We start from the raw sequence: 487,587 nt of genomic DNA on the forward strand, positions 1-487,587 counted from the left end.
AAATAGCCATCATCACTATCAACAACTAACCTCACGTGATACATCGCCATTTTATTTTCTGTTGCTTAGCCTTCGGTTAAGCAGCTAGCGGCCGGTTCATCCACCCGCTATGTTAGCCGGAACTTTAACTGGAAGGTAGACGTTAACAGAGAGTCATAAAACCGAAATAAGAGCTAGCCTGCGGTTAAATTTTAGCCGGAACTTTAGCGGGGGGTCATAAAACCGGCCCTTAGGGTTAGCGCGCACGAGTGACTTTTGTCACAGTTACTGTTTCGTCACTCTTGTCCGGTCTGTGGATAAGCATGAAGATGCGCGCAAGTTACGACGTGACAACCGGGGGACATTTTCGTCCGCCGACCCACGAACAAGCCCGTGACAAAACTGTCAGCGCGCCACTAGGTTGCCATAGACGCGCGCGCACCGGTGACAAAATTGTCACTCTCCGCGCATCCCCTGCGTTCCCGCTCTTTCATTTGCTTTCAAACTGTCGACAAGCCAACAAGTAAACATGACGTCAGCGTCATCGCAAAGCGTGACTGCACGACGATGATATAGATAATGATGTGCTTATAGACGAGGTTGAAAAAAGACGCGCCCTGTTTGACAAACAATTGAAAGTATATTCGAACATTAATGTGAAAATTAAAGGATGGGAATAATTCAGTCGAATAATATTTTTAAGTGCTTGGGATGAATTGTCGGCACAGCAAAAAACAGAAGTTGATAAGTTTTACCCTTTTATTGTAAAATTACAATTTGACATTTGGAGGATAGGTACATAATTATGTATATAAATATCCTATGGACCCAAAAAAAAAATGAAGTTACTTAATATGTTTGATTTGAAATAAGGTAAAAGTAAAGGTAGGATATTTACATTCAATACAATAATTATACACCTACATGTAGGTAGCACAATCAAGTGAACATCTTTCGATGATATACGAACGCGTGCAAACGCGAAGGCTATATTAGTAATCCCGCATCTGTCTGTGTCTTTAGCACCGTAATTAAATGAGCGAACTAGGTTTACATTTGCCAAACGATTTTGACGTCTACATTGTTTTGTATTAAAACGGCACATAGTTCAAAGTGTACAGCTTGACGTGTACTCTGAGGTTACTACATATTGTTATACTTTAAATGTTATTATATTGCCACGGTACAGCCCCTTGCGGCGAAGTAAAGTAAGACGCAAAATAGTTGCGTATGTTTGCTGCTGATATAGTTCTCTCGGTGGGATTTTTTGAAATGCTCTGTAATAGACATTCGTAAGCAGTATCAAAAAGTCGAATGCCATCTTTGCAACGTACAAAGTTGTGTAAAATGCAAGACGATTTTACTATAATATCAGCAAAATCGAGACTGACGTCAAGAGGCCTGTGTAAAATTTGCCATTTATTGCTAAGTATACCAAAAGTACACTCAACCATTCGGCGTGCCCTCGTGTGCCGATAGTTGTACACCTTCTTCATGGTACTCAATGATTTTCTTGCATACGGTCGTAAAACGTGTCTCGACAAGCCAAACGCCTCATCTGCTACCAAACAGTGTGGCATCGTTTTTCCATTTTCATCATTCGGCAAAGTACAGTCGGGTGGTACATTTAATTGATTGTGCTGCAACCTTTTACCCATGTTTGAATTCTGAAATATACTGGAGTCACTTGCTGCTCCATTCGCACCGACGTCTACAAATACGAATTTATAATCTGCATCTACCCAAGCCATTAGAACTATGGAAAAATACTTTTTGTAATTAAAACAGTGTGAACCTGTATTTGCCGGCTGAATCATTCTGATATGTTTGCCGTCTATCGCGCCCAATATGTTAGGAAAATGTGTCCGTTGGTAAAACTGGTTAGAGATAATCAGCCAATCTTCTTCATTCTTCTCTGGCATGTATAGGTAGTTGGTGCAAATTCCAAATTGCGCTACAAGTAGACTTTACGATTTATCGTACTGCTGTGGCACCCAACAAATATTCAAATGACATGCTGTAGAAGCTGGCACTGGTCGCGAGATATCTGAAACAAAAAACCCTTTTATAAGATCAAATGAGGCACAATAATAATTTAACACCCACACATCCTCACAAACACACACATAAATGAATAACGTAGTATACGTAAATACCTATTTATTATTAAGTTATATTTACGATCAAGTATTATTTATATTATATTTTTGTTTCAGGTAAACTTGTACAAAGAAGGTGGAAAAATATAAGAGCTTGTTTCTCACGAGAGCTACGAGAGCAAAAATCCACGAAGTCGGGTCAAGCCAATAAGAAGAGAAGAAAGTACAAACATTTTGATCAACTATTATTTCTTCTCCCAAGCATGGAGACACGCGAGTCCTCAGGAAACGCAGGTTCTGTACAGGAAGGTGATTGCGAAGAAGACAGTGCAGAAGATACCGATGAAGGTGTAGTACAACGAACCGAATATACCCGAAAGAAAAATACAAATAAAACCACTTACGAAGAACGTCTTCTGGACATTTTAAATAAAAAAACGAGTTGATGACAACAAATTGATCGAAATATTGGGCAAATCTAAAAATCAATGTAGCGATGACGAGAAGGAAAAACATTTTGCGCTGTCTTTGGTTCCTTTGTTAAAAGCAGTTCCGGAGGAGAATAACTAGAGGTGAAAATTAAGATTTTACAAATATTTCAGGACGTTCATAAACAAAACTCTCACAGAATGATACAACCCTCATACTTCTCTCAACAACCGGGTACATTTGGGCTACGTGAGTTTGGTCGAAGGTCAATACCACAGCGAAATTATTCTCAAGTGCATATACCATCTACAAGTCCTCAATATTCCCATTTAACACTCACATATTCTGCTTCCCTACCACCGCCGAATCCCCAAAACCCGGTGTAATTATGCACATGTACCATCTCCCGACGACTGTTCAGCCGCCTCAGCTACGTCGAATAGTAGGTATTCAATCCTATGTTTCACAATTTACTCCTAATGAAGATTCTGAAGTATACGACATTTGCCAGGATTGCAACATCACTACGGGCAATCCTTAGAAGTATGTTTCATTGTTTCTGTTTAATTACAAGTGCTTTTATTATTGTTGTATAATTGAAAATATTTGTGATGCGTTTCATTTTCCGTACATTCCTTTAAGAGAGGCGTCAATGAACATGCTTTATCTAACTCTTAAATTTCTCAACAATAACTACAATAGATATATTATATGTAAGTATTGTATAAATTGTATGTGTGTCCTATCATCTACTTGTGATTGTAATAATACGTTTAAATAAACAAATACCTTATAAAACATTAAATATTATAAATTAAATTTATTTATTTGTGTATACTTACCTTAAAGTTATAGCAAATCTTTCTTCAGCTGGGACAGACAATCTCATGTTTGTATTGTTGTATGTTAATGCAGGTGTAATAAGGCGCAGTAATTCATCAAAACTTCCAACACTCATTCGAAAATACCAAAAAAATCTCTTTGGATGATACTGAAGTTTATGAAACATAGTGTAAAACTTTCCATTTATTAGCCTGTCACACCAGTATACTTTTTTACGGTATTTTCGTTTCCGTCTTACTATTTCGCAAATTATTACTGTCTCTTCCAAATCCATGTCGACAAATGACGCTTGGATTTCCAAAAGGTTTGGTGAATGTCATCCTTCGTGAGCGCACTCCGCTTTGATGAAGTGACGTGACAGTGACAGAAATATTTTTGTCACGGTGACAAAAGTCACTCGTGCGCGCTAGGCCTTTCTCTGTGACTATATTCGTGTATCTCTAAAACATTGCTTTTGTTTAAACTACAAATATCCTAAAGCTTACAATACTAGATCATGTATTACGAAATAAAGTATTGAAACTGATCAAACAACACATTGAAAGTTGTCGTACAAACTATTTATTGGTGGCTTTACAGTCTCGCTAGCTAATTTGACAAAATTTATATTTAACTTTTAACATGACTATACAATTCATTGTTTTGCCTTTTATTTTTAATAAAAATTTAAAAAAAAAACATTTATTATACTACCCAATATTTTTTAAAATTATTTTAGTTTTCCAAAATGATTTTACACATCTTACAGCGCCGGGGAAAAATTTTATACTGGTATTAACCAAACGGTTAACTATTTACAAAAGTTTGGGTACTTAAAAATGTAGGTTTATATAAAATGTATCTTAAATTAAAAGAAAAATCGTATTTTGAAAACTAAATGTCATTTTGCTATGCTTTTTGGTAAGATAGATATCTGATGGTCTGTACTGTTTTAAAAATGTTCATGGAATGATAAATAAAAACTAGGGAAGTTCTATATAAAATAAGCTAGTCAGAAATATCTAAATGTTCCTCCTGGCGCAGGAGTCACGAGGAGGATTGAAGATGGGGTCAGTGACCGATCGCTCACATATGTAGTTATGGATGGTACGTTATTAATTACAAAATTCAAAAACCATTTTGAAGTTAAAAGTATAAATAGTGGCAATGTTTAATAATGATGACGTAAATTTTCAGATAAACTTATTATATAGCTCGATTAATTAATAAGAGCAGGAAATACATTTTTTACAGCAATTAAATAAAATAATTAAAATTTTACTTATCACAATTAATTTATCCAAAAACCAAAATTCAGTAAATATTGCCCATACATTACAACATCCACGAAAGAACCTTGCGAATTATTTTTGTTAGATGCATTATTTCGCATTCAAGTTCTTTATTTTTTAATACTTCACCTACTTATAATTGTTACATATTTGGCACATGGTCCGTCACGCCCAATTAAAAGGCCTGAATAAGTAGAACGCGTTTCTGATCAAATTTCACGCCTGTTACTTTACCTGCAATCCGGAGCGGTGTGAAATAATTTATTGTATACTCGTGACGTTGGCAATCAACTTAAACATTTATGAGTTAAAACAAAACATAACTATAACGGATAATCAAAAAAATTGTAAAATTTTGAGAGCTTGTTCTGTTTTTAAACCATAAATTATATGTTGACAAAAAATTATCCTTAATCTTTCATGCTTTTTTCCTTAATTTTTATTTCCAGATATTTCCGTTGTAGTAATATATATATATAGCAATCTAGAAAATAAAATTAAGGTAGCCTTATTCCAAATATGTTATGATAGACGTTAGTTACGAAGAATATAAATTCGCTTTACAACCACAGCTTGTACACAAGTCGTAAATAAAAACATGGGTTCTACTAAAAGGCCGTATTGATCGTAGCAGGTTTATGACAAATACAACAGCAATAAACATATGGCTGAGTCTGCTTCCATGTACACTTTTTTTTAAGTTATTACTTTTAAAGCGGGTAAAGTGTACCTATCAAGTAGCTTAGCATTACCCAAAGTAAATGTCATGTTCCAGAAAATGATCGAACTTTGTAATATTTGTATCACTGTTGCGTTACAGACCTGCAACTTTTTTCAGTGAGCGATGTCACTCTTATATATGTCGTGTTTAGCATAAGCGTGTTCAAATGAATCCACATCGAGCTGCCAAAGAATACCTATCGATGTCGGCAACATACATAAGTATACAAACCATCGTTTACAAGTGTATTAATACGTAAGTATAAAACTGGCGTCGGGCCATGATGCAGTTGGTTTTTCGCGTACAGTCCACAGACGGGATAAGAAGTGTCAAAGATCTTATATGGCTATTCTGTAAACTTGTATGTAATTTCACTGCCTGCTTTAGAAAAACAACATCCATTACTTTTAGCTTTAGCTTGAAAAGAATTACTCCGGCCGGCTTTCTTATAAGCCTTATTTCAGCTCCTCGTGAGACCAGTGTGTATACTTTGTCCGTGGCCTTATCTTTGGGTGAAAGTTATTTGGAAGGGAAGTTGTATCGGTAATGTTCATAATGTATTACATAACAATTCGACTTAGATACGCACATGTGTTTTTAAAATATATGTTTAATAATATGCAATACAAAGTATGTGTTTAATTTCATGTATTGAATTTTTTTTTTTACATTATGTACAAACATAATAATCACAGTATTTCATGAGAAATTTTTAACACTTTTAACAAAGCAATCTCTAATTTCTTCCACACCTCATGGTTAACCTTACTATTTTATTTCATGTTTCAGTTGATTTAAACTGTTTGGAATCATAATATGACGGACAATGAAGAATATTAGTTTCAGTAAATTTTATGACAGGATTTACATATTACATTAAATATACCTCAATTTTTACCTCAAAGGAAAAAGTTTGCATATCATTAAATGATAAATATTTCTTTCCCATTAATATAGTTTATGAACATAACTTATTGTGATAATACCTACATTAGTTAAATTGTGTTTTTGTAATTCTCTCCTATTGCAGTAAAATTCTTGGGCAAATTGAATAGCATAAAGTCGAGCTTTAACATAAGCTTTGGAATACATAAATGTAATAAATTATGTTCTCGTGATTTTAACAATTAAATATTTCTTCGCATGAAAAAATTAATTAACTAAAAATATATTTCAGTAAATTTATACTCAAAGACTAAAAAATTTTATTTTTATTTTAAATAATATTGTATGTATGTATACTTTTCTGAAAAAAGTAGATTCAAGAAAATAAATTTTCTTCTTTTTTATTTTGTTATTGAACTTACTTGTACTTACATTGTATTCTACCTTGCTTACACTCTATTATCGAAAAATATTTTTTTTTACAGAGATGAATACCGTAAACTAATACACAAAACATAGATATTTTCGTATGATACAATAACAGCTAGTGACAGTGATGAAACCAAAATTATTTTAATTGTTTGTATAGAAAATCCCCAACAGTAGTGGTGGTATATTTAGGGACTTATTTGTAGATGGGTACTATTTCACAATAAAAAGGAGTAATCGTCAATTATCAAAGCAGCCATATTTCGTATCTTCTTTGACAGCCTAAATACAGCACCAAATGACGTACTTGGCTAAAAATTAATTCCAGCTGCATGCGTAGATTCCGGGAGGAGGGGAGAATCTCAGGGGGCCCGAACCTCTCTGATATAAAAAAAGCCCGTCTGAGGGGGCCCGCTTGCATTTGCAAAATCTTCACGTTATCCCGCGGGCCTCATGGGAATCCTACAGATTTTCGCCCGTGATTCTAGCTATACACTTCACTGACACCTTGAACACAACAGTCAGTGCACACTGAGTTATTCCGTACCACCCGAACTTGTCTTCGATAAAATCAGAACTCAGGTGGAATCAGCGTGACTGACTAAGCCTGCAGTCTGAATCCACCTGTAGGCCGCTGTTGCAACAGCTAAGAAATTTACACTGCTCGTAAACAGTCTGTATGTAACTCGGAACGGGATTCCAGTTCATTCGTGTATATTTATTCATCATATCGTTCAACGTTTAAGTCATTAAAAAATTATGCAAAAAAATAAAATGCTAAACATGTAATAAGTGCCAGAAAATAATAATATGCAGTAATATTTACTGTAATTAAATACGTCGTGAACCTTAGAATACAAAGTTTGACGATGTGTCGTTGGTGGGAACACTTGTTTGTTCCTGACATTTTTTTTCTCTAGAGAATTTTGAAATGAGTTTGACATGCATTTTTTCTTCAGGAAGTAAGTTAAAAATTTGTTTGTTGTTATTGCGATTTCAAAAGTTGATTTGTGTCTAATAGTAAAAATATTTAATATTATTTTCATCATTTTATTCCCAGTTTTATTACTCAATCTATTAGTAGGACGTGATTTCTCGTCGCGGTGCGGAAGACTTTTATAAATGAAAGCGTAACTGTTCGTGCAAAACCATTCATCACACAAATGTCAGTTCGAAAGTATAAAGTTGGAAATTTTTTTAATTATATAATTTTTACAAATTTTTTCTGAAAACACAAGCTAACGCATCGATTTTTGGTGACAGCATTTTTTGTAATGTATGTAAATCTCTCAATTGTGTAGAACGTTAATTAAAAAATAAAAATATATGTTTTAAATAGAATTGACGATTGTTTTCATTTCATGGATATGGACTGGATCGCAACACTAATTTAATGTTTCAAGTTAATAAACACTGTCAGGAAGCAAGCAAGGCAATGCAAGACATTATCCTTTTAGTTGAATGTAGCGAAAGGGAAAAACAGTCACCTTTCTTGCCACGATCTTGTTCGCAGATAACGCAGGTATGAGCAGCAAATGGACTCCACACAATGGCAAAAGAGCCTGCCCCTCCAACCCTTCCATTATTCCGCCCCCCTCGCTGAAACGCCCTCTCCCCCTCCTCCTTCTGCGCAAGTGACAGGCTTAGGTATATCGCCCCGCCCAACCACTGGCTGTAGCACGTGGCCAGTGGCCCAACGCGCTGAAAATTTTTACTAGGGAGGCCCGTGAAAATAACCAGTTTGATTTACATTTGGTTGTAGAATTATTGCTAAAAAAAATGTTAAGTCGTCAGTGTCGTATTATCTGAATACTTCTCCTAAAAAATGACGTGTCTTGCCGTCTCGGGCTCCAGCGCTGGAACACTGCTGAGTGACAGAGAGTTTGCCTGACGTGTCGACAGTTGAAACCCCGAGCTATGCACGCGTCTGCTCTTCTCAGTAGAACAGAGCTGGCAACACCGGATGACCACGTGCTACGCCGGGGCCCCCTTTCCACGCGAACAATACCTTTGACTCATCCACTGTCTCGGTCATATCGCTGTCCGCGATCTCTCGCTCTCTGGTCCACCCTGGCGCTTAGCTGGCGATCATGAATCACAACCGTGACCATTTAAACACCAATGGAAGTGCCTCAAAGTTGAGCATAGTTTACTAATGGCCTCATCCATTTGTTACACTGGCGTACACTGGTCCAGTGTATCGTATTATAACTACCGGAACTCTCTCCCAGGCAGTTTTCATGTTCCAAGTACAATTTCGCACTGTAACTGTTTCTGCGCAATATGGTGACTTACTGTGTTGATGTAAAGAAATGAAATAATGTGATTGCTGGAATTATTTTATAAGGTGGACAATAAAAATCTGTCAAATATTACAAAATGTATGAAAATACTTTTATGTAATAAAATTTATTTAAATATGTAACCAGTTTTGCTTGACATAGTAGCATGAGTTGAGCTAGCCCTACACCTTACAAAGAAAATAGAATACCTATGGAAAAAACAATTTTTCAAAGCAGCAAAAATGGCCAGTAACATTTTTAGTTTTGCATTATCTACTGACACTTAAAACCAAAATGTATTCATTCATCTTGAAAAAATAATCTACCGCGAAATGATCGTCATTTTGCAAGTGAAGAAGGCAAATAAACAATCCAAAAACACCGAGCCCATGAGTGTAGGAAGTGCACCCGACGGGCGCCGGACGGCCCGCGCGCGGGACGAGGGTAATGCCAGCCTAGCGGGACAGATATTCAGGGCGATCCGCAACGTCAGTCCAGACAGCCCAGCAGCCAGAGTCAGCTTTACACGAATAAACACTCTCGGTAGAGGCAATCCAGGCAGCTTTCCAGTTACAGACACGCCTCGCTCATCACCCACATCTCAGTGACTTGAACACTGTTCGCTATATAGACATCGCACAGCATTGACCGGGCTTCACCGAAATTCAGTCCAGCAGCGGGATAGGCTTTTCAATGTAAAACTATACTTAGTGTAACTTACACAATTTTTGTGATAATAATGTCAAACAAAAACCATATTAAATATTTTGAAGACCGTTAGAGCTATGGTTTTAAAACTTTTTTTTTTTAAAGATGGTTATATCGGATGGCGTTATGCATCAACCAGCTAAGCGACAATTGACAGTTTTGAGTAAAATTGGTTCAAAGGTTTTTAGCTTCGAAACAGGCCAACATGATATATTTTTACCCCTATCAAGTCGATACTTGGTACAATACTGTATATCTGCACCCATGTTTAAATTATTCATAGTAAAATCTATCAATGACAATAGTTTCGTTGATTTTCTTTAATGTCACTTAACCAATTCCTTATTATGGTAACCAAAGATATGCATCAAACAGCTAAGCACCAACGCGTGGTTGTTAACTTGTTGATGCAAAATATTAGAGATTATTGTGTTATGGAACAACAAGTTATGTACGTTTACCACTGAATGAATACGTAACATTGTTTTAGTTTGCGAAGAACAATATAAGATAAATAATTATTAATATATAATGGAGGCTATTAAAAGTGTTCAAAAATAGTTTATTTACAGGTTCTCCAATTTTTATCTCATAACATATACACAATTACATAAAAATAAATAGATATAATAAATGAACTCCAATGAGTAAATAAAAGGAATATTCTTCTGTGTTGTTTATACGCTCTCATTTTGTAATGTGAAATCCAGGCTTTCACCAAAACCAACAATAACCATCATATGTGTCACCACTAGTGTAAAGTTTATCATAGAAATCTCTGCAGTCACTTGGGATGAGATGCATAATACTTTTGAGATCACTCAATTTTGGTGCAGATATTGCCTTGCCATTAGGCCACAATGGTACTAGATGATCACCACTCACAACATCTCGAGCACCAAGGCGTGACGAATTTCTTTTTTTCAAGCAAATTTCTTAACCTACGCTGTTGAAGGACGTTCTCAAAACAAGAGCAAATGGTTTACTCTTCTCAATTTCAATATTTTTTGTTTTCAGCCAACTTACTCCTTTACTTTCAATGTCCTTCCTGTTCGTGATTTTATTTTCCAAGCAAGCAGATCCCACAAAATCCTCATTCCTCATCTCTATTATGGTCAGTTTGTTTTTGGTACGACAGTTTCTCATTACTTGTATGTAATCACCAGGGGTGTACAATCGTTGCTGCAGCTTCAAAGCACACTCAATGTCTCCAAATTCGTCATCATTGGGCAAAAAAACTGTGCCCAGGTATTAGAAATTTCATTGTCACGGTTTCTAATGTTGGGTGTGATGCTAAGACTGCTTTCATTATGAGAACTAGCTTTACGTTCCTATTCTGCCCTCTGCAAGAATCTGACCAAAGTATTAAATGTTTCTTTCCTTCGGGCAAATGTTCCATCAGATGTTTTCGGAGACACGAGCCTTCTTCGTCTGCTCCTCGACCAGCTTGCCCTTCCACCCAGACATAGTAGTAGCCTTTCTTTGAATTCCCATCATGAATACCACAGTTATATAGCCACAATTGCCGTTTGTAAAAAACAATGTTGGTGTTCGCTGAAGGTCGAAAGTCAGAACCGCCAAATCTGTGGACTCTGTAGCACGCTTTATGTCATTTTTCATCTCAGAACGTGCCATTTCTGCTGTCTCCTGATGGACCTCCAGCTTTTGCCTTAGGTAAGGTACATAATGTTCTTTCAGCTGTGTATTCAGGGTGTCACAAACATTAAATTTGTCCTTTTTCAGTGCTTTACACCGTAAGTTTAATTTTGAGTAGAATATCTTCTTGTAACAAGAAAGCGACACAGGTTCAGCATATGCATCTTTGTAGAGGTCATACATGACCTGACTGGTGACATGCTGTGGGAGAAAGTCACTACTGGTCTGTGCCCTGCAATAATGTGACTTACCTGGGAAATCTGTTTATGTGGCTGACCACTTCATTCACTTTGCCTTCACTCAGTTTATTAACTCCACCAGATTTCCCCCTGTTGTCCTTGATAATTTGCCTGCTTTGTGTTTTCTTTAGACAGCCATCGATTCTATCCCCAGATATTCTAAGAGTCTGGGTAAAAAACTGTTTAAAGACTCGGATACCTGCCAAGGTGTAACTTCTGGCGCGTGTTCTTCAGCTTGGTCCTTTGACCCTTTTCCGCTTCACTTCGGCAATTGACACTTTGCTAGACAAGTACAGTGCTTTAGCTTGATAAGATTCGAGATTCCAAAATGTTTCGAATTCCCTTCTTCTTTCTGTTATACTTATTTTTTCATTGCATTTGTCCTTGCAATGGAAGTCACGAAATTCTTTTGGGTAAACAACACTACCATGCTGACTAACATATTGTTAGTTTAGCTGGCATCGTTTAAGTCTGGTATATCTTCTTTGGTCAGGTATTTTCCATTTCCTTCCTTTTTTCGGTCTTCCTAATTGCACACCTTCTCTTTGTAAAGTACTTTGTTGTTCTTCAGTGTCCTGTGACACATTATCATTTGAGGAATTATTTGTTGATACAAAAGCAATTGTTGGCATTTCACTGGCACTTACACTTGCATCTACTAGTGAATTAATAGAGGTGACTGCATTCATGACAGGGGCACTGTCGAATATTGTTTCGGATGTGGCTGGACGACTCTCTACAAAACGATGGTCTACATCATTGAAAGTTCGTGCCGAAACTACTGTAGTTGCTGATACATTAATATGAACAGAATGGTTTGAAGACGGATGAGGAATCGTAGATATGTCAGTGGCACTTATTGCAATGTCTTCTAGATTGTTGAGACAGCTGGCAGTTTTCATGGGAGGAACGCTATCGGATATCGTTTCAGAAGTGACTGAACTGATCTCAACAACATGATTGTCTTTAGCATTTAATGTTTGTACTGTACCAAGCTCTATACCACTGTATGGGCATGAAGTAATATCTTCAATATGATTTTGGTGGAGTATGTTAGAATACTCAATATATTGGGCATCAATCGTTGTATTTGTTGATGTACTAGGGGGCAGATACCCTCTTCTGTTAAATAAAACTTCATAACAGGACTCACCAGTAGCAGTCTTCAGAGGAGTAAGTTCTACAGGATCACCTGCCAATGTTGCCGCCTGATTGCATGTGGTACTGTAATGTGCTACCTGCAACAAAGTATCCTAATTTTTTCCACCCATAGGACATTCTGCTACCTGTAACACAAAAATGGATTAGATATGAAACACATATGTAAAGGTTAACAACATAAATACAGTATACTGCAATAAATTATGCAACAATGCACTCTATAGCTTGGTTCACACTAATTATTAATGATGTAGCCTATGATATGCAAATAGTGCATATGAAAATGGAAGTATGTATTATTATGACTAGGTTGGTTATAATAGGTGTTTATGTGCATAATAGGTTATAATAATAAATTAATACTGTTAATTTTTTTCTTTATGATTAGTTAAAATCAAAACAAGTACATTCACAATGAAGCATCATTGTGCCATTGTTGTACAGAATTGGTGAACTGAGCTTGTTCTGATCACAAAATGTAACATAACTCTGTATGGGAATAATTTGATACAAGACCAAAGCATTGTTTAATTGAATATTTAATTTTGTGAACAATATTTTACTCTATCCATGTAATGTGTGAATTTAATAATGGAACTGGAACTTACCTTTGATATACAAGCCATTTCATTTTCTGTCTTTTTTTCAATCTCAGCTAGATATTGTTTCTCTCTTGATAACGCAAGTATTCGTTGAATTATTGTTGCCATTTTTAGGAATAAACCTCATAACATCACCGTACAGTATCAACACCTAATCACGACTAACGCAGCCGAAAACTTCCTTCCTTTAATAAAAAACAATGCATCCAACATAGCAGACACACTGCCAACGTAATACTAACTGTCGCTTAGCTGGATGATGCGAAACTCGATACACCACTTGTCGAGAAACCGAAACAGACGAGGCGGATAACTGAGTTATGCAAATCATCGTAACCCACATGTGAGGAATGGCGCTTAACTTTTTTCCCGTTGTTTTTTTTTATATTGCGAACAAAAGTTTGATAACTCTTGTACATGTAGATTGACCACTTGGCCAACATATGGTGTGCTCAGCTGAATTTTTGAAAAATGTCGCTTAGCTGGTTGATGCATAACGCCGTCCTCATGTAATATGATTTTCATCGTATCATATATTTCAGGCTACTCTTGACAGAGTTGATTTATTTAAAACAGTTACTCTACGAACCCCCGTTTTCAACTTCGGCAATGGAATACGGTCGTCGCAATTAGCACATTGTCTTCCAAAGGTTTCAATAACAAACCGTATTAGTTGTGCAAAAGTATGGTTTATTTTTGGATCTAAAATATTGATATTTGGGTGCTAGCCCTAATGGAATTGTGGTCGAAGAAAATGCAATTATTGAAGTCAAGTGCGGTAAAAAAGGCATTCAAGAAACTGCAATGAGAAATTTTTTTCTGCATATGAATGACACCATTATTTTTGTCAGCTGCAAGGAACTCAGAACATTACAGAGAGCGATTACTGCTACTTGATAGTTATGTCTGATGTCCGTCAAAATGTATACACATAGAAAGAGTATAAAGAAATGCGAACATGAGGGGAATAGAAATGTTGCTCAAGCTTACTAGATTTTATCGCATATGTTTGTTGCCTGAGAAAGTGGTGCCAAATCAAACCATGGGCAGAGCTAGTAGAAAATCCGAATACATTTTGCAAGCTCAAAAAAGCTTATTAGAGGAACAACAGTTAAAATGTAAAATAAGCTGAGCCAGAAAAAAACAAGGTATAAATTAATGTAAATATAATTATAGACAGTTTTTCCTGTTAAATCTCTGAACTAATTCTCATAAAATAGTTTGTTCTGTTATATTTGTTCTTACATGGAAAAGGGAAATTTTTTTGTTTGAACTACCTGTTCTTGTGTTTCATGTACCTAAGTTAGTTCTAATTTTATCTGAATTCATGTTTCATGCTTTGTGCAGACACACCTTTCAACATATGGTTTACATTAAATAACAAAGAACAAATCATGGATTTTTATTATATGTATACTTAGACGTAAATAAGTATATGGTATTAATTATTGAAATTGATATTTTATGTTCACTTAAATTGTGTTTCTACATTATTAAAACTGAACTGATTTCTCTTGTTATTATATTTCGTCATATTATGAATAATATTATTTCAATAATATCACTTCTATTGATTTTTTAATGTCCAATACAAAAATTACATTTTTAAACCCAATGTGTTTTCTTTGAGTGTAATTAACATCTTGCAACTTAAAAAATTATATTTCGAAGTAAAAATTGTTTGTAGTAATGGGAATTATTTTAGGCTATATAATGGTAGACTGTTACTTACTTCTAACAACTATTTACGTTAAATCTTTTAGCAGAAGTTATATCATTTTTTTTAGAAATAGTTTATTTAACAATAAAATCATTTAAATTTATTTAAGTTTTTCACAATACCAATGTTATGTGCATTGTAAGAGCCACATACTCTGACAAGTTCCTTCATAAATATAAATTCATATCGCTGCATCATATAACAGACACATTATAAACATGTGGCAGTATTTTATTACTAGGAAATGATAATCCGACCGAATCATTTCCTTTACGATATTAAAAAAATGTAATAAGTAAATTTATTTGCAGAATGTGCAATAGAGATTTTAAAATTAGGGAAATATATTTGACTTCGCAGATACATAACAATAGTCACGTAAATATTTTTACGAACGTTAGCAAGGCCGCGTCACGCGCAGGTGCACGCCGTAACATGAGATGTGCCGTGCGCACCTGGGTCGTCGCTTAATCTCCCTCCAGCCCTCCGCTCCCCCCCCCCCCCCCCCAACGCGCGGACTCTTAAGTATGACATCCGAAACCTGCCAGCTGCGGAGTTACGCGAGACGCCGACACGTGTTTTCGAGAGATTTCTGTCGTCGAGAAGACTCGGAATGACGCGACTGGCCCTGGCCACTCTGGTGAGTTCTGGAATTGCGCCGGGGCCTATATATATATGCCCGAGGACGCCAGGGCAGGGAGTCAGTGGAGTTCAGAGTGAAGTCGGGAGTTTTCCCGCGGCGGAGTTTCCGGGCGATAGAGTGGCGAAGTCCCTAGACGAAGGTTCCAGGGCGAAGAGTTCAGTTCCGGGCGATAGCGTCGCGGGTGCGGTGGAGTTCCGAGCGAAGATCCGAGAGAGGCGTCGAGTGGGATCTCGGCGAAGGGGAAGTGTGACGGCTGCGGCGGAGTCCTGCGACGGAGGTGCGGCCCAGCGAGGCGTGTGGATTGTGAGAAACGAGTGACTGGAGGACGCAACATTTTTTTTTTAAGTACAATTGATTAGTTGGCATTTTTAGATTATTAGCTAGTAATGTAAATAGTGGCAATAAATAAAACGGTGTGTGATAAAAATCTTTAATTGGGCTATCCTTTACGAACCCGCAGTAAATCGTAAATATATGTTGACAAACTCTCAGCTAACACAGGACTAAAACTAATAAAAGTTTTCTTTATGATGTGAGTTTTTCAACATGGAGTAATATTTATTTTGGAGTGAGAAATATTTCTTTGGAATTAATGTTTATTAATTTATTTATATTGTAATGAAATTATAATTAATGTCAAAAAGGTAAGGATACTTAAATATTTGAAAAATAAATTAAATAAAAAATCGCTCTGTAATTAAATTGTATAAATGATTTCGCTGAGCAGGGCGGACCCAGGGCCGGGTGACCTGGGCAATGAAATGCCCAGAGCCCCGGTCCCGCCCTCTCCCTAACACCTGTCATGTAAGGTGTTCGGCACCCCTATTCTTTATTAGAGCCTCTTTCATGTTAGCCGCAACATGCAGGGGACGAGTGTCAGATAATCGGGTTGGCGAGTTGCTAACAGCCGGTGATGCTGACAAGTGACTGCTAGCAAAACCATGGTCGAAATTTAATTTCCAGGTAGACTCAAAAGTGTTTGTCACGAAAAGTTTATTTTTAACTATTTTCCGGGAGAGTGTCCAAAAACCCCTTTTTCCCCAGTGGTATTCCATACTCCAGCCCGATAAGACCCTCCTCTGAACTTTAGGGCCCCGCCGAAATTAATTGCCCCGGGCCTCGTAAAGTCTAAGGCCGCCACTTTTTGCAGAGTATTACAAAGTAATATTATTATTGTTGTTGAGGATAAAATTAATCGAAGTTGATGTGTTTATTATAACGTGTATATTAATTAAGGTACAGTTATTTTAATGCTACAATAGGAGTCCTGAAATTCTTAATATAACATTTTATGGTGTTATTATTTTAGAAAATGTTCTTTCTTTTTTCTTTCTATCTTTTCTGTTTTACCTTTCACGATATACTTATTAGTCTAGGTTTTATAGACAAAGAAGTTTCGCTTTTATCACATGTAGGTCTTCTACTGAGTTACACGGTTTTTTTTGCAAATGGAACTGAAATATTCATGTAAAATTACAGTTTTTTTTGTAAATTTGTAAGTTTTCGTGAAAACAAGTGCATCTCTTTAAATATTTTTGCGCAGTAATACTGGGATCTGATACTTGCCTGGGTATATAATATTTGTGTCATCCCAATACATATATTAGTTCAAGTTGTTTATACACAATTTATTTGTATTGACTGTGCATATAAATAAGCATAATGAAAAAAAAAATATCGTTTTGAAATTACTGTGTTATCGTTTCCATGGTTTAAAAAAATTATGCTTGAACAAAAGTCAACCTAAGTTCGTTAGCGCGAGAATAAATATTCAATATTGTTTCCATAAAACATATTTCGTAATTGCTAAAATAATTACAATAATGCGTTGTAAATATTCACAATATCCTTCTTAAACTATTACATTCTTGGATAATGGTTTCAAAGGAATCTTTTGTAAACGTACATAACAAGAACAAACACTGATGAACGATACGTAACTCTTGAAGTGCCAAATATACTTGATCTTGGAAAATTATTTTTATAAACGTAAGTAATAATTGGTACGTTTATATGAGCATTCTTTGATAATTTGTCTTTACATTCCAGTTCATAGTCAATGTTTTGCAATTATATAAATGTATATTGTGATTGATTTTTTTCGATATATTTGTCTTGAAATATATATCATTAATATGGCTACTGTTACATTTCTCGAAATCAGTTTAATATTACCATTATAGTTAGGCCCTATAACTTGAATCAGTTAAAAATAATTATTGTTATAACGTAATTCGTGTTTCTAGTTACTTCAGTGTGTTATGTGCATACATGTCGTGAACAAATAGTATGTTCTATATTTTATAATTTAAAAATACGCTCTTGCATAAAATAAACATTTTCTCCTCACGATCGGAAAGAACCTATCAAAGATAAGGGACTTATGTAGGTGCACGACATCCTTGCAAGTGCCAGAATATTGATTGACAGAACGCACATGAATACGTATTCAAGAGGAACCCACTTACCAATCGAAACACGTAAGGAAGAGAACCAGTTTAATTCATCATTGATTGTAGAATTATTACTAAAAAAATGATAGGTCGTCAGTGCCATATTGTATGAATTGAACCTCTTGTGTTATTTTACACTACAAATCTACTAATTTTTTAAGTGAAACAGAATAAAGGGTAATTTTACACTGATGTACGTGTTTTAATACAAAAAAATTTGTGGTTGTACAATTACATAAATTCGTGTAATAATACTTATTGTTAGGGAATTTTTACCCATACTTTAGATTTTGTATTTTTACACCCATTTTGTGGTTAAATACCAGTAGGTACCTCTTGGGTTATTTTACACTACGAATGTAGGTACTAATTATTAAGTAAAACAGAATAATGGATAGTTTTACACTTATGTACGTGTTTTAATACAATGAATGTTGTGGTTGTAAAATAACATAAATTCGTGTAATTATACTAATTATTAGGAAATTTTTACCCATACTTTCGATTTTGTATTTTTACGCCCATTTTATGATTAAATACCAGTACCTCTTGTGTTATTTTACACCACGAATGTACTACATTTATGTGAAACAGAATAATGTTTAGTTTTACGCTGATGTACGTGTTTGAATACAATGAATTTTGTGGCAAAATTACATAAATTCGTGTAATAATACTTAGTGGTGGTGCATTTTACATGTACATGTAAATGTGTATTTCTACACTTTTTTCAAGCAAATTTCCCAAAACATTTGTGTTTTTTTAATGTGTTTATATACTTCAATGTTTATAAATTGGCACATTTCTGTAAAATTACACGCACAATGTACATGTATTTACTAATTACTCACAGGAAATGTAGAATTACCAATACTTCGTACATGTATTTTTACTAATTTTTTGAACAGTGTGTGTACCTGCGGCATAGCTTAGAGGCTGGAGGGCACAGCATGTGTTCCTACGGCACAGCTTGGAGGCTGGGAGCCGCAGAATGTGTACATACATCACAGCTTGGAGGCTGGAGGGCGCAGCATGTGTACCTACGGCACAGCTTGGAGGCTGGGAGCCGCAGAATGTGTACCTACGGCACAGCTTGGAGGCTGGGAGCCGCAGAATGTGTACATACATCACAGCTTGGAGGCTGAAGGGCGCAGCATGTGTATCTACGGCACAGCTTGGAGGCTGGGAGCCGCAGAATGTGTACATACATCACAGCTTGGAGGCTGGAGGGCGCTGCATGTGTACCTACGGCACAGCTTGGAGGCTGGGAGCCGCAGAATGTGTACATACATCACAGCTTGGAGGCTGGAGGGCGCTGAATGTGTACCTACGGCACAGCTTGGAGACAGGGAGCCGCAGAATGTGTACATACATCACAGCTTGGAGGCTTGAGAGCGCAGCATGTGTACCTACGGCACAGCTTGGAGGCTGGGAGCCGCAGAATGTGTACATACATCACAGCTTGGAGGCTGGAGGACGCTGCATGTGTACCTACGGCACAGCTTGGAGGCTGGGAGCCGCATAATGTGTACATACATCACAGCTTGGAGGCTGGAGGGCACTGCATGTGTACCTACGGCACAGCTTGGAGGCTGGGAGCCGCAGAATGTGTACATACATCACAGCTTGGAGGCTGGAGGGCGCTGCATGTGTACCTACGGCACAGCTTGGAGGCTGGGAGCCGCAGAATGTGTACATACATCACAGCTTGGAGGCTGGAGGGCGCTGCATGTGTACCTACGGCACAGCTTGGAGGCTGGGAGCCGCAGAATGTGTACATACATCACAGCTTGGAGGCTGGAGAGCGCAGCATGTGTACCTACGGCACAGCTTGGAGGCTGGGAGCCGCAGAATGTGTACATACATCACAGCTTGGAGGCTGGAGAGCGCAGCATGTGTACCTACGGCACAGCTTGGAGGCTGGGAGCCGCAGAATGTGTACATACATCACAGCTTAGAGGCTGGAGGGCACTGCATGTGTACCTACGGCACAGCTTGGAGGCTGGGAGCCGCAGAATGTGTACATACATCACAGCTTGGAGGCTGGAGGGCGCTGCATGTGTACCTACGGCACAGCTTGGAGGCTGGGAGCCGCATAATGTGTACATACATCACAGCTTGGAGGCTGGAGGGCGCTGCATGTGTACCTACGGCACAGCTTGGAGGCTGGGAGCCGCAGAATGTGTACATACATCACAGCTTGGAGGCTGGAGAGCGCAGCATGTGTACCTACGGCACAGCTTGGAGGCTGGGAGCCGCAGAATGTGTACATACATCACAGCTTGGAGGCTGGAGAGCGCAGCATGTGTACCTACGGCACAGCTTGGAGGCTGGGAGCCGCAGAATGTGTACATACATCACAGCTTGGAGGCTGGAGGGCGCTGCATGTGTACCTACGGCACAGCTTGGAGACAGGGAGCCGGGCGCGCGGCCTTGAGGACTGCCGGCGGGAAGCCTGGCCTTGGGCGAGGGCCGCCGACCCAGCGACCAGGAACCAGTTTGCCGGCGCTCGGCTGCAGGAGGGCGAGGGACCACGTGACCCTCAGTCTGCTCGGGTCCAGGACAGTCGCCGGAGTGCAGGTGAGTCTCTTGCGGCAAGCGCCGCGCTGTACTCATAGCGCGCTATTCATACGTGCAGCTGCATTACTGTATTCTTGTGAAATGCGATGTTTGGTCAATTTTTTAATAAATTTTTAAGTGTTACGTGCGCTTAGAGTAACACTTCGCTTCGAGCAACCAGGAATTATAGTCGTGTGAATACGAGTCGCGACGTATCATTGTAGTATAATTAATAAGATTCCTTATGATAGATTACTGTTATTATAACTTGCGAAGAGGGCCTATAATTTTTTTCCCATCTCTATTTAGTAGTACAGAAGGTGGGGCATGTTAAGGCATTACGCCTTGCACTTTCTGTACATACGCTCTTCTGAACTTAAACTTAAGCTTTACTGCACATCCCAGTGTACTATTAGTAAGCACACGCAACATAGAAAGACGGGCATCATGTCTAGGCTAGATTCTGGATCACGTGCTAGGTGCTAGGATCTAGTGCTTGGTGCTGGGTGCTAGGTGCTAGGTGCTAGTGCTAGATGCTAATGCTACCTGTTAGTGCTAGCTGCTAGGTGATAGTGCTAGTTCTAGGTGTTGGCAGATTTTTAACATCAAGTGGCTCACTGTTCACCTAATCTACATTTTTTTTCCGTCTTCTCTCTGTTCTTGTAGTATTGTTCAGCATTGTTTCTGTGTTTCAGCAGAATTTTTGAAGTTATACTTCTAATGCGACTTCCAACAAGGTTGCGTTAAACGTTTAACGCTCCTGGGGAGGGGGGATAGAAAGAGAGAGAGAGCGAGAGTGAATACTATTGTAAGTAACTAAGTAGAGAGTAAGAAAAAATAAAGATCCTGACAGTTTGTAGTGTCACCATATTTGTTTCAATTTTCAATACCCTTTTTGTATATTACAATTTCAATTGCAGAAAAAAATCATGTTTCATAGGCACATAAATGGTGAGTGTGTGTCATTTCTCTATGTCCACGAGGTCTCGCCACGTCAATTTTCTCCTTGGGGCGAACCCGTCCGCTTGATTAAATAAACAGCTTTTATCGTTGAATGATTTAATGTTTTATTTCTTGAAAATCTGATCTCATAAAAAAGTTGGTTTTATAGACATTCAATAGGTCTCTCTCTCTCTCTCTCTCTTCTCTCTCTCTCTCTCTCTTTCTCTCTCTCTCTCTCCCTCTCTCTGAAAATCAATCTATGAATCGTTAAAAATTTATTTCCTTTATTTTTTTAGTTTGAATTGATACAATATAATTTCACTAAAAATCAATTTCTACCCCTTCCTATTTTCATTTCCACATTACGAAGTTTCACTTCTTCCGCACGGAGGGACTCCACGCAATATTTTTGCATGCAATTTAAAACTATTTTTTAATGATGCCAATGAAGTATTACTTCTCACGCGCGTACCTAAGTACACGCACCCATTTTGTTTTTTGAGATATTACCGGGTTTATACTAGTTTGGTGCTTTTATTTTTCTTTCGTTTACAATTGCAGAAATTCTTACTCTTTCGAATTTTTTTAAAGTATATATCAATATTAAAGTTAGTTTTGAAAACGTCTAAATATATTCTCTATTACTGTACTTGTGTATACATGTGTAGAAACGTGGTTTTCTTTGAAATTTGCAAAGCTCATAAACCGGATTCAGTAATAGCTTACAAAGCTTGATCGTGTTTTTTGCAGCCGCCAAACAGTGCGTACATTCCCTAGTGGCTAGTCTGTACTGCGTTTCAGTACGGATATTGACACCAGGCCTAAAGCAGTCGAAAGTTTAGAGTAAATAAACTTTAACAAACACATAGCCTATGTGTTACCATCAAAAATTAATTGAATTGTTTTATTTATTTGTACACATGATCTACAAAATAAAAGTAGTTTGACTCACTGTCGCTTTAGCTTTCTTGAACAGTTTCCATAAAAACGCATTAATTAACAATCGCCGAACCTTTCTGAAATCTCTATCTTAACATTCAGGAAACTTCTGACGATTCAACATTTTTTTTTTTAAGTTTTAAAATACTTTTTTTACAAAAAAAATAATATAAAAACGAACCTGCTTAAGATCATTTGCAACAAGCCTAGCGATATCACAAAATATGGAAACCAATTTATTTATAGTGATAAATTTTATGTGGTGAGTTATTATCAAATAGTAGCCTAATTGAGAGTAGGTATTAGGTTGAAAATCGTTATTTATATAAAATTTAAGGTGTTAAAGAAATGTAATCAAATCAAATAATAAATGAGTATGAAAATAAAAATATATATTTTTAAGAATATTTCTTACTATTTATTTCATTAATTAAGTACGAAAAGATTCGGTAAAAAATGAAAAACTTCAAGCGCTGCCGAAACCAAATGACTTGACCGATGTTACCGTCCAAGCTTTAAACATTTACCGTCCTCACTCTCCCTATCAATCTATCCCCCCTCCCCATAAGGAGATTTAACGAATGTCATAAAAAGAGGACTTAGAATATTTTTTCGACTGTTGGGGACATAAAGCGGCCTAAGTGCCTTATGTACATGGTTTATACTATAATACAAAGACTTATAGCCCAGGAAACAAAGGTTTCAACCTGTGAAAAATTTGTCCAAAGCTGAATTTTTGCACAGTGGTAGAGTCGACTATGCTTAATAACATACCGAAAGTTTACCGCTGTAGACCTTGTGCGTATAACTAAAAATTTGCAGTTAAGTCCTAGATGACAGCGACTTGCAGCAGTTCATTAAAATGCTTCCCATTTTCGCACTTTTTACCGTAGACTCTCGATAGCTATATTAAAATAATCTTAAAGCACTACTACTCACATTTATAATGAATAAAGTTCTAAAAGTTAATATTAAAGGTAGGAAAAAAAATGTTAAATTAATGAAATAAGTTTTTTTACATCAGTCAAGGCAATAAAAAGACAATTCACTTAAAAATAAAGGGTCTTACGCAAATATTTCTTTAACAAGAGTTGTTGTATAGTTCTTAAGCTTTACAGGGACATATCTCTCAAAAGTCTAGCTTAATTTATATGATCACTAGAGACTCCCGAGCTTATCAATGTCGTCTACGCACTGCGACAGAGCCACAGCCGCAAGCGCTGTGGCCACTCTCACTCCCACGAAATCGAAGATTTTTAATCTTTGTAAAATTTGCTCCTAACTGAAATTTAAAACAGTGGTAACATTCAAGTTTTCTAGCAACATTTGAAATGTTTACCTCCGCAAACCTTGCGCGGCACACCGAAAACGAGAAGTTAAGTCCTAAATAATAATTTATTGACCACTCAACAATATGGCACTATAACGTAATTACTATAGTATACTTTCAGAATAGCAAACCAAAACTTACTCAAAACATTATTCTCAATGATTAAATTTAAAAATCTTTCACTACGGTTTACTAAATATGATATTTATTCAAAAATATTAGAAGAGTGGTGTTCTGAAAAAAAGGGCACAAATGAAAATACGCATTACAAAAACACGTAGAGCCCGATGTGAAAACATTAAATAAAAGTAGTTGCAAAGTTCTTAAACTTTAAATTAGTTTATTTGTTGAGAGCTTGGTACAATGTGTCTGACCGCTAAAGCGATCCGAGCCGCGTAGTGTATACTACTGCGAGGTTGTCGAAGTAGGCTCGGGTCGGGACGAATTTCGCTGTAAAGAAACAAAGGTTTTTATTACATGGAAAATTATCCCAAAGAAGAAACTTTGTACAGTTGTAGAATGAACGTTTCTTAGTAACATATCAAAAGTTTACCGATGCAAACCTTGTGCGTCACACCAAAAACGAGCAGTTAAGCCCAAAATGTCAATTTTTTGCAACGATCCACAATAATGGATATTGCAAATGCAGTTTATGGACAAGACTAACAATATGGAACCCAAAATAATCTAGAAACATTTCCCTATCTGAGGATAGTGATAACAAGTACAAAGTTTAAACATCTTTCTATAAAATAGACAATTTAAATCATTAAAGTCAATGAATTCACTTTCATTCAATTTTTAGGAAATATAAATACATTTTACATAAACTTAAAGAGCCCAAAATGGAAATCGCTTTCAATGAACGTTGTTGAATATTTATTCTTATTTAAATTGGTATATTTTTTAAGTGTCTCATACAATTAGTCTGACGGCTGAAGCGATCCGAGCCGCGTAGTGTATACTACTGCGATGTTGTCGAAGTAGGCTAGGGTCGGGACGAATTTCGCTGTAAAGAAACAAAGGTTTTTATTACATGGAAAATTATCCCAAAGAAGAAACTTTGTACAGTTGTAGAATGAACGTTTCTTAGTAACATATCAAAAGTTTACCGATGCAAACCTTGTGCGTCACACCAAAAACGAGCAGTTAAGCCCAAAATGTCAATTTTTTGCAACGATCCACAATAATGGATATTGCAAATTCAGTTTATGAAGTAGACTAACAGTATGGAACCCAAAATAATCTAGAAACATTGCCCTATCTGATGATAGTGATAAAAAGTACAAAGTTTAAACATATTTCTATAAAATAGACAATTTAAATCATTAAAGTCAATGAATTCACTTTCATTCAATTTTTAGGAAATATAAATACATTTTACATAATCTTAAAGAGCCCAAAATGGAAATCGCTTAGAGTAAACGTTGTTGCATATTTATTCATCTTTAAATTGGTATATTTTTTAAGTGTCTCATACAATTAGTCTGACCACTGAAGCGATCCGAGCCGCGTAGTGTATACTACTGCGATGTTGTCGAAGTAGGCTCGGGTCGGGACGAATTTCGCTGTAAAGAAACAAAGGTTTTTATTACATGGAAAATTATCCCAAAGAAGAAACTTTGTACAGTTGTAGAATGAACGTTTCTTTGTAACATATCAAAAGTTTACCGATGCAAACCTTGTGCGTCACACCAAAAACGAGCAGTTAAGCCCAAAATGTCAATTTTTTGCAACGATCCACAATAATGGATATTGCAAATGCAGTTTATGGAGTAGACTAACAGTATGGAACCCAAAATAATCTAGAAACATTGCCTTATCTGAGGATAGTGATAAAAAGTACAAAGTTTAAACATCATTCTATAAAATAGACAATTTAAATCATTAAAGTCAATGAATTCACTTTCATTCAATTTTTAGGAAATATAAATACATTTTACATAATCTTAAAGAGCCCAAAATGGAAATCGCTTAGAGTAAACGTTGTTGCATATTTATTCATCTTTAAATTGGTATATTTTTTAAGTGTCTCATACAATTAGTCTGACCGCTGAAGCAATCCGAGCCGCGTAGTGTATACTACTGCGATGTTGTCGAAGTAGGCTCGGGTCGGGACGAATTTCGCTGTAAAGAAACAAAGGTTTTTAATACATGGAAAATTATCCCAAAGAAGAAACTTTGTACAGTTGTAGAATGAACGTTTCTTAGTAACATATCAAAAGTTTACCGATGCAAACCTTGTGCGTCACACCAAAAACGAGCAGTTAAGCCCAAAATGTCAATTTTTTGCATCGATCCACAATAATGGATATTGCAAATGCAGTTTATGGACTAGACTGACAGTATGGAACCCAAAATAATCTAGAAACATTGCCCTATCTGAGGATAGTAATAAAAAGTACACAGTTTTAACATCTTTATATAAAATAGACAATTTAAATCATTAAAGTTGAGAAATTCATTTTCATTCAATTTTACGGAAAAGTTAATACATCTTACAAAAATATAAAGAGCCCAAAATGGAAATCGCTTAGAGTGAACGTTGTTGCAAATTTATTCTTCTTTAAATCGGTATATTTGTTAAGGGTCTCATACAATTTGTTTGACCCCTGAAGCTATCCGAGCCGTGTAGTGTGTACTACTGTGAGGTTGCCGAAGTCGGCTTGGGGTCGGGACGAATTTCGCTGTTAAGAAACATGGAAAATTATCCCAAAGCAGAAACTTTGTACAGTGTAGAATAAAAGTTTCTTAGTAACATGTCAAAAGTTTACCGATGATCATTTGTGATCACACCAATAACGAGCAGTTAAGTCCTAAATGATAATTTCCCAAACGATCCACAAAATTGTGTTTCGTAAATAATTTAATAACTCTATAAATACTTTTTTTTTAAGTAGGCTCCCAGTATACAACAAACTTGGTTTGTCCTCAAACGCCATATTACTACGGTAATAGGAATATGAAATAACTACAGGCAAGATTTTGTTCCGTTTACTATGGTGAAGCCAGAGCTAACCGAGAAATGACCGAACGTCCCGGAAAGTTGTGATATTTGACGATATTGCGCGAGTAGCACACCCGTACGTGACTACAGAGAATGGATAGTTTCCTTAACCGTTAGGATTTCTGGTACGAACACCCTCTCACAGGTAGGGTCATAAAATAGGTCAAACTCTTGCAAAAACATCCACCACCGCTCTTTGCCACTAGCAATCCAACGACGTCAGCTAGGCGCAGTAGGCCTACTCAAATACATTAACTTATTAAAAAAAAGCTGAATATGTAATGCTACCTATACGTTTTACAACACAACTCGTGTTTTATTTATTTTCTGAAAAAAAAAAACCTATTATTATAGGAATTATGTTGTAAAAGTGAAAAAAAACTCAGAGTACATTTACGATGTATCGTTTTATTCAATTTTTATGTAGTAAACTGATTTTAAAGAAGTAAATATATAATTTTTCATTTTGTCGAATACAGGCTACATTAAAATTTTGCATTGTTGTGAACTAAAATAAAACGATGTATCAGAAATAAAAAAAAATTTGTTGCTAAAAAAATAATTTTTAATAATAACATTTTTGAAACATAATAAATCCATGCAGATATAAAACCAGAGGTCCTCTAGAGTTTTTCATTTACAAGTTCCAAGCAGAAATCGTTTATTGTTAATTTTATTGTATCAAAAAACATTCATATAAGAAAAAAATGCATATCTCATTACATGTAACATACACCCTCTCATATGAATTAGCTATGTTTTAAGTAATCCCTAAATAAGACCCAGTTGAATGAGTGTCGCAGTACGCAGTGTGTCGCAATGCCGCGCTGGAACGGCGCGGCGGTGGCCGTGAGAGATCAGTACGGCCGCAGTACACTGCAACGCTCGGGCCGCTTTAATGAGCCAACTAATTACGTTAGACTCTTTAAAAATATACTGTCTTAAAGCTAAAGGTATAACCAAAAACATTTATTTGGACATTTTTCGCAATGGATTCTTCAAATTGGTGTAAATAGTATTTTTATCTGAGTGGCAAAGATAAAAAATAATATGCCATGAATTAATCGCTTAATATCACATCTTTAATATTAACAATTTATGCTTTTTACAACATTAATGGCTGTATTAGAGTCTCAAGATTATTTTGGTAGTTTTATGGACAGTCTAAATTAAAAACTGTACAAATGGGTAGCATTTTAATGGACTGATGTAAGTCGCTGTCATCTAGGACTTAAATGCAAATTTTCGGTGATACGCACAAGGTCTACAGCGGTAAACTTTCGGTATGTTATTAAGCATAGTCAAATCTACAACTGTGCAAAAATTCAGCTTTGGACAAATTTTTCACAGGTTTGTGCCTTTTTAAGTCTTGGTTTCCTGGACTATTAGGAGAAATGTTTGATGCCCCTCCCTCCCCCCTGGTTAATGGGATGGTCAAAAACCCCAATTTTTTGTGACCACGAAACAATCTAAAAACATTCTCTTTGACGTACTCCAGAGGCATTCGGGTAACACCCGAACCTTTTTGGTGTGTGTGGTGGGGTTGGGGGGGGGTGGGGGGAGGGTAAGTCATAAAAAGCTTTATTTTTTGAAACACTGAAAATTTTAATGTACTCCCGTGGGATTTAATTCTCCCAATACTCTTCCCAAATATTGCCACTCTTTATTCTTCCCCATATCTCAAGTTCACGGTTGTTTTTGTTGGTGTGAAATTTGTTTTGCACGAGCAGTGATAAAGTTACCACCCCTCCCCCCTCCCAATTCACAAGTGGTATACCGTGGGCTTGGCCTGCAGTGTAAATTGAACAAAGGACCATTGTTAAATTTTCTTGTCAACATATCAGTTTTAATTGTTTTTACGAGCCGTGCTGCTATTAATGCAAAGGTATTTCTCATGTTCACATAAGCCTGGTCCTAAAAATTTCAAAATATACATTTCTCTGCTTTTAAAAAAATGCAAATTTGATATAGTTCCAGGGCACACATTTTTCTACAATTTATACAAATATTATGCTTAACTCTTAAATTTTAATTGCCCAGTAGCACTACTTGCGGATACGCGCTGGGGACGAAGCGGCAAATTTGTATTGCGATTAAATGCGAAAGTTTCTGCTGTATGCCAGGCTGACCGGCTGACAACAAAGCCTTTAGTTATGGAGACATTCAACAAACATTACTTGTGGAAACTGAGGCAGGAATGTTTGAGCCGTGGTTCTCACACGAGGCAGGCATGTTCAGCATGTACCACTTGCGCCTTATTGGATACATGCATGCGTGTTTGTTTAGATAAAATGCTACTATTGATAAATGGCCTCTTTAATTTTTGCAATGTTAAGTCTATAGTAAGTGTTGTATTTATGATCAATATAGGTATGTTAGAGAGTCTTTGGGTGATTCGGCTGCATTTTGTGCTTGAGATTTATACCAACATTAAATTCGTAAAATGTTTTTATCCTGCATAATTGTGGACATTAATTTATGAATATCACATATTTTTGTTAACTTTGGTTTGAAAAACATGCATAAGGAATTTAAAATATGTCTAACAACGATATGAAAAATAAGCAAATTTTTGACTTAAATTGGAATTTACAGAGAAACGCACCAAAAATTTGGTTTTCTGCCGCTACCTAGATGGCCTTCTGAAGCACTTTCCCTCATGACTTGAGTATGATATTTTCGGCTAGCAAATTATTTTATAATTTGTGCTGATTTCACGGTTAAATTTCGGGCTCACGATATTTTTATATTTTGTCTTCCAATGTAGAGTTAAAACTGAAATTTTTTTAACTTAATGTATTTAATAATTTTTAACGTTTTGTCAGCAATGATGGCCAGTTACTATTATAGTTCAAATGTTCATATGTACTACAAAATTGCCTAGATCATGTTCAACTTCCGTAGCATTTAACTAAATGAATTTTTTTTTTTTTTAACAATTGTCATAAAACTAAGAATCAATAGCAGACATACGGCTACTACTTACACTTTTCAAGATATTTTTTCAGTACGTGTATTATAAATGTATCTTAGTAGAAATACGTCATTTTTAACAACAAATTGCATCTTGTTATACATAACTGTCCAGTCACGTACTTATTTATAACACAAGCACATATTATATAATATATACAGGAACTAAAAAAAAAAAAAATTATTTTCAGACTCTAATTGTATTATAAACGAAGTTAATAAATATACACTTTTAGCGTATTTAAACGTTAATAAAGTTTTTAATTTAATTTTCAGCTCGAACGCTTTAATAGGGGCGCCGTTTGTAACTCTGATTAAGCATAAACGGTGTTCAGACTCCTGCCACGTGTTCCTACCCGTGTGCTTAGGTAAAGTTCCAATTGCTGCAGCGACACTGTCTCTTCAAAGGGGTAGTTTCCTTAATTACTCAGTTTTTCGCTATTATTTGAAAGAAATTCAAACAAAAGAAGTGCTTTATGGTTTTCACGCGTGAGTTATTTATAATTAAAAAAAATTTCAATTTATTGCTTTATAAACTATAGAGATCAATATCATGTAAATCGTAGTACAAACGGAGCGCATAAAAAGTTGTGACATTTTTTTTTAAATCCACCTTTTGAATGTTCTAATTGTGTTATTTTTAAATTTTTTGTTATCTAATTAAAACATATCTACAAGTAAGTTTTTTTAAACTATAAAAAATTTATGGATGTAGCCATTGTATTGCTAACCACTGGAACGGACGATTGGGAAAATTTAACTTCATTAAAGCGGAACATGTTATTTTTTTATTTAAATAATTGAAGAACAAAATATATGTTTAGTGATCATCACCGACGCAAGCTATATGGACACAGGCCGTGCGAGTATCCAGGTATAAACTTATCGTAGTAGCCACAAATTCCTAGAGATCCACGTACAGCCTTCAAATTTTTCGGCCGAGGAAAATGTATCACTGCCACTACATTTTCAGGATCTAACATTAACTGACATTCCGCAATAATAAAGCCAAGATATTTCGTTCGCTCCTGTACCCAGGTCACCTTCCTCGGATTTAGCGTCAATCCTACGTCACTTAAGGCTCTCAGTACTGTTTATATGTCGATTTTATGTTCGTCCCACGTGTAACTATAAATGCAAACATCATCAATATAGTTAATCACCAATTCGTACTGATATTTTCTTAATACATTCTCTAGTTCTCTTGACAATCCCTGTACACCATTATTACAACCAAAGGGCACGCGACACCAACTACAGAGCCCCCACGACGTCATGGACAACGGTTCTCTAGAATCCGGGTGTAACTCGATTTGCAAAAATGCCTGGTTTAAGTCCAGTATGGTGAAGTATTTCGCTTTCCCTAGCTGATGTAAAGCCAGGTCCACACTCGGTGCCAGAAATGGGTCCGGGAATAACTTAAGGTTAAACTGTCTCTGGTCTGTTACTAAGCAACACCCAGATGATATACCTTTGCCCTTTGGTACCAAAAATGCAGGACTTGCGTATTTACTGGTTAACTTAACAATTACTACTCCTTCATCGAGCATTTTTGCGATCGTTTCTCGGAACTTAACTGCCACGACCTTATACGGAGTGCAAAAAACCATTTCCCCATCCTTTCGTGAAAACGGCACGGCATAACCGTACAATGATCCAACTTATCTGTCAGAAAATTTTAATATTTTTCCTGAAAATATTCTGTCATCTTATCACGTTCCTCGTTTATCGCTACTCGGTGTATCCGTTTTTTCTGTTTTTCCCCTTTACCTATTACCAAATCTACTTCCTGTTCTGGCTTTTTACTAAATTCAAAACGAAGTTTACTTTTGCGAAAATCAATTATCGCCTGCGTATGAGTAAAGAAATTACTTCCTATGATTACCGTATAATATATGCCTTCTAGCACGTACAATCATATTTCCAAGTGAATTCGCCGATCTTAATTGGTACACGTCTGATGCACCCCGATGGCAACAAACCTCTGTCAGATGTAGTAAATTTTACCAGTGGAATTTTCTTTACCCTTATGGACCCTATATCATTCTCCCTAAGAATATGGTTACACCAATTCTTACTTATTAGCGTACCCGACGATCCGGCATCAACAAGACCATTCACGCAAATTTCGCCAATTATAATTGGAACCTTCAGCGAATCTACCGATTTTATTTTTTTATTTTTAATAATTCAGGGCCCTTTTTTACGACTCACGTTTTCCAAAAAAACAAATATCTTGTCTATGGTCTGTGTTACTGCACTACCAACATTCGCGTGCACGGTCCGTGTTCGTTCTTGACGTCATTACACAGTCCAGACTTGAGTGTTCGACTGACCCACAATTCCAAAACTCTTTGTTCTACTATTTCGTCGTTACTTTCATTGCAGTTTACACTATTTTCCACCGCCTGTAATGCATTATCCCTCTAGGTCTTAAATTTTCTTTTGATTTACAATCACCTTTACTGTGACCTAACTTTCTGCAATTCCAACACTCAAACCTTTTACCTTCGCGACATTTGAAAAATCTACGTCCCGTTTTCGTTCCCTTTCCTCCTTACAACGATCATAACACTCACCGGTTTGTACGATTACAAACGCTACAAGGGGCTCTTATTTTACCTGGAACCGACTGCACCTTGTCACTGTCCAATTTTTTTTTATTTCTTTAAACACCGCGAGCTGCTGCAAAGCTACTAACGTTACAGGCTGTGATACTCCTATAAGATACCGCACGTATTCTTCACGAAAATTGTTCATTACAATCGCTGTGTATTTTCCTCCTCATCGGGCATGCCTAATATCTCAACAAGACGAATAATGTCGGCCACATAATCCAACAAACTTTCTCCTGCCTTTTGCGCCCGCTCTAAGTATAATAGACGCAACTTCGTCAACGTCCAATTTGAGCACACCTTACTAAGGCACACCTTAAAAAACTTATCGAAATTTCCAACCTTCTAGTGTAACTTCGGCCAATTTTTCCCGCAATTTTTACGGGACTTTAGCGATCATTCCGCCGAACCACATTTCACGTGCCCCTATGCCAAACTTTAACATTTTACTCAACTCTATAGAAAAATAATGACATAGTCTACGTCTATACTACGCAAATCAGGTATTTTATCAATGAAAGACGTGACTCTCCTTTATACGTTTGCACTCGTTGGCACGAACTCACCTCCACTGCCTGCCGTCATCGGAGCCTTATCGCCTTCCTTGCTGATGAGCTCCCAAACCTTGGCCTGTAACGTCTCGATGCCTTCCTTCAGGTTAAACTCGACTCCGGCCTCACTCAACATCGTGCCCAAGTCGCCTTACTTAGCTTCTATGTCCAAGAAGTGGCTGCAAACATGTTGGTAATTATGACTAGTGCACAAGCTAGTGACACACCTTTACACATAAACCTTATACGGTATGAATATGATCTGAATTTTGAAAAGTTACTTTCAATTGGCCCATTCTCCTACTCCATTTGCCACCGACGATGCTTAAGGGAGCGAGTGGTGCACCTACTCTAGCCCGCTTTAAGGGGTGTACTAAAGGAAACCTCAGAATGAAACATACGTTCATAGCCAAAATGATAAATACTGGTATCTTTATTTATTATTTATAAATTACAATGGGGGTCTTTTTAATTTGAATTTTTGTATCACAATAGTTCCTATCCTCCTAAGTGTCCACCTTGGGACTAGACTATCACCCGTCCAACCTCAGTATGAGCAGTATCCCGGGCTCCCGCGACGATGGTTCCGTTGCGGCCGGTTGTCAACGTCACTCTTCTTCGGCGCGATGGTGGGGGCGTCCAGTCCTGGGCTCAGCTCGCACCTCGGCGCCGCCCTGGACGTAGCTCCACGCTGATTCGTAACCAGAGACGAGACATCAACGACCTGTAACACTTAAGGCCGGGCTTCAACCAAATTAACTCCGGCCGCGGGATAGGCATTTACATGCAAAACAAATTCTCACGCGATTTCCACCATTTTTGTGATAATAGCGTCAAACAAAAACTATGTTGTAGATTTTGAAGACCTCAACAACGCTATAGCTTCAAAATTTTAATTTTTTATTTCAAGATGGTGATATCATGTGATATAATATTTAAAGTATCATAGTTTTCAGGCTATTATTTTAATCGCTTAAACAGCTGTACCTTGACTGAGTTGAATTCTTTAAAAAAGTCAGCGGGGCTGATACTCTATCTATAAAAACAAATACACAGCATGGTTATTTGTAATGAAAATATGGAGGCCGCGAGGGGTATCAGGGGGGAGAGGATGACGCGCGGGGTGGCGGAGACAGGCTGCCGTGTTGCCAGCTCCTTCCTGGAAGGTCACCCACCCCTCGCGACTGTGAGCCAGGGAGACAGACACGGGCTAATCATCTGTCACGCCTTGCGCGCGAGATACTGACAGTTCTGCATTTACAACTTAACTGGTTAGTGTTTAACTCTTTACAGGACAGAAAATAAAACAAAAACTGAAGCATGATGGTCATGTATTAAAAATAGTATAAATTCTACTCGCGCAGTTCGTCTTCACAAATTAAATTTCCAAATTACTTTAAATAGCTTTTTCTGTGGTCGTTTTTTCGTACATAATTTAGGAAGATTTTATGTCACCCTGTTATGCACACCGACGCTTCATCGAAACAATCCTGTCCAAACCATATGTTTATTAAATTTTTTAACTTCACATTTATTGTGACAGAGATCTCAAAGTACTATCTGAATGTCTACACATACTTGATAAAATTTTATTTTAATAGCGAGTTTTAAAAATAACAAATAACAGCTTTTGATATCTTTAGGTTTAGGTTTCTCCCGAAAATGCAAATGTTTCTGAAGACACACAAACGATCACATTATGATTGTTTGCTTCAAACTTTGTGATATTTTTTGTAGAGCTGAGTAGATAAAAAAATCAAGCGACACTCTCATTCTGGCCATTAGATATTATTTTTAATAAAAAAATATTGTTTGCATGATATACTGAGTTACAATATAAATAAAATGTAATCGCTAAGGAATGCATGCGACTCCACCTGTGTTTCCGTACCATGTGCGTTTCTGCCTGAGGACGGGAGCCGATAGCAGTTCCCGAAACGTCGCTTGTTTCTGTTTTGGTAAAACTATTGTGTTCATTTGTATTTACGTTTTGTCGTGTTTTTGTCTCGTTTCAACTGTTGTGCTGAATTATTTTGGGTTCAATAATTTTGTGTTATCATTTGTGTTTTTTTTTTTTTTCGTTCTCTTAGTACATTTTTCTTTGTTTTTCTTTGTTTGTTGACCATATTCCTGTTACGGAATATTTTGTGATGTTCATATACTTGTTGACAACAGCAATCCTTTGCTTAATTTTGTGTGTTTTTTGTCTTTTTTGGGTATTTTTATTTATTTATTTATTTATTTAGTTTTTCTTCAACAGAAAAAGTTCTTAGCAATGGCGTGTGTTCAAAAACTTACATCGTCATGCACTCCCATTGCACAAATCTTTTAAAGATAACACTAGTGCTCCTGGTAGCGAGTATTGAAACAATAATAAAAAAATATTTATGTCGTATAATTCTCGAAAAGATGATGCTATTATTATTTTCAATAAAAATATTACAAGTCCGAATATGTGTGTTAATGTTTTATATATATACCTTATTAAATTCTTAGATCGGTAATTGTCTTGATGGCCGAGCGGTTAAAGAGTATGTTTTCCAACCTAAAGGTCAGAGCTGTGTTGGTTCGAATCTCAGTAGTTCCAAACGTATTTTGTATAAAAACAATATTTTAATATATTGATAAGGACCATAATAACATTGGTATATAATGAAATATCGACCTTATGTGTATGAATAGAGCGATGGTGATGCTCTCTAGGAAGAAACATCAGAAACAAAGATGGGGAAATCCAAGATGGCGGAACATAATGTAAATTCAAGATGGCGGTCCCCAGCACAAGAAAAAATCAAGATGGTGATAGTAACAACATCCAAGATGGCGGCCTCCAGCAGACGAAAACAAATGACTGTTGTGATGTCATAAACAAAGATGACGATCGTAACGATAATTGCAACAGGTGTGATTAAAATGGCGGCTATGACTTCATAATATTAAATACTAGAAAATAAAATGGTGTAAAGTTCTAGAATTCAAAATGGCGGCAGGAAATTATGTAATCCAAGATGGCGGCCGGAACTGACATAATCCAAGATGGCGGCTGGAAGTGACGTCAGGGGTCAAAGGTCATAACAGTGACGTCAGGGGTCAAAGGTCACTGCTCCTAGCTCCTTTGCCACCAGTCACTGTCCCCGCATCGGCATAACCTAACTACTAATGGGATGTCTTTCACATTATGATAAGGACACGGACCGCCCATAGATTAGGACTATTATAAACGGGCCTTTAAGAGGAAAAATTAACACCAAGAAATAAACCTTAGGTCCATCCGAATGCAAGTGGAGCGCTTTACCATGGCACCACGCCAGCTTTTTTCGGCAACCATGATCAAGTTGAAGAAATGTTAATAGCCTAAAATAAATTATAGCCTTACTGTATAGCCGCAAACAATGTTGTATTGTTGAAATAACATGGGGCGTAATTACGATTGAACGATGGGCTACAAGTTTATTTTATTTTTATTTTTTTTTAACTTTAAACAATGTTCTGAACTGGTCACGCATTTACAGTGAGTAGTTACATTTTGTCCTATTTTACAAATCCTTGATAACGGATAAACCAGCAACATTATCAGTTTCCGTGAATATAACTTACGTCAAATATGTTCATGTTCGATTGTGATTCAGATTAACGTCACGTCTATAACTATAAGAGAAGGAAAAGATTTATTAATGTGTTTTTTTTTGCAATTTTTCGAATCAAAAACATTTTAGTTAATTATCTGGCACTATACTAGCAGGGTTGATGATTATAATCCTGACATTTTGAGAGAGCCTCAGTGCCGTGTAGCGAGACTGTGGTCTGCGTCGTGGCAATTTCAGCTCTGTATTTCTTCATTGCTTTGGAACGTTTAATGATTTTACTTTTGAGATAACGTCTGCCGTTTCGCAATTTTTGTGACGCCATCGCAACAGCAAATATCACTACTGTATATAAGTTAAATTAATTTCACTAAGCTAATGCATTCAAAATATCAAACCGCAAGCATTAAACCACTGACCACTACTCCTGACAACTCGTTTAAACTGCGGTGGGGAAACGAAGAAGGACCGCTGGTCTAGAAGCAGGTAGAGATGATTATCACAGACGGGACAGGTACTTGGCAACGCCGGGCCAAGTCCGCCTGCTCTTTCCGGGAAGAGGGAAATACGAGCCAGACAGTGGGGCACCACTAGAGTGGCGGGTTGCATTCAATATATTTTGGAATTCCAGGGGATACATTTATCTCGTAGAGGCTCACAACTTTGATACACTGAAAGTCACATATTTTGTTATTTTAGATGAAAGTATATTCATATATGTATTTCGTAATTGTATTTTTATATGTTTTGAACAAATATTTTTGGATCTAGAAAAAAATTACACTTTCTCATCTTGTGACTCAAGCACACAAATAACTTATTATGTTTAAAAATTTTAAAATACAGCACTCAATAGTATACATTATGAACTCCTAAATTACCAAAAATTTATAAATAACTTTGATCGGCTATTGAAATAATGTCTACAAGAAATGTCATATATTTTAAATTTGATTGCCAGCTATGAGAAAACTATAAGTTATAGCGAAAATCGGTTTTGCACAGAAACATGTATGCATGAGGCCAACATAAAGACAAAATAATATGCTATAAATAATGTTAAACCTAACACACTTAGCATTGTTGCCACGCACTAGATGTCTTATCATTCTTAATTTTCCCATACAAGTAAAAAACACCCGTGTGATATTAACAACGAAGCATAAGAGTTCAATTAGTATTTAAATACTTTTTATCACTTTAAATCGCAAATCTAAACTATTGTTTTTTTTCCTCTCTCTGTGTTTAATTTGTTTGTTTTTCTTTTACTAGAATTATTTTTATTATTTTTAATTAATTTTCATTTTTCGGACAATCAATAATTTTCCTCTCCCGTTACAATACTGACAAGGACTTGCATATGTATATATATATACATATATATACACACACACACACACACATATATATATATAAGCGAAATACCATTCACTGACTCACTCATCACGAGATCTCTAAAACTATACACCCGATTGACTTGAAATTTAGCATAGTTACTCATTTCTTGATGTAGACGCTCAGTAAGAACGGATTCTGCGGAAATCCGATCCCAAGGGGAATTTCGGGGGCGTAATATATCAAAATTTCCAGTTTTTGCTAGGAAATCACCATGGCAACGGCTGTTGCTTTGTTGATGCTTCATTCGTCTCTATGGCAACTATTTCATTTTTAGTGCAGTTCTCATCACCGTTGAAATTTTGCGGGTACTTTAAATATCAAAAATTGGCCTTTGTTTCAAGTATATATATTTTACAGACTTGAAACTTCACAGTAATGTTCTTTATGTTACGCAGGATGACCATATCAGAAAATTAGATCCCATGGGTGGTTAAAACCAGGCAACAGTGGGTACTTTGTCTGCATGAGAACAGGATTTTGCATTGTTCATGCCTTCTACGTCTCCATGGCAACGGGCATCGCGCGGCAGAGGCGTACCCGGAAGCGTATCCAGGGGGGGGGGGGCACGGGGGCACGTGCCCCCCCCCCCCCTCCAGAAGGTTAAAAAATGCACTGGATAAATTAGTGCATGAAATAAATTTTTCTGTAATTTAATGAAAATACGTTCATGTAGTTTACATTTTACGGTATTTATTCATTAGAGCCGCACATCGAAGTTACTTCTAATAATCGATAATCTCGATTCAAGGTAGTACACGTAGTTCCAGCTAACGCCACCAGGGTTTACTAGGAACTGTTGGGAACGGCCAATAATGTTCCAGGATCCAGGCAGAAGGGATTGTATCTATAACCAAGGGCTTAGTGAGTTATCATCTCGCCCAACAGCATTTTAGTATTTTTATTTATGCGTTAGTTTATATTTAGTGTTTTTAATGCAGTGCTGTCAAGATGAATAGTAAGAAAAAGAAGAGACAACTGGGCTTGGATTCTTTTTTCTGCAAAAAATCGAAGGTAAGTGAATCCCAAAATTATACTTATAGGGCTGTGTATGTACTTATTTTCATTGTGAGACTTTGCAATAACAATAATTAGGTACTATCTAAGTTCATACCCGCGAAACGTAATCACTATGATGAACTGAAAATTAATTTTAAGAAAAGCCCCTCGAAGTAATGGGGTTTGATTGGCGCTGTTTTAAAGTAACGACGCCAATTAATTAGGGCATGATTTTAAGTGTAGCGCAAATATAGATTCAAAGTAGCGCTGTTTTCTTTTATGATAATGTTTGTTTCTGTGCGCACAAAATATCAAAATCATGTGTGTAGTTAATACAATGCGACAAATAAATGTGACGAATCAATTAACAATATATTTCCTTTATAGCTATTCGCTTCCTTCATTTTCATTCCGTGTTCAGCCAATATTTACAGTACGCCACTCCATCTACCACATCAGTAACAGCTCTGGTGAGAAAAACAAGAAGCTTTCAGCGCTATTTTACCTCACGCTACCAGATCGCGCTGGTGTGTCATTTTATTTCAGATACACATTTAGAAAGCAGATGCGGGAATTACATTAACAGGCGTAATAATTAATTAAAGTAAACAGAAGTAAATTAATAAAGCAATTATTTTTTTACTTTTTATTGCTTCTTTATTGAAAACTGTTATTTTGAATTCCGTTATTTTTTGTTAAAATATTTATTTTGCGCCTGCTTAGGAATGTTGGCCCAAAACCCAAGTGGCCCAAGCCGTTATTATGTGAACAATGTGGTACACGAATGTTTTTAAATTTAATTTCAGGCTATTCAAAATTTAATGTAATGTACTTAACATGTCTTTCGATATAAATTAGTTTTGTAAATTAATTGAAACGGGGGAACGGGTTTTGATTTAAATGGTAGTCAGTTATCATTTACCTAATAGAAAAACGAATTATTTTGATTAACATGCACTCTTATGGGAAAACATATTTGATTAGAGCTGTTTTAATGAGCGCTCTGTTTTCTTGAAATGGATTAGAATTAGAGCATTACTTCATGAGGCGGCTGTATACAAAAATCAAGCCATTTAATTGAAACATTTTTTAAACTGTGGTTAGCCTTAAAATGCTTTGTACCACATTTTGATTCTCGGTTCAAAACTAAACTTGAATATCATTGTTGTGTTTTATTTTTAGGGCATAGTAGAAGAATCAGAGAAGCACGAAGTACTGTCAGAACCAATTTCCTCCAAACCCTCGAATATACAGGATGAGATTAAGCCTACAACTTCCTCTTCTTTGTCTACTAGTTCTCAATCTACTTTAAGTAAAACAGACCTGATTAGTAGTAAGGTGCCGGTGCTAGCAATTTCGTGGCAAGATCGTGACTTTGGATATCTTTTGGACAGTGAAAGTGTTTCAATTTCACTATCAAAGGAAGATATATACCAATGGATGAAGAACTCGTGGGTACCTCCAACTGACTACAACTTTCCTTTGATTCTTAAGGAAAAAAAGAATAGGTCGTTTCAGTTAACTGGTTGAAACTCTATCCATGGCTCGCGTATAGCAAAAAGCTTAACGGAGGATTGTGTAAAAGTTGCGTACTATTTGGACGATCTGAGGGTGGTACGAATGATGTTCATTTAGGTAAACTTGTTGTAGAGCCTTTAAGTACTTTCAAAAAGGCAACAGAAACTTTAAAACATCATTCGAACACCAAATACCATAAAGCAAATGTAGTAGCAAGCCAAAATTTTGTAATGGTGATGGAGGGAAAATCTCATGATGTGATTTGTCAAATCAGAAGTGCAGGAAAGGCTGTTGTCGAAGAAAACAAAAAGAAATTGATACCTATAATAAAAACGGTAATTTTTTGTAGTGTCCAAAATATTCCACTTAGAGGACACAGGGATGATGGAGACTTAAAAACAGAGCAGTCATCCTATGAAGAAGGGAATTTTAGGGCTTTATTGAAGTTTCGAGTGGATGCTGGAGACAAGGACCTATTGTAACATATAGAGTCATGTAGCAAAAACAGCACGTATATAAGCAAGACCACTCAAAACGATATAATCCAGTGTTGTGGTGAGGTAATAACAGACAAAATTGCATCTAACATCAAGAATGCAGTATATTTTAGCTTGATTGTTGATGAAACAACAGATAATTCTATTAATGAACAAGTGTCTGTCTGTATTCGCTATTACGACCTTGCTACTTATTCCATTAAAGAAGACTTTATAAGGTTTGTTGACGGTGTAGACCTCACTGGAGAAAACATTTGCCGTACAGTATTAGGAGAACTTGCCAAATTGAACCTGGACATTCATAACTGTCGTGGACAAGCATTTGACGGCGGGTAAAATATGAGTGGAAAGTTTAAAGGCGTTCAGGCTAGAATAATGCAGCTAGAGCCGCTGGCCCTCTACACTCATTGTGCTAATCACAGACTTAATTAGGCTGTAAGTAAAGCTTGTACTGTGCCCAGCATAAGGAATGCTGTAGGGGTTATTTTTTCAGTAGCAAACTTTTTTCGTGAATCCGCTGGGAGAATTCATGCATTAGACCAAGAAATGGGAGACAGGCTGAAGAAAGGGAAACATACTCTCAAGGAACTGTGTGAAACAAGATGGATTGAACGGCATGATGCTGTACTTACCTTTCTAGAGGCTCTCCCTGTCTTACCATCAGTACTAAAAGAAATAGCCCAAAAATCATCTCAAGGGAGCAATGCATTTGCATTGATACATTGCATACTATCATCGGAGTTTATCATCTCTGTTGTTGTTCTAGGCGATATTTTAGGGATCACTTTACCCCTGTCTCGAAAGTTACAGGCTGAGTACATGGACGTATTCAAGCAATGCAACTAGTCAATGACACAATATCAAGCATCCAAGAGCATCGACATCACAGCAACAAAAAGTTTAAAACTATCTTCGAAAAATGTGAAGAGCTAGCTCATGATCTAGGGACTAGGATTAAAAAGCCAAGGGTAGTACAATTGCAAAGAAACCGATCAAATGTCGAGGCAGAGTCTGATGAAGAGTATTTTCGAATCAGTATTAACATACCATTCTTAGATTATCTAATCTGCGAACTCTCTTCCAGATTTCCAAAATCACAAATGACGCGAATTTCCGAACTAAACAAACTTATGTCACCAGACTTTGGAGAGGACTTCGAAGATTCTGTTCTGCGTGGAGTTCAGCTTTACCGGGATGATTTACCTTGTTTTTCTGCTGTGAAGGGAGAGCTGAATATTTGGAAACAAATGTGGTTATCTAAGCCCGATGATATGCCTAAACATCCTGCTCAAGCATACAAACTGGCAACAGATTTGCCAAATCTAAGAATACTTTTTCAGATCATCTGCACTCTCCCAGTCACATCCAGTGCAGCAGAACGTTCATTTTCAACACTAAGACGACTTAAAACTTACCTAAGAGCCACAATGACTGAAGAGAGGTTAAACGGACTAGCACTACTACACATACACCAAGATCTTGTATCTTTGAAGACAGCTGAGGAAGTTCTTGAGGTGTTTGCCAGAAAACATAAAAGAAAAATATCCCTAAGACTAGATTAAATTACTATGTTTATGTAAGAATTAAACTACTCTTGTATAATTTATTGATGTCCTTATCATTTTATTAAACATATAAGTTTTATAAAACTGTAAATGGTATTTATATGGCTACCCGTTAACATTAAAAGAAAATTCTCTTGGAGCTTCACCCATCGCCGGTTTTTTTTTGGGGGGGGGGATTACAGACTCCCAGTGCCCCCCCCCCCCCCAGAAGTCAATCCTGTATCCGCCCCTGGGCGTACCCACAAGGAGGGGCATGTATAATGAGCGGCGCAAGAGTGATCTGCCTGTAGACTGCCGTAGCGAAGTACGGGTACATCAGTTGTACGTTGCGTGCACGAGTTGGGAAACCATCGGTGCTATTCATTTTCTTTCCGGTACATTATACAGCATTGTATTACATTTTCACTGATTTTTTTTATTTACCATTACAGTAAATGGGAGATGTGGCTTAATTTTTTTCCATTAGTATAGCCGTGCGAAGCCGGGTCGGGCAGCTAGTAAAGTATATAATGTGCTGTGTACCTATTATTTAGAGTTTGTTTGCTCTCGCAAATTGAAAATCTTGCGCTTCCTGAAATATTTAAAAACCTAAGAATATTATATGTACTAAAACGTGTAATTTACACTGTTTGCCATACAATATTTATTCGTATGAAATCAATTTAATAATTGGCTTTTATGTTATTTTTGGCTCGCAGTAACATCAAGATATGTTTAACAATCTAAAAAAATCAAGAGAGCCTTTTTTGTTTTAAATATATGTATCTGCAAATTTTCATGATTAAATGCTTAAATAGCCCTATACACTTTTACAAGCAAGCTTATGGTTATATATATATTTTTTTTTTATCACCGTCGCATTTAATAAGTTTTCTGGGCTGGCAATAAAAATGTGGTATGTTAAAGTTATACGTGGACTTCGTTAAAAATTACACCTCTTTCCTTTTGCATCTCTTTTTCTCGCGGTCAAGCTTTTGTTACAGAGGGGGTTTTACCCATAATGCTTCTTCAAAAACAGCTTTTACATACATTTTCAGAAAAAAAATATTTTTTGAAAAGTAGGGCATCTAAGGCAGAGTACCGCAAGCAAAAATTCTTAGTATATTTTAAAATGTAAATTTATTTATGCTTTTTCATCTTTGCTGCAACACGGTATCCAGGGTGACATTTGATTCTGTTAATTGTTTTGCCTTTTTTTTCTTTAGAGTCCATGATTGAGATACCCTGCACAATATTTATTTCATATCCAAACAAGTTTTCGTGAAAATTTGCCGCGATTTCGTGAGTGAACAATAATAAAGTATTCTTGCTGGACTGGAGAACTCTAAGTACATCTTATTTTTACTGTATTTCTCTTTCTTGTGACCACGATTCGCTTCGGCATAAATAAGTGTTATTTTACATTTTAAAAAAAAATTCATTCAGAATTAGGAAATAACCCACATTTTTAATGTTGATCATTTTAATTTCGTACAGAGGTAATTTGATGGACGATATATATATAAGGTGGCTGCCCTGCGCGATGTCGTCATTCAGTTGAAATTTTCAGTGGAACCGTCAATGCTAGGCTAACGACTCACTATCAAATATATGATAACGGTCCTATTTTCTCTGTCTTCGCTTTGCATCTTTCAGTTCAGTTTCGGGAATCACTTCAGGTAGGCTCAGGCATGGTGTAAAGAAAGGGAGGTAAAACCGTTCGGCCGCCCAAACTCGTCCTCCACTGCGCACTACGTCACCTTGGTCGCACCACCCGGTCTACACGCAGCGCGCTTACGGGAATACGACGCAGAGACAGTTCATTTACAATCGTTTGAATAGTGAGAGTTACCACTAAGCGTAAAAATACTTTCCTATGTACATATTATAGCATGCATTTAGAACATATAGTTTGAATAAATATAATAGTATCAAAACACGGGGTTTATATTAGTAATGAAATTAATGAAGCAATATTTTTACCGCTTTTCATCACTTCAAAATGTTGACTGGGTCTTGCATTTATCTAGATACCGCAATGGCCATAAATGTTAGCACTGTCGAAAAAAAAAATGATTTTACATAAAACGTCACAGAATTGTAATGGGAATTCGAATGATACACTTCGAAAACATTTATTATGAATATTAATAAAACAGAGATAATAAACATTCAGGATGCAGGCAACAATGATTAATACATAAAATTCAATAAAAAATCAGACAAAAAATATATTTTTTTAAATACTTATTTGTAATTTACAAAACCATAAGAACTTTTGATTTATTTACTCATTTTAATTTTTTTTAGTAACAAACAATACACCAAAGGAATAAATAATGACCAAAAATATATTTAAAAATATATATTTAAAACATATTATTAACCCAAATAGCTCTACAATTATCAGCAAAAAACAGCTTGCAGGCATTACGCTGAGAATGTACAGAGCGATGGTCCCTGCAAACTTTATTTTTCAGTATTTAAAACGGCAGATTTTCAACGTATTAAATGCTATTTAAGGCATAAAACACAAATTCTTAAACAAAATTGTACCATTATCTAAACGCTTGAATGGAAAAAATTGGCAAAATTAAAAGTTGATAACAATGAATTCATTTACGTTAATTTCCATTATTGTGTGTAAACTAACAAAATAACACAACACAAGCAGATTGTAATGCAGAAAGCTTAAAATACCTTTAAGTTAATAACATATTATTAAAATCAGTATGATCACATGTAACTAGAGAAGTAGGCTAATCCACTTTCACGCACCGCATTTTAAGCGGTATTGTGCATTTATATTTTATGTTAAATACATATAAATAGTAATAAAATAGTAATGAATTAAAAATTAACTTCTTCCAAAGCCTATACGAATTCATTTAAAACAAACATATTTTACCTCGAATTTTAAAAGTGGTTGTATGTAAGCCTGTTTCGTTTCTGTATATTTTATAATTAATATCTAACAGTTTTGCGTGTATATTTAACAAGCTGCCCGACCCGGCTTCGCACGGCTATACTAATGGAAAAAAATTAAGCCACTTCTCGTATTTACAGTAATGGTAAATAAAAAAAATCTGTGAAAATTTATTACAATGCTGTATAATGTACCTGAGAGAAAATGAATAGAACCGATGGTTTCCCGACTCGTGCACGCAACGTACAACTGATGTACCCTTACTTCGCTACGGCAGTCTACAGGCAGATCGCTCTTGTGCCGCTCATTATACATGCCCCTCCTTGTGGTTACGCCACTGCCGCGCGATGCCCGTTGCCATGGAGACGTAGAAGGCATGAACAATGCAAAATCCTGTTCTCATGCAGACAAAGTACCCACTGTTGCCTGGTTTTAACCACCCATGGGATCTAATTTTCGGAACATGTTATCCTGCGTAACATAAGGAACATTACTGTAAAGTTTCAAGTCTGTAAGATATATATATAATTGAAAAAAGGGCAATTTTTGATATTTAAAGTACCCGAAAAATTTCAACGGTGATGAGGACTGCACAAAAAATGAAATAGTCGTTGCCATAGAGACGAACGAAGCATCAACAAAGCAATAGCCGTTGCCATGGTGATTTCCTACATTTTCTTCCTCGTCCCAACCATTCACTGCAGCAGATGTCTCTAATGTCGCCTGTAGTCAGCCCACGACGATTGGCCATTAAAGGTGGGTGGCTTGAATATTGGGTGACCAGTTGCGCCTTCTACCTTCACATCTCCATAAAAACTACTCCGTTTCGTAGCAGATGTAGCTACCTTGAACATCCAAATGGCCCCCTTCAGTTACCACTGCTACTCGCTAATGGTGGCCTGCTCGAGTAGAGCTTACTGTTGTGCTACTCGCGGTTCGGTGGCCTTCTTGAGTTGAGCTAAATGTTGCGCCACTCGCTGTTCGGTGGCCTGCTCAAGTTGAGCTTGCTGTTGCACCATCAGTTCTAGGTGTTACTCCAAACAGTGCACTTATCCATCCAACTGAATACTGATTTCTTTCATCTTCATCTTTAATTCTTTTTGAGCAGCCACGAGTTCATTACGCATATCTTCCCAACACATCTTCATTTCAACTTGGTTCTTCATGTTTTCGATCTCTTTCTTCATTTCATTATTCATCTCTTCTCGGCAATTCTCCAACCCTTCTTGTCAATTCTTCAATTCACTCTTCGTCTCTCCTTGGCTACGTGATCAATTTTTTCCTTTATCTCTTCATGGTTCGACCAAGAAAGCCGTTAATTTTTAGAGTTCGTTGGCAGCCATCTTCCATGTCAACATACACTATCAATCGGTCACTATCACTAGTATCCTCTATACTAACTATAATTTCGCCTACGATCTAAATTCATGCTTAAAACTAACACAAAATTTACTACACTTAAAACTAACCAACTAACTAATTTGAAAAACAAAATTCATATTTTTAAATTTTATTAATTCGCTATTAAATATTCGTTAACTTTTCTTTAGGGCTACCCTACTTCTGACACCAAAATGTCACGAACTATGTGGGGTAGAACTGGGTTGTAAGGGACAGCCCAATTAAGCTTTATTACAGTTTTATTAATTATTAATATTTACAGTACTGATAATTAACCATTCTGAAATAACAAACGTAACTCTTACTTTTCCCTTTAACGTTCTAATTTTTTTACAGAAAACTAGACAGACAATTAAAGCAAAATAATGAAAAGGGCAGGCATGGGGCCCTGGGTGGTCAGCCGGCTTGTCTGCTTAAGGCTAGAGGAAGCTGGTCTCTCCCAAGGTGGTATAAGTCAACGGAGTGGGTATATGTACTAAAGCTGATGTCACTCTGGTCAGCAATTGCAATTGGTTAACAAAACAAATAGTATATACAGGATGTGTTCCATAAGTAATGCGACCAATTTTTTCTGACGCGACGATACACTGCAGCATGTTTTAACCTGCTGGGCTATGTGGAGGGGGGGGGGGGGAGGGGGGTGTTAGCTTCAAAATGTTTTCCCGGCCTCAGTCACCTCCAAGCTGCTGGAGAGTCAGAACGTGCATTCCCGTGAACCCCGTTTTGAGTTGTAACACAGCGTGATTGAGGGCTGAGAGGAGATCGCAGACGAAACCCGCAGTGGACGTCCATCAAGCTCCCGAATCGACGAAAATGTGACGTGTGTGCGTGCGTGTTCGTACGTGTGTGCATGCGTGTGTGTGTGTGTTGGTTTGAATTCTGACCATGGTTGAGCCATCAATTGGTAGCACAGAATCTAAACATGAAAACAACAGTTTATAGCATTGAAACCAAAAATTTGAAATTGAGTAACGAACAAAAGGACATGCGAGTGCTCCGGGGGCAAGAACTCTTTAAAAAGGTGTGAAAATCATCCTAATTTTTTAAACTCCACTATCACCGGTGATGAATCAGAGATTTTGAGTACGACCCGGAGACAAAGAGGCAGAGTTCAGAGTGGCATACCACAGTGTCGCCCACCCTATATTTTACCTCTGTGAAAACACTAGTGAAATGACATATCTTTGCATTGTGTGATAGATTCTGTCCAACCTCCCCCCCCCCCCCAAGAAAAAAACACACACACAATTCTACAAGTAGCAGCCCGTAATTACATTATGTAACTTTTCATCTTTTACTTTTGCTACATAAGAAACTAAACCCTACTCATGAAAAAAAAATGTTTTTTTTTTGTGAGAGCTATGTTGGAGTGCTAAAATGGAAGCAAGTTAATAGAAAAAGGTAATGAAAAAAAAATACTAAAATAGCAAATCCTTGATTTTAAAATACCAGATATTAAAGAGAGCAATAAAATACAAATTTAAAAAGCGTTACTTCACAAACCAATAGAATAAAAAATCAATTATTACCAAACTATTAATGAATCCTGAAATCTTGTGGCGGACATGAAAGAAATTCTGTCGAGAAAGCAAAACTTTATTCGTCTGAAATTAAGCCCACCCACATACGTATCCATTCATAATTTCAAAGTAGGCTATATATATTTCTTTACTTCTAATTATATAAGTATTATATGAATAAGTAGGTATTATTTCTTTGAAATCTCCCTAATACTTCAGATAAGAAGAATTTTTAAGTATGTTACAGTTTTTTAAGTATTTTAAATAATTTGCACTTACTAAAAATTTTTTTACCCACATTTTTGTACAATTAATATTACATAACGGCATATAGAAACAAGCATGTTAAATTCTACAATCTTTGTAGCACTGCAATGGTAATTTTATTAATGTTATTTTTTTCATTGCTTTTATTTAATAGTGTAGTTGTAAGCAGACACTTAAGTTTTGAGTATGCAAAAATTCACAAAAAGAAATTAACATAATCAAAACACTATGGTAAATAAAAAAAAATGGTTCTCTGTAAAGTCGGTTTACGGACGATAGTTTAACGTGACAACATCATAACAAAACATTGATGAGTTGATTGCATACTTTTATGAATAAAATTGAATCATTTTTATTTTAATAATAAAATAATAAATACTTTAAATTATACTAGTAATCAGATTTTTAAAATGCAAGAATAATTAACCTTTATTGCCGAAATTGTTGTTGTAATAAGCAATAAAAACCACATTACTTTACACTTCACTTTATAAACAGTCAACAGGAAGAGAGATAGATGCGGCGCAAGCGTACAATGAGCCTAACTGGACACAGCATAACGGAACAATGTGCGTAACGGGACACAGCGTAACGGAACAATGTTCGTAACGGGACACTTATTCGTGCTTGCAGCCGGCGTTTATCGATTTATTAGACGTTGTCACGTCAAAAATTTAATTTGCAAGTCTCTCCATGTCCGTCAAGTTCCACAGTTCACACTCTTGACTAGAGCTAGCTGAAAAGTGCTTTGTCCCTTACCACGCGCCTGTCCTCACACAGTCTCGCGCCACTCGGTCGCACTCCCTCGATCCCGTCGCTCTGCGTCGCGCCACTCTCGAGGGGGTCTCTCACCCTCTTCGCCGATGTCGCACTTCCCTTTACTCTCGGAACTCGCCCGTAACTTGCTCGGAACTCCTATGAAGGCCAGCATGGACCTTTTATATTTTGTGTGGCCTTCCCCGAACCGACGAGAGCGGATGTTACGAGTCGCGTCATCCCGGACCGACTAGATGCCCGAACAGTCCAGAAAGGCACCGCCATTTTCAAGCACTCCTTGCAGCGGCCCGTGTAATTCCCAAGGCCTGACAGAGATAAAAATAAACATTGCTATGGAAGGATGATACGCATGGAGCGGGGTGGAGTAGGTAGGGACCCGACCAGGTGCACGAGGTATGCCTTAAGTCAGTGGACGGCACGCGACAAGGCGCGTAATGCCAGAGGCCTTGCAGGGGTAGCAGCCAGCTACAAAACTGGCGCATGTCGCGGTCCTGTCTGCGTTCGTAACTATATTTAAAACTTAGTACCGCTTTCGTAATGCTTTTGAGAACCAAAAAATTGTTAAATATTTTTGATACAATTTTCGTTTCAATACAATTGTTATGGCTAGTTTATTAAAGGAATTTTTTAGGTTCTGTTACAACTATTCAAGTTTACAAAATTTATTACAGGATTGTTTCATTACCATTTATTTCATTTTGGCATAGCAATACGCTTAGTATAGCCCCCGGTGTTCGAAAAAGTTAATATTTACGTGTGCATGTTGTCACAAAAGGGTCAGCAATCTTGACGACTTAGGCTCGTGGCTATAATAGTTTTTGAATGCATGCACATTGGACATTAAACCCGTTAAATATCCTTTGTGTAATGTGTGGTTAATTTATTGCATTTTTGTGCATACTAATATTTCACCCTCAATGCAGCAAAGAAATATAAATTCAAAAATGCCGGCCATAATAATTCCAGTTTAGGGGGAAATGTCATAGGTTCAAAGTTGAAGCATTTACATGAACCTCATTCGGTACTAACGTTGTTCAGGTAGTGCTACGCAATCAAGAGTACCATCTTGTTAATCAGAATTATTGTTAAATTTTAAAAAGTAAAAAACTTACAGTTTTTCCTTTAAATGAATACATTTCTTATATTTATCATGTTGAGCATTAGAAAAATAATAATTTTATACTAATTTTCGTGACTAAGTTTTATGTTATTATTATTATTTTTTTGCCAAATGAGGACACATAAATTTGCTTGTTACATAGTTCAGATTTTTAAACATCACTGGCGAGTACTGAAAGACTCGGGCAAAATTTTATTTGGTAAGTCAAGATCATTTATAATTAATAATTAATCATATTTAACAATATTGTTTCTATCTCTCGAAAAAATTACAATAAGTGAATTGCAATGAAGAAACAGCATTTATCAAATGCAAATATTTCCTTAGTATTGTTTTACCACTAGATATAACCAATGGTTAAAGCATGTCATGAAAGACTAGTTTTGACAGAACCGGTGCTCGAGCACTGTGTATTTAGGTTATGAATGTGTTCATTTATATTGCAAATACACATAAACAACACACAGCTACTTAATACAATTGCATTTAATTTCCTGATATTTATTCATATAGTTTGTTGGTTACAGATGCCCAGCATGAAACCCTTACCGTTACATTTATTCTGGTAGTCTACAGAATAGTATCTTTCCCAGCTCTATGGTAAAGTTCCCTTACAGATTTTTTCTCACAAACATAAGGCAAACCAATCCTTTACAACTTGTTAAATTCACATGGTTTTGAGTTTAAAAATAATAAGGATTTTTTTAAATTTTAGCCAGTTATGGCATTATCCATGTTAATGCACAGAAGTTAAACTTAGATATGATTCTTGAAAAACACGAATTTCAAAAATTTATTCAAATTTGATGTCAGCAGAAAAACACTAGCAGATCAGACACAAAATTACTAACAATTTATGCTGCTCAAATTAAACAGATTTTTGACTTGAGAACGTCTAATAAATCGATGAACACCGGCTGCACGCACGAAAAAGTGTTCCGTTACGCACATTGTCCCGTTTCGCTGTGTCCTCTTACACTCATTTAATATTGCTCTTTGCTAACCTGAACCTCCTAGCATTGCGACCGAGTCCGTGGCGCAAATATATTATTTTTGACTGCATCTTGGTGTTGGGTAAGCCATTTTCCTTCACATCATGACTTTTATGGAAATAACATTCTTACTTTTTAAAAAAATTATTATTTATTGGAAATCTCTGTTAAAATTTAAAATGTTAAAAGAATATTTTTCGAATTCGTAGCAAAAAAATTGGTTGTCTGTAAAGTCGGTTTACGGACGATAGTTTAACGTGACGTCATAACAAAACATTGATAAAATGATTGCATACTTTTATGAATAAAATTGAGTCATTTTTATTGAATTATCGCTATTTTGTATGAATACAAAGAAGGAGTGAAATGAAATCTACAATTTAATTGATAAATTTACTTTTATTTGCATTCATTCATTCAAAAATGTTTATTATTTTAACGAAGAGATTATTTTAACTAATAATTTTTATACATGTTTGCTATTTAACATCTTCCAATCTGTGTTATTCTGTTAAGGATAGGACAATGATAGGAAAAGTAGGAAACGAATAGGAGTGTTTCAAGTTTAATGTTCCTCGAAAAAGTCAAATCGATGGTTGTTCCAATCGAGTGGAAGAGATATAGATGCGGCGCAAGCGTACAATGAGCATAACGGGACAAAACGTAACGGGACAATGTGCGTAACGGGACACTTTTACGTGCGTGCAGCCAGCGTTCATTGATTTATTAGACGTCACGTCAAAACACAAATATAACCCAGTTATTTTCAAAGAAAATAGTATATAACCAAAATATATGGATTAACCTGCCCCTCTTATTCTATTTATCTCTCTCTCTCTTTCTCTCTCTTCGCATTTGTAACAAAAGTTTTTATTGTAAATCAAACTACAAAAACTCTATGAAATTAAAAAAAAACTCATTACATTTGACTTCATACCATTAAGAGGCAGGTAATAATACTGTAAATAATATTGTTAGTCAACAGGAGTGAGTGAATGATGATAACTTTCAGGTGTGAGTGGTAGCAGAGCGTGGTCGTCATGGTAACACGAGTAGCTACAGCACACTTCCCAGACAAGACTCTGGTGGGAGTGCCACAGTTGCTGGAGGACCTTCAAAGGCTGTCAGAGGACCACGAGTCTGCTGACATCGTATTCCTGGTGGGGCGAGAGGAGGTGCCCGTCTACGCCCACAGGATCATTCTCATGGCCAGGTGAGGGTGCCCTCCCTACACAGCGCATATAGTGCATGTGGGAAAACTCTAGTTCAGCTTGAGATATGATCTTGTTGTGAATGTTAAAACCCTCGATAACTCACACTTTTTAATTATGAGAATGTTATGTATCATGTATTGCCAACTCATATTGTTAAAACACCTTAAAATACCAATTTTACTCTCTCTTTCTTACGGGAGAAAAGTGGTAGTATATAAAGATATCAGAATCTTGAATAAAAAAAAAGCTTTAGTGAGATTCAATTATAAACTATAAAATCATATATTTTAAAAAGTTATTAAGCCCGTGAGAGAACAGAAGTGAATCCGCAATGTTGATCTCAATATAAATAATTAAATTAAAAACTGTTTTGGGAATTTAAAGTATATTTTATTGACAGATTGTTATTGGTGTTTCCTGAAGCATGTGTAATGTAGCATTGATTTTAGTAATGTGATTTAGCTAAATGATTATAATTATAATTAATATCATTAGGATAATGATTTTTACAAATATTAAACATGTGTTCGTAGTGTAAAATGGGATAATATGGCCCCATGTATTTCTTGTAGGCTATGGTTTTGTGGTAGCTTCTGGTAGCGGAATGCCAATCGTGAGGAATCGGATATGTTTGGGGGTTTCCACCGCACAGTTCATATGATCATGGGGTTGGATGCCATTTTAGACGACTCTACTTCAACCATCTTGGAATCCACTATTTGAAAATCAATAATTGTGAAGCTATAAATTAGGGGAAAAACCTGAATTCATAAAAAATTATCTTTATGAAATAATTGTTAATTCGGTTGATATCCAACCATGGTTCGATCCTTGCCCAATGCAAAAATTGTAATTTCAGACTGAAATTTTTATTTTAAAAATATATGGTGAAAAATCCTCAAATATGTGTAAATTACTCATCTACCTGCCTACAATTGATTGGATTGATTCCTGTCCGTGTTTCGATCCTTGCTCAATGAAAAAAAACTTTATTTTAGGCCAAAAAAATACTTATTTAATAAAATATGGTAAAAAATCCTAAAAGAGGCATAAATTTCTCAACCAACAGACACTAAAAAAAATATTCTATCGATTCATATCCTTAGTTAGATTTTTGTTAAATGCAAATGATTATTTTAGGGGGAAAAAAAGAATTTAATTAAAAATATAAAAAAATCCTAAAACTGCTTATATTGCTCATCCAATAGTCACCAGTAAGTTACCAATGCCCTCTTCGCCGGCATCTTGTAAATTAGTAAATTTAACCTAGATATTAAGGAAAAATTCAAATAATCATCAAATAATTACGTTTAAAAAAATAATGTATTCGATCCTTGTTCAATACAAAATATAATTTCAGTTAGAATATTTTTAGTTTAATTTAACTTTGAAGTCACAGAATTACAAAATTACAAATAAAAATAAACCACATAAATTCTTAAGTACCAAAAAGGAAATTACTAGCGTTTTTCGATTTCTACAGTTTTCTTAGAAGGCGAAGCGAGTCCCTTGTATGTCTTGACATGTGTTTTCAGGGCAGTGTTAAATGACAATCGATTAACAAGCAACGTACAATCAGAGGCCAGGTACAAGCAGTCAGTGGCCAGTCACACCCAGTTTGTTGTCTGGGAACGTCAGATGGGTTGACCAAACAAGCGCGTCTAGTCGGTTGGTCAGGCTAACATGTCACATTGGTGGCATAATTCGCCACGTCGCGTCACGTCGGTGACCAGGCACATCTACTCAGTGGCCAGGAACGCACTACCAGCAGGTGGCAAGACGCATCCAGGTGGTATGTAATGCATGTCTAGTCAGTAGCCAGATTCATAATCTGCGGCCAGCTACATTCAGTTTGTGGCCGACATGTTCAGTTGTCAGCTAGGCATGTCCAGTCAGCGAATAGGCACGCCCAGTTGTTGGCTAGACATATCATGTTGGTAGCAAGGTTCATCCAGTCTGTGGCCAGCCATGTCTCTTCAGGGGCCAGGAACGCATGTCCAATAGGTGTCAAAACGCCTTTGGATGGGAGCTAGGCATGTCTGTTTAGTAGCCAGGCACCTAATTGACGGCCAGAAAAATTCAGTTTGTGACTGACATGTCCTGATTTCAGCGAGGTATGTCTTATCAGCGACCAGGCACGACCAGTTGTTGGCTAATGTGGCCAGCGTCGCCATGGCCTAAAGTCTTCAGAAACATTAATGGCTGCTCCTTTGGGAAATGTGTTTTAATTGGTTAATTTTGTTAATTATATTTCTTACTTGGTTTTTGAAGTTAAAGTAAATTTATTTATTGTAAGTAAATTAATTTTTAGTTAATTTGTTTTGCAATTAAAATCCTATAAAAAATAACCACTTAGTTATTTGTTGGTTAAGTTTGCAGAATCGATTTTAACACGTTAGGTTTTTAATGTATATTTTAATTGTTTTAAATTATTTTGTTTGATTTTAGTTTTAGCATACATTTTACGTGAGGATGAAAAGTGGTCGACTTTTAAGAACAGCAATAGTACGTTAACGAACTTGCGCGCCAATGAATTAAAACCGCTTGCCGTCTCCGCCGCCTGCGCGGGAGGAGAGAGTGCTGAAGTGTACCACGACCTGTGAATCGTGGAGAACGAGCTGATGCGCGCGCGTGTTCCCGCGGGCCGCGGAAGTCGGTGGAAAACGATCGAGGCGGTCAGTTCGGGAGTGATGACGAGACGTAATATATTTTACGCAAAAGCTGCAAATTTGAAATGCACGGGTCGAGAGTGCAGGGTGGTGAGCCGTTAAGAAGAACTCGATGCGAAGGAGTGTGCGGGCGCCGTACTAGTATGTCTACGAGCCTGGCGAGCCTTCAGCTGACTCCTGGGTGGAATGCTAAAAATTCAGTTTTGTCACTGGGTCAGGAGACCTGTTGTTTGCAGCTACGTCTTCGATACGTAAATAAGTCATCTGCTCCATTCCCAAAGCCCCAGCAATCCAGTGTGCGCGATAAGCTGTTATTTTTCATGTCCCAGTTATGTGACATTCTAATCGGCAGCTAAAAAACAAAATTTAAGGATATCGAACATGGTGAGCAAGGCCAGTTGAACAGTTTTAAGTAAAATAATAAAGTCAGTCCCGTGCGGTACAGCGGCGCGCAGATTTTACCACGACCCGGGTCGAGAAAACCGAAAATGTTTTATAGATTAATTTAATAAGTAAGATTGTAATAGTTTTTCTAAAAGTTTTCCATGTGTATTATTTTTTTTATTTTTTTAAGGATGTTAACCAAACTGAATAGAATAACGAATTTTGCTATAATTGTAAGTGCAATACATATATAAAACATGTAAAAATTAAGTAATATTATAGTAGTAGCCTTTTTTTGAATGCGAGCTGATCCAGTGTGTGATAAACCAGCCTTGTTCGAACTCAAATTCAGTGTTGAAAAAAAGGTCGAAACGTATTTTCTAGGTGCGTAATTTCTTTTAATTAAGACATTGCATTTTGTTCTTACCTTAAAATTTTGGTTTATCAATGTTTTTCTCTGCTTTTCAGGCTACCTGCTTCATAAAACAGAGGTAATAAACATACGTTAAAATTACGTGAAATTTAAAAAAAACAATTGTAATTTTTTAACTAATTTGAGAGCCATTCCCAGGCGGGTGTCTCACTCGTGGTGTTTAGCCTTTAGCGGGTAACCCATGACACATCACGTTTATGTCAAGGTTCATCCCGTCGGTGGCTAGGCACGTCTATTCAGCGGCAAGGAATGCACGTCCAGTAGATGACAAGGCACATACATTTGGTGGACAGGCACCGATTCGGCAGTCAGGCACGTTCAGTAGGTTGCAAATTGTGCCCAGTCGGTGGCCACGTATGTGTATTCAGTGGTCATGTACGTATTTAGTGGTCAAGCATGTCCAGTAGGTGGAAAGGCATGTCCAGTTGGTGGTTAAGCACTTCCAGTCAGCGTTCAGGCTAACACGATCTGTTGGTGGCCTTACACGTCTATGCAGTGGCCAAGAACGCACGTTCAGTAGGTTTCAAGGCGCATCCAGTTGGTGGCCAGGCATGTGTTTGACGGCCAGGCACATCCAGTAGATGAGAAGACGTGTCCAGTCGGTGGCCAGGAAATGTCTGTTCAGTGGTCACGCACGTATTTAGTGCTAAGAAACATTCAGTTTGTTGGTTAGGCACGTACATTTGGTGATTAGGTACTCTCAGTATATGGTTAGGCTAACACGATCTGTTGGTGGCCAGACACATCAATTCAGTGGCCAGGCACAACGAGTAGTTGTTGGCTATAAATCTCCAGTCTGTGGTCAGGTACGTCAGATAAAATGGACAGGCGTGTCCATTTGGTGGTAAGGCACATACAGTCAGTAGCCAAAAAGTGTAATATTTCAATTCTTGATACACCTTTCAAACAACTCATGTGGAATGTTGTGTAGGCCAAGCGTCTCCGAACCAAGAGGTATTTTTTCGTGGATAGTCGACGAACATTTTAAACAGATCATGTACAATGTCAGATGAGTAAGCCAAGCATCTCCCAACCTAAAAATATTTTTAATCGATACACGACAATTTTTTTAATAGTCATGTTCAATATCATGCTTATAGATCAGGCGTCTCTGAACTACGAGGCCAATCATGTCCTGAAAATCAGAATTGTCGATGCACATTCGTTAAATAAGAATCACATTTAACGAAAATCACGGATATTTGGATGAAATTTCATCTTGGTGAAATATGATCTCATCACAGTGATTTCATCAGATGGATGCATATTTATTGGAGAGATATGATCTTAACATTATATTAAAATACTGCGGACCTGACTGTGTGCATGTAACGAAAATAGTCTATATTTACACAAACAATTAACTGAGTAGTATATGATCTTATCAGTAGGATACGATCACCAAAATACAATAGGCTCCATCTGCTCCACTTGTTTTTGCATTCAACTGTCTTTGGCACAAAGTGCTTTAACGACATTTTGTTAGAACACAACAAGGTTACTTGTTTACCAGGCTACGAGGCTTCGCAGCTAAAGTTCTACGAGGCTACAAGACTACAAGGGTTAATAACTACAAGACAACAAGGCTACGAGGTAAAATACTACAAGAATACAATGCTAAGAGACTGTGAGGCTACAGGACTACAAGGCTACAGGACTACAGGACTACGAGGCTACACGGCTACAAGAATAAGAGGCTACGAGACTACAAGTCTACGAGACTATGAGTCTACATATCTACGAACCTACAAGTCTGCAAAACTACTAGAATACGAGGCTCCAACAGCGCCAACAACATTTAGCTACAAGATTTCGAGTTACATGTCTATGAGGCTACGAAGCTACGAGTCTAAAAGAGTCCAACTGGAAACAATAGCTCCATTCTGCACCAAGAGTTATATTATCTCATGCAAAAAAACTTTTGCAACTAAACCCGAATCTTCACCAACAGATGTCGTCACATATTCTGTTGAGGTAAATATTATTTATTTTTTATGTGAGTTTTGGGATGCTCACTCACGATCGAAAGTGAAAGGAGGATTTGCTAGACATCAAGGAGAAATAAATTGTTATTGTATGATAACGTTTTTCATCGGTCTCGAGGCATGGTAGTCATCTAAGAAATGAATTATTTTTTGTAAGAAGTTCACTTGATAAAAATAAATATTTAATAAGAGATAATTTGTTCACAGGAATGAATTAAGGAAGTTAAACTCTGAATAAAATTGTTTGTCTCATAACGAAATAAAATTACATACAGGGATTGTATTTCAGGAATAATCAAAAACACTCGGAGAATATCAGTAGAAGTCTCGCCAAGAATAACCAAGCATGCATGGAAAAAAACAGTATACTCACTAGGAATGACCAGTAGCACTTGGAGAAAACAACAAAATATTAGCAGGAATAATTAGGACCACACGGAGAAGACAGACAAAATATTGGCAAGTATAATCACGTGCACACGAACAAAACTAACGCACATTTACCTAAATCAAGACCAGTGAAGCACACCAAAAAAAACAGAAAAAATACAGTCTTGTGATAGTATTCTGTCCGTGCTGTACAAAAGAGAAATTCACAAGCTGACGGAATTCGTTTTGTATTTTTTTCTCCAATTGAATTACTGAAATATATTCCATGCATGTAGTTTTTTTTTGTCGCAATGAGATAAGCAATTTTATTCAGAGTTTCGTTTACTTAGTGAATTCCTGTTAACAAAATAGCTCTCACAATATTTTTTTATCAGTTGGATTTCAGACAAAAAAATATTCATCACACAAACGATAACTGTGCCTTGAGACAGCTGTAAAGCGCTATCATGCAATAAGAACTTTCTCCTTATTGATATCGGAGTATCGTAAGTTACTGTTGATATCATATCCCTCTAATGAGTTCATATACCTTTGGTAAAATCTTATCCCTGTGATGAGAATTTTTTACCAAGAAGAATTTTTGTCTAAATGTCAGTAATTTTCGTTAAATTTGCTTCTTTTTAACGAATGTGCATCGACGAGTCGTTAGTCAAGATATAATTGGCCTTGTGTTTCACAAATGCTTAGTCTATAAACCTGACATTGAACATGATATATTTAAAATTTTCGCTGAGTATCGACGAAAAATATCTCTTGGTACGGAGGAGCTTCGCTTACACATCTGTTTAAATGTTCGCCAGATATAGACAAAATAATACCTCTTGGTCCGTAGATGCTTGGCCTACACTTCTGACATTGTACATGACATGTTTGAAAGGTATATTAAGTGTAGAAATATTACACCTTTTGGCTACTTACTGTAACTCCTGGACCACCTAATGGACATGTCTGTCCAACCTATATGATGTGCTTGGCCACAAATTCTAGGTGTCTAGCCAACAACTGAATGTGCTTGGCCACTGACTGTATGTGCCTAGCCAACAACTACTGTATGTGCCTGGCCACAGAAAATAAATGCCTAGCCACCAACAGATCGTGTTAGTCCGACCACAGAATGGAAGAACCTAACCACTAACTGGATGTATCTAACCTTCAAACTGAATGTGCCTGACCACTAACTACATGCCGGACGACTGAATATACATTCCTGGCCACCAATTGGACACACCTTGCCACCTACTGCATGTGACCGTTAATATGGGCCAGGTCAACAAATGGAAACGCCTTGCCACGTACTGAACGTGCCTGGTCACTAAATCTATGCATCTTGCCACCTAGTTAACGTGCGTTCCTGGCCACTGAATTTACATGCTGCCACCAACAAATCGTGTAAGCCTGATAATAGAATGGACGTACCCAACCACCAATTGGATGCACCTTGCCACCTAATGGACGTGCCTTGCAACTAAATACGTGCTTGATCACTAAATAAACATGTCTGGCCACCAACTGGGAGCGCCTTTCCACCTACTGGATGTGCCTGACAGCTGAATATGTGCCAGTCCATCAACTGGATGAACCTTGCCATCTACTGGACATGTATTCCTGGCCACTGAACAGACATGCCTGACCACCGACTGAATGTACATTGCCAACGAACTTGATGTGTCTAGCTAAAGACTGGTTATGCCTGGTCGCTGAATGAAGTTTCCTAGCTGTGTGCCACTGTACTGTTGCTCAACTATATTTACCTTATATTTTTTTTTGTTTTAATGGCGCACTGGTTTCCACACATTTATTTTATTCAATTTGGAAATTATTAATTTAATATGTCATATTTAAATATTTAAAGATTACTACTGGACAACGTTGGAATTGTTCATAATAATAATTGTAATTGGGTGTAACTAAAAAAATTTTTTGTAACACAGCAATTTTGTTATTGTGCCAATGTAACTTCAAAATTATTATTTACCATGATTTATTCTAATTTAATTATTTTAGTAAATATGTAAAATAATAATTTCATAATCTATAAGTTAATTCATTGTTTCGTGGTAAAAATATTGTCAAGTAATAATCGATATATATTATATTTCCAAAAGGTATTCTCTACTAGTACTATTATCTATGTTCTTCTTTGTCTTGCCGTGAGCGAGAAAGGACTTTCTTTTTCAACACCTTGACGCAATGATTAAGTTGTGAGAATTCGTGTCTGTAGAAGTTTGGGAATTTAAACATGCTTTGAGCATTATTTTACCGCACCAAGTGGTGAGTTTTTCTGATCTGTTAATGAAGAACGTCTGGTAATGTTTGTTTTACCGGACATGGTCAAATACCTTTGTTATTTTGTCAATAGTGGTCGACGAGTACCGGCCATGCGATTTACTTGAGACAACCCAGTGCTGTGTAGTATGAGGCCTGTCCTCAGTGGCCCTGAAGCCATGCAGTGACGGCATCTGCCAGGAAAGCCGTCATATAATATTTTGACGTGACAACGTCTAATAAATCGATGAACGCCAGCTGCACGCACGAAAAAGTGTTCCACTACAGATGTTCCTGTTTGCTCATTGTACGCATGCGTGGCATCTCTCTTCATGCCCATTGTACGCATGCGTGGCATCTCTCTTCCACTCAATTGGAACGACCATCGATTTGACTTTTCAATCATATTTTCGTCGTTTGAATTATTAATATTATGTAATTTAACGATCGTCCACCGATTTTCAGCACAATCGGTACGGTTATTTAAAAGTAATGTTGGATATTCAAATACGTTTTGAACCAACAATGGTGTTTTACAGTTACACATAATAATTCAAATTATAACCGGGATCTTTTGCACAATGTTTTAAAAAATATTGTAACACTCTATAAATAAGTTTGGTGTATTTGGGATGCGTATTTGTTATAAAATCAAGTTATTAAAACGAAATAATATTATTCCCCTACCGTGAACAAAATGATTAATTGTAAATTTCATTTCACTCCTTTGTATCCATACAAAATAGTGATAATTCAATAAAAATGATTCAATTTTATTCATAAAAGTATGCAGAGGTAGATTTTATCATACAAAAGATAGAAAAATTAAATAAAATTCTTCCTCAAAGAAGATAATATTTTTAATGCCTAAATGGTTTGGTTGCAAAAACCTATCACGGCTCAGTCTCAGGCCGAATATGATATTTCCTTTTCTTCTGGATCAATCTTTCATCAATGTTTTGTTATGACGTTGTCACGTTAAACTATCGTCCGTAAAACGACTTTACAGACAACCAATTTTTTTGGCATGATTTAATAACCTCAACAGCATCTGTTAATTTTTTTTTGAACTGAATCAGGTCGGACATTTTCGTCTAAATTCTGCAACGCAGCAAGCTAAATTTTTTGGAACAACATAACCACAATGTTAAAATAAAAAAAGATAATAATTAGAGAATGAGAAATCATGTAAAACTTTAATATGTATGATTTTTTTGTTATAAATGCATGTATCAAAATGTTTTTTTTTTTTTAAATACCTTGTAAGATAGCGGGGCCCTTGCTTAAGACTTAAAAATATAAATATATAAATAATAATTTAAAAGGATTATGAAAAAGACGATACTCAAGAGATATTATGTAATTGATATGGCAAAGGTGTTTAAGTAAAAATATAAAAAAACCATTAATTTATTCTTGAAATAAATTATTTACACGAAATTATATTTTATTATTTAACTACCCCAATTGTGTAAGTGTGCATGACCAGTCAGCCAATGTTCTTTTCTCAACTAACCTCACATCAAAGTACTTCATTGAGCCTTGGTTCACGGGCTTTCAGTGTTGTCGTACCTTTCTCTCCTAACCTAACTAGGTTATTGAGAGTTAGTTAATGGCGCAGTAATGGTAGCAGAGCTGGTGGTTTTGAACTCTTGTTTTGATGTATTTTATGCATGTGTAGATTTTTTTTAAATCTTGCATGTGTCCCTACCTCAACAGTTTACGTGTAGCTTGGAGGTGGCAATAGTTTTGTTTAACCTTTTTTTTATCTTCTTGTTTGTTTGTAATTTTTGTGTTGATCGTGCCTTCCACTTTAGTCCCAGAATTACTTTTAAAGGATGAGCTTACACTTGAGTGACAATTGCGTGATGTTCAGTGACAAGAAACCAATGCTGCTGTTTTGCATAAAAAAAAGCATGTGTTAATTTTTTTTTTTTAACTGAATCACGTCCGACATTTTCGTCTAAATTCTGCAATGCAGCAAGCTAAATTCTTTTGGAACAACATAACCACAACGTTAAAATAAAAAAAGATAATAATTAGAGAAAGAAATTATGTTAAATCTTTAATATATATGATTTTTTTTTGTTATAAAAGGCATGAATCAAAATGTTTCTTTAATTACCTTGTGTGATAGCGGGGCCCTTGCCAAAGACTTAAAAATATAAATATATTAATAAAAATTTAAAAGGATTATGTAAAAGACGATACTCAAGAGATATTTTGCATTTGATATGGCAAAGGTGTATAAGTGAAAATATAAAAAAAAAAACAATTAATTTATTCTTGAAATAAGATATTTACATAAAATTATATGTTATTAATTAACTACCCTAATTGTGTAAGTGTGCATGACCAGACAGCCAATGTTCTTTTCTCAACTAACCTCACATCAAAGCTCTTCATTGAGCCTTGGTTCACGGGCTTTCAGTGTTGTCCTACCTTTCACTCCTAACCTAACTAGGTTATTGAGAGAGGTAGTTGATGGTGCAGCTGATAATTGGACATGTCGGCCAGAAAATGAATGTACCTCGCCTCATATTATGTGCCGGGCTTCTGAATTGCAATTCCTAGCAATCATCTTGATGCTTTTTACCAGCTACTGGATGTGTGTTCCTGACTCTGATTAGACATGCTTGGCCACTGACTGGACGTAATTTGCCACCAACTTGATGTGTCTAGCCAACAAATGGTCTTGTCTAGTCGCTGACTAGAGATGGCTAGTTAGTTAATAACTGGAATTGTCGACCTCAAACTAATGTACCTGGTGCCGATTACATGCCCGGCTACTGAACAGAAATGCCTATCTACCACCAGGATGCGTCTTGCTTTCCTGGCCTCTTAATAGATGTGCCTGTTCACCGATGAGGCGCACCTTGGAACCAACATGACATGTTAGCCTGACCAACCAAATATATGCGTGTGGTAATCCTATCTTATGTTCCTAGATAACCAAATGGATGTGTCTGGCTACCGACTGCTTGTGCCTGCTTGTACATTGCTCGTTAATCGACTGTCATGTAAGACTGCAGTAGTATAGTTTGGGGGCGCCTGCGCCTGGGTCCTGGGTGTGGATTGAAGATTGTTTACATTGTGACATCACGGCGGCCATCTTGGATGAACGTAACGGGACACCGCGTAACGGGGCACCGCGTAACGGGACAAATAGATCACGGCAGCCATCTTGGATCCACCATTTTGGATGACGTCATTGTGTTTTCTCGAACATTCCGGCGATGTGTTTTCCGCCATATTGGATGATGACGACACCGTTACAGTTTCCGATACGGTCGCCATCTTTAAAAACTTTATTTATTATCCGATTTTAATGAAATTTTTTTTAAAATTATAAAAAATTTCACTTAATAAAATTTAGTAAAGTTTTTATAAAAAACAAACATTTACGACACGGAGCTCGGAGTCCTCGGTTCGAACCCGGTGAGGGCCAAAAAAAATTAAAAATAGCGACCGATACTTCCCCCGTGGTGGATGCTGGCAGACTGACTCCCACCACTTTTTTCAAAGCATATATAACATCATCTAGTATGACGTCATGACCGCCATTTTGTCTGCGATGCTGGAAGCCATCATCATCATTGTATCGTCGGCTAGAGTGAGTCGACGCCATGTTAGTTTAATTCTTACCCGCTAGAGTGCAGTAATCATTTATTATTGCTGTGACACCCGCCATCTTGTCATTTGGCCGCCATCTTGGAAATCCGTAATTATTTAGCTAGAAATTCGGGAAAAGTTCCAAAATTCATTAAATAAATCACTCATTTTTAACATATTGATTCGATCGATTCCCGTCCTCGGTTCGATACCCGATCGTTGTAATAATGTTTAATTTTATTTAAAAAATAATAATTTCAATAAACAATGTTCAACATTCGTAAAGAGACTTTAAATCCTCTACTACCGTCATCCTATCAGACATCAAGACCACCATCTTGGAAATGTGTAGTTTTAATGCTAGAGATTAGGAAGAAGTTCAAAATTCATTAAATAAATTTGTAATCCATATATATAATGATTTATTGGATCGACTAAGGTCCTTGGTTCGATCCCGAGCCGATACAAAAAAACTTTAATTTAAAAAAAATACTAAAAAAGTGTTAGGTTTGAGAAAATAAAAAAACACCACAAGTTCTTTAAAAAAATTTTTATTAAATAAATTCAATACACTACTACAAGTACAAAAAAAACACTGACTAATTACTAAAGCCTTTTGGATTCCTCGATTCAAACAGTCTTCTTATTGTACGGACTAAGCCTTTAACATGACTTTAAATGTCTATCCGATCCGTTCATCACCACAGCCAGAGACGGACTGAAGTTCATATCACTTATATAGTCTCATTAGCCAGTACAACACATGAGTCAAATCAATAACCATGTTCATTATACGCCTCGGAGCATTTTTTATAATCACGATGTAAGCTATCCAGACGTGAAATTAGTTTATTGCACTTATTGCACTAAAATTGTATTCTTTGAACATTATTAGAACAACCGCTTCTTTCATGTCTGCGAGCATTTAAGGTGATAGTAAATTATGCACCACATTATTTGCACTGATGCGAAGTATGCTCTTCATTAATTGAAGTATTCAATGCTGATGAAACTTCAGCTGATGGTGGAACAGCACATATCGAAGTCTCCTCCAGTGTTGTCAGAGGCGTTGCCAACGGGATCTGCTCCAACATCGTCGGCGCTGACGTCATGGTTCCCGTAGTCGATGGTACTTCCTCCATCGAGTTCGACGTTAAAGTCGGTAAAGATGCCATCAAAGTCTCAAGAACAGGCAATTACAGGACTAATGAACCAGAAGAAACAAACTAGGTGATCCGTACACCGTCGACGGCAGTAACAAACTGAGCGTCCTGCTGTCTAGGACTCGTTTATATACATGAACCGGTTGGAATAATACGCTAGTCAAATCAAGAACAATTTACTAAAATACAAGAGTCAAAACAACATTAAAAAATAGAAGCACCATCAACAAAAAAGGACGCACATTTGGAAGCACCGTCATCGAAAAGGCAGCACATTTGGAAGCACAGACAACGAAAAGGCAGCACATTTGGAAGCACCGACTACTAAAAGGCAGCACATTTGGAAGCACCGACCACGAAAAGGCAGCACATTTGGAAGCACAGACAACGAAAAGGCAGCACATTTGGAAGCACCGACAACGAAAAGGCAGCACATTTGGAAGCACCGACAACGAAAAGGCAGCACATTTGGAAGCACCGACAACGAAAAGGCAGCACATTTGGAAGCACCGACAACGAAAAGGCAGCACATTTGGAAGCACCGACAACGAAAAGGCAGCACATTTGGAAGCACCGACAACGAAAAGGCAGCACATTTAGAAGCACCGACAACGAAAAGGCAACACATTTGGAAGCACCGACAACGAAAAGGCAGCACATTTGGAAGCACCACCAACGAAAAGGCAGCACATTTGGATGCACCATCATAAAGGCAGCACATTTTGGAAGCACCATCGAATAAGGAGGCACATTTGGAAGCACCACCAATGAAAAGGCAGCATATTTTGGATGCACCATCATAAAGGCAGCACATTTTGGAAGCACCATCGAATAAGGAAGCACATTTGGAAGCTCCATCAACAACAAAAAAAGGCAAAAAGGAAGCACAAGTTACGAGATCTAAGTCTTAGTTAGAAATCAGAATACAAGAAATAAAAACATTAAATTCTAATAATTAAAATTACTTATTTTATTTCTTTACATTATACAAATGCAAGTTAAACAAACCATTATTGTATGTAGCCATCTTTCCTCAGTTCCATGAGTATAAAGGATATTTCAGTGATGCACGAATAGTTTCCTGCACAAAGCGAACCATGTAGAAGTCTTAGCCGGTCAACCAATATGTTTGGATCTTTTCATGATGTGTAATCATTCTCTTCTACCACCATCTTTCTTGCACGTTTATAATAAATATTATGATCTCTGGTGTCTTCCGTATTACCACCAACCTCAGGGTATCTTTAATTTTTGAGAAAATGATCATCACAAGCTTGATCAGATTTATTTAATATATCACGTCGTTTCCATCGTTTCGGTCTCAGGACACAGCCACATTATTCGATCTTGTCAGCTTTAGTTGCTTCATCATAGTCTATGTCTTTGTCAACAGCCTCAGAGTCACTGTAACAATCACCGTAGAAGGAATCGTCTTTACCCAATTTCCCGTAATAATTCGATGTTGATGATTTTGAAGTGTCTTCATCGTCCTCATGCTTCCTTTTTATGAGTCTATCATTTTAACAAAGTAGGAAAGATCTATTTGAATTCGGCTGGAATATATTCTCACTTTTCACGTTAAGGATTCTTTCATTGTCTTCATTCTTCCGTAAATCATCAACCTCCTTCAATTTAAGTTCTTTAACGAGATCGGAAGAGCCAATAAAATTATTGTCGTAATGCAGATCACTCTTCCTTAGTCGAGTAGATTCATCGTTGTCCTCTAGCTTGTACGCAGGCTTGGCGTTACAAGTTCTGACATGTCTTTTTAGGCTCTCTCTCCGCGTAAACGACTTGCTACATCGAACACAACTTATCATATTGCGTAGTGGATTTTTAACACAGTCATTCTTCTCGTGTTGTCTTTTATTCTTTCTCAAGATAAACTCTTTGCTGCAAAACTTACACCTATGTTCTTTCGATACAGCGTGAGATCCCAAATCGGAATTCATATTAGTTACTGAGACTAATGTCAGATACCAATTGAGTGTTTTAAATTAGATCCATTACTTAAATATAATTTTTTTCATATTTCATCAGCGAGAATTAATATATCTCATGCAAAAGTACTTTATGCATGTAGTTCTGCTTTATAACAACAGATGTCGCCACATGTTGCTTGCAGGTAAATAATATTTTGTTCTTTTATGCGGGATGCGGGGATGCTGACTAACGATCGCAAAAGAAGGATGGCGTCGCTAGACTCCAAGGAGAAGGAAGTCCGTCCTTCCTGTTCGTGCTTCTTAGATTTCTCAGAGATTATTATTATTTGACTGAGAAATGATATTTTTTTTAATTTTCACCTGATAAAAATATTACAAGTGTTGATTAAGTAGCAGAAATTCACTAATTAAATGTAACCTTAAATTAATATGACTCATTAAATAAAAAAAATCATTCATGAAGAGATCAATTGCTCATCTGTTACCAGATGCACTTGCAGAAAATCATCAAAATATTGTCCAGTATAATCAGGAGCACACGGAGAAAACCATCAAAATATTGACAAGAATATTCAGGAGCACCCGAAGAAAACCACCACAGTATTGACAAGAATAATTGGAAGCACACGGAGAAAACCGCCACAAGTTTTTTTGATATAATAAAAATACAAAAAAAAATTAAAAATAATAACGAAAAAAATACAAACATTCTGATAGCTTGTGAACTTCTCTTTGATGTGCAAAGTTAGAGTTCTAGTACAAGCCAGAAAGTTTGTATTTTTTTTGTTATTATTTTTAATTTTTTATTAATTTTTTTTTTGTATTTTTATGATATCAAAGATTACTTGTGGCGGTTTTCTCCGTGTGCTTCCGATTATTCTTGTCAATACTGTGGTGGTTTTCTCTGGGTGCTCCTGAATATTCTTGTCAATATTTTGATGGTTTTCTCCGTGTGCTCCTGATTATACTTGACAATATTTTGATGATTTTCTGCAAGTGCTTCTGGTTACAGATGAGCAATTGATCTCTTCATGAAGGATTTTTTTTATTTAATGAGTCATGTTAATTTAAGGTTACATTTAATTAGTGAATTTCTGCTACTTAATCAACACTTGTAATATTTTTATCAAGTGGAAATTTAAAAAAAATATCATTTCTCAGTCAAATAATAATAATCTCTGAGAAATCTAAGAAGCACTAACAGGAAGGACGGACTTCCTTCTCCTTGGAGTCTAGCGACGCCATCCTTCTTTTGCGATCGTTAGTCAGCATCCCCGCATCCCGCATAAAAGAACTAAATATTATTTACCTGCAAGCAACATGTGGCGACATCTGTTGTTAAAAAGCAGAACTACATGCATAAAGTACTTTTGCATGAGATATATTAATTCTCGCTGATGAAATATGAAAAAAATTATATTTAAGTAATGGATCTAATTTAAAACATTCAATTGGTATCTGGCATTAGTCTCAGTAACTAATATGAATTCCGATTTGGAATCTGACACTGTATCGTAAGAACGTAGGTGTAAGTTTTGCAGCAAAGAGTTTATCTTGAGAAAGAATAAAAGACAACACGAGAAGAATGACTGTGTTAAAAATCCACTGCGCAGTATGTTAAGTTGTGTTCGATGTAGCAAGTCGTTTACGTGGAGAGAGAGCCTAAAAAGACATGGCAGAACTTGTAGCGCCAAGCCTGCGTACAAGCTAGAGGACAACGATGAATCTACTAGACTATGAAAGAGTGATCTGCATTACGACAATAATTTTCTTGGCTCTTCCGATCTCGACAAAGGACTTAAATTGAAGGAGGTTGATGATGTACGGAAGAATGAAGACAATGGAAGAATCCTTAACGTGAAAAGTGAGAATATATTCCAGCCGAATCAAGTAGATCTTTCCTACTTTGTAAAAATGATGGACTCCTAAAAAGGAAGCATGAGGACGATGAATACACTTCAACATCATCAACATCGAATTATTACGGTAAATTGGGTGAAGACGATTCCTTCTATGGTGATTGTTACAGTGACTCTGAGGCTGTTGACAAAGACATAGACTATGATGAAGCACCTAAAGCTTACAAGATAGAAGAATGTGGCTGTGTCCTGAGACCGAAACGATGGAAACGACGTGATATATTAAATAAATCTGATCAAGCTTGTGATGATCACCGTCTCAAAAATTAAAGTTACCCTGAGGTTGGTGGTAAAACGGAAGACACCAGAGATCATAATATTTATTATAACCGTGCAAGGAAGATGGTGGTAGAAGAGAATGATTACACATCATGAAAAGATCCAAACATATTGGTTGACCGGCTAAGACTTCTACATGGTTCGCTTTGTGCAGGAAACTATTCGTGCATCACTGAAATATCCTTCATACTCATGGAACTGAGGAAAGATGGCTACATACAATAATGGTTTGTTTTACTTGCATTTGTATAATGTAAAGAAATAAAATAAGTAATTTAAATTATAAGAATTTAATGATTTTATTTCTTGTATTCTGATTTCTAACTAAGACTTAGATCTCGTAACTTGTGCTTCCTTTTTGCCTTTTTTTGTTGTTGATGGAGCTTCCAAATGTGCTTTCTTATTCGATGGTGCTTCCAAAATGTGCTGCCTTTAAGATGGTGCATCCAAATGTGCTGCCTTTTCGTTGGTGGTGCTTCCAAATGTGCTGCCTTATCGTTGTCGGTGCTTCCAAATGTGCTGCCTTTTCGTTGTCGGTGCTTCCAAATGTGCTGCCTTTTCGTTGGTGGTGCTTCCAAATGTGCTGCCTTTTCGTTGTCGGTGCTTCCAAATGTGCTGCCTTTTCGTTGTCGGTGCTTCCAAATGTGCTGCCTTTTCGTTGTCGGTGCTTCCAAATGTGCTGCCTTTTCGTTGTCGGTGCTTCCAAATGTGCTGCCTTTTCGTTGTCGGTGCTACCAAATGTGCTGCCTTTTCGTTGTCGGTGCTTCCAAATGTGCTGCCTTTTCGTTGTCGGTGCTTCCAAATGTGCTGCCTTTTCGTTGTCGGTGCTTCCAAATGTGCTGCCTTTTCGTTGTCGGTGCTTCCAAATGTTCTGCCTTTTCGTTGTCGGTGCTTCCAAATGTGCTGCCTTTTCGTTGACGGTGCTTCCAAATGTGCTGCCTTTTCGTTGACGGTGCTTCCAAATGTGCTGCCTTTTTTTTGTTGATGGTGCTTTTTTTTTTAATGTTGTTTTGACTCTTGTATTTTAGTAAACTGTATTTGATTTGACTAGTGTATTTTTCCAACCGGTTCATGTATATAAACGAGTCCTAGACAGCAAGACGCTCAGTTTGTTACTGCCGTCGACGGTATACGGATCACCTAGTTTGTTTCTTCTGGTGCATAAGTCGTGAAATTGCCTGTTCTTGAGACTTCGATGGCATCTTTACCGATTTTAACGTCGAACTCGATGGAGGATGTACCATCGACTACGGGAACCATGACGTCAGCGCCGACGATTTTGGAGCAGATCCCGTTGGCAACGCCTTTGACAACACTGGAGGAGACTTCGATATGTGCTGTTCCACCATCAGCTGAAGTTTCATCAGCATTGAATACTTCAATTAATGAAGCGCGTACTTCGCATCAGTGCAAATAATGTGGTGCATCATTTACTATCACCTCAAATGCTCGCAGACATGAAAGAAGCGGTTGTTCTAATAATGTTCAAAGAATACAATTTCAGTGCAATAAGTGCAATAAACTAATTTCACGTCTCGATAGCTTACATCGTCATTATAAAAAATGCTCCGAGACGTATAATGAACATGGTTATTGATTTGACTCATGTGTTGTACCGGCTAATGAGACTATATAAGTGATATGAACTTCAGTCCGTCTCTGGCTGTGGTGATGAACGGATCAGATAGACATTTAAAGTTATGTAAAAGGCTTAGTCCGTACAATAAGAAGACTGTTTGAATCGAGGAATCCAAAAGTCTTTAGTAATTTGTCAGTGTTTTTTTTCTACTTGTAGTTGTGTATTGAATTTATGTAATAAAATTTTTTTAAAAGAACTTGTGGTGTTTTTATTTTCTCAAACCTAACACTTTTTTAGTATTTTTTTTTTAATTAAAGTGTTTTGTTTCGGCCGGGGATCGAACCAAGGACCTTAGTCGATCGAATAAATCATTATATGAATTACAAATTTATTTAATGAATTTTGAACTTTTTCCCGAATCTCTAGCATTAAAATTACGCATTTCCAAGATGGTGGTCTTGATGTCTGATAGGATGACGGTAGTAGAGGATTTAAAGTCTCTTTACGAATGTTGAACATGGTTTATTGAAATAATAATTTTTTACATAAAATTAAACGTTATTGCAACGATCGGGTATCGAACCGAGGACGGGAATCTATCGAATCAATATGTTAAAAATGAGTGATTTATTTAATGAATTTTGGAACTTTTCCCGAATTTCTAGCTAAATATTTACGGATTTCCAAGATGGCGGCCAAATGACAAGATTGCGGGTATCACAGCAATAATAAATGATTACTGCACTCTAGCGGGTAAGAATTAAACTAACATGGCGTCGGCGCACTCTAGCCGACGATACAATGATGATGATGGCTTCCAGCATCGCAGACAAAATGGCGGTCATGACGTCATACTAGATGATGTTATATATGCTTTGAAAAAAGTGGTGGGAGTCAGTCTGCCAGCATCCACCACGGGGTAAGGATCGGTCGCTATTTTTAATTTTGTTTGGCCCTCACCGGGTTCGAACCGAGGACTCCGAGCTCCGTGTCGTAAATGTTTGTTTTTTATAAAAACTTTATTTAATTTTATTAAGTGAATTTTTTTATAATTTTTAAAAAAAAATTTTTCATAAAATCGGATAATAAATAAAGATTTTAATTATGGCGACAGTAACGGAAACTGCAACGGTGACGTCATCATCGAATATGGCGGAAAACACATCGCCGGAATTTTAGAGAAAACACAATGACGTCATCCAAAATGGCGGATTCAAGATGGCCGCCGTGATCTGTTTGTCCTGTTACGCGGTGTCCTGTTACGCGGTGTCCCGTTGCGCTCATCTAAGATGGCCGCCGTGACGTCACAATGTAAACAATCTTCAATCCACACCCAGGACCCAGGCGCAGGCGCCCCCAAACTATACTACTGACTGCCCTCGAAACTCATGACAATATGCAAAGGACTCGCTTCTCCTTCTAAGAAGTTGTAGAAATAACATACTCTAGTAATTTTCTTTTTTTTACTTGCATAACTAATATAATTAAAATTTTTATTATAATTTTGTCACTTCAATGTTAAATTGAAATAAATATTTTCTTAGTGAAATTGTAGTTTTTTATTGATCAAGGATCGAACTAAGAAGATTGAATCAATCATTATTTTAACAAGTGATTTTTTTTTAGTTTTTTTGGGGTTTTTCCGAATTTCCAGGGTAATAATTACGATTTCCAAGATGGTCACCAGGGTGGCATCGGTCGTTTATTGGTGGCTTGTGGATGAGGAAATTATGCAGTTTTGAGGACTTTTCTCCATGTTTAATTTGATAAGTTTTTTTTATAAAATAAGCATTTTGTTTATCAAGGATATAAACAAGGATAGGAATCGATTAAATCATTTAGTGTCTGGTAGATGAGGATCTTAAGTCTCTTTTAGGATTTTTCACAATTTTTTATTAAATAAGTATGATTTTGCCTAAATTATTATTTTTTCCTTAGAGCAAAGATCGAACAAAGGACAGAAATCGATCGAATTATTTGGAGGCTTGTTTAAGAGTAATTTAAACAAAGTTTAGGATTTTATGAACATATTTTATTCCATAAATATGTTTTATTTGAAGTTACAATCTCTGCATTGAGCAAGGATCGTAACAAGGACTGAAATCAATCAAATCATTGATTATTTAAATAAGTGATTTTTTTTTGTAATTAGGAATTGTTTCTGAATTTTTAGCCTAATAACTATGGATTTTCAAATACCGTATTCCAAGGTGGTGGATGTGGATTATTCTAAAATGGCCAGTGACCTCTTTCATAGGCACCGTGCGGTGGAAACGCCTGAACATAGCCGATGTCTCTCTATTAGCAAGCTGCCATCATAATCCAAAGCAAAATCTCAGTCCCATAAGAAATGCATGGTCCAGATTCTTCTATTTTACACTACTTGTGTTTATAAGAATACAATATTATTTAATTTTCTGAATTGTTGAATTTTCATTATAATAAACAATTTTTGTATAATTATGTACAAAAATTATATGTTCAGTATTATTATTAATTATTTTTAATACTTTATTCCGTTTATTGAAAGAGTGTCTGTAATCACGTCCGTATAAAGTTCAAAAATTAGACAAGAATAGTGAGAGATTGATCGTTCCGGAGCCGATAAATGTCAACTGCTCTCTAAATTCACAAACCTGACAACAGTAAACAAATGGGCATCCGGGGACAGAGTTAAGGGTGTGGTGCCTAGTGCTAGTCCACCATCTTGCATTTTGACGTCACGGTGGCCATCTTGGATGACCCTGAACTTTGAACTTGACCTTGAAATTTGACCTTGAAATTTGACCTTGAAATTTGACCTTGACCTTGAATGTTGTCCTTGATATTGAACTTTGACTTTGACCTTGAAATTTTACCTTGAACGTTGTCCTAGAACTTTAACTTTGATCTTGACTTTGAAATTTGTCCTTGACTTTGACGACCATCTTAGATCTGCCATCTTGTGTTCAGTATTTGCTACCAGGAACGATAGTTAACATATATCATCTGCTAGAGGACATTACCACCATCTTGTTTTCATCTGTTAGAGGACACCATCTTGTGTGTGTACTTGTCTAATAGAGTGCATTACCATCATATTTGTTTGATTCCCGATAGAGCGCAGTAATCATTTATTATTATTGTAACACCCACCAGCTTGACATTTGGGTGCCATCTAGGAATTGTGTAATTATTCAGCTAGAAATTCGGGAAAAATTCCAAAATTCATCAAAAAAATTTACAATCAATTTACAAATTGATTCGATCAGTTCCTGTCCTTGGTTTGATACTTGATCGATGCAAAAAAAATTAATTTTATATAAGAAATAATAATTTCAAAAACCATGTTCAAAATTCTAAAATAGGCTTAAAATCCTCTACTACCAGCCTCCAGTAAGCCATTATGACCGCCATATTGGAAATTTGTATTTATTGACCTATAAATTCGGGAAAAATTCCAAAAGCCGACGAAAAAATCACTCATTAATTTACATACTAAATCGATGGATTCCTGTCTTCAGAACGATTCTTGACAAGTGACAGGTGTAACTAAATAATAAATAAATTTAATATTCTGTTTTCCATTACCTTTCGTGGAGTTTATTAATCATTCACTCTACAAAAAACAACTTAAGACAATATACCTGTCCGATAATTAAATACGTTGTCGCATTACCTATCATGTAATTCTAGTTTATCGATACTTAGAATAACCTCTAAGCTGTTCATGTACGAAGCCATCCATACATATAGACCAAGCGTCTTCGGACCGCGATACCGAGTTATAAACAATGGCAGACATAGACCAGTCTTATTCGAACCTCATGACCTTCCTCGATGTCAGCTAATTATATTTAATTAAACCAACGTAACATGTTTAATGCTTACAAGAAGACCAAGAATCCCTGAAAAAATGTTTTATCAAGACAAAAAGGTTTTGGACTAGTAAACATTCAGAGATACTACAGATTTGAATACGTGCATTTAACGAAACGTCACACATTCAACAAAATAACACACTGAACATAGAGTACACACAGTATACAAAGGAAACGAAATGAACACAACGTACACGCAGTACACACAGGAAACGGAATGAACTCACAGTACACACAGGGAACAGAATGAACATACAGTACACGCAGTACACACAGTACACATAGGAAACGGAATGAACACAAAGTACACACAGGAAACGGAATGAACGCACAGTACACACAGAAAACGGCATGAACACACAGCACACACACTACACACAGGAAACGCAATGAACACGCAATGCTCACGCAATTGACGCGCAATACACGCAATGTACACGCAATGAGTACACATCATTCACGCAGTTCAAGAATTTAATGAAAAGGAAGCACATTTGGACGGAAATTCTAAAAAACGGAAGCGCATTTAACGAAAAGGAAGCACATTCGTAAGCTCAATCAACGAAAGGAAGCACATTTGGATGCACAATCAACGAAAGGAAGCACAATCGGAAGCACAATAATCGAAAAGGAAACACATTTGGAAGCACAATCACAAAAAGCAAGCACATTTGGAAGCACAATCAACGAAAGGAAGCACAATCGGAAGCACATTCAACAAACATGAAGCACATCTAACGAAAAGGACGCACATTTACACGAACATTCAACTCAGAAGTTTGCGTTAGTTAATTTTACGTTAGGATACAATGCCTCCATCAGTCATTGGCTACAACAGTCATCGGCTCCAACAATCAATGACGTCAAAAGTATTAGACTCCAGATAGTCTTAGGTCTAGCGCTATTTGACTACAAGACTAGGAGGATACGAAGATTCGAGACTACAGGACTACGAAGCTTCCAGAACACAAGGCTACGTGGCTACGAGGCTACAGGACTTCGAAGCTTCCAGGACACAAGGCTACGTGGCTACGAGACTACTTGGCTCTAACTGTCTTGGACTCCATTCAGTTGCGAGAGTTTATTTATCTCATGCAAAGAATCTTGTTGTAAGTAGTCCCAATTCTTGTCAACAGATGACGCCACGTGTTGCTTGCAGGTAAATATTATTTAGTTTTATTTTTATGTGGGATGCAGGATGCTCGCTAACGATATCAAAAGAAGGATGGCTTCGCTAGACACCAAGGAGACGGAAGTTCGTCATTCTTGTTAGTGTTTCTCAGATGTCTCAGTGCTTATTATTTGACTGAGTAATGATATAATTTTTTATTCCACCTGATAAAAATATTATAAGTGCTGATTTAGTAGCAGAAATGCACTAATTAAATGTGAGCTTGAATAAAATGACATGACTCATTAAGTAAACAATCTTAATATTGACAAGAATAATCGGGAGAACACGGAGAAAACCGTCACATATTTTCTTTGATATCATAATATTACAGAAAAAAAATTAAAATAATAACAAAAAATACAAAAAATTATTCTGGTTGCTTGTAAACTACTCATTGTTGAGCAAAGATAGAGTTCTAGTACAAGCCAGAATTTTATGTAGACTGTAGACATGGATCCTTAAGCATCTTTAATGAATTTGTGTTCTTTCTAAGGCCAAATGACTTTGGAGGTTATTCTAAATCCTAATTTTCGAATCATGGAATTTTTTGAGAATTTTTAGCGGGATTTGTTTCCAAAAAATTGAAATTTTGTCGATTTTTGGGAAAATTTGGGCTAATTTTGAAGGTCAAAGGTCAAGGTTATCCAAGATGGTCGCCGTGACGTTAAAATCCAAGATAGCGGACTAGCACCACGCACCGCACCCTGAACCCTGTCCCTGGATACCCATTTGTATACTACTCCGGACCTTTTCTAGTTTTAAAAAATTACCAAATTTACAATTCTCTGCTCCAGAAAACTGGTTTGTTAAACAAATTAAATAATCTGTCGATACCATAAAAAGTTTACTTAATTCAGACAAGCAAACCAGTAGGTAATTATAGTTCATATGAGGGCAGGGGTGGGGGGAGGGGGAGCCGGGGAGCCACGGCGGCCATCTCGGATTACGTCACTTCCGGCGGCCATCTCGGATTACGTCACTTCCGGCGGCCATCTTGTATTACGTCACTTCCGGCGGCCATATTGGATTACGTCACTTCCGGTGGCCATTTTGTTTTATCCGCCATTTTGTTTTCTAGAACATTCCAACATTTCGAGTTTCGTCCGCCATCTTGAAAATCTTTATTTATTAACTGATTTTAATGAAAAAAAATTTAAAATTTATAAAAAATTAAATAATCAAAATTTTAAAATAAAATTTTAAAAAATATATTATTTAATAAAATTTTAATTAAAAAACCTATGCATCGAACACCTCACTCCTCTACATTACGAATACACCATCTAGCACCCCGCTCCTCTGTTACAATGACATCATCATCGAACACCCCACTCATTCCTGTTACAATTTTTCGTTACACCACATTCTTTAAAATAAATTTATTAACAAAATAAAAAATATATACCATCGTTGTCTGCGGAGGCAGCCATCTTATTTAGTGGAGACCGCCATATTGATTTCATCTGATGGATGTCGTCATCAGGTGTAGGTTTATAAAGTACGTTAGTGTATATAAGGCCGAGTTTCAACTCTCTACCAACATTTTTATGAACCTTATAAGCCAAAATCCACAAAAATCCAGTCATTTTGTTGTAACCATCATTTGTTCATAAAGTCTTATCATTTATAGGTTTTAACTAAAATATATGTTATTAATACTATCGTTGTGGATGCGATAGTTAAAGTAATGATAATTTTAAAAACATTTATCACTCCATCTTAGCGGACCAGAAATTTTTCAGAGTCCTAACTCACAAGTAATATTCTCTTCTCATGTTTGCGTACTCGTGTTTTAAAAGCTGCATGGAAGCAGATATTTTAATGTTTGTGTATAATTACATTTCACCATTCTGTAAGACATTTATAAGTATCAGTACCTCGTGGGATATTGGTTCTATATTAAAAATAATAAACAACATGTAGGTAAAATTGTATTTACTAAATTAAGAACATATTTTACACAACCAAAATGGAGCAAAAACAGAAACTACACATCAAAAAACTGAAACTTTACAACAAAAATGGAAACTATACATCAAAAACATAAACTGTACAACAAAAATGGAAAACTGTACAACAAAAATGGAAACTGTACAGCAAAAACATAAACTGTACAACAAAATGAAAACTATAAAACACAAAACAGAAAAACTATACAACAAATGGAAACAACTACCAAACTGCCAAACTATTTAAATCAAAAACTATTTTACAAAAAAAAAATTATTCGTCGCCTCCAACATATCCGTGGGGGACTGTGTGGATACCATCTTCGCAGATCAGCCGTTTGTCGTCCTCCCACGTTATGGCCAGCTTATTACTGTACTCAGTATAGAGTATGTGCTGACGGGAGCGAATTGCTCTAACGCCTGCCCTCATTGTGCGGTGGTCTTGCAGGGCATCCAGGTAATCATCGAATGTTATGTGGTTTTTGACCACACATCGCTGGATGCCCTTGGCCTTTTTCTCGCTCTTACCACCACACCTGTAGGCGTACAGTTTGGCCCGTAGGCTTACAAACTCCTCCATCACTTCTCCCCCACATTCATCTTTGAATTTACCGACAACTTTCTCGTTGATGGGGGAGAAGCATGGGTGGTCGGAAGGGTAGCAGCTGGTGTCGAATTTAGCCATCAGTGTAGGGTCGGCTTTGAGGTCTGAGTAAAAGTCTGTTGTCTGGATCTCATACACAAAACTGTCTGTATCCATATACATCAGGTGAATATTGTCATGGTAACGGGGTTTCATGGTATTGTAGTGGAAGTCGTACATGAGAGTTTTTGAAAGATCTAGTACGGCCAGTCCGGCATAAATCGGCTTGTCGAAAATGATGGTCTCGTGATTAAGGTGGACTAGAGACAAATTCGGTTCGTACATTGTACGGTCCTTGAAGGACGGACGACACACCAACTTCTTGAACCTCTTCTCAGAGCACACCAACTCCATTTTGAGCCTCCGCCTTTTATTTTCCATCAGTTTACCAAATGTCGAGTTCACAGCGAGCTTAAAGAACTCCTTCTCGAACTCGTTGGCTGCTGCTTTCCGCTTGTTGGTATTCAGCCGAATATAGGGCTCCAACCATGCCGACTGCTCAAACTGCAGGACTCGGTGTATCTTAGTCACTCTCAGTCCATGAGATACCGCTTGCTGTAGGTTTTTGTAGTGGACAATGTAGTGCTCTTTATTTTCAAGTGTTGTCATCAGCTTTGATTGATTTGAGCCGGGCGGACACTGATTTACGGGGAGAAATGGCAGGTCTTTATGACTTTCGTGGAGCTCGGGAGGGTACTCCACATCACACTCAATAATGTAGCCTGTAGGAGAATCATCTGGGACAGACACGACATCAATTGATGTGTCTGCCCATTGGAAATGCCGAATGGGGAGCGGCAGAGACATCGCCCACCCGTACAAATTATTTGCATCAATGTACTCTAGGAATATGGATGGCTTGGATGCATCATGTGTTTCTGGTACGTAGGAGTTATTGGCTATGCAATGACGTTTAATGCTTTGCGCTACTCCCCCCCTAATACCGGCCTCCACAAACATGTACATATCATAATCGGTAAGAAGCTCTAGCTGTACACCTGTGGTTCGAAGCATCGCATCGAAAGCGAACCCTGGACAAGAAATATAGTGAGACGGATCTAGGCTGTATGTCTCCAAACATATGGAACGGAAATTCTCGAATACATCCGCCAAAATCAGAACATCCGTCTTTAGGTACAAGTCAGCGTACTCCCCCAAAGTAGCACACTGAAACTTGTCCCAGACTTTCACCGCATGTGCGTACTCCATCTCTGAAATCATGGAATCAGTCAGACTATTGTAGAAATCATCGATGGATGGAAGACTAGTATCATCTAGTCGAGCAAAAGAATCCACAAAATCATACGGGAAGACACCCTTGCGGGTAACCAACTCCAACTCATCAGGCGCGAAAAACTCAGTAGTACTGACAAACTTGTCTGCAGGCAAGAACTCAGCGAGCGAAGCAAGACCCCGACTCATAAAACGGAAGGTATCGACAAATTGAATGCTGAAATTATCATGTAACTTCTTGGAAAAAGTTATCAGCTTCTCTTCCGAATTCGGAATGATGAAGATGTCTTTACTATCATATCCCAACTTCCTTATAATGAAGTTCTGATCGTATGCCAGGTTGTGGAAGAACACAATCAACTTTTTCGGTCTGCGCCTGAGAAGGTTGCAGTCATTACATGCAGGTCCAATAAATTCGCCGGTGAAGTGATTGTGGTCACGAACTTTCTTTACAGCCCCTCCAAACTTTCCTCCACAGTAGCAACAACACCTTGCTTGCAGAAAAGCAATGTTCTGTGCATGTGTGAGCGGAGTCATAGGAACAGACGTAGAAAATATTTTCTGAACATCATGTCCAATCTCCACAATGCGGGATATGAATTTATCTTCTGCGTCACAACCGCGATACAATTCAGGCTGTGAAGGAAGTGAAGAAGTGAGGTGTGCAGGAATGATGGAGTTATCTGCTTTCACGTAAATGCAGTAGCTGTATGCCTTATGCTTTTGGTACTGCAGCGTGTATGCTTCATCAGGATTCGGGTGACACGTATGGATTTTCTCCAGAATAGCTTCAAAGTCGCAATATACCACGATGGGCATATTATCACTGTGATGGAAGTTTTTGAACTTCAGAACAGGAGGCTGGCCATTTTCATCAAGCGATGGCATTTCCATCCTAACAGCAGCATGCTGTTTGCAGAGCTCACTGTGTTTTTCCAAACACTGAAGGCCAGTGAGCCCGCTAACCCTATCCTGATCATCATAATGCTTGAAGCATCTTTTGCAAACGTGGATAGCGTCATGATGTGTTGTGATTTGGGACCGAACCAGGGCAGAAAAATTAGAGATGTAGGTGAAATGGGACGAATTGTCATTTACCAAGAGCAGCAGATCGAAATGATGATCTTTTTCTTCAGGAGCGACTCGTGCAGGAACAACATTCAGATTCTCGTCGATGCTGTAGATGTTGATGGAGACTCCGGGGTTCTGTTTTTCAAACAGTGGTATTTGCTTGATTGGAGTAGGAAACTCGATGTTCGTGAAGTTGAACTTCCCCTCCAAGTCATGGTAGCGCTGATTGACACGTTCAGGATTTCATCCTTCGACGTACTTGACCAGTATTGACCACATGAAGCACATGTGGTCTTTGAGGTTTTGCGGATTTATCACTGCATATGTGTCTTTGATGGAAGTAGGCAGTTCGATGTAGGAGCTGGCACGGAGTGGATCGAGCTGGTTTATTCGCAGTTGAAGTCGCTTAACGGCCGACAAAGTCCATCCGGACCCCTTCCCCATGTAGTCTTCCTCCTCCTTGCAGATCTTTGAGATGGACTCGGTAACTGCCTCCTCCACCTCATGAACTGCGTAGAGGGGGACATTCATGGTTTTGAAGGCCCTCTTGTCTTCACTGACATCTACTGGTTTTTCATAGTCGCACTCGAGCACGATATTAAACTTCAGTGGTCCGTTCTCTTCAATATCCTCCACAAGTTGGTTTATTATTTTGTTCTTGATGGAGTCCAGGTACGTACAGATGTCCTTGGAAGAACTTGACGTATTTACTGCGACATATGTCTTCAAGTTACCCTTGAATCCCACTTCGGCGGTGATGAAGCCGTGGGTATTGGCCAAACCCGCGCCGGTCACCACCTTTGTTCAGCTGGTCGATGGTTTAGGCAGTACTGCTGGCTTAACTGCTGACATTCTCTGCTTCTTTGTTGGAGGTGGAGCAGGCCCCTTGCATACCTTGATGTGGGCTTTCAATTTGTCAGCCCTGGCGAACTCCTTAGCACAGTTGTCGCAGGTATGTGCTATGCGGTTTGGATTGAGACCGCAAGCTGACTTCTCATGTCGTCTAGCAAAATCAGCACGGGCGAAGGCCTTATAGCAGAAGCTACACCGCATGCCTGATGTCGTAGCAACAGCTCCAGCACATGATGCAAGGTGCTGCTGCATCTTATCGCTGCGTGCAACCATCTTTCCACATAGGTAGCACTGCTGGTAGTCACGATGCTGGTTCTCGGCACACTGTCGCTCGTGCCCGTAGCAATTCTTAGATGCCGTGAAGGAGGCAGAGCAGAAACGGCATTTCTGAACAGTAGACGCCATCATCACGACAATCGGTAGACTGGTCTCAACGTACGGAACACGCAACGGTAGCTCGACGCACGGAGAACTATAAGAAAAGAATTAAGAATACAATGTAGCTAGATGTCAACACGAAAAAGTTGCAAACATAACCTCAAAACTCTAGCCCTTAAGTCTACTAACCTAAACTGATAGCAATGTAACTAAATAAAAAAGTTGCAAAACAACCTCAAACTCTAGCCCTCAAGCTTACTAACCTAAACTGTTAGCAATGTTACTAAATAAAAAAGTTGCCTACATAACCTTAAAACTCTAGCCCTCAAGCTCACTAACCTAAACTACTAGCATTGTTACTAAATAAAAAAAGTTGCAAACATAACCTCAAGGCTACTCCTTCATGTACAATCCTAAAAATGGTAGTATATTTAAAGTACTGATAAAAGTTAAAGCTGAAAAATATTCAATGCTAACTAAAAATGATTGATTACATAACCTCAAAACTACTCTAATTCACACCCCAAAAATGCTAGAATATTTAAAGTAGATACTGATAAAAGTTTAAACTGAAAAAATTTCTGGCTACCTACATATAAGTGTACAGAGAAAAAAAAAACTAGCTAGCTGATAACCTACAAAAAAGCTGAGAAACATTCAATGTTAACGAAACATGTAACATACCTCAGAAAAATATGAAGTGGAGCTGTAGAACACGAAGTAGCGTTGGCGGTAGAAATCGTGGTAGCAGCGAAACTCACACACGAACTAGCTCACTCAAACTCTAAGAACACACTGAAGCTCAGACAGCTAATCCCGGCCTTTTATAGCCTCGGACCTGCCTGTTCTTGGAAAAACCATTAGGAACAGAGTATTTTTGTTGTATCCGCCAATAGGAATGTAGTACATGGAAGTGCCATTGTCTTCGGAAAAACCCAGCATGACTCATGTGCATGTCGTAGCAGGTCTGTGAGGGGTGGGGTTAGAAATGTAACCTGACAGCAAAACATGGGAAACCACTCTCGCGTAAAACCACTAAAGACCTAGGTGATTAGAGATTAGGGCGCGAGGCACTGCCTGCATCGTGACTCATCACTCTGGAATGTCATCTCGCAGTGCTGAGGGGGCCCGAACAATATACTTGACCGTGCATGTCGTAGCAGGTACATTAGTCCGCGACTTTGTGGCGCCATGAGGTGCTCAGGAATGTCTGAGCCTGCCACAAACAGCTCGTCAAAGTGTCATCACGAAGCACTCGAGCTGCAGTCATGACGCGCATGCTACAACAGGCCCGCTAGTCACCGACTTCGTGGCGCCAAGCTGACGCTCGGGTAGACAGGTAGCTAAATGATAATACTAGTAATGCAAGGAAATAAATCATCGGGTATGTTTAATACATTTATTTAAAAGTAAGAACACATTACAAAACTAAAACATTAAAAATTTATTCTACATTTATTATGACCAACATTCGTTTAAAAAATTTTAGCATTTCATTGCGAACAATCAGTTGAACATCCACAGTATGACACAATTTGCTGATGTTCCAGGAACAACCCTTTTCACAACCATTTAAGGAGACATTCCTTAAGCTCTCTTTTCATTGGTCAAATAAAACATCTCACTCTCTTCCCCTTTTACAATGATGCTGCTTCACCATCATGCTAAAATTCTGTAAGACCAAAAAAAAATTTCTTCCCTTAAACCTTACGGTAGAAATTTCATCCTAGGTTGCTGTTACTACATCCAGTAACTAAAAATTATTTTATCTCATACAGGTTTTATTTACATGTTAGACTTAACCATCCTACCACACATACACACACACACACACATGCACACACTTACACACACATGCGTGCGCATGCGTGCACTGAGATGAAATACATACTTGCCCACATAATGTACTTTTATTTACAAAGGCAACATATTAAATCACATAATATTTAAATTTTGTGTAGATTGGATGTTACCAGACACCATACGGCAAAACGAGCGGACAACACTCGAGTCTTTACTAGGAATGGGCTGACGGATTGCCTCTGGAACGCCCCTGTTACCTTCAACGACTCAGAATTAATACTTTTATCAAGGAAGCCCAATGTATGGAGAACTATAACAGAAGTCTTAAGAAAACAATGTAGCTAGCCATTACATGAAAATGTTTGCATACATAACTTCAAACCTACAAACTACAGTTTCAACAAACCAATCCTTAAGTCAGCACTACCTTGCCCGAAAATAATCTAAAAAATCACTAAAATGTTAAAGTACTGAAACTGACAAGTTACACAGAAGTAGTCAAAAAATATTCAAAGTCCTGCTAGGTAACTGGTAACTTTTACAAAATGTTAAGTACAGAGAAGCATTTAGCTGAAAAAAATTCAAAGTCCACACAACCCCCTCTCCAAATAAATGTTTAAGTACAGAGAAGCATTAAACTGAAAAATAGTCAAAAGCCCTCACAGCTACATTTTCACACAAAAGTTTAAGTACACAGAAGAAGCTAGCAGAAAAAAAATGTTCAAAGTACTGATAGCTAAGAAAATTATTTAATAGATCATATAGATAACTATTTACAAAAGGAAAAAAAAAATGAATACACAGCCTCAAATCCACTCATTTACACGAAATCCAAAAATTTCACCCACAAACTACAACTAATCATACTACCCCTCAATATAACAAAGAAGCCACTTGCTTGAAACCAACCAAACCTAAAAATTGTTACAATTTTAGCACAATACTTAGCTCATGTGCAGGTTTTCATAACAACTCCTGAGTTTCGGTAGGTCTGTGATGTGTGAAGTGGCATGGGGTAAAAAACATGTAGCAACCATGCAACAAGTATGATTAACCTCTATAGCTTCGACCAAGTACAACCACTATTGGCTTTGACAATTAGAGATGGGGTCGCAAGGTACTTTCACAGTCATGATTCAATAATGTCTGAGAGCCTGAGCTATCCACAACAGTCTCAAGCAATTCACGACATCGTGGACCCAAGAGTCCCTCAGCACACAGACATTATCTACACACACAGTTAAACTTCTACATGACAATACTTGACATGGTAAATGTTATAGTTATGAAAGGAAATAGTTAGAAAAATTGAAATCTAATACTTTTTGGATTCAGAACATACACATACATGTGTGAAACTAAGCATGAGACTTGAGCGAAAACATTAGTTGCTCACGAGACATCTTGTGTAAATAACTTCATACCTACAAACCCACATTAAATCCATAATTCACAGTGATAAATTAACAAACCAACCCACAACACCATCAAATTAATCCGCACAATAGCATATTGCAGCTATCCCCACCACCCTTTGAATTCAATATAACATAAAAATCACTCAAATACCACCAATGTAAAAATTACAAGTCGAAAAATTATGCATGAGTTCAAGTATGGAGGTGATCTCATCCATGTCAGTATAGATAGAAATAATCTGACTATGGTGGATTATTAACCCAGAATTCACTGAAAAATGCTATGTGAGAATCAATTTTATCTAAATAAGGTCACATTCGTCAGTTCTAAGAGTGAACATTATGGAGGATGTATACTTAGTGTTCGCAAGAGAAGTAAGGATTCGATAGGTCTCAAGAGAAAAGCATCATATTATTGTCAGGTAAAAAAGCAGAATACACAAAAATAAATTCTGACACAGTAAAGTTGAAGCGAAAGTAGAAATTCTTCGAAATTTCACGTGAAAAAATAGGAGGACTCAGAGAAAACCATCAGGGAAAGATGTCGTTTATAAACATCATATATTATCAATTTTTTTTAAAAAGTTCAAATTTAATCCTGCTTAAGCAAAGAGTTCACAAGCTGACTTGTGCTAGAACTCTCATGCTGCTTAACAAAGAGTTTACAAGCTAACTTGTGCCAGAACTCTCGTGTTGCTTAAGCAAAGAGTTCACAAGCTGACTTGTGCTAGAACTTTCATGTTGCTTAAACAAAGAGTTCACAAGTCAGCTTGTGAACTCTTTGCTTAAGCAACACGAGAGTTCTGGCACAAGTGAGCTTGTGAACTCTTTGTTAAGCAGCATGAGAGTTCACAAGTCAGCTTGTGAACTCTTTGCTTAAGCAGGATTAAATTTGAACTTTTTAAAAAAAATTGATAATATATGATGTTTATAAACGACATCTTTCCCTGATGGTTTTCTCTGAGTCCTCCTATTTTTTCACGTGAAATTTCGAAGAATTTCTACTTTCGCTTCAACTTTACTGTGTCAGAATTTATTTTTGTGTATTCTGCTTTTTTACCTGACAATAATATGATGCTTTTCTCTTGAGACCTATCGAATCCTTACTTCTCTTGCGAACACTAAGTATACATCCTCCATAATGTTCACTCTTAGAACTGACGAATGTGACCTTATTTAGATAAAATTGATTCTCACATAGCATTTTTCAGTGAATTCTGGGTTAATAATCCACCATAGTCAGATTATTTCTATCTATACTGACATGGATGAGATCACCTCCATACTTGAACTCATGCATAATTTTTCGACTTGTAATTTTTACATTGGTGGTATTTGAGTGATTTTTATGTTATATTGAATTAAAAGGGTGGCGGGGATAGCTGCAATATGCTATTGTGCGGATTAATTTGATGGTGTTGTGGGTTGGTTTGTTAATTTATCACTGTGAATTATGGATTTAATGTGGGTTTGTAGGTATGAAGTTATTTACACAAGATGTCTCGTGAGCAACTAATGTTTTCGCTCAAGTCTCATGCTTAGTTTCACACATGTATGTGTATGTTCTGAATCCAAAAAGTATTAGATTTCAATTTTTCTAACTATTTCCTTTCATAACTATAACATTTACCATGTCAAGTATTGTCATGTAGAAGTTTAACTGTGTGTGTAGATAATGTCTGTGTGCTGAGGGACTCTTGGGTCCACGATGTCGTGAATTGCTTGAGACTGTTGTGGATAGCTCAGGCTCTCAGACATTATTGAATCATGATTGTGAAAGTACCTTGCGACCCCATCTCTAATTGTCAAAGCCAATAGTGGTTGTACTTGGTCCAAGCTATAGAGGTTAATCATACTTGTTGCATGGTTGCTACATGTTTTTTACCCCATGCCACTTCACACATCACAGACCTACCGAAACTCAGGAGTTGTTATGAAAACCTGCACATGAGCTAAGTATTGTGCTAAAATTGTAACAATTTTTAGGTTTGGTTGGTTTCAAGCAAGTGGCTTCTTTGTTATATTGAGGGGTAGTATGATTAGTTGTAGTTTGTGGGTGAAATTTTTGGATTTCGTGTAAATGAGTGGATTTGAGGCTGTGTATTCATTTTTTTTTTCCTTTTGTAAATAGCTATCTATATGATCTATTAAATAATTTTCTTAGCTATCAGTACTTTGAACATTTTTTTTCTGCTAGCTTCTTCTGTGTACTTAAACTTTTGTGTGAAAATGTAGCTGTGAGGGCTTTTGACTATTTTTCAGTTTAATGCTTCTCTGTACTTAAACATTTATTTGGAGAGGGGGTTGTGTGGACTTTGAATTTTTTTCAGCTAAATGCTTCTCTGTACTTAACATTTTGTAAAAGTTACCAGTTACCTAGCAGGACTTTGAATATTTTTTGACTACTTCTGTGTAACTTGTCAGTTTCAGTACTTTAACATTTTAGTGATTTTTTAGATTATTTTCGGGCAAGGTAGTGCTGACTTAAGGATTGGTTTGTTGAAACTGTAGTTTGTAGGTTTGAAGTTATGTATGCAAACATTTTCATGTAATGGCTAGCTACATTGTTTTCTTAAGACTTCTGTTATAGTTCTCCATACGTTGGGCTTCCTTGATAAAAGTATTAATTCTGAGTCGTTGAAGGTAACAGGGGCGTTCCAGAGGCAATCCGTCAGCCCATTCCTAGTAAAGACTCGAGTGTTGTCCGCTCGTTTTGCCGTATGGTGTCTGGTAACATCCAATCTACACAAAATTTAAATATTATGTGATTTAATATGTTGCCTTTGTAAATAAAAGTACATTATGTGGGCAAGTATGTATTTCATCTCAGTGCTCGCATGCGCACGCATGTGTGTGTAAGTGTGTGCATGTGTGTGTGTGTGTGTATGTGTGGTAGGATGGTTAAGTCTAACATGTAAATAAAACCTGTATGAGATAAAATAATTTTTAGTTACTGGATGTAGTAACAGCAACCTAGGATGAAATTTCTACCGTAAGGTTTAAGGGAAGAAATTTTTTTTTGGTCTTACAGAATTTTAGCATGATGGTGAAGCAGCATCATTGTAAAAGGGGAAGAGAGTGAGATGTTTTATTTGACCAATGAAAAGAGAGCTTAAGGAATGTCTCCTTAAATGGTTGTGAAAAGGGTTGTTCCTGGAACATCAGCAAATTGTGTCATACTGTGGATGTTCAACTGATTGTTCGCAATGAAATGCTAAAATTTTTTAAACGAATGTTGGTCATAATAAATGTAGAATAAATTTTTAATGTTTTAGTTTTGTAATGTGTTCTTACTTTTAAATAAATGTATTAAACATACCCGATGATTTATTTCCTTGCATTACTAGTATTATCATTTAGCTACCTGTCTACCCGAGCGTCAGCTTGGCGCCACGAAGTCGGTGACTAGCGGGCCTGTTGTAGCATGCGCGTCATGACTGCAGCTCGAGTGCTTCGTGATGACACTTTGACGAGCTGTTTGTGGCAGGCTCAGACATTCCTGAGCACCTCATGGCGCCACAAAGTCGCGGACTAATGTACCTGCTACGACATGCACGGTCAAGTATATTGTTCGGGCCCCCTCAGCACTGCGAGATGACATTCCAGAGTGATGAGTCACGATGCAGGCAGTGCCTCGCGCCCTAATCTCTAATCACCTAGGTCTTTAGTGGTTTTACGCGAGAGTGGTTTCCCATGTTTTGCTGTCAGGTTACATTTCTAACCCCACCCCTCACAGACCTGCTACGACATGCACATGAGTCATGCTGGGTTTTTCCGAAGACAATGGCACTTCCATGTACTACATTCCTATTGGCGGATACAACAAAAATACTTTGTTCCTAATGGTTTTTCCAAGAACAGGCAGGTCCGAGGCTATAAAAGGCCGGGATTAGCTGTCTGAGCTTCAGTGTGTTCTTAGAGTTTGAGTGAGCTAGTTCGTGTGTGAGTTTCGCTGCTACCACGATTTCTACCGCCAACGCTACTTCGTGTTCTACAGCTCCACTTCATATTTTTCTGAGGTATGTTACATGTTTCGTTAACATTGAATGTTTCTCAGCTTTTTTGTAGGTTATCAGCTAGCTAGTTTTTTTTTCTCTGTACACTTATATGTAGGTAGCCAGAAATTTTTTCAGTTTAAACTTTTATCAGTATCTACTTTAAATATTCTAGCATTTTTGGGGTGTGAATTAGAGTAGTTTTGAGGTTATGTAATCAATCATTTTTAGTTAGCATTGAATATTTTTCAGCTTTAACTTTTATCAGTACTTTAAATATACTACCATTTTTAGGATTGTACATGAAGGAGTAGCCTTGAGGTTATGTTTGCAACTTTTTTTATTTAGTAACAATGCTAGTAGTTTAGGTTAGTGAGCTTGAGGGCTAGAGTTTTAAGGTTATGTAGGCAACTTTTTTATTTAGTAACATTGCTAACAGTTTAGGTTAGTAAGCTTGAGGGCTAGAGTTTGAGGTTGTTTTGCAACTTTTTTATTTAGTTACATTGCTATCAGTTTAGGTTAGTAGACTTAAGGGCTAGAGTTTTGAGGTTATGTTTGCAACTTTTTCGTGTTGACATCTAGCTACATTGTATTCTTAATTCTTTTCTTATAGTTCTCCGTGCGTCGAGCTACCGTTGCGTGTTCCGTACGTTGAGACCAGTCTACCGATTGTCGTGATGATGGCGTCTACTGTTCAGAAATGCCGTTTCTGCTCTGCCTCCTTCACGGCATCTAAGAATTGCTACGGGCACGAGCGACAGTGTGCCGAGAACCAGCATCGTGACTACCAGCAGTGCTACCTATGTGGAAAGATGGTTGCACGCAGCGATAAGATGCAGCAGCACCTTGCATCATGTGCTGGAGCTGTTGCTACGACATCAGGCATGCGGTGTAGCTTCTGCTATAAGGCCTTCGCCCGTGCTGATTTTGCTAGACGACATGAGAAGTCAGCTTGCGGTCTCAATCCAAACCGCATAGCACATACCTGCGACAACTGTGCTAAGGAGTTCGCCAGGGCTGACAAATTGAAAGCCCACATCAAGGTATGCAAGGGGCCTGCTCCACCTCCAACAAAGAAGCAGAGAATGTCAGCAGTTAAGCCAGCAGTACTGCCTAAACCATCGACCAGCTGAACAAAGGTGGTGACCGGCGCGGGTTTGGCCAATACCCACGGCTTCATCACCGCCGAAGTGGGATTCAAGGGTAACTTGAAGACATATGTCGCAGTAAATACGTCAAGTTCTTCCAAGGACATCTGTACGTACCTGGACTCCATCAAGAACAAAATAATAAACCAACTTGTGGAGGATATTGAAGAGAACGGACCACTGAAGTTTAATATCGTGCTCGAGTGCGACTATGAAAAACCAGTAGATGTCAGTGAAGACAAGAGGGCCTTCAAAACCATGAATGTCCCCCTCTACGCAGTTCATGAGGTGGAGGAGGCAGTTACCGAGTCCATCTCAAAGATCTGCAAGGAGGAGGAAGACTACATGGGGAAGGGGTCCGGATGGACTTTGTCGGCCGTTAAGCGACTTCAACTGCGAATAAACCAGCTCGATCCACTCCGTGCCAGCTCCTACATCGAACTGCCTACTTCCATCAAAGACACATATGCAGTGATAAATCCGCAAAACCTCAAAGACCACATGTGCTTCATGTGGTCAATACTGGTCAAGTACGTCGAAGGATGAAATCCTGAACGTGTCAATCAGCGCTACCATGACTTGGAGGGGAAGTTCAACTTCACGAACATCGAGTTTCCTACTCCAATCAAGCAAATACCACTGTTTGAAAAACAGAACCCCGGAGTCTCCATCAACATCTACAGCATCGACGAGAATCTGAATGTTGTTCCTGCACGAGTCGCTCCTGAAGAAAAAGATCATCATTTCGATCTGCTGCTCTTGGTAAATGACAATTCGTCCCATTTCACCTACATCTCTAATTTTTCTGCCCTGGTTCGGTCCCAAATCACAACACATCATGACGCTATCCACGTTTGCAAAAGATGCTTCAAGCATTATGATGATCAGGATAGGGTTAGCGGGCTCACTGGCCTTCAGTGTTTGGAAAAACACAGTGAGCTCTGCAAACAGCATGCTGCTGTTAGGATGGAAATGCCATCGCTTGATGAAAATGGCCAGCCTCCTGTTCTGAAGTTCAAAAACTTCCATCACAGTGATAATATGCCCATCGTGGTATATTGCGACTTTGAAGCTATTCTGGAGAAAATCCATACGTGTCACCCGAATCCTGATGAAGCATACACGCTGCAGTACCAAAAGCATAAGGCATACAGCTACTGCATTTACGTGAAAGCAGATAACTCCATCATTCCTGCACACCTCACTTCTTCACTTCCTTCACAGCCTGAATTGTATCGCGGTTGTGACGCAGAAGATAAATTCATATCCCGCATTGTGGAGATTGGACATGATGTTCAGAAAATATTTTCTACGTCTGTTCCTATGACTCCGCTCACACATGCACAGAACATTGCTTTTCTGCAAGCAAGGTGTTGTTGCTACTGTGGAGGAAAGTTTGGAGGGGCTGTAAAGAAAGTTCGTGACCACAATCACTTCACCGGCGAATTTATTGGACCTGCATGTAATGACTGCAACCTTCTCAGGCGCAGACCGAAAAAGTTGATTGTGTTCTTCCACAACCTGGCATACGATCAGAACTTCATTATCAGGAAGTTGGGATATGATAGTAAAGACATCTTCATCATTCCGAATTCGGAAGAGAAGCTGATAACTTTTTCCAAGAAGTTACATGATAATTTCAGCATTCAATTTGTCGATACCTTCCGTTTTATGAGTCGGGGTCTTGCTTCGCTCGCTGAGTTCTTGCCTGCAGACAAGTTTGTCAGTACTACTGAGTTTTTCGCGCCTGATGAGTTGGAGTTGGTTACCCGCAAGGGTGTCTTCCCGTATGATTTTGTGGATTCTTTTGCTCGACTAGATGATACTAGTCTTCCATCCATCGATGATTTCTACAATAGTCTGACTGATTCCATGATTTCAGAGATGGAGTACACACATGCGGTGAAAGTCTGGGACAAGTTTCAGTGTGCTACTTTGGGGGAGTACGCTGACTTGTACCTAAAGACGGATGTTCTGATTTTGGCGGATGTATTCGAGAATTTCCGTTCCATATGTTTGGAGACATACAGCCTAGATCCGTCTCACTATATTTCTTGTCCAGGGTTCGCTTTCGATGCGATGCTTCGAACCACAGGTGTACAGCTAGAGCTTCTTACCGATTATGATATGTACATGTTTGTGGAGGCCGGTATTAGGGGGGGAGTAGCGCAAAGCATTAAACGTCATTGCATAGCCAATAACTCCTACGTACCAGAAACACATGATGCATCCAAGCCATCCATATTCCTAGAGTACATTGATGCAAATAATTTGTACGGGTGGGCGATGTCTCTGCCGCTCCCCATTCGGCATTTCCAATGGGCAGACACATCAATTGATGTCGTGTCTGTCCCAGATGATTCTCCTACAGGCTACATTATTGAGTGTGATGTGGAGTACCCTCCCGAGCTCCACGAAAGTCATAAAGACCTGCCATTTCTCCCCGTAAATCAGTGTCCGCCCGGCTCAAATCAATCAAAGCTGATGACAACACTTGAAAATAAAGAGCACTACATTGTCCACTACAAAAACCTACAGCAAGCGGTATCTCATGGACTGAGAGTGACTAAGATACACCGAGTCCTGCAGTTTGAGCAGTCGGCATGGTTGGAGCCCGATATTCGGCTGAATACCAACAAGCGGAAAGCAGCAGCCAACGAGTTCGAGAAGGAGTTCTTTAAGCTCGCTGTGAACTCGACATTTGGTAAACTGATGGAAAATAAAAGGCGGAGGCTCAAAATGGAGTTGGTGTGCTCTGAGAAGAGGTTCAAGAAGTTGGTGTGTCGTCCGTCCTTCAAGGACCGTACAATGTACGAACCGAATTTGTCTCTAGTCCACCTTAATCACGAGACCATCATTTTCGACAAGCCGATTTATGCCGGACTGGCCGTACTAGATCTTTCAAAAACTCTCATGTACGACTTCCACTACAATACCATGAAACCCCGTTACCATGACAATATTCACCTGATGTATATGGATACAGACAGTTTTGTGTATGAGATCCAGACAACAGACTTTTACTCAGACCTCAAAGCCGACCCTACACTGATGGCTAAATTCGACACCAGCTGCTACCCTTCCGACCACCCATGCTTCTCCCCCATCAACGAGAAAGTTGTCGGTAAATTCAAAGATGAATGTGGGGGAGAAGTGATGGAGGAGTTTGTAAGCCTACGGGCCAAACTGTACGCCTACAGGTGTGGTGGTAAGAGCGAGAAAAAGGCCAAGGGCATCCAGCGATGTGTGGTCAAAAACCACATAACATTCGATGATTACCTGGATGCCCTGCAAGACCACCGCACAATGAGGGCAGGCGTTAGAGCAATTCGCTCCCGTCAGCACATACTCTATACTGAGTACAGTAATAAGCTGGCCATAACGTGGGAGGACGACAAACGGCTGATCTGCGAAGATGGTATCCACACAGTCCCCCACGGATATGTTGGAGGCGACGAATAATTTTTTTTTTGTAAAATAGTTTTTGATTTAAATAGTTTGGCAGTTTGGTAGTTGTTTCCATTTGTTGTATAGTTTTTCTGTTTTGTGTTTTATAGTTTTCATTTTGTTGTACAGTTTATGTTTTTGCTGTACAGTTTCCATTTTTGTTGTACAGTTTTCCATTTTTGTTGTACAGTTTATGTTTTTGATGTATAGTTTCCATTTTTGTTGTAAAGTTTCAGTTTTTTGATGTGTAGTTTCTGTTTTTGCTCCATTTTGGTTGTGTAAAATATGTTCTTAATTTAGTAAATACAATTTTACCTACATGTTGTTTATTATTTTTAATATAGAACCAATATCCCACGAGGTACTGATACTTATAAATGTCTTACAGAATGGTGAAATGTAATTATACACAAACATTAAAATATCTGCTTCCATGCAGCTTTTAAAACACGAGTACGCAAACATGAGAAGAGAATATTACTTGTGAGTTAGGACTCTGAAAAATTTCTGGTCCGCTAAGATGGAGTGATAAATGTTTTTAAAATTATCATTACTTTAACTATCGCATCCACAACGATAGTATTAATAACATATATTTTAGTTAAAACCTATAAATGATAAGACTTTATGAACAAATGATGGTTACAACAAAATGACTGGATTTTTGTGGATTTTGGCTTATAAGGTTCATAAAAATGTTGGTAGAGAGTTGAAACTCGGCCTTATATACACTAACGTACTTTATAAACCTACACCTGATGACGACATCCATCAGATGAAATCAATATGGCGGTCTCCACTAAATAAGATGGCTGCCTCCGCAGACAACGATGGTATATATTTTTTATTTTGTTAATAAATTTATTTTAAAGAATGTGGTGTAACGAAAAATTGTAACAGGAATGAGTGGGGTGTTCGATGATGATGTCATTGTAACAGAGGAGCGGGGTGCTAGATGGTGTATTCGTAATGTAGAGGAGTGAGGTGTTCGATGCGTAGGTTTTTTAATTAAAATTTTATTAAATAATATATTTTTTAAAATTTTATTTTAAAATTTTGATTATTTAATTTTTTATAAATTTTAAATTTTTTTCATTAAAATCAGTTAATAAATAAAGATTTTCAAGATGGCGGACGAAACTCGAAATGTTGGAATGTTCTAGAAAACAAAATGGCGGATAAAACAAAATGGCCACCGGAAGTGACGTAATCCAATATGGCCGCCGGAAGTGACGTAATACAAGATAGCCGCCGGAAGTGACGTAATCCAAGATGTCCGCCGGAAGTGACGTAATCCGAGATGGCCGCCGTGGCTCCCCGGCTCCCCCTTCCCCCTCCCCTGCCCTCATATGAACTATATTTTCCTACTCAAACCTTCAAAAATTCAGTGAAAATAGTAAAATTAATTTTTCCCACAAAATTTTAATATGAAGATTTTCCATTTTCGCCAAAGACGATTGATATTCCACCTACCAACACCCCAACAAACCTCTAGGGGTATGAAATATGCTTTATGATTGGCTGGTTCATTCATGAAATATTTGTTTAAGGGTTTTCCATCATATAGTTTAATTTTTTTATAATTACTATAGCTTCGTTTGTATATCCATCTACTGTTAAACTGAACGAACATAGACCTCAATTTTTAATTACATCATTTCTGACCGCCATCTTAGATTAATTTTTCTTAAGCTGTATCATTTCATTTATATAGTCATCTTGGATCAAATCATTTAAGGTAGCCATCTTGAATTCTGTCATCTTAGACTTAATTTTCTCATTCTCACCCATTCCAATTATGTAGTTATCGTGGATTATGTAATTTCCGTCCACCATCTTGAACTATAGAATTTTCACCCACATTGAATTGTAGAACTACCCAACATCTTGGATTAAGTCATTTCTGTCCACAATTTTGAATCCAGTAATTTTACGTCATCTTGAATTATATCATTTCCGACCATCGTTTTGTATACCATTATTTTGTTTTCTGCCATCTTGGACTCTAGAAAATTCCACCATCTTGGAATAATTCACACCCACCATCCCGCAATCGAGTGCCTCATCCTATATTTAACTTTTTGTTACGATGACATCATCGAGCGCCCACACCCCTGTGCATTGCTCATATTATTTCATCTGCTGGAGGTAACCCTCCTTAAATTTTATCACCACATCTGACGTACGACATCACTGATGTCATCTTGGGCTTTGTCGTCATTACCAGCTCCATCTTAACCTTTGACATCTTGAACTATGCAATCATCACCTTTGACATATTACATATTATATCATTTCGTTTCCATCAATCATTTTGAATTCTAGAACTTCCTGCCAAATTAGTTTATGTCATCATCAACTTTTTTTTGCCATCATAACATCATATTTGACTATGCTTTATCACCAATGTTATTGTGGTATATGTCTTCACTGTAGTCACATAGATTACGTCTTTTCTTCCGCAATTTTGAATTCTAGAACCTTCCGCCATCTGGGATTATGTCTGCATCTCCTTTGAGTTATCACATCACTGACATCGTCTTGGACTAGTCGTCATCACCAGCGCCATCTTGGGTTATTTATCAACAATTTTACATATGATATCACGTCCATCACCTTGAAATTTGTCATCATCACTTTTGACTAATGAAATCACTGTCGTCATCTTGTATCATATCATCATCACCTTTGACCTTTAACATCACCGACATTATCACCTCCTCCTCTTCATAGTTATCATAGTCTTCCTCCTCCTTTAATTCTACTCATATATCCATCTTGGATATCTTTCAAATGCTCTCCCATTTCATTTATAAATCCATCATCCTGTATTTAATTTTTCTTAAGCTCTCTCATTTAACTATCTCATCTATCATCTTGTGTTTCATTTTCCCATTATCACATATATATATATACATATACATATATATATATATATATATATATATATATATACATATACATATATATATATATAACCACCATATTGCATTGTATAATAATATGCTGTGTCTAATATTTATTATTTGTTCTTTGCTAGAGCTTTCTTATGTATTATTCGTTCTTTTACTACTGTTAGTTGGATAGTCATCATTTAGTAGGTTATTTATGATAACTGACTATGCAAACCAAAGAGTGCTGTTAATTTCATCTTTGCTGAAGCAGTATATAAAATATAAGAGTACATCAAACTAATAATCCCAAATACCTACTTATTATAAATAATATATACCAAAGATAATAAGCTCTGAACACTCAACTATCATGACGAGAATAAGCACCAAGCATTAGAAATCTTAGACCAAACTCCAAAAATCATACATCAAGTAATGTAATTTTATTCTATATTCGACTTGGATTTAATTAGTTCTTCAATTGGATTAAAATATTACCAAAAGTAGTATGTATTGGTTCCTCCTGTCACAGGGTTCAGGGTGTGGTGTCGACCGCAACCTTGGATTGTGATGTCATGGCTGCCATCTTGGATGACCTTGAAATTTTCCCTTGCCCTTGACCTTTGACTTTCAAAATTTGCCTATAAATGCCCAAAATTCGCCAAATTTCGCAGTTTTTTTTAGAAAAAATTCTGCCAAAAAACCTCAAAAAAATTTAAAAATAAAAAAAAATTCTCTTTTCGAGGAAAAAATTTCCATTACGAGGGAAATTTACCGTTTTTAGTCATAAAAAATACCAGTGGCTTAAGCATACAGTTCTACAGCCCACGATAAGCCTCTGATGTCATCAAGGAATATGTCATTATGAAATATGATGTCACCATTGCAATTTCCATTACGGCTGCCATCTTGAAAATCTTTATTTATATCCGATTTTACTGAAAAAATTTAAAGTTTATAAAAAAATAATTTATAATTTGAATAAAAAAATATTTTTAAAAAGCACTTATGTCATTGAAGCTCGGAGTCATTGGTTCGAACCCGACGAGGGCAAAAAAATTAATAATGACGACTGATCCTTCATCCAAGGAAGCCACCGGCAGACTGACCTCCCACCACTTATGTCAAGGTATATATCGTCAGCTAGTATGACGTCATGTCCGCTATCTTGAAAATCCGTAATTTTAATGTTAGAAGTTCGTGAAAAATTTTAAATTTATAAAAAAATTAATTAAATAAATTTTAATAAAAAATATTAAAAGACCGTTGCACATATCGTTACGGCCGCCATCTTGGATTCAATAAATGTTGCATTTTTTCGCTATGTCTGCCATCTTAGTTAAGAATGATGTCATCGTTTAACTTTCCGTTACGACCACCATACATGATTCTAGATCGTTACACTTTTTGTTATGGCGCCATCTTAAAACACCGTAATTTTTATGCTAGAAATTTGGAAAAAAATATTATTATAAAATTAATTTTAAATGAACTAAAATAATGCTGAATGGTATGCTTAAAGAGATGTACAATTGCTGGCATTAAAATTTAAGCATATACATAATTTAAAGTAACAAAAAACTAAAATAAAAGGAAAATAATGGGTTGTTTGTAAAATTAACTTGTATACTACTTGTTTCCAAAAGCAAATGACTCCATATAATGTCATATGTTATTTAACTTTAAAGAAGCAAAAAAGAAAGGGAGAGTGGGGTAATGGTGGACACGGGGTAATCGTGAACACTCCAAAACCAGGGTATCTACAAGCTCTAAGGAAATGCGATTAGTGCTGCCACCTGTCGGTTATCTTTAGAAACATTTCCGTTGCGCCACCATTCAATGTGGAGTTGTTGTTTGGCAGTGAAGAAGACTTTTGTGTGTTTGTTGCAATGTGTTATTAGTAAAAGGCGGATTTTGAAGTAAAGTAAGTATCGACTTCTTAAATTTACAACCTTTATATGAATATTAATTACACTGAGGTATATCAGCCAGTGTTTGTGCCATGTTTCTACCCAGATAGCAAAATAAGCTTGATTCAAGCTTGAATCAAGCTTGCCATGTCAAGCCTGCAAGCTTGAATCAAGCTTGCCACGACAAGTGTGTTAGCTTGAATCAAGCTTGATTCAAGCTAAGATAGTTTACACATGACATGCTTGCAGCAAGCTTGCCATATCAAGCTTGCAACAAGCTTGCCGCGACAAGTCTACAAGCTTGCTGCAAGCTTGTCATGGCAAGCTTGATTCAAGCTTGCAGCAAGCTAGCCGCATTAAGCTTATATAATGCTTGCCGCGACAAGCTTGCAGCAGGCTTGCCGGGACAAGCTTGAGGCAGGCCTGCCGCGACAAGCTTGAGGCAGGCCTGCCATGATATTCTTAAGGCAAGAGTATGCAAAGGTAAAAGAATACAACCTAAAATCTCGCTTATATAATATTGTTCAGTCAACAATATCCAAAAGGAATATTACCCAGAGTCAGCTGCAATGAATTCAACTACAATTTGTGTGGTAATATTAGCTTAAACAATTGCTAGGTAAGTTGATGAAATAAAAAAGATTTAGGCTTGAGACCCAAAAGGTGTATGCAAAAGATTATAAATTACAAAACTTTCTGTTGTATTTTGGTGTTTCAGAAAACAACAAACACTGTATTTTTTTTTATTAAAACCATAGTAAACTATATATGGATACCAGATAATTTCACATATTAAGATTTTGAAGAAAATTTAATGAAAAAATAATAATAGAGTTTTAATGTAGCATATTAATAATGCAAACAATTCAGATTCAGTGCCATTTTAACACTTTAAAACATACTCCATATTTCCTAGTTACAAAGTTTTCTTGCATAACACTATAAAATTGCTGTCATTGGTATAATACTTAAAAAGAAAGATGACCACTCAGTTGCTGGTTCAGAATACACATTGTTAAAAGTAGTGTATGCTAGTAGTATATAATAGGGCATACTGGCACTGGCGCTGGCGCGTGGTGCCGGTGCCGGTGTCCACCATATTGGATTGTGACGTCACGGCGGCCATCTTGGATGGTTGTGACCTCGACCTTGACCCCGTCGGCCATTTTGGATCCGCCATCTTGGATCCGCCGTTTTGGATGACGTCATTGTGTTCTAGAAAATTCCGGCGATGTGTTTTCCGCCATATTGGATGATGACGTCACCGTTGCAATTTCCGTTACGGTCGCCATCTTTAACTTTTTTATTTATTATCCGATTTTAATGAAATTTTTTTAAAAATTATAAAAAAAAATTAAATAATAAAATTTTAATAAAATAATTACAAAAAACAAACATGTACGACACGGAGTTCGGAGTCCTCGGTTCGAACCCGACGAGTGCAAAAAAAATTAAAAATGGCGACAGGCTCCTTCCTTAATGGTGTCTGCAGGCAGACTGACTCCCACCACTTTTCTTAAAGCATATATATCGTCACCTAGTATGACGTCATGTCCGCCATCTTGTCTTCGTTGCTGGAGACCACCATCTTGTTTTCGGCCGCTAGAGTGCGCTGACACCATGTTAGTTTAGTTCTTATCCGCTAGAGTGCAGTAATCATTTATTACTGTGACACCCGCCATCTTGAAATTTGGATGCCATCTTGAAAATCCGTAATTATTTAGCTAGAAATTCGGGAAAAATTCTAAAATTCATTAAATAAATCACTCATTAACTTACATATTGATTCGATGGATTCCCGTCTTTGGTTCGATACCCGATCGATGCAATAATGTTTAATTTTATGTAAAAAAATAATTGCCATAAACCATGTTCAAAATTCATTAAATAAATTTGTAATCTATATACTGATTGAATAGATCGACTAAGGTCCATGGTTCGATCCCTGACCTATACCAAACAACAACTTTAATTTAAAAAAATACCACTAAAGTGTAAGGTTTGAGTAAATAAAAACACCGCAAGTTCTTTTAAAAAAACTTTTATTACATACATACTACACTACTACAAGTACAAAAAAAATACACAGACAAATTACTAAAGCCTTGTGGATTTCTCGACGTCTGCATCTGCCACCCACGAATTGAAGCGAGGTGGAAAGCCCCACCACTTGACGTAGGACAGTCCATTTCTTCGTTTTAAAATCTTCTCCACCAAGTACGTATCGGGATACAACGTAGGCTGAATCTCTTCGGCATAGAAGCCGCCATGGATAGGTTTGTCGTCCAAATCTTCGAGGTAGTAGGTCCTAGGCTCTGATTCACGAACATGTGTCACACGGAAAAGTTCGGGACTCCAGTTCGCAGTGAAACCTTTCTCGAAGATACCTTTCTGCTTGGAGATTCGCACAATGTCGCCGACGTTAGCTTTACGCTTTCGTGGATCTTTCTTCTTCGTGTTGGGAAAAACTGTTTGAAGCAGGCGATTATCCTTTACGTCCTTTGGCTTCATTTTCGTGGTAGAATGCACAGTGGAATTATACTCGCTTATTAGTTTCGGCAAGATGTCAAGCCACTTGTAATTTCCGTTAGCCGTGAACTGCCGCCACATCTTGGAACGCAAAGTTCTGTTAAACCTTTCGACAACGGAGGCTTGGACGTTACTAAATGTAGAGTAGTGTTTGATGCCATACTTCTTCATCAAAGCCTTGAAGGTCGCATTGTAGAATTCTTTCCCGAGGTCCGTTTGCAGGTGCGACGGTACACGTCCATCACGCAAAATATTGTTCATGGCCTTGGCTACGTCAGTTGCAGTCTTTGATTTGACAGGTCTAGCCCAAGCGAACTTGCTATAAACATCGATGACTGTCAACATGTACTTGAAACCTTTATTCAATCGGGAATACGGTATCATCTCAACAAGGTCCGCCTGGAATAAATCATCAATTCCACGAACTATGACTTTGCGACGAAGGTATTTCCGTCTAGCAGGAGCATGAAGTTCGCGAGCGATTCCGGTTCGACTCATTGTATGTAGCCGGCTTCCTTCAGTTCTTCAAGTATGGAGACTATTTCGTTGATGTGCGAATAGTTTCCTACACTAAGCGATGCATGTAGAATTCTAAGGTGATCAACTAATTCATTAGGGTCGTCCCAATATACATAGTCAAATATCTGACCACTTTCTAGCTTTTTTAAACCTTCGCCATGTATTGTTAGTGCACTGAAGAGATTAGCGAGAATGTCGATTTTTTCATGATCTACATCTTTATATACACCACTATCTGGATCGTTATCGCGAAAATGTGCATTGGTTAGCTCTAGCAGTTTTTTGTACTCTTGTAAGTCGTTGTGAGAATATCCTTTAGGCTCCCTGCGAAACAGCAATTCGTACAGACCCGGAGACCCGCGCGTTTTGAACTCTGCTACGCGCACGATATTTCCTGGTAGAAAGTCTATTTCTTTAGCACCGAGGAACCATTTATTATGTTTACTGTACACTCCGTAGGTCGTGTCATTATTCCGGCTCGTAAACGATATCAGGTATGGTCGGACCATTGCATTCACTTGATGTCCCTTTTTCGGTATTTTTTTCTTGTGCATGGACTCTGTACTTGTTAAGTCCTCTTCTTCTCGATCTGGTTCATACTTTCTCTTCTTTACAGTCGGCATTTCATCTTCAACTTCTGTCTTCACAATGATGACTTGTTCTTCCTTGTTTTTAAGTTCGTCGAGGCGACTAGTGATTGGTTTAAATATCTCCTCATTTTCCATCTCACGTGCAAGTCTGGTTCGTCTAGCAAGTAAATATTTTTCACGAACAGACTGTATAGCTCGATGAAGGTCACTGGCCAGGTCCGACATTGTACTGGCTGAAAACTTATTGCAAGACCTCCTTTTATACTTTTCTATTCGTTCGCAGAAACTTCTTTCTTGTGTTTGGCCAAATCTGAATTTGTTGACAAGTGAGATAGTGATGCTTTCAGACTACTTTGAAAAGTTCTCAGATCGTCACGTCTTTGTGCATTCGATACTTCGATCATGTCGCGAATGCGAGAATCCGAGGCTTCCACACGCTGGTCGATGGCAACGAGATACTCTAGTAATTCGTTTTTCACTCTTTCCACCTTTTGAGCCAGTAGCGAAATGTATTTGCGGATAACGTCGTCATGAGACTTGAGAGCAGTACGTAAGTCTCGACTGCTACGACCAAATTTCGAAATGCTATGACTCATGTTTGGCGATAAACTGATCGAAACCTCGTCTGTACCTGCCCTTATATAGAGGCCAGTCCTTTACGATGACTAGAAATCCGTGTTCTTCTTTCCAACACAAGGAGCACATGTCTTTGAATTCCTGAAACGACATGTCGGTGTTTACGTGATCGTCATAAGCGTGGCGTAAATTAAGTTCGTCCATGCGAAACAAAACTATGACGTTTGCGTTGTCTCGTAGGAGATGTTTTGGAATACGACTGTACGTCTGACACAGGTAAACGCAGTCTACCTTGGCGTGTCTGCCCATGGAAAAATACTCTTGTATTATGCCTTGTTTCTCGCACATTACATCGTCGAAAACAAACACGGAATTGGCTTTTGCTTCGCTTGGAGGTACAACAACGGTATTATCGCTAAACGGAAAATACTCCAGACCATCCACAGATCGTAGAACAGTTGCTAGGCGCTGGTACTTTGGCTGTTGCAACGACTTGGAATACAAGTAGACGTTCTCGAACCGAAGACCATTTGGCTCCTCCAGTAAACTTAGTAAAACACACGTCTTGCCACAGTTTGACGGTCCCGCTATGATGCAACGTACGGCAGAAGGAAACAGTAAGCCATGTCGTGATTCACGTGCACTAAATACATCGTCTTGCGTAATGCGCACGGGCAAACACACGTCTTGCTTGACGACCTGCATTGTACTAAAGTAATTGTATAAAAGAAGCGTATTTATACTTTCTGGTTAGTTGTGCGTAATGACTCGAAGAGGTAAGAACAAAAAATACGTCGGCGCGGGACTCGTAAACTCGCTGATAAACAATCTACCATTCGAGCTACACATTCCCGGCTACAGATTCTGCGGCCCCGGCACGAAACTAGCGAAAAGGTTAGCTCGCGGTGACGTGGGCATTAATTTACTCGACGAAAAGTGCAAGCAGCACGATATCGCATATTCATTAAGCAAGGATCTGGAATCTAGGCACAGAGCAGACCAGATATTGGCACAGGAAGCCGAAGATATAAGCAAATCGTCGAACGCGGGACTAGGAGAGAAAATCGCAGCGTGGGGCGTATCTAAAATCATGAAGGCAAAGACGAAATTAGGACTGGGTGCTCGTCGAGCCAGCTCCATCAAGTCAAAGACTAACTCACGCAAGACCAAGAAGCGCAAGACTGGTGCAGGCGTGCAAAAAGCCAAGCAAAAATTACAGACCTTCGACAAGAAGATTAAAGGAGGATTTCTTCCTTTGCTTTTGCCTGCATTGGGTGCTCTCGGCGGCCTCATCGGTGCAACGAGCGGTATAGTGCGGGCAGTCAACACTTCGAAGAATGAGCGCAAGCAGTTAAAAGAAGCACAGTGACACAATGCCAGCATGGAAGCCATTGCCATCGGTAAAAAAAAACGGTGCAGGACTCTACTTGCAACCTCACAAGACAGGACGAGGCATGAGGAAGAAACGAATGAAAAAATCCTAAGTTCATTGCCGAAACGTCCGCTCACCAACGTAGATTTAATAAAGTACGCACGCAAACTGAAAATACCAAATTTCCGCGGCGTGTTTATGCGAGACACTTTGCCCAGCAAGCCAAAGACACGTGAGTGCGCCATAATTAATTTAGATACGTCGGTGGGTCGAGGCACGCACTGGGTAGCCTATGTAAAGACTGGAAAAAAAGCTACTTACTACGACAGTTTTGGAAATTTACGGCCTCCGCCAGAACTTAGGTTGTACCTGGGCCGGACCACTACGTTGTTTTACAATTATGAAACGGAACAGAAGCCTAATCAAACAAACTGCGGACACATGTGTCTTCGCTTTTTAACAAACAAAAAATTAACTGACAAATAAAAAAAAATTGCTACTTAAAGGTTGTGCAGTGATGATAATTTATTAGTCATGTCGATAACACTTACCTTGACAGGTCACGCATCTGAGCTGCGGGCGGTTCATTTCCCGCCTCTGGATTTAGACGAAGAATGGTGTATCGGTCTCGTAGATTTTCAAACGTATAATGCCATACCTAATATCGACGAAGAAAATTGCAAGATCTGCTTCCTGAAAAGCGATGGGACCGCTCATGAAATACGGTTACCTGTTGGCTCTTACGAAATTGACGACATTGCAAATTATATCAGGGATATGTTACCACAGGATGTAGACTTTCAACTGCGTGGAAATCCAAACACTCAAAAAAGCATTCTAACATGCAGTGAAAATGTCGACTTTACGAAACCTGGCACCATAGGTACGATGCTCGGATTCGAATCAAAGGTTTATGATACGGGAAGAACGTACGAATCTACGCGCGCAGTAAACATTTTACCTGTGAATGTCATAAGAATAAACTGTAATTTGGCAAGTGGAACGTATCTCAACGGAAGACTAAGCAACATGCTGCACGAGTTTTCGCCGATGGTCCCGCCAGGATATAAACTGGTAGAAGTACCGCAAAGTATCATTTACGTTCCAGTCGTCGTGAAGTGCGCACACGAAGTCGTCGTCCGAATCGTTGACCAGCGAGGACGATTGGTGAATTTTCAAGACGAAGAAATTACATTACGTCTGCACTTGAAGCGATGGGCATAAAGTTCGTAACACCGAACAGTTATAAAAGAAATCGTATTGCCGTGAATAAGAACAGTTCTCTACCAGACATCGGTGCATTAACACCTGACAACATAAAGTATCTTCTCAGTATTGGACAAGTGCCGAATAAATATGGAAGACGAAATCCTCAACGTGGAAGATCCGGTCATTTTTGAAGACAGCATTACGAAAATGGAATTGCACGAGTACCAGCCTTTCCTGCTCGGACCGTACGCACTACCATCGGAAGTACGCATTGCAGTACAACACCAAGATATTTGTACTTTACCTTCGCAGTCATTTCTACGTATAAGAGGCACGCTTACAAAAGCGGATGGTACGCACCCGACAACGACGACAATATCCTGCAATGGTATTCTTCACCTAATCGAGCGCATTACATATGTACTCAATGGCGTCGAGGTAGACCAGACGAGAGATGTAGGCATAACATCTGCTATAAAAAATTACCTTTCGCTCACTCCAAATGAACTGTCTGCTGCAAAGATGGCCGGTTGGGCTCTCGAGGATGAATATAAGCTTCCGGTTTATGCCGAAGGGAAGTTCGAAGTTTGTGTTCCTCTGTCCATGCTTCTCGGATTCGCTGAGGACTACAAGCATATAATCATTAATTCGAAACAAGAGCTCGTACTGCTTCTAGCCAACACGCACATTAATGCAATTGTCGCCGCTGCAGAAAACCCTCAAGATGTCTCGCTAACACTACAGTCTATCGAGTGGATGCTGCCCCACATCCAAGTGAGCACCGTTGAGCGAGTCAAGATGTTGAAGAACATAGAAAATGGCAAGAACTTCGATGTGCCATTCCGATCCTGGAGCCTGGAAACTTATCCTGGCTTGCCTCATAGTCAGCGTATCAATTGGATAGTAAAGTCCAGCTTCGCTACGGAAAAACCAAGATACATCATCGTTGGGCTTCAGACCGGAAGACAGCTCAATGCAGGAGTAAGTCGCTCCGTATTCGATAACTGTCAAATACGCAATGTAAAAATATTTTTAAACAGCGAAAGTTATCCGTACGTTGACATGAACATGGATTTTGAAAGTGGAAGATTTCTTCTAGCATATCAAATGTACGCCAAGTTTCAGCAAGCTTACTATGGGCGGATACAGTCACCGATACTGAGTCCAGACAGTTTCAAGAACAAGGCTCCGTTAATGGTGTTTGACGTTTCCAAACAGGATGATGGAATAAATTCAAACATCATCGACTGTAGGATCGAGATAACGACTAGCGGAAATATTCCACCAAACACCTATGCTTTTTGTCTGATACTTCACGATCGGCTTGCTTCGTACAATTGTCGAGACAAACTTGTGAAAATTCTGACATAAATACTGTTTCGTTTCCGATAGTAATTTAGTTACGACCGAGCATTGCTAGCGACAAGATGTACTGCAACCTACAAGGTTTCCAGAGTCAAAATGGATTCGTGCTCAAGGAAATTAGCGTCACCTCCGGAGACAAGACTCGAACCCGCAGCTTCCGACCTCCGTATCCGTGGAAACTACTAGACGAAAAAAGTAAACGATCGAACGAATGGCTATGTAAATACTACCATGGCCTGGAGTGGGACGAAGGAAAAATTCCGTACCACCAAGTGAAAAACACTATTGGAGATTTACTAGTTCAAAACGAAATAATCTACGTTGCCGGACCTGAACAGAAGAAATGGCTGAGCAAGTTGTGTGACGACGGAGCAGCTGAAATCGTAGATATACAGACCGACTACGGCTGTCCTTCCCTGCGCAAGCTTAGTGCAATATACAACATGCAGCCACGTGACAAGTATGAACGTGTCTGTGCCTGTACAAACTCGCAGTTAATGCAGAAATGGCACACACAATGTTAGTAGGAGTCTGCATATATAAACGTCGTACCTATGTACGTGCCTTCAGTTGACGTTCGACCTGCAATAAGATGTTTACGTTTCATCCTGCTAACGTGTACGTGAGCGCAAGACCTAACTTCAGCAGTGTCGAGTACAGCTACTGGGATTCCGGATATCTACGTACATATACAGAAACCTGTGATGGAGGTGCTCAGCATTGGCGGTTTGCGCACTTTCCTGTGTCCTACGAACCGACTCAGCAGCTGGTAGCTTGTTGCGAACCTGGAAACTGTGCCGTCTATCACATGAGACCACACACAATCCTTCCTGCTAGCATCGCTGAGGTAGTCGCCTCGTCTGCATGTGCAACACCAAACATGAGCGTGTTGCAACCTGTTGCGACCTGTGATGCTTCTACGCAGACGCCCAAACGGTGTGTGTCTCGTCGTCGCAGTTCAGGCAGTGAATCTGTCCCAACTAGCACTGAGCCAAAGCCCAGGCGTAGACGTGGTCACAGACGTCACCGGCCATGTCTTGTCGGAGTTGTCAACGTCGCAGAAGATGACCATCTGGAAACCTGTGTTCCTGATCCTGTGGCCTGCGAACCAGTTGGAACCGGAGTCGACGAACCAGTTGGAACCGGAGTCGACGAACCAGTTGGGACCGGAGTCGACGAACCAGTTGGAACCGGAGTCGACAAACCAGTTGGAACCGGAGTCGACGAGTCAGTTCGTGCGGCATTAAAGACTTTGCTTGTGAAAATGCTTGATTCCTTAACCTAATATGTATTTGTGTAATTTTTATAAATAAATGTGTAAAACTTGAACTCGTATGCTTTTTATTTCTACAATTTTTAGATACCTAATAAAAAATTTTTAAATACAGACATTATTTTGACTCTTGAGGTATACCAGTAGACCGCGGGTATATAAGCGAGGTTCGGACGACTGGACCCGCAGTTCACCTCTGGTCGCGGTGCAGTACGGACGTGCTCTCTCCATTAAGTTTCGTGAGATTTAGTTATGTCGACGGGAATAGAATGTTTACCGACAGCAGCTGGGACCTCGATGGCAGCAACGATGATTGAGTCGGAGATCCCGATACCATTTGCAGAGGAGACCACGGCAGCGGAGAGCTCAATGGCTGAGGTGTCGACAGCTGTGGAGATCCCGATACCTGCTGCAGAGAAGACAACGATATGTGCTGTTCCACCATCAGCTGAAGTTTCATCATCAGCAATGGATTCTTCAACTAATGAAGAGCGTACATCGCATCAATGCAAATATTGTGGTGCATCAATAACCTGCAGTAGGTCTCTGACAATCTCTCGAGAGACATATAAGTGCGACAAATGCGATAAGGTTTTTTCGCATTGTAACAGTCTGGACAGGCACAAGATTATGTGCATAGGAAACGAATCAAGTGATAGTATGCTTCCATACCATCAGACATCATCATTTATTGCCTTACCTGAGGCGATAGTCAACAAAAGAGCAGTAGTCAATTGCCAAAACTTCAAGGACCAGTTTTGTTTTAAATGGAGTATTTTGGCAAGATTTGTCGAGGGAAGTCATCAAAACCGTGTTGAGAAGAGGTATTATGCTTTGGAGAATAAGTACAACTTCGATGGACTGTGCTATCCGCCACCGTTAAATCAGATAAAAGTTTTTGAGAAAAATAACCCTGAAGTCTCAGTTAATGTGTATGCGCTAAATGAGGATAATAAGGTGTGTCCGATTCGGGTAACCAAACAAGAAAGAAAAAATCATTTCGATTTGTTGCTTGTGACAAGTGAAGGCGGTTCTGCACACTACTGCTACATCAAAAACTTCTCTCGACTTGTGAGACCCCAGGTTACAAAACATCAACATAAGATTTATATGTGTAAGATGTGCTTTAAGTATTTTGCTAATCGACCTCGAAAATCAGGACTCACAGCTATACAGTGTCTTGAACAGCACAAGATTAAATGCGGAAATAAATCTTAACCAAGACTTTAGTAATTTGTCTGTGTATTTTTTTTGTACTTGTAGTAGTGTAGTATGTATGTAATAAAAGTTTTTTTAAAAGAACTTGCGGTGTTTTTATTTACTCAAACCTTACACTTTAGTGGTATTTTTTTAAATTAAAGTTGTTGTTTGGTATAGGTCAGGGATCGAACCATGGACCTTAGTCGATCTATTCAATCAGTATATAGATTACAAATTTATTTAATGAATTTTGAACATGGTTTATGGCAATTATTTTTTTACATAAAATTAAACATTATTGCATCGATCGGGTATCGAACCAAAGACGGGAATCCATCGAATCAATATGTAAGTTAATGAGTGATTTATTTAATGAATTTTAGAATTTTTCCCGAATTTCTAGCTAAATAATTACGGATTTTCAAGATGGCGTCCAAATTTCAAGATGGCGGGTGTCACAGTAATAAATGATTACTGCACTCTAGCGGATAAGAACTAAACTAACATGGTGTCAGCGCACTCTAGCGGCCGAAAACAAGATGGTGGTCTCCAGCAACGAAGACAAGATGGCGGACATGACGTCATACTAGGTGACGATATATATGCTTTAAGAAAAGTGGTGGGAGTCAGTCTGCCTGCAGACACCATTAAGGAAGGAGCCTGTCGCCATTTTTAATTTTTTTTGCACTCGTCGGGTTCGAACCGAGGACTCCGAACTCCGTGTCGTACATGTTTGTTTTTTGTAATTATTTTATTAAAATTTTATTATTTAATTTTTTTTATAATTTTTAAAAAAAAATTCATTAAAATCGGATAATAAATAAAAAAGTTAAAGATGGCGACCGTAACGGAAATTGCAACGGTGACGTCATCATCCAATATGGCGGAAAACACATCGCCGGAATTTTCTAGAACACAATGACTTCATCCAAAATGGCGGATCCAAGATGGCGGATCCAAAATGGCCGACGGGGTCAAGGTCGAGGTCAAAGGTCAAGGTCACAACCATCCAAGATGGCCGTCGTGACGTCACAATCCAATATGGCGGACACCGGCACCGGCACCACGCGCCAGCGCCAGTGCCAGTATGCCCTATTATATACTACTTATGCTGGACATACACTTGCTTCATTGTTATGATCTTTACTACTAATAATTTAATTATAGACATGTGAATATAGAAACCACATCATTCATTAACTCTCTACCTTTTAAGTTACATAAAGTTCTGGACTTTATGAGATGTATTGAAATATGTGCAACACAAATATAGCAAAACAGCTTGTAAGAATTCAATAACCTAACTTAATAGTATTATGTAATTTGGTAATGTATTGAACTTAAGCCTAAATCTTATACAACTTTTCACAAGGAATTTCTTAAAGTAGTTATAAGTATGAGTAAATGTCGGAAGTAAATGTGACAATGTCAACAAAAAGTATTCTGCTCTTTCCTTAATACCTATTCGCTTCCTTTATTGTCTATTTTAAAAAAAAAATTGAGTGTTTAGCCAACTTTTACATTCTGAGATTTTGCGTGTCAACAGCAGCTCTGCTGATAAAGCCAGACAGTTATATTTTTATTTAGAATTTAAATTGAGGTTGTTTAATCAGTTTTTTATTAGTAAACTGTTTTCCTAAAACAATTTGGGGTGTAACTATGAGGAACGGGTGTTACAGAGTTTGTCTAGAGGTCGGGATAAATTATTTCCCAAAACATCACTCTAACAGTGTTTTTCAATTATCCATTGACCCCTTGCCAGTCATTACACCGGATAACCAGGAGTCTACTGTATTACAAAATTTAAAAAACGTAAGCACAGAGATGACAAACAAAAGGAGAAAAAAGTCAAAGCATATTAAAGTTACTAAAAATTTATTAATATTATAATTTATACAATAAGCAATCTACTATAGTATCATATATAATTTTAGTGGCCTGGATCATTTTCAGCTGGTCCTTGTTGCTGGTTTCTGTTTCCTCTGAAACAAACAAATATATATATATATATATATATATATATATATAAAAAGACTGAAATTGATGCACCACATTAACCAACACATTTGCAAATACCTGTTGCAGAAAATTTTTTTTAAACAATGACACATGCTTCTACTTATTATTAGCATTTCAATAAATATCTGTTGTTTTCAGATTAAGTCATAAGGTTTTAACATTTTACTGCACAAATTACATAGGTACTAACAATCAACATCATGGCTAGCATAAAAATAGGGCAGACAATACATATGCTATTACATACTCTAAAACAAAATATGTGCGTATTGGCCCGAATGTAAGGCGACCCCCTAATATCAGGCACCTGCAGTTTCAGGAGGCCAAACAAATGTAAAAATTCATTAGTCATTACTTTTGTGTGACAAATCCTATTTGTGTTGACTGATGTATAACAATTTATTATGTCTATTCATCTCATTACTTTTTTGAAAAAAGTTTGAATGGCCTACCCAAAAAGTCAAAAGAAAACAATTACAAAATATTTATTGTGTTTTATCATATAATCGTCGCGCATGTGTAATTGTCGCACTGTTATTTTAGGGCTAGGGCGTTAAAATTTGGAAAAATTAATTTCACATAAACGTTGCATGATGTTTTTGGCCAAGTTGTTCGGTTCCCGGTGCTTTGTGTAGGTAGTAAATAGTAAACATGACAGGATAAAACAACGAGAAACAGAATCGGTTTTCAAGTTGTTGTCAGGCAGTTTAGTAGTTATAATCAGAAAGTACAGTAATTAAAATTATAGTGAATCTCATTTAAGATTTAAATTGCACAATGCCTACGATTTCCCGTTCAAAATGGTTGAATGAATTGGTCCCACCATTTTCTCAGTACGACAAACTATTTTTTTTAAAGCTGTTAACTTTAAGTTTCTGGTCCCGTAAGAAACGATGTATTTTAAACCCAAAACTTATTATTAGTTTAAATATCACTGCTTACTAATTTAATGTGTCAGTTTTTTAAAAGATGTTTTCATAAGTTATAACTTTTTACACGTCCCATCTTCGTTGCCGACCACTATCGATAGCTCGCCGATTGTTGCAGTGTGCGTGACCTCGTTCCGAGTAAACTACATTTCATAGCCCGCATTGTCACACTATTTCTTAGTGTGTACTAAGACTTACGACAATAATTATGCAGAAAATACTGCCTCTAGTTTGAAATACCTAGGTTTTTTGTTTTTCTATTTTAAGTTGATCATAATATGTTTTAGTTTCAGGACTTATTAATTTAAATGGATTTGTGTGCTTTGGTGTACTCTATTTTCAATTAAACGTACTTTCCATAATAAAGTTTTGGTCATTTTCAGAGCTACTTCCTTCCTCTGAAGTACCACTTGCCTCGTCTAGCGTGCGAAAATAAGGAGACTTCCAATTTTCACATCTCTCATTTAAGTAAAAATGGTCGCCCTATATACAGACCAATAGTCTACGGTATTTTTATGATACTGTTTTAGCCAGTTCTATATTGACATGTATATATATACTGGAACCACAAATTAGATTTGGCATATTTAGCTACCAATTATACCCCATATTCTTTCTAAGATTTCTCCAACACATATGAACTGCCAAACACAGTCTCAATGTCCACAAGAGCCAACCTAAAATAATGAGATCATGCTAAAATTCTGTGTACAATGAGATGAGTACACAATAAATGGGTGATGCAAAGACATATTTTTATTTAGTAACATAATAGCCAAAGTGATTAATACACATGTAGTTAAACCAATCTCTCACTTAGCACATCTTTAAATTGTGCACACTCATTTAGCTTGTTATGAATTTTACTACAGTGAAACCCCTTATTTACGTTACCGTTATTTACAATTCCCATTTTTTGCACAATATTCTTCAGGTCCCGTTTGGTTCCCATTTAGTCCAATACAATACTTTCACGTGAATTACATCTCAAAAATTGCATCCATCTTGCTAGTTAAATCATGTAACACGTAACACACAAGCAACTTGGTGCAATCGCCATACACGCTAGAAACTGTAAAAGAATTGTCCTAGAATAAACACGTGAAACGTGAAACTAAAAACTGCATTTACAAGTTGCCAACACTGGCCTAGTAAAGGCAGGCTTCGAGAAAACATTAGCACATGACGCTAGAGCTACAATTTATAGAATTCTTTAAGTTTGTTAGTACTTATACAAACAGAATTATGTACATTATTTATTTCTGGTGTTAATCTTAGTCAACGTCTAACTTTTTCAGCAATAAATAAATGTTGTCAATAAGGAACAAAAATTTTACTTTTATCTGTAGGTACATTTTTCACAAGATGGTAGCATGTAAAAAACAAGGATAACATTTTAGATTGATGAAAAACTCAACTAAGTGCATGAACGATGACACAGAAACTTGTGTTTCTCTCACTGAAAGGTTAGGCGTGCCGATTTCCACTCTGAACAAAATTGTAAAAAATCACGAAATGATTGAAGAAACTGCATCCCAGTTGTGGTGTTTCTAATACATATAAAATACATTCGTGAATCGAAATATAAGGAAATTAAAGTACTTTGGGTGCAAGGGCCCTGGAATGACCTATAAACAGTGTTTTGATTAGACAAAAGGCGCAATTTCAGCTACATGGCTCGGAATTGATGAGTTTCATATATTCATTGGTTGGATTGACAATTTCAAATGACTAAATGACCATTGAAATTTTTGGTAAATATGTAGTTTACGGATTAGCGTCTTTTTTTTTAAAAAAAATCTGAAATAACTTTTATTATATGTTCTTTTATGTCCTCTTTTCATTACAGCCTGCGGAGATAAGAAATTCCAAATACTTTAGGAGATATAGAATTTTTTAATTTTCATATTTGGGCAATATTTGTTTAAAAATTTTTTATATTTCCGAAAATACTTTTATTATGTGCTCTTTAACTTCCTCTTTTCATTAAACCCGGCGGAGATAAGAAATTACAAATACTTTAGGAGATATAGAATTTTTTAATTTTCATTCTATGCACTCATGCGGCGTTCAACAATGTTGCTTGTTCACAAGTATGATTTTTTTTTTCGCGACGTAGGTGAACGACTACATCATGTAAACAGAAAATTACGTGAGTTCCTACTGTTCAACCTTTGTCCCTTTTTGTTAGGACAGGTCAGTTACATTATAAATACTTAAAACTATACAACAAGTAAAATTAATTGATATTATTTTTAATTTCTGTTTATTTTGAAGTATTTATAATGTAAAAAATTTTACCTAATGGAAAATTTCTTTTATTTAGGCATTCACGCAGACACGGCAAAATATAAAATGCGACGGTCGAATGATTACATAGGTCTTGTATTGCAAAATAAGAACGGTAATATCTCTAAAAGTAGGTAATTGGAATTTCTTATCTCCACGGGCTGTAATGAAAAGAGGACCTAAAAGAGCATATAATGAAAGTTATTTCAGATTTTTAAAAAAAAAATTGACGCTAATCCGTGCACTACATATTTACCGATTTTTTTTTAAATACTGAAATAAGGTTTTTGTAAAACTTGCTGTATGTTTTTTTTAATGTAACTTTTGCTTTAGTAAACTATCCTTATATATTGACATTTTTATCAATATTCTTAATCTGCAAACATCTGATATGAATTGCCAACTACAGTATGAAAGTACGTATGTATTTTATAGATGCTCACCTACACTTTACAGAATGTAAATAAGAGATTAAAGATTAAATGTCAATTATTATTTTTAGATATGCTTCAGACACTCATAATAAGGAATAGTTATGTTTATATGATAGTGCAATATGTTTAGGTTGTATCATATGACAGTTATCTGACCAAAAAATGATTTTCCATACATTTCCCTTATTTTACACTTTTTTTACTTTGTGCCCACGAACAGTGCAAATAAGGGGTTTCATTGTATCCTAGTCTAGTATTAACATATACGTAAATTTATCATTACATTGCAGAAAAAGAAACTACATAGTTAAAGATTCCATTCAAACTGTGCTCCAAATAAAATTCAACAAGTGTTAAATTAAGCAGTACTGAATCGAAAATCAAACATATTTTATTTTGATTTTTGTTGCAGAAATACACAGATGAGAAATATCATGTAATGAAAGTCTGTAGTTCTTAAATTTTTATAAGACAAAAATCTGGAAATCCAAATTCCACTACCAGAATTGAAAATTGTAAAATAAAATTCAAAATTAATTTTTTTGTATATAAAAGGCAACTAGCCAAACATACAATCATGGACAACTTTCAATGTTACAATAAAAAAGTTGTTAAAATAAAGTTGTTAGAATAACAAAAGTTTTACCTCCTCAATACTCTTGTTTTGCTCTGTTGCAGCCACAGGCAGATTGTTTCCTTCACCTCAATATGGGTAGCTTTATGAAGTTTCAGTACATCAGCTGCAAAAACCAATAAATAAATAACATATCGGCCATATTCACAATAAAGATGAATTCAGACACTTTATCCCCAAAATTTTAAATTATATCTAGCAAGAGCAGATCCAAGTATACTGCACTTTTAATTAAGCTGTGCACAACAATTTTGGTCAATTATAAGTTGTAAAGCTAATTACTTCAATGCCTCTTTTCTAACGTCCAAAAGATGCATTAATAAATTTATTATTTAAAAAGACCAAGAAATTCTAAAGTTATGTCTCTTAGCCCTCATTCAATAATTATAATGGTATCTTTGCCTCATAAGGAAACTTAGGGAGACAGGATTGGAATTATATAGAATTTGCAAGCCATGGCCATAGACAAAATAACACGCAAATACTGGGCAAGTTTTGCTCTCTTCATTGATCAATGTATTTTTTTTTTTTGCTACCGAATCTAACATAAATGTTTCTATGATGTTTAAGTTGCTACTGAAATTGAGCATGTATTTAGCTCCCAACGAGTGATAGAGAGTTCTTTTTATAGAATTTCATATCGTAAAATTCATTGGCCTAACACCTTGGATTTTGACTATTATAAACAACTGTAATTTTGTTGCATTAAGGCTGCTGCACACGACAAAATGTTTTTTACAAGCTTGAGTATTGGATAGTTTACAATTTTCAAGTTTCCAAGCTGACGTACTTTCTATGCTACAAGTTTTCGCTGCACGATACTGGCTTCTTTGATGGTTGTGGTCTGAGCATTTTCAAAACAATAAGTTATCAAAACTATTCTTTTCAAAGCTGCAATATGAAAATTTTTATTGTGGTAATTACTACTTTTCACCACATACAAACAAAGAACTTCCATGTAAAAATTTATTATTGTTGTTAATTGGTCTTTCGTCCACTTCTTTCCTTCCATACTTATGTTTCTCAATCTTGCGCGCCAAATTCTAATGTTGTTTTGATTCATTCTGATTGGCCGCTGCTTAAATATTGTAGTGAAACTCGTATGAAAAATAGAACACTGAGATTAGGCTAAACCAGTAGCCGATCTCTCAGGGCTGCTCGTAGACAGCAAGTTTTTAAGTGACAAAACTTATAGCAAGCCAGGATAACATCTCTTGTACAATATTATAAGAAAAATTGTGTCGTGTGCAGCGGGCTTTAGTTGGAGTTGCATCAATCTCTGTGTAGTTTATAAACCTAGCCTAACTGATGTTAGGTTAGATACATTAATAGAAATACTGTTAAATTATTAGAGAACTTAAGTTACGCATTACCTATTTAAATTGAATACACCTAACATAACCTTCAACACTACCTTTTGAGAATTTTTTTCCATAGCTTTCCTAACCTCGCCAACTTTTAAACAATTTAATGCTATGAATGTAACTAACCACTATTACAAGGGTAAACAACTACGTATAAACATACCTAATATAAATGGCAATGAACTTTCACAAAATTATCATTAAACATGTAAGAAGTAAGAAAATGCAAGTAACTTTTTTTTTACATAGTATCATTTAAGTAGGCCTTCATGCTTAAATAAATTTAAAAAATCTGCAATAACCCACTCATTAACCACATACATATCTACCTATATAAAAAAATTTATTAATAAAATCACTTCATTTGATTCCCTAACAAAAAGTTTTAATGATTTCAGTATTTAATGAAGTTATCTAACCATTCTCTTAATTTAATGTTAGTACTAATGTACAAAAACTTATGTTAAAACAGTAAACTAATTGTTAACGAATTGAAGCAGGCCTATTGTAATAGGTACCCTTTGGCTAGGCCGATGTGTTAGTGCCTTGATAAGTAACGGTTTATCGGTATAACTATCATAAGGAAGGATAAATCTAAATCATATTAATTTAACTATCATGTGTCGAATTGAGATGCCCATATCCGGGCCATTCAACACAAAAAAGCCGTAACCTGCATTATTTTTAAACACAACTATCAATAATTAGTTTCATGAAATAAATTAATTCATAAAGGTTTCTAAAAGAGAAAGAAATTGAAGGCCTGAAACGTATGGTTTGCTCATTTTTAGTGTAAACGAGTTAAAAGATTATTTCATTATTAATTTTTTTTAAAAAAATAAAATGAAAGTATTTAAACAAAATGACCATCCAATCTAAAAAACAATATTTATAAAACAGACCTATTTTCGAATAAACACATGTTAAGTACAACGAGAATTGTATTCAAATATATTAACGAATGGTAGATCATAATAAGCATTAACACAACACATCTATAAAAAAATTACTTATTAAAAAATAACAATATATTTGCTTAAGAAAGTAATAAATTTACACAGTAACTTACCTTGATAGCCTTATTCAACTTCGGCAATATGGAGTATTTAAGCTCTGGCCAGAAAAAAAAAGGAACATGGAAACGGAAACAAAAATAATAAACTCCCAGGATGCAACAGGGCTGCAACACGGCAAGTCAAATTCAAGCCTTCGGCAAGCATACCGAAACAAAATTGATATAGCTCACAGATGACTTAAATCAAGCTTGAATCAACCTTGATGCGTCAAGCTTGCATGGAAAGTTTAATTCATGCCTTTGGCAAGCTTGCCGAAAACAAGTGTAGGTCGCAATGGATGACAGAACACTTGAATCAAGCTTGAATCAAGCTTGATGCTTCAAGCTTGCATAGCAAGCCAAATTCAAGCTAACTGACAGGCTTGCTACAAGCTTTCATGCTATGTGGGTATTGAAAATAAGAACTTGTAACTTTAGCAATGCTTCACAAATAAAATGGCGCCTTTTGGGGTAATGGTGAACAATAATATTTTTGTGTTCACCATTACCCCAGTGTTCGCCATTACCCAACGGTGTTGAATAAAATGCCTTCTCAATTTTTAATTTAAAAGGCCAACATAAGTATATTAGGTTAAATGCTATTATTTTGTTTATTCGAACTATTTTATGGCAAATCTAGTTAATAATGTTTTTTTTATTGCAATGAACCAATGATAGGCCTACAGTGAAAAATACACTGATAAATGTAAGTATTTCAAAATTACAAGCAGTAGGCTTATGTATTAACCTTGCTAGGAATATGTTTTAAATACGTATGAGGCATGTCAGCAAATAACTGAAGATTATTTAATTTATAATAAATAATAGTTATACCATACCGTATAATAATTATGAATATGCCTGAAATAATTTATTGTAATATTCTCGTACACCAAATTAATTAAAATACTTAAGATTTAAGTACGTTACCTACTTAAAACTTTTTAAATGTGCCTACAGGATGGTCAATATCAACACCTTACCTGGGAAAAGTACTGAACTACACGGGCAGAGCCTCTATGAATATCTCATGGATGATATCTGTGTTGAAATGTAACGTAACAAAAGAGCACAAATAAAATATTTTCAGGAATTATTCATAATACAGGCAGTACCAAGACAAAGATTTTACCAAAGTCCAGAATATTTTATAATTTTCAAACATATGAAAAGGTTCATTTGTTGAGAAACATTTTAAAACTGGCAAAAAGTATTGAAGAATATGGGTTAAATTATTTTTGGTTTTGTGTTTAAAAGGCTTGCTAATATTTTTGTTACATTTATTAATCAAATGGTGCTTCAAAATGTACACTCCTGTCCTATGGCCAAGTACGATGTTTGTCGCCCAGCCTAAAACACCTTTGTGATTTTAATAAAATTCTAACATTATTGCTAAAGTGAAAGCATGTTAAATACCTACACCCAGTAATGTTACATTTTATGTTTTATTACGAAAGGTCGATATTCTAATTATTTATGTTGATAATGATTCCAATATTTTACGTGTTTAATATGCAAGCATTACAATTTTGTAAACACAGCCATGTGTTGTCATTACTGTAATAAGTAATTTCTTTCAGATGCCAAGAAACAAGAAGAGAACAACCAATAAAGCCGAATGTAACGAAGAAACCATGTCTAGAGCTCTTGCTACCATCCAAGAGGGTAAGAAGATACGTCATGTTACCAGATACTTCCAAATTCCAATTGCAAGTCTTCACAGAAGAATAAAGTGTGGTGATTCTAAGGGTCCAAGAATGGGCAGAAAACCAGTTTTCTCCAAGGATGAAGAAAAGGAGATTGCCGGACATGCACTGAATTTGGCAAAACCTTTTTACGGCATGTCAGCTGATGAACTAAGGCGTTTGGCATTCCAATTTGCTATGATCAAGGGTATTAACTGCAAATTTAATGAAGCTAGTGGAATGGCAGGCAAGGACTGGATGTACAGTTTTTGAAGAGAAATCCACAGCTGAGTTTGAGGAAACCAGAACCCACAAGTATTAATCGAATACTTGGATTCAATAGAGTTGAAGTTGAGGGTATATTTTCGAATATGACCTTAGTCATGGATAAATTCAATTTTCCTCCACAGCATATATTCAATGTTGATGAAACAGGGATATCTACAGTTCAGAAACCCTGCAGAATAATTGGCCCAAACAAAAGGGCAAAAGCAAGTAGGCTCAGCAATTAGTTGGGAAAGGGGTAGAAACATAACGGTTTGCTGTGCTATGAATGCTGTAGGATTGTATGTTCCTCCCATGTTTATATTCCCTAGGGAAAGAATGAATCCTGCACTTAGTCGGGGTGGACCAACTGGGGCTCTGTATCAGTGTTCGAAATCAGGGTGGATGATGGAAGAGCTTTTTCGTACGTGGCTTGAACATTTTTGTAGCTTTACAAAACCATCTGCGAATGACACAGTTCTTATCATTCTAGACAACTACACCAGCCACACTTCTTTAGCAACATATGAGTACCTACTGGAAAAAGAAGGGAATCACACTACTGTCAATTCCACCACATTCCTCACACAGGCTTCAACCCTTAGATATTTCGTTCTTTGGACCCTTGAAGACTGCATTCAACAAGAAATGTGACCAGTTTCTGAAACACCATTCTGCAGAGAAGATCCTTCCTACTGATGTAGCATCAATTTTCAATGCAGCTTATGTTGCTGTTGCAAACATGGAAAAAGCAGTTTCTGGTTTCAAGAAGGCGGGAATTGTTCCCTTAAACGAAAGCGTATTTTCTGATGAAGATTTCTTCGCAGCATCATGACTGATGCCAATAGTGGAGAATGAAGATAATTCGCCGAATGACATTTCAGCACCAAGTGTTGTAGAAGAAGTGACCACCCATGTCCTGAATGATACAGCTGAACCAAGTGAAGAAGAGAGAATTCCTAACAATGAACTTTGCGGAGAAAAAAACGGAAATGTAAAGGTGGTTTGTGCCGTCACATTAGCAGACATTTCACCTTTACCAGGCCCTTCAAAAAGACCCCCAACAAAACGAAGACGGAAACAGCATTCCGAAATTATTACTTCTACCCCGATGAAAGCTGTTTATGGCGAAAAAGAAAAGAGGAAGCAAAAAGAATAAAAAAGAAGTAGTGGGAAAGAAATTAAGAAGAAGAAATCATCAGCTCCTGGGAAGAAACGGAGAAAATGGTCACATATCTCAAGTTTGAATCATCATCTGAGGAAGATGTGGATGATTCGCAGCTCTGTGATGATGGTTATTTAGATGACAATGACTTGATTGCAAATAGTACAGATATTTGCTGTATTTGTGAGGAATTTGGTCATGATGAGATTTGGTTCAAGTGTGTTTCATGTGAAAATTGGCACATAAAGATTGTGCAGTCTGTGAGAGATCAGAGGGTTTCTGCTGTGATGTTTGTTTGAAAAGATAAAATTTTACATTTAAATATTGTGCTAAAAAACTGTCAATTTAACTCCAACTTTTGAATTTCTTATGCAAATGGTTGTACTGGTTGTTTTAATTATTATTTGTTGTTAAGTTGTTTGTATGGTTCTTACATTTGCCCATATGATCTTTAACACAATATTCACCAAAACACTAGGATGTTATAAATGACGTGGGCCTATTTGTTTCATTAAATGTTTTATTAGTAAGATTATATAAAGTACCAGTTTCATAAAATGTATAATTTTTCTAAAGTAAACATGTCTCTGGCGTAACAAGTAATGAGTATCCATCATTACCTTTTGGAATGGGGTAATGGTGAACATGTGTTCACGATTACCCCACGGTGTGGGGTAATGGCGAACATTGCATAACTTTACAAAAGGTATTATACTTATGCAGAATTTCTATAAAATGTATTCTGTCGTATAAAGAAGTGTTCGGTATTAAATACTTAACAATTAGAACAAAGAAAGAAATATTATATGTAATATAAAGCAATTTAAATTAAGATTTCCCTTAAGTGTTCACCATTACCCCACTCTCCCTTATAGTATTTTTGTAACTGTGGGGTCACAACGTAAAGAATATGGAACAAGGCGGATGCTATACATATTTATTAAGCACAATTACATTCACAATTACTCATTATAATCCTACAAATATTATAAACGCGAAAGTTTGTAAGTATGGATGTTTGGTACTCTTTCACATAAAAACTACTGAATGGATTTTAATGAAACTTTACAATAATATAGCTTATACATCAGAATAACACATAGGCTACATATTAATATGAAATTCCATCGTTAAGAAGTGAAAAAGTGAAAATTTCATTTTATAACAAAAAAATCATAGGTCTTAGACGTACAAATAGTGAGTGAGTGACATTTCTCTATGTCTACCACACGATCAGTACAGTTTAAAAACTTCCAGAGCAAGTAAAATTGACACTAACTGCCATGGGATTACTCCCCCCTTTGATCGGGAATGGTTTTAGAGCCTTAGCTCTCTTCCTCACTCTGCTAATCAGACAGTTTGCTGTGTCCTTAGCCCTTAGACCTTATCAGCACTGCTGGCGCTTACCCTGATCTCCCACATCACACTGGGACCCATCAAAACACCCAGTGAACCCATGGTCCTGTGGAGGCCTATCTAACCTCTTCTAGCAGTCCAGGCTAGTACCGGAGCTGTGTCGTTGCTCACCACGTCGACTCCGCATCGGGCTAGAGAACCCTTGGAGCCTGCTCAAAGCGATCGGAGCACACCGACACAGTTACCATAAACACTTCTCTAGGAGGTTAAGTCCCAAAGTCATGCCCGGTAAATGTAAATTCCAGTCGTGTCTCCAACAGTCCCGCCAATGGCTAAGTCAAATTTGTTCTTAAAATATCTCCGCCTCTCCTCCTTCAGTGATCAGCAACTGAAAAATTTATTTCATCTGCAGTATGGATAATTTTCTATCACCAGCAGCTGGACTTAAACTATTGTTGACATATCATACTTCGACGTGTAGCTGAGGTCAGGCAATGTAACGTTGTGGTGACTATTCGGAGTTTCGAGTGGGGTAGCGATGGCATACTTCTTCAGGGCACCTAAAAGCGTGGTCACAGTACGGGGCATATCTAGGCAGCTTTGCTCGCGTGGTCTAAACAAGGTATCACAGAGACTACAATAGAGGTTTGGTAGGAGCAGGTTGCTTTGTGGTTGGCTTGATGGCCGAAGTTATGTATAAATGGCACCTAACAGCATGGTCCCAGTTTAGGAAGCATCAGGGCATCTCTGCTCATCAGGTCTAAACAAGGTATCACAGGGACTTCGCTAGAAGGATGGTAGGTACAAGTGGCTCTATGGTGGCCTGGGCTGCATTTGTTAACTAATAATGGCACCTAACAATGTGTTCATAGTATAGGAAGCCTATGGGCAGATATGCTATTGTGGTCTAAACAAGGTTTCACAAGGACTTCGTCTGATGGTTTGTAAATATAAGTGGCTTCATGTGAAATAGTGAAATATAATGGCACTCAGCAGCGTAGTCACAGAACAGAAATAATTAGGGCATATCTGCTCGTATGGTCTAAACAAGCCTTAACAGGGATTCTGTTAGGGGATTGGTAAGTGCCGGTTGCTCTGTGGTGGTTAGCATAGCCGAAGTTAAGTGTTAATGGTGTCACAAAGTCTCTGCCAGAGGGTTGGAAATCGCAGATGGCTTCATGTGAACTACAGGCCGAGAGTAAGAATAAATCACTCAATATCGGTTTCACAATATTGGAAGCTTTACAGCAGTGCTCATGTGGTCTCAACCAGGTATCACAAGAACGTCGCTTGAGGGAGTGTTAATGCAGGTGGCTTCATGTGAAATACAAGCCGAGGTTAAGTATCAATGGCAACCAACAGCATGGTCACAGTACAGGAAGCATTAGGGCACCTCAGTTCATGTTGTCTAGACAAGGTTTCATAGCGACTCCACCAAAGAGTTGGTTAATGCAGGTGTCTTCATGTGAACTATAGGCCGAGTTCCAGTATAAATTGACACCAGACAGTGTGTTCATTATACCGATTGTAATAGGGCAGCTCTGCTAATGTTGTTTAAACAAGGCATCACAGTGACTCTGCCAGAGGGTTGGTAAATGCAATTGTCTTCATGTGAACTACAATCCTAAGTTAAGTATAAATGAAACCAAACAGCATGGTTACAGTAAAGGAAGCATCAAGGCATCTCTGAACATGAGGACTAAACAAGTCGTCACAGGGATATCATGTTCAGGTGGATCTATTGTTGATAGGACGGCCGAGGTTAAGTATCAATGGCAACCAACAGCATGGTCACAGTACAGGAAGCATTAGGGCACCTCAGTTCATGTTGTCTAGACAAGGTTTCATAGCGACTCCACCAAAGAGTTGGTTAATGCAGGTGTCTTCATGTGAACTATAGGCCAAGTTCCAGTATAAATTGACACCAAACAGTGTGTTCATTATACCGATTGTAATAGGGCAGATCTGCTAATGTTGTTTAAACAAGGCATCACAGTGACTCTGCCAGAGGGTTGGTAAATGCATTTGTCTTCATGTGAACTACAATCCTAAGTTAAGTATAAATGAAACCAAACAGCATGGTCACAGTAAAGGAAGCATCAAGGCATCTCTGCCCATGAGGACTAAACAATTCGTCACAGGGATATCATGTTCAGGTGGCTCTATTGTTGGTAGGACGGCCGAGGTTAATTATAAATGGCACTCTACAGAGTGGTCACAATACATGAGGCATTAAGGCAGCTTACTCATGTGATTCAAACAAGGCATCACCGGGATCCTGCTAGAGGTTTCTTGGATGCAGGTGGCTTTATAGTGGGCTGGATGGCTGTGGTTAAGTATAAATGCCTTCTAACAGCGAGGTCACTGTTTCAGTAAACATAAGAAATCTTGCTCATGTTGACTAATAAAGGCACCAGACAGTTGGTAGGTGCAGGTGGCTTCATGTGAGCTGGACAGCATAGTTAAGTATAAATTGCACCTAACAGCATGATCAAAGTAAAGCAAGCATAAGGGAAGGTTTGCTTGTGTTGTTTAAACAAGGCATCACAGGGCCTCCATCAGATGTTCTTTAGGTGCAAGTGGCTTTACGGTAGGCTGTACGGCCGATGTTAAGTACAAATGACACCTAACAGAATAGTCACAGTATAGGAAGCATCAAGGCAGCTCTGCCCATGTTTGTCTAAATAAGGTGCCATAGGGATTAAGCTAGAGGGTTGCTAGGTGCAGGTTGCTATAAAGTGGGCTCGATGGCCGTGGTTAAGTATAAATGGCACCCAAAAGTGAGGTCACAATACAGGAAGTATCAAGGTAGCTCTGCTCATTTGGTCTAAAAATGGTATCACTTGCCCTCTGATAGAGGTTTGGTAGATGTATATGGCTCAATAGTGTGTTGGATGGCCGAGGTTAATATAAATGGTACCGAACAGCATGGTCATTGTACAGGAATCATCAGGGCATATATGCTCATGTGGATTAAATAAGGCATAACAGGGACTCTGCCAGAGTGTTGTTAGTTGTAGGTTGCTCTATATTTGGACGTGACAGTCGAGGTTAAATATTGTTACATGCATGCTAGGAGGCAAGGCTGCGATGCATGCCTGGTACCTGAGTGGGCTTTCCAGCGAGTCTGGCCAGCGGCCCCGCATGGGCGCTTATGTCACATATGCCACACATCCCCATCGGATTATAGGGGTCTCGCTACCCATTCCCTTCCACTGCCCGCTCACTGTTCTGCCTCGGACTATTGTCACTAACAGTTTTAGTGGCCTGGGAATTATGAGGGTCTATCCAGGATGCCATCGAGCTTGGAGAATGTGACTCAAAGCCATTCTCGATGTTTAGGGTGTAGGGTCATCCCAGTAAAATGCGACTTGTCGCTACCGCTCTCGTCTGATAGAGAAGGACGCCAGGGTATATAAGCAGCGATGTAGGCTTCCGTGGGAGTTTCTATAGTTCAGAGAGTTCTGCAAGTTGGGGAATTGCGATATCAGAGAAGAGGGTGTGATGAGGAGCGAGAGGACGTAGTGAGTACGACTGAGTGGCGAGAGGCTGTGTTTGTTTGGACTGTTATCGCTTTAGTGAGGAGTTACATCTGTGGAATTTGACGAACTTTGAGTGACTTGCGAATAAACATTTTAAATGTAACTGATTGGTGATCAGACATTTTTAAGTACAATTATTTATTAGGAATGTAAATATTAGTAATTTATAAAACTGTAATAAAATTTAATTGGGCTATCTCATTATGAACCCAGCTGCCACCATTAGTTCGTAACATTTTTGGTGTCAGAAGTGAGATAGCCATAATTTATAGATTTAGTGTACAGTTTCCTAACTATAATTTAAAAATAATAATTTACAAATTTAGTTATTCGAGAATCGAGTTAGTTAGCAACTGTAAGTTTTGTGTAGTGTTCGTTTTTACTATAGGTTTGGGTTAGCTCGTAGGTGAAATTAAAGTGTATTCATAAGACAGTAGTGATAGGCTGATAGTGTATGTGGACACGAAAGATGGTGGACGACGAACTTAAAAACATTTATCTTTCTTGGCTGAGATAAATAATAAAATGGAGAGAAACCAAGAAGAGATGAATCAAATTAAGAACTGCCAAGAAGAGATTAAGAATGCTATGAAGACTGAGATTGATGACATGAAGAAAAACAAAGAAGAATTGAAGAGGGGTCAAGAAGAAATATGAAACGAAATAGTTGCTGCTCAAGAATAAATGAAGAGAATCGACTGAGCCACAATTCAGTTTGAGGGTTAAATAAAGTGTTTGGAGCAGTCTGTCGCACAACAGGTACAACAGATTATTCAGCTCGAACAGAACACTGAATGGCATGTAGAAGCTGTAACCAAGGAGTGCCGACGGATGATCAAAACAGCCTCTGCTGCGACAAACTGTAAGAGTTTCTCCGAAGATGTAAAGGTGGAGGGCACTTCCAACAGCCACTAGAAATTCAATCCACCCACCTTCGATGGTCAATCTTTGTAGAAATGGTATAGAAGCAATTCGAGACAGCTACAGATGTAAATTGTTGGACCGAGGAAGAAAAGGCTACCGTACATGTCTTGGCCCTAAGAGGATCTCCACTATATCTGCTGCAGACCCTACCAGTCCCAGACCTGAAAGACTACCAATTATTAGTAGAGGTCTTTGAGCTGAGGTATGGCGACCGACAGATTGGCGAGGTGTATAGAACAGCCCTGAAGACACATCAACAGCGATTATCAAAAACACTCAAAGAATATGAAGCCGACATTTAGTGATTCGTGCACCTCGTCTAACCAGTGATGAAAGTAATCCATGATGATACATCTGGTGGTCATAGAGGTGAATAAAACTCTAGCCAATATCCATCATCGCTACAATTGGTTGAGGTGTCGATAGGATGTGGATAATTTATATAGGGAATGCGAACTATGCTCGGCTAGACAACAATACCTGAGTTGAAGGAAAATGTGGGCCTACAATGTAGGTGCCCCCTTTGAAATGATAGCTGGACCATTTCTCAGAACTAAGGATTGTAACCAGTTTATTCTGGTAGCAATGGATTACTCAGTAGGTGGCCAGAGGCTTATGCACTTCTTAGCCAAGAAGCCACTATCATTGTGGATGCAGTCAACATCTTCATTGGCAAATTTGGGGTACAAATGGAGCTCCATTCAGACTAATGCCGCAATTTCGAGTCGATAATATTTTAGGAGTTTTGTCGGTTGCTGGGACTACAGGACTACACCGTACATCCTCAGTCCATTGGCATGGTTGAGATGTGAACTCTCGAGAAACACTTGCCAATGTTGTGTCCGAGTATCAAAAGCATTCGGATGAACACATCCAGTGGTTCCTGATGGCATACAGGGCTGCTATCCATGACTCCACTGGGCAGACCCCTGCGAGTGTTGAGTTTGGACAGGAATTGAAGCTGCCCTGTTGTCCTCACTGTGAGCCGACCAACAACACTGATTATGTGAATCTTCTAGAGGAGCGAATGGCACCTATACATGAAGAAGTACGCAAAAATGTTCGAAAAGCGACGAATCGAATAAAGATGAGGTACCACTTGAAGGATAACTTACCCGGATTTCAGGAGGACGATTTGGTGTGACGGTACAACATGCAACTCAGGAAGGGCTGGTGCCCTAAGCTTAAAGTAGCATGGAAAGGCCCGTATGAAGTCTGTAACAGCTAAATATTGTGGTCTACCACATCCAGAGTGGTAAGAGGGGACGGATAAAAGTGGTATGTTTGGAACGATTGCGGGAATATTATGGAAGGGAGGCTTTACCTGTTCGGAACGAACAGGTTTAAGGAGGAGACAGTATATAACATGTGTGCTAGGAGGCAAGGCCACGATGTGTGCCAGGTATCTGAACGGGCCTTCCAGCCATTCTGGCCAGCAGCTTCGCATGGGCACTGAAGTCATGCATACCATGCATGCCCGGCGGGATTACAAGAGTCTCTTTACATATCCCCCTCCGCTTCCCACTCACTGTCCTGCCTCGGACTTTTGTCACTAACAATTTTAGCAGCCTGGGATTTTTGAAGGCTTATAGATTATGCCACCAAAATTGGAACACATAACTTGGGGCCATTCTCTATGTTTCGGGCGTCAGGTCGGCCCAGGATGACGCGACTCTTCAAGGCTGCTCTCGTCCGTTCGAAAAGGACGCCAGGTTAGATAAGCTACGACGCCGGCTTCCGCAGGAGTTCTGAGAGTTCGGAGAGTTCTACTCGTGAAAGGAAGTGCAACATCGGCGAAGAGGGTGCGAGACCTCCTCGAGAGCGTCGCAACAAGGAGCGACGGGATGGTGCGAGTGTGACTGAGACGGGTGAAGCTGTGTGTGTGAGGGAAGGCACGATATAAGGGGAGAATGACTGTTGAGCCTAGCTCCAGTGAAGAAAGCAAACGGTGGATCTTGAAAGACATTGAGTGACTTTCGATTAATCATTTTAACTGCAAGTGATTGGTGATCAGGCATTTTAAGTCAAATTATTTATTAGTAATGAAAAAATTAGTAATTCTTAAAACTATAGTAAATCTTTATTGGTTTATCCTTTACGAACGCAGTTTTACGTACATAAGTTCGTAACAATATGAATGGCACCCACCATGGTTATAGTACAGGACGAATCAGAGCAGCTCTGCTCATGTAGTTTAAACAAGGCGTCACAGAGACTCCGCCAGAGGGTTGGTAGGTGCACGTGGCTCCATGCTGGGCTGGTCGGCCGAGGATGGAGTGTTGATGTCCGTTGGTGCAGTAGCGGCAGTAAAAGGCGTGGTTGACGACTGTACTGTTATCACACACAGCATGCCTGGCTGGAGGTTAGCTGTACATTCCGGAATGGTGTTAACTGTGTTGTCGTTGAAGGTATGTTTGTTGCTGCCAGGGGCTCTGCTGAACATCTCTATTGTCCTTGCGACCAACCTGGGAATCATTCCTGGAAATTTAAAAATATACGATTTATTTTTATTGAACAATGTCATGTACTTGCTTTGCAAATAATTTTTTTTTTAACAACACTGTACTTCGTTTTGATACAGTGAAGTAATAAAAGATTTTAAAGTAGGCTTTGCTAAAATAAAAGTATGTGTAAATAAAAATATTATAAATTTATTGAAATATAAATAACAGTTTTTAAATGAACATAAAATTCATTAGTTTTTGTAGGAATAAAGTAAAGCCCTTTTAAGTGCCAGTTATATGAAAGACCATAGAATATGCTTAGCAAAGTTCTTTTGCATATTTTTAAATACAGCATATTATGAAAATTATATTTCTTAGCTTTTAAATATATTTATCTCCTTAAACACGTAATACATAAAAAATTAATCATTACTCAAACCATTTTACTAAGTTATATATGGGTCCTTATGTTAAACAGTTGCACTGAAGCATCTTCACATCCACCGCCAATCATCAGAGCAACTCTCGAGTCTTTTCACTCTACAACATGTCATGCTTCTGCTCATGCTATTTTATCAGCAGCTCATGTGAAGTTTTCACATCCACCATTAGTACTCAGAGCATATCTGTAGTCTTAACAATCTACAGTATGTCACTTTCCTACACACTCTCTCTTCTCAGTTGTCATTTGTCAATTCTTCACCTCTGTCACCAGTCCTTAAAGTAGCTCTTGTTATGATATACGCGGCTTTTTGATTTTTGTCTCTCCTTACCCTTTCGTTCCTTCTCCCCATTTTCCCTCCTAGCCAATTCCCTCAATCACAACTCTGACTTGCCTTGTTTTCCTTCTATTCCTTTTGGGAACTACCCTCCCTGAAATTCGATGTTTGCGAACGAGTATTAATTTGGGCTATATAAACCAATGTACCAAATGATTCCGCCTGCACATGGTAATCTACTAGAGAGGCTTAAACACCAGCGGGTAACACAGAATGCGTTTTCGGGGTGTGTCATGGCTAAGTATTTAATAGCAGTGCTATTCTGTTGATGTGTAGTGGCCACACTTTGATAATGTAGAGTTATATTTTATGTCTTGGCAACCATGGTCTAAACTAATGTTAGGGTAAAAGTTACGTTCAAGAATGCATGTCAGTGTTTCTAGTTGCCATGATCCTCCTAGGAGTTCCTTTGGGAGGCACCTGATAGGCAATATTTAAGAATTTTTTTTTTTTTCATTTTGAGTTAAAGAGATATTACACTAAATGAATACAGTCACTATCTAATGACCTGATTTTTAATACATTTTATTTACATTTGTTTTTAGTGTAGTTATTTTTTGCTGATAATTATAAAGTTTTAATTCTGTGCCTTAGTATATTTTGTATTAAGTAATTAAACTCGAGTTTAACTTTGTTAAATCAGTTTACTCAACTGGTCTCTTGCGACTTATCGGCTCGTTACGTAAATGTTTACGTGTTTTTTGACATAATGAAACTAACATTTAATTGTAATTTTTTTTACTAGCGAAATGTTTCATTTCTCTTGTAAAAATACGTTTTATTGCTTTATTCTTCCACAGACCAACATGACTGTTTCCCACCTTTAGCCGTGTAAAGAGCGTTTATGTATTATTAGTATAGTGCATTAATGTAACAGTAGCTTTATTGCGTAAATTTACTTTCAACAATTATTCTGTCCTTTCATCCTACTTTTCTGTTGTCTCCATGATGTCATGTATTTAATACGTGTTCTTGTGTTGGATATGTCTCTAGCTATGTTTTTCCTAACTATGGTCTATTTTTTAAAACGTTTAATGATATTTCACCTTATTACCACCTCGTACGCATGCAGTACCAGAATTAGCTCCTATTATTTTCAGATCATACACTCTAATGAGATTGAAGTTTATAGTGAGTTGGCCCCAGTACACTTCGGATTCTAACAATTCAGAGCATGCCACTATTCTCCACACTCTCTCACTCGCCGCAATCCAGTGGGCAATAGCGGTATATGCTGCCGCGAGAGCTTTGCGACAGTTTTCATGTTTTTTTTTTTTTTCATCGCTATGAGGCGAATTCACGATAGTCATAGCGGTTTTTGTTTTTTTGTTGCACGATGGCGTCTGTCTGTTGAGCATTCTACCAATCAGCGGCCATACCAAATATCAATATATATATATATATATATTACAGAACTTTTAATCTGAAAATACCTATATAGTTTTTATAGTCGTATTTCAATATGTTTTGATTTTAATCTCGCTCAAGCCCATTCTTGATAAACTAAGTATCTAGTAGATGGGCGACACGCCACAAAACTTATTAGGCGCACAATGCTTGGAGTTAAGTGCAGTAGTATGGCGAGCTCAATTTATCACGCTTAAAGTTAAATGTCAAGTTCATTAATCAGTTAGAGCTGTATACAAAATTATCTTTCATGAACATCAGTATATTAGTCTGAATGAACTTCACAAAAAGCGGTTTTTATTTTTAGACTTTCAATACACGTAAATATTAATAACTGAGCTTTTAAATATATTTTTGTCTTTTTGATGTTAATCTTATAGCATTAAAAAAGGTTTACTGTGACAATAATTATGTAACTTGTCATGAATGGTTTTCAACTTGAAATACCGTGCCAATCAAAGATACAGTACACCGCGTTGAGTACTAGTAGTATGCTGTGTATTCTAATGGATTTACAACTGTGCTCCATTAAACCGCTTCCCGCTTCAGGGCAAGGTTTGATAGAAAACTTGACAATATAAGTCGTTTGACCCATTACTGGGTGACGTGAACACAGGCAGCGCCACTGTGATGGCAGGTATGCTTGCCGGGGCTGGAAGATTCTGCGATGGTTTTACATTGCCTTCCTCGGGATGAAGATGAAAGGGACGTCACAAACACCCAGTCCTGAACCCAGGGAGAAGGTTTGTAAGATCCTCTCCCCGGTCGGGAATTGAACCCTTGGCCACCCAGCCAGTCACGCTAGCCACTAAAATAAGTGGGCGGACCTTACTTTGAATAATAATTCAAATAATTATGAAACTACCAGTATGTTATGCTTTTAGTCAAATAAAAGATTGTTTGCCAGGAAATGAAATTTCAGCTAGTTCCAAAAGAAAAGTGATATTGTTTCAGAGTCTATTCTTTCATCCTGCGATAATAATATAAACACAGTTGCCTTGCAGAGTGAAATGGCGCCTTATTGCGACACAATACTCCGGCCGGCCATCTTGACCCCGTCTTCTTGTAGTTTCCGAAACAGCTCTGAGCAACGTCTCACTAGCAGGGAGCTGGGGGGGGGGGGGAAGTTTTGCGCGTGGTTGTAACCTACATAAGTCATCTCTGGAAAGGACGCTTGTATGTTGTATACTACCCATCAAACGTGTTTCACAGTCACGCTTTGGCAACCGCAAGTGGACCCCTCTGTGAGGGGCTTCTTAGGTTCAGGGGAGCCCTGTCCCCGTGGGTGTACGTCTCACATGCACTTCATTAATTATTCTTGTGCTTGTTACTACAAAAAACTTGCTGCATTAACTTTCCATTCCCTTAAGTTCTTAAATCTTATTTCAGAATCAGTTCTACAAATTATGCGAAGTCACGTGAAATCTAGGAATACATCTCTTTTAGAAAACCACTCGAAGAGAAGGTAAATTAAATAGTTTCGTATCAGGTTCGAATATTCCATTGCACCACGGAAACCGTTGGTTCCCCTACTTTCAGAAGAGGTAAAATGCCCCTTAAATTAGATTTTGAATCTGTTATTCAAATTAATAATTCTAGAAGAATGCAAGTTTTCAAACATACACGTTTAATTTTTGAGACAGCATTCTTTCTTCACTCAGCTATTAAATGCGGTTTTCCATTGTCTGTTGTGCGCTTCTTACACGGAAACTCACAGTTCCGCTAATTTTTCGTATTCCGAATGTACCTGAAGTACGGGGCCGGACTGGGGAAGCAGACCAGCGCTCTGCTTGCCTTGGGCCCACGGGCTGTTCATTTGGGGAGAGACTCTAATTGCCGAAACTGAGACATAGTGAATTATAGTAGTTGTGGGCCCGCCCGTCAGGTAATAGCTTTAAGAATATAGTACTAGCATAGCTTTACTGATTGTGAGAAGTAATGCATACGCTATTTTTAGGCAAACAAACCCGTGAAATTTAATTCACTTCATTTTGGCAGCTAAATATTTTTGTTGTTGCATACCAGAAATTTTGCAACTTCGAATATTTTATATAGAACATGATTTTTTATTAAAAAAAATTGTATTTAGTTTTCTCGCACTGTTTAAATTTCTGTTACTGAGCATTAAGTCATTATTACATGAGTTAACATTATAAACCAAACCCCCTGTCCGAGTTAGTTTTTGCTAGTAGTTGTGGGTCCAGCCAACAAATAGCGTCACATGTCGCGCAAAGCATGGTTTCAGTTGGCACTGTAAGAGACGCCTCCGTGTTCCGTGGCTGTAGAGTGCAGGGAGTCGCGTGTGTGTCTTGGCGAGGGGGGGGGGGAGGGGGGAGGAGTCGGGGAGGGACCAGCGGTTTGAGAGAGTGGAGCGGAGCGTGTTGGCAGGAGGGAGACATTCGGCCAGTGATGCAGGGGCTGTGCTTCAAAAAAAATTTTCTCTTAATTTTATGGTAACAAGACTTTGGAAGGTAAAGTTATTTAATTTTAAATGTGAGACCGGTTCCTGACATGAAACTTATATTTACTAATTAAAAATTAAAAATCATGGATTTTAAAAGACATTTTATGTTAAGATTTTACAGCACTCATGAATGACTTGTGTTTTAGAAGAAAAAAATATTTTTGCGGGAGTATTGAGAATATAACTTAGTTATGGAATTGGTTGGTTATCAAAATTAACATATTTATTATTTTGGCATTGTCTTATACGGACATTATATCTGTGTGTATATAATTATATACGTAAGTGTTTCTATACTTATTATTAAAATTGACATACGAACAATAATAAAAATCTATAACAGATTTAATAACAATATATTATAAAAAATTTAGACCCATTTACTGGTGGGGAAAAATCCTAATACTTATAAAATATTGGTTACCGTACTTAGAAAACCACCCTTCGCCCTTTGTTTTAAAGAATGCTATTTAAATCTTTACATGTTTGAGGAAATTATTAATCTCAGATATGTAAAAATATGTTGAACAATTTTCTTTGGCCCATTATAGTTAAATGGTTATATATTTTTTATTGTGTGCTCTTATGATACAAAAATTTAAGTCTGTCATAGTAAAAAAAAGTTAACTATTGCCTTATTATCATGGCATTGTATCTCCCACTATGCCTTGTATTTTATTTGAATTTATAAATACATGCACTTAAGTTTAACTTCATGTGTAAAGATGTATTTATTTATGAGCTTTTAGACCATAATAAGTAGGTTCCATATAATGAAACTGGAAATTTTCCACCGATGTTCTAAGTAATTATCGATGTATCCTTAAAAACTTACCGGAAGTTTTGAAAATTGAACCTTTTAATGTGAAGAGTTTGTTTACAGGAAATGAAATAAGGTTTCTAACGGAATAACAAGCAAAAAAAATCATATTTAATTTATTGCATTTATAAAAAAACATGCAAAATTTAGTAAAGCGAATCGGTGACATTTTAGGATACCCATTAAACATGCCATATATGTGCACCCATTAAAAATACCATATAAAGGTCTGATTGTGTAAAAAAAAAACAGTTAAGTAAATAATTTGAAGCACTTAATAAGACAAAAATATTTTCTAAATATTTTTGAAGAAGTTAACTTTCAATGAATTTGCCAAAAAAAAATATTTTTGAGCAACTTTAATTGCAAATTTGTGTCGAGCAGTTTATGTGATTGATGAATAATTTACTTTCGAGCCTTAAGTACTGCTTAAATTTTAATAAATTTTTGTAAAAACATTTAAATTTAGGTATGTTGTTTCAAGCATAAAATATGCACAAAATACTTTATTAATTGAATATGTCTGGAAAAGAAAAAAAGTACACTTTATCATTTTTGGCGGGTAGTTGCTACATCGCCATAGACGAGTCAGAAAGGACTTCTGAAACAGAAATTATACTTATAATCAAATATAGATAACATTGCGTAATTATATTCAAAGTAAGAGGCAAGGAAATTCAAAAATGTACATCGAACATTAAACCACCAATAAAAAAAATGAAAAAATAAAAATGAAAAAACTTTTTTCAACACATAAGAGTAAATTTAATTTTTAAGGAAATTATTGTAACAAAATGATCATGTATTATTTCTTGCTGAAGAAAGTATGTATATATATATATATATATAATTATAATTTCCAGACAATTATTTTATAGCTGTGTGAATTGCGTAAAACGGAATGTGTGGCAAAAGTAAAAACTAGTAAAAGGTTTTTGTAATTTTTTAACTGCGCCTGGCATTATGTAGTAAGGAGTACACGGTGTGGCGGGGAAAGTCACTGATAGTGTCACTCCAAGAACAATACGCTGCTACTTCTGAGAGGAACTCTCTGGCGGTGATGAGGGTGTGGACTGGGCTAATGCTGCATCAGGTGGCATGGGGTATGGCGAGCTCATGGTGAAGCCACACAGCGTGTGCGGAGGAAGGTCGCACGAGCACTCTGGCAGACTCTCGATCATGTCGTCATCGAATACGTGCGTGCTGTCGTCCGGGGCTCCATTTAACTCCGCTCTTGTCAGTGCGACCCCCCTTCGCAAAGTTCCTGCACATTTCATAGCAAAAACTGTTATTTTTATGGTCTTCAAATACACTATCACCTAGCACTGGATTTATGTTATATTATTGCATCGTAATAAATGAGTCATTTGGAAGTAAAAATTACCTCGTTCGTTCAGAAAATAACATCATAAAAATCAGGTTTTTTTTTTGCCAAAAGAGTTTACAGGAGAGGTGTTGCCACTGGATACTTATTTCAATACGATGACAAGGTTTATGCTACGGTATGCTCGATATTTTTGGTACACATGGGGCAAAAATATATTATGGTGTGGATATATTATTGTACATTGACCGCTAACTAAATATGTGTATTTTTTGCTGTATGTGTGCAAGATATAAATTATGGTATGTTTTCCTGGCCACCCATACCATCCCATCCTTTTCTTACCCCACGAAGTTTTGTCTGCTTATATAATTAGCGGTTGACGACCATCCTTTAGATGCCATAACAACAAATTGAATAAAATATTCGCTGTTATGCACAACTAATATTGACTTTAGGTGTCAGCCATAATGGATAACATCATTTAAGGTTCTAGATTTGGCTACTAGGATGCACTAGTGTAAAAAGTTATAAATTTAGTTTTATTAAATCCTGAGCAAGGAAGTGGTTACTTTCGACCAATAATCACAGTTAGCTATCTCAAGGTTTGAAAACAAGAATGCAAGTCATATAATCAAATACGCAATTAAAAATTCACGTATAACATAAACTATACAAAAATGACCAATATCAGTGGTAATGTTTTCAAAGTATGTTAGATCACTACGAAGCCATATTGAATACCAAATAAAACTTTTCTTGAAAATGGGATAAATCATGTTATTCCATTCGTGTCGGAACCCCTACCCATCCTAAACATTAAACAAGGTGGTAACTATAATACCCAACAGTTCCAGTGGCAGATGTCAAGGGGGACACAGTCACAAAAAATTTATAAATGCAGATGTTAGGGGACGATAGTAGTAAGTCTAATTAGTTCCAACATGTGGTGCTATAAGACGATACTGTAGGCCAGTGAAGGCTGCCAACATGTGACACAGTAGAATTATATTTTCAAAGTACCCTGTCTGGAGGGCTATACGTATACTTTTATTTTCAAATTAGCTACTATAGCATGCAACCAACAAAGAATTCCCTTACATAGTTGAGTTGAAAGTTGAATGTAAAGTACAAAAAGTGTTTGCCAAGCATAATTAGTTTAGATAACAAATTACCACGAATATGCTTATATGGGTCATCGCACCCTTACTTTAGGGTAAGGTAAGTTATAGGAAAGAACTGTAAAGAAATGGGAGATGAACCAGTATACATAATGAGAAACATTATTGAAGAGGTGGCTGCAATGGAGTCAAGGTGGTGGTAGAAATATAACATAAAGATGATAGGTTAACTATAAAAGTAAGTAATTACAAATGGTAGGTTATGCCACTCCTGAAGGACAACAGTAAGTAGGGAAGGAGAGGTAAAGATGTATGAGCAGAACGTTAAATTGTATTACCTAACAGCGAAGAAACTCGATGAAGTTTGTGCAAAAATCCACTAGAAAAAAAAACTATTTAATAAAACTCACTTTGTGAAATTCTTGCTAGCGCCACAACAGAATCTGACGGCAGAGAAGCATCAGTAAAAATGATAAGTAAGGTGAAAACAATATAATTCACAAATGACCATGACTACTTTACCCTGTAAACCAACCTGTAAATGGTAGTCAATGAGAATCGACCCCACGGAATAACTGTGCTAAAAAACCCTTCGTCATGAGCATTATCAAACACCCATGTGATAACCAGCTCTCTTATATATTCGGTTTATGCCCGATGATGGGAACAGATATCAGTTACCGAAACATTGTAAATGTTTGTCTTAGGAAGCCTAGTGTGTTCGTCTGTGCCGTCGTCGTTTTGTATTCCTGAATATTTGTTTCGTTTCATCGCTGGGGTCTCCAGTGCGTCGCTATGTTGTGTTGTCCACATGATCTGTTTCGTATCATCATTGGGTTCGTCTGTTTATAGCTGTGTTCTCCAAGATTATTATTTCTATGTATTTCCTGTTCTTGTTACAAATGTCTCATCAGTACCCTATTTGTCTGTGCTGTGATATATTTCTATTAAACAATTGCCTCCAAAGATTTCTCTCTATGCTGTCTTTGTGTTTAACATTTCACATTGGCTGATTTCGCCTGGTTTTCTGTGTGTTTGTGTATTTATCTTTCTTGTTAATTTTTGTGGTTTCTCTAAGACATTCAGTTAAAATAAGCAATGGCGTATGTTCACGATTATTTTTTTTTAATTAACTGCGCTACTTAGCAAGCAATATAAGCAGGCAGACACTCCACTTCACTACAGCATGCACTAGCCCCACATCTGCACTTGCAATATAAGCTGGCAGACACCCCACTTCACTACAGCATGCACTAGCCCCACATCTGGCAAAACAATCAACAGCGAGCATACCCTTCAGCCGACTGCGTTCGCAGCCACCAGCTCTCCACCGGAAGATGCTTTCAGGAGCCAAACAATATAATTGATAACATAAATAAAAATCCTACTTAAAATGTAGGATCATTTAAAAATGATGAAAAGTGGCGTAAATATAAGAAACGATTTGACTATACATACCTAAACAGAGAGAGAGAGAAAAAAAAGAAAAGTTTTTTTAAGAATACATGACACTAAATTTATAGACAGGTCAGAGGAGAAGTATTTAAAAGCACTCACTCTGAAAACAATTGCCCACATATTACAAAAAATAAACATGTACGCCGATCCACAGAAATTTAAATATTGTCTAAAGCACGCTTATATTAAAACGTGTACTATCAAAATCACATATTAAAAATCCTAAAAAATATATTCGACAAATAATAATAAACATTTTAATAACATGCCATGCGACATACATGCACACATTACAAAGCCAAGGCAGAGGAATACAGCATTGCAGAACAGAAATCAATAACAATACCAAATACACGCCAAAAAGAAAAAAAAGGGCTCAGCATAAACATATCCAGAAACCTCCGATAAAATGTATTAATTTTTTAAGTAACATTCTAACATGAACCAAGAGAGGCTCTGATCCCAAAACCGATCGATCACTTTCATGCCAGTATATAAAGACAATGCAAAATCAAGACTAGTCCATGATCAAAATTACACCCTACGAGAAGTGGGAAAAACACCTTGTGATATATAATAAAAACACTATATTAAGGTAAAATACCACCAGAAAGAGTATGGAAATATCAGAAAACAAATAATAACAAAGCTATAAAGCGCTTCCTAATTATTACCGCTCACTCGAGGGGAAGTTACTACAACATTGTTTGCAAAACACTGTATTTAAACAATAATAAAATAACTTCATTACGAAAACAATTTAGGAAACAAAATAAAACCCATAAAACAAAAGTCATTGAGGGAATCTGATAAAAATGCATGCAACACAATTTATACTACAGCACCCAATCAAGGGCTAATGACCCATAAAGAACATATTGTAACAGTAGCAGTATACAAAGGAAAAAACAGAGAAAAAAACACTGCTGAAAAATGGAAAATCAAACAAAACAATGGTTTTAAAACTCAAGCACTAGATAATCTGTCAAAGATTTACATAAAAAGTTAATTTATTCTCTAATTTATGTAAGCTTATAGAAACTTATATTCAGGCATTTGTAATACACACTGTTTGCTAGGCTGTAGAGAAAAAAGATACATATTAGTTAGAATAAAATCTTAAAATACGCCAGCCTTAAATATAAGAACCACCCCACTTAGAAGTAACCATATACTATTTCAATTGATATATTTGGAAAACGACCTCCCAACTTAGCAGATGTGAAAATAAAGGTGTGGTTGGGGAGAATTCCAATAATATAAAAAGTAGGAGTACATTTAAAAGTCATACTGCGACTGCAATGTGGCTAATGGTATATGTATGTACAAAGGAGAGCACAAACATATACTTAAAAACATAACTCCAAGTGAATGTGCACCACAAAGGATTGTCCATCATACGTCTTTCCAACAGAGAGCCCACTGCTATGACACTGCGACACCACACCCAGAAGTACGCATGTACGGTTTCAAACGATGTCCCTCCAGCAATGTGTTAAAATAAGAGTGAGCTAATCTGCAACAAACAATTAACAGATATAAAACAATTCCGTTATTAGCGAGACCGAATGGAGAAATAAGTAACAGCTCTAACCTAATTAAGCTGTAATGGGACACAGGATATAATATTTTGCAATAAACCCTGATAAAAAACAAGTTCACTGAAATATTACAAAGTTACCTTTACAAGTTCCAAATTAATACCATTATGCCACCAGGTATAATATTAAAATACTACGTACACATTGCCACTAGTGGTATCGCCTAATAAGTTAAACAATATATCAATATCTTAAGACATATATAAAAAAAAGATCATTGTTTCCTCAAATAAAGATTGCTGGTTACAATGTAACATAATGATACACTAAGAGAATTCATCTCCCTACACGAGGATATTTTTCTTATTATTTTGAAAAATGACAAATCAACAAAGATTAAATTACAGATATTTAAACAAAATATTTTTAAATTTTCATGATTTTGCATATGATTACATAAATTTTATTTAAAATTTTACATTCAAATCTAAGAAGACATAGTTCAAATAGATAATTTAAAATAAATTACTCTCAATCTTTAATCTTAATGTTGACATTCCAGTTCACATTTAAAATGTTAACATAATTTTTAGTTTACATGTAAATATTATTATGTCATTTAAAGAATAAATGTCAGCATGGCAGGTGCTCAGCAAGTGACCCGAAAACACATATGTATGATCGCCGCCAGACACACAGATTTACTGTGACCTTGCGGCCGGTGATCCTCACGTTCCTCTCCCAATTTGCGCCCTTTAGGGTAGTGTGGGAGTAACTTCCAGTTCTCTTTTAAACAATCTAAAGCTTTTATTATGCATAACTGTGAGGGATCGCTCCCTGTTGTTTGATCGGGAGGGTATTAGAGCTTCGGCAACAACCAGCGGCTGGGGCCACCAACCCAGCAGTCACCGCCTAACCCCCTTTACAACACTCAGCGAAACAGACAGTTGGCTGTGTCCTGAGCCCTTTAGACTTATCAGCACTGCTGGCGCCTTCCCCGATCTCTCACATCACGCTGGTACCCCTCAAAACACCCAATGAACCCGTGGTCCGGTGGAGGCCTATCCAACCTCTGTTAGCTATCCAGGCTAGTACCGGAGCTGTGACGTCGCTCACTACGTCGACTCCGCATCGGGCTAGGGAACCCTTGGAGCCTGCTCCAAGCGATCGGAACACCACTACCAAGCACGAGGCCTACCCAACAAGAATCCAGGGCCTTAGAGGAAACCTCAGCGGGACACCATTCAAACTTAATGGATTCTTCCCGTACTACTACCAACTTGGCGTTGATTCGGCAGACTGTTCGCCAGCTGCTAACTGACTGTCACTCTTCAGAGCTACTCCACTGGATGTCCTCGTCTCCTCGGATGACCCTCTGACCTGCTATATCACGGCCCGGCAGATTTACAGCCAGACACACAGCCAGAGACCTGAAAATCGCGGATACAATATCACCAATGTAGCCTCGGTGAATGAGCGGGAGCCGCACAGCCACGAATGACAGCCGTGTCAGAAAAAAAAGAGAGAACTACGCGGAACATCACAGAACCGGGTGGCGCTGGGCCGCAGGTCGGTGGGTCCGCGGGGCGTCGGGGCGGCGGGGTGGCGGTGCCACGCGGCGCGGGGGCTGCGGGGTTACGGATGGAGGGGCGGCGGGGCAATGCGTTGGTGGGGTGGCGGGTCAATGCGGTGGTGGGGTGGCGGGGCGGTGGGGCGAGGACCACAGGGTGGCATGGCAGCGAGGCCGCGGTGTAGTAGGGTCATGGGATATCGCCACCAGGGGACGCAGGAACTCGGGGCTGTGGGACGACGGGATTGATTGAGAGGCCGCGGGGTGGTGGGGATACGTGTCGGTTGGGAGGCGGGGCCACGGGGCGATAAACAGGGGTGGCACAATGGGGTGGCAGGGTGGCGTCGTGGCGGGATTATGGGGCTGCGGGGCATTGGGGCCACGTGGCGGCAATGCCACGGTGCCATGGGGCGGCGGGGCTGCGGAGTCGTGGAGCGGCGGGGTCATGGGGCGGCGGAGACACGGGTCTGTTGGGCGGCGGGGCCAAGGAGCGGTGTGATTTTGAGGACATGTGGCGCCGGGACTTCAGGGCAGCGTGACGGCGGGGCGGTGGGGGTAAGGCCTAGGAGGGGTGGGGCGGGAGGCTGCTTGGCGGTAAGGCCAGGAGGCGGTGGGGTGGAGGGGCTTTGGGCGGCGGGTTCGGTGGGAATACGGGGCGGCGAAGCCACGGGGCAGCGGGGTGGTGGGGCCACGGGGCGATGCGGGAGGCGGCTCCATGGGGTGGTGGGGCGGTGGAGAGGCGGGATCCATGGTTGGCGGGGCGGCGGGGCCATGGGCCGGCGAGGCGTCAGGGTGGCAGGGCGGCGGAACGGCGGGACGGCTGGAGTGGCGGGGCGTTGTGCCCACATGGTGGCGGGGGGTGGTGAAACGGGGCGGCGGGGTCATGGAGTGGCAGTGCCACGCGGCTGTGGGGCCACGGGTTGGTGGGGCCATGCGGCAGTGGGGCCATGGGGCGGCGGGGACATGGGGCTGTGGGGCGGCGCGACCATGGGGCGGCGGGGTCATGGGGTGGCAGTGACGCGCGGCTTTGCGGCCGCTGGGTGGTGGAGCTATGCGGCAGCGGGGCCATGGGGCGGCGGGGTCACGGAGCGGTGGAATGTTGAGGCCATGAAGTGGCCTGGAGGTGTGGCGGCGGGGCTGCGTGGTTATGCAAACTAATTTAAATTTATGTAAAAATAGTAATTTCAATAAAGGATGTTAAAAATCCTATGAGAGGTTTTAAAATCCTATACTTTAACCTTCAGTAAGCTGTTTACGACCGCCATCTTGGAAATATGTATTTATTGACATATCAATTTGGAAAAAATTCTTAAATTTTTTAAAAAAAAATACCCATTGATTTAAATATAGAATCGATTCTTGGGCAATGCCCAATTTAAGTAATTTTATTTAAAACTCCACAAAAGTGATAAGTTCGTAGAATAAAACACTACAAGTTATTTTAACAACAAAAATTTATAGCATAATTTCTACATTAATACAAGTACAAAAAAACAAATAAATTACTAAAGTGTTGAGCATTTCTCGATTTCTACATCTGCTATCTACGACTTAAAACGAGGTGGAAAGCACCACCACTTGACGTAGGATCGTCCATTTCTTCGTTTTACATTCTTCTCCACCAAGTACATATCGGGATACAACGTAGGCTGAATCTCTTCAGCTTAGAAGCCACCACGAATAGGCTTGCGGTCCAAATCTTCGAGGTATTAGGTCCTAGGCTCTGATTCACGAACATGTGTCACACGGAAAAGTTCGGGACTTCAGTTTGCAGTGAAACCTTTCTCGAAGATGCCATTCTACTTGGAGATTCGTACAATTTCACCGACGTTAGCTTTAAGCTTTCGTGGATCTTTATTATTTGTGTTTGAAAACACAGTTCGAAGCAAGTGATCATTCTTTACGTCTTTAGGCTTCATTTTCGTGGTAGAATGTACTGTGGAATTGTAATGGCTTATTAGTTTCGGCAAGATGTCAAGCCACTTGTAATTTCCGTTAGCTGTGTACTGTCGCCACAACTTAAAACGCAAAGTTCTTTTAAACCAATGTTCCAACAGCTCTAAAGCTCCAAAGCTCAAATTTCTCCAACAGCTCCAAATGCTTCAAAGCTCAAACAGCTCCAAAGCTCTAATTTTCAAAGCCCCAACAACTTCAAAAGCTCCAAAGCTCCAACAGCTCCAAAGTTCCAATTGCTCGAAGAGCTCCAATGTTCTAATTGCTCAAAGTGCTCCAATTTTTCGAAGTGCTCCATCTTCTCCATCTACATTTGGCTCCAACTGATTTCAATTACAATTTTTTTATATCGAACTCGTCATGATTACTTGTATGACTTTATTAGTCTTTATTTTGTTTGTCAATGGTGATTACTTTTACAGCATTAAGTTATAATTTTTGTTTAGAAATCATATTAGAGAATTGATAGAATCCATTTAAAAAAATATATATTATTTTTCTTCAATTTTATACACATTAATTAACCGTAAGTCATTATTGTATGTAGCCAGCCTCCTTCAATTCTTTGAGTATGGAACATATTTCGTTGATGCTCGAATATTTTCCTGCACAAAGGGATGCATGTAGAAGTCTATGTTAGGATCTTCCTATGAGGTATATTCAATCTTATCTGCTGCATTCATCTTCATTGCATGTTTATAATAAATATTATGACTCTGTTGTCTTCCGTTTTAACACCAACCACAAGTTCACTTTCGTCATAGAGCCAGTGATAAACACAAGCTTTATCAAGATAATTTATTTTATTACGTCTTTTCCATTGGTTTGGCCCCAGGAAACCATCACAGTCTTCGATCTTGCCTACTTTAGGTGCTTCAGAGCAGTCCTCAATCATGTCAGCTTCAGATGATTCATCACAGTCTTCATATTTGTCAGCTTCAGGTGGTTCTCCATCGTTCATATTTTCATGGAGACGACTAGATATTGGTGTAAATATATGTTAATTTTCAATGAGGCTGTTACTTTCTTCGTTAGTTTTAAATTTTAAATTATTGTCATGATCTAGAGCAATATTTTTAGAATACACATTTTTACATTTTTCGTAATCATTATAGTCGTCTAATATTTCGCCTTCGTTTCTCTTCCTCGATGTTGTAGCCCAGTCTTCGTCATCTTTATTCACTTAGTTTTAAAGGTCTTAAATGTCTATTCAAGAAATATCTTCTACCAAAGGATTTCTGACAATGACTGCAACTTAATGGTTTTTGGCAAGGAACCACATTTACACTAGCTTCTCTCATGTCGTTTAGCAATTTTTCTCAAGGTAAAGATCTTGCTGCAGTATCTACAGCGATGTCGTTTCGATACAGCTATATACAACGAATCAGAATACATTTTAGCATCAGCAGCTAATGCCAGATGCAAACTGGATCCATTACTTAAATATAATATTTTTTTTATATTTCATCAGCGAGGATTAAGTTATCTCATGCAAAAGAATTTGTTGCAAGTAGTCCCGATTCCTGCCAACAGATGAGGTCACGTTTTGTGTTGAGACAAAAATTATTTATTTATTTTATGGGGGATGCAGGATGCTCACTGATGATCGCAAAAGAAGGATGGCTTCGTTACACCAAGGAGAAGGAAGTTGGTCCTTCGTGATAGTGTTTCTCAACCATCTTATCACATATTATTGGAATGAGTAATGTTATTTTTGTTTGAATTCCAACTGTTAAAATTATTGTAAGTGCTGATTTAGTAACAAAAATTCACTCAGAAAATGCAACTCTGAATATGTCATGACTCATTAAGTAAAATAATATTTCATGCAGAGATTGGTTTCTCAAAAATAATCAGGAGCACACTGAGAAAACCCACTAGATATCTGGCAGGCGCAATCAGGAGCACTCGGAGGAAACTAACACAAGTTTTCCTTAATATCAGAAAAATAACATAAAACAATAAAAAATATAAAGATAAAATAATGATGAAAAATTGATGAAAAATTACAAAAACAGCTTTTGCTAGCTTGCGAACTTCTCATTTCTTATGCAAAAATAAAATTCTATTAAAAGCCAGAATTTTTTGTTATTTTTTATCCATTTTTTTTGTTTTGTTTTTTTACAACGTTTATCAATTCCATGCAGATAATCTTGAAAACTGTATTTGTCTCTTCAGATAATTTATAATATTTTATTTAATTTTTCAGTGTTACTTCAACTAAATTGACCACAGATTTTATCTCAACACAGACATTTCTGCCAATTACTCTTTGCATTATTGCCCTTATTATGGCGAAAAGCAATTTTGGGTTATTGAACGAAAAACAGTTTTCCCACAGACTGGTAAAACCAGGAAAACCTGGTAAAGTCAGGGTTTTTTTTTTTTTTTTTGGTGAGTCAGGGAAATTTTTGAGATAAGCTTGATTCTGCGTTGTAATTATTTATTTAATTGTAATTCATTATAAAAATGTAAGTAAGCGTTAACATTTACAAAATTATATCTTCATATAAACATATTTACTCAATAACCAACGCAAAAAGTTTCTTCAAATGTGTGTTGAAAAATTACTGAGCGCGGCTTGTATAAAACTTGACAACGCTACAAGGAAACCCTGCATAGAACAAGTTTTTTCAAGCTTCAATGTTGGTGATTCTGCTGTAGCTTTATGGACAACATTCTTCTTGCATGCGGATTTAAAGTGTTTTTTTTTTTTTTTTTTTTTGTGAAAAAGACGTTGCCTTGATTACCGAAGTTTTGCGATTGTGACTATCTATGGCGGCTGAAAATTCATAAAATGATTAAAATGTATGACGAATTATAAACTGTGCTATGGGTAGAAAGTCTTATATGGGACTGGACGGAAAAAAAAAAATGATTGTGGCGCTTCACTGCAGTAAACAAAACATTTTCCATCGGTATGGTACCTACTCATTTTTCATTCCTGGGCTTTTTTTTTCCTCGCTTCAAGGTAAACATTAAATCATTCAGAGTTAATCCATTAATAAAATATTTATTTTCTAATATCATAAGAGACACGTAATTACTTTTTAAATTAAGAATTTTAATTGAATTATTGAAACTTGGTGATATTATTGTGGCAAAAATATAGTGGCGATAAAAATAACTGTCTAAAATGGTGCAAAATAGCTATATTATTTTTACAGAAAACCTTTATACCTACTATTAATTTTGAATGAGTACGTGAGTCTTAAAAAAATTATAGACCTATAAAGAAGAAATATGGTTCTAATATCTGTTTTTAAGTTTGGTGGGAGGCTAATATGATAGCACGGCTTAGGTAATCCTAAAGGATAGCCACTTTTCAAAAAAAAAATTAAAACCCCAAGTAGCATTTTTTTACTTCCTGAAATGTTTTACAATTTTTCGCTAAGAGGGTGTTGTGATATAAGTGGTAAGGTTAGATTACATATTACAAATACTGTGATATTGAGAAAATGGCCAGTTAAGTTAGGCCAGCTACATTAAAAACCCTGAATTATTGTTTGAACAGTTTATAACGAATTACCAATATAATTTATCAAACTCTGGGGTTCTCAAAATTTTTCCGTTCACGGCGTACTTACAGGTTCAGTGTTTTGTCGCGGCACCGTATCTAAATGAAATATGTGTACAATGACAAACAAATAATAAATATATTTTTATGATACTAGGCACAGAAATGAAAACAACCACAATGTGATGCTCTCATACGACAATCTGAAGCTCACTTTGGTATATATATATTATAATTGACACACAAGAATATAATATTATTTAAAGAAAAAATGCAGTGTCAAGTAAATTGATGTGACGTGTGAGCTTAGTGATCTCCACACACGGTATTAGGAAAGAGAGAAGGTAAAGGTGCGCGCATCTTTCCCCCTCCCGAAGCCAGGCTCGTGACGTCACGTGGAAACATCGTCTCCCGCCGAGCTGGGAAGGGAGCGCAGAGCGACTGAGGATACTTCCTCGCTGCTCTGTGGCTTGCTCAAGTCTTTGCGGCGGGAAAATGAATCAGTTCATGTCCGAGCATATATTAAAATAAATTATACGTAAAGTACAAGAATGTGGTATCCCGGTTGTAGCAATAGTAAGCGACATGGGTGGAGGAAACAGAGCGTTATGGAAACAGCTAGGAATTAATACTAAAAATACTAGTTTCTCGAACCCCAGTGACAGCATACAAAAATTTTCGTATTTGCAGATGTTCCGCACCTACTGAAGTTGGCAAGAAATCACATTTTAGATAAGGAATTTGTTACAAATAGTGGCGGGGAAGTAGATACAATATTTGTTGAGCAACTGCTAGAGAAATCAGTGCACAATTTGAAATTAGTGCCTAAGTTAACACATCATTTAGAGGTGAAAGGCAGTGGCCGGCAAAACGTTAAAACAGCAGTTCAGCTCTTATCGAATAGCGAACCTCAAGCTTTAGGTTACTTAAAGGAAAATAATTTAGGGACAGGAGATTCCACCGCCACAGCGAATATTTGTAAAATTTTCAATGACTGGTTCGATGTAATGAATTCATCACAGCCTGATAATGCTTATGGCTCACATAAAAACCAGCAGGACAAAGTTTTAAATGAAATGACAAAGCTCATGGAAATTATCAGGGCAAAAGGAGTTAAGAATAAATTGCCTTTACAAGAAGGCATAAAAATTTGTAATAAATCCATGCAATATTTATTTCACTATTTAAATGAATTTTACATGTTCGATATGTGACTACAGTTAAGCTGAATCAGGACATCCTAGAATGTTTTTTTTTTGCTTACATAAGAGGCATGGGACACCAGAATAATCATCTGAATCCAGTGGACTTCAAATATAGAGTGCGAAACTGTATTCTGGGTAAACACTCTGCAGCAGTATTTTCTACCAAAACAAACACGGAAGACAAAATTGGTGAGACATGCTTAATACATTCATCTGCTGGAATTACGAACTTCGACGTAGCGGAACCGACACAATTACTGTTACATAAGGAAATGAATTTAACCTGCAAGTTACAGAACACAGTCAGTCAATACTTCAACTGATTCGCTGGTTACAGACATGACTGAAGTAGAACTACCAAGCGAGGATATAACTTCAAGCTAAGGGTTAAAATACATCGCAGGTAATGTGGTATTTCGTTTCAAAACTAAGTATCCTGAGCTTGGTACACTTTCATTAGAATCAGATAGCAATAGCTGGATTAGTTACCTTTCATACGGTGGCCTTCTTATTCAGAGTTCCGAACTTATGAATGGCATCAAAATTTCGGAAGATAGATTTATTGCCATGCATGGCGAGTATGTTTGCAAGGGTATTAATGTTTTTGAAACACTCACTAATGATATCGTGAATGCAATTGATGGGAAAGTGCCACGAGAAGTGATCCACTGTTTCGTCAGAACTAGAACTTACATTAGGGTAAGACAGCTGAACGTGAAAGCAAAAAACTCAGAAGACGAAAAAAGGAAACTAAGAAACAAAATTAAGAAAACTACCACATAATCATGATGGTATACTAAGATAAGTTTTAGTGTCCATGGTGGAAATATGTTGTACAGTGCACAATACCTAGTGTTACTGTTTCATTTGTACTTTTATGACGTTCAAGCATAACATATAGTAACATAATAAGACAGATAGTTTGTTAGCTTTATCGTGTAATTGAGGTGGGTCATTAATAATTTTGTCATTTATATAAAATGATTTTACTTTATTTATATTTTAAATTTATATGTATCAATTTTGAAATGTATTGTGTAAAGTTGTATTTTGACTGTCGCCTATCTTAGTTTTTGTAGTTATTTGTATATAAAAAATTGTGCCATTATTATTTTGTCTCTGTTTAACAGTGATGAACTAGTTAACTTTTTTTTGTGAAATCTTGGTTAAAATTCGTTTAAATATATAATTTTCAATAAACAACTTTCACAAACAAGAAGAAATTTTGTACGCGACTAAATCATTTTAATTGTATTCCCTTAAGAAATCTCTTAAACAATTTAAGTATTAATGTGATAATTAGATTATTATTTGCATTATAAAACACATCACACTATTTTTTACTATTTTTTACGTTAACTAGAGTTTAAGCATGGAGGTATGAAGTAGAGGAGTAGGCATGTAGAATCATTGCCGTCTTATTAGCTGAAGCCAAAAACCGTGGCTACCAAAACAGTGGCGTTGTCATAAGAAAAGCATTGGAAATGGCATTGTTGTTATGATAGACAGAATAGCCTCGGCAGATAGGCAAAAGTGACTTCACTTTATGGACTACATGCCTCCTCCTCCTCTTCTTCTTATCACCATATGTTTAAGACTACACAAAATTATTATCTTTGAAAGATTTGTGCAATGGGAGTGCATAACATGATGTAAGCTTTTGGACATACGCCATTGCTAAGCAAATGTATGTCTGTAGAAGAAAACTACAGAAAACCAAAAGACAAAAAAACACAAAAAAAAGCAAAACATTTATGTTGTCAACAGGATATATACACCACATTATATTCCATAACAGGAATATGGTCAACAAACTAAGAAAAACAAAGAAAAATGGACAAAGAGAACGAGCACAATAATATTGAACCCTAGAAAAAATTTAGCACAACAGTGGAGACGAGACAAAAACACACCAAAACGAGAAGACGAAACAAACACAGTAGTTTTCCAAAACAGTGACAAGCGACGTTTCGGGAACTGCTATCCGCTGCCGTCCTCAGGCTGAGATGCACATGGTACGAAAACACAGGTGTGACTGAGTAGGGGCTGGAAATTTGAGGGTACATAAAGTCACAAAATTATTGTCTGTCCTGACCGGCGAAATTTACTGTGTCAAGCAGGCGGGTGAGTTATTCCGTTTTTATCTGAATCCGTTCGCCCTGCATTCCACATGACGCAGTGCGCAGTAGCGCGAGATTCCAAACCACTAATGCCTGCCCCCTGATCACCACACTGATCTCTGAGCGATATTTGCTCTTTATTACATCTACAACTGAAAATCCAGATTCGAATAAATAGGATGTTGCAAAGGGATTGAGAAATCTGATAGCTTTTGAACTGAATTGGATTTACATTTTTGACCGTTATCAAAAACTCCAATAAATCGGAACAAGCAATTTTGGTTTAAAGGCTGCAATCGCAAGAGAGTTCAATGAGACACTCTTCTTTTAAAGTAAATTCTGGTGGACCTTGAGCATGGAAAGGATCTTGGATCGACTTAAAGTTTTATAAATTATCTTCCGCAAAATATTTTTCAAATCATTCAGTTCCATGAAAAGGGACAGCATATCTTGTGAGACAACGAGCTCATCAGAGACCGCGTGTTTATGCAATTTCGAGAAACAATCTTGGCAGCCATCCTCGTTAATTTTCTTATCCAAAACTGCAGTTTTCTCCTAAATGCCACAATTATCTCCAATAGTTTCAAGATATGCATGCCATTGCCTTGCAGAGACAGATTCAAGGCATGAGGTTTATCAAATATATCGCTCAAATACGCTCGTTTCAGCAATGGAGTTCTCATAATTTTCCTCTTGCAGAAAAGTGTGAATTTCTTGATGAAACTCGCATTAACGGGATAAGACATTTCCTCGTGAAAACCATCGTGAATTACAGTAGTATAGCAGGGCCGTGTGTTCCGCTCCCATGTTCATGCATAGTTTTTTGAATAGTTTGACTTAAGCGGCCTAGTTTTTATGTAGTTTACTAAGTCTATGACACATTCCAACATCACGTTCAGAACTCGTCAAATTTGATGCAAGTGCTTCCCTATGGATGATGCAATGGGTCTACAGCACGAGTGTTTTACTGCGAATAAGCGCTTGTAAACCTACACAGCAGCCAAACATTGATCGAACACATTCATTGTACATACACCGATACACTTTTCGCAATCCAAATATTTTTCTTGTTATAACTTGTAAAGAATTTCAAACATGTATTGAGCCTTAAAGTTACTTTTGCAGAACAGAAAGTCTAAACAAAAATGTTATCATCCAGAAAGCGTACATATAAAATAAGGTGGGCATCTTTATTACTGTCAGTAGCCTCATCGAGTCGCAAACCAAATTCGTTGCTTTTTTATTATTAATTGATATTTGAGATCCTCAGCTTTATTACGGATTTTTCAACTAATAGTGTTGTTAGAAAGAGGCACCTTTGAAATTAGTTGTCCCGCCGATTTCCCCACCATTATATTAACTATATCAAGAGCAGCTGGTAGGATAAGCTCTTCTGCGATGGTGAAAGGTTTCTTGCACTTCGCCACCCTGTATGCCACCTCGAAAGATGCTAGCAGTGCGTTTCTAGGTAGTGAGGCTTATTGAGTGAAAACTTTTTTATTTGTAAATATTGCAACTTCCAATTAAAAAATTGGCGAGATTTTTCAACCATGGTAGGGTGAATGGTCTCGAGTTGTCGCTTTAGCTTAATTGGGAGCATTTTCTCGGGCGCTAGAATTTTTAAACAGAGCACACACTGTGGCCTTTCTTCATTGTATCGATTACTGACAAGATGGTGGCAGGGCCCTCTATCTCACGACGTGTTTTAACTAGCGCTCCTGGTAGCAAGTATAGAAAATAAATATGGTGACAACGCCATCTAGAAGGAGTTGCTATTATTCCTTCAAATTAACAAAAAAAATCTACAAGATGGAATATGATTTTTTATTTATTTATGTACCTTATTTAATTCTCTGTCTGGCAAATGTCTCGATGGCCGTGTGGTCAAATGTTTTCCAATCCAGAGGTGCAAGCTGTCATGAATCTAATTTAATGCTAGTATTTACTTATAAACTTTTTTTTAATTTGATCGAGCCTGTCAGTTCGCCCCGAGCTCACGAGGTGAGCTGACATGTGCTACACGACGGGTCTCGCGCTTTGTCTCTTGCACTGTGAGTGCAAGACCAGGTTAAGTGTCGTGTGGCCGGAAACTTATCGTACGCTCAGAAACGTCAGGTATTTCAACGTATCTTCATGGAAACACGCAAGTCTACGCCGCGTACTAATACTCTACGGGTGAAAAGTCACACCAAGCCACTCGCGGTGGACCTGCTACGATGGTTGGACTAGTTGCTAGGTCGTCAAGACGACGAGTTAATTGCTGTACATATTGCCGGGCGTCGAAGATGAATCTTCGTCAAAAAAGCGATAGAGCAAAGCAAAGAAAATTCTAACAGTGCCAGAGTGGGAGTGGAAGAACGTCAGATAGTGGAAAGGTAAATGAGTAAAGTTCTAACGATAGCGACGGTTAACATTTGCGCAATAGGAGCTTCATATAAATTCCAGGCTACATTTTATCGTACTTGCACAAGCTATCGAAGTGTTATTTCTACAAGAATGTACCATAGCTCAGCTTCCATATTTTAATCAATACTATAACAACCCTACATTGGCACTTATTGTAGAGGAACCATTATTGTCACGAATAAAGAGTTAGAGCTTAAAAAAATCAGGGAGCATGCATCCGAAAGAATAATCGAAGGCACGCAGGTAGCGCAGGACTCTTCAGGTGCGTCCAGACGAAGCATTATCGGACAGTGAATCGATGTTTATGCTCCACAAGGTACCCAAAACTAATCGCAGCTGCAAGAATTTTTTGGAACGGACATTCTTACATTTATCTGGAACTATGGAACGGGCATTATTTTAGGTAGGGATTTAAATTGTATAATTAAACCCTTTGACCACATTGTTGACCACTACCCAATAAACACCGCACTGCAAGGAATTGTTACAGCTAGAGAGGTAGAGGAAATGGTAGATATCATCCACATACCAACACCGAATTACACGTTCTATGCATATACCTCTATCTCACGCTTGGACGGCTTTTATGTGTCACGAACACAGTGTTACAATGCCAGAACTTATGATGTAGTACCGATGGCGGTGACTGATCATGCCATTATAGTATGCATAGTGGCAGCCCCGGAAATTTCACCAATCCCAGGATGGAATTATTGGAGAATACAGGCGTGATTACTGGGGCAAACAGAAGTGGACGATGATTTCCGATGGCGATGGCAACAAGCGGTACAAGCAACGATATGCGGACGCGATAGAGTGGTGGGAAAACTGTGTCAACCCGGGCATTACCAAACTGTTTAAATACCACAGTGCACGATTCCGACGGGAACGAGAGACTTTTCTCTACTTGTACGAAAGGGCGCTGAGTGAACTAAGTGCGCAATCAGTGTTGCATACGAACGTGAGGGAGAAATCCCGTCGACCGACTGAAGGAATAAATATTGGCCAAACACCGAATTAACATGGAAAGTCGACTCATCTTCAATAACACTCAGAGGGAGAGCGAGAGATGCGAACCAAAAGGCATAAAAACGCAATAACGAGTGGGGTCTATGCGATAATTAGGGATTCAGCCGCGATCCTAGAAGCATTTACGAGTACATACAAGGAACGTTATGCCGAACATACCATTTACTCTGATGCAGGAACACGATTTCTCGACATATACGACAGCAGCCTCGGTGACAAAGCACAGTATGGACTGTTGGCGGAACCAACAGAGGAAAAAGCACACATCGTTCGTCGAGCACCGAAAACCAAATCCCCGCATGATATCACTAAAAAAAATTGCATGGGTGTATGCTAATCAAATTAAAATACTGCTCTCGGTTGTCATTGGACCTGAACAACACTGTGCAGTGCAGGGAACGTCAATTTCACATGCCACCACCGCACTTCGGGATGTCCAAATACTGGCTCAAAAAATCTGGGTGCTGTAGCTCTACTGAACATTGATCTCAAGAAAGCCTTTGACAGGGTGAATTAGACATTCTGGGACAGGGTGCTTGAGCTTGCTTCACACCCTCGTTCCTGGCTACATTACCCTACATTATGTAAATTCCGTGGGGATCTAACTTCAAGGTTGTCTATCAATGGCATATTTCGTGAAAAATGCACGATCCTGTCATCGGTTGGACAAGGATGTCCACTCTCGATGGCGCTTTTCGTAATATACATCGTGCCTATTATAAGAATGTTCAACACCCCCATCTCAGGCCTGAGATTAATGGGAACCAATTAACATGCATTGGCTATGCAGACATCACAATTATTGTGCGCAATGAGGCAGAAATAACATATGTTCACAATATTCTATCCGGGTATCACCAAGCTACGCAGGCTAAATGCAACTTCTCAAAAATGCATGTTCTTAACTTGAAAGCAGAACCTGATGTGATCGCTTCAACATATTCCATCCAAACCCACTGATGCGATAGTAATGCTTGGAATAATCCTTAACAGCAACATAGACCAGACAATTCAAGAGAATTGGTTTAAAGTTTTTCAAAATTATGGGGCAGCCTGCTCGAATCATACCTCCGAAATCTCTACATTATTTAGAGAATATACATTATCAACACCTACTCACAATCAGTTATGGTAGATGGCGCAGATGTTCCAAAAGTCAGCATCAATAGCTCAAAATGCCAGTGATATATCTACTTTGTGACTTCATTGCCCAGTTACGACGTGGCAGGTGGTTAATGATCAAAAATTAGACAATATGGACGTTATTTTTCCTTTTTGAAAACATTAATGGAAGAACATGTTGGTTAATTGATATGAGAGAATGTAACACATTTGTACATCCTTCTTTCAATCTTAGTTCTGTTATGTGAATGAACCAGAAATAAGCTTCTCAATAAACAAAAAAAGCCACTAGCGAAGCTTTCAGTGCACTGAGTTGAAAATTTGAAGGTCGCGATTTGAGTCCGCCTACCTCTAAAATATTTTCAAGTTCTTTAAATTTTTTAAGGCGTACCATAAGCACTAACATAAAATGATTTGTATTGTATAAGTAGCCAATACCGATAAAAATATAAAAATATGACCACTTACGATGGTAGTGCGCCTGGCAGGCGACACTAGGACAACTTAGAAACACTGTGCGGATTGCGGATAAAAAAACGGAAGTGCCCAAGGATTTTCAACGAGGTCCCGATCTTATTCATCCAGCGACTGAAACGTCCGAACATAGCTGAATCCGAACAATTCACAAGAATACAACAACTAAATCGTAGACACATACGAATAACATTAGGCCCGAACTTACTTTTATTTACTCTGGCTTCCCTTATTCAACTTGTCACTGGTCCACAGAATATATGCTAAGCCTAGAGAAAAATGTTTTCTTGTACAAAACATTTGTGTTGTTATATTTGTGCTACCCTTCATACCAAGCATGGCGGTGTGATACTTATTTTGCTCTTCAAGCAAGATACCAAAAAATAAACACCAGCATTTCTTAGACCATTAAAACCTTGTATTTCTCGCAAAAATGGAAAGGTTCAGTCTAACCACCAAATTCCATAGCATTATTCTCACAGCAAACTTGATCCATGCTAGTAAGTCACAACCAACTTGTATTTTGTGTGACCGGCACTATACTTGCACTGGTACATAGGTCTGTGGGATTTCTGCAATGCAGTGCCAAACAAGCAAGCAGAGGTAGAGACCATAGAACTCGCCATTCAGTCCCACGGTGATGGGCACCATGATGACATCAACGTTGTCGGGGGCCACCCAGTCGCCGCCGGACCCCGGGTAGCCTGGGGGTACCTCGAACCCCGGGTATGGCGGAGGACCTGCCGCCTGCCTCAGCACGCGCTGCGCCCGGTCTGTGGGCGACCGGGGACCACCGTCCTTCTTGCCAGGCCCGGCGTGGCCCGCGCCGCCTGCAACCACATACTCCGCCGTGGACCGCTCCACTGGCCAGGTCACCGCCTCAACTCCCTCACTGTCTTCCTTCACAGCCATTGTATCAAATACGAGTAACTGACCTGAAGAACTTCAGAATATCACATGGCATTTCAAACCTTATCGATAATCCTGGCTGGCTTGTGTTTACCATGTTAGCATATAATTTATCAATTTAGTAATTTGTTTACTAAGGTAATATGAGAATATTTTATTGATTGTTGCTCATGTATTCAGAGCCTAAAATGGCATAAGAGATTTCCTTGCTATAATGATTGTTAAAATTATTAATAAGTTATTAAAAATTCACTAAACTTCTTTTGGTTTTTTATAATAAAATATGATTACATCTTATAAGTCACATAGACGTGAGCCATCAACTATATTCCTCAGGATCAGTATAGATATTGAAGGGTAAATGCTACAGTTGGCTACCACACCACAACACATCGGGGTCAGGTGGGTTAGTAAACAGCAGGTAACACAAGTATCAGTTACCAAGATTATTTAAGACATAAGTATTACAATCCACGACATGGTTAAAACACTTGAAAATATTTCTTTACATATTTCTAAATCATGTTCACTAGCAGCTGTGTTTATCTTCGACACATATCCTTAGAATAAATAACAAACAACGATTAATAACGAATACATGATGAATAGTTACAACTTTACCAAATTGACTTATTGACACTCAAAGATATTAGTTTACATTTCGTTACCAATTTACAAAATGGAACTAACATTCTGAAACTCACTTGGCGAGTATAACCATTATTTAATTATTATTCGCCGAGTGAGTATAGTGTCCACTACAGACTGAATCTTAAAAGTTGGCTATTTCAAAATGTTACTCGCCTGGTGATAAGGACTGTTCTTGCTAACCAAACAGTTATGACACAAAGAAACATTACTTCTGTTATCGTGTCCAAGAAAATGACTTTTAAAAAGACTTATTTTAAGGTCATATTAAAAACATACCGCAACTGCAAATTTATTTTTAACTCGACTTCTCAATGAATCTTGACGCCGAGTGACACATGACATAAATATGTTGTCATGTGCCTTAAAAGAAGACCTCGACTCCAGTCCTCGCTGGTTCCTCCAGTACCATCGACTCTGGAGCTGGAGCCTTCATTGGAATCCTCCACTGTTGACACCTCGGGGCAGCCTCTTCTCGGACTGCGGGTGTATTGAACCTCCGGAGGTGCCCTCCGATGCTGGATGGCAATCTGGTCCTTGTTGATGCCAACTCGCTGTGCTCAAGGAACTAACTCGGTAGGACTGTTTTTTTTTTTTTGGGAGAGAGGTTAAAAATCTTAAAAAGACACCAATGAAGGGGAATCTGAATAATTAGGTGGAGTTGGTAGTGTGGGATTTTTACCCACTTAAAATAATCCTCTCTCTTTTAACCCTCACCATGGGCAGAGGGCGGCCAGACTAGAAACCGCTCTCGAATTACTTCAGTCTGGCCCCTACTGCTCGCTTTTGTTCTCAGCTGTTGTTGGCTGTTGACAGCTCTTCACGTTTCTTCGTCTTAATGACTGTTTCGATTAGGTCAGATATCGCACACCATGCTGTTTCGGAGTCAAGCATAGATGCAACGATTGTCTCTGGTTCGGGTGGATAGTCGAATGCTTCCCATACTATCTGTCTCTCCTCGGCCCAATGCTTGCACCTAAAGAATGTGTGCTTGGCATCATCCCGCACACTCTCAACGTAGTCAGAAAACTGTGTTTGCTTGTGAATCATTCTGTGCAGGTACTCATTGAACTGCCCGTGCCCTGACATGAGTTCAGTCAGGAAGTATTTTAACTCACCGTGCTTACACAGAAGCCATTTGTCCAGCTTTGGAATTAGCCTTGCAGTCCATCACCCTTTAGTCGAGCACTGCCACCTACACGTCCACTCAGCTATTGTATGCGTTCGCTCGATCTTGCGTATATCTTCGCTCAGGGGGCCGGCTGCTCGTCTTCGGTGCAGCCTCTTCCTCTCGTGGGCCATTATGTCTTTGGGTGCTGCTTTTGCTAGCATGAGAATTTCGTCTTCAGACACCGTTCGGTAGGCACAGGCAATGCGGAGGGCAGCTCTTCTTTGGACGGAGGCCAGCCTGGATTTGTAGCTGCGATGTACCAGTCTATCTGCCTATACTTGGGCACCGTAAAGTAATATGGAGTGGACCATGTTTAACAGTAACTGCTGCTTGGTGTATCTCGGGCCAAATGTGTTAAGCAGGATTCTCGAAAGTCCAGCAACTGTCTTACCTGCCTTCTCCGTCGTGGTACGTATATGCATTCCAAAGTGGAGTTTTTCATTAACTTCGATCCCGAGGTACCGAATCGATTGTTTGGCTGTTATATCTACCCGATTGATGTTAACGGTGAAAGGACAGTCAAATCAGCACTGGTGGGTGAGTACTACCATCTCTGTTTTATTAGATGCAAGCTCTAGCCCATGCCTATCCAGCCAACCCTGCAGTGATTGTACTAATACCCTTATTCGCTTGCGCACTGCTTCAGAATATTCGGCCAGAACGAGACCTTCCACATCGTCGGCAAACCCCACGAGATAGGTGTTCTCAATGAAGTCCATTCATAGTAGGTCATTGTAGCAGATGTACAAGCAGGCTGGATCAAGCACAGCCCCCTGTGGAACTCTGGCGGTGACATTAATGATTATCGGGCCTTCTGTTGTGTCGTACTCTAGTGTTCTTTCCCTAAAGTAGTCGTCTACCGTGTTCCAGAGATATGCTTCTACTTGGAAGTCTTCCTAGAGAGCATCAAGTATATCCTCCCAAGAAACCAAACGTCGAATGTGATAACAACACAGACTCTTCTGTTTCGTTGGTTGCCTGTCCAGGCTTTATCCACGATTTTGAGTACGTGTTCAATTGCAGTTATCGTTGAACTGCCTTTCCTGAAGCCATGCTGGTTGTCAGCAAGCCCACCTGCTTTCTCTACTACGATCGTTATTTAGGTTTTGAGGAGCTTTTCGAGCAGTTTACCAGCTACATCCAGCATGCATAGAGGTCTGTACGATGATGACGTGATTGGTGGTCCCTTGCCCTTATCTAATAGCACAGGGCGTTGATGCTTCCATCTCTTGCTGAAACTTCCAGTGGAAAGACAGGCATTATACATCACGAGGAAGGATGTCGGGAAACTCATTCGCTACTAGCTTGATAACGTTTGTTGGTATTCCACCTGGCCCCTGCGCTTTTCCTGGTTTTAGGCTTCACTGCCTCTTGAATTTCACGGACAGTAAACGGCGGAATCTCGGACGATTGTCAGCGTTCCCTAGGATTCCTAAATGGATAACGTGGGAAGAGGTCAGACATCACCTCCTCAATGGACTCAGGGTCCATTCGTGGAGCAGGACTTTTCTTTCCTAGGCCCTTACACGCAATTTGGTTGGCGCTGCCCCAAGGATCATTGTCAAGCTCGTTACAGAGGTCCCTCCAACAATTTCTCTTACTGTCTTTGATAGCCTTCTTTATCGCTTTTCTAGCGGCTGCGTACTCCAAATTAATTGCAGCTGCGTAAGAAGTTAATGGGTTCCTGCGGTTCATCCTAACAACTTTGTGCCTGGGAGCGAGGCAGTGCTTTCTGAGCTCTGCCACCAATAGTTGGGGTCCACCAATAGTTGGGTCTGCAGTTACCCCGTGCATATAGTGTTGGCATGGAAATGTCGTAGGCGTCAGCAATGAGGATCATGGCTGCGTTCGTTAGTACCTCAGTGTCTTCCTTAGATCTCGTAGCCGGAAGGGTCCCATTGAGAGTGGGCCATTTTTCAGCAAGAAATTTGACGAGTTTGGTATCATATAGCTTCGAAACGTTCGAGTGCTTCGTCTGTGTACCCACATCTAGACTGCAGCTAGTGCTAGTGGATTTAGCAATGGCAAATTGGATATACTGGTGGTCAATTGCATTATAGTTTTCAAGGACCTCCCAGTTAAAGACAGAGGCAGCAATCCTAGGGGTGGCGAGAGTGATATCGATTATAGTTTCCTGATATCCAGGCCTTCTGAAGGTAGAAGTGTGGCCTCGATTTAGGACGATGAAGTACAATCTATAAATCATGTCAGAAACTTCATCACAGCGAGTGTCATTCCAAGACATGCCCCAGTCCACCGACTAGGAATTGAAGTCACCGGCGACGATGCATTCGCCTTCCACCTGGCGTTCAGCATCCTCGATTGCACCGCGTTTGCGACGGAATTCCCAAATGCTGTTCGGAGATAGTTAGCAGCTGAATAGCGTGAGTTGCGAAGCTTTAGCCCACACAAATCCGTCACCCTGTCCACTGTCGAGGAAACGGATGGCTGGGTTCGTAAACCAAATGGCTGCGGTGCCTGAAGCGTCGGACAGCCATCTTGTAGATGATGTGTTACAGTTATGGAATGCAATCTCGATCTTGCGAGATCCCGATCATCCGAGATCTCGCCTTATTTTTCGAGATTAATTTCGAAGCATAATATAACGAGATCTTGGCCAAGATTGACAAGATCGAGCGGCAATAGTCAGCGATGCATGACGCGTGTTCTCTGCGCGCGAGGGAGTCGCTGACTGGCGAAGGAAAGTGTCGGACTGCATATGCAAACTATCCCGACTATTACCGAGTATTCACGATGTAGGGCGAGTGGAATACAATAGATTAAGTGATATAGTTCTGACTAGAGTAAGTGAGCGGAAGATGTTCGAGTGCGTGCAGGCACTTGTTTGTTTACAATTGTTTTGGTTGCGCAATTGCTGTCATGGTGTGCTTAAATTATATGTTTTTATGGGTTAATTGAATGAAATTTTGTATTATTTTGTTACGCAAGTGCTAGACTGTTAAGTTAATACTTTTAAAATGTCGACAAACAATCAAAATTAACCTTAGATTGAGTTTAATAGTTCGTTGCCAGTATGGAGATACTTTAAGAAAGCGATGAATAATTTGACAGCCAAACGCAAAACATGTAAAGCTATTTTGAAAACTACTGCCAGTTCCGCAAAAGTATGACATGTCCATATGAAGTCAATCCACAAAATTGACACAAAAACACTGAATGTGGGAATTCGAAGGACATCAACCACTCTGCAACTTGATGCTGCGTCGTCGTCGTCTCTGCCGTCGTCGTCGTCAGCATCTACTACGATGTCGTCAGTGCCACCATCACATAGACAAAGAAGCTCAAGAAAATATCGAATGCCAAACGCCCCCTAAAAAGAAGAAAATCAGTGATTACTGTCAATCCAACTGTGACGTGACTAAAGAAAAAATTATTTCTCGAATGGTAGCGAAAGATTTACTGGCTTTTCGAGTTTTCTGCACATCCGAGGACATGAAGAATCTTTTAATTGTGATGAATTATGGTATAACACTCAAAATGAAATTGAAATAATATCTTCGAAAGCTAAAGAACGACGACTATAGATTTACACTCTCTTTTGATAAATGGACATCTGGAATGAGTAAGCACTTTCTGAATATAAATTTTCATACAACTATCAACAATCAGCCTACTTTCTGGAATCTTGGACTGGCACGCATGTTTGGAAGTATGTCCTTAGAGTCTTGTGTTAAGCTTTTAAAAGAAAAACTATCAGATCATGATTTATACCTAGACAATGACATAGTTGGTATAACCACAGACAGAGCCAGTGTCATGAAGGAAATCGGACGTCTGATTGAACCGCTTCAACAGTTTTGCTACGCGCACGGGATACAGTTAGATATAACAGACATCATTTATAAAAAAATCTAGAACCTAATCCTGAACAAAACACGAATCACAGCACAGAAGAGGAGGAAGATAGTTACGATGGTTTATGCTTTTCTTTACCTGTGAGACAAGCTGATCTGGCTTATGAATACCATTAGATTGTAGCAAAACTAAGAAAATGTGTCAAGCTTTAAAGAACTCTCCCACCAAGTATGATATCCTTCAGAATTACATTCATCAGGAGTTTGGTGGCAAGACAATACAACTGGTTCTTGATTGTAAAACTCATTGGTCTAGCCTTTGCAATATGATAAGCACATACAATAAAGAAAAGCAATGTGTGGCCAAGGCTTTAATCGATCTCTCTCTCAGTTCTAATTCCGATTACTCTTTCATGTATGAAGAACATGCAGTTCTTAGCGACTTCGAAAATACATTCCAGCCAATAACACTGGCCATCGAGTTATCGTGCCGCCGCGATACTGAAATAGTAAGTGCATAATATACGTTGCGGTTCATGCTTCGCAAGTTATAGAACCAGAAGACTCCACTGTCCGAAAAACTAGCCGAGTCGATGAAAAAGCGGATCTCCGAGCGTCGTACAAATGCAACTGCTGCATTGTTGTATTTAAAAATTCTGGCTAGTTATTAGGCTAATTTAGAACTATTGAAGGGCGACGAAACTTTTCAATTACCTAGCAGGTATATTATACGAAAGGAAATTAAGAATATAATCAGACGATTACATTGCAGCACTACACAACCAGATAATCTTTCTCAAGCCTCGACCTCAACTTCTGGTAATGAAATAGATACTGGTACTGCAGCAAACTTGGCAAACGAGGATGACTTGCTTCTTTCAATGATTGCAGAGTATACGAATTTACGTTCTGCTGTAAGATCAAATAGAAGTCTTCAAGAGGAACTAGAAGATATGTTGAAAGCCTGTTAAAGTCCTTCCTCGTGGGTTGCTACTATTACAGACAGGCTAGAGTCCGTGATTAAAAAAGAGATGGATCTCTATGAGTGTGGAGGATCGAGGGGTATGTTTATGCAATTTTCATACAACAGCTTGGTCACGCTGTTACAAACTGGCGTTGAATCTGAGAGGGCCTTTCCAGCCGCTGGCTACATAGCGACTTACATAAGATGCAGTTCATCCGACAGCACTTTAAGTACTATTTGTTTTTTAAGTAGCTATTTCCAAAATCACTTAATTTAGTTAGGAGTGATCACTCGTAATCACTCCTAGTTTAGGAGTGATTTTGGAAATAACAATTTTGGTAAATTTTTGTATTTACTATCATAATCTTTGTTAAAATAAGTACTTTCTTTATAAGAGATTTTATGGGTCCGAATTTTCGTGTTCATTAACATAACATAAGTAAAAAATTACAAAAATAAAGACTTTTTTTCAATAATTCATGTTATATCTTACTCGCATTATAATCACAAATACTAGGCAGTTCCAATCATGTTTCAGTTATCTAATTAAAACTATACTTTTCGAAATCCATTCGAGATATCATAAATGCTGAGATCTCGCCGAGATCGAATTTCTTATCCCTCGAGATCTCGACTTAGCGATATCGTCTTGACATTGCATTCCCTAGTTACAGTACTGCACCGAAATAATACAGGCATCAACTTTCTGCTTAGAGATGTGCTGGTGCAAAATATTTGGCACAGTCCATCCTCTTCTCAGGTTGCACTGCACGAAAGTTGTCATTTTGGATTATCTGAATCCCCTCCTAACGCTCTATGGAATACAGTGAAAGCTCCGGTGCCAGGTACGTGGCTAACATTTCGGCCATTCACATCTAGCGCACCACATAGCAGGCAGTGAGGGGGGCTGCTGCAGGCCACAGCTTTATGGTCGGGGACACCGCATTTAAAGCAGAGCTTACTACCTTCAGGACTAGTACATACTCTTGACACGTGTCCGTAGCCTAGGCACTTGAAGGATCGAAGAAACCGTCTTTGACAGCCTTATTCGGCAATTCATCCAGCTGATTTTGATGCGTCCAGCCTCTTGAAGCTTTGACAGCTTCGTCCCCATCCAGCTCAACGAATGCTATTCGTTGTCCCCTCTCGGTTGGTTTTGACATGCGAATTCTTTGTATAGTGGCAATGGGACTGGGAAAGTTAATCAGTGCCGCATGAACGTCCTTTACAGTCACGGATTTCGATTATGGTCTTAGGTGTGAGGTCCTTTACTGCGCCATCAGAGCCAACTGCAACCTTGACAGCTGCAGTGAAAGCAGGGCAGTGGCCTGACTTATGGTCCAGCTCGAGGAGTACCACTCCATCTTTGGTCTTACGAATATTCCTGAACGCAACGTTGTGATCTCCTGGATTTATACTGCCTTTAATGCCCTTAAGTAACTCGGCATATGTTTAGCCTTGAGCTGGCTTGACCAGTACGGCACGCTGCGGCCTCAGTTGAGGTGTGGTTGGGGTGGATCCAGTCCCTACTCGCTGGGACTTCTGCTGGTTCTTCTGTAGGGCTCTGTGAGGATATGCTTCCGCTAGAACTTCACCACTCGCCGACTCGCGCGGTATACTCGCTGGAGCGGGATTACAATCAGCAACTAAGTATGACGTCAAGCCTTGACGTCACGCCTCGTCATCTTCCTCGTAGACCCTTACCTGTGCAGGTGACTTTTATCTCCCCTCCTTCACGACTAGTTGACGACTGACGACAACATGGTGCGATTCCAAGTCTAAAGTTCAGAGTGTGTAGACAAACGGCCTCGGAGCCCGGGCGCGGGCTGTGCCATATGTAGTTTAATGGTTGAGTATGTTCGACAACCGACCGGGCACCGAAAAAATTCATAGTTCCATGGCTAGGGTTAACTGCATCACCCAGGAATTGTTTACTGAGCCAACATTCCAAGGGCGTCGGGAAAACATGAAACGGCCACGCGCCTCCTATACTTTCATTACACTGCTTTGAAGGAAAATATTTATTTAATACAAATATATAAAGGAAAAATTATAATTCAGTGATATATATAAAATATATTCGGAAAATTTAAATATAAAAATAGATGATAATTTTGACTACAATATTTTGAAATCTAAAATAGTAACTTTGTTTTAAAAAGTAATTGTAAATACCTAAAAAGTGATAATTGAATAAAAAAAATAATTTAAGTAATTTTTTAAATGGTAAAGTATTTAAAAAGTAATATGTAATTTCCAGTTTTAAAGAAAATAGGTAGTTAATTTAAAACTAAAAAATATTTAACCACAAAATAATAGTCTTTAATTAATGACTTCTTAAACCATGTTTTTGTATATTTACTTAAAAACATCTTGTTTGAACATATATGTCATTTGAAGAAAAAATACATACATATAAAAAATAAATATTATTTAAACAAGTCAATATCTCATTTCTATCATCATTTAAATCTTTTTTTTGTTTATGTTAATAATTGTTATCATCATGCAAAAATTAAATAAATTATTTTGTGTAATTTGGTCATTTATACTATAATTTATACTATACATATGTAGATAATTATTTGAAAGTAAATTTATATTGGTTAAAATATTTACTATAGTGTAACAAATGTATTGTTACCAAAGAATAGCTTAAATTAATTTAAAATTAAATATTTTAATAAGGGACTATTTTAAAAATGTAAAAATAAATTTTCATGATATTAAGGATAATTGCAATGGGCCAAAAGTTACATAATTTAAAACGAATTATTTGAATGGTTATATAAACTAAACTTTGGTAAAAAAAAAAAAAAGTAAAACAAAATTCTCAGTATAATTTGTTGTACCGAATTGAATTAGAAGATACCTAATCAAATATTTTTAATGTGTGTAAATAGGGAAATAGTTTCCACATAAATATTTATATAAATAATTGTAACATTAAGGTCAATTTTGAAGATAAAGTAGCAAATTAATACTGTTTTGGTCATTTACATCAGAATTAAATGTTGAGGAATTTGCCAAAGACTAAGATAAACCTTTATAATAAAATTTGTAAACATATGAATTATTTGCAGACAAACATGAAAATTGCTTAAATATGTTAAATATCTAACAACCTAGGCATTCTAAAGTTAAATGAAATAAAAATTACATGTAAAATTTTATTTTATTTTCATGTAAATCTTAATTTATGTGTTTTAATTATTCATACAATAGGTAATTTTGATTTTATACAATTAATTATTTATATTCCTTTGCAGTTTTGCACGCTTTGTCATGGATAAAAATCAAAAACGCAAATAAGGAAATAAACGTGAAAACCTAAACCCACAGAGAAAAAGCCTAATTCAGCTGATGTCAAACAGATATACCCAATGATGAACCTAAACAGGTATTATGGACAACACAAAGACGACCGCAGAGAAGAACACATACAAATTTAAATATCAGACGGCACAATGACAGCCCAAGAATTCCTTCCACGGGATTCCTTCCACAGAATTCTTGTTTCCTCTAAAATTTTATTGAAAGTCTGGTCGTGTATAAGATACCGAGAAAAAACTACATAGCTAAAAGTTCAAATTTTTGTAATGAAAAAATTGTGACCGTGTCTGGTCACAAGACGTTAAATTAAATTTCCACCACCAAAACATTTAAGGACATGAAGAAGCTTACCTTCTATGTTGACATGTGGGAATAAACTGACCTCTTGTGACGTCACGACTCATAGATAAGCTACGGCTGTGTGCGGCAGAAGACAGTGCACTTTCAACAAAATACCATAGACAAAGTGGAGACTTCATTCCTACACAACATCGAATTCAGTGTTACCAACTCCGAATTTAGCAAGAAGAAGAATAAATCCCGGAAATTGGTTGTTTATCGATTATGTGAACTGGTATGAAGATCTTTCTAGAACATTCGAAAATTATCTCTATTAATCCCGAGAGATAAGAGGGGCAATAGGAGGGAAGGGGGGGGGGGGGGTGAGAAATGGGTATATAAGCCCGGGATTTTGATCAGTTAGGCATGGAGCAGCAGGACCATCACCAACATCACCATGAGGCATTAGAGAGAGAGAGAGATTGACAGAAGGCAAGGTGTTTTGGAGAGCTAAGTATGGGTGTTGTAATTATTTGTTATGATATGGCCAGTAGAGTTTAAAGTTTTGATAATGATGAAAACAACTGTGAGTAGTAACCATTGGACTTGTGTTTTGTGCGAATATGATGCACCTGTTTAAGCTTAGTGTTGCTTTAGGTGTTCATAATGTGGATTGGCACTTGGTCAATTTTGCTGCACCTCCTGTGCATTTTTGTTTGTTGTTGGCGGCCATATTGCTTTCAATAATTAATTGATTTTAAGCTCTCCAAAGACCTTTTCCTTGCGAGTTGATTAATGGTTTGTTTATTTTTGGTTTAAAGTCATTAAGCATTTAAATGTACCTTGTAATAAATTTTTGGCTCTTCTAGCCTAAAGTATTGAAACCAAAGAAAAGTATCAAAGTCAGGAATATTTATTGTTTATAAATTATAAAATATTTGTTATTTATGAGATCTAACTATTTTTGTACTATTTGTGAGATATTAAGATTAACAATAAACTTTGAAAATATATTTGATGTGTTCGGTCAATGTTTTTGCCACCTTACATTTTTCAGCATAGGTTTTTTGATGTTCACGTTGGTTTTGAAATTTTAATATGCAGGTTAGGCCCCATCTGGGCAAGTATTTACCTTGTGGGAAGTAACAGGGATTTTGTGCTTGCAGTGGGAGTTGGGACTCTGATGGGGCCCGGCCTCAAAATATGTTTGAAATTTGGAGAGCTGTATCCTCGAAAATATTCAAGCAAGAAAAAACAAATTTTATCTCAATGTGTATAAAATTTAGTTCACTCTTAGAATAGAAGGTACGAAACCTTTTGCCAGATGTGTATTTTGGCAGATAATGTATTGGAAAACATGCAATTTATGAGGCTTTTTCAATATGGTGGCTCCGGTGGAATAACTGTGTAGGCAAAACGTCAGAAATCACTTACAAAGCCATTGCAGACATCACATTAAAAAATTACCAGTAAAGGGTGTTTTTCATCAATGTAGCCTTTTATGTGACAATTAATTCGACTATAAGCTACCTGCCTAAGCAAGAGGATAGTCTCGTAAAGCTAGGCTGCTATGCGGACAACAAAGTCCTGTACAGCAGGTCACACAACCTACGATTAGCCACTGAGTAACCTCGCTCACTGCGATGCAGCAGCGGTGCAGACATGGCAGTGGTGTTTACTCGCAAAAACCTACCGCCAGTTGATCGTAGGTCACTTATAGCCCTGTTTGGAGAAGACATTGACCACAAGGACGTCGCAAAATACCTTGGCGTCCTAATAATTCACAAACACTTGTGTAGGACCCACATAGAACCGAAGGGAGTACAAGTACACGGCAGAATGTGTGCACTCTGCCAAGTAATGATCAGGGGCGTTGGCAGTAGAGTACAGAACGGACTACGATTCTACAAAGCCCTCATCTGACCTGTAATTATGTACGCAGCATCAGTAAGGGCAACGGCAGCCAAAACACACCTCTTGAAACTTCAGCGAATACAAAACATATGAATTAACATTGCTACAGACGCCCCCATATACTGCCCCGTAGACACTACACTCCGAGACGAACACAGAAAACTTAGGTACATGACTTTTATGTCCGAACCACGAAAGCATTTTATGACGAATGTAAAAAACATCAAAACCCACTTGTTTCATCTCTCGGTAATTACGATCCGGACGAGACACAGAAATTTAAACGCCCTAAATGGTGCTTGCGCGACATCCACCATATTTCTCTGTGGTTGGCTGAGCTTTGAGCGCTTAGCCAATCACAGCGTAGCAGTTTCCCGATACCGACCACAGCCCTGGTTTTGCGGATGGGTGAGGGAACTTTGCCCTATTATTTAACATCAAGCCGGGCAGGACGCACACATATTTGTTCATAAAAATACCATCACACTTAATAAAAGTATGCTGGCAGTTTATAAACTTAGGTTAAGCTACTCTTCAGCCCTTAGAATACCATAAATCACAATGCGTTGTAGTTGAAGCTAAGGGATTACAATTAAGGACTGGATATTTTCTATAACTGACCTACTGCCAACTCGCGACAGGTCAAACTGCAACTTTATCCTTCCATGAGTGTTTCCCGATGCATTAACTAATGGCTAAGCATTTCAAATTAATTAATTTGCAGGTCCTAAAGCGTAGATACTTCAGTTAGGGTTTCGCTATGACAGACTGGATAATTTCACTAACAGCTGACTGCCTTTTACTGGCGACAGGCGACCTGACACTCCATTCCTTCTGGAGTGAGATACGATGTGCCAGCTCGCGATAAATTAACGAATTAACTTACAATGGTTTTATTGTAGCGTTCAACCCATGGAGCTAATATACAGTAATACATCTGGAGAGGACAAGGGAAGGCCAGCAGAGGATGCGAGGTGAAGCCGGGTATCGGCGTTTGTTCCCTGCTTCCTACGCTGGAAGAAAACTAAAACAAGCCAAACTTGCCTCGCGCGGCGGAAAAATCCTCCAAACTAAACTCGCAACAGCTCCGAAACTATCAAAACAATTAAACTGAAAATTTTACTGGATTATCTGTAAACATTCTTTCCCACACCGCTTTAATATTTTTTTCGAAACATGAATACTTTCATTTTTTAAAATTAAATACCTATTTACTGCCAAATTTTTTTGTGAATACGCAGAGTAAATTTCAACATCGAGGAAAAATTTTTGTTTGCAACTATAGGTGGGGGACACCTGCGTATGAAATAAGGAAGAAGCTTCAAATTTTATTTATATACCACTCTTGACGCATTCAACCCCATACTTTTATTTTTACAGAGAGTTGAAGTGGGAATAATGTTTCAGTGGGTAACACTACTGACATATGTCTTCGTAACGCACTTCTTTTTGTTATTATACTTCTCAAATTTTATAATTTCATACACAACGTTTATAAAAAACGAATTCTTACTTACTTCATTTAATCTATTACAAATCTCTTGTAATATACGTGTATTAGTAGAAGTTAGAAGTCTTTTCAATATCATGTTCATGTTCCAGTCTACTTACTCAACCAACGTAACATGCAAACCTTAGCTTAACACTGGTAGAGAATTGTTTGTAATAACTGTAATGCTATGCATATACTGACAATGTAAGAAACTTTCAATTTTATTAATTGTTTGCATAAGAATTAATAATTTTAAAAAATCATAGAATAGGCCTCTATAGACTGAAAACCTTTCACGTAGTTTCAAGTAGCGTACATAAAAGTTTTTAAATATATATAATTACCAAATATTGTTGAATATATTTAACATTTTTATACATGTTACAACACACATCTAATAACAAGCCTATATAGGATATAAAAAGACAGACGCCAAATTTTAGCATTTTGTATTTCTTTTCTCTGTGTGAATAAAATAACAGTTCTTAACGTAGTTGCTAATACATACTGTACTATATTTCTAAAAAAAATACGAAAACCCCTGACATCGTCACCATAACAATGATAAATTTGCAAAATAATTAAGGCGCGTCTTTTAATGCTACGAAGCACACTCTTAAGAGAAATGTTTTAAACTTATGTTGGGATTTATCTAATATCTTAAAAGCATTGTGAAACCGTTCCTTTGAGGGAAACAATATACCGAACACCATATCATCCTTTAATCGAGCTAGATTTTCGCTTCTTAAGACCCATTTGTCTTCAAAATGCACTGTACACAATGCATGGTTCGGAGACGCAGTCCAATTTTTCCGCTTTGTCGCTTTTTCCCAGATCTGTCGTTGATCGTCACGTTTTGGAAATCTATGAAAAAAGTAAAGAATTATACAACTGAAACTACTTCTCTTTGTTAAATAGTTTTCTTAGGTTTTTCGAAAAGTTCGAAGATTAGTTACTTCTGTTTAAAACATTTGCCACTTTTTTCTGATGCTTCAAAAGTTTTGGGAATTAATTTAGTTAACAAATGAAAAAAAAAAATCTTTAATACATGTGAAAAGCAACGCCATCCGGCTTGGAATTCCATCGATTTGTACAGCCATATGCGATACAGGAAATCACCATTGTAGCCGCACACCAGCGCCACTCAAACCTCAAGGACAAGTGGGCTGGGGCTGCGTTTGCAGTAGAAATACGCTCTCCTCCTCTTTCTTTTCAACCCTTCTTCGCAACCGGCTGGCTTCGCTCTCGCCCTACACATGTCCACTCCAGATCTTCTTACATGCTCCTTGGTTCAACCCCATCTTCTTTCCTAGTCTCAAGCACACGCGCTGACTGGCAGCCGCTGGTTGACTGAGTACTGTCGCCCGCCACCAGGGGCGCATGCGTCCTGGTCCCAATCCATCCGCGTACAAACACCAATGCGGGCCGCATGGCCCAAGCTACCGACCCCAGGGCCCCAGCGTGTTTAGAACTATTCTGTCCTGAACAACTCTTATTTCAGGCCACCCTTCTTGTCCTATATTGAACCTGCCTGCTTAATGCTTGTAATATCTAACCTCGCATGAATGAGCCCAGGGTTTTCCCTGTGTCTATTTAGGTTTTTACCTAGGTCCAACTTAACTAGTTATAGTCTAGATATAAGATATGTGAGTAAGCCATGGCATCAATTGCTGCCATGGCTGGCCAATCACCTATGCAAGCACACGTTGCATGCTACCATTTCTGCATGGCTGAAACCCAGCATGACTAGGCGTAAAAGCTTCGGTCTGAGACGCACGTAGAGTCTTCCCTAACCCAGACCCCTTTCCAAAAAATATGGTTGGTTCCAGCTGGATGAGAAAAACAATTACCCGATCGTTCTGGAACAAACCCTCTCTCTGGAAGTTTTCTCCTTCTCTTGGCCTAGTGCCTTCACACGGCCAGACTCAATGTCGTGTCGAATCACCGCTCAGCGCGCGCTCCCTGAGTCCATCCCAAATATGCGCCTGTAACAAGGTGTAAATAGGGAGGTGGATCCGGTTACATTACGCCTCCAGTGTCGAGATACTCGCGTTTCGTTAGCGATATGAGTATCACCTGGGCAAGCGAAATCCCAAAAATGTTATTAATTTTTATCTTTTTACTTGTATAATGTTTGTATTTTGTACAGTGGGAGCAGTGTAAGTGGGTCTTCACTTGTTCGTGGCGTAGTTGTAACCACGCGATTCTCTAAACTCGCCTACTCTTGTAGGTACCTGGGTACATTGACAGGTAAATGCCTAATGCTTTGTTTCGTTATGCCACAATACATTGGCTTTAGTTACAAATTTTTATTTGTTAATGTACTGTAAGTGTCAAGAAAGTTCATTACTTGCCTTTGTATAATGGACCAAATCGTTTCAAGAGTTTATAATTCAAATATTTTTCCCGTAGTAATGTCAGCATGACTGCTTGAATTTATATTTAAATTTATTAATCGACATGCGTCATTGCTGATATACGCCGGCTGTCATAGAAAAACCTTTAGAATGAATAACAAAGGAACAGATAACTAGCTAAAACTATCGAAAATGTCAAATGTCAAATACCTAGAGAGTACATAAACAATTGATGATTTTTACAATTTCTTTGAGTGTTTGGTTTTATCTCTGTTGTAATTTTTGAGGTATTCCTATGTCAACCATTGGAAGCACTAATAACGAATGTCCATACGATTTTTGAATCAGTACTCCACATTGGAAATATTATTTAAAGCACGTAGCCCTATTGATGTAAACTGTCTGTTATTTGTGTCACTTGTTACTCAGGCTTGCTAAGCGATAGGTTCTTCTGTGCTGAGCTTATTAAATTGTTTTTCCACGATTATATATTTATTTCTAGCGTTCCTTGTATTGATTGCGCCTGAAATTCATCTCGTACTCCTAACATAAGAATCTTCAATGTTTTGGTTACCATTTCTAATGTTCTTCAGTCCCGATGTGCAGTATTACAGCTTACATTGAACGTGATATGCATCACTGTATGCTTGAAACTAAGGGTGATATTTCTCTGATTTAAAGCCTAAAGTTCAAAATTATAATTTTTTTAAATTAGGAGAGTGCTTGCCTGCTTAATGGGTACGTGATGACATGCCTTGCGTAATGTAGAGTGCAGAATAAAAGCGTATATGAATACTTTTATGAGTTTTAGTTTCATTGTTTGTTTCAAATTCTAAAATAAAATATATAACTAAACTAAAAGTTGTATTTTCTTCTGATTACCTTGTTAACTTTAAATATGTTCGTTGTGATAATAACTGGCCCACTAAATAAGCAGTCCTCGTATAATATGTGTACTTAGCGGAAGTATGCTTAGAGATATGATTTCTTTATATTCTAGTTATAACTTAATAGATACATATGCGTTCAAATTTATTTCTTAATAATGGTTGAAAAATAATTTTGATAGTTTTTCCCTAACAAAGTCTCGGAGACGTCCAAGCACTCAAACCTGTGAAATATAAAATATAAAATAATCCACTAGTTTAGTAAGCTATAATATAATGGTTTTGTTTGTAAATGAGCGTACATTTTTAGCAAAATTAATGTTCCCCATATATATGTTGAAACATTTACACAGGATTTTACTTCATAAGCCGGAAATAAGAAAAAAAACAACTAAAATAACAATGCTTGAACTGCCATCATAACGTAACAGTTGAATCTTTGTGCTGATCGAGTAATTATTCTGGCCCGGACATAGACACGTATGTGTCACGTATATCACAGAATCTCGTATGTGGACAGGAAGTTACTGATGGCCATGGCGCGTCAAAGATAGAAGTATACTGCAGTGCATTTGTGCGAGTAATATTTCTGTGTACGAACTTTTAATTTCACTTGTAAATCAAATGTGGAATTGTTAAATTATTTATTTTTGTATTAATATCAATAACCACCATTTGTTGGAATTGAATAATAGGTAACAAAGCTTATTATTAATATTTTTATGGAAGCAACTATTATTTAAATAAGAAATAATATGCTGATTATTTCTTTAACTCTTATTGGTTTGTATTTTACTCTTGGAGAACACAGAAAATAATTCCCATGCTGTTAAGTATATCAAAGAAGAAAATTGTTTTTAAGAAATATTCAGCAATTAAATTCAGTTATTTTTATTGAACCATAAAAATCACTGTGTCTGGAAACAAATGGCTTATTAGCGTAATGTTTCCCAATTATTTTATATTGGCTTCAGCTGTGCCCTATGCACAAAAATAACTCAGGTACTCTTAAATAAAAATCGGGTGGTATAATGCATTTCACCTAACCTGAGCACTTCCGTATCCACCTCTCAAAGTGATTGCCAACGTCCCATTCGAATGGTAACCCGAAAGGACATACCACACCCCTTCTAACTGGATGAACCACTCAGAAAAAAGCACACAAAAGCAGATGTTAGCTGGCCAGCTGTACAGGTGGACACTCTAATAACGCAAGTGACTTAATGCACATAAAGATCACGTCAACTGGCCAAAGTGCAGCCTGCCACTTTAAAGACGAAAGTAGCTGAGAGCACTGGAAAGCTGAAGTCATCTGGACAGGAGTGCAGGCGGCCACTCTGAGGATGGAAGTAGCTGCATACTTACTTGTGGAGCGACGCGGGTTGTCTGCAGCTTGGCGCAGTGACCGTATGAGCGCGCGCGTGTTCCCTGGTGACCATGCCTGTCAACACAATTTTTTTATACCAGCTTGCCCTGCTCTCACAACTAATTTCCTAGTACACACTATTATGTTGTTTAAGTTGGTTATCAGACGTATTAGTTTATCAGAATCATTGCTAAGCTCAAAACGTCTTGTGCATAAAAATCTAAATACATTTTTTCAGTCATTTGCAAGAGTTGACAAATTTTTTACTAAAATTTTAGATTTTTTTAATATTGCCATATTAAAGTTAATCATTGTAAAGAAATAGATTATCCTAAAAGGTGTGGACAGTAACAGCGTGGCTATATTTATGTTAAAATACAGCGCCACTCGCGGCGCAAAGACGTGATAGAATGTATATATCCCCCTTTATAAAAAAAGATAGCGATAAAAGCAAAAAAAATAGGTGAAGGCGTTACGTTATTTTGGATGATGGATGATAAGCTGTCTCAAAACATATAGTTACACACTACAAATTAAGTGATGCCTATACAGAATGATAACGCAACAGCCCAAACCACTTTGTAATTATGTAGGTATTTTTAATATGACAAATAAATTTATACCTAACTTTCTATTTATGTAGATGCTTTGAAGGTAGAGTATAAGTATGCAAAGAAAAATGCGCTAATTATGCAATAAAAATTCAACAGGAAGGAGTTCAGAGCGCATGCGCATTTCGTTCAATTTATTAAAAGGAATGATATAGCGTTACTCCATTCCCTTTTTTAAAAAATGAAATATATTTAGTAACACATGAAAATAAATGTGGGATTAATTTTAATATTAAACTGATGGTTCAGCTAAAAGTTTATTTTTCATGCTGAAAACATTGAACACAATTTCTTAAAATGGTTGTTTTTATTTACCTACTTGTTATTTAAAGCTGAGAAAACTGTAATAGATAATTCAAGACATCGATGGTATTTATCCACCACTTTGCTGCTCTAAATATTTTTTTTTTCACTCTAACTATATTCTTTAATTAATCATATCAAAGAATTGTGATTACTTCCAACGCACTTATTGGAGTACAACCCCCCCTCCTTTTTATATTTATTTTTTAAGTTTTTCTATCTACTAGATAAATTATTTCACAGTGTGTTTTCCTATCTAAGGGATACTCAGCAAGTCACAGCCTGTACAACTCCTCCTGCCCTTCGAACATGCAACCAGGAGCTACCTCCGAGAGACAGCCCTGACAGCCAGGAGCTGCCACTGAATGACAGCCCTGTCACCCAGGAGCTGCCTCCGAGGGACAGCCCTGTCACTGCTCATGCATGTCCACCTGGCCAACATCTCGCTGTCACGGCGTCGTGTACACATTAAAAGGCCGACAAAATATGTTTCGTGAGATCGAGACTACGATGTAAGTAAAATTAAAATACAGATTTATTTTAGAACTGAAATTTTTTTTTTAAATCTTTACGCAACATGATTTTATGTAAAACGAATGAATACACGTTATAAAACACAGTAAACTGAAATAAATAAGAGTCGGTTAGTAAACAATAAGTGGCAGTCGTAGAGCTGGGTGATGGGTCACGCACGGTCAGACGAACTACGCGACACAGAAGTGCCACACAGCGACACAGAAGTGAAGCATGGAGAGGATGGGACCCACCTGCAGGTTGCTGGCCAGCACCAGCGCGGTGACACACAGCCACTCTATTGGAGCCATGTCTGCTCGGCGCAGAGCACCGCGACGCTTTATACCAGTCCGTCGTCGCGTGCGGCTGTCTTCCGGCAGGCACCTAGCGTGACGCTGCTGGCACGACCAGTCGCCTCCCGCAATGCCCAGGTTCAGCCTAACGCACTTGCAACTGCCTAGGTCAAGCCTGATGCAACATAAAGTTCCCAGCTGAGCCTGACGCTTGAGAAATTCCTTATGTCGAGCCTGACGCACGAGCAAATGCCCAGGTCGAGCCTGACGCACGAGCAACTGCCCAGGACGAGCCTGATGCATGAGCGACCTTCTAAGTCGAGCCTGATGCACGAGAAACTGCCCAGGACGAGCCTGACGCATGAACAATTGCTTATGTCGAGCCTGACGCACGAGCGACTGCCCAGGTCAAGCCAGATGAACGAATGCTCCAGCAATTGGAAGCTGGCGCAAGAAGCTGGAGTACAAAATGATAGTACAGGTGTTGGAGGCGTGGCCAGGTTCACTCTGCCCAATCCTTTGTTTAGTTCTTCGAGGGTTACATACATTTACGGACTGCAGGAGTGCCATGTGGCTAACAGGCGAGGAAGGCACTGCCCCACTCTCACTTGGCCTGGAGCTGGCGCTTGCACATAAATGTCAACATTGTTCTCGTTAAATAACTTACAGCATAATTTTTGCTTACGTACCTTCTCACACTGGTGGAGTGGTAGTTGTGCTATGCTGTGTTTTTGCTGACCCAAAGTCACAACCTACAGATGACACCATCTTATTACTATGTAGACTGTCGTTCTATTTTCTGGAAATCTCCTTCACTCGCGTATTTTCACGAACTGCTAGAGTGCAGAGTTAGATGGTCATGGCGCTGCACAGGTTTCAAATGGAACTGCATCTGGCATATTATATTTGTGTCTCATTACATAAATCTTAGACAAATTCCGCAAATTTGTGCTCAAACTTTGTCGGTCCGAGATAATTTTTTAAAACACCTGTTCGTTCAGATTGTATCGAAGTTCTCGATGACTTTGGTTTGGTGGTTAAAACTCAATGTTCAAAAAAAAAAATATTGTTAGGCTGTATTTTGGACTAAAGCATTTGTGTTCAATCTCGATGTCCACGCAAACGACCTCGCGGACGAAAGCATTTCATAAAATCACAGAGGTAATTAAAATATACATTAAATAAATAAAAAAAGATCTACAGAATTTCCAATTTAAAAAATTGTGATTCCTAACAGTTGTGTTTTGAATTAAATTATGCACCCGACAGTGTGTGTCTATTTCTTTAGTAAATATGTTAGGGATTAATCACATACGTTCCTTTCAATAGCAAGATTTCAGCAACACCCTGAGACTGCACGAACGAAGCCGCTGGTTATTGGCTAATATATCTATATACTTCCATAGCCAGAAATGTTGTAAACGTTCTTCCTACGGTAGCGCACAAGAGTTAGAAATTATTATAGCCACCTGTGAATTAAAAAAATTACTCATTTTTATTATTCCACACACTCAGTGCACATACAGGTATGTATACCTACTTACTATTTTTATGATTTAAAATTGGCGCGAGTTAACTTAGACAGCAAGAATGCTCTATTGAAATAGATTTTCACTAACTATAGGAATACGAAGAAGCTACGTCGTTAACTAATAAATTCGACGGAAATTATTTTTCACAAATTTTTTTTGTGGATTAATCTAAAGGAACAACTTCAGTTTAACTTTCGCGTTGTTTCTATGATTCTATGATTCTAAATACCTGCACCATCCTGAGTGAAGAATGACAACCACCATTATAGTTATAGCGTGATCTCGTTTCAAGAACTGCGTTTATAATGATATCAACACATTTTTGACATGAATTTCCGACAGGAATATGAATGACTATATCACGGGTTGGGTGTCACTTCGGCTGTGGAAATGACACCGCTTAAAACTCGTAAGTAATTAAAGTTACAGAGTTTAAGTAAATATATCTTAGTAGAGCAGACTTTGCTTGTGGTCGTTACGTATGCATATGTTAACATTTGCAGTGATTGCGTAATGAGCATTGGTAACGAGCATCGAATTGAGTCGGTAAGTGCTGTACCGCCGAAATAAATAGACCGTTTAGCGACAGAACGATTAAGACACAAAAAAAAAACTTAAAAACCGACTTCATATCAAAATCATAATCTTCAGAGAGCATTACAAAACAATATTCTGAATTCCCCGTCGCTTTTCGCGTGGTAGACGGCTCAGGCTCGCTCGAGCAATAGTTCCGCGGCTCGTTCGGGGCTTGTTTTACCCCACTGGCTCATATCTCTCAGCAGCTTTAAGATTCTCGTGAGTAAGTACTGAGTGGTGCTAGTTGAGTGGAATTACTGTAAAGTGACTAATTTTGGTTCTGGAACCAATCAATCGCTAAATGCCTAAGAGAAAACAGTTTGGAGAAAAGAAAGAAAAACAGCCAAATATTACGAACATAATTAATTATAAATTCAAAGTAGTGTCATAGGTACGCAATGAGGAAAAACGTAGCTGAGAGAAATGAGTCAGTGGGGCAAAATGAACCCCCGAAAGAGGAGCGAAATTTGGTTCGAGCGAGCCTGGGCCATCTACCACGCAAGGAGTGACGGGAATGCAAAAAAAATGTTTGGTGATGGACGTCTATATGGTGTCTGATGATTCTGAAGTTGATATGCAGTCAGTTTATATATTTTTTTTATTTTTGGCGTGTCAATTTTTCTGGTGTATTCGCCCGACCGTCAGTAATACGGTTGTAAAATTCCCATAAAAAGAAGCAACATCAATTATGTTAAATTATTTTATTTATTTCTTACATGACATTCCCAATCAGAGCGATGGACATTCATGAATAAAACCCCTGGCGGCTTTAGTCCAAAATACAGCCTAACAATATTTTTTTTTTTGAACATTGAGTTTTAACCACCAAACCAAAGTCATCGAGAACTTCGATACAATCTGAACGAACAGGTGTTTTAAAAAATTATCTCGGACCGACAAAGTTTGAGCACAAATTTGCGGAATTTGTCTAAGATTTATGTAATGAGACACAAATATAATATGCCAGATGCAGTTCCATTTGAAACCTGTGCAGCGCCATGACCATCTAACTCTGCACTCTAGCAGTTCGTGAAAATACGCGAGTGAAGGAGATTTCCAGAAAATAGAACGACAGTCTACATAGTAATAAGATGGTGTCATCTGTAGGTTGTGACTTTGGGTCAGCAAAAACACAGCATAGCACAACTACCACTCCACCAGTGTGAGAAGGTACGTAAGCAAAAATTATGCTGTAAGTTATTTAACGAGAACAATGTTGACATTTATGTGCAAGCGCCAGCTCCAGGCCAAGTGAGAGTGGGGCAGTGCCTTCCTCGCCTGTTAGCCACATGGCACTCCTGCAGTCCGTAAATGTATGTAACCCTCGAAGAACTAAACAAAGGATTGGGCAGAGTGAACCTGGCCACGCCTCCAACACCTGTACTATCATTTTGTACTCCAGCTTCTTGCGCCAGCTTCCAATTGCTGGAGCATTCGTTCATCTGGCTTGACCTGGGCAGTCGCTCGTGCGTCAGGCTCGACATAAGCAATTGTTCATGCGTCAGGCTCGTCCTGGGCAGTTTCTCGTGCATCAGGCTCGACTTAGAAGGTCGCTCATGCATCAGGCTCGTCCTGGGCAGTTGCTCGTGCGTCAGGCTCGACCTGGGCATTTGCTCGTGCGTCAGGCTCGACATAAGGAATTTCTCAAGCGTCAGGCTCAGCTGGGAACTTTATGTTGCATCAGGCTTGACCTAGGCAGTTGCAAGTGCGTTAGGCTGAACCTGGGCATTGCGGGAGGCGACTGGTCGTGCCAGCAGCGTCACGCTAGGTGCCTGCCGGAAGACAGCCGCACGCGACGACGGACTGGTATAAAGCGTCGCGGTGCTCTGCGCCGAGCAGACATGGCTCCAATAGAGTGGCTGTGTGTCACCGCGCTGGTGCTGGCCAGCAACCTGCAGGTGGGTCCCATCCTCTCCATGCTTCACTTCTGTGTCGCTGTGTGGCACTTCTGTGTCGCGTAGTTCGTCTGACCGTGCGTGACCCATCACCCAGCTCTACGACTGCCACTTATTGTTTACTAACCGACTCTTATTTATTTCAGTTTACTGTGTTTTATAACGTGTATTCATTCGTTTTACATAAAATCATGTTGCGTAAAGATTTAAAAAAAAAATTTCAGTTCTAAAATAAATCTGTATTTTAATTTTACTTACATCGTAGTCTCGATCTCACGAAACATATTTTGTCGGCCTTTTAATGTGTACACGACGCCGTGACAGCGAGATGTTGGCCAGGTGGACATGCATGAGCAGTGACAGGGCTGTCCCTCGGAGGCAGCTCCTGGGTGACAGGGCTGTCATTCAGTGGCAGCTCCTGGCTGTCAGGGCTGTCTCTCGGAGGTAGCTCCTGGTTGCATGTTCGAAGGGCAGGAGGAGTTGTACAGGCTGTGACTTGCTGAGTATCCCTTAGATAGGAAAACACACTGTGAAATAATTTATCTAGTAGATAGAAAAACTTAAAAAATAAATATAAAAAGGAGGGGGGGTTGTACTCCAATAAGTGCGTTGGAAGTAATCACAATTCTTTGATATGATTAATTAAAGAATATAGTTAGAGTGAAAAAAAAAATATTTAGAGCAGCAAAGTGGTGGATAAATACCATCGATGTCTTGAATTATCTATTACAGTTTTCTCAGCTTTAAATAACAAGTAGGTAAATAAAAACAACCATTTTAAGAAATTGTGTTCAATGTTTTCAGCATGAAAAATAAACTTTTAGCTGAACCATCAGTTTAATATTAAAATTAATCCCACATTTATTTTCATGTGTTACTAAATATATTTCATTTTTTAAAAAAGGGAATGGAGTAACGCTATATCATTCCTTTTAATAAATTGAACGAAATGCGCATGCGCTCTGAACTCCTTCCTGTTGAATTTTTATTGCATAATTAGCGCATTTTTCTTTGCATACTTATACTCTACCTTCAAAGCATCTACATAAATAGAAAGTTAGGTATAAATTTATTTGTCATATTAAAAATACCTACATAATTACAAAGTGGTTTGGGCTGTTGCGTTATCATTCTGTATAGGCATCACTTAATTTGTAGTGTGTAACTATATGTTTTGAGACAGCTTATCATCCATCATCCAAAATAACGTAACGCCTTCACCTATTTTTTTTGCTTTTATCGCTATCTTTTTTTATAAAGGGGGATATATACATTCTATCACGTCTTTGCGCCGCGAGTGGCGCTGTATTTTAACATAAATATAGCCACGCTGTTACTGTCCACACCTTTTAGGATAATCTATTTCTTTACAATGATTAACTTTAATATGGCAATATTAAAAAAATCTAAAATTTTAGTAAAAAATTTGTCAACTCTTGCAAATGACTGAAAAAATGTATTTAGATTTTTATGCACAAGACGTTTTGAGCTTAGCAATGATTCTGATAAACTAATACGTCTGATAACCAACTTAAACAACATAATAGTGTGTACTAGGAAATTAGTTGTGAGAGCAGGGCAAGCTGGTATAAAAAAATTGTGTTGACAGGCATGGTCACCAGGGAACACGCGCGCGCTCATACGGTCACTGCGCCAAGCTGCAGACAACCCGCGTCGCTCCACAAGTAAGTATGCAGCTACTTCCATCCTCAGAGTGGCCGCCTGCACTCCTGTCCAGATGACTTCAGCTTTCCAGTGCTCTCAGCTACTTTCGTCTTTAAAGTGGCAGGCTGCACTTTGGCCAGTTGACGTGATCTTTATGTGCATTAAGTCACTTGCGTTATTAGAGTGTCCACCTGTACAGCTGGCCAGCTAACATCTGCTTTTGTGTGCTTTTTTCTGAGTGGTTCATCCAGTTAGAAGGGGTGTGGTATGTCCTTTCGGGTTACCATTCGAATGGGACGTTGGCAATCACTTTGAGAGGTGGATACGGAAGTGCTCAGGTTAGGTGAAATGCATTATACCACCCGATTTTTATTTAAGAGTACCTGAGTTATTTTTGTGCATAGGGCACAGCTGAAGCCAATATAAAATAATTGGGAAACATTACGCTAATAAGCCATTTGTTTCCAGACACAGTGATTTTTATGGTTCAATAAAAATAACTGAATTTAATTGCTGAATATTTCTTAAAAACAATTTTCTTCTTTGATATACTTAACAGCATGGGAATTATTTTCTGTGTTCTCCAAGAGTAAAATACAAACCAATAAGAGTTAAAGAAATAATCAGCATATTATTTCTTATTTAAATAATAGTTGCTTCCATAAAAATATTAATAATAAGCTTTGTTACCTATTATTCAATTCCAACAAATGGTGGTTATTGATATTAATACAAAAATAAATAATTTAACAATTCCACATTTGATTTACAAGTGAAATTAAAAGTTCGTACACAGAAATATTACTCGCACAAATGCACTGCAGTATACTTCTATCTTTGACGCGCCATGGCCATCAGTAACTTCCTGTCCACATACGAGATTCTGTGATATACGTGACACATACGTGTCTATGTCCGGGCCAGAATAATTACTCGATCAGCACAAAGATTCAACTGTTACGTTATGATGGCAGTTCAAGCATTGTTATTTTAGTTGTTTTTTTTCTTATTTCCGGCTTATGAAGTAAAATCCTGTGTAAATGTTTCAACATATATATGGGGAACATTAATTTTGCTAAAAATGTACGCTCATTTACAAACAAAACCATTATATTATAGCTTACTAAACTAGTGGATTATTTTATATTTTATATTTCACAGGTTTGAGTGCTTGGACGTCTCCGAGACTTTGTTAGGGAAAAACTATCAAAATTATTTTTCAACCATTATTAAGAAATAAATTTGAACGCATATGTATCTATTAAGTTATAACTAGAATATAAAGAAATCATATCTCTAAGCATACTTCCGCTAAGTACACATATTATACGAGGACTGCTTATTTAGTGGGCCAGTTATTATCACAACGAACATATTTAAAGTTAACAAGGTAATCAGAAGAAAATACAACTTTTAGTTTAGTTATATATTTTATTTTAGAATTTGAAACAAACAATGAAACTAAAACTCATAAAAGTATTCATATACGCTTTTATTCTGCACTCTACATTACGCAAGGCATGTCATCACGTACCCATTAAGCAGGCAAGCACTCTCCTAATTTAAAAAAATTATAATTTTGAACTTTAGGCTTTAAATCAGAGAAATATCACCCTTAGTTTCAAGCATACAGTGATGCATATCACGTTCAATGTAAGCTGTAATACTGCACATCGGGACTGAAGAACATTAGAAATGGTAACCAAAACATTGAAGATTCTTATGTTAGGAGTACGAGATGAATTTCAGGCGCAATCAATACAAGGAACGCTAGAAATAAATATATAATCGTGGAAAAACAATTTAATAAGCTCAGCACAGAAGAACCTATCGCTTAGCAAGCCTGAGTAACAAGTGACACAAATAACAGACAGTTTACATCAATAGGGCTACGTGCTTTAAATAATATTTCCAATGTGGAGTACTGATTCAAAAATCGTATGGACATTCGTTATTAGTGCTTCCAATGGTTGACATAGGAATACCTCAAAAATTACAACAGAGATAAAACCAAACACTCAAAGAAATTGTAAAAATCATCAATTGTTTATGTACTCTCTAGGTATTTGACATTTGACATTTTCGATAGTTTTAGCTAGTTATCTGTTCCTTTGTTATTCATTCTAAAGGTTTTTCTATGACAGCCGGCGTATATCAGCAATGACGCATGTCGATTAATAAATTTAAATATAAATTCAAGCAGTCATGCTGACATTACTACGGGAAAAATATTTGAATTATAAACTCTTGAAACGATTTGGTCCATTATACAAAGGCAAGTAATGAACTTTCTTGACACTTACAGTACATTAACAAATAAAAATTTGTAACTAAAGCCAATGTATTGTGGCATAACGAAACAAAGCATTAGGCATTTACCTGTCAATGTACCCAGGTACCTACAAGAGTAGGCGAGTTTAGAGAATCGCGTGGTTACAACTACGCCACGAACAAGTGAAGACCCACTTACACTGCTCCCACTGTACAAAATACAAACATTATACAAGTAAAAAGATAAAAATTAATAACATTTTTGGGATTTCGCTTGCCCAGGTGATACTCATATCGCTAACGAAACGCGAGTATCTCGACACTGGAGGCGTAATGTAACCGGATCCACCTCCCTATTTACACCTTGTTACAGGCGCATATTTGGGATGGACTCAGGGAGCGCGCGCTGAGCGGTGATTCGACACGACATTGAGTCTGGCCGTGTGAAGGCACTAGGCCAAGAGAAGGAGAAAACTTCCAGAGAGAGGGTTTGTTCCAGAACGATCGGGTAATTGTTTTTCTCATCCAGCTGGAACCAACCATATTTTTTGGAAAGGGGTCTGGGTTAGGGAAGACTCTACGTGCGTCTCAGACCGAAGCTTTTACGCCTAGTCATGCTGGGTTTCAGCCATGCAGAAATGGTAGCATGCAACGTGTGCTTGCATAGGTGATTGGCCAGCCATGGCAGCAATTGATGCCATGGCTTACTCACATATCTTATATCTAGACTATAACTAGTTAAGTTGGACCTAGGTAAAAACCTAAATAGACACAGGGAAAACCCTGGGCTCATTCATGCGAGGTTAGATATTACAAGCATTAAGCAGGCAGGTTCAATATAGGACAAGAAGGGTGGCCTGAAATAAGAGTTGTTCAGGACAGAATAGTTCTAAACACGCTGGGGCCCTGGGGTCGGTAGCTTGGGCCATGCGGCCCGCATTGGTGTTTGTACGCGGATGGATTGGGACCAGGACGCATGCGCCCCTGGTGGCGGGCGACAGTACTCAGTCAACCAGCGGCTGCCAGTCAGCGCGTGTGCTTGAGACTAGGAAAGAAGATGGGGTTGAACCAAGGAGCATGTAAGAAGATCTGGAGTGGACATGTGTAGGGCGAGAGCGAAGCCAGCCGGTTGCGAAGAAGGGTTGAAAAGAAAGAGGAGGAGAGCGTATTTCTACTGCAAACGCAGCCCCAGCCCACTTGTCCTTGAGGTTTGAGTGGCGCTGGTGTGCGGCTACAATGGTGATTTCCTGTATCGCATATGGCTGTACAAATCGATGGAATTCCAAGCCGGATGGCGTTGCTTTTCACATGTATTAAAGATTTTTTTTTTTCATTTGTTAACTAAATTAATTCCCAAAACTTTTGAAGCATCAGAAAAAAGTGGCAAATGTTTTAAACAGAAGTAACTAATCTTCGAACTTTTCGAAAAACCTAAGAAAACTATTTAACAAAGAGAAGTAGTTTCAGTTGTATAATTCTTTACTTTTTTCATAGATTTCCAAAACGTGACGATCAACGACAGATCTGGGAAAAAGCGACAAAGCGGAAAAATTGGACTGCGTCTCCGAACCATGCATTGTGTACAGTGCATTTTGAAGACAAATGGGTCTTAAGAAGCGAAAATCTAGCTCGATTAAAGGATGATATGGTGTTCGGTATATTGTTTCCCTCAAAGGAACGGTTTCACAATGCTTTTAAGATATTAGATAAATCCCAACATAAGTTTAAAACATTTCTCTTAAGAGTGTGCTTCGTAGCATTAAAAGACGCGCCTTAATTATTTTGCAAATTTATCATTGTTATGGTGACGATGTCAGGGGTTTTCGTATTTTTTTTAGAAATATAGTACAGTATGTATTAGCAACTACGTTAAGAACTGTTATTTTATTCACACAGAGAAAAGAAATACAAAATGCTAAAATTTGGCGTCTGTCTTTTTATATCCTATATAGGCTTGTTATTAGATGTGTGTTGTAACATGTATAAAAATGTTAAATATATTCAACAATATTTGGTAATTATATATATTTAAAAACTTTTATGTACGCTACTTGAAACTACGTGAAAGGTTTTCAGTCTATAGAGGCCTATTCTATGATTTTTTAAAATTATTAATTCTTATGCAAACAATTAATAAAATTGAAAGTTTCTTACATTGTCAGTATATGCATAGCATTACAGTTATTACAAACAATTCTCTACCAGTGTTAAGCTAAGGTTTGCATGTTACGTTGGTTGAGTAAGTAGACTGGAACATGAACATGATATTGAAAAGACTTCTAACTTCTACTAATACACGTATATTACAAGAGATTTGTAATAGATTAAATGAAGTAAGTAAGAATTCGTTTTTTATAAACGTTGTGTATGAAATTATAAAATTTGAGAAGTATAATAACAAAAAGAAGTGCGTTACGAAGACATATGTCAGTAGTGTTACCCACTGAAACATTATTCCCACTTCAACTCTCTGTAAAAATAAAAGTATGGGGTTGAATGCGTCAAGAGTGGTATATAAATAAAATTTGAAGCTTCTTCCTTATTTCATACGCAGGTGTCCCCCACCTATAGTTGCAAACAAAAATTTTTCCTCGATGTTGAAATTTACTCTGCGTATTCACAAAAAAATTTGGCAGTAAATAGGTATTTAATTTTAAAAAATGAAAGTATTCATGTTTCGAAAAAAATATTAAAGCGGTGTGGGAAAGAATGTTTACAGATAATCCAGTAAAATTTTCAGTTTAATTGTTTTGATAGTTTCGGAGCTGTTGCGAGTTTAGTTTGGAGGATTTTTCCGCCGCGCGAGGCAAGTTTGGCTTGTTTTAGTTTTCTTCCAGCGTAGGAAGCAGGGAACAAACGCCGATACCCGGCTTCACCTCGCATCCTCTGCTGGCCTTCCCTTGTCCTCTCCAGATGTATTACTGTATATTAGCTCCATGGGTTGAACGCTACAATAAAACCATTGTAAGTTAATTCGTTAATTTATCGCGAGCTGGCACATCGTATCTCACTCCAGAAGGAATGGAGTGTCAGGTCGCCTGTCGCCAGTAAAAGGCAGTCAGCTGTTAGTGAAATTATCCAGTCTGTCATAGCGAAACCCTAACTGAAGTATCTACGCTTTAGGACCTGCAAATTAATTAATTTGAAATGCTTAGCCATTAGTTAATGCATCGGGAAACACTCATGGAAGGATAAAGTTGCAGTTTGACCTGTCGCGAGTTGGCAGTAGGTCAGTTATAGAAAATATCCAGTCCTTAATTGTAATCCCTTAGCTTCAACTACAACGCATTGTGATTTATGGTATTCTAAGGGCTGAAGAGTAGCTTAACCTAAGTTTATAAACTGCCAGCATACTTTTATTAAGTGTGACGGTATTTTTATGAACAAATATGTGTGCGTCCTGCCCGGCTTGATGTTAAATAATAGGGCAAAGTTCCCTCACCCATCCGCAAAACCAGGGCTGTGGTCGGTATCGGGAAACTGCTACGCTGTGATTGGCTAAGCGCTCAAAGCTCAGCCAACCACAGAGAAATATGGTGGATGTCGCGCAAGCACCATTTAGGGCGTTTAAATTTCTGTGTCTCGTCCGGATCGTAATTACCGAGAGATGAAACAAGTGGGTTTTGATGTTTTTTACATTCGTCATAAAATGCTTTCGTGGTTCGGACATAAAAGTCATGTACCTAAGTTTTCTGTGTTCGTCTCGGAGTGTAGTGTCTACGGGGCAGTATATGGGGGCGTCTGTAGCAATGTTAATTCATATGTTTTGTATTCGCTGAAGTTTCAAGAGGTGTGTTTTGGCTGCCGTTGCCCTTACTGATGCTGCGTACATAATTACAGGTCAGATGAGGGCTTTGTAGAATCGTAGTCCGTTCTGTACTCTACTGCCAACGCCCCTGATCATTACTTGGCAGAGTGCACACATTCTGCCGTGTACTTGTACTCCCTTCGGTTCTATGTGGGTCCTACACAAGTGTTTGTGAATTATTAGGACGCCAAGGTATTTTGCGACGTCCTTGTGGTCAATGTCTTCTCCAAACAGGGCTATAAGTGACCTACGATCAACTGGCGGTAGGTTTTTGCGAGTAAACACCACTGCCATGTCTGCACCGCTGCTGCATCGCAGTGAGCGAGGTTACTCAGTGGCTAATCGTAGGTTGTGTGACCTGCTGTACAGGACTTTGTTGTCCGCATAGCAGCCTAGCTTTACGAGACTATCCTCTTGCTTAGGCAGGTAGCTTATAGTCGAATTAATTGTCACATAAAAGGCTACATTGATGAAAAACACCCTTTACTGGTAATTTTTTAATGTGATGTCTGCAATGGCTTTGTAAGTGATTTCTGACGTTTTGCCTACACAGTTATTCCACCGGAGCCACCATATTGAAAAAGCCTCATAAATTGCATGTTTTCCAATACATTATCTGCCAAAATACACATCTGGCAAAAGGTTTCGTACCTTCTATTCTAAGAGTGAACTAAATTTTATACACATTGAGATAAAATTTGTTTTTTCTTGCTTGAATATTTTCGAGGATACAGCTCTCCAAATTTCAAACATATTTTGAGGCCGGGCCCCATCAGAGTCCCAACTCCCACTGCAAGCACAAAATCCCTGTTACTTCCCACAAGGTAAATACTTGCCCAGATGGGGCCTAACCTGCATATTAAAATTTCAAAACCAACGTGAACATCAAAAAACCTATGCTGAAAAATGTAAGGTGGCAAAAACATTGACCGAACACATCAAATATATTTTCAAAGTTTATTGTTAATCTTAATATCTCACAAATAGTACAAAAATAGTTAGATCTCATAAATAACAAATATTTTATAATTTATAAACAATAAATATTCCTGACTTTGATACTTTTCTTTGGTTTCAATACTTTAGGCTAGAAGAGCCAAAAATTTATTACAAGGTACATTTAAATGCTTAATGACTTTAAACCAAAAATAAACAAACCATTAATCAACTCGCAAGGAAAAGGTCTTTGGAGAGCTTAAAATCAATTAATTATTGAAAGCAATATGGCCGCCAACAACAAACAAAAATGCACAGGAGGTGCAGCAAAATTGACCAAGTGCCAATCCACATTATGAACACCTAAAGCAACACTAAGCTTAAACAGGTGCATCATATTCGCACAAAACACAAGTCCAATGGTTACTACTCACAGTTGTTTTCATCATTATCAAAACTTTAAACTCTACTGGCCATATCATAACAAATAATTACAACACCCATACTTAGCTCTCCAAAACACCTTGCCTTCTGTCAATCTCTCTCTCTCTCTAATGCCTCATGGTGATGTTGGTGATGGTCCTGCTGCTCCATGCCTAACTGATCAAAATCCCGGGCTTATATACCCATTTCTCACCCCCCCCCCCCCCCTTCCCTCCTATTGCCCCTCTTATCTCTCGGGATTAATAGAGATAATTTTCGAATGTTCTAGAAAGATCTTCATACCAGTTCACATAATCGATAAACAACCAATTTCCGGGATTTATTCTTCTTCTTGCTAAATTCGGAGTTGGTAACACTGAATTCGATGTTGTGTAGGAATGAAGTCTCCACTTTGTCTATGGTATTTTGTTGAAAGTGCACTGTCTTCTGCCGCACACAGCCGTAGCTTATCTATGAGTCGTGACGTCACAAGAGGTCAGTTTATTCCCACATGTCAACATAGAAGGTAAGCTTCTTCATGTCCTTAAATGTTTTGGTGGTGGAAATTTAATTTAACGTCTTGTGACCAGACACGGTCACAATTTTTTCATTACAAAAATTTGAACTTTTAGCTATGTAGTTTTTTCTCGGTATCTTATACACGACCAGACTTTCAATAAAATTTTAGAGGAAACAAGAATTCTGTGGAAGGAATCCCGTGGAAGGAATTCTTGGGCTGTCATTGTGCCGTCTGATATTTAAATTTGTATGTGTTCTTCTCTGCGGTCGTCTTTGTGTTGTCCATAATACCTGTTTAGGTTCATCATTGGGTATATCTGTTTGACATAAGCTGAATTAGGCTTTTTCTCTGTGGGTTTAGGTTTTCACGTTTATTTCCTTATTTGCGTTTTTGATTTTTATCCATGACAAAGCGTGCAAAACTGCAAAGGAATATAAATAATTAATTGTATAAAATCAAAATTACCTATTGTATGAATAATTAAAACACATAAATTAAGATTTACATGAAAATAAAATAAAATTTTACATGTAATTTTTATTTCATTTAACTTTAGAATGCCTAGGTTGTTAGATATTTAACATATTTAAGCAATTTTCATGTTTGTCTGCAAATAATTCATATGTTTACAAATTTTATTATAAAGGTTTATCTTAGTCTTTGGCAAATTCCTCAACATTTAATTCTGATGTAAATGACCAAAACAGTATTAATTTGCTACTTTATCTTCAAAATTGACCTTAATGTTACAATTATTTATATAAATATTTATGTGGAAACTATTTCCCTATTTACACACATTAAAAATATTTGATTAGGTATCTTCTAATTCAATTCGGTACAACAAATTATACTGAGAATTTTGTTTTACTTTTTTTTTTTTTTTACCAAAGTTTAGTTTATATAACCATTCAAATAATTCGTTTTAAATTATGTAACTTTTGGCCCATTGCAATTATCCTTAATATCATGAAAATTTATTTTTACATTTTTAAAATAGTCCCTTATTAAAATATTTAATTTTAAATTAATTTAAGCTATTCTTTGGTAACAATACATTTGTTACACTATAGTAAATATTTTAACCAATATAAATTTACTTTCAAATAATTATCTACATATGTATAGTATAAATTATAGTATAAATGACCAAATTACACAAAATAATTTATTTAATTTTTGCATGATGATAACAATTATTAACATAAACAAAAAAAAGATTTAAATGATGATAGAAATGAGATATTGACTTGTTTAAATAATATTTATTTTTTATATGTATGTATTTTTTCTTCAAATGACATATATGTTCAAACAAGATGTTTTTAAGTAAATATACAAAAACATGGTTTAAGAAGTCATTAATTAAAGACTATTATTTTGTGGTTAAATATTTTTTAGTTTTAAATTAACTACCTATTTTCTTTAAAACTGGAAATTACATATTACTTTTTAAATACTTTACCATTTAAAAAATTACTTAAATTATTTTTTTTATTCAATTATCACTTTTTAGGTATTTACAATTACTTTTTAAAACAAAGTTACTATTTTAGATTTCAAAATATTGTAGTCAAAATTATCATCTATTTTTATATTTAAATTTTCCGAATATATTTTATATATATCACTGAATTATAATTTTTCCTTTATATATTTGTATTAAATAAATATTTTCCTTCAAAGCAGTGTAATGAAAGTATAGGAGGCGCGTGGCCGTTTCATGTTTTCCCGACGCCCTTGGAATGTTGGCTCAGTAAACAATTCCTGGGTGATGCAGTTAACCCTAGCCATGGAACTATGAATTTTTTCGGTGCCCGGTCGGTTGTCGAACATACTCAACCATTAAACTACATATGGCACAGCCCGCGCCCGGGCTCCGAGGCCGTTTGTCTACACACTCTGAACTTTAGACTTGGAATCGCACCATGTTGTCGTCAGTCGTCAACTAGTCGTGAAGGAGGGGAGATAAAAGTCACCTGCACAGGTAAGGGTCTACGAGGAAGATGACGAGGCGTGACGTCAAGGCTTGACGTCATACTTAGTTGCTGATTGTAATCCCGCTCCAGCGAGTATACCGCGCGAGTCGGCGAGTGGTGAAGTTCTAGCGGAAGCATATCCTCACAGAGCCCTACAGAAGAACCAGCAGAAGTCCCAGCGAGTAGGGACTGGATCCACCCCAACCACACCTCAACTGAGGCCGCAGCGTGCCGTACTGGTCAAGCCAGCTCAAGGCTAAACATATGCCGAGTTACTTAAGGGCATTAAAGGCAGTATAAATCCAGGAGATCACAACGTTGCGTTCAGGAATATTCGTAAGACCAAAGATGGAGTGGTACTCCTCGAGCTGGACCATAAGTCAGGCCACTGCCCTGCTTTCACTGCAGCTGTCAAGGTTGCAGTTGGCTCTGATGGCGCAGTAAAGGACCTCACACCTAAGACCATAATCGAAATCCGTGACTGTAAAGGACGTTCATGCGGCACTGATTAACTTTCCCAGTCCCATTGCCACTATACAAAGAATTCGCATGTCAAAACCAACCGAGAGGGGACAACGAATAGCATTCGTTGAGCTGGATGGGGACGAAGCTGTCAAAGCTTCAAGAGGCTGGACGCATCAAAATCAGCTGGATGAATTGCCGAATAAGGCTGTCAAAGACGGTTTCTTCGATCCTTCAAGTGCCTAGGCTACGGACACGTGTCAAGAGTATGTACTAGTCCTGAAGGTAGTAAGCTCTGCTTTAAATGCGGTGTCCCCGACCATAAAGCTGTGGCCTGCAGCAGCCCCCCTCACTGCCTGCTATGTGGTGCGCTAGATGTGAATGGCCGAAATGTTAGCCACGTACCTGGCACCGGAGCTTTCACTGTATTCCATAGAGCGTTAGGAGGGGATTCAGATAATCCAAAATGACAACTTTCGTGCAGTGCAACCTGAGAAGAGGATGGACTGTGCCAAATATTTTGCACCAGCACATCTCTAAGCAGAAAGTTGATGCCTGTATTATTTCGGTGCAGTACTGTAACTAGGGAATGCAATGTCAAGACGATATCGCTAAGTCGAGATCTCGAGGGATAAGAAATTCGATCTCGGCGAGATCTCAGCATTTATGATATCTCGAATGGATTTCGAAAAGTATAGTTTTAATTAGATAACTGAAACATGATTGGAACTGCCTAGTATTTGTGATTATAATGCGAGTAAGATATAACATGAATTATTGAAAAAAAGTCTTTATTTTTGTAATTTTTTACTTATGTTATGTTAATGAACACGAAAATTCGGACCCATAAAATCTCTTATAAAGAAAGTACTTATTTTAACAAAGATTATGATAGTAAATACAAAAATTTACCAAAATTGTTATTTCCAAAATCACTCCTAAACTAGGAGTGATTACGAGTGATCACTCCTAACTAAATTAAGTGATTTTGGAAATAGCTACTTAAAAAACAAATAGTACTTAAAGTGCTGTCGGATGAACTGCATCTTATGTAAGTCGCTATGTAGCCAGCGGCTGGAAAGGCCCTCTCAGATTCAACGCCAGTTTGTAACAGCGTGACCAAGCTGTTGTATGAAAATTGCATAAACATACCCCTCGATCCTCCACACTCATAGAGATCCATCTCTTTTTTAATCACGGACTCTAGCCTGTCTGTAATAGTAGCAACCCACGAGGAAGGACTTTAACAGGCTTTCAACATATCTTCTAGTTCCTCTTGAAGACTTCTATTTGATCTTACAGCAGAACGTAAATTCGTATACTCTGCAATCATTGAAAGAAGCAAGTCATCCTCGTTTGCCAAGTTTGCTGCAGTACCAGTATCTATTTCATTACCAGAAGTTGAGGTCGAGGCTTGAGAAAGATTATCTGGTTGTGTAGTGCTGCAATGTAATCGTCTGATTATATTCTTAATTTCCTTTCGTATAATATACCTGCTAGGTAATTGAAAAGTTTCGTCGCCCTTCAATAGTTCTAAATTAGCCTAATAACTAGCCAGAATTTTTAAATACAACAATGCAGCAGTTGCATTTGTACGACGCTCGGAGATCCGCTTTTTCATCGACTCGGCTAGTTTTTCGGACAGTGGAGTCTTCTGGTTCTATAACTTGCGAAGCATGAACCGCAACGTATATTATGCACTTACTATTTCAGTATCGCGGCGGCACAATAACTCGATGGCCAGTGTTATTGGCTGGAATGTATTTTCGAAGTCGCTAAGAACTGCATGTTCTTCATACATGAAAGAGTAATCGGAATTAGAACTGAGAGAGAGATCGATTAAAGCCTTGGCCACACATTGCTTTTCTTTATTGTATGTGCTTATCATATTGCAAAGGCTAGACCAATGAGTTTTACAATCAAGAACCAGTTGTATTGTCTTGCCACCAAACTCCTGATGAATGTAATTCTGAAGGATATCATACTTGGTGGGAGAGTTCTTTAAAGCTTGACACATTTTCTTAGTTTTGCTACAATCTAATGGTATTCATAAGCCAGATCAGCTTGTCTCACAGGTAAAGAAAAGCATAAACCATCGTAACTATCTTCCTCCTCTTCTGTGCTGTGATTCGTGTTTTGTTCAGGATTAGGTTCTAGATTTTTTTATAAATGATGTCTGTTATATCTAACTGTATCCCGTGCGCGTAGCAAAACTGTTGAAGCGGTTCAATCAGACGTCCGATTTCCTTCATGACACTGGCTCTGTCTGTGGTTATACCAACTATGTCATTGTCTAGGTATAAATCATGATCTGATAGTTTTTCTTTTAAAAGCTTAACACAAGACTCTAAGGACATACTTCCAAACATGCGTGCCAGTCCAAGATTCCAGAAAGTAGGCTGATTGTTGATAGTTGTATGAAAATTTATATTCAGAAAGTGCTTACTCATTCCAGATGTCCATTTATCAAAAGAGAGTGTAAATCTATAGTCGTCGTTCTTTAGCTTTCGAAGATATTATTTCAATTTCATTTTGAGTGTTATACCATAATTCATCACAATTAAAAGATTCTTCATGTCCTCGGATGTGCAGAAAACTCGAAAAGCCAGTAAATCTTTCGCTACCATTCGAGAAATAATTTTTTCTTTAGTCACGTCACAGTTGGATTGACAGTAATCACTGATTTTCTTCTTTTTAGGGGGCGTTTGGCATTCGATATTTTCTTGAGCTTCTTTGTCTATGTGATGGTGGCACTGACGACATCGTAGTAGATGCTGACGACGACGACGGCAGAGACGACGACGACGCAGCATCAAGTTGCAGAGTGGTTGATGTCCTTCGAATTCCCACATTCAGTGTTTTTGTGTCAATTTTGTGGATTGACTTCATATGGACATGTCATACTTTTGCGGAACTGGCAGTAGTTTTCAAAATAGCTTTACATGTTTTGCGTTTGGCTGTCAAATTATTCATCGCTTTCTTAAAGTATCTCCATACTGGCAACGAACTATTAAACTCAATCTAAGGTTAATTTTGATTGTTTGTCGACATTTTAAAAGTATTAACTTAACAGTCTAGCACTTGCGTAACAAAATAATACAAAATTTCATTCAATTAACCCATAAAAACATATAATTTAAGCACACCATGACAGCAATTGCGCAACCAAAACAATTGTAAACAAACAAGTGCCTGCACGCACTCGAACATCTTCCGCTCACTTACTCTAGTCAGAACTATATCACTTAATCTATTGTATTCCACTCGCCCTACATCGTGAATACTCGGTAATAGTCGGGATAGTTTGCATATGCAGTCCGACACTTTCCTTCGCCAGTCAGCGACTCCCTCGCGCGCAGAGAACACGCGTCATGCATCGCTGACTATTGCCGCTCGATCTTGTCAATCTTGGCCAAGATCTCGTTATATTATGCTTCGAAATTAATCTCGAAAAATAAGGCGAGATCTCGGATGATCGGGATCTCGCAAGATCGAGATTGCATTCCATAACTGTAACACATCATCTACAAGATGGCTGTCCGACGCTTCAGGCACCGCAGCCATTTGGTTTACGAACCCAGCCATCCGTTTCCTCGACAGTGGACAGGGTGACGGATTTGTGTGGGCTAAAGCTTCGCAACTCACGCTATTCAGCTGCTAACTATCTCCGAACAGCATTTGGGAATTCCGTCGCAAACGCGGTGCAATCGAGGATGCTGAACGCCAGGTGGAAGGCGAATGCATCGTCGCCGGTGACTTCAATTCCTAGTCGGTGGACTGGGGCATGTCTTGGAATGACACTCGCTGTGATGAAGTTTCTGACATGATTTATAGATTGTACTTCATCGTCCTAAATCGAGGCCACACTTCTACCTTCAGAAGGCCTGGATATCAGGAAACTATAATCGATATCACTCTCGCCACCCCTAGGATTGCTGCCTCTGTCTTTAACTGGGAGGTCCTTGAAAACTATAATGCAATTGACCACCAGTATATCCAATTTGCCATTGCTAAATCCACTAGCACTAGCTGCAGTCTAGATGTGGGTACACAGACGAAGCACTCGAACGTTTCGAAGCTATATGATACCAAACTCGTCAAATTTCTTGCTGAAAAATGGCCCACTCTCAATGGGACCCTTCCGGCTACGAGATCTAAGGAAGACACTGAGGTACTAACGAACGCAGCCATGATCCTCATTGCTGACGCCTACGACATTTCCATGCCAACACTATATGCACGGGGTAACTGCAGACCCAACTATTGGTGGACCCCAACTATTGGTGGCAGAGCTCAGAAAGCACTGCCTCGCTCCCAGGCACAAAGTTGTTAGGATGAACCGCAGGAACCCATTAACTTCTTACGCAGCTGCAATTAATTTGGAGTACGCAGCCGCTAGAAAAGCGATAAAGAAGGCTATCAAAGACAGTAAGAGAAATTGTTGGAGGGACCTCTGTAACGAGCTTGACAATGATCCTTGGGGCAGCGCCAACCAAATTGCGTGTAAGGGCCTAGGAAAGAAAAGTCCTGCTCCACGAATGGACCCTGAGTCCATTGAGGAGGTGATGTCTGACCTCTTCCCACGTTATCCATTTAGGAATCCTAGGGAACGCTGACAATCGTCCGAGATTCCGCCGTTTACTGTCCGTGAAATTCAAGAGGCAGTGAAGCCTAAAACCAGGAAAAGCGCAGGGGCCAGGTGGAATACCAACAAACGTTATCAAGCTAGTAGCGAATGAGTTTCCCGACATCCTTCCTCGTGATGTATAATGCCTGTCTTTCCACTGGAAGTTTCAGCAAGAGATGGAAGCATCAACGCCCTGTGCTATTAGATAAGGGCAAGGGACCACCAATCACGTCATCATCGTACAGACCTCTATGCATGCTGGATGTAGCTGGTAAACTGCTCGAAAAGCTCCTCAAAACCTAAATAACGATCGTAGTAGAGAAAGCAGGTGGGCTTGCTGACAACCAGCATGGCTTCAGGAAAGGCAGTTCAACGATAACTGCAATTGAACACGTACTCAAAATCGTGGATAAAGCCTGGACAGGCAACCAACGAAACAGAAGAGTCTGTGTTGTTATCACATTCGACGTTTGGTTTCTTGGGAGGATATACTTGATGCTCTCTAGGAAGACTTCCAAGTAGAAGCATATCTCTGGAACACGGTAGACGACTACTTTAGGGAAAGAACACTAGAGTACGACACAACAGAAGGCCCGATAATCATTAATGTCACCGCCAGAGTTCCACAGGGGGCTGTGCTTGATCCAGCCTGCTTGTACATCTGCTACAATGACCTACTATGAATGGACTTCATTGAGAACACCTATCTCGTGGGGTTTGCCGACGATGTGGAAGGTCTCGTTCTGGCCGAATATTCTGAAGCAGTGCGCAAGCGAATAAGGGTATTAGTACAATCACTGCAGGGTTGGCTGGATAGGCATGGGCTAGAGCTTGCATCTAATAAAACAGAGATGGTAGTACTCACCCACCAGTGCTGATTTGACTGTCCTTTCACCGTTAACATCAATCGGGTAGATATAACAGCCAAACAATCGATTCGGTACCTCGGGATCGAAGTTAATGAAAAACTCCACTTTGGAATGCATATACGTACCACGACGGAGAAGGCAGGTAAGACAGTTGCTGGACTTTCGAGAATCCTGCTTAACACATTTGGCCCGAGATACACCAAGCAGCAGTTACTGTTAAACATGGTCCACTCCATATTACTTTACGGTGCCCAAGTATAGGCAGATAGACTGGTACATCGCAGCTACAAATCCAGGCTGGCCTCCGTCCAAAGAAGAGCTGCCCTCCGCATTGCCTGTGCCTACCGAACGGTGTCTGAAGACGAAATTCTCATGCTAGCAAAAGCAGCACCCAAAGACATAATGGCCCACGAGAGGAAGAGGCTGCACCGAAGACGAGCAGCCGGCCCCCTGAGCGAAGATATACGCAAGATCGAGCGAACGCATACAATAGCTGAGTGGACGTGTAGGTGGCAGTGCTCGACTAAAGGGTGATGGACTGCAAGGCTAATTCCAAAGCTGGACAAATGGCTTCTGTGTAAGCACGGTGAGTTAAAATACTTCCTGACTGAACTCATGTCAGGGCACGGGCAGTTCAATGAGTACCTGCACAGAATGATTCACAAGCAAACACAGTTTTCTGACTACGTTGAGAGTGTGCGGGATGATGCCAAGCACACATTCTTTAGGTGCAAGCATTGGGCCGAGGAGAGACAGATAGTATGGGAAGCATTCGACTATCCACCCGAACCAGAGACAATCGTTGCATCTATGCTTGACTCCGAAACAGCATGGTGTGCGATATCTGACCTAATCGAAACAGTCATTAAGACGAAGAAACGTGAAGAGCTGTCAACAGCCAACAACAGCTGAGAACAAAAGCGAGCAGTAGGGGCCAGACTGAAGTAATTCGAGAGCGGTTTCTAGTCTGGCCGCCCTCTGCCCATGGTGAGGGTTAAAAGAGAGAGGATTATTTTAAGTGGGTAAAAATCCCACACTACCAACTCCACCTAATTATTCAGATTCCCCTTCATTGGTGTCTTTTTAAGATTTTTAACCTCTCTCCCAAAAAAAAAAAAACAGTCCTACCGAGTTAGTTCCTTGAGCACAGCGAGTTGGCATCAACAAGGACCAGATTGCCATCCAGCATCGGAGGGCACCTCCGGAGGTTCAATACACCCGCAGTCCGAGAAGAGGCTGCCCCGAGGTGTCAACAGTGGAGGATTCCAATGAAGGCTCCAGCTCCAGAGTCGATGGTACTGGAGGAACCAGCGAGGACTGGAGTCGAGGTCTTCTTTTAAGGCACATGACAACATATTTATGTCATGTGTCACTCGGCGTCAAGATTCATTGAGAAGTCGAGTTAAAAATAAATTTGCAGTTGCGGTATGTTTTTAATATGACCTTAAAATAAGTCTTTTTAAAAGTCATTTTCTTGGACACGATAACAGAAGTAATGTTTCTTTGTGTCATAACTGTTTGGTTAGCAAGAACAGTCCTTATCACCAGGCGAGTAACATTTTGAAATAGCCAACTTTTAAGATTCAGTCTGTAGTGGACACTATACTCACTCGGCGAATAATAATTAAATAATGGTTATACTCGCCAAGTGAGTTTCAGAATGTTAGTTCCATTTTGTAAATTGGTAACGAAATGTAAACTAATATCTTTGAGTGTCAATAAGTCAATTTGGTAAAGTTGTAACTATTCATCATGTATTCGTTATTAATCGTTGTTTGTTATTTATTCTAAGGATATGTGTCGAAGATAAACACAGCTGCTAGTGAACATGATTTAGAAATATGTAAAGAAATATTTTCAAGTGTTTTAACCATGTCGTGGATTGTAATACTTATGTCTTAAATAATCTTGGTAACTGATACTTGTGTTACCTGCTGTTTACTAACCCACCTGACCCCGATGTGTTGTGGTGTGGTAGCCAACTGTAGCATTTACCCTTCAATATCTATACTGATCCTGAGGAATATAGTTGATGGCTCACGTCTATGTGACTTATAAGATGTAATCATATTTTATTATAAAAAACCAAAAGAAGTTTAGTGAATTTTTAATAACTTATTAATAATTTTAACAATCATTATAGCAAGGAAATCTCTTATGCCATTTTAGGCTCTGAATACATGAGCAACAATCAATAAAATATTCTCATATTACCTTAGTAAACAAATTACTAAATTGATAAATTATATGCTAACATGGTAAACACAAGCCAGCCAGGATTATCGATAAGGTTTGAAATGCCATGTGATATTCTGAAGTTCTTCAGGTCAGTTACTCGTATTTGATACAATGGCTGTGAAGGAAGACAGTGAGGGAGTTGAGGCGGTGACCTGGCCAGTGGAGCGGTCCACGGCGGAGTATGTGGTTGCAGGCGGCGCGGGCCACGCCGGGCCTGGCAAGAAGGACGGTGGTCCCCGGTCGCCCACAGACCGGGCGCAGCGCGTGCTGAGGCAGGCGGCAGGTCCTCCGCCATACCCGGGGTTCGAGGTACCCCCAGGCTACCCGGGGTCCGGCGGCGACTGGGTGGCCCCCGACAACGTTGATGTCATCATGGTGCCCATCACCGTGGGACTGAATGGCGAGTTCTATGGTCTCTACCTCTGCTTGCTTGTTTGGCACTGCATTGCAGAAATCCCACAGACCTATGTACCAGTGCAAGTATAGTGCCGGTCACACAAAATACAAGTTGGTTGTGACTTACTAGCATGGATCAAGTTTGCTGTGAGAATAATGCTATGGAATTTGGTGGTTAGACTGAACCTTTCCATTTTTGCGAGAAATACAAGGTTTTAATGGTCTAAGAAATGCTGGTGTTTATTTTTTGGTATCTTGCTTGAAGAGCACCCGTTCAGATAGTACAACAAGCTTTGAGAGACGTACGTGTACTCTTACAAGGAGGGGCCATCCATAAATTATGTCACACGAATCATGATTTTTTGCCCCCACCCCCACCCGGGACTCGTCACAGATGGTGTGACGTCACAAACTTTCCAACTTTACATATTGAACTAATTTAATTAAAACAGCAGTTTTAAAATTATTTTTAAATTCATTAAAAATGTTTTAAACAAAATATCATTAAATCAAACATTTCTTAAAATTGACAAAACAAAAAACTACTTACAGAATGAATAACTAATATTTATATCAATGAAAGATACAAAAGTCAATCATCTTGTGTCCATGGACTCTGAACCCACTCCTCTATATTGCTTATCACTGGCATAGCAGGCATTTCGTTCTCATTTTGGTTGTTAATGTCAGGAACTCAGAGGCCATTTGTCGTTCAACCCTGTTGAATGCACTTCTTCCCGGAGCGTTTGTGGCGGGAGTGCGTCGTTTGCCCTACAGGCGTTTGCCCTAAACGCATTTTCGAAGAATATTCTCGCATTCCTCATTCCAAACGGCGTTTGCCTTAAAATCGTTTGCCCTAAAGGCGTTTGTCCTAAAGTCGTTTGCCCTACAGGCGTTGGCCCTACAGGCGTTTGCCCTACAGGCGTTTGCCCTAAAGGTGTTTGCACAAAATGTTTGATAATCACATTCGGACCAAGCTCCGGCATTTGCCCTAAAGGCAATTGCCCTTAAAGAAGTTTTCGACAGTCGTTTGCCCTGCAGGCGTTTGCCCTAAAAGTTTCCGAATTTTCAATAATCCGAAAATGAATGCTTGCCAGCGTTCGCCCTACAGTCGTTTGCCCTAAAGGCATTTGCCCTAAAGTCGTTTGCCCTACAGGCGTTTACCCTACGAACCTTTTCGAAGATAGATGTCCTTACGTGTGTCGCCCCTGTTGACAAATGTTGGAACCATTCTCCAAATGAGTACAAAGTACAAAATTCACAAATTAGATGGCAGCACATACGGTTTGCTTTCCCAACGTTGAAGTCTAAGAATGCAGCTGTTAATTAAACCTTACAACAGATGGTGCGCCAATCTCAGTGACTGGATTGTATTTTTTAAATCATTTTTTTAACAGAGAGGTTGATGATGTAATATTTTCCCATGTGTGTGTGTGGGGGGGGGGGGGGGGTTGTTAACTAGCGAACGAATTAACTTAATTTAATATTGCTGCTATATATAAAAATAAGCGTTAACAAAAGGAGCTCACAAAATTGTATTACCCTTGCCTTCTGGAATTTTCACTTAAAGTCATCCTAAAAACGATGACCCTAAAATAATTTAAGGCAGAGGATTATGCATATGCATTTATAAAAACATTTTTAGTGTTTAAAAGTTACTGTTAAAATAGCCTCCGAGACCTTCATGCCTATTTTCAATTTTTATATAACATGTGCCTAACTGAATCTGTCGTTTTATTAATATGTTTGTAGAATGCGGTGAAAATACTTCCATCGAGAGAGTGCATATTTTGCTAATTCGCCCAGATCATCTATAGCTTAACCCCTAATAAGTTTTATGGGAACAAGTGAAGTAGGTATAATAAAAGACTGCTTTAATGTGTGACAGTCAATGAAATGTACAACTTTTCAAAATGCATTTAATCATATCATCCATATTGCCACAATATTTGAATGAATGTCATAGGTATGAGTGTAAACTAGGAACGATTTTGATATGTCGTGGAATGTACAATAATGAATTACGTAAAAGTATAATACACAATGAAAGATCATTAAATATAACTCTGTTTCATATGCTAATGAATCAGCATATTCGCAAAAAAAAGTGCAATTTTAGTTAACATATTTTCAAAACAATTAAACAAACAGAATTTACTGGAAAATATGTTATTCATAACTTAGTAGGAGCAAGTGACGTCTATTCACCATCACCTATGTTTAATAAATAAATACGTTATTTGTTATTTTTGTTTTGTCTCATTGCTATGTACATGCTGTGCTGAAAGACTATTACTTCTAGATTTCAATGACAGTTTTTCTTGAGCGCGCGGTGTATGCCATGTCTACGTGTCGTCTTTGAAATCGTACAAATTACTTGTAGTTTTTATTAGTTTAGTTTCATATTTTGACATGGTTAATGAATCAAAACAAAACATCAATTTGTATACAACCTCAGTACACATAACATGGTAATTGTATGGTTTCTCAGCCGTATTTATAGTTATATGCGATTACGTAATGGAAAAGGTGTTTTCGTGTATGCTGCTGAAAGAATTCACTCCTTAAAATTTTATTTATGTGCTATGTGATAAATGCCCCATTGTGATACTTATGAAGGCCCTACCCAGCAGCCTAGTATCGTGAGCTGGGGCGGTTTAGCATTGAGCTTGAAACCATTGTCAACAAATCCCACTCGCAGAAAGCAGTGCTTCACTTCTTTTTATTTCGTTCTTATTCATGGACACTATTACTAAAATTATTTATTACCGCGAATTGTAATTTTATTATAAGTATACATAAAGGTTTTTAATTTTTTAATAAGACATTTTTTTTGTGGCAGATATCTCAAAGAAAACAAAACCAGTAATTCGGTAGAATTCTATACGAGCCTCGTTGCCAAATTTAATGGACGCAAAATAATAAATTACCTACACATAGACACAGCGTAAATGTTACATGGCAGGACAAGATTCAAGAAAGGTTTAGCTTGGGAGAAGAATCCTTTAAAAAAATGTCAGGTAGGAGCCCTGGTTCAATACACAAGAAAGTCATTCGTAAAAAGATTCGACACTGCACAACTAGGCGTAAACTGGCTTACCAAGAAGATAGTCGGATGAAACTAAAACGGCGTGAACTCCAATCGACTAAACCAAATGTTAACTATGGATCTTCATCAGGGCAAGCTACGGATGTACAAGGGTGTGATCTTCCTGAAAATGAACTATTAAGTAAGTGTGAACATTACATCGCGTCACTGCAAGTCACTTTGGAAGAAGGAAGGAATATTGTGTAACAAACAAATATGCATACAATCCCGCAAGGAAAGTCGTTCTGTGTGCGGTGGACTAAAGTCACATTATTATTATTGAGAAATACCATTACATATCTTCATTATTTTATTTTGGGAATATAAGTGGAATCCACTATGGGAATATGGGAAATATTAAGGATAAATTCAGGGTTTTCTTTCGCTTAAAACAGAGCGAACAGCCAACTCTGGAAAGGCAGCCCATCAGGATATTACGAACTGTATGCGTACAAAGAAAAACCTGAAAGGCGGCCTTTCCGATGGGGCACAATTCAGGGTTTTCTTTCGCTTAAAAGAAAGCGAACAGCACACTCTGGAAAGGCAGCCCATCAAGATTTTACGAACTGTATGCGTACAAAGAAAAAACCTGAAAGGCGGCCTTTCCGATGGGGCACAATTCAGGGTTTTCTTTCGCTTAAAACAAGGCGAACAGCCAACTCTGGAAAGGCAGCCCATCAGGATTTTACGGACTGTATGCGTACAAGGAAAAAACCTGAAAGGCGGCCTTTCCGATGGGGCACAATTCAGGGTTTTCTTTCGCTTAAAACAAGGCGAACAGCCAACTCTGGAAAGGCAGCCCATCAGGATTTTACGGACTGTATGCGTAAAAGGAAAAAACCTGAAAGGCGGCCTTTCCGATGGGGCACAATTCAGGGTTTTCTTTCGCTTAAAACAAGGCGAACAGCCAACTCTGGAAAGGCAGCCTATCAGGATTTAAATAATTGTGTGTGTGCTCGAAAAAATCTGAAAGGCGCCCTTTCCAATGGGTCGCAATTCAGCGTCCCCGCTACAGACAACCCCAGGGACCCGTCCCCGAAGGTCCCGCGGTGGCTATGGATCTCCCTCAACCACCTACTCCGTGAAAAATAGTTCTGCTATCTCTGGTGGTATATGTCTCTCCAAATCCTCGAGCGTGGACATCTCCATCATGTTGGGGAGACCTGCAGAACAATACATAGTTCAAACATATGCAGTCGCTACCGCATAAAACAGATAACCTGAAATGAAATTACGTTAACGTTTTTAAAAAGAGAAAATAAAATACGTTAACTTTTTTTTTAAAGAGAAAAGAAATATATTTCAAATGCATGAAAATTAAATTATGTAAACGTGTGTAAAAGAAAATTAAATTACGTAAATGTGTGTAAAAGAGAAAATAAAATACGTTAACATTTGTAAAAAAGAAAATAAATTACGTTAACATATGTAAAAAAAGAAAAATAAATTACGTTAACGTTTGTAAAAGAAAAATAAATACGTAAACGTTGGTAAAAGAGAAATTAAACTACGTAAACGTTTGTAAAAGAGAAAATAAATATATATGTAAATTGTATGAAAATGAAATGTGTAAAAGAGAAAACAAATTATGTAAACGTGTTTAAAAGAGAAAATAAAATATGTTAACATTTTAAAAGCAATCCACCCTGAAGTGACATACCTATAGGTTATTCTCCACGTGCAATGGTGTTGGGTTGGAACTCACCGAGGGGTGGGAGGATCAGAGCACGCTAGGCCACCCCCTCGGGGATGACAGTACGCAGAAGCATAGCTGAACGTAACGTAAGGGAATGGCTAATCGTGGACCGGGGAAAGGCGTAGGTCTTTATGTCCCCAAGGTAGAGTGCTGGCACCGTCTTCAGAAAGCCAACGCTTATCATCTCCTGAAGACAATGCTACTGCGGAGGGAGAGAGGTAGTGATCAGGGCTGGTAAATAGAGCCCCCCTTAAGGAGGAGAAGGGAGGGGACAATAGGCCTATTGTTAACATGGCATGTGGGTAATCAAATAATTCGTCTGCTGGTGGCCGGAATCTTGTTGTCGTCTGCTGGTGGCCGCCATCTTGTTGACGTCCGGCATTTTTTTTCCAAAGCTTGAAGGTAGGTTGTGCAAGTGGTTTATACAAACAACCTGGCGGTAGCGGGGATTCGATCCGGGAGACACGATTATGTCGAGTTTAGAAAGCAGAGACTTTCGACACTACTCTAATAGGTCAGTTGAAGATAAAAGAAATAAATAAGGAATATAATATAACAACGTATGTCTTTAAGGCAATAGTACGATCTATGTTTAAATTTAAAAATTGAAGCCACCGTCATAAATTCTATCTCTCACTCCCAGAGGGTGCCATATTAAAAAAAAAAAAAGGGTGTCAACTGTTGTAATATGCTGGGACTCGTTCCTTTACATGCACCGTGTGCACAAGCAATGCACTATTTCCCCCGCCATCTGGGATAAGCTTATCGTCTGCTAGGACTCATTCCTCTATACGCACAAAGCGCACCAATAAAGAAGAAGGCGAATGTCAGCGCCATTATGCGCATCCAGAAGCGGATCCAGGGGGGGGGGGGGGGGCCACGGGGGCACGTGCCCCCCCAGAAGGTTAAAAAATGCACGGGATAAATTAGTGCATGAAATAAATTTTTGTGTAATTTAATGAAAATACGTTCATGTAGTTTACATTTTACGGTATTTATTCATTAGAGCCGCACATCGAAGTTACTTCTAATAATCGATAATCTGGATTCAAGGTAGTACACGTAGTTCCAGCTAACGCCGCCAGGGTTTACTAGGAACTGTTGGGAACGGCCAATAATTTTCCAGGATCCAGGCAGAAGGGATTGTATCTATAACCAAGGGCTTAGTGAGTTATCATCTCACCCAACAGCATTTTAGTATTTTTATTTATGCGTTAGTTTATATTTAGTGTTTTTAATGCAGTGCTGTCAAGATGAATAGTAAGAAAAAGAAGAGACAACTGGGCTTGGATTCTTTTTTCTGCAAAAAATCGAAGGTAAGTGAATCCCAAAATTATACTTATAGGGCTGTGTATGTACTTATTTTCATTGTGAGACTTTGCAATAACAATAATTAGGTACTATCTAAGTTCATACCCGCGAAACGTAATCACTATGATGAACTGAAAATTAATTTTAAGAAAAGCCCCTCGAAGTAATGGGGTTTGATTGGCGCTGTTTTAAAGTAACGACGCCAATTAATTAGGGCATGATTTTAAGTGTAGCGCAAATATAGATTCAAAGTAGTGCTGTTTTCTTTTATGATAATGTTTGTTTCTGTGCGCACAAAATATCAAAATCATGTGTGTAGTTAATACAATGCGACAAATAAATGTGACGAATCAATTAACAATATATTTCCTTTATAGCTATTCGCTTCCTTCATTTTCATTCCGTGTTCAGCCAATGTTTACAGTACGCCACTCCATCTACCACATCAGTAACAGCTCTGGTGAGAAAAACAAGAAGCTTTCAGCGCAATTTTACCTCACGCTACCAGATCGCGCTGGGGTGTCATTTTATTTCAGATACACATTTAGAAAGCAGATGCGGGAATTACATTAACAGGCGTATTAATTAATTAAAGTAAACAGAAGTAAATTAATAAAGCAATCATTTTTTTACTTTTTATTGCTTCTTTATTAAAAACTGTTATTTTGAATTCCGTTATTTTTTGTTAAAATATTTAATTTGCGCCTACTTAGGAATGTTGGCCCAAAACCCAAGTGGCCCAAGCCGTTATTATGTGAACAATGTGGAACGCGAATGTTTTTAAATTTAATTTCAGGCTATTCAAAATTTAATGTAATGTGCTTAACATGTCTTTCGATATAAATTAGTTTTGTAAATTAATTTAAACGGGGGAAAGGGTTTTGATTTAAATGGTAGTCAGTTATCATTTACCTAATAGAAAAACGAATTATTTTGATTAACATGCACTTTTATGGAAAAACATATTTGATTAGAGCTGTTTTAAAGAACGCTCTGTTTTCTTGAAATGGGTTAGAATTAGAGCATTACTTCAAGAGGCGGCTGTATACAAAAATCAAGCCATTTAATTGAAACATTTTTTTAAACTGTGGTTAGCCTTAAAATGCTCTGTACCACATTTTGATTCTCGGTTCAAAACTAAACTTGAATTTCATTGTTGTGTTTTATTTTTAGGGCATAGTAGAAGAATCAGAGAAGCACGAAGTACTGTCAGAACCAATTTCCTCCAAACCCTCGAATAAACAGGATGAGATTAAGCCTACAACTTCCTCTTCTTTGTCTACTAGTTCTCAATCTACTTTAAGTAAAACAGACCTGATTAGTAGTGAAGTGCCGGTGCCAGCAATTTCGTGGAAATATTATGACTTTGGATATCTTTTGGACAGTGAAAGTGTTTCAATTTCACTATCAAAGGAAGATATATACCAATGGATGAAGAACTCGTGGGTACCTCCAACTGACTACAACTTTCCTTTGATTCTTGAGGGAAAAAAGAATAGGTCGTTTCAGTATAACTGGTTGAAACTCTATCAATGGCTCGCGTATAGCAAAAAGCTTAACGGAGGATTGTGTTAAAGTTGCGTACTCTTTGGACGATCTGAGGGTGGTACGAATGATGTTCATTTAGGTAAACTGGTTGTAGAGCCTTTCAAAAAGGCAACAGAAACTTTAAAACATTATTCGAACACCAAATACCATAAAGCAAATGTAGTAGCAAGCCAAAATTTTGTAATGGTGATGGAGGGAAAATCTCATGATGTGATTTGTCAAATTAGAAGTGCAGAAAAGGCTCTTGTCGAAGTAAACAAAAAGAAATTGATACCTATAATAAAAACGGTAATTTTTTGTGGTGTCCAAAATATTCCACTTAGAGGACACAGGGATGATGGAGACTTAAAAACAGAGCAGTCATCCTATGGAGAAGGGAATTTTAGGGCTTTATTGAAGTTTCGAGTGGATGCTGGAGACAAGGACCTATTGTCACATATAGAGTCATGTAGCAAAAACAGCACTTATAAAAGCAAGACCACTCAAAACGATATAATCCAGTGTTGTGGTGAGGTAATAACAGACAAAATTGCATCTAACATCAAGAATGCAGTATATTTTAGCTTGATTGTTGATGAAACAACAGATAATTCTATTAAGGAACAAGTGTCTGTCTGTATTCGCTATTACGACCTTGTTACTTATTCCATTAAAGAAGACTTTATAAGGTTTGTTGACGGTGTAGACCTCACTGGAGAAAACTTTTGCCGTACAGTATTAGGAGAACTTGCCAAATTGAACCTGGACATTCATAACTGTCGTGGACAAACATTTGACGGCGGGTAAAATATGAGTGGAAAGTTTAAAGGCATTCAGGCTAGAATAATGCAGCTAGAGCCGCTGGCCCTCTACACTCACTGTGCTAATCACAGACTTAATTTGGCTGTAAGTAAAGCTTGTACTGTGCCCAGCATAAGGAATGCTGTAGGGGTGATTTCTTCAGTAGCAAACATTTTTCGTGAATCCGCTGGGAGAATTCATGCATTAGACTAAGAAATGGGAGACAAGCTGAAGAAAGGGAAACATACTCTCAAGGAACTGTGTGAAACAAGATGGATTGAACGGCATGATGCTGTACTTACCTTTCTAGAGGCTCTCCCTGTCTTACCATCAGTAATAAAAGAAATAGCCCAAAAATCATCTCAAGGGAGCAATGCATTTGCATTGATACATTGCATACTATCATCGGAGTTTATCATCTCTGTTGTTGTTCTAGGCGATATTTTAGGGATCACTTTACCCCTGTCTCGAAAGTTACAGGCTGAGTACATGGACGTATTCAGAGCAATGCAACTAGTCAGTGACACAATATCAAGCATCCAAGAGCATCGACATCACAGCAACTAAAAGTTTAAAACTATCTTCGGAAAATGTGAAGAGCTAGCTCATGATCTAGGGACTAGGATCAAAAAGCCAAGGGTAGTGCAATTGCAAAGAAACCGATCAAATGTTGAGGCAGAGTCTGATGAAGAGTATTTTCGAATCAGTATTTACATACCATTCTTAGATTATCTAATCTGCGAACTCTCTTCCAGATTTCCAAAATCACAAATGACGCGAATTTCCGAACCAAACAAACTTATGTCACCAGACTTTGGAGAGGACTTCAAAGATTCTGTTCTGCGTGGAGTTCAGCTTTACCGGGATGATTTACCTTGTTTTTCTGCTGTGAAGGGAGAGCTGAATATTTGGAAACAAATGTGGTTATCTAAGCCCGATGATATGCCAAAACATTCTGCTCAAGCATACAAACAGGCAACAGATTTGCCAAATCTAAGAATACTTTTTCAGATCATCTGCACTCTCCCAGTCACATCCAGTACAGCAGAACGTTCATTTTCAACACTAAGGCGACTTAAAACATACCTAAGAGCCACAATGACTGAAGAGAGGTTAAACGGACTAGCACTACTACACATACACCAAGATCTTGTATCTTTGAAGACAGCTGAGGAAGTTCTTGAGGTGTTTGCCAGAAAACATAAAAGAAAAATATCCCTAAGACTAGATTAAATTACTATGTTTATGTAAGAATTAAACTACTCTTGTATAATTTATTGATGTCCTTATTATTTTATTAAACATATAAGTTTTATAAAACTGTAAATGGTATTTATATGGCTACCCGTTAACATTAAAAGAAAATTCTCTTGGAGCTTCACCCAACGCCGGTTTTTTTTTGGGAAGGGGGGGGGGAATACAGACTCCCAGTGCCCCCCCCCCCCCCCCAGAAGTCAATCCTGTACCCGCCCCTGTGCGCATCTAAAAGAATCGAGGAATATTTCATGGGCTCTAGAAGGGAACTGGACTGCTGAATTATTTCGTGTTTATAAAATAAAGAATACGTACCCACGAACGTATTTTCTGGAAGACACGGATGGTAAACAAATTTCAGTTGCATTTTACCAAGTATAAATACAAAAAACTAGGTTCCCAGACACTTTTCTCGTCGAAAAAGTGTTCCAACGTAAAAAGGGAAAGGCCTTAGTTGTTGGCTCTTCCATGGACCTGAGTTAGATTCGTGGATTGATGACATATATATATTTTGAAACATTAACTTTTTTGTGTGAATCAATTTTTGTGTAAATACAATTTCAGTTTAATTTTTTTATTTCTGTAAACTGTGTGGTGTGCATACGTGGAGCGGAGTGCCTCCTGGATACCTGTGTGACGTCCGGCGCGCGAATGGAGGTCCCCCTTTACACGCGTCCTTCCGCCTGACACGCCAAGTTTGGGGGGGGGGGGGGGGGGGGGTTCCATGCGACCACTGGGTGCCCTTCTGGCGCATCACGCGAGCCAGGCTGGGCTTGAAGTTTTTTCCTCTCGCCCCGGCGCACAAGCCGCCTCCAGGCTCCACCTGGGCTGTGAGACTCAGGAGCCAACTGAGAGGCCTGTCTGTCTATGTCTCTCACTCGCGGGCAAACTTTTGATTTATAAAAATATAAGAATACATTTTATTCAACTTTAAAGTTATTTATATTCACCTTCAAAGTGTTTTTAAATAGAAAGATTACTCTAAGTAATTATTTCATGTTCAACTTTCAACTTTTTTTAAGAACATTTTTTAGACAATTTGGAAATTTAGCTTTCATACTTAAGAATAAATAAATCTTCGTTAGTTTCTTCAAACTTATAAAAAAAACGCACATAAAAATAGATTTTTCTTTTTCCATTTTTTTTTTAAATTTTGAAATTTATTTGTTGTACATATACATTCTACATTTGTGGGTATTAAATACACTGTTTTTTTTTCTTCTTGACAAAACTTTAACAGTTTTTTCACAAAACATTTACATCTTATTACAAAACTTTCACAATATTTTTTTTTACAAAACTTTTACCCTAAAAAACGTTACCTGCGTTTAGTACACTAAACAATTTCATCGCCTACACAGTAAAAAAATTACATTAAATTAAAAAAATCTAAATTACACATTAGAGGAGTCTATTTTTTTAATTTATTTCTAAAACCAGCTTGATTATTGAGGTGCTGTAGTGGTGTAAAGTCACACTCTTACTGTCCTATATTGCAAGACACGTCACAAAGGTCTCGGATACACATACTCGATTCTATATGAGCCCATTCCTAGTCGTTTTGCTTGATTTCATCGCGTCGAAACTTGTGCATTAATAATTTCATTTTATAAAGGCAGGGTATAACGTTTGAATTTTGTTGTTTTGGGCTGGTGTGAAGTTTTGTTTTTCATTTCATCCAACGAACACGGAAACTTCATTCCTGGTTGACACATATTGACTGAGCAGGCGCTGCTCACACAATCTTTGACTGTAACTGAAGCTTCTTCGTCAAACAGGTTATTTTTAATATGGAAATGTATGTTGTTAATACACCTCTTGACGTGATTCACGGCCTCTTCACCACCTGGTTGCTCGTAAAGGTACGTCACTTCATGTACCATGGAAAAGGTACATTGGAAAACTTGCGATAGGCTGACCGTTATGGACTGAAGTCCGTTATGCTTGTCAATTGTGGTGTACGTAATTGGTGTAGGCCTATACTCTTTGAAGATCGTACATGGGGACATCATGCACTTTGTGATTTGCACCTGACTTCCGCTTATACACGTCCGGTGACTCGAACCGTTACATCGCTCCGACCAGCGGAGTACTCTGTTCGAATCCGGGCGACGCAGTTCGTAAAAAAATGTGTCGCGCTCTCGCATTTCCACAAACGATTATTCTCGGCTTTGAGTGCACAGGTTCTATAGGGCACATGGGAGTACACTATTTAGATGGAGGTGATATACGTAGCAATCTTATGACTTACACGGTCTATCGTGCACAAAGTCACACTCATAAAATGGATCGGTGGAAATTACGGTGCGAACCTTTCCATTACAAAACTTAGTTTGTTTAACACGGTTTAACACGGTTTGAATTCAAGTACGCTACTCGTCTATGGCCGATAACTAATTCGCTGTAAATACTAATGTCCTCAGTTTGAAAGGGGTCTAGGTTTTCCTCACCTGTGATGGTGTCTTCGTCACTTGCCAAGCCACTGTCTGAACTGCTTCACCACGGAAGCGTTACATCGATGAAGGCTGTGCAAGTCGATGTCTGGTAAGAGGCCTGTTGTAACCCGACGGTTGTAGGCAAACGTTGGTTGATGCATTGAGCTGATGATGATGATGATGATGATGATGATGATGATGATGATGATGATGATGATGATGATGGAAGTGCTGCACGGGGCTCGATGCTGGTTATGCGCGCTGGACTAGACGCCTGGTCTGAGGTCGGCGTGGGTGCTGAACTAGGCCGGCCGCCGTTAAGGCCTAATATAATGTGACGTAAGAGCTGCCTCGTGGTCAAGTCTTCGTCGGTATCGTGACCGGATGATATATTGTGAGAATCAAACTGGCCCCACTGAATGCTGTGGGAATCGAACTAAGTCCGGTTTTGCGCACAGTCAAAGTCCGACTATATGCACCTACTGAGCTGATGCAGGTATAGGTAGGGATCTCGCTCGGTGTGGTAAACGCAGGTAACTGAAGGCTTCCGGGTCATCGGGTCGGTATTTATAGCCTAACTAGATGGGAGAGAGGAGGGATTACTTTTTCTTGGAGAAATAAAAAGGGTGGGGGTAGTGATGGGGATTTATTGCGAGAAAATAAAATTAATTTTAAGGGGGGGGGGGTGGTAGGAGGGGAATAAATTACAAGGAAAAAAATTAGTTGTGGTGATGGGTAAGAGGTGAAGGGGGGAAAATTTCCAAGAAAAAAAATAATTTGGGTATGGTGACGTGATGGTCAAGGTGGTTAGGGGATCAGCCTTCCAGCAGCAGCCATGGGGGAAGGATTGGTTGCCATTATTTTATTTTGTCCTCACCGGGTTTTAACCAAGGACTTCATGTCGTTGGTTCATTTTAAATAATATTTTAATAATTTGTAATTAAATATTTTTTTTATAAATTTTAAATATTTTCCAAATTTCTAGCATAAAAATTACGGATATTTAAGATGGCAGCCGTAACGAAAATTGCAACGGTGATGTCATGATTCAAAATGGCGGAAAGTTCTATAAAAAAAGTGGCAAAATTAAAATGGTGGAAAGTTCGAAAAAACTAAATGGTGGATCCAATATGGCCACCGGAATCAAGGTCAAAGGTCAAGGTTACCCGACATAGCCACCGTGACGTCATAATAAAAGATAGCGGTCGGAACCACAGCACCACAGCACCACACCCAGAACCCTGGGCTCGGATGAACATTTACCTACTACTCCGAATGGGTTTAGATTTTTATGATTTAGATAAAATTAAGTTTAAAAACTGATACACTGGCTTATTGCCAGTATTATACGACTATGGTACTTTTAATTGTGAAAGCAAACATTTTTTCTGGCGCATAGTGGGTTGTTTCGATGATTTAGGCTGTGATATTTGTTCTTTTAAAACACTACCTATAGCATATTGAAAATTGGTTTAGCACAAAATCATTTCTTTTGATTCCTTATGCTATTGCATGAAAACTCACACAAACAATTATTTTAATATAACAATTTGGAAAAATCTTTATCTAAAACATGGAAGGAGAATGCGACAATACTGTGGCTAAATTCTACACTCTAATAATCTTGCTAAAGTTATTTCAATTAATTGTATGTAACTTTAAGAAATTGTTTCTTTAAATATGGCTGAAATCATCTAATAATTTATACATCTTTCCAAGAAAAATAGTAATACAAATTTGGTACCTAAAAACTCAGAAATAGGCTGTTAAGATAAAAGAGTTTTGAAAAGTGTCCTAAAATTAATGTGAAATTTATTCAATTTCTTATGATTTGCATTCATAAAAAATCATTAAAATCTTATAAATAATTACTTTATCAAAATATTTATTCTCTTAAATGAGGCTGAAATGAACCCTAAACTATATTAAAAGTAGGTGGAGAGATGTGCTGAGAGAAAACAATAACAGTGTTACATGTGTTAAGGTCGGACAGATGGAGAAGCTGTGACACGTATAGAGGTAGATGGCGTGGCGCTCTGTGTGGCAGGTGCCGCAGCTTCCAGACTGCCAAGAGGACAGAGGTTTGCCGCATCCCCGGTTGCTCGGTGTCACCAGCCGCCCCCGGCACGCCGTCACCAGTGCGCCTGCCGCAGTTCCAGGGCGACACCTTCCGTCAGTTCATCGCCTATGTGTACACCGGCAAGGTACCAGCATGCTGCCTGTCCGCTACCTACCGCATGCACACCTATAACAGCTCTCCGTTCAGTTCTGCAGGACGTTGTTGATGTACATTATTGAAAGCCTTCACCTTAAGTCTCCTTTAACTTGCGCGTTCTTGTGTTTCCATTGGCTAGTAGATTCCCACCATGACAGATATTTAATACTAAGCTACAACCTGCAGAGTGAAATTTTTATTTTTTTGTTGCTTAATATGTTATTCAGCACAGTATCGTATAATCAGTGGGGTCAGTATTTTTGGACCTGCATAACATTTGTAGTTGTAGGTGGTCACACTCGTTAAGGGTCCCGCCTACCTGGGCACACATACGGTGTGCAGAGCTTCAGGAAAAACAACGCGATTTCAAAACTACTCAAGATATCCGAGTGGGGCCTATTTACGAATAGCGTTTAAGAGTTCGCTGAGGGCCGAAAAGTACTTTTAATTTCGGATTAAGTTTTTAAACTGTATTTTTAGAAGCGTTAAAATGCCTAAAACGCGTGTTTTCAGAGTAATTTTTAGGCATAAAACAATCAGGACAGATTCTTGAAAGCACTTAAGGGGCTTGCATAACACCTTTAACTTCATTTCTCCGCCATATAATGTTACGGTCACCGCTCAAATTTCACAGTTATCCTGTGACGACGAGACGAATGCGCGCCAGTTCAGAGACTTGCACTTGGAGGCTATACCGCGCTGGAAGCACCAGCGAGCGTCGCGCTTATCATTCCGCCTCACTAACACACATGCACCCCTGACGAGGCGGGCCCTTAATAATTCTGGAATGAACTGAGAACAAACAGTGTTCTTAACAGGTTCTAAACTACTGCTAAGTAAGGAAGGAATGGGAACACAAACACTGGTTCAGCCATTTAATTTTACGCAACAGGAATAAGTGAATGCCCAGGGCATGGAAAAAAAAGCTTAAAAATAATTAAATAGAATCAAAATTATTCAAGAATGCCCAGAAACCTGTAATTTGTAATACGAACCAAAGAAGGTGAAAATTTTGCGGTCCACAAAAAAGGTAGGGCCTAGATAATAGATCGTCAAAACACATAGTTTACACTGGGTAAGTTATCGTGGCTAATTATGGCATAGTAATATGAATGCACTTAAACAGAAAATATTCAGTTTGTCATTTGACGAAACCTCTACGATAGCAGCATACAGTCCAGTTAATGTGTTTACACTCAAATGCACCATTCAAGAACAAAAAACCGTACTAACATTCAAATGGAAATGATCTTGTTGTTTGGTCAGATGACAGTATATAAAAGAAACAGAGTATACTTTTTTATGAATTAAACTACACTGCTTTACTACCGTATAACAAACAATAGACACATCAGAAATTTCCCAATATTTTAACCAAAGTTTTTATAGTAATATGTATGCTTGTAAGGTAGGAGGTATATATGTGCATATTGGTAAATAAATAAAAATCGATATATTATGTATTCAGTTAGTGATATATCTGGTTGTTGGCACAAATTTTTCTATTCTGTATATTAATAAATAAAGTGATTGCTCTATAGGGATAGTACTCCTCTATATATTGATTATTAAATACTAGAAATGTTTGGTATTTTCAGAAGGCTTCGTTATATTTATTTGAGGACATTCAAGTATTATATTAAAATCTGTATATTTACCCAAATGGCAAGCCAGCCTTTTTTTGCAGAGATATAGTCATGCCTGCTGTAACTCCGTGGTATGTTTGGACTATTTTTAACTCTGTTATTGCTGACCCTGGTGGCACGAATAAATAGTTTAAGTAAGCAAGACACAAAGTTTTAAAAAATAAATTATTATGTATTCTACGCTCAAGATAGTATAACTTAGGCCTCACAGTTATGAACTTCACTAGCCAGCGATTAAAATTACCTGTAACTGACAAGTTTACACGAACCATGTAAAGAAAAGTAATTTACCGGCACATGTTATTAGTAAAACAAGTGGCACACTGATAATTGTAGAAACATTCATACATGCCAGTTTTTCTATTCAGACTTTAGCCTGAGCAGAATCACATGACCATTATAAGTTATTGTTATAATAACTCACTGCCTTAAGTGTACCTTTCTGTTATGTTAACCCCATACATAATTGATCCCTAATAAATAAACAAAAGTAAAATTACCAAAAGTTTAGAAAGAAAAATAAACATCTTCATCTAATTCGCCCTAACCACTGTCCACAGCTACCTACTCTACTTATGCATTGACCACCACCTCTTCAGCAGGCACCCTCGACAATCCGATGCATGCCATGATCGCAGCTTGGTCTGGGTGTGCACCGTGGTCTCGAGAGGTCTCTACTGTAGTACAGGCCCCAAGCCTTGTATCGGGCAACCTTAAGAAGAATGAACTGCACAGCCCATGCACATCCCTGTTTGATGCAGCCATGGGGAAATATCAGAAGCAGAATGAGTTCGTTTGGACGCGCGAGGTTTCCACGCGCTTCCAGATCCTCCAGAAAACATTTAACACCTGGAGGTTGAGGGAAATCATAATCCCCAAACACCTCAGCAAGGACTCTAAAGCATGCGTACTGCAGCCCTCCCAAAATAAAAACAAATAACAGCCTCCAAACTCACACCATTGCCAGCCTCGGGCCACTAGACACGGCGAGTTCACATTAAAATAGGAACTTAATCCTTGACATTATTTCTGGTTCCTCAAGTATTTATCATTTCAGGGAACCCAATACAGCTGACTAGAGAATATGGTTAGAGTTCATTTTGGATTTTGTTAATCTAATAAGTGCCTGGGTGTTTCATCACTTAAAGTTCTTCCAAATAAAAACCTCCTCTAAGTTTATTACCATCTCGATCCGAAAAGTAGTAGGTTCGTGGATAAATATCGCATATTCGCACCACATTAAAAATCTTGTGAGACCAATTGATATTATAGCTTAAGGAAAATAAACTCTTACCACTTACGATCCGAGCATGTTTTCCTTGTGCACCTGGTATAAATTCTCTCAAATATTGTAAGCTGTTGGTTCAATAGAATCTGCTATTAGGTATTATAATTTTAGGCATTTCATAACTTTAGGCTTTCCCATTTTAAGTTTTAGCCATTTGTAATTTCCTTGAGTCGACGGCTTTGTTAAAAAAAGATATATAAAATTGCAAACAAAGTGTTTCAAGATTAGCGCTATTACCTCACTGTTGGTAGAAAAATATTTTAATCTGTGTTTTTTCATTAAGGCCTGTAATGGTTTACTTTAAAATTATGTGCCCCTCTCTGATTGCAGATGCTTAAATGCATCAGATGCCTTCAACATATTAGTCCGGCAGAAATTGGCCGTTTTTTGCATGAAGTGAAATTTGGAGTCTATAGTTTTGTTTTAGGTGTCAAATGAAAGATATAAGTGTCTTGTAACAGAAAATGCTGGGTGACATCCGCTATCTGTTGAGCATTTTAAGATATTCAAAATGGTGGCCAATAGGGTGTAATATGTTCAGAACTTGTAATCAAATTATATGTATGTCAAATTTGGTATCAAAATATATGTTTTAGGGGCACTGAATCGAAATACTAGCCTATACACTGTGTAAAAATAAAAATAAAAACTAGCAGATAAGCAACATATTTGCGAAAATAAATGTGTACAATTTCGTAATTCCTCAATTTATATTTATGTTGTTAATTTTTCTTGTATAAATAGACATGTTTAGTGGCTCCATACTTGAAACTTGGCTATACATCATATTTCAGGCGTATGTCAGAAAGGAGAAGAAACTTGAAAAAGTGTGATGAGTAAATTCTAAAGCTCAAAAAATAAACATTAGTGATAGCTATACATAATAATATTCTTACAAACATGTAATGTCTTTCAGATATTACATTAATGAATAGGATATTGAATTATTGAACAAGATTTAAATAACTTAGATATATCATCGGTCATATACCTAAAAGTATTCTCACAACAAAGAAATTAACAAATTCATATTAACACTATAAGACCATTAAATCATATATATACTAAGCAAGTATATTCTTACAATAACTTAAGATGGGTTATTGCATTCCAAATCTCTGCAGGCATAGAACAATGTGCAAGTAAGTCTTGAAGAATAGCAACTACACTTTGAAGATTTGCAAGGAGTCAGTTTTGTACAGCCACATTTCACCAGCTTCAAAATAGATTCAGGGGCGTAAGCAATCCCGTCTGGAACTGCAACAGGAACGAGTGATTTGTTCGCCACATCCTTTGACCAGCCATATTCTACTGGATCTAAGGTTGTAAGTTCAGGTTTGTTTGCTGATCGCCAGATACAAGATTGAAAAAGTGCGCGTTTCACATTTTCAAGAATTGATGCAGCAGTTGGGGGAAGTGTAGGAAGGTTTGGAGCAGTGACAGAACCTGTAATAGCTTTGCTCGCCCAAACTTTTACACGGGTTTCTGACATTGTTTTACATCCACGTATACTATAGCACGCCGATATGAAGCTTGTTGCCTGATCTGTAACATAATTCATTTCTGCTCTCTCATCTCCAAGCAAGGAGAGCGATAACCCTGACCTTTAAAACTTTGCCTTTACCTATCCCAATGTATTACGCCACAGTGTCACATCCCGAAAGTGCATGTACAGCTAAAAGTTCTGAAATGATTGAAGAATGTTTTTTTACGGTCTCTCCAATATCCACAACTGTCATTTCTTGTACTGGTGATTCCATTAACACGCAAGCGGAGACATTGTACTGTTGATAGTAATGCAATTGAAGAACAAATACATCAGTGTCATCTGATACAATGTATATGACTTTAGGGTTCTTCGTGTGCTGTGTACAAATCCTCTCGATTCTGGATGACACGACCAGGAAATATTTGATAAGGTGTTTTGTCCAACCCAGTTATAACAAGTTTGTTTATTACATCTTTGTGAAATGATTTGTCTTTACAGAGATCTTCACAAATCAGTCCAACCAACTGATTTTAGTTTCCAGTAACTGTTAGAACAACTTTTTGGGTTGGAAGTGGTGTATTTTCTGTGAGTTTATACACTCGACTATCAGATGAAGATCTTGTCCCCCTAGTTGTGGATTTTATACTGTAGTCATAGTACCGATCGAATATTAGGTATACCTCACTTCTATCCAACTTTAATTTAAGTAGATGCTTGAGATTTGAGATAAGTGTAGTGATTGTCCCTTGGTTTGGCCAGTGAACAGTTCACAAAAGAGCCATTCCATCTATAATTATTATATTCCGTTTGGGTATCGTTCTAGTAGACACACTTACTTTTTTAAGCATTGATTTTGCTTTACCTATGCGCATTTCTCCTTCCTCGGTAAACATTGATGTTGGAACATGTGAAAGCTCATGATAAAGTGTTTTGCCAATATCTAATTCACGAGAACTTGCCTGTATTCCAATAATCCTTGAATAGATAACGTTAGGATATGGTATGTTTTTTGAATTTTTCACAACACATTTTTTTTTTATCAGCCATGGAAACCACTTTCTTTGCAATTGTCTTGTGAAAATTTTCAGGTAAACCTTTTTCGAACTCTTTCATCTGTGCAAGTCCAATTTCTAGAGAATAATCTACATTCACCTCTGCTCAAGCAACTTTTCCACTCACTATATTTAACAGTCCATCCGCATGTTGTGTTGCATTAAGAGGATTGATGCACTAAAGAATGCAAGTATTCAAGTGTGCCTGCATGTAAGAGCGTGCAAGTATGCGAGTGTGCAATTGTGCAAGTATGCAAGGATGCTAGTGTGCAAGTATGCAATTGAGCAAGCACGCAAGTTGCAAGTATGCAATTGTGTAAGAATGCAAATGTGCAAGTATGCAAGTGTGCAAGTATGAAAGTGTGCAAGCTTGCAAATGTGCAAGTGTGTTTTCATTTTTCCTTGCTCTTTTTGGAGATCTCAAGGGCACTTCTTCTTGGCGCTTCCTCTTGCGATGTCGTTCCAGCTGTGTCACTGAAAGTATGTTGATACATAAGTCTTGTGGCACTTCACAGTCAATTCACTTGTTACAGCTATTTTTTCTTCTAGCACATTGTAGAGATTATCGTTGTATACTTTACTGCATTTTATAATAGTCTGAATTCTTTTATCACCACTTTCAATAAGTCTTTCATTGTAGTTTTCACAATAAAATTTCCAGTCAAACAGGCATTTTTCTGTCATTTTCTTCTCTAATTTACTTCACATTACACTTGCAAGAATGAAAAAGTATTAGCCAATTCCTTCCATCATGCATGATCCACAAAAAAACTATGTTCATGCCACAGCAACTGGAAGAGTTACATTTTATACTAATATTCACATGTCATTAGACATAAATTTAAAAAAAATCCGGCATACATATTGAATATGTAATTAAATAAAATTTTACACGATATCTAAACACATATTTTGATTCAGCACCCTTGAAAACATGTATTTTGTTTCCAAAAATTACCATAATATGTTTGTATTGCAATTTTTCAAAATATAACACCATATTGGCCGCCATCTTGAATATATTAATTTTCTCAACATATAGCCAATGTCACCCGGCATTTCCTGTTACTAGACATAATAATCTTTCATTTAAGACCAAAAACAGAACTATAGAACACTTTTCCAACCCATACCTCAGTTCTGCCGGACTATATGTTTCATCCCTTCAGTAACAAGCTCTGCACTCTTCTTCTTGTCTGGAACAGCGTAAGCATGCTTCGAGTATGTATCTATTGCTGTCAGAATATATCTAAAATCATTATTTGCATAATAATAAGGCTGCTTTGCAATTAGATTTATCTCTAAAAGTTCGTCAATGCCATAAATTATTACCCTTTTGCAAGGAAAGATCCTATGTGCACATTTTTGAATTTAAAATGCATTCTTGCACCAAATTGTAATTTTTTAACAGGGTTACTACTCATTTTGCAGTATAGTCTGCTTTACCATTTCTTCTCAATAAATAATCGACATTATCTATTTTGTGTGTTTTCTATTCCCAGATTGTTGTAAAGCTAACATTAATGATCGACCAACTGATTAACACAGTCCCAAATAAAGTATTCTTTCTGGATTTTAAATTTAATTTTTGAACAATTACACTGCCCTGCTGTGTACCAGTGTCCGAAAAATAGTCTTTAATAATGCCGAAATTTGTATGTTCAAAGTTTTATATCGATTGCAGGCAGGATCATTTCTTTTAAAACATTCACTTGTAAACTCCAGTAAATGTTTGTTTTGATGCAATGCAACTTCTGAATATAACTTTCGCTTTTTCAAAAACAGCTGTTCTTGTAAGCCAGGGACAGTCTCGATAAACTCAATATCAATGAGAGTTTTATTATTACGATAAAAAACACCTTCTTGTTTCCTAAGAACGAGCGATGACTGTGTTGCAAATTCCGTAGATCGTATCATTTAACATCGAGTTGAACCCAACGATATATGATTCAGCTTTTTTACCTGATGGCTCAAGCAATGCAGCGAGATGTTTACATATTAAACCATCAATGGAAAATCATCATATCTGCTATCACTTGATGGGGTCTTGGTTAAAGGATGTGTCAAAGTAGGTGTCGTTGGTTCTTTTTTTAACATGTGTTGAAGATGTGTCCACAGACAGAGAATGAGGATGATCAACATTATCGAGATGTAAAATAAAGGGTCTTGAGTATCATTTCGTTAAAAGCAAGACGGATATGTTTCACCAATAAATATTGGCCCATACATCGTTTATTACATGATAAAGCTAATTTACTAATTGAGCCAAGACAGAAAGATGAGAAGATAATCATGGTCTTTTTCTACATTATGGAAGTGTATAGTCACAGAAGCAGGGACCCTCGAATTCTTAAATGCTAATTTCAGTGGGGTTGCTGGTCGCGACTGTGGGTCTGCCTGGTTGGGTCCCAGTTTCGTACCAAAGAGACTGTACAATAGTTTCAGATGACTCTTCATACCATTTACAATTTGACTAATCATATATAGAAGCTGAGAGCCCGAATGTTGTCCACCAGTGAGAGTATCCACCTTAGCCTAAATGTGGGCCAGAGCTTCCATGATAAATTTATTACTATCCTCACATATATATCTCATCAAAGTGGTATGCTGAGATTCCATACGAAACACTATTTATTTAATTACAAGCTTTGGCTGCTTGCCCACAAGTTTAACGAGCTTTGAAAATGATGCAGAGCTCGTGCCATTAACCTGCTTTAGGTAAACCACCATATCAGATTGCACATCACATGCCGCGACCAAAGAGTTTTTCGTTGCATCAAAGTCACATGCAAAGCCTCGCTGTGTTTAGACAAAAAAAACCTTCATTCGTTAAAGTTCTGTATGGCCCCACCCATTAACGGAGTTGCCATTAGTTCTAGAGTCATAACAAAATATTTACGGGTATCACTATCCACCTGACCTAGGTAACTTCGTACACCCTTTTACACATAAAATGATGTAGTCACAAAGGCATTTAGTTCGCTAATGATTTGGTATCACATGGCAACTAGCAGATAACCGAGTTTTCGGTCAACTATAGCTCTGTTCACATCGCCTTTAATTAATTGTTCTAGAAACCCAGCAAAAGAGTCTTGGCTGTTACCTTCAGCCTGTCGTAGGTACATAATCACAGTGCTATGCAAACTATCTAAACCACACATAGATGTCCATTTTTAGTACACTCAAGTATCATTCTAAATTAACTGTAAATACACCAAGTGCTTGTGTGCTGATGCCAGAAACGACATCGATGTAAATCTTGGTGGCTGAATCGGTAACATCACGATGAACCCCGAAATCCTGTAGATGCTTTCTGCGAGGCCATCTTCAGAAAGAGTTAAACATGACTCGTGCTGACGTATATTAGTGCTACTTTCAAACTTGGATATGGTCAGTTTCATTCTTCTGAATACTACACTATGAAGTTATCATAACCACAGCAGTAATGACATTTTTATCGGGTAATTAGCTATGACTATGAAACGTAACCTTCCTCTGTATTCCAACAGCGAGCACAAACATCTTTAAACTTATCGAATGACATGTCAGAGGTGACATGCTCCTGATATATGAGCCACATGTTTGGAAAATCCATTTTATATAAAATTATGAGATTGCAATTATCTCACACCAATTGATTTGCAATGTTGACTATAGTTCTGAAATAAATAAAAATAATCACATTTTATGACTCTTCCGTGGAAAAAAATTGATGCACAACTTTATGTCATCGAAAATTATTAAAAAGTAGAAAATCAGCCAGCTTGATGGAATTATGTCTTCATTTTCGTAAAATTTAAAAAACATAAGCCCTGTGATAAAAGTTTATACATCGGCCGTTCCAAGGACATACGGTACAAATAAATATTCTTCAAATTCACTATATTCAATGCTGAGGAGGAACAGTAAAATACAATCTTAAAACTATTTGAGTGTCTTGTTATGATATATTATAGAACTTGGAATTATTTTCCAATAATTCATCAAATCATTAAGAATAATTGCAATTGGTAAAGACTTATGTTGCAAAACTACTGTTACACTCCGCTTTATACCTTGTATTGGTGTAACGTAAATGTCTTCATGGAAAAACTTTGGGAGACTTGTGGATCTTTTAGTTTCAAATACATAAATAACAAATGCAATTTCTTCTATATCTGTGCACCTATTTATTTTACTTTTATAGTTACTGGAAACTGAGCCGTCATAACATTATAAAAATAAACATGATAAAAAAGTTAGTTCCTTGACGTACATAATTTGACTAATGCATAATTCGTTAGCCATTACAATGGTGGCTAATACACAAATTTGGTTAATGTTGGTTTGTAGGGTCAACCCTTTGTAAAAATATTACGAGATGACATCCACCATAGTTAACAATAAGAATAAACAATTAACATTAAGAATAAACAATTAACAATAAGAATAAACAATCCCAGGATTATAATGTCTGGCAAGTCGGGTATTTAAAGTTTTCTAATTATCGCATTTTGGCATGCTGGAGGTCTAACGGAGAATTTGGAAATATGATGTTTCACGCTGTAGTTGGACTACCAGAGCGCCACAGCAGTCCTGAGTCCGAGAACGGGAAAAAAGCATGCGGTTGCCATGCTTGCTCCGGCTCTTGAACCATTTCTGTGAACAAGCCAAATCCCACATAATTAGACATGGTTCACAGGACAATCATTAAACGGGCAAATTTCCCACAAAAACTGTGATGGTCGGGGAAGAGAAGGGTTGTCGAAACTCACCAAAACAGGGTGTAGCTCGTAGCACTCAAAACGTGTGCCCGCCGGGAGGTGAGCGGAGACCGTCCCGAACAAGCGCGGTTGACGCGGACGCACTCATAATTGATAGAAATTAGAATTGAGCAAAACATGACTATTTCTACATGGAACCCAGACTGACTAATTAAGGTCTAAAAAAACTTAGGGGAAACATCCCTTTACGAGACGACTAAATTCTCGGATGAAGGCAGAAGTGAAGCATTGCTGTGGGCTGGCCGAGGATGGGAAGTGGTCAGTCTTATAGTGCGGCGCGAAGGCCCTGCATGGCGGGAGCGACTCTTAATTAAAACAGGCGCTTGCTTTCGAAAGCCAGGGGGAGGAGGCTTCAGCTTCCAGACCGAAAGATTCCGAAGATTTCCGAGTAGGTGGTAAAGAAACACCTGCCTCGATATCTCGACATTGTCGTTAGCTGCCCGAGCGCAGCGCAATCTCTTAGGTGGTGCCTAAATAGGAAACAAATCGACTTGTGCATATCTCGCACTAGGCTACATCGAAAGAATGGGGCTTATGGAGGAAACTTGTGCAACACTCTCTTGGCTTTGAAAGAATTACAGGGCACTGCTTGTGGCGTGAGTCACCAGGAGGCAGGCGTTTAGCGGGCGTTCAAACACCCAGGCGGAATAACTCTCAAATACGCCACTAGAGGGCAGAGGCGGTACCTTCGAAGACCTATGGCTAGCCTTGACTTATACCGGGGTTAGTGGCCGATCAGTGCTCTGGGCAGTGTTCCCAGGAAAGGCTGGAGAGGAGAGGGAGGTGGAAATGTGCGAGGGCAGTGGGAAACTAACTCTACAGAGCCCGGGGACGTAACTGGACGTTGGGTAAAACGACTCGTTCTCATGTCTTAGAGTGCTCGCGTTAGGAGAGCTCCAAGAAAAACGCGGTCCTGGGAGACTGCAGGAATAAGCAGTCTTGGTCACGGCGACAGGCAGTGTTACCGTGTCCAGACGTGCACCGAAGCGGGAATAAGACGAGCCTGCGTGTTGTCTCATGAGATTGTTGGCAAAAATCAGATATGTCACTGGGAAAGAATTGAAGTACTAACATGACAAAGATTAAGTGGGAGAGTGCAGTGAGTGGAAAAAGTTTAAGGTTTAGCTACAAAATTACTACTAAAATAATTTTAAAAAAATTCGAATTTGCAATTGTGCCTAAAATGCTAAAATGTTGGCACACTACCTCAAATTCAACAACTAACCCAAAACAATGAAATAGTATATTTATACATTAAAAACCCATCCTTATGAATGCATCGTGCAAAGAGGAGAGTTAAGGTAAAATACTTATTAACACTGTCATCAATTAATTTCGTTTTAAGCTGCATTTGCCAAATTATCTGTATTGTGAGCTCTGAACAAAACTTGTGAAACGTCTAGCCCATGGAGACCGAAGAGTAAATTTTTAGACAGCACCATGATATTATGTATGCAAAGAGTAACGATTTGGAAGACAGACACCAAGCAGACCAGTTTTTAGCCGAAAAAGCATTTAGAAATGCACAGAACACAGAAACTATGTTAGGATAGAAAATGGTTGCTTTTATCGTGAGTAAAATAATATGCACTAAGCGAGGGAAGTATAAGATTCACAAAGAAATAATCTAAAACAGCTAAATAAACCATTATGATATGCAGTGGCGACTGTTAGACTTCAAAGGAAACATTTATTGTTGAAAATCATCCTACCACTTAAAAAAATTATGAAGTATTGCAACCAAACCTGAAACAAAAAAAATCTACACTATATTGGAAACTTAACTAAAATGTTAATTTTATTAATATTAAAGGAAACAGTTCCAAATTAAAATCAATACACATTATAACCTTAGAACTTATGTATTGAATGTGGCAAGTAGGGCGGATTGAATTTCAAACATCGAGGGGAAAAAAATTATTTTCGGCAGAAAGGATGGAACATGGACACAAATTAATTTTCCGATCGGAATTAACACCAGAAAAAAAAATACCAGCTCATGTGCTTTTTCTTTCTGAGACGAAACTCAAACACCTTTCAACATGTCTAGCATGGTAATTAGTAGTATATAAAAGGGCATACTGGGACAGAGTTCAGGGTGTGGTGCCGGGTGCCGAGCCACATCTCTGACGTCAATCCATCTCTGACGTCACGGCGGCCATCTTGGATGGTTGTGACCTTGACATTTGACCTTGACCTTGACATTTTGATCTTCAAAATGTGCCAAAATTGGGCAAAAATTGCCCAAAATTCCTCAAAATCCGCCAAAATATCAATTTTTTTAGAAAAAAATTCCGCCAAAAAATCTCAAAAAATTCCACAAACCAAAAATTAGGATTTCGAAAATCCTCAAAAGCTGTTTTATCTTAGAGAGAACCCAAATGCCTTAAAGCGGCTTAAAACTCCTAAGAGCTAGCCGCTTTTAAGCCGCCGACCTTGAAAATAAGGATGTCATGGCAGCCATTTTGAAATATGACGTCACCATTGCAATTATCATTACGGCCGCCATCTTTAAAATCTTTATTTATTATACGATTTTAACGAAAAAAATTAAAAATTAATAAAAAAAAAATTAATTAATAAAATTTTAATAAAAAAATTAAAACAACAATCATTAACGACACGGAGCTCGGAGTCCTCGGTTCGAACACGGTGAGGGCAGAAAAATAAAAATGACGACCAATCCTTTCCTCACAGTGGCTGCTGGCATACTGACCCCCACCAAGTATGTCAAAGTATATATATCTTCACCTAGTATGACGTCATGTCCGCCATCTTGTCTTCGATGCTGGAAGCCATCATCATTGTATCGTCGGCGACAGTGTGCTGACGCCATGTTAGTTTAATTCTTATCCGCTAGAGTGCAGTAATCATTTATTACTGTGACACCCGCCATCTTGAAATTTGGATGCCATCTTTAAAATCAGTAATTATTTAGCTAGAAATTCGGGAAAAGTTCCAAAATTCATTAAATAAATCACTCATTAATTTACATATTGATTCGATGGATTCCTGTCCTCGGTTCGATACCCGATCGATGCAATAACGTTTAATTTTATGTAAAAAATAATAATTTCAATAAACCATGCTCAACATTCGTTAAGAGACTTTAAATCCTCTACTACCATCATCCTATCAGACATCAAGACCACCATATTGGAAATTCGTAATTTTAATGCTAGAGATTCGGGAAAAATTCCAAAATTCATCAATAAATCACTCATTAATTTACATATTGATTCGATGGATTCCTGTCCTTGGTTCGATCCCTAGACGATACAAAACAACTTTAATTTTAAAAAAATACCACAAAAGTAACAGGTTTGAGATAATAAAAACACCGGAAGTTCTTTATAAAATACTTTTATTACATAAATTCTACACAACTACAAGTACAAAAAAATACACAGACAAATTACCAAAGTTTCGTGGATCTCTCGATTCAAACAGTCTTCTTACTATACGGACTAAGTCCTTTACATGACTTTAAATGTCTATTCAGTTTATCAGGTCGACATATTAGTACACCACAATTTTCACACAAAGACGAACTATCAACTTCATTAAAAGGACAGTGATATATTTCGTGTCGTTGTGCACTTTTAATATTTGTTAATGTTTTGTTACAAAATATACAGCTTGATTCCGATGAATGTACAGCCAGTCTATCACAATTCCTGAGGTGCCGTTATAATCTTCCATAGAGTATAAACTTGCTTAAACATCTGTTGCACTGATATTTAATGCGTTCAGAGTTACTACTACAATTGTGTATTACATAATCCCGTAATTTCAAGTTTTTGATCTTCTCACAGTACGTGCAGTCGGGTGATGGAACACCGCTGGATGCTCCTTCCTTCATCAATGCCACTGGAACTGTGTGCCGGAAATTAGGCATTTCGTCACTTTTTTTAATTTATTCTATAATTTTAAAATTTTTTGGGGTTTCCATTTTTTTAAATTTATCTGGTGGTTAATGGGGGTGATTTACTTTTTGTTAGGCCGGTGTACGCCACCGATTTAAACTTGGTGCCAGTGGACCGAAGCCCTTTCCCAGGGGGCCAATCTGATATTTTGCTGTCTAATGTGGACATGGTCAGCCCGGTTGAAATTTCTCTCGCCTGCAGTCACGTCCCGAGTTTGTAATTTTAATTCCCTGCATGACCAAAACTGCTTTGAGCAGCTCCTGGGCTGCAAGCTGCTACCTTGTAGAGGCCTGCTGAGAAAAGCATGTCTCGTCACGAAGCAGTCTCCAGTGGAGCTGCGTTCCCACCTTAGTGGCTATTTCTGCCCCCCCCCCCCCCCTTCCTCTCTCTCCTCCTCACTTTAGTTCTGAGAAATTAAGCTAAGAGCAGTGACCGGACGGGACGATGACCTCATGCGAAAACCTTCTCCCAGGGCCGACAGACACATCCCTGACATCTAGCGGCAAAAAAAGTAACCGCGGGCCTGGTCGCCAGCGTGCAGAGCTTACCCTCATGACACCTGGTGGCAAGTCTGCTCACCACCTCAAGTAGTTCCCCCTTACGCCGCTAGAAGGCAGCGTCGCGGTGCCATAAGGCACTATGCTTTCCTCTCGCGGCCCGGAGAAGTCGATTGTTCTTTGTTTTCGTTTCGGTCCGGTAGAGAGCGCGCATGTCGTGTTGTTGCCACGACCGCCTCGGACTCCTTCGGAAATTTTCGGCTTAGAACCGAACCTACCCCCTCCTTTGACCCGGGGCCTTACCGCCCGATTTAATTAGGGGTTTTGGCCGATTGCGGGGCACTCAGCCCTCTGACCTCGGCTACTGACCTCGTCTCACCTACGTCCTCTGCGCTAAGAGGCTTTTTGCGGGAACGGTGATTTTCGCGTGCACGAGAATGTAGTCAGTTTGCTTAAGGGATGTGATCCCGTTTGTACAGTAGCCAGGCAGAGGTAGTTTTTAGAAAAGTCATGCGTAGTTAAATTTTTATTTATTCTTATTTAATTCTAAAAATTCCGGTTTCGTCCGCGCATCCTGATTTCTCGGTCCGCGGCATCCTGATGGCGCGAGACACCTAGTGAGCTCCGAACTCTACACCCTGGTTGGTGAGTAATTTTTTTTTCTTTCCCCCCCCCCCCCCTTTCCCGTTTGTTGGCCTTTTGCGCCGACGGTATAGGACTGTCTGGAAGCAAGTCTAATTCGTTTTGAATTTGATTTGGGTTTCAGACAGGGTCGAAGTGCTGGAGAGAGAAATCGCTCCCAGCTCGTGGTCCCGCACCTCCACTGCGGGTCACGTTAGAAGAGAGGTTTCCGCGACCCGACGTTATTTTTTGAAGACCCGGGTGGTAATGTGAAATCAACATCCCCCCCCCCCCCCCCACTTTCTAGCTACGAACTACATAAATCAAATGAATAGCCTACCAGCGAACAGTGCTTTCCTCAAGAATATGTAGAATCAACAAAACTAATCAGCGATGTAATTGTTGGGACATTCAAATTTGGTGCAATTTTTAAATTTTAATTATGTAATAATTTTTGCTAAGGTGTAACATGTACTGTTTTAATTACTCCTGGGGCGCCCCCTTTAACTTTGTTATTTACTAAGATTTTTATTGTCAGGTTTGAATAATACGAACACAAAATTCCTTAATAATAAACCAGGGAACCTATAGACCAAGCTACTTGTGTAGTGTTAATTTATTAAGATATACCTTCTTCCCTTAAAAGATCCATACTCCTCCCAAGTTGCTTGTGTCAGGGAGATCCAAATTATCTTGTTCTCCACCTCGTGCCACCTCTGGTCAATTACTTAATTTTCTTATTTTTCTTACCCAGCAAGTTTCCAAGGCTCTTTTTAATTGATTTAAAATAATTCAACTTTGAGGCACGAGGGGCGTTACAATTGGTAGCAGAGCATGGTTTGGTCTATAGGCATACCTAAATAAAGTAGGCATACCTAAAATAAAATATAAAAAAAAAATTTAAAAATTAAATTAATTAATTTTTGTGATAGCAATTTTGTAATAATAACATTGTGAACTGATCGCTGGTACACCCGGTAGTTATATTGCTTTTCTATTTTAAAGTTATGATTGAGTTTTAAAGTCCCGTGCGGACTTAGTCTGCGCGCAGCGCAAGAAGTCGCGGCGTCCGGTCCGCTAGCAGGCCGGCAGCGAGACGTGTCTTATCTCTCGCCTCAGCTGGCGTCCCCCCCCCCCCCTCCCCATCACCCCGCTTGAGCCAGCGACACGCCCGTTATCTGAGGGCGACGACACGGCCCTGTTCCTCCCGCACACCCCTCTCCCTTGTCCATCGTGGGAGACGACCTTGCGAGCGGCAGGTCAATCCCCTTGTGGACATATACAGGTGGTGCAGGTCAACCTGACAGGGGACGTTCGCGCAGTTGTCTGAGTAGTACGGCGACTCTTTACGCAAATAAGTTTGGGCACATACCCCCCCACCTTGAAAGTGTGACTTACTCCCCGCGCATTGGGGTTAGTTGGTAGTTTATATTAATATAGGAAGCCTTAGGAGGTATTTAAAATTAAGATAGTTGTTAAGAGAGGAGTATTTATGGTGTACGTTTGAATCGTACATGTGTGTTAAATTTTTGTTTTAATTAGCAGTAATTTACGTCCGAGCAGTATGTTTAAGCCGGAGTTATTGCTGTCAGATGAGCTGACCTATGAGTTACAGCTACGCAATTTGCCCTCCAGTGGCAATGTCCAAGTCCTCAGGAAGAGGCTCAGGGCCGCCCTTCATGATGGTGTGCCCACTAGTGTAGCGAATTTGGATTTAGATGTAACTGAAGAATTCAACCTTGCTTGCGCCAAGTTTTATGATATATCGGCTTTCGTAAGCTATCTAGATGTGGAGGAAAATTTACCCAATGTCGAGCGACATATAGTCAGGCTAAAACATGTTACCCGACGTTTGCAAAACCTGAAACAGCTTTCGGCAGACCTTCTCCATGGAATTTATATAAAAGAGGTAGAACGATGTTTGCAACAGACGGCAGGTTTCCATTCAAAATTGGCGGCGAGAGCAGCCGTTTTGGAAGACACACGACGCAGTCAGCATTATGTGGCTGGGGCACAGGCTTTAGGCATCGATTGTCCCGCCTTCCCGGAAGGGGACGCTCCTAGCTTGCCCCTGGGAGTAGAGCAACCCGAAACGCGACAATCAGAAGTACGGGCGACGGTAAACAGACAGGAGACGGAAACGAGCAGATTACCAGACGCAGCCCCTGACTCACAGCCACTAACGTCGCTTCCAAACCAACCGATACACGTATCTACCACTCATTCAGAGCCGCTTGTGCAGTCGACGACAGCGGCGACAAACATTACAACGAGTCATGTGACAACCCACCCCGTCACTAGCGTGACATTTTCACAGGGATTACCAACCTTGGCACACCAAATGACGCAACCATACCCACCAAACATGTTTTTCCCGTATCCGATCGCTCAGGGCTATTTTAACCCTTATGCTCAATTTCAGCCACAGTTTCCTTCATGGCAAACCACCCCACTTCCGAGTGCTGGTATTCTGCAGCCGCCACTCACAACGCCCCAGCTCACTCCACCACAAATCAGCCCCTTGGGTGCGACTCGGGAACAGACTCAGTCGCACCCGGTGTCACACCAGCCTTCACCTCAGCCGGCAGGAGCCGCGGCTCAGCCCCACGACTCAGTATTGCGGAGCACGACAGCCCCAGAAACTGGCTACAGTTTCTATGGAAAAATCACCCATCCTGTAGAAAGGCTACTCAAGGAATTGCCAGAGGCGTCGGGTCTGGACGCACACAAACTGATTGATTTCCTTCGAGTCTTGTTAAAGCTACGACAAAAGGGAGGGATTCCCGACAAACAAATTTTTGAAATTGTTTACCCGTACACCCAAGCTCCCCTAAGTGAGAGGATCATGGCAGCCATTGAGAATGACCTCACTTTCGACGAGTTTCATGAAGACGTGTTAAATTTTTGTATACCGAGTAGGCTACTCACAAACATCCGGTTGGAGTGGTTTAACCGACTGCAGCAGCGTAATGAAGCCTTGCCAAATTACGTGGCTGACATACGCGAAGCCAACCAGGTACTCAGGCTAAAGGTTTCCGAGAGAGAGGTCGTGAGTACTATTCTAGACGGTTTGAACCCAGCGGAGCGCTCGCGCTCAGTGTTCCAGGCACGCCCCCAAAATTATGCTGAGCTTGACAAACTTTGCGTACACGCCACAAACATAGAATACGCTGATTTTCAGCGAAATAAACAAGCCACATTCGCTAGTCAACAAGGTAGCAGCGCGGGAACGGAGCGCAGTAATTCGCAACATAAGAATGCAGCACAGAAACATCAGGGCAATACATTTTTCTCTTCAAGGCCACAAGGGAGATATCAACAAAATGCACATTGTACTTTCTGTAAAAGAGACGGGCATTCCCTGGCCCAGTGTTACCACAAAAACAACAAACAAAATGGCGACACTCCAAAAAACGCATAACGCGGTGGCCTGAACAACCTTATTCAGGGCCACCAAAAAATTCAAGTGTTAAAAATTTTTCTTATAAGTGGGAAGTTCAACTTGCGCCAAGTAATGGCAGTACACAAGAAACACCATTACACAAAAACAATAATCCTAACAACAAGGAGTCCAGGAATAAAAGTAACAAGCGAGGTCACAAACATAAAGAAAGAAAGCACAATAGCAGGAGAAATAACAAAAATAAGGGATATGGTAATTCAACGCACACGTACTCATGTAAAACGTGTGTTGATCCTACAAATAAGGGCAAGAGAAAGTGCCACCAAATTTTTGGTAATATTCCTACAGTAATTCCGTATGCAGTAACAACGATTGGCGAACACACTGTACCGGGACTAATTGATACAGGATCAGCGCGCAGCCTGATTTCTGGGCAGTTATTTAACAAGTTAAAACAGAGCAAATTAATTCTAAAGACTGAGACCACTAAGTTACAATGTTTCACAGCTTCAGAGCAGCCATTAAATATTATGTTAGCAGTTGTGATCAAGGTGAAGATTGATTTATATTCATGGAATTTCCCATTTTTGGTGTCTGATCAACTTGCCACAGACCTAATCTACGGGTCTGATTTCATTGCCAAGACAGGTCTAATCATTAATCTTCAGGCGAAGAATTTCGTTTTCAAATTCAACATGGGTAATCCTATTCCTTGTGGGACCCCTGAACAAATAGTTTCAGCTCCGGCCGAGCCAACGGCAGCCATCTTGGATCAGGGTAACACCACTTCACACGAGCACCTTAATACACAGCAGCGGGCCGCCATTGATAAATTATGCAGAACTTTTCCAGATGTCTTGACTAGTAAATTAGGTCGCACAAAATTAGTCGAGTACCAAATTGAGTTAGCGGATAAAATACCAGTGAAATCTCACCCTTATAAATTTTTAGGCCCTAAGATGCAGACGATGCGCAATCATGTTCAGGAGCTTTTGGAAAAAGGGGTAATCGAACCCTCGACCTCCGCCTACAGTTCCCCAGCTTTTCTGGTGCCTAAGGGCAAGGATCAACAACGATGTGTAATTGATTATAGAAAAGTTAATGAGAAAATAGTGATACAAAACATACCTTTGCCAGACCTAAACACTGCTTTTCATTGGTTCAGTAAAGCCAAATATTTTAGTGTGTTTGATCTAAATTCTGCCTACCACCAAATTCCCCTTACTGCGGATTCAAAACCCATCACAGCCTTCTGTGTCCCTTGGAACTTGTACCAATACACAGTAGTACCTTTCGGACTTGCCACGGGAGCCCAAGTACTAACTCGACTCCTGGATCAGATACTAGGAGATCTAAAATTCAAAACAGTGTACAACTACCTAGACGATGTCGTCGTATATTCAGAAACATTTGAAGAACACATCAAACATTTAGAGGAAGTCCTAAGTAGATTTCGTAAAGCGGGGTTAACTGTCAACACAAAAAAGGTTAAGTTTGCAGTCCAAGAACTGTCTTTTCTAGGACACCTGGTTTCTAGCAAGGGAGTCACCATTGATCCTTCACGTACTCAAGCTATTCGTGATTTTCCGCCTCCCACAAACCCTAAGGGTATTTCACGTTTTATTGGTATGGCAAATTTTTACTCAAAATATATTCCTAATTTCGCTGAGCACGCAGCACCACTAAATACGTTGCGTAAGAAAAACACACCTTTCACATGGGGTCCGGAACAAGAAAAAGCTTTTAATTTCCTGAAACAGGCGATTTCTTCCCCGCCTGTACTCCGCATGGCAGACTTCACCAAACCTTTCATTTTACAGACTGATGCGTCCAGTGTGGCTATAGGCGCAGTACTGTCACAGGAAGTCGAAGGCTGTAGACAGCCCATTGCGTTTGCGTCGCGGACACTTACCCACGCCGAGAGGAAAGCCTCCTCGATCTACGAATTAGAATGCCTCGCCGTGGTATTTGGCATTGACAAATTCCGCAAATTTATAGAACACAGGGAATTCCTGTTAGAGACAGATAATCAGGCATTAGCCTGGCTTTTGGCACACCCGAAACAATTAGGGAAACTCGGGCGATGGATTGCAAAAATTTCCTCTTTGAAGTTCAAAATCCAACATATTCGGGGCACACAGAATATAGTAGCGGACACACTGTCTCGCATGTTCGAAAACCCAACTCAGACTCCGCCCGAAGGAACACCACTCTTATGTCAAGCCCTATTGACAGACTTTCCGTTGGCATTTCAGGATTTACAGAGCCAGCAGGAAGCTGACCCACACATTTCCAGTATTATTAAACGTTTTAGTTCAGGAACGGCACCAAAATACTTTAGGATGTCTAAGGGGCTGTTGCAAAAACGCACCCCCCAATCAAAAACATACAAAATCGTGCTCCCGCAAAATCTACGTAATATGATATTCCATTATTATCACACCTCGCCGGTGGGCGCACACCTCGGTATATATAAGACCATTCAGGGTATCCGACGTCATTTCGTGTGGGACGGCATGCACAAGGACATCACCGAGCAGGTGAAACTATGCAAAATCTGTGCGCTGAGTAAGCCAGCGCAGAACACTCGTTTCGGTTATTTAACTTCAGATGTGGCTGAGCGCCCCATGCAAAAGATGTTTATCGACTTTGTCGGGCCTTTCCCGCGCTCAAAGACAGGAAACACTATGCTGCTGGTGTGTATTGACGCCTTCACAAAATTTGTCTGGCTCATCCCCATGCGAAAAGCCACCGCAGAAAACACTGTATCTGCGCTACGTAATCAGATCTTCAAGACGTCGGGAGTCCCGTCTATAGTAGTGTCAGATAATGCAACCCAGTTCACGGCTAGGATTTTTAAGAACCTGTGCTTCTCACATGGCATTCTGCACGTCACAACCTCGCCTTATTATCCACAGCCCTCGCATGCTGAGAGATTCAACCGCAATCTCCGGTCTGCTCTAATAGCTTACCATGCGCAGGAGCAGGATAAATGGGATTCGAATTTGGTGTGGCTGCAAATGGCCTTTAATTATGCACATCATGAAGGACACAAAAGTACTCCTTTCGAACTCATGTTCACTTACCGACCTAATACCCCTCTTTCAAATCTTTGGTCTTTGAATGACCTATTGCCCGATGATCCGAGAGACATCAGGGAGATTTGGAGACGAGCTCGTAAAAATCTCAACCTGGCTCATGAGAGCAGAAAAAAGAAATACAACGAAAACAGATCTCCTAACCCTTATAGGGTAGGCGATTTTGTGCTTTGTAAGGCACACCCACTCAGCAAGGCAGTGGATAAGTTTTCCGCCAAGCTGGCGTACCGCTGGAGAGGTCCTTTTCAAATACAGCGATTTTTAACGCCAGTTACGGTTAGCCTAGCTGACCCCAGTTCAGGAGAATTCGTGACCAGAGCGCACATCTCCCATCTAAAGAAAACACATGCTGACTTAAAGTAGATGTGTTTAATTTCTTTACCCTAACATAGGGAACTCTATAATATTAGGCATGCCAGAAATCCTCGAGGTCTTAAAAATCCATGGTACTAGAAATAAGAATGCTAGCTTTACGTTGTATTAGTTTTAAGTGGCCACTTAGTTAATAAGCTCTTAGTTAATAATATTGTTTAAGGGTTATCGATATGTTGTGCCTGAGAGGCGGACGCGTCTCAAAGGTGTTAGAATATAAGTAGTAGGATACAGGCGAACCTGGTACTAGTTTTACTGAGCAGTGTAAGTGTTTGTTTTATTTTCCCTATATGCTCCGCATTCAAGCGGGGGAGTATGTGCCGGAAATTAGGCATTTCGTCACTTTTTTTAATTTATTCTATAATTTTAAAATTTTTTGGGGTTTCCATTTTTTTAAATTTATCTGGTGGTTAATGGGGGTGATTTACTTTTTGTTAGGCCGGTGTACGCCACCGATTTAAACTTGGTGCCAGTGGACCGAAGCCCTTTCCCAGGGGGCCAATCTGATATTTTGCTGTCTAATGTGGACATGGTCAGCCCGGTTGAAATTTCTCTCGCCTGCAGTCACGTTCCGAGTTTGTAATTTTAATTCCCTGCATGACCAAAACTGCTTTGAGCAGCTCCTGGGCTGCAAGCTGCTACCTTGTAGAGGCCTGCTGAGAAAAGCATGTCTCGTCACGAAGCAGTCTCCAGTGGAGCTGCGTTCCCACCTTAGTGGCTATTTCTGCCCCCCCCCTTCCTCTCTCTCCTCCTCACTTTAGTTCTGAGAAATTAAGCTAAGAGCAGTGACCGGACGGGACGATGACCTCATGCGAAAACCTTCTCCCAGGGCCGACAGACACATCCCTGACATCTAGCGGCAAAAAAAGTAACCGCGGGCCTGGTCGCCAGCGTGCAGAGCTTACCCTCATGACACCTGGTGGCAAGTCTGCTCACCACCTCAAGTAGTTCCCCCTTACGCCGCTAGAAGGCAGCGTCGCGGTGCCATAAGGCACTATGCTTTCCTCTCGCGGCCCGGAGAAGTCGATTGTTCTTTGTTTTCGTTTCGGTCCGGTAGAGAGCGCGCATGTCGTGTTGTTGCCACGACCGCCTCGGACTCCTTCGGAAATTTTCGGCTTAGAACCGAACCTACCCCCTCCTTTGACCCGGGGCCTTACCGCCCGATTTAATTAGGGGTTTTGGCCGATTGCGGGGCACTCAGCCCTCTGACCTCGGCTACTGACCTCGTCTCACCTACGTCCTCTGCGCTAAGAGGCTTTTTGCGGGAACGGTGATTTTCGCGTGCACGAGAATGTAGTCAGTTTGCTTAAGGGATGTGATCCCGTTTGTACAGTAGCCAGGCAGAGGTAGTTTTTAGAAAAGTCATGCGTAGTTAAATTTTTATTTATTCTTATTTAATTCTAAAAATTCCGGTTTCGTCCGCGCATCCTGATTTCTCGGTCCGCGGCATCCTGATGGCGCGAGACACCTAGTGAGCTCCGAACTCTACACCCTGGTTGGTGAGTAATTTTTTTTCTTTTCCCCCCCCCCTTTCCCGTTTGTTGGCCTTTTGCGCCGACGGTATAGGACTATCTGGAAGCAAGTCTAATTCGTTTTGAATTTGATTTGGGTTTCAGACAGGGTCGAAGTGCTGGAGAGAGAAATCGCTCCCAGCTCGTGGTCCCGCACCTCCACTGCGGGTCACGTTAGAAGAGAGGTTTCCGCGACCCGACGTTATTTTTTGAAGACCCGGGTGGTAATGTGAAATCAACATCCCCCCCCCCCCACTTTCTAGCTACGAACTACATAAATCAAATGAATAGCCTACCAGCGAACAGTGCTTTCCTCAAGAATATGTAGAATCAACAAAACTAATCAGCGATGTAATTGTTGGGACATTCAAATTTGGTGCAATTTTTAAATTTTAATTATGTAATAATTTTTGCTAAGGTGTAACATGTACTGTTTTAATTACTCCTGGGGCGCCCCCTTTAACTTTGTTATTTACTAAGATTTTTATTGTCAGGTTTGAATAATACGAACACAAAATTCCTTAATAATAAACCAGGGAACCTATAGACCAAGCTACTTGTGTAGTGTTAATTTATTAAGATATACCTTCTTCCCTTAAAAGATCCATACTCCTCCCAAGTTGCTTGTGTCAGGGAGATCCAAATTATCTTGTTCTCCACCTCGTGCCACCTCTGGTCAATTACTTAATTTTCTTATTTTTCTTACCCAGCAAGTTTCCAAGGCTCTTTTTAATTAATTTAAAATAATTCAACTTTGAGGCACGAGGGGCGTTACAACTGTTGACAACCATTGTAACACTGCTGACATGTTAACTTCTGAAGCCTTTGAGGTCTGCTCTGCGGAAGATGTTGCACGCGTCGAAATCTCCTGCTGTGCTCAGAGAGCAGGTGTAGCTGTAGATGTCGTTGTCATCGTGCTCTGCACTGATGATGGTAGACCTTCGATCCAGGTTGGTGTAGATAGTGGTAATGATGCCATCGAGTTCTCAAGAATAGCTATATACAGGTCTATTATGTAATACAAGTCTAACTATCCGATCCGTTCATCACCGCAGCCAGAGACGGACTGAAGTCCATATCACCAGGGTCTCACTTATATAGACTCATCAGCCAGTACAACACAAGAGTCAAAACAATAACCATGTTCATTATACTCGTACTTAACTTTCTCGGAGCATTTTTTATAATGAAGATGTAAGCTATCAAGACGTTCAATTAGTTTTTTGCACTTATTGCACTGAAATTGTATTCTTTTAACATTATTAGAACAACTGCTTCTTTCATATCTGCGAGCATTTGAGGTGATAGTAAATGATGTGTCACAGTATTTGCACTGACGCAATGTACACTCCTTATTAGTTAAAGAATCCATTGCTGATGATGAAACTTCGGATGATGGTGGTATCACATCTGTTGAAATCTCCTCCAATGTTGACGTCGTCGTTGCCAACGGGATCTGCACCTTCTCCGTCGTAGCTGTCGTCAAGGTTGCTCAACAATGATAAGTTTACAAGCTAGCAGATTCTGTTTATGTTTTTTTTTTAATTTTAATTTATGATTATTTTTTTATTTTTAAATATATATTTTTTCCTGTAATTTTATAATATCAAAGAAAACGTTAGTCTTTTTTCTCCGTGTGCTTCTGATTATTCTTGTCAATATTATGGTGGTTTTCTCCGTGTGCTCCTGATTATTCTTGCCAATATTATGATGGTTTTCTCCGTGTGCTCCTTATTATTCTTATCAATATTTTGATGGTTAATCTGTGTGCTTGCGATTATTCCTGCGGTTTCGGTCAAAGGTCAAGGTCACACCCATCCAAGATGGCTGCCGTGACATCGCAATCCAAGATGGCGGACCGTGAGAAATCTGAGAAGCACTAGCAGGAAGGACGAACTTTTTTCTCCTTGGAGACTATCGAAGCCAACCTTTCTTTGCGATCGATAGTGAGCGTTCCGCATCCCACATTAATGAAATAGATATTATTTACCTGCAAGCAACACGTGGTGACATCTGTTGACGACAGCCAGAACTACTTGCATCAATTTGCTTTGCATTAGATAACTTAACCTTCGCTGATGAAATATTTAAAAAACTCTATTTAAGAAATGGTTCCAATTGGAGAAAACTGACAGTTTGTATCTAACATTAGTCACAGAAGCTACCATGGATCATTGTTTGTTATCTGCAGCTGAATCGGAAGGAAGCCGCTGTAGATACTGTGGCAAGGATTTTGTCATGAGAAGGAATGCTAGACGTCATGAGAAGAATGATTGTGCTAGAAACCCACTACGCAACATGTTCAGCTATAATCGTTGTAGCAGGTTGTTAACCCGAATTGACAGCTTAAAAAGACACGGTAAAACGATGAAGACACTTCGACATCATCGATAGCGAATTCATACGGTAATCTGGGTGAAGAGGATGTCTTCTACAGTGATTGTTTTATAGTGACTCTGAGGCTGTTGACAAAGGCATAGACTGTGATGAAGCACCTAGAGCTGACAAGATCGAAGAATGTGGTGATGTCCTGAGACCGAAACCATGGAAACGACGTTTTGTAATAAATAAATGTGATAATGCTTATTATGATCACTAGGGCGATTGTGATATTAAAAGTATTTATAATAAACAAGAAAGTAAGATGGTGGTAGAAGAGATTGATTACACATCATGGAAAGATCCAAACATATAGGTTGACCGGCTAAGACTTCTACATGGCTCGCTTTGTGCAGGAAACTATTCGTGCATCAAAGAAATATCCTTTATACTCAAAGAACTGAGGAAAGCTGGCTACATACAATAATGGGTTCTTTTACTTGTATTTGTGTAATGTTGAGAAGTAATTAAATATTGAAAGTAAAAATTTAATGTTTTTATTTCGTGTATTCTGATTTCCAACTAAGCCTGTGTGTTTCCGCTACTGTATGTGTGATCATTCCGTTTCCTGTGTGTACTGTGTGTACGTTCCGTTTCCTGTGTGTACTGTGTGTAAGTTCCGTTTCCTGTGTGTACTGTGTGTACGTTCTGTTCTCTGTGTGTACTGTGTGTACGTTCCGTTTCCTGTGTGTACTGTGTGTATACGTTTCGTTTCCTGTGTGTACTGTGTGTACGTTCCGTTTCCTGTGTGTACTGTGTGTATACGTTCCATATCCTGTGTGTACTGTGTGTACGTTCCGTTTCCTGTGTGTACTGTGTGTATATGTTCCGTTTCCTGTGTGTACTGTGTGTTTATGTTCCGTTTCCTGAGTGTACTGTGTGTACGTTCCGTTTCCTGTGTGTACTGTGTGATCATTACATTTCTTGCACGTAACTTGCATGTATTGCGCGTACATTGCGTACATTACGTGTTGCAGCTGATGGAGCTGTTGGAGCACTTGAAGCTAATGGTCAATTGAAGCATAGGAGCAAAATGTAGATGGATCTGATGACGCGAATTGTAGCTCTTGGAGCCTGGCGTATATTGGAGAGATCGAATTTTTTTTTCGATCAAGTGATTCTCTTTTTTAATTTGTAGATTTGACTCTAGTATTATTGTAAATGGTTCTTGATTTGACTAGCGTATTATTCCATACGGTGCATATATATAAGCGAGTCCTAGACAGCAGGTCGCTCAGTTTGTTACTGACGTCGGCGTTGTAAGGATCGCTTAGTTTGTTTCTTCTGGTGCATAAGTCATGTCAATTAGCTGTTCTTAAGACCTCGATGGCATCTTTACCGTCTTTAACGTCGAACTCGATGGAGGTTGTACCGTCGACTACGGGAACCTTGACGACAGCTACGACGGAGAAGGTGCAGATCCCGTTGGCAACGACGACGTCAACATTGGAGGAAATTTCAACAGATGTGATACCACCATCATCCGAAGTTTCATCATCAGCAATGGTTTCTTCAACTAATGAAGAGCGTACATTGCGTCAGTGCAAATACTGTGACACATCATTTACTATTACCTCAAATGCTCGCAGACATGAAAGGAGCAGTTGTTCTAATAATGTTAAAAGAATACAATTTCAGTGCAATAAGTGCAAAAAACTAATTTCACGTCTTGAAAGCTTACATCTTCATTATAAAAAATGCTCCGAGATAGTTAAGTGCGAGTATAATGAACATGGTTATTGTTTTGACTCTTGTGTTGTTCCGGCTGATGAGTCTATATAAGTGAGACCCTGGTGATATGGACTTCAGTCCGTCTCTGGCTGCGGTGATGAACGGATCGGATAGTTAGACTTGTATTACATAATAGACCTGTATATAGCTATTCTTGAGAACTCGATGGCATCATTACCACTATCTACACCAACCTGGATCGAAGGTCTACCATCATCAGTGCAGAGCACGATGACAACGACGTCTACATCTACACCTGCTCTCTCAGCACAGCAGGAGATTTCGACGCGTGCAACATCTTACGCAGAGCAGACCTCAAAGGCTTCAGAAGTTAACATGTCAGCAGTGTTACAATGGTTGTCAACAGTTCCAGTGGCATTGATGAAGGAAGGAGCATCCAGCGGTGTTCCGTCACCCGACTGCACGTACTGTGAGAAGATCAAAAACTTGAAATTACGGGATTATGTAATACACAATTGTAGTAGTAACTCTGAACGCATTAAATATCAGTGCAACAGATGTTTAAGCAAGTTTATACTCTATGGAAGATTATAACGGCACCTCAGGAATTGTGATAGACTGGCTGTACATTCATCGGAATCAAGCTGTATATTTTGTAACAAAACATTAGCAAATATTCAAATTGCACAACGACACGAAATATATCACTGTCCTTTTAATGAAGTTGATTATTCGTCTTTGTGTGAAAATTGTGGTGTACCAATATGTCGACCTGATAAACTGAATAGACATTTAAAGTCATGTAAAGGACTTAGTCCGTATAGTAAGAAGACTGTTTGAATCGAGAGATCCACGCAACTTTGGTAATTTGTCTGTGTATTTTTTTGTACTTGTAGTTGTGTAGAATTTATGTAATAAAAGTATTTTTTAAAAGAACTTCCGGTGTTTTTATTATCTCAAACCTGTCACTTTTGTGGTATTTTTTAAAATTAAACGTTATTGCATCGATTGGGTATCGAACCGAGGACAGGAATCCATCAAATCAATATGTTAATTAATGAGTGATTTATTTAATGAATTTTGGAACTTTTCCCGAATTTCTAGGTAAATAATTACGGATTTTCAAGATGGCATCCAAATTTCAAGATGGCGGGTGTTGTCACAGTAATACATGATTACTGCACTCTAGCGGATAAGAATTAAACTAACATGGCGTCAGCGCTCTCTCACCGACGATACAATGATGATGGCTTCCAGCATCGACGACAAGATGGCGGACCTTTCGTCATACTAGGTGAAGATATATATACTTTGACATAAGTGGTGGGGGTTAGTATGCCAGCAGCCACTGTGAGGAAAGGATCGGTCGTCATTTTTATTTTTCTGCCCTCACCGGGTTCGAACCGAGGACTCCGAGCTCCGTGTCGTTAATTATTGTTTTTTTAATTTTTTTTATTTAAATTTTAATTATTGATTTTTTTATAAATTTTAATTTTTTTTGTTTAAATCGGATAATAAATAAAGATTTTAAATATGGCGGCCGTAACGATAATTGCAACGGTGACGTCATATTTTAAAATGGCTGCCATGACATTCTTATTTTCAAGGTCGGCGTCTTAAAAGCGGCTAGCTCTTAGGAGTTTTAAGCCGCTTTAAGGCATTTGGGTTCTTTCTTAGATAAAACAGCTTTTGAGGATTTTCGAAATCCTAATTTTTGGTTTGTGGAATTTTTTGAGATTTTTTGGCGGAATTTTTTTCTAAAAAAATAGATATTTTGGTGTATTTTGAGGAATTTTGGGCAAAATTGGCAAATTTTGGCACATTTTGAAGGTCAAAGGTCAAGGTCAAAAGTCAAGGTCACAACCATCCAAGATGGCCGCCGTGACGTCAGAGATGGACGTGACGAAAGAGATGTGGCTCGGCACCCGGCACCACACCCTGAACCCTGTCCCAGTATGCTCTTTTATATACTACTGTAATTATAACATTAATTTTTTAGAAAATTATAATCATTGAAAAATGCTTGGATTTGAAGCTAAGATCTATGAGTCAAATCGAATAAATCAGTCAGTACCACATATGAACATTTATCCAGTCAATGGCATAAAATGACTACCAACGTTGTTGGTTCTAGCTATTTAAATGGACAACTAAACACAACGACTGAAGAATTTTATCCAAGTGTTCCTCCAGATTATAAGATGTTAAAATTCCCAAAATTTGTCATATTTGTTTCAGTCAATATGAAATAAATACAGGACATGTTGGTGAATATCGTTGATCACAATGGGAACTTGAAAAACTTTAAATACAAACAAATAACTTTACAACTTCATCAAATAAAATATGGGGGTCAAATACCTGGGTATACATAAGGCTCAAGAGGTGTCGAAATTATATCCAGTCCCCAGAGAGACAACTAGTGATTAACAATGAGTGGTTATAATAGTCTTTGTCATGTTATCAATCTATTCGCTTCGCTATAGTCTTATTACTAACGTACTTAGGAGTAGTAGCAATAATATTTTAGATCCACTGTAATAATATTTATCTTTTTTTATTATTTTAACCGTAATTATATCATCAATATAATAAAAAAAAGGACATCACTGAATATAAACATACATTTTAAAAACTCACATTAATTATACAAATTCAACATAAATTATATCCATTTTACTAATTAACTCAATATATTTATTGAAATATATTATATAATAAAATATTCTAAACTATTTTGTATATATATAATTATACTGGACTCATGAGTAAGCAAGGGTCGCTATTACTTCATTATCAAATATGTATGTGGCAAGAATAAAAATTATATTTTTTCTCAAGGACAAAAAAATATAAATAGGTAGTTATTTTAAATTGTACATCGCTAAAATTCAATCAATAATTTTATAAATATATATATTTCATCTCTACCGCTGAGACTTTCAAGTCGTAAGACGATTAACCTTTAATGTTTAGGAATTTTGAGTCATTTTGAGTCCAAAATGGCCGCCGTGATGTCATAATCCAAGATGGCATACCGGCACCTTACAAGAAACCCAGTGCTCGGACAGCCACACACTACTGAAGCAGTTTGCTAGCCAATAATTGTTACAGAGACTTTAAGAATCGTATTATGGCCATCAATAATTACCCATACCCTACACACGAAACTTAATAGAAATAGCTATCCTCTTTTTCTTTTACGTATCGAAACAAAATGAGAAGATTTTCTGTGACATAGTGGACTGTAGAAAAGAAATTAGCATATAAAAATCTACTAGCATTTAAGCATTTGCCTTTATTCTATACGACCAATCAGATTCTTATAATAGAGAGATAAATAAATTCGAATTCTAATTAAATATATTGTGGGTTATCTCCTTTGTCAGGGCGAACACAGACAATGCCCAAACCCTTCTAAAGAGCTGTGTCTATAGTGCACAACATGAAAGCCATACACTTCCCTTGAAGTACTCTCCCCGAAACCAGAGTACTGAATAAATAACTAAATTGGTCAAATTCTCAATGTGTTAGCGAAATTACAAAATTTAAAGAATTAATGATAAGGGTAAAATAAATATAAAATATATTAAGGTTAAACCTTATATATAAAAAAGTCACATAAACTTTAATTAAGGTTTAATTCCTATACAAAATATTAGGATGTGAATGAGTAGTTATTGATGCACCATAAAACATAACACTAAAAACCAATTACAGCAAATTACCATTCATATACATTTCAAGCACAATGAATTTTACCTTAGTATGTTATATGTATTATATTTTACCTACATCGTACAAAATTCATAAAAATTTCCACAACTTTTAAAATCAAAAAGTCTACCGAAAGGGATCAAACATAAACATGAACAGCCCATTCTTCACAACATTAAATTTGCAAAGTCAAGTCTATGTTATTCAATTCAAGCATTTTAAAATTTGATCGCATTGTTATTCACATTAATCTAAGATCTTAAAATTCCTTGATCGATGGCACATGTATTACAAGTCCAATATATCTTTATAAATCCAATATACTTCGCAGTCGCAATCAGCTGAGTACTTGTGTTTAATTCTAAAGACGAGCATAAACTTCAGACAGGGGTCCAAAAGGTACTGGGTCGAACTCACGTACTTGATCATTCCTCGGTGATTAAAATACCACCAATTGACATGCCTCTTGTATAATTTTCTGTACTTTGCACCTCGTAAACACAAGGAGCTCGCGAGAGTGCCATTCATTGTACAAGCAGGCTAGTGTAGCCCACAGCCATGCAGCCACAAATCACCTTGAATTCGTTAACACAAATTTCAATCATTGTGAAAATATTTTGTGGATAAAAGCTCTTCACACTTAATATACAGCCTTGAATGCTCGCATAAGAGAAGCGCCGTACGAGGCTCTCGCCTCCACGACCGACAACCTGCTCCCCTCCGTGACGAAAAACTATCTCCCACTCACGACCGACAACCAGCTCGCACCGACAGCCAGCTCACCTCCACACAGAAAACAGCCTGCTCCACTCCACGACCAACAGCCTGCTCCACTCCACGACCAACAGCCCGCTCTCCTCCACGACCAACAGCCGGCTCTACTCCACGACCAACAGCCCGCTCCCCTCCACGACCTTCAACCTGCTCCCCTCTATGACCAACAGCCCGCTCTCCTCCACGACCAACAGCCTGCTCTCCTCCACGACCATCAGCCTGCTCCCCTCCACGACTACCAACCTGCTCCCCTCCACGACCGAAATCCCGCTCTCCTCCACGACCGAAATCCCGCTCTCCTCCACGACCGAAATCCCGCTCTCTTCCACGACCAACAGTCCGCTCTCCTCCACGACCAACAGCCTGCTCGCCTCCACGACCATCAGCTTGCTCCCCTCCACGACAATCAACCTGCTTCCCTCCACGACCGACAGCCCGCTCTCCTCCACGACCAACAGCCCGCTCTCCTGCACGACCAACAGCCCGCTCTCCTCCACGACCAACAGCCCGCTCCCCTCCACGACCAACAGCCCGCGCTCCTCCACGACCATCAGCTTGCTCCCCTCCACGACCATCAACCTGCTCCCCTCCACGACCATCAACCTGCTCCCCTCCACTACCGACAGCCCGCTCTCCTCCACGACCAACAGCCCTCTCCCCTCCACGACCATCAGCCCGCTCCCCTCTACGACCAACAGCCCACTGTCCTCCACGACCAACAGCCTGCTCGCCTCCATGACCAACAGCACGCTCCCCTCCTGCTTTTCGTGCGCCCTCGACGCCCCATAATTGGGCCGCGCTTAAGAACGTTTCCCTAGTAAACCTAACAATGCCCATACATTAACTGATATTTTAAAATGCTAAAAATGTATATATAAATAAATTTATATTTCTACCTGCATTTATAAAAATATAAATATCTAAATTATAACTTAAGTTTCATACTAAAAATAATTATTATTATTAATTTCCTGTTGAAAGTTTTCACTTTTTCTTGGACATATTACCAACATAACTTATTGTTTCACTCTAAACTTTTGTCTGTACACTAATCTCTTCCTGATATAACTATAATAATATTTACTCTTTTAAAAATTAACATTAAAACATGATTTCATTAAATGGGTTTACAAGTTTTAATGTGCATAATACCAAAAAAGTAAATGTTTCTTTTAAAAATTAAATAAGATTTAAGTGAAATGTCGGGCATGCCAAAATATCTTTTACCTTGATTTTGTTCTAGGACACCATGATTTATACAAACATTCTTGTATTTTACTCTTAACAAGGGTTTGTCCTAAAAGAGATAATTTTGGTGAATGATAAAGGTAAAGTTATTATTATAACATGTCAGGCACCATTTGCATGGAAACATCTCAACAGCAAACACCAGAAAATTAATCATTAGTTAATCAAACGCTTTTGTGGCCTGCACTGGGATTACAGGTTATTACTGTATGCTTTGGTATCAAATAAATTGGCTGGAAATTTAACTGGAATGGTAATGACTGCAGGTATCAAGCAAAAAATATTACTTGCTAAATTGTCAAGAAACATGTTATCATAGAAGACATGCAGACGGAGTGCCGTTGTCCATCACTGAAAGAACTAAATAAAATATAATCCAAAAATAATAGACCTACACACCCTGTCTCATGAAGGCATGATACTATTTTGCTTCGGGTTTGGGCTCTGGAACACTGCCAAGTGACATAAGTGCTGGTCATTATTTTGGATAAAACCCTGGTTGGTCCTTTGGTGTTATAAATGGAAGGCTACACTCCTAGGGAAGCTAGTCTCTCTAAAAGTCTCACCTGCCAAGTGACTGAATTCAATTATAATATAAAATGGAGTATTCCAGGATGTGCTGCTGGGATTTTGCCAGGTCAGCTTTAGAAGCACAGACCGTCGAGGCAGGCTGCATGTTTCATCCATGCTAGGCCACATACTTCTTGGTGAGCTTAATGGTGGCATTCCCGAACATTTGGAGCTGTCATATACTCAAAAGAATTGTAACGTGGGTTTTCTCTGGCCAGACTTGCAACTCCCCTGTGGCTCCCTGGTACTACTGAACAATGCGAATACAACAGAATCTATTCAGCTGTGGCCTAGCCAGAAGCATGGCTCTGTTAAGAGAAAGCTAATCACCCCAATTATATTGTGCTGAGGTGAAGTGAGGCATGTGGCAGAATAACCCACACTAACTTCCTTGACCAAGGGAACCGTTCATGATGTGTGCCTTGCCACAATGTCGTGTGCAGGATGAGCGACGATGAACTAGTCATGAGACCCAAGGAGAATAAGAATGCTGACGAGAGCGAGTTGTACCATCGATGTGGCCAAGCAACACCACAGAGATATCCAGCATCTCGAGTGTTTATACACATCTGGGTTAGGGACCGCAACAGGACATCGAGGGAAAAATCGCGTGTATAAGACAAAGCATATCCTCCAGGCTAAATACATCCGGTGTGCATATGGACATTGCAATTCTCCTTTTAGAAGATGTGCAGTATTTAGATTTAAAGGTTTATCAATTTTCAGAGGCTGCGAGTGACTTTTGCGAATCTGATATGCATCTATCCTTAGCTTATGTATGGCGAGAGAAGTCAAAGAGATAATAACTTACAGATCCCAGCTATACTGACATTTTATCGCAAAAAAAAAGTTGATAGCCAGGAGACTAGATATGTGTATGTGCATCCAAGCCTTCACAGTGTCTTATGTCAGGTTATATATTACAACTTAGACAGAGACTGTGAATGCCTGGCAGTGTACGAGGTGTGGCTATTAAATAATCAGACTGATGCTGCTCCCAGAAAACTGCGAGCGTGCCGCGACATGTTTGAACATGACTGTGTATGATGATCATTCCCGCCACCCTGAGCTCACTAGACAAGCCAGCAGGTCGCTCAGTTTGACTAGAGCAGTTGATTGAATTACTCTACTCACTAGTGACGCGTCGGAAAAATGCCAAGTGGTCAGACGGAGCAACGGGTTTACCTCAAGTTTCTTGTTAAACTAGGGAAAACTGCCACAGAAGCTTATGCAATGTTGAAAGAAGTCTACGGGAATGAATGTTTATCCCGTACACAAATTTTTTAGTGGTTTTAACGGTTTAAAGAAGGGCGTGAAACGACCGAAGACGATCGGCGCCCAGGACGGCCCTCAACGTCAAATGCGTTTGAAAACATTGAACAAATTGGTAAATAAATCCACGCTGAGCGTCGTCTGAGCATCCGAGAGCTTGATGAAATGACAGGAATCGACAAAGAAAGTGTTCGACAGATTTTGCATGAATCATTTAACATGCGAAATATTTGCGCAAAAATGGTGCCGAAACTCTTCACTCCCTAGCAAAAGGAATCAAGACAGAGAATTTGTACTGACATCCTAAACAACATCGCCACTTATCCAGATTTGTAAGACAAGGTGATTACTTGTGATGAATCGTGGTGTTTTACTTCCAATCCCGAAACAAAGAGGCAATCCATGCATTGATTCGAGCCCAAGTTCGCCAAGGCAAAAAAAAAAGCCAGGATGAGCAAATCCAAATTCAAAGCAATGATGGTTGTATTTTTAGACATTCGTGGCATTGTCTACGTTCACTGGGTACCCGAGGGTCAGACGGTCAACCAACATTTCTACATCGAGGTTCTGATAGCCCTACGTGAGCGTGTGAGAAGATGAAGACCCGATTTGTGGAAGACCAAGTCCTGGATCCTTCACCAAGACAATGCACCAGCCCATTCTGCCTTGTATTTGAAAGCATTCCTCGCAAAATACGGCATCGCCGTGTTGGAACATACACCGTACTCACCCGACCTTGCCCCTGTGACGTTTTTTTATTTCCCAAGGTCAATTCGGCGCTGGAGGGGACAAGAGTTGAAAGTTTGGAAGCGGTTAAAGCAAAAGCGACGGAGGTTCTCAACCAGCTGACAAAAGAGGGCTTCCAACACTGCTGCTTTAACAATGGAAACATCGTATGTAGCGGTGTAGGATCGCCAAGGGGAGTACATTGAAGCCGATAAATCATATGCTGTAATTGGTGACGAATAAAAAGTGCTATGACTTCAGTCCAGTTATTTAATAGCCATACCTCGTATTTTAAAAAAAAAAAATCATTCTTGAATGTCTTGTAATATTCTACCATGAGACTGATAACTTCATTTCACTTTTAAGACATAAACTTTTGTGTGCTCTTAGGTCACATTCTTTTAAAACAGCCCTGTACTCAGATCCAGAATGATATTCAGGGGAGGGTCAAATTAAATTTTCTAATACAATTTTAGTACATATGGAACTAAAGTATTTATTACATTTTATTTGTTATTTACAAATGTATTTTTATCTATAGCACTGCAGTAAAATAATTGAGTAGTTTTGGAAATAAATGATAATAAATTAAGAGAAAATCTGAAAATTATTAAGTTTCAGGAGGGGGCTTACCACTCTGCCCTCCTTCCCCCCCCCCCCCCCCCCCCAAAAAAAAAGGATACCCCAATGCCTGTACTACCGATGTTCTTGGAACAACTATGGATAAAGATGATGGTACTTTCACAGAAAGTTGCAATGAAAATGAACTCTTGCCGAGAAAGTGTTATGACATTATTCGCATGATGATTATTTGGACATGCAAAATGTAGAGCGTCCAGTGTTCCATACAAAAGTGTTAAAATACTCAAACTTTTCAGTAGGAAAAGTATAATTTCCTGTGTCCCCTGTTTTTTCTCAAGCTGGAGTCACAACTATTCTAAAAATTTTCTATAACCATTACGCTTAAAATTATTAAGCATGAGATGTGAGTGTTGTAACAAGTCCACCTGTTATAACATTCCTACATGTTTTAACACTCATATGTGTTATGTCGACAAGTGAGACAACCTCTGTGAATATATAGAATGCTTATTCCTTGAAGCTTTAAATATAATTTTAAATATACATCCAGAGTCTCGGATCAGTTTGGTTTCAATCTTAGTGGAATAGACATGTATTTTCACAAAGGAAATCAATATCAAAACCTGACTCTTGGTTTATCTGCTGTTGAATATTCTAGTTGAAGCTATGGTATTTTAAATAATTGCGTCAAGATGATAGACTATTTCATACATAGAAGATTATTACCTAATCCAGAACCAAATTACATTTTATGAAAGTTATTCAGTGCATTTTGTACGGCCGGTGTCCGGTAACTTTAATCAGAAAAGTAAATCCAGTGACCTGTAGTGTTAAACAGGTGTATTATCATGCGTTAAAAAAGCCAGAATGCATTCACCCGATTGTCATCAAATGACCCCTGAAACGACAGTATCGAAATCTACAGTCGGCGATCATGTGAGAACGGTGCCCATGAAACAACAATGAAGTAATGCAACTCGCAAGGCTCAAACTAGAGACCTCAGCTTCCTAGGACCCGTTAGTAAAAATTCCAATCATTGCTTCCCACCAACGCCAGTAGACTGGGGCGAGATGTTGCCAATATCGCCTTATGATCTTCGCTTTTGAAGCTGCTAAACAAACTGTATTTAATTTGTCAATTTTTGAACTTGGTCGTGTAGTATAACATACGCTACTATGTATTTACAATTCAGCTTAAAATGTAGATATAATTCATGGATGATTTTTAGATTGTAATAAAATGTTCTTTTGTAATTTAAAGTTCGTTCTGTAATGTAACATATATTAGTATGAAGTTGTAAGGCAGCTTAAAACACAAATATATTTTCTTGTGTGGTTTCTTTTAAAATAATCATTGAGTGATTTAACATATTAATATTCAATATTTAATAGTTTTTGTTTTTTTGGTTTAAATGAAAATATTCTTTTTTGGCATTATTGAAATATTTTTAGTACTAACCAGTGTAATACATCATTTTCTCAGTCATTTTTCAATCAGCTGTTTAAACGTGTAAAGCTATTAAATATTGTTACGATTTATAATGTGGGGAGAACTGCTGGGTTCGTAAGCGATAGCACAATTAAGTTTTACACTTACAGTTTTATTTATTAATAATATTTACATCACTAATAAAAATATTACTTAAAAATGCTTAATCACCAATTACTCACATTAAAAAAGGTTAATTCTCAAATCACTTAATGTCTGTCAAGTTCAGCAGTTCTCACTCCTAACTGAAGCTAGGCTCGACAGTGTTTCGCCCCTTACCAAGTACCTGTCAATACACACAGTCTCGCGCCACTCAGTCGCCGCACTCTCACTATCCAGTCAAACTCCGGGTCGCGCCACTCTCGAGGGGGTCCCTCACCCTCTTCGCCGATGACGCACTTCCCTTCACTCGCGGGACTCTCCGAACTCTGGAACTGTCGGGGGACTCGCTCGGAATTCGGCACTCACGCGGCACACTCTGTCGCGATGCGAGACTCGTCGCATGCTCATGTGGCACCCGTCGATGAACTCTCGCCGCACCCGCAGCACTCACGCACTCACCCCGTCGCGGGACTCTGTCACCAAACTGTCGCGGAGGCCGTAGTCTGTGGCAACCTTCTCAAACCGACGAGAACAACTGTAACAAGTATCGTCATCCCGGGCCGACCCGACGCCTGAAGCATAGAGAATAGCGTCGCTTGCTCTCGCCACTTCTTGGAACGGCCCGCGGAATCCTCAAGGCCGCTCAGCGATAGATAACGGTGCCGAGGCAGGATACCGCGTGGGGGGAGGGAGTAGCGACGACACTTGTAATCCGGTCAGGCATGCGTGGCATGCCTTAGTCAATGGACAGCGCATGACGTCAGTGGTAGCTGTGCGGGGCCGCCAGCCATCTCCGAACAGGGCGCACGTCGCGGTCCTGTCTGCGTACGTAAGATACTTATTTTATTTTTTGCTGTTGTAAATCAATTCTTAATTTTTTAAATATGAGTGTTTGGTGTGTACTAACCATACTTTTTATTTTGACAGTTATAACTGTTATAACTATTGTTTGCTTACCAGCATAATTTGTTTACATGTGTAACTGATTAATTAAACTTTAAACATGTTAAACACTAATATATTAATGTTTGGTAGATGATATTATCTTTTGATTTTGTTAAACTGTTCATTGAATCAAACTGAAGTACAATTTTTCGACTATGTTTGTGCTCGCCTGGTGCGAGGTTTGTAGAGGGTCTCTATTGAATAAAACTGCGTGAAAATGAATTCCAACATATTTTTATTTAACAACTGCTGTCAATCTTATTAGAATTCAAACAGATGTTTGAGAAGCAGCTAGTTACTGGCAGAGGTATGCCCTGAGAAGTGTCTGCCCTGCCCTGGGAGGAAAAGTTAAAATTGATGTAGAAGCGGTATGCAGGATTTGTAACCACCATGCTACTGGCGGTAAAAGCAACAACTTTCTCGATTGCTGCACCGACAGCCATCCAATTTATTTCATAAATACATGTCACTATGCTGGAATCATTCCACTCTCTGATCAGTTGGATGCCTGAATGCTGCCATCTTCCTGACTTCTGCCTGTCTTCAGTGCCTGCTCTCACCTCCATCAAGTCAGCTGAAACTCCATAGCATCAATACTTGACTGGCGTAATACAAAATATAATGGTCAATTTTGTGCTTATGAAAATCACTTGAAAGTTTGGAGATATTTTAAATCCACTTGATTTAATTTCTGTATTATTTTTTAATAAAAATTTACCTACTTTTAATGTCAATGGAATTTAAAAATATTTTCATAAGTATACAAGCATTTTTAAAATAATAAACATATAATTTATAAGTAGAAAAATATTTTAAAATTATCTGTACATAAAATAGTTCAGGTTCATTAGCAAACTTTGGCCCACTGATTGTGTGAGGTGTCTTGATAGCCATGAAGTCAGGTGAGCTACGAGAGTGTGAAGGAGGGGGGGGAGTTTTGGTTTTGTGAGCTGGCTCAATGTTTTTATTGGAAACCATTGGCAAATGAGGGAGTGAGCTGATGTGGCGATGATCGATTGTCCTTAGAGTGGTTTTCAGTTTGTTCTATAGAGCGCACAACAGGCGCCTTTTCACACAGAAAATTATGCATGCCTTACTCACTTCCATTACTTTACATTATGTTTATGATCTGATCGAGACAAAAAATTTATAACTGGGTAAAATGACCGGTGCTTTAGTTTAACTGACGACCCAAAATTGGTGAAATTCTGGGTCACATTCATATGGCCACTGTTTTTCACGTTGTGGGGACCCATTTCCGTACGACGTGGGTCAAGTGCAGTGTAGATGTATACATATTTATTTACTACATAAAGTCCTTTTAATTTATTTCCAATGTGAATTCTTATGGTTTCTTGTTATTAAAATTCTCTTATATATTGTCATGATTCATCTATAAGATGATCTCAATTATTGACTATTCTAAGACAGGGTGATAGGAGGCTCAAGACTAAGAATGAAAGACAATTCAATATGGAGACTTGATTTACTGTCACGTACTATTACAGTGTTAGCTGTCACCTAATTCCGACAATGGTCAGGGAGCCTCGCTACCACACCTCGGCAGGTTCCTTACCCACGCTGTGATGGGTAGCGCTCGCGGCCATGATGTAAAGAAGAGGATGTGAAACCGTCCGGCCGCCCAAACTCGTCCTCCACTGCGCACTACGTCACCTTGGTCGCACCGCCCGGTCTACACGCAGCGCGCTTACGGGAATACGACACAGAAAGTTCATTTACAATCGTTTGAATAGTAAGAGTGACCACGAAGCGTAAAAATATTTTGCTATGTGCATTGTATAGCATGCATTTAGAACATACAGTTTAAATAAATGTATTAGCAACCAAACACGGGGTTTATATTAATAATAAAATCAACGAAGCAAAATTTTTGTTGTTTCATCACTTCAAAATGTTGATTGGCTCTTGTAAACACAGATTGTTAATGGAAATGGGAATGAATTATTATGAATATTATTAAATTGATATAATAAACATTCAGGATGCAGGCTACAAATAATAATACAAACATATTACAAAAAAAAAGCATCTGACAAAGCAAAGTTTCTATAAATACGTATTTGTAATTTACATAAACATAAGCGCTTTTGATTTATTTACTAATTTTAATTTTATTTAGTTACAAATAATAAACAAAAGGGTAAATAATGATAGAAAGTATATTTAAAAAATATATTTAAAACATATTATTAAACCAAATAGCTCTACAATATTCAGCAAAAAACAGCTTGCAGGCATTACAAAAAAAAATTCACGGCAAAGAAAACGAAAAGGTTGGATTTGTTTATTATCTTGGAGAGGAAAAATATAATAGTTTTCAAATCCCCCAAGTACATTGTGCGTTAAAACATGGCACCTAATTGTTGGTTGATTACTAAATATAACTCAATTGCAAAATAACTCGCCAGTTAAAATTTCACAAAACCCGTATGCCTTCTACAGTACATTTTATTAAAGCCAAAATTTATTCATAATGGCTTGAACTCCCGTCCCTCATAGGTATTTGAATGTAATTTTAACGCGTGTATCTTGGCTTTAGGTGTTTCTTTCTCCATTTTTATAACGTTAACTTCTGAAAACTCAAAAATGTTGCTTGCTATAATTTTGATTACTGAGAATGCCATGTTATAACAAAATAAGTATTGTTTTACCGCCTGTACATTGTGCATTTGCAGGCACTCGCATAATTTGATAAGACAATTGAAGAGAGTCTTAGCATTTCCATGGAAAAAAATAAAATAAATATCTAAGTTGATCTAATTTCCCTTAAAATTGGCGTTTCAAGATTCCTCCTGGATTCTGTAATCCTAAAATCATTTGAAGGCAATAAATTCAAGGGAAATGGTGTGATAAAAACATTACAAATATAAAAATATTGAAATATAATAAAATCATTGTAATCGTCGAAATATTAAAATCGGAAATACCATTTTTCCCACTTATATCTAGTTTTACGGAAAAGCCGCTTCCCTCCATAATTACTATTCCAAGGCCGCGCTGCAAATGTCCACATGTACAATTTTCAATACATAGCTGTGTTTTTATATATCTCATGCGCTTTATAGTTATAGAATCTAGAAAAATGAATACCTACAAACATGCAAACTTATGTGCTACACTGTTTTTAGTTATAGCCGAGTTGTGTTAGTGTTAGGATTGTAGACACAGTAAGGGCGGATCCAGGAATTACTGGGGGGGGGGGGGGGGGGGGGGGAAGGACCGCGAGTCTGGGCCTAGTATGATACCTGTTTATTACTGCAAAAGTCGTTATTAATCAATGCATATTTTACCCTTAGATGGGTGGGAGGGCACGTGCCCCTGTGCCCCCCCTCCCCTCCCTTCTGGATTAACCTATGGAGCACACACGCACGTGCGCTGAGAATGTACTGAGCTATGGACCCTGCAAACCTTATTTTTAAGTATTTAAAACGTCAGTTTTTTTAACGCATTAAATGCTATTAAAGGCGTAAACACAAACTCTTGCATGGAGAGACGAAACAAAATTGTACCATTATCTAAACGCTTGAATGGAAAAATTTGTAAAGACAAAATTAGATAACAATGAATTCATTTACATTGATCTTCATTATTGTGTGTAAACCAACAACAAAACACAACACAAGCAGATTGTAATGCTGAAATCTTAAAATACCTTAAGGTAACTAGCATATTATTAAAATCAGTATCATCACATGTAACAAGAAAAGTAATTTACTTTCACGCACCGAATTTTGAGTGGTATTTTTCATAAACATTTTTAAGTTAAATACATATCGTAATGAGATAAAAATTAACTTCTTCCAAAGCCTAAACGAATTCATTTAAAACAAACATATTAGACCTCGAATTTCAAAAGTGGTTGTATGTAAACCTGTTTATTTTATGTATATTTTATAATTATTATCTCACGGTTTTGCGTGTATAATTAAATATATTTAAACGTATTGATATCATATGTCCTCCCCACTCCATTAAAGAGAACATTTTGAACAATAAAAAAAATGCGCATGTTTCTTTTTGATGTATAGGGGGTTCACATTCCTACTTTCATTCGATTTGTTTACATGCATTGATGAAATATTCCCCCCCCCCCCTTTTATTAATACTACACAACCTAGTGTTTAGGTTAGTTCTATAACAAACAAGAAAAAAAGTTAAATTGAAATAAATTCTGTAGTTCTCGCTGATGCCCGAACACACAAACATTTTAAAAACAATTGATTTGAGTTTTTATTAATGGGTATATACGTTGAGATTTCATTTTTAATAAATCAATTTAATACATTACCTTTTTACCGCGAAAGACTTTATTATTATAGATAATAACACAGTATTTTGCACGAAATTTATTCCTTTACCTAATAATAACCTACAGTTGATCATATAAAAAAATTAAAAATAAATACTCGTATTATAAAACAAGTGACATTTCTACTTAAAATCACGTTTGTTTAAACTTACCTCTGCTAACACAGACTACTTGAATACAAATAAATGCGAAATAACCGATATAAACTTAAACGATACAAATGGAAGCGAAACAATTAAAATTATAGAGAAATGTGACGGAAACCTAATACATCAATCAAAATTACCTGTTACAACAGAAATAAATCAATTTGTAATTTTCTTTTGCGTACGTTCACCCACTTATTGCAAAGATCTTCATTTTTTGGAAAAGAAAAATATTTTATGCCAGAATCTCGAGTCTTTCTGAAATGATTGTGACATCCGAACACTGCACAATTTGGCATTTCAACTACATAAAACTACGTTCGCACGAGACGCAGATGAAATGGATGGGAAGCGCCTGGAAGAAGAGCGCTGGCTACAACCAAGGTGACGTAGCAAGGGAGCGCGTGGAGGGGGAAAACCTGCGCATGGTTTCACCTCCTCTTCTTTACATCATGCTCGCGGCAGGTTCTCGGCCGAGGACCACGGCGCTCCGTGGTTCCGCTGTCACGACTTTAGCCGTCCAGTCGCCGGTGACCAGAAGAAGCTCCTTCTCGACGGTGGCTGTCGTTTTTATCCTTCTGTCCGCGTCTGTGTTGATGTTCCGTGTTGTCCCCTTTTCTCTCGCAGCGGCGGTCGGCCTTCGGTGACCCGCGCCGCTGTTTCGCTGGCGGTGTTGAAATTGCTGACACCTCGTGTTTGACTCAGGGTGAGCCTCGAAGCCGCTTTCCAGAGTGCTCAGAGCGAGTCATAACAATATGTTTATTCCCCACATCCCCGATTTGAAATCTGTTATCACTGAAAATAAGATTATATCCTTTACATAACTCTATTTCAGATTTTATTCTTTCAGTTTCTGTACTGCTGATGTAATTTATTTTTTCTTTCCCACCATGTCTTTATCTCCTTCGCCAGGCAAAGCGGCTCCATCTTGCTCAACTTGAGGCTTCAAAGTCAAGCTCTCACGATGAATCCAATGACACGCGGGGACCTGGAGTAGAAATCCACGAGTCTGATGACTTGCCTCCCTAGCAGAGTGTGTTGTTTCGGACAATGCCTTTGCTACTAGGATGGTAGACATTAGGATCAGCAACGATATTGAGACTGTCGATCCTGACTTGCTCCATTTTTCATAGAGGTGTAGTGTTCTCTTTCTGGCCTAAGCTTCTGATGTAATTCGCCCTTTTAATGTTTACTTTTCCCTCTCGGCTTCATTTGTTAAAGAATCTGTGGAGGTCAACCAGAGTGAGACATTTCTATTCACAAGTCACTCAATTGTGATCCTGCGGTGTGATGAAGTAGGATAAATCTATGATTCAGGGTTCAGTGTTCATACTGGAACTAATAGGAAGGTTAGCAATCTCGCTGCTCGTGGCAGTGGCTGGGCTCTAAAGCATTTTATAATCATGGATGTCCATCTTTCAATATATAGAATTTTTAAAGTTAGCATGGCGCCAAAAAAAATGCGTGTTTTTGTCTCAAATGATGATTTTACTAACATTACCTTCTGCATGCTATAATGGCAGGTGTGATGACGAGGGAAGGAAAAGATAGCCGAGCTAATTTGTATCAGAATACAAACATGGTTTTTAATACAAATGGTTTGACTTTCTTCTCCACTCTCCATCAGATAAAAACATTTGAATGAAACAACGTTTACATTAATGTGTATGCTTACATGTGCATTATGGGCAATATTACTGATGATGGTTTTACTGACGAATCTGAGTCATCTATCCAGCCTCTTCTGATATACATTGAGTGAAGACAGAGGCCTGTAAAGGTTTTGACGATTACCTTGAGTAGCATGTCAGAGCACCATAATTTTGTCACAAGTAAAATAATGTCCAGATTAATGCATTTAAAAATGTCAAAACATTAACGTTATTAAGTATTTTCCGGACGAAGATTGATTAAACTCGCATACTGTGCAACCAGTATCAAGCAGTGCGTTCCGATTTTCCCTCACAGGGTAAAGAATTTTTAGAGTTTAGTAATTTTGCAAAACAGAATCGACTCTGTTTTATTGCATAATATGATACAGAGTCTTTTATTATCTTAAGTCTTTGAGGCCTTACTTGCGGCGCTCAACTTTAGAGTCAAAGAACGCAATCGCGCAAAAAGTGTAAAGGCAGCGAACACTAGACTCCCTAAGCAGGACAGGACGACGTAAAAAATAATATAATGCATCACTGCCTGGCTCATGTTTAATCTCTCTGCGATTTGCACCATGGCATAGGCTGGGTACTGTTACTACATACAAGTTTACACTAACTGAATATCGCGACCTTACATTAATAAATACAATAATAATAATAATAATACTGATACAATTTATGCTTAAATTTGCAAACATTTAACAAATTTAAGTTCGTACTAATAGTTCTGAAAAGGTCATCGTTGATCAAGTAGTTGTCTTTAATGTGTTCCACACGTTCCCATTCATAGATTAAACCTCGTTAAATTGGTCCGAATCGTGATGCAATAGTCCGTGCAGAATACCAGCTCCACACCATAAACGAGTTTAAATCTCACTTCGAGTAAATCCAGTTTGTTCGTACAGCCCCAAATGAAACGCAAAAGTTTAGTTTGGTGAGTTAACAACAAACATGCCTAATAACATCGCAATTCATAACCACTTATGTCCGCTCAGTTTGTTCCACCAAAAGCTCAACCCGATGTTCGGTTGATAATAGAAAGGTGCGTCGAGGCTTACTTTTTTGCATGCAGTATCGTCAAGGGCCACCCGGGCTGGCCTCTCCTCGTGGCGTTGGTGAATGCGGTACGTCTTTCCATGGCTGCAGCCAAAACACTTGCTTCCGCAAGCCGATACGCGCGCGACCAGCCGCTCGCTCCGTCTGCCTCGCCGGCCGCTGACGCGGGCTCGATCACACCTCTCGTGACGTCAGACCGCTCAGCGCGCCACGCGGTGAGCACTCGTAAGTAGTATAGGAATGACGGAACTGGCGCAGGCTTCAGGCTGAGGATTGAGGAGTGGGATTGTCGGTCCGCCATCTTGGATTGTGACGTCACGGCGGCCATTTTGGATGGTTGTGACCTTGACCTTTGACCTTGACCTTGACCCCGGCGGCCATTATGAACCCGCCATCTTGGATCCGCCATATTGGATGACGTCATGTGTTCTAGAAAATTCCGGCGATGTGTTTTCCGCCATTTTGAATGATGACGTCACCGTTGCAATTTCCGTTACGGTTGCCATCTTTAACTTTTTTATTTATTATCCGATTTTAACGAATATTTTTTTAAAAATTATAAAAAAAATTAAATAATAAAATTTTAATAAAATACTTATAAAAAATTACTATTCCGACACGGAGTTCGGAGTCCTCGGTTCGAACCCGGTGAGGGCAAAAAAATAAAAATGGCGACCGATCATTCCTTAATGGTGACTGCTGGCAGACTGACTCCCACCACTTTTTTTAAAGCATATATATCGTCACCTAGTATGACGTCATGTCCGCCATCTTGTCTTCGTTGCTGGAGACCACCATCTTGTTTTCGGCCGCTAGAGTGCGCTGACGCCATGTTAGTTTAGTTCTTATCCGCTAGAGTGCAGTAATCATTTATTATTACTAAGGTGCCCGCCATCTTGAAATTTGGACGCCATCTTGAAAATCCGTAATTATTTAGCTAGAAATTCGGGAAAAGTTCCAAAATTCATTAAATAAATAGCTCATTAATTTACATATTGATTCGATCCGCTCCTGTCCTTGGTTCGATACCCGATCGATGCAATAATGTTTAATTTTATGTAAAAAATAATAATTTCAATATACCATGTTCAACATTCGTAAAGAGTCTCTAAATCCTCTATGGCCATCATCCTATCAGACATCAAGACCACCATATTGGAAATTCGTAATTTTTATGCTAGAGATGCGAGAAAAAGTTCAAAATTCATTAAATAAATTGACAATAAATATATTGATTGAATAGATCGACAAAGGTTCTTGGTTCGATCCCTGGCCGATAAAAAAAACAACTTTAATATTTTAAAAAAGTACCACAAAAGTGACAGGTTTGAGAAAATAAAAACACCGCAAGTTCTTTTAAAACAACTTTTATTACATACATACTACACTACTACAAGTACAAAAAAAAATACACAGACAAATTACTAAAGTTTTGTGGATTTCTCGATTCAAACAGTCTTCTTGTTGTATGGTACTACAATTGTGTATTACATAATCCCGTAATTTCAAGTTTTTAATCTTCTCACAGTACGTGCAGTCGGGTGATGGAACACCGCTGGATGCTCCTTCCTTCATTAATGCCACTGGAACTGTTGACAACCATTGTAACACTGCTGACATGTTAACTTCTGAAGCCTTTGAGGTCTGCTCTGCGGAAGATGTTGCACGCGTCGAAATCTCCTACTGTGCTGAGAGAGCAGGTGTAGCAGTAGACGTCGTTGTCATCGTGCTCTGCACTGATGATGGTAGACCTTCGATCCAGGTTGTTATATATAGTGGTAATGATGCCATCGAGTTCTCAAGAATAGCTAGATACCGGTCTATTATGTTATACAAGTCTAACTATCCGATCCATTCATTACCGCAGCCAGAGACGGACTGAAGTCCATATCACCAGGGTCTCACTTATATAGACTCATCAGTCGGTACAACACATGAGTCAAAACAAGAACCATGTTCATTATACTCACACTTAACTTTCTCGGAGCATTTTTTATAATGAAGATGTAGCTATCAAGACGTGAAATTAGTTTTTTGCACTTATTGCACTGAAATTGTATTCTTTTAACATTATTAGAACAACTGCTTCTTTCATGTCTGCGAGCATTTGAGGTGATAGTAAATGATGCGTCACAGTATTTGCACTGACGCAATGTATGCTCTTCATTAGTTGAAGAATCCAATGCTGACGATGAAACTTCGAATGGTGGTGGTATCACATCTGTTGAAATCTCCTCCAATGTTGACGCCGTCGTTGCCAACGGGATCTGCACCTTCTCCATCGTAGCTGTCGTCAAGGTTCCCGTAGACGATGGTACAACCTCCGAGTTCGACGTTAAAGACGGTAAAGATGCCATCGAGGTCTCAAGAACAGCTAATTGACACGACTTATGCACCAGAAGAAACAAACTAGGTGATCCTTACACCGCCGACGTCAGTAACAAACTGAGCGTCCTGCTGTCTAGGACTCGCTTATATACATGCACCGTATGAAATAATACGCTAGTCAAATCAAGAACCATTTACAATAATACTAGAGTCAAATCTACAAATTAAAAAAGAGGATCATTTGATCAAAAAAAAAAATTCGATCTCTCCAATATACGCCAGGCTCCAAGAGCTACAATTCACGTTATCAGATCCATCTACATTTTGCTCCTATGCTTCAATTGACCATTAGCTGCAAGTGCTCCAACAGCTCCATCAGCTTCAACACGTAATGTACGCAATGTACGCGCAATACATGCAATTTACACGCAATAAATGTAATGATTACACAGTACACACAGGAAACGGAAAGTACACACAGTACACACAGGAAACGGAATGTACACACAGTACACACAGGAAACTAAACGGTCACACAGTACACACAGGAAACTAAACGGACACACAGTACACACAGGAAACGGAACGTACACACAGTACAAACAGGAAACTGAACGTACACACAGTACACACAGGAAACTGAACGTACACACAGTACACACACAGGAAACGGAACGTACACACAGTACACACAGGAAACGGAACGCACACACAATACACACAGGAAACTGAACGTACACACAGTACACACAGGAAACGGAACGCACACACAATACACACAGGAAACTGAACGTACACACAGTACACACAGGAAACGGAACGTACACACAGTACCCACAGGAAACGGAACGTACACACAGTACACACAGAAAACGGAACGTACACACAGTACACACAGGAAACGGAACGTACACACAGTACACACAGGAAACGGAACGTACACACAGTACACACAGGAAACGTAATGATCACACATACAGTAGCGGAAACACACACAGGCTTAGTTGTATATCAGAATACAAGAAATAAAAACATTTAATTTTTACTTTCAATATTTTATTACTTCTCAACATTACACAAATACAAGTAAAAGAAGCCATTATTGTATGTAGCCAGCTTTCCTCAGTTCTTTGAGTATGAAGGATATTTCTTTGATGCACGGATAGTTTCCGGCACAAAGCGAGCCATGTAGAAGTCTTAGCCGGTCAACCAATATGTTTGGATCTTTCCATGATGTGTAATCAATCTCTTCTACCACCATCTTACTTGCTTGTTTATTATAAATACTTTTAACATCACAATCATCCCAGTGATAATAATAAGCATAATCAGATTTATTTATTTTAACACGACGTTTCCATCGTTTCGGTCTCAGGACATCGCCACATTCTTCGATATTGTCAGCTCTAGGTGCTTCATCACAGTCTATGCTATTGTCAACAGCCTCAGAGTCACTGTAACAATCACTGTAGAAGACATCCTCTTCACCCAGATTACCGTATGAATTCGCTATCGATGATGTCGAAGTGTCTTCATCGTCTTCATGCTTCCTTTTTAGGAGTCCATCATTTTTACAAAGAATGGAGGATCTACTGAATATAGGCTTGAATGTATTCTCACTTTTCACGGTGTTGATACTTCCATTAGTTTCAGTCTTCCCGAAGCCATTAGCATCCTTCAATTTGTGTTCTTCCTCACGATCGGGTGAGCTAATACCATCACGCTCAGGTCAAGGAAAATTATTGTCATAATGCAGATCACTCTTCTTTAGTCTAGTGGATCCATCGGTGTCCTCTATGCCGTAAGTAGTCTTGACTTTACATGTTCTACCATGTCTTTTTAAGCTGTCAATTCGTGTTAACATCCTGCTACAACGATTACAGCTTAACATGTTGCGTAGTGGGTTTCTAGCACAATCATTCTTCTCATGACGTCTAGCATTCCTTCTCATGACAAAATCCTTGCCACAGTATCTACAGCGGCTTCCTTCCGATTCAGCTATAGATAACAAACCACGATCCATGGTAGCTTCTGTGACTAATGTTAGATACAAACTGTCAGTTTTCTCCAATTGGAACCATTTCTTAAATAGAGTTTTTGAAATATTTCATCAGCGAGAGTTAAGTTATCTAATGCAAAGCAAATTGATGCAAGTAGTTCTGGCTGTCGTCAACAGATGGCGCCACGTGTTGCTTGCAGGTAAATAATATATATTTCAATAATGTGGGATGCGGAACGCTCACTATCGATCGCAAAGGGAGGTTGGCTTCGATAGTATCCAAGGAGAAAAAAGATCGTCCTTCCTGCTAGTGCTTCTCAGATTTCTCACGGTCCGCCATCTTGGATTACGACGTCACGGTGGCCATCTTGGATGGGTGTGACTTTGACCTTTGACCGAAACCGCAGGAATTATCGCAAGCACACGGATTAACCATAAAAATATTGATAAGAATAATCAGGAGCACGCGGAGAAAACCATCATAATATTGGCAAGAATAATCAGGAGCACACGGAGAAAACCGCCACAAGTTTTCTTTGATATCATTTAAATACAAAAAAAATTTATAAAAAATTAAAAATAAATACGAAAAAAAAAATTCAAACATTCTGCTAGCTTGTGAACTTTTCATTGTTGAGCAAAAATAGAGTTCTAGTACAATCCAGAATGTTTGAATTTTTTTTTTCGTTTTTATTTTTAATTTTTTATTAATTTTTTTTTGTATTTAAATGATATCAAAGAAAACTTGTGGCGGTTTTCTCCGTGTGCTCCTGATTATTCTTGCCAATATTATGATGGTTTTCTCCGCGTGCTCCTGATTATTCTTATCAATATTTTTATGGTTAATCCGTGTGCTTGCGATCATTCCTGCGGTTTCGGTCAAAGGTCAAAGTCACACCCATCCAAGATGGCCACCGTGACGTCGTAATCCAAGATGGCGGACCGTGAGAAATCTGAGAAGCACTAGCAGGAAGGACGATCTTTTTTCTCCTTGGATACTATCGAAGCCAACCTCCCTTTGCGATCGATAGTGAGCGTTCCGCATCCCACATTAATGAAATATATATTATTTACCTGCAAGCAACACGTGGCGCCATCTGTTGACGACAGCCAGAACTACTTGCATCAATTTGCTTTGCATTAGATAACTTAACTCTCGCTGATGAAATATTTCAAAAACTCTATTTAAGAAATGGTTCCAATTGGAGAAAACTGACAGTTTGTATCTAACATTAGTCACAGAAGCTACCATGGATCGTGGTTTGTTATCTATAGCTGAATCGGAAGGAAGCCGCTGTAGATACTGTGGCAAGGATTTTGTCATGAGAAGGAATGCTAGACGTCATGAGAAGAATGATTGTGCTAGAAACCCACTACGCAACATGTTAAGCTGTAATCGTTGTAGCAGGATGTTAACACAACTTGACAGCTTAAAAAGACATGGTAGAACATGTAAAGTCAAGACTACTTACGGCATAGAGGACACCGATGGATCCACTAGACTAAAGAAGAGTGATCTGCATTATGACAATAATTTTCCTTGTCCTGAGCGTGATGGTATTAGCTCACCCGATCGTGAGGAAGAACATAAATTAAAGGATGCTAATGGCTTCGGGAAGACTGAAACTAATGGAAGTATCAACACCGTGAAAAGTGAGAATACATTCAAGCCTATATTCAGTAGATCCTCCATTCTTTGTAAAAATGATGGACTCCTAAAAATAAAGCATAAAGACGATGAAGACACTTCGACATCATCGATAGCGAATTCATACGGTAATCTGGGTGAAGAGGATGTCTTCTACAGTGATTGTTACAGTGACTCTGAGGCTGTTGACAAAGGCATAGACTGTGATGAAGCACCTAGAGCTGACAAGATCGAAGAATGTGGCGATGTCCTGAGACCGAAACGATGGAAACGTCGTGTTAAAATAAATAAATCTGATAATGCTTATTATGATCACTGGGATGATTGTGATATTAAAAGTATTTATAATAAACAAACAAGTAAGATGGTGGTAGAAGAGATTGATTACACATCATGGAAAGATCCAAACATATTGGTTGACCGGCTAAGACTTCTACATGGCTCGCTTTGTGCAGGAAACTATCCGTGCATCAAAGAAATATCCTTTATACTCAAAGAACTGAGGAAAGCTGGCTACATACAATAATGGCTTCTTTTACTTGTATTTGTGTAATGTTGAGAAGTAATAAAATATTGAAAGTAAAAATTTAATGTTTTTATTTCTTGTATTCTAATTTCCAACTAAGCCTGTGTGTGTTTCCGCTACTGTATGTGTGATCATTACGTTTCCTGTGTGTACTGTGTGTACGTTCCGTTTCCTGTGTGTACTGTGTGTACGTTCCGTTTCCTGTGTGTACTGTGTGTACGTTCCGTTTTCTGTGTGTACTGTGTGTACGGTCCGTTTCCTGTGTGTACTGTGTGTACGTTCCGTTTCCTGTGTGTACTGTGTGTACGTTCAGTTTCATGTGTGTATTGTGTGTGCGTTCCGTTTCCTGTGTGTACTGTGTGTACGTTCAGTTTCCTGTGTGTATTGTGTGTGCGTTCCGTTTCCTGTGTGTACTGTGTGTACGTTCCGTTTCCTGTGTGTACTGAGTGTACGTTTAGTTTCCTGTGTGTACTGTGTGTACGTTCCGTTTCCTGTGTGTGTACTGTGTGTACGTTCAGTTTCCTGTGTGTACTGTGTGTACGTTCAGTTTCCTGTTTGTACTGTGTGTACATTCCGTTTCCTGTGTGTACTGTGTGTCCGTTTAGTTTCCTGTGTGTACTGTGTGTCCGTTTAGTTTCCTGTGTGTACTGTGTGTACATTCCGTTTCCTGTGTGTACTTTGTGTACGTTCCGTTTCCTGTGTGTACTGTGTAATCATTACATTTATTGCGTGTAATTTGCATGTATTGCGCGTACATTGCGTACATTACGTGTTGAAGCTGATGGAGCTGTTGGAGCACTTGCAGCTAATGGTCAATTGAAGCATAGGAGCAAAATGTAGATGGATCTGATGACGTGAATTGTAGCTCTTGGAGCCTGGCGTATATTGGAGAGATCGAATTTTTTTTTTTTTTCGATCAAATGATCCTCTTTTTTAATTTGTAGATTTGACTCTAGTATTATTGTAAATGGTTCTTGATTTGACTAGCGTATTATTTCATACGGTGCATGTATATAAGCGAGTCCTAGACAGCAGGACGCTGAGTTTGTTACTGACGTCGGCGGTGTAAGGATCACCTAGTTTGTTTCTTCTGGTGCATAAGTCGTGTCAATTAGCTGTTCTTGAGAACTCGATGGCATCTTTACCGTCTTTAACGTCGAACTCGGAGGTTGTACCATCGTCTACGGGAACCTTGACGACAGCTACGATGGAGAAGGTGCAGATCCCGTTGGCAACGAGGGCGTCAACATTGGAGGAGATTTCAAAAGATGTGATACCACCATCATTCGAAGTTTCATCGTCAGCATTGGATTCTTCAACTAATGAAGAGCATACATTGCGTCAGTGCAAATACTGTGACGCATCATTTACTATCACCTCAAATGCTCGCAGACATGAAAGAAGCAGTTGTTCTAATACTGTTAAAAGAATACAATTTCAGTGCAATAAGTGCAAAAAACTAATTTAGGTCTTGATAGCTTACATCTTCATTATAAAAAATGCTCCGAGAAAGTTAAGTGTGAGTATAATGAACATGGTTCTTGTTTTGACTCATGTGTTGTACCGACTGATGAGTCTATATAAGTGAGACCCTGGTGATATGGACTTCAGTCCGTCTCTGGCTGCGGTAATGAACGGATCAGATAGTTAGACTTGTATAACATAATAGACCGGTATCTAGCTATTCTTGAGAACTCGATGGCATTATTACCACTATATATAACAACCTGGATCGAAGGTCTACCATCATCAGTGCAGAGCACGATGACAACGACGTCTACAGCTACACCTGCTCTCTCAGCTTAGTAGGAGATTTCGACGCGTGCAACATCTTCCGCAGAGCAGACCTCAAAGACTTCAGAAGTTAACATGTCAGCAGTGTTACAATGGTTGTCAACAGTTCCAGTGGCATTAATGAAGGAAGGAGCATCCAGCGGTGTTCCATCACCCGACTGCACGTACTGTGAGAAGATCAAAAACTTGAAATTACGGGATTATGTAATACACAATTGTAGTACCATACAACAAGAAGACTGTTTGAATCGAGAAATCCACAAAACTTTAGTAATTTGTCTGTGTATTTTTTTTGTACTTGTAGTAGTGTAGTATGTATGTAATAAAAGTTGTTTTAAAAGAACTTGCAGTGTTTTTATTTTCTCAAACCTGTCACTTTTGTGGTACTTTTTTAAAATATTAAAGTTGTTTTTTTTTATCGGCCAGGGATCGAACCAAGAACCTTTGTCGATCTATTCAATCAATATATTTATTGTCAATTTATTTAATGAATTTTGAACTTTTTCTCGCATCTCTAGCATAAAAATTACGAATTTCCAATATGGTGGTCTTGATGTCTGATAGGATGATGGCCATAGAGGATTTAGAGACTCTTTACGAATGTTGAACATGGTATATTGAAATTAATTTTTATTTTTTACATAAAATTAAACATTATTGCATCGATCGGGTATCGAACCAAGGACAGGAGCGGATCGAATCAATATGTAAATTAATGAGCTATTTATTTAATGAATTTTGGAACTTTTCCCGAATTTCTAGCTAAATAATTACGGATTTTCAAGATGGCGTCCAAATTTCAAGATGGCGGGCACCTTAGTAATAATAAATGATTACTGCACTCTAGCGGATAAGAACTAAACTAACATGGCGTCAGCGCACTCTAGCGGCCGAAAACAAGATGGTGGTCTTCAGCAACGAAGACAAGATGGCGGACATGACGTTATACTAGGTGACGATATATATGCTTTAAAAAAAGTGGTGGGAGTCAGTCTGCCAGCAGTCACCATTGAGGAAGGATCGGTCGCCATTTTTATTTTTTTGCCCTCACCGGGTTCGAACCGAGGACTCCGAACTCCGTGTCGGAATAGTAATTTTTTATAAGTATTTTATTAAAATTTTATTAGTTAATTTTTTTTATAATTTTTAAAAAAAATTCGTTAAAATCAGATAATAAATAAAAAAGTTAAAGATGGCAACCGTAACGGAAATTGCAACGGTGACGTCATCATTCAAAATGGCGGGAAACACATCGCCGGAATTTTCTAGAACACATGACGTCATCCAATATGGCGGATCCAAGATGGCGGATCCAAAATGGCCGCCGGGGTCAAGGTCAAGGTCAAAGGTCAAGGTCACAACCATCCAAAATGGCCGCCGTGACGTCACAATCCAAAATGGCGGACCGACAATCCCACTCCTAAATCCTCAGCCTGAAGCCTGCGCCAGTTCCGTCATTCCTATACTACTCTCGTAGAAACACAAAACAGCAGAGCGCTAGTGTCCGTTGTGTTGAACCACATTACAGGGCGTGTTTTAGGCAAGACCAAGAAAAAATATCCATAATTAAGCATTTAAACAAACAATATAAACCAAATCAATTAAAAGACGTTAAAATTACAAATTAATTTAAACCAAAAGGTAACGGAGGCATATCAAACGCCTCAATATCCCCCACTTAAAAAAAAACCAACACAAACCCAAATAAAAAAATTATGTAGCTTTAAACCAAGAAAAGTGGAGAAAACGGGGAAGTACTAAAAACATGCCATTCAAAGCATCCAACATCAAAGAAAAGCAAGAGGAAAAGCACACAGAAAGAAAAAGACGCGAAAAAAAAAAACACATGAGACAGACAAAAAAATCACATATTAAGACCAACCAATGCTTTGTGCCACTTTCCCGTTTACTCGTTAACAAGCTGCGGAAAACTAAAAAAAAAAAAAAAAAAAAAAAACACCTACTCACTTACTTACAAAGCGTTAAGACAATCATTTATTTTGATAGGGTGTATACCTCTTAAGATGACTGATATGCGCTTTACGTGTCTCAAAATTTTTATCTACTCGTTGCAAGAGCACTGTTACTCCCTCTAAATGCCTTATCACCTTGTAAGGCCCTTGGTAAGAGAACTCCAATTAGCCGTTTTGTGCAGCGCTTTGTTGCTAATCGGAAAATTTTTACAAAGTACCTACCCAATCTCCCACTTTAAAAGGATTTTCCAAGCGCCCCTTATTTTATTGTTTGGCGACCTTATTCTGAGCATTCTGGAGATTTTTTTATAGCTTCTACCCATTTAGCTTCTAATAAACGCGGACTACTGGTCTCCCATAATTCCTCTCCTATGCCCCAAACATTTAAAAGAGGGTGTGGTGTTTTCCGTCCCAAAAACAATTCCGTGGGAATGAAATTAGTGGAGTCATGCTTAGCCATATTGAAACCTAAACTCAGCATATCTAAATTTTCATCCCACTGGCGATGGTCTTGGTGAAGATAGATAGTGAGCCCAATCTTGATATTTTTATTTACTCTTTCTACCAGATTAGGGCAAGGATAATGCGGGCTAGTGTTAATGTGGCAAATTCCCCAACGAAAACACATGTTCCCATATATTTGGCTATTGAAATACGTCGCATTGTCAGATTCCACATTCTCAGGTGCTCCTTAAATTTGCCATATCTTCTGCGTAAGGGCCTTGACAATTCTCGCCGCTTTCATGTCAGATAAGGGTAGGAAAAAAATAAATTTAGTGAAACCATCCACGACAATCAAAAGGCAATTATTCCCTCCTCGAGATCGAGGCAATGGACCGAATATATCTATGAAGACATTCTCCCAGGGACGAGTGGGAGGGGAAACGGAATATTTACCTAATTTAGAATGTATCGCTTGTTTATTTAACTGGCAACCTTCACAAGTGCTAACATGATTCTGCACATCCCGTTTCATATCCGCCCAATAGACTTCATCCCTCAATTTTTTTATATGTCTTGTCCACCCCCCATGACCCCCAAACGCACTATCGTGATAATATTTTAGCACCATAGGCCGTAAAAGCTTATGAATGTAAAGTCTTTTTTCTTTCCCGCTTGGTTGATAGTATAATCTACGCTTCAGTATCGTGAAACTCTTATTTTCTCCCTGCTGTACCTCCTGCATAATATTTTGTCCTTCAAAATCTTGTCCTAACACCTCCTCTACTTTGTTGAATAGTTCTGGCTCTACTGTAAAATGCCCACAATTTATTACTCCCCTCTCCTCTTCCAAATCCTGCTCACCCAATTCCTCCTCAAACATCCGCGAGAGGGCATCAGCAACCACACCGTCCTTTCCTTTTACATGAATTATTTTGAACCAAATCGAGTGGGCCTCATTACCCACCGACAGATTTTTCCTAATTGTCTCGGATGCGAAAACAACCAGGTTAAAGCCTGATTGTCCGTGTAAAGGTCAAATTCGTCATGTTCTAGGTAGGTCTCAAAGCGTTCCAAGGCATACACGCAAGCAAGGGCTTCCTTTTCATATGTACTGTAACCTTTTTCATGTCTGTTAAGTGTTCTTCCAGTTAACATAATGGGTTGTAGACCCGTATCAAAATCCTACAAGAGAACCGCGCCCTCTCTATATTGAATCTTTTTTTCCCCCATTCCTCGTTTTTTTTTCCTTCGTTAAGCAGACTATTCTTTTACGATGTGATCGGAACACTGCTGACGTTGCCTCTGAGTGGTGTTAGAACAAATCACAGTGCTCTTTATACTATCCTGCTTGGAGGGCTATCTAGCTAGAAACCACAAAACATTACTCTATTTGACCTCCCCAACTGACTCCCATGGGTGGTTTCAGAAAATGTCAGTGATAACTCATCCTCAACCCCTTGGACGAGTCAGCACTTAATCTTGCGCCATTGGATGCGTCCAGTGCACATGTGGAGATAAAACTGTTGGTATGTTTCGCCTTTGTTAAAAACTCCTACATGTTTAACCCAACTAAGAAGGTTCCAAAAATAAACTGATTTCATATTATCTACTATGTTGCAAAAGTTTAATAGCCCCTTTTTTCAAACAATTTTCAAGTGGCAAAAATTATGTTATTTAATGTATGATAGTCTTTTTTTTAATTCTCTCCTGATTTACAGGCTTCTGATATAATTACTATAATGATATAACTGATTGCCCCTATTGTATCATCAAACCCTTTTTATTCACTCTTTTAAATGGTAAAATGATAGCCTCTATCATAACTTTAAATAATTTTATCCACTTTATTAATTTCTTTCTTAACACAATAGTTGTAAAACGGATCCTTGAATAATTGATGTTTTACAGTCAAGAGAAGGTTTCAGACCATGAGGCTGCTTCCTTCTTTGAGGAGGTGGATTAGGGAGTCAGACCTCTAGACCTGTTTGCACCCTTCTTTAAGGAGTACATTAAAGAGGCGATGCCACCTGTGTCCTTAGAGGACACAATGCCCTCATCCACCTCCTTTGACGTGGCCGACCTGCCACTGCTGCCAGAGGATGTGTTGATGGTGAAGGAGGTTATGGTGGAGTCCTTAGGCATGTGTCGCTTGAGACAAATCCTCACCATAGAGAAGGTGTGGGGCTACCGCCTCGCCTTTACCTGCTCCCACCACAAATCCAAAAACTATTTACTGCCCAGGTGGTTTCAAATGTATTTGCTAAAGACAATTTAAAAAAAAAAATAATGAAAATATATTTCAAATGAATTTTTTTGATTCACCTACATTATTTCAATATCCCATTCTGCTATTTGCGTTAATTTTACCTGAAAACTTGTCAGGTACATGTAATTTTAATATGTTTCATTGCTGGCTCGTGCAGTTCGTAGCCATTGCACTTAATGTTACACTATCGTGAGCATGGAACTCGCAATAATTTGTTTCAAAGCTTCGCATCTTGATTTACAAAGCTAACTTCGTTGTATGAGCAAGGCTCGTGTGATCAGACCTACATGAGAATTAAATTTTCAAGTCTCTCACAGAGCTGCAGCCAATGCACTCATATCTCTGCGCAAGAAGGCTGGCTTGCCATTTGGGGAAAAATTGCGTTTTTAATATAACACTCTAAGGTTTTCTCCTTAAACCTTATTAAACCTTATTAAAAAATTCTAATTTTTAATAAAATAAGTATAGTGGTGAGCTATACTTGTAGAGCTATCACAAACTGAATATGTTTATTACAATACTAAACAGAATCATGATGGCTTATAACCAGAGCTACCACTTACTGAATAATACTATAAAGATTAATAGTAGTACCTATGTAATAGCCGGTACTAGATCAGGCCTCAGGCGGTGTAGCCGAGAGCCGGCTCCGCCATATTGGATTGTGACGTCACGGCGGCCATCTTGGATGGTTGTGACCTTGACCTTTGACCTTGACCTTGAATTTGATCCTCAAAAATCGTTAAAATCCGCCAAAATTGGGCAAAATTTGCCCAAAATTCCTCAAAATTCGCCAAAATTTCCATTGCTTTGGAAAAAAGTTCCGCCAAAAAAATCTCAAAAAATTCCACAAATTAAAAATTTCTCATTTCGAGGGAAAAATTTCCCGTTTCGAGGGAAAAATTCCTGTTTTTATTCCTTAAAAATCCCAGCGGCTGAAAATTCCTAAAACTGGCTTAAGCATCCTTAACTCAAGCCTCAGTTAAGCCATTTATAGGAATAAGGATACCATGACCGCCATCTTGGATTATGTCGTCACCGTTGCAATTTTCGTTACGGTCGCCATCTTTAACTTTTTTATTATCCGATTTTAATAAAAAAAATTAAAATTTATTAAAAAAATTCAAATAATAAATATTTAATAAAAATATTTAAAAAGCATACTTTTTCGACACGGAGCTCGGAGTCCTCGATTCGAACCTGACGAATGCAAAAAAATAAAAATTACGACCGATCCTTCCCTCGTGGTGGGTGCTGGCAGACTGACTCCCACCACTTTTTATCATCATCTAGTATGACGTCATGGCCGCCATCTTGTCTTCGATGCTGGAAGCCATCATCATTGTATCGTCGGCTAGAGTGCGCCGATGACATGTTAGTTTAATTCGTATCCGCTAGAGTGCAGTAATAATTTATTACTGTGACACCCGCCATCTTGTCATTTGGCCGCCATCTTGAAAATCCGTAATTATTTAGCTAGAAATTCGGGAAAAGTTCCAAAATTCATTAAATAAATCACTCATTAATTTACATATTGATTCGATCGATTCCCGTCCTCGGTTCGATACCCGATCGTTGCAATAATGTTTAATCTTATGTAAAAAATAATAATTTAAATAAACCATGTTCAACATTCGTAAATAGACTCTTAATACTCTACGACCACCATCCTATCAGACATCAAGACCACCATATTGGAAATGTGTAATTTTAATGCTAGAGATCCGGGAAATAGTTCAGAAATCATTAAATAAATTTGTAATCCATATAATGATTGATTGGATCGACTAAGGTCCTTGATTCGATCCCTGGCCGATACAAAACAACTTTAATTTAAAAAATACTAAAAAAGTGTTAGGTTTGAGAAAATAAACACCACAAGTTCTTTTAAAAAAAATTTATTACATAAATTCAATACACTACTACAAGTACAAAAAAAATACACAGACAAATTACTAAAGTTTTGTGGATTTCTCGATTCAAACAGTCTTCTTATTGTATGGACTAAGTCCTTTACATGACTTGAAATGTCTATTCAGTCTATCAGGTCGACATATTGGTACACCACAATTTTCACACAAATACGAATTATCGACTTCATTAAAAGGACAGTGATATATTTCATGTTGTTTTGCACTTCGAATAGTTGCTAATGTTTTGTTACAAAATATACAGCTTGATTCTGATGAATGTACACCTAGTCTATTAAATTCCTGAGGTGTCGTTTTAATCTTCCATAGTTTATAAACTTGCTTAAACACCTGTTGCACTGATATTTAATGCGTTCAGAGTTACTACTACAATTGTGTATTACATAATCACGTAATTTCAAGTTTTTGATCTTCTCGCAGTATGTGCAGTCGGGTGATGGAACACCGTTGGATGCTCCTTCCTTCATCAATGCCACTGGAACTGTTGACAACCATTGTAACACTGCTGACATGTTAACTTCTGAAGCCGTTGAGGTCTGCTCTGCGGAAGATGTTGCACGCGTCGAAATCTCCTGCTGTGCTGAGAGAGCAGGTGTAGCTGTAGACGTCGTTGTCATCGTGCTCTGCACTGATGATGGTAGACCTTCGATCCAGGTTGGTGTTGATACTGGTAATGATACCATCGAGTTCTCAAGAATAGCTAGATACTGGTCTATTATGTAATACAAGTCTAACTATCCGAGCCGTTCATCACCGCAGTCAGAGACAGACTGAAGTACATATCACCTAGGGTCTCACTTATATAGTCTCATTTGCTTGTTCAACACATGAGTCAAATCAATAACCATGTTCATTATACTTCTCGGAGCATTTTTTATAATGATGATGTAAGCTGTCGAGACGTGAAATTAGTTTATTGCACTTATTGCACTGAAACAGTATTCTTTGAGCATTATTCTGACAGCTGCTTCTTTCATGTCTGCGCGCATTTGAAGTTCTAGTTAATGATGGACCACAATATTTGCATTGATGCGATGTATGCTCTTCATTAATTGATGTCTGGAATGCAGATGATGAAATGTCAGCTGATGGTGGAACAGCACGTATCGTTGTCTCCTCTGCAACAGGTATCGGGATCTTCACAGCTGTCGTCACCTCAGACATTGAGCCCTCCGCTGCCATGGTCTCCTCTGCTAATGGTATCGGGATCTCCGTCTCCATCATCGTTGCTGCCATCGAGGTCCCCGCTGCTGACGGTAAACTTTCTATTCCGGTCGACATAACTAAATCTCACGAAACTTAATGGAGAGAGCACGTCCGTACAGCACTGCGGCCAGAGGTGAACTGCGGGTTCAGTCGTCCGAACCTCGCTTATATACCCACGGTCTACTGGTATGCTACATGAGTCAAAATAATGTCTGTATTTAAAATTAATTTTTTTATTAGGTACCTAAAAATTATAGAAATAAAAACACACGAGTTCAAGTTTTACACATTTATTTATAAAGAGTACACAAATACACATTAGGTTAAGGAATCAAGCATTTTCACAAGCAAAGTCTTTAATGCCGCACGAACTGACTCGTCGACTCCGGTTCCAACTGGTTCGCAGGCCACGAGATCAGGAACACAGATTTCCAGCTGGTCATCTTCTGCGATGTCGACAACTCCGACAAGACATGGTCGATGACGTCTGTGACCACGTCTACACCTGGGCTTTGGCTCAGTGCTAGTTGGGACAGATTCACTGCCTGAACTGCGACGACGAGACGCACACCGTTTGGACGTCTGCGTAGAAGCATCACAGGCCGCAACAGGTTGCAACACGTCCTTGTTTGGTGTTGCACGTGCAGACGAGGCGACTACCTCAGCGATGCTGGCAGGAAGGATTGTGTGTGGTCTCATGTGATAGACGGCACAGTTTCCAGGTTCGCAACAATCTACCAGCTGCTGGGTCGGTTCGTAGGACACAGAAAAGTGCGCAAACCGCCAATGCTGAGCGCCTCCATCACAGGTTTCTGTATATGTACGTAGATACCCGGAATCCCAGTAGCTGTACTCGACACTGCTGAAGCTAGGTCTTGCGCTCACGTACACGTTAGCAATATGAAACGTAAACATCTTCTTGCAGGTCGAACGACAACTGAAGGCACGTACGTAGGTGCGCCATTTATATATATGCAGGCTCCTACTAACACTGTGTGTGCCATTTCTGCATTAACTGCGAGTTTGTACAGACACAAACAAGTTCAAACTTGTCACGTAGCTGCACGGCGTATATTGCACTAAGCTTGCGCAGGGAAGGACAACCGTAGTCGGTCTGTATATCCACAATTTCAGCTGCTCCGACGTCACACAGTTCTCGTAGCCATTTCTTCTGTTCAGGTCCGGTGACGTAGATTATTTCGTTTTGCAGTAGTAAATCTTCAATAGTGTTTTTCACTTGGTGGTACGGAATTTTTCCTTCGTCCCACTCTAGTCCATGATAATATTTACATAGCCATTCATTCGACCGTTTACTTTTTTCGTCTAGTAGTTTCCACGGATACGGAGGTCGGAAAGTGCGTGTTCGAGTCCGGCCGTCGTGAGTGATGTCAATTTCCTTGAACACGAATCCGTTTTGGCTCTGGAAACCTTGCAGGTTGCAGTACATCTTGTCGCTAGCAATGCTCGGTCGTAACTAAATTATCATAGAAAACGAAACGGTATTTATGTCAGAATTTTCAGAAGTTTGTCTCGACAATTGTACGATGCAAGCCGATCGTGAAGTATCAGACAAAAAGCATAGGTGTTTGGCGGAATATTTCCGCTAGTCGTTATCTCGATCCTACAGTCGATGATGTTTGAATTTATACGATCATCCTGTTTGGAAACGTCAAACACCATTAACGGTGCCTTGTTCTTGAAACTGTCGGGACTCAGTATCGGTGACTGTATCCGCCCGTAGTAAGCTTGCTGAAACTTGGCATACATTTGATATGCTAGAAGAAATCTTCCACTTTCAAAATCCATGTTCATGTCAACGTACGGATAACTTTCGCTGTTTAAAAATATTTTTACATTACGTATTTGACAGTTATCGAATACGGAGCGACTTACTCCTGCATTAAGCTGTCTTCCGGTCTGAAGTCCGACGATGATGTATCTTGGTTTTTCCGTAGCGAAGCTGGACTTTACTATCCAATTGATACGCTGACTATGAGGCAAGCCAGGATAAGTTTCCAGGCTCCAGGATCGGAATGGCACATCGAAGTTCTTGCCATTTTCTATGTTCTTCAACATCTTGACTCGCTCAACGGTGCTCACTTGGATGTGGGGCAGCATCCACTCGATAGACTGAAGTGTTAGCGATCCATCTTGAGGGTTTTCAGCAGCGGCGACAATTGCATTAATGTGCGTGTTGGCTAGAAGCAGTACGAGCTCTTGTTTCGAATTAATGATTATATGCTTGTAGTCCTCAGCGACTCCGAGAAGCATGGACAGAGGAACACAAACTTCGAACTTCCCTTCGGCATAAACCGGAAGCTTATATTCATCCTCGAGAGCCCAACCGGCCATCTTTGCAGCAGACAGTTCATTTGGCGTGAGCGAAAGGTAATTTTTCATAGCAGATGTTATGCCTACATCTCTCGTCTGGTCTACCTCGACACCATTGAGTACATAAGTAATGCGCTCGATTAGTTGAAGAATACCATTGCAGGATATTGATGTCGTTGTCGGGTGCGTACCATCCGCTTTTGTAAGCGTGCCTCTTATACGTAGAAATTACTGCGAAGGTAAAGTACAAATATCTTGGTGCTGTACAGCAATGCGTACTTCCGATGGTAGTGCGTACGGTCCGAGCAGGAAAGGCTGGTACTCGTGCAATTCCATTTTAGTAATGCTGTCATCAAAAATGACCGGATCTTCCACGTTGAGGATTTCGTCTTCCATATTTATTCGGCACTTGTCCAATACTGAGAAGATACTTTATGTTGTCAGGTGTTAATGCACCGATGTCTGGTAGAGAACTGTTCTTATTCACGACAATACGATTTCTTTTATAACTGTTCGGTGTTACGAACTTTATGCCCATCGCTTCAAGTGCAGACGTAATGTAATTTCTTCGTCTTGAAAATTCACCAATCGTCCTCGCTGGTCAACGATTCGGACGACGACTTCGTGTGCGCACTTCACGACGACTGGAACGTAAATGATACTTTGCGGTACTTCTACCAGTTTATATCCTGGGGGGTCCATCGGCGAAAACTCGTGCAGCATGTTGCTTTATCTTCCGTTGAGATACGTTCCACTTGCCAAATTACAGTTTATTCTTATGACATTCACAGGCAAAATGTTTACTGCGCGCGTAGATTCGTACGTTCTTCCTGTACCATACACCTTTGATTCGAATCCGAGCATCGTACCTATGGTCCCAGGTTTCGTAAAGTCGACATTTTCACTGCATGTTAGAATGCTTTTTTGAGTGTTTGGATTTCCACGCAGTTGAAAGTCTACATCCTGTGGTAACATATCCCTGATGTAATTTGCAATGTCATCTATTTCGTAAGAGCCAACAGGTAACCGTATTTCATGAGCGGTCCTATCGCTTTTCAGGAAGCATATCTTGCAGTTTTCCTCGTCGATGTTCGGTATGGCATTATACGTTTAAAAATCTACGAGTCCGATACACCATTCTCCGTCTAAATCCAGAGGCGGGAAATGAACCGCCCGCAGCTCAGATGCGTGACCTGTCAAGGTAAGTGTTATCGACATGAATAATAAATTATCGTCACTGCACAACCTTTAAGTAGCAATTTTTATTGGTCAGCTAATTTTTGTTTGTTAAAAAGCGAAGACACAAGTGTCCGCAGTTTGTTTGATTTGGCCTCTGTTCCGTTTCGTAATTGTAAAACAACGTAGTGGTCCGACCCAGGTACTGTCGCAGTTCGGACGGAGGCCGTAAATTTCCAAAACTATCGTAGTACTCGGCCATGTTTCCAGTCTTTACATAGGCCACCCAGTGCGTGCCGCGACCCGCCGACGTGTCTAAATTAATGATGGCACGTTCGTGCGTTTTTGGCTTGCTGGGCAAAGTGTCTCGCATAAACACGCCACGGAAGTTTGGTATTTTAAGTTTGCGTGCGTACTTTATTAAATCTACGTTGGTGAGCGGTCGTTTCGGTAGGGAACTTAGGATTTTCTCTTTACTCGTTTCTTTTTCATGCCTCGGCCTGATTTGTGCGGCCGTAAGTACAGTCCTGCGCCGTTTTTTTTACCGATGGCAATGGCTTCCATGCTGGCATTATGTCGCTGTGCTTCTTTTAACTGCTTGCGTTCATTCTTCGAAGTGTTGACTGCCCGCACTATACCGCTCGTTGCACCGATGAGGCCGCCGAGAACACCCAATGCAGGCAAAAGCAAAGGAAGAAATCCTCCTATAATCTTCTTGTCGAGAGTCTGTAATTTTTGCTTGGCTTTTTGTACGCCTGCACCAGTCTTGCGTTTGGTCTTGCGCGAGTTAGTCTTTGACTTGATGGAGCCGGCTCGACGAGCGCCCAGTCCTAATTTCGTCTTTGCCTTCATGATTTTGGAAACGCCCCACGCTGCGATTTTCTCTCCAAGTCCCGCGTTCGACGATTTACTTATATCTTCGGCTTCCTGTGCCAATGTCTTGTCGGCCCGGTGCCTGGATTCCAGATCCTTGCTTAATGAATATGCGATATCGTGCTGCTTGCACTGTTCGTCCAGAGAATTAATGCCCACGTCACCGCGAGCTAACCTTTTCGCTAGTTTAGTCCCGGGGCCGCAAAATCTGTAGCCGGGAATGTGTAGCTCGAATGGAAGATTGTTTATCAGCGAGTTTACGAGTCCTGCACCGATGTGTTTTTTGTTCTTACCTCTTCGAGTCATTACGCACAACTGACCAGAAAGTATAAATACGCTTCTTTTATACAATTACTTTAGTACAATGCAGGTCGTCAAGCAAGACGTGTGTTTGCCCGTGCGCATTACGCAAGACGATGTATTTAGTGCGCGTGAATCACGACATGGCTTACTGTTGCCTTCTGCTGTACGATGCATAATGGCGGGTCCGTCAAACTGTGGCAAGACGTGTGTTTTACTGAGTTTACTGGAGGAGCCAAATGGTCTTCGGTTCGAGAACGTCTACTTGTATTCCAAGTCGTTGCAACAGCCAAAGTACCGGCGCCTAGCTACTGTTCTACGCTCGGTGGATGGTCTGGAGTATTTTCCGTTTAGCGATAATACCGATGTTGTACCCCCAAGCGAAGCAAAAGCCAATTCCGTGTTTGTTTTCGACGATGTAATGTGCGAGAAACAAGGCATAATACAAGAGTACTTTTCCATGGGCAGACACGCCAAGGTAGATTGTGTTTACCTGTGTCAGACGTACAGTCGTATTCCAAAACATCTCCTACGAGACAACGCAAATGTCATAGTTTTGTTTCGCATGGACGAACTTAATTTACGCCACGCTTATGATGATCACGTAAACACCGACATGACATTCCAGGAATTCAAAGACATGTGCTCCTTGTGTTGGAAAGAAGAACACGGATTCCTAGTTATAGTCAAAGACTGGCCTCTATATAAGGGCAGGTACAGACGAGGTTTCGATCAGTTTATCGCCAAACATGAGTCAAAGCATTTCGAAATTCGGCCGTAGCAGACGAGACTTAGGTACTGCTCTCAAGTCTCATGACGACGTTATCCGCAAATACATTTCGCTACTGGCTCAAAAAGTAGACGGGGTGAAAAAGGAATTTCTTGAGTATCTCGTAGCCATAGACCAGCGCGTGGAAGCTTCGGATTCTCGCATTCGCGACATGATTGAAGTATCGAATGCACAAAGACGTGACGATCTGAGGACTTTTCAAAGTAGTCTGAAAGCATCACTATCTCAATCGTCAACAAATTCAGATTTGGCCAAACACAAGAAAGAAGTTTCTGCGAACGAATAAAAAAGTATATAAGGAGGTCTTGCAATAAGTTTTCAGCCAGTACAATGTCGGACCTGGCCAGTGACCTTCATCGAGCTATACAGTCTGTTCGCGAAAAATATTTACTTGCTAGACGAACCAGACTTGCATGTGAGATGGAAAATGAGGAGATATTTAAACCAATCACTAGTCGCCTCGACGAACTTAAAAACAAGGAAGAACCAGCCTTCATTGTGAAGACAGAAGTTGAAGATGAAATGCCGACTGTAAAGAAGAGAAAGTATGAACCAGATCGAGAAGAAGAGGACTTAACAAGTACAGAGTCCATGCACAATAAAAAAATACCGAAAAAGGGACATCAAGTTAATGCAATGGTCCGACCATACCTGACATCGTTTACGAGCCGGAATAATGACACGACCTACGGAGTGTACAGAAAACATAATAAGTGGTTCCTCGGTGCTAAAGAAATAGACTTTCTACCAGGAAACATCGTGCGCGTAGCAGAGTTCAAAACGCGCGGGACTCCGGGTCTGTACGAAATGCTGTTTCGCAGGGAACCTAAAGGATATTCTCACAACGACTTACAAGAGTACAAAAAACTGCTAGAGCTAACCAATGCACATTTTCGCGATAACGATCCAGATAGTGGTGTATATAAAGATGTAGATCATGAAAAAATGGACATTCTCGCTAATCTCTTCAGTGAACTAACAATACACGGAGAAGGTTTAAAAAGGCTAGAAAGTGGTCAGACATTTGACTATGTATATTGGGACGACCCTAATGAATTAGTTGATCGCCTTAGAATTCTACATGCTTCGCTTAGTGTAGGAAACTATTCGCACATCAACGAAATAGTCTCCATACTTGAAGAACTGAAGGAAGCCGGCTACATACAATGAGTCGAACCGGAATCGCTCGCGAACTTCATGCTCCTGCTAGACGAAAATACCTTCGTCGCAAAGTCATAGTTCGTGGAATTGATGATTTATTCCAGGCGGACCTTGTTGAGATGATACCGTATTCCCGATTGAATAAAGGTTTCAAGTACATGTTGACAGTCATCGATGTTTATAGCAAGTTCGCTTGGGCTAGACCTGTCAAATCAAAGACTGCAACTGACGTAGCCAAGGCCATGAACAATATTTTGCGTGATGGACGTGTACCGTCGCACCTGCAAACGGACCTCGGGAAAGAATTCTACAATGCAACCTTCAAGGCTTTGATGAAGAAGTATGGCATCAAACACTACTCTACATTTAGTAACGTCAAGGCCTCCGTTATCGAAAGGTTTAACAGAACTTTGCGTTCCAAGATGTGGCGACAGTTCACGGCTAACGGAAATTACAAGTGGCTTGACATCTTGTCGAAACTAATAAGCGAGTATAATTCCACGGTGCATTCTACCACGAAAATGAAGCCAAAGGACGTAACGGACAATCGCCTGCTTCAAACAGTGTTTTCCAACACGAAGAAGAAAGATCCACGAAAGCGTAAAGCTAACGTCGGTGACATTGTGCGAATCTCCAAGCAGAAAGGTATCTTCGAGAAAGGTTTCACTGCAAACTGGAGTCCCGAACTTTTCCGTGTGACACATGTTCGTGAATCAGAGCCTAGGACCTACTACCTCGAAGATTTGGACCACAAACCTATCCATGGAGGCTTCTATGCCGAAGAGATTCAGCCTACGTTGTATCCCGATACGTACTTGGTGGAGAAGATTATAAAACGAAAAAATGGACGGTCCTACGTCAAGTGGTGGGGCTTTCCACCTCGCTTTAATTCGTGGGTGGCAGATGCAGATGTCGAGAAATCCACAAAACTTTAGTAATTTGTCTGTGTATTTTTTTGTACTTGTAATAGTGTATTGAATTTATGTAATAAATTTTTTTTAAAAGAACTTGTGGTGTTTTTATTTTCTCAAACCTAACACTTTTTTAGTATTTTTTAAATTAAAGTTGTTTTGTATCGGCCAGGGATCGAACCAAGGACCTTAGTCGATCCAATCAATCATTATATGGATTACAAATTTATTTAATGATTTCTGAACTATTTCCCGGATCTCTAGCATTAAAATTACACATTTCCAATATGGTGGTCTTGATGTCTGATAGGATGGTGGTCGTAGAGGATTTAGAGTCTCTTTACGAATGTTGAACATGGTTTATTTAAATTATTTTTTTTACATAAGATTAAACATTATTGCAACGATCGGGTATCGAACCGAGGACGGGAATCGATCGAATCAATATGTAAATTAATGAGTGATTTATTTAATGAATTTTGGAACTTTTCCCGAATTTCTAGCTAAATAATTACGGATTTTCAAGATGGCGGCCAAATGACAAGATGGCGGGTGTCACAGTAATAAATTATTACTGCACTCTAGCGGATACGAATTAAACTAACATGTCATCGGCGCACTCTAGCCGACGATACAATGATGATGGCTTCCAGCATCGAAGACAAGATGGCGGCCATGACGTCATACTAGATGATGATAAAAAGTGGTGGGAGTCAGTCTGCCAGCACCCACCACGAGGGAAGGATCGGTCGTCATTTTTATTTTTTTGCATTCGTCGGGTTCGAATCGAGGACTCCGAGCTCCGTGTCGAAAAAGTATGCTTTTTAAATATTTTTATTAAATTTTTATTATTTGAATTTTTTTAATAAATTTTAATTTTTTTTATTAAAATCGGATAATAAAAAAGTTAAAGATGGCGACCGTAACGAAAATTGCAACGGTGACGACATAATCCAAGATGGCGGTCATGGTATCCTTATTCCTAGAAATGGCTTAACTGAGGCTTGAGTTAAGGATGCTTAAGCCAGTTTTAGGAATTTTCAGCCGCTGGGATTTTTAAGGACTAAAAACGGGAATTTTTTTCTCGAAACGGGAAATTTTTCCCTCGAAATGAGAAATTTTTAATTTGTGGAATTTTTTGAGATTTTTTTGGCGGAACTTTTTTCCAAAGAAATGGAAATTTTGGCGTATTTTGGGCAAATTTTGCCCAATTTTGGCGATTTTTGAGGATCAAATTCAAGGTCAAGGTCAAAGGTCAAGGTCACAACCATCCAAGATGGCCGCCGTGACGTCACAATCCAATATGGCGGAGCCGGCTCTCGGCTCCACCGCCTGAGGCCTGATCTAGTACCGGCTATTACATACTACTATTAATAATTAATTTACTTTGATTCCTAAATATGACTATCCTTATAGGAATACATACCACTATAAAAATTGGTTGTCTGTAAAGTCGGTTTACGGACGATAGTTTAACGTGACAACGTCATAACAAAACACTGATGAAATGATTGCATACTTTTATGAATCAATTATAATCATTTTTATTTTAATAATAAAAGAATAAATACTTGAAATTATACAAGTAATCAGGTTTTTAAAATGCAAAAATAATTAACCTTTATTGCTGAAATTGTTGTTGTAATAAGCAATGAAAACCACATTAACTTTTCACATCACTTATAAACAGTCGACGAAACAGTTCACGTGTAGGTGACTTGTAATTTATTTTAAAAACTGGCGTTTAGCTATAAAGTTTAAATATAATTATGAACAAGTTGTCATTTGAATAAACTGTAGTAAAATATCTATCATCAATTATATGAATCACCATAATTTTTTAGTCTAATGTAACATAACCTATTATTACTGCACTCGCTGACAGATGCTACTATTTTTAATAATAAAAGAATAAATAAGTTAAATTATACAAGTAATCAGATTTTTAAACTGCAAGAATAATTAAACTTTATTGCCGAAATTGTTGTAATGAGCAATGAAAATCACTAACTTTTCGTTTAAATATAATTATGAACAAGTTTTCATATAAATAAACTGTAATCAAATATCTAACATAATCTATTATTACTGCACTCGCAGACAGATGCTACTTTCTTTAATAATAAAAGAATAAATACTCGAAATTATACTAGTAATCAGATTTTTAAAATGCAAGAATAATTTACCTTTATTGCCAAAATTGTTGTTGTAATAAGCAATGAAAACATCATTAACTTTTCACTTCACTTTATAAACAGTCGAAGAAACAGTTCACGTGTAGATGTAAGTTGTGAGCTGCCGCTGTCTTTCTTCTCCTCAGACGCATAGGCCAATCGAGTGGAAGAGAGATAGATGCGGCGCAAGCGTACAATGAGCGTAACGGGACACAGCGTAACGGAACAATGTGCGTAACGGGACACTTTTACGTGCGTGCAGCCGGTATTCATCGATTTATTAGACGTTGTCACGTCAAAAACTTTGCTTTAACAATTTGAGAAATTTCTTGTATCTCATGTGTGCATCTAATGCATGTAAAGGAATGCTTGCACACTATACCTACGCCTCTCCATCCCAGATGGAATTTTTCCTCATTCTAAGATGGTAGAGGATGTGGCATATTGAAAGTTTTTATTGGTGTACCTTATGCATGTCAACGAATGAATCATTAGGTGCATCAGGCCTATACATCTCCATCCAAGATGGCCCAATTTTAAACCAAGGTGGGGATTGTAGCACATTAAAGGCTTTCCTTGTGCACTATGTGTACATTCAGTAAATTTAAAGGTAATGTCCTTAACCAGTTTTTTTAAAAATAAATGTTGCATTTTTTAAGTAGGTATTTGAATTTAAATATGGTGCAACCAAAGGAAATCACTTGTACATGACATTCTAGAATCAACAGCTGTTAATAAGAATGATGCCTTCTTGCAAATATTTTTTTGACTTGACAACGTCTAAAAAATCGATGAACGCCGGCTGCACGCACGAAAAAAGTGTCCCGTTACGCACATTGTCCCGTTACGCTGTGTCCCGTTACGCTCATTTTATATTGCTCTTTGCTTACCTGAACCTCCTAGCATTGCGATCGAGTCCGTGGAGTAATTCTGTTTTCATGCATTTTAATGTAACATTTTCAATGCTCTTTGCTAATCCGTTACTCCTAGCATTGCTGCAGAGTCCGTGGCGCAAATATATTATTTTTGACTGCATTTTGGTGTTGGGTAAGCCATTTTCCTTCACATCATCCTTGAAACACTCCCATGCGTTTCCTACTTTTCCTATCATCGTCCTATTCTTAACAGAATAACACAGATTGGAAGAAGTTAAATAGCAAACATGTATAACATTTATAGTTAAAATAATCTCTTTGTTAAAATAATAAACATTATTTGAATTAATGGGTTGAAATAAAAGTAAATTTATCAATTAAATTGTAGACTTCATTTCACTCCTTCTTTGTATCCATAAAAAATAGTGATAATTCAATAAAAATGATTCAATTTTATTCATAAAAGTATGCAATAATTTCATCAATGTTTTGTTATGACGTTGTCACGTTAAACTATCGTCCGTAAACCGACTTCACAGACAACCAATTTTTTGACGTAACAGCGTCTAATAAATCGATGAACGCCGGCTGCACGCACAAAAAAGGGTCCCGTTACGCTGTGTCCCGTTACGCTCATTGTACGCTTGCGCCGCATCTATCTCTCTTCCACTCGATTGGAACAACCATCGATTTGACTTTTTCGAGGCACATTAAACTTGAAACACTACTATTCGTTTCCTACTTTTCCTATCATCGTCCTATCCTTAACAGAATCACACAGATTGGAAGAAGTTAAATAGCAAACATGTATAACATTTATAGTTAAAATAATCTCTTCGATAAAGTAATAAACATTATTTGAATTAATGAGTGCAAATAAAAGTAAATTTATCAATTAAATTGTAGACTTCATTTCACTCCTTTGTATCCATACAAAATAGTGATAATTCAATAAAAATGATTTAATTTTATTCATAAAAGTATGCAATAATTTCATCAATGTTTTTTTATGACGTTGTCACGTTAAACTATCGTTCGTCAACCGACTTTACATACAGGCAACCAATTTTTTTTAAAATTAAATTTTGCACCTTTTGCCAACTACTTTTTTGAAATTGAATTTAGGTTTTCCCTATTTTAAATCAAAAGCATAATTTGAAAGCATATATTCCTTATAAATTATTTGTTTTTCAACCGATCTGGTATTTCTGTGGCAAAGGTCTCTGCCTGCAATTTGAAGATGATTGCATGCATCCCTGGTTCGGGCCTAAGACACTGTAATCATAATTTTATTAAAAATATCACAGCGCTCCTGAGATGAGCAACACCTACCTCCAACCTGATGAACCAACTGATGACAAAATTTATGCTTAGAAAATAATTGACCCCTCGCCGTGTGGTTTTTAAAGAGCAACAACCTGCTTTAAGTTTAGCATCACTGATCTTTATCCTTCTACTCCCACATCTTTGGTAAGCATTTATTTTGCCTCGCTTCCCCCCCCCCCCCCCCCCAACCCTTTTTATGAGCTCTTGAAATTTAATTTTGGACGTATTTTTGTTATTATCTAAAAGTATATGCAGCTAAGCAGTTTTTATTATATCAGTGGTTTTACACCTATGAAATTATGTTTGACAATAAAATACTTTTTTATTCATAGTTACAGGTGTCTTAAAGAAGTGAGTGCATATTTTTAATTTGGGAGGTGTTGGAATAGAGCAATAGTATGTCATCAATTTCTAAAGCAATGCCAGAAAATGCTGGGAAAATATTTTAATATTATGTTTTTTTTTTCTTATAACAATCATTGCAGTAAATTGAAGCACTTATGACATCAAGTTCTTTTAAAACACTTCATGACAATTTCTTCGTTTCTTCAGTTGAACAAACGAATAAAAATTACTCATGTTTGCCTGTCCCCGGAGTTCAAAGTATGTGATACAGCTAGGGGACATAGTATCAGATGAATAAATATATAACTGGACAATAGGAAATAATTAATTAGGTCTTAACCTCCCATTGACTTTTGGGATGGTGAGATGAAATCGAAGTAACTGTATAAAGAAATTGTCCTTCACATATAGCTCTTAAGATGTATCCGGTAGATGTAAGCGACTAGAGATCTGACCCCTCGACTATTCTGACCCAAGTGTCAGAGTAGAATGTAACATCTTGAAGGAGGTTGAGGGGAAAGAGGAAGAACAACATCAACAATGCAACATCGCATTTCGGTTAGTCCTACTGTTTCATGAGTTTTTTGTTCTATCGTTAGCCAACTACAAAAATTTATCACTAAAATTGATGCATATTAAATCTGTGAGCACGACACTGATATCAGTTTCACTTGTGTTTTCTTGTGTTTCCAAATTTGTAACTAAACACTTAGACATTAAAAACTTCCTCATAAGTTAGGTCATACCATCGTGCTGCTATTGAACCCACAATCCTTGCTACAAGAGCGAGGAATTGAAGCAGTCACATGTATGTGCAGATCATACTGCAGGACAGCGGTGTGTTCGAGATTCTGTGCCTGGCGCAGGAGCTGGGTGTGGAAGTTCTGCGCAAGGCCGCCGAGGACCACGTTGCCTCTACCATGTCTGTGCTGAACGCCTGCACCTTCCTGGCCGCTGCTCTCGACATCCAGGACCGCTGTGCTGGTCAGACTCGGGCACTACTACTGCCCTTACTACTATACTGCCTCTGCTATCGCTAGTGCGATACTTCCTCCTGTTGTACTGCCATGTCCATGCTGAACACCTGCACCTTCCTGGATACTCCTCTCGACATACAGGACTGTGCCAGCCGTCAGTATGGATTTACTGCTTCTTCTTTCACTGATGTCACTACTGCACCTATTACCTCTTATCTCCCATAAAGCCTCAAATAACTTCTGTCCTAACAGTATTTACTGTGCACTGACACTTTTGTCCTAAATAGTTATTTTTTAATCACCTTACCCAACATACACTACATATTTTGTGCCACACCTTGTAGAAACTGCCACCAAATAAGAAAAAATATATATTCCTTGTGAATCGTGAGTACTTTTAAAGAAACAATATATTTTAAAATGCATTAATATTAGTAAGAATATTATTTTTACAGTATTTGAACTGTGGAGGAAATAAACATATGTATCAGGTTTAAGACATGGCAAAAGGGAGGGAAGTGGCAGGACGAGTCATGGCAAATAGTGTATCTAACGAACAAGGTTGGGGAGAGGTTGGTGATAGCATAATCACATATTATGTGTCATGTGCCAAATGGCTCTGCAATATTATTTACAAAAAATGCAGCTCATAGCTCACACTGCCGACTGACTGTTGCAGGCACATTACATCCTCGAATCATCTCCCTGCATTTCTGTAACAAACCTGGTTTCGATTCTCCATCCACTTTTTCCCGGGATTAACACATAGAAGCGGGAGCCTACCAGTTGTCCGAAAGTCAATTTGTCCAAATAAACACTAACCACTTTTCCGAGCTCCTTTTGTTCGAAGGATCACTTTGAGCCCTTAATTTACTCTTGGTTCGGTTTACCAAACCTCACCAAGGTAAATCACGACGGAAGACTCCAGGACCTTAGGCTCAATGGCACGGCACTGTGTTGTATTAAAAAAAAACGAGTATAAAGGAAATATGCTGACTGGGAAAACTACAGAACAAAAGTTGATAACCTGTTAAGAATTTATATAAATAAGAAATTAAATAAATGGTTAAGGAGACTGCAACATAAAATACACACTGATATCAGGTCAGCCATAACAAAACATATTTATTGAAACAAGATAATAAAAGATATTAGTTGAGTATTCGTACAGTCAACACAAAAGTGGGGCCCCTTACACAAATGTTATTACTTAGTTACATTTTCAAAAATTAAGGTAAATTTAAGATACAGAAAGTATTAAAATATTATCATTAAAATATTATTCCTAAACTAAATGTTGATTTCGATGCCAAAGGGGTAATTTGATGAAATAGTCGATGAAATTGCAAGAAGATACACGTGGCCGAAACAGGTTAACTACCCATGCTGCATGATTAGGAATTAGTCGACGAAAACTTTCCTGGGATTTTTGTTGGCGGCTCCCATCGCCGTAGAACCACGGGACAAGCCCTGGGGTGCTCAGATGTTATGGGCCAAGCTTATTGATCACGCCTCAGGCATGGGGCAGCGAGAGGTCGCCAACACCCGGACCGCTAAACAAGTTTATAACAACAAAAAATATAACTATCCCATAAATAATTATAAAACCATGATTCCCGGGAAAAGGCAGTAAAACTCACCTAATGCGGTAGTAAATACACAACTTTCGACATGGATGTCGATGGATACTTGAGGAGCACAAAAATTTAGAAGTCTACTTCATGGCTGACAAAAGTAGAAAGGAAAGTATTACCTTTTCCTTTTCAATAGGGAGATGACCATATATATGACAATACGTAGAGATGAGAATCTTAACATAGGTTACACTTTTCTGCACTTAACTGCAATAACTCAGTAATTAAGTCTTAACCACAATATTTATATAAACAAAAGCAAAAATTAATTTATGATGTTTAAAGTCTTTTGAAGTCCATATGTTTTTCTTTTAAATCCACCAAGCTTAACAAAGACATAAATATATTTTAACAAAAAAATGATTTTTATACAATAACAACTATTTCTTACAAATTGATACTTAAGATAATAATAATTTCATTATACTTCAAATAATCCAAAAGTTAAAAACAATTAGGTATTGCAAAGCGATATAATAAAAAAAATTTAGCCTCCCAGTTTGCATTTAATTAAACAAAATATATAAGCAATAATGGGCGCATGCCCACACAACAAGTGCACAATGGCACAACTTGTCCGAGTGACCACTTCTCCGTGCGAACATCTATTCAATCTTTGAAGGGCGGGTGGTGTCTCTCACCCGTTCAATCTTGCTCCACTCTGCCTCCTCGTTGAGACCCAATCCCAGCACGGCAGATAGGCCGCCAATCAGCCGTTTAAGTACTATTACTGGGAGGAGGCTACCTAAACTAAAACCGCTAGTACAATTATGTACATGAAGCGACTAAGTCGGGCGGGAACTGCCCTAGTCGCCCAGAGAGCGGACCCTCAGGCTTACCACATTATCGACTGTAGCAGAGTGACATTTAAGGTAGAATTCACATTGCTGTCTTAATACATGACTTAAAGCGAGCTTACATATATATATTATTTTATATATATATATATAGAGTAGTATATATTGGCCGGTCCGAGATCAGGCCTCAGGCGGTGGATTGAATATTGTCGACCGCCATCTTGGATTCTGACGTCACGGCGGCCATCTTGGATTGTGACGTCACGGCGGCCATCTTGGATAAGCGTAACGGGAAAAGCGTAACGGGACACATCGTAATGGGACAAGTAGATCACTGTGGCCATCTTGGATGACATCATTGTGTTCTAGAAAATTCCGGTGATGTGTTTTCCGCCATTTTGAATGATGATGTCACTGTTGCAATTTTCGTTACGGCCGCCATCTTTAACTTTTCATTTATTATCCGATTTTAACGAATTTTTTTTTTTAAATTTATAAAAAAATTCACTTAATAAAATTTTAATAAATTATTAATAAAAAAATTACTTTTCGACACGGAGCTCGGAGTCCTCGGTTCGAACCCGACTGAGGCAAAAAAAATTAAAAAATGACGACCGATCCCTCTCCCGCGGTGGACGCAGGCAGAATGACCCCCACCACTTTTACCAACACATATACGAACTTAAACCCTCCCCCTACTCACCCCTTTTTTAATTTATTATTTTTCATCTTAATAACCTCCCCCCACCACTACTCTTGTATTTTTCCACTCCCTCCCTCACCTTACCGTCATTCCCACCCCTACCCTCGTCCTCACCCCTATTCTACCTTTTAGAGTATAAATACCGGCCGCAGGACCCGGGAAGCCTTCAGTTTTTGCCGTAGCTCACAGCCTGAAGGAAAGACGATGTTTGCTTGTTGTGGGAGCGGAGCAAAGATCTTGACGGCCATCTTAGCATATGGTAAAGTGCGCACGCTTGCGGCACTGGATAAGGAGACGGAGTTACCTTATCTACCAAAGGAGTTTCTCCTGGTCTACGCCCCTCAAGAGATAAGATACGTCTACAAGTTCCTGCCGGTGTACCTGCAGCTAGACCCAGACATCCAAGACTGTCTACCATGCACCGAGTGCGACAAGGATATGTCGTCCGTGCCCGACACGCCGCACATGAAATCGCGGTGCAAGAAGCGACGAGATGCGTGGCAGCGGCAGCAGCAGCCTAGCTCCTGAGTGCCAGGGGTCACAGCTGCAAGCATCCAGACGTCCCAGTCTCCGTCAAGGCCAGCCTCACAGCCTTGTAGTGTCAGCTCTCCGGCCTCGCAGCGCCATCCTCGCAGAGCCAGCATCTTAGTCACGTCACTCCAGCCTCGCCGTATGTGTAACTGTGAGTAATGACAATATGACACTCTTTCTTGTCAACGTCCAGTGTCTTACGTCCCAAAAGGGACCTGTAGTGAAGCAACTGTCCGTGACGTCCGTCATTGGCGGTGACGAAGTCAAGACTAGCGAATACATATTTAAACCACCGTGTGACTGGACTAAGCTAGACAGAAAGTCACAACGCGAGAACCGTCGTCTAACCTATGAAGTGAACGGACTCTCGTGGAATGAAGGTGATGTGGACTATGAACAACTTACATCTGTGCTACGTGATCTCGTCGAGCCGGAAGACGACGTTGTTTACGTCCGTGGTAATGAACAGAAACGTATGGTGAGTGATTTGTGTAGTGCCAATGTAATTGACCTACATAAACAAGGAAACTGTCCTTCCTTCAAAACACTGTTAAAGATGTACGGAAACCAAATTGAAAAGGGTGATAAATTTTATAATGGTTTCAACTGTGCACATTGTAATAGTCAGTTACTGAAGCTGTGGCTCTATGAACATCCTTATTACTACAGTGATGTTTAATTTTTTTATTCCTTATTGCAATTGTAAATAATGTTTCCAATGTCATCGACTGATGTGAGGGGTGATGGAATTATGTAAATAAAATATATATAAACCAATGTATTTATCCGTTTTCTTTTCACCTTAATTTCATTGTATTTTTTTTGTGATGTAAAGTCTATTAATTATACTCTTTCGGAAAAAAATTAAAATATAATAATCACTATTACTGTTTCCAACAATTTTCATTCCAAACATACATTATAAAAAAAAAATTCTCAAGAAAAAATAAATCAGCAAATAAAAAAACAAGGGTATTAGTATTATAGAAATAAAACTCAAAAAAATTTTTTACAGATATATATATATATTCGTTAACATATACATTTAATTATATCCATATTTTATTTGACATGTATGCATGTGTGTAGATTCGCAGGTCTCTTCCTCTCTCTCCCAGCAGCCCACGCTCGCCCCGTCGTCTCTCTCCTTCTCACCAGCTCCCCGCCCCACACCGAATCTCTCTCCATCTCAGCAACTGCTCACCTGCTAAATACTTAAACAGAATATTAGTCATTTAAACAAAAAGCTTGCATCGCAGCTCTCTGTGTTCGGAACGGGCTGGAGACCGACACCGCTAAACAGGCTGGTCGCGCTCAAGCCCCTTGCCTCCATATGCAATATACGTCACATATGTAGTCAAGTACTTATGAACAACGTCTCTATTTAGCCGTGGCCCATTACAACGATGCAAGCCTACCAGAAAGAACTACCACATGATACAATGACACAAAGCACGTGATTAAACTAGCATATGAACACATAGCAACGCTGAAATTGCCCAGTAACAACGATATATCAACGCCGAAATCTTGCATGTTATCGACTGCGGAACCCGCGGCGTAACAGTCCAACGTTGACACACAACGCCGAAATCTTGCATGCCAACGACTGTGGAACCCAGCGACGTAACAGTCTAGCGGTGACACACAACGCCGAAATCTTGCATGTCATCGACTGAGAAACCCAGCGGCGTAACAGTCCAGCGTTGACACACAACGCCGAAATCTTGCATGCCAACGACTGTGGAACCCAGCGACGTAACAGTCCAACGTTGAAACACAACGCCGAAATCTTGTATGCCAACGACTGAGGAACCCAGCGGCGTAACAGTCCAGCGGTGACACACAACGCTGGAATCTTGCATGTCATCGACTGCGGAACCCAGCGGCGTAACAGTCCAGCGGTGACACACAACGCCGAAATCTTGCATGCCAACGACTAAGGAACCCAGCGGCGTAACAGTCCAGCGGTGAAACACAACGCTGAAATCTTGCACGTCATCGACTGCGGAACCCAGCGGCGTAACAGTCCAGCGATGACACCATCCACATGACACCACCGATGTAAGGAGCCCAACGTCATGTGCCCCATCGATGATAGGAGCCCATTGTAGTGACCCCATCATCATGACACCATCGATGTTATGTGCCGCCAATTTAGATTTTCGGCCCTATTTTCAAAAATTTTCAATTTTTTTAATCTGTGTTTTACGTATTAAATTTGCGACTCAATTTAATTTTTCCCCCCTCAGTGTACACTCTCACCTAAAGTTTGTTATAGCAGTGGCCCTGCCAAGTTCCCAAGCCTAAGTCCCCCCCCCCCCCCCCCATTCTCGCCGACGCCTGCTAAACTCAGCAGGGCGATTCAAATTTTCCTCGCCTAGCCACACGCCTCCCGTCTGTCAATTCGATCCCCTCTCGTGACAGGAACTGCTGCCATCGACAATCTCTCACGACGAGCTCAGATCCGAGTAGCAGCATGACATGAGCAGCTTTTGTCATGCGCGGCTCATGTCCCACCCGACGTTAGCATAACGTCTCGTCACGAACGACCGTCGTTTCTCACAGACAGTGCAGTTTCCCCTTCCCCCCCCCCCCCCCGCCCCACCATGTTTTCTCAGAATCAGCCCGCCAGACTCTTCGGGGCCATTTGCTAGCGCCAAACGACTCACCCGTGCCATCTAGTGGCACTGTTTTGAACTAAATTACCCCCGAACGCCTGTAAGTAGGCTTCCCGCTCGTCCCGGAGCTGTCGGCTAACCCTTAGTTTCTCGTGTCACCTACCTAGAGAGCAGCACCGCCCGACCAACAGAACTTACCCCCCCCCCCCCTTTTTTTTATAATTTCTTTTAGCCCCTTCGAGCGACCCCCACCAAGGCGTCTTCGGCCAATCAGCTAATCTTCCCTTCCCCTCGAGTCCCAGCTTCCCTGGGCTAGCCGTTTTTACCTCGTGGCACTTAGGAAAAAGGGAGAGTTTTTCTTGAGCTCTCGTCGCGAACGGTCGTCTTAGGGACTTGGCTCCCGCCAATTCGTCGGTTTTTCTTCTTTTGCTGTCGGAGAGCTCCAACAAAGTTTAGGCATGTGATTACCAGAGTTTCGGGAGCAGTCCCGTCTCTTTTTTCTAGTTAGCTAGTTGGTTTTTTTATTATTGTTTACATCACCGTAGTAATCTAGTTATGTTCGCTTACGCGAGCCGTGTCTGCGAGTGCCATCCCGTGGACCGTTTTCTTCGGAATTCACCCTCAGCAGAATGAGGGTGCAAAGTCCCAAGTTCCAAAGTTCCGGGTTCCAAATCTCCGGAGTACCACCCTCCCAACCTCTTGGAGTTCGGCTCCAACTTCGCGGAGCCCCCTGAAAATCGCCAGCCTTCTCCGGTAACCGGGAAGCTATTGCATCTCAACGACATTTTCGGCAATAAGTCCAGATCATGCTTGTGGTACAGTACATTCTTATTTCTCCCGACCCCCTCGTCATGGCCAGTCTTCGGTGAACTTTTAATATTGTTAAAATAACAGAACTGATTTTACGAAGGTTTTGTTATAAGACAAAAGACTACGCAAAAATTATTATTAACCTCTGTCTATGTTCTTTCTTTTTAGAGGGGCCCCTGAATTAGTAAATTGAATCTGTCTAATATTATTATGTATTGAAATTGTAAAGTTATAATATGTCCGAAATTCAGAAAATACCAACTACAGAAATGGTTTTTTTTTAAAATTCTAACTTTAACAAATAAACAAGGGAATATGGCACAATCACCCATGTTGTATTTTTTTATCTAGTTGTTAATTTTTTTTATTAACGTTAACGATCCACAGTGTTCTCTAAGGTTTACTTGAGGAACACCATTTGGACATTCCGTTTCTCCCTTGTGCCCTCTGGATGTTTCATCGAACATTTGTGTGGCTATAAGCGGCTTCCAGGACTATAAATAAAGGTACTACCCAATGGCACAAGCACAAAGGGGGGGTTCAGAAAGTGGTAGCAGAGCATGGTTTGTTAGAAGCATACTTTATAAGCATAGTTTAAGAAAAAAAAATTAATTTAAATTAATAAATTTTGACAGGGTATATTTTAAATAGAACATAAAGAGAGTTCAAGAAGTGATAGCAGTAACTTTAGTTTATATAATTTATCGGATCTGTAATAACGTAATTTTGCATCAAAACTGTGTTTATTGTGGTCATTGCTATTATTTTGGCTAAATTACAAATACTTTCAAACTAAATGATAATAAGTGTTAGCAGTTTTTTTTAAAAACATAATTTTTAACTATAGTTTATAGTATTGTAAACGTTGACTGGCCAATTAACGTGTATTTTTATATCTATTTTACTATAGTAAGTCTTTTTGCATGGAAATTTACACTCACCATTATAATTCTTTTATCTCCCCTTTATTAATGAGTATGTGTATGTATAGTCCGGTATTTTTTTTTACGGACCATAGAGTGTCCGCCATGTTGAATATGGCCGCTGCACATCAGTAGACAGGCGAGTGTTTCCTCGCGCCTCCCAGCTGACCTCCCCACCCACTCCGTTTCGCGGCCAGTGTTCGGATGCGCGCACGTGTGTTATCAGTTAAACGTGCCTCCACTACGGCCTTCCTCCCCCCCCCCCCCTCACACCCCGGCAACCCAAACAGCGACGGGCGCGGTGTCGACTTATCTAATCAGCGCGCACGCCCGCCGAGCGAGAGGAACCTCCCCTCCCTTGTTGTTTAAAGGTCATTACCCCTGACAAACGTAATTTTTGCGTTACAATTTGTGGGTTTAGAATCTGTGCGACCAGGGTGGCGACCAGAAAGGAAAAATAATAAGGCTCCTTGTGAGTTACTAGTCTAAGTTAAGTTAAGAGTGTTTTTATGTTTAGTAAGTAAGCCTAGGGTAAGGTTCAAGTTCATTGTGAGCAGACGCTCACTCCTTCTTAAGCCTTCTGTGGTTTAAGGGTACACTAAATTTGATTTTCACTATGATTACTCCAGAGTATCTTTTGAAAGACGAGGTGATCCACGAGTTAGCACTTCGTGGGCAGTCCACTTCAGGAGACGCCCAAGAGCTGAGAAAAAGACTCAGGTCTTGCCAACCACAAACACAACACTCACTTCTAAATTTGAACTTAGACCCTCTTAGTGAATTTACTGTCACCACCAGTAAATTCCAAGATATTGCAGCATTTGCAAATGTAGTGTCCACCGAAACAAACAAACCCCACATATTAAGAATGATCGCCCGACTCGATCACGTTGCCACCAGGCTAGCAAACCTGGTAATATTGTCAAAAGGCAAACTAAATGGGGTTTATCAAAAGGAAATAGACCAATGCCGTCAGCAGATCCCTAATCTCCGATTCAAGTTGAGAACTAGACTCAATGCTCTACAAAACACAAGCCTCGAGGCGACTGGGTTAGTTCCCGACATCCAGACACAAAGGTCTGAAGTGAACACACCACCCCTCGAAGAGATTAAAACTGACACACAACGAGCACAAACACAGACCACTCAGGGCGCATCATTACCAGTCTCCCCTCCACTCCTCCCTGCATCACCTTTTCCAGTTTCATTTTCCACAAATCAACTTCCTAGTCCACCCACATTCACTACTGTCAGTCAGCCATCCACCCACGTGTGGTTTCCACCCGGGACGGTCATCAGACCAATACCGCAGACTGTTACCAAGGTCACTTACACCAGACCTCCTCCAGAATACTCCACATACCCTTACCAATCTGTGTGTTTTCCACCCACCTCAGGAGCCATTTCAATCATTCCATCAATTCACATCTCCTTTCTCATCACTTCAAACCACCCCTGAACGTCACCCCTCCCCCTTGGCATTTAGCATCCCAATCACACCCTCAGCACAGCCAGTCACATCCACCTCGACAGAAATAAGGGCACAAACAACTGTCATGCCAACCATTCCAATACCCGATCCACAAATACCACAGGTCAGTCCCTCAACCACATACCTTCCACTCGCCCCTGCCGCCCCTCTTCCGCGACACAACCCCCACCCCCCTTTGTCTAATGAACAACCAGCGACTACACAGCACCAACCACCAACATCAGAACCTCAAGGCCATAGTTCGCATTTCTACAGCAAAATTCCCCACCCAGCCGAAAGGCTACTAAATAATCTACCTGAAACCAATGGTTTGGACCCAAACAAATTAATTGACTTTCTACGACAACTTATTAGGTTGCACCAAAAATGCAACATACCAACGAGGGAACTTTTCGAATTAGTTTTCCCCCTTACACAGCCACCCTTGAGTGAAAGAACCTCGGTGGCCATTGAAAATAATTTAACTTTTGATCAATACCATGCAGATGTAATAAGTTTTTTTATTCCTGCCAGGATGCTCACGAATCTCAGGCTTGACTGGTATAATAGATTACAACACAGGAATGAGCCTTTGTCCAGGTACATCGCCGACATTAAAGAAGCGGCCCTAGTTCTTCGTTTAGGAGTCACAGAGAATGATATCGTATCAAATATTCTTGATGGCATTAATCCTGCCGAAAGGTCACGAGCGGTCTTCCAGACCCGACCACAGAACTTTGCCGAGCTGGACAGACTGTGTATTCATGCTACCAATGTAGAATTTGCCGATTACCAAAGGAACCGCTATCCAGATTTCCCGGCTAATCATCCCATTTTCCCGACCTCCCAAAACTCCAACAAGGGAAGCACGAACACTAACAATTACCCTAAATCACAGCCTCACAGTAATCACCAGGGAAATTATAGGCAACAGCAGGGAAACATACCATTTTGTGAATACTGTAAGAGATCCGGGCATGTAATTGAACAATGTTACAGCAAAAACAAACAGCCTTTTCACTACCAACACAAACCAAAAAAACATGTAGGTAGGTGGCCAGAAAGTTTTCTTTCTGTGCCACCAAATAAACAAATTGATTGGCATAACTCAGTCAATGAAAATCGCCACCCTCCAGGCGAAAACAAGACAAAACGAAAACGCAAAAAGAAACAAAAAATTTCCAAAAAACCGTCCAATTCAAAACAAACCTATAACCAACAGACAAACACATTGGCAACTAAGTCTAAAAACATAAAAAATTATAATGAGCCTACAGAGTACTGTAAACACTGCATCAATCCAAAACAAGACAAGAGGACCTGTCATAATATTTTTGCAAATTTACCTACAGTTTTACCTTATGCCAAAACCTTAATTGGCAACCACGAAACTCCAGGACTGATCGACACAGGCTCAGTCCGAAGTTTCATTTCTGGGCATCTGTTTGAAGTTTTACAGAAAGAAAAAGTAATTCACAAAACTGAACCAGTTAATATCCAATGTGTGACTGCATCAGAGCAGCCATTAAAAGTGAACACAATCGCCTTACTTAAAATTAAAATCGACTTATTCTCCTGGACTTTCCCATTTCTAGTTGCACAGGATCTAGCAACAGATCTTATTTTTGGATCATACTTCATAGCCAAAACAGGATTGATAATTGATTTGCAAGCAAGAAATTTTAAGTTTAAATTTAATAAACAAGTTAATATCTCTTTTGACTCGCCGGGAACAAAATGTCAGGGTAAGGTTAAAGCCATTCGCACAAGTGTCAAAGATGGAAATGAATCATATTTGGACCATCTTACACCAGCTCAACAAACAGAGGTACAAAATTTATGTAACTGTTTTTCTGATGTTTTGACAGAAAAATTAGGACGTACCCACCTTATTGAATATGAAATTAAACTTTTGGACAAAACACCAGTGAGATGTCACCCTTATCAGTTGTTAGGACCCAAAATGCAAATTATGCGAGAACACATCCAGGACTTACTTGATAAGGATGTGATTGAGCCTTCAACTTCTAGTTATTCGTCACCTGCTTTCTTGGTTCCCAAAGGTCAAGGTCACCGCCTAGTTATCGACTATCGATTAGCCAATCAGAAGATAGACGTTGAACAAATTCCACTCCCTGACCTCAATTCAGCTTGTCATTGGTTTAGTAAGGCCAAATATTTTAGTGTTTTTGACCTAAATTCAGCTTACCACCAAATACCTTTAACTCCTCAATCCAAACACATCACCGGGTTCTGTGTACCCTGGAACCTATATCAGTATAAAGTAGTCCCTTTTGGAATAGCTACTGGCGCACAAGTCTTAACTCGCCTCCTCGATCAAGTTTTCGGCGATCTTAAATTTAAATTTGTATTCAACTACTTAGACGATGTTGTGGTCTATTCAGAGTCCTTTGAGGAACACATAACTCATTTGACTCAAGTCCTGGAACGATTACGCCATGCTGGCTTAACTGTAAACACAAAAAAGGTGAAATTCGCTGTCCCTGAAATCTCATTTTTGGGCCATATTATTTCAAGTAAAGGAGTAACGATTGATCCAAGCCGCACACAGGCTATCGTAGATTTTCAGCCGCCTAAAGACACTAAAGGCATTTCAAGATTTATTGGCATGGTTAATTTTTATTCCAAATTTATTCCTAATTTTGCGGAACAGGCAGCTCCACTCAACGCCCTGAGAAAGAAAAATTCAGCATTTAAGTGGGGCCCAGAACAGGACAAAGCATTTAATTACTTGAAACAGGCAATCATCAGCCCACCAGTGCTCCGAATGGCAGATTTTACTAAGCCATTTATTCTCCAAACCGATGCATCCAGCGTAGCTTTGGGAGTAGTATTGTCCCAAGACTTTGATGGACACAGACAACCGATTGCTTTCGCCTCTCGCACTCTGACTCATCAAGAAAAGAAGTCTTCATCCGTTTACGAACTCGAGTGCCTAGCTGTCGTTTTTGGAATAGATAAATTTAGGCAGTATCTTGAACACAAAGAGTTTTTGTTAGAAACCGATAATCAGGCCCTTGCTTTGCTTTTGGCCCACCCGAAACAATTAGGCAAACTTGGCAGATGGATTGCAAAAATTTCATCACTAAAGTTCACCATTCGGCATATTCGAGGTTCACAAAATATAGTAGCTGATACTCTCTCTCGAATGTTATTTAGGCAGTATCTTGAACACAAAGAGTTTTTGTTAGAAACCGATAATCAGGCCCTTGCTTGGCTTTTGGCCCACCCCAAACAATTAGGCAAACTTGGCAGATGGATTGCAAAAATTTCATCACTAAAGTTCACCATTCGGCATATTCGAGGTTCACAAAATATAGTAGCTGATACTCTCTCTCGAATGTTCGAGAACCCCTCCAACTCTAATCTTCAGGAGGAACCTACGATTTCGTGTCAGGCACTTCTAACCGATTTCCCTTTAGCTTTCTCGGATTTGCAGAGTCATCAAAACTCAGACTCCTACCTATCACAAATTATTCAAGACATGAAATCAAATTCACCTCCAAAATACTATAAATTTTCAAAAGGACTGTTGTACAGGCGCACAAAACAAAGCAAAACATTCAAAATTGTCCTCCCTCAAAACCTAAGAGACATGGTATTTAGGTATTATCATACCTCACCGATTGGAGCACATCTGGGCACCTACAAAACAATTGAACGCATACGTCGCCATTTTAGCTGGGACGGAATGCACAAGGACATTGCTGAGAGAATAAAATTGTGCAAATTATGTGCACTGAGCAAACCCGCTCAGAAAACACGATTCGGATTCCTTACTTCTGATGTGGCCGAAAGACCAATGCAAAAATTATTTATAGATTTTGTGGGACCTTTTCCCCGATCTGAAATTGGACATTCCATGCTTCTTGTATGCATAGATGCCTTCTCCAAATTCGTCGGGCTCATTCCACTCAGGAGAGCTACAGCAGAAACTACAATAAGAGCATTGCAAAACAATATCTTCAAGATATCTGGTCTACCCTCTATTATTGTATCAGATAACGCATCCCTATTCACATCCAGACAATTCAAAAATATGTGCTTCTCACATGGCATTCAACATGTGACCACCTCCCCGTATTATCCACAGCCTTCTCATGCGGAACGTTTCAATCGGAACCTCCGGTCTGCTTTAATAGCATACCATGCGAACTCGCAGGATAAGTGGGATACCAACCTTGTATGGTTACAGATGGCATTTAATTATGCTCGTCACGAAGGACATAAAACAACACCATTCGAACTCATGTTCACTTACAGACCCAACAACCCGCTCTCAAATCTCTGGTCCTTAAATGATCTTCTGCCAGACGACCCTCGTGATATAAAGGAAGTTTGGAGGCGTGCTCAGAAAATTTTAAACCTGGCCCATGAAACCAGTAAGAAAAGGTACAATAAGGGACGTGCTGACAATCCCTATAGAATAAACGATTTGGTGTTGTGTAAATCACACACACAAAGCAAGGCGATCGATAAGAGATCAGCCAAACTCGCCTACCGTTGGAGTGGTCCTTGGCAAATCCAACGTTTTCTAACACCAGTAACAGTCGCCTTAGCCGACCCCAGTTCTGGTGCCTTCTTTACTCGTGCGCATATTTCGCACCTGAAGAAAGTGCATCCTAACCTGAAGTAGGTGCCTCCTTCTTCCCTTTTTACTCCGAACCAAGGAGCTGAAGTCAAAAATTCGGCATGCCTCACTCAACACGTGCTGTTGAGTCTGAACACAAATCCTAGGTCCTAGTTATAAGAAAAAAAACCATGGTACTAGTTTGTAAGAGTGCTGGCACAAATTGTAAGTGTATTAATGCAGTAAAGTTTACATGTATGTTAGGATAAGATGTCTAGATTAAAGTGGCGCCACTTAGTTCTAAAGTTTGTTTATGAAGTGTTATCATGTGAGTTAAGTATTAAGGAGACCGTTTAATGTTAGTAGTTTATGTTAGTCGATTCTGGTACAGGGTAAGTCGGTCAGTTCCCTTGACCTTTTGCTTACTTCTGGTCGCTTACCCTGGCTCCGCCTTTCAGCGGGGGAGTATGTGCAGCCAATTTAGATTTTCAGCCCTATTTTCAAAAAATTTCAATTTTTTTAATCTGTGTTTTACGTATTAAATTTGCGACTCAATTTAATTTTTCCCCCCTCAGTGTACACTCTCACCTAAAGTTTGTTATAGCAGTGGCCCTGCCAAGTTCCCAAGCCTAAGTCCCCCCCCCCCCCCCGCATTCTCGCCGACGCCTGCTAAACTCAGCAGGGCGATTCAAATTTTCCTCGCCTAGCCACACGCCTCCCGTCTGTCATTTCGATCCCCTCTCGTGACAGGAACTGCTGCCATCGACAATCTCTCACGACGAGCTCAGATCCGAGTAGCAGCATGACATGAGCACCTTTTGTCATGCGCGGCTCATGTCCCACCCGACGTTAGCATAACGTCTCGTCACGAACGACCGTCGTTTCTCACAGACAGTGCAGTTTCCCCTTCCCCCTCCCCCACCCCCCCATGTTTTCTCAGAAGCAGCCCGCCAGACTCTTCGGGGCCATTTGCTAGCGCCAAACGACTCACCCGTGCCATCTAGTGGCAATGTTTTGAACTAAATTACCCCCGAACGCCTGTAAGTAGGCTTCCCGCTCGTCCCGGAGCTGTCGGCTAACCCTTAGTTTCTCGTGTCACCTACCTAGAGAGCAGCACCGCCCGACCAACAGAACTTACCCCCCCCCCCCTTTTTTTATAATTTCTTTTAGCCCCTTCGAGCGACCTCCACCAAAGCGTCTTCGGCCAATCAGCTAATCTTCCCTTCCCCTCGAGTCCCAGCTTCCCTGGGCTAGCCGTTGTTACCTCGTGGCACTTAGGAAAAAGGGAGAGTTTTTCTTGAGCTCTCGTCGCGAACGGTCGTCTTAGAGACTTGGCTCCCGCCAATTCGTCGGTTTTTCTTCTTTTGCTGTCGGAGAGCTCCAACAAAGTTTAGGCATGTGATTACCAGAGTTTCGGGAGCAGTCCCGTCTCTTTTTTCTAGTTAGCTAGTTGGTTTTTTTATTATTGTTTACATCACCGTAGTAATCTAGTTATGTTCGCTTACGCGAGCCGCGTCCGCGAGTGCCATCCCGTGGACCGTTTTCTTCGGAATTCACCCTCAGCAGAATGAGGGTGCAAAGTCCCAAGTTCCAAAGTTCCGGGTTCCAAATCTCCGGAGTACCACCCTCCCAACCTCTTGGAGTTCGGCTCCAACTTCGCGGAGCCCCCTGAAAATCGCCAGCCTTCTCCGGTAACCGGGAAGCTATTGCATCTCAACGACATTTTCGGCAATAAGTCCAGATCATGCTTGTGGTACAGTACATTCTTATTTCTCCCGACCCCCTCGTCATGGCCAGTCTTCGGTGAACTTTTAATATTGTTAAAATAACAGAACTGATTTTACGAAGGTTTTGTTATAAGACAAAAGACTACGCAAAAATTATTATTAACCTCTGTCTATGTTCTTTCTTTTTAGAGGGGCCCCTGAATTAGTAAATTGAATCTGTCTAATATTATTATGTATTGAAATTGTAAAGTTATAATATGTCCGAAATTCAGAAAATACCAACTACAGAAATGGTTTTTTTTTTAAATTCTAACTTTAACAAATAAACAAGGGAATATGGCACAATCACCCATGTTGTATTTTTTTATCTAGTTGTTAATTTTTTTTATTAACGTTAACGATCCACAGTGTTCTCTAAGGTTTACTTGAGGAACACAATTTGGACATTCCGTTTCTCCCTTGTGCCCTCTGGATGTTTCATCGAACATTTGTGTGGCTATAAGCGGCTTCCAGGACTATAAATAAAGGTACTACCCAATGGCACAAGCACAAAGGGGGGGTTCAGAAAGTGGTAGCAGAGCATGGTTTGTTAGAAGCATACTTTATAAGCATAGTTTAAGAAAAAAAAATTAATTTAAATTAATAAATTTTGACAGGGTATATTTTAAATAGAACATAAAGAGAGTTCAAGAAGTGATAGCAGTAACTTTAGTTTATATAATTTATCGGATCTGTAATAACGTAATTTTGCATCAAAACTGTGTTTATTGTGGTCATTGCTATTATTTTGGCTAAATTACAAATACTTTCAAACTAAATGATAATAAGTGTTAGCAGTTTTTTTTAAAAACATAATTTTTAACTATAGTTTATAGTATTGTAAACGTTGACTGGCCAATTAACGCGTATTTTTATATCTATTTTACTATAGTAAGTCTTTTTGCATGGAAATTTACACTCACCATTATAATTCTTTTATCTCCCCTTTATTAATGAGTATGTGTACGTATAGTCCGGTATTTTTTTTTACGGACCATAGAGTGTCCGCCATGTTGAATATGGCCGCTGCACATCAGTAGACAGGCGAGTGTTTCCTCGCGCCTCCCAGCTGACCTCCCCACCCACTCCGTTTCGCGGCCAGTGTTCGGATGCGCGCACGTGTGTTATCAGTTAAACGTGCCTCCACTACGGCCTTCCTCCCCCCCCCCCTCACAACCCGGCAACCCAAACAGCGACGGGCGCGGTGTCGACTTATCTAATCAGCGCGCACGCCCGCCGAGCGAGAGGAACCTCCCCTCCCTTGTTGTTTAAAGGTCATTACCCCTGACAAACGTAATTTTTGCGTTACAATTTGTGGGTTTAGAATCTGTGCGACCAGGGTGGCGACCAGAAAGGAAAAATAATAAGGCTCCTTGTGAGTTACTAGTCTAAGTTAAGTTAAGAGTGTTTTTATGTTTAGTAAGTAAGCCTAGGGTAAGGTTCAAGTTCATTGTGAGCAGACGCTCACTCCTTCTTAAGCCTTCTGTGGTTTAAGGGTACACTAAATTTGATTTTCACTATGATTACTCCAGAGTATCTTTTGAAAGACGAGGTGATCCACGAGTTAGCACTTCGTGGGCAGTCCACTTCAGGAGACGCCCAAGAGCTGAGAAAAAGACTCAGGTCTTGCCAACCACAAACACAACACTCACTTCTAAATTTGAACTTAGACCCTCTTAGTGAATTTACTGTCACCACCAGTAAATTCCAAGATATTGCAGCATTTGCAAATGTAGTGTCCACCGAAACAAACAAACCCCACATATTAAGAATGATCGCCCGACTCGATCACGTTGCCACCAGGCTAGCAAACCTGGTAATATTGTCAAAAGGCAAACTAAATGGGGTTTATCAAAAGGAAATAGACCAATGCCGTCAGCAGATCCCTAATCTCCGATTCAAGTTGAGAACTAGACTCAATGCTCTACAAAACACAAGCCTCGAGGCGACTGGGTTAGTTCCCGACATCCAGACACAAAGGTCTGAAGTGAACACACCACCCCTCGAAGAGATTAAAACTGACACACAACGAGCACAAACACAGACCACTCAGGGCGCATCATTACCAGTCTCCCCTCCACTCCTCCCTGCATCACCTTTTCCAGTTTCATTTTCCACAAATCAACTTCCTAGTCCACCCACATTCACTACTGTCAGTCAGCCATCCACCCACGTGTGGTTTCCACCCGGGACGGTCATCAGACCAATACCGCAGACTGTTACCAAGGTCACTTACACCAGACCTCCTCCAGAATACTCCACATACCCTTACCAATCTGTGTGTTTTCCACCCACCTCAGGAGCCATTTTCAATCATTCCATCAATTCACATCTCATTTCTCATCACTTCAAACCACCCCTGAACGTCACCCCTCCCCCTTGGCATTTAGCATCCCAATCACACCCTCAGCACAGCCAGTCACATCCACCTCGACAGAAATAAGGGCACAAACAACTGTCATGCCAACCATTCCAATACCCGATCCACAAATACCACAGGTCAGTCCCTCAACCACATACCTTCCACTCGCCCCTGCCGCCCCTCTTCCGCGACACAACCCCCACCCCCCTTTGTCTAATGAACAACCAGCGACTACACAGCACCAACCACCAACATCAGAACCTCAAGGCCATAGTTCGCATTTCTACAGCAAAATTCCCCACCCAGCCGAAAGGCTACTAAATAATCTACCTGAAACCAATGGTTTGGACCCAAACAAATTAATTGACTTTCTACGACAACTTATTAGGTTGCACCAAAAATGCAACATACCAACGAGGGAACTTTTCGAATTAGTTTTCCCCCTTACACAGCCACCCTTGAGTGAAAGAACCTCGGTGGCCATTGAAAATAATTTAACTTTTGATCAATACCATGCAGATGTAATAAGTTTTTTTATTCCTGCCAGGATGCTCACGAATCTCAGGCTTGACTGGTATAATAGATTACAACACAGGAATGAGCCTTTGTCCAGGTACATCGCCGACATTAAAGAAGCGGCCCTAGTTCTTCGTTTAGGAGTCACAGAGAATGATATCGTATCAAATATTCTTGATGGCATTAATCCTGCCGAAAGGTCACGAGCGGTCTTCCAGACCCGACCACAGAACTTTGCCGAGCTGGACAGACTGTGTATTCATGCTACCAATGTAGAATTTGCCGATTACCAAAGGAACCGCTATCCAGATTTCCCGGCTAATCATCCCATTTTCCCGACCTCCCAAAACTCCAACAAGGGAAGCACGAACACTAACAATTACCCTAAATCACAGCCTCACAGTAATCACCAGGGAAATTATAGGCAACAGCAGGGAAACATACCATTTTGTGAATACTGTAAGAGATCCGGGCATGTAATTGAACAATGTTACAGCAAAAACAAACAGCCTTTTCACTACCAACACAAACCAAAAAAACATGTAGGTAGGTGGCCAGAAAGTTTTCTTTCTGTGCCACCAAATAAACAAATTGATTGGCATAACTCAGTCAATGAAAATCGCCACCCTCCAGGCGAAAACAAGACAAAACGAAAACGCAAAAAGAAACAAAAAATTTCCAAAAAACCGTCCAATTCAAAACAAACCTATAACCAACAGACAAACACATTGGCAACTAAGTCTAAAAACATAAAAAATTATAATGAGCCTACAGAGTACTGTAAACACTGCATCAATCCAAAACAAGACAAGAGGACCTGTCATAATATTTTTGCAAATTTACCTACAGTTTTACCTTATGCCAAAACCTTAATTGGCAACCACGAAACTCCAGGACTGATCGACACAGGCTCAGTCCGAAGTTTCATTTCTGGGCATCTGTTTGAAGTTTTACAGAAAGAAAAAGTAATTCACAAAACTGAACCAGTTAATATCCAATGTGTGACTGCATCAGAGCAGCCATTAAAAGTGAACACAATCGCCTTACTTAAAATTAAAATCGACTTATTCTCCTGGACTTTCCCATTTCTAGTTGCACAGGATCTAGCAACAGATCTTATTTTTGGATCATACTTCATAGCCAAAACAGGATTGATAATTGATTTGCAAGCAAGAAATTTTAAGTTTAAATTTAATAAACAAGTTAATATCTCTTTTGACTCGCCGGGAACAAAATGTCAGGGTAAGGTTAAAGCCATTCGCACAAGTGTCAAAGATGGAAATGAATCATATTTGGACCATCTTACACCAGCTCAACAAACAGAGGTACAAAATTTATGTAACTGTTTTTCTGATGTTTTGACAGAAAAATTAGGACGTACCCACCTTATTGAATATGAAATTAAACTTTTGGACAAAACACCAGTGAGATGTCACCCTTATCAGTTGTTAGGACCCAAAATGCAAATTATGCGAGAACACATCCAGGACTTACTTGATAAGGATGTGATTGAGCCTTCAACTTCTAGTTATTCGTCACCTGCTTTCTTGGTTCCCAAAGGTCAAGGTCACCGCCTAGTTATCGACTATCGATTAGCCAATCAGAAGATAGACGTTGAACAAATTCCACTCCCTGACCTCAATTCAGCTTGTCATTGGTTTAGTAAGGCCAAATATTTTAGTGTTTTTGACCTAAATTCAGCTTACCACCAAATACCTTTAACTCCTCAATCCAAACACATCACCGGGTTCTGTGTACCCTGGAACCTATATCAGTATAAAGTAGTCCCTTTTGGAATAGCTACTGGCGCACAAGTCTTAACTCGCCTCCTCGATCAAGTTTTCGGCGATCTTAAATTTAAATTTGTATTCAACTACTTAGACGATGTTGTGGTCTATTCAGAGTCCTTTGAGGAACACATAACTCATTTGACTCAAGTCCTGGAACGATTACGCCATGCTGGCTTAACTGTAAACACAAAAAAGGTGAAATTCGCTGTCCCTGAAATCTCATTTTTGGGCCATATTATTTCAAGTAAAGGAGTAACGATTGATCCAAGCCGCACACAGGCTATCGTAGATTTTCAGCCGCCTAAAGACACTAAAGGCATTTCAAGATTTATTGGCATGGTTAATTTTTATTCCAAATTTATTCCTAATTTTGCGGAACAGGCAGCTCCACTCAACGCCCTGAGAAAGAAAAATTCAGCATTTAAGTGGGGCCCAGAACAGGACAAAGCATTTAATTACTTGAAACAGGCAATCATCAGCCCACCAGTGCTCCGAATGGCAGATTTTACTAAGCCATTTATTCTCCAAACCGATGCATCCAGCGTAGCTTTGGGAGTAGTATTGTCCCAAGACTTTGATGGACACAGACAACCGATTGCTTTCGCCTCTCGCACTCTGACTCATCAAGAAAAGAAGTCTTCATCCGTTTACGAACTCGAGTGCCTAGCTGTCGTTTTTGGAATAGATAAATTTAGGCAGTATCTTGAACACAAAGAGTTTTTGTTAGAAACCGATAATCAGGCCCTTGCTTTGCTTTTGGCCCACCCGAAACAATTAGGCAAACTTGGCAGATGGATTGCAAAAATTTCATCACTAAAGTTCACCATTCGGCATATTCGAGGTTCACAAAATATAGTAGCTGATACTCTCTCTCGAATGTTATTTAGGCAGTATCTTGAACACAAAGAGTTTTTGTTAGAAACCGATAATCAGGCCCTTGCTTGGCTTTTGGCCCACCCCAAACAATTAGGCAAACTTGGCAGATGGATTGCAAAAATTTCATCACTAAAGTTCACCATTCGGCATATTCGAGGTTCACAAAATATAGTAGCTGATACTCTCTCTCGAATGTTCGAGAACCCCTCCAACTCTAATCTTCAGGAGGAACCTACGATTTCGTGTCAGGCACTTCTAACCGATTTCCCTTTAGCTTTCTCGGATTTGCAGAGTCATCAAAACTCAGACTCCTACCTATCACAAATTATTCAAGACATGAAATCAAATTCACCTCCAAAATACTATAAATTTTCAAAAGGACTGTTGTACAGGCGCACAAAACAAAGCAAAACATTCAAAATTGTCCTCCCTCAAAACCTAAGAGACATGGTATTTAGGTATTATCATACCTCACCGATTGGAGCACATCTGGGCACCTACAAAACAATTGAACGCATACGTCGCCATTTTAGCTGGGACGGAATGCACAAGGACATTGCTGAGAGAATAAAATTGTGCAAATTATGTGCACTGAGCAAACCCGCTCAGAAAACACGATTCGGATTCCTTACTTCTGATGTGGCCGAAAGACCAATGCAAAAATTATTTATAGATTTTGTGGGACCTTTTCCCCGATCTGAAATTGGACATTCCATGCTTCTTGTATGCATAGATGCCTTCTCCAAATTCGTCGGGCTCATTCCACTCAGGAGAGCTACAGCAGAAACTACAATAAGAGCATTGCAAAACAATATCTTCAAGATATCTGGTCTACCCTCTATTATTGTATCAGATAACGCATCCCTATTCACATCCAGACAATTCAAAAATATGTGCTTCTCACATGGCATTCAACATGTGACCACCTCCCCGTATTATCCACAGCCTTCTCATGCGGAACGTTTCAATCGGAACCTCCGGTCTGCTTTAATAGCATACCATGCGAACTCGCAGGATAAGTGGGATACCAACCTTGTATGGTTACAGATGGCATTTAATTATGCTCGTCACGAAGGACATAAAACAACACCATTCGAACTCATGTTCACTTACAGACCCAACAACCCGCTCTCAAATCTCTGGTCCTTAAATGATCTTCTGCCAGACGACCCTCGTGATATAAAGGAAGTTTGGAGGCGTGCTCAGAAAATTTTAAACCTGGCCCATGAAACCAGTAAGAAAAGGTACAATAAGGGACGTGCTGACAATCCCTATAGAATAAACGATTTGGTGTTGTGTAAATCACACACACAAAGCAAGGCGATCGATAAGAGATCAGCCAAACTCGCCTACCGTTGGAGTGGTCCTTGGCAAATCCAACGTTTTCTAACACCAGTAACAGTCGCCTTAGCCGACCCCAGTTCTGGTGCCTTCTTTACTCGTGCGCATATTTCGCACCTGAAGAAAGTGCATCCTAACCTGAAGTAGGTGCCTCCTTCTTCCCTTTTTACTCCGAACCAAGGAGCTGAAGTCAAAAATTCGGCATGCCTCACTCAACACGTGCTGTTGAGTCTGAACACAAATCCTAGGTCCTAGTTATAAGAAAAAAAACCATGGTACTAGTTTGTAAGAGTGCTGGCACAAATTGTAAGTGTATTAATGCAGTAAAGTTTACATGTATGTTAGGATAAGATGTCTAGATTAAAGTGGCGCCACTTAGTTCTAAAGTTTGTTTATGAAGTGTTATCATGTGAGTTAAGTATTAAGGAGACCGTTTATTGTTAGTAGTTTATGTTAGTCGATTCTGGTACAGGGTAAGTCGGTCAGTTCCCTTGACCTTTTGCTTACTTCTGGTCGCTTACCCTGGCTCCGCCTTTCAGCGGGGGAGTATGTGCCGCCAATTTAGATTTTCAGCCCTATTTTCAAAAATTTTCAATTTTTTTAATCTGTGTTTTACGTATTAAATTTGCGACTCAATTTAATTTTCCCCCCTCAGAGTACACTCTCACCTAAAGTTTGTTATAGCAGTGGCCCTGCCAAGTTCCCAAGCCTAAGTCCCCCCCCCCCCCCCCCGCATTCTCGCCGACGCCTGCTAAACTCAGCAGGGCGATTCAAATTTTCCTCGCCTAGCCACACGCCTCCCGTCTGTCATTTCGATCCCCTCTCGTGACAGGAACTGCTGCCATCGACAATCTCTCACGACGAGCTCAGATCCGAGTAGCAGCATGACATGAGCACCTTTTGTCATGCGCGGCTCATGTCCCACCCGACGTTAGCATAACGTCTCGTCACGAACGACCGTCGTTTCTCACAGACAGTGCAGTTTCCCCTTCCCCCTCCCCCACCCCCCCATGTTTTCTCAGAAGCAGCCCGCCAGACTCTTCGGGGCCATTTGCTAGCGCCAAACGACTCACCCGTGCCATCTAGTGGCAATGTTTTGAACTAAATTACCCCCGAACGCCTGTAAGTAGGCTTCCCGCTCGTCCCGGAGCTGTCGGCTAACCCTTAGTTTCTCGTGTCACCTACCTAGAGAGCAGCACCGCCCGACCAACAGAACTTATCCCCCCCCCCTTTTTTTATAATTTCTTTTAGCCCCTTCGAGCGACCTCCACCAAGGCGTCTTCGGCCAATCAGCTAATCTTCCCTTCCCCTCGAGTCCCAGCTTCCCTGGGCTAGCCGTTGTTACCTCGTGGCACTTAGGAAAAAGGGAGAGTTTTTCTTGAGCTCTCGTCGCGAACGGTCGTCTTAAAGACTTGGCTCCCGCCAATTCGTCGGTTTTTCTTCTTTTGCTGTCGGAGAGCTCCAACAAAGTTTAGGCATGTGATTACCAGAGTTTCGGGAGCAGTCCCGTCTCTTTTTTCTAGTTAACTAGTTGGTTTTTTTATTATTGTTTACATCACCGTAGTAATCTAGTTATGTTCGCTTACGCGAGCCGCGTCCGCGAGTGCCATCCCGTGGACCGTTTTCTTCGGAATTCACCCTCAGCAGAATGAGGGTGCAAAGTCCCAAGTTCCAAAGTTCCGGGTTCCAAATCTCCGGAGTACCACCCTCCCAACCTCTTGGAGTTCGGCTCCAACTTCGCGGAGCCCCCTGAAAATCGCCAGCCTTCTCCGGTAACCGGGAAGCTATTGCATCTCAACGACATTTTCGGCAATAAGTCCAGATCATGCTTGTGGTACAGTACATTCTTATTTCTCCCGACCCCCTCGTCATGGCCAGTCTTCGGTGAACTTTTAATATTGTTAAAATAACAGAACTGATTTTACGAAGGTTTTGTTATAAGACAAAAGACTACGCAAAAATTATTATTAACCTCTGTCTATGTTCTTTCTTTTTAGAGGGGCCCCTGAATTAGTAAATTGAATCTGTCTAATATTATTATGTATTGAAATTGTAAAGTTATAATATGTCCGAAATTCAGAAAATACCAACAACAGAAATGGTTTTTTTTTTAAATTCTAACTTTAACAAATAAACAAGGGAATATGGCACAATCACCCATGTTGTATTTTTTTATCTAGTTGTTAATTTTTTTTATTAACGTTAACGATCCACAGTGTTCTCTAAGGTTTACTTGAGGAACACCATTTGGACATTCCGTTTCTCCCTTGTGCCCTCTGGATGTTTCATCGAACATTTGTGTGGCTATAAGCGGCTTCCAGGACTATAAATAAAGGTACTACCCAATGGCACAAGCACAAAGGGGGGTTCAGTTAGGAGCCCATCGGCTTGACACCATCGGCGTAAGGAGCCCATCGATGCATAAAAAAAACGTATTGGTGTAAAAAAAGCATCAGTGTAAAACGCATCAGTGTAAAACGCATGAGTGTAAAACGCATGAGTGTAAAACGCATCAGTGTAAAGCGCATCAGTGTAAAACGCAAGAGTGTAAAGCGCCACAGTGTAAAACACATCAGTGTAAAATGCATGAGTGTAAAAAAAGTATCGGTGTAAAAAAATGCATCAGTGTAAAAAAAAATTCTTGCATCACAAATTAACGTAGGTGCATAAAACCACCACTTCCATCCCAACCAACCAACCAAAAAAGTAGCACCACAAACATCGTAGGTGCATAAAACCACCACTTCCATCCCAACCAACCAACCAAGAAAATGCAGCACCACAAAAACATAGTAGGTGCATAAAACCACCACTTCCATCCCAACTTACCAACCAAGAGAGCGCAGCATCGCAAATAACGAGGATGCTTAAAACCAACCAACCACCATCCCAACCAACCAACCAACCAAAAAACGTGGCATTGCAAACAACGAGGATGCAAAACACCACCACGGCCAACCCAACCAAGCAATCAAGAGAGCGCAGCACCACAAAAACATCGTAGGTGCATAAAACCACCACTTCCATCCCAACCAACCAACCAAGAAAACGCAGCACCACAAACGAGGATGCAAAACACCACCACGGCCAACCCAACCAACCAACCAAGAGAGCGCAGCACCACAAAAACATCGTAGGTGCATAAAACCACCACTTCCATCCCAACCAACCAACCAAGAAAATGCAGCACCACAAACGAGGATGCAAAACACCACCACGGCCAACCCAACCAACCAACCAAGAGAGCGCAGCACCACAAAAATATCGTAGGTGCATAAAACCACCACTTCCAACCCAACCAACCAACCAAGAAAATGCAGCACCACAAACAACGTGGATGCATAAAACCACCACTTCCAACCCAACCAACCAACCAAAAAACGCAGCACCACAAAAAAACGTAGGTGCATAAAACCAACCAACCACCATCCCAACCAACCAACCAACCAAGAGAGCGCAGCACCACAGAAACATCGTAGGTGCAAAACATCACCACTTCCATCCCAACCAACCAACCAAGAAAATGCAGCACCACAAAACAACGTAGGTGCATAAAACCACCACTTCCATCCCAACCAACCAACCAAGAAAATGTAGCACCACAAAAACATCGTAGGTGCATAAAACCACCACTTCCAACCCAACCAACCAAAAAACGGAGCACCACAAATTAACGTAGGTGCATAAAACCACCACTTCCAACCCAACCAACCAACCAAAAAATGTAGCACCACAAACAACGAGGATGCATAAAAACCACCACTTCCATCCCAACCAACCAACCAAGAGAGCACAGCACCACAATTTAACGTAGGTGCATAAAACCACCACTTCCAACCCAACCAACCAACCAAATAAGCACCACGAAACAGTGTGTAGGTGCATGAACAAAACGAATCGCACCACAAATCAGTGTGGAGTGCAAGAAATCAAGGAAAAATAGCACCAGAAGACCAAAAATCTAGGTGTAAAAAAACAAACAAAAAAAAGCACCACGAAAGAGTGTGGGTGCAACATAATTACAACGAGCGGACTCAGGAAACCAACGATGAAAAATCCATCGACGAAGGCTATGTACACCAAATCAACAGAGACATGGGTGGCTACCAAGTGGCCAATACTAGTCCCATACTCGTACATCACGGTACAGATTCCCGTCAGGGTCTTCTTCTCGGCTACCACAGCAAAAGCCTGGGACCCCGACAGAGAATCCTGCGCGAAACGTACGAGCACAGACACCAGTTTCAACATTTCATGTTATTTGTTCAGTTCCTTTTTTTCGTGGAAGGAAAAAAATTAATTTTTCCATAAATACTGCGGTATGGTTAAAATAACATTAACCATTGTACCCATATGGTAATGTGTGTATACTATCATCGCATATTATGCGTTTATCATCGTGCCATAAGAGTGATATTTTATTCGAGCATTCTGTGTATAATGTCATTTGGTGCGACCGTATGGACCGGACTTGCGCGCGCTTTGTTGCGTGTTCCTCCAGGACCTCGAGGAAATCTTCAAATGTAATTTTATTTTTTACCACGCACTTTTGTATTCCTTTTGCTCTCTTTGTAATCGTTTCCCCATATCTGTATGTATATAGCTTTGCTCGGAGGCCGACAAACTCCTCCATCGTCACCCCATTGCACTCGTCCTTGAATTTGCCCACCACTTTTTTATTGGTGGGTGAGTAGCAGGGGTGACCAATGGGATACGCGCTCGTGTCAAACAAGCTCATGAGCGCAGAGTCGTCGACCAGGTCCTGGTAGAAATTGCGCGTCTTAATTTCGTAGATGAAACTGTCCGTATCCATGTACGCCAGCGAAATGTTGTCCTTATATCTTGTCTTCATCACATCATAGTGGAAATTATACATGAGCGTTTTGGACAAGTCCAGAACCGCAAACCCCGCATATATAGGGCGGTCAAGATATATTTTCTCATGTTGGAGTTTTATTAGCGATAGGTCTTCGTCCAAAATGGTTCGGTCCTGGAATGCTGGCTTGGCAATAACCTTTCGGAGCCTTGCCTCGCTGCATACGAGCTCCATACTGCCGCTTGAATTTATTTTCCATGAGCTTGCCAAAGCAGGAGTTATTTGCCAGCTTGAAGAATTCCTTCTCGAAATCATTTGTAGCATGTTGTCTCATAATCGTATTTTTTTCAATATAGGACTTCATCCACGCACGCTGCTCAAATTGAAGTACTCTATGAATTTTCTTTATTTGCAGTCCGTGCTGGAGAGCTTGCTTCAGGTTTCTATAATGAATGATGTAATTTTCCTTATGCTCGAGAGTTGTCATTAATTTAGTTTGTCTCGAGCCGGGCGGGCACTGGCTGACGGGCAGGAACGGCAGGTACTTATGTTCCTCGTGGAGGGCAGACGGATACTCTACATCAACTTCTAGGATGTACCCCATCCGCCCCTCGTCAGGTATCGTCATCACGTCGATATCAGCGCCCACCCACCTGAAGCTTCTGACTGGCAGCGGCAGCGACATGGCCCATCCGTAGAGGTTGTTGGCGTCCAGATAGAGTATGTGCTTCGATGACTGGCTGGGATCGTAGGTGCGGGGAAGGCAGACGTTGTTGGCCTTGCAGTGGCGCTTGACCACTTGTGCCACCCCACCCCTGATCCCAGCCTCGATGAACATATACATGTCATAGTCGGTTATAAGCTCTAGTCGTACCTGCGTCTGTTTCAACATGGCGTCGAACGTGAACCCTGGGGAGCTGACGTAGTGGCTGCAGTCAAGCCCGTACATGTCGAGACAGAGCTGACGAAAGTTCTCGAAAACGTCTGCAAGAAGCAGCACGTCCGTCTTTAAATATACGTCGCTGTACTCGCCCAGGGTCACACAGCCGAACTGGTTCCACACTGCCTGCGCATGACTGTATTCTGCATCGCTGATATGGCTGTCATTTAACATATTGTAAAAATCTTCCTTTGCAGGCAGTTGTGGCTCGTCCAGTTTCTCCCAGCTGGAAACATAATCATAGAGGAATATACCCTTTCTCGTGACGAGGGACATTTCTTCTAGTGTGAAATATTTAGAAGTCTCTTTGAATTTGTCGGCTGGCAGGTACGATGCGAGGGACGCCGAACTTCGTGCCATGAACCTGAATGTGTCGATAAACTGTACGGAGAATTTGTTGCCCAGGCTTTTCGAAAATGTTATCATTTTTTCCTGCGTGTGGGGGATTATGAATATTTCCTTGTTGTCGTAGCCCAGTTTCTTGATGATAAACTTCTCGTCGTAGCTGAGGTTGTGGAAGTACACAACAAGCTTCTTGGGCCGCCTGCGCAGAAGATTGCAGCTGTTGCAGGCGGCACCAAGGTACTTTCCACTGAAGTGGTCGTGGTCCTTTACTTTATAATTTTCCATGGTAAATACCGCATTGCAGTAGCATCACTGTTGGGCTGCGGCGAATCTGGCATTCTCTTGAGCCGTCAGCGGCGTCATGGGCAAGCTGGTCTGGTATATGTCCTTCACCTGATTCCCAATATTGACTATGTCCTCCACGAATTTTGCTTCAGCATCGGGCCCCCTGTATAGCATCGGCTCTTGCGGCAGCGAGGCGGTGAGCGTGGCTGGGATCACGCTATTGTCGACCTTTACATATATGCAATAACTGTATGCTTCACGTTTTTGATATGCATAGGTGCTTGATTGCTGGGGGTCCGGCTGGCATGATGAGATGGGTACTAGCAGGGCTTCAAAATCCGCATAAACGACGATTGGCATCTTTGTCATATGATGATAGTTTTTAAACTCCATGACAGGTGGCTTGCCATTCTTGTCAGCTTTAGGCATCTCGACGTGTACGGGAGCATGGGTGTTGCAGAACTTTCTGTGCGCGTCGATACACTGCTGCCCTGTCAGCCCTGAAACTCGGTGCTGGTCATCGTAGTACGTGAAGCATCTCTTGCAGACATGGATTTTTTCTGTGTGGGCGGTGATCTGAGGCCTGACGAGTCTTGAGAAGTTCTTAATATAGCAGAAATGAGAGTTACTATCTTCGTTCGACAGAAGCAGGAGGTCGAAATGATGTTGCTTTTCCTCCTTCCCCACACGCACTGGCGCGATCTTGTCGTTCTCGTCAATGTTGTAGACGTTGACAGACACTCCTTTGTTGTTTCGCTCAAACACTCTGATTTGGTGGAGGGGGGTAGGGAACTCCAATCCTGAAAAATCAAATTTTCCCTCCGGGTCGTGGTAGCGCTTGTCGACCCGGCGTGGATTCTCCCCCTCCACGTACCGCGCCAGTATGGCCCACTTGAAGCACTCGTTGTCTTCCAGGTTCATGGGATTTATGCATGCTTCACGGTTCTTGATGACAGCAGGCAGATCAATGTAGTAGTCGACTCGCAGTGGTACTAACTTGTTGAAACGGAGCTGAATTTTCTTTACTGCAGACAGAGTCCACCCGGATCCCTTGCTGACGTATTCGTCTTCCTCCCTACATATTTTCTCAATGCATTCCGTTACTGCCTCTTCAATGTCGCTCTCTTCGTAGATGGGTACATTCTTCGTCTTGAACGCCCTCTTGTCGACACCTTCATCGATGGGAGCGGGCTTGGCATAATCGCATTCAAGCCATACACTGAACTTCACTGGGCCATTTTCACGTACTTCCTGGGAAATGCGATTTATCATGTTATTTTTCATTTCGCCCAGGTACGTGCAAATATCTTTGGTCGCACCATTGTTGACTGCCACTAAGGTCTTTAAATTTCTGCGGAACGCACTCTCCGCCTCAACGAACCCGGTACCGCCTGCCTCCAAGTCAACCTGAGCCTGGTCAGGCGCTTGCGCCTCCAAGTCTCGCTGTGCCTGGTCGGGCACACTCGCCACGTATTGCGGACGAGTGCTGGGGCCGGGCTGTTGCAGGCCGGAGGTCTCGTCTACGCACCGTCTCTTAGCGGCCAGGCCATTGCACGTCTTGATGTGCATCAATAGATTGTCTTTGCGGGTAAACCCGCCCTGGCATGTAGTGCATGTAAATGCAATGCGCTCAGGGTTGAATGAGCACTGGCTCTTCTCGTGGCGTCTGGCATCACGGCTATATTTGAATTGCAGCCCGCAGTGAATGCACCTCGAGCCTGTGCTGTGCTCGACGGTGCCCTCACACGTTCTCATATGGCGGGCCAAACTGTCCTTGCGGCTTATTGTCATACCGCAGATATGACATTGGCTTGCTGTATTACAGCCAGGATTAGCTGCGCAGATGCGCTCATGCCGTCTGGCATTTTGGGTATTGGTAAAACCTTTGCCACAGTACGCACACCCATTCCCTGATGATGGTGCACATACCTGAGATGACACAAGCTGGCAGGCTCCCGATGTCGAGGGCTGGACAGCTCCCGAGGTCGAGGGCTGGAGGGCTCCCGATGCTGAGGGCTGGCCGGCTGCCACGGGAACACCAGACGCGGTCCTCTTCATGATGACGATGATGGACTCTGCAACACGGGCGGAAAATTATAGCAACAAGAACATCATAATTATCACACACACAAACAAATAAACGTGCATAAATACAACCACGAGCGCACACACACACACACGTGCATAAATACAACCACACACACACACAAACAAAATACATGTGCATCAATACAACCACACCTACACACAAACAAAATACACTTGCATAAAGACAGCTACACGCACACACAAAACATTAGAAACAAGCACACACGCATAAATAATAATTAAATTCCACTTACCAGAAGAACACAGGAACGACTCTGTGTGTACTGCACGCACGCACAACGAGGAGGGCAGGAACGTCGTACAGCACACTGTAACCTGTAACATAGAAAAGAGACCACCTGGCTTAGCATTTGGAATTTTTTTATCAAGACAGCGCAAAGACACTGACGTCAAAATTTTATGTTTTATGTACTGACCGGAATCGAAGAGGAACGGTGCAGGACTCCAGAGGGCAGACAGACGTTCTCCAAGCGGATCACACTGGGGAGTAGCTCGACGCAAGGAGAAGCACTGAATACCTGCAACACATACAATATTTTTTTACGAAATATACTACAATAGTAATTTACTCGTATTTCTTTGGTATATTTTTGTATTTTTTTTTTCTATTTTTTTATGAAACAAATTTATTTTTTCTATTTGATTATGATAGCAATTGCGCGTGCATCTGTTATTTATTTTTTTGGGCCAGGCGAGGGGGCAGGCAGGGCGACCTGGGCGCCCCATGCGGCGGTGCGCGGTAACTAGCCAGACGTAAGCTGCAGGGTGCGGCGGAAACATCGCTCCGTGCACGGGTTGACCAGGGAGCGCGGGGGGTCGGTAGGGTCCACACGCGGCGTGGATGAGGGGGGGACATTCCGTCCAGGAGGAGGGAGGGGAGCGCACCATTGGTGGGGGGGCTGAAGCAGGGAGGGGGGAGGGCATGCTCTGCGCGCGCTGCCCGTCGGTAGGACACGGGTGTGCACAGCATCCATCTTGTTTCGAGCTAAGTCGATCATGCATGAATAATAACTAACATGTATGCCAGGGAAAACTATTATTACAAGATGAAATATACTGCAACTGATAGCACTAATAATTTCGACTGAAAAAAAATTGTAATAATCACAACTGTAAAATATTAATACTGAACCTAACGCAGGCTCTAAACAGTTCCACTCGCACACATCATCTAGGCAGTACCAATCTTAGACGTGAAAAATACACTCGAAAAAATTACGGGACGGAAATTGTAATAATTTCTGAAACAAATTTTTGGAAAACAGACGATTACTAAGCCTAGTGCGTACTTTTATTTTTCCTACGCTCTCTCTGCCGGCCGGCTGGCCGGGGAGCCGGCGGGCGGTTCGTCAGCCGTGCGCGCTCGCTCGAGTGTTATCACCACGTCACGTACTAGCTGGCTCAGCAGCGGCCTTCACCCAGTGGCCAGCTGTTAGGCTTGCTGACTGAGTGAAGGACGTAGCGAAGGCATACACACACGCGAAACCATAATGTTAAAATAAAAAAAAATTACAGTTGAAAACAATTTCAAAGTTAAAATTTACGAAAAAATTTCAAAGTTGAAAATGTTCGGAAAAATTTCAAAGTTAAAAACGTTCGGAAAAATTTCAAAGTTAAAAACGTTCGGAAAAATTTCAAAGTTAAAATTTACGAAAAAATTTCAAAGTTGAAAACGTTCGGAAAAATTTCAAAGTTAAAATTTACGTCAAAATTTTCAAAGTTAAGATTTACGGAGAAGTTGTACTTACCAAGCTGCTGGAGTTGTAGAGACGGGAAGTAAAGCTGGAGAACTCGAACGCGATCATACGACGACGGCGGTAAGACCAAAAGTGAAGCCCCCGACGTCTCACACGGCAATTTATAGGTAAATTACCCCCCCCCCCCCCCCCCCTTGTCAAAGGCGCAAGCCAATCAGGTTCCGCGAAAACTGCAGCATGGTCAGCACTATTTTTGAATTAATGGGAGGGATGAGGGAAAAGTGGGAGGAGCGAATGTTGCGGGAATCAGGAGGGGGGGGCAGGAAATGTTGACTGTTTGGTGGGGGGGATACTCACTAGCCAATCAGAATCATTCAGCTCCTGGCAGCTGGAAGAGTTGCCACGTGAATCTCAATGCTCCAGACGAAATAATTACCAACTTATTGAAAATTTATATATTATGACACTTTATAGATTAGGTTATTTTCATCACTTTCATATTTAAATAATTTACTGAAAAATATCATTTGTTTTTTAATTTTATGATTACCTTTTCAACCGCAAATTATTAATTTGTAAACGGAAGGGGAAATAAAAAGTCATAACAATAGTTTTTAATTTTTTTTTATTACTTCAAAACATCTAACAAGGCAGAGAGTACAGAACACAGGGCGGTGCGAATGGTTTTTACAGAATCAAATTCGTAACAGTCCGTAGCATTATCGCTGTAGATGTGTGGCGTATCGGCGCTCAATCCACGTTTCTTGATGCTTCGGCGCCGAGTTGCCGGTTCGAGTCTGGGAGAGGGCCGACGGCGAGTCCTAGTCTTGAGTTCAGGTCTGGACATGTCGCTGCGTTTCGAAGCGACGAGTTTGGACATGTCGCTGCGCTTCGAAACCTCGTGTTTGGACTGCTCACTGCAGCCCGGGGTGCCGGGGTCGATACCGCTACAGTCTTCTGGCGTGCAGTCGGATGTGTGTAGAGTTGTACCGAGAATTTCTTCCTTGGTGCATGGAAGAATGGTTGTTGGTCTGAGGTTAAACACGACGCACTTTTCCACCCCGCAACAGTTTATTTGTTGTTGTGATGGCTCATAACTGCGTGGCGAATGAGCCATTAGGAAATGCAAGACTCCGCCGTAACATATTTCCGTATATGTGCGTAAATTTTCTTCTCCGTCCAGGAAACTGTGTTCAATACAGTTGTAGTCTGGTTTCGCACTCAGGTACTCGGTTTCCGGCTGGAATGGCGTCATCGTGTCCGAACGTCAACTGATTGATAGTGCTCGATTGTCGAGCTATTTATACTAAAATTACAATTCAGGTGTGCCAATATTTGGCAAATAAAAATCGGGTTTGCCAATATTTAAAAAAATTTATTCGCACTGCTGCACGTGCCATTTCTGCATTAGCTGCGAGTTTGTGCAGGCACAGACACGTTCAAACTTGTCGCTTGGATGCTTAGCTTCGTACATTGCACAGAGTTTGCGCAGGGAAGGACAGCCGTAGTCGGTCTGTATATCTACGATTTCAGCTGCTCCGACGTCACACAGTTCTCGTAGCCATTTCTTCTGTTCAGGTCCGGCGACGTAGATTATTTCGTTTTGAAGTAGTAAGTCTTGAAGTGTGATTTTCACTTGGTGGTACGGAATTTTTCCTTCGTCCCACTCTAGTCTGTGATAATATTTATATAGCCATTCGTTCGACCGTTTACTTTTTTCGTCTAGTAGTTTCCACGGATACGGGGGTCGGAAGCTGCGGGTTCGAGTCCAGCCGTCGTGAGTGACACCAATTTCCTTGAGCACGAATCCATTTTGGCTCTGGAACCCCTGCATGTTACAGTACATCCTGAGACCAACTGATGATGGGACGGTACATGCAGACGTATCTATATCTAGTTCAATATTTTCACGAGACCTGAAAACGCGTCATAATTAATTACTCTGTCGTGTAGGATTAGACAGAACGCCGTTGTGAGTGGCGGTACGTCATCTTTCGTGGAAATTTCTAATCGACAATCAATCATAGAACTGCGAATCGATTCGTCTTGTTTGCTCACGTCAAATACGATTAGCGGAGCTAATGCTTTGTAGGTGTCTAGACTCAGGATCGGGTGCGATTCTCGTCCATGGTACGAAGATTGGAACTGCGTGTACGTGTGATACAGCAAGGAAATACCGCCATTTTCAAAATCAATGTTCATGTCCACGTACGGGTAACTTTCGCTGTTTAAAAATAGTTTTACATTTTCCATACAACAGTGGTCAAACACCGATCTCTCGGTCTTGAGGTTCTTTTGTCTGTCTGTCTGCAAAGCTAATATTATATATCTAGGTTTTTCCGTACTGCTCGACGTCTTGACCACCCAGTAATTGCGTCTATTCTGGGTCAGTAAGGGACACGTTACGAGATTCCAGCTCCTGAACGCAATTTCGACCGTCTTGTCCTTTCTGACGTAACTTAAAAGTCTGACTCTTTCTTTTGTGCTGACGGTTATGTGTGGAACAAACCACTCGGTGCTCGTGACGGTGACTGCGACCGGCTGGGGGTCGTTTCCGGGTGCTCCCACGACAGCATTCAGGTGCGATGTTGCTAGAATTAACACGAGTTCTTGGCGGGCTTGAATCAATATTTTCTTGTAATCCTCCGCGAAGCCGAGAAGCATCGAAAGCGGTATGCTAACTTCGAATTTTCCAGATTCGTAGATGGGAATTTTGAAATCGGGTTCCATTCCAAAACCCGCGATTTTGGTCGCGCTCATGTCGTTCGGTGTTAGAGACAGGTAATTTTTCATCGTGGCGGTAATGCCCAAGTCCCACGATTCATCGATCGCAATATTATTCAATTCGAAAATAACTCGTTCGAATAAATGCAATATTCCGTTTCGTCCGAAGTATGCAGTTGCGGGATGTGTTCCGTCCGCCTTTGTCAGCGTGCCTCTTATACGAATAAACGACTGGCAGGGTAGAGTGTAAACGTCTTGTTTCTGTACCGGGATGCGTATTTCCTTACCGGGCATATACGGCCCTTGGAGGTAGGGAGCGTAGCAGTGATATTCAAATTTATTTACATCGTCGCTAAACTGAGCTTTTTCTGACACGTTTAAATAATCTTCCATGCTTGTGAACTTTGTAGCCTAAACTGCGGAGATACTTAACATTAAGAGGTGTTGACGCGCCGCGTCCTCGTAACAGACTGGTTCTGGGTTCGTGTCGCTTCTTTGATTTATAGGTATTGAAAATCAGTCCCATCGCTTCAAGTGCAGACGTAGTGTAATTTCTTCGTTTCTAAAATTTACTAGTTTATAGTTTTGATCGACAATGTCCACTACCACTTTGTGTACTGTTTTGGCGAGCACAGGGGCGTAAATGTTTTTTTGCAGTACTTCGACCAGTTTATATCCGGGCGAAACCGTTGGCGAAAACTCGTGTAGCATGTTGTTTAGTCGTCCGTTGAGGTACGTTCCACTTGCCAAATTACAGTTTATGCGTATTACATTTGTCGACATGATATTTACAGGTCGCGTGGAGACGTGCAAGGTCTTGGCTGCGTATATTTTCGGTTCGAATCCTAGCATGGTACCTATGGTGCCAGGTTTCGTAAAGTCGACATTTTCACTGCAGTAAAGTTCGCACTGTAGCGTGTTTGGATTATCTCGCAATTCGAAAATTGTGTTTGGAGACAGGGCTTCTTGATGTAATTTGTAATATCGCTCAACTCGTATGCGCCGGTAGGTATGACAACTTCCTGAGCTGTTGTTCCATCACTTTTCAAGAAGCACATTTTTCAGTTTTCCTCGTCGATATTAGGTATGGCATTATACGTTTGAAAATCTACGAGCCCGATGCTCCATTCTCCGTTCAAGTCCAGCGGAGGGTAGATTGTGGCTCGTAGCTGCGAGCTACGACCTGTCAATATGAGTGTTACGGACATGACTGATTGATTTTCGCTACTGTACGTTTATTTTATATACGAAAAAATATACACTTGTTTTTCATACTTCATATTTGGTCAGAAATCTCAAGCACAAGTGTCCGCAATTTGTTTGATTAGGCCTCTGTTCCGTTTCGTAATTGTAAAACATCGTAGTGGTCCGGCCCAGGTACTGTCGCAGTTCGGGCAGAGGGCGTAAATTACCGAAACTGTCGTAGTAAGTAGCTTTTTTCCCCGTCTTTACATAGGCCACCCAGTGCATGCCGCGACCCGCCGACGTGTCTAAATTAATTATGGCGCGCTCACGTGTGTTTGGCTTGCTGGGCAAAGTGTCTCGCATAAACACGCCGTGGAAATGTGGTATTTTAAGTTTGCGTGCGTACTTTATTAAATCTACGTTGGTGAGCGGTCGTTTCGGCAGGGAACTTAGGATTTTCTCTTTACTCGTTTCTTTTTCATGCCTCGGCCTGCCTTGTGAGGCCGTAGGTACAGTCCTGCGCCGTTTTTTTTACCGATGGCAATGGCTTCCATGCTTGAATTATGTCTACGTGCTTCCTCCAACTGCTTTCGCTGGTTCTTGCTAGTGTTGACTGCTCTAGCGATATTTGCCGCGGCTGCTGCGATCCCGCCTAGTGCACCTATAGCAGGCACCAGCAGCGGTAGAAATCCGCCCTTTTTCTTGTTCTTTCGTTGTATCTTGCGCTTCTTGGACTTGCGAATTCTGGGTTTACGAGCACCCATTCCTAATTTCGTCTTTGCCTTCATGATTTTAGATACGCTCCAGGCCGCGATTTTCTCTTCTAATCCTGCGTCCGGCGATTTGCTTATATCTTCGGCTTCCTGTGCCAATATCTGATCTGCTCTGTGCCTAGATTCCAGATCCTTGCTTAATGAATATGCGATATCGTGCTGCTTGCACTTTTCGTCCAGAGAATTAATTCCCACGTCACCGCGAGCTAACCTTTTCGTTAGTTTAGTTCCGGGGCCGCAAAATCTGTAGCCGGGAATGTGTAGCTCGAATGGTAGGTTGTTTATCAGCGAGTTTACGAGTCCCGCGCCGATGTGTTTTTTTTTCTTACCTCTTCGAGACATTACATGCAACTGACCTAAAATCAATAAATACGATTGCTCTTATAGAATTTCCATCAGTACGATGGAGGTAGTCAAGCAAGACATTTGTTTGCCAGTGTGCATTACGCAGGACGATGAAACTATCGGTCGTGAATCACGACATGGTATATTATTATCGTCCACCGTACGTTGCATCATAGCGGGACCGTCCAACTGTGGCAAGACGTGCGTTTTACTGAGTTTACTGGAGGAGCCAAATGGTCTTCGGTTCGAGAACGTTTACTTGTATTCCAAGTCGTTGCAACAGCCAAAGTACCAGCGCTTGGCCGCTGTTCTTCGCTCGGTGGATGGTCTGGAGTATTTTCCGTTTAGCGCTAATACCGATGTGGTGTCTACCGCCGAAGCAAAGCCTAATTCCGTGTTTGTGTTCGATGATGTGGCTTGTGAGAAACAAGGCCTAATACAAGAGTACTTTTCCATGGGCAGACACGCCAAGGTAGACTGCGTATACCTGTGTCAGACGTACGGTAGAATACCCAAACATTTGCTGCGTGATAATGCGAATGTCATAGTTTTGTTTCGCATGGACGAACTTAATTTATGCCACGCTTACGACGATCACGTAAACACCGACATGACGTTTCAGGAATTCAAAGACATGTGCTCCTTGTGTTGGAAAGATGAACACGGATTCATAGTCATCGTAAAGGACTGGCCACTATATAAGGGCAGGTACAGACAAGGCTTCGACCAGTTTATCGTCAAACATGAATCATAGCATTTCTAAATTTGGACGCAGCAGTCGAGCTCCGCGTACCGAACTATGCACCGTGAAACACGATGATGAAATACGTAAATACATTTCGCTACTTGGCCAAGACATAAAACGAGCAAAAGACGAAATAATAGTGTACCTCGTAGCCATAGACCAGCGCGTGGAAGCTTCGGATTCTCGAATTCGCGACATGATCGAAGTTTCGAATGCACAAAGACGCGACGACCTAAAGTCTCTTCTGTCAAAACTTAATTCACGTCTGGTGTCTAAAGGTGCTTCGAAATAAACAGTATGGATGTTAACACCGATTTGGCTAAGCAACTGCACGATGTCATCGAGGCCATACGAACAAAGTACTTGCTCGCCAAGCAACACAGATTAAGCGACGAGGTTCGAAGAGAGGAAAAGTTGAAGCCCTTGAGTGCCCGTCTGGATAGTTTCATAGCCAGGCGAGGGGACGTCGAAAACGAGAAACCGACTAAAATCGAAGTAAAAGAAAAGCCGCAAACTACGTCCACGGGCAAACGAAAGCGAAGTCCACAATTAACAGACGATTCCAACGTATCTACTAGCGAAGACGAAGTTCGTGTCGGTCGAATCTTAGGAAGAAACCTCGAAACAAAAAAGGTTTGAAGTCGGTCCTCTTGCTAGCGAGTACCTGGCCTCCTCTGTGCCTCGAAACGGCGACGCGACGTATGGCGTGCATAAACGAGGTAGTAAATGGGTCCTTGGTTCGAAGGAAGTACATTTCGTATCCGGCGATAATATTGAATGTGGAAAAGAGGTGATAAAACTTACTCGTGGATTATGCGAACTTTTGTTTCGTAAAAAACCGCGGCGATATTCAGAGGTGGATTTGCGAAAATATAGAAGATTGCTGGATGCTTCCAACGCCGTTTACGCGAAAAATGACCCGAAAACGGGTCGATTCAAAGATTATGAACATGAGAAATATCCTTTGATAGCTAGTCTTTTCTTAGACATCGAAGGGGCCGGACTTTATAAATTAGACACTGGTAGAAAATTGGACTATGTATATTATGACGACCCCAATGAAATAGTTGATCGTCTTAGACTGCAGCAGGCATCTCAGAGCGTGGGAAATAATTCGCACAGCAACGAAATCACTTCCATACTTGAAGAATTACGGGAAGCGGGTTATATTGAATAGTTATCATGTCAAAGTTTGCCATTGCGGGCGAGTTGCATAAACCCGCAAGACGTAATTATCCACGTCGAAAAATCAAAATGAAAAAGATTGGACGACAATTGGCAGTCTGATCTGCTCGAAATGTACGAATATTCGCGTGTGAACAAGGGCTACAGGTACATTCTCATAGTCATAGACACATATTCAAAGTTCCTGTGGGCTAGACTCTTAAAACGGAAAACCACCGTGGAAGTTACGAGTGTCATGGCGAATATTTTGAAACATAAACGAAGACCTTCGTTACTGCAGACGGACGACGGTAAAGAATTCTACAATGCATCATTCAAGGCACTAATGAAAAAGTTTGACATTACGCATTATTCTACGTTTAGCGGTGTCAAAGCATCAATGGCAGAACGTGTGATTCGTACGATGAAGAATAAACTGTATAGGAATTTTACAGCGAACGGTAATTACAGGTGGCTGAGTTTACTTCCTAAACTCGTGCGAGAATACAATTCTACTGTGCATTCTACCACGAAAATGAAGCCGAAGGACGTAAAGGATAATCGACTGCTTCGAACTGTGAACTCCAAGACGAATATACTAGATTCGCGAAAGAAAAAAGCGAATATCGGCGACATTGTGCGGATTTCGAAAAATCGCGGAATTTTTCACAGGCCTTACAAGGGGAATTGGACTGGTGAACTTTTTCGTGTATGTATAATAAAAAATACGTATCCACATACTTATTTTCTCGAGGATCTGAAAGGAAAACGTATAAAAGGAGCGTTTTATGGAGAAGAAATTATGAAAACTAAATTTCCAGATACTTTTCTCGTTGAAAAAGTGTTACGGCATAAGAAGGGTAAGGCATTAATACGATGGTTGCATCATGGACCAGAGTTTGACTCGTGGATTGATGAAAAGGATATTTTAAAACTATGAGTTTGTGTAAAAACTTGTGTGTAAAACATATTTTGTATAAATAAATCTTTGTATGTAATAAATTGTATTTTTTATTTATTTCTGTACGTGTATATATGCGTCATGCGGGGAGCGTACAAGAAGCGCGACCGTCCCGGCCGAAAGACGTTGGACGACTGTCGTGGCTTTTACCCCCTCCACAGCGCCCGTGGCGGTGGTGGGGGGGGATCGCGGCGGTGGTGGCAGGGTGGGAGGTGGTGGAGATCTTACTTTGCAGAAATATGATTCCTCCTCACTCCTGCCCCATGCAGGTGCATCTTCCCCCTCCATGCCGCTCGTCGGACCGTGGGACACAGCGCTGGGGGCACAGACCAGATGTCCTCTTCCAGGACACGTGTGCTGGTCGCCGCTTGCTAACAATATATTACAAAAATTATTTTATTAAGAGTAACTTTTAATATTTTTAACTATAAAGACGAAATGAAAAGGTTTATTCCAAGTATAAGGTTATAACGAATTAATTTTCTTTACAAGTATAAAGTCATAAAGAATTTATTTTTTTACAAGTATAAAGATGTATAATTTTTTTCCAGGTATAAAGTTTTAAAGATTATATAAAAAAAAACAATTGAGTATAGTGACTCGAGGATTTATTATTATGATAAAACACAAACATTAAATTTTTTTTCTACGTAATCGTACATACATATATACATTAGTTTTTACCTCAATTCCTCCTCTCCCCTACCGAGTACCTTCTTTGTGACAAATAGACGTAGAATTTTTTTTAATGCATACTTTATCATCTAAAACCTTATAAGGTTTTTTTATTTATTTTTGATTACAAAGTTTTTTCACAGATAAAAAAAATAATAAATTACAAAAGGGTGGTGGGGGAGGGGCGGATCTTCATGTGCGAGAAAAAAATAATAAATTAAAAAAGGGGGGGGGGTTAAGTTCGTATATGTGTTGGTAAAAGTGGTGGGGTTCATTCTGCCTGCGTCCACCGCGGGGGAAGGATCGGTCGTCATTTTTTAATTTTTTTTGTCTCTGTCGGGTTCGAACCGAGGACTCCGAGCTCCGTGTCGAAAAAGTAATTTTTTTATTAATAATTTATTAAAATTTTATTAAGTGAATTTTTTTATAAATTTTAAAAAAAATTTCGTTAAAATCGGATAATAAATAAAAAAGTTAAAGATGGCGGCCGTAACGAAAATTGCAACGGTGACGTCATCATTCAAAATGGAGGAAAACACATCACCGGAATTTTCTAGAACACAATGATGTCATCCAAGATGGCGGATCCAAAATGGCCGCCTTGATCTACTTGTCCCGTTACGTTATGTCCCGTTACGCTGTGTCCCGTTACACTGTGTCCCGTTACGCTTATACAAGATGGCCGCCGTGACGTCACAATCCAATATGGCCGCCGTGACGTCAGAATCCAAGATGGCGTACCGACAATCTTCAATCCACCGCCTGGCGCCTGTTTCCGGACATACTATTATATACTACTATATAGGATGTTTAAAAGTTTAATTCCATTTTAAAAAAGTTGTAATTTAATTTTTACATGGCAATTTGTTGATTCTATGATATAGTTGTGACAAAAAAAAATACAAATTAATACTGTGGCCTTGCATTTGTCTCGAACTCCTATACCCCTTGCACTAACAGCCTACATGCTCTTCCACTCGAATTTGTCATTGAGTCACTTGGTCAGACCTCCAAGGTTGTGCGTTGTTCTTTAAACCGAGTCTCTAATCGGCCCTCCAGGCTGTTGAGATCAGTTTGCAACCTTTTTTCAATGTTATCCAGTCCTGACTGTAGTGTTGAGCCTTGTGTGCACCTGATTCAGGTCTACTTGTACAGTGTCAAAACTTGTGGTGAGGTCTGACTGCACAGTGCCGAGCATTGTTAGCACCTGATTCAGGTCTACATTTAGACTCAGAAACATCTGCTCTAGATGTCTCATATCAAAATGTCCTTTTGGGGCAGGGGGCCTGTCACTCTGCTAGGACAAGCAATATGCGCAGTCTCTGTCATCATAGAATCCACATATAATCTGTCCAAATTGATGCTCACTGGTACCTACGTCTGCCTAGTAGTAACTTCAGTAGTCTGGGGTACTATTTTCTAGCGTGTCGCTGTCCGAATGCGCCCGTGTCAGATCTATTGTTCTAGGGGGTGATGTTAACAAACGGTTCACATTCATCAGACCATCTGGTGAACACATGAACTCTGAAGACGCTGACAAAGTGTCATTGTCGGTGATTCTCCTGTCTGCTTCGCTGACCATATCAGAGTGGATCTTAGCCTAATTACGTAGACCATAAGCATACGTCGTTGGTAGAGACGTGTATTTGGCAAATGTGAAGTAACAAGTGTAACACGCCACAAAATTCACGGACACAAAAATACTGCAAGATTGTACAATCTTGTTTACTCGGCCCCACGTACTGGGCTCCCCTTTATGTGCTATGCCTATATCATCCTCCAGGTCTTTCACTTTTTGTTAGTATAACTGAGGATAGCACATAAAACCTGTACGACAGGTTTTGTTATAATGCATGTGATTTTTTACGAATAACAATAACAACTGGAACTTACAGTAGTGTAGTATTGCATAAAATATAAATGTAGGACAAATGAAAGTTCTTTGAGGCAAGATATGGGGATAAAAAATCTGAAAGTAAACAATAAATATTTCTGTGCATAGAAGGTTTTAAATGATTTATATATAAGTGTTTTATACACACAAAATAAAAAATAGTACAAATTGTACGGAATTTCATGGAATATTTACCCACAGTTGCACTGTTTTCTGTAAGAGATTTAAAACTCTTCTAGTTCAGATAGAACAAAAAATAAAACTCAATACATAAATATCACATGTTTCAGTAAAAGAAAGAAACCATTAAGTACTCTGTGTCAGTTTATATTGTATAACTCCGCCGGAGATATAGTGGGCAACTCATAATTTAATTGTCCGTATAAAGATAATATTTTCTAAAATTCAGTTGAACTTTCACAACACTACAAGTTCTGTGATGTTAATTTAGTCCGACTAGATAGTTCAATCGAGAACACAAAAATGGTCCACTCGAGATCACTGAGCTTAAGATTAACAATCGTAAATAATTGGTCAGTTTATACTTTACAGTGTGAATATAATAGTTTCCTATTTGCGTAAATAGTTTGCATTAGCCATTACATGAATGAAAATTGCGTTTCAAGTATCCCTGTTTTAATTTAACGACTTAGCATCAGGTATACGATTTAAACATCGATGCTCTGGTACAGCATTTGACTTACTGCGCTGTCTTCCTTAGGATTCACTTATATACACAATACATTTTCATACTACCCTGTTACGCCTTAAATAGCCAAGACATTCAAAAATTTCCCTATACATTTATAGGAAGATGAATGCTATCAATATTATAACTATTTTCTACAAATATGTGGCACTTCAGTATACCGTGATGTCACTTTTGATTAAATGTTCCACACCCTTTTAGTTGATTAAAAATCCTAATAGCATTAGTTTTAAAACGGCGAGCCCCGATTGGCTAGTGGCAGAGGCACCATGGCGCCTAGGGTAAGTCACACCATCATTAAAATACAAACAGTCTTGTAACTACACTATAATTCAAAACATTAATTTTGGGGTAGTTTTTTTATAACATTATGCCAAATTAAAAGATTTTTTATTTCCTGTTCCATTGCACCCTAGAGGGTCTCCTCAATGCCTCTCGTAACGATCATTATATGTCCTAGAGTAGGGTGAATGAATAGTGTTGTTGATATGGGCAGTATCAATACCGGAGCAGGCAGAATCATAACACACAATTGAAAACTTAAATACTGATTATAAACAATAATAAAACCACACGTGTCCTTGTTTCGGTACAACGTTGTGAATTTTATGCCTGCAGTAACTCCCCAACAAACATTTTTGCTTTTTGCATGCCGCACACACCGTAACGCTTGCATAGGTGAGCAAGATAACGGGTATTAAAAAATATTTGAACATCACACCACGTCTATATATCTTGTGGATATTATTCGTGAGATAAGTATTCTTTTTCCAGGGTTTGCGCTCAAGATGACAACATGTGTTGAAATATTATTTTTATAATGTTACCATATCTATTTGTAATGCTTGGTTATTTAAATATAAAACCATGCTGTGAGAAGTAGCTCTGAAGGTTTGCATCCTACTTAATTACCTTGTTTAGACACACATAATATTCTTATCTCAGCAAAATTTGCTCTAATTTGTGGCGGAACTGTACATAGCAAGCTTGCCATGGAGGATGATTGCATAGACTTGCATGCCAGCGATAATTTTTCTTGTGGTCGTAAGCTCGATCCAACGTTGTATGACATTTTTTGAAAGCTTTTCATCCTGATCGGACACATTGAACGAAAACCTTAGAACATTATTTTTGAATGTTTGGAGATCATGTCGTGGATTTGCGTGATGTTAATAATAGTACACCTGGAACTTGGCATACATATTCTAGGCAAGCAATTATTGTTCGTTTTTGAAATCCCAGTTCATGTAGCTGTTGGTGTATGACTTAGTAGGCCTATTACAGAAAACCTTTATATTCTTAACATCACATAGGTCGAAATTCAATATGATGGCAGCCACTGTATTCTTTTTGCTGCTTTCCAGTTGTGAAGGGGGATGCAATGTCCAATTTAATATCTGCCTTTCTGGTAAACTGGGATTGAGCTAATAATCCAATACATATGAGCAAGAACAATTTTGTTTCCTTCTGCACCAGGTGAAGTAAATGCACTCTTTTATGTGTGGGGACTATTATGATAAGGTGTTACCCAAGCAGAAACGTGTCATCGATAAAGAGTTAGCTGAGGATTGTAGTTCGGAAATTTTCCATGTGTTTTATGTTCGTGAATCGAATCCTAGAACATACCACCTCAAATATGTGAATCACACACCTATTTGCGCTGGAATTTACGCTGAAGAGATACACCCTATGATGTAACCCGATAAATATTTTTGGAGAAGATTCACAAATAACGAGATTGATAGAGCTTTGACAAATGGTGGGTCTTCTCATTTGGTTTCAAGATTTGGTTAGCGGAAGCGGAAATCTAAAAATGCTTGGAACATTATTACTTAGTTTGTGAATTATTAACTAAAAAAATTAATCATATGTAGTAATTTTTATCACAAAAAGGACTATTAGCAAATACAATTAAATATAAAAAATCTCTACGATAAAAGCTTCTAGTAAAGGATGGATGCCTCCCATCAAAACAAAATTATAAACAAATCTCAAATTAGCAATTAAAAATACCAAATATTAATTATGTAAACAGCCAAATTTGTAATATCCGAAATAAAAATTACTAAAAAATTTAAGTTGCACCTCCCCCATGTACACCGCACAACTTCCCCAGGTACACCATATACGTACTTCGAGAAAAGATGATAAATTTTATAGAATTCATTCACCCAAGGAAATATCTCACAGTATATTACGTAAGTTTTTAGAATACCATCTGAGCCTTCGCATCCACAGTCCCGTGCATATCCTCGCCCCCTAGTTGGATCCCATCAGACCATACTTTTGGAGAGTGTGGCAATGCTACGAATATTTTCCAAACAGCAAGCCCACCAATCCTGCTATGCCAGAAGTGTGACGTAACCTCGTGAAGGACGTTATCGCCACCCTTTTACTACCTGAGACCTCGCCTAGAACTTGCATGCGATTTTAAGCCCATTTTTCCAGAGAGAACTTTCCATTGCTATGTGTATTTCCAAAATTCCTAGCCCTGTTGACCACATTACTTCAGGAAACTGAGGTAACCTCACCAATTTACTACTCACCGACAGCAACCTACCTCCATTCACGACCCAGAGTTGAATCCATTGCTCTAGCCCATGCTCCCGGAGAGTACTTGTCAAAGTTATGTGTGGTTCAGTGACTAAAGGCCCAGATCACCTAGCTGTACCAGAGTTGAGCCCATCACTTTTCAATGTAAAGTGTCCTGAAAATAAAAGAGCTGATCACCACACTGCCAAAAAGGTGATGTAACCTCGCTAATAAAGTAATCACCAGCCTATCCCACTTACATCTGTACTCCGGAGTTGGATCTGGTGTTGAGCCCTTGCTATTAGAGAATGCTTGTCACTGATATTTGAAATTGCGAGACCACTGGTTCAGTTCACCGCACTATGCCAAAAGTGTAACGTAGGCTACCCAAGGAAGTACTCGAGACCCCTTTCCCACTTGCATCCATCCACACCTCAGGTTTGATTACATGGTTCACCCTGTGCTCCCGGGAAGCACTAGTCAATGCGTTGTGTATTTCCGAAACAACAGGCCCAGGTCACCATACTATCCATTAGTGCAACGAAACCTCGCCAATAAAGTAATACTCGCACCTTTTCCATGTGTATATGTGCTCCAGATTGGATCGGGTGTTAATCCTATGAACTTTGGAAAGTGCTTGTCAATGCAATGTATTTTCGAGACTAATGGCCTAGTTTGCCACACCATGCAAGAAGTCTGAATAATTTTTTTCCAAGGAGTACTACCACCCTTGTCCATCGTACAGACAGGCCCCACATTTGGAGCTGGTTTTCAGCCTGTGCCCTCAGAAAGTGTTTGTCAATGTCACGTAAAGTTCCGAGACAACTGACCCATTTTGACATGTTATTCCCATGGTGTGATGTAATATCGTCAAGGAAGTACTCACCACCCCTGTCCCATGTGCAACCATGCCCCAAATTTGAATCTGGTGTTTAACCTGTTCTCCAGGGGAACGCTTGTCAACGTCACTAGCCCATTTCACTGCGCTATTCCGAAATGTGATTTAACGTCACCAAGGAAGTACTCGCAGCCCCCTCCTTTTCCAGACCCACGTGCATACAAACTCCGAAATTGGACCTGGTTTTCAGCCTGTGTTCCCAAAGTATACTTGTCAATATCATGTAAAGTTTCAAGATAGCTGGAAAAGTTCGCAATGCTATGATATAAGTATGACATAACACTTTGAAAATACTCGCCATCCCTGTCGCACATGTATCCACACCTTGGAGATGGATTGTGTGTGCAGCCCATACTCCGGGATAATATTTTTCAATGCTATGTGTTGTTCCGAGACAATTCGCCCAAACAGCTTACCTACACTATCGCTGAGACCCAACCTCAGATTCTATCAGTTAAATATGTTATTATTTAATTGGGAAGATATTATTATCTCTACATTTGTAAGGCGATGTAGTTCTTTGTTGCAAAATTGTCTTGATATTTTGTTGTGTCTAGGAGGCAAAGGCGCCAAGTCTTTCGTGGAACGTTGCATCTCGTACGTTGGTGAGAATGCTGCTGAGTGTGTGAAGACTAACTCCTTTCTCAATCTCTCGAAGGAAGCCCTCATCAAGTTGATATCTTCAGATTATGTGAGTACAAATCATTTTTTGTTTGTTTGTTGGGTGTATATATATATATATATATATATATATATATATATATATATATGTGTGTGTGTGTGTGTGTGTGTGTGTGTGTTTTAATTCCTATACTAAAATAGTTTTAAAATCCTAATTACAAAAACTTATCAAACATTAGTTATAAATATAACTTTGTAAGCTGAAATATCCTGTATTGCCCGGGCTTCACATAGTGGAAATGGAGCTTTTTTTTAGAGAGAGTAATTCGAATACAAAATGGTAATGTCTTTTCCTTTTTAAGTGGCGAGTATGTAAGGTAGGATGGTTTTCCAAATTATTTTATGGGTAATAATTTTCGTTGTTCTTTTTTGTATGAAAGACATAGACAATATTTAATTTAAATGTGGGAAATTTCATTAATAATAACCTATTTTTTTCTTTAAGGGGTAGGTAAAAAGATCGGGTAGATTTCAAAATGTCATTATGGCAGTGATTTTCCTCACTTTTCGTAATAGTTTGTAGGTAGAAATTTTGGCCAAGTGTTAGTCGAGGTGGTTAAATTCCTCACTGTAAGCACTTAATGCATAATTGTAGGTCCGGCGGCTGGTTTCGATGTGTGGTGTTGGTCGTCGGCCATCTTGGATGACCTTGAACCTAATCTTAGACCTTAACCTTGGATATGGCATTACGTTTTACACTATCTTAGCTTCCGCCATTTTGAATTAAGACATTACATCCCCCATTTTGTTTTACAGAATTTTTGTAATGGCCGCCATATTAAAAATCCATAATTTTTATCGGAAAATTTAGGAAAACATTTTTAAAATTCACAAAAAAAAATGAATTTTATGTAAAAAAGATTTGTATTTAGTTTTCCACCATTTTCAATTATTATGTAATTATTTCAATTTTTGTCATGGCCACCATCTGGTAAATCTCTAATTATATAAAATATTTATAATAAAAATTTTAAACAAAAACATTTTACCATTTTTAAATTATGTCTCGTCCACCACCTTGAAAATCTGTAATTATTTGCTCGAAAATGGGATAATTTTAAAACTTAAATTATTTAAAGACAATTTTCATAAATGTTTAATTATAAAACACATTTTCAATATAGCATTCGAAGTCCTCGGTTCCAACCTGGTGAGGACAAAATAAAAATGCCAACAGATCCTTCATCCATTAAGGTCATCCACAGACTGACATCCCACCACTAATACAAATGTATATATTATGGCAGCTAGTATGATGTCACGTCCGCCTTCTTATTTTCGTCTGTTGGATGTCACCATCTTGCATTATATCACAGCAGCAATTTTGTTTTCGTCTTCTTAAGACCACTATATTGGATTATGGTCTCAGTGAAACCATATTGTTTATATCTACTGGAGGCAGTAATTTTTTTCAGTACTTGCTACCAGGAGCACTAGTGTCACGTAGTACACACATCATCTGGCAGAGTACACTGCTGTCATATTGGTTTATTTTCTACCTGCTAAAGTCCATTAGTATACCATTGCATCAGCCATTTTACAATTTGTCTTGGCCACCATCTTGCAAATTCGTCATTATTTAGCTAGAATTTGAATGAAAATTCCAAAATTCATTTTGCAAATCACTCATTAATTTACTGATTGAATAGATTGATTCATATCTTTGCTTCGATTCTTGGTCAATGAAGAAAAGGTAATATGATTAAATATAACATAAATTTATCACAAAAGTATCATATTCAAAAAATAAAATAGGTACCACAAGTTCTTTTACAAACAAATATTTATTTCATTAAAATTATACTGCTACATGTACAAAGAACCACAATATTATCAAAGACTTCAGAATTTTTTGAGTTCTACTGTCTTTTTAAAGTATGAAGCGAGTCCTTTACACCGTTGATGTGTATTTTAAGTTTAGCTGGTCGACTAATTGTTTCACCACAATTTTCACACAATAAATAATTTATTTTATTAAAATTACAGTGATAAATTTTATGATGTTTTGGACTTAGAATATTGGCTAATGTTTTGTCACAGAAAATACAGTTTGATTCTGATGAATGTTCCAACAGTCCTCTGCAAAACCAGAAGTGTCTTTTTAATATTCCGTAGTGTATAAACTGACTACCAAACATGTTGCACTGATATTTAATGCGTTCAGATTATTATAACAATCGTGTATTAAGTAATCAATTTTCGAGTTTTTGATTTTGTCACAGTTACTGCTACCGTTATCAATGTCACTGGCACTGTTGACAACCATTGCAAGACTGGTGAAACAACAACCTGAAACTCTTCAAGGCCAACAAGATCTGCGCCTTCGTCGGCCTCGTTGCCATCGGGATCTCTGGAGCTCAGAACAATGTTGGCATCGGGCTCTACATTGTTGATGGTAGGCCTTCCATTCAGGCTGACGTTGATAATAGTTTAAATGTCATCGAGTTCTCAAGAATACCCAGATACTAGACTATTATGTCAGACAATTCTAACTAGCCGATCCGCACTGCACCGCAGCCAAAGGTGGACCAAAGGTCTCATCGTCTGGGCCTCACTTATGTACTCCCAGTGGCTGGTACAAGACACGAGTCAAAACAACAACCATTTTTATTTTGCTTGCATTTAACTTTCCCATAGCAGATTTTGTAAAGTCGTTTTAAAGGTATCTAGTCTTCAAATTAGTTTATTGCATTTGCTGCACTGAAACAGTATTCTTTGTGCATTGTTTGGACATCCACTTCATACATTCCGACGAACACTTGAATTGTGGTGAATAATGCATCACAATATTTGCAATGACGTCTCAAACATGTCAATGGTCGTTCGTTGCACACTGAAGTCTCCGAGTTTGCTAACGAAAATTCAAGCGATGGAAGAGCACCTGCCTATTTCTTTTCTTCTGACGAAACCACTGCTGGATATAAGGTGCAGCCATCGCCATCAGGGTCTGCACCATCTATGGTAAACCGTCCATAAATTACGACATTGTAACAGCAAATGAAAATCAGGAAACTTACTGCAGAAAACCAATCTGCACTACACCACAGCCAGATGTGGACTGAGGGTCCTGTAGTCTGGAACTTGCTTATATGTACTTGTGGTTGCTGGTATACTACGTGAGTCAAATAAACACCATTTTTTACTTAATTTTTTAGTAGGTATGCTTAAATGCAGGTTCTATAAAACTCTAGAATTAAAAACACACAAATTTGAAATTTTACAAATTTATTTTTAAGAATACACAAATACTTTTTAGGTTAAGACATTAAGCAAAGTAATGATGCACGTACTGCTTCGTCAACACTGGGTACTGTTTCATCTATTCCCATTCCAACTGATTCCCTGGTCTTGGGCGCAGGAATACCCTATCCGGCTGGTCATTTTCTTCGACAATAATTTCGGCGATGTCTGCTACGGCGAGACATGGACGACGATCTATGACCATGGCTGCGACTTTGATTTATTTCGGTGCTTGTTGAGACAGGTTCACTGACTGAACTATGGTCAGATGCATATAATTTGGAAGTCTTTAGATGCATCGCAGGTCATGACAGGTTGCAATAAGGCTAACTTTGGTGTTGAATGTGCAGATGAAACGACTACTTCTTCGTGGCTTGCTGGAAGGATTGTGCGTGGTCTCGTATGATATACTGCACTGTTTCCATGTTCGCAGCAATATAGCGGCTGCTGAGTAGGTTCGTAGGATACAGGAAAGTGCTAAAACACGCCAGTGCTGAACACGTCCATCACAGGTTTCCATATATGTGCGTAGATATCCGGCATCCCAGTAACTGTACTCGACACTGCCGAAGTTAGCACTTATACTTATGTACAAACTGGAAGGATAGAATGAAAAGATCTTCTTGCAGGTTGAACGACAACTGAAGACATGGACTGTTGCACGCCTTTTATGTATGCAGGCTCAGGCAAGTATATTCGCATCCAGAAAACCATTTACGCATTAGCTACGAGTTTCTGCATACATTTACTCGTTCAATATTTTTGCAGGCCTGTGACTGCTCGCCATACATTGCACTAAGCTTGCGCAGGGGAGGACAGCTGTAGTCGGACTGCTGGTTTACATGTTCAACTGGTATTTCACTTTCTCAGCTATTTCTTCTGTTCAGGTACGGCTAAATAAACAATGCCATTTAGATTCTACAGTAGTTAATCATCAAGAATGTGTTTCACCTGGTGGTATCGAATTTTACTTTTGTCCTTCTCCAGGTCGTGGTAGTATTTGAGTAGCCATTCGTTTGAGCATTTACTTTTTTCATCGAGTAGTTTCCAAGGATACAGAGGTCGAAAGGTGCGTGTTCAAGTCACCCCATGGTCCTCATAGATGAAGGCAATTTCCTTGTGCATGAATCCATTTTGTACCTGGAAACCTTGTAGGTTGCAGTACATCTTGACTCTAGCAATTCTCGGTCATAATTAAATTAACATCTTAATTTCAACAGTACTTAAGAATTAATTTTCACAAGCTTATATCGGTAATTCTACGATGCAAGCAGATCTTGACGTATCAGACAAAAAGCATAAGTGTTTGGTGGAATATTTCCGCCCATCAATATCTCAATATGACCGGTGATGATGTTTGAATTAATTCGATCATCCTGTTTGGAAATGTGAAACACCATTAACGAATCCTTGTACTTGAAACTGTCGGGTCTCAGTATCGGTGAATGTGCGCGGTCATTGTATACTTGCTGCAACTTGGCTTACATTTGATATGCGAGAATAAATATCTCGTTTTCAAAGTCCATGTTCATGTCAACGTATGGGGAACTTTCACTGTTTAAAAATATATTCACATTTCATATTTGACAGTTATCGAATACGGAGCGGCTCACTCCTACATTAACCTGTCGTCCAATAGGAAGCTTGTTCTAGAATTATACTTTGTTCAGAAACGATAGAGTTCTATTACAAACCAAAATATTTTTTGTAATATTTTTGTGATCCACCGATCTTTATTTACCAAAATGTTCGTTGATTTTTTTTGACGTGATAACGTCTTATAAATCGATGAACGCCAGCTGCACGCACGAAAAATTGTCACGTTTCGCCTGAGCCGAGGGTGCAAGAACCGGCCAACCACCGTGCGAGAAAATCTTGTATAATATCAAACAGGTTAAGGCAGGCTTTTTAACTAATTGTTCGTGCTTATATTTCAACAAATGATTTAAATTAAATTTGCGAAAACTGTAAATAATATTTAAAAATTAAAAAATATACAATTTTTCATCAATGTTTTCTTATGACGTTACCACGTAAAATTATCGTCCGTAAACCGACTTTACAGACAAACCCCTTTTTTTTCTATGAGCTCTTAATTATTCCTGTCAATATTTTGTTAATTATCTCCATGTTCTATTGTTTATTCCTGTGGTTTCTCCAAATGCTACTGACTATTCATGCCAATATTTGGCTGGTTTTCTCCGTGTGCTCCTTGTTGTTCCTAGAGGACTTCTGCCGATATTCTCCAAGTATTTCTAGTTATTCTTGAGAAAAAAATTCCTGAAGGCAATTTATGTTCGTAATGAGACAAGCAATTTTATTCCTTGTTTCGTTTAATTAGTGAATTCCTGTTACAAAATAAGCACTTACTTTAATCCAGTGGATTTCAAACCAAAAACTCAATACTCAGTCAAATACTATGCCCTAAAAGAGCTTCGAAAACCTATCGGGCAAGACGAATTCTCTTCTCCTTGATGTTAAGCGAAGCCCTCCATATTTTGCGAACTTCAGAGCATATCCCGCGTTCCAAAAAAAAAAAAACTACCTGTACAACAAATGGAATAAAATTTTCAGTACTCAGTCGAATTGCTCGTATCTTTGTAACCTGGTAGCCTCGTAGCTTTGTAGATTTGAAGCTTCGTAGTTATGTAGCGACGTAGTCATGTAGACTCGTAGTCTCGTAGCCTCGCAGCCTCGTATCCTCTTAGCCTCGTAACCTCGTAGTCTTGAAGGCTTGTAACCAAAAGTCTTTGAAGCAGTTGGAGCCAAATACTGTTTACGCCGAAGATTGAACAGTTCGAGCCCACTGTATATTGGCGATCGTATCCTATTGAAAGGATCGTATCCTACTGAGTAAATTGATTGTGTAAATGAAAGTCATTTTCGTTAAATACACGTAGTCAACTCAGTCGTATTATATCATACTGTTGAAACCGTGTTCCTCTGATGAGATCGTATCCCTTTAATAAAATCTTATCCCTGTGATGAGGTTGTATTTTACAAAGTTGAGTTTTCATTCAAAGGTCCGTCCTTATCGTAAAATGTGCTTCTTTTTTGACAAATGTCCATCGACCATTCTGCAGTCAAGACGTGATTAATTTCTTGGTTCAGAGATGCCTGGTCTATAAGTCTGACATTGAACATGATCTTTTTAAAATGTTCCCCTAGTATTGACGAAAATTAACTCTTGGTTCAGAGACGCTTGGCCTAAACGACTGACACTGTAATGACTTTTATAAAAGGTATAGAAGTATCGAAAAATTACACCATTTTGCTACTGACTATGTGCATGACCACCAAATGGACATACCTGTTCAACCCATCTGACATGCCTGGCCACATAATGGAGGTGTCTAGACAACAACTGGATGTGTCTGGCTACTGAATAGAGGTACCTGACCATAATCAGATCGTGTTTACCTAACCACAGACTAGAAGAAGCTACCACCAACTGGGCATGTCTAGTCAAAAAACTGAATGAGTCTGACCACTAAATAAATGCGTGACCACTGAATATACATGCTTGGCCACCAACTAGTCGCGTCTTGCCACCTATAGGATATGTCTGACCATCCATTACATGCCTGGCTACTAACTGGAGTCTCTAGTCACCTACTGGACGTGCGTTCCTGGCCACTAAATAGACCTGCCTGGCCATCGACTGGACGTACCTTGTCACCAAATTGATGTGTCTAGCCAACAACAGGACTTGCCTGGTCGCTGACTGGACATGCCTAGCTGATAACGAGACATGTCGGCCACAAACTGAATGTACCTGGCCACTGCGTGGTTAATCGACTGTCGTGTAGAACTGTCCTGAAACACACATGCCAAGGCATGCAAAGGATTTGTTTCGCCTTCCAACAAGTTTGTAGAAATTGAGAAAAGCTAGTAGTTTGCTTGTTTTGATTTTTCTTATAGAAATTGCATAATAAATAATTTATTTATAATTTTGTTTTGTTGCTCGAACATGTCACTTTTTAAATTTTTGTTAATTTTTTTTTGCATCGGGTAACGTTCAAACCAACGGATATTAATTAATTGTATCAATCATTATTTTAACAAAATAATTTTTTTTTATGAAATTTGGAAATTTTCCTGGATTTCCTATATGGCGGCCAAGAGAGCATCGGAAACGTACTGATGGCTGGTGGATGAGGAATTTATAACTTTTTATGATTTTTTCACTATTGTTTATTAAATAAATATATTTTACCTGCTATTACAATCTTTGCATCGAGCATGGGTTGAACCATAGACATAAATCAATTGAATGAATGATTATTTTAATAAGAAAATTTTAATTGTTCTTAATTTCTAGTTAAATAATTACAGATTTTAAAAAATTGTGGATTCCAAGATAGCGGATGTGGTGTCATCTAAAATAGCCACCGAGATCCTGCTCATAAACCACGAGTAGCGGATGCGGTCGAACATGGTCGAATCCTTACGATTGACAAGCCACCACAAGAATCCACCACAAAATCGTAGTCCCATAAGAATAACGTTGTCCCCGAAGGAATCAAACCCTTCTACTCATACGCTATCGAACCTGGTTGGTCGTACAAGGCCCAAGCCGGTACATAAGATGTTTGGAAGACAAAAGTCAGCTACATCGCGTCCCTACACTCGAACCAGTATCGTACCCACCTTTCTAGAGACACGGTCAATTCATCATTATGTCTGTTTTAATTTATGTGTGGTGAATTTTTTTAATAGTTGCTATTGATTTGTGAAGTGAGTTGAAATATGGGACGGTAGTACTATATGAAGCTGGAGTGTTTATTCCTAAAAAAAAAACCTTCAAAGTGTTGAATTAATTTTGTCTTCATAACATGAATGACTATTCACATATGAACTGATGGTTATAACTTAGAGAAAACCACCAGTATGATTTCATGAACTATTAAAGAATGACAGGATAAATATAAGTATATGATTGAATCAGTGGCAACTTTGATCCAGAAAAAGAATACAGTGTTAAGAGAAGCCATACCTGTGGCTGACACTAAAAACACAAAAATTAAACTAAAGACCAAAACTACTTAACTAAACATTTACTCCTGATTCGCGGGATGCCGTTTCCGGAAAATGGCAGGGTTAAACCAATTAAAGGGATTACACCTAGTTATGCCCCATAAATTATAAATATGATTAAAGTAAACTGGCTAAATGATCGCTACTTGTACAATATTAACATTTATCAGTATGTTCAAAAATTTATTTACCAACATAAAAAAAGTAAAACAATATTTAAATTATTACCAAATTTGTGCATGACATAATTGCGCGAATAACATAAAAACTATTTTGTATTACATAACTTTTCAAATACACAATACCAAGTAAATAATTTTGATAACAAAGAGCTAAATGATTCTGAGTCATTGTTTCTCTTGCGAGGTTCCACCTGAGCACGACGTTCTACTCGTGCATCTCTTGGTCTCATCGCGCATACTCAGTGATGACGCCTTGTACAAAAAAGTAAAATAAAAAAAGTCTCAAAATTTCAAAATATAGGCCTTGTCTTGGCACTCTGTATGTTTTTACACCAGCTATCAGCTGCAATCAAAACCAATATTTTCAGGTGTAAATTAACAAAAAGTTTTTTTTTCTCTGCAAACGACCATTTGTTGCAATATACACCAAACTGTGATGATCAAAGTACAAAAATCTGTGTAAATTAATAATTTCGTTAAACTATTGGCCTTTCCTCTTTTCTACATACATACTACATATCACGAATGTTTACACAACACGAAGGTCAAAATCACGTCAGTGCTGTAACTATTGCCAGTGCTGAATTTTTAACACAAAATCAATGTAATTTTGCTTCAAAAGTTTTGTTACTTTATCATCTGTGGTTCATAACTTCACAATGTTCAAAAACTTCAAGTATAACTCAAAACACCACTACTCAGTAGGCAGCTACAAAAACAGTCAAATAGGGCACGCCCCCACTGACGGCACCAGTTGTCCATACTGGCATCTTGCACACACGCTCAAACCTCCAAACCTTGTAATAAGCTTATTTTTTTTTGTTATTATAAAAGTATTTAATAAATCACAGAATTCTTCCTATGTTTAAATATGAAATTCCATGTCAAATGTTCAGTTATGCAAACTATGCACTACAGCTTGGCCGAACGGAACCCTTCTAAGGTTATCCATTGTCAAGGGACGTCATACAGGGCTGCTAGTGATGACCACGCGGTGTCTAACGTTACCAGCCAAGGTCCTCCTGGTATGGGAAAGCTGTACTTAAAGACTAGTAGAATATTGAATTTAAAACATTGTTCCAAATATCATAAAATGATAATTCTGAATTAAGAAATGCATGTACCAAGAATAAATGTCACAAATATAAAAATTCAAAAAGATGAGAATGAAACTCTGCCCACAAACCTTAAATTTGGTGGAGCTTAAGTTTTCAATTAGGACGTTTGGTGAACCGGTTGAATCCGGAACACCGAACTAGCTTCCTCGACGGACATGTGCGGAATAGAAACAAGGAGTCTCAATACTGCTTCTAAGGCATACTGACGCTCCGGCCTACGAAGTGTCACGGCACCATTTATTATTTAATTCAGTTCTAAGTTCTGAAATCTAAATGCCGACTCCAGGGAATTGCATCCGCCAAGACAGGGCACGATATAGTTTGATTATTGACTAAAAATTCCGTCCATAGTTTACGATAGAATACTAAAAGTATATGATTATTATTATTATGTTAAATTCGTCATCAATTGAACCTCTAACAGCCAAGTTTTACGAGCGGCCATTTTTAATTCCATTGTTGTTCCATTTATCTAATCTCGCAACTAGTCTTGTTATTTTACCCTCTCCCAGCCGGTGCATAGAGTAAAACAGATCAAATGACGCAACTGCCAGAGTTAAAAATAAATATAGTTTAAAAAACTAAAAAACATGCTTTTAAAGAATATCAAACTAAAAAGTTAAAAATAAATATAGTTTAAAAAACTAAAGAAACATGCTTTTAAAGATTATCAAACTAAAAAGTAAAAAATAATTTTAAAATTAAATTTATGACAATAGTATATAAGCAATACTAGTATAAATGAGAAAAAAGCTTTTAGGCGCTTTGTGCCATATTTTTTGAATATTAAGCGCCCCATGCTTTTTTCTCATTTATACTAGTATTGCTTATATACTATTTTCATAAATTTAATTTTAAAATTATTTTTTACTTTTTAGTTTGATAATCTTTAAAAGCATTTTTCTTTAGTTTTTTAAACTATATTTATTTTTAACTTTTTAGTTTGATATTCTTTAAAAGCATGTTTTTTAGTTTTTTAAACTATATTTATTTTTAGCTTTTTAGTTTGATATTCTTTAAAAGCATGTTTTTTTAGTTTTTTAAACTATATTTATGTATAATTATCATAGGGAAATGAGTTACCGACACTACCTATTACCATCTGAGATAACTATTTGGAGTTGCAACGTCACAAAGAAATGGTAAAGTCTCTACGAATCATTTGCAGTTAGATGTATGGATATAATATTAGAATTTACCGGGGAAAAAAAAAACATTTTTTTTTTCGGCGTGGCCGGGAGTAGAACCCACGATCGCTGAATCCGAAAGCTGACGTCACAGAAGTCGCGCGCCTTAGACCGCTCGGCTAACGAACGTAATGAAATGGGTGGGACATTTTACTGTGATAAGTCACTCACTCTTAGTCGAAAGAGTTACAGACGGACAGACAGAGTTACAGACGGACAGACAAACATACAGGTGAAGCTAATATAAAGCATGTAAAAAAGTGGTTTGCAATCTGAAGATAGGCCATTCAAAGAAAAATCATTACAAACTTTGTCTACCAAGATTCTAATCTGTAGACCACAAAAACTCGGTGGCACTGCTTCAGCCTGCTGTGGGGTTTAAAACTCCCACCAGCCAAAAAATTATGTACAGTTTGCAACTTACAGTAACGCCAGTGCCTTCCAATTGTGATACCCAAACCATGTGCCGCGCACAACTCCGCCTGACACATGCGGAGACCCAGTCAGGCCAGCTCACCATGTGGGCGTCACGCACTCATCGGCGTTTCTCCAGAGCTCACGCCACCCCGTCGTAGTTGACACTCCTTCATAGTTGCCACCCCCTCGTAGTTGCCACCGCTCGTAGTTGCCCACCCCCTCGCAGTTGCCACCCCCTCGTAGTTGCCACCCTCGTAGTTGCCACCCCCTCGTATTTGATACCACGCAAGTCTTCACATTGCATAGCCACTGTCGTGCTCAGTGGAAACCTTGAAAAAACCCAGCCAAAGTGCGAGTCCCAAAGTTTCGTTTAAGTCTTCAAAAAATATCTAAATTAAAAACTAAAACCCTCTTTTAAGCTTCCCCGTAGCCTTCAAACCACACCATACAATCACAAGACAAAGATAACAGATTTTGCTCCGTTTTCATTATCAACGCTATTCAACAATTTTACCAACATTAAAATACACAAGTAGGACTCTAAAATAATAATATAAAAATCCTAAATAAAGAATTAATAACTGGGATGTCAAACATTTGAATTAGGTACTACCAATAGCCAATGCAGAGGTTATAAATGCATTGTCAAATATAAATAAATGTTTTATATTTTATGTGATCCAAACCGTACAGAATAATTTAAATATATAAGTATCGATACATCATAGAAATAGGTATTATTACAGAAACCATGAATGCACACCAGCTCTATTCTCCAAGCAAATACTTAAAATTTATCAACATGAAAGTTGGCATTTTATGTTAAATCGCATGGGTAAAATAATTAATTAATCTCGCCAAAACTTCTTACAAGTAACAAATAAGGAAAAAACTCTAATTTCAAAGGGTTTAAATATGACGTCCCTAAACTCTTCGCAACTTGATACATGACAAAAAATGTAAGATTATTTAAACATATCCCAACACTAAAATAATAAATTGAGAAGAAAAAAAAACATAAAAAGAGTCACAGCAATGTAATCCATGTGAAAGCTGACAAATGTTACGTTATTGCACTACATGGGCTCCCACAAGCAAAAAGCCAGTACAACAGACATATAAAATCAGGTCAAATATGACGATCCAGCTAGTCACTCAAGAAATTAAGGGCCAAGCAATATTCGGTATACATAAGCCCCTCCACCGCAACAAATTCTCAGCTAAATATACGTGATCAAATAACGAGCATAATATGCTAGTAATTTGAATATAGCAAAAGTATTCTTGGGGAATCATCATGCTGACACATACCAATGACTAAATTTAAGTACAGCAAACCTCACTTGAATGCAGCGAACTAGTATGCAAAACATTTCAATTTGGCGGGCCGAAAGAGGAATATATAAATAGTTACTTTAAAAGGTAAAAGTTACATTTACAGGCACGGCCACTTTGTACCAACCACACTACTCGCAGTGTAATTTCATATCTCATATGCTCGGATTTTTGCGCCGCAGAGAACTATTAATGATAGCCCAGGAGAACTACATACAAGAACAAAAGTCAAAAAGAAGTGAGGGCCTCTGGCCAGGGAAAATCAGCATTTATGCCCTGCGGAGGTACCTTTGCGCCTGTTCAGAGGTATTAAAGGGGAAACAGCTAAAGAAAACCTTTAAAAAACACATATTACATCAAACAAGTAAAGGAGGAGCGAACAGGGAAAGGGAGGGGAATTGGTGCGCATTTGAAGTCTTCCTGCCCTTGAATCTCTCTACCCTAGGATCAGAATACATTCTGAACAGCCAGAAACATGTCTATCACACAGTTCAGAACAAACACAAAAAAAAATTACAAAACTTTTTGGCGCCTAAAAAAGAAACAGTTTGATAAAACAGTGTTCAAGCAAAAAGTTAACTTTCTTCTATCGCCGCTATGGGTCCGCCAGTGTGCCAGCTTCGCACAGGCAAGAAGATTAACCAGTGTCAAAGGCGGGATGTTGGATGTGAAGGTGGCGCTCCATAAGAGGAGTCAGCTGCTTCCACGTTGCAGAAAGTTCAATAGATTCGAAAGGAGCAACAGTCCCGGAAGAAGAAAATAAGCACTTCCGCCTGCGGCACAAGCAGCCCGTGCAACGGCCCTGCTCATAAGTCAGTAGATAATCCATGGGTCGCCACCTAACTCAGGTTGTATCCAGTTGACATGCTAGGCTGCACCCGACAGGAGATTCATTATAGGTGGCCCCAATGACCCTACGCCGAAGTGTGGGCAGCATTCGTGCTTCAGTTGCAGGAAGCACCCTCCAGGTGGGTCTCTGAATATCAGACGGTCGTGGTCTTGATCGAGGTAATAAAGATCAGGCCATGAAGAGAAGTCGCGCGCATGGCAGCTGCCAACTTTCTTCAGGGCACGACTTTGCCACGGATTAGGCAGTAACAGAAATGTTCGCAGCCAAATGAGAAAGCTATTTTCAAGACTGGAACGTACTGGGTCCACATGCCGTGACACAGTGCCCCCTCGGGTAGGTCAGCAGGACAATTATCAGTAATGGTCATGCCATCTTCCTTTCACATAATAGCAGATGACTTGAAACTCTATGCCACAATTCTTCTATGCTTCAATACCCATTGCTAAAGGGGAGGGGTGGGTTATGTGGGAACGGCAAATGCAACACAAGAGGAAACCCAAAAAAACCGAACAGCAAAAAATGGCGGGAAAAATGTGTTAAGGAGCATAGTGTTTTAAATATGTGACGTGGGCTTTCCTGCACTTTCATTTCATATTGACCTTCTCCAAAAAATTTGTATTATTACCAAGGAAACATACTATAAGTACAACCCATGTTAGGATGGAAAAAGCTTGATGTTAACATTATATGCCAATGAAGGCTAAACAAAACACTGGCATAGTACAAGGTCTCTCATGTGAAAGTCATGAGTAATTAGATACTTGTTGTATGAATGTGCTATGGAATCCTGTGCATCTTGAAGGTTACAATCTACATGGCTAATCACAGCATCCAGATAATCCAGATATATTGCCTTGTCCAACAGTGGCAGTCCTCACTGATTTAACAAGGGGTGTGAAAGGATATCTAGAGGCAGGGTGGGTGGTTTAATTTAAACGTACAATGTCTGGTCATCATGGTAAAAAGTAGTGAGAACACCTTCTATGACCTTGTTGACTCACTCGGACTGATTTCCCTGATGGAAATAGGGACTACTATACAGGGGTTTTATTGATACGCTTCTCCCTCGTGTCTTGTAAAAGTTATTTAAGTTCCTTATCAACATTAGGAAAAACTCTGAAATGGAAATCTGAATTACATGAAATTGCTGGAAACGAACTGGTCAAAAATAATAACAGAGGTGCACGAGAGAGAGTGTGTGTACAAGAAATTTCATGCAGCCCCTGAATAGCTTATAAGGAGCTGGAGGATCGTTTGGTTATGAGCTTAAATAAAAAGTCAAGATTAGGGTTGCTAGTATTCTTTTTGATATATTAAATTTAATCATTCAAATTCTTTTCTTTTAGTTTGCTGGTTGAATAGTAATAAACAACATTATTTCTTAAACAACAACAACTAAGTTAAGTTGGGCCGGGCCCTGCACAGAATTATACCAGTTATTCATTAGGGTAAATTCTTCCTTAAAACAATATAACATACATTTATAAAGACCAAAAACAAACTAAATTTAAATTATCTCCCAGCTGGCACTTGTTGATTTTATTCGGGGCATGTTGCCGGCGGAAGGTGGGAAATTCACTTCCCACTTGCCCGGGACGAAGTTAAGACCAAAATGGTGGTATCCCAGTTGATGACCGGCTAATGGGGCTGAACAATGGAGGCTTGGCCTGCACTCCTGGAGCCGTCAGGTTGGTGGAATCTTGGCGGTACTCTTGAACCCGCCTACAGACCAAACCAATCAAAGAAATTAGGCCTGATCTGTAGGCGATTAAGGGAGGGGCGAAATTCGCCCTCGTGAAAGGGTGGAATAAAAAAGAGGCAGTGGTGAACACATACCGAAGCGGGGAGAACTCAGCCGTCTTGGTACCGGGTTGGTACCCGTCGCGCGAAGACGCGGTCGTTCGCGGAAGCCATGTTCTCGAAGCTTAATAAAATACAAAGAATTTACAAATTTTTCTATCTGCTCTGTGTAGACTACCGAAGATAAATGTAAGACTAAAGTAATAAGGCCAGGGTGCCTTTAATGTAGGTAATTACATTCCGCAGGCGGATGACGGAATTCGGCGAAATGAGTATGAGGTGCGGATCAGCGGAGAAACCCGCCCTTCTGCTCTGTTGAAAAGCTGCCCAGAGAATCCTCCTCGATCAAGAGGACTTCCTAATTAAAAGCGGGGGCTCTGCCCTTTGGCTCCAGGTGGAGGGGGACTCTTCGATCTCTCGAACCCTCGAGTGCATGGTCGACTCTTGCGAGTTGCCTCGAAAAAGGGGGGGGGGGACAGTGCTGCACTCTGGCGGCGGTACGGGGGTAGGACAAATAGTTAGTTGGTGTCTCTCTCGTTATATGGGGCGAGCTGTCACTTCTGGCGCGCCCAGAAGTTTTTTGAAAGGCCTCTCCAAGTTGACAGCCCTGTGAAGGGGGGGGGGGGGGGGGGGGAACCTTGAGCGGGAACAGTGAACGAAAGGGGTCTATGACCGCTCGGGGTCACCTCAGGCAGGGTTCTAGATGCGGGGAGAGGGGAAATTTCCGCTTGGGCGATGGAAATTCGTGGCGAACAAACGTTGCTAAGTGTCTGCTCCGGCTTGAAGACTGCTGATGGCCATACTTCCATGAAGTCCGTTGGGAGCGACCACAGTGCTCGCCACAGCTTTTCTAGTCACGAAATCGTCTAGGGTTTTGAGTAGTATAGGATAGTATTTTCTGGGACTGGCTTCTGGCTGTGGATTGTGTGGATTGTGATTGTCTGTCCGCCATATTGGATTGTGACGTCACGGCGGCCATCTTGGATGACCTTGTCCTTGACCTCTGACCTTGACCTTGACCCCGGCGGCCATTTTGGATCCGCCATCTTGGATCCGCCATCTTGGATGCATCGTAACAGGACACAACGTAACGGGACACAACGTAACGGGACACAACGTAATGGGACAAGTAGATCACGGAGGCCATCTTGGATCCGACATATTTAAATCGAGCGCCCCACTCATTATGATGAAATTTTCATCTCTGTCGCCATATTGATTTTTTTATGTTCCACTGGAGGCCGCCATCTTGGATACCGACGACTCTGTTTCAGCTGTTTGTTCCTAGATAGCGCCAGCGTCGCTTTTGATTTTTTTTATGTTCCACTGGAGGCCGCCATCTTGGATACCGACGACTCTGTTTCAGCTGTTTGTTCCTAGATAGCGCCAGCGTCGCTCTTGATTTTTTTTCTGTTCCACTGGAGGCCGCCATCTTGGATACAGTCGACTTTGTTTCAGTTGTTTGTTCCTAGATAGCACCATCGTCGCTCTTGATTTTTTTTCTGTTCCACTGGAGGTCGCCATCTTGGATACCGACAACTTTGTTTCCGTCGTTTGTTCCTAGAGAGCGACAGCGTCGCTCTGTCTCATCACATAAGGTCGATGTTCCATTACCTACCAGAGCTATTATGATCCTTATCGACATATTAAATTTATTTTTTTATGAAAAATATATTGGAAGCGCTGTGATTCGAACCATCACAGCTCTGATCTCTAGGTTGGAAAACATACGCCTTTAACCGCTCGGCTATCGAGACATTTACCAGACTGAAAATTAAATAAGGTATATAAAAAAAATAACATGCATATTTGGACTTGTAATTTTTTTAATTTAAAGTAATAATAGCACCACCTGTTCGAGACAGAACCACCATCTTGTATTAAGACGTAACTGTTGCAATTATCGTTATGGTCGCCATCTTGAAAATCCGTAATTCTTATGTTAGAAAATCGGGAAAAATTTAAAAAATCATTAAAAAAATTAATCAACCTAATTAAATAATAAAAAAATCCTTAAAACCACCATTGCACTTTTCGTGACGACCGCCATCTTGAAATCACCCGCTGGAGATCATCATCTTGTTTTCGACCGCTAGAGTGTGCTGATACCATGTTAGTATAAGTATCTAGTCACCACACATTTGTCCTTGACCTTGAACTTTGACCTTGAACTTGACCTTGAAATTTGCCCTTGACCTTGAAATTTGACCTTGACCTTGAAATTTGACTTTGTCCTTTAAATTTGACTTTGTCCTTGTCGTCCATCACGGATCCGTCATTTTATGTTCAGTACATGCTACCAGGAGCTACCACCTGTCGGAGTACACCATCTTGTGTGTGTACTTGTATTATAGAGTACATTTCCATCTGGATGATTTTATTCTAACCCGCAACAGTGCAGTAATCATTTATTACCGAGGTGCCCCCGCCATCTTGAAATTCGGCAGCCATCTTGAAATCATGTAATAATGTAGCTAGAAAAGTGGAAAAAAATCCAAAATTCATCAAAAAAATCACTCATTAACTTACATATCGATTTGATCCGCTCCAGTCCTTGGTTCGATCCCTGAATGATGCAATAATGTTTAATTTTATGAAAAAAAATAATAATAATTTCAATAAACCATGTTCAAAATTCTTAAGAGACTTTAAATCCTCTACTACCATCATCCTATCCGACATCAAGACCATCATCTTGGAATTTTCGTAATAATTAAACTAAAAATTCAGGAAAAAGTTAAAAATTTATAAAATAAATTTGCAAACAATATACTGATTAATTAGGTCGTCTAGGGTCCTTGGCACGATTCTGGACGAAGCTAAAATAAATTTAATTTAAATACCAGAAAAGCGTTCGGTTAGAGAAATAAAACACCACAAAGTCTTTTACAAACATAATATTTATTACACAATTTCTATCCTACTACAGAATCACTTGCGAAAGCCAGCAAACTTATAAACATTTAGCTTTGCATAGACGTGCAACGACTACTTCTTAGCTCCAAATGCTCCAGCAGCTTTAAATGCTCCAACAGCCTCCAAATGCTCCAACAGCCTCCAAATGGCTCCAACAGCTCCAAATGCTCCAACTACCTTTTCTTTCAACAGCTCCAATGATATTGGGCTACAATGCTACGAGTCTAAGAGACTACGAGGCTACAAGGCTACGAGTCTAAAAGGATCTAGCTGGTTCCGAGTTATACATGGCTGAGAGACTGCATGACTAAAAGACCGCATGACTACGAAACTACATGTCTATGAAGCTACATGGATACAAGTCTACTCGGCTCCAACACGCAATGTACACACAGTACACACAGGAAACTGAACGTACACACAGTACACACAGGAAACGGAACGTACACACAGTACACACAGGAAATCGGAACGTAAACACAGGAAACGGAACGTACACACAGTACACACAGGAGACGGAACGTACACACAGGAAACGGAACGTACACACAGTACACACAGGAAACGTAACGTACACACAGGAAAACGAAATGTACAAACAGGAAAACGAAATGTACAAACAGGAAAACGAAATGTACAAACAGGAAAACGAAATGTACAAACAGGAAAACGAAATGCACAAACAGGAAAACGAAATGTACAAACAGGAAAACGAAATGTACACACAGGAAAACGAAATGTACACACAGGAAAACGAAATGTACAAACAGGAAAACGAAATGTACAAACAGGAAAACGAAATGTACAAACAGGAAAACGAAATGTACACACAGTAAAACGAAATGTACAAACAGGAAAACGAAATGTACAAACAGGAAAACGAAATGTACAAACAGGAAAACGAAATGTACAAACAGGAAAACGAAATGTACACACAGGAAAACGGAATGTACACACAGGAAATCGGAACGTACACACAGTACACACAGGAAACGGAATGATCACACATACAGTAGAGGAAACACAGGTTTATTTGGAAATCAGGATACAAGAAATAAATCGTACTTTTTTAAAATATAAATAATTCATTTTATTTTTCATTAGTACACACATGACAGTTAATCAAATGATTATTGTATGTAGCCAGCGTTCCGAAGTTCTTTAAGTATGGTCGATACTTCCACGATATGCGAGTAGTTCCCTCTACGAACAGATGCCACCATCACTCTTAGCCGGACAACCAATATTTTTGGATCTTTCCATGATGTGGAATCAATCTCTTCTGCCACCATCTTCATTGTATGTTTATTATAAATATTATGATCTCTGGTGTCTTCCGTTTTAACACCATCCTCACGGTTACTTTCATCATCTAGCCAGCGATCATCACAAGCTTGATCAGATTTATTTATTATAACACGACGTTTCCATCGCTTCGGTCTCAGGGCACCACCACATTCTTCGATCTTGTCAGCTTTAGGTTCTGCATCACAGTCTATGCCTTGTAAACAGCCTCAGAGTCACTGTAGCAATCACCGTAGAAGACAACGTCTTCACCCAGATTACTGCAAGAACTCAATATCGTTGATGTCGAAGTGTCTTCATCGTCTGTATGCTTCCTTTTCAGGAGTCCACCATTTATACAAAGTATGGAGGATCTGCTAAATATAGGCTTGAATGTATTCTCACTTTTCACAGTGTTGATACCTTCATTAGTTTCAGTCTTCCCGATACCATCAACATCCTTCAATATTTTTTTCTCGTCACGATCGGCGTGCTAAGGCTTCCATCTTTTCTATATTAATAATATTATTTGTCTTAAAATCTCCGCGTCCATGTCACTATCACAGATGTAAATCATCATCATAGCTGTCATCAATATTATCATGAGTTGCATCAATATCACTCATTTTATGATATCGTTTCCACATTTCAGTTGTCAGAGATGTACCACAATCTATGATCTTGTGAGCTCCATTCTCATTTTCTGTAAAAGCCTATCAGTCCAGTTTTATTATTTAATCCTTCAACCCATCATCACAAACTCAATTAAATCATCTTAGTATATAGAAAAAAAATCATCAAAGTTCCTTTCATTTAATCATAGGAACCGCATCATCCTTTCCACCTATAGTTTAGTTTCTTGAGCCCAAGAGACTTTCATTATATATACCATGCAGTGTTCTTCAAGAGATGTGGTATACTAACAGTTCTACATACAAAATCATCCTATCAATAATTTGTTTACACATAAAAAAAAACCTTCACGCTATTTTTTCGTGTTTTACTAAATTATCTCTTCGTCTAAAATAATTACCACACATAGTAATTTCTACAAAGGACACTTTGTCCAAGTCATTTTAACCATCATCTGTCTGAAAACAACCATGTCCCATCTATATCACAAAGTAAACGAGGGTTAGTGGAGATAGGTCGAACAAGTGCTAGTCACTCATAGGGTAAGAACCATGTGTTCGATACATATCTCAGTCAATGTAGCATCTATGTATTTTTCTTACCTCATGTAGAAAAATATCTTACAATGCATACGAATTTAAACTTATTCACGTGCGACCAGTCAAAAGTACATAAATTCAAGCACGTCAACCTCAAAAAAAAAAATTCTCAAGGATAGAGACAGAGACTACACGATCGAGACACGCCTACCGTCACCCGCAAATGAACATTGACCCCTCGCGCGGGAGTTGCAAGCTAGCAGAATACTGCGGCAGTCATATTTTTGCTCAAGACATGCATACATCACGTCGCTAGCCTTCCAACCCATTTCACGTAAAACTCCAGTGAAATCGTAATCCAGCATACGTAAAGTACTTGCTGGAACCACTTCAAAGTATACATCACTGAACCAGAGCAGAAAATCAGCCTACGAATGTATATCTTGCTACCTACAAAAATAAATGTAAAGCACATATACGAGAGGTGTCGATTCCTACATACCATACTCAATACTCTGATAATTATAAGCAGCAAAATATTTTAAATCAAGACCTTAGCCAGTATACATTCATTTTCCCATGTTGTAAAAATTCATGTTAGTAATCAGCAACGGAGTGAGTTACTTGGACGAAGAACAGCTTTCCAAGTATCCAGAATCTTACTGATACAGACCATCCAGTGCACCAGCATACCCCGAAGTGTGGTCAATTGATAAACATTCTTTAATTTTTTAATATCACCTCCGTAGTGTACACCAATATATGACAGGGTACGATTTAAGACCATAAATTTCCCACAAGTCTATTAGTTTTATTTCGGGGAGTAATAAATTATTTCTCAAACATAATAAATCAAGTTCCTATCAGATTTGCTCTAATGTTACGGCATTACCTGTACCAGCACATTACCAAAACATCTCCCATAAAAATCTTAAGAATGCAGATGACATACACAGTCAAAAATAATTTTAACAAAAAAAAAAAAACAGTCTTCAGCATTATTGATAAAAAAAGAATACACACAAACAAGTCAAAACGGACATTTCAAATCCAACCTAAATTACGTGACACATGTAGTTTATTGAATTAAGATAAACGATGCAGGTTAGGGAAAAATATATAAAAAATTCTTTAATTCTATAATTTATTTAAAATTTTACATTTATACACATTAAAATCTGACACTGTATATATTTTTTACATTTCTCAGTCCATGCGACATTCAACATTATTAATATAAATTATTATAGTTCGTATTAAGAGTGAAAAAATACAAATAATTCATACAGATCACGTTACATCAGATCAGGAGTGTAACACCTTAGAGGGCCAGAAATTATGCTAGAAACCCGTCTTTACAAAATTGTTAATGTTTTTTCAAGTAAAATTTTCGTGTAACCTGTACACCGCACTTCTCACACAGAAATTTTACACGGTCAAGATTTCTTCTGCAGCCATGCCTTTCATGGATGCGTGTACTTCGTACTCGTTCAAAACGTTTACCACAGTAGCGGCACTGATAGAGATACTCATCACAATTACCATCGCTTCCCCGATGTACAACTTGCAAATTAACTTTGCTTTTACAATACCTAATCAAATTACTTTTGTTTGTGAAATGTACACCACATGGCTCACACGGAAATTTCAACGATTAACGTTTCTTCTACAGACATGATTTTCATGTCTTCTTGCATGTTGTCGGTATTTAAAACTTTTGCTACAGTACGTACACAGATGTCTCGTCGTTAGGCCGTTAGTCACCGACGGCTCGGAAAGTATATTACTTTCAATGTGCACTGCTGTTGTAGGCGACGAAGTCCTGTATGTTGCATGAGCTGGAGATTTCCCAGTCGACATTACCAGATTATCTGTACTGGATGCCAAAGAATCTGAAGTATACACGACTGATGCAGAAGCTGGGAATTGCTCACAAAATGTTTTATTTACGAAATGCGGTGTATTTGCAGGTATCGGAGTCTCCTCTGCGTTCGATAATGAACACATTGAAGTCTCTTGTAGTGAAGAGACAGTAGATACAGCCATACATCGGGATCTCTGGAGATGGTAGCTTCGTTACTATCGGAATCTCTGGAGCTTCCCTCATCGTTGTCATAGGGATCTGCTTCGTCATCATCGCCTCCGTCGTCAGGGACCCCAGTGAAGACGTGAGACCCGCCGTCAAGATCTCTGCAGTCGTTGACCCCGCCACCATTGGGATTTGTACCGATTTCAACGTTGCTACAATTGAGTTCGGATACACATCAATATTCATATACCAGACTTATATGCAGCCAAAGACTCGCTTAAATAACAGTGTCCGCTTGTATAATACGCAAGTCAATACATCATCCATTGTTATTACTTAAAAAAATTAGGAATTTCAAGGAATGAGAATTTAAATTATATATACAATCAACTAATCACACATCCTACATACACGGTTAATTTAGACTTAATAGAGGAGCAAGAGTCTGTAATCAATGGAACTTTCAGAATCCAAACAAAATTTAAACTACTCAAATGTAAATTTTATTATGTAGAGCTACACATAACATCCAACTGACTCCAAATGACTACAACACATGACTAAAATAATTTATACGATACCAGGCTAGGTCCAAAGTCAATTTTTTTGTACCTCTCATCTACAGTTCAGGGGAGCTTCAGTGCTGATATAGCTACAGCCAAGACATGCTCAGTACCACACATCTTCAAAATCCTATCCCTTCAAAGTCGATCCTTGTTAAGCCTTACGACAAAAGTCTCCGAAACAAGAGACCTACTCTATAATTTTACTAGACATTTTTAACCTTTCATAGCACACATCGATAAATATCTTCGTAAATATCCCAAAATATTATCAGACCACTAGCATTTGATTTATGCACATACTGTGGGTCACCAGCGTATTCATCAACACATGACCATTCAACATTAAGCTCCCCACTTACTTCCATCAGTCTACTAGGCTCCACGCAGCACACATAAACTAAAAGAAGTCAATTAACAACCTATTATTTATTTACATTCGAATATTTAACAGCATACCGTCGACTAGTAAAATAATCCTGTCAGTGAACATGTCAGCAAAGTCTACATTTATATAGAACAAGGAATCCATTGAACATTCAGAACCTAGCTACACATACACAGTGCTGGATGCAAGTTAATTCTACACTTATTTATCATCACTGACACTCATATTACATCATAGGCACTTGAGTCAACACTCATTTTCCATCATTAACATGCACACAAATGCAAATTAACCACCATCGACACTCAATGCAACCAACCACTTTCCATAATCTAATCTCAATTCGGCACTCATTTTCCAACAATAACACTCAATTCAACACTCACTTTTCATCATCGACACTCAATTCAACACTCACTTTCCATCATCAACACGCATTTTCCATAGTCGACACTCAATTCGACACTCATTTTCCATAATCGACACTCAATTCGACACTCATTTTCCTTAATCGACACTCAATTCATCACTCATTTTCCTTAATCGACACTCAATTTCCATCATCGTCACCCAATTCGACACTTATTTTCCATCATCGACACTCAATTCTACACTCATTTTCCAACAACTACACTCAATTCAACACTCATTTTCCATCATAGACACTCAATTCGACACTCAATTTCCATCATCGACACTCAATTTGACACTCAATTTCCATCATCGACACTCAATTCGACACTCATTTTCCATCGATGACACTCAATTCAACACTCATTTTCCGTCATCGATACTTAATTCTACATACTCTTTCCTTCTTCGACACTAATTTTCCATCATCTACATACAGTAAAATGGAAACTTTCCACACACACACACACACACAGATACATATATAAATATATTCATACTCAACTCAATTCTTTAAAGTAGCATACACATGAACTTTATTAGGACATGAATAACGACACATTTTAATAACAATTTTTAAAATTATATTTATATCAAAAATACAAAAGTATAAAAATCCGTCAGTCAATACACATTACTAACTTATTATATATACCCTGAAATTCTAAGTTCATCAAGAATAGCCCACGTTTCTTTGATAACTGATACAATTTCGTCATTTTGCGAAACAAGTAAAAGTCGCAACCTGTTCGTTAACACGTTCGGGTCTTTCCACGATATATAATCAATTTCACTTGATGACACCATCTTCTTCGAATGTTTGCTGAACATATTCTGAAAATCGTTGTAATAATGATTATGATAATTTGTATCATCATCATCATCGATGCTATCCACATCTTTATCAAACACACTGACATCTTCATCTTGCATATCCCAGTATTTCGAATTTTTTACATTGGAGTACCATCATTGGCAACAAGCTTACTTGCTAATTTTCCAAAAAAATAATCCAAAGTCCGTAGAAGTCTACTTTAGGACGCCTTGACACTTTTTCTGGAGATGTTACTTTCATTATCTTCTACCTTACTTATATCTCCAACACCATTTAAGCTATATACTTTCTCAAGACCTGGAGAGATTTTAACACAATCGCTTTTAAGACTAGGTCGATCAATTTCATTGTAAGACATACTGTCCCCGAGCATATCGTCTCCATCTTCGTACTTTATCTCCTGAACGAGCTTGGCTTTACAAGTTTTATAGTGTCTTTTTTAATTCTCTCTTCGTGTCATCCGCCTACCACACTTGTCACAACTTAGTATTTGACGGAATGGACTTTTAAAACAATCGGTCTTTTCATGTCTACGAGCATTATAGCTTTTATCAAAGTATTTGCTACAGTATGTACAATGTCCTTCAGATCGAGATCGATATTTGAGTATCGTACCTTCACTAGACTGTATGTACTCCATAATGGTTGAATAGCCACTAAAAGTATTATTTAGGTACTTCGTATTTTTATGTATGAACATTCATTAATTATTTACGAAAAAAGATTTTTTTTTTCTCATTTTGACTAAAAAACTCATGTTCCACGTAGTTTTACTACCCACCTTCATATTTCCTCATATATTATGTTGTAAAAGCATCCAAAGTTGGTTGTAGGTTACGGAATGCTCACTCACGATCTCTTGAAAAAGGTGTGCCTCCCTAGATCTCAAGAGGAAGAACATTGACCTTATTTAAAAATTAGTGAATAATATCATGACCTAGCAAGAATCACAAGATAATCTATTCACATATTAGCAACCATCATGTATCAGTTGTCTGTATATGCAGTCTCTGTTGTCTGTATAAGTAGACAATGTTTTGTGTGGGATGCGGGATGCTCCCTAACGATCGCAACAGAAGGAGGACTTCGCTAGAACTCAAGGGGAAGGGAAATCTTCGTGTGTGATAGCTTTTTCCATTTGTTTCAAGGCATAGTAATCGTCTGATTAATGAACTTTGGTTTTTGTGTGATTTCCACCTGTTAAAATTATTTTTTAAGTGTTGATTTGATAATATGACTTCGGAAATTTACACGAAACTCTGAATAAAATTACCTGTCTTAGACACCAAGGACAGTACAGTTTGTCTTTCATGTTAATGCTTCTCAGATGTCTCAAATCATATTATTTGTCTGAGTAAAGTTATTATTTTTTTTAATCCACCTGAAAACAATATTGTAAGTGCTGATTTATTGACAGAATTTCACTGATTAAATTTAACTCTGAATAGAAATAACATGAGTCAGTAAGTAAAAAATTCTTCATGCAGAGATAGATCTCGCGCAAATAATCAGGAGCACTCGGCGAAATCCATCAGATGTCTAGCCAGGAATAATCAGAAACACTTGGAGAAAGCCATCAATATAATATCAAGATTAATCAGAAGCACTCGGAGAAATCCATCTGATGTCTTGTTAGGTATAATCAGAAGCACACGGAGAAAACCACCATAATATTGTCAAGAATAATCGGAAGCTCACGGAGAAAACCATCAGGGAGGATGTCGTTTATAAACATCATAAATTACCAATTTTTTTAAAAAGTCCAAATTTAATCCTGCTTAAGCAAAGAGTTCACAAGCCCGCTTGTGAACTCTTTGCTTAAGCAACATGAGAGTTCTAGCACAAGCCAGCATGTGAAATCTTTGCTTAAGCAACATGAGAGTTCTAGCACAAGCCCGCTTGTGAACTCTTTGCTTAAGCAACATGAGAGTTCTAGCACAAGCCAGCTTGTGAACTCTTTGCTTAAGCAACATGAGAGTTCTAGCACAAGCCCGCTTGTGAACTCTTTGCTTAAGCAACATGAGAGTTCTAGCACAAGCCCGCTTGTGAACTCTTTGCTTAAGCAACATGAGAGTTCTAGCACAAGCCCGCTTGTGAACTCTTTGCTTAAGCAACATGAGAGTTCTAGCACAAGCCAGCTTGTGAACTCTTTGCTTAAGCAACATGAGAGTTCTAGCACAAGCCCGCTTGTGAACTCTTTGCTTAAGCAACATGAGAGTTCTAGCACAAGCCCGCTTGTGAACTCTTTGCTTAAGCAACATGAGAGTTCTAGCACAAGCCCGCTTGTGAACTCTTTGCTTAAGCAGGATTAAATTTGGACTTTTTAAAAAAATTGGTAATTTATGATGTTTATAAACGACATCCTCCCTGATGGTTTTCTCCGTGAGCTTCCGATTATTCTTGACAATATTATGGTGGTTTTCTCCGTGTGCTTCTGATTATACCTAACAAGACATCAGATGGATTTCTCCGAGTGCTTCTGATTAATCTTGATATTATATTGATGGCTTTCTCCAAGTGTTTCTGATTATTCCTGGCTAGACATCTGATGGATTTCGCCGAGTGCTCCTGATTATTTGCGAGAGATCTATCTCTGCATGAATAATTTTTTACTTACTGACTCATGTTATTTCTATTCAGAGTTAAATTTAATCAGTGAAATTCTGTCAATAAATCAGCACTTACAATATTGTTTTCAGGTGGATTAAAAAAAATAATAACTTTACTCAGACAAATAATATGCTTTGAGACATCTGAGAAGCATTAACATGAAAGACAAACTGTACTGTCCTTGGTGTCTAAGACAGGTAATTTTATTCAGAGTTTCGTGTAAATTTCCGAAGTCATATTATCAAATCAACACTTAAAAAATAATTTTAACAGGTGGAAATCACACAAAAACCAAAGTTCATTAATCAGACAATTACTATGCCTTGAAACAAATGGAAAAAGCTATCACACACGAAGATTTCCCTTCCCCTTGAGTTCTAGCGAAGTCCTCCTTCTGTTGCGATCGTTAGGGAGCATCCCGCATCCCACACAAAACATTGTCTACTTATACAGACAACAGAGACTGCATATACAGACAACTGATACATGATGGTTGCTAATATGTGAATAGATTATCTTGTGATTCTTGCTAGGTCATGATATTATTCACTAATTTTTAAATAAGGTCAATGTTCTTCCTCTTGAGATCTAGGGAGGCACACCTTTTTCAAGAGATCGTGAGTGAGCATTCCGTAACCTACAACCAACTTTGGATGCTTTTACAACATAATATATGAGGAAATATGAAGGTGGGTAGTAAAACTACGTGGAACATGAGTTTTTTAGTCAAAATGAGAAAAAAAAAATCTTTTTTCGTAAATAATTAATGAATGTTCATACATAAAAATACGAAGTACCTAAATAATACTTTTAGTGGCTATTCAACCATTATGGAGTACATACAGTCTAGTGAAGGTACGATACTCAAATATCGATCTCGATCTGAAGGACATTGTACATACTGTAGCAAATACTTTGATAAAAGCTATAATGCTCGTAGACATGAAAAGACCGATTGTTTTAAAAGTCCATTCCGTCAAATACTAAGTTGTGACAAGTGTGGTAGGCGGATGACACGAAGAGAGAATTTAAAAAGACACTATAAAACTTGTAAAGCCAAGCTCGTTCAGGAGATAAAGTACGAAGATGGAGACGATATGCTCGGGGACAGTATGTCTTACAATGAAATTGATCGACCTAGTCTTAAAAGCGATTGTGTTAAAATCTCTCCAGGTCTTGAGAAAGTATATTGCTTAAATGGTGTTGGAGATATAAGTAAGGTAGAAGATAATGAAAGTAACATCTCCAGAAAAAGTGTCAAGGCGTCCTAAAGTAGACTTCTACGGACTTTGGAATATTTTTTTGGAAAATTAGCAAGTAAGCTTGTTGCCAATGATGGTACTCAAATGTCAAAAAATTCGAAATACTGGGATATGCAAGATGAAGATGTCAGTGTGTTTGATAAAGATGTGGATAGCATCGATGATGATGATGATACAAATTATCATAATCATTATTACAACGATTTTCAGAATATGTTCAGCAAACATTCGAAGAAGATGGTGTCATCAAGTGAAATTGATTATATATCGTGGAAAGACCCGAACGTGTTAACGAACAGGTTGCGACTTTTACTTGTTTCGCAAAATGACGAAATTGTATCAGTTATCAAAGAAACGTGGGCTATTCTTGATGAACTTAGAATTTCAGGGTATATATAATAAGTTAGTAATGTGTATTGACTGACGGATTTTTATACTTTTGTATTTTTGATATGAATATAATTTTAAAAATTGTTATTAAAATGTGTCGTTATTTATGTCCTAATAAAGTTCATGTGTATGCTACTTTAAAGAATTGAGTTGAGTATGAATATATTTATATATGTATCTGTGTGTGTGTGTGTGTGGAAAGTTTCCATTTTACTGTATGTAGATGATGGAAAATTAGTGTCGAAGAAGGAAAGAGTATGTAGAATTAAGTATCGATGACGGAAAATGAGTGTTGAATTGAGTGTCATCGATGGAAAATGAGTGTCGAATTGAGTGTCGATGATGGAAATTGAGTGTCAAATTGAGTGTCGATGATGGAAATTGAGTGTCGAATTGAGTGTCTATGATGGAAAATGAGTGTTGAATTGAGTGTAGTTGTTGGAAAATGAGTGTAGAATTGAGTGTCGATGATGGAAAATAAGTGTCGAATTGGGTGACGATGATGGAAATTGAGTGTCGATTATGGAAAATGAGTGATGAATTGAGTGTCGATTAAGGAAAATGAGTGTCGAATTGAGTGTCGATTATGGAAAATGAGTGTCGAATTGAGTGTCGACTATGGAAAATGCGTGTTGATGATGGAAAGTGAGTGTTGAATTGAGTGTCGATGATGAAAAGTGAGTGTTGAATTGAGTGTTGATGTTGGAAAATGAGTGCCGAATTGAGATTAGATTATGGAAAGTGGTTGGTTGCATTGAGTGTCGATGGTGGTTAATTTGCATTTGTGTGCATGTTAATGATGGAAAATGAGTGTTGACTCAAGTGCCTATAATGTAATATGAGTGTCAGTGATGATAAATAAGTGTAGAATTAACTTGCATCCAGCACTGTGTATGTGTAGCTAGGTTCTGAATGTTCAATGGATTCCTGGTTCTATATAAATGTAGACTTTGCTGACATGTTCACTGACAGGATTATTTTACTAGTCGACGGTATGCTGTTAAATATTCGAATGTAAATAAATAATAGGTTGTTAATTGACTTCTTTTAGTTTATGTGTGCTGCGTGGAGCCTAGTAGACTGATGGAAGTAAGTGGGGAGCTTAATGTTGAATGGTCATGTGTTGATGAATACGCTGGTGACCCACAGTATGTGCATAAATCAAATGCTAGTGGTCTGATAATATTTTGGGATATTTACGAAGATATTTATCGATGTGTGCTATGAAAGGTTAAAAATGTCTAGTAAAATTATAGAGTAGGTCTCTTGTTTCGGAGACTTTTGTCGTAAGGCTTAACAAGGATCGACTTTGAAGGGATAGGATTTTGAAGATGTGTGGTACTGAGCATGTCTTGGCTGTAGCTATTTCAGCACTGAAGCTCCCCTGAACTGTAGATGAGAGGTACAAAAAAAATTGACTTTGGACCTAGCCTGGTATCGTATAAATTATTTTAGTCATGTGTTGTAGTCATTTGGAGTCAGTTGGATGTTATGTGTAGCTCTACATAATAAAATTTACATTTGAGTAGTTTAAATTTTGTTTGGATTCTGAAAGTTCCATTGATTACAGACTCTTGCTCCTCTATTAAGTCTAAATTAACCGTGTATGTAGGATGTGTGATTAGTTGATTGTATATATAATTTAAATTCTCATTCCTTGAAATTCCTAATTTTTTTAAGTAATAACAATGGATGATGTATTGACTTGCGTATTATACAAGCGGACACTGTTATTTAAGCGAGTCTTTGGCTGCATATAAGTCTGGTATATGAATATTGATGTGTATCCGAACTCAATTGTAGCAACGTTGAAATCGGTACAAATCCCAATGGTGGCGGGGTCAACGACTGCAGAGATCTTGACGGAGGGTCTCACGTCTTCACCGGGGTCCCTGACGACGGAGGCGATGATGACGAAGCAGATCCCTATGACAACGATGAGGGAAGCTCCAGAGATTCCGATAGTAACGAAGCTACCATCTCCAGAGATCCCGATATATGGCTGTATCTACTGTCTCTTCACTACAAGAGACTTCAATGTGTTCATTATCGAACGCAGAGGAGACTCCGATACCTGCAAATACACCGCATTTCGTAAATAAAACATTTTGTGAGCAATTCCCAGCTTCTGCATCAGTCGTGTATACTTCAGATTCTTTGGCATCCAGTACAGATGATCTGTTAATGTCGACTGGGAAATCTCCAGCTCATGCAACATACGGGACTTCGTCGCCTACAACAGCAGTTAACATTGAAAGTAATATACTTTCCGAGCCGTCGGTGACTAACGGTCTAACGACGAGACATCTGTGTACGTACTGTAGCAAAAGTTTTAAATACCGACAACATGCAAGAAGACATGAAAATCATGTCTGTAGAAGAAACGTTAATCGTTGAAATTTCCGTGTGAGCCATGTGGTGTACATTTCACAAACAAAAGTAATTTGATTAGGTATTGTAAAAGCAAAGTTAATTTGCAAGTTGTACATCGGGGAAGCGATGGTAATTGTGATGAGTATCTCTATCAGTGCCGCTACTGTGGTAAACGTTTTGAACGAGTACGAAGTACACGCATCCATGAAAGGCATGGCTGCAGAAGAAATCTTGACCGTGTAAAATTTCTGTGTGAGAAGTGCGGTGTACAGGTTACACGAAAATTTTACTTGAAAAAACATTAACAATTTTGTAAAGACGGGTTTCTAGCATAATTTCTGGCCCTCTAAGGTGTTACACTCCTGATCTGATGTAACGTGATCTGTATGAATTATTTGTATTTTTTCACTCTTAATACGAACTATAATAATTTATATTAATAATGTTGAATGTCGCATGGACTGAGAAATGTAAAAAATATATACAGTGTCAGATTTTAATGTGTATAAATGTAAAATTTTAAATAAATTATAGAATTAAAGAATTTTTTATATATTTTTCCCTAACCTGCATCGTTTATCTTAATTCAATAAACTACATGTGTCACGTAATTTAGGTTGGATTTGAAATGTCCGTTTTGACTTGTTTGTGTGTATTCTTTTTTTATCAATAATGCTGAAGACTGTTTTTTTTTTTTTTTGTTAAAATTATTTTTGACTGTGTATGTCATCTGCATTCTTAAGATATTTATGGGAGATGTTTTGGTAATGTGCTGGTACAGGTAATGCCGTAACATTAGAGCAAATCTGATAGGAACTTGATTTATTATGTTTGAGAAATAATTTATTACTCCCCGAAATAAAACTAATAGACTTGTGGGAAATTTATGGTCTTAAATCGTAACCTGTCATATATTGGTGTACACTACGGAGGTGATATTAAAAAATTAAAGAATGTTTATCAATTGACCACACTTCGGGGTATGCTGGTGCACTGGATGGTCTGTATCAGTAAGATTCTGGATACTTGGAAAGCTGTTCTTCGTCCAAGTAACTCACTCCGTTGCTGATTACTAACATGAATTTTTACAACATGGGAAAATGAATGTATACTGGCTAAGGTCTTGATTTAAAATATTTTGCTGCTTATAATTATCAGAGTATTGAGTATGGTATGTAGGAATCGACACCTCTCGTATATGTGCTTTACATTTATTTTTGTAGGTAGCAAGATATACATTCGTAGGCTGATTTTCTGCTCTGGTTCAGTGATGTATACTTTGAAGTGGTTCCAGCAAGTACTTTACGTATGCTGGATTACGATTTCACTGGAGTTTTACGTGAAATGGGTTGGAAGGCTAGCGACGTGATGTATGCATGTCTTGAGCAAAAATATGACTGCCGCAGTATTCTGCTAGCTTGCAACTCCCGCGCGAGGGGTCAATGTTCATTTGCGGGTGACGGTAGGCGTGTCTCGATCGTGTAGTCTCTGTCTCTATCCTTGAGAATTTTTTTGAGGTTGACGTGCTTGAATTTATGTACTTTTGACTGGTCGCACGTGAATAAGTTTAAATTCGTATGCATTGTAAGATATTTTTCTACATGAGGTAAGAAAAATACATAGATGCTACATTGACTGAGATATGTATCGAACACGTGGTTCTTACCCTATGAGTGACTAGCACTTGTTTGACCTATCTCCACTAACCCTCGTTTACTTTGTGATATAGATGGGACATGGTTGTTTTCAGACAGATGATGGTTAAAATGACTTGGACAAAGTGTCCTTTGTAGAAATTACTATGTGTGGTAATTATTTTAGACGAAGAGATAATTTAGTAAAACACGAAAAAATAGCGTGAAGGTTTTTTTTATGTGTAAACAAATTATTGATAGGATGATTTTGTATGTAGAACTGTTAGTATACCACATCTCTTGAAGAACACTGCATGGTATATATAATGAAAGTCTCTTGGGCTCAAGAAACTAAACTATAGGTGGAAAGGATGATGCGGTTCCTATGATTAAATGAAAGGAACTTTGATGATTTTTTTTCTATATACTAAGATGATTTAATTGAGTTTGTGATGATGGGTTGAAGGATTAAATAATAAAACTGGACTGATAGGCTTTTACAGAAAATGAGAATGGAGCTCACAAGATCATAGATTGTGGTACATCTCTGACAACTGAAATGTGGAAACGATATCATAAAATGAGTGATATTGATGCAACTCATGATAATATTGATGACAGCTATGATGATGATTTACATCTGTGATAGTGACATGGACGCGGAGATTTTAAGACAAATAATATTATTAATATAGAAAAGATGGAAGCCTTAGCACGCCGATCGTGACGAGAAAAAAATATTGAAGGATGTTGATGGTATCGGGAAGACTGAAACTAATGAAGGTATCAACACTGTGAAAAGTGAGAATACATTCAAGCCTATATTTAGCAGATCCTCCATACTTTGTATAAATGGTGGACTCCTGAAAAGGAAGCATACAGACGATGAAGACACTTCGACATCAACGATATTGAGTTCTTGCAGTAATCTGGGTGAAGACGTTGTCTTCTACGGTGATTGCTACAGTGACTCTGAGGCTGTTTACAAGGCATAGACTGTGATGCAGAACCTAAAGCTGACAAGATCGAAGAATGTGGTGGTGCCCTGAGACCGAAGCGATGGAAACGTCGTGTTATAATAAATAAATCTGATCAAGCTTGTGATGATCGCTGGCTAGATGATGAAAGTAACCGTGAGGATGGTGTTAAAACGGAAGACACCAGAGATCATAATATTTATAATAAACATACAATGAAGATGGTGGCAGAAGAGATTGATTCCACATCATGGAAAGATCCAAAAATATTGGTTGTCCGGCTAAGAGTGATGGTGGCATCTGTTCGTAGAGGGAACTACTCGCATATCGTGGAAGTATCGACCATACTTAAAGAACTTCGGAACGCTGGCTACATACAATAATCATTTGATTAACTGTCATGTGTGTACTAATGAAAAATAAAATGAATTATTTATATTTTAAAAAAGTACGATTTATTTCTTGTATCCTGATTTCCAAATAAACCTGTGTTTCCTCTACTGTATGTGTGATCATTCCGTTTCCTGTGTGTACTGTGTGTACGTTCCGATTTCCTGTGTGTACATTCCGTTTTCCTGTGTGTACATTTCGTTTTCCTGTTTGTACATTTCGTTTTCCTGTTTGTACATTTCGTTTTCCTGTTTGTACATTTCGTTTTCCTGTTTGTACATTTCGTTTTACTGTGTGTACATTTCGTTTTCCTGTTTGTACATTTCGTTTTCCTGTTTGTACATTTCGTTTTCCTGTTTGTACATTTCGTTTTCCTGTGTGTACATTTCGTTTTCCTGTGTGTACATTTCGTTTTCCTGTTTGTACATTTCGTTTTCCTGTTTGTGCATTTCGTTTTCCTGTTTGTACATTTCGTTTTCCTGTTTGTACATTTCGTTTTCCTGTTTGTACATTTCGTTTTCCTGTTTGTACATTTCGTTTTCCTGTGTGTACGTTACGTTTCCTGTGTGTACTGTGTGTACGTTCCGTTTCCTGTGTGTACGTTCCGTCTCCTGTGTGTACTGTGTGTACGTTCCGTTTCCTGTGTTTACGTTCCGATTTCCTGTGTGTACTGTGTGTACGTTCCGTTTCCTGTGTGTACTGTGTGTACGTTCAGTTTCCTGTGTGTACTGTGTGTACATTGCGTGTTGGAGCCGAGTAGACTTGTATCCATGTAGCTTCATAGACATGTAGTTTCGTAGTCATGCGGTCTTTTAGTCATGCAGTCTCTCAGCCATGTATAACTCGGAACCAGCTAGATCCTTTTAGACTCGTAGCCTTGTAGCCTCGTAGTCTCTTAGACTCGTAGCATTGTAGCCCAATATCATTGGAGCTGTTGAAAGAAAAGGTAGTTGGAGCATTTGGAGCTGTTGGAGCCATTTGGAGGCTGTTGGAGCATTTGGAGGCTGTTGGAGCATTTAAAGCTGCTGGAGCATTTGGAGCTAAGAAGTAGTCGTTGCACGTCTATGCAAAGCTAAATGTTTATAAGTTTGCTGGCTTTCGCAAGTGATTCTGTAGTAGGATAGAAATTGTGTAATAAATATTATGTTTGTAAAAGACTTTGTGGTGTTTTATTTCTCTAACCGAACGCTTTTCTGGTATTTAAATTAAATTTATTTTAGCTTCGTCCAGAATCGTGCCAAGGACCCTAGACGACCTAATTAATCAGTATATTGTTTGCAAATTTATTTTATAAATTTTTAACTTTTTCCTGAATTTTTAGTTTAATTATTACGAAAATTCCAAGATGATGGTCTTGATGTCGGATAGGATGTTGGTAGTAGAGGATTTAAAGTCTCTTAAGAATTTTGAACATGGTTTATTGAAATTATTATTATTTTATTTCATAAAATTAAACATTATTGCATCATTCAGGGATCGAACCAAGGACTGGAGCGGATCAAATCGATATGTAAGTTAATGAGTGATTTTTTTGATGAATTTTGGATTTTTTTCCGCTTTTCTAGCTACATTATTACATGATTTCAAGATGGCTGCCGAATTTCAAGATGGCGGGGGCACCTCGGTAATAAATGATTACTTCACTGTTGCGGGTTAGAATAAAATCATCCAGATGGAAATGTACTCTATAATACAAGTACACACACAAGATGGTGTACTCCGACAGGTGGTAGCTCCTGGTAGCATGTACTGAACATAAAATGACGGATCCGTGATGGACGACAAGGACAAAGTCAAATTTAAAGGACAAAGTCAAATTTCAAGGTCAAGGTCAAATTTCAAGGTCAAGGGCAAATTTCAAGGTCAAGTTCAAGGTCAAAGTTCAAGGTCAAGGACAAATGTGTGGTGACTAGATACTTATACTAACATGGTATCAGCACACTCTAGCGGTCGAAAACAAGATGATGATCTCCAGCGGGTGATTTCAAGATGGCGGTCGTCACGAAAAGTGCAATGGTGGTTTTAAGGATTTTTTTATTATTTAATTAGGTTGATTAATTTTTTTAATGATTTTTTAAATTTTTCCCGATTTTCTAACATAAGAATTACGGATTTTCAAGATGGCGACCATAACGATAATTGCAACAGTTACGTCTTAATACAAGATGGTGGTTCTGTCTCGAACAGGTGGTGCTATTATTACTTTAAATTAAAAAAATTACAAGTCCAAATATGCATGTTATTTTTTTTATATACCTTATTTAATTTTCAGTCTGGTAAATGTCTCGATAGCCGAGCGGTTAAAGGCGTATGTTTTCCAACCTAGAGATCAGAGCTGTGATGGTTCGAATCACAGCGCTTCCAATATATTTTTCATAAAAAAATTAATTTAATATGTCGATAAGGATCATAATAGCTCTGGTAGGTAATGGAACATCGACCTTATGTGATGAGACAGAGCGACGCTGTCGCTCTCTAGGAACAAACGACGGAAACAAAGTTGTCGGTATCCAAGATGGCGACCTCCAGTGGAACAGAAAAAAAATCAAGAGCGACGATGGTGCTATCTAGGAACAAACAACTGAAACAAAGTCGACTGTATCCAAGATGGCGGCCTCCAGTGGAACAGAAAAAAAATCAAGAGCGACGCTGGCGCTATCTAGGAACAAACAGCTGAAACAGAGTCGTCGGTATCCAAGATGGCGGCCTCCAGTGGAACATAAAAAAAATCAAAAGCGACGCTGGCGCTATCTAGGAACAAACAGCTGAAACAGAGTCGTCGGTATCCAAGATGGCGGCCTCCAGTGGAACATAAAAAAATCAATATGGCGACAGAGATGAAAATTTCATCATAATGAGTGGGGCGCTCGATTTAAATATGTCGGATCCAAGATGGCCTCCGTGATCTACTTGTCCCATTACGTTGTGTCCCGTTACGTTGTGTCCCGTTACGTTGTGTCCTGTTACGATGCATCCAAGATGGCGGATCCAAGATGGCGGATCCAAAATGGCCGCCGGGGTCAAGGTCAAGGTCAGAGGTCAAGGACAAGGTCATCCAAGATGGCCGCCGTGACGTCACAATCCAATATGGCGGACAGACAATCACAATCCACACAATCCACAGCCAGAAGCCAGTCCCAGAAAATACTATCCTTTACTACTGTTTTGAGACGCCGGGCCTGACTGACGCCGAGAATTATAGGAGATGGTTGCTTAACTCAGCTTCGGCGAGCTTGAGAGCTGAAGGTGAGAAGGGGGGAAGGGTTGGAAAGGAAAGAACATGCTACAAAAAGAATTGACCCGCCATACACTGGGCTGAAAAGGCCGTAGGCCAATAAATTTAAGTTTAACTTCAAAAATTAAAAAAAAAAAAAAAACTATATTATTATAAAATTAAAAAGTGTGCCTCTAATGCACATGATTGGCACATTATAGTCCACTCAAAACACATTTTTTGTAAATAGTGGATTGAAAATACCGAGCATTATCAATACCCAAGATGGTTGAAAGAGCTTCCAAACGTGGACCCTCAGGGCCTTGAAAAGTGACACTGATTTCATATTATGTAATAGTAACAAAATAACTGATTTGGGGAAAAAAATCTAATACCACTAATAAATAATTATTCCCTTTGCGGTACCATGGAAGCGGGCCAAAGATGTTTATGTGGATTCCATGCCATAGGGCAACGGTAATAGGTCAGAGTCATACAACCGGCATAACTTGGCACTATGCAGGGGCCGAGACTATTACTGTCAGTACAGGAACATACAAAATAACATTCATCTGTATGCAATTATGGCCACTCCAGATATGCTCAAATTCAACTGATTGTTTTCTCACCACCGAAATGTCCTCCAATCAATAATACATGCAGATATATCATTACAATAGGGCAAAGAGTGGCAGGAACTTCATATTTACGTGCGAAGGCACATTTTCCAGTAAAGAAAACAATGCAGTTTTCTTCGATTTACAGCACTACTTTATTCACCTGAAAATCCTTCCTTATATTGACACACAAGGCATACTTGGTAAGAAAACGCAGAAGAACCAACCTGAATAGATTTGTGCAGAGAAAGAATCTGGAAGAGTCCGGCCAGAAGATAACATTCCATTCGAGCTGAGTCACAAAATGAAGAGACTGACTCAGCTCTGAAGAAAATGGTTTCGCTGCCGAATAGAACATCCAACCACACCACCGCGGTGATACGAAGGAGGGGTCTTTCCAAGAGCACAAACCAACGACCATCAGGCGAATCATTAGGCATCACCTCTCTCTCGCCATCCCAGCGGTGAGAGAGCAGGCAAGCAGGCTGACCAGAGGGGAACAGGCAGTCGAGCCATCGGAGATGACGCCGATTACTCTAAGTCTTCCACTCCATCTTCTTTCAAAGGCCACAATCCAACAGCTCTGATGCAAAGTATGAAACATGGGTGTGGATGAAAAGATGGAGAAAACCACAGGAAAAGTCATACAGGAGAGCACTCTCTCGCACTGATAACCCCCCCCCCCCCCCTTTTACATATGTAACATACACAACCCCACATCCTGTAGTATCAAGAACTCAGTGGTAAAATTCATTGATACACAGAACATACATATTAATGCTGGCTTTGGATTATTATAAAATTACACCATATTAATATAGTATTATTATACTAAAGAATGATTGTAACTCCAATGAAAGTTACTTAAAATTAGGCAATACTCAGACAACAATCATAACATATCATAGAATTGGCATAAAATTCAAAACATCATACAGCCAAGTAACCATTTCGAGACCATTAGGACACAATTCAAGTTACAGAATGCTACACTACAACACAGCAATATCATATTACAAGGAAGTAGTCCAGGACTACTTGTAACATTACCTCACTCCACAAACGCTTACAATTGTGAGACATGGCATTTTCATAAATACCTTACTATTCTAATGGTGAAGCTGCAGAGCAGTTTTCTTTCCCAGCATTCCATAAATTACAAAGGGACTAGTATATTTTTCTATAAACTTGCTTCTGATTCCATCTATAGCTGATGGTAACATGTTCTTAAAAAGCATGTGGTCTCCAACATGAAACCTGTGTACCACACAGCTGCTGTCGTGTCGCTTTGTCACAATCTCCTGGGCCTTCTTTAAATTATCCGCCACCTCATCCCCAAGAAAAAGAGGAGAATGAATTCCCCACTCATTTAGCAGAGGGTAAGTCAGATGTCTAGCCAAATCAGAGAACACTCGGCAGGAAACCTCAAATTGTTGAGGTCCTCGTATTCATCCCACTTAGCATGGTATTGGTTGTAAAAAATGGTTAGACAGGCTTTCAGATTTTTATTAAACCTCTCGTACATGCTGCCCATGAAAAATTATGGGGAACTAAAGACCCACTCGAAACATGAAATCGTGTAGGTTGTGGACTGTAAATATCTGGCATTATCAGATAACATGAAAAAGGACGACACAAATAATTTCCATACCGAATCTGCGAGAGCTTTGATGATCGTGGGAGCTTTCATGTTCCTAAGAGGGAGAGGGAAGACAAACTTCGTATTTATATACAAAACTATCACAAAGCAGGTGTAATGCACAATTGCCTAAGAAACCTATAAATATATATATATGTGTGTGTGTGTGTATATATAATTATGTGTGTGTGTGTATATATAATTATGTGTGTGTGTGTGAGGATAGAATGCCATAGAGCTTGAAACAGGTCTACCACATAGAAGACAAAATTTGTCAGTCTGGGAGGCTTACACTTCTGACAACCCATGAAATGTTTGACGTACTCCTTTACATAGGCTGCGAGAGTGAGCAATCCTCTTAATTGTCTTGTTCACTTCGAGAAATCACCCATACACAGATGCTTGAATGTATTTAAGGATCATTGGTCTAAATGCAAGATGAACAAATACCTTTCATGCCACACCACATTTTTCCGTACAACAAATGATTCCTGGAATATTCGCAAAGCTGACATCGTATCCACTCGCCACTATATACAACTGAGTACCTAAAATTCCTCAACATTATTTAGGCGCGAAAGTACATCTGCCAAAATGTTGTCAGAACCCCTGACAAGGTGCACCTCAAACCTGAATTGAGAAAGCTGAAGCAACCATCGTCCCAGCTTACACAGTTGGTGTGAATGGTTTTTTATTAATTAGTCAGTTCCTGGTTATCCTAAAAAAATATTGAATTTGGCACAGTAGAAATACGAGTGTAACTTCTCAATCCCGTATACATAAGCAAGAGCCTCGTTCTAATAAGCTCCCAAAATTGCACTCCGAGTCCGAGAGAGTACGGCTGACGGAAGATACTGGCCTTGTCTTCCCTCGCTCCATGTGTCCGAGCACCGGTCCCAAAGCTTTGGACGAAGCATCCACTCGGAGTGCAAACTGGCTCTCGAAATCCGGCAGGATGAGTACTGGAAGGTAGGATAGCTTGCTCTTAAGACTCTGAAATGTGGTTGCCTGAGACTCAACCCATTCAATGTGTGGATTCTTTCGCTTCAGCTTATTTAATGGAGAAGCGAGATCAGAAAAGTTCTCAATGAATCTGGCATAAAAATCGAGAAGACCCAAGCTGCCAACTCAACTCCATCATAGAAATGGGTATTATCACATAAACTGTAAACACACATGCAACTAAATGATCCAAGTACCAACTGAAAATTAATTGATATGATAGTTTAAAATATATGTTAAATCGGATGGGTAAATTAAAATACTCTTGCAAAAACTTCTTACAAGTAACAAATTACGAGAATACTCAACATTCATTATTGTTAATCATTAAGTGCTTAAACTCTTATGCAACATTATATTTGACAAAATTTGTAAGATCATTTAATAATAATATTCCAACAATTAATTTTAAAAAATTAGCGAACCAACCATAAAAAGATTTAGAGTAATGTGGTCCAAATAAAAACTGGCAAATTTTATGTTATGTGCTTTGTAGGCGTTCAAAAGGAAAATGCCAGTACAACATACATATCTAACTAGTCACTATAGCAATTAAGGTCCAAGCAATATTCATAATACCTTAAATACCTCCAATGCAACAGATTGTAAGCTAAATTTATGTGATCAATGATTGAGCATAAAATGCTAGTAATGAGATCATAGCAAAAGTATTCACAGGTATGCATAATGCCGATGCACGCCAATGACTTTCGGCAAATACAGCAAACCTCACCTGAATGCAGAGAACTAGTATGCCAAAAATTTCAATTTGGCGGGCCGAAAAAGTAAGTAATAAATCGTTACTTTAAAAGGTAAAAGTTACATTTACAGGCACGGCCACTTTGTACCAACCATACCAACCATACCAACCACACTATTCACACTGTACTTTCATATCGCTTATGCACGGATGTGTGCGTTGCAGAGAACTATTGATGATAACCCAGGAGGACTAGATATATGTACGAAAATTTATAAAGAAGCGAGGGCCTCTTGCCAGGGAACATCAGCATTTATGCCCTACGGAGTTGCTATTGCGCCTGCTCAGTTGCATGAAAGGGGAATCAGCTAAATAAACCCTAAAAAACATGTATGATGTCAAACATGTAAAGGAGTAGCCTTTTGGAAGAGGGGAAGGGAGGGCTATTGGCGCACATTTGTAGTCTTCCTAGCTGCACATGATCGTTACAAATTTATTTAAAATCAAAATACAAACCAATAAAATCACTAAATAAAAAAATGATTGTCAAAGCATGTAGCAAACATTTGTTAACAAATAATGAATGAGTAATAACGTTATACAATTTATGTTTCTGGAAGATTCATATTAATTTCAACACCAGATTTAATTTTTTCCAAATATTCTGAACTAATAAAAATGTTATGTGCCAGACAAAACTGCGTAATAAAAGACCTAAAGACTCTAAATAGGATGAGGAATGTCTTAGTCTTAATTACAAGGTGCAAAGCTAGACATATTCAATGCTGTCAGTATGACATTATTGTGTTGCTAAACACGACCACAGTCGTAATCATAAATTGTAGACTCATCTCGTCGCAATCGCTCGTTCTCCCAACCAACTCCCCACACATCCGGTACTTCCCATTCCGACATAATATGCTCTCACTGCCTGCTACTCCCACAGACTGCAATCAACTATCACCAACAGACCATCTTCAAACCACCATGTATTTCATCAACAAAATACTTGGTTCATTCGTTCCTGCGTTTTTTTTTTTTTTTTTTGTGGAATAATATGTAGTCAGAAATTTTAGTGTGCAAAATTTCATCCTGAAATACAAAAATATTGTTACACCATCGACCAGAAATACGGGTGAGAGGGGAAGTGAAAATGATGAAGGTTATAACAATATGATTATGAGGGGTGATAGGGAAGGAGAATAGAAGTGAATCTACCGGGATAATTTCTCTTTTAATTATTCATGATATCTCTAAGGCCCTATGTGTATATCAGAGTAATGGGGAACAGTTTCTACGCCACTCTTATTTTACCTTTTCAAGAAAGAAGTTAAAACTGTATGTGAGTTTACAATCAACTTTAGTTAATTGTATATATTGTTATCTTAGGTAACATTGTGTTAATTTTCACTTAAATAATTAGCAAAATAATTTTAAATTATGTATTGATTTATTTTTAAATTATTTACCAAACTTTAACAGTTTACAAAGTTACGATACAGTGCGACAGTGATTTCATGGTGGGGATGTTTTCAGAGGAGAAGATTTTCCTCCTTTGATACGGCTATGTCCTACATTTGGCCTATTGCCTGTATATCGTGCTGCTATCGTTGAACCATTACGACGCGACGGGGTGCTCACTGATAGTCGCTCCTGGCAACAAATTAGCTTGGCTTTTCACAGAATAACTCTGACTGACTAATTTCCCTGGCTTAAGAAGCTCAACCTGACCGAGTTTATTTTTGTTAACCAAAACAACGCACGTGTGTCGATATCGATTATTCTTCGTCGCTAATTTGCCGTCAGTTTTCTCCATTCCTTCCTAATCTTGTCTATCGCTTGCTACATTACTCTCTGCTATATATTTCTGCTCAACTGACCTGCTAATTCAGTACACTACAGCTCTCTTCGAGGCCGCCTGCTGCGAGAAGTGCGTGGCAAAGATACTGTACTTGTAGCAGCTTGTGTTATGCTATTGCTAGCAAACATTCCTACCTCGACACCCGCTCCTGATGGCCTTGAAAACTGTTCCCCGCTGATCGCGTGTTTCCTCATCGTGTGTCTCCTGGCCACGTCATTTCTTTATGTCTAGATATTCAATCTTTATAAAAACATTTGCAAACAACAAAATAGTATTCCCCAGGTTATTAAAATTAGTAAATTAAAATTAAAATCTCTAATTTTAAAGGTCACTATAAATAAAGCTATAAGTAGAAAAAGGGAATTGAATGTTTTACGCAAAATTTCATGTAGACAGTGGTATTCCTTTTTTTTTTCTAAATCAGATAAAAGCTGCAATATTCATGGTATTGTGGATGTATGTTGTGCAAATTTATTCAAGAAGTTAAAAAATGCCATTTTAAAGACGAATAGAGGTTTTTTTTTTTTTTTAGAAATGTTTTGAAGACATTGACATACCTATTGTTTTGTCGATCAAGAATGAAAAATTTCAGCAAAGCACAAATAAACTTGTATATTTGTTTATAAAAATAGTTGTGTGGCAATATGTGACATAGGCAGGTACAAGAAAGCTAAATTAGATCTTTTTGCTCATTCCACATTTAATGTCAGGAACAACTTCACCGCTTCATGAGTACCGTGACATAGTGAGGCATGGACTGAGGCTGTAAGCTATTGTGGCCAGGTGAAAAATGATGAACGGGCATGATGTTGGCAGTTGTCCCTGGAGGAGGAGGATGTGTGGCGTGCTGTGCTAAGCTGGGCCAAGCACCAGGCTGGCGTGACACAGCCGACTGCTCACTGGACTGAGGAAGAGCGCGCACGCGTCTGTCAGCATCTTGCTGGTGTCATCAACCATGTGCGCCTGCTGCTCATAGGTAACACCACCACTTGCCCTGCTATAAAGTCTACTCCTTACGACTTATATATTCCCACGTGCGCCTGCTAATAGGTAACAACATTTCCTGCCTTGCTATATACCCTATTCCTTCTCTATTCCGTCAACCATAAAAAGGTGCACCTGCTGCTCATAGGTAACAATTATTTCCTGACTTCCTATATCCCCTGTTACTTGCTGCTTCTGTTTTCAAACACCCACTATTAGTCCATCTCTTGGTCCTTATTCAACATATTTTTGTTGGTGCTGTTTTACATCCATCTAAACAATTTTAAGCAATATTAAGGCACTTATTTATGAACCAGAGTGATGTATTATTACATCGCAAAGTAAAGTTTAAAATAAGGATACATTTTAGTAGTATAGGATAGCCGGTGCGGGCACAGGTGCCAGGCGCTGGTGTATTGTGGCGGCTTCCGCCTTGGAATCTACATCTCCGATGACGTCACGGCGGCCATTTTGACACAAAAATTCCTCAAAATTCCTCAAAAATGACTCAAAATGACTCAAAAATTCCCGTTTTGTGGAAAAATGTCTCGTTTTCTTCCACAAAAATTCAAAAATTAGGATTTCGAAAAAACCCAAAATACTTTTGCCTTAGAAAGAACACAAATTCCTAAAAGCGGCTTAAAAGTCCTAAGAGCTAGCTGCTCTAAGCCGCTAACGTCATCTAGGACTATGACGTCACCGTTGCAATTTCCGTAATGGCCGCCATCTTGAAAATATTTATTTACTATCCATTTTAAAGAAAAAATTTTAAAATTAATAAAAAATTAAAATAATAAAATTTTAATAAACATTTTAATAAAACTTACTTTTACGAGTCCTCGGTTCAAACCCGACGAGTGCAAAAAAATGGTACTGATCCTTTCTCCAAGGAAGCTGCTGGCAGACTGACTCCCCCCACCACTTATGTCAATGTGTATATATCGTAACCTAGTATAACGTCATGTCCGCCATCTTGAAAATCCGTAATTTTGATTTTAGAAAATTGGGAAAATTTTTAAAAATCATTAAAAAATTATTAATAAAAATTTAATAATATATTACTTAAAAACCACTGTTTCACTCATCGTTACGGTCGCCATCTTGGATTTTATAAATGTTGCATGTTTTCACGCCCGCCATCTTGGTTGAGTACGATGTCATCTTTACACTTTATGTTACGACCGCCATATTGGATCCTATTAATGTTGCATGTTTCGTTACGACTGCCATATTGAAAATCCGTAATTTCAATGCTAGAAATTCCGAAAAAATTCCAAAAAAATATTTTAAAAATCGCATACTCCAAATGTTAATTTATTTAAACGATTTCGGTCCTAAGTTTGATTCCCGGCGCAAGTAAACCAGTAATTTATTAATTTATTTCAAAAAATTCTCATTAAAAATGTCTTACGCCACACCTGACATTTTGAATTATTTCACCACTGTATAAATTATCGTTATGGACGCCATCTTGAAAATATTTATTTATTATCGGCTTTTAATGAATAAAGTTCAAAATTCACCTAAAAATTAACTTATTAGAATACTGATTGATTATATCGATTCCCATTCTTGGTTCGAAACTTGTAACAGCAAAAAATAAAAAAACGACAGTTCTTTCCTCCACTGACCTCGACCTTGAACTTTGACCTTGAACCTTGAACTTGACTTTTGATCTTGACCTTGAACTTTGACATTGGACTTGAACTTTGACTTTGACCTTGACCTTGAACTTTGACATTTACCTTGAAATTTGAACTTGACCTTGAAATTTGACCTTGACCTTGAAATTTGACTTTGAATAGACGACCATCATAGATACGACATTTTATGTTCAGTGCATGCTACCAGGAGCTACCACCTGCTAGAGGACATTGCCACCATCTTGTTTTCGTCTGCTGGAGGACACCATCTTGTTTGTGTACTCGTCTTATAGAGTACATTACCATCATGCTAGTTTTATTCTAACCATCTAGAGTGCAGTAATCATTTATTATTACTGAGATTCCCCGCCTTCTTGAAATTTGGGTGCCATCTTGTAATCGTGTAATTATTTAACTAGAAATGCGGGAAAAATCCAGAATTCACCAAAAACCTTAACAATCAATTTACAAAGTGATTCGATCAGTTGCTGTCCTTGGTTCGATACTTGAACGGTGACAAGTGTAACTAAATATTAAATAAATTTTATATTTTGGTTTCCACTACCTTTCACAGAGTTTATTAATCATTACCTCTACAAAAACAACTCAAGACAATATACCTGACCAACGAATTAAATATGTTATCGATAAGCCTAACATGAAAGTCTAGTTTTTGATACTTAGAATAACCTTTAAAATGTGCATGTACAAAGCCATACATACATATACACCAAGCGTCTTCGGACCGCAGACCGGGTATTGAACAATGTCAGACATATATAGACCATGAACACACAGGAAAACGGAATGTACACACAGTACACACAGGAAACGAAATGAAAACAGTACACACAGTAAACGGAACGAACACATAATGTTCTCACAATTGACGCACAATACACGCAAAGTACACGTAATGTACGCAATATATGCAATATACGCAATGTACACACAATGACTACGCATCGTTTGCGCAGGACAATCATTTAATGAAAACGAAGCACGTTTGGACGGAAATTCTACAAAACGAATTTTCATTTAACGAAAAGGAGGTGCATTCTCTCGTTCATTCAACTCGGTAGGATGTGATCGTCAATGATAAGTTAGGATATAATGTCTCCAACAGTCCATGAATCCAACAGTTTTTAGTTCCAAAAGTCATAGGATCCAACAGTTTTTGGCTCGAAAAGTCATTGTCTCCAACAGTCATTGGCTCCAACTGCCTTTTGCTTCAACAGCTCCAATGATAATTGGCTAGAATGCTACGAGTCTAAGAGGATATGAGGTTACAAGGCTATGAGTCTACAAGGATCTAGCAGGTTACGAGTTATACATGGCTGTGAGACTGCATGGCTAAAAGGCTGCGTGGCTACGAAACTACATGGCTATGAAGCTACATGGATACAAGTCTACTAGGCTCCAAATGACTGCGAGCTACATGGCTTTAAGACCACTTGGCTACAAAGCTTCAATTCTACTAGTCTACAAGACTTGTTCAACTGCCTACGAGTCTACAAAGCTCCAACTGCTCCAGCAACATTATGTTAAAATATAACAAGGCTACTTGGTTACGTAGCTACAAGCCTACGAGGCTACTTGGTTACATAGCTGCAAGTCTACGAGGCCCCAAGACACCATGACTACGCGACTAAAGCCATGAGGTTATGAAACTACATGACTACGAGTCTACATGTTTACGAGACTGTGAGGCTACAGAGCTATGAAGCTTCTATAGAACACAAGGTTACGATACTGCGAGGATACAGGACTACAAGTCTACATGAGTACTTGACTACGAAGCTACAAGTCTACAAGGCTCCAATTGCTGCATCTGTTTTCGGCTGAATTTTCTCTTTGACTCCAACTGCTCCAACAGCATTATGTTATAACATTACAAGGCTACTTGGTTACGTAGCTACAAGTCTATAAGGCTCCAATTGGCGCATGTCTTCAACGGAATTTTCTCTTTTGTTCCAGCTGCTCCAACAGCATTATGTTATAATATTACAAAGTTATTTGGTTACGTAGCAACAAGTCTACGAGGCTCCAAGGCATCATGTCTACACGACTACGAGCCATGAGGTTACGAGACTACGTGACTACAAGTTTACGAGACTGCGAGGCTACAGAGCTACGAAGCTTCCAGGACACGAGGCTACGTGGCTTCGAGACTACTTGGCTCTAACTGACTTCAATAGCACCATTCAGTTGTGAGAGTTAATTTATTCCATGCAAAATAATCTGTTTAAAGTAGTGTCGATTCTTGGCAACAGATGACACCACATGCTGCTTACAGGTAAATATTATTTAGTTATTTTATGTGGGATGCAGGATGCTCACTAACGATCGCAAAAGAAGGATGGCTTCACTAAGCACCAAGGAGAAAGGAGTTCGTATTGCTTATTAGTGATTCTCAGATGTCTCAGAACTTATTATTATATATGACTGAGTAATGGTATCTTCGATTGAATTCCACCTGATAAAAAATATTACAAGTGAAGATTAAGTAGAATGAATTCATTAAATTGAATTTAGCTCTGAATAAAATTACATGAATCATTAAGTAAAAAATTCTTTATGCTTCGATCGGTTTTTCAGAAGCAACCAGGAGCACACGGAGAAAACCATCAAACTATTGACAAGAATATTTGGGAGTACATGGAGAAAACCATTAAAATATTGACAAGAATAATCGGAAGCACAAGGAGAAAACTGACAAACACATTTCTTTGATATCAAGAAATCACAAAAAAAAAATTAAAATATCAATTTAAAAAAATAATAAATAGATAAAAAAAATTACAAAAAATTCTGGCTTGTGCTATAACTCTATTCTTGTTCAGAAAATGAAAAGGTCACAATCTGTCAGAAGCGGTTTTTGTAATTTTATATATATTTATTATTATTTGTTATTGATATTTTGAATTTTTTTTTTTGATTTCTTGATATCAAAGAAATATGTTTGTCGGTTTTCTCCTTGTGCTCCCGATTATTCTTGTCAATATTTTGATGGTTTTATGTATTCCCGAATATTCTTGTCAATATTTTGATGGTTTGCAGGACATAGCACTTCATATCATGGCTCGGAGGAGAATTACAAGCTACGGCCGTGCATCAAAGCGAGAAGAAGACGAGGGTACTTTCTGGATTATTAGATGGTTGGCAAAAATTAGATACAGCGCTGGAAAGGGATTGGGGAACTAGCCTGACAAAGATTAAATGTGAGTGTACAGGAGGCGGAAACAGTTTAAGATTTTTTTGCTGCCAAAATGACTGACAAAATTATTTTTCACAAATTCAAATTTAAAATTGTGCCGAAAAATGCTAATTGGCGGAACAGAACCTAAAAGGGTAAGCCTCATTAACCACATACTGATTTGGTAGGTGGTGAATGCTTGGATGTCAGTTACTAAATCGAATGAGAAAATCTAGATAAAATTCAAAATTACCAACACCATATACACAGGCCAGAGCCTATTTTTCAAAATTTCTGTACCCCATCTCGGCTTTCGATCCTGCCTGGCTGGCATATTTTATAGGTAAATTTCCTTGTCCTTGATCTTGTTACAAAACTCCAATTGCTGTACAGATTGTATCAACTTGCTCAAAAACATTTTACCTAAGTTAAGTAATGCTAATATAGGTGTATCTAAGATGGTACTTATAGGACCCACAAAAGCCTTCTCTTGTATATCCACCCACACAAATTCTTCCCCTTTCTTCATGAAACGATTTAATGGTTTAAACAACTATATGAATAAATAAATAAGCCACCAAGTGCCCTGGAGAAGGAAGTTGACTGCGCCACTGCTAGGGAGGCTAGCGAGGAGGAGTCGATAAGGTCGTCGTTGCGAAAGGGAAGAGTGTGTAACCGGACTCGGCCAGAGACTGTGTTGGGGCCGAGAGCGATGCGGAGTAGACGGGCAATATTTCGTGGATAATAATGTTTAATACGACTGTGCACATGGTGATGAATATGTGTATGTTATTTTCTGGCATTGTGCGACATACAAGCCACAATAAATGTGCGCGCCCGTGTTTGGGCGTGTGTGAGAGAGCGTTTCAGAGGCCAGCGTGAGAGTAACACCATGTTGAGCATGTTGCAAAATAACCGTTGGTTCTCCGTTCGGGGTGCCTTCTTTCCTTCCCTACACATCATGCAAGCAAAAGTTTGAGAGAGGAGTGTTACAGATTTCGTGACAACTGTCAACTGTTCGGCGCTCCTATATGACAACCTGCCTGCATGCAGTGTGTAATGGATTATTTACACGTGCACTGTATGTAAAATTTTTTTGAAAGTAATTCCCAAATAACGACTAAGAACGAGGACTCTTAAATTTTTGTTTTGGCCAAGTAACGCTGTTTTCCCCTCCCATTGAAGACTGTTGCTAAAGGACAGTGTGCTATTTAATTGAATACCTTCATCTACACTAATATTATAAAGCTGAAGAGTTTGTTTGTTTGTTTGAACGCGCTAATCTCAGGAACCACTGGTCCGATTTAAAAAATTCTTTCAGTGTTGGATAGTACATTTATCGAGGAAGGCTATAGGCTATATAATACTATCAATAACATCAGGGATCCTTACTAAAAGTCCAATTTAGAATCAAATATGTTGGAGGGGGTTAGATACAACATGCAGTACACGTACGAAGTGTGTGTTGACAATGCCGCAGGCGCTAGAAGTTTATTTCTTATTGCCAATTAAAATTGTTGCCACGCACTAGATGCCTTATCATTCTTAATTTTCCCATACAAGTAAAAAACACCCGTGTGATATTAACAACGAAGCAATCAGTACCCTCATAAGAGTTCAATTAATATTTCAATACTTTTTATCACTTTAAATCGCAAACCTAAACAATTGTTTTCTTTCCTCTCTCTGTGTTTAATTTGTTTTTTTTCTTTTACTAGAATTATTTTCATTATTTTTAATTAATTTTCATTTTTCGGACCATCAATAATTTTCCTCTCCCATTACAATTCTGACAAGGACTTGTGTGTGTGTTTGTATATATATATATATATATATATATATATATATATATATATATGTGTGTGTGTGTGTGTGTGTGTGTGTGTGTAGGTGTGTGTGTGTATGTACATATATAAGCGAAATACCACTCACTGACTCACTCATCAAGAGATCTCTAAAACTATACACCTGATTGACTTGAAATTTTGCATAGTTATTCATTTTGTGATGTAGACGCTCAGAAAGAACGGATTCTGCGGAAATCCGATCCCAATGGGAGTTTCGGGGGCGTAATATATCAAAATTTCCAGATTTTGGTAGGAAATCACAATGGCAACAGCTGTTGCTTTGTTGATGCTTCATTCGTCTCTATGGCAACGACTATTTCATTGTTAGTGCAGTCCTCATCACCGCTGAAATTTTGCGGGTACTTTAAATATCAAAAATTGCCCTTATTTTCAAGTATATATATTTTACAGACTTGAAACTTCACAGTAATGTTCATTATGTTACGCTGATGACATTTTCCGAAAATTAGATCCCATGGGTGGTTAAAACCAGGCAACAGTGTTTTTTTTTGTCCTAATGAGAACAGGATTTTGCATTGTTCATGCCTTCTGTGTCTCCATGGCAACGGGCATCGCGTGGCAGTGGCGTACCCACAAGGAGGGGCATGTATAATGAGCGGCGCAAGAGTGATCTGCCTGTAGACTGCCGTAGCGAAGTATGGGTACATCAGTTGTACATTGCGTGCACGAGTCGGGAAACCATCGGTGCTATTCATTTTTCTCCGGTACATTATACAGCATTGTAATAAATTTTGACATAATTTTTTTTATTTACCATTACTGTAAATGGGAGATGTAGCTTATTTTTTTCCCATTAGTGTAGCCGTGCGAAGCCGGGTCAGGCAGCTAGTCATATATATAGGACATTTCCATTCTTAGTAAGGTTTGTTGTTTAAATGTTTTATTGTTAAAGTACATAAGGTTCTCATGTTAGATTATTAACGAGTCACTTCTCGTGTTGTTTACAGGTTGAATATAGCCATTTTTTTATAACTGATATATTTTGTAAATTATTGTAGCCGGGAGGCTACTGATTATTCGGGAGGGGCAGGTAGGCCATGCTAGAATAAACAATAGGACTATGTTGCACACTATTTATTTGCGCCGTCGAGTGCGCTAAGAAATTTACATGAGTCTACAGTGCACAACAGCCTACTCGTGCTAAGAGACAGACTGGAACTGTCTCTCCTTTCCTCCTCGCCAGCCTGCTAGCCCGCGCGGAGGAGGGGTGATAATCCCCTTGGCATCCGGGCTAACGGGACTTCTGGAGTGGGCGCGCTGCCCTCTGGCCCAGGGGTGTACAAACACCGACGGGACAGCTGGTGCTGATAGCCGCATGGTGGGCGTAGCGCGGTAGATGTCTTCGCGATGTACCGCCACAATTATGTTTACATTTTTTAAATTTAAATGTACAAATGGCCATTGTGTAGCGTTATTAACGAGTCACTTTTTTATTTGGTTACAGGCTGAGATTAAACCTAACATGATTTTAATGCAGTATAATAAGTATAAATTTACTTTTTAATGTGCATAAAATATGATAGTGTTAAAAAACGTTGGTTCGTGTAATTTAATTGTACTCAATTTTTGCGAGTCTTGTTTAAGTTTTTCATATATATCGTAATTGTGTTCGAAGGCAGTAAGGATGTTTTGAATAAAGAATTTAAAGTAATAAACAATTATTGTGTTCTTTTGAGTAAGGCCTTCCTTAATTGCATATTTCTTAAATGTTTGTGAATAATTTTCTGCTTTTCGTTTTCTGTACATCTGTAGAGTGGAACAGCACATCTAGTAAGACTCACAAATAGAAAGTGTCAAAAGTAATTTTTAAATTTGTGTGTTAGTAGTATGTAAATGGGCGTCCGGCGCCAGGCGCCAGGCTGTGGTGCCTGGTGCCGAGCCACATCTTGGATTGTGACGTCACGGCGGCCATCGTGGATGACCATGACCTTGACCTTTGACCTTCAAAACTTGTCAGAATTTGCCAAAATTGTCCAAAATTTGCCCAAAAATCCTCAAAAAACGTCAAAATTTCCATTTTTTTTTTAAATCCCACCAAAAATATCTCAAAAGTTTTGATAAATTAAAAATTTCTCTTTTCGAGGGAAAAATTCCCGTTTCAAGGGAAAATTTACCGTTTTAGTCCTTAAAATTCCTGAGGCTAGAAATGTCCATATAAAGGCTAAGCATCCATGTTTACAGCCTCTGATAAGCCTCTGACGTCATCATGGAATATATCAACTTGGATTATGATGTCCCCGTTGCAATTTCCGTTACGGCCGTCATCTTGAAAATCTTAATTTATTATTCGATTTTAATGAAAAATAAATAAAATGTATAGATAAATTTAATTAATAAAATATTAATAAAAAAATATAAAAAATTACACTTACGACATGGAGCTAGGAGTGCTCGGTTCGAACCCGGTGAGGGCAAAACAATTTGAATGGCGACCGATACTACCCTCACGGTAGCTGCTGGCAGACTGAACCCTGCCACTTATGTCAAAGTATACATATCGTCACCTAGTATGACGTCATGTCCGAAAAAAATGAAAAAATAATTACAAAAATACATAAAATTCTGGCTTGTACTATAAGTCTCTCTTGGCTCATCAATGAGAAGTTCACATGCTAGAAGAATCTGTTTATGTATTTTTGTATTTTTTTTTCATTTTAAATTTTTTATTATTTTTTTTTATTTATTATTTTTTCTGTTATTTTAAGATATCAAAGAAAGGTGTGATAATTTTCTCCGTGTGCTCCCGATTATTCTTGTTAGTATGAAGATGGTTTTCTCCGTGTGCTCCCGATTATTCTTGTCAATAGGTTGCTCCTGAATATTCTTGTTAATATGATGGTGGTTTTGTCCTGTGGATTCTTCAAGTGCTTTTGTCTATTCTGTGAAACCGCTCTCTGGATGAAGGGTTTTTTACCTAATGAGACAAGACATTTTATTTGGAGTTATATTTAATTCGTGAATTTCTGCTACTAAATCAGAACTTGCATTTCTTTTTACCAGGTGGAAATCAAAAAATAAATTATCATTACTCAGTCAAATAATATGCTTTGAGACAAACTGCATTGAACTTGGGGGCTAAGACAGGTAATTTTATTCAGATACTCAGTCAAATAATATACCATGAGACATCTGTGAAGCACAAACATGCAAGACGAACTTCCTTCTCCTTGGTGTCTAGCGAAGCCATCCTTCTTTTGCGATAGTTAGTCAGCATCCCGAATCCTACATAAAAGAACTAAATAATATTTACCTGTTAGCAAAATGTGGTGTCATCTGTTGACAAAAATCGACACTGCTTTAAACAGGTTATTTTGCATGAGATAAATTTACTCTCACAATAATAAATGGTGCTATTGTAGTCAGTTAGAGTCCTGTAGCCTCGCAGTCTAGTAATCTTGTGTTTTGGAAGCTTCTAGTCCTGTAACCTCGTAATCACGTAACATTGTGTTCTGGAAGCTTCGTAGTCTTGTAGCATCGCGATCACGTAAACATGTAGACTTGCAATCGCACAGTCTTGTAACCACATGGTTCGTAGTCACATAGTCATGATGCATTGGAGCCTAGTAGACCTGTAGCTACGTAACCAAGTAGTCTTGCAATCTTATAGCATAATGCTGTTTCAGCAGTTGGAGCAAAAGAGAAAATTCCGTCGAAGACAGATACGTCAATTGGAGCCTTGTAGACTTGTAGCTACGCAACCAAGTAGCCTTGTAATGTTATAACATAATGCTGGTGGAGCAGATGGAGCCAAAGAGAAAATTCAGCCGAACACAGATGTCGCAATTGGTGCCATGTAGATTTTTAGCTTCATGGTCAAGTACTCATATAGACTTGTAGTCCTGTATCCTCGCAGTTTCGTAAACTTGAAGACTCGTAGCCTTGTGGCCTCATAGTCTCTTAGACTCGTAGCATTCTAGCCAAATATCATTGAAGCTGTTGAAGCAAAAGGCAGTTGGAGTCAATGACTGTTGGAGCCAATGACTTTTAGAGCCAAAAGACTGTTGGAGTCAATGACTGATGGACCCAATGACTATTGGAGCCAATGACTTATGGAACTAAAAACTGATGGTTTCATATACTGATGGCGACATTATATCCGAACTTAACGTTGACGATTGCATCCTACCGAGTTGAATGTACGTAAGAATGTACCTCCTTTTCGTTATTGAGCTTTCGTTTTGTAGAACGTGCTTCCTTTTGATTGACGGTGTGGGGAAACTCTTGTGTATAGGCCTTCAAATAGATCTGTGCAGAAATTCTTCCTACTTGTGTTTTGAAGGAAATGGCACCACTAGGGTAGCCAATTAGTTATGTGCGGCTGCTTCTCTCACACACACACCCTATATACACTTGTGTGAATGGCCCCACCTCTATGGAGATAAACATACATAACACGTTGGGCTGTGTTAGACTGTGTAGAAAAATCGATATTATTTATGTGGCTCTCCAATGGTATGTGATGATGTTCTGTAGGCCACAGTTAGGTATTAATTGAATAGAGGTACAAATATACATGGACATACACTAGGGCAAATAAAATTATAAGTGACATAACACAATACTCATAAAAATATATAATTATTTATTGCAAATGAAAAATGGATTCAAAGTTTTCTCTTATTAATTATATTTATTTAATTACTTACTATATTCAAAACCTAACTGGTACTTGGCATCATAGATCACACATGAATTCCAATCATCGGGAGTTATGGTGCGCACATTTAAGTCTAAACAAAAGTCTTTATTTGGGTTCGTCGAAATCACACAGTTTTACTATATAATTTTAGGGATCTTAATTAAATTTTCCTCGGCTAGTAAGGTTCGAAATATCGTCGGTAGAGCTCAGAGTCTCTCAATCTGTAGGACCTCTGAGTTGATGATATAGTGTGTAAAATAGTTAAATTCGTATCAAAATATCGTTTATATCGTAGAAGATGTCAAATTACTTCAAAATATCAATGTTTACATTTGTTTTTGGCGGCGATGTGACGGAAAACGGAAGTTACGTGACGATGTGCATATGTTGAGGTACCAAATTTTTGGCACTTTTAATTACTCACGTTTTACACTCCTAGGTCATTTATATTTTTAGATAAATCCTAAATTATGTTCTAGACTCCCTAGAATACATAATTAATCATCCTCGGTTCGGGATGCCTACCGCTCATTAGCTAAATTGTAGGATTTATTGCCGTCAACGTCACAAGTTTCAGTTTTCTTAGCTGGCCATTATAGAACTCTCTTTCTTACTAGCTTCTTAAATTAAGCCACTTAACTGAACTTTAAAATGGCGGCCCGTGATTTGGCCAAAAACCAAAATCAGTTACATTAAAGACTTAACAAAACGTGAAATCCGCACGCAACAATAGCTTGGATTACAAAATTTCACGTAAAATTTAAATAAAAAATTATTAAAATAATAATTTACATTACAAAATAACGGCGTTAACTTTACCGTTTACCGTCTTAAAGTTCATTTAGTCCTGAGAGGGGTTCCAACAATACATATTTCAAATAGTCCAGAAAAAGTCCCTAGAGTCAATTTCTCATAGATACACATAAAAATAAATTACCGTTTCTGAAAATAAATAACATATTAGACATAGAGCAAACAATAAATAAATCGTAAATAATAATAATTTATCTGTCAAAAGAAATAACATGTTGCAGTACAACGGTGCGTCCAAAATGTGCTTCCTTTTTGATGATTGAGCTTTCAAATGTGCTGTCTTTTTGGTTATGTTGCTTCCAAAATGTGCTGTCTTTATCGTTGATGGTGCTTCCAAAATGTGCTGTCTTTATCGTTGATGGTGCTTCCTAATGTGCTGCCTTTTCGTTGATGGTGCTTCCTAATGTGCTGCCTTTTCGTTTATGTTGCTTCCATATGTGCTGCTTTTTCGTTGATGGTGCTTCCAAATGTGCTCCCTTTTCGTTGATGGTGCTTCCTTTTTGTTGATTGCGCGTAGTAAAATCTGCAGTGACTGAATATTTACTAGTTAAAAACTGCTTGGTGTTACTAAAATATTTTTCACGGTCACTTGATCCTTTAGTATGTATAAAAATTTCACTATTGTCTAATTGACTGTAATTAGCTAAAGACGAAGAAAGTTGTGCGGTCCTGAAATGACTATCCTATACGTCTGATATTGTCATGACTCGGTCTCATGGTCCGGAGACACTTGGCCTGTATGTGCGGCTTTGTACATGAACGATTTATAGGTTATTCAGGTTATCGAAAAATTAGACTTTCATGTAAGGCATAGCGGTTCTGTATTTAATAAGATGGTCAAGTATATTGTCTTGATTTGTTTTTCGTAGAGTGAACGATTAATGAATTCCACGAAATGTAATGGAAAATAAAATATTAAATATATTTAATATTTAGTTACACCTGTCACTGGTCAAGAATCAAACCGAGGACAGGAATCCATCAATTCAATATTTAAATTAATGAATGATTTATTTAATGAATTTTGGATTTTTTTCCCGAATCTCTAGCTAAATAATTACACGATTTCAATATGGTGACCAAATTCCAAGATCGCGGGCACCTTAGGAATAATAAATAATGACTGCACTCTAGCGGTTTAGAATAAAACAAGTATGATGGTAAGGTACTCTATAAGACGAGTACACACAAGATGAAGTCCTCCAGCAGATGAAAACAAGATGGTGGCAATGACCTCTAGCAGGTGGTAGCTCCTGGTAGCATGTACTGAACACAAAATGTCGGATCAATGATGGCCGTCAAGGTCAAAGTCAAAATTTCAAGGTCAAGGTGAAATGTCAAGGTCAAATTTCAAGGTTTTGGTCAAGGTTCAAGGTCAAAGTCAAATTTCAAGGTCTAGGTCAAATTTTAAGGTCAATGACAAATTTCAAGTCCAAGGTTAAAGTTCAAGGTCAAGGTAAAAGTACAATGTCTACAGTCGAGTTCAATGGTATGGTGAACAGAAAATTATACTGACATGCCTTCAGCACACTTTAGCAGACGAATACAAGATGGTGGTCTCCAGCAGACGAAGACAAGATGGTGGACATGACGTTATACCAGCTGACGATATATATATCTTGGTATTGGTGGTTGTAGGTCAGTCTGTAGGTGGCTTCTGTGGAGGATGGATCTGTCGTTTTTTTATTTTATGCTCTTACCTGTTTGGAACCAAGGACGGGAATCGATCTACTCAATCAGTAGTCTAATAAGTAATTTTTTTGGTGAATTTTGAACTTTTTTTCATTAAAATCGGATAATAAATAAAGATTTTAAAGATGCCGACCATAACGATAATTGTAACATAATTAGGATCCAATATAGCAGTCGTAACGTAAATTGTAAGGATGGCATCGTAATCAACCAAGATGGTGCGATATATCGAAACATGCAACATTTATATAATCTAAGATGGTGACCGTAACGATAAGTGCAACAGTAGTTTTTAAGTAATATTTTATTAAAGTTTTATTATTCAATTCGTTTAAATAATATTTTTAATGATTTTTAAAATTTTTCCTGTTTTTCTAACATAAAAATTACGGATTTTCAAGATGGCGGACATGACGTCATACTAGGTGACGATATATATACTTTGACATAAGTGGCGGGGGGCAGTCTGCCAGCAGCTACCACGAGGGAAGGATCGTTCGCCATTTAATTTTTTTTGTCCTCACCGGGTTCGAACCGAGTACTCCGAGCTCCATGACGTAAGTGTAATTTTTTTATAAATGTTTATTAATATTTTATTAATTAAATTTTTCTATAAATTTAAAAAAAAATCATTAAAATCGGATAATAAATAAAGATTTTCAAGATGAAGGCCGTAATGGAAATTGCAACGGTGATGTCATAATCCAAGATGACATATTCCATGATGACGTCAGAGGCTTATCGGAGGCTGTAGACATGGATAAGCCTCTATATGAACATTTCTAGCCTTGGGATTTTTAAGGACTAAAAACGGTAAATTCTCCTTTGAAACCATATTTTTTCCCTCGAAAAGAGAAATTTTTATTTATCAAAACTTTAGAAAATATTTTGGCGGGGTTTTTTTTTTCGAAAATTTTTTTTTGACGATTTTTGAGAATTTTTTGGAAAATTTTGGCAAATTTTGAAAAGTTTTGAAGGTCAAAGGTCAAGGTCTCACGTCAAGGTCACGGTAATCCAAGATGGCTGCCGTGACGTCACAATCCAAGATGTGGCTCGGCACCAGGCACCACAGCCTGAAGCCTGGTGCCGGACGCCCTTTTACATACCTACTACTTGTGTTATTTGGAGGACATTCCCAGACAAGTGCCTAAAGTGTGGTGGTTTGTTCCTAAGAGAAAAAACATGGCAAGGTCTCAGAAATTCAGTATCGGTTGTAGCATTGCAGGACAGTGCCTTCCCCAATTTTTCTGTTCGTTTTTATGAATAATATGTTTTAACAGTAATACAATATGTAAGTTTAAATAATTTTAGGCATTATAACCTAACTGTGGTACATGTGGTAAATTATCGAAACTTACAATTGTTCTTTTCAAATAAATTTGATGATTATATTTTACCGTTTATAATTGTTTTCCAGGTTAATATTTATGTTTGCTTATTTTTTATGAATGTACTCTCTCAATTAATTACCGTTTCTAATATTTGTGTATCATTTATGCCTATTTGCTTTATTATGAAACAGCCATGTAACTGTAAATTTACTGAATTCTACCTAAATAATTACGTTTTTATGTGTTTTAAAATGGTTTTTAAGCTTTAAATATTTTTTTTTGTATGCGCAAATGCACTGTAATGTATTTTATTTTGTAATTTTGTATGTGGAATGATGCAATCATGAGAGCCATTTGCGTGGCAGTTAGAGTGAGAAAGAAAGGCGTGCGTCGACACAGTGACGCCGAGGTGATAAAAAGATAAAGATGCATCCGGTGTAAGGCAGAGACAGAGCAACTAGCGTGAGAAAATATTTTGGGAATCCTCGATTTTGATGTGGATTTGAAAAGATACAGATCAAGGAAAGCCCCGGGTTATGTGTGTACAGGGTGTTTTCATGTATTGAAATTTGTTCTGTGATTGGCTGGTGTTGGAGGGAGTGTTTGATACTGTGCTGTGATTGGCCGAAAGTTACGTCATGGTGCAATTCCTGGTCTTTCCTGAGACCCGTGTGTCGTTTTGGTTTTTTAGTGATCTACTGCACAGCGGCTGAGGAGGTGGGTAGTTGAGTAGATGGCTCAAAACATTATGATATTATGAAGATTTAAAGAGTCAATTTTGCTGCTGTGGTCCGGGCGTCACCGGTTTATAATCAACCTTATTTTCGTTTTTTGGACATAAATTAGAATTTAGTGAGTCGTCGGTAATCGCCCAAAACATGACTTAGTAAAATTCGTCATTGTTTCCGAGGACATTGTCCTTCGGCATTGTACCGAAAAGTTGAGTGCAACTTCGGGACTTAACTTCGAACTGTTTTTAATATTAATTTTTCGGCCAGTCAGTGGGTGATTCAAATTAATGAAGCTTATTTGTTTTGAGTAAGGAAAATACTGTTTCAACTTGTAAATGTTGTGGTCGCAAGATGGCGGCAAATGTCTCGTGAATTCGTAAGGTATGAATAAATAAACAGTGAAAAACATTTTTGTGTACGAGAGACATTGAAATTCAACATTGCCCATAACTAATATTCTGAGGGAAACATAACCTCACTTTTTCAGCATCCGAGCATGCAAGTGTGTCCTGGAATGTTATCCTTCAAAGACCAAAACGTGAAATATCTGAGCTAGTCCGGGAGTCTTTGGAGTGTAACACGGTCTTTTTTTTTTATCTGGATTCATGATTAGTACTTCAGAAAACATTTACCCTAAAAAAAGATCTCTCGCAGAGCCCAAACTACCGTCTCAGGATTAACAGTAAATCCTACTTCCTGTAGTTTTCTTAGGTCATCGGATACAGGCCTTATGTGCACATAAAAATTCTTTGAAAAATGCAGATATCATCTAAGAATGAAATGATGTACTAAAATTAGTATTAATCTAGTGTTCCTAATAATAATTGATAAATATTGTGTCTCAAAGTATGTCAAAATGGATCCCTAACCTAACCATAATTCTCCCAAATCATCATTAATCTAGTTAATTTAACATTCTCAGGAGTATGGGCACACTGGTAAAAATCTGCATTTAAATCCAGGATGGCGTAATACTTTGCTTTACCTAAATACTACTACAGGGTTTGTTCTTTTGGTAAAGGAAAATGTTCTATTTTGATTCTGCTATTCAGCTTGTAATAATATAAAATCAAAGGGTATTTTCTTTTGTACTTTTTTCTACGACCTGAGTACTCCTTTTTCTTCCCATTCTCCAACAATATTTCTAAACTCATCCATTTTTTGAGGCGAACACGGATAAAGCCTTACTCCACAGGGGTATCTCGTAATTTACTTAAATATTATATGGCATAACATTACCAATTCCTATTTTGTCCATGATCAAAGCCCCCAAATTTCTTTAATAACCTTTATTTTTTTCCTTATTATACCACAACTAGGTCTTCTAATGTACCTTCTAAAGTGTGACATCCAAATTTACATTTCGGCATTTCCCTTGCAAATTTAAATTATATTTCTGTTACACTCAAAAAGTAGCTTTTTTGAATGTACTCCACCATACATTTTGTGGTTGCCAAAAAATCGATACCTAGAATTACCTACAATACTAGAGTTATGACCACCCAAAATCTCTTATTCCTTCAAAAAAAATTCATTTTGATATGCAATAGCAGGCTCACCTTAACTTGCAAACTTGCACCTCAAAAAATACTACTACTTAAAGTTTTTACTATGTTCTCTCTTTCAATAATTAGCCTATGCAACTCTGTCTAACAGAACTGTTAGCATCAGTATCCACCATAGCTCCCACATGCTTTCCTTTTAACTTGAAATTGGCAAAATAAAGTATACTTACCTTTAGGGTTATTTATTTCTTTCCACCTTTTTTCTCTTCACCCATTAATGTTTTCTTGGTAGCTCCAACAAAAATTTAAACAATGTTCCTGCTTTCCATAATTTTAACAAACTAACATGCGCTTATCACCCTTACCATACTCATTTGCAAAACCTTTACAGCTCAAAAATTTATTTTTCATCCTATTTATAATTTCTAGTGTTCACTATTTATTTCTTTTAAAATACACATACAATTTTATGCACTCCTACTGTCTGTGATTTTCATGGTAAATATCATAACCCATCCCGTGGCACTTGCCGCACGATGGCCACCTTTCCCACAAATGAAACTTATATTGAAAAAACCTGGTAAGCTGTAAGGATTGAAAAAAATAATCTGCCAATAATATATTTGTTTTCCTGTTTCACTTGTTCAAAACCTCTCCTGGTAGTGGTGTGTGCATATAGCCATGCTGCGAAGAGTAAAGTGTTTGTTAAGATGGTTTGGGTGTTTACAGACAGCCATTCTGACATGTGTGAAGTGTTTGTTCAGATGAGTTGTGGTGTTTATAAACAGCCATGCAGCTAGGTGCGAAGTATGTTTTGAGATGGATGGTGGTGTTTGCAGACAGCCATGCTGCGAAGAGTAAAATGGTTGTTGAGGTGGTTTGGGTGTTTACAGACAGTCATGCTGTTCAGATGGGTTGTGGTGTTTGAACACAGCCATGCATCATGATGTTAAGTGTGTGATGAAATGTATGTTGCTGTTCGCAGACAGCTATGACGCGAAGTGAGTTGAGTGTTTGTTGAAAATATTTGTGGTGTTAGTAAACAGCCATACAGTGATGTTGAAGTGTTTGTTGATATTAGTCTTGGTGTTTCCAGACACATGATGACAGGTATAATGTGTATGATGAGATGGAGGGTGGTGTTTGCAGACAGCCATGTTGCTAGTGGTGAAGTGTGTGCTGAGACAATTGGGTGCATTTGCACACAGCAATCCTGCTTGAATGAAGATTTTTTGAGACATTTGGTGGTGTTTTCAGACCGCTATGCTGCAAAGAGTGAAGAACTTTAGATGGGTTGTGGTGATCGCAGACAGCTTTTCTACAAGGTGTGGTTGTTGGTTTTCGCAGAAAGTCATGCTGCCAACTGTGAAGTGTGTGCTAAGATGGGAGCTGCTGTTCGTAGATGGCTAATCTGTGAGCTATGTAGTTTATTCTAAGGTGAACCTAGATGTAAGCAAGTATACTACGCGATGTGATCAGGATGTAGTGTAGTATGATATGCTGTGAAGTGTGAAGGTTGTGCTAAGATGTGCATTTTTGTGCGCAAGTAGCCAGTCCTAGCGCAGTGTAAAGTTTGTGTTGAGATTGGTAGTGGTTTTTTCAGATGGCTATGCTGAGAGGTGTAAAGTGTAATCTGAGATGGGTGGTGATGTTCACAAGAAGAAAAACCTGACAGGTTTACGTGTATGTTGATATGGGCAAAATGTGTGCAAGGTGTGCAGTGTGTATAGAGTACCAAAAATTCCCTCGGATTACCATTTCCAAAACCTTTTGCTTCAATTTAAATTTACTTTGTTTCTCCTAAATAATTTTCGTATTTAAACTTTTCCCTTCTAAGGCTCACTCCCATTTAAACTTTGCCAAGCTGCTGGCAGTCCTATTCCAGGCTCCCTCAGCACAGGATAACTGTGTCCAAAAGACTCTGCTGGACCTGGCTTTAGTTCCCACCATCCAGAACACGCGCTGGCGTGTTATTTCGTACCTCCTGATCCTATCTGTCACGAACTCGCGTTTGTTCTGTGCTGCGGCAGAGCTTCTTAGGGTGAGACACTTCTGGTGTCTCATGTTATTATGTTTAATGTTTAATTATGTTTAATTTTAATGTTAACGTAATTTTTTTTAGGTAATGTTTTCATATTTATTTTTATATACGTCTTCAGTAGTTTCAGTTAAAATTAATCAAAGACTGTGGTTTTCCATGCGTTCATTTACCTCTGCTGAATGGACTTGTCCACGTATGAAAGAGGGGGAATTAGCGGATGGAGGTGGATGACATCACGGGAGTGAGACGTATGCGGGGAGCGGACTGTTTGGACTCTAGACAGAGGTTCACGGGCGTTGACCGACGACGGAACAGCTGATATTTCCATGAATATGGGGTGTTGGTCTAGCTGCGTGCACGGCAGTAGGGACGTGACCCACACGGTCGTCGTGAACTGTTAAACCTGGAGACTGCTGCGCGGAACTATCGTGGCCGCAGCCGGCATCAGCTGATTTTTATATATAATTTGGAAGGAACGGCAACGTATTTACCGTAAGCGAGTTTAAACTTTTCGTGAGACGCGAGTGTTAATGCACCTCGTCCCGAAGTGCGAAGACCGGTGCCATTTGACTGTGCTACATGTGTCACCTACCCAGAGTCTACAGCCCGGGTACCTGGAGGCGCCACAGATTCGGTAAATTCCTGCTACACGGCGAGTATTACTGTAAGTAAAACTTTAATTTATTATTGGTGGAAGAAGAAGTTGGTTTGGGACGGTAGGCAAGCTTTGGTGTGGACTCCCCCTCGCCCCCGCGTCTTTCACGTAAGGACTTAGACTTATGCGAAGGCAAGGCCTTGGTGTTGTAGGTAACGTGATCGCTACGGCCGGGCATCACATCAGGATTGTAATTTTTTAATTTTTTTTTATGTATTTTATGCCACTTGTAAGTAGTCCGTGTATTATTTATCTTTTTTTTATGTGTCAGAGTAAATTTATGAATGCTGCAATAATCTACTCAACACATAAGCAAGCATTTTATTTAAGTTTTTGCGTCCCTACCGTTGTCTACGCGACTAGCCATGGTAAAGTCAAAGTCAGCTGGGTTCAAACAGAATGATTGTAACTGGCTGTCCTGGTAGGGACGGACGTGGGCTGCACGCCCCAGCACGGGGTAGCAGGCCTAAAGCGCGCCACTCTGCTTTTAGATTTGCAGTGGTTATTGTAGTTACAGTATTTTTACATTTGTCATTGATTCGGTCCACCCTAGACATGGCAAACAGCTGGGTATTCAACTTAGAAAGGGAGCAGTTAATTGCAAATTTGCATTTCGCAGGGCGGATGGTAGAGAACGATGATGATGTGCACTTATTACGTCTTAAATTAGTCGAATACATCAACGGGAGAGACGAGTGGTCATTTGTGGAAAGCCCTGAGAATGCTCGTGAACGGGATTTGGCAGCCGATGTACTGGCAACTATTGGGGTCAACATGTTGAAAAATTTCACGCGATTAGAGGCAAATAATGGTAATGAGTTGAGGAAAATATTGCTTGAAGTTGAAATGTTGAATCACACAAAAAAAAATTTTGTAATGATTATAGTTTTTTGAGGTGTCTTTTGGGGAAAAGTACCGGCATGATGAGGGAAATTATTGCGCGTGGATTGGTAGAAAAGTGTAGTTGGGAGCAAGTTCGTGAGATGTTGTGGGAGAATTTATGCCCGAGGAGAGTTAAATTTGGTTTGATACACGAGTATGTGAGTCGTTTTCAGAAGCGTGGAGAAAGTACTGTGCAATTTGAGGTCGATGTCGTTAGGCACATAAAAATATTTGGAGTAAGATTTTTGGATCACGAAGTTATTTCTATGATTATTGAAAAAATGGCCACTGAAATACGAGTGTAATGTTCGTTTGTTAAGAGGCCGGAAACTATTGCGGGATTAATGGACTGGGCGGTGGAAGTTGATAATGTAAATTATACTAGCCGACAGTCCGGTGAAGGGGAAGTTAGTGCTGCCGCGCACGAAATAGAAACTGGAAATGCCTTAACGGAGGTGGGAGGGAAAAATAGGGGTATAGAAATTTCTAGTGAAAGGTCCATTGAGGAAAAATCCCAGCGCAAGGCGACGCCCTTAATATGCGACTTTTGTAAGAAAAAAGGTCATTTAAGAAATACGTGTTTTTGTAGGAATGGTTATGTGGAAAATTCGAATAAAATTTGTTTTTGTTGTGGTAAAACGGGTCATGTACAAAAATGGTGTAAGCAATGGAGGAGTGGTAAGAAATGTTGCGGGTTCTGTGGTAAAGGTGGTCATTTAACGAGTATATGTTGGCAGAAAATGAAACTTAATCATTTTCGATTTAAAGATAAGCACCATATGTTAGCGATGCGAAGTGGAAATAATTTATGTGTGGAGGTAGAAGTGGGTAAGAATACTGTCAAAGCTCTTGTAGATACCGGAGCGAGTAAGAGTTTCGTGAGCGAAGAATTTTTTGAGCAGTGCCTGAAACAGGGGAAACGAGTTGGGCGTATTATAGAGAGAGGGGAAGGTATACAAGTGCAAACAGCTGTAGTAGAAAATCCATAAGAGTGTTCTGAAAGTAATTATTCATATAAAAGTGGATAAATTTTCGTGGGATCGGAAATTTTATGTGATTTCTAATTTGGTGTACAAAATGATATTGGGAATTGATTTTTTGAGTGATACTCGGGCGGTTATTGATTGCCGGACTCGTAGGTTGAGTTTTGGTTTTGCTCCGAAGTATCATATTGGATTGGAAAAACCCGAGGGTAGCGAACAGGTAATTTGTGGAGGGATAGAGGGGTGCCGAGAAAGCGAAGTTGAGAAAATTCAGGGAGTGATTGATGAATTTCAGGATGTCATTACCAAAAGAGTAGGTAAATGTGTTTTGGATCCCTATAAAATTCAGCTGAAGGACGATATCCCCATTAAATGCGTACCATACCAGTGTTCGACCCCAAAAATTAAAGCCTTTAGGAAAATTATTCAGGATTTGCAAAAAGAAGGTATAATAACTGCCTCAAAGTCAAATTATGCGTCACCCGCATTTTTAGTTAAGAAGAAGAAAGCTGGCGAATTTCGTATTGTTTTGGACTACCGTCTTTTGAATCAGAAGATTAGGCTTGATCCTTTTCCGTTACCAAAAATAGATACTATTTTTCAATACCTATGAAAGGTTAAGTTTTTTACCATCTTGGACCTAAATGCTGCATTCCATCAATGTATTTTAGATGAATCGAGCCGAAAATATACTGGTTTCGTCACCCCTTGGGGACATTATGAGTAGACCCGCGTGCCGTTTGGGGTGAATTTTGGGGCACAATGTCTGTCAAGAATCTTAGGAAAAATTTTGTTGTGCAAAGCGGCAAATACACTTTTTAGGTTTCATTATTGGCGAGGGTAAATTAGTGATGAATCCTTTGAAAATCTCGCCTATTGTCAGTTACCCTGCTCAAAAAAAAATGTTAAAGGTGTTATGAGTCTTTTGGGGATGATTGGGTTTTTAAGCCAGTTCACCCCGAATTATTCGGAACTTTGTGCCCCCTTAAATTACTTAAAAAAGAAAGGGATATCCTTTGAGTGGGGGCAGGAACAAGAAAAGGTGTTTAAAACACTTAAAATAGTAATCTGAAGCCCCCCGGTTTTATCCTTGCCTGATTTTGAAAAGAGGTTTGTGGTGCAGGTTGATGCCTCAAGTTTGGCTTTGGGAGGAGTAATATTGCAGGAAGGCCCCCTGGGAATGCAACCTATAATGTACATTAGTCTTACCCTAAACCAACATGAGCAGAAGTACAGCGTGTATGAAAAGGAGGCGCTGGCGTGTATTTTTGCCTTGGAGAGATTGGAGACATTTTTAGAGCACGCAGAGTTTGATTTGTGCACCGACAATCAGGCATTGACGTGGCTGTTTACCCACCCCCGTCAGTTGGAGAAGATTGGGAGGTGGGTAATGCGCTTAAGTAGATTTAATTTTAAAATCAAGCATGTAAAAGGATCTGAGAATGTGGTGGCGGATGCGCTATCGCGTATGTATAATGCCGAGGAGATTGAAGAAGTAGGTGAAAGGTTAGACGAAGAGAGTGAGGAGAACTTTGATAATTGTAATGTATTAGGAAATTTCCCAGAGGGTTTTGTCGATTTAAAGGAATGGCAAGATAAAGATGAGGTACGAAAAATCCGGGAAAATATTCAAAAATATACAAAAATTTTGAGATTTATAATGAAAAACTGCACTACAGAAAAGGGGGAAAGAGAAGGTTGTATGTGCCACGTGCGTTGGTCAATATGTTGATGCGTTATTTCCATGACTCGCAAGTTGGAGCTCACAACGGCGTCGAGAAAACCTTAGACAAAATTTCTGATAATTTTTATTGGCCTACCATTAAAGAGGACGTAAAAAAATATGTTAAAGGATGTGTCTCCTGCCAGTTGGCGAAACAACCTCAAAATAGTAAAGTTGGGTACCATAGAGTGGAAAGTATCACGCGCTTCTGGCAGAGGGTATTTTTAGATGTTTTCGGTCCTTTACCCAGGTCGACGAAAGGGAATAAATTCTTGTTTGTTAATTTTGGTTGATGGTTTCAGCAAATATTGCGTATTTTTGCCGTTGAGGAATTTGAAAAGTAGCCAGATTATAAAAGCCCTTGTGGAGAAGGTGTGGAGTTTGTTTGGGGGGCCCGAACAGGTTGTAACGGATAACGCCAGTTATTTTTGTAGTCAGCTGTTTCAAGGCATGTGTCTTAATTGGGGTATTAAACACATTAAAACGAGTCCTTATTACTCGAACCCAAATCTTGTTGAAAGGGTAAATAAAAATTTCAAAATAGCTATGACCATTTTTAGTGAGAAAGACCATAAAAAATGGGATGAGCCTTTAATTTTTTTAAATATGGCTTTTAATATGACTAAGCATGGAGCTACTGGTTTTACGCCGGCGTTAATATTCTTGGGGCGAGACATCTGCCATCCCCTATTAAATGTCTGGGGCATTTCACCGGAGAATTTGTTAATTCATAGCCCGCGTAAGCTGGAAGAAGTGTGGGTAGATGTAGCGATGAATTTGGAAAAGAGTAAGGAGGTAGTTAGGGGTCAGTATAATAAAGGGCGGTTGCCAAACCCGTTTACTGTAAACCAGGAAGTTTTGTGTAGGGAGTACCATCTTAGCGATAAAGGCAAGAATAAGACGGCGAAATTGATGTATGCCTTTGGGGGTCCTTATGTAATTAAGAAATTTTTGGGGCCCGTTACCGTTTTGTTAGAAGAATGTGGGAACCAATTTCGAGTGAAAAAGGCTCACCTTTCGCAGCTGAAGCCCTATTGTCGGGGGTAGTCCGAATCGAAATTGGTTTCTAATTGATATAAAGGAGTTGTGATGTAAATAAGTGAGAAATGTTATATACATTTTTATCTATATTTATATTTAAATTATGATTGTAAGAATATATGTCGTAATTTTTTTAAGTGTTTTAGCGAGTCTTTTATACTTATATATTGTAATGTTTGCCGTAATTTTGACAGGTAGCTGGATTTTTGGACTCTACTAAATTTTGCATATATTAGACGTTTATCTAAGTTACCTATAGCCGTTTGTGGGAAATTGTTTTGGAAAGAAAGTTTCATGGCCGCTGTATTTTTTTTGAAATGGTTAAATTTACATCCAGGATTAAATGGTTTTAGTTTAGTTTAATTTTCTTTGTAAAACCTTTGAAGAGTTTAGCTATGGGTCGCGCTTTACAGTTAGTGTTTAGTGCTATTTCGATTTTGCTATCTGTGTCTTAGTTTTGTGTTTTTCTCTTTCCCGGCTCTTTTGAGTCTTTCTTACTTCGTCTTCTACGTGTTGCTTTTAGTGTCATATTTTTTTTTGTCGGGGAGGTTGAGACACTTCTGGTGTCTCATGTTATTATGTTTAATGTTTAATTATGTTTGATTTTAATGCTAACATAATTTTTTTTAGGTAATGTTTTCATATTTATTTTTATATACGTCTTCAGTAGTTTCAGTTAAAATTAATCAAAGACTGTGGTTTTCCGTGCGTTCATTTACCTCTGCTGAATGGACTTGTCCACGTATGAAAGAGGGGGAATTAGCGGAGGGAGGTGGATGACGTCACGGGAATGTGACGTATGTGGGGAGCGGACTGTTTGGACTCTAGACAGAGGTTCACGGGCGTTGACCGACGACGGAACAGCTGATATTTCCATGAATATGGGGTGTTGGTGTAGCTGCGTGCACGGCAGTAGGGACGTGACCCACACGGTCGTTGTGAACTGTTAACCCTGGAGACTGCTACGCGGAACTATCGTGGCCGCGGCCTGCATCAGCTGATTTTTATTAATAATTTGGAAGGAACGGCAATGTATTTACCGTAAGAGAGTTTAAACTTTTCGTGAGACGCGTGTGTTAATGCACCTCGTCCCGAAGTGCGAAGACCGGTGCCATTTGACTGTGCTACATGTGTCACCTACCCCGAGTCTACAGCCCGGGTACCCGGAGGCGCCACAGATTCGGTAAATTCCTGCTACACTGCGAGAATTACTGTGAGTAAAACTTTAATTTATTATTGGTGGAAGAAGAAGTTGGTTTGGGACGGTAGGCAAGCTTTGGTGTGGACTCCCCCTCACCCCCGCGTCTTTCACGTACGGACTTAGACTTATGCGAAGGCAAGGCCTTGGTGTTGTAGGTAAAGTGATCGCTACGGCCGGGCACAACGTCAGGATTGTAATTTTTTTAATCTTTTTTATGTATTTTATGCCACTTGTAAGTAGTCCGTGTATTATTTATCTTTTTTTTTATGTGTCAGAGTAAATTTATGAATGCTGCAATAATCTACTCAACACATAAGCAAGCATTTTATTTAAGTTTTTGCGTCCCTACCGTTGTCTACGCGACTAGCCATGGTAAAGTCAAAGTCAGCTGGGTTCAAACAGAATGATTGTAACTGGCTGTCCTGGTAGGGACGGACGTGGGCTGCACGCTCCGGCACGGGGTGGCAGGCTACAAGGGTCGGCTTCCGACCAGAGACTCAGCTGCGGTAGGCGAGTTAAGTCAGGCCTCTCGGCCCAAGTTACACCCCGGCCAGGCATGTAGCCTCGGGCTGGAGCCCCGTTTTTCCACTGACTGTGCAAACCCCCCCCACGCTTACATCGCCATCCCTGTTCCGAGAAGTGCTCCTACTAAGGTCTTCCTTTTCGCAGCTATACCGCAAACGGCACCTCTCGGTGGTATCGTGAACTAAAGTTTAAATCATAATTCCGTCTTTACCCGCCTGAGCGCGGCACATTCGCGCTTTCTGCGACCTATGTTTCGACCACAAGCCCGTCTAATTCCTCAGCCTCTCGTCTCGGAGCGCCAGTGTCGCCCCTTTGGTCCTAGCTTATGTGCAGTGCCTCCACCGTGATCTCTCGTGGCGGCCTCGGCAACCAACAGCATTTAGTTCCGTAACTCGCTACGAGAGTGCCCCCGGTCCCAGCCTGTTACACCCCTCTACGAGTTGCCCCTGGACTGCAGTCCACCTGCGATACTCACATACCCCCCTTCCCCCGGTAGACTTCTAGGCCCCTAACTGATGGAGTACGAGCCAATCAGAGCTCTGGATCCCCCCCTCTTCTTTGCCCCCAGGCGCCTTTCAGCATTTTAATATACTGTGCTTCCCATGATGATGGAACTCATCCTTCTGTCTCGACCGAGCCCAGATCGTTTCCTGGAACTTCGTCCACGAATTATTTCGCTAGTTAAATTATATTTCCTGTGATCTCTCCAGTTGGCTACTTAGTATGTAGTAGCTTTTGACCCGGGAGTGTTCTTGAAATATTGTGTTTTCATTATTGATTTTAAGCAGTATTCGATAGTGCCGGAATTGCATAGTATTTATCTCGACACTCGCGGTCGTGTCACATTTCCTGCATGGATTAATCTGCGAGTTGCAACCCACGATGATGATTAATAATTACACCTCATTCCACAGTAGTTAGTCTGACGTTCCCCTTTTGTTTTTATATTGTTGTAAACTTCCAATATCCTAATTTTACACTGTGTTTCTGTGCAGTGGGTTTAAGTACCACACAGGGCGTCTCCCGAGTACCAAATTCAACTACAATGCAACCCTTTCTACCAGCGACCCTACAGCGGGCTTCTTTTTCTTCTCGTCCACCATTGTTCACCTTCTTGACGACATGCGCGAGCCAACAGGACTATGAAATTAGTCTGTAATTATTGTTAAGGAAATTATAGTTTACAACAAAAATTGTAAATGACAGCAGTATCGAAATTGATCTTGTTTAGCATGGTTAAATAATCATGTAATTTCAGAAGTAATTTAATATAAGGGTACCAGTGGAATTAGTATGGTTAAAATTCGAAATTGTATCCTACTTTTGATAGTGTATGTTAACTTCCGTTAGATCCCCGGCCGGGCTAGGATAAGTTGCAGCATTTAGTAACTTAACGAGAGAGTAACTTCGTAATCACACGATTTCACTTATATTCAAATGATGTATAAACAAATTTAAAGTAAGCCTGCATTGTAATAATGGAGATTTCTGTGTAACAAAAAAAGGGAGAAATAATTTGATTATATATATATAATCCCATGTCAACAATAAAATGAATATGCTTATAAACTAACACCGTAATCTTTAGGATTTTTTTGCCTTGTCGATCCTCAAACACTCAACCTGTTCTCCAGTGAGTGCCCTAAATTCGTCTTGTTTACGCTCGTGTCACCTCTGGGATATCCTATGGTATTACAGCTCACTCACAACTTTTGCTCAGTGCTTCCAAGCTTTTGCATTTAAATACACATAGAAGCATATAAGACACGAGTTGGTTACAGTAGAGATTAATGGTAGTGTGCGTATACCCCTACGCTGCAAAGTGTCAAGTGTGTTCTTAGACAGGCTCTAATAAGCAGATGTAGACCATCCTTCGAAGTGTAAAGTGTGTGTTGCGACAGTTGGTTTCGTGCGCAGATGGCTATGCTGAGAGGAATGCAATCTCTTCATAGAGGGGTCGTGTGTGCACAAGTAGCCAATCCTGCAAAGTGTAATGTGTGTGTTAAGACAGGTGTTGATTTTTGCAGATGGCTATACTGTAAGGTGTAAAGTGTGTGCTTAGATGTGTGGTGGTGTTCTCAGATGGCTATGCCCCGAGGTATGAAGTGTATTCTAACGCGGGCTTTGATGTGTGTAAGAAGTCAATTCTGTGTGGTGAGAAGTGTGTGTTAAAACGGGTGGCGATGTTTGGAGATGGCAATGCTGGGAGGTGCGAAGTAAGAGCTGAGGAGGGTCGTGGTTTTTACAGACAGCCAGGTGTTTGCTGAGGAAGTGGAGCCCACAGGTGCTGTGCCCATGGAGCTGTCGCTAGAGCGATACCGCTTTGCAGCGCTGCCCAACAAGTTCCGCGAGAGTTCTGAGGACAAGCGGCTGCAGCCTCGTGTGTCGCTGCAGCTGTTCCCTGGCTCGCAGGTCCTCATGCAGGTCAGCTGGCAGCTCTAGTGTGTGTTTCAAGCACCTGCTCTTTATAACATGTGTTGTTGCTTACAGGAAAGTTAATTTCTTTGTCACTAGTCAGACAAGCCCGATAAGGCGAAACAACCAGATTACATTTTTGAAACAAATACCGCAATCATTTTCTAATTTTCTGCAGGTAGTGGTCTCAAGACTCGAAATATTAATGTTGCTGATTCACTTGTGTTATGAACAATGGTCCTGAAAAAAGAATATTTCTTTGAAACATTGTTTTCAATTTTTTTTTACCATCTGCAAAAAGAATATTTGCCTCTATTTCATAACAAAAAACAGTTCCAATGTATACAATATTCCCCAAAACAGCTTTCGCTTAACTACATAATTATTTTTCTTTGACACAAATAGCAATAGCTTAATTCTGAAGTAAAGAAAGAAACGACGAGGAAAAGGTAGAACAGTTCCTCACTGGCTGAAGTATGATCGCGGTAATTCATGTTCCGGGACGACCGCTGTACATTGTACATAATCGCAAATGCCTCTGCCTATAGTCGCTGGAATACCAATTAACATATACAAATTTTGTTTGACGACACAGCCCATACAACAGGAGTTAATTATTTTACTACATTAAAAATTAAATATTATGTAGGTCTACCCCGCAAATAAATTGATTAGGATGGCATAGAGTAACAGACCGAATCACAGCTACTTATTTTCCAAGTGAAAAAGGCATTTGTGTGATCTAACCAACCTAACAGCCAATCACGACACATCTTACACAAACCAGTCATTAAAAATACACGTGACTCTACAGGCTATATCCCAGAGTTCATTTCTAATTACACAAAACACTGTTATAGTTTTTTGTAATTCTCTCCTATAAATGGATAAACTAATGAGTGACTTCCGTGAGACACATTCTCATGCAAAAAAAAAAAGAACCAACCTGCCTCTATCACTATGTATTGCTATTACTCGAGCCACTGAAAACTTGCACAGACATTTTAGAATAAATTTGTATACCAAAGAGCAAATAAAAATGCAAAAAAATTTAAAAACTCATTATTTTCTTAAATAAGGGAACAATTACTTAAAGAGTATTTACACAAAAATAAATATCAATAATTTCAGGGCCCCTCAAAGATTCTTTTGAACTAAAACACTTACAACATATGGTTTTAAAAACTTGAACTTGAAAACTGGTAGTTTCCAACCAGCAGATAGTGCGTTTTACAATTCATAACTTAAAATAGTCTTAATAATTTATGTGGGCAGAAGCTTTGCGATTTTACTCCTTAAAGTTCAGATTAGCTGGAGTGTGAAAATATATTTTATATCTCTAAATATGCATATCTTAATGTTTTGAAAACTAATTGCTTTTCCTTTTAACGGTACTTTTCAATTACCTATAGATAATTTGAGTTTATTGCACTTTGTTCAGCCAAAGATAAAAATGTTGTGATTTGTAGGACCGAATAAATAAAAAAAAACTTTTTCACTACAACATTTAATTTGCGCACTCATGCGAACGACAATAATAGAACATACCAGACAAAATACTTGTAGAGCACACAAATAGGAATACCAAAGCTAACATTAAACAAAAAAATAACAAAATTAATTCTGTTCTTATTCGTAAAACTCCCACTAGAACATACTTCGAGCTTGAAATACACAGTTGCCTGAGTCCCAGTTCCTTAACACAAAAACTGTGCTTTGTGATTGGCAAGCTCTTGGTTAGCACGTCTGCTATCTTATTGGCTGAACTTTGATAAAACACCTTAAACACTTTTTCATCAGTAATTTGACCTATAAAGTGGTGTATTGTGTCAATATGTTTATTTGTTACCCGATACCCACTTGTCGCTGTCAAATCGATAGCACTTTTACTGTAACATTTTATGTTCAAAGTTGTATGACAAAAATCCTTGTCTAGCTCACTTACCAGTCTCTGAGCCATAGTGCTTCTCAACGTACAGCGTAAAGTGCCATGTACTCTGACTCAGCTCTTGATAGTACTATAGTTCTCTCTTTCTTACTGCTCCTTCCTGCATGGTGAAACATAACCCGTCATCGAACACCGATCATCAACATAATTAGCTCAGACTGCATCACAGTGTCCCATTATATTACCAGATACCCCCTTTGGTGAATTAAAGTTTCATGTCTGCAGTGCCCTTCAAGTACCGCATGATTCTTTTCATAGCCACACAGTGAGCCTTTCCTGCATTGCTACTGAACTTACTGACAGAACTTAGTGCAAATCCTATGTCTGACCTGATTCCCTGATATGTGTTCATTAGACTTCCTATAATCTCTTGGTAAGGTATCTTGTTGGGTTCATCATAATTTTCTTGTGATTGTAATGCCATGCTCTTCGATAACTTTTGGTTGACATCGCTCGGAATAATGGCTGTGTTCCATTATTACACGTTGAACTTGGTCAGGACCTCACAATGTGTCCCTCCTGATCAATCCAGATTTTGCCTCGATCCCTTGTAACTCTCATTCCAAGAATATACTTGATCTCTCCCAAGCCCTTCATCTTAACCCTTTCCTGCCTAGAAATGTAAAAAAATTGAATTTTGTAATTTTTATTTCATTTTTTTAAAGCAATATTTAATGCAGTTTTAATGGAATCCTTCTTTTGACTGTTGTTTCAAGTAATGAGAGTAGATAATCAGCATAACACTCCTACAATGACAAAATTTTCATTTTTTATCCTGGAGTATACAAGTTGGTCCGAATGTGAACAAGATAGGCTGATTTCTTCTAGGGCTCGATTTAACTTCTGGTTACATGCTCTACTTCCTTGCTTGAGGCCATATATTGCCTTTGAAAGTTAACAAACCTTATTTTCATTTCCTGTTAATTCGAAGCCATTTGTTTCAGTCACGATGTAGAAAAGCCATTACTACATCCTTGTGATCAATATCTAAATCATACTTTGCAGCCAATGCTTATTGGCCCATGTCGTACTACAGGGCAAATGTCTCTTCATTGTCAAGTCCCCTTTTTTGGCACAACCGTTTGCGACTAACCTATTCTTGAAGCATTCATTTCTTCCTTTTGATTTTCTCTTAGTCTTGAACACCCATTTGCACTAAATAGGCTATCTATCGGCCGGCAAACTTTTTATCTCCCATTCATTATTCTGTCTTAGCGAATCAAGCTCCTCTTGCATGACAAGTATCAAATGTTGGCTTGCTTAACATTGCAGTGCTTCCTTCAGGGTTTGAGGATCATAAGAGTCAGCCTCAGCGTTGTATGTCAAAGAATGCTGGAGCTGGTGGTCTCGTATTTCCTTTTCCTTTGTGTAGTTAGTGTCCATGATGGCTAGATCATAATTAGTCTCTCTTTTTCTGCATGCAAGTTCTTTACTTCACAATATCCCACTTGAGTCAAACCTTCTTGAGAATCAAAAATTTGAATTTGGCCAAGCTGTGTATATCATGTAGGTACCTAACTGTAGTCATCATCTGTTGAAACTTGTGTGAGAACATCCTCCATCAATTGTAAAGTTGTGGTTCATGTACGGTTTTCACACTCATTTCTCTCAGATCTATTATAAAATATTCCATCTTCAATGAATACTACATCTGACTCTTAAAAATTGCTTTCATCAGTGACTGATAAAATCCAACCAATCATCATAGTCAGCACCATAGTCTTTTCCTTGATTAACCGATATCCTTTGTAATTTTCACATTTTCCGACCAAAATACATTCTATGTTTTTTTTCGCAAAACCATCTACGGTTTTGCTTTGGTATGTGTGCAAAAGCCTTACATGCAAAAAATCGCAGATGTCTCAAGTCTGGTTTTCGACCACTCCAGGCTTCCTTTCGTGTTTGTCCATTCAGTACCCTGGATGGTGAGCGAATGTGTAACTAAGCTGCCGTATTTCAGCTCAAAATGTGTAATCAAGACCTGCCTCATTGAGAAGGCAGCATGTCTTCTCCAAAATGGTGGGATTTAGTCCCTTAGCTACTCCATTCTGCTCAGGTGTGGAGGGGCAAGTGGTCTGGTGCTGAATTCCTATATCCTTTAAGGTCGCCAACAAGTGTGAATTCATGTTTTCACCCCCCTTGTCGGCATGCAATGTATTGTCATGCTGCTTGTTTGTCTGTCAACAAACGACCGAAAAACCATAAAATGTTTTGTTTGCCTCATTCTTAGATTTTAATAAGTAGACAAATTCCTAGAGAATTCATTGATGAGCGTGAAGAAGTAGCATGAACCTCCAATCGAATGTTCCTCCTTTGGGCCACAAATATCCGAGTGCACTAATTGAAGTTGTTCGTGTGCCCTAGATCCCAAATGATTAAATGGGGGGGCTGAAAAGTATCCAATCGGAATGGTTACCATTCCGGAAAATATACATCCTCATGTGCCCAGAGAAATCCGGAATGGTTACCATTCAGGATTTACTGGCAAACATCGTATAACTGAAAATCCTGAAAAGTATCCACTGTATGAATGGTTACCATTCCGGCTTTTATTGCAAATGTGCTGCTAGAAAAAATCCGGAAAAGTTTCCGCAGCTGAATGGTTACCATTCCGGATTGGATAGTTTTCCGTGTTCGTTCTGCGATGTACGGAAAAGTATCCGCTGCCGGAATGGTAACCATTCCAGTCTTGTGCGCGCAAATATAAAAGTAGCTCCTAAAATCCTGAAAGGTTACCATTCCGGTTTTCCTTGCCGATGCACTTAATTTAAAAATACTGAAAAGTGCCCGCAGTGTGAATGGTTACCATTCCGGGTTTAACTGGCAATGCACTTACTTTAAAAATTCCGGAAAAGTGCCCGCAGCCTGAATGGTTACCATTCCGGTTTTCGCCGCTGGTGCACATCTCTTTAATAATCCGGAAAACTATCCATTCGGAAAAGTATCCGCTGAAGGCGTGCAGTTGACTCATTAACCCGTCGCTAGATGGCAGCTGAAGATGACGTCCTCGCAAATAGTGTTAACTGTACACGAGAGATGGCGTGCGCAAATCAGTTTCATATGAATTTAAAACAATTATAATTTATTTGCTTTTAGAAATCTAGGCCTATATTCCTTCGCCTCAACACGCAAGGCTCTGAACTTACAGTGTTTGAGATGTGTTACGCTTGCCTAATATGTGACTGTCAGCAGCAACCAAATAATATATTTATTTTAGACTAGCTAATAACCCGCGACTTCGTTCGCGCATTTTCTGGAGTATTGATAAAATCATACCTTTAAAAAGCCTACATCCAGCATTCTTTGCTGTAGAAAAATAAATTTTTATGAAAAAAATAACTTTTTCATTTTTTACATGCTTAAAAGACGAAATCAGAAATTTAATAAAAAATTGTTATTCAATGTGCTTGTTTTCATTCTTATGTTTATTCATGGATCCAGAAGATTATGAATTATGCCTATTTTGGAAAAAAAAACCCTTAGGCCTAACGTTCTTTAGGGGTGGAATTTCAAAATAAACTGAAAAAATTTTTAATTTGTATTTTTATCATAAATCGAAATTTTATTTTAGTAGTTTCAGATACATTTTTTAAATAAAACATAAACTAAAAAAAAATAAATATTTTTGTTGTTAGTTTTGTATTTTATTTCAGCTACAAACAAATATCATAATGTTTAATTACATTAGGAGATGTTATCTATATTAATATTTAAAACAAACAATCCTTATTCAACCTTAGAGATAAAGTTTCACAAACGATTGATGTTTGATATAAGAGTTTGTTTGTTTTTTATTGACAACAAGAATTATTCTCTATGCTTAATTAAAAGTTTAAAAATAAAATAATATTCTTATAAATAATCTTGCTCCTATTTGCCCGTTAGTGTTTGAATTTCCAAAACACATTATTTGTGCGTGGAAGTTTTCGTATGTTTATTATTAATAGCCAAAAACATGTATTAAGATATAAAAATTTCGGAAAAAATTATTATAATTTTTTTTAATGTAATCTTCCATTTTACATTCTTTAGTGTTAAAACTGCACGAAATTAAAACAAAGATGGCGTTAAAAAAATTTGTATGTTAATTTTTGTACCAAAAATCATTAATTACACATGATTAAGTTCGCAGAAATAATTATACTACTTAAAGCATTCATTCCCACTTTTTTACCCCTGAGAGGTTAAATTTCTCGAAATGCAATTGTTTTTGGAAGTTTTAGTATGGTCATTATTCGTACTCCAAAACTTTTATTCGACTTATATGAATTCTGAAATAATAAAACTTTTAAACATACACGCCCCTCATTCACCCTAAGGGGTGAATTAGGCTAAATATAAATAACAGTTGTAAGATTTCCAATTGTTAATACTGGTAACCAAATTAAATTTCTAGATATATACTAAGCCGTTATTTACAATTTAGAGGTTCAATTTTGCATTATATATATAAATTTGTATGTTTATATGTTTACTAAGATTAACAAAATCATTCAAAACTTTTATTTTATTCCGGAGATACAACAGGTTTTTAAATACATATTTTCCTTTTCACGACTTAGGGGTTGAAATATGCAAAAAAAAACATACTGTAGTTTGTTTTTGTATGTTTGTTAATGTTACCTAAAATCATTTGAAATACTTAGTTTAAAAAATCTTGTTAGTTTCACGTGCGTGTATATTATTACCGAAAATCATCCAAAAATCTTAATTCAATTCGTTTTAAAATCATTTGTTTTCAAAAACTACATACCCATTTTTACCCCTAAGGGGTTAAATAATGCTAATATAAAAATTGAGCATGTAAGGTTTTGTTAAGTTTTTTAATTGGTACCAAAATTCATTTATTACGCTTAATTCACTTCTAAATAATAATCACTATTTAAAAAATATTTAAAAAAAGAAATTAAAAAAAGGGAACAAATGTTTATATAACTTATAATATGTGTAATATTTTCACCCAAAATTATACAAAAAGCATAATTTAATTCGAAGATTGAATCATATGTCTTTAAATTATACTTAACCTTTTATCACTTCTTAGGGGTTGAATTTCGCAAAACATAAAAATTGTTGTTCATTTCCATATGTTTATTATTGTAACTCAAATTGAATCATTGCATTTTATAAAAATTTAAGACATTATATTAATAATAAGAACTTACTTACCCTTTTCTCACCCCTTAGAGGCTGAAACTTGCAAAAAAATTTATGTTGTTAATTTTATTTCCACATCACTCTTATCCAAAATAATTCAACACAAAAATTAAAATGGATGTTATTCGTATCCATATGTTTATTATTGGTACCAAAATTCTTTCATTGCACTACATAAAATTCAGAGATATAATAAGTAAGTTTTAGAAAATACTTACCACTTTCTCACCCCTTAGGAATCTAAATTCAGCAAAGATAAAATTTGTTGTTGTTAGTTTTAATGTATACTTCGTTGTTTCCATAAATAATTCAAAACACTTCATTTAATTCGGAGATAGAATTATTTGTTTTTAAAATGTACTTCCACCCTTTTCACCTCTTAGGGGTTCAACTTCAAAAAATAAATTTTTTTGTTGTTCGTTTCCATATGTAAATTATTGGTACCAAAATTTATTCATTGCACATAATAAAAATCAGAGATATAATTATTATTATTTAGAACATACCTACCCCTTTATTACCCCTTAGGGGACGAAATACCCAAAAATAAAAATTGTTGCCGTTAGCTTAAATATGTACATTATTGTTGCCCGAAATCATTCAAAATGCTTATTTTAATTGGGAGATATAATTATTTGTTTTTAAAACATACTTAGTCTCTTATCGACCCTAAGGGGTTGAACCTAGGAAAAAAATAAAAATTGATTTTGTTCGTTTCCATATGTCGTTGAGCTTAATAAAATTCAGAGATATAACTATTATTATTTTGAACATAATTACCCCTTTCCCACCCCTTAGGGGATCAAATTGGCGAAAATTAAAAATTTTTGCTTTTAGGTTTAATATGTACATTATTGTTGCCCGAAATCGTTCAAAACGCTTAATTTAATTCGGAGATATAATTATTTCTTTTTAAAAATACTTACCCCCTATCGGCTCTTAGGGGTTGAACTTAGAAATAAATAAATAAAAAATTATGTTGTTCGTTTCATATGCTTATTATTTTTTACCCATGTTCATTCATTGAGATTAATAAAATTCAGATATATAATTATTAATATTTAGAACATACTTACCCTTTTCTTACCCCTTTGGAAATGAAATTTGGAAAAAATAAGAAAATTTGTATTTTGTTTAATTGTGTACATCATTGTCACCCAAAATAATTCAAAACAATTTAATTCGGAGATATAATTATTTGTATTACAAACATACTTACCCCCTTTTCACCCCTTAGAGGGTGTACTTCGAAAAAAAAATATATAAATCTTTGTTGTTCTTTTCCATGTGTTTATTATTAGTGGCCAAATTTATTCATTGCGCTTAATAAAAATTAGAGATTTAAATATTATTTTTTAGAACCCCTTAGGGGATGAAATTCCCAAAAATTAAAAATAGATGTGGTTAGCTGTAATATGAATATTATTGTTACACCCAAAATCATTCGAAACACTTAATTTAATTCGTAGATTAAATTATTTGTTTTTAACACATACTTACCTCCTTTTCACCCCATTAGGGGTTGAACTTCGAAAAATATAAAAATTTTGGTTGACATTCTTGATATGTTTATTATTTTTACTTAATATATTTTCCTATGCTTGATTAGTTTGGCAGAATAAATTAATTATCTTAAAACCATATTTACCCCTTTTTACCCCTTAAGTGATAGATGGTTTATTTAGACATAGCCTAGTTGCTAATTTAGCGAAAGAGCTTTCCAATAAAAAAAGTTTCATCGAAATCCGTTCAGTAGTTTTCCATTGATGCTCAAACATATACAAACAGACAACAAATTTTTAAAGTATGATTTTGAGTTCTCCATAGTGTAAATAGCCACTTGCAATAGCTTTTTCAACTTTTCAACGAATGTACAGATTTTTTGCCTTGAACCATTTTATAGTAGTATACATATATTTCAAGAAATACTATCTATTGTAGCCATACCCATGGTGCGAATTACTATAAATTTTTATATTACAGTTAATCCTTTCATGATCCATAGACCTGAAATCCACCGTCAACTTAAAAGTTTATATATATATATATATATATATATATATATATTTCACATTTTTTGAACACGATAACTTCCGCAATTTTTTGCCAATAACTTCTAAACTGATACATAATACGTGGAAAGTATCAGTCGAGTTCGTTATTGGGCAATATCTAACCAAAGGGGTAGAAATGTGGAAGGTTTTGTCGAAAAACAGAAATACGCTATAACTCCCATAAAATGAGAAATATCACATCCGTTTGAATGTATTTAAATCTGTACAAGTAATGTAATAAGTATTGGTCTTAGCTATTATTTTATACGACAAACCATAGCTGTATGGGGTAAAAAAAACAGGAATTTTATGACAAAAATCTATTTCATATTGTAATATTGAAAATTTTGTGTTATTTTTATAAATTTTCTCTAAAACTCTCGTATAGAACCTTTTTTTGATTTTACGAACTACTTATGAAAGAGGTTAAAAAAATAGGGGCGAATTATTAAAAAAAAGTATATATCTCCTTTAGTAGGAAAACAATAAAATCCGTTTGGAATTTTTGTAAAATTTATAATTTGTATATAAAACTTTTGTCTAACACAATTGTTGATGAGACGAGCCAATATTGCAAGTGGTTGAAAAAACAAGGGTTGGATGACGAAAAAAATGCATACCTCCCACTGTAGGCAAAACTTGGGATCCATATGAATTTTGTATTATTATTATAATTTTTATACAAAACTTTTGACTTAAACCTTTTTTGAGTATAATGTTTATGAAAGGGGTTAAAAATTAAGTGTGAATTATAAAAAGATTGATAACTCCCTTAGTAGAAACGCTGCCAAATCCGTTCAAATGTCGATATTTTGCCGTTTAAATCGCTTTGAGTGGTGACACACTTATCGCAATTCGTAGGATTTTTCGCAATTGGGCAAGATGAAAGGGTCTTACCGCAATTGTAAGCGAAATAAAAAAGCTTTGTCTTTCTGCAAGTATATATATATATATATTTATATATATATATATATATAATAAAACAACCCAAATGCACACGAAACTGAACTACAGGACATTCATCACAGTAAGGCCCGCTCTACAATAAAACGGTAACGGAACAGACGTAAACGAAATTAGAAACGTATGATTGTTCCTTTCCGTCCGTATTTTTCTCTTTCTAAATCTATTGCACGGACCCGTAAGGAGACTTGCTCAGTAAGGAGCAAGCGTGGCTTCACATAAAACTAACAGTATCAAATTAACAACTTTTTAAATCGTTGTAACGGTGGTCTACCTGGTAACATAGTAAGAAGATGTGTCTATATAGGACTTCCGAAATAATGGAAGAAACAACTCTCCTCGACTCTCGTTCGAAACTTTCATTTTTAAAGTCTTTCTCCACCTAGTCATAAGTTAGCTAGTCTATATTTTAACATGAAAATCAGCAGTTCGTTAAAATTTGTCAGGACGAAAAACAGGTGTACAATTCAAACACAACACTTGTTTACATTTTGCTTCTGTAAAATAAAATAAAAACTATAACAAAAATAAAGCAAAACAAATATCTTTAGTAGAAGGAAAACGCAGACATAACGTGCTCCTATTGGTCGAACGGAGCAACATGAACGGAATAACTCAGCATTGCCAAGTGGTCCGTATGGGTCCTTATCCGTCTGCATGTTATTGTATAAAAGCTCTGATCCTTGAGTTCCGTCTTAGTTTCTTGATCCGTCTTCGTTTCCGTGATCCGTCTCCGTTTCTGTGATCCGTTTCCTTTTCCGTGATATGTTTCCTTTTCCGTGCCATTGTAAAATGGGTCTAAGTACTTTTTTTAACGGCTGTGTAGACAAGAGCTCTAAGCAAACATCCATTATTTTTATAGGAACATAGTATAGTTAATTATGGTAAACTTTGCCGCTTTGTCCCCCATTGTCACAGCGGCAAATTTTGAGAAATCATGCTAAAGCGAAAGCACTGAGCGCGTTTATAGCATACTGTTCGGCGCGCGGGGCTTTCGTTTCTGTGTGAGGACGAGCCAAAGAGAGACTCGCGGGAACCAGCTTGGAGCGTGAAGAAGCGCCAAAGAAGAGACAGAGAGAATTCCGCTACCTGCATCGGCGCCGTCGCGATAGACGAGAGATACCGAGGCAGTCTTGGCAGTCTTGCAACCCTCGTAAATGGTTTTCATCTGACTCGCTAAAGATTCCAGTTTTGCTCTACGATTCTTTAGCATCATGTCACAGGTCTAGCGGAAGTCAGGCAAGGCAAGGTTGTATTAACTGCACACAGAAATAAATATGGGCATCTGAAGGGTTTCCTAATAGCAAAAAAAATTTATTACGAAATAATTTAACATACTTAACTATAAAACTTAATAGATTGTAGCGAGCTAGGAAAAAGCATACATTTCATTTTCTTTCGAAGTATTAAAATAATAGTTGTACTTTGTACTAGAACATTACAATATAAATGACAATTTTTTAGTAACACAGAAATTCGTGCATTTATCGTCGGTGATCTAATTAACAGACAAGCTATATATGAACTACATGGGCGTATGGTTAGAACAAAGTTGGTAAAATCATTCGTAATTACGCAATGTATAAGTTAATGTTGCAAAAGCTTGTGTTGTAGGTGAGTTTTGAATGTGTTGTTTTGGAATCATATTTTTGCATTAGGGCACTTTGAGTACCAAATATTCAAATTCTTTCAATTTAGGACGCCATTTATTTTCAACAGGATACAATTTCATATGCATTTACACATTAATTTAAAAATCCGAACAATTTATAAATATTAATTAAATTGTTAATTTGGGTGGTGGATTGCGGGATATAAATATAAATAATTAGTAGGCATAGCGGAATAACCTGTGATATTGCCGACGTCTTTTGAATAACGAATGTATGACAAGTAATTACAGAAATAATTGTGTTTGGGTGACTGTTTCCCTAAACGAATGAAAGCTAACCTATGTTAATATTACGAGTTTTCTTGCTTTTAGGACGGCGAATGAAAAGTTAGAGGATACCAACCAACACTAATGTGCCAATAGCTGACCATGAACACTTGATAGGATATTCTTGCTTAACATAGCTTGACATCTTGTATAAACAAATATAGGCCCACAAGCATACCACTTTTCCCTCAAATAAATTATTGTTACGAGTGGGAGTAAAAGGTTCGTGAAGGATAGCCCAACAATTAAGTTTTTATACAGTTTTATTTTCTCTAATATTTACATAATCACTTATCAAACAACTATTCTATATTCTCTATTAAAAGTTTCTGTATGTCCGCTATTCTCCAATTAATGTTCCTCCAGTCCCAGTTCGCTTTACTCACTCACACTCACAATGTCTTCGCCACAATGGCTCGCTCGCAGTCTAGTCGCGTCGCGCAGCTCTCCCTGTTCGCTGATATCGCCTCCTCGTCGCACTCGGAACTCCAACTCAAAGGACTCGCCTCTATCGCCAGAACTCTCCATTCACCGGTATCGCCTGCACTGCCGCGGAGGGGCCGAGGCGTCCTTATATAGCACCGGGCCACCCTTCGAGAAGCCACGGGAGCCGAGGTGACGGGACGCGTCACCCTAGGGCCGACCCGACACCCGAAACGTCCAGAAGTAGGAAGCTCGTTCTCTCAAACACTCGCGGCAGCTTCGTGGAATTTCCAAGGCCACTCGGGGACGGGTAACAATGACCGCAGCTAGAGCGGAGCGCGGGGAGCGGTGGGGGAGGGGGAGCCGAACAAGCAGGCCCGCTAATGCCTGGTATGCGTGACGTCAGCGGACGGCGCGACACCGCTTGGCCTGGCCGGCGGGTCCTTCCACGAGCCAAGTGTATCGCGCGGGCGTAACATTATGTTTATGCTGCAGTGTTACACACTAATATTAGATATGATATTGCTACCATTATTAACTACAATATGTGTCAAATGTCCCTCACAAAAAACATGATACGTACAAATTTCGTTAAAATATTTTACTAGATTTTCTTGAATTAGAATTTAGAAATTATGTAATCAATTACCAAAATGTTGGTTGCAGCAGATGATTTCGTCAATTTACTAGACAATTGCATAAAAAAAGCTAGTTCGCTTTCGCTTACAGTTGGTATATGTAAGACATTAAAAAAAGGTTAAAACCATGGATTATAATCGGTTTGGTGTAACCTATTTGAACAAAAGACAAAATTAAGCCAAAATTAAATAACAACCATTTTATATGCAGCTAAGACATAAATACGCATTTCAACTACAGAAACAGGATTAGGTCTGTTACACGAATAACTAAAAACATTTACGATAAAACTGAAATTGCTGAGCACAAAATTAGTAGAAATATTAGGGAATATTAAAAGGAGATCACTGGCTTAAAAAATGAAAAAGTTGATATTAAAACTGTATCAAACGATTACTAAATAATATATTTCAATTAAAATCCCGAAGAAGCTGTAAACACTACCCAAAATAATTTTTTTTTTTAATATTGGAAATGTTATGGCTTTATAAATCCTTAAAAATAAGATTAGTTATCTCCAAATATGATTTAGTTAACACTAAAATTTATCATAAGTCTTAATTTAATAGAATATGACGTACAACCTACTATTTCTGAAATAAACAACCACCAGAGTGTTGGGTCCTGATAATATAAGTGTAAACATATTAAAAGAATACAAATACAAATCGTATATCGATATCAAATTACATCTCATATTTAGAATAATATATTAAAAAATAATGTAATGTTTAGACAATGAAAAATATTTTATGTAAATAGATATGGGCTTAGAAAATGTTCAAGTAACAGATGATGCTCTACACAAGGTACCTAACAAATTATTTCGCACAATTCTAAATGTGAGTGTAATGTTGGATCTTGCTAATGCTTCGATTCGGTCTCGTATATAATACTTGTAGATAAATAGGATTAAGTAAGAGGTTTGGCAAACAATTGTTTTATAAGTTGTTTGGAGGGTAGATCTCGGAGAATAAGATTTAATAAACTGGCGTCCATTAATTACTTGAGTAGTTTAGAAACGAGGTTGGGGGGGGGGGGGGGGTCGAAGTGTTCTCGGCAATACTCATGTAATAATTCCCCCCCCCCCCCCCCCCCCCACCCCGGGCTGTCAAAGAAACAGTGTAAAATTGCAAAATTTCGAGAAGACTGGGTTAAATTAAGGAAAACATGTTTCTCCACTAAAATGAAACTAAATTCTTCACAATAATATTTATCTCGGTTATGTGTTAGCCACACAAAGACGTTTTGATTATGGTACTTATTTGTGATGCCAGAATTTCGGGATTGTGAAGAGATAATCCCGGGATCCCGATATAGTCCCGGGATTACAGGCAGGTAATGAAAAATCACAAAAACTAGCTTTTTGTTAATTTTTTTCGTCAAAATAATTAAATGTTTATAAAATAATCATTCAAAAAAGGACTTAGTTAAACTCCAACTGAAAAACTGAAAAATCTTCTAAAGTACTTTAAAATAAGCAAACAACATAGGTCTCCAACCAAACATTATAAACTTTCGAAACAAACATGAACTCACAACTTATAAATAAATTCCTGAAATAAACGTTATTCTATTTGACAGATCAAAGAAACATAATGACCAGCTGAACAAAAATACACTTCAAGTTTCCCTTACAATGTTACAAGTTAGAATGTTACAATACTCTTCAACTATTGACTCTTTGCTAAAATTAAATTACCTCGTGACGAGATTCTTAAAGGTTTGTAAATTAATAAATCAGTCAAAAATAATGCGACGTTATACTTCAACAACATCCCACTTACAAGGTACATCGCTTAAGATAAACTGGCAACTTCCAGTTTTAACATAACAATATAAACTTGAAAAAAAATAAACTTAATTGCTTGAATTTAAGTATTTCGACTAGAGTCACTGTTTATAATACTTAAAATTAACACCTTAAAAAATCTAATAAAATTCAAATAAAAGGTCCCAGATGACCTGATGGTTTACATCCGAGATCTATTGAGAAATAATAACGCATATAATGTTTCGTCTCCAAGCCTGCTTCTTAAGTTTGTTGCACATGCATGCTGAAGGTGAAAAAGCCCGCTCGGACTCGATGCGATAACACTCGAAATATCTCGTGCGCCATTGGCGATTGGCGTTTCGTTTTTGATACTGAAATTAATGTTTCGTTTTATGCAATATTAAAAAAATAGAAAAAAATATGTTATCCCAAAAATTCCAGGATTCGTATGATCTAATCTAGAGAGTTTCGGGACAGAAAAACGGCCAGAATCCCGGGATCCCGAGTCTCGAGATCCCGGGATCGAAACCTCAAGCCACAAAGTAGTCTCTATTGCAGCCAACCACCGGCCAGCAAAACGCGCGACTCTACGAACTCTGCGGTGAGGTTCAAGGAGCAGATGATTTTACTGAAAATCACATGGCCATGTTTGTTACAGCAGTTACTTTTGAGACCATATGTAAGGCCCCACCGACTAAATTATTATGAATATTCTTTGACGAATTTTAGTAACTCATACCTAGGTATTTTATTGTTCGGTTTTCTTACTGTGATTCTAGACTACGTCCTTTCTTAAATACTTGTCTTAACTAGTCGTAAATAACAGCTATGAAGCAAATACATTTTTTTTAATCCAACGCAATGAAGCACAGATTAACATATTTACACGATAAATAACGCATTCTGAAAAATGTCATGTTTTATAAGCGGAGGGTGGAGAGTTATCGAGTCAAATCTCGCGGCATCTCACCAATGGGGGAGGGATATAGAAAAATCGCTCAAATCTCCTCACGTATTTGAATTAGGACACTCCCTTAACATAAATATAGCGGTCCGACAAGGCAGTAGTCGTGATCTAATATTTTCTGATATACAAAAATTATTTTATGTGACACTGACTTAGGTGAGCTAGTAGTTTCGTTTGCAGATGATAGTGCAATTAAATTATCTTTAAAAAATTATCCTGTATTTGAAACGGTTAGTACTTATCTTAAACAATTAACAATTCTTTCTCCATTGTAAACAAAATCAAACATATTTTTTCTCTGCCAGAATTTCTGGTCAACTATCACACATGAACTAGCATGCCATGCGTGTAATGAAATAATCGTTAATTGAGAAACATTAAAGGCAATAGAAACAATACAGAATGTAAAATACTTAAGTATAGTGTTCTAGAATTATCTTAAATGGGACAAACATGTACCGTACCTTACAAACAAAATTCGAATAATGGTGTAGATATACATTTGTTGAACTAACATATATAATATCACTTCAAGGAATTAAAATGGTTTATTTTGCTATGTTTCGCAATATACTAGCATTGTGGCCTGGGGAGAAACGAGCTAAACATCATTTAAACCACAAATTTTAAGAGTCATTAATAAAACACCATATATACCCAACCAAGGATATTTTGAAACTATAGAGAGTATATGGTAGCAAAAGATAGCATATTAGAGCTTTCGAACTGAAATAACGAGTATGTATCAAAGGGAAAATCCGTTAAATTATTTAGCTCATAATTATCCTACATGGCATAGACAGAGCATAAGTTTACCTATTCCTCTAATTTAAAAACAATTTCACAGAGATCTTTAGAATATATTTAGAATTATAATAGTTATACTTCCTGATCATATGAAAACAAAGAATAATTTTCAAATAAAAAGTGACAATCTTTGACTTGATAATTTAACTGAAGAGATTTCAATAATATCTAAGTAAGGTTACTCTTTTAAAAATTGACAATTTAAAAACTAATGTAAGATTAATTGAGTTGTTTTTATTTATTTGTCAATTGTTACAATTTTTAAAAAGGTTTACGTTAGTGTAAATACCGTACGTAGTTTAAAGTGACTGTATGCACTCACACACGTTTACTTTATAAGTGCTAATTCTTTTTTTGTTTATTCTAATGAATGACACCAAAGTGTCAGACATAAAACAAAAATTATATACCTATAATATAGTTTTATGTATTCTCCTTTAACGTCTATTAAAGAACATTACGTAACTGCTACTAAAAACATTATAAAAATATTAAACAGCTTAAAACCCTCGATATCTGCTTTGGGAATACTGAAAACAACGAACATGAATCACATTGCGAAGATACAGAAGCGACAGCCAATGAAATGTTGCCCTCTTTGGAACAAAAATTAATGGTATCAAGCTCAGTATTCACTGTATCAGGTCGCCGAATAGTTTATGTCAACTATTCCTTCGCGAAGTGCGGTATATCTATATATATAAAAATTTAGCTTCCGTATGTATTTGGCCGCAAAACTAGGAAAGTATACGATGGTTTGGATTGAAATTTTTACAGAACATTGCATCTTAACAGAAGAGTGTTTATATGAAATAAAAGTTTGGGAAAATCCACCGGAAAAGTCGGAAAAAAAAGTTTCTATAACTAAATATCATGGTCACCCAACTTAGTTGTGACCACGCTCGACGATGCTGTACCATATTGTCGAAGTTCAAGCACATCAGGCTACTCGACCATTGTGCCTTGACGACTATAATTTACACAAATATGTATATATATATATATATATTTCAAGAAAGAATAAAAAACTTTATTTAATTTGAAAGTATATTCTTTCGACTCTATTGATAAAAATACGTTTAAATTAAAAAATACATTTCGTACAATACATTTGAAAATTAAATAATTCTTATCTTATAGCTTATATCTTATATATTGCTATTATAATTTGTTATATTCACGTACGTTGTTATGATAATTGTTGATATATCAAACCGGTTGTCATATCAACCCTGTTGTCATAGCAAAATGTGTTTGTTGATTTTTCCAACAATAATCTTTTAACACTTTTGTTTTGTTTTCTAATAAGCCAAATATTGATTAAGCACAAAATGTGTCACTGTGACCAGTTTATGTGTATGGTATCATTTATAAATGTTTAATTAAAGAATGGAATTGGTTGGATTTCATCTGTAAAGTGAGTAAACTTATGTTTTATAAAAAAATTGTGATTTAATGAAACACTATTTTCAGAATTTTGTATTCATATAGTTTTTTTATCTTGGAAATAATTTAACTTTATTTTTTCACTGGAAATATGAATTATGTAGGCTACTATCATTAAACCTTATGGTGCCAAAGTATGAAAAATCGTGTTTTCTGTGTTGTGCGAAAATTGTCAAGGCCGAAAAATCCTCTTAAAGTATATATATTAACTAAGACACGTTTTTCGACACTTAACCACATTCTATCGTTGTGAGTTGAGCTACCCTATTATTAGCTGCTTTTTCTCATAAAATATTGCAGAAGTTTTATGTTTCTGGGCATCGCACAGCATGTGACACTGGAAATGTGTTTTTCATATTTATTTGTTTACAATAAAAACTTCACATTTTAATTAATTTAATTACATGTTTTAAAAGTATACATTTGTTTATTTTGAGTTTATTTTGGTTAGTTATAAATTTTTATTCGCTTTTAAAACTTATATTTTTTTATATATTTCTTAGTAATTTTATCAATGAAACAGTCAGTATAACTTTCATAGAAGGTTTTATATAAATTGACTTAATTTTTTTTCAATACATTCTGTGTAAACAATTATGAACGGAACAATAATTACAGAACTAATATTTCATTGTATTAAGAAAAAATTTAAGATTTAAAAAATAAAATCCATGAATATTATTTTATAACTACGTCCACTCCTCATTTTGTACATAAAAATATTAATTTTAATTACAATATTAAAAATATTAACGTAAAAATGGGATAAAAATTGTATATTTTTACTTAAGAAATGCCAAAAAATTAGAGTTTATTTATTAGCGTTAAAAATTATGAATATCTAATGAATGAGTTATAAAATAATTGTTATGGTTAATTTATATTGTCATTTTTTACAGTTCATCACCGTTCGTGTGATGCCTCGCCCACGTTCAAACATTGGCCGCCATACTCGACGTGCAAACGCAGAGCGTCAGAGATTATCAAATCGCACTGATCAACAACGTTTAGAATATAATGAACATCTTAGAGAACGAAGTATTCAAAGGCGAGCAGAAGAACTGGCCGATCAAAGGGAAGAGAGACTTCAACTCTTACGAGAAGAAGCGAGAAGAAGAAGAGCAGCATATTCGTCTCAACAACGCCAAGAAGAAATAGATCAACGGCGAAGACGAATGCAGTTACAACATCTAAATAACCAAGCTTCATACCACCGAATGGCTTTTTCATATGAACCGGATATACAATACAATACCTCATGTACATTTGTTCAAATCGGAAAAATGGATAAAGTTTGTCCTCATTGCAGAGCAATTAAATTCAAAGGAGAAACTCCAGGAATGTGTTGTGCAAGCGGTAAAGTGAAGCTACCTGAACTTGAACAGCCAAAAGAACCACTGAAAAATTTGTTAAATGGAATTACTGATGATTCTAAACATTTTCTCCAAAATATTAGAAAATATAATTCATGTTTTCAGATGACTTCATTTGGCGCTAACATTATAACGGAGCATTATATGCCGACATTTAAAGTTCAGGGTCAAATTTACCACAAAGCTGGTTCTTTACTTCCTTTCCACAATAATCACCATAAATTTCTACAAATATATTTCATGGGAGATCAAAGTGCTCAGTTGAATGCACGATGTCAAATCTACACTGGAGTAAGAAGGGAAATTGTTGAGTCGTTGCAACAGTTGTTACATGACGATAATAGTTTGATTCGATTGTTCAAAAATGCGATTGATCTTATGCCATCAGACAGTCATAGAATTGTCATTCATGCTGATTATACACCAGCAAGTGAGCATGTCAGACGATATAATGCGCCAACAATTGATGAGGTAGCAATTGTCATGGTTGGAGAAGAATTTCATCATCGCGATATCGTTTTGCAGTGCAGAAATGAGCAACTACAACGAATTGCTGACACTCATAGGTGCTACGATCCATTGCAATATCCAATTATGTTTCCAAGTGGTCAAGACGGTTATCATTTTAACATTAAAATGATAAACACAGTCACAGGCGAATACACTGACAAAAAAGTTAGTTCTATGAATTATTATTCCTATAGAATTATGTTACGTGAAAATGAAGAAAACTATATTCTGAAATGCCGTCTGCTCTTCCACCAGTACATCGTCGACATGTACGCGAAAATAGAGTCGGAACGACTACTATTCATTAGGCTCAATCAAACAAAGTTGAGATCAGAAGAATATGTACATTTGAGAGATGCTGTTATAAATGATGGTGATATAAGTAACATAGGCAAGATGACAATATTGCCTGCAACATATACTGGTAGTCCACGACATATGCACGAATATGCGCAGGACGCTCTTACATATGTGCGAAAATATGGTCGTCCTGATCTTTTCATTACATTTACATGTAATCCAGCATGGGATGAAATAAAAGAGTTACTTTTCCCTGGACAATCTCCTGCTGATCGCCACGACATAACAGCACGTGTTTTCAAACAAAAGCTAAAGATGTTAATTAATTTCATCACTTCACTGCACGTTTTCGGAGAAACACAATGCTTGATGTACTCTGTGGAGTGGCAAAAAAGAGGACTGCCACATGCACACATTTTAATATGGCTTACTATGAAGATCATGCCTAATGAAATCGATAAAGTCATATCCGCTGAAATACCAGATACTACAACTGACAATGAGTTGTATGATGTTGTGACCAAGAACATGATACATGGACCATGTGGGTCAATCAATACAAATTCACCATGTATGATAGATGGAAAATGCTCTAAACGTTATCCTCGAGAGTTTTTAAAAGATACAATCACTGGCAGTGATGGTTACCCACTATATCGACGAAGAAGTACAGAAGACAATGGGAAAGCAATTGTTATGAAAGTGAGAGGAAATGACATTGAAGTTGATAATCGTTGGGTTGTTCCATATTCGCCACTTTTATCAAAAACGTTTAAAGCACATATCAATGTGGAGTATTGCAATTCTGTCAAATCCATAAAATACATCTGTAAATACGTCAACAAAGGCAGCGACATGGCCGTGTTTGGAGTTTCATCAACAAGTAACTTAGATGAGATCTCACAATACCAAATCGGCAGATATATTAGCAGCAATGAAGCTGTATGGCGCATTTTAGGATTTCAAATCCATGAGAGGGATCCAGCTGTCATTCACCTTGCTGTTCATCTCGAAAACGGACAAAGGGTATATTTCACAGAGAAAAACCTACAAGACATTGCAATAAATCCACCGAACACAACATTAACAGCATTTTTTCATTTATGTCAAACAGATGATTTTGCAAAATCTTTGAGGTATGCAGATGTTCCAACTTATTTTACTTGGAATGTGACCAAAAAGAATTTTGAAAGAAGAAAGAGAGGGAAGGCAGTAACTGGACAACCTGGAATATTTTCATCAAATGCTTTAGGAAGGATATACACTGTACATCCGAACAATGCAGAATGCTTTTATTTACGTTTGCTTCTAATTACATGTCGTGGTCCAACATCATTTATGCACTTGCGAACAGTGAATGGAATAGTACATACTACGTATCGGAGTGCGTGCGAGGCACTTAATTTGTTGGAAAACGACGATCATTGGGACAAGTCAATTGAAGATTCATGTGCTACTTCTCATCCATCTCAAATACGTATGCTGTTCGCAACTATTTTGTCCGCATGTTTCCCATCACAACCAGCGCAATTGTGGGAGAAATACAAAGACTACATGGCTGAAGATATTCTGTACAAAATTCGCCAAGAAACAAATAATCATGACTTGGATTTCACAGAAGAAGTATACAATGAAGCGCTGATATTCATTGAGGATCTTTGTCTGACAATATGTGGTAAGTCGTTGACTCAATTGGGAGTGACGGCACCGAACCGGTCCATCAATGCGACATTTGACAGAGAACTACTTAGAGAACAATCATACAACAGAAATGACTTACAGCTGTTCGTCCAGGAAAATACACCGATACTCCTTCAAGAACAAAATATAGTATATAATACTATCATACAAGCTGTGGCCAACCAATCCGGTGGATTGTACTTTTTGGATGCTCCAGGTGGAACTGGAAAAACATTCTTAATTTCCTTAATCCTTGCTACGATCCGTTCAAATGGCCATATTGCATTAGCTCTTGCTTCCTCGGGTATTGCTGCAACATTAATGGAAGGAGGTAGAACAGCGCATTCAGCTCTTAAACTATCACTAAACATGCAATGCACAGAAAGTCCAACATGTAACATTTCAAAAACATCAGGAATGGGAAAAGTTCTTCAGACGTGCAAAATTATTGTATGGGATGAGTGTACAATGGCTCACAAAAAGTCATTGGAAGCATTAGACCATACACTGAAATATTTGCGAAATAATCCAGATCCATTTGGGGGAGTGTTGGTGTTACTATCCGGTGATTTCAGGCAAACGCTCCCAGTGATACCTCGCTCAACACCTGCTGATGAATTGCATGCCTGCTTAAAATATTCAAATTTTTGGAGCACAGTAAAAAAAATGCATTTAACCACGAATATGCGAGTTAAACTTCAGAACGATCCAACAGCAGTCATATTTTCAAGACAATTAATTAAAGTTGGTAACGGCACTGTACCTACAAATCCATAAACAGGAAAAATCAGCTTATCATCTGATTTATGCAACATCGTAGATTCAAAAGAGGAATTAGTAGACAAGGTATTCCAAAACATCGAAACAAAATTCAAAAATCATGCATGGTTGAGCGAAAGAGCCATTCTAGCGGCTAAAAATGTTGACGTACACGATATGAACAATAGTATTATAAACAGAATCGAAGGTGAAACAATGACATACAAATCTATTGATTCAGTAGTGCACCAAAATGAAGCAGTGAACTTTCCAACGGAATTTCTCAATTCACTCGATGTTCCAGGATTACCACCACATATTTTGAATTTGAAAATTGGTGTGCCAATTATATTGCTTCGAAATATCTGTCAGCCTAAATTATGTAATGGTACACGATTAGTAGTTAAAAAATTAATGGATAATCTTATTGAAGCAACAATTTTGATTGGACTTCATAAAGGTGAAGACGTATTACTTCCACGAATGCCACTTATTCCGACAGATATGGCGTTCGAGTTCAAACGACTTCAATTTCCAATACGCCTTGCGTTCGCTATGACCATCAATAAAGCACAAGGACAATCTTTGCAAGTGTGCGGTTTGAATTTAGAAAATGAATGCTTCTCTCATGGACAGTTATATGTCGGGTGCTCCAGAGTCGGTAAACCATCTGATCTATATGTTTATGCAAAAAATGGGAAAACAAGGAATGTAGTCCTTCCATTAGCTTTACAATAAAAATATTTAAGCTAAACACATTTTTATTTCTTCTATTACATTCCACAGCCATGCACAGTAAAATATTAAATTAAACAATGAATTAATATTAAACTGTGCCACAGCAAAGCGTGGCCGGGTTTAGCTAGTATATATATATTAGACCACCATTGTTACTAAGTATACTGCTTGTATGAAACAAGACTAAATGGATGTGTGAATCGCTGCGATGTAGGCTCTGCGTGGCGCCGTGGCTCGCACACCTTATCGAGAAGACTGTGGCATTAGGAAAGGTTTAGCCTGACAAGTGCAATGTAGAGGGACAAAAGATATCTCGCGAATGGCGAGGAGAAAACGGTGCGAGAGCGGTGACCAATATAATTTTATCTTTTCCATTTACTCTCTTCGCGCTCCCGCACACACACACACGCACATACACACACAAACACACACATACACACACACACAAACGCATATGCTAGGCGCGAGCTGAGGACTGTCTCCTCTGATGAACGTGGTGAGAAACAACGGTAAAGATTCGAGCTCAATACTGTTACGAGTGGGAGTAAAGGGTTCGTTAAGGATAGCCCAATAATTAAGATTTATACAGTTTTTATTTACTTCTAATATGTATAGTACTTATATTTACATAACCACACTAAATTTCCTATAAGAAGCATCTCACTCTCTATCCAACGCTCTTCATAATGTCTCTTTTATCACAGTTCACTGTACTCACTCCTTACACACAGTCCTTGCCCGATGGCTCACTCGCACAGTCCCGCGTCGCACCGCCTGTCTCGCCCTCTCGTAGCACTCGCTGGGTCTTCACACTCTCCGTACTTACTTCCGAACTCCCCAGAGTACAGAAATGACATGTGAACAAATATCTAATTGTTATATATTTCTGTGTATAATGCATATAAAATATTTTTCAAGCAATATTAGGTTGAATTAATTTCACTACACGAAACTGTTACACATATGTACCTAATTAGAACTGTAGTTTGAATTAGTGTGGGTTTATTTTTTACCACTCACACAGGGGCGGCTCCACGGTATGGTGAGGTGGGCAGCCACCCGGGGCCCCGCTGCTATCAGGGCCCCACTCCACACGTGTTGATTTTGATTTATTGTTATTTGTCAGGTGTTTTGTTAAAAATATGTATATAAATGGGAACGGAAAATTAAGTTTTTACTACGTTTGGCCATAAATTGCTGGTCAATACCTATTTCAGTTCATGATTTCGTACAAGAAACTTTCAAAAAAATTTTATTTCCACGTTTAATGACGCGATTATACTGCAAATTTTATCTTTAGCATTTATTGAACTGCCTTGAGGATGATTTTTCAGTAAAAAAAATCAAAATAACCTAAAATAATTCAGCTAAACCATATTCGAAATTACGTTTCAGTTTAGTTGGGTTAGCAATGTTGTTTGAAAGACAGTGTTTTTCGGATCATCCGGTGGAGGGCCTACAAAAAAAATAAACAGATCAGGGCCCCGCAAAGTCCAGGGCCGCTACTGGCTCACAAACAAATAAAACGCTAAAAATGTTACTGGCAAGCACTTACTAGACAGAAATGTGGAGACAAATTTTTCTAACCGAATGTTTTCAGCTATATATCTCAAATATCCTTGTCACTAAGAAAAGGTAATACGAGTGAAGTGCAGAGCAATATTCTATTCGATAGAAGTGCGAGTCGCTCCATTCAGTCATTTGAGACATTTTGGTGGCAGTGAAGCAGTTTATAGTGTTATTCTATCAGCGAACTGTGCGACTGTATTTCTGCATATCTATCGTTCTACTGTCGTGACTCAAACTTTTGGCAACTGCAATTTTGAATAAGAATGCAATTTAAGGTGGCCTATCAAGTAATTTTATTACAGCTGGTTCATCCCAAATAAACCTTTTTTGGAACCGCGGTTAAGATCTAAGTAGTTTCAATATTCTTTCTCCACAATTTAAAATCGCACAGCTATGGACCTAGTGAACTATAGACATGCGTCTAGTAAGGCGAAACTTTAAACTGTTGAGAGATATAAAAATGTATTAATAATTACTTTAAATCTTAGCATAGCTGATAAAAAATTTAACAGAAACTAGTTTCTAATAATACTTTCCGAAAAATGTTAAGTAGATAAAATTATTTTATTCGTATACTAACTACTAACCGATATGCGTGTATAGGCCTACCAGAGCGTGAACAACCTTTTTTTTTTACCATCGTCAATTTACCTATTTTTAAAAACTTAATTTTAAACGTTTTCAGGTAAATCCTGAATAAATATTATGATGGTAATTTATGCCTTGTGGGTTTAAAGTTTTAATTGATTGCATGTATTATTTCTGTCATAATAACAATCCTGCCTATTTATTTATATACCTAACATGTATAGCTTCAAGGTGGTAATGAGTAAACTATAGATAAATAAAACAAAGATAAACAGGTTATTCACTCCTTTGCTTTCGCCTTCTACATTGTAACACGTTGAGGAATCAAATTCCTAACAAGTGGTAACAATGCCTATACGGAAGAAATCATTTTAAACCTGCGTGAATGTTTCATATTTCAGTTGTGTTACCTCAGCTTACCCCAAAGAAGTGATTCCTTGTAAATTGTAGCTTCCTGTTTCTATGTGCTTCTTTAACTGTTCAAATAAATAAATTGATATTGAGCTTGTTTGATGAATCACAACTTTATCGTAGGCCCCTGTGTACCTGAAGGTCATAATTATTTACTTAAAACATGCAAAATATTAAAAGTATAACTACTGTAGAGCTACTACTGTCGTGTAAATATTTCTGGAACAAGCAGAGCCACGCATTACATTAATATGATTTAATACATACATGCATACGTACTTAAAAATATAATGCAATTTATTTAGTAACACAGATTCCAATACTGCGTTACATTTTCTCTTCTTGAGAGTTTAGTGTCGTGCGGTGTAAAATTCTCCCAAATTGTGTTTACTTATGTAAGAAAAATTGTTTCTTCAAAGTTTAGAATGTAAAAACTAATTCCTAAACTTTGTAATTACTTTAGTTTTTCATAAACTTTACTTCAGACCTACTCTAACAGCAGTAAAAATCATCCCAGTTTTCATAAACTTTACTTCAAACCTACTCTTACAACAGTAAAAATCATCCCTCCTTCCTTCCCATCATTTTTTACACTTTACTTAAATCAAACTAGTATCCCATTTTTATAGAAACGAATGCCTTAAAGAGATATAGATTTTCCTGAGATTACCAACTATATAAATTATTTTCGTGTACAAGCTTTTTATCTTCGGCAGAGCTCACTTGATTTATTTCTCTTGGTTTATCGACAGATAAATTGGAAAAAATACACTAATTATAGCTCCAAATAGCTGGTTACGAAACTCGAAGTATAAAAGTCATTTTACTTTTATTGCTTGAAAATATCTCTTCATTCTACTTCTTTCAATTCTTAGATAGTGTAGCCAAAGATTGGCTGTAACAACCTTTATTTTATTATATATTGTCAAAAGAATAATGCTGAACTAATTTTTCGTTGGTAAAATCTACTAACTGTTGCTATCAGCGCAGTGCTTGTTTGCCATCGCATTGAAAATCTTAGTAGCTATAATTAACACTGGACAAACGTATTTTTGACTAATGTTATTTTCTAACTTTTCTAATACAATGCAGTGACTCACCCAGCAATAAATATAACTTACGTTCTAACATAAGGAAAACAGACACGAATTCGTTTCAATGTTTGTATATGGATTTTTAACTTGGCAATATAAATTAACTGAAACTTCATTTAACACCTGATTGGGTTTTTATTAAAACATGATTATGTTTAAATGAAATTCAATACTACTAGTAATCGGTCGTGAATTTTGTTCATTTCTCCCATTGTTCACCAACATCTTAAACATACATCACTAATGTTGGAAAAGTCAAAAAACCTTGCACATAGTCAACAAATAATAGCGGCAACATTAAAGAAATTACGACCTAATTTCTATCACATTTTAATGAGACAATTTTATAAAATAAAAACTCATCATCAAGAGTTTGTTTTGAACGTATACACATAATGGCAGTATGAGAAAGTGCTTTCGGCGGTCGGAGTGGCGCTCGAGTGTCCGACCAGGTCTCTGAGGAGGCCGTGATAGAAGGGGGGGAAGGTAAGCTAGTACAATTGGCAACGCTGAGGCCCGAGCTTGCTTTCGCCCAGCTGGGGGTGAGCTGAGGAAGGGGGAGGCTTTTAAACACGCGATTATCCCAATTGAGAGGAGCGATACACACTACACCCCTGAAGAATAACTCGCGACTGACCGCTTCCTGCGGCCAACCCAGTCTATATGATATGTATATACAGACCTGGTCAGTGGTAGGATTTGACATCCTCTACAATAATATACCAAGAAAATTAGGATTCTGCTCAGTGACGTTTTCAGTGAGTGAACCTTCCCCTTAAACTGACGACTCTTATAACTGTGCTCGAATAAAAACCGAAAAACTACGGTAGCTTGTATAACACAATTACAAACAATTACACGCTCTGGAAGTTCATATTGTGAAATTACCAAATTAAAGGGGTAAAAGTAGTTATATGTATTTACTGTTTAAAAAACTATTTTGTGTTACTAACTTAGAAAAAGTAAATACTTTCTGACATAGGCATTGATCCCGGGGTGGGGGTGGAGGAAGTGGCCCGCCCTCCTGCCTGCTCTTGTGAAAGTATGACTGAAACGGGTTAGATGTTAAAACTATATCTTATGAATAACTCTGTTTATTTTAAAGTTTTATGCTTATAGAATGCACATAGGCCAAAACATGGACAGTATACAACCAAGCACCGTATGCAGGGATTGTGTGTCTGTAAACCTTACATGCAAAACTCTCGGCCACTTGGGTCCCCCTGGAAATTACATTGATCGCAATAAGCGAGAACCGATGGCATTTCTGCATTTTGCAAGTACAAATGCCATTAAATAAAAAGTTTATTGGTGGTTGAGGTGGTTATTGAAGAGACGGTGCAATTTGCCTTCGGTTGGCTGCTACAAATAACTGAGGCGGTGAGTAGTATAGGAATGACGGTCCTGAAACAGGCTTCAGGCTGTGGTGCTGTGTGTCCTTTCCGCAATCTTGGATTCTGACGTCACGGCGGCCATCTTGGATGAGTGTAACGGGACACAGCGTAACGGGACACAGCGTAACGGGACATAACGTAACGGGACAAGTAGATCATGGCGTCCATTTTGGATCCGCCATCTTGGATGACGACATTTCGTTTTCTCGATCATTCCAGCATTTTGGATGACGTCATTGTGTTCTCGAACATTCCGTAGATGTGTTTTCCGCCATTTTGAATTATGACTTCACCGTTGCAGTTTCCGTTACGCCCGCCATCTTGAAAATCCGCAATTATTATGTTAGAAAATCGGGAAAAAATTTAAAAATCATTAAAAAATTTAAATAATCGAATTAAAAAAAATATTAAAAACCACTGTTGCAGTTATCGTTACGGTCGCCATCTTGGATTATATAAATGTTGCAATTTTCGTTACGCCCGCCATCTTGAAAATCCGCAATTTTTATGTTAGAAAATCGGGAAAATTTTTAAAAATCATTAAAAAAAATTTTTGATCGAATAAATAATATAAATCTTAAAAACCACTGTTCCAGTTATCGTTACGGTCGCCATCTTGGATTATATAAATGTTGAATATTTCGTTACACCCGCCATCTTGGTTGAGTACCATGTCATTCTTACACTTTATGTTACGACCACCATATTGGATCCTATTAATGTTGCAATTATCGTTATGGTCGCCATCTTGAAATTTAGATGCCATCTTGGAAATCCATAATTTTTATGTTAGAAAATTGGGATAAATTCCAAAATTCATCAAAAAATTAACGTATTTGAATTCTGTTTGATTATATGGATGTACGTCCTTGGTTCGAAACCGGTGAGGGCAAAAAATAAAAAAAAATCAGATCCTTCCTCCACAGAAGCCACCTACAGACTGACCTACCACCACCAATAACTAGGTATTTACCATCAGCTGGTATGACATCATGTCCGCCATCTTGTCTTTGTCTGCTGGAGGGAACCATCTTGTTTTCGTCTGCTAGAGTGTGCTGGAGTCATGTTAGTATAATGTTCTGTTCACCATAACTTTGACCTTGACCTTGAACTTTGACTTTGACCTTGATGTCCATCATGGATTCGTCATTTTATGTTCAGTACATGTTACCAAGAGCTACCACATGCTAGTGGTCATTGCCACCATCATGTTTTCGTCTGCTGGAGGACTCCATATTGTGTGTACTCGTCTTACCAAAATGTTAGTTTTATTCTAACCTGTTACAGTGCAGTAATCATTTATTATTACTGAGGTGCCCGCCATCTTGAAATTCGGCCGACATCTTGAAATCATGTAATTATTTAGCTAGAAATGCGGGAAAAATTCCAATAGTCTCCGAAAAAATCAATTATTAATTTACATATTGAATCGATGGATCCCTGTCCACGGTTCGATTCTTGACCAGTGACAGTTGTAACTAAATATTAAATAAATGTTAGGTTCTGTTTTCCATTACCTTTCACAGAGTTTATTAATCATTCACTCTACGAAAAAAAAAACTCAAGTCAATATACCGGTCCAACGAATTAATACAGTACCGCTATGCATTACATGAAAGTCTAATTTTTCAATAATCGGAATAACGTATAAACCGTTCATGTACAAAGCCACACATATAGATCAATTGTCTTCAGTCCATGAGACCGAGTCATGTCATTATCAGACGTATAGGCTAGAAATTTCAGGATCACATGACCTTCGTAATCCATCGTGACATTTTTTTATACATACTAAGGGACTAAGTGACCTTGATAAATATTTTAGTAACACCAAGAGGTTTTAAACTAGTAAATATTCAATCACTACATTTTGTACTACGCGCAATCAACGAAAAGGTAGCACCGCCAACTAAAAGACAGCACCACCAACGAAAAGGAAGCACATTTGGAAGCACCAACATAGAAAAGGCAGCACAGCCAACGAAAAGGAAGCACATTTGGAAGCACCGACAAAGAAAAGACAGCACCGCCAACGAAAAGGAAGCACATTTGGAAGCACCGTCAACGAAAAGGCAGCACCGACAACGAAAAGGAAGCACATTTGGAAGCACTGACAACGAAAAGGCAGCACCGACAACGAAAAGGAAGCACACTTGGAAGCACTGACAACGAAAAGACAGCACCGACAACGAAAAGGAAGCACATTTGGAAGCACTGACAACGAAAAGGCAGCACCGACAACGAAAAGGAAGCACATTTGGAAGCACCAACAAAGAAAAGACAGCACCGCCAACGAAAAGGAAGCACATTTGGAAGCACCGACAAAGAAAAGACAACACTGACAACGAAAAGGAAGCACATTTGTAAGCACCGTCAACGAAAAGGCAGCACCGACAACGAAAAGGAAGCACATTTGGAAGCACTGACAACGAAAAGGCAGCACCGACAACGAAAAGGAAGCACATTTGGAAGCACTGACAACGAAACGGCAGCACCGACAACGAAAAGGAAGCACATTTGGAAGCACTGACAACGAAAAGACAGCACCGACAACGAAAAGGAAGCACATTTGGAAGCACTGACAACGAAAAGGCAGCACCGACGACGAAAAGGAAGCACATTTGGAAGCACTGACAACGAAAAGGCAGCACCGACAACGAAAAGGAAGCACATTTGGAAGCACTGACAACGAAAAGGCAGCACCGACAACGAAAAGGAAGCACATTTGGAAGCACTGACAACGAAAAGGCAGCACCGACAACGAAAAGGAAGCACATTTGGAAGCACCGTCAAAGAAAAGGCAGCACCGCCAACGAAAAGGAAGCACATTTGGAAGCACCGACAAAGAAAAGACAGCACTGACAACGAAAAGGAAGCACATTTGGAAGCACCGTCAACGAAAAGGCAGCACCGGCAACGAAAAGGAAGCACATTTGGAAGAACTGACAACGAAAAGGCAGCACCGACAACGAAAAGGAAGCACATTTGGAAGCACTGACAACGAAAAGGCAGCACCGACAACGAAAAGGAAGCACATTTGGAAGCACCGTCAAAGAAAAGACGGCACCGCCATCGAAAAGGAAGCACATTTGGAAGCAATGACAACGAAAAGACAGCACCGACAACGAAAAGGCAGCACTTTTGGAAGCACCGACAACGAAAAGGCAGCACCGCCAACGAAAATGCAGCTCATTTGGAAGCACCGACATCGAAAAGGAAGCACCATCAACGAAAAGGCCGCACCATCAACGAAAAGGAAGCACATTTGGAAGCACAAGTTACGAGAACTTAGTCTTAGTTAGAAATCTGAATACAAGAAAAAAAACATTAAATTTTTATAATTGCAATTATTTATTTCTTTACATTATACAAATACAAGTAAAACAAGCCATTATTATATGTAGCCAGCTTTCCTCAGTTCTTTGAGTATGAATGATATTTCTTTGATGCACGAATAGTTTCCTGCACAAAGCGAGTCATGTAGAAGTCTTAGCCGGTCAACCAATATGTTTGGATCGTTCCATGAAGTGTAATCAGTCTCTTCTACCACCATCTTACTTGTTTGATTATTATAAATATTATTTTCTCTGGTGTCTTCCGTTTTAACACCATCCTCAGGGTAACTTTCATTATCGAGACAATGATCATCACAAGCTTGATCCGATTTATTTAATATATCACGTTGTTTCCATCGTTTCGGTCTCAGGACACCACCACAGTCTTCGATCTTGCCTGCTTTAGTTGCTTCATCACAGTCTATACCTTTGTCAACAGCCGCAGAGTCGCTGTAGCAATCACCGTAGAAGGCATCATCTTCACCCAGATTACCGTAAGAATTCGATGTCGATGATGTCGAAGCGTCTTCATCGTCTTCATGCTTCCTTTTTAGGAGTCCATCATTTTTACAAAGTAGGAAAGATCTACTTGAATTCGGCTGGAATGTATTCTCACTTTTTACGTTAAAGATTCTTCCATTGTCTTCATTCTTCCATAAATCATAATCGTCCTTCAATTTAAGTTCTTTGTCGAGATCGGAAGAACCGCGATCATAATCTCTCCCAAGACAAGGAAAATTATTGTCGTAATGCAGATCACTCTTCCTTAGTCTAGTAGAGCCATCGTTGTCCTCTAGCTTGTACACAGGCTTGACGTTACAAGTTCTGTCATGTCTTTTAAAGCTCTCTCTCCGCGTAAACGACTTGCTACATCGAACACAACTTATCATATTACGTAGTGGATTTTTATCACAGTCATTCTTCTCGTGTTGTCTTCCATTCTTTCTCAAGATAAATTCTTTGCTGCAAAACTTACACCTGTGTCCTTTCGTTACAGCAACAGTCACCGAATCAGGATTCATATTAGTTACTGAGACTATGGTCAGATGCAAACTGAATTAATTAAATTAGATACATTACTTAAATATAATTTTTAATATTTCATCTGCAAGAATTAAGTTACATCATACAAAAGAAATTGTTACATGTGGTCTCGATTATTAGCATGTGATGTCGCCACGTGTTGTGTTGAGTCATAATTTATTTAGTTGTTTTATGTGGTATGAGGGAAGCTCACTAACGATCGCAAAACAAGGATGGCTTCGCTAGACATCAAGGAGAAGGAAGTTCGTCTTACATGTTAGTGCTCCACGGATGTCTCATGACATATTATTTGACTGAGTAATGGTTGCTTAATTTTTATTTCCACCTGGTAAAAAAATTACAAGTGCTGATTTAGTAACAGATATTCACGAATTAAATGTAACTCTAAATAACACGTCATGACTCATTAGGTAAAAAATACGTCATGCAGAGAGCGGTTTCTCATAATAGACAGAAACACTTGAAGAAACCACAGGAATAATCAGGAGTTCATGGAGAAATCCATCATAATATTGAAAAAATAATAGGGAGCACACGGAGAAAACCATCTTACGTTTCTTTGTTATCATATAAATACAGAAAAAATATTTAATAATAAAATAAATTAATAAAAAAATTTAAATTGAAAAAAAAAATTAAATTGAAAGCAGGAATAATCAGGAGCACACGGAGAAAACCATCATAATATTGACATGGATAATCAGATGCACTCGGAGAAAACCACCAAACGTTTTCTCCGAGTGCATCTGATTATCCATGTCAATATTATGATGGTTTTCTCCGTGTGCTCCTGATTATTCCTGCTTTCAATTTAATTTTTTTTTTCAATTTAAATTTTTTTATTAATTTATTTTATTATTAAATATTTTTTCTGTATTTATATGATAACAAAGAAACGTGAGATGGTTTTCTCCGTGTGCTCCCTATTATTTTTTCAATATTATGATGGATTTCTCCATGAACTCCTGATTATTCCTGTGGTTTCTTCAAGTGTTTCTGTCTATTATGAGAAACCGCTCTCTGCATGACGTATTTTTTACCTAATGAGTCATGACGTGTTATTTAGAGTTACATTTAATTCGTGAATATCTGTTACTAAATCAGCACTTGTAATTTTTTTACCAGGTGGAAATAAAAATTAAGCAACCATTACTCAGTCAAATAATATGTCATGAGACATCCGTGGAGCACTAACATGTAAGACGAACTTCCTTCTCCTTGATGTCTAGCGAAGCCATCCTTGTTTTGCGATCGTTAGTGAGCTTCCCTCATACCACATAAAACAACTAAATAAATTATGACTCAACACAACACGTGGCGACATCACATGCTAATAATCGAGACCACATGTAACAATTTCTTTTGTATGATGTAACTTAATTCTTGCAGATGAAATATTAAAAATTATATTTAAGTAATGTATCTAATTTAATTAATTCAGTTTGCATCTGACCATAGTCTCAGTAACTAATATGAATCCTGATTCGGTGACTGTTGCTGTAACGAAAGGACACAGGTGTAAGTTTTGCAGCAAAGAATTTATCTTGAGAAAGAATGGAAGACAACACGAGAAGAATGACTGTGATAAAAATCCACTACGTAATATGATAAGTTGTGTTCGATGTAGCAAGTCGTTTACGCGGAGAGAGAGCTTAAAAAGACATGACAGAACTTGTAACGTCAAGCCTGTGTACAAGCTAGAGGACAACGATGGCTCTACTAGACTAAGGAAGAGTGATCTGCATTACGACAATAATTTTCCTTGTCTTGGGAGAGATTATGATCGCGGTTCTTCCGATCTCGACAAAGAACTTAAATTGAAGGACGATTATGATTTATGGAAGAATGAAGACAATGGAAGAATCTTTAACGTAAAAAGTGAGAATACATTCCAGCCGAATTCAAGTAGATCTTTCCTACTTTGTAAAAATGATGGACTCCTAAAAAGGAAGCATGAAGACGATGAAGACGCTTCGACATCATCGACATCGAATTCTTACGGTAATCTGGGTGAAGATGATGCCTTCTACGGTGATTGCTACAGCGACTCTGCGGCTGTTGACAAAGGTATAGACTGTGATGAAGCAACTAAAGCAGGCAAGATCGAAGACTGTGGTGGTGTCCTGAGACCGAAACGATGGAAACAACGTGATATATTAAATAAATCGGATCAAGCTTGTGATGATCATTGTCTCGATAATGAAAGTTACCCTGAGGATGGTGTTAAAACGGAAGACACCAGAGAAAATAATATTTATAATAATCAAACAAGTAAGATGGTGGTAGAAGAGACTGATTACACTTCATGGGACGATCCAAACATATTGGTTGACCGGCTAAGACTTCTACATGACTCGCTTTGTGCAGGAAACTATTCGTGCATCAAAGAAATATCATTCATACTCAAAGAACTGAGGAAAGCTGGCTACATATAATAATGGCTTGTTTTACTTGTATTTGTATAATGTAAAGAAATAAATAATTGCAATTATAAAAATTTAATGTTTTTTTTCTTGTATTCAGATTTCTAACTAAGACTAAGTTCTCGTAACTTGTGCTTCCAAATGTGCTTCCTTTTCGTTGATGGTGCGGCCTTTTCGTTGATGGTGCTTCCTTTTCGATGTCGGTGCTTCCAAATGAGCTGCATTTTCGTTGGCGGTGCTGCCTTTTCGTTGTCGGTGCTTCCAAAAGTGCTGCCTTTTCGTTGTCGGTGCTGTCTTTTCGTTGTCATTGCTTCCAAATGTGCTTCCTTTTCGATGGCGGTGCTGTCTTTTCTTTGACGGTGCTTCCAAATGTGCTTCCTTTTCGTTGTCGGTGCTGCCTTTTCGTTGTCAGTGCTTCCAAATGTGCTTCCTTTTCGTTGTCGGTGCTGCCTTTTCGTTGTCAGTGCTTCCAAATGTGCTTCCTTTTCGTTGCCGGTGCTGCCTTTTCGTTGTCAGTGCTTCCAAATGTGCTTCCTTTTCGTTGTCGGTGCTGCCTTTTCGTTGTCAGTGCTTCCAAATGTGCTTCCTTTTCGTTGTCGGTGCTGCCTTTTCGTTGACGGTGCTTCCAAATGTGCTTCCTTTTCGTTGTCAGTGTTGTCTTTTCTTTGTCGGTGCTTCCAAATGTGCTTCCTTTTCGTTGTCGGTGCTGTTTTTTCGTTGTCAGTGCTTCCAAGTGTGCTTCCTTTTCGTTGTCGGTGCTGCCTTTTCGTTGTCAGTGCTTCCAAATGTGCTTCCTTTTCGTTGTCGGTGCTGCCTTTTCGTTGACGGTGCTTCCAAATGTGCTTCCTTTTCGTTGGCGGGGCTGTCTTTTCTTTGTCGGTGCTTCCAAATGTGCTTCCTTTTCGTTGGCTGTGCTGCCTTTTCTATGTTGGTTCCTCCAAAATGTGCTTCCTTTTCGTTGGTGGTGCTGTCTTTTCGTTGGCGGTGCTACCTTTTCGTTGATTGCGCGTAGTACAAAATGTAGTGATTGAATATTTACTAGTTTAAAACCTCTTGGTGTTACTAAAATATTTATCAAGGTCACTTAGTCCCTTAGTATGTATAAAAAAATGTCACGATGGATTACGAAGGTCATGTGATCCTGAAATTTCTAGCCTATACGTCTGATAATGACATGACTCGGTCTCATGGACTGAAGACAATTGATCTATATGTGTGGCTTTGTACATGAACGGTTTATACGTTATTCCGATTATTGAAAAATTAGACTTTCATGTAATGCATAGCGGTACTGTATTAATTCGTTGGACCGGTATATTGACTTGAGTTTTTTTTTTCGTAGAGTGAATGATTAATAAACTCTGTGAAAGGTAATGGAAAACAGAACCTAACATTTATTTAATATTTAGTTACAACTGTCACTGGTCAAGAATCGAACCGTGGACAGGGATCCATCGATTCAATATGTAAATTAATAATTGATTTTTTCGGAGACTATTGGAATTTTTCCCGCATTTCTAGCTAAATAATTACATGATTTCAAGATGTCGGCCGAATTTCAAGATGGCGGGCACCTCAGTAATAATAAATGATTACTGCACTGTAACAGGTTAGAATAAAACTAACATTTTGGTAAGACGAGTACACACAATATGGAGTCCTCCAGCAGACGAAAACATGATGGTGGCAATGACCACTAGCATGTGGTAGCTCTTGGTAACATGTACTGAACATAAAATGACGAATCCATGATGGACATCAAGGTCAAAGTCAAAGTTCAAGGTCAAGGTCAAAGTTATGGTGAACAGAACATTATACTAACATGACTCCAGCACACTCTAGCAGACGAAAACAAGATGGTTCCCTCCAGCAGACAAAGACAAGATGGCGGACATGATGTCATACCAGCTGATGGTAAATACCTAGTTATTGGTGGTGGTAGGTCAGTCTGTAGGTGGCTTCTGTGGAGGAAGGATCTGATTTTTTTTTATTTTTTGCCCTCACCGGTTTCGAACCAAGGACGTACATCGATATAATCAAACAGAATTCAAATACGTTAATTTTTTGATGAATTTTGGAATTTATCCCAATTTTCTAACATAAAAATTATGGATTTCCAAGATGGCGTCTAAATTTCAAGATGGCGACCATAACGATAATTGCAACATTAATAGGATCCAATATGGTGGTCGTAACGTAAAGTGTAAGAATGACATGGTACTCAACCAAGATGGCGGGTTTAACGAAATATTCAACATTTATATAATCCAAGATGGCGACCGTAACGATAACTGGAACAGTGGTTTTTAAGATTTATATTATTTATTCGATCAAAAAAATTTTTTAATGATTTTTAAAAATTTTCCCGATTTTCTAACATAAAAATTGCGGATTTTCAAGATGGCGGGCGTTACAAAAATTGCAACATTTATATAATCCAAGATGGCGACCGTAACGATAACTGCAACAGTGGTTTTTAATATTTTTTTTAATTCGATTATTTAAATTTTTTAATGATTTTTAAATTTTTTCCCGATTTTCTAACATAATAATTGCGGATTTTCAAGATGGCGGGCGTAACGGAAACTGCAACGGTGACGTCATAATTCAAAATGGCGGAAAACACATCTACGGAATGTTCGAGAACACAATGACGTCATCCAAAATGCTGGAATGATCGAGAAAACGAAATGTCGTCATCCAAGATGGCGGATCCAAAATGGACGCCATGATCTACTTGTCCCGTTACGTTATGTCCCGTTACGCTGTGTCCCGTTACGCTGTGTCCCGTTACACTCATCCAAGATGGCCGCCGTGACGTCAGAATCCAAGATTGCGGAAAGGACACACAGCACCACAGCCTGAAGCCTGTTTCAGGACCGTCATTCCTATACTACTGCGGTGTTTAAATTCGTATGGTCAAACGTCGTATAGTGGGGCAGAGAGCCGTGTTTCGCGTGTATAATGCGATTTATCAATACTGTTACCACATCCCTGTCACTAAATAAGCAAAGAAAAGCCACAATCAGCATTCAGTATGATGAAGTTCCTATTTTAATGATTGAAATTCGTTTCGATAACAGGTGTAGGTAATCAGTTAAAAATGTGAGGATAACTCTGATTAGCAAAACACTAAAACACTAAAAAACTGAATCATAAATACATTCACTGTTATTACATATTCTTAGTCTTCAAATAATATTTTTCTTATGATAATTATATTAAAATAATGATGATAATAATAATATTAATCGTCACTGCTGCTAAAAACGGACAATTTATATAGAGGAGCTTCAAGTAAAGAAATTAGTTTTCTTGGTGAAAGTGTTCGAATAGAGGATATCACGGGGTCAGATGATATAAGCATTATATTGAGTAGATCTTGTTTAGTCAACTCTACTTATTTACCGACATCTTCTCTCTCGAATCGAAACCTGCGAAATACTTTATTTCTAGACTCATCCCAAAGTGAATTTCCCAGGATATGCCTAACCCCCCCCCCCCCCCCCTTCCTGCCAAAACCCTGTAACATCATTGCATGCAAGAGACACTGCGTTGACCAACTTCCACTTACTACTGGCAACAGCACTGCTTTATCTAGAATCATATCCATACTGGTTCAATCTCCCCCAGTCCTTGGTCAGCACTTTCAGTCCGCGCGGCCACTGGCTTCCCTGCCTGTGGCCGCGCTCAAGCACGCACGCGTCATCACCCATTCGCGTTTTTCTGCCAAGGTAGCACGAGGTAGCACGTAATTTTTTTGTATGTTATAAGAAATGTTTTCTGAATATTTTAAAAGCAAAAATAAAGTGGGGACTAGTGGGGAAAAATTTTGTAAGTCTAAGAACGTACGAGAATCTATTGCGATCGCAACCTCTCACACTATAAATAAAAAAATATATATTAATGTAAAAATTTATAGTGTTTAACTGTCTCACCTACATCGGGATAGATTGCTGTTTAATGCCCAAACTAATTCATAATATTTTTGTGCTGCTAACGAGCATGGGATTATCGTAGTTTCGTGACGTTATGAAAGCTAAAAAACGGAATCCCCATAACCAGCCACTTTGCAGGCTTCTCACAAGAAAACTGTTTGAAAATATGCTCCATTTCCGATGGTTTTAGATGCTCTGGACATTACTTAACACCAAAAAATAGAAATTAAATTAAAAATTTAATTTTAATTTTTAGGTTTTGCCCCACTGTGCGTCGCTGGCACCTCCTTCCAAGAGCCGGAATTGACAATTCGCAAGGTGGGGTCTAGGCTCCTAGTCGCACTTTAGAAACCGGTATTATAGTACGGGTGGTATAGGTAACTAGCAGCAACGTTGCCACAATTCCTGGGTGAACATATTGACGAAAGGAAACATGTCATGTTTTTAAGCGAACGCACCAACGAATTGTCTACATTGATTTACCATACGCCAAAAATATTATGAACTAGCGGAAGCTAAGCCAGTTTTCAATACGCGTTAATGTTTTATCGTTTTCGTGGCATTATTATATTCAACTTTCGTGAAAGAGTTTTAACTATCTTGTTGTGTGCCACAAACTTTGAACTCTATTTAGTAACTTAACGGTAAACAATAAATAAATACATATGTAAAAAATTAAATAAATAAAAGCAAGTGGAATGATTGTAAAAACCCTCTGAAATATAAAAGAACGAAATTAGAGGACATCCGCCAAAGGTTTGAGAATATTTTACTAAACGCTAAGAAATTAGTGTTACCTATAAGATAAATTAAAGATAAAATAACCCATTGATATTAATCTATATTGTTTTATTTTCACATTACTTCTTGAAAATGAAATTTAGACAAAGATTATCTAATAACAATATTAAACTTTTCACTTATTAAAGCAAACATAAGTTAGGCGAAACTTCAGTTAAGTTACCAATTTCGTTGTGATCATTTGTAGAAGTAATAATTTTTTTTTAAATTTTAATGATAATTATATGTGCAATTAATCATATAAACAAAACGGTACATTTTAAAAGTTTGCAAAGGAATACATACACGAGAAGGGTAAAAATATGTAAAATTATATTGTTGTAGTTTTCCGAAAACATATTTACGAAAACAAACCCCAGAGGAGGTGAAAGTTGGGCGCGGGTATGTCGAAAATTAAATAATAATAATTTTTTTTAACTAATCCTGAAAACTTGTGTGACATACCAATATCAAGCAATAAGTATTAGTAACTAACGCTACTTTGCAAGATTTAACACACAGAAAACTTATGACATAAGTAAATTTGGAAACAGTGCTAATGTCAAAAGCACATTAAAATATGTAGTCCTTTTGAATTTTTTTTCTTACGCTATATGAAACTCTGAACAAAAAAAAACAGTGTTGATGAGTAAGTTATTGAATTATTTTTGTAACCTATGCTTCACAGTATATTTTTAAAAGTCTTGGATATGTAAACAATAGTTTACATGTTCAGATTTGTATGTGCTAACACTGTTATTACATTGATGACCGCATATTATCAACGTTTTTCCCTCCGTCCAAGCAAAATTGATTTTAAGAATTCCATGAGAGTGTAATAGTCCATAATTTTGTGTTCACGAACATTAAAGTATAATGTGGCAGTATGCTTTTTTTCTGATAAATAAAAAATTAAAATTAATTGCACATTTTTAAATATCAGGTATTAAGTTTATAGAGAAAAGTTCAGTCCCGTAAATCAAAATACATTATTAGAGATATTTTACAAATATATTGTTCAAACTAATTATTTCTGTTCAATTAACATTATCCAGTTATACGCAACACAGATATGGTTCGTAAATCATTCTAAAAGCAAATAAATTATATTTGTTTATAAATTTACATGCAAATAATTTGCGCACACCATCTCTCGTGTACAGTTAACACTATTTGCGAGGACGTCATCTTCAGCTGCCATCTAGCGACGGGTTAATGAGTCAACTGCACGCCTTCAGCGGATACTTTTCCGAATGGATAGTTTTCCGGATTATTAAAGAGATGTGCACCAGCGGCGAAAACCGGAATGGTAACCATTCAGGCTGCGGGCACTTTTCCGGAATTTTTAAAGTAAGTGCATTGCCAGATATACCCGGAATGGTAACCATTCACACTGCGGGCATTTTTCAGTATTTTTAAATTAAGAACACCAGCAAGGAAAACTGGAATGGTAACCTTTCAGGATTTTAGGAGCTACTTTTATATTTGCGCGCACAAGACTGGAATGGTTACCATTCTGGCAGCGGATACTTTTCCGTACATCGCAGAACGAACACGGAAAACTATCCAATCCGGAATGGTAACCATTCCGCTGCGGACACTTTTCCGGATTTTTTCTAGCAGCACATTTGCAGTAAAAGCCGGAATGGTAACCATTCATACAGTGGATACTTTTCAGGATATTCAATTATACGATGTTTGCCAGTAAATCCTGAATGGTAACCATTCTGGATTTCTCTGGGCACATGAGGATGTATATTTTCCGGAATGGTAACCATTCCGATTGGATACTTTTCAGTCGCCCCGATTAAATGGAAGTCTGTGCTGCTTACCTTTCACACACGTGGTACAGGGGGCACTTTCAACCTTGGAAAATGTTAGACCAGTCGCTGAGCCATACCTCAATTGCCTCATGCTCCACCGATTCAAATGGTCAAGTCTTCTGTGACACACTGGACCACTAGTGATATCAGACATCAAGGCACAATTGGCTTTCTCTTCAGGACGATCCAGCTTGAACATTATTTTTTAATTAAGGAGGTGTGGCATCCAGTTTCCAGTTCGTGTTGTATATGCTACACCCTTTGCCATTAAAACTCACAGTATGTCCATTCTTGACCATTCTACTTACTGAGAGCAGATTGGTATAAAGATTAGCCACATATAATACTTATTTTGCCTTTAATGGTGTCAGCCTTCCCATTTACGAATACTTTCATAAGTGCATCTCCCTTGCAGCTAGCTGACAGTCGGTTGTTATCGCCATTACAACTTGATGATTTGCATTTTTGTGAGCATCCAACAGCCAGTTGAGTTTTCTAGTGAGGTGTGCCGTTGCCCTAGAATCTGTACACCATTCGTCAGCGTCTTCGTTTCCAATTGAAAGAACATTCAGAAATGCACTATCACATTTTTTTTTTCTTGGATCTCTGTCCATTTCTAAATTTTTTATTCGTTTATCTCGTTGTGGGAAATTTTGCGCTATGTGGCCGAACTAATTGCAATCATATCATCTGGAACCCTTCTTAAAACCCTTTTTTTTATAATGCTATAGAAGGCAAACGTCTGGTCAGGTAAAAAAAGGCCTTTTTTTTGTACCTCAAACATTTTTGCTACAGTTTGGTTTAAATAGAATCACCCATAATAGGCATTCCTGAACTTTCTATGCCTATAACCATTGACCTATATTTGTCTGGCAATCCAGCTAGCAATAAAGTTCCAATACATTCCTCACTTACCTCAAAATTTATGCCTCGAAGTTTGTGTGCTTTGTTTCTAATAGTGTTGACATACTCGTCCACAGAAGTGCAGGTTTCCAATTTGGTTGTTGTCTGTGTTCTTAGTAATTTCATCCTTCGTGTCAAACCTGAATCTTGAAAAACAGTCTTTAACTTGTCCCATGCCTCTTTTTCTGTAGTACTGTCTTGAACATGTACATACTTCACAAAATATACAAAATTATCTTAGCCCGAGTACATGTAAAATAGGCATCCCCTTCTTCGCCAGTAACACACTGCCATAGTTTTTCATGTTAGAGGTAATTTCACATGCTAAACTGCCATGTATTGTAATTTTCTCGGCTAATCAGCTTCTGAATTCGTGTTAACGAGCTGTGTGAATGTTCTGTTGCCATTTTAGGCATCTATATTATGTAAGTTGGTTTATTACTTCTGCATCACTATCGGCATCAATACAAAATCACTTTAACCTTCAACAGCATACCATTAAATCACGGTTTCTTCATAATCATTTTGTCCCTGGGCCCGTAACCTGTTGAGATTTGTGGGACCGAATAAATAAAAAAAATCTAATTCACTACAAAATTTAATGTGCACACTCAAGCGAATGACAAATATAAAACATACCAGACCAAACACAAGCGAAGCACACAAATAGAAAATACTGAAGATAACATCAAATAAACAATAATCAAATGAAGTCTGTTCTTATTCACAACAAACAGAATATTGGTAGGCTACTATAAGCTTAATCAATAGTCACCATAGATGTCAAACTATGAAATGCTTCTAACTTAAAATAATAAACTACATTTTAGTTTGACGCAAATTTTCTTTACTCTAGAGAATGTTTTATATTTTTATTTTGTTTTCATATATATTAAGTGTTACACACATTTTTTAAGATGGATGAAAATGCCTAAAATTTTAAAGCAAAAATTGCTCATTATCATTATTAAACTGAATTAAATTAATATTATGAGCGAAATCCTTGTTAAGAGAATTAATTGTTATACGTTTTCGAAAAGACAACTTTCACACTATTTTATTTCAAACTACATCCCTGTAATGTGGGTTCGTGTTATCTATACTAATATTATAAAGCTGAAAGGTTTGTTTGTATGTTTGTTTGTTTGTTTGAACGCGCTAATCTCAGGAACCACTGGTCCGATTTGAAAAATTCTTTCAGTGTTGGATAGTAATTTATCGAGGAAGGCTATAGGCTGTATTATATTATCAATAACATTAGGGATCCTTAATAAAAGTCCAATTTATAATCAAATGCGTTGGAGGGGGTTAGATACAACATGCAGTACACGTACGAAGTGTGTGTTGACAATGCCGCAGGCGCTAGAAGTTTATTTCCTATTGCCTATTAACATTGTTGCCACGCACTAGATGCCTTATCATTCTTAATTTTCCCATACAAGTAAACAACACCCGTTCGATATTAACAACGAAGCAATCAGTACCCATAAGAGTTCAATTAGTATTTTAATACTTTTTATAACTTTAAATCGCAAACCTAAACTATTGTTTTTTTCTTCTCCTCTCTCTGTGTTTAATTTGTTTTTTTTTCTTTAACTAGAATTATTATTTACTTTTTTAAATTAATTTTCATTTTTCGGACCATCAATAATTTTCCTCTCCCGTTACAATTCCGACAAGGACTTGTATATGTTTATTTATATATATATATATATATATATATATATATATATATATATATATATAAGCGAAATACCACTCCCTGACTCACTCATCACGAGATCTCTAAAACTATACACCCGATTGACTTGAAATTTAGCATAGTTACTCATTTTGTGATGTAGACATTCACTAAGAACGGATTCTGCGGAAATCCGATCGCAAGGGGAGTTTCGGGGCCGTAATATATCAAAATTTCCAGTTTTTGGTATGAAATCACCATGGAAACGGCTGTTGTTTTGTTGATGCTTCATTCGTCTCTATGGCAACGACTATTTCATTGTTAGTGCAGTCCTTATCACAGTTGAAATTTTGTGGGTACTTTAAATATCAAAAATTGCCCTTTTTTTCAAGTATATATATTTTACAGACTTGAAACTTCACAGTAATGTTCCTTATGTTACGCAAGATGACATTTTCCGAAAATTAGATCCCATGGGTGGTTAAAACCAGGCAACAGTGGTTTTTTTTGTCTGCATGAGAACAGGATTTTGCATTGTTCATGCCTTCTGCGTCTCCATGGCAACGGGCATCGCGCGGCAGTGGCGTACCCACAAGGAGGGGCATGTATAATGAGCGGCGCAAGAGTGATCTGCCTGTAGACTGCCGTAGCGAAGTACGGGTAGATCAGTTGTACGTTGCGTGCACGAGTCGAGAAACCATCGGTGCTATTCATTTTCGCTCCGGTACATTATACAGCATTGTAATAAATTTTCACTGAATTTTTTTTTTTTAATTTACCATTACTGTAAATGGGAGATGTGGCTTAATTTTTTTCCATTAGTATAGGCGTGCGAAGCCGGGTCGGGCAGCTAGTCCTATTAATAAAACTCATGTAAGAAGTTCTGAATGTTAATTTGTAAAACAGGCCTAGTGATGATTATATTGTTTGTTGAAGCTGTTGTGACTCTATGCGTACTGCATGGAGTTAATTGAGCACATATGTGCGTGAGTGTTGCAGGACAAGTTGTCGTACCAGCGACTGCTCAACACATGGCACGGGAACTCGAAGCAAGTATGGCGATTGGTGTACCGCGCGTCCAGCCATGGCTACTCTGCTGAGGCCTTTCACCGTCACTGCGACGGCGTGGCACCCACCTACGTCATAGTCATGGTGCGTGGGAACTAGTGCAGTGAGCTCGTTACACGTCATGTGCGCTTCATGAGTGTGAAAACACACTGGCATATAGAAACAAACGGCCAGGGTTTTACAAGCTGGTAATGACATCGTCAAGAAGCATGCAAGATGTGGTAGTCAGGCTGTGCCACTTCGGGTGTCCACATACTTAATATATGAGAGAACAAACTGTTTGGTGTACACCAACTGGTAGTGACAAAATCATGTTGCTTGCGAGCTGGTGAAGTGAAGTTGATGAAATTTGTGTGTGCCTTTTTTATATATGCGTGAATTAACTGTCAGGGTTATACCAGCTAATTTTTACATACTTAAGAAGCGTGCAAGATGGTGCAGTTAGGCTGTGTAGTTTTCCGTGTCCTTGTGCTTTTTATATGCGAGAGAAACTTTCAGGGTGACACAAGCTACACATAAAAGCTAGGGCATTTTGGCCAGCTACTTTTCGTGTATGCATGCACCATATATGTTTACACAAAATTATTTGTTTATACAATATGGTAATTACATAGGAATGGTGCGTGCGAGATGGTGCATTGAAGCCATACAACCTTCCTTATGTGCATGCTTTATCTATTTCTGAAAATAATTATAATGGTTATACAAACTTGTGACGACATAGGTTGATGCCTGCAAGCTAGTTCAGTTAGACTATTCACTTTATGTGTCTGCGTGCTTCATCTAGACGAGAACAAGCTGTCAGCTTTTAATGACATAGATGGTACTTGCATCCTGGTGCAGTGAGACTTTTCCACTTGTGTCTGTGTGCTTTATCTATGCATGAACACACTGTCAGAGTTATATAAGCTGATTGAAACATTATCATGGTGCATGAAAACTGGTGCAGTAGGTCCTTGCCTCATACCATGTCTGCATGCTTCAGATATTCGAGAACAAATTTTCGGATGATTCAAGCAGGTAATGACATATTCACGACGAATGCAAGCTGGAGTTTTGAGGCCGTGCCATTTTGCGTATCTGTGTGCTTCATCTGTGCCTGAACTGTCATGGTTAATCAAGCTGGTAGTAACATAGTGATGGTGCTTGCAAGCGTGTGCATTTAGGCTGTGCCACTTAGCATGTCCCCGAACTTCATGTGTGCGAGATCAAACTCCCAGAGTTATAAAAGGAAAAAGTGCTAAAAATGGCATAGGTATTCGCGCAAAGGTAAGCTTAAAGTAAAGTGTAAAAAATGTGTTTTTTACAGCTGATTTTTCTACTTATTTAAAGCTGTGTCTTTTAAATGTTTTTTTTTAAATTCAAACAAAGTCACTTCCATTGCACTTAAAAAACCAATTTCAGTTTGTGATAAGCAAACTGGGCCTTCTGTTGAATGTTGCACATCCTCACGCAAGTCTCGCAGCCACACCCCCACCTCCCACACCTGTGGGTTTTAAGCATCACGGTCAGACAAGGTCATTCTAAATTTTTTTCCGTAGGGTAGCTTTTAATTTATTGTGTACACTGAGGACATAACGAACGTCCAGCACCTTAAAGAGAGGGTTGCTGCAGCCATTGCAATTGTAACTGTGGACAAGATTCAGAAGACTTGGCCGGAAAATGAATGTGGTTTAGATACCACCAGAGCTGAAATGGCATACATATCAAGAGTACTATGCTTATTCTTAGACGTCATTCTTATCTTAACAATATTTGAGCCACAATGTATCATTACCATTGATCCGAGCACGTACACGATAACAATAAGAAGAAACATGATTACTTGCCTCTGCATTATCCTTTCTATTGCGACGCCGCTGAACGGGAATAACACTGATCAATCCACTCAAATACTGATTCTGCTTATAGTAATCACCCAGTTATTAAAGTTAGATATAATTTGGTGCCGTTCCTCAGGCGAAACAACCTCAAAACATTTGTGGCAAAAGCACTTGCAATCTTCTCCTACTTCATTAGTTGAAGCTCGCAGTTTCTTCATCTTTGATGACCCTCTACAACATTTCTTGTATTTTATATAATTTTAGTCACAAGTCTTATGTAAGATATTAAATTAATAGTATACAAATAGGCATAAAGGCACAGGGTTCTGGGTGTGGAGTCGGTGTAGCCTACATCATCTTGGATTATTACGTCTAGGCGGCCATTTTAGATGACTTTGACTCTGAACTTAGACCTTAACCTATACTTTGACGTGAGATTTGACCTTGCCTTCAAAATTGGCCAAAAATTGCCAAAATTCGTCAAAATGTCCAGTTTTTAGGAAAACTAAATTCTGCCAAATAATCTATAAAAAATTTGAATATTAAATAAATTCCATTTTTGAGAGGTAAACCCGTAAAAAAATCTTAAACTAAAAATTCGAAAAAAAATAATTGCAATTAAAAAATAGAAAATTTTCAAACGCGCCTTTAATTCCTCATCCAATAGCCACCCTAAGCCACCGAGGTCAAGTCCACCAACTTGTCACCTGCTGTAGACCACCATTTTGGATTGTGACATCATTGTTGCAATCATTGTTAAGACCGCCATCTTGAAAAACGGTATTTTTAAGCTAAAAATACAGCAAATAATTAAAATTCATAGCAAAATATAATTAAACACATTTTAATAAAACCTAATTCCACCATTTCGAAATTTGTCCACAATATTGAAAATCAGTAATTTTTATGCAAGAAAATCGGGAAAAAATTTTACATTCGTAAAAAAATTATTTCATAAAATTTTGTTAAAAAATTTAAAAAACGTTACAGGATATATACCCAGCGAGGTCATGCGATTAAAAAGGGAACTGGATCCTTTCTTCATAGATGCCACCAGCAGACTGACATCCTACCATTAACACCAAGGCAGATATTACATCAGACATTATGATGTCACACCATCTTATTCTTGCCTACTAGAGGCCGCCATTTTGGATTGTATCACCATGGTAGTTATGTTGTATTCTTCTTTTGGAGGCAGCCATCTTTATTTTCAGTACCTGCTGCAAGGAGTGTTAGTTTCACATAGTACACATGTCGTCTCCCAGAATGCACTGCCACCATATTATTTTCAGTACTCGATACCAGAACAGTAGTGTCACATCTATACTATAATAAAACAGTAGTTTTTTTTTTCTGTCTGTCTGTCTGTCTGTCTGTTTGTACGCGGTCTTCTAAAAAACTACTATACGAATTTTAATGTGGTTTTCAAGTTTACTTGAGCGTAGCAGGGAAAGAAATATAAGCTTTATTTCATCAAAATCGGCTCAAGGAAAGAAAAGTAATCTTAATTTTATGACATACAATATAATCAGTATAAGAAGCCATTAAGTTTTGCTATTGTAAGGAACTAAGTAGAGAGTAAGAAAAAAATACAGATCCTGACAGTTTGTAGTGTCGCCATATTTGTTTCAATTTTCAATACCCTTTTGGTATATTACAATTTAAATTGCAGAAAAAAATCATGTTTCATAGACACATAAATAGTGAGTGGGTGTCATTTCTCTATGTCCACGAGGTCTCGCCACGTTAATTTTCTCCTTGGGGCGAACCCGTCCGCTTGATTAAATTAAATAAACAGCTTTTATCGTTGAATGATTTATTTCATGAAAATCTGCTCTCATAAAGACACTAATGAATCACCAACATGTTCAATAACAAGAAATTGTGATATGGCAAAAGTGTTACAAGATTTCTCTCTAATCGTTTGGGATGAATGCACGATGGCGAATAAAAAAGCAGTTGAAGCTGTGGACAGGACACTACGGGACATTAGGCGCAATGAAAGGCCCATGGGGAATGGCACACTACTCTTTTCTGGAGATTTTCGGCAAACTCTACCAGTTGCAAGTCGAGGGACTAGAGCCGATAAAATCAAAGCTTCACTGAAGAATTCTTACCTCTGGCATCAAATAAAAAAAACTGCAACTTTTAATTAACATGAGAGCACAGCTGGGTGGTAATTCTCATGTGCAAGAATTTTCCGGTGTTCTATTAAAAGTTGGAGAAGGTGCCCTCCCTGAGCAACACGGTCAGGTGACGCTTCCAGAAATACTTGGCAGAGTCGTATCTTCGGAAGACGAACTCATGCGTTCGGTATTCGGGGATCTGCCAAACATACAACATCAGGAACATACGTTGTTATGTGAACGTGCCATACTCACTCAAAGAAATGACCAACCTGCTGCAATCAATGAAAAATTTTTAAACGAATTGAATGGGGCTAAAGTGGTTTACACATCGTTTAACAGCGTCCTTAATCAGGACGACGCCACTAATTATCCAATTGAGTTTTTGAGTTCTCTCATTGCAAGTGGTCTTCCTGTTCACAAAATTGTTCTCAAAGTCGGTGTTCCAATAATGCTTCTGAGGAACCTTACTCCCCCAAAATTGTGCAATGGAACCCGACACTGGATGTGGCTCAGGCGAAACTGTTTTCATATCACGCATACCGATCATCCCGAATAACTTTCCGTTCGGGTTCAAGCGCACACAGTTTCCAATAGCAGTTTGTTTCGCGATGACAATAAATAAGTCTCAGGGTCAGAGCCTTAAGGCAGCTGGTGTCGACTTAAGGTCTGATTGTTTTTCCCACGGCCAGATGTATGTGTCTAGCTCGCGGGTCAGTAATGCAGACAATCTTTACATTCTAGCTCAAGACGGGAAAACAGTAAATGTGGTTTACAAAGAAATTTTATGAAGTGTCTTCCCGACATAAAATCTGAAAGTAGAAACATAATTACCCAAAATTTAGGTAGTAACATATTTTTATTGCAAAGACTGAAATAGAGGTGAGATAAATTATCATTTGTGAACATAAGAAAACTACTACAACTGTATCAACTGTTATGTTATAATGTTCAAATTTCTAAATTGTGCAAGATAATACAAAATTCCATGCGGAAAAAGTCGTGGGCAGCAGCTATACGTATAGTTATAGGTATAGGGCTATGCATGCTGATTTTTCATATACTGCATGGATGCGAACATGTAAGAATAATCTATCTATCTTACTATAATAAAACAGTAGTTCTTTTTCTGTGCGTCTGTCTGTTTATACGCGGTGTTCTACACAACTACTATACGAATTTTAATGGGTTCTTGCGTATAACAGTCATTACTTAATTATTTGCCTTCAATGCAGTTACCTTATTTCACGTCCAGCGAAGCGGGCGGGTTCGGCTAGTAGTAGGTACATAAATATGACATCTACTACAAGACACCTCCGCCATATTGATTTTCATTTTTAACCGACAGAGTGCCAATTGCTTGGCCACATGGCATCCGCCATCTTGTCAGCCGTCTTGGTCACCATCTTGAAAATCTGTAATTATAAAGCTAAAAATTCGGAAAAAAAATTCGAAAAATCAACAAAAAATATTTTGTTCAAATAATGATTGATTCGATCTTTGGGTCAGTCCTTGACTAGTGGGGAAAAAATTAATAAAAAGACAGCAACGAGAAATAAAACAATAAAAATAAAAATATTATCTAATTTCTACAAGAACAATAGAAACAAGCAAATTACAAAAATTTGTCAATTTCTACAATCTCTTTAGAAGGCGAGGCAAGACCTTTGCAGACCTTGACATGTATTTACAGGGCAGATAAACATGACAGTAGATTAACCAGGCACGTCAAATCAGTGTCCAGTCACATCCAGTTGGTGGCCAACATCCAGTATGTTATTTTAGCTACGTCATACAGATTCGATAGATATATCAGTCTGTTGTTCAGGCTAACACGTCAAATAGGTGGTAAAATATTCCCAGTCAGTAGTTAGGCAATTATATTCAGTTTCCAGAAACACACGACCTGTAGGTGGTAAGACATATTCAGTTTCTAGAAAGGTATGTCTGTTCAGTAGCCAGGCACGTATTTTGCTTCAAAGTACATTCAGTTGTAGCCGACATGTCCAGTTATCTAATAGGAAAGTCGAGTTAGGGACCAGGCACGAAACTTTGTTGGCAATACACATAATGTTGGTGGAAGGGTACGTCCAGTCGGTGCCAAGGCACATCTAATCAGTGGCCAGGAACGTACGACCAGTAGGTGGCAAGGCGCGTCCAGTCGGTGGCCAGGTATGTTTATTCATTGGCCAGGCATATAATTAGTGGTTAGGCATATTTAGTTTGTTGGATAGACATGTCCAGTTGGTGGTTAGGTACTACCAGTCTGTGGTCAGGCTAACACGATCTGTTGGTAGCCAGGCATATATATTTAGTGACCAGGTAAATCCAGTAGTTGTTGACTAGACACCTGCAATCTGTGGCCAGGCACGTCAGATATGTTGGACTTACACATTAGTTGGTTGGTCAGGCTAAAAAGGCTAGTTGGTGGTCGGACACATCCAGTCAGTCACAATGCATATTCAGTTTGCTATACACCTCCATTCTGTGGCCAGGCATATCATATAAGTTGAACAGGCGTGTCCATTTGGTGGTCAGCACATATAGTCAGTAGCCAACAGGTGTAATATTTCGATACTTGATATATTACCTTTAAAACAAGTCATGTACAATGTCAGTCATGTAGACAAAGCGTCTCCCAACCAAGAGGTATTTTTCGTCGATACTCGCGAAGAAATTTAAACAGATCATGTACAATGCCAGACGTGTAGGCCATGCATCTCCGGACCGAGATGTATTTTCCATCTATATTCGGCGAACATTTTAAATAGGCCATGTTGAACGTCAGGCTTAAAGACCAGGCATCTCTTAACCACAGGCAAATCTTGTCCTTATAAATGACGATGCACATTAGTAGAAAAAAAGCACTTATAATGAAAAAGGCGGCCATATGGAAGTATATTTATAATAGTAAAATACGGTCTCATCAGATGTATACGATTTCATGAGAGGGATACGATCTCATCAGAAGGATACGATCTCTACAGTATGATACGATGCTAATAAGTTCACTACATACATTTAACGAATATTGGGTACATTAACATGAACAATATTTTTGTAGGGTACGATCATATCTGTATAATACGATCGCCAACTGATCCAACTGACTTCGGCACCAACTTCTTCAAAAACATTTAGTTACAAATATACAATGCTACATGGCTACGATGCTACATGGCTAGAAGTATTTATGGCTACAGGTATACATGGATACGAGGCTACAATGCTACGAGGCTATCAAGCTACAAGTCTACAATGCTACAAGACTTCAAGACTTCTATGTTACAGAACTATTAGACTAGTTGGCAAAATGACTTCAGTACTATGATGCTACGTGTATATGGAACTGTAGGACTACAAGACTTCGGGGTAACAAGTTTATGTGGTTGCGAGACTAAGATGCTATAAATATACAAGACTACGAAGCTACATGACTACGTGGTTACGAGAATACAAGGTTACAAGACTACAAGGCGACATAATTACGAAACTATGAGGCTACGAGGCTCCAACAGCTCCAACAATATTTGGCTATAAGGTTACGAGGCTACAAGGTTATTAATTCTACAATGCTCCTACTTACTACCAGTCTACATGGCTACAAGGCTAAATGTCTACAATATTACAAGGCTTTGAGAATAGTACAAGGCTATGAGACTACGAGGCTACGAGGCTACGAGTTTGAAACCTCCAACTGGAAGGAAAACCTGCATTCAGAAGTGAGAGTTAATTTAATTGTGCATAAAAAACTTTTTGTTAGTATTTCCTATTCTGCCAACATATTTTGCGATGTGTTATGTTGAGGTATATATTATTTATTTTTTGACGTGACAAAGTCTAATAAATCGATGAACGCCGGCTGCACGCATGAAAAAGTGTCCCGTTACGCACATTGTCCCGTTACGCTGTGTCCCGTTACGCTCATTGTACGCTTGCGCCGATTTCGTCAATGTTTTTTTATGACGTCACGTTAAACTATCGTCCGAAAACTGACTTTACAGACAACCAAATTTTATGTGAAATGCAAGATACGATCCAAAGAGAAAGAAGGCTTTGCTAGACATCAAGGCTTAGGAAGTTTGTCTAGCATGATATTGTCTCAGTGGTTTATAGACAAAGTAATCGTCTGATTATTTAATCTTATTTGACGTGACAACGTCTAATAAATCGATAAACGCTGGCTGCACGAAAGAAAAATTGTCCCACTACGGATGTCCCACTCAAGGAAGTGTCCTGTTTACGCATGTGTGGCATCTCTCTGGTATGTTGCGGATGGTACAGAGAACTCGGCCGGCACGTGGCGGCGTACTGCTCAGGTTTCACCCCGTCATGCTGCAGGAATAGGTGGGTCGCGCCGGTTGGATCACGCCTGGGCATGTCGCCACACACGGCTTGGAGCAGATGACAACATAGCGGGGTTCGAGGTTATTGTTGTGCACCGCGCCACGCGAGTATATTCGCAAAGAAATGGCGTTCTTACAAGTACGTATTATTTTAAATACTAGTGTAAATCAGTATATTTAAACAGTGTTGTATGAGTATTGTTTTAGCTGTGTAACTAAATATTTATTGCTGTTATGATACTTTTCACGCTTTAGTTTGACATTGGTAATTATTTGTCATGAGTTATTATTTGATCAACTAAATCACACACCGTATTATAGTTATGAGCCCACGAGCGTGTAAATATTTCGAGTCCAACAGAGAATATGCTAGTTAAAAGAAATTCAAACAAATATCGTGCGTGGAATATTATTAATTTATAACATCTGAAGCAATTGTTTCCAATATGGCCTCTGGCTGTGCGGTATGTACTTGTAAAAATAAATGCAGCGCGCACGACACTTCAACAGTAATAAATATATTTGAATTAATGAATGCAAATAAAAGTAAATTTATTAATTATATTGTAGATTTTATTTCACTCCTTCTTTGTATCCATACAAAATAGTGATAATTCAATAAAAATGATTCAATTTTATTCATAAAAGTATGCAGAGGTAGATTTTATCATACAAAAGATAGAAAAATTTTAAAAAAATTTCTTCCTCAAAGAATATAATATTTTTAATGCCTAAATGGTTTGGTTGCAAAAAAATATTACGGCTCAGTCTCAGGCCGAATATTATATTTCATTTTCTTCTGGATCAATCATTTCATCAGTTTTGTTATGACGTTGTCACGTTAAACTATCGTCCGTGAACCGACTTTACAGAAAACCATATTTTTTTATTGTTTTATTGTATTATTGTTTTAGAGAGAGTCACTGTTTTTATGTTTTTATGTTCGTGTGTTACCTTCGTCAAGTACAAAAAAAATACAGACAAAGTACCAAAGTCTTGTGGATTTCTCGATTCAAACAGTCTTCTTATTGTATGGACTAAGCCCTTTACATGACTTGAAATGTCTATTCAGTCTATCAGGTCGACATCATGGTACACTACAATTTTCACACAAAGCCGAATTATAGACTTCATTAAAAGTTCAGTGATATATTTCATGTCGTTTTGCAATTTGAATAGTTGCTTATGTTTTGTTACAAAATATACAGCTTGATTCTGATGAATGTACAACCAGTCTATCACAATTCCTGAGGTGTCGTTTTAATCTTCCATAGTGTATAAACTTGCTTAAACACCTGTTGCACTGATATTAAACGCGTTCAGAGTTATTACTACAATTGTGTATTACATAATCATGTAATTTCAAATTTTTGATCTTGTCACAGTACGTACAGTTGGGTGATGGAACACCGTTGGTTTCTCCTTCCTTTATCAATTACACTGGAACTGTTGACAACCATTGTAACACTGCTGACATGTTAACTTCGGAAGCCTTTGAGGCCTGCTCTGCGGAAGATGTTGTACGCGTCGAGATCTCCTGCTGTGTTGAGAGAGTAGGTGTAGCTGTAGACGACGTTGTAATCGGGCTCTGCACTGATAATGGTAAACCTTCGATCCAGGTCGGTGTTGGTACTGGTAATGATGCCATCTAGTTCTCAAGAATACCTAGATACTGGTCTATTATTCAAGTCTGACTATCCGATCCGTTCATCACCGCAGCCAGAGACGGACTTAAGTTCATATCACCAGGGTCTCACTAATATATTCTCATTAACTGGTTCAACACATGAGTCAAAACAATAACCATTTTCATTATACTTGCACTTAACTGTCTCGGAGCATTTTATATAATGTCGATGTAAGCTATCGAGACGTGAAATTAGTTTACCGCACTTATTGCACTGAAATTGTATTCTTTTCAGTAAATTATTCGGATAACTGCTTCTTTCATGTCTGCGCGCGCTTGTAGTGATAGTAAATGATACGCCACAGTATTTGCACTAACGTATTGAATACTCTTCATTAATTGAAGTGTCCTCTGTAGTCGGTATCGGGATCTCCGCAGCTGTCGACACCGCAGCCATTGAGCTCTCCGATGTCGTGGTCTCCTCTGCAGCCGGTATCGGAATCTCCGACTCCATCATCGTTGCTGTCATCGAGGTCCCTGCTGCTGACGTTAAACAGTCTATCCCGGTCGACATTGGTGCAGTAACTAAATCTCGTGAAACTTACTGAAGAGAGCAGGTCCGTACTGCACCGCGACCAGAGGTGAACTGAGGGACCACTCGTCTGAACCTCACTTATATACCCGCGGCTACTGGAATACTGCATGAGTCAAAATATTGTCTCTAAAATTAATTTTTTATTGGGTACCTAAAAATTAAAGAAATAAAAAAATCACACGAGTTCAAGTTTTACACATTTATTTATAAAAATTACACAAATGCATGTTAGGTTAAGGAATTAAGCATTTTCGCAAGCAGAGTCTTTAATGCGGCACGAACTTCCTCGTCGACTCCGGTTCCAACTGGTTCGCAGGTCACGGGATCAGGAACACAGGTTTCCAGCTGGTCATCTTCTGCGATGTCGTCCTCTCTAGTGAGACATGGTCGATGGCGTCTGTTACCATTTCTGCGCCTTGGCTTTGGCTCAGTGCTAGTTGGGACAGATTCACTGCCTGAACTTTGATGACGAGACGCACGTTGTTTGGACGTCTGCGTATAAGCATCACAGGTCGCAACAGGTTGCAACAGGCTCATGTTTGGTGTTGCACGTGCAAACGATTCTTCTACCTCAGCGATGCTAGCAGGAAGGATTGTGTGCGGTCTCATGTGACAGACGACACAGTTTCCAGGTTCACAACAATCTAATAGATTCTGAGTCGGTTCGTTGGACACAGGAAAGTGCGCAAACCGCCAATGCTGAGCGCCTCCTTCACAGGTTTCTGTATATGTACGTAGATACCCGGCATCCCAGTAGCTGTACTCGACACTGCTGAAGCTAGGTCGTACGCTTACGTACACGTTAGTAGGATGAAACGTAAACATCTTCTTACAGGTCGAACGACAACTGAAGGCACGAACGGATGTACGACATTTATATAAGAAGGCTCCTACTAACACTGTGTGTGCCATTTCTGCATTAACTGCGAGTTTGTACAGGCACAGACACGTTCAAACGTGTCACGTGGCTGCACGTCGTATAATGCACTAAGCTTGCACAGGGAAGGACAGCCATATTCATCCTGCAAATCTACAATTTCAACAGGAGCTTCACACAGATCTCGTAGCCATTTCCTCTGTTCAGGTCCGGCAACGTAAATTGTTTCGTTTTGAACTAGTTAATCTTGAAGTGTGTTTTTCACTTGGTGGTATGGGATTTTTCCTTCGTCCCACTCTAGTCCGTGATAATATTTACATAACCATTCATTCGTACGTTTACTTTTTTCGTCTAGTTATCTCCAAGGATACGGGGTCGGAAGCTGCGGGTTCGAGTCTTGTCTCCGGAGGTGACGGCAATTCCTTTGAGAACAAAGACATTTTGGCTGTGGAAACCTTGCATGTTACAGTACATCCTGACACCAACTGATGATGAAATGATACATGCAGTCTTATTTATATCTAGCTCAATATTTTCACGAGACCTGAAAACGCATCGTAGATAATTACTCTGTCGTGTAGGATCAGACAAAACGCCGTTGTGAGTGGCGGTACATAATTTTTCGTGGAAATTTTCCAATCGGCAATCAATCATAGAACAGCGAATCGATTCGTCTTGATTGCTCACATAAAATACGATTAGCGGAGCCAATGATTTGTATGTGACTGGACTCAGGATTGGGTGCGATTCTCGTCCGTGGTACGAAGATTGGAACTGCGTGTACATGTGATACGGCAAGGAAATACCGCCATTTTCAAAATCAATGTTCATGTCCATGTATGGGTAGCTTTCGCTGTTTAAAAATATTTTTACGTTTTCCATAAAACAGTGGTCAAACACCGACCTGTCGGCTTTCAAGTTCATTTGTCTGTCTTTCTGCAAAGCTATTATATATCTCGGTTTTTCTGTACTGCTCGACGTCTTGACGACCCAGTGATTGCATCTATTCTGGGCCAGTAAGGGGCAAGTTACGAGATTCCAGCTCCTGAAAGCCATTTCGACCGTCTTGTCTTTTTTGACGTAACTTAAAAGTCTGAGCCTTTCTTTCGTGCTGACGGTTATGTGAGGAACAAACCACTCGGTGCGCGTGACGGCGACTGCGACCGGCGGGGGGTCGTTTCCGGGTGCTCCCACGACGGCATTCAGGTGCGATGTCGCTAGAATTAACACGAGTTCTTGGCGGGCTTGAGTCAATATTTTCTTATCCTCCGTGAAGCCGAGAAGCATCGAAAGTGGTATGCTAACTTTGAATTTTCCAGATTCATAAATGGGAATTTTGAAATCGGGTTCCATTCCAAAACCCGCAATTTTGGTTGCGCTCAGGTCGTTCGGTGTTAGAGACTGGTAATTTCTCATCGTGGCAGTAATGCCCAAGACCCACGTCCAGTGGCGGGTAGAATGTGGCTCGTAGCTGGGTGCTACGACCTGACAATAACAGTGTTACGGACATGGCTGATTTATTTTCGCTACTGTTCATTTATTTTATACTAAGGAATCTCAAGCACAAGTGACCGCAGTTTGTTTGATTAGGCTTCTGTTCCATTTCATAATTGTAGAACAATGTAGTGGTCCTGCCCAGGTACCGCCTAAGTTCAGGCGGAGGTCTCAAATTACCGAAACTGTTGTAGTACTCGGCCATTTTTCCAGACTTTATGTACGCCACCCAGTGCATGCCGTGACCTGCCGACGTGTCTAAATTAATTATGGCGCTTTCGTTGGTTTTTGGTTTGCTGGGCAAAGTGTCTCGCATAAACACGCCGTGGAAATGTGGTATTTTAAGTTTGCGTGCGTACTTTATTAAATCTACATTGATGAGCGGACGTTTCGGCAGAGAACTTAGGATTTTCGTTTCTTTTTCATGCCTCGGCCTGATTTGTGAGGACGTAAGTACAGTCCTGCGCCGTTTTTTTCACCCATGGCAATGGCTTCCATGCTTGCATTATGTCTACGTGCTTCCTCCAACTGCTTTCGCTGGTTCTTGGACGTATTCACGGCCCTAGTAATGTTGGAAGCGGCTGCTGCGATCCCGCCTAGTGCACCTATAGCGGGCACCACCCCATTCCAAATTTCGTCTTTGCCTTCATGATTTTAGATACGCCCCAAGCTGCGATTTTCTCTCCGAGTCCCGCATGCGGCGATTTGCTTATTTTTTCAGCTTCCTGTGCCAATATCTCGTCGGCCCGGTGCCTGGATTCCAGATCCTTGCTGCGCGAGTAGGCGATATCGTGTTCTTTGCACTTTTCGTCCAGTGAATTAATGCTCACGTCACCGCGAGCTAACCTTTTCGCTAGTTTAGTGCCGGGGCCGCAAAATCTCTAGCCGGGAATGTGTAGCTCAAAAGGTAGATTGTTTATCAGTGAGTTTACGAGTCCCACGCCGATGTGTGTTTTGTTCTTACCTCTTCGAGGCATTACATACAACTGACCTTAAATCAATAAATACGATTGTTCTTATAGGATGATTGTTAGTACAATGCAAGTCGTCAAGCAAGATGTTTGTTTGCCAGTGTGCATTACGCAGGACGATGAAACTAGCGGTTGCGAATCACGTCATGGCGTATTATTACCGTCCACCGTACGTTGCATCATAGTAGGACCGTCAAACTGTGGCAAGACGTGCGTTCTACTGAGTTTACTGGAGGAACCAAACGGTCTTCGGTTCGAGAACGTTTACTTGTATTCCAAGTCGTTTCAACAGCCAAATTACCAGCGCTTGGCCACTGTTCTACGCTCGGTGGATGGTCTGGAGTATTTTCCGTTTAGCGCTAATACCGATGTGGTGTCTACCGACGAAGTAAAGCCTGATTCCGTGTTTGTTTTCGATGATGTTGCTTGTGAGAAGCAAGGCATAATACAAGAGTACATTTCCATGGGCAGGCACGCCAAGGTAGACTGCATATAGGTACCTGTGTCAGACGTACAGTAGAATACCCAAACATCTCCTACGAGATAATGCGAATGTCCTAGTTTTGTTTCGCATGGACGAACTTAATTTGCGTCACGCCTACGACGACCATGTAAACACCGACATGATGTTTCAGGAATTCAAAGACATGTGTTCCTTGTGTTGGAAAGACGAGCACGGATTCATAGTTATAGTCAAAGACTGGCCTCTATATAAGGGCAGGTACAGACAATGCTTCGACCAGTTTATCGTCAAACATGAATCATAGCATTTCTAAATTTGGTCGTAGCAGTCGAGCTCCAAGTACCCAGCTATGCGCCGTGAACCACGATGCTGAAATACGTAAATACATTTCGCTACTCGGCCAAGAACTAAAACGTGCAAAAGACGAAATAATAGTGTACCTTGTAGCCATAGACCGGCGCGTGCAGGCCTCTGATACACGAATTCGAGACATGATCGAAGTTTCAAATGCACAAAGGCGTGATCAGCTAAAGCCACTTCTGTCCAAACTTAATTCGCGCCTGGTGTCTAAAGGTGTTTCAAAATAAACACTATGGATGTTAAAACCGATTTGGTTAAGCAACTGCATGATGTCATCGAAGCCATTCGTGCAAAATACCTGCTTGCCAAGCAACACAGATTAAGCGACGAGGTTCGAAGAGAGGAAAAATTGAGGCCCTTGAGTGCCCGTCTCGATAGTTTCATTTCCAGGCGAGGGGTCGTCGAAAACGAGAAACCAACTAAAATTGAAATAAAAGAAGAGCCACAAACTACCACTACGGGCAAACGAAAGCGGAGACCACAATTAACAGATAATTCCAACGTTTCTACTAGCGAAGACGAAGTTCATTTCGGTCGAATTCTTAGGAAGAAACCTCGAAACAAAAAAAGTTTCGAAGTCGGTCCTCTCGCCAGCGAATACCTAGCCTCCTCTGTGCCACGAAACAGCGACGTGATGTATGGAGTGCACAAGCGAGGCCTTAAGTGGGTCCTTGGTTCGAAAGAGGTTCATTTCGTGTCCGACGATAATATTGAATGTGGGAAAGAGGTGATAAAACTTACTCGTGGATTATGTCAACTTTTGTTTCGTAAAAAACCGTGACGGTATTCAGAGATGGATTTGCGAAAATATAGAAGATTGCTAGAAGCTTCCAACGCTGTTTATGCAAAAAGTGACTCGAAATCGGGTCGATTCAAAGATTATGAACATGTGAAATATCCTTTGATAGCTAGTCTTTTTTTATACGTGGAAGGGTCCGGACTTTATAAACTCGACACGAATAGCAAAATTGATTTGCAGTATTGGGACAACCCCAATGAATTAGTTGCTCAACTTAGACTGCTCCAGGCATCTCAGAGTGTGGGAAATAATTCACACACCAACGAAATCGCTTCCATTATAAAAGAATTACGGGAAGCTGAATACATACAATGAGTCGATCTGGTATTGCACGCGAACTAAACGCGCCTGCGAGACGTAATTATCCGCGTCGACAAATCAAAATCAAAGGATTGTACAATAATTGGCAGTTTGATCTGCTCGAAATGAGTGAATATTCACGTGTGAGCAAGGGGTACAGGTACGTTCTCATAGTCATAGACACTTATTCAGAGTTCCTGTGGGCTAGACCCTTAAAACGGAAAACCGCTGTGGAAGTTACGAGTGCTATGTCGGATATTTTGAAACAGAAACGAAGACCTTCGATACTGCAGATGGACGACGGGAAAGAATTCTTCAATGCATCATTCAAGGCACTGATGAAAAAGTTTGACATCAATCACTACTCTACGTTTAGCGGTGTCAAAGAATCAATAGCAGAACGTGTGATTCGAACGATAAAGAATAAACTGTACAGGAATTTTACAGCAAACGGAAATTACAAGTGGCTGAATTTACTTCCTAAACTTGTACGGGAATACAATTCTACTGTGCATTCTACTACGAAATTAAAGACGAAAGATGTCAAGAATAATCGTCTGCTTCTAACCGTGTACTCCAAGACGAATATACTAGATTCGTGAAAGAAAAAAGCGAATATCGGCGACATTGTGCGAATTTCGAAAAACCGTGGAATTTTTCACAGATCTTACAAGGGGAATTGGACTGGTGAACTTTTTCGTGTATGTAGAATAAAAAAATACATATCCACGTACTTATTATCTCGAGCATCTGAAGGGGAAACATATAACAGGGGCATTTTATGGAGAAGAGATCATGAAAACTAAATTTCCAGACACTTTTCTCGTTGAAAAAGTGTTAAAACGCAAGAGAAGTAGGGCCTTGATACGCTGGATGCATCATGGACCAGAGTTAGACTCGTGGATTGACGAAAAAGATATTTGGAAACATTAATTTTTTTTTTGTAAATTGAATTTATGTGTAATAGTTTGTTAATATTTTTTGTAACTACAATTTGTGTGTAAATTAAATTTAGCGTGTAAATTAATTTGAGTTTATATTACTGTGAATTGTGTGCATGTCCGGAGCAGCGTCTTCCGCGCAGCGCTCCCTGTTGCGTCCAACGGAGGACTGAAGGTAGATTTCCCCCAACAAGCGGTCCTGGCGGAGGCGGGGCTAGCGCTTCCGCCGGTGAGCGGACATGCGCTTGCAAATTTTTCCCCCTTCCGCCTAAGACGCACACGCACGTGCCTCGTGGTCATCACCTGGTGGCGGCGTGATATATATCCGTTTCCTCTTCCTGCACTGGCCAACTGTATTCACGTAGATTTTTTTTTAATTATAAACTTTTTAATAAATGAGGAAATTTTTTATTTTAAATATCACTTTTTTATACAAGTAGCGCAGTATTTTTTTAAATATCAACTTTTTTTTATAAATGTAACACATTATTATTTTAAATATCAGCTTTTTTATAAATGTAAATAACTATTATATTGGAAATTTTCCCTGCTACTTTTTTTTTAACTAATATTATTTCACGTGAAACTAGAATATTTAATGTTTTTTTTAAACTTTAATTTAGTATAGTGATGGCGGATTAATATAACATACACACATACATTGGATTTATTTTATTTCCATCAATTCCCCGTCCGGTACCAGACGTATACAGAGGACGCATTACAATGTTGAAGTGTAGTTCATTACATATAGTTCTGCTTGTATATTTTCTTTATAGTCTTACACACCACATATAAATTGTTATGGGCGATAAAAATATAACACGTAATTTTAAGTCATTGATGGTTATGGTTAGTTAGTTCACACCTGGTTCACATAATAGTTTTGATATAGCTACGGAACAATAACTGATGCAACAAGGGGAGACAAAACTTTAACACTGTAAATATTTCAGGCTATACTTGTCGTCACGCAGATCACTGTTCTTCTGTGGACTCTAGTATGGAGCGATGGCTTTCCGTACACTTCGACACGGGACGATTTAGCGGTAGCGATGGCGACGGTGTAGACATTGCAGAATTTGACATTCGGCGTGATGTAATTGACGATAGTGGCGTTAATGGTCTCGACGGTGTGGGAGATGACAAAGATGGTGATCCGTCACGAGATGTAGCAGGCTCTCGGGCAGCACCAGCAATGGTTGTGTGGGACGATGTCGCCTCACTTGATGGTCCATGGTTCTCGAACTGACGAGAGCTCGTCTCTCCAAACACTTGACGGCAGACTCTACTGGTGAGGGGTCATGTTCGGGGGATCGACCCCATGGCTCGTCTCGCGACAAGCGACGTCCCTGTCGTCTGCAGCACTCGATGGCATACCAGTTGTGAAGGTATGTTTCCTCGTCTTCTTTGCCGCTCATATCGTCCATGCGTATGCACGTAGAGGACTCCAGCATCCATGGGTCGTCGATTAATTTTTTCGATGACATGTTAGCTGTTACAAGGACCTCGATGCTGGCAATAAGGAGACGGACTGCAGGTAACTGAAGGCTTCCCGGGTCCTACAATTAGTATTTATACCCTAAAAAAAATTAGGGGGGAGGAGGAGCGTAGGAGTGGGAATGACGGTAGAGAGAGGGAGGGGTGAACATTTTTTTTTCTTGGAGGGGTGGGAGAACAGCAGCAGTAGGTTTGGTGGTTGTTTTTTTACGATAAAAAAAATATTTAAAAAAAATTTGGTTGGGGGGGAGGGGTGAGGGAGGGGGGTAGAAGATATATTTGCTATGAAAAAAAGTGGTGGGGGGAGTCAGTCTGCCTACTGCCGCCATTGAGGAAGGAGCCTGTCGCCATTTTTTAATTTTTTTTTACCTCGTCGGGTTCGAACTGAGGACTCCAAGGTCCGTGTAGTAAATGTTTGTTTTTTAAATATTTATTATTAAAATGTTGTTATTTGAATTTTTTTTAATTTTAATTTTTTTTCATTAAAATCGGATAATAAATAAAAAAGTTAAAGATGGTGGGCGTAACGGAAATTGCAATGGTGACGTCATATTTCAAAATGGCGGAAAACAAAATGTCTGAAAGTTCGAGAAAACAAAATGACGTCATCCAAAATGGCGGGTCCAAAATGGCCTCCGGGGTCAAAGTCATGGTCATCCAAGATGGCCGCCGTGACATCACAATCCAAGATGGTGGACCGACTATCACAATCCACCGCCTGGCGCCTGGGCTCGGAGGAACTATTACACACTACTCAAATGGTTTGAAGAAGTTGAATCCAAAGAAAGTTGGAGAAGTTGGAATTTTACTGTGTATTGGCGATCGTATGATACAGATAGAATCGTATCCTACAAAAATATTGTTCATTTAAATGTACTCAATATTCGTTAAATGTACGAAGTGAACTTATTAGCATCGTATCATACTGTGCAGATCGTATCCTTCTGATGAGATCGTATCCCTCTGATGAAATCGTATCCCTGTGATGATTTCGTATTTTACCAAGTTAAATTTTCTTCCAAATGACCTTCCTTTTCATTAAAAGTGCTTCTTTTTTGATGAATTTTCATCGTAGGTCTGTAAACAGGACATGATTGGCCTGTGGTTAAGAGATGCCTGGTCTTTAAGCCTGACGTTCAACATGGCCTATTTAAAATGTTCGCCGAATATCAATCGAAAATACATCTCGGTCCGGAGATGCATGGCCTACACGTCTGGCATTGTACATGATCTGTTTAAATTTCTTCGCGAGTATCGACGAAAAATACATCTTAGTTGGGAGACGCTTTGTCTACATGATTGACATTGTACATGACTTGTTTTAAAGGTAATACAGTAGAACCTCTTTAAGTCGAACCTCGATAAGTCAAAAACCTCCCAAAATCGAAGAAATGTTGTGTTCCCTTCCATTCAAGCCCCAAAACCTCCGTTGATCCAAATTTCAACCCTCTATTAGTCGAAATAATAAGTTAGTCTCTCCAAGCCATTTTGGTACAGATTTTCCCTCCATAACTCGAAAAATTAAATTGGACCTCTGTATCTCGAACATAGCAATGTTTTATTTTACGACATTTACAACACGATTATTTGAATCTTATTACCTCTATAGTTCGAAGAAAAATAAGTTACCTATTTTAAGAATTTGTCGACAGTGTAAGTACGCCATTGTTTCTTAGAAATCAATTTAGGTGTATACAATAAAAAGGATTGCCACTAATTTATGACTCAGGTGTTTGCTTGCTTGGTGTCAAGTGTTTAATTTTATTTTTATTTTTTTTTATTTCATTTGAACTTTAGCGAAGCAAGTCATTTGTTGTCGACTGTTACGACTGCTACACAACAATTTGTACAACCGTTTACATATAAAATTGTTAAAACATGAGAGCTGTGAAACGTTAAATGAAAACTTTGAGTCTCGCTGAAAAATTGGAAGTGCTCGAAGCTGTGAAGAGCTGTCAAAAGAATAAAGATGTTGCTGAACAATTAGGCCTGCCAATGAGTACTCTGTCAACAATAATAAAAAATTTGTTGTCTGTAAAGTCGGTTTACGGACGATAGTTTAACGTGACAACGTCATAACAAAACACTGATGAAATGATTGCATACTGTTATGAATAAAATTGAATCATTTTTATTTTAATAATAAAAGAATAAATACTTGAAATTATACTAGTAATTAGATTAAAATGCAAGAATAATTAACCGTTATCGCCGAAATTGTTGTAATAAGCAATGAAACTACATTAACATTTCACTTCACTTTATAAACAGTCTACGAAACAGTTCACGTTTAGATGTAAGTTGTGTCCTGCCGCTGTCTTTCTTCTCCTCGGACGCATAGGCCAATCGAGTGGAAGAGAGATAGATGTGGCGCAAGCGTACAATGAGCGTAACGGGACACAGCGTAACGGAACAATGAGAGTAACGGGACACCGCGTAACGGAACAATGTGCGTAACGGGACACTTTTTCGTGCGTGCAGCCGGCGTTCATCGATTTATTAGACGTTGTCACGTCAAAAAATGAATCAGACATCATGAGAAAAATAAAAAACTATCAAAGTTTGTCCTGCAAAATACGACGAATCGCAGAATTTCCGGGCTTGGAGAAGTGCTTACTTAAATGGCTTGATTAGTGTCGGAGTCAAAATATCAGTGTTAGTGGACCACTGTTACAAGAAAAAGCGGAAACATACTGTAAATCATTGGGACCTCTTTATGTCGAATCAAAATCCGCTAAACCGAAATCCTCCATAAGTCGAAAACTCTATAACTCGAATTTTTTGGCGTCTCTCTTTGAGTTCGACTTACAGAGGTTCTACTGTATATCAAGTATCGAAATATTACACCTGTTATCTACTGACTGTATGTGCCTGACCACCAAATGGACATGTATGTCGCCTATATGATGTACCTGGCCACAGAATGGAGGTGTATATCCAACTGAATATGCATTGTGACCGACTGGATGTGTTCAGGCACCAACTAGCCTTGTTAGCCTGACCAACCAACTAATGTGTAAGTCCAAAATATCTGACGTGCCTGGTCACAGATGGGAGGTGTCTAGCCAACAACTACTGGATGTACCTGTCCACTAAATAGATGTGCCTGGTTACCAAAAGATTGTGTCAGCTTGACCACAGACTGGAAGTACCTAACCACCAACTAGAAATGTCTACCCAACAAACTAAATATGCCTGACCACTAAATATATGCCAGACCAATGAATAGACATGCCTGGCCACCGACTGTACGCACCTTGCCCCCTACTGGACTTGCGTTCCTGACCACTAAATGACGTGTCTGGGCACAGACTGGAAGTACCTAACTGGACGCACCTTGCCAACTATTGGATGTGCCTGACCACTGAATAGACATGCTTGGCCACCGACTGGATGAGTCTTCCCACCTACGGTATGAAGCTGACAGCCGAATACATGTTTGACCATCAACTGGATATGCTTTGACACTTCTGGACTTACGTTCCTGGCCCTCGAATAAATGTGACTGGCCACCGACTGGACGTACCTTGCCCCCCTATTTGGTGTGTCTAGCTAATAACTGGTCGTGCGTGGTTGTTGACTGGTCATGCCTAGCTAATAAATGGACATGTCGGCCACAACATGAATGTACCTGTCCGCCGATTAGTGCCTGGCTACTAAATAGACATTACTAACTACCAACTGGATGCATCTTACCACCTATTGGACGCGTGTTCGTGGCCACTGAATAGATTTTTCTGGCTAACAAATTTGGTTGTACCTTGCCACCAACTTGACGTATTACCCTGAACAACCGACTGATGTATCTGTCCAACCTATCAGACGATCCTAGACAACTAACTGAATGTGACTGGTAGCCGACCACTGATGTGACGTGCCTGGATAGTCGACTATCATGTAGATATTCGCTGAAAACACATGTCAAGGCATGCAAAGGACTTGCTTCGCCTTCTTAGAAGATCTCAGAAATCGACAAACGCTAGTAATTTGCTTGTTTTTTTTTTCTTGTCTAAAATATATAATATATTCTTAATTAAAATTTTGTTTTTTATTTTCATGAATCTGTCACTATTTTTTTTAATAATTTTAATAAATTAGCAAAAATCAACCCGAGTAGATAATATCTTTCATTATTTTAACAACTCATTTTTTTGATGATATTTCGAATTTCTTCCGAATTTTTAAATATATAATTACAGATTTTCAAGATGGCTGAATAGATGGTGGATGCCATAATGGCCAGGCGATTGGCAATCTATCAGGTAAAAAATTATCAATCAATATGGCAGAGGCATCCTCTAGCAGCTGTCACATGTACTATGTGATTCTAACACTCCTGGTATCGAGTACTCTAAACAAAATGGCGTCTGTGCACTCTGGCAAATGACGTATGCACTATGTGAAAATAACGCTCCTGGTAGCAAGTACCGAGAATAAAGATGGCTGCCTCCAGCAGAAGAGAACAAGATTCCGGGCGTACTGTCTGATGTAATATCTACCTTGGAATTTGTGGTGGAAAGTCACTCTGCCAGTGGCTCCCGTGGAGAAAAGATCCGTCGCCATGTTTAATCGAATGACCACGCCGGGTTCGCACCCATTTGCTTTTTTAATTTTTTTAACAAAATTCTACTAAGAATTTTTTTATAAATTTTAACTCTTTTCCCAATTTTCTTGCTTGGAAATTACGGATTTTCAAGGTGGCGGATGTGACGTCATAATTTTAAAATGATGGAATAATTTTTCATAAAATTTTTACTATATAACATTTTATAAGTTTAAAAATTATCCAATTTTTTTCTGATGATAGTTCCGGATTTTCAAGATGGCAGACATAAAGATAATTGCAACAATAACGTTAAACTTCATAATGGTCTTCTCCAGCTGATGGCAAATTGGCGGGCATGAAATCGGGGGCTTGGGTAACTTGTTTACGAGGAATTCAAGCCACTTTGGAGAATTTCCTTTTTTAAAACTGCAAAAATACTTTTAAATTTTTCTAAATCCATTTTTTTTTTACTTTTTTTATTGCTTGAAAATGGAATGTTAAAATTTTCAAAAAAAAAATTATAAAATTTTTGGCGGAATTTTTTTTTTTTTTAACTGGTCATTTTGACGATATTTGGCAATTAATTTTGCAAATTTTGTTCAAATTTGACTGATTTTTTCATATTTTTTGTAAATTTTGAAGATCAAGGTTAAAGGTCAAGGTAAAGACCATCCAAGATGGCCACTGTGATGTCAAAATCCACGATGGCGGACACCGACATCAACACCAAACCCAGAACACTGTGTCAGTATGCTATTTCAATTGACATAACTTTGTACTAACTCTCCCCATACTTCGACCGGTTAAATTTTAGATTCTTGGAAAAATATTCTTCCAGTCTGGCAGAAAAAATAATGGCTACAGATTGGTTACAAGGGACAATTTTGCTCCTTTGGTAGAAAGTGCTTTCCTAGCAAACAAAATATTGAATAGGGCAAATATCAAAACCACAATCCCAGGTTAATTTTCAAGCCATGCTAGTTCAAAACATTTATTTGCAGCAGTTTTGAACAGTGGTGCGTAGATGAATTTGCAAAAGATTTTATTTATGTACAGGAGAAAATTAAAAACTAAATTTTAGTACAAGAAAAGTTAGTTAACCAAAGTCAACAATTCTTAATGCAATATAAACTACTAATCCCTGACGTGCCTAAAGAAAGACTGTTGAAATTATTGCCCCCAGGAAGGGAAACAAGAAAGTGTTGTGTTCGAGCAAACTTAAGAAATGGCTTGTGACCGAGCACTCAATTGGCCTTGTGTACATGTTCTTTGTTTCTTGACTTGCTCAAGACACGCAGAGCATGTGCCTATCAATAAAAAACATTTTTATTATTAACAGAAAGTCGTACATTAGCTTTAAAAAAAGTGAAATCTTATTATTCTCAAAAATGAAAAAAAGTGAATTATTCTGTTAACACAAAAATTATTGCCTCCAATATTTACAATAGCAAGACAGAAAAAAAAATAGAAAACTTGCATACATTAAATGAGAATAAGCAAAGCGAGTAATATTTAAAGAATAAAATATCGGAGGCAAACAAATGTTATAAATAACTTGAAGACAAAAATGATATTTAACTGAACCAACTATTTACAACATTACAGCTAACCTCAATCATTTAGAATGCATGTACAACGCCTAAAACTTCAATATTTTAATCACAAAACCCCTCGAGTCTGTGGGTGATAACTGGCTGGTCCCTCACGTTAGAGTTCGTAGGGCGTCCTGTCCCGGGCTCGCTCGTCGAGTCGTCTCTACCACCAACACGCCTGCCGACTAGCACTCTCCTGCCCCAACAGCACTCGAGCCGGACTTCGATGGCACGCTTCCAAATAGCAACAACGAGTTGCCCCGACGTGCAGAACAGGCCACTGCCCTCTTCGTCCATGTCCAGCACGTCCGCCCCTGTCACACTCAAACCAGGGGGCTTGAAAAAATAAATTACTGTTGCACATCCTCAACACTTGTACACATAGTTACTAATAGTTGCCACGCGGTTATATGTCACTGTCGGGAAGAAAGTCAAAGTCGGGTATAGCACTACACTGCCATGACATGACAACCACAAACCAACCACCGCAGTCATGCACATAGGCCATAAGTATTTCCTTCAGGGTTTCTGCTCACTATCTCGTACTCGCTCAGTAAGCAAAAAGTGAAACATTAATGGCGAGAATTTTCGGACCTCGTGTGCGTCCACCTTCCACGGGTCCCAAAACAGTAGAGAAACTTTTCACATAAAACTCGCCCGACGAGTCCCCAACTCGGTCTACGAGTTGACGCATCAAATCGCCGACAAATACATTTTCGGTAAGTCTCTCGTTGCAGCACTGCCTTCGGGTCCTTCCTCGGCGAGTGGGCTGAGTCCGATTTCCAAAGTAACATGTAAGTTGAGCATACCAGTCCCAGAGACTAAGTCCACTTTCGATGTTTGATGCGTCCTTAGGCATAGTGATAATCCTGGTGGTCTGGCTGGGCGGCGGCAGGACGAGGATCGTGGAGGTGTGCTTCGTGCTCCTTCCTCCCGTACTCTCTGTGCACTGTACTTATATCGGGGGTATATATACTCCTCGAATCGCCCAGAAGGTCCGAGTTACCCTACTTCGACGGAGACGAAAGGAGGGCTGGTAGTCACGTGAACGATCACGTGGTCACATAGTCACATGTTCACCCCTACCACTCCACTGCTTCAGCCGAAGCGCGCGAAACCAGTGGCGATAACTTGCCTGGAAGATATGCCACCCGCAGCACACGGTTGTTCGAAGGGAGTAGAACCAATCAGGGGGTACAAGTATAAACCAGGAAAGAAAATAGTTGTGGGCAGCAACTAGAAATCCCAAAAAATAATCCCTCCCCCACCCTTTTTAAAAAAAATCTTTCTACACTAGTATAATCCTAAAGTGGCCGGTCAAAGACTCACACCAAGGCCAAGACAAACAAAGTCACATTAGAGAAAGCAATATATAGGTATAACTGCTCACTGTCACAGTAACTTGGCGATGCAACATTCAATCATAACACTTCCTAAAAACTTTCTTGTCATCGACATGCGTCTTGAAGGTTACATGCTTGTCTTTGTCTCTGAGAGTTAGGGTGTTTGGTGTAGGAAACTTAACAATTTCATATGGACCTTTAAACTTCAACCTCAATTTCCCACTAAACTTGTCAATGAACTTACTCAGAAGTGTGTCCTAACTAACACCAAATCACCCTCCCTATATGTTACGGGGTCACGGGGTCTGTAATAGTGTATTTTCATACAATTATAATATTTCTTCAAATGATGACTAGCTTCCTCAAAATATTGTTTGGCCTGGGCTGCGCTGTCACTGTACCTGTTTTCTTGCTCTAGTTCCCACATATTATCTAATGGGTGTAACAAATATCTAGTCGAAAACAACTGAGTGGGTGGTTTCCCTGTAGTGGCACTGACGCTTGATTAAATTCCCAATATGAGAATATGTAGACTATTGTGGCAATTTTGATGAGACACTGAATGGTTGCTTGCTGGACAGTAGAGACTAATTTGCACTAACCTGGTTTCCCAAATGAAGCCATTAACATAATATATAAACTGAATGAAAATGAAATGCCACAGAATAAATTGGGGGAAAATGGCATCAATTTTGAGTTTAAAAACAAGAACACAACAGCTAAATTAAGTGCATGCCCCACAACAGCTGTGTTGACTCTGTGTATTTTTGGTGAGTGCTGAGAAAGAGTGACGCTTGAGTCATTGGCAAAGAATAGGGTACTTCTGTGTACATCCACAGTACTGTGTGTTGACAGTATAAACTGGGAGGAAGAAACACTTATGTGTTTGTGGCAGGGCGCCCGCGGGGAGATATGCGGTGGCTTCAGTGATGTGCCCTGGGGCAAGACAAACACCAAAGGCCACTACATCCCATCGGACAAGGCATTTCTGTTCACTTTGACCAATGACCAGGATCTGCCCCCCACCAAGTACGACATCGTCAAGAAAATGTTTGCTGTTTGCTACCACCCTGAGTGAGTACGCAAGCCGACCACAGCTGCACCGCGAAATCAAAGATGTACTACTGTGAGAACCTTTTAGAACCAACATAGTCTTTTAAAAACATAAAGTATAATGAAAAACTATATATTTATATATAACACTGGAACCCACTGTTTAATGCTAAGTAATGACAATGAAGCCCAATAAGACATGCCTTAATTGGGTAAGTTTAGGTTTGGTTGGCTATTAGTCACTTTCAAATTAGCCAATTAGAAATATGAAGTAATAATCTTATTTTAAACAATTTGTTTTTAATTTTTTCCAATTAATTAAAATAATTTTCTTATCTTTTTCTGAGAATTTTACTCATTAAAAATTAGTAGCACTTATTCAATTAAATTTTAAATTCTACAGCTCTTATGTTAAAATTTTTTTAAAAAGTCCTTAATTTATTAAGTATAAATTGTATTTTTAATAATTTTTAAAATCACTTGAAACACTGTGAATCAGAATGTGTGATAAAAAGTAGATAAGCAGGAAGCTATATTTGGAGAAAAGTGTTTAGGTATTCCAAGTGTTTGTAAAAAAATAATAATTTAACATGAATTTTTTCACAACAATTTAAATATTTTACAATTAAATCGTATCTATATTCTAGTAAAATTATTCAAATTATTTTCCTGGAAAGACACACACTTATAAATAGCTGTCAGAATGTTTCTTTGTCTAGAATTCTGCAATACTTCAAACACAACCCTTCATTATGTCACCAGACATCTTGCTGATTCCTGCCGTTTAGATACTCACTTTTTATCGCTGTGTGATTCCCTTTTTTTTAAGGCATTCGGCTGCTAGTGACAGAATTTATTTGAGCACATCAACGCACTTTGACCACAGTTCTTTTTGTGTTTCGACAGAACCACCCTAATATCTAAGACAAGTGTAGCAATGTGATGTCCGAGGAGATTTAACTGCAGTTAAGCCCACTGGCATGCTAACAGTTGGCTGTCGACTAGATGGTCCCCGCCTGTTCTCAGCCTTTTAGCAAGGATACCTTTAGCTACAACATCTGAACATGCTGTAGCTGGCATGATAAATAACATCTTCAGAGCGACATGAGCACTTCCACAGTCACGTTGTAAACTGGTTTGAAGTGTTTAAACTAGCGATGTGGTGTGTATTGCAGCTGCGGGCCCATATTCGGGGCGGGGGCAGACCTGCTGATCGCTAGCAACTGTAACACCAACATGGACAGCTACTCCAACCTGCCGCACAGCTATGACGGTGACAACGCCTCCTGCACCGTCCTCATGGGGGACTACAACTTCTCCGTGCTGGACTACGAGGTGTTCACTCCGGCGGGCAAATAACCGCTGCCTCGCTGGCTCCCGCAACAAAGAGACTGTTTTGTTTGCCAAAGTGTTCATCACACAGCAATCTCTGATCAGCTGCTATTTCTCTGGGCCAAGTACGGCTTGTCTGCACTCAGGACACATCTTCAGCTTCTCCAGCAGATACGCCAGAATAAGCAACGTTCATAAATAACAGTCAAATATTAGTACTACCATTTTGTTAAATGTCACCCCGATTTTAGTCACCGACATCATCACATGGTGATCTTCAAGTTGCATAATTGAATAAAATAGTTATTAAATTGCCATTTTGTAATCATTTGTAACTTATTTCTATGTACAAATACTATTAAAATGATAATTTTCTCACCACCATCTTAGTTTATTCCATTTTTACCTACATAGTAGATTTATTGCTATTTTACTGTCATTTCGATTCCTGGACGCCTCTATAAGCTAGGGATGAGGCGCAAACTATTAGTTGAAGACGAAAGAAAGGTCAAGACCCCTCTCATGTTAACAAATATTTTCAGGAACATAATTTCCAAAATAAAATATTAAGTTACAATCTTAATAACTAGGTAACAAAGCAATGAAATAGGAATACTAACACAATAGATAACTATAGAGAATATTTACACCTCGTCTAAATATATTTTTCCTTAACATGAAAAATACTATCAATTAAAGTTAACATTAAGCAATGAATCATGCTTGTGAATATAATAAAATAGCAATATGGCGACTCATACATCATTCAGTTAAACTTATTTTAAACATTTAATACCCTAACACGAACCAGCAACAACATGCCCAGTATAAAGTTAGGTTTAATAGGCAAGCAATGCAGCAGGCAAACACAATGAGCATACAAAGTCGTGACCTTAAATTAAAATGTCTACAGATAGAACATCGCTGGAAATAATAGAGATGACAATCACTACAGCTCGAAGATGGAATGCCGCAAATGACATAATAGCATACCCGACAACCTAATTGCTAACGAAAACATTTTCATCATTGCCAAAAATAATTCAGATGGATATAAATAAAAGGATATCGTTGCTATGTCCGACCAAAGACTCGCTACCCCAAGCAGTAGAGCACGAGAGAGAAGACACGCTCAATAAGAAC

General features: G+C 38.7%; 4 protein-coding genes across 7 annotated transcripts; 2 read left to right on the forward strand and 2 right to left on the reverse strand.

Annotated features, from left to right (window-relative positions):
- Positions 1-20,624: 20,624 nt before the first annotated feature.
- On the forward strand, positions 20,625-486,825 carry LOC134527278 (uncharacterized). The gene is made up of 10 exons (XM_063359815.1): positions 20,625-20,700; positions 52,589-52,789; positions 215,444-215,600; positions 291,156-291,321; positions 339,401-339,534; positions 383,774-383,933; positions 412,659-412,834; positions 458,285-458,437; positions 484,955-485,133; positions 486,288-486,825. The coding sequence occupies exons 2-10, from the start codon at positions 52,617-52,619 to the stop codon at positions 486,469-486,471; spliced, it is 1,482 nt and encodes a 493-aa protein (XP_063215885.1). The 5' UTR covers positions 20,625-20,700; positions 52,589-52,616; the 3' UTR covers positions 486,472-486,825.
- Positions 129,537-177,121, reverse strand: LOC134529805 (uncharacterized). 4 transcript variants are annotated; one of them, XM_063364276.1, is made up of 4 exons: positions 177,049-177,121; positions 175,367-175,442; positions 156,856-157,062; positions 129,537-129,956 (listed from the first exon to the last, which is right to left on the reverse strand). In XM_063364276.1, the coding sequence occupies exons 1-4, from the start codon at positions 177,103-177,105 to the stop codon at positions 129,685-129,687; spliced, it is 612 nt and encodes a 203-aa protein (XP_063220346.1). In that variant the 5' UTR covers positions 177,106-177,121; the 3' UTR covers positions 129,537-129,684. The 4 variants fall into 4 exon arrangements, with proteins under 4 accessions (XP_063220346.1, XP_063220338.1, XP_063220355.1 ...); XM_063364268.1 differs by having other exon boundaries at positions 129,547-129,956; positions 156,844-157,062; XM_063364285.1 differs by lacking the exon at positions 129,537-129,956 and adding an exon at positions 136,325-136,656.
- On the forward strand, positions 181,021-201,374 carry LOC134528598 (uncharacterized). The gene is made up of 3 exons (XM_063362350.1): positions 181,021-181,093; positions 182,700-182,775; positions 201,082-201,374. The coding sequence occupies exons 1-3, from the start codon at positions 181,037-181,039 to the stop codon at positions 201,372-201,374; spliced, it is 426 nt and encodes a 141-aa protein (XP_063218420.1). The 5' UTR covers positions 181,021-181,036.
- LOC134527277 (uncharacterized) lies at positions 318,463-324,366 on the reverse strand. The gene is made up of 4 exons (XM_063359814.1): positions 324,290-324,366; positions 322,958-323,059; positions 322,775-322,856; positions 318,463-322,507 (listed from the first exon to the last, which is right to left on the reverse strand). The coding sequence occupies exons 1-4, from the start codon at positions 324,344-324,346 to the stop codon at positions 320,457-320,459; spliced, it is 2,292 nt and encodes a 763-aa protein (XP_063215884.1). The 5' UTR covers positions 324,347-324,366; the 3' UTR covers positions 318,463-320,456.
- Positions 486,826-487,587: the final 762 nt, after the last annotated feature.

This window comes from Bacillus rossius, chromosome 1, assembly GCF_032445375.1.
Source record: "Bacillus rossius redtenbacheri isolate Brsri chromosome 1, Brsri_v3, whole genome shotgun sequence".
Taxonomy (NCBI): Eukaryota; Metazoa; Arthropoda; class Insecta; order Phasmatodea; family Bacillidae; genus Bacillus; species Bacillus rossius.

What these genes read in the sequence shown, in the direction of transcription:
- LOC134527278 (XM_063359815.1), top strand. Translation starts at nt 52,617, where the DNA reads ATGGTAACACGAGTAGCTACAGCACACTTCCCAGACAAGACTCTGGTG. An exon ending in CCTATGTGTACACCGGCAAG is followed by an intron (nt 215,601 to 291,155) that starts GTACCAGCATGC and finishes ATGTATGTGCAG; the next exon opens with ATCATACTGCAGGACAGCGG. An exon ending in TGTGCGCCTGCTGCTCATAG is followed by an intron (nt 383,934 to 412,658) that starts GTAACACCACCA and finishes TGGTTTTTACAG; the next exon opens with ACAGCCAGGTGTTTGCTGAG.
- LOC134529805 (XM_063364268.1), bottom strand. Translation starts at nt 177,105, where the DNA reads ATGGCTCCAATAGAGTGGCTGTGTGTCACCGCGCTGGTGCTGGCCAGC. An exon ending in TGCTGGCCAGCAACCTGCAG is followed by an intron (nt 175,443 to 177,048) that starts GTGGGTCCCATC and finishes TTGTGTTGACAG; the next exon opens with GCATGGTCACCAGGGAACAC. An exon ending in CAACCCGCGTCGCTCCACAA is followed by an intron (nt 157,063 to 175,366) that starts GTAAGTATGCAG and finishes ATGTGGTTGCAG; the next exon opens with GCGGCGCGGGCCACGCCGGG.
- LOC134528598 (XM_063362350.1), top strand. Translation starts at nt 181,037, where the DNA reads ATGGCTCCAATAGAGTGGCTGTGTGTCACCGCGCTGGTGCTGGCCAGC. An exon ending in TGCTGGCCAGCAACCTGCAG is followed by an intron (nt 181,094 to 182,699) that starts GTGGGTCCCATC and finishes TTGTGTTGACAG; the next exon opens with GCATGGTCACCAGGGAACAC. An exon ending in CAACCCGCGTCGCTCCACAA is followed by an intron (nt 182,776 to 201,081) that starts GTAAGTATGCAG and finishes ATGTGGTTGCAG; the next exon opens with GCGGCGCGGGCCACGCCGGG.
- LOC134527277 (XM_063359814.1), bottom strand. Translation starts at nt 324,346, where the DNA reads ATGATCGCGTTCGAGTTCTCCAGCTTTACTTCCCGTCTCTACAACTCC. An exon ending in TCTACAACTCCAGCAGCTTG is followed by an intron (nt 323,060 to 324,289) that starts GTAAGTACAACT and finishes TATGTGTTGCAG; the next exon opens with GTATTCAGTGCTTCTCCTTG. An exon ending in ACCGTTCCTCTTCGATTCCG is followed by an intron (nt 322,857 to 322,957) that starts GTCAGTACATAA and finishes TCTATGTTACAG; the next exon opens with GTTACAGTGTGCTGTACGAC.